This window comes from Triturus cristatus, chromosome 12 (assembly GCF_964204655.1).
Source record: "Triturus cristatus chromosome 12, aTriCri1.1, whole genome shotgun sequence".
Lineage (NCBI taxonomy): Eukaryota > Metazoa > Chordata > Amphibia > Caudata > Salamandridae > Triturus > Triturus cristatus.
Window position 1 is genome coordinate 578,805,095 of NC_140595.1, and position 576,716 is coordinate 579,381,810.

Below are 576,716 nucleotides of genomic sequence, written 5' to 3' on the forward strand. Positions count from 1 at the left end.
CCAGAGTATTATATTGTAATTTGTAAACCTCATTATTTTACACTCAGGCAAACACTTGGACTAATCAGAATGCAGTGCATTAGGGTGGAAACCAGAAAATGATGCACAAAAGGTACACAGTCGCAGAAATTACCTTTCAATGATACATTTTTAGACAGAAATTGAAATTTGCTCAGACTTCTCCCTAGTCAGAGATGTACTTATTTAAGTCATGGTGTTGATGCAGGGCTTCTCTTTACAATTACATTTGGCAAGGTAAGATTCCAGGGATATCCAACAGTGCTTCCAGCTGAATTGATTAATCTGTGAAACCACCCTCAGGCTTGAGTCCCTGGGGGTGAGGAAGGGGTCCTACCTGCACTGCCCTCTGGGGAAAGCAAATGTGAGCAATGAGGGTGCACGATGAATGAGCAGACATTCAATTACTTGGCTATCCAGTTCTCGCTTTCTCCACCAAACACAGGAAAGGGAATGGGACTATTATTGAATGCTACAATCACCCTCTGAACATCTAACTGAAGACATGGAATTAAAGATGTGCAAACAATCTCTGTGAACAGTAGTAAAAGGTGTGTGCTGCCAAGTTGCAAAGCAATAGATTTTACTGGAAAGAGAAGCAAGCATTGCCCTGAAAGGACCAAAGGCCTTCAGAGACTGTGTTCTACCAGTGGGCACCAGGAACCAAATCAATTCTCCAAAGGGAAGGAAAAGAAAGAGACATACAAAACATGAGTAACAACTGCAACCTGTCAAATTTAAGACTCAGCCTAATCATTTTTTCAAAATTATATTTTATTGAACACAATTTGAGACTCATAAAATTCGAATAATTGGCTGCACCTCCCTAGGCAAAAGTAAAATAACTTGGTCTTATCCGGTTACATCCAGGTATCGGAGTTACGTCCAACATTCAAGAACATTTAGAAAATTTGAAAAATGATGTTTGGAGATTAAAAAGTCGCATCTCGACCTTATTGTGAAATACTTGTGAATCCTTATTAAAGAGCCGGTTTTGAGGAAACAACACGTTGACTTCAATTTGCAAGTATATTTTGTAACAATGTTTGTCAGAATTCAGTTCACACGGATAACCCAGTCCTTTACAAGCCCTCAAAATGCTACATCATAGCCTTTCCAGTATTGCACGATGATTTTAATACTTTGTTCTGATGAAATACGATATACCTATTTTTATTTAGTGCCGTCCTGCACTCTTCAGCACTCCTTGGCATATCACCTCCCTCCAACTCACACCACTCTCATATTATATGTAAAGATTCTTTATATACAACTATATTTACCGATTACACTGAGATAATGAAAGTTCTGCTCCTGCAACCCAAAACTTCATTTAAATGGATATTTTTTTGCAACTTTGGGAGGAAATGGAGCACCAACCCCACTGGCCTCACCGGGTTCTCACCCATTTACTATTCTTTTAATCATCCAGCAGGGGAGGGCAGGCCCACAGGCGAGTGCAGCTTTAAACAAAAAACACAAAAAGATCTTACTGCTGTAGCCAGTCACAGGCTACTTCATGCTCTCACAGTGCACTTCCTCATATGGGCATAATAGGCAGACTAAACATGAAAGGGAGAAGTGCATGCAGCTACTTTGGCCATATAACACTTCCGATGATCATTTCGATGAAACATGTAATCAGATAGCCGAGTGCATGCAGACGCCAGTTTCCAGAGACGATCACCCACTATGCCTTGGAATCTTCTTAAAGACCCATGTGCAGTTGGTCCTTCCTGTTCATGTTCCTGCTCTTCCTATTATAATTGTGTGGTTAATGTAACAATTAATGTTGGATTTCACCTAGTTCAATCATTCCTCTGTATTCATGTCTTAAGAGTTACACCACTGGACATCATTACTGTACAAATCCAACTTGTATTTTAAGAAAAGCTTTAAAAAGTATCTGGTAGCATTAAATGATTTAGGTACATCGAAAATGGCCACACACCTTATCTCACAGGAGCAGCTCAGCTCTTAAATTGTTCTCAAATGCTTTGGTTTACTTCGCTGGCTGCCATGAGTTGATGCAAAATGTATTATTTCGTTCAATCCAAAGTAAGTTGAGGAAGTTATCTTGAGGTGAGCTGTAATGACCCGCAAAGTCTTTCATGACGACCCTCTGTGAACTGATATTTCAGTATGCAGTTGTTAGTTTTCCTTCCCTCCTTTGTAGAAGAGAAGGCGTTTGAGAAGTATCTTGCCTAGGTTTACAACTCATCACAGTACAAAATCTAAAGCTTTCACAGTAAATAAATACAACGTTTAACACCTGTAAGGAACATTTTATTTCACTTTTCTTTCCTTGATCGATGACCAACTAAATTGGTATTGTCTTCTTGGCAACACTACCTCATAGGATAAGTCCTTTTGCTCTATCTCAGAATCCACCAAGTGATAGCCAAGCATGGTCATGGCACCCTTGCAAACCTCTTGGATTTTTTGTATTTTCTCGAATGGGACAGCATTTCTCCATGCCTGGGAAACATTCACTGCATCTCTTGAGGTGGTCTTGAAGGCTTCTCTCTTGTTCCCCGGACCTCGCCCATGGGTGATGTTGAAAAGCCAGCTCTCCAGTTTCTTGGTTGGCTTGAGTTGGGCGAACTCATACATGGCAGAGATTTCAATCGTTGGATCACGGACTAGATCTTCAAATCTTACCATCATGTAACGGCCCTTCAGAAAATCAGGAGTTTTTTGAGTAGCGGTTTCATAAATCTGGACGTGGCTTCTGCAGATCTGCTGCATAACTTCAAATTTGTTGTCATCCACTTTTGTGCCATTGGTATTGAGAACAATCCCATTGTCACGCCTCAAGGCTTTTACAGTCTGTTCCCGTGATTTGACTACAGCCCTTGGATCCCGAATTAAGTGGATGATTTTGAGGTTGAGGGACGGATCTCTAAGAAGGGGGTAGAGCACTTTGAGGTCAAAGAAACGGACTTCTTTCAGAACAACATGACTGTACGTCTTACACGCTTGTTCGACTCGTTCAAACGGGTATTTTCCACAAAGCGTTTTACAGGTCATTTCACTGGTTATTTCTGTACGCTGAAAAGCATCACAGGCAGGGACTGAACAGAGAGCTCTGCTGACAGCCCACTGAAAAAGATCAGACACGTTTCGCTTTAAATGCATGTAAGCATCAAAGACTGACATGTCGCACAAGAACACGGACCGGATCAAATCTCTCACTGCCATGTGGAGGACATTGGCATTGTTCTGGTACATGGCCACCCACACATGCCATGCTGGCTCCATCAGGTAGAAGACATCCGGATGCTGGCCGAAAAGTTGTCCAACAAAGGAGGAGCCAGACCTCCAGGAAGAAAGTATTAGTATGTGAACTTTGTCTGGTTTTGTGTTGTCTGGTCTTTCATCTATCTGAGGTGAAGTGCCATTCCTTGAATACATTACAATTACAAATGCTGCTTGGATCATGAGAATCACCGCAACAAACATGCTGATGCCCCGAAGTCTTGCCATGGCTCTTGAAGTAAAGTGTCTTCACTTGCACTAAGAGAGACAGGGAGATAGAGAGAACAAACAAAAGATTTAATGTTTCCAGCTAGTGGGATCTTGAATATAATTAACTCACATCAAAGAACACAGGGTAGGGTTATAAAAGAACACCGAGTTAAGATTATAGTTGTAAAAGTTACTTTAGTCTAACTGCAGCTAACACTACTAAAAAAGACAAATATTCGCAGACATTGCAAGAGGATTTTTCAGGTTAAATGCTATGTGGCATGATAGGTATAGCCAGATTGTCATTGCAGACAATTTGGTTGGTCACCAGAGGGCTTTGGTGGTCAATATTTAGGTCTTTATAAGTCCCAGTTGGAGTTTTACCCACTATGTGCTCTGTGATCATACAGACAATTTTAGCTGTGTTGCCAGGCACTGTGTAAAGACGTTTGCAAGCAGGGCTGAGCATGAAGACAAAGTAGGTGCTTAGTTGTTAGGGCAAGTGCTCTGACTTCCTGTTGCTTGAGATGTATTGGTTGCAATTGCCTGTGTGTGTGTGTGTGTGTGTGTGTGTGTGTTTATTTTGGTAGTTGCCTCTTAAATCTGAATTCACAGGAGCTCCAAGATCACCTTAAACCTGAAAGCAGAAGCCAATGATTTGCCATGTTTATTTTAATTTACTCCACAGGTCGCTTTCCTAGAATAGATGGGAAAGAGACACAAGGCACCTCTTCGATAGGCACTCAGAAGGTGCGTTCTTTATGAAACTAAAAACGATCAGATGCACATCCAATGCCAAAAGGGATTCAGGTAAACTCCAGGGGACTTGCAAAAGACTGTTATGCCTACTAGAGGTAGGACTGTGAAGAATGTCAGCAAGAGAGAGGGGATTAACTGGTGGAAGGGCTAGTGCCAAGAAAATGAAGGTCCATGCCACATGTGGCCACTAATATTCAATGTTGTCAAGCCATAGCTGCAATTGCTGGAGATTATTTTTGCAACTAATAATGACTGTACTCAATAATGACTGCAGTCAGGAGCAAGAACAAGGAGCGTACACTCCTTGGCCTTACAGAGAAGCCAGAAAGGATTGGGAATTTCTTATAAAAAACCCTGCCTTTACCAAGAGTGGTGTGGTGTGGTGTGGGACGGGCTATTGAGTTAAGGCTGATTGAAGAACGTTTGGTGGGAGCTTAAGGATGATAACTCTAACCCTGCCATTACTTGTGGAAGGTGGAAATGAGATGTAATTAAGAGCATGAAAACATATATACATGAGAGTCTTTGGTTTGGAGATGTACTGTGTGATGCCTAAACATAACTTGTTCATTTCGTATCTTTTAGGTCTAGGACGTTCGCCACCATTACACTGCCAGCAACAATGATTCCCCTTTTTCTTCAGCAGTTAGGTCTTTCAGATAATATTATGCTAAAGTGGGACCATCAGAGGAGCCTGGGGTTATGGGTCAATTGAGTGTAACCAAAGGTAGGAATCTACATATACCTTTTACAGTTACCTTTTAGGAATCCCACTTGCAATTGTCCCTAAATTGAAGACCATGAATCTGAGGGCAGTCCAAAGAGGTCCGCTGCAATGTTATGACCTAAAATTGTTATAAATGGTTGATTTTCATTAGACATTCTAGCTAAGTGCATGTTCCAATTGGGTATTAGGAAATTTCTAATTGAGTGCCTATTGGTCTCATCTCCCTTGGTAGGAGGTGATTGACTTGAAAGTGATAGCAACACCTGAGGGGGGTCTCACTGTAGTATTGGTTCTATCATTGCTGATGAGTAAGCAGTCTTGCTTTAGAGCGCATCAATGTATCCAACTTTGTAGCAAAAATGTGGGCATCATATGTTTGCTATCAAGAGCACAATGTAACAATGCTTGCACATTTTGGCTATTAGTGCTCTAGGTTATAAAAGATCCGATGCCCACATTTAATTCATTTATCACAATAAAATCATGGTGTATTCATTTCTTGCAACTGCCAGACCTGGTTCGGGGGCAACAAAGCATGCAGGGGCTACAGGGCCCAGCGTGGGGTCCTTCGCCTCGGATATCCTAGGATCCATTCTACTAGGACTCTGCAAACATGGGCCAAATTCAATCCATTCCACACTTGACACTCAGTGATAGCGATGGTGAGAACTTACATGCTTCTTAAGGATGTGCTCAAGCTCAGAACTCAACAATCACCCAGCATAGCAATAACGGATTGTACAAGCACACAGAAAAGTCCATACTCTACAGAATAGGCACAGGTCAAATACTTCACTGTTATGGCAACTGCACCTGGACTTCCATGCACCCCTCGCTCTTCTCGGGTGTCACTCCTACGTAGGCTATGTAGGTTCTCCTTTTTCTGGATTGGAGTTCAATTTGGGTAGGTATCAAAGCAGTGGTGGCTCCTCTGCTAAGGTGGAGGAGCGTTGCCCCACTGCTGGTTGAGCAGTGTTAATTAAAAATAAAAATGATCATAACAAGAAGTTATCATTTTATTTCTTTTTGCGGGACTCCAGCCAGGTCTGGTGGGCGGGGCTGAGCCGAGCCATCAGAGGGAGCAGGAGTAGTTTGTACTCCCTCCCTAAGTGCGCAGGACAGCTTGGTCAGCCCGCTGAGGCCGGCCAAACAGTCATGCGCACTTGGCATGTTCTCTACCGGGCTAGAACGTGCCCAGCCTCCCAGGTACTGCCTGAGCGGCCAAACAGATCACTCAGACCAATCACGACGCTGCTCCTGCAGAGTGGTGATTGGCTGGGAGAGTCCTGGAGCATGGGTGTTTCCGGTGCTGGCAAGGATGGAGAAGAGACATGTGACGACGGCGAAGAAGAAACGTACGTTTATTTTTTCATCCCTAACCCCGTTCCAAGGCAGCCGCTACTGTATCAAACCACAGGTGCAGATTATCTCTTTTACTAGTTTGTCTGCTCAGTTTACTCAGCAGTCCTTAAGTGTTATTTCTCACTACAAGAGCCGCTTAGCACTTTTTTCTGTGTTTGACTCACTCTCTGGGGAGAAGACAACCTGACCTAACGAAGTGTTGAACTGCTTAGTAGTGAGTAACACTTCTCTGGAGCGGAAGAACAGAGTTAAATAGTTAGTAAGGATTAGGTTATTTACCCTGTAAGCATCTGTTCATGGCATGGAGAGCTGTAGATTCACATGCTTTGCATACTCCTGCCATCTAGTGTTGGGTCCGGATGTTTGCAAGTGTTTTTTCTTTGAAGAAGTCTTTCCCAGTCACAAGGTAAGGTGACTCCTGCTTTCGGTGATAGTGTGCATGGGCATCAACTCCATTGTTAGATTGTTTTCCCGCAAGAGGGTGAGAATGGAGTAAGCGTAGTGCAGTGCAGAGAAGTCCATGTGAATATAATGTAAATAAGAAGAACTGCAACAACCATAGCTGTCTGGGGAAGGAGGGTGAATGTGAATCTAGAGTTCTACATGCCAAGAACAGATGCTTACAGGGTAAGTATTATAATCTGTTTGAGGCAGGTTTGCTGTAGATACACATGCTTTGCATAGATTGTATAGCAGTATTCTCCCAAAGCGGTGGCTAACCAGTGGGAGTTGTAGTGTTGTAGTTGATTGAAAAGGTGTTTTTAGCACTGCTTGTCCTACATAAGCTTGTTGACGTGCTAAAATATCCACATAATAATGTTTAGTAAATGTGTGTGGTGGAGACCATGTAGCTGCCTTACATATGTAAACTATGGAAACGTTACCTAAAAAGGCCATAGATGCTCCTATCTATTCTGCGAGTCGAGTGTGCTCCAGGAGGTATAGTTAAAGTTTGTTTAGCTTTAAATGTAAATGTAAATGTTGTATACTTGTAAAGCGCACAGCTGCCCCAGCAACGGGGCGTCCCGGCGCTGTATACCACTGGGGAACCCATCCTGGCTTTCCCTGTGAGATGGTCCCTACTGGGCATCTCCAAGGTGAAGACAAGCATCCCCGGCGCTGATGGGGCCGTAAGTGGAGATTAAGCAAGCTGTTGCCCAGAGTTGCTGAGTGGGATCCATGGTTAGAGTAGGCACCGAGGCGAGAATTATCGAGTCCGCTGACCTTGGCCCAAGACCCTGCCGCGTCGGGAATCGAACCCTGGTCCCAGGCCGACCTCTGCTTCCGGGTCTGCCGCCTCTAACCAGTGAGCCACACCACTCCACTAGCATAACATAACATATCATGTTTCAATACATTTGACAATCAACCTAGAAATACCAGATTTAGAAATAGGATTTCCTTTATCTAGGGCGAGCAAATGCAAAAAAAAAAAAGTTGTTTTGTTGTGCGAAAATGTTTTGTCCTATCAATATAGTATAATAATGCTCTTTTTAAATCCAGTGCGTGTAGAGCACTTTCTGCTACTGAATCAGGTTGAGGGAAGAATACAGATAACTCAACTGATTGGTTAATATGAAAAGCAGAAACTACTTTTGGAAGGAACTTAGGGTTTGTATGAAGAACCTCTCTATCTTCATGAAGTTGAAAGAAGGGTTCTTCTAAGGTTAATGCCTGTAACTCACCAACACATCTCAGTGAAGTGATAGCAATTAAAAATGCAACCCTACATGAGAGAAATTGTAATGGACAATTGTGTAATGGTTCAAAAGGTTAACCCATAAGCCTTGTGAGAACAATGTTAAGGTTCCAGATAGGTGCAGGTGGTAACCTGGGTGGTGCTATTCTTTTAAGGCCTTCCATAAATGATTTAATTACCAGAACTTTGAATAGGAACAAATGTTGTCTGTTTTGCATATATGCAGGTAATGCTGTAAGATGTAATCGAATAGACGTGTAAGCTAAACCAACTTGCTGTAGATGCAAAAGATATCAAATAATATTTTGTATAGATGCACCTAACGGATCAACTGTTATTATGACGATATATCACAAACATTTTCAACTTAGTTGCATAACATGCTCTAATGGTGGGTTTTCTTGCTTCTTTCAGGATTGTCATAGGATCTAGTGGAAGTTTTAAATATCCAAACTCTATGACTTAAGGAGCCATTTCGCTAGGTGGAGCTTCTTGGGGTTTGGATGCCCGATTTCTCCACAGCTCTGTGTGAGAAGGTTGGAAGAGAGGTGCAGTTTTTGGTGTGGCCCTACAGACAGTTCTAGTAGTGTGGTGAACCATGGTTGACGAGCCCATGTGGGAGCCACTAGAATCATTGTGAGTGATGTTTGTCCGAGTTTCCGAACCAGCAATGGAATTAGAGGGAAAGGCAGAAATGCGTTGGCAAATATCCCTGACCAGTTCATCCATAGGGCATTGCCTTTGGATAGATGTAGTGAGAATTTGGAGGCAAAGTTTGGGCATTTTGAGTTCTCTGCTGAGGCAAAGAGGTCTATGTGTGAAAATTCTCATTTTTGGAAGTACAGAAGGAAAATCTGTGATGAAGTTCCCATTTGTGTACTTGTTGCCGCATCCTGCTGAAGAGGTCGGCAAACTGGTTGTGTGTTCCTTAATGTTGTTCTGCTTGAATATGAATTTTGTGATGTATCGCCCAACGCAAAATGGTCTGAGAGAGGCGTGACAACTGCAAGGAGTGTGTCCCCACCTGCTTTGGTACATAGTACATTGTTGTCATATTGTCCATCCAGACCAGGACAACTTTCCCAACTAGGTGAAGCTGAAAAGCCTTTAGTGCTAGTTGAACTGCTTTAAGCTCCAAGTAGTTAATGTGGAGACTTCTGTGTTTGATATCCCATAAACCTTGAATTGTTAGATGCATGAGATGGGCGCCCCAACCTGTGAGAGATGCATCTGCAGTTAGTACGTCTTGTGGAATGGGGTTGGTAAAAGACCACCCTTTTGATAAGTTTTGTGTGTTACACCACTGCAGAGAGCGAGGAGTGTAGCAGTCTACCAAAACTAGATCTGTTACTTGACCCAGTGATGAATTCCACTGACGTGCTAAACATTCCTGTAGAGAATGCATGTGTAATATTGTATGAGGCGCTATTGTGATTCATGATGCCATCATTCCCAACAGCTGCACGAAGGTTTTCACTGTTTGGTACTGGTTGGTTTAAAATTGTAGTAATAAAGATTGAAAGTTTTGAATCCTGGCTATATTAGGAGAGGCTAGAGCTGTGCGAGTGTTTAGCGTTGCTCCCAGATATGTTTGCAGTTGTGAGGTTGAAGATGGGACTTTTGTGCATGGACTGTAAATCCCAATTGATGGAGAAGGCTTATAGTAGCTTGAGTGTGATGTAAATACTTTCTCTGATTGTTGGCTTTGATGAGCCAATCATCCAGATATGAGAAGACATGAATTTGTGGTCTTCTTAGATGAGCTGCTACTACTGCTAGACATTTGGTGAATACTCTGGGTGCAGTAGTCACTCCGAATGGAAGTACTTTGAATTGATAGTGGTTTCCTGCTGTCACAAATCTGAGATATTTGCGATGTGCTGGGTGGATAGGAATATGAAAGTATGCGTCCTTTAAGTCCAGTGTCGACATAAATTTGCCTTGTAGAAGTGGAAGCACTTGTTGAAGGGTAACCATATGAAAGTGTTTTGACAGTATGAATAGCTTTAAGGGCTTGAGATCCAAGATTGGTCGTAGAGACCCATCCTTTTTGGGGAGTAGGAAGTAAAGCGAGTAAACTCCTAATCCTTGGTGTTGTAATTGAACTCGTTCTATAGCTACTATTATTAGAAAAGCTTATACTTCTTGTTTGAGGAGCTGTTGGTGTGGTGATGAACGCTTGTGATTGCGAGGTGGAATATTGGGAGGATTGCTGGTGGGTTCTAGGCAATAGCCATGTTGGATAATGTCTAGTACCCATTTGTCTGATGTTATTGTTTGCCAAAAGGGAAGAAAGTGCTGTAGTCTTCCCCTGACAGGTGTAAGGTGGTTGGGGAATTATAGGCAAGTCACTGTGTATTAGGAGATGGAGAGGTACGTGTTGGTGTGACATTTCCTCTGCCTTTGAAATTGTTCCCTCTATAACCGTCCTTATAGAAACCCCTAGATGAAGATGTTTGTGTGTTTGATTTGCAGGAGGATACATTTGAATCTGAGGGATTACTTTTGGATCCTCCTCTATAGAATGAGCTGTGAAAATAACCTCTATTGGATGGTGACTGAAGTGCTCCCATTGATTTTGCCACCTCTATCTTTTTTCATTTACTAAAGTGACACATCGACTTGAGGCCCAAAAGGTGTCCTTTGTCAAATGGAACATTTAAAATAGGCTGTTGAACCTCTGGTTTAAACCCAAAGATTCTGAGCCATGCATGTCTTCTACGAAGAATGCTAGTGTTAATTCCCCTTGCTGCAGTGTCCGCAGCATCTGGTGCACATCTAATTAGATGTCAATTTTCCCTGTTGCACTAGTTCCGGTCCTCTTTTTTATACTTCTCTGGGAGGTGTTGGAGTAGTTTCTCCATTTCATCCCAAAGAGCACTATCATATCTCACAAATAGTCCTTGTGTGTTGGCAATGCGCCAATGGTTGTGACATACGTGTTTTCATAGAAAAGTGGCATAAAGCTATATATACACACACACTCCTCCACTTATGTTATGTAAATAAGATATATTTATTAAGTACTAAGATATACATATATATGTAATGCAAAATACATAGATGTATTGTTATACATCAAATGTTTCCCCCTTTTATTAAAATCACTAAAAATAAAATACTTATGTACCTGTATATAGACACACCAACACATCGAGATCTAGCTATGTGTATAGAATTATATACAACATACACACACATACAAGCATTATACTCCATATTGATGTAGATGGAATAAATCTGTATATATCTGCATCCAATCCATATGTACATGCTTGTAATAATAGTTATAAGTTCAGACATACCCATGTATGTTGGGCATATACATAGACTGTGCAGATTGTATTTTTTTATTATGATTTTTTAAATTAATTTTTGTATATTAAAATATATTCTTGCACACTTCTATTATAGTTACTTTGACCTCTAATCATATTTACTGATTCTACTCTGACATATATACAGTTGTTTATTTTACTGGCAACAACATTATTGGGGCAATACAGCTGTGTCTTGTTATATATGGAGTAGCTCAGATTTTAAAAAAAAATTAGAAATATATGTAGACATAGAAAAAGATACATACTATATATATATATTCACTGAAAAACCATAGTTTTCAGGCACGTTATAGTTAGAAATTAGCATTTAAAAAAACCATAGAAATTCACTGAAAAAACCATAGGTTTCAGGAATGTTATAGTTAGTTGGGCATTTCACTCGTACAAAACCATAGAAATTCTGGCGTTATAGTTAGTTCAGCTAACTATAACTCGTGCCCCCACAATGCACTGCTGATGACGTCACATATTACATCATTCATGACATGGTCACAGCTGTATTGCCCTAATAATGTTGCCAGTAAAATAAAAAACTGGATACTAACTATATCCGTGAGCGCGTCTGGAATCCTTCCCGTTGTGGGAAAATCGTTGAATTGCAAATGGCTTGGCTCTGCCGTATCCAAAATCGCACCGCCAGGGAGCGCCAGACTTTCCAGTAAATCAAGCCAATTCGAGGTGGAATATATATATATATATATATATATATATATATATATATATATAATACACACACACACACACACACACACACACACACACGTGTTCACATATACATACTGATAGGCGTGTTATCCCTGTAAGAAGTAAAGACTAATAGAGCTTCATACATGTATATATGTACGTACCCATAATGTTGTCTCTATCGATAAAATATCTATATGTGCATGCATGCAAGGGTGTAAACATGTATGCATATTACACACACATATATATATATATATATATATATATATTTCAAACCAAAGTGCCCTAAAGCATTTTCAGAGGGCACTCGACAGCGTTTAGCCATCAGGCATTGAAATGCAGTTCGTCTCCCAGCTCCAACTGTAATTGATCTTGCCAACGCGTTTCAAGGCTGCAAGGCCTCTTCTTCATGGGCTGCTGGAACATTCATTAACGGCTCACACCAACTCATTTCCGGCATTATTTATTTCTTTAATGACCCTCAGTGGGCGTCTGCTTAGTGCAATCATTGTACTGCATGATGGGACATAGAGTCCGTGGTGTGGGCTAAAAGTTTCACTTTGGTAAGTTCAATGTTCGTTCCTTATTTAAAAAGCAATTGTTTTTACCTTAGTAGGCATCGGAGCAAGAAGACTCACTTAATTTGCATGTTAAACGCTGTGCTGCAATGGTGTCGAACAGTACAACACCTCAGCCTCTGCCACTGGCGATGGTGCTCCTCTGCACGACCGGGCCGCCGTGTGTAAGTATTTCAAACCAAAGTGCCCTAAAGCATTTTCAGAGGGCACTCGACAGCGTTTAGCCATCAGGCATTGAAATGCAGTTCGTCTACCAGCTCCAACGATTTTTAAACTGCAAACACGACAATGTACTTACTACAAGAATGAATGACCATGCATCTTATAGACTTTAACATCCACAATGCACTAACCATGATGCACGAAGCAAAAGCCAACCAGGGCGAATTCTGAATAAAAGTGCACCAGAAATGAGATGACTTTCATTGCGTGATTCTGCCCATGAAGAAGAGGCGTTGCCTCGAAACGCGTCGGCCATGAGAACAATGCATGGGATCTCAAGACAGGCAGCAGTGAGGCGTCAATTACCATATGGTGGGGGCACGGTCGAGTGACCTTTCAATGCTCAGGGCACTTTTGGAAAACAATATATATATATATATATATATATATATATATATATATATATATATATATACACACATACACAGACACACAAATACATACAGCAGTACAGCAGAGCTTTTAATATCTTGTATATACTGTTGTGGTACACTGTTGTGTTGCGAGTGCAGTGGGAAGGTTGCGAAGAGCCAGCTCTTGACTAACCATCTGAAGCTGAGATGGTTGTCAGTGTATCTAATGTTTGTGTGTAACAAATTCCATAGTTTGGCTGCTTGAACAGAGTAATAGTTTTCGCTCTTATTTTATGCAGGAATTTTGAGACTGGGTGCCATCCTAAAGCATAGGTTTCTTTTTTGTATGTATTTGATGATTTTCCTCATGATGAAAAGTGGTCCTTTCCCATGTATTGCTTTGTGGGCAGCCCAAAGCAGCTTGAATGTGAATCTTCTGGCAACTGGTAATCAATGTAGGGCACTCAAGGCAGGAAATATATGTGTTTGTGCCTTTACATGTAGGAGTAGCCTAACAGCAGAGATTTGAATTCTCGGTGATCATAGTTGATAAAGGTGAGCTGTGATATAGACCAATATTATAATCCAGTTTTGATAGAAGATAAATTGTCGCTTTGACCTTGTGGGAGAATCCTTAGTGCGGAAAGATGTGTTGCAGTGTTTTCATTGTAAGAATGCTTGATTTCGCTACCTTATCTCCTTGGGAATTCATTGACAGATTGGCGTCCATGGCAATTCGGTGGCTTCGTACCACCGTAGGTATTTGTGGTGGTGGTCCTATATCCTCAGGCCAGGAGCTGAGAGGGTCATTCTTTTTCCAGTTGCCACAGATGAGTATTTCGGTTTTGGATGCATTCAATTTGAGGTGGCTCCATGTCATCCATTGATCAAAAGCCCAGAGGTAACTGAAAATTCTGGATGTTTCAAGGTCCTTGGGACTTTCCAATTTCAGAGGTATCTGTGCGTCGTCTGCGTAGATTAAGCAGGTGAAGTCAGAACCCTTGAACAGATCAGGTAATGATTTCATGTAGATGTTGAAAACATGGGTGAGATGATTTGAGTCTTGCGGGACTCCTACTTTAATGCTGTATGGTTTTGAAGAGAATGGAAGAGCATGGATGATATTTGTTCCATTATGTAGGTAGGATTTCATCTAAGCAAGAGCGGTGCTCTCGATTCCGGGGTCCATGAGTCTTTGAATTAATGTGTCATGATCCACTGTGTCACAGTCCGCTGAAAGGTCTAAGAGAAGAAGGGCAGCAACTCCGTTCTAGTCTACTGTGTTTTTAAGGTTATCCCAGATTGAGATTAGGGCAGATTCAGTGCCTCTACCTGGACGGATTCCAATTTGGAAGTAAGAAAGTAGGGAATTATCTTCAATGAATTGTGACATCTGGGTGGAGGCTGCTATTTCTATATGTTTGTCCTGGATTCGTCAGTTTGATATAGGTATGTAGTTGTCAAGGTCTTGATAGTAGAGGTTAGAATTTTTTTAATAAATGGGAGTATGCATGCTTTTTTTTAAGTCTTCTGGGAAAACATCTGCCATTTGTTGTTGAGTGCTCTGACTGGGATGGCCACTGAAGTTGTAAGAATAATGTTTTTGAAGATTTGATGTGGACAAGGGTCAAAGGGGCAGTCAGCTGCCTTGCTTGCTTTCTAAGATCCAGAAATTCAGTTGGTGAAAGTACTGTGAGGGAGTGTAGAGGCCATGCTTGCCATACCCTGGAGGGTTTTGTTGCAAATGGGTTGGGGCTGTTTATTTTTTTTTGTTAGTTAAGTAAGAATCCAACAGGTTTGTTTTAGTTGTGTAATGATTTTCCAGTTTGTCACAAAAATCTTGAGAAATGGGATTGGTAGCTTCTGTGCATTTTGGCATTCTCGGAGTATTTTTTATAAAGTTCTTTTTTGGTACACTTTGTATTGTGGATTTGACTGAAATAATATAGTTATTTTGGCTTTTATTATCTTTGACTTGTATAATCTTTTATGTCTGTGTAGACGTATCTTGTCTGGATTATTTGTTTTGAGCCAGTTGTGTTGAAGTTTAGCAATCTGTTTTTTGATCTTTTTTAATTCTGCATTTATCCAAGGTGTGTGTTTTCTTTTGTTATGTGTAGATGTTTTCAGTGGAATTGAGAGATCAAAAGCTTCATGGAGCTATCCATAGGGTGTGTGTATAGAACTTACTGCGTTTAGATCTGTGTTGGAGGTAAGCAGATTTTCTAGTTCCTTTAAATTCAGTTTGTTCCAAGGTCGATATGTAGTTGTGCGTATGATGAGTTTAGCAAGAGTGAGTTATGGTTTCTTGTGTTGGAAGGCAAAAAGGTAGTGGTCTGGTCATGTGAATGGTGTAATAATTTAGAACATGACTAGGTATGGGTTGGCGAAAATTACATCTAAGGTGTACTGTACAACGTGTGCAGTATTGGAAATGAGCGGTTGTAGGCTGTCTGTGTCTAGGTCAGTGAAGATGGCTCTGGTGTGTGGCATATTAGTTTTATCAAACCATATGTTGAGGTCGCCAAGGATGCATAGGTATGAATATATTCTAAGAAGGTTAGAGATTGTGTCTAGAAATGTCTGGGAATGTTCAGTTGCTAGGTAGTGGTCTGTAAAGAAAAAGAAAGCTATAGGAAAACATTGGGGTAGGGTTGCATCTGATAAGGATGGCCTCATAACCTTATAGAGAAACATCCTCAGCTTTGGTGAGATTTGTTGTTTTCTTATTAACGATGGGTAAACTGCCACCTTCTCTTTTGCCTACACAATGTTGTGTCACAGTTGATAGATTATTAGAATTGCTTCATACAATACTGACATTATATCTTCCCCCAGCCATGATTCAGTTATGAAAAGTATGCCAGGTTCTGTGTCCGTCAATAGGTCGAATATGTGGTACTTGGCCAATATCAGCAGGCAGTCTAAAGAGTGTTTTTAGAGGTGGTGTGGGTTTGTGCTGCTGGAGAGTGAGTATTGTACTTTGAAGTTGTAAGTGTTGTGCTATAGGGGGGTTGACTATTACAGGACAGAGAGTGGTTTTTTTATTGTCGTTATCGTCTTCCAAAAGGCTTAGAAGATTTTGTTTTTCCCATCTACGAATGTGAGTCGTGGTGAGAGTAGTTCATTAATAAGGGTGTACTGGTTCATAAATGAGAGAATGTCCCTTGTAAACATAGTTAGCATTTGATATGCATTTGAATCAGGAAAAATGAGGAGCCAACAAATGTTTAGCTCATACAAGCAATTCTGCTCATTGGCGCCTTCTAATGGCTGTATATTACACCAGGGAAAGGCGTTTAACAAAAATAAAAGAGAAAGCTCAAGATTAGTTTGCAGCAGTATGATAAATTAGCATGTCACAGAAACAGACTGCTAGCTCACTCATAAGTCCAGCCGGAGTATACAGTGTGCTGGTATTAACCACATAAAATATTTAAACCGAACATTTTTATCAGTGTTAATTATTCTGTTTTTTCCCATCCCAGAAAGGGGAAATACATTTGATGGTGTGCTTATTGTCCTGCTCTATATTGCAACATAAACTATGCTTTGTAATAATTAAAATTTATCTAGGGAGGCCACCCCATGTCATTACTGTGTCACTTGTTAATTCACTTTCTGAATGTAATCCTACTCTGCACTTGCAGAATCATTTTACCTCCCTCTAAAACAATCGTGTGGGTTTACTTATTAGGATATTTATGCATGACGAAACCTCCGAAAAATCTTTTTGGTAATAATTTTAGAGCCCGTTTAAATGTTTGTTGACAATAGGGGAGTTCAGTGAATGGATGCATATCTCCCGTTTCTAAAGATTATTTCAAGAAGGGGGTCATTTTGAGGTTCATGTTTCTTATAATAAGGGATCTTGACAAAAGAAATATATTGAAATGAACATGATCAAAGGAACCTAGAATCTTGATTTAGCACCATCAATTGCAAGGACATTTTGTCATAAATCTTCCTACAATGTAATTTGAAATATTAAAATCTGTATTATTAAATACATTAAAAATCAAGAAAAACAATAAAACTCTAAGCTGCACTATATAATGCACCAAGTTGATGACTGTTGGTTACAACCCTCACTTTTTGACAATTTTGCTTAGGAGAGGAAGCAGGATGTGAAACGCCAGCGCTTAGGGGGAGCACAAATCTTTATTCAATTAGGAGTCAGAGGAAAGTTTGGGGTTATGATTAGGACTCTTGGTTCACGGTATCAGTTTTTAAAATTTCCATCTGCATTTAATTATATTTGGGGGGTTTTCACATCTGATTGGTATTTATATTTCATTTTTGGTGTTAAAAAAGTAGTTACATCTTGTATATTTGTTTAACTGATAAACGTACACTCATACTTCGATGTTTGTATTATTTTAGTGCACACAGCAGCTGTATAAAATGGAACAATCACAAGAAGTGTTTTTGACCCCAGAATCATGACAGACAGTATGGAGACACACTTAAGTGGAGAGCTAATTTCTGCATTTTCCCATTTTTAAGAATAAATGCACATGTGGAAGCAGTTTTCTGTCCATATTTATATGCACTAATAAGTAAATAATGCAAATGTAGAGTCTTGTTTTGATGCACACAGACATCTTATAAAGAGGGTCATCCCTCTTATTAAAAGGTGTTCTCCTTTTATTGCCCCAGCAGTTTGTGGTATTTATAGTCTGCCAAGCTATCAGCGTTTCTGTATGGATTGTGATTAAAACGGATATAAACGTGTTACCTGTTAGCTTATCTCCTGCATCCCAGGTTACTTCTTGTACCGTTATGTGGCCCCTGACAGGGTCTGGTCCGAAATGTTTGAAGCTGAAATATAAATAACAAAAAGGTTTTAAAAACACCGTACAGCAAGCAAGGAGGAGTAAAGACAAACAGGAAGTAGCATGGTTTAGAGCAGAAAATTAATTCAGCAACTGGCTTTAACAGCTACAGGAGAAATTTTAGACCAGCAAAAAGACAGAATGAGATAACAAGAACCAGAAATACATGATGTTTGGTGGAAATTGCTAACATATTCATAAAATTACGTTTCATTTTATAGCACTTTTATCCAAAATGATTTCATGTGCAACTGGAACAAAATAGAGTGAATATATCTTTGATTTAAAACTCAATATGGGCTATTGCTATAACTGGATTTTCCTGGTAATGACGCACAAAAAGTATGGGGCTTTTAAAATTCCAATACTGTTTGCAGATGTCCCGCTTCTAATTTCCAAAACTCCCGCTGGTGAACAAGCTTTGGTGGATCGTTTTTTATAGTTCTGCACCGAGAGGGGGCTGGAATTGAATATTAAGAAGAGCACATTTATGGCTTTTATTGCTTATAGATCTGTGAAAAGCTGCATCAGGGCAAATAACCAAGTGCTTGAGCAAGTCCAAGATTTTTTTTTTTAGATGTTAGATCATGGTCCTTGCAGATGAGCAAGAGTGCATTAAAGCCCCAACAGGCATCCAGGGCCATTCTGAAACTGGTAAAGTCGAGGTCTCTTGCCCCTGCAGTGGAAATGTATAATGTCTAAACTAAAGGGTCTGCTCGCTACGGTTCAGAGCTTTGGACCTACACAGAGGACAGGGACTTGTAGTGGCAGAAAAAACAAGCATTGGCATAGCCAATAGGTCTCGCCTTTGGGACCTTATAAGTGTTTAGCCATGCAACAGTTGCATAACTAAATACTTATAAGGTCCCAAAAGCGAGACCTATTGGCTATGCCAAGCGGCCGTGCGGCTGCGAAAGTGAAAGTGATCGCGATCAAACATCAAAGCGAAAGTAATCGCGGTCAAGTGCGGCGCGTGTGCCCGCGCACATGCACTGTAGCTCTAGGCCTGGCCTGGTAGCACTTTTTGGAGCCCTCTCAATAAGTCTTGCCAGACCAGCGCATGCGCTGGGTCAGGCAAGACCTATAAAATAAATAAATAAATAAATAAATTGGTTCCCAACTAAATCTCCCCCAGGGTGCCCCTCGCTTACCCAAACTACTTGACGCAGGTGTGTACCCAATTTCCTCAGTGTATAAACTCAGACCATTACTGTATTGGCACGGATTGTGGTCTAGTGAGGAATTAGTCTCTTATAGGTTCTCCCTCACAGAAATTATGCACTCCTATTCCTCCTAGAAAATGTCCTGGTTAGTGTATGTCAAATGGTTATTTAGGTTGGACCTTGCAGCTCCAAGGGAATCTCCTACTGATGCATGCTACTTTTGTGACTAGGTACAGTGATCAAAGAGAGCTAAACTACCTTATGGTAAGAGGAATTACGCAATCAAAGCTGGACAGGTTGACGACTAGCTTTTTATTTTGATCATAAAACAAAATGATTGTTGTTCCATGATGTTTTCGAAGGGACAGAGACTTCACTGTCTCACCCCCTTTACACGTGATATTACAATTGGCATTTATAATGTTTTATTGCTCTTATTGGCGGTTCTGCTGATGTGCATCTCTGCGGTTTACTGCCGTATTTATGATACACAAAGCGGTTTTTACTGATAGGAATGTGTCGCTGGATTGTGTAGTTTTTCTTAGCACGGTGTTAATTGCATCGATTTGTAACTATGTAAGTATAAACTGATTATTATATCTCTCAATATTTTCAAGCTGCAAAACAGCCAAATAGGTGGTAACAAATATGATGGAGACATGGAGCTTTTTAGATGCAGACAGAAATTAGAATGGGACATCTCTAGAGGAAGGCGTAAAGGGCCAGTCAGTTATAAGAGCAGAATGGAGAAGCGGGGCCAGGGTAAATGCAGTATGAGCGGAAAAGAATTAAGGGAGTGAGAAGGAGTAGTCATTGGATATGAAAAGATAGGAAGGTGCGAGAGAGTGTATAGATTTATGGCAATGTAGATAAACTTAAGTAGAACTGTAGAGGTAAGCAAGCCAGTGGTGGTGAAAAAGAACTATACAATAGTAAGTAAAATAAGGGAAATTATAAACTAAATCGACAGCAAGGTTTTGGAGAATTTGGAGAGAAAAGATTGAGCAGTCAGACTAAGGAGATGGGATGAAATCACAGTAGCCTACTCTAGGAGAGTAAGAGTAGCTTTATGGAATCGACTAACTGCAACACCAGAATAGAGAAAAAGAAAGAACTTTTTTGTTGGTTAATGCAAGTAAGAAAACGAAATATGGGATGAAAGAGAATGAGTGATTTAGCAGAATGTTCAGGTTAACAGGGGGAAATAGAAGTTCATCCTTGACAAAAGAATCGTTATACAAGAAGTGATGAGAGAGCAGTATATTAAACAGAGTTGCTGGCACATATGAGGTTTAGGAATCCTGGGGAGAAAACAAGATTGCTCACCTAGGAGCATTAGACGAAAAAGGGTAATGGTCCAAGAACTAACCTGGACAGAGCATCACCAGGGAGGTGTTCGAAGGAGAAGACGAGTGAAAGGAGATGCTTTGAGATCCCAAGGGAAGATGTAGAAGTTTTATGAAGGGTAGAGTACGCATACCGCCTCTGTGTCTGAAGCAGAAACAGGTGGAGAGGAATAGAAGTGTGTTTAATATGAATATTTTGGACGTAAACACAGCATCCTCAACTGAGGTTGCAACAGGAAATATTGCATTATAAGTTGGAAAGTCGGATTTTGTCAGTATTCACTCCCACCGATTTCATTTTTAGATCTGTTTTTCCCATTTAAACATTTTTAACTTATTTGCGTACTTCGATTGTTGTGAAAGGGGACAATGTGGGAACGTATGAAGGTTTAATATTTACTAATTTGAGGAATTCTGCAGATTTCCAGGTAAAATACATTAGAAAATATGTATTGTTAGGCAAGACCATTACGAAATGTAAGTAGGAGAAAAGCATGTAGAGGGTGGATCCTGCATTAGGAAGAGGCGTGGGGCACGGGATCATCAGAAGGGTGTAATCAGGGTAGAGCAGGCACACACAGTGTCGTGTAGAGAGCCGAATATGGAATAATATAATAAATAATGTTACTGTAGGTTAGGAGTGAATACAGACAGATTCTGGAGGAGGTCACATTGGACAGCTGCGCCAATAACACCTGCATAATCATGGAAAAAGATAGAAATTCACACCTGAGTCAAGACGCGCATAGCATCTCTGTGGGAATTAAAGATCAGAGAGGGATTGAAATGAAACTACAGAAGAAATTCGCTCAGCACTAGGACATCACAAGGACAAAGAGATGGTAGCTGGAAATGAGGGGATGCATACCCGAAGCAGCGATTTTTGGCAGCGGGTAAATGTAGAACTACTCAGGTAGTAGTAGCATGTCTCTCTCCATGCAACCACCATCTGATACAGACCCTCCTCTGTTCAATTAATATGTGTTGTTGGCATAACATTACCTCATTGCATCTGGTCACATTTGCTCAGCTTTCAGAGGCAGAGGTCAAGTGTCAGTTTGTCTTCCTACTCACCAGAAAGGGCGAGTAGGACCTAAAAATAGCTCGTCCTTATTGAATCGGACTCACAAATGAGAGCGGGCAAGTGGATTTTTCGAGCCCTCATGAAATTTTGATCAAACCTTTGAGCCAAAGACACACAAGATACATCTATTCTTAGCTCTCGCCGGTACCTTGATATGCAGACTATGTGCTGCATCTTTTCTGCTGGCTGACATCTCGCCACCTGCACTACAGCACCTAATTAAATATCGTTGCAGCTGGAGGAGGCAAAATGGCCGTGGAGAGGAGAACGATGGAATGGTGCGGTGATGGGGGGCAAACTATGTAAAAAAAAAAAAATTAGAGTAAGCAATCATTGCGGGGCAAACATTGACATCCAAAGTGTGTCAGTTTTTGCTCTGCTGTGAAATGTCTGCCAATCCTATGCCTTGACCTGAATGAATCATGACATGGGTATTGCATTCTACTGTTACAATCATGAGGAACGTAGAGACTGACAAGGGTATAAAGCTCCCTAAGCATTTCTAATTTACCTTTTTTTAGAAGGACGAAGAGGACGATACACAAAATCACTCCTCACACCACCACCCAAGACGCCTTTATTCTAAGGACTCTGTCTTTGAGAAGGAGTCAAATGGCCTGTTAGAGAGCCCTTAGAATTGTATTCTTTATAGACACTGGTTTTAAAAACTAGCGCAAAATCAAGTTTTATTTTTTTACTGATGTAAAAAGGAAGGGTGGCAACAATTGGAAAATGAATAAGAAAAGTGGCTCAACTTCTAGACCAATGAGGTATTCTGATCATCTGTGTGGCTTCTTGTTACTTAGGGCATCCTTCCTGGCTTTATATGTTAGCTGTGCCTTGTAGGTGTACTGAGAAAAAAGAACGCTAAATATAGTGGGATAAAAGGCCAGGCTAGGCGAAGAAGCTAGAGGCAGTATGGGGCACTTGCCAGCACTAGATGTCCTAAGAATCAAGTGGATGGATATTGAATTATTTATTTTGGGAAACTTTTCATAAGTACCAACAGGGCCCAGGTGGCCTCAGAGGGCCTCACATTAGTACAGTTTCTAATTCAGTATATCCATGAGATACATAAAGAAACAGTTCCCCATATTGTTACAGAAGTATCAGAAGGACACAGCATACTACAGGACGCTGCATAACAAATTCCAAAACACCTGATTAAGAATAACAAAAGGTCAGAGATACAGACAACGAGTTTGCATCCTTTCCAAAAGCAGTGCCTTTTTTTAGCAGTACATTCTTGGAAAGGGTCACTTTAGAAACACTGAATTAATCAAAATTGAGAAGGAATGACAAGGGTCGATAGCTCAATCGATGGAGAGAAATAAAGAACATAGCAACGAGTGAAGATTTTTGCACAGAGGCCCAGATTCACAAAAGGCTCTGTACTCATGGCGGAGGCCTCGCAATCGCGGCAGGGGGCCCCACTCTCATAGTGGGACATCCGCAATGAGAAACTGCAATGTGGAGGTCCCGCCACGAGTATAGGCCCCCGGTTCGACTGCGTTCCTTTGTGAATTGGCCCTTTGTCTGAAGAAAGGCTTCTTTTCGGAATTCTAAATTCTGCCTTGTTTTTCAAAATCAATATCCTTCTACAAATCCATGTCTCCTACTGTTTCCAAATAAAATGTATACTTATACACAATCTGCTGCAAAATTTGAAACGGACAACCGGTCAATAAATTTCCAGCGAATTGTGTTTTTTTTTGTAACTTCACCCGTCTTTGAAACCTCAGAATATATGGATTTCAGAAATGTAGGCCATTGTTGGTTGGGCTATAACAAGAAAAAGTACATGTTTACAATATGTACACAGTGCCCTGCAATGGCCACAAGATTTAGTAATAAAACTCGAACGGTTTATAAAAAATAAAAAATAAACAGTTTAGAAAGAAAGGGGGGGGGGCGGGGTCAATAGATAATCACAAGACATGGGTGTCAGTACAGAAACTATTTTCTTGCTAACAATGGCAGCAAATTGTGGGTGTGTACCTTCGGTAAAACATGTAATGAGGTTTGAATTGAAATTGCAAAAACATCTAAAACAAGCATTAGCACAGCAAATAGGTATCCTAGGAAACCTATATGCTTTGTTAATGCTTTTTATTTGTTACATAGTCACAGTGAATGCGCATACACCTGCAGTTGCCATCTTTAAATTGAGATGTTTAAAAATAAAAAATGCATTCAAAGAGGACTGACACGCGTGCACATGCCCATGACAGCAATCTTTAAATGCGCTGTGGGTGTGTATACTTCCAACGAAGTCTTTAAATGCATTTGTAATTTTTGAACAACCCCTTTCACAGAGGATAGGTGAATGCGTGCATTCACAACGTGGATGTCTTTGAATGTATTTCTAATATTTGAACAAATCCATTCGAAGATGGTGGCAGTGGATGCACCCATGGCGGCCATGTTTGAATTGGCAATACAAACTTATTTCTTGGTATCCACCACACATGCGTGCAGATGCATTCTCGCGGATGACGTCTAGAAAAATGCAGATGTGCAGACTTTGGCGCATCTGGTAATTACCGCGAGCAGTGAACTCTGCACCATACTTCGACCTCTGAGTAAAGAAGACTTTAGGCAGCAGTCTGCACTATGTAGCCCCATGGAATCAGGGATTTGCTGCTTTGCAGTGATAAATGAGGCATAAAGCGCGGCAATGCGCCACTGAACCTTGTTAGAAGTTGAATTAACAGCAGTCTTTTACACTTAAATATGACAAGTTTTCCGTCAGGGGATCGGGTTCTAACAGGTCACTGATTTTTTTTTAAAAACCTTATCATACAAGCAGTTTGAGTATTAAATGCTAAATCCACTGTGGCAGAAAAATATAAGTTTTCACACAGTTGCCCCTTAGCACCACATAATACTTCGAAAAGTTCGTAATCTCCAAACAAATAATGCAAAAAAGGAAAACTTCATTTGTTTCCTTCCTTTCACTTTTAGAAGACAAAGTTACAGACTTACAGTTTCTTTCACAAATGTTATATCCATGCCTACCATGCAAAGGGGAGAGAGAAAGGGGAGATGATGTGGCGTAACGGCCAGAGCCGCTGACTTTGGAACTGGGGAACCAGGTTGGCGTCAACATCCTGTGATTCTGGCAAAATTACTTCATCTCCCCTTGTCTACTAAAAACAAATGTATCCTTGTGTAATGTAACTGGTGCTCATGTAAAGCGCTCCAATACCTTCGGGTCAAGTTTGCGCAATGTAAACCTTAAACAAGCATTGGCATAGCCAATAGGTCTCGCCTTTGGGACATTATAAGTGTTTAGCCATGCAACAGTTGATGTTGCAACAGTTGATGTTGCACCAAGGATATTGTGCTGCATAATTAAATACTTATAAAGTCCCAAAGGCGAGACCTATTGGCTATGCCAATGCTTTTCTTACTTTAAGGCTGGCTGTGTTGGGAGAGCCTTGGTCCATCCAGCCGCAAAACCAGTAGCAGGAAAACAACATTTTCTTCAGGTTTATCCCTGGTTTACTGCTTCAGAGAAACAATGCTCCTGGTTTCTTGGACAGACTGGATGCAGTAGAATATGGCATGAGTTTTCCTCCAGCAGTGTTTGTGGAATCTTTCACTTTTAGCCCAAAATACTTAGAAACGCGATTTATCAAATTAATAGTGTAGATTATTTTAATTAATTTCCCAAAAAATACACAACCTTGGGTGGAAAAGTCCTCTGAGGGAAAGTCCTCTGACTTGCTTATTTGCTGCATTACTCGGCTGGTTTGTGTACATTATCCATGGGGACAGGTTTACCCCACTCCAGTTCTAGAACTATGCATTGGTTCTTATGCGTGACCCTACTACATGGGGGCTCAGACCTCTACCACCATGACCCTTCTCTCTAGCTGGTTTCCTTTCTGTTCCCCATCACCCCTAGGATGAACGGACCTCTGACTATCCCCCTGCTGTGTCTGGCGAGGAAGGTGTCTGACTCTCAGAGCCAATTACAGCCCACACGGGACTGTTCAGACTCACCCCAAACACAGGCTCAGTTTCCATCCTTCCAAAGTCGATAAACTGAGTGCTTCCAGATCTGGGTAATACCAGTGTCTACAAATTACAGTGCTTTGAAATGGAAGAAGTGCTCTACGTATGAAACAGCTCGCTATTACTGTGTTTTACCTGTAATAGAGATTCAGTGTCTTTCACTCCAGATGCTACTAAAGTCTCAGAGAAGGACCAGTAAAACAATTACGTACCTAGAGGAAATAACAATGCATTTTGTATAGCACCAAATGCTACTATTCTGCTGTTTCTAAACACTGTAAAACATGGACTTACCCCTCTCGGAGGAATGAAAGACTGGGTCTGCCTTATTCGGATTCGAACTCATGACTTTTTCCAATAACTGAAGATAGGAGAAGAAGATGTGGCATAACGGCAAGAGCTAGCGACTTTGGAGTTGGTGAACTAGGTTCGAATTTCCCGTGGGCTCGACATCCTGTGATTCTGGGCAAATCACCTGTGTCCGTCAGGAGCGCCCCAACCAAACCTGCCACAATTTAGGAACGAGTTGAAGACAGCTCTTTAAGAAGCGCTGCGTCATGACCAGTGACACTAGAATTATGTGATTTTGCCGCCACCTTTTCCGCATAAATGATGGATACTGAAACTTTAAGTTTCTTTTGGGGCAGAGTCAGGCTGTGGGCACTTGGAGACAAGGCGGTGTTTAATGGCATGCAGGGGGTGGGGTGAGCCCCACCTTCACCCTGTACAAAAGCCCGGTGCGGGTTCAGACCTGCCCCTTGTGGAAGTGTGCCCGGCGCTGCCCTCCTTGCCAGCTCCGCGGAGAGTGGCGTTGCCGCCCGTGAGACCTGCAGGATGGGGTAAAGGAAGGTACGGTGCAAACGATGTGGGCAGGGCCGCTTTCATCCCTCGCTGCCACCCTGCCCTCCCCCGCTCATAGCTGCAGCGGTCCTATGCACTGCGATTCATCTATGAGACGCATGCGCTCTCTGACCAAGTACTCCATCTGTGGTGCACTCGAGTACCCCCCTCCACCACTGTTTGAGACGACCCCCACCCAGACCATTTTCTTCATTTCAGTCCCGTTTCCCCACCTTTCGAGTCATGCCATGCCGCCTCTTCTCTATGAAGTGCCTTCTTGTCCGTAGGCAACTTCCAAGCGCTGTGTGCCAACAGAAAAAGCGAGCGTGGCATGAAAGCTAAACAGAGTAGAAGGGTCCGGTGGAGAGGGGAAGAAAGAAACCTGATGTGCGTTGTTTTAATGCACTTTACACAGTTCCACACATTGACAAAGCTGCCTCGAAGCGCTACTCAGGTATTCTGAATAATTGTCATCGATTTATGTTCCGTTCGCTGCATTCTCTCTATATGCCGCTTTTCTTTCGCTCTCACTAGTGCGCCAGACGTTCCGGATTTCCACGGACCAGCATGGCTTTAGAAGACTGCCCCAGCCCCTTCTAAGCACTCACTAAGTAGCGCACGCCTGTTGACGCTTTCACCGCGCAGCCGTCCCATCACATCATGGATAACATAACAGTTCCCTTCTTTAAATAGTCGCCTGCTGGGAGCCTCGGGTCCTTCATGCAGCTGTGAGCAGGAGTACGTTTGACGAAAGGCAGCAGGGGGAGGGGAGAGAGGAAGGGGCCTGCGCGATTCCCTTGCGAGAGTGAGCGGCAAGGCGCGATAATTGATACCATATGGCGCTGCCGCTCGCTCCCACAAGGAAATCGCCACACGTGCACGCGTTGCCATTGAAGGCAATGGAACGCGTGCAGTTTTTGGCCGAAAAAGGGAACCAATGGCTAAAGGTCTCCTCCTATGCAGCGCATGCACGCTGCGTAGGCGAGACTTAAAAAGGGAGGGGTGGGGGGGGGGGGGGGAGACTCGGGGAACGATGTATACTATCCAATAGACAGAAAAAGAGGGGCTGCGTCCGTAAATGATACAGGTTCGGCATCAGGCGATTGGACCAATTAATGGAGCTATGGTTTTAGTTGCCGCTAAGCATATAATTATCTGATCTTAATGTAGATACAGGAAATAAACGTCCACATGTGGAATAAATCTTGGAAAACCAAATAGATTTGGTGTTTGAGTAGCACATGCACACAAAGACACATTGACAGCGGCTCACAGAAGCAAGTATGCAAAGACAGCTTTAATGCACACACAGTCCGACATACTCTAAGCATGTACGAGCACAGTAACACACATATAAGCATCTATGTGCACACGCCTAAGATACAGTCACCCATGCACACTGGAACACACTCAATAAAAAAAAGTGTTATTTAAACTGCGTGAATCTTATAGACACCAGAAGAGCAGTATGAAGCACTATCATAAAAACACGCAAATACACTAACACCTATGTACATAGATAAGGCACTTGGAGACCCTTGTGCACACACGAAAACTCACAAGGGAATACGTACAGCACACACAATCAAAGACCAAGTGACCCCACAACACTTGCGAGGCATGCAGCCTGTCCTGGGCTTGAGCCACATTCATCTGCATGTTGGCATTGCTAAGAAGACCATACCTGTAATGACAGCAATGACAAACAAATGTGCACGTGAATGGATAGATGAAAATATGCACCTATAGGGGGAGTGGCTTGGATGCCACCAAAGGTGGCCAACTGCTTGGGAAGCTCCTCCACACGCCGGAGACTTCAACATGGGTTCTGATTCCCTAGGCTTCTGCTCATCAGGAGAACAGTCCTAGCTCTCCAACTCATCAGGGGAAGCCTTCCTTACCCAATTCTTTGCCGGTATTACCACCTTCATATCGCAGCCGCAATCTCGTGCAAGCACCACTTTTCACCAGCACATCCGCTATGTGCTTCTGCTTTTGAGTGTTTGCCGCTTGGCTTAAATCTCCGCCTTTTTTAATGCAAAACCACCAGTGCTTTTTTTCAAAGATTGTTGCAGTTTGAGCGCTTTTCTACACCACAATCCATATTTGAAGAATTCGCACCACAACACTTTGTCTTCCAGTGGAAAACTTGCTCAAGTGGAATCCTTTGTTTTATTAGTGCAACTTGACGTTTTTTCACCTCCACCATGTAAATCTGGTGCTCTTTGTGGCCACAATTTTTCTTCCCATTATGTCTGCAAGCTTAACGCTCCCTCCTTATGCTGTGAATTGGCACTCTTACTAAATCTGAGTGGCAAATTTGTCTTTCTTTCAAATAATACTGTAGAGTTGACGGTTTCAGCCCTAAGATAATTGACCTAATCTCACTACTATATCACTCCCCGCAAGCATCAGTCCTTGTCAACGGTGTAGTTTCTCAATATTTTCCTGTCCAACGTGGTGTTTGTCAGGGTTATACTCTTTCCCCGTTATTTATTCTTGCTTTCAAATCTTTGCTTTCTCATATTCGTCCATATCTGGTTTTCAATATGGGGATAGTCATCTAAAAATAGCAGCTTATGCCAATGATGTGGTTCCCTTCCGTTCGTGCCCAGAGACATCCTTACCAGCATTACTTAGTAAATAGCCTTCTTCTCTGAGGTTTTGGATTATAAAATAAACCAGGAAAAAACGGAAATTCTTCCTTTAAATAAAAATACCAATAAACAATCCTGTGTAGAAACTGAATTTCAGTGGGCATACTCTTCTCTGATCAAATACCTAGGTATTTGGTTTTCAATTCAGTGCAAGATTCTGTTACTATTAACTTTAAGAAACTATTTACTGAAATGGAAAGTTTACTCACTTCTTGGAGTCTTTATTTTTGTCTCCTCTTTTGCCTTATACCATTTGTATGCTGCTGGTAAACATCTCCAGAGCTATGTGGAAATATGGATTTTTCTGGTCAGTTATGTCCCCTATCTTGGACCCCAACGATTCTATGTGCATGTTACAAGTACATGTATGTTCCCTCCAGTTCTAGTTATGAAGACGCAAATACATGTGCGTCCATCGTTAACATGTCCTCTTTCAGATCCGCCATGAATGGGCCGGATATTCCATTCCTAAGTACAAAAGGCCACCGCCTTTATATGGTTCATTTATGCTATTTTACAGTCCAGGCAAGTAGGCCCCGATTCTGTCATCAAGCTTTTCTTGCTTTCTGTCTCTGAAGCTCCAGTCCGAGCCTGCATCTGTGACCATGAACTTTGTCTCATTCCCTGCGCGGCTCACAGTGCCTGACATCAGCTTGCTGCCTGCCAAGAACTGTATTTCACCTTCGAAAATTATCTGCTCCGTTCCCTGCCCAATGCATTCCTGTCTAGTAGTTTAAGTAAACATTCTGCCAACTACCGAGCAGAGGCCCGGCTTCTCTGTCTTCATTCAAGTAATTCATAGCCCTGTTACCATGGAAGATTCCTGCCCTCGCATCTAGTGTAGACACTTAGACGCTTGTACACGCACTAACAGTCAGTATAGTCAGTATAGAATAAGATTCTACTCCAAGAAGGCCTCTCTTTTGGATAACATAGTTCTTTAAACATAGGATGTTAGATATGATTTGGGATTAGGTTGACTTGACCCTCCAGACATCTGTCGCCACATGTAGAGCTAAATGTCAAGTCCCCTTCACCCCCTAGCTGCACGTCAATCACACGTCATGCTGCTGCGCGCGCATTTCTGCCAAGTATTTCTGCTGACATTGCGAAATTATTTCATAGATCCACCCATTATGACATCATGCCTGATGACGTTCCTTTGTTACGCCCAATTACGCCCATTTTTGATTACGCATGAATAATGTTATCTTCCTTATCAATTGTTACGCCTCTCGCATTTGCTCCACTGTAATGCCTATTGTATAAAAGTGAATAATTATCAATAATGTATGTACTTCACTTCCTGAACCTCCGTGGTGATGGAACTTGGAGGCCACGATTTCGAAATCGTCCATTAGAATAAAGCCCATTCTGAACCTCTAATACCACGGATTCTGCCTCTTATTTACTGAGCTATTTTTATTATGTTCTGTATCAAATTAAGTCCCGGTAATTAAATTATTTACCACAGCTACCTTTAAGAAAATAGACTCTATACTTTCTAAATGTATATTGAAAAATAAAAAAAACTTGGGTTTATTTATCTCGCCAGAAAAAAATCAAAACTTGAAGGCGGTGTAAATTTTCGAGATTTTAGTTGCTATCATTGAGCGTTTGGTTTACATCAAGCTTCTTTTTGGATTCTGGTTTGGCTTGAGCTTTCTCTCCTTTATGGCTTGATGTTCAGACAGCTCTCCTTCAAACATTTTCCTCAAAATAGGTTATCTCTTGCTCTTCTAAATCTTCTATTATTGCCTCACCCTTTTTAAACACACTTATTCCTTGATACAATCAACTTACATCCCTACTGCATTATCGCGTTATATTTTTCTTAACATGTTTTCTTGGTATAATACATTTGCTAAAACAACCCAATTTTCTGTCGCTCTTGGAGGACTAAAGGTATTATGGGGATATCTCAGTTATTGGAAAACGATGCCCCTAATGCCTTTCCTCGATTTCAACATTCCTTTTATTGTCCTCAATTTTTCACACGTTTTTCATTACTTATAAATTCTGTCTTAGATATTATTTTCTCTTTACAAGATACTCCTCTCTTTAACATACTTCTGACTTCACTAATCTTCACACTTCTTACCCTAAGGCATCCATTATTTATAAATGTAAATCCTCCTCCTTTCCTATTTGTACCAAGTCCAAATCCGAACTCCTTTGGTAACAGGACTATTGTGTGAAATGGCATATTGCTTTTTGAGATAAGATATGGTCACGTATTTACAAAATCTCTAGAACAGCTAGTACTACTCAAAGCCTATATTTTAATTTACCACAGACTTTATTGTAATCCCATAAAATGTTCAAAATTTTAACTGTATATCGCCTCCAAATGCTGGCCGTGTGATTTTTTATGCACATGTTATTTGGTGTCTAAATACACTTTCCTTTTGGCACAAAGTCTGATCACAAATTATACAAATATTTAAAATACAACACTCTTTGAACAATCTCGATCTCTAACTTAGGGGTTTTCCCCTTCCTTCCCTAACTGTAAATTGCTAGATATTTTCTTAGCCGCTGCCTTACAACAAATTGCTTTTAATTTACAACGTTCATATAAATTATCATACAAGGTGTTGTGAAAATGCGTTTGTTCCCATCATAAACTAAATGTTACTTTTATGTCTCAAAGCTCTACTTCTCCTAAAGTTAATTTGTTATGGTTACCTTTGACTTATTTTCTTAACACTGAAAATTGTATGTCATCTACGGTTTGTACATTGTTGGGAAATTTCCAACCAACATGAATATTTATCTCCGTTGTTCCTTATTTTTACAGGTTGCTATTGTATATTATTATCGATTCAATTTTGCATGATATCTCTAGGTTATTTGTATTGATTTACAATTTATGAGGATAGTTTATGCATCTTTAGGCAAGTACTGTTTTTCTTATATATTCTCTTTCCTCCTCCCCCTCCCTTCTTCCCCCTTAAATTTACAAATTACTTTAGTTAATTGCTTTTCTCTTTTCCATTGTAATAGATTTATGCTTCTCACTTGTGCACACTTATTTTTATATTCCTATTTAAAGAAAGTATTTTTTAACAAAATAAGCCCATGTGGTCTTTGAAGGTAAAATGTTATCCTTGTCAATGTTTTCTCTGTGCTGACTTTTCAAAACCTTTGTTTATGTATACTTCACAGCAGACAATGGTAGGATAAAGCTTTGTAAATTAACTTTAGGGTTTGGACACTAAAAATGCTAACCAAAGGCTTTTTATGCAAAGAAGGCTTTTGCACCCCCAATGAAAAAATCTGAGCCCAGGAATTACATAAATCACATCAAGTAATTATTTGATTTGCGAACACTATGTAAAAAAGAGAGTAAAAATAGTTACATTTGTGGTGATCTAAGCCAGTGTTAACCCTCAAACTGCTGTGGAGCCCCACTTAATCATTATTGGAACCCAGGGACCCCACTGAATCAATTTTGGAATCTGGGGACTCCCACAGAGTCATTATAGGAAGGCGGGGACCCCAGCAAAGCATTTTGATTATATGAACTACAAAACAATACACAAAAAATACAGTAGCAAACATTCAAGAAACAAATACACAAATGATGAAACATTGTATTTACTTCACAAACACTTTAATGGGAAGGTTGGTGCTAAATTCAATTGAGGCCACTCATAGTCAATACTATATTCTGTTTGATGCATTTGCACTGCTCCCCCAAATCAATCTGAGGCTACGAACTTAATTTTTAGCCTCCAATTTCAAAATTCCTTTATATATATATATAAAACATTTTAAAATGTTCAGTTTTACATTTTGCTCCTTTGTTTATTTACACTTTATTAATCTGTTAATAATATTTATTTTTTTAAGCAGTCACAGACCCGTGAGAAGGCGGACCCCCATTGGTCCCTAGACCACACATTAAGATCCACTGATCTAATCCATTCTTCACTATCAATTTTAAACCTTCAAGAACTAACATTTTTAGATTGCTAAATCTATATGCCAAGTCAAATGTATATCAGACATCTGTACACTAGTGAAATGCTGCATTTCGATTGACATATAGCTAGCCAATATCTACCCATGAGAATTATAGCCACAAGCGAAGGCAAGTCTCACTACAGTCACAAATCACATATCACTGTCCAGTATTCACTGTGAAGATCACATAGTTCTAATAAAGTACTGAGGCTCCATCACAAAACATTTTGACTGGCTCTACTTCAAGTCCTTGGAGGTAAATTTCGTGCAAACAGTTTACCTCCGTATCAGGAAAATAAATTTCTGGAGGTGGTAATGTGCAACAAGAATGTTTGTGCATACCTGTTATGTGGCATTTTGTTATGATAGTGATGTGTTCTATTGTTTTTGTGCTGCATTACTGCATTAAGTTCCGCTGTTGTGACACATCAACCTATTCTGAACATAAGGAGCTAAGAAGAGAAGGATAACCCTATTGCTATTGAAAAATTTTACATAGTGGATGAATGCCAAAGGCGTCTTACCGCGGAGTCTCCTATACAAGAAAGTGAGTGGGCAGAACTAAACAGTGCTCACCAGGAAGGGTGTATGCCTGATCACACCGAATAGGAGAATAGCCAGGTTTCTAGAAGTTTCCTCAAACTGGAATGGTTAGACTGGGCTCTAAGCTGATAGGGTAGGTTATTCTACAATTGAGATGTAAGGTGGATGAAGCTGCTACCTCCCCAGCTCTTTCTTCTGAATTTGAAGACATTAATTGTCCTAGAATTCGCTGACCTTAAGGTTTTTCTGCAGTGGCGGCTGGCATGGATCGGGGGTAGCAGGGCGGGGTTGCGGGTAAAGAAAATGAAAATTACACCTACCTCCTCACCAAGTCTTTCCTCGTCGTCCCTCCGCTCCGGCTGGAAAGGGAAGCACCCAAGCTCCCCTAAATCACAATGCTGCAATGCAGACTGGGTGGAGAACATGCAAAGTGTGGATGACCGTTTGGCTAGCCCAAGACAGCTGGCTAAACATTCATGCGCACATACAGAGTGCCCACAACTCCGCCCCCTGCTCCTCTGTCTGCAGAGCAGACTCGCCCACAAAGCTGCTGCAGCAGGAAAAAATAAAATGATAATAGAATTGGGTTATCATCATTTTATTTTTCCTTTATTTACACTGCTGAAAAGCAGTAGGTCAACGCTCCTCTGCCTTAGCAGAGGAGCCGCCATTGTTCTTCTATGTGTATACCAAGAGAGGTTTCTTTCCAGGTAAACAGGACCTTCACCATACAAAGTGTTATGTGCCAAATTTAAGGCCTTGAACATCACTCTGTCCCTCGCAGGCAGCCAGTGGAGCTCAAGTAAGGCTTCGGAGACTGGCTTAAACTTGGGGGTTTTCTTCAACAAACATGCTAACGCATTTTGTAGGCTTTGAAGTTTAAGAGAGCGTTAATGAATGCCATAAATATAAGGTATTACAATAATCCAGCATAGACAGGACTAAAGCAGTGACTACTGATTTCTGCAGTTCATATGGAAAGGCTCCTATAAAAAGGTCAGAGTTGAATTAAATATGGAGGGGAGTTCCCTAAAGAAGTTAATTCCTCCTGAAGGATCTATTGCATACAATGTGTATTTCTAGAGAAACTATCACTAGGGTAACAGTGGGTGCCATTATCTATTTCAGTGGACTCATCCTCACCTCAAAGATGTGTTCAAAGGATTATATATATGTGTAAAGAAACCGATTCTTCTCAGAGGTTCTTAATTAGTCCATCGTACAGATAACGTGGTGCAGTTGGCAATAGGTGCCCATGGATTTTTGTCCATTAAACTTTTTGAGATGAAATTCCCCTCAATTTTGTAAAACTGCACAGCTCTCTTACAACTCTCAGGTTACCTAGCACCAGGGAGCAATGGAGGTTGGGTACACTGAAAGATGGGTGGAGGGCAGGCCAGGCCCTGCAGGCAATTCTCCCAGCACTAGGCCTTTGGCAAAGCACAGTGACATTTGGGTGCATCTGAGGTTTAATGTATTGCCAGGCCAAAGGCCATACCCTGTTGCTAACCCTAGCTGCATAATGCTTTTGGATTCTGAAGTGGTGGATGGACCAATGGATATTACTGCAAGGTCTAGCCACAGGCCAGGTACTGCAGCCACCTACTGCTGCCCAAGGGCAAAGGACAGTCACAGCTGGGGTTGAATGCATGCTAGGTGAGGCACAGGTCAGAACCTCCAACCAGTCGCAACTGCACAGAAGTCATGTTAAAATACAAGTTACTTACCTGTAGACTGTGGTTCTCCGGTATTGATATCTTTCATTGATTCACACGCTTGAATCTTCCCAAACATTATGGTAGTCCCACGGAAATAAAAACATTGCAAATACATAGGCATTAGAAATCACATTGAGAAAAATAGACATTGTAAGCCAATTTAAATTTTTTGTGAATCCAAAATTCAATCAATCAGATTGGAGACCCTGAAACACTCATCCCCTACAGAGCCTAGAGCCTGCAGCAGCTAGATTGCTTCTAAGGATACCAAAACATCAGTTGGTCTCCCAATCCCTCCCCTTACTTCACTGGCTCCCGGTAAGAAAGCGGGTAATGTTCAAGTATCTGTGCGCAGCTTTTAAGGCCCTTCATCTTGATGGCCCAGAATCCATCCGACAGCTCTTTCAATGGTACGCCCCTCCCAGGACTTTAAGATCTTCCTCCCAGGCCAATTTGGTTGTACCTAAAATCAAGAGAGCCACTTGGGGAGGCAAGAGATTTGCAGTGGCTACAACCAAACTTTGGGACTCTATGCCTCTTAATCTAAAAACTACAAAACGACTGGCTACCTTTCGTAAGGCTCCTAAAACATGGCTGTTTAATAATTAGTTCAGCACCTATATTTTCTTCCTTTGGTCTACACGTGACGTCTGGTTCTATTTATAACCTTTTCTTACCTGCTGGGAGTCAGCGCCTAAACACCTACAGGTAGTAGTGCGCTTAATAAATCTTAATTTCAAAGCCACCATACCTCAGATTTCGAGCACAAGTGTAAAATAAAGACCACAGAGGCATAGAAAATGGTGAGCCTTAATGGGAAGGTGGAAGAGTCGCATGTGAATCTATGAACAATATCAACACTGGAGAAGCACAGTGTACTTGTATACAATTTATTATTCCAGTATTGTATATTTCGTAGATTGATATGCTTGAATCAGACTAGCAAATAGTACCAAAGTAAAAAAAAAGCGGTGAGTAAGGAAAATCATCCCACCATGAAAGGAGAAATTGGAAATCAATCTTACTAGTGTGAATATATCCCACAGATGTGAAAAGCCTTGAATAAAATATCCAAGACATACCTATGCAAAAACCACTATAAACATACAGTAGAAGAAGATAATCAAACAGTTGTGTACCATAATGGAACAGGTGACATGACACCTGCCACACAGCCACATCCGCCATTTCCAAGATACACCCACAAACAGGGCTGAAGCCAATGGTCTTCCCGCTTTCTTGTGACAAAAGATGATGGCTGCAGAAACCCACCGAGCACTACTTGCCAGCAATAAAGGCTGCCCCTTTCTCAGTGGGGTAAGTGAAATTAGGAGTTGAGTAGATTTCCGGAAAGTCTTGGTTCTTTCGAGATAGAACCTGAGACAGAGTTTGATATCGAGAGAGGACAGCACTATCGTTGATGCGGATGATTGTTTACTGAAGAATGTTAGCAAGATTACAGTCTCATTCATGTGAAATTATGTTGGAACCTTCGGAATGAACTTCGGGTTAGCTCGCAATATGACTTTGTCATCCACGAAACGAAGTATGGTTCATCATCTCGAAACTAAGTATGGTTCATGAATCGCCACGGTATGAATCTCACTGATCCTCCTGGCAGACGTAAGAGCCAAGAGAAAGGTCACTTTCTATGAGACTTATTTCATGTCCGCTTTATGAATTGATTCAAAAGGACTTTTCATGAGCCGAGATAAGATTGTGTTGATCTGCCAAACCACAGGAGGAGACCTCATCGGAGGGTAGACTCTAAACAGTCTTTTCACAAATTCTTTGATGAAATTGGTTGGACCATTACAATAGTTCTGCTATTCATCATCAAAAACAGGAAGCAGCAGCCAAATAAACCTATATGGAGGAATGTGCAAGACCAGATTCCGCTAGGTCTAACAGATAAGGGAGTATCTGCTCTCGAGTAACGGAAAGCGGATGTAGTGAATGAGAGCTACACCAAGATCAAAATATTTTTGATTTTACAGCATGATTCTTGATGTAGTAGTGCACTGTAATTTACAGACAGAGCATTTTCCGTTGAAATGGCAACAAACTTTCCCACTCACATGCAATTGTACTGCTAAAACTATATAGCTTTCAAACAATGTGTGGAATTCAGGTTTCAGCAAATATTAAGCATTTGCAAATCACCAAGTAAAGTGTTCCGATTTGTTTTGATCCTTCAAAATCTTTGTTTTCATCACACTTCAGAATATTAAAAAATGTGCTTAACTAACTGCTGGTATATTTTGAAATAGTTGTACAGTTCATATACAAGCTAGGTACATGTTTTGTGTTTGAGAAAACGGACATCCTACAGCCTTAAATTTACGCTGTGTACCTCAGCATAAATTTCAGACAGTTCAATTTACAAAATCCTAACATTGCGGTCAAAGACAGAAAAGCAAACACCATTCTCCAGAATAAAATAAGTAAGAAATAATAAACTGACATTTGACCTCTGCCTTCCAATACACAGCAAATGTAACAAGACAAAAACAATATTTAAAAGGTATCTTTATAGTTCATTCACTTTTTGAAAGAACAAAACAAATGTTATTTGCTTGCTCTAGCTATCTTGTCAAAAAAAGCCCAGTAGGCCCTAGCTCACCCTGATAAAATCTGACTGGCCATAGCAAGTGGGCGAGTTGATTTTTTGAGGCCTGGTTTCTAAATCTTACTGAGTACAGCAGTGAATTCCAGAGTTTGGGGGTGCGGAAGGAAAAACTACTTCCTCCCACTCTGAATTTCCTTTTTATGGAAATTTTCAACAGACATTTTACTGACGATTGGGAGATATCGCTCAAACCTTGTAACAAGGAATTTAGAGGCCCTCTTGTGGACAGCTTTGAAAGTGAGACGGGGTGTCTTAAATTATATTTGCTCAGTTATAGGCAACTAGTGCAACTGAGTCAGCAGAGGGCATGTAGAATAGAACCTAGTCGCAGCTAGAATAGGTCTAGCTGTAGCATTTTGAAATATTTGTAGCTAACTAATCGAATAATGTGGCAAGTTAAGGTATAACCCATTAAATGGTCGAATCTGGACATAACTGTGGCTGCCGCTGCTAACGTGTGTGTTAAGGGAAGATGTTTCCACAAAATGTGAAGGTTGTAGATGCAGGAAGACACAACCGCAGAAATATGATTTTATTTATGTGTAAACGATCCATCAAACTTAATACCTATGATCTTCACAACCGGAGATGGTTAAGAACATGAACATAAATGGGATGGCCAATGTATTGAATGCCTAATGGAGATTAAGAATGCAGAAAGTAGGTGCAGGGAAGTCCAGGCTCTGCGGACAACCAGGCCATTGCTGCACATTGTTGAATGCTGCCCGCCGTAGGATTTTGGTGGAGGGGCTGTGGCGTGTGGCCTATGACAAGTACATAGGTGCGTGGTGATGAAGGTTGTGCATGTTTGAATGCCTTCTGCTACAGGGATACAAACAACGCATTTATTTTAGGATATGTTGGAATCAGGAAAAATTCATTCGATTTATTTTTAAAACAAAAATGAGGATTTATGGACCCGCCGAAGGCTGTGTGCAGTGAGGGTTGGGTGCAGGATCTGTACCAAACCCCGGAGTACTTTATGCTGTGGCTTCAGGCACATTATAGGGACTGGTAGACAGAGGAGTTTGGCAAATGGCTGAAAGCCTGGTACCGTGGCCAACATCCCCTGAAGGCTTGGCACAGTGGTGGAATCGCACATCCAGGCCCTGACTCAAGTACAGGAGTCGCGCAGCTGAAGAGAGTAAACTGCATTCTGAAAGACCATGTAGGTGGGTGTCTGTATCAGTTATAGAAATTGGGCAAAAAAGTATGTATGTAATATACTTAAAGACAAATCAAGAAATGCCTTTTTTATGGAAAGTCCTTCTAAACCTGGACTACACAGTGGAGCCTGCCACGGAGTAATATATAAATATATAATTCATCAAACACAATACCCGAGCCGCAAATTTTGTTTAAACACAACAATTATTTTTCTGTACATCTCTCTTCTTAGTTCTAACCTAGCTACAAACACCAAAGAACCCATGATTTATGAAAGCTGGCCTTCTAAGGGAACCTTGTGTAATAAGTGAATTACATGAATGCTAGGCGTATAACAAAGCCATGATGGCTTTGTTCAGTGGGTTTCAGCTAGTCCCTGCAGCCAACCCCTTCTGCACATATTTATGCACAGTGGCCAGGGTTTACACAAGGGCTTGTTTCAGGCCTTGGTCGAAGTCCAGGTGGTGCCGTCAACCCCTTCAGTGACCTGGTTTTATTCTCATGCACACTGGACGGCTTGTAACATCTGGTGGATACTTATGTTTCATAGATGAATTCCATCGCCAAATCAGGATCTGGGAACTAGACATATAAAACCTGTTACTAAGGGTACTTATTTAGTCTGTATATTTTCCTTTCCTGGTTATTTTATATGGTAATAGAAATTGGTGACCATTGTTATATGGAAAATGGGTTTGATTGGCCCAAACAATTGGTGAGATATTTACCTTAGCGTGTCATTCGGGGTGGGGTGAGAAAATAAGATGTAATGCTTAGGATTTAAAAGAGAAAAACATCAAGACAATGACATAAGCAGAAAATATGTAGGGTTATGCGAATTCCATGTTTCTACTGGAAGTAGATCCTGACAATTTAAGGAACCTTTCAGAGAACCACCATTCTGCATCTAGTTTTGCCAAACACTTGGAAACATCATTTGTCTTTTTAAAACCCCATATTAAGCTAGCTCTGAATACATTTCATTATAGTTAGATCTTAAGGTGGGATTGTCCAAGGGCACAGCACAAGAGGTTGTGAATTTGTACTAAGCATTCGAAATACAGTGGAAACAAGAAAGCCACTATGCTTCAAACCATTTGTGGTCCACATTCTCCTGTAGCAACTGTCTGAAATATGAATGTGCACTGGTATTTGCCTGTAGCAATATGAGATCCCAGGAACACCACAAACTATATTCAACATTTGGAGTTTAGGTTATCAGTAAGTACAGTACTTAAAGCAATACTACAGACCTTCAACTCCTGTACAATTCGCTTTCTAAGCCAAGTTAGAAAGGGCTGCCGACAAAGACAAAGAAAACGTAATAATTTGACCCAAAATTGTAGTATCATATGTGTATCGTAAAAATTTTGTTTTGTGCTTTTATGGATGGTTTTTGAAATCCGAATAAAGTCTATTTGAATTGAATTGTAATAATTTGAGGGTCCTTTGTTCTCTCTTTTGCATAATTGCAGATGGGACCGTCAAGAAGTAGAGCAATAAACTTGCAATTTGAAGGTATTTGTCCCATCATTTTTGGGCATGCCCACCTTACTTCTGTAACATGAAGTAGGAGTTACATGGGCCCCTGATAAAGCAATCTTTCTTTAATGACAAGTTAGAGATTAAGTCAGGACCCAGAAGCTTAAACAAGATATCTAATGTAGGTCCAGTATGACAGGAACCCTGCCTGATTTTCAGGATGTTCACATGAGATCAGTTTCCAACGATTGCATATGGAACTAATCGGAATGACCAGTGATTAGCCCGAAAACACTTATGGAGCTAGCAAAGTTTTAGATAATTTACTAACCACCGCTCTAGTAGAGGATCGGAAGGGGAAATTACTGCTTACTCACGCTTAACATGGTTAGAGAATGCACTGAATCAGAACTATGCAAAGACGTATAGCTAACCAAAACCAACCTTCCGCATGAAGGTTTTTAACAAAATAGTTATGTTCCTTATCACCCACTTAAACAGGATTGCTTATTTTTTATTGCCGCTCCTATATTTAAAATTTCTGTTTCTCTTTAGAAATTAACCTAGCTTTCGAAGGATCAGTCAAAGCAAATACGATATTATTATTATTATTATTATTAATAATAATATCCTCCGTTGCTGGACTTCTTTATTCAGAACAGAATATTGAACACAAATCGACCCTACTCTCATTCACAACGGGGTGTTTAGGTACCCCTCAGATTAAATATCCCACAATTTCCTTATGGATTTCTAGTGTACTGGAGCTGTCAGTAATGTAAACAAAATCATCCCTACGTGCAGACGCATACATTCACGTTCCACAATATTCTGATATCATCTCAGAGCGCCATTGCTAAGGAGTATCTGGATTGGATAGCTGCAGCCACACAAGCAGCATCATGCCCCTCTGGGCTCTGTTCAATCCTCATGTTCAAGAAACGAAATCTTGGAGAGATGATCGCTCTCCGTAAGTGAACATATAGAGCAAGTATCAATAAACATGAGCCTCTTGCCTAAATAGGTGCATGGGCAATGCCTGAGGAGATAGACTATGACCATCTAGTTCATGCATCTGGTAAATCAGAAAAAAGCGCTGGTGCAACTTTTCAAAATGACTCCAAATGTTATATCCTTATGTATTGTACCTGACGTGATACCTGGAAAAACAGGTGGTGAATAAGACCTGCACCATGGGTTGCTGGAGGAAAGAAGATTCATAGGAGAGGGAGACATCCGAAAGAAGCAGATGCAGAGGTTAAAACGAGGCATGCACAGAACTGGAAGTGTGAAATTGTTACATACCACCAGGAGGGAGATGTGACAATGGCATGTAGTGGCAGGATTGCAATCAGAGAAGGGGAAACATGTAGCACGAGGCTACTGTGAAAGGTCACAGGAAAAGGAGATGGAGAAGGTAGGAGAGAAAAGAGACATAAAGAGAAAGAAAACTATTCAATGTCAGCTGTAGGCAGAGGGAATAACGTGCTACTAGGGGAAAACCCCAGCCTCCTAGCATCCTCCACTTCCAGGTGTGAAATACTAAGGAAGGGGAGTAGATGCGCCTCCTCGCCTTTGAGCTCTGTGGTGGGAGAGCTTCATAGAGGCCCGGCCCCAAAGTAAGCCACGCTCCTCCATGGTGGATAAAGCCTGTATTTCACTCACACAAAACTGCCAGTTCACAAAAATCAACAAGCATTGGTAATAGGTCTGGCTTTAAAGGAATGTTGTATGGTAATGTGAAGCATTTGAAGTAAACAGCATGGGAATAGATATGTATTTCAGTGGAAGCAAAGAACTGTAAAATAATAATAATGTGAGTTAAAAGAGCAGTGACAGTTGCACTGTAAAGTCTGACCTAAACATCCATGTGGGTTAACGATTGCCTTCCTCCCATCTGTGCTGCTGCTAGAGAACAACACATCAATGAACTAGGTATCCAAGCACTTTATTAGAATTATAATGTCATGGGTGTGCCCCTGAAAATTCAAGTTCCTATAGCTGCGTAAATAAACAAAATAATCACAGCTGTGTGGAGGGCAAGTGCTTTTTATTCCGAGCCTGGGCAGCGCATGTGCTGCTCTACGAGGCATGCTTTATTAGAGTATGGAGTTGAAGCTCCGTCCACTCTCCGCCCATATTTTTCATTGTTTTGTGCCATTTTCCTTTGTTAATGCTGGCTTCTGATTCGTTAATAGGCTTGTTAGTCCCTCCTTAGTACCACCTTGTCTTCATTTGTAACCTTCCATGAGGACTGGCCCTTTTACTTCTGTTACACGGTATGTCTTATTTAGTCTGTAAGCACTTTTTTCTTTTATGAGTTTCTCCTACGCAGGCACAGCATGCTTTTCTGCAACATTCAGCGCGCCATGTGCGCTGTCACTTTCCAAGCAGCCTGGGACAATGGCGGCCACTTCTTTGAAGTGAAATAGGTCTTGCATTTACAAGAGTTTCAGGTAATGGCATTGTAAATGACAATGCCTTTTATTTATGGGTTAATTATCATAACAGATAAATATAAGGCATTGTCACTTACAATGCCAGTAGCTTAAACTCTCGCAAATGCGAGACCTATTGCATTTCAAATGCTTGTTTGAGGAAGCACACAACATCCGCCCAATCAGAACATGTACCCCCGACTCCCAACATGTGGATGTAACCAAAGCCCCTCTCTAGTCATACTCACATAATTGTCTGGGGACAGCTATGCTGTCAAGCCAGACCATAAAACAGTCAATGACAATGTGTTTTGGACCTCGGAACAGGAGTGGATAGGGAGGCAAAGCAAGGGGTCGCTGGCAAGGAGGCCCTACACCTTCTTGCATCCTATCTGTCATCTACGAATACTCTGCTGCAGAGCTCACTCTTGGCTATGCCCACAAATGAATCTCTGAAGTGTCAGCCATTCACAAGGAAGCAACATCAGTCTGCATACAAGATCAGTCTGCCCAGCTTACAGCACTGCCCACAGCAATGGATGCCCTCCTTGTAAGTAGTAAACACATGTGAAGCTTTAAGTAACAAATAGGCCCCACTCTTCTGAAGCGAATATAAGAAAGATATCCAGAAGTCTAGTTGTACAGTGCACTTACAGTCTACATTATCTTACAGGAAGTTAATGTTTAAAGGCAAATAACCTTATAACTAGTCAACAACCATCAATTGCAACACCAGCTTATCACGAAGAACACCGAGGCTCAAGATTAGGAATTGGTCAATGAATAACACCCCAGTCCTAAATGTCATCGTTTGCTTTAAATCCGCCGTACATAATTCACTTAAAATCCTTTTAATCTAGAATTCAGCTCTTTATTAAGGAATTAAAGCACATTTTTACAGACAAAGGGTGTCAGAAAGGAAGGGGATTGATTTACAGCAGCTGTGTGATCAAGTATCCCATGACTGTGTTTTTGAAAAGGTCAGCCTTTGCTCCACAACCTTACAGTCTTAAAAAGAGCATTACTGAATGTCTTCAAGAATGTGCTTGCCTGCCCTTTCCCAGATCTTAATCTGTCAATGAAATCGCCCTTATTTTTACTCTCAAAATACCCCCTGGAAAGTTCTCTATCAATGTAGAACAAAATCGGAGCAATCATTGTAGACAAAACTACATATCTATATTTTAATGTAGTTTAAGTTTGGCATAAGTGTATAAACCTACTGGCAATCTCCTATCGTGTATAGCGATTTTCGCCAAAATGGACAAATACTGGATAAACACAAGCTTCATTTGGAAGAAAGCTTACCCTCGAATCTGCAGTGATTGGAACCTCACGTAGTTGAATCCACACAGGCAGACTTAGATGATTGATTCCAACATGATTTGTAGGGGTGTGCAAACTAATTGTTTCTCATGCAAATTCGCAAAAAAAACTATTTTAAAGTAAAATGTGGTTTGCCAGAATCTTGCATCTTTTTATGTACCCGAGTCACACCTCAAAACTCACATTGTGTGAACCAGTCTCCGGCTGGTATCTCACGATTCTTCTCTATGCAAGGCACATGCCCAGGCTTTGAGACTGAAATATCCCCTGCATGATAAACAGCCATGTGCCCCTGCCCGGAAGGACCAGACTGCATGTGAAACTTGTATCCTGACTTTTTTGTTGGCCCAGCTGATGCCAATCTAGCTTGTGTGCTACAGTTTAGAGCAGTCCATGGCATTTCCAAAGTCCAGAAACTGTTCTGTGGTCAGGAGCGCACCAAAGATGCCCTCTATATGGTCATGGGTCTACTGTCCTTGTCCTGGGTTGTTGATAGAGCGGAGGTGGCAGAATACCAGTTTTTGTGAATTAATATTACTGACCAGACCTTTTTACTGGTTCAAGAGGATGGTGGTGCCTATTGACACTTTGCATCAGCCAATATGCTAAGTGCTTTTACACAAATGTAATGTTACTCCATATTTGACTTTAGATAAGGCACATCCTGGGATTCATTAGGTCTATCAGCTGCAGTTTAATATATACCCATCTATGATGCACATGCCACTTTAGTCCCCAGGAGTCTTTTTGGCATGATTATTACATGTCACTTTGCATGTAGGAGTATTGTAATTATTTTTTCTGGTCATTTTATTTTAAGTTGTCAGTAACTAGAATATATGGTTTGCACAAAAGGCTGTTCGTCCGACAATCATTAATGTAAAATAATTTTCAACTTTTACTATTTTAAATTTTAAAGTTTTGAGTTTCTGATACAACAAGAAAAATTTGAAATTAGATACATTGTACTCAAATATTTTGACTAAATCCTCTATTTTAGTATTATGGGTGAGCATCTAATAATGCGGGAAAACATTACCTGGATTCCAAGAAACAAAGGAATTGTTACTATGCACACCTAAAACAGAAAGTAGACCGAGAAAATAAAAGAAAAACCGTGTTTATCTACATAGAGAGAGACCGATTTCCCAAAAAGCTGGAGATAGCAAAATTGACATTGTGAATCCTTGGATCCCCTCTGACATTGAAGTGCTGACCTTTCTTCCCACATGTGTTCCCTTGATAGGGTGGAGGAAGGGAAAGGAGTGGAAACTAGCTCAGATTAAAGACGACACTTGGAGCCCTGATAACTTTCTTTACCTGCTGCTGTCAAAGCGCCAGGACACTTTCCGAATTGCAGAGCGCTATACAAAAGATATTCATTCATTCATAATCACAGACAACACCAGATCAGAGCAGTGCAAGGGCATGCCAGGAGTAGCAGCTACTTAGCCTGTATAATACTTATTATGAGCTCTGGGTCTGTGTAGCAGAACCCCGTTTATGGAACATGCTCACATCTGAAAGAGATATTGTGCTTAACTTGTGCAATTCTGAGGCATGTTTTAAAAAGACTGGCAAATCAAATAGATCTGGCTTTTTGTTAGGCAAAGTGTTTGGTAATAAAGGACTTAACATGTTTCCCTTCCACAACTGTGGTAGACAGAAAATAACCACAATGAAGCAACGTCTTGTGTTACAGTGATATGGAAGCTGGGATTAGACCCCTCTCTGCAGAACAGACTGCAATAGTAGAGTGAAGAAGTACCCTCAAAGAATAACTTTATGAAAATGAGTCAGAAGATGAAATTTGTATTGTAAGTGGTAAACATAAAAGGCAACACATTCATAAGAAATACCTTTGACAAACTACATCTTTCAAAAGGCCTATGTGCATACATGTTTACATTGTGAACAAAACTGTAAATCCAAGTACATGTTATCATTACATGTGAACCTAACGTGCAAGTGTAGTTAGTGACTAACAGTGCCTTTATGGCAGGAAAAGGCATCCTAATAGCACACTTCATAAACAAAGAAGCCACAGATTAGTCATTAAGATGTAGTCATGTCAGCAAATGCAACAAAACCACACACACACACACACAATGACTTTAAAGTCACATCTGCTATCTAACAAAAGGACTACTTGAAGCCTTGTCACCAAAACCTCATTGGTAAACAAATGGAACAGTGGAACGATCCTCAAAGCACCGCGAGTTTAATGAACAATTAATCCAGTCAATCGCTAAGCATGAAAAACACACAGTAGTAAATGGCTGAAGGGGGCAGACCCAAACCCCACTCTCTCTGTACTTTTAATTATTGCACTTAAAAAAAATAGTTGATAACATGAGATCTTCCAAGCATCTAAAGTGTTTATTATCAAACCAAAAAACTGACTATTCTACTGAAATGTTGCAGCCGGATGTAGTTAGTGGAAGCCGATATGTCAAATTGGGAAGAGGATAAAAACTGAAGTTGTGTAGGTGACAAAAGATACAAGATGTCTACTAGTTGACACCCCGCACCTTGAGAAGGAGGAAAGAGAGATAGGTAGAACTTGGAGAAACTTTCCTATCTACTCCAAATTACTAAAAAATGAATGTAAAAGGTGGAGATATGCATGCTGGAATTACTACATTTGTAAGATAGGGAAATAGTTCCTCAAACTTGGGCTTCGTAACCAATTCACAATATGGCCAGTAAGTAAGAGGTGATTCCCTGACAACCCAGCGGAGGCTGGACTTCTCCAGAGCATCCACAGAATGGCCATTCAGTTCATGGACGATTTTAGTAGCACCAGGAAGTCCCAATAGGATTGTCTGGTGGCAGGAGGTGCCCTTTGATTAAAATGTACAGAACTCACTGCCAGGCAAGTAATTGATTAATATGATGTGTAAACATTGACTGTGTCCCTAGTAGAAACAATAGACAATTATCCATTGTATGTTTGGGGACACCGAATAACCAGGGATCGGTCTGCTGCAGAAACAGGTGAACACTCGAGGCCAGGGAGGTCAATGAGGAAAGAGCCAGGGAAAGAGCCAATAATGAGAGGTCAGTGTCAAGGGCAGGTCGGAAGGGAGCTTAAAGAGGTACTGCAGCCCAAAAATAATCCTAAAAAACTAAACAGCTGGGCTCCTGGTTCTTTTAAGCCCCAGAGACTCCTGAAAAAGGAGGTGAGAATAGCAAACATGTTTACAACAGAAACGTCCTCCTGGATATAGAGTGTGTGCATGCAAGTGGTTTTTATTTAATAAAGGCTGGAGTACTCCTGCTCAGCCCCAGGTTCCATGCAATCCACCTCCATCACATTAACAGCCCTGGTTAAATGTACCATTTTTAGGTCGAGCCTAGCAGCAGCGGGCATCCATTGCTTGCGCTGCGAGGCATGCTGTAGTAGAGTATGCTTTGGAAGCCCCGCTCACACTCCGCCCCATATATTTAATTGGCTTGCGTTATTGTCCTTCGTAAACGCTGGCTTCCCATTCATTATTAGGCTCGTTAATCCCTCCTTGGTACCGCCTTGTCTGCATATGTTACCTCCCATAATAACTGGACCTTTTACTTGGCTCATTACACAGTCTGCTTTATATAGTGGGTGTTGGACAGGCCACACAGAGGGCTTGCTTCCCCCCCCGCACGACAGGGCCCGAGCTCCGGCCCACCAGGCATACCCCCGTGACAAGCCCCTGTACTCCGTCTCCCGACGGACCCTCTGCCCTCGGACCCCTACTCATCACGGGGTCCAGCCCCACCGGCTTCCCCGGCCGGGTCAAGCCGCCATCTTGGGCCCTGCACCACGCGGCCGCGTGGCCTCACCTCGACCCTAACCCCGGGCCTGGCCGGCCCCGACATCCCGGCACCACCATCCACCCAGGAGGTGAGCGGACCACTTGGCAGGTCAATGGGAGAACGAAGCGTCAAGAGCTCTTCCCCCGCCAGGTGCCGATCGCCTCCAGCAGCCCCCAGGCGCTGGCTCCACCCCCTGCTGGGTGTCTGGACACCTTCACCCCGGACCCTCCGACCTCCAAGTGCGAGGGTCCGGACATCAAAGGGCACCAGCCCTATAACTAAGACAGCTCCGGAGCAGGAAGGCAGTTGTATCCTGGAGTCGAGAGACACCGAGTGAACTCAACCTTGACGGTCTACTGGCGCTGCCATAGCCCGCTCTTGTGAACCATCGTCCTGCCTGCTGGCGCTGCCGCGGCCTTCTGCAACATTCATCTTCCTGGGACCTGCTGGCGCTGCCGCGGCCTTCTGCAACATTCATCTTCCTGGGACCTGCAGGCGCTGCCGCGGCCCGTTGTAACGACCATCCTCACCGGGACCTGCTGGCGCTGCCGCGGACCGTATATCTTCCGGGGACCTGCTGGCGCTGCCGCGGCCCGTTGTATCGACCATCCACACCGGGACCTGCTGGCGCTGCCGCGGCCCGTACCACCAAGCTCGAGGATTGTGAGCTCATCATCATCTCATCCGAACTACCTGATTGGTAAATAGACTGTCCCGCTACCCCCTTCCCTACCTTGCGAGACTATAATCGAGGGGACCCCTGAGTCCAGACCTCCTTGTACCATTCCACCGTACCTTAAATAAGTGCTTATAAAGAACCCTGAACCTTATCCTTGTGTGGCATCTGTCTGTGGGGGGGGAAGTTACTTACCTGTACGATCGCTGGAGACGGCTCTCCCCGGAGACCTCTCCTCCTGACCCCGGCCGACCCTCCCGGTCCGTCTACCTTTTCTAACAGTGGGTGAGCACTATTTTGTTTATTGACACTTATGGGACAATGGGCGCTGCTTTTTAGGTCTCGCCTGACCCAGCGCATGCGCTGGTCTGGCGAGACTTTTTGTGAGGGCTCAAAAAATGCTACCATGGCCAGTCTAGAGCTACAGTGCATGTGCGCAGGCGCACGCTTGGGAGCAGAGGCGGGCAAACCTGGTCATGCTCATTAAGCACCCACGATCACTTTCGCGGGCGCCCCTTTGATGTTCTCGTTCAAAGAGTATGTTGTGTTAATGCTTTGCTGCGCCCGTTTGACTTACAATGTGCTTTCTCTTTCCACAAACTCGATGTTTGTGTTCCTTTATTTAGAGATGCTTTTAGTATTACTGCCACACACACAACCACACACAACCCCACACCCACCCACCCACAAACCACACCCACAACCACCTACACCCTCAACCACACACACCCACACACACACACCCACAACCAACCACACACACACACCCAACCAACCACACACACACCCAACCAACCACACACACACCCAACCACAACCACACAACCACACACACACACACACACCACAGCCACACACACACACACACACCACAGCCACACACACACACCACACCCCCACACACAACCACACAAACCCACACAACCACAAACACCCACACACACCCACACACATCCACACACACACCAACAACCAACCACAACCAACCACACACCCACAACCAACCACACACCCAAAACCAACCACACACACCCACAACCACACACCCACCACAACCACACACCACAGAGACACACACACCACACCCCCACACACACACCACACCCCCACACACAACCACACAAACCCACACAACCACGAAAACCCACACACACACACACACACACCCACACACACACCCACACCCAGCCACACACACACCACAGCCACACCCATACACACCCACAACCAACCACACCCAAACACAACCACACACACAAACCACACACGCCACACCCACACACACACCACAGCCACACACCCACACAGCCACAACCACCCACACCCAACCACAACCACACAACCACACACACACACACACACCACAGCCACACACACACACACACACCACAGCCACACACACACACCACACCCCCACACACAACCACACAAACCCACACAACCACAAACACCCACACACACCCACACACATCCACACACACACCAACAACCAACCACAACCAACCACACACCCACAACCAACCACACACCCAAAACCAACCACACACACCCACAACCACACACCCACCACAACCACACACCACAGAGACACACACACCACACCCCCACACACACACCACACCCCCACACACAACCACACAAACCCACACAACCACGAAAACCCACACACACACACACACACACCCACACACACACCCACACCCAGCCACACACACACCACAGCCACACCCATACACACCCACAACCAACCACACCCAAACACAACCACACACACAAACCACACACGCCACACCCACACACACACCACAGCCACACACCCACACAGCCACAACCACCCACACACACCCAACCACACACACCCAACCAACCACACACACACACCCAACCAACCACACACACACACCCAACCAACCACACACACACACCCAACCAACCACACACACACACCCAACCAACCACACACACACACCCAACCAACCACACACACACACACCCAACCAACCACACACACACACCCCACCCACACCACCACACACACACCCACCACCCACCCACCCACCCACCCACCACCCACACACACACAGCCACACAGCCACACACACACACAGCCACACACACACACACAGCCACAACCACACACACACAGCCACAACCACACACACACAGCCACAACCACACACACACAGCCACAACCACACACACACAGCCACAACCACACACACACAGCCACAACCACACACACACAGCCACACACACACACAGCCACAACCACACACACACCCCCACACCCACAACCAACCACACACAACCACCACAGCCACACACACACCACAGCCACACCCATACACACCCACAACCAACCACACCCAAACACAACCACACACACAAACCACACACGCCACACCCACACACACACACACCACAGCCACACACCCACACAGCCACAACCACCCACACCCAACCACACACACACCCACACCCAACCACACACCCAACCACACACAGCCACACACACACACAGCCACAACCACACACAACCACACACCCAACCACCCACACACACCCAACCAACCACACACACACACCCCACCCACACCCACCCACCACCCACACAGCCACACCCACGCACAGCCCCACACGCACAGCCCCACATGCACAGCCCCACATGCACAGCCCCACACGCACAGCCACACACACCACAGCCACACACACCCACAACCACCCACACCCACCACCCACACACCCACCCACCACCCACACACACAGCCACACCCACGCACAGCCCCACACACACAGCCACACCCACGCACAGCCCCACACGCACAGCCACACCCACGCACAGCCCCACACGCACAGCCCCACATGCACAGCCCCACACACCACAGCCACACACACCCACAACCACCCACACACACCCACACACACACACACCCACACACAGCCACACACACACAGCCACACACACACACACACAGCCACAACCACACACACAGCCACAACCACACACACACACAACCACCCAACCACACACACCCAACCACACACACCCAACCACACACACCCAACCACACACACCCAACCACACACACCCAACCACAGCCCCACACGCACAGCCCCACACGCACAGCCCCACACGCACAGCCCCACACGCACAGCCCCACACGCACAGCCCCACACGCACAGCCCCACACGCACAGCCCCACACGCACAGCCCCACACGCACAGCCCCACACGCACAGCCCCACACGCACAGCCCCACACGCACAGCCCCACACGCACAGCCACAACCACCCACACCCAACCACACACAACCACAACCACACACACCCACACCCAACCACACACACCCACACCCAACCACACACACCCAACCACACACACCCACACAGCCACAACCACACAACCACACACACCCAACCACACACACCCAACCACACCCCCACACACCACCCACACCCCCCCACACACCCCCCCACCACCCCCCCCCACACACCCACCACCCACCCACCCCCCACACACACCCACCACCCACACCCCCCCACACACACAGCCACACCCACACACACAGCCACACCCACACACACAGCCACACACACACCCAACCACACACACCCACACCCAACCACACACACCCACACCCAACCACACACACCCACACCCAACCACACACACCCACACACACCCACACCCAACCACACACACACACACACACACACAGCCACAACCACACACACACAGCCACAACCACACACAGCCCCAACCACACACACACACAACCACCCAACCACACACACACACACAACCACACCCCCACACACCACCCACACCCCCCCACACACCCCCCCACCCCCCACAGCCACACCCAGCCACACCCACGCACAGCCACACACGCACAGCCACACACGCACAGCCACAACCACCCACACACACACACAGCCACACACACACACAGCCACAACCACCCACACAGCCACAACCACCCACACAGCCACACCCAACCACACACACCCACACCCAAACACACACACCCACACCCAACCACACACCCACACCCAACCACACACACACACACACACACAGCCACACACACACACAGCCACACACACACACAGCCACACACACACACACAGCCACACACACACAGCCACACACACACAGCCACACACACACAGCCACACACACACAGCCACACACACACAGCCACACACACACAGCCACACACAGCCACACACACACACAGCCACACACAGCCACAGCCACAGCCACACCAAGCATTGGCATAGCCAATAGGTCTCGCCTTTGAGACCAAGTGTTTAGCCACGCAACAGTTGATGTGGTTGCACCAAGGATATTGTGCTGCATAACTAAATACTTAGAAGGTCCCAAAAGCGAGACCTATTGGCTATGCAAATGCCTGTTTGTATTTGCAGGGTTGCTGAGCGTGGTACCCGCTATAGGGACACCGCGCTCAGTTTCAAATTGCATTTTTTATTAAATTTTCATGTTGATTGCGACGTCCGCTTCAGGTACACGGGGCTCTGATTCATCTTTTTCTTTTTTTTTACTTTAGCACTCAGCGTGGTGCCAGCTTCAGGGACACCGTGCTCCGTTTTTTTTTTTTGTGGTTTCTTTTTTTTTTTTTTTTAAATGTTAGCTCCGAGTGCGGCGCCCGCTCAATGGACAAAACGCTGTGCAATAGGTATCGCTTTTGCAAAAGTTTAAACTATTCGTATTGTAAATGACAATGCCTTTTAATATTATAAAAAGGCATGGTCATTTACAATGCCAATAGCTTAAAATCAAGCAATAGTGAGACCTATTCATTGTAAATGCTTGTTTGTTCTCTTATTACCCCAGAAACACAGTCTCGTTCCCTTGTTCAACTTCCGCAAAAGGGCCAGACTGATATCCCTGCCCTTCCTGCACATCTCTGCTGCACTGACACCCACTGTGCAGTAAGCATTCCTCAGATGTCTCCTCATTCTCTGAAGAAGCACAGAGTCCAGTGGAACCCCAAAGGTCGGCAGAGGTAAAAGTAGATAGCACCTTACTCTCTATTTGTGGCAGTGTGGGCGAGCAGTAAGGCTTTATCAGAGGATAGTGTTAAGCATTTGTTGTGCACACTCAATCAGCAAATGATGTCACACACTCAAAGACTGAACTCAGACCAATTTGTTTTGTATACAAATATTAGTTATTTTATTTCTAGAACCAAGCCAAGCCTGGCACAGGTAAGTGAAATAAATACCGTGCAAAAACGTGCATTGCAGTGTAGTGATTTGCAATTGAATGCAGGTTCAAATGCAGTTGATTGAAATACAGGTAAGTCAAAATGTCGAAATTACTTTAGTTACTTTACAGATTACTTTGTACGTTACTTTCAGATTACTTTTTACGTTACTTTTTCTACTCAGTGTGATATGCCTTGAGATCACACTGGGACAGTTCCTAGAGAAAAGGTAAGTAAATCAGACTTTGGACAGTTGCAGTTTTTCAGGCTTTCATACAAATCAACTCTACACTTACAACAAATTTCAAGGAAAAACAGTCAATGTTTTCCTATGGAGAGAAATGAAGTTATCGGTTAACAGGTAAGTACTTTGTTGTGAGAATTGGTATTCTAGGGTTAGAATCAGGGTTCCCCCAGGGTCAAGGATGCACTCTTGAAACACCCTCAGCGGCACTAGGGCAGCCGGATGCAGAGTGCTGAGGCCCAATGTTATCCAATGGGGGAATAGGGGGCCTCCGGTTGGTGGCTGCTCACGAGCAGGCCACTAGGTTGTGGGAGCAAAGCTCCTGGTGTTAGGCGCAGGGCAAAGGGGGATCCGAGTTAGCACCCAAAGTACACCTGCAGCGGCGGCTGGCTGCAGGGTGCTGTTTTAACGTTGGATGCCCTGTTTTCAATGGGGATTCTCCAGTTGCAACAAAGACTACAGACTCGGGGACAAAGATCTTCTGGAGGTGACCACTGGGTGGAGAGGCAATTTGGGATGCCTGGGGATGCTGGGACACCGTTGGGTGGGCCACCCAAGGCCGTGGGACGTCGAGTGCAGGTGTGTCTTTAGGTGTCGGGTTTTCTTACCAGCTCCAGTCGCGGTCGGGGAGGATCCTCCAGAAAGAGGCTGCAGGCTTCCCTTGGAGATTCGAGGCAGGGCAGAGATAACCAGATCTCAGGTCAGGATTGCTGGGGAGACCTCCTTGTGGTGTTGGGCTACTCAAACTCGGGTCGTGGGTGTGGGGTGCAGGGTGGTGCAGACTCGTGGATTTGATCGGAGCCAGAGTCTGTAGGTGAGCAAATCCGGTGCTCACGGGAGACAAAGTCTTTCTTGTGGAAGGCAGGGAAGGTCCTTCGAGTTCTTGAGGCTGCTAGCTGCAGGACACACCGGGATTTCGTTGGAGCAGGTTCGAGGTGGGGACAGGCCGGTAGGGCTGGGGTCAAGTCAGTGGCGTCCTCCTCTTGTTAGCTTCGGCACGGCTGTTCGGTCCTTCTTCTTGGTCGGTTCTGGTCTGAGGAGGCAAGGTTGAGGGGTGACCCTAAATACTAGATTTAGGGGCGTTACGGTAAGTAAAAGGTTGGGACCAATGGGTTCCTTCCTTGGGGTGGGTACACCCCCCATTATTCCACCCTTCAGTGGGAGGGGGGCATATGCCTCACTCTGGTTGGCTGGGTCACCCTATCTGCAAGACGGCGGGGGACTGAAAGTTGTGCTTCACCTTGCATCCCCCACCTGAGGGGTGGGGTTGGCTAAAGTGGGCACACCTCCCTTCCTCACGTGTGTTTCCCAACGATTCTTCTACCTAAAGTGGGGGTCAGAAACGGTGGGGGCCAGTTGCTGGAAACAGCAAAGGCCTGGGGAAGCTCACAAAGGCAGCAAGCAGCAAGCCTTTGAAGCTTCCCCTGGGGGAGGAGGCTCGGCACCTCATCCCAGGATGTGCATGGTCTCAGATCCCCGAGAGCCACAGCCACAGGCTGTCGACCCAAGGGTACAGAAACATGTCTGGTGGTGGCAGCTGGTGAGCAGCCACTCAGCCTGGACACTAATGTGAGGTCGTTTTTCAGGGGCCATCTCTACGGTGCCCTCTGTGCGCATTGTTCATTAAATCCCACACTGGCAGTGTGATTTTAATGTGCTGAGATGTTTGATATCAAACTTCCCAGTTTACAGTAATGCCAATATGGTACTGAGGAGTTTGTAATGACAAACTCCCAGCACCATATGCTCTTAATGGCATTACTACGCTTATAATGTCTAAGAATTGGCTTAGACGCTGCAGGGGTACAGGGCTCATGCACCTGTACCCTCACCACTGATAGAGTTCACCCAGCTTGAGGGGTGGCTGGCAATGGGTTGTAGGCATGGCACACATGGATGCCATGTCGACTCTTCACTTTGCTCTGCACCAAAACACGCAGCCTGCAAAGGCACTGTGTCTGTAAAGGTACAGGGCATCTAAGGGTGGCACAATAAGTGCTGTAGCCCATAGAGGCCTTCCCTGTCCACAGTGTCCTTGGTACCTGTGGTACTATTTACAATGGACTGACCTGTGGCCAAAGAGTGCCAATTGGGATTTGTCCAAATGCAGTTTTAGGGAAAGAACATAGGCCCTGGGAACCTGTTTGGCAGGAACCCAGGGCACACTCAGTCAAAGTACATCAGCAGTTTAGCAAAAAGTGGGGGCAACCATGCAAAAAGAGGGCACTTTCTTACAGCAGGTCCATCCATCATGCTTTCACTGCCAACGGTAACCACTAATCACCTTAATTTTTGATCTATGTGTTCTTGAAGTGTGCCACATAAGTTAAATTGAAAACCCAACTCAACATAGATATTGAAGCTACTGGTCAAATAGCTATCTCTTGAAACTTTTTCTATGCAGCATCTTAGCAGATGGTGCATGTTCCAAAACTCAGCAGGCAAAAGTTAGAAGCACATGCCACCCATAAGCATTTTTACGGAACGGTCAGACATTGGGGAGTTTCTGTGATGTGGAGACTAATTTCAGGTATTTTCAGTTGGTGTAATGGGACCCCGTGGATAAAGCAGTAAACTTCAGACTTGCTATGTTTAGACACGCAAAGGCAATGCAGAGCCAGTAGAGTTACCAGGATGTGCTTTCACTAGCCAACCCCCATTATGCAGTAGTTCGTGATAAGGACTTATTGGATGCAGGCTATGGAAGATCTGGGCAAAACCAAATAAAATATATTCATATAGCAAAATCCCTATGACAGAGCCCCTATCACCATAAACAACTGATGGGGCAAGAATTGTAAAAAATAAAAAACAAATAAAACCACCACACATAAAAAAAACACACCCAGACAGTCTTCATATGAAAAAGGCAATATCTGCAGCAACCGGTGGGCCAACAATAGGATGCCGACAACCCAGAACCCTTAACCAAGCACCTAAAGCACATGCCTTCACAGGAGCAAAAGGTCAGGCAACCACTGATGATCTGTGGCCATAGTTTGAGCCATTGAGGTTAAGGTTTGCTTGATGATCCCAATGTGGAACCAGAGCTCGCTCCATAAAAGTTCCAGAATTATTTTGACATCCTGAGTGCCTTGTGATGAAACTGTTTCCTCAGGGATCTACTGCCTTTCAGCATGTTACAGATCCCTGCATTGTGCATATTGATCTACTCCATCAAACTTACCTAGACGTATTGTGGAAACCCATGCAAAGCTACAGCTTACAGACGGATGGCAAGATCAACCAGAAGCCAACAACGTATCTTTCCTCCAACTCAGTTTAGAAGCTAAAAAAAAAACTTTCTTAGAGGGCGCCGGATGTTTTAGAGCAAAGTGATGAACATCCTTCCACTGCTCCCACAGGTCATGGTCAGAGATTTGCCTCTGCCAAAAACTGGGGTAAGGTCCTGTTCAGTTTTGGATGAGAGAGAGCACACCCCATAATTAGTGGAGGAAGGGGCTTCTCCAAAGGGAAAAATATTTTCCCGGTGGCAAAATGGTCTCATAGTGAAAACCCACTGGGGTGGCACAGTTATGCATGCATAAGTGACTATGCATGGATTAAAGTAACATGGAATTCACAAAGAATTCCAGAATCCCTCTTAAGAAATTGAGACTGTTCCAGATTCCTGGAAGGAGTCTTCAAATCCTTTGTAAATTCAATGGAATGACCACATCATCAATCATTCTAGTTGCTCTCTAACGGTTGCCATTTACAACCTGCAAACTCTTCAAAACCTTTTGCATCGTCTTCAAGGTCCTCGCTATCAAATCAAGAAAGTACATTGCTAGAAATCGCATGTAAGGGCACATTGCACTGAAAGCTAATCCACAGTGAGGCTTGAAACTTATTTTGGTGGGAAGGACGACCACCAAAACAGCCTTCAACTACATGTCCTGCCCATAGACCTTCTGCCCTCTTTACATCAGGTTCACCCCCATTCACTAGCAAATTTAATAAACCAGGTTATAAATCTTCAGGCAATATCTCCTGGACCTGTGGCCATACAAGTGGTAACGCCCCTCCAAAGAACACCAAGTACACCAAAGCATGTTCAGCAAAAATATGGACAAGGTACTCATATCCATCTAGGAACATCAAGATATGTCAGAGCACAATTAGCAGGGCCAAAATGTGCTTTTCACATCCCTAGACAAACAAACATGTTTCAGAAAAACTGAAGACACTGGGATAGCATGCACCATGAAAAAGCCACCCAAAATTCATAAGTCTTCTCTAAACAATAATTAAATAGTCCTCTGGGCGATCCCCAGCGACCTGAATCTATTTATTTATGTTTTTGCTTTTATGAGTTTTGACCTCGACAGCCCATTGCTACATGCTGGATTATTCTGCTTTAAGGCTGGATCTGAGATTTCCAAATAAAATGTATTCAGTCAGACACTGTGGAAATCCATACGGTAGGTTAAGCGGTTCATTCATGATCTTGGGGTACAGCAGGGGTTGGGGGTGCTGAAGGGTATTGGAGTCAAGAATGAGGACTTCCACTTAACCGTGCTTAGATTGCCGCCAAAAGGCAGTCATCCAGTCTGTGATGCCAGAAGGTTTTAAATTGACTGACAGTCTGTATTTGAACTTCCATCTATATATCATCAGTGGATGATACTATATAAAGCTTGAACACCCAAAAAGTCCCTCATGGGGTAACCAATTGACATTAACAGGTAGGTGAGGAAGAGGACAGGGAGAAGAAAGGAGGGTGCTGTGGAACATCACCAGCGAGAGCTCCAGGAAACTCTACTTACTGAATTGAACGTGATAGAAACAATTTTCTAAAAAGAAGTCAAGCCTGAAAGTGCTACAGAAGATACTCTAGCCGTGGTGCATAGGGTTTGAAGTAGCAATACTTGGTTAATGTTTTTGGGACACGTGGAGTGGTCCAGCCTGCACGCAAAAGAGAAAGATATGGAGGAAGGCAATATTATGTCTCACAAAGAAGGAGGTACTATTTGCCCTTGGAAGCAGCAGACCTGGTCATGTGGCCATGTCATGTTGGGCAGCCAACATCCTTGCACAGGCCTGTACTTATTTTGTTCTAATTTTAAAATTGGCATTCATTTTTGTGGAACAATCAAACAAGGTTAGGCACTAAAGAGGGAACTGATTTTTACTAGTACTTCGGACCCACACAGCTTCGAGAGACTACTTGTATGTCTTCTTCTACTGGTATTATATCCAGAAAGTTGTGGTCCTACTACCCTCAAATGTCAAAACAACAGCACCCTCCGTTAACCGACACCTTCACAAAGATAAGTCACAAGTACTTACAGAGGAGTGAAAGTGAAAAGTGAGAAGTAAGTGGGCCCCTCACGTACGCACCACCAGGGAGGCTGCCAGCCGGTTCTCGCTAGTATGCCCACGTTTTCTCATCATCGGATGCCCACTCACGAGAAACAAGAGTTAAAGACCACTGAGGAGACAGAGGGAACAGATCCCAAAAGGCTACTGTTTTACTGTTCCCATCAAAGGAAAAAGAAGAAAGCAAAAAAGAAGAAAGAAACCCGTGTATTGCAAGGAACAGATGTTCGAAGCAATATTTAAAATTGAGTTAAAGACTCCCGTTATAGTCACCCTCTTTATTCAAACCGGTGAGCCTACTCAAATTAAAAACACTTAATGTTGTAAACCTTTGTAAAGGAGGCCAACATGTTTCATTGCCACTTAACTTTGTTCTGGCAAATTCGTCAGGGCAAGGGTTTCGATCACCTCACTGGATGTGTGTTTGTATGTTGCGGGAGGGCTGTTGAGAAATAAAAACCAGAAACAGAATCAAAAGGGCCCGTTTCATTATCAATTGGCACACATCAACCAACTATGATTGTAATCACAGATTAATACACAGCGATTACTATTGCTTTCAAAACGATGGAGTGTTTACCAAGAGGAGGCGGAGGGCATTCGTACCTGCCTCCACTATGCCACTCGGGGTTCAATTGAATACTTTACCCCCGGTTTTTAAGACAGCAATCTTGTCAGCTCGTTAAACACCTGTGGAAAAAGAGACGTACATCAGGATGCGCATCACCCACTGATACACTATATATATATATAGTGTATCTGCGCCACACTCCGTTCACTACAGGGTCCTTGCTCTCAAAAACAGAGCATTCCACACTCATTTGTAAGGACTCATTCCTAAAAAACGTATCGCACTGCCCCATAGCAGTCTATCGTATTCAGTCAAGGCGACCGTGTCTCTGCACAATCGCACTGCGTTGCTTTAAAGACCAAGGTGTTCCGCATTTAAAGTGGAACCCCCGGTAAACTGTGCCTGCCAGCAAACCGCCCTGTTCAAACCTAGCCACCCTGTTTGTGCAAGGAGAGTATAGGCACATAGTGTTGGTATAAGCTTAAGCCCCCTCGCACACTTCTCACCGCAAACGCCTACTGGAAGAGCCGTGTCTCGTCCCTGCTTCGCTCTTCTCGTGTACAGCGGCAACTAATATTGACCAAACTGTGACACGCCCCTTTGCCGGCCCACGCCTACACGCTGTAATACTACACTGGCGGCCATATTGGAATGTATGCAGGGGTATTGGAATAACTCAAAAGCGGCATAAACAATGGAAAAAAAGAGTGCCACGGGAGCTCAAAAATTAAAAATTAACCAGCAGGTGCAAGCTGACAGCATTCTGGCAGAAACATTTTAAAGGCGTTCCGGTCTGCGGGGCGCCTTTAGTACACCGCAAGGCAGACAATTACATCTGGTAACCATAGTAACTCCGGTTCACCGGAATCGTGTGCGGGAAAAACCCCAAGGGCTCCCTCAATAAAGTTACCTCAATGAGGTCACAGCCAAAAGGTGCCCCAACAACCCAACCCTCTAAAAGTATGTACCTACACACTAGAGGACACCGAATGTGTGTGTGCACCATGGAGTTCCTGTACTACAGCCCATATCGCTAAGCATTTTAGAGGCAGTCTGATCTGCAGGGAGCCTTTAGTACACCACAAGGCAGATCTTTGCATCTAAAAACCCTAATAACTCCGGTTCACCGGAGTCGTGTGCGGACATTCCACACATGCGATAAGTACCCTAGGCTACCTCAAAAAAGTTACCTCAATGAGGTCACAGCCCAAAGGTGACCCACCAACCCAGCCATCTTAAAGTATGTACCTAAACTGTAGAGGACAAAGAATGTATAGGTGCACCCTGGAGTTCCTGTACTGCAGCTCACATCGCTATTCGCAAGTATTTGAAAGCTTCTTTTACCTGCTGATCTTGTTCCATTCTATACGATCATTAAGCCCCATTTGGTCAACTTTCTCTGAAAAAATCCAGCGTGCTTCTTTAATTGCTAGGACTTGTTCAATGCAATCATTACTGGCCACTACCTTTTCCAGGACTACCCATTTTAAGGCTTGTATATCGTGTTTAGTGTCACAAAAATGTTGTACCAGGCGGGTAGTAAGTTTCCCAGCTTTAATCGTACTTGGATGCTCCTGCACCCGAATTTTGATTTTCCTTGTCGTAAGGCCCACATACTGTAGCCCACATTGACACGGGAGTCTGTAAATGACGTTGGTGGTGTTACAGTTTGTAAATTTATTCAAGTACCAAATTTTTCCACTGTTGAGTGTTACAGATTTAGTTCTCTCCGTCAGACTACAGACCGAACAACTACCACACGGATAGTGTCCGGCCGGAATCGAGGAGCTCCCTTGTGTCACTTGTAAACGTGAATGTACCAACTTATCTTTTAAGTTGGTGGCACGTTTAAATGCAAATCTGGGTTGGGGCATTTTGAAATCAGCGGTGGAAAGCAATGGCCAGTGTCTCCTGATCAGTTGTCGTATTTTAGTGGCCAAGGGATCATACGTCATAACCACTGTCAGACAATCATCGGACTCCTTTTGACTCCTTTCTAAAAGAGCCTCCCATGGTGTATTCAAGGCTCTTTTACGTGCCCTACTGATGATCTTCTTAGGATAGGCTCTCTGGATTAACGTGCCCGTGAGCTCCTCTGCTTGATTGGAGAAACTCTACAGTAGAGCAGTTACGGCGATACCGGAAAAATTGGCCCACCGGAAGGTTATCCCGTAAAGCTCTGGGATGATATGAATGGTAATGAAGCAGAGAGTTCATATCAGACCCTTTTTGGTGGACCCTCGTGGACAGCTTATTTCCCTGTACCTTAATGTCAAGGTCTAAATACACTGCATGCTCATTACTCACTGTCCAGGTGAATTTAAGCCCCTTTCCCAGTTTGCAGACTTCTTTTTACGTGAGTCAGTTCTCAAACAGCAATCGTATGTGCAGGACACTACAGATATATTGAATATTCTGAGTAGTCTTGAGTTTGATGCCACGCAGCAATTTTTACTTACCATCGACATTGAATCCCTGTACACCAACATTCCCCAGGAAGCCATGCTGGTGGCAGCAGCGAGGGCCCTGGGGAAACACGATTGGTTCTATGATACGCCCCAAACGTTTGTGCTACAATGCATTGAACTTGCACTCACCCGCAATTACTTCTGCTACAAGGATGAGTTATTTCTTCAGGTGTCCGGTACATCTATGGGCACTACCTTTGCGCCGAGCCTGGCCTGCATTTATGTGGGCCAGTTCGAGGAGCTTTTTCTGTACCAGGCGTCTAATCCTTTCCATAGACATACATGTCTCTGGAAGAGATATATTGACGATGTTATTTGCATCTGGGAGGGCACTGAAGAGGCCCTCCTACAATTTTTGCATTGGCTTAACAATCTTGACCCCTGTCTTAAATTCACCTGGACAGTGAGTAATGAGCATGCAGTGTATTTAGACCTTGACATTAAGGTACAGGGAAATAAGCTGTCCACGAGGGTCCACCAAAAAGGGTCTGATAGGAACTCTCTGCTTCATTACCATTCATATCATCCCAGAGCTTTACGGGATAACCTTCCGGTGGGCCAATTTTTCCGGTATCGCCGTAACTGCTCTACTGTAGAGAGTTTCTCCAATCAAGCAGAGGAGCTCACGGGCAGGTTAATCCAGAGAGCCTATCCTAAGAAGATCATCAGTAGGGCACGTAAAAGAGCCTTGAATACACCACCGGAGGCTCTTTTAGAAAGGAGTCAAAAGGAGTCAGATGATTGTCCGACAATGGTTATGACGTATGATCCCTTGGCCACTAAAATACGACAACTGATCAGGAGACACTGGCCATTGCTTTCCACCGCTGATTTCAAAATGCCCCAACCCAGATTTGCATTTAAACGTGCCACCAACTTGAAAGATAAGTTGGTACATTCACGTTTACAAGTGACACAAGGGAGCTCCTCGATTCCGGCCGGACACTATCCATGTGGTAGTTGTTCAGGCTGTAGTCTGACGGAGAGAACTAAATCTGTAACACTCAACAGTGGAAAAATGTGGTACTTGAATAAATTTTCGAACTGTAACACCACCAACGTCATTTACAGACTCACGTGTCAATGTGGGCTACAGTATGTGGGCCTTACGACAAGGAAAATCAAAATTTGGGTGCAGGAGCATCCAAGTACGATTAAAGCTGGGAAACTTACTACCCGCCTGGTACAACATTTTTGTGACACTAAACACGATATACAAGCCTTAAAATGGGTAGTCCTGGAAAAGGTAGTGGCCAGTAATGATTGCATTGAACAAGTCCTAGCAATTAAAGAAGCAGGCTGGATTTTTTCAGAGAAAGTTGACCAAATGGGGCTTAATGATCGTATAGAATGGAACAAGATCAGCAGGTAAAAGAAGCTTTCAAATATTTGCGAATAGCGATGTGGGCTGCAGTACAGGAACTCCAGGGTGCACCTATACATTCTTTGTCCTCTACAGTTTAGGTACATACTTTAAGATGGCTGGGTTGGTGGGTCACCTTTGGGCTGTGACCTCATTGAGGTAACTTTTTTGAGGTAGCCTAGGGGACTTATCGCATGTGTGGAATGTCCGCACACGACTCCGGTAAACCGGAGTTATTAGGGTTTTTAGATGCAAAGATCTGCCTTGTGGTGTACTAAAGGCTCCCTGCAGATCAGACTGCCTCTAAAATGCTTAGCGATATGGGCTGTAGTACAGGAACTCCATGGTGCACACACACATTCGGTGTCCTCTAGTGTGTAGGTACATACTTTTAGAGGGTTGGGTTGTTGGGGCACCTTTTGGCTGTGACCTCATTGAGGTAACTTTATTGAGGGAGCCCTTGGGGTTTTTCCCCGCACACGATTCCGGTGAACTGGAGTTACTATGGTTACCAGATGTAATTGTCTGCCTTGCGGTGTACTAAAGGCGCCCCGCAGACCGGAACGCCTTTAAAATGTTTCTGCCAGAATGCTGTCAGCTTGCACCTGCTGGTTAATTTTTAATTTTTGAGCTCCCGTGGCACTCTTTTTTCCATTGTTTATGCCGCTTTTGAGTTATTCCAATACCCCTGCATACATTCCAATATGGCCGCCAGTGTAGTATTACAGCGTGTAGGCGTAGGCCGGCAAAGGGGCGTGTCACAGTTTGGTCAATATTAGTTGCCGCTGTACACGAGAAGAGCGAAGCAGGGACGAGACACGGCTCTTCCAGTAGGCGTTTGCGGTGAGAAGTGTGCGAGGGGGCTTAAGCTTATATCAACACTATGTGCCTATACTCTCCTTGCACAAACAGGGTGGCTAGGTTTGAACAGGGCGGTTTGCTGGCAGGCACAGTTTCCCGGGGGTTCCACTTTAAATGCGGAACACCTTGGTCTTTAAAGCAACGCAGTGCGATTGTGCAGAGACACGGTCGCCTTGACTGAATACGATAGACTGCTATGGGGCAGTGCGATGCGTTTTTTAGGAAGGAGTCCTTACAAATGAGTATGGAATGCTCTGTTTTTGAGAGCAAGGACCCTGTAGTGAACGGAGTGTGGCGCAGATACACTATGTATAGTGTATCAGTGGGTGATGCGCATCCTGATATACGTCTCTTTTTCCACAGGTGTTTAACAAGCAGACAAGATTGCTGTCTTAAAAACCGGGGGTAAAGTATTCAATTGAACCCCGAGTGGCATAGTGGAGGCAGGTACGAATGCCCTCCGCCTCCTCATGGTAAACACTCCATCGTTTTGAAAGCAATAGTAATCGCTGTGTATTAATCTGTGATTACAATCATAGTTGGTTGATGTGTGCCAATTGATAATGAAACGGGCCCTTTTGATTCTGTTTCTGGTTTTTATTTCTCAACAGCCCTCCCGCAACATACAAACACACATCCAGTGAGGTGATCGAAACCCTTGCCCTGACGAATTTGCCAGAACAAAGTTAAGTGGCAATGAAACATGTTGGCCTCCTTTACAAAGGTTTACAACATTAAGTGTTTTTAATTTGAGTAGGCTCACCGGTTTGAATAAAGAGGGTGACTATAACGGGAGTCTTTAACTCAATTTTAAATATTGCTTCGAACATCTGTTCCTTGCAATACACGGGTTTCTTTCTTCTTTTTTGCTTTCTTCTTTTTCCTTTGATGGGAACAGTAAAACAGTAACTTTTGGGATCTGTTCCCTCTCTCTCCTCAGTGGTCTTTAACTCTTGTTTCTCGTGAGTGGGCATCCGATGATGAGAAAACGTGGTCATACTAGCGAGAACCGGCTGGCAGCCTCCCTGGTGGTGCGTACGTGAGGGGCCCACTTACTTCTCACTTTTCACTTTCACTCCTCTGTAAGTACTTGTGACTTATCTTTGTGAAGGTGTCGGTTAACGGAGGGTGCTGTTGTTTTGACATTTGAGGGTAGTAGGACCACAACTTTCTGGATATAATACCAGTAGAAGAAGACATACAAGTAGTCTCTCGAAGCTGTGTGGGTCCGAAGTACTAGTAAAAATCAGTTCCCTCTTTAGTGCCTAACCTGGTTTGATTGTTTGACTATTGAGTGGAGGGCGGTTTGGCACATACCCTCTTGAGCTCCTGATTGTATCGATTCATTTTTGTGGAGCAGGGCTGATTTCTCATCATCAGACTTTGATCCAGAGCAAGACAGAGCAATGCAGAAATTGGAGAAAGGATGTGATAGAGTAAGACAGAACACAGTGAAGAGGAGGCAACAGAGATAGAAAAGACCCTGCAAGAGTGAGAGAAAGAGACAGGACACGTAGGGTTGTTGAAAAAAGATTCATGAGGCGCAACCACAAATAGGTAGCCTTGACATGTGGCAACCATGAGATTAGCCAGCACTGGCGGGAGGTTACTTAGAAAAACAGTAGGCGTCTGCACCTCTTTTTTTTTTTTACTTATAAATTAAGCAATGCAACCATCCCTTGAGCAAAAAGATCCAGACAGCTAAGACAGCCAGTCCTCAATCTGCGGGTTTGAGAATGGCATCCCATGGATGAATAGCAGAACTTCTGCTCCTTGAGTCCAACAATAGCAAGCCCAAAGGGGCAAAAATCAGATGGTTATAGTCATGGCAACAATACATGCCTCTGCTGAAGAATTCAAGCTGTGTTCGGTCTTTTAGATTTCCGCATGAACTGGGCAGGTTTGATACATTTCCACATGGCCACCCTCTCCTGCCTCCCCAAAGCAGGAATGGATGCAACAGTATTCTTAAGTGTCATAGTCGGCTGGTGACCCATGCCAAACTCCAATGACGGCACCTGGACAGTCACAGAAAGTATCCTGGACTACTTGCGCTCATAGACTTGATCTCTTCTAATAATGGTATAGTAACTAAGCTCAAATCAACCATGTGACAGCTACTGACCAAGGAGCGATCTCTGATCATGAAACAGATTGTATCTTTGGCAGAGAATCCATAGGGACCTCCAAAAGCACTCAAACGCTGCTAAATATTTACAGCAATTCACTGGATGGATCAGATATACTAATGATAATAGATAATAAAATTATGGACTATGCAGATATTTATGAACCGCCTACTTTCCTTGTTTTAGCTGCAATGGGCGCTATCAGTAACACCTTGACAAAAATGTTGTACTCCCTGATAAATCAAACTGCTATACTCAACGAACAGCCAATCAAAAACATGGCAATCAGTGTTAAACCGTTAACTGAAATAGACAGGATTCAAACCCTTCTGGGGTATTCACAAAAGGTATTAGAATTCCTACTGAGGAATTTAAAATCCTTATTGAGAATAAGGACTTTATTGACTTAATGCAATTGCTCCAAACCAAGATAGGAGCTCAACTAACTCTATTTTCTCAGTTACCAGTTTCCGGAGGAGCAGCGTCAGTAAACCTACTTCAGATCAAGAGAACTATCAGTGGAAACGAAGCTAGTGAAATTACAGAATATAAAGAAATGAACTCATCTCGCACTGCAATGGGAAAGGATGATCTTCCAACGCAAACCCTTTTAGCGTCAACTTGGGGAAGACTCTTAACACATCAAAGTTCAGAAGCGTCCCCCCTAGAAATAAGTAGGATGAACACAGCAGTCTTATCAATGTCTCTTATTCACAAAGATGTTACAAACAACTCAGGTTTGAAATTTTGAGAGGATAGACAGGATTACGAGGGGTTTGAAATATTTATAAGTAAGCAAAGGCTCAAGAAGCAGAGAAAAAAAAGCAAACTCTAAAAACAATCTTGTAACAAATAACAGCTCTAAGAAATTCTTCCCTATCTTCTAAGTGAATGCCAAGCAAAGGTATCTCAAAACGCAGTTGAAGTCACCAGTCACGAGGTTGATTCATCCCCTAAATCCGGAATAAACGAGTTTCCAACCATCAGAGAAAATGAACCAACTTCATCGACTTCAAGAATTGCCCAGGAGAGGAGGAGCCTAGCGCGCAACCAAGATGGCCGCGTAGGTGCGAGGCTCCCGAGGACCTCCGCGACCTCCTGAATTAATCCTGGAGATATCCTGTCCTTGTTGAGGGGACTGTGTCGGTGAACCCGAGCTGAGGCGCCACCCGTTTTTTGGGCTCGAATCGGACCCCGAACACCGGTAGGAGCATCGATTGAAGGTTGCGGCCTTCTCCTCGCCGGCCCCCCGGATTGGAGTAGTGGGGCGATCCGGGGACGAAGTGAATAACAGCGGCGAGCGGGGCTGGGCGACTCGCGTACCCCGCACTTTCACTTTCGCTTTTGCACCCTCCTTGCCTCAGGCGGGGTCGGGCTGCGGAGCGGGGTGCGGTGGTGTTGCCTTGTCCAGGTGCCCGGCTGACCCGCCGGCGGTGGGTTGACCCGCGGCCCGGTGGCCGCCCCCGCCCCCCCCCCCTGACACCCGTGATTTGGTGTGGCGGCCCGTTTGGAGATCTTGGCACGACGGTGGAAGGGCCAGCATGTCCACCAAACAAGATGGCGACCGGACGAAGATGAAGACAACCCGCCGTGGCACGGCGCACCAGGCCAATAGTATGGATCGCTATACGCTCCAGAAGGGTTCTCCGGAGACATCGCGGTTATCCCTGGTGGGCCCGACGGAGGCGCCTGCCCAACCGGTGGACCTGACCCTCCGGGACGTCATGGGCGCCATCGCAGAGATGAAGGCCTCAGTGGACCAGCGTTTCGATACCCTGGCGCAAAAAATTGACTCGGTCCTGGTGGATGTGGGCCTTGTGAGGGCAGACTTGTCAAAAACGAACGACCGAGTTGACTCCCTGGCCCACACCACAACGAGCCTCACGACGGACGTGGTGGCCCTCCAGAAGGAGGTGCGCCGGCTTGGCCAGGCGAGCGCCCTGATGGACCGGCGACTGGAGGATTCCGAGGGTCGGGCCCGGAGGAACAATGTTCGCATTATTGGTGTGCCGGAGGGCCGAGAGGCGGAGGCGGTAGATCTCTTCGTGGAAGAATTGATCCTGACCCATCTCCAGCCCCGGGGGCTGAGTAAGCTTTTTGCGGTGGAGCGTGCCCACCGGGTCCCTGGGGGCCGCCCTAAGACCGGTGCCCCGCCGCGGCCTATTATTGCCCGGATTTTTAATTTCCGGGACAGAGACGCCATCCTCCAGACCTCCAGGCAACAGGGACCGGTCAGGCTGGACAACATGGATGTACACTTCTACCCAGACTTTACTCCGGCGGTCCAGAAGCAGCGACAGAACTTTCTTGGTATTAAACGTCGCCTAAGGGACCTAAACCTCAAGTACTCAATGCTCTTTCCGGCTAAGCTGAGGGTGGAGGTGGATGGCCGTACGCACTTCTTCGACCGGCCCGAGGCGGCTGGGGACTGGTTAGATACTTTGCCTGGAGATCGGGGTGGGGGGGGCGCGGCTGGCGGGGAGGGCCCGCCGGATCAGAATTGAGGGGTGACTGTATAGGCCTTGCTCTGGATATTGTTCCTTTACCATATATTGCTTTCGTATGTTCCCCTCCCATGGAGGTCGGGTGGGGTCTGCTGGGGGCTTCCCTCCTCCTCTGGGGGACTAGTTAGTACTTAGCTATGGGGCGACAGGCACACTGCACTTTGGGGGGGCTGTCTGGGCTCATGCAGGGGTGCAGGGAGGGGGGAGTTCTGTTGGGACCGGGGGGTGGGGGGGGTGTGTTGTTTGTTAACACCGCAAGGCAAACCCGCAACTGTTTTGTTGTTTTTAAGATGCTCGGTGGGGGGCGACCGATTGTTTTGACGTATGGTGGGGGGTAGGGATTTGATTGTGTTGTCATGGAATGTTAACGGCCTGGGGGATAGGATTAAGCGTGGTGTGGTCCTGCAATATTTAAAACGTATTTCACCAGATGTTGTCTTCCTGCAGGAGACACACCTTATAGGTAACACCTTTCATGCAATGAATCGGCGGGGATATCGTTTGGCGGCCCACTCCGGCTTCACTTCGGGCTCGCGGGGGGTGGGTATTATGGTCAAGAACTCGCTCCCGTTGGAGATTGACGAGGTGCGCCATGATGAGAGGGGACGTTACACTGTTCTTGTGGGACGAATGGAGGGTAGAGTGTTTATCTTTATATCAGTGTACGTCCCGCCTGGGTTACAAGCCACTACATTTGCGGACCTGGGGCGCCTCCTTCTGGACCTTCCGGGTGGCCTGTTGGTGGTTGGAGGGGACTTTAACGCGGTTGCCTCTGGGTCTATGGATCGCCATCCCCCTAGGGACCTCCCCCGGGCACAGGCGTGGCTGCCCGGCCTTTTAGACACGCTGGGCCTGGTGGATTGCTGGCGCTTAAAGCATCCCGTATTGCAACAGTACACCTTCCACTCGGGGGCCCATGGTAGCCTCTCGCGGCTTGATTACATCCTTGTCCCGGCGGCCCATGCGGGGAGGGTGGGGGAGGTGCGCCATTTGGCACGGGGTATCTCAGACCACTCCCCATTGTTGTTGCATTTCGATGTCTTCCCGAGGGGGGATGGCAGGGTGGCCCCGATCAATGCATGGTATTTGCGCGACCCCACCATTCGTGCCGACTTGATCAAATCCTTACAGCGCTATTTCGATGAGAATGTGGGGTCGGTCCCGTCTGCCATCTCCCTGTGGGAGGCTTTCAAGGTGGTTCTTAGAGGGGAGGCCCTCTCCTTTATTTCCAATGCCCGGCGGCGCGAGCGGGAGGAGGTGACCCGGGTTGAGGCCGAGATTGCAGAACTGGAGGGTGACCTGGGGAGCGGGGTAACAGACGCTAAGTTGCATGTTTTGCACTTAAAGCAGGCGGCCTATCGGGCCCTCGTCACGGAGGCGGCCAGGGGCCTCAGTAGAGAGCAGCAGGGGCGATTGTATGATGTGGGTGACAAGGCTGGCAAATTGATTGCGTGGTTGGACAAGAGGGAAAGAGCGAGCCGCGTGGTGCCTTTGATTGAGAGCGTGGATGGTGTGTGCGTCACTGAGCCGGAAGCCATTGTCTCCTGCTTCGCGGATTATTTCCGCGAAGTCTACTCCCCGGTTTCTCCCTGCTCGGAGGAAGATTCCCATGCCTTGCTTCGGGACATCGCACTGCCCTCCCTTACGGTGGAGGACAGGGATTCGCTGGATGCCCCGCCCACCTCGGACGAAATTGCCTCGGCTATTCGCTCGGTTGCATCCGGCAAGGCCATGGGCCCCAATGGTATTCCCATTGAGCTATACAAGCTACGCCCGGATGTGTTGGCGCCCCACCTGCGCGCGATGTTCCTTGCGGCCCACTCGCAGGGCTCCCTCCCGCCGGACCAGCGTCTGGCTACAATTGTGGTGATCCATAAGGAGGGGAAGCCCCGTGAGCGGGTCACATCCTATAGGCCGATTTCGCTTCTGAACGCGGAGCCCAAAATCCTCGCCAAGGTGTTGGCCAACCGGTTGGTTGGCGTGGTGGGCGATTTGGTCCACCAAGACCAATCGGGCTTTATACCACATCGCAACACGGCGCTTAATCTGCGGCGCTTACACGGGGTGCTCGCACGTGTCCCGTTTGTGCGGGAGCCGGCCATCTTGGCGTCCTTGGACGCCACCATGGCGTTTGATACGCTCGAATGGCCATATATTTGGGCGATGCTGGCGAAGTTTGGGTTCGGCCCGGGTTTCGTCAGCTGGGTCAAATTGCTATATTCGGGCCCGTTGGCGCAGGTGGTGGTGAATGGGCGAGTATCTGCCCCATTTGCGCTGGGGCGGGGCACGCGACAGGGTTGTCCCCTGTCGCCTCTCCTGTTCGCCCTGGCCATGGAGCCCCTGGCGGAGTGGCTGCGGTGGCACCCTTCTATCCGTGGTCTCCGCTGGACCCCCGAGCATGAGGACCGCGTGTCCCTCTATGCTGACGATATCCTTTTGTATCTCGCCTCCCCGCGCAAGTCACTGATCGTCCTGGTTGATGTTTTGCGCTCCTTCGGTCGCAACTCAGGCCTGGTCATCAACTGGGCGAAATCCTGTGTCTATGTGCTCTCCGGGGAGGCCCCGGTCCTGCCACGGGACTGTCCGATCCAGATTGCCTCCCAGGGTTTCCGGTACCTGGGTATATATATCACTCTTGACCCGGAGGCCCGCTATGAGCGGAACTTGTTGCCCCCCCTCCAGCGTCTGAGGGAGGACGTGGTGCGCTGGCGGCGTCTGCCGCTCTCGCCGCTTGGCCGAGCGGCCTTATTTAAAATGATGTCCCTGCCGCGCTTCCTCTACGCCCTCCAGAATACCATGGACTTGGCCCCGGCACGCTACTTTCGCGAGGTGGAGGGCCTCCAGCGGCGCCTGTTCTGGGACGGGAGGCCGCGTATTGCACTGGCTAAATTGACGCTCCCGTGGTACGATGGAGGGGTCGCCCTCCCGGACATCAAACGGTATTACTGGGCCTCCCAACTAGCTGCAATTAACCATGGCCTTTACGGGCCCGCCTTGAACCCGGCATTTGAGATGGACAGGACGCTTCTGCCCGGTGGCGATTATAATCGAGCGCTCTACTCTGGCGCGCCCGACTCCCGTTTGACGGGACCGACGCGTGTCATGGTGCGTGTCTGGCACGCGGCTAATGCAGCTATGGGGTGGAAGGACCGTTTGACCCGAGCGTCTCCGCTGTATGCATCTGAGAGGTTGGGCTCCCTGTGGACGTCGAAGGGCTTCGAGAAGTGGGACACGATCGGAATCAGCACGGTGGGAGATCTCTGGACGAGGGGGGGATTCAAAACTTTTGAGACGCTGCAGGCGGAGTTTCAGCTGCAGGGCAGTGAGTACTTTCGGTACCTACAGGTCCGCCATGCGCTGGGCTCCGTCTTCCCGGATGTTGCATCCATTCCGGAGTCTTCCCCCCTGGAGGACAGAGTGCTAGATGGCCATGTCCCGGACAGCACGATCTCCCTCATATACAAAAAATTGATTAACGATAGATCGTGTCTGCTGACTAGTCTCCGCGAGGCTTGGGTTGCCGACGGGCTGGAGCTGGACGACGAGGATTGGATTTCCGCGGTGGCCTCTCCGAAAGAGGTGGCCATCCCGGCTCGCCTTCGTTTCGTCCAGCTCAAGATCCTTCACCGGGTCTATGTGACGGGGCCAAGGCTTTTACGTATGGGTTTTGCCGGTGATGGAATGTGTAAGCGTGGCTGTGGTGCGTTGGCGACTTTCATGCATATACTGTGGGAGTGCCCGAAGGTGGAGCGATTCTGGCGTGGTGTGCGTGAGGTTCTATGAATGGTTACGCGTGTCGCGCTGCTGCCTGAAGCGAGGAGATGCTTGCTGAATGTCTGGGAACCAAATGACTACTCGGTCCCGCAGGCGCGGTGGGTGACTCTGGGATACATGATAGCCAAGCGTGATATTGCCCAATTGTGGGGATCCCAGAGGCCCCCTGCGGTGTCGGCCTGGAAAGAGCATATGGATTGGTGTATGTTTCGTGAAAAGGTGGTGTATGTGGCGAGGGGTAAGCCTGGGGCGTGGATGAAACTCTGGGGCCCCTGGAACGCCTACCGCGGGGGTATTTGTGAGCCGCCGCTGCTACCAACGGCCTCGCCGGCTCCGTCTCCCTAGATGGCGCCCCTCCCTTGGCCGCGGGCGCGCGGTCCCCCAGTCCCTGATCTACTCCCGTCCCCCTCTTCAGAATTTTGCTGCTGGTTTGGATCCCCCACTTATGGAGCACGTGTTGTCACTTTGGATCGAGGGTTGCCTTGCGGTTGTGGTTTGTTTATGTTGTTTTGCATTAAGAAAATGGAACCGTACTGTGGGCATGGAGCTGTGAGGCCTGCACCATTGATCACTCCTGTCTTCCTACTGTGCACCGCTGAGAAAATTTTTTGCTGTATGTATGTAATATGCTTTTGATGCTCTAGCGGCCGGCCGTGTGGTTGTAGGCCCATACCTGTAACTTCTATAAACTGCAATAAACGGTTTCAAAAAAAAAAAAAAAAAGAATTGCCCAGGAAATAACCACTGATAAAGACCCAGTTCTGCCAGGTGGTTTAGAGAGAAAACCTCCAGTTGAAGTGCAGGACCAAGCTGGCAATGTGATCCTTATGGAGATAGATAAGGGAGTTAAGGAGTTAGTTAACACCCTAAAAATGTCCCTAATAATCTAAATGGAGACATGATCGAAGACACAAGAGTAATAATTCCACTACTGACCTGGTTTACAAATCACTCACAATGATGTCTTTGAAGGTGCCACAGTTAAATTTACTACATCTTGAAGCTACCTCAGACCTTGTGTGGTAATAGTGCTCATAATCCTTAGAATTTAAATTGCGGGTTCTCAAAAATAACAAACGTGTTGCAATCCAGCTTCCAACATTAGCAGCCAAATTGACTTTTCCCCACAATGACACTCTGAAGGCAAACAGGACTTATTGAAAATATATTGAAATTGATGTCAGTCTTTGATGATCTCAAAGCAGTCACCTCTGGGGATATACCGAGTATAGAATTTAAGAGAAATCTATGTTTTTCTTTTGATATTACACACAGTGGTGGCTACTTTTTGAAAAGTAGTGATAGGGCAGGGGGAGGGGAGGGCTAAATTAAAAAATAAATAAAACTTCACATACCTAAAGGGCTTTTGCCTCTCCTATGTCCGATGCAGGAAACAGGAAGCACACAGGCTCCCAGACTACCCTAAGCCCATCACGATGCTGTTGTCATCTGCATGATAGCAGCGTCATGTTGGTTTGAATGCCATGATTTGGTGCTCAGACAGGGAGCCTTTGCATGTTCTTCACCCGACTGTGCAATACAACCGTGAGGAGAACATGCTAAACCGTCATGCGCACGTAAACACATATTATACTACTCCTCCTCCCTCTCCCTGTGACAGACCTGGCTTGGGCTCTATAGAGAAAAATAAAGGATAATAACGTAGCGTTATTAAGGTTGCGTTCTTATTTTATTTTTCCTTTTACACTCAGTGGGGCAATGCTCCTCCACCTTAGCAGAGGCGCTTCCGCTGATTACACGTACAGCATGGAGGATTGAAGAGATTGCAAAATCGATCTGGTCAAAGGGAAATTATCTTGCCGATTGGGGAATTATACTCAAAACTGTCAAACTTGAGAAATGTCCCTCAATCTTGAGAAACTCATATTTGGTTTGTAATGTACCCGCCTCAACAGTAACCCCCCTCAGGGAAATTTTGGCCAAAGATTCAGACAAAGTCAGGAATGCATAAAATGTACTGGATAATTTAAAAATAGCTAAGGGAAGTTCATTGGCAAGAGAAGTTAGCCGGGGGTTCGTCGCAGCCGCTGCCGACACGGGCTCTGAAGAAACGCATCCCAAATTGGAGGAAAGGCTGATGCTGCAGGGGAGCGGCTGCACAGAGAAGGCCTGAGGGATGCGGAAGCGGGCTCAAGAATGGACTATTCCCTGACCCATCCTCTTGGATGGCGATGAAGAGGCCTTGCTTATAATAGTGTCACATGGTGAGAAACATGTGGCTGCTGTGTCGGTGGGAAGTGAAAAGTCCGCTTCCAGTCCCCTGCCCCGGATGAACATGTGGCTGCTGTACAGTGGGGGAGGCTCACCCCCCTGGAAACCCCATTGAGAGGCCTTGGTGCCCCCCCTTGGGGAGGGAAGACATGACAAGACCGGGCCCACACCCAGGAGGAAGCTGTCCCTGAGAGAGAGCCTTATGCAGGTGTGGATACCCCACAGGGGTAGAGAGACCACCATGGGAACCTGGCCCGAAGACGTACAGGGTGGAACAAGCCAGGCCGCCACAGCAACCACCACCACCTCTGCTGCTTGGGACACATGCCTTAGGGAGTACGGGCAGGGGCCTTTGGGATAGAGCCTAAAGCTAATCGACTAACACGTCACCAAGTACAAAGAGTCACCAAAACAGGGGAAAGTGGATAAATATGACAAGCTCCTGTAGTAGCCACCAGAGTGGGGGTGGGTCAGCCATCTGGCCTAAACCGTCATGTACAGATAGACTGGTGGGGAATCCCACACAGGCACGGATGCCATTCTAAATGCAGTTGAATCCTCTTGTCAGACCCTGGAGAACAAAATCGGAGAGATAGGTGCAGATGTAGCATTACCTCAACAAGACCTGAGAAAAACTGTGGGCCGAGTACCTGAGGCTGAATCCTGAATGGAGGTCCTGGAAGGCACCATGAAAGAAATAAACCAGACAGTCCAGAAACTAAGAAACCTGTCTGGAGAGCTGGCAGACCGCATCGAGGATGCCATGTGGCACTTCAGGCGTAACAACCTATGGTTTCTGGCGTTCCCAGAAGAGTGGAGGGTCCACCAAGAGCTGTCTCTCAATACATGGCTGCGCACCTTTCTGCCCTTGGACCACCTTTCACCATACCCTATAAAAGAATGTGCACACCGGGTGCAGGTGAAAAACTGCACCACCCCCCCGCCTTCATGGGCGACCCGGAGACCGATGACAACACTACCAGTGCCCTGGGCTGAAGAGGGATGCTTACCTTGGCCACACCATAATGGAAGGGGACATTGGTGGTGATAGGCAAGTTCACTGGCTATTACCGCTCGGACCAGATAGGGATCGAAGCACTAGGGGATGTGCTGGATAAAGGAGTGTTTAGGGAATTTGAGCAAGAATATGCTTCAGCTACTACCCAAAAGATCACATATCTGCAACTGACAAATGCCCTGAAGAAAAAAACAGGGTCTTGGAGATGGATTTCCCAGAGAATAGCTGATGGGGAGCTGGGTCCTGAGGAGTGCTAACACCCACAATGTGTTTTCCAAGCTCTATCGCACCATCCTTAATAACACACCCGGAAACCTGGGGACAACTGGGAAGCCTATGTGGGGACCCTAGAAGATATCCAGTGGGAGGAAGCCCTGATGCACACCATGGAAGTTTCTATCAAAGCCAGACTGAAACTATTCCAACTTAACATACTTCACAGGTCATTCTACAACAGGTCCAGAGACTCCCTCTTGCCTTAAGGGTGGTACGGAGGAGGGCACATTCTTACACACTCTCTGGAGCTGCCCAGGGGTGGGAGAGCACTGGGATGAAAATCACCATTGAACAAGAAGCCGTGATAGTGGTAGCTATCCATAAGACAACCCAATTGATAATATTGGACATACAGAATGATGTAGACATTCTTAGGAAACAACTACTGTTCTGCCAGCTGGGCTCTGTAGTGAGAAAAGGGAAAGAGCTAGAATGTGGGGGTGGGACACACTCCCACCAGAGATATGTGGCAGTATGGAATGAACAGATGTATGGGGGTCCAGAGAGAGGTGGTACATGAGAGCCATGGCTGCCCCAAGAAAGTTAATAAAATACAGGGAAAATGAAGAGCCTATCAGAGACTAATGGACTATTTAAGCAACCATCAGGCATGGATATCCAGAAGGGGACAGCATGGCAGACAGGGCAAATAGCACCACCTAAGGAGTTTACCTGATGTGAATCAGACACAAAGGCTGGTGAGAGCCATGGTGGTATCACCAGTATTCATTCATACATACATAGTTGCTGCATGTGCATTACTCGGTACATATTAATATATTAGATTAAAGCAAGAGTATAAAAGAGTATTTATCAAATAAGACTGAAACACCTGGTAGACAGTTGGCAAGCCTACAATCTGCAATTAAAATTGGGAACAATAAAACATTGGTCAATAATAGCATCACTTTATGGTAGTAGCCCAGCTTTGATGACTTCGCTTAGAGATAAGGATTTTGAGGCTTTCGCCTAAAGTTGTACAATGATTAATAAGGTACAGTCAAGAATATCGGGCTCTCCGTCCTAGCGGCATACCAATAACGGTTATTAAATCAGACCCCAAAAATTGGACTAATGTCTTGCTGGTACTTTTTAATTGACCAATTCTACACAGTCAAGTTTTACCAACTTAGAAAGGCTCCTATATCCAACAGATATATAAAAAAAAGGCCAAAATCAGAACCTAGTAGTTATCAGCTTATTGCCCGGTTACATGCCGATGGCCAGATATTTGTCAAATATCTTCACTCATTCTTTTAAGCCCGGGTAGAGGAAGGTGAACATCTCCTACTTAATTAAACTGGCTTTAGACCCAACTGCTCCATTATGGATAATATGATTATCCATCGTACACTAAAATTAAAATAATTTATTTTCTATTTTGTGGATTTTTCTACCAGTTTTGACAAGGTTTTTAAGACAAAAGTTCTCTCAATGGGAAATTGATCACACACTCCTACGTTTAATAATTGAACTCCACATGGATACCTGGATTCAAGTGACATTAACTAGGGTCTAATATCTAACTCCAAAAATGTAAATCTATAACTGTCTACAAGGCTGCATTTTGGCTTCTCTACTATTTGCACTTTGCATTGCTGACTTAACCCCAATACTCAAATCAGGATGGTGGTGATCCTCTAACATTTGGAATGTAAGAAAGTTTCACATTTAATACATGCCGCAATCTTGTTTTAATCTGGATAACTCAGATTGGCCTCCAAAAACAGTTACATTGTCTGGGTGAATATACCTCGGAGAATAGTCTACTTTTAAACCCTACTAAAATAATGTAACACAGACTAGATTTTTCTGGCAAATGGAGAAAGGAATAGAACATGTTATGGAGTGTACGTATTTAGGAGTCACCTATGTACTAAAACTAAATAGTTGTCACATTTGCGACGCATCAGGAATAGACTGATATTCACAGCAAGAGCCATTGCATGCTTTTCACACCTGCATGGGGGAGCAGCTATAGGTCCTATTTTAATGGTATTAACAATGAAAATGTACCCCATTTCTTTTATATGGGGCAATTGATTTTATTAAACAAATGATGGAGGCCTTAAATGTTATTCTAGTTAAAATAATATGACAAACTTTTAACCTAAGACCCTTGACCCCACATGCATGATTAGATTAGAATTTGGTCTTACTCAGCTCACTTTCTTAAATTATATAAATGTAGTTAACAATGTATGTGATTGTCAGAATGCACTATTGTACATCTTACAGGGACTAAAAAGAGAAGATCTGGAAATACACCCAGGAAATCGATTGTGGCAATGGACATTGGGTTAAAGCTTTTACCAGGAAACTTTCAACTTCCAACAAAAATGTTCGCTTACAGGTCGTCTTGGGAATAGCCGCTGTTATTTAAAAAGAAGACGAAACTGGTGTCATATGATAGTGGTTTAGTTGCTGTAACCAAGAAGAAGTATTCTCACTATACATATGTAACCATCACAAACAAGCAACCTTATTTAGACTCCAACTTAAATACTTCGTTAAAAAAAGCCTTTCTATGTTTTCGGCTTTTACATACCCCCTACTGCAGTTTGAGGGCCTTGGAATAAGACTGGGGACAACAAGAGGAAATATTGCTTGTGTAATTTATTTCCTGAAGCTATAGAACACATCCTTTGTCTATGTCCTTCTGTACAGGATTTGAGAAACAAGTACCTGAAATCACTCTTACGGCAAGCAGTTACAATGACACTTGAAGAAACTATGCAGTAATATTTTTCTGGAAGCTCAAACAAGTACATTGGGTGCTTAACCAAATTTCTTTCATTTGTGGACGTGCGTTTAAAGGCTTGGTTGAAAATAATTTATACAGGGTGTTTTAATCTTTATGTTATCAATCAAAGAAAGAGGGCCCCTGAACAACAACAGGAGGTAAACAATACAGCTCACCAAAAAGTAACCACCTATCTCAAAGTGTAAATTATGCTCATAAATCTCACATATTAAATACAAAGCTAATTCGTCTCAACATCATTTAATGCAGAGCATAATGACTAAAAAAAGATATATATTTATTGGTTCATTTGATTTTTTGCTTTACTGTTGCATTTATTTTTACTTCACCTAAATTCACATCTGTACATAGATATCAAAATACAAAAAGATTGCCCTTGAACCCCTTCTAGTCACCATAAATCACCCACTTAAAACAACAAACTCTCTCTCACTCATACTTCATTCATATCCTAAACATTCACATAAAAAACGATATCACAATATCACAATTCACTAGCAGATCAAAAACTTATCACATTCGCCTTATTGTTTACAATTTTGTTTGCAATCTTCATTTGGAAAATATTTTGTATATTTTGTAACATAGTAGTGCATGCATATTGAATAAATCCTTTAAGTTAATTCCTTTCATTGGCATCTACGCAGCTTCTTACTCAGTGTATCTGCTCAATCTCCTCTACTATGTCACTCCCGACACGCGTGTCAGTGTGAGATGGTAAACCCGCCATACACCTTCTTCAGGGCCCCACACAAACGTTCACCATATAAGAGATATACAGGGGAATTAGGATAAGTCAGGGGGATCTCCTTGGTCTATCAGATAGGCACAGCTTTAACTATCTCAAAAGTGCAAAATATCCTGTTTGGCAAAAAACTGTAGTCTTCACATATAAACCAGCTTGCTCCGGAGTCCGATATTCTATAGGTATGTCTCACTTATAACTTAATACTGCCCCACACAAATCAAGGTCAGTACATGCCTCTCATGCAAGTTCTACCATAATAGAAATCTACTCTTGTGGATATTAACACATTCTTCCCTCTGGTATGCGTTCAAATACGGAGTCAGCTAATCTTCAAGTTATGCATATGAATTTTTATTGGTGGTTGATGATCAATACTATTTTTTAAGTATTATTAGGATTAATCAGGTTGTTTTTATCATCTATGGTATTGTATTGATTTTTAATATAAATTATGCAATGAACTATTACCTACCTACCTACTTGCGCTGGACCTAAGTGGCACAAGCACTCCAGCTCACACAGAGGATCAACAAGCCCTGCTTCATGCGGCCAATGAGAATGGAGAGCATACAACACGATTATGAGCTTTATAAAGAACATGATCCAAAAGCTATTGATGCAGACTGCACACTCGACATTGGATATAGGATTTATCTGAACTTGAACCATTATATGCGTAAATGCCCTTAATTGCTTTTCAAATCAGGTCAAGTGGAAATTCAAGGAAATGGTTTCGAAAAACGCCTGCATAGTTTGGAAAACTATCTGTTCACCATTTACCTTGATCTTTGCTATTCTTTCCCCAGGTTTGTGGCTTTTTATTTTAATGGATTGAATTTTACTCTATCAAAATGATGAAAAAATTCCATTCTCCATTGTATGTTGGTAGAAGATTAACGTAGGTCTCGGACTTCGGTTCTCCAATGTATGCAAGTACGTAAGCCGATCCTACACATTTAGTCAGCCTTTGTAATCAAGCCCTGTGGTGATGCTGAATGTTAGGAGTTAGGGCTGTGCTCAGGAGAGGGGGGTGAATTGCACAATGCATTAGTTGTCGATCTGGGTCTCAACTTCATGTTCCAGGGGAAATTTGATTTTGTGGAATCAATCTGCAGCAGTAGAATGGAAAATATGAATAGTTACTTTGTTTTCTGGAGGGCACCGATAAACAAACATATTTTGCACATATCTATTTATTAAAAGCGGATTCAAAAATATATTTAGGAAGTTAAAGAAGTAAAGATTAAGATGTTTAAGGGCTGGAACACAGGATTGTAGACTTTTGGATGCACTCAAGCTAATCCTGAGGCAGAGCCAAAGCCCATGGGTTTTAGGAACCGCCTAAATACTGGACGGTCCGGACTAACCATTAACTAAACTTTAAAGACTCGGTTACGCTGTGAAGAACATCGAGCTGGGCCCACCCAGTGTCATCGCAAGGGTCTTTGGGCCCTTGGCAATACATATTTGAGACTCCCCTGTTTGAAACAACTTTGAAGTTTATTACCCATTTTTCTTGATACTTCAAGCCTGCAAGATGCCAAACAACATTCACTTATAGGTCAAATTTTCTGAAACGGTTTCAAACAAGAACAGTTCAAACATTTTGGATGGGGTACCAAAATCCTTTAGATAACGCTCTATAGATAGAGACTGAGGAAGAGGTTGATATAGAAAAAAAGCTAACATATTACTTTCTCAACGGGTCCCTTGGAAGATGGGGCCCTTTCAATTGTCCACTATGACCATGCCTTAAAATGGCTCCACCATCACCGATTGGACTGGAGCCTACCCAAGTCTTACTCCGAAGCACTGACTAAGTGTTACTCCTACTACATACTGAAATAAATAAAAAGGTGATGTGCAGTATCCTAAATAATAATGACTATATGAACACAACTTTTTGATCCCTGAAAGAAACAATTCCAAACTTTTTCTGTGGAGCTACACTTTGTTTGCTTGAAAAACAAGTCAGCCGACACGTGTTTCACTACATGAGCTCTTTCAAGGCTGCAATCAATATACAGATGAGCATTTTTGCTATAATTCCCATTTTAATTTACAGACTGGAAGTAAAAATTAACAGGACTACTAAATACCCTTACACCCCTGTCCATGGGCCCACATAATATGCGTGATGTACCCCGGATGCACGTAGGATTCGCACAAGGGGTTGTAGGTACTTAGTATCAGAATGTCCGGTGATGTTATGTGGGGTAATGCGGCACTGCCTCTGGTTTAGAAAAGTCCCTGCACATGACTCCTTACTAAACAATACCAAACAATACCCACAGACAGAATCACAAAAACCATGGGACAATACAGATGCTTAAAACATAACATGTATAGATGCTCTTCTCAGCCTTATGACGAATGTCTCAACATAACTATGGAATAAGCCCCTTAATTGCAGCCTTGTCGCCCCTATGTGACCAATAGCTAAAAGCTGTATCTCTCCTATTACACAGTGCCACAACTTTTCTGCAGTCCTTAATGGCAAAATGTCTAAACAGGGAAACAAAATCTTTCGAAGATGGACGGAAGAGAGAAAACGGGTGAAAACACTCACAAAGCCCATTAGAACCCAGTTGAAGGTCCCCTTATACAGTGTAGGTGCGGACTAGGACTATGCCAAGTCTAGCTTTGACATACCACGAGCACCTCAACTCCAGCGTACCTTCGTTCAAATGTTATTCAAAACCGATTTTTAACATTCTAGGTGTGTAGCCCATGATCAAAGAACCCCCTCTTGTACTTTTTACTACCAGCTCTAGCCTGCTATGCCAAAAGCCGCCCAAAATCGTCTTTGCTGACTTCATGTTTACGAGAGCTGGATTTTCCCTTAAGGTCCCACACCCAGTCCCTTGCAAGGTTTCCTGGGCATGGGCCCACCATTCACACCTCCGTACTTCCCATGCTGGGAATAGCTTGGAGAGCTCTTCTATACGCTTAGAGAACGGTCTTTGCTCTGTAACCATGGAGTATTTTGAGCTTGTAGTATCACTTCCAGTTTATTTGCACCTTTAAACAGCACCAGCACTCTGGCTTAGAGTGAAGGATAAGCCTTGATCTAACCTGCTAGCCAAGTAGCCAAAACAGCTTACCATCTCCATCAAAATTCCGGTTATGGAAAAGGAGCGAGCCAATGGTTGTTTTGCATTCATACCCCTGTCCTTGGTTTTAGCCTCTTAATTACCAGGTCCTTTATTATAAGCGAATGTTCAAAACAACAGATGATACATTGATATTTATGCTAGGGATGGTAGTACAGAGCGAACTGCGCACAAAAGGATAGCTATTCCATGTCCAACGTGGGCGTGTTGAGGTTTGGATTGTCCAGGCACCGAGAGCCACTTGAGGGATTGTAGTACTAAGGAGAACCAATTAGGTTTGGGTGGATTAGTAAAGTAGACAAAGAGGATCTTTTTGACTGTATGGATGCAAAGTCTGAGGGAATCTTGAAGGCAAAACTAGTGAATATTTCCAGAGTGAGATTCAAAGAAAGTTCCTGCTAAGGTGGCAGACATGCAGAGAGGAAAGCCCAGTATGGCAAGAATGCAACTTATGGGATGTGGGCAGAAGCACGAGTAAACAACAGAGGAGATTTGCTGTGTAGACAAGTCAATTAGTAACTACAATTTTTAACTGGGTCAGATAAACATGGGTAAAGTGTAGCAGATTACCACAGTCTAGGTTAGGTTCAACTCACCCCTCTCCCCCACGTTCAGATACATCCTGCACAGGTTGAATGAGGTGAAACAGAAATTACCCTTCTCTCTCTCTCTCTGGTGAGACTTAGCTGGATGAGAGCATGGGAAGAAATGCCAAACAGGAAGCCCTGTAGAAACACTGGGTTTAATTAAGATGGTACCCCTAGGCTTTATACATGGGAAACCACTAGTAGTCATGTAAATAGCAGAATGGTGGCAGTATAAAGCCAAGGGAATTCCTAATACAGTAAGTATATAAATAATTAACAAATCCGTGACTAGACCTTCCTATATGTCATTCATGCATAAACGTGTCCAACTACCACTCGTAAATAAATCTACCTACAAACAATGCAGGAGCAATGTTGGGATGCCTCTCTATGTCCTAATCACCTTAATCAAGCCAAATCCTGACATTTTATGGTCGCTTGTGCTGGGTATCTCTGTGTACTTTTGATAGTCGTCGAGTCAGGTCCTATATGTTGAAGGTGATAACTATCTGAAGAGAGTGGACGGTTAGGAGGATCCCGGGCCAAGATAATAGTAGTTAAATAACAGGCGGTATGGTCTTTCAAATCAATAGTATCCCTTTTATCAACCTTCAGCTGGGTAAAGGGTGAGTTACCTGGCCGGATCCATATGGACCTACACGGCAGGTGCTGTGGTCCGGAGTGAAAAGAACACAGGAAATCTCATTCAGTGGTGACTACACAGCCAGTCAGATACCTACATTTTGGGTTTTTGTGGTTGGTGTATTCATATTTTGATCCTTTCATCGCTTTATTTTGTAAATGGCCCAAGCTAATGAAGTACAGGGAGCCTCCTTCCCATACCCCTTTTCTTTGTGTTGTTATTCTTTACCATTGCAGCTCTTGGTTTAGCTAGTTATGCGGTCTGCCATGTATACAGAAGCGAGTCACTACTGGTGTGTCGTTTCTGGTGGTGGTTCACATCCTTGGTCCATCTTCCCTACATCCCAATCCAACGGTAAAATATTTTTTGGGTATTTCCCGACAAACATGTTATGTGTATTCCCAAAGTACTAAAAACATAACCTCCAACCCCTTTTTTAAAAGCTGGACACTGCTTAACAAAAATTCATTGATCTTTAGAAATCTATGGTTTTATAAATGTTTTTGCTAAGAAATGATCTGCTGTCCTTGTCAATACGTAATACTAGATGCATTAAACAATGCAATATATAAAAATCCTAAACACTTTTACATTTGGAACTATTGCACAGTTACAAATAGTCCTAAATTAGTTCATAGGCATATGGCATTTTTTTTAATGTCTTTATTAATATTTTAAACCAATTTACATCTGGTCTCTGCTCTTATTTTTAGGTCTAGAGTTTGCAAAGATCTTAGGATTTTAATAAAATCATATACAAATACTTACCTTTCAGACAACCCTATCCATTCATTGGACCACCCTGTTGATCCACTGGTCTGTTACTGTGTCATTCACATTTCAATTCTGCCCACTACAGCATACAACATGGGGGCAAGACAGCACACACCAGCCATTGGCTAGTCTCATGGTAATAGCATTCTGCCTTTTCACTAGAGGAACTTCCACACACAAAGCAGTTCTCTTTAATGCCAGGAACTACTGTGTAATTGAGTGTTTTCTGCGACCAAAAATATGGTTGCTTTTGCCAATTAATTTTTTTATTAATGAAGGTCCAGCTGCTTTTCCACAAATTAAGTTTTGCAAAAACTATGAAAAAACAGAACTGAGAAAGGCGAGAGTCTGGTACTAGCATCACATCTATTGGCTTTGCGACCCATTTCAATTGTTGTTCAGTCCCAGAAATATCAAAAATATACATTTCCGACATAAAAAAAGAGAGCTATCTCGGAAGACATTTCAGACTAAGTGACACATAACGTCTCATTTCCTTATAAATACAATCTAAGCCACTCCATAAGGCCCTTTTCTATGTCAAGCCCACACTGCTGAGTTCAAGGTGGCTGCTGGCCCCTCGGGAACTGTAGCAGAAGTGCACCCCATGCCGGAGCCACACTTGTGTTCCCAGACATTCAACACACGAATTGAACCACACAAATTTTAGCCTCAACCTATTGTATTGTTTCCACTATCCAGATATCCACTTTGACCTAAAATGTGACGCTCGGCTAGCTGCAGTGCTAGTTTTATGAATTTGCATAATATTGTAGAATTTGCGTATCTTTAAATGTTTCTGAATATCTATTTAGCAAGGTGACATAATTCGGGTCTCCACATCACTTCAACCATTGTTGTGTTAAAAGTCACACAACCACACAATGTGGTAAAAATGTGCTCAGCTTCCCCACATACATCTGGGGTAGTGATAGGGGAGCTCAGCCTTAATTTCATGCAATTGCAAGGCAGTTAAATACGTTTGGGGTGATAGCTAAGTTGAATGTAGTTGAACCTGGCTTTCCAGGACATTCATCAGGAAATGTTTTAAACTGTTCTATTCCAGGTCTGTGAAAGGTTCACCCAAAGTGTTCTCCCATTTAGGCCTGGACAGCCCATTATCGGTAATCGCCTTCAGTCCAAACCACCCGTACAGGTAGGTCACTGCCTTGCATTAAGATTCCATGTGAGCGACAGTTGAAGCACATTATCTGCTGGGATTTCCTCATTTCCATTCCCCATATCAGACATATTGTGTAGACAATTCCATTGTATGTGATAAATTGACTAATTGACAAGTCATATTCCCCCACCAGTTCCTCAAATGTCCTTAGCACTCTGGAGCTTTCGATACGGTATCGCACAGTATGCTCATCTAGAGCATGATGGATGGTGGCATCACTGGAAACGCCATCAAGTGGCTGGTAGCCTGCCAGGCGAACAGAGGTTTTCAAGTACGTGAAGGTCCTTTTTTTTTTATCTATCCCACCCGTTGCAGCGTGGAGTTCCACAGGGCTCCTCACTGAGCCCCACACTTTTTAACTTGTATGTACTCCTCCTTGCTGAAGGTGTATGGTCTCATGGTCTCGCTTTAGTGTCATATGCAGATGATACTCAAATCGTCATGGCCCTCACACCCAATATCAGCCGAACTTCAACCCAACTTGACTCATGTCTTAGGGAGGTCACAGACTGGATGTCTGCAAGCAGTATGAAACTGAACGGCAACAAGACAGCGGGACTGCCGGTAGGTAACAAAGTCAAAGCAGTAAAATGTTTAGGCATCTGGATAGACAAGCTCACGATGGGGACTCAGACCATAAAACTGTCTGGCTCCTTTTTTTTGGCATCCTGTGATCTCTCAGTAAAGTCTTACAGATGTTACCAGTTTCCACAAGGAGGATAGTGGTACAGAGCCTTATGAATTCATGTCTAGACTATGGTAGCTCCCTCCATTTAGGGAGTCCTAAATATGTGATAAATTGCTTCAAGTAGTGCAGAACGCCGCTGCTAAAATCCTGTTCAAAATACCCGAGCACCATTCTGCAAGACCTACCCTCTCTGCCCTTCACTGACTGCCAGTCCAAAGGAGAATTCACTTTAAGGCTCTGTGCATGATCCATTGGGCCATCCATGGAAAAGGTCCACTCATCATCTGAAACATACTCACCCCTTCGATCTAGTATCAGGGACTTCTTTTGGTACTCAAGATCAAAAGAATGAGAAGCGGTGGCTGCTCCTTTGTGTACCTTGCATCCAAGCTGTGGAACATCTCCCAGCCTCCCTTTCAAGCCAGCAGTCAGAAATATGCTTCAGAAAATCTTTAGAAACACTTCTTTTCTGAAGACTGGATGCTAGTCAATTGGTTATTCATAATAGCTCGTTGATGTTGGTGCAACAGCGCTGTGAGGTCTGGTCGGGTAGCCCTGCGCTATGTAAAAGCTAATGAGTTGAATGCAAACATACATCTACGACTCATTCATGCTGTGCCCCATACATGTTTGACCACTTTCCATGAACTTCCCAACCACCACAGTTTTCAGGCCTATAGTACACAACCCAACATTTATTTTTGTGACAGAAGTCAGTTTGGGATCATCCTCTTCCTGTTGGAGGCCCCAGAGAGCCATCACTTGTGAATTAGGTGCAAACAGCGTCTTAGTTGAAGAGGCTTCCAGTGTCTAAGGCTCTCCCATCCAGCGAGATGTCTATTGGAACCGTGCTGCTAGATAATATAATTCCAGATCTGGGACTATGAAGCCACTCTCCTCCATAGGAAGCTGTAGCTGGTTTCAGGCAACTATATTGCTAATGGTACCCCATACGATCTCTAGCATCAATTCTTTAAAGAGGACTCAAGCGAGGACTATGTAGATATTGATAAAGTAATATAGGTGTCTAGGAAGCACCACCATTTTTTTTCAGGGCTACCCTACTCTTCACTGATATCAGTAGGCGATGCTAAAACACGTTGTGCTTTTCAACATATAGCCTCATTCCTTCACACATTTCTTCCCTTCTAATCTTCCATGCTAAGTATACAAAAGATATGATGGATGGAATGCTTGATTCGTGAAAATATGTTAGAGTAAAAGCGCTTTCATCATTGCAGAGTGGGCAAGTAACAAATGGTAATTGCAAGGCTCTCCAGAAGATAAAAAAATAAAATCATTTGAAAAAAGTTTGTCACAATGGAGGAGCAAGTGGGGGCAAGCAGCACTGAGTAACGAGGAGGGGGAAACAAGGCAGAGAGGGAAAGCAACATGGAGGGAAAAAAAAAAATCAGCACCCGATGGAGAGAACATGGAGAGCGAGGGAGGAGCACAAAAGGGAGAGAGCAACAAGCGGCTGGCAACAGGTATTTGGTTGGAGAAGAGGCAGACAAGGGAGAAGTGGAAAACATGCGTGGACTGCTCAACCGAAAAGAAAAAAGTTGTCAAGTTGGATGGCATTGCGTGGAGTGGAATTACGTGGGGTGGAATGGCAGTGTGTGGAATGGAGTGGCACTGTGTGGACTAGAGTGGAATTGTGTTGCATTGAGAGGTGTCCACAAATATCTCTGTCGCTCTCTCTCTCTCTCTCATCTAAATTATACTTCTGCAGTCACATTTCACCCGAGCGGCTCTGAAATTTGTATTAAGCTAGTTGCAATGCTCCAGGCAGGTAGAGCTATTTAATTTTTTTTCCAATGCATTTTTTTTATTTTTTACTTTATGATAAGATATGCGGTTCTGATGAAAAAAGGTTACAAATATGCTTGTACCATTGGAAATCAAAAAGCAAGGAACTTGTGTGTTTTACAGATGTTAACCAGCGCAAGTCATCCAAGGTCTAGGATGTTAGCACACAAAATGAATTATATGTAAAGTGCCGGACGTATGAGTTGCACACTGCAAATGTTAAGGAAACAGCAGTGTGTTGATTAATGACTAGCCATACCAGTTTCAGGTTAAGGTAGAGAATGAGCATACAGTGGCGGCTCCTCCACAATGGCGAGGAGCGTTGCCTCACTACCTGGCTCGGAGCCAGTAAATGAAAAATAAAATGAGGTCATCATTTTATTTTTCCTTTTGAGCCTCTGAGCCAGCTTGCGATGGGAGGGGCATTGGGAGGAGGAGGGTGACGTGCACCCCAGCACCTAAGTGCGCATATGTGTTTTGACCGGCCATCTCAGGCTGACCAAAACACACATGCACACTTAGGTATTCTCCATCCCATCTGCATTGAGCAGCCGGGCTGGAGAAACCCCACAGACTCCCTGGTATGAGCAGGGCGTCTTTCCTGCCTGCTCAGACCATTGCAGGGTGTCTGATGTGGCCCCAGTGCTTGCTGGGACCAGGAAGGAGGAGACAGAGCACGACGCAGGAGGCAGCTCCAGGTAAGTTTTTACTTTAAATTATTTTTTTATTATACCCCCCCAAACCCCCACTCACTCCCCTTCCCGCGCTCCCTCCACCCGCCCCACCACCTCTTTATTGTGGCGGCTGAGACTATGAGCATAGCAGCAGTAAGTGAATAGACAAGACAGGCGAGTTTACAAGGGCAGTATAAGAATGATAGCTGAGAGTTTTGTAAACCGAATAAGAAAAACAAGGAGAAGGGGTGGGTGGGAGTTGGGGAGAAAAACTGAAAATGGGTGGGAATTTGGACAAAACACAGAGACAGGGTGGGTAGAAGTGGGGAAACAACACGGAGACGGGTTTGGAGTGGGGAGAAAAAACAGAGAAGGCATGGGTGGGAGTGGGAAGAAAACACACACAAGGAGTGGGTGGGGAGAAAACATGGAGAAGGGGTGGGTGGGATGGGGGGGGAGAAAACATGGAGAAGGGGTGGGTGGGATAGGGGGGGTGAAAACACAGAGAAGGGGTGGGTGGGAGTGGGAAGAAGACCCACGGACAATGGGGGGGGTGGGAGAGGGAAGAAGAAACACTACCTCAATCCTGGTTCAAGCAGTGGACAGTCACTAATCTAGATAAATCAATCTGTGCTTGGCCGACATTCAACAGTAGAAACGGGAAGTTCCACCTGGCACACACTGGCCAATTAGGAGGCAGCAAAGAGTGATAATGAAGTCAACCAATGATAGGCAAGGGCAGGATTTAAGCCCTTTATTGTCTACAATATGCCTCCCAGTGGACAGTGCATGTGCTGTTGGCAGGTGAGACCTAAAAAGGAAGCAAAAAATGTGGTGTAGAGCAAGAGAAACAGAGGAGCAAGAGTCTGGAAGAGAGAGAGGGAGAAAGAGAAAAAGAGAAAGCAAGTGTCAAAGGAGAATGAGATGGAGCTAGTATGAGAGAAACAGAAGAGAAAGAGAGAAATAGGTAGAGTGGGAGGAGAGTGGCATGGAAGATATAAAGAAAGAAAAAGAGGAAGAATTAAAGTGGAAGGAGGGCGAGCGATAATGAAGAACTGAAAGAATAAAAGTGTGACAAAGTAGGAGAGAAGATCTAGGGAAAACAACAGAGAAAGGGGAAGAGAGGAACAGTGGGAGAAATAGAGGGAGAAAGTGGAATGAAAGAGTAACCTAGGGATTGGACTTTGCCATCTCAAGTGTTATGGGTCAAGTTTATGATTGGATTAAATTATGGTTCCTTCTGTTTTTTACAAACTGTTTGTAATGTGTACGCTTGCACTTTTTTTTTTTAACAAATCTAGTTTAAAAAAGTGATATTATTTCTGGAAGAGTGGGTTTGAAAGCGATACGATTGTTGTGATAATATTAACACGTGTGTAAAATCAATATTGCACCAATAATGTACACATATATCCTACTTTACCAAACTACAATGTTTTATACCTCGCCAAGTATCGCATGCCATATTTTGTTTCACAGCCAACAGGTTTTGGGTGCAGATTCCTTTTTCTACAAATAGTTCTTTCAGAAGAATTTTACAGCAAATTATCGGTAAAGAAAAAAGGCGCAAAGAGTAGCGATAAAGAAAGGGTTGAAAGAGGTGAGGCATAAGATTTGGGGGATAGCTGCAGATGAGCACGTTTGCGCCATACATCGTTAACGTTTTCAGAAGAGTATTATGTATGGCTGTTTGCATTACTCAAATCCTACAGACATCAACGGGTGAGTGTACGTTTACCGATTGAATAAACGTGAAAATATCTGAATGCATGTAGAGAGTTTGTTCTTTGCAGGATAATGAACTCGATTCTATGCCTGTATCTTGTAATAGGTTATATTACCTTTCATGTGTGTAGCACTCAAACTGGTATGAGCGATTACACATGGACATGCATGTTCTGTTGCAGAACTGTGTGCTTGTAGTGTGAGCTGTGTGGGGAGGGTCGATGGGCTGCTGAGGTCTTCACATGTGGTCTGGTTGTGACACTGCTGGTGTCCGTGCTCACGTTTCTATAGCACATGAGACATGCTAACTGGCTTGCCATGCTGCTGTGCTCAAACATACAAGAGTGTAGTGTTTTGCCAAGTGGACCCGGCCACTGTCACGGGGGTCCCTGGCAATAGCGAAAGGAGTTTCCCCCTGTGTGCGTGCACTCCGTGGACGTGCCTGACGTCCACACCGGAGGCACGTGATAAAGTGAATAAAGGGCCCGGAGTGCTGGGCGTGGCAAGCATTGTACTGGCCACTACAAGAGTACACGTGTGGCGTCCCCTGTCATTCCTAGGCCTTAGGCCACGATACTACACTGGCGACGAGGTGGTCTAGCCACCCCATCGCGTGCACTGCCGCCTCACGCTCTTGCCCAAGGAGCGGATCGATTCCCCTCCTCCCGAGGCCGTGCACCGCCCCTGTGTGGCCCCCAGCCGTCTCCAGGCTGCCTGCCTCTTGCCCAGCCGTGCTGCCGACATCCCCCGCTTGGCCAGGCCCACTGCAGCCCCCCCGGCCCCCAGCGACTGCCTCCGTCCTGCCCGGGAAGCTTCTGTGCCTGCGGAGCCTGCACTCGCGGAACAACGCGACCCGCCTGCCATCTCTCATGCATCTCGCGTGCAACGCGATGTCCGGACCTGCCGTTTCTCACGCATCTCGCGTGAGATCCGAATTCGAACTTTGAGGCCCCAGGTCGCCCCTCCAACTTCCCTGGACGCCCCTGGACACCGAGGCGACCCTAGAGACCAGCGCTCGACGCCGGGAGGACTAGTGCACTGCCCCCGGAAGGGTTAAGGTGAGCCCACCCCCTGCTGCTGCGCCCATTCCCAACAGCCATGGCCAAAGTACCCCCTTTGGAGCCGTTTGCGGTCACCGGCACCCCCCCCCGTCGCAAGCTGCACGGTGGAAGAAGTGGGTGGAACGGCTCGAGAACTATTTTGTGGCGGCTGAAGTCGCGGCCGAGCGGCGGCGTTCCATGCTTCTACACTTGGGAGGAGAAGCCATCCACGACATATCGAAGGACGTAACCGAGGCTGGCCCGCCCAGGACGTATGACACATTGCGCGACGCCATCACAGCGTACTTTGAACCTTTTGCTAGCGCCGACTATGAGAGATTCCTACTCCGCCAAGCCCGCCAACTCCCGGAGGAGTCAGTAGATGTCTTTTACGCAAGGCTAAAGAAGCTAGCCAGCACGTGCACCCTCCCCGACGTGGACGACGAAATCCGCGCCCAATTCATCCAGGGCTGTGCGTCTTCGAAGTTGCGAGAGAGAGTGTTGGGAGCGGACAACATGCCCATGCGCGACATCCTTGTACTGGGGCGGTCAAAAGAGTTGTCTAAAGCCAGAGCCGCGCACATGGAGCCAAAGCCGGTGGTCGCAATCAAGACAGAGCCAGTGTGCGCCCTCAAGACCGATGCCGCCGAGAACCTCACGAAGCAACCCAGGCGGAGAAACCCGAGACTGCCGCAAGCCCCCCCCCCCCCAGCCGCACCTGCGCGTGGTGTGGAGGCGCGACACCCTACAGAGGAGCGTGCCCGGCACAAGGCAAAATATGCAGCGCGTGTGGAAAAGCAAACCACTTCACAAGGGTATGTCTGTCGGCACCCAGGAAGAAACAGAGTGGCCTACCCAGGAGGGTAAGACAGGTAGAGCCGCTACCCAGTACAGCCACCAGCAGCGACATGGATGATGATGAAGCGGACGTGGCCTCCGTCCATGTCGTGAGAGTGCTTCACACCCTGGCAGCTACGCCATCCGCAGAACCAATGTGCACGATCAACGTGCGAGACCAAGCAGTGGCGGCCTTGATCGACACAGGCGCGTCAATCAACCTGATGGCCGCCAGCATGTACCGGACGCTAGAAAATGCCCCGGCATTCCATCCCACGAGGTTACAAGTATACGCCTACGGCACCAGCCGCCCACTCTGCCTGTGCGGGATGATCCGGACGAATCTGTCCCACGACACCACTCGCCTGCAAACCAAGGTCTATGTGTCGCAAGAGGGATCGGGATTCCTGCTTGGTTGCCGAACAGCCCAAGACCTCGGGCTGATCCATTTCGCGCTCACAGTCCAAGCCCGCAGCCTCGACCATCTGGTTCTAAAACACACATCTCTGTTCGAAGGGATCGGCTGCTTGAAGGGACCCGCCATCCACCTCCACATAGACAAGTCGGTCGCCCCGGTAGCCCTCCGTCACCGACGCATTGCGTTCCACCTACGACCCAAAGTTGAAGCAGAGCTGAGGGTACTCGAGCAAGCTGGAATCATCGAGAGAGTAAGCGGGCCCACCCCATGGGTGTCACCCATCGTGGGGGCCAAGAAGCCGAAGAAGCTGAAACAGCCGGATGCCGTGTGAATCTGTGTGGACATGCGCATCCCCAACCTCGCTATCAAGCGCGAGCGCCACCTGACACCAACCATAGATGAAATTGTCGGAGAGCTGTCTGGCTCAAAGTGGTTCTCAAAGATGGACCTGAGGTCTGGGTACCACCAGATTCCCCTACACCCTGATTTGCGCCCGATTACCACTTTTTCCACGCATGCGGGCCACTGGCGTTACACCCGGCTCAATTTCGGAATATCGAGTGCGGCGGAGGTGTTTCAAAATATCATCCAGAACGAGTTTCCCCCTGTGTGCCTGCACTCCGTGGACGTGCCTGACGTCCACACCGGAGGCACGTGATAAAGTGAATAAAGGGCCCGGAGTGCCGGGCGTGGCAAGCATTGTACTGGCCACTACAAGAGTACACGTGTGGCGTCCCCTGTCATTCCTAGGCCTTAGGCCACGATACTACAAAGAGCTGGGGAGCCCTCGCCTTGTGGATGTGCGATCCTGTCCTTTGCATCAGGGTTCAGGAATTCAGTGGTTGGTACTCGGTGTCTTTTGGTTTTTATTGAGGATCAATAAAGAGTTCTTTTTTACAACCTTCAGTAAAGCAAGGTGGTTTTTGTGGTTTTATCGCCTGGAATGGGAAGACCTTCCAAAGTTCGCTGATTTGTTTTATTGTAGTGCAGCAATCCGAGTTGTAGGAGTGTGTTGGGTCAAAGGCTTCGTCTAGGGCAGTGTGATTGAATTTTGGGGAGGGATTTGGAGGAAGGCTTCTTCCATTCCATGAGGCATTTGGTGTGTTGTGCACAGTGCCTTGGAAGCGATCATCCGGCCAGGCCCTGGAAGCCAGTATAATACGTCTAAAAACTGTATTTAAATTCCAATGGAGGTTGCCAACAACAAACTGCACAATTATCAAATATATTTTTGCCCTGGATCACATCACCAGTGCCCTGGTTTGCACCAGTCTAGAAAGAGCGAGATAGAATTGTGTCTGGTTTGAAATATTGGAGTCTGTATCGGCTTCGGAGCTCCTGCACAACTGAGCGAAAAGGAGCTGCAGTTTCTTTTTCCATCAAGGCCATGGGAAGCCTTCCAAAACGGCTTCAGTTATCCTCCCGAGCCAGTGTCCTTTGTACTCTGATGTCCCTTCTGTCATACTTGCATGATGATGCTCCGACTTTGCCTGCGTAGTGCCCAACATTTCCAGCTATTTGACTGTTACAAACATGTTTTACATATCTTTACTTCTGCTTAGCTGTTTGTTTGCTGTAAAGCACTGGGTTCAATTTCAGCTGATTGAAATGCAGTAAACTTATCTACCTTGCGAGGATATAACACCGAATTGGCTATGGGGGATTCTGAACTCATGACCTGCAGATCAAGAGGGTGCACTAAACTGCTGAGCCATCTTATCAAGCATGTTTTCTTCTAGGCATACCATGCAGGCTATATAGCCAAGGACCCCAGTCAGCCAAGGCACGCCAGCCGGTCCCACCGCTCATCCACTGCCTACCGCCAGGCGTCAATAACAGAGGAGTGGGCCTCAGAAGGTGGGAAAAGGTGTCTTTTACTGTGTGTGAGCAGCCTTTATCCGGATCTTCTGCACTTAAGGCCTTTCCGATGGACTCACCGGAGTAATATTAATGACAAACTGCACCTATCAGTAAATTGTTGCAAGCCCTTGAATGTTAGACAATATTTTACAGCTTAAAGGCACTCAAGATAAGGAAATAAGTCAACTCTTCCAAGATTCAAGATTCAAGCTTGTGACTGGTACAGTATTGGGTGGCCAAGCTCTCACCTGTCTGGGCCTTCTTCTTATCGCATATTCTGCAGCATGGCCCTCTGTGCACGTGAGGGGGCAGGGGTGGGGATGAAAGCACGAAAGAGAAACACAAGCGTTTCCTTCGCTATCTGAAGCAGTACAAACTCCTTCAAAAGCTGTTATTTAAAAAATAAAGACCTTTATTTGGACAGTCAAGTAAGGTATTATTGGATTTGGGGAGAAGAGAGATGCATTTGGTACTGACGTCACCCTACAGGCTCCACCTAGTTTACTTTTGGTTTTGCTTTCGTACAATGTCCCTCGTTAGTCCCAAATACATTGGTCATACTTAGAAAGATCTAAGGCAACAGTACCTAAGAGGATAACGATGAGTCCAGTATGAGCAACTGTACCAGGGCTTAATTTGTAAACAATAAGTGCCAGGGCTCTGGTCAGGAGATCACTGAAGCTTGCACCAAACATTTACCCTGGCAGTGCTGCCAATGACCGTACAACACAACTACTAACCATCACACTCCTGCTAGTGTGACAATTCGGACTATTTCGGGCCCCTAAAGCTACAAGACTGGCTAGGGCGGCAGATGATAGTCATCTTTAATGCATATTGAATTAATAGCTGTTGTTGTGGTCATCTCTAAATTAGCCAGACACCGCCACAAGCAGACTGTCACAAGCGCCGGGGCTGACAATTATGTGCCACCTGCTCAAATTAAGTAAGCACTGCAAACGAGATAGACGAGATTCTTACTAAATGAATTTCGTGAGCTGTAGGAGTTCTGACATGCAAGAAAGAGCGCCAGAATTAAAAATATCAGCACCAGGGTCATCGCCCATAGTACCGGTGAAAAGATTGATGACTATCTTCAAGTGCAGCTGGTCATCGATGCCAGGCACTGGGAGACAATCTGATAAGTTAACCCTATTCAGCTGTTTTTAAGAAAGGTGGGCTTCCTAATGCTTAAGAAAAATATTGTTATGAAATATGACTAAAACATTTTGTAATGGACAAACAAAAATAAATATAGAAAAGGGCAACTGACCATGGACCTGGAGGAGACCTAATCCATTCCTGCTGCTGCCGCCGCCTAGGGACTAAGAGTCCCAGTAGACTTGCCTGCTTGCTGGAGGAGGGGCCACATCATCTACGCACTATTTAGCGCTTGACTGTCTCCCGCTGCACGTGACGTGCCCGGGCGCATGACTGGGCCCAAGAGTGGGCCCGTCTACGCCCGGAAGAGGCTGGGACACCCCCCTTTTGTGTTTGTCATTTTAGTGGCTTATTCCCTCTGCTAATATGAGACAGAGAAAAACTGAGTAGTTTGCTCCTGTAACTACTATTGCAACTATCGATTCTTTCCTGGAGCGTGCAGTGGGGGTGATCACAAAAGAGATTGCTTGGACTGAAAGCAGGCTATCAATAGAGGGGACCAGTTTGTCTGCTTGTGTCCAACAAAATCAAACGGCTGGGATCCATGCATCCACGGACATTGGTAACATTTGCTCACCTGGAGAACCCATGCAGTAGTTGAACAGAGTGCAATTATACTCCTTCATCCAATGAACCCTGTTAAAAAGAAAACAAGCATTGGCATAGCCAATAGGTCTCGCCTTTGGGACCTTATAAGTGCATAACTAAATACTTATAAGGTACCAAAAGCAAGACCTATTGGCTATGCCAAGCGGCCGCGAAAGTGATTGCGATTACGCTCAAACATCAAAGCGGCTAAAGTGAAAGTAATCGTGGTAAAGCGCGGTGTGCGCGCCCGCGCACATGCACTGTAGCTCTAGGCTGGCCTGGTAGCACTTTTTGGAGCCCTCTCAATAAGTCTCGCCAGACCAGCGCATGCGCTGGGTCAGGCGAGACCTAAAAAGGAGGTGTTGTGTACAGGGCCGAACTGGGATTGCACACCAGCCCTGGCAAGTACGTCCAACCGGCCCCAAGGTGCTGGTGGCAAACACTGCTGCTGTGGTTTTGTTACAAAGGGCCGATTTTGCAGCACTGCTGCAAAATCGGCCCCAGTACCCAAAACGTCCCCCACCGGTCCAAAACCGGCTCCCACCCTTCCGGCCCACCGGGGAAACGCCTGGTGCCCTCTATGGCCAGTCCGGCCCTGAAGAGGAGTGTGATAGGGAGCTAAAGGTCTGCTAGTTCCAAGCGTGACACTGCGGACTGGGTGAGCGACTTAAACTACTTCGATGAACTGTTTACTACATTTGAATTAATTTTGAAACCACATAGTAAGCCCCTTTCAGATTGGTTAGACACAAATGAGTCTAAGCTGACCAAGATCATGTAGTATAAAACTACAAATAGCTCACAAGCCGAACTTACAGGTGCTCCCAGGGCCGGCTTTAGGGCAGTGTGACTGGTGCGACCGCACTGGGTGCTGACCTGTGGAGGGGGCGCTGACATGGGGGAAGTGGGGCGCTGTATTTAGCAATAACCTTTTATTAGAGAGATGAGAAGCACTTTTGCCCGGTGGTGTGAGAAAATCCGAGGGGGTGGTCATGGAGTGTGGAGGCACCAAAATGATTGTCGCACAGGGCGCCACCAGCGCTAAAGCCGGCCCTGGGTGCTCCTCCTGTAGCTAGGGAGAGCGTGTCTGGTGTGTATTCAGAATTTCATTAGGAGGATGTTGGTAATCTCATTTCTACAGATTCATCTTCCCAGTTGCTTTAATTAAGTTAAAAATGCACATGTCTGGCTAGCCGTCGCAAGAGTGCCGCCCAAAGGGACTTGCGCACTGTAAACATAAGTGCAGAGCTTCCTGCTGCCACTCAGCAGCAATTGCCCCACCCCATCTAGACATTCGGTTCGGAACGGGTTGCTGAAAAATAAAACGGTAACAAATGAACTTTATTACTATTTTATTTTTCAGCTGCTCTGGGCCATTTTTTTTAGCGGGGAGACGTATTCTGCTCTCATGGAGGAGCCGTTACTGGCTCTTAGCCAGCTGTATTTGCAGGAAAAACAGCATTTACAGGAGCAGGTTACATTGAATTGGACTCCTTCTGCTTGCCCTTATGTTTTAATCCTGGCTAATGTCCCCAAACTCAAACTGATCCAGGAAGAGATAACTGATCAATTGATGGTCATGTACTCATGGCTGGAAGAATTTATTGGGTTGAATCCTCCCCTATTGTCCAGAAATTGTATTGTAGTGAATTTTTAAGATTCAAAAACAGTATGTAGTCTCTTAGAATATGTGACGTTACAACACGGTAAGTTACATCACAGTTATTACAACGCAAGTCATTACAAAGACTTGTGCTGGAGGGCGCTGGACTTAGGAATTGTATGATTTACTATTCCAACTCCAGCCTACGTAACAGTAGGGAAGGTGTTGAAATAGTAAATCATACTATTCCTTAGTGTATAGCGCCATCCAGCGCAAGTCGTTGTAAAGACTTGCGTTGTAATGACCCGGATTAAAATGTACTGTGGTGTAACGAGCGCGTTGTAAAGGTCGTTCACCAGTCTCTTAGCCCTGCCCTACCCAATTTTTCCTTATCTGGACACCCTCAAAAAATACTCCCACCAAGATATTTTCATAACCCCCCCCCCCCCCCCTCTTACTGTAGCCTCCTCTCTTTATGACCCGGTACTTGTCCTCACCTCCAGGTCGTATTCAGACCATCCTGTGGCCAATTATGTAGGGCCGACTCGCACTAATAGATTTGCTTCTATGGAAGATATGCCTGGGTGTGACCGACTCTTCGATAGATCTGGGGCTAAGGCTACATATACCTAGGGTGCCAGTCCAGGGGAGGTGGTATTACGGGTACTATATGCTCTAGTATTAATCCTGCAGATACAGATATTGGATTTGAGGGTACATTTCCATTTAAAGAAATTGGGCAGGATGTGGGAGCACAGAGGTATAGTACAATTACCAAACCCAAAAATAACTTTTCTGATTACAGTTTTGGAATGTTGCTTGCATTCATAATAAATTGGCCCAGAAAGACTGGGTGTCTCCGATTTACCAGTTTGACTTCGTTCTTCTGCAAGAAACCTAGGATATTACCCTGCTTGTATGTAAAGGTTACTCCTCACACTCCATCCAGGCACCTCTTTCTACTTCTGGGCAAACAAAAGGCTACCTGTCCATCTGGGCTAAGCTTGGGGTGAGAGCAAAGATAGTTCCTCTGGATTTTAACTGTTCCGAGATTCAAGTAATTTAGGTGGTTGGTTCTCACAGTGTTAGTTTGTTCATTAACTTTTATAACAATGACTTTTCCTGTTTCACCAACATAAATCTCTTATCTTTATTTATGAGATTTGATAAACTTATGACCAGACAAAATTCTTCATTCTCAGAAGGGAACACTAGGCTTTGTGGGGATTTTAATGCCAAACTTAATCTTCCATCTAATGATGTTGACACCTTTTTCTTTTTATTACGATAAATGTTTGAAGTATGGTCTCTCCAATTGTAGAGGTGCTGAATTAGGCCAATATATCCTCAAACGAGATCTCATAAATATCCATGAGTTCGATCATAACATAGAGTCTAGGATTACGACGTTCTACGGAAGAGGGTGTGAATCTAGAATTGATTATAGGTTTGTTTTCCATGGGCTCTTACAGTAGCTGATAAAGTGTGACACATTGGACATACGTTTTAGTGGACAAAATCCCCTGATAGCTACATTTACTTTACCTATGGGATTCCATGAAAAGCCCGGCACAAACAGATGTGCAACCATTGACCCAATATAATGGGCTTAGGTTAGTTTGCCACTTGCCTGAACCCACCAAGTTTTTGAACTGCCAAACCAAATTAAATCTAGGTATTTGTATGGCATGTTTATCTGAAAACCCTCCTGGGAGGAGCTTATGTGGTCAGTATATGGTTTTATGCAATCTAATACACAATGTATTACTTAAGCCCAACCGCAGCCCCAGTTATTCGCTGGCAACAACCACAAAAGTAGTCCTTCCAGAAAAGTAGTCCAGTTCGAGTCCTTTACGTAGCACAGCAGCTCCTCTGGCAGAGCTTAGTTATGAGTTCAGTACTATATGATTTCAAGAGGTCAGAGACCCAGTACTAGTAACCAAAAGTGCCTTTGATGTAGTGGGTTACTTCAAAACAGCTCTCTGAAGTGCACAAGGATCCCTTTCAAACCAGTCCGGCCTGCCAGGCTATCTGTGAGGGATAAATCAGTGCTTTGTGTGTGGACAGGACACTACCTATGGAAGTGCCAGCCCCTCTGATTCATCCCTGACCTGGAAGACCCATCTAAATGTAGAGGAGTGCTCAGAATGCAGATTAGCCTCACCTTCCTGTGTTTGTGGCTGTCTAGAGTCAATGCACAAAGTGTAGCTGTCTCCCACCCCAGACACGTATTAGTGATAAGCTGTAAAGCACACAGTTATAAGCACAGAGAAATGTCCACTTTCTAAAAGTGGCATTTCTAAAACAATGTTAAATCCAACTTCACCAGTAAGGAGAATTTGTCATTACTATTCCAAACATATGAAACATAAAATAGCTACTCTTCTCTGATCAGGGATTACAGCTTAAAAGTTTATTAAGAAATTCCCTATGAAAGGAGTAGGCCTCATAAGAGTGAAAAATAAAATAGGCTCTTTGTCACTACCAGGTATGCTAAACATACCAGTACATGTCCTACCTTTATTTACACAGCACCCTGCCCTTAGGAATACCTAGGGCCTACCTTAGGGGTGACTTAGTGGTTATAAAAAGGGGAGTTTCAAGCTTGGCGAGTAGTTTCAAATGGCATGGCGAATTGGCAGTAATCTGCACACCCAGGCCCTGCAGTAGCATGCACGAGACCGGTTTCAGAGGCTACTTCTGTGGGTCGCACAATCAGTGATGCAGGCCCACTAGTAGCATTTAATTTACAGGCCCTGTGTATATGGTATACCACTTTACAAGGGACTTATAAGCAAATTAAATATGCCAAACAGGTGTGATCCAATCATACCATGTTTGGAGGAGAGAGCACATGCACTTTAGCACTGGGCAACAGTGGTAAAGTGCCCAGAGTCCTAAAGCTAACTAAAAAGAGGTCCGAAAAATAGGAGGAGGAAGACAAAACGTTCGGAGCAACTCTTCAGAGATGGCCATTTTCCAACAGCAATAATGTATTATCTCCTGGTCAGTACGGGTTCAGAGAAAGGCTAGGTGCAATGGAACAGTGCCTAAATCATCATTTGCTAGTAGGCAAATACACTATAGCTAGAAGGAGTCCATTATATCTGGCTTTCATGGATCGGTCATCTGCTTTCGATAAGACCAATGGTGCCAAGCTATAAGCTATTTTGCTGGAGTTGGGGATTGATTCTACAATTGTTCCTTTTTTGGTGCATCTGCATCAGAACTGGACTGCTAGGATCAGATTTGAATCCAATGGTGAACTTTCTGTGAGGAGTGAAGCAAGGATGTATGCTAGCTCTGTTATTATTTATAATATTAATAAACTTCATATTTTTCTGAGCACTATTACTCAAGATGTCCCTTACACCAATTCTATTTCTATATCGGTACTTTTAATTGCGGATGACGTTGTGCTTCTTGCACGAACGCCTTACGCAGTTTGGTATGCACTTCTTCTGAATTTATGTTGGATTTAGACCCGTCAACTAATTTTACGACCAGACTCACAAACGCTGGTTAAGCTAAATTGAGTGACTCAAAAATGTTTGCTGCGAATAACTACTCAGTAGTCATAGGGTGAACCACCTGGCCATGCTACAGCAGTATAAACACATGGATTTAGTTTCTGAAACTCTTGCTTCCCCAGACAAAGAATATCTCTGGTCAAATTTGCTTGTTCACATCAAAACGAATACCTAAGATTTAAACTGTTCTATATTCCCATTTATGAATTTGAGTGGAAATGGAATCAAGCTCTTGAAGACTTTGTGGACATACAACTGAAACTCTTCTGCACATGTTATGTATTTGCCCTAAACTTTTGTATTTAAGAAAATGTTACTTGTGACGGATTTTTAACAAGTCAAAAATAAGATCCACCTTAGAGGCTGCTAGATATTGCTTTAGAATTGAAGGTAATTGTGATATTACAAGACTAACACACTTTTTACACAATGCTTACGAAGTGTTCGCCTCCTGTAATTAGTCATATTAAATTACACCGTTTTCTTTTTAACATACTCATGCCCAGCACTTTTTAATCACTACTTTCTATTTAGATTTGTGGTGATTATGACACTGTATTGTTACATGTGGATTAATATAATAAACTTCTATATTATTATTAAACTAATTTTACTAAATCTTACACCATGGCATGCGGTCCTAAGCATTATACATACCCTCTGTGTCAACGAAAATAGTCTGGAGAGTGTGCCAAGATTTCCTTATTTGGGTCTTGTGTTTCGTTCAAATGGATCTTGGGCAGAAAATGTAAAATGTAGGAACACTAAGCTCAAGCAAGCGGTATGTTCAGTTTTCAATGTTTGCAAGAAATATATACCAAACAATGTGTACTTCTGGTTAGCTATGCTAGTGGGGTATGGGGTTTTACTGACTATCGGGCATTGCAAGCAGAGGGAAATCGCTTTTGCAGGCACTTTTCACTTCCTCAATCAACACCCCTATTACTTTTGCCCAGAGGAATTGGCTTTGTCTTAGCTTGAGGATTTTATTATGATAGGGCCTCTACTGGTATGGCTTTCAGTGTGGAACTACCTTTAGACCTCTTTTAGTCAAAACATAATCAGTGATTTGGTGAAAACAGGGCTGGACCCCTGGCTTGAACATGTTAAGCAAAAGTTTGATCTTCTGGTAAAGTGTTATTTATTTGATAACCCTAAGTCGATACGTAAAAACAATAAAAAGTCTCTGAAATGTCTATTTATGGGTAGACGCCGTGTAATAAGACAAAGTCTGGAATTGAGAAAACCTTTAGTTAAAAACTATATTGCTCTGAAAATTAACCTCGGCCCAGACCGTATTTGTTTCAAGTATGTAATAATTGGGAGAGATCCCCGTTGCGGAGATTCCGGTACTTTCTAGGTTATGCTTTCCATGTCGTTATTTTAGAAATCTAGTAGGGAAGAAAAGTACTTGTGACTATACGTCTTCCCATTCTTTACTGCGCTTCATATTTTTCAAACCTTTTAGGATACAATATTTATTACCTCTATTTAGGATGGATAATATTAGGCAATGCAGAGTTGCCTTTTGTTTCTTACAATTGTAACCCAGCGTTGATGTGTGTTTTAGACTGGGTAGCTTTCTTAAATCAGCTGTGTCTTATCGTAAAAGCCTGGATTTTTAGGTTGGGAGGATATTTTTAAAAATTGCATGTTATTTTAAATGTGTGTATATTGTGGATGTTATCTTTTATGATGGTCTTTATCATTCGAGTAAAGTAACTGAATTAAACAAACCAAAGCACATCACAGTTTCAAGGATATTTGAACAGGCAAAAAGTACACTCCACTGCAAGTCATTGCCAAAGAGAAATCGGCAACAGCGAAGCTATTCAGTATAGGTTATGAAAAAGCAAAGTGAAACAAGCCAGCTTCTGATTCGGAACCAAAGATAGAGTGCCAGCAGCTGAATGGCCTGATAGGGGACACATTTTGTGCTCCACTATTGCCTGAACTAAAATATGTTTGAAAAAAACTGATTGAGCTTTCTGCCAAAAGTGACTGTTGCTGGATAAATCTCCTCCATTCAACAAGAAAATGTAGTAACCGTGTACCTGCAGATGAAGCTAGCGGATGAGGAGTCCCCTGTAAACATTTTGTTGTCCTCAATGAAGGGAAATGAGATGCCTGCTGAAGGATTAAGTAAACTGTTTATGGTCTGTACTCAAACAAGGCCCATGACCAAAGGCGAGGACTTTCTCACCAATAACTTTCAGTTGTGTCTGATACTGTATCAGAGAAGTTGGCCCCAAAAATTGTGACCTGCCACTATTCAACACATCAATCATGATAACATGAAAAAAAATCGTTACCACAAATCATTTCAAACACTTTCTTGATAAGTGGGTTCTGTTTTTAAGCACAGCTATAAAGAATGTTTGCAGAACCTCTTGAAACTTCATCCTGATAAAACAGGGCCAGTGCAAGGTGGTGAGGAGCAGATAGCTGGTTGCTGCATGAAGCGCCAATCCCGCCCTTCAAGCACAACCAGGGCTGCTGAGGTTGATTCACATTCATGAAGGTGAATATAGGTCTAAGTCAATTGCCATCTGTGCATTTTGTTAATTTAGGAATCATGTATGATGCGCTCCAGGATTTATCAGTGCTATTTCTTGACTAACAAAAACCTTCATTGATGTTCATGGAGCTGTCTATCGACAAATATCAGTGTTTGGGGCAATGGTAGAAATGCAAGGGAACCATTCTTCACCTGTGAGGAGGTCAAAGAAGAAAGCACGTACCAAGATAGGTCACTGTCGACGAGTTTAAACACAGAGAACTTGAACAGGTACAGTTTTTTAGAGTCTTGCAGAAAAACTGTTTCATCTTCAAACATTAATGTTCCAACCAAGGAACATTAGGGAGAGGAGTTGGCCTAACGGCTATGGCGGTCGACCTCGAATCTGGGGAACCGGGTGCGAGTCTCGGCAATGACGCTGAACATCCTGTGATTCTGGGCAAATCACTTAATCTCCATGTGCCTAACAAAATGAATGTGTCCTCATGTAACGCAACACGTGCTATGTAAAGCGCTCTGATATCGGATACGTTCGGGTCAAGTTCGCGCTATATAAAACTCTGTTAAAAAAACATGAAAGGACAATACAAGAAACTAATAAGTGAAGTGAAACTTTTGTGCAAGTAGCACTGATCTGATTTACCCAGGGCTGAATATCTATAGGAAATATTTTACATTGGTAATCATGAAAAACATTGAGGCTTAATAAAGAGAGTGGATATTGAATCTGCTGGGAAATTGATGAATTAAAAGGGTCATCACACAGCTTATAACAGTGCGACCACCATTGCTATCACTTCACGAGGCGTTTCTCAGATGAATCTCTCCTGCATGCCAACAAGAATATGGCTGCACACTGACACCAAGATGTCTTTGTTGTCATCCAACCATGCACGACCACCACTGTAGACATTGAACATCCCCCCCCGCCCCCAATGTTCAGTCACTGCTTCCCCCAAAAAACTGCTAAGAACACTACAAGTAAGAAATTCAAGAGCACATCCTATTTAGGTTATCTTGGGAGTTTTATGGACAAATAGAGGACAATCCACCTGGTAGTGCACTCTCTACTGCGGTGTGACATTAAAAGGCTGAAAACATGTGTGGATTCTTGTATTAGTATGTATGGTCGATTGGTCTATTTTTATGAATAGCTCATTTTAACATTCTGTATTTATTGTGTCATTATTTACGCATGTCTTTGTTTATTTTTGATTTAATTTAATTTAATTTACGGGTTTGGGAATCACTCAGTTGTCGCCTCATTTTTGGACCACATGGCTCATACTTCATTTTGGAAACGTGACATCATTCTGTCAATAACAGCCACAATCTTCACACTAGTTCTGTTGATTTTGCCTACCAGTATCTGTTCTTTTATCTCATGAGGAGGATACCCGGTTTGCTTACAGTACACGACAATTTTGCTTTAGATATTAGTGAAATAATACCTTGCTTAAAGCATCGATCCTACATTTTAAAGTAAAATTATTTTGAGAACGTCGTTGTTTTAATCTCGGTGCCTTGCAGTTGTATCGTTTGGCTCTACGTTCACCTCATTCCTGAATGTCTATTTTAATAAATGTGCATTTGTATCCGTGAGGGTGAACAAAAAGGCCCAAGAAGGCTAACAACCTACTCCTGTTGTGTAGTATGTACTGCGCTTCCGCACGCAGGCATGGCTGGGGGAAGCGGGCTTTGCCAGCAGGGACCCACAGACTGGACTCGGACACAGATGGTTATCCAAACATCGAACTTAAGAAGTGAAAAGTGAGATGGGTGCTGACAAGATCCAGAGAAAAATATAAGTGGAAAGACAGAAAGCGAGAGAAAGACGGAGTGAGAGTACACATACATATGTAATCATACACACTTAGGAATATTTGTGTGGTGTGTGTGCATAATCATACAAACTTGATTATTGGAGATAGAAAGGGTGTATGTGTTTTTCCGCTTGCCTGTGAGATTACTAGAAAAAAGATACAGTTGAGATGTAACTGTGTCGAGATATATATCTTTTTAGTGTGTGTCTCTACATCACTGGTGAATTATTTGTATTCTTACAAATGCTATGGAAATAAGTAGGCAGATTGTGTGTGTATGCATCTGAAAGTTACACGCTTTGGGGATCCTGCAAACTCTATACAAAGATGGGATGAATTTGAATAGAGTTACCATCCTACAACCTAGACAACAAGATCGGTGGTGTCTGGCTGTATGCAAACAGTGAGTGATCACTATGTCCATCTACATATGCTCTGTACTTATCTATCCCACAATGTACATACCCACAGTAGATGTGCCCATGACACGTGTGTGTGTGTGTTTTTTCTAGCAGTATATAAACACTGTAGAAAGAACTGGATGGAGTATTAAAAGTGGTATGGCAAGAAAAGATTCCACGGCCACTCAAAGAACTCTCATCATGGAGGATGATGCGCATCTGTCCTTAGGGCACCAACAATCTCTGTCCCTTCCCTAGTTCTTAACCTTTTGAACTTCTGTGGACCCCCACTTCATCATTACTGGAACCAGGGAACCCGCCCACTGAATCATTATTACAATCCGGGGACCCCCCCTCCACTGAGCCATTAATGGAAGCCGAGGACCCAGACCTAAGCATTTGACGATTTGAACTGTAAAAATAATAACAAACAAATACAAGCCTTTATCAAAGTACACAAATTAGGAAACTTTATTTTATTCACCAACAAATATAAAAAAAAAAAGAAGAAAAAATTGTAAATTGAATAGGAAAGTTTGAGCTAAATTCAATTGAGTCCACTCATCCTCTATAATATATTTTGTTTGATGCACTGGCACAGCTCCCACAAATCAATCTGAAGATACTAACTTATTTTTAGCTTCCAGAAACTTCTTCAAATGTACAGAATGTTTTAAAATTGTCCATTATACATTTTGCTTCCTTATTTATATACACTTTATTATTCTGTTAATATTACTTCGTTTTCCAAGCAGCCGCGGACTTCCCGAGTGGGCTTCACAGACACCTAGGGCTCTACAGACCACAGGCTAAGAACCACTGCCCAGACAGACTCAGACAAACGTGCTCTACTGTCCATACGTATACTGTGATTTATTTTCTCTCAGCCCTCGTCACATTTGAAAGGCACCTGTATATAGATTTTTGCTTATAGCCACCTGTACCCAGATGTTGGCCTCTACACAGCGTGACGACCTACTTCATTCTTTAGACCAGTCCATGACTGTAATTAGTGTACACGTCAGCTGTGTCATAGGAAGAAAAACAAAGTTTTTCCTGGCAGAATTGCATGTTATTGTTAGTGGAACATTGGCAAAAAGTGCAGTCACTTAGTGAAGTCATAGTTTACACAGGCGTAACATTGAGTAACACCATGTACACATCTGTGGTCAGGACGGACCAGACGGGCACAGCTATGTTGACATTTAACAACACGGTGGATAGTAAGGCCAGAAGGTAACACCAAACGCTTCAACTTCCAAGGCAAGAAAAGTTTGCTCAGCATCACTACTTTGCAAGGCTTAATTATGCCTCTAGAAACTGAAAAGTGGAAAACATGTTCCTTACATAACATGGAGCGTTCATCCCCAGGTGAAAAGCGAGGATGCAAAGGCGGCTGTGGCTCATGGAAAATGTAACTACATGGCAGGGTAAGTGAATAACACTGACCCTTTATATAGCTCACTCTACGTCGAGTCATCTACTGGCACTTAGATCATAGGTGTTAGTATTTTCCCAATGAATATTGTCTGGATTCTGTGCAGACACCAAGTCACAGCCAATATGGACAAAATACAAGACACCACCAGACAATGTGTAAATAACCAAGTACCAACCCTATAGATTTAAGGATCCCAGTTGCCATGTGAATCAACTGTAGGTAAGTGGATGGGCTCCATGAGAGAAGAAACTTTAGACAACTTGCTTCCTACTTATCCCAGCACCTTGATCAAACTGCACCCAGTTTTACATACCCACAGTACATGCCACAGGCATTTATCCGGACAAAGGTGGTGAAGACTGGTCGGTATTACAAAGGGGTTCTTAAACAAGTGTTTTTAAAAGTGTAGGGTGGGTGTTGCTTTAGGAGGGCAGATACGAACTCTCCTAAGTTCTGCTACCTCTCCTGGCCTAAAGGCAGAAAAAGCCTTGTTCCACCTTGCCTGAGTGAATAAAAAAAAAACAAAAAAAAAACAAGAGTATATATATATATATATATATAAATAAAAAATTAAGAAGGCAGGCGTCCCAGTGCCCCTTTCTCCTTCACGCTCAGAAGAGTAAATGTGAAGTGAAGGATACTCAGAGAGCGGTTTACAAACATGAAAAGGGCGAAGGGGCAGCAATCTCAGGCCTTCTTCACCCTCAACAAAACGAGGGAAAAGACCTGGCACTGCTGAAAACTATCCAGATAGCTCCTTCACAATGTGGACAGGGAACATGAGCAGCTTTCTGCTGCTTTCAGAACAAGGTTTTTTTTTTTACGGCACAGATCTGCCTACCCTTGTGCAACCCATGTAAGGAAAAACCCTCCCAGGCTCTGGCCAAAGCAAGGATGCACTATTCGCCTTGGTACTAATAGTGCTGCGGCCAGAGGCTCATCACTGCTCAGCCATGTTCTTTAGTTTATACCTCCATTAATGTTCGCTACCCCCCGCCCAGGATGTCTAGGGAGGCCGAAGTTTAATACTGAGAGTTATTAATACATGGGAATATTCAGGCCTATTCGTGTCAGAGGAGATTGCTCCTCTCCAAGGCTTGGGTCTTTTGAGGTTACCTTTACTTTTTTACTAAAAAACAATGAAACTCCCTGGGAAAGACTTCCGGTAAAGGTTAGTTATGACTTACCGGAGGTGAATAGTGCCTACAATTCACAACCTCAAAAGACGGGATATGCAGCACTTAAGGTGGTGTGGGAACCTCTGCCATGCCGGTTTCATAACCTCACACATTATTTGAAATATAACACACCACATCATGAATAATATCTGTGAAAATATTAAGCTTAAGCTTTACAAATTGGTAGAATAACCCTTAGAAATTGATGAAATGTGAAAATGCTGCATACAGTACTCAAACTACAACCATATAGTGTTATATAATGAGTAACACATGGTGCCTCAACATATGGAGAAACCCATACAGTTCTAAAATGCAATGCCACTTTTGCCCCAGATTGAACAGATCTGCTCAGCCCTACCAGTAGGGTCTTGTTTGCCCCCGCCTTCCCAGTGGTAGTAGGCGTTCTTTATTCCTCTCCTGTTTTGTGTTAGAGCCGGAGGGCACTTTAGTTCCGCCATGAAACCATGGTCAAGTAAGTGGAGTATTTTGTGCCCCTCACACCCCACAAACACCACTACCACTATGCCCAAGGGAAGGAGTGTTTGTTAGACCAGTCCCTAACTTGCCCACGACCGTGGGGGAGGGGGGGGGGATTTCGGATTTTTAAATAAAATAAATATCTAAACGTACGCAAAGCAATTCATAGTACCCCAGGGTAGTCTTAATAATTGGAAGATGGCACCAGGCAGCGCTCCATAACATTTACTACTGCTTATTTTTCGGAATTCATTGTGGTATTACAATTGTTTACACCTGCCATCCATTTGTGAATTCGAGGCAGATGTAAGTGGAGGTATTTTCCTCCCAAAGCTTTCATGAGAGTGAAAACGTATAATTGGCTCACACAACAAGTCATAACAGATGTGAAGTCCTAGAAGTTCTGAAATACATCATTTAATATACTTTTTAAAAAGAAAAATCACACTATAGCTCCAAATACCTGAACTGTTTTTGAAGGTGAACCACAGGGAAATCAGCAAGTACAGTTATGTAGTGAAAAGTACAAAATGATCTCGTCCAGATATTTATTCTGGTTACAATCATCTAGAAATGCACATTGAATATGCAAAGTGTTTTTTCATTAACGAGTGTAGCTATTTTCATAGTCTGACCACCATGTATAGTTTCTTGTACAGGTTTATGTACACTCCGGAATCATTGGCCCACATCTACTCTCCTTAGAACAAACAACCTCATTTCAACGAATGAGCAGAGGTGCATTTGTTTTGACTGAGTTCCACGGTTCCAGATGGTTAATGAAGTGTGTGCTTCTAACCGGACCTTATACTCACGGTGTAGATCACGCTGACCAGATGATGTCAGCTTGGTATCCACACAGATTCAGAGAGGCGTTGTGAGTACTACACACATTAATTTCTCCATATACTCACTGGTTATGATTTTGTGCATTCTGTGTATGCTCTGGTAATAAATAAATCCAGACCTCCATTAACATGCAATCACAAGAGAGTCGACGATGTACTCCGAGGAGCTCATGGGGACACCTGGAGTAAATTTCCAACAATCTTGGAAATCATAAGAATTCGAGGACGTTTCCTATTAGTCTGTGGCTGCCAGTTTCCCAGGAGTACTGAACTGTTAATGTATTTGTAAATGTAGTAAACATACATTTACACAGGACTATGTGTGCTGGACAATGTGCATTCCCACCATTTAGAGACTTAAACTGCCATTCTCATTAGCATTTTTTAACTATATTCAGGATAGTAAGTCCCAGGCAAATGTAAATGTTTGGGTAGAACCACAAACTCACCTTTGTGGGCGTGTAACTACGTTGACAGGCATTTGTGCTCTAAAATTAAAGCTACTTATTCTATGAGCAGATTTCTTCATACGCAAAATGACACCACACTGGTGCAAATTTGCAAGTGGGTAGACAACTAAATTCACGTCTTCTGCATGGCACATATAGGTTTAGGCTTGTAAATGAAGTTCATCTTGGTTGTGCACTTCCATTTGTGAATTGGGCCCTTAAACTATTGCCTAAAAAACTGATGGCTCATTTATCACCATTTCTGACGTGCACTTGTTGTCCAACGACATGTATAGGTCAAAGTTTGTGTTCTTTGATGCTGGTTGAGCTATTTCACTTTTTATGTGTGGAGCATGTTATCCAACATTCACATAGCAGGACTTTAAAAAATGCATTTTAAATATGAAATCCTTGACCAGTGTTTACTAAATTTCACATGCGGTTCCCAAGAGGAGGATATTTTTGTGTTTAAGCATTTTTGAAAAAGAGCATTCTTTTTTACCCTGAATCATATAAAGTCTCCAAGTGGGTTCTATAGAGTTCTATAAAGAGAAAAACATATGTTCCTCAAATACCCGGTTTTTTGTGTAAGTTCATGCATTTGAGGTCAAAGACGCAGTGTATTTTTTTTGTGTGGAGTTTTATATAGTGCGAACTAGACCCGAAGGTATCAGAGCGCTTTATATGGGCACCAGTTACGTTACAGAGGGACACATTCATTTTTTCGGCACGGGGAGATTAAGTGATTTGTCCAGAATCACAGAATGTTGAGCGTCCCTGCCGAGATTCGAACCAGGTTCCCCAGCTCCGAGGTCGACCACCCTAGCCGTTTGGCCACATTCGCTCCCCAAGTAATACCTTGAGTCAACCCTTGAGTAATACTCTGCATGCTCCATGAACGGTCACAACTGGTTCTTGTCAGCTGGCTGAGGAGCATCCCCACTCGCCTTTACCAAATGCACTTCTGCCTTTATTCCATTCTTTTAACAAGCATTTGCAATGCAATAGGTCTTGGATTTACGAGAGTTTAAGCTATTGGCATTGTAAATAACAATGCGTTTTATTTATGTGTTGTTTTTAAAACTAATAAATAAAAGGCATTGTCATTTACAATGCCAATAGCTTAAACTCTCGCAAATGCGAAACCTATGCAAATGTGCTTGTCGTCCGTGCTATGAACATTTTTAAAAAGCGTTAGGAGAGAGTGTGTCCTGCCTGCAACAGCAGGCACAACAAAACTATTTGAGAAAATTGTGCTCAGAGGCTGCAATTAAAGCCTGGCGAGTAACAACACGTAATAGGGGATGTCGTCATGGGAGGTTACAAAATGAGACAAGGTTTTAATAAGGAGGGTCTACAAAGCCTATTGACCAATGATCAGCCACAGTTTACAGTGGACAATCATACAAGCTAATGAAAAATATGGGTGGAGAGTGGACAGAGCTTCAAGTCCCTACCTGAATACATTATGCCTCGCAGAGCATGCGCTGCCCAGGCTCAACCTAAAAAGGAGTGTACCAAATAAGTCATAGCCTCACCTGCCATTTTTCCTTCCTCTCAGTGGACCTTTCGAACTCCAGCTTGATCGAAATACCGCTTACTGTCATGTCCCCCAGTGCCTCGCCTTAACTCTAAAATAATGTTTTGCAACAAAAGAACATTATCTATATCCTTAAAAATACTCTTCATATGATGGAACACCAAAGTTACTAAGCCAAACTGCATCCTACGAGACCTAAATGCATCAAAGGGAATTCATTGAGGTCAAATGTGTAGATCTTAAATAAAGATTTATTTGGGGTGTGTGGTGTGGTGGAGAAAATGGTTGCACTGAAAACACGAGCTTCCCCCAAAGGGAACAGTTTTTCTATAATCGTTAGAGTGCCCCAATTCAACAAGATATTCTTGTTCATTCCTCTCAGGTCCAAGCACACCCTTAATACTGCCTTGCTTTACAGACCAGAATCCTTGGAACTTAACACTCCGAAATCATGTATTGGTCCTGACTTAGCAATTCCTGGTTGAGTTTGCAGAGATTCTTTGGGATCGAGGCTATCAGCAGGTGACGCAAAGAGCTGGATGGATCCTCACCACAGACTGTATGTATTTGCATCTCTTCGATCAGGTGGGTCTTTGTTTCTTGACCCCGAGGCAAGAGGTGACCTTTCTTGGGCCTGTGTGTTTTCAAGTGAAATGCATTTTGTGTACCGTAGACATTAGTGCCTCCCCGCTCCGAGCAAGGCGTTTCAAATTAGATCATATATTGGATGGCCACTTGGCTAGTCCTCCTTGTGGTTAACGGTAATGTGTTGGGGCTAAGGCTGTGTAAAGGTTTCTGGGTGATGCATGTTCCTGGTGAGTTGCCGCCCTGGGTCCTCAGGTCTCATTCCTCGGATCAGCCATTGTTTTGTAGGGTTATTCGATACTGGAGCAGGCCTGGCATTAGAGGGGACGCTTTCAGGGGCCAGTTTGTTTTCTTATGGGCAGATGTACTTACTGTACCGACTTTTACTCATGGCACAGTATTTTACATTTACATCATATATTTGGTGGCTACTACCTGACAAACAATATCCTGAACTAGACAACCCTCAACGGGCTAGGGGGCATGCGTGAGACCACGTTATTTACAGCAGACACACTAAGAGACACAACACCACAACGTGTATTATAGGTTGTTATACGTTGATGGAATGGTGATAAATGATAGTATGTTTTTGACTATGAGAGGAAGCAACTTCCTTAAGCACACACATGACATGCAAGAGTGAAAAGTATATTGCTGACCACTAATAAGAACGTGCATCAAGTACGTTCCTTGACTAATTATATTGAATTCAGATTTGGACGGGTTAGCAAGCTTAGCAAAACTATATGACCGTCTGTACTTGTAAAGTGTGTGTATATATATATATATATATATATATATATACACACATATATATACATACACACATACATACACACACACACACACATACATACATACACACACACACTGTTTCAAAATGCCAATAAAAATAGGTTTAAAATATATATATTTGGCGGCTACTCAGCTAGTCCTTTTTTGTGCTTATAGGAATTGTTTGGGGGCTCGGGAATCCCTCCAGGTGATGGGATGTGTTGGGCTGGTCCTCCCGTTGGACAGTCTGACCTCCGCTGCAGTTCTATTGGAGCACGTGCTTCAACAGACTTCTTGAACCCTCATCCCTGGGTGCCCAACTCCGCTATCCAGCTGAAGGGGGAAAGGTTGAGTATGGATTCCTGTGGTACCTTCTCGGTTTTAATCTGGAATTGTGCCCTGTTCTCCCCATTTCTGTCCTTTTCAATAAACCTTTCTACAACTAATCACACCCTTGCCATAGTATCACTCACTGACACTAACTTGGGTTCCCAGTAACACCAATACCAATTCCTCCAGGCAACGTCAATGCCTTTTCTGGGTGGACGGCCAGACCCGAATACTCTTCACTTTTAATACACCTTGTCCATTTAATGGTTATTCCAGGGCTTGGGCTCTGTTCTCTAATGATATACATCTGTGCTGCTTAACAGGGCATCCAGGAGTTGCTTCCATCTGGGCTACATATCTTTTTATTGTACTCTTCTATACTCTTTTGGGAAATCAGCCGCCTTTCACAGGTTGAGCCTCCCAGATGGTAGATTCTATAGTAATTCACTGGTTGCTTAACAACGGATGCAGGGATTGGAGCACTTTCCCTTCTGGGTAACTTCAGATTCTGCACTCACAGGTTGCTTAACAGCATTTCAGGAGCTGGGCCTCTTTCACTCTTGAATTGACCTCATGTACTGTTTCACTGGTGACCTCAGGGATGCACACCCAGGGTTGTTTCCACTTTATGATATAGGCCAATCTTTAGGATAATGAGTATCCGCATATGCGTGTGCCAATTGCAATCTCTGTGCAAAGCCTTCTGCTTTTGCACAACAGCGTTGCTGTACTATGTCCGCAAAATATTACAAACGGTTCTGTCGGGTAAACAGTATTGCTTCAAGAAAAATCATCATTTTTATGCATATACGAACACACATGGAGACCATAAATAATTTTTCAAAAAGGCTTTATGAATTGCATCATTCATAAATAACTAATGGCAATGGCTGTCAAATGTAAAACATAGTTGTGACAAAGTGGCATGAAGTGACATAAAGTGCTCAGTGCTCTGGTGAATAGTGCGTAATATATACAGTGTGATTTTTGCAGGATACGAATAATTTGCAAAGGTCAGTCTGAGCGAATAATCAAAACAAACTGCAAGTCGATTGAATCAGTCTTTTATGCAGAGTATTTCAACTGATCCTTCAATAAGTGTCGACGTTTCAACCCAAGATAGCGTGATTCGCTAGTCAAAGCGGGTCTTCATCAGGACAGGGATAGACAGCCAAATTAAGCAAACCAAATGTTGCTTGAGGGGCGATGTGAAATGGAGAGGAAAAAGCAGTAGTATCCTGTTCTCCTTTGAAAATGCGTGAGTTCCGTTCAAATTTGGAACGAATCCGCGTAGGGGAATGATCGTCCTTTGCGGGAGCATAAACGAGATTCTGGTATTCAGACGGACGATTTACATCTAGTTTCTGCAATTAATGTGTGATCAGAAGCGCGCAGGCAAGCGTCCTGTCATTCGCGATGTCCGCAGGCATCAAGCTCATCACTCTATATTTTCCATATAGGCCTGTCTACATCCATCACCACGCACTCCAAAGGGACGATGAGGAATCTTACTCAAATAGAAGGGCTTTGTGACCTCACTATCTGTATGAAGCATCATATAAATAATACAATAGTATATAGGTACCACCCCCACACCCTCACCATAATCCTATACTCAGCATACTTAGGAATCCTCAACCAATCTCTGCCACCTTCTCTAAACACCTTCGGACACTTTTCTGCAATGTCTATTATTTAATCTAAAGAACAGGTGACCAGCATAACTGGTTTTTAGCTTTGGAGTAAAATAATATTCTTTCCTTTTGGTGCCTTCACCCCAAAACGTGATCACTCCTCCAGATAGACTCTGCCTACAGGACACTGATCTTAACCTCATTCACACCATCCATTCCAGATTTATTTTTACATTTACCATAGCCCCAGGAGTGACATCTGGCCACTTCCGCTGTCTTCCTGACAACACCAACCAAAGTGAACAGTGAACCAATTTTTTTTTTTTCTATGAAATATCTTTCCATGTAAATTACTTGTCACTTGAACATATTTTTATGTGCCAAACTTTTGTCAAGGTACCCCTTTAGGCCACAAATTATCTACAATATGCCAGGGTCAGAATGTGGTCATAAGTGCAGTCCATATATCATGGGAGGCCCTCATTTAAAAAAATCATCTCTAGTGTTTCAGGGTCAGCATGTTGTCATGGTTGACCCTCCCCCACAGGTCATAGTTGTTGTCCTTTAAGTCAAAACTTACCTCCAATGTGGAAGTACCAGCATTTGTCACAGATGCCACCATGCCAAGGATCTTCTCCAGTATGCCAGCACAAGCATTATACCACAGGTTTCCCTATGTCAAGAATTACATCTAGTAGGCCAGTGCTGCCATTTTGCCGATGGGTGTCCCGTACGCCAAAAACTAAGTCTACCATGCCTGTGTCAGTATTTCACAGATGTCTGTTGTGCTAAGAATTGCCTTCAGTGTTCCTGCACCAGCACCTTCCCCATGGGCGCATTTATAAACCAAAAATTGCCTTCAGTGTGCCAGGGTCAGTGGTAGACTCGTACCACACTCCGAGTCATACTCACTTACTCACACTCACTTATTCAATCTCACTTGCTCTTTTATACTCACTCTCACTCATTCTCACATTTGCACCACTCACTCAGACTGATTCATACTTTCTTACTCACTCACACTCACTTGCACTCCCTCACCCTCACGTTCTCTCATTTGTATCCACTACTCTTACTCACTCATACTTTCTCAGTCACACTCACTTGCATTCACTATTATTCTTACTCATTTTCACTTATTTTCACTCACACTCATTAATTCCCACTCATTCTTATTCATTCCCACTCACTCACACTTTCACTCATTCTCCCACTGACTCTCTAACTACTGGTCACTCACATTCATTTTTACTTGCACATACACATTTTCACACAGAGAAATGGACACATTCACACACTCTCTCACACAAACACTCTCACCGCACAAAGCACTTAATTTTACTTACTTCAGCTGCAAGCAAAGGTCTGGTTCTAACCCCTGGTTCTCCATTACACTAACAGTGAATAACAGACTATTAAAGGCTGTGCGTATACTTAAAAAATGGCAGAAAATGAGGATGGAGCCCTGGCGCCCATAAGAACGAGTTGCCCATGTATTCTTGGTACTGACTTGCCACCTCTGAGGCCAGGGGTCGCAATGGTGGAATCAGGGGTCACAAGGTACAAGCCAGGGATCGCAGCTGCAATCCCTGGCCACCCTTACAAGACACTAATGCTATTCTACATAAGCACTTTTGGGCTCCTCAACAGAAGGAGATGCAGATAGACCCCTGCGCAGTGTTACTGCATGGTATCTACCTGTTGCCAGTTTTAGAATGAGACGGCGGAGGTTGTGGATTTTTATTAAGCAAAAGTGCAGCACCACCAGGAACGGAGCAATTCATCATCAGCCAACACCTAGAACCAAGGGCCTCTTAGGGGACACGTTCGAAATGACAAAGTTACATGGCCAAGAGAGGCAGGTCTAGGAGCAATCACCAAATACAGATCCCAACAGAGACTTGGTCTTGGCCAGATCGCCTCACCACAAGCTGGTCTCCAAGTATGGTTTGAAGCAGCAACCCATTCTGCTTGGCTTCACCATTGTTAATTATTTAACCACCATCCTGTTCATGCAAGTTATAGTAAGCCTGAACATTATAACTGAAATAAGGGTCCATTGCTAGATGAACCTAGCAGATAGCTTCAAAAACCTCTCTATTAAATGGGTATTATGCTCCCTAACACAGAGAAACATATTTTCTCTAAAACTCCAACTTCAGAACAACTTAATGTAGTGCTGGAGGCACTCTTATGGTTTGACACCCAGTGATGACCTTTGACTACCATTATTTTAACTGACTTTAGTGGGTTTTTTTTATCCTAGCCTGGATGTACGACGGTCCTGCATATGCTTGCTTCTCTTACAAGTTTCTTTCTTGTAATCTTGCTGTCTTTCAGTGGGAGCTGTCACGGAGTAGGACAGCCTTGCCAAGAACGGAACGTGTGGGATGTGCATTTGAAAGCATGGAAGGGAGAGAGAGTTGTGGAATGTACTCTTTGGTTTCGGAGTGCAGTGTTGTGGGCAGTGATGCATACATGTGCTCGGTGTTGTACATTGAGAGATGAAGTGTGTGAATCTATAAGCAGCTGTGCACAATTGTGCAGTGTGTTGTACATTGATGAGAATTATGAAGTTCGTACTATTGGCTTTGACATGGCCTCATGTCATCTTGTTTTCTGACTTTGTCTTGCTTCAGGTTTTCTGCGTGCACATCAGCGCTTGTAAGTTGCTTGGGTTATTCACGTTCAAGGTCTTTTTGTGAGGGATTGTTTATGTACCCGGAAGGCTTTGTGAGCTTCGTCAAGATAAAGGCTGGAACATGCGAGATTTGGAGAAGGGGACGTGAGAACTTCTTCCTGCCATGGGAATGCTTGCTTGGAACCTGGCCAATTCTGGTAAGATTCCTCTGGCCCAGGGGCAGGTCTTTCCCAAACCTTCTAGTGTGTTTAAAGCCGAGGGTTGCAGGAGATTGGAATCTGAGTGGGGGCGGACGAATGTACGACGTTACAACGCATACATTTACAAAGCATGCCTTTACAACACAGTTTTTACATCGCAACATCCTTTAAAACACATTATTTTACATCGCATGCCATTACATTGCATTTTCAGAAACTACCTTTACATCGCATTCCATTACATCGCATTATACCTTTACAACGCATACCATTACAATGCATACCATTACATCGCATTTAAGGTAAGTGTTGGATAGTATAGGGGTGAAAATTACTATTCTAACTCCAGTGAGTGCAACAGTAGGGTAAGTGTTGAATAGTGTAATGGTATGCGTTGTAATGACATGCGTTGTAATGACATGCGTTGTAAAGGATGTTGCGATGTAATGACTGGTATGTAAAGGTAGTGCGATTTAATGGCTGCATTGTAAAGGCTGTTTCCCGGGGCGGACAAGTCTACCTCAGAGAGTGGAACTCTGGTTGCTGAGGCTCTCAAACCCCGGCTGTTTTAACTTCCCCAGTCAGGAGTGGGTGAGATGCGGTGTTTGCACCAGGTGAAGTATTGAGTTTTGGTTATTGCCATTGTGATGTTTGGCCATTGGCTTTGATCATTTGAGGCGTTTCCTTTGTGATGTGGGAGTGAGTTGAGGTGTACATCCAATTTAATCATCTGAGATATATATATTTCTGATCTCATGCAGGACGTCCAGTATATTTGCTTGAGTCTTATTCCATATTATTTGCTGCTTTATTCATCGGTATTATTCATGCATTGTATTTACCAAGTGAGTTATTATTGCTTGCAAATAAACATATATCTTTGTGTATTTGAATCTTGTGCATTTGGCATCTGGGAAAGCCTTTCTGTTAGAGAGCATTGTGTAAAATAAAACCCCAAGCCTTATTCTAAAAGATAGAGAGTCCTTGCATTTTGTAAAATAAAACCCTTTTCTAAAGGTGCGGTGTTAAAATCTTTGCTTCGCCGGATTTTGAGCCATTGTGTGGGAGCTGTATTTTCTGATAGACGAAGCAAGATACTTAATTAAATATCTCTCTTCCTTTTACTAGACAACACAAAGAGTATGATCCAGTATTTCATGGACTGTCTTTTAAATAACCATATTCCGGTTTGAAATCAAAAATAGCTTGTTAATGCTAAGTGCACAAACGTATATATGTCATATAAACCCTACATAACAAGTAAAGCGGGGCTGCTAAATTTGCACGCCTCTTCGACTTCGGCCTCATGGTTTAATAGGTCAACAATCTCTCCCAAACATTATTTTAATGTAATACATAACAGCCCATTATATATCCCCTATAAATTACAGTTGGAAATAGAGGATCAGTAGTAAAGTTTACGTGGATTACTCACTATGTGTTTTTTGCTCTATTACTTTGGCCTTCTTTAAGGAATGTACACACCTTTTTAAAAGAAAGTGCTGGTTGTGTGTGTGTGTTACACAACTCATACGTTTGCCATCCTCTGCTTGTGACCTCACACATATCACTGATGACATTTCAGACATCATTGATGACATCAATAACATTGATGCCATCACAGTATAAACATATGAATTTGTGACGTAAAGTGTGTGCAGGCAAGCAAACAAAAAACAAAAATAAGAATTAAGGTCACTGTGTGCATTTACGTGAAGAATTATAACCTCCTTACAATTACTACTGGGGAGAAGGATTCATATTTTGGACTTTTCTTGAAGAATTTAGTGCTTGTGTAATATGTCCTAAGCAGACACAGAGATTGGCCACAAGGCATGGCTTTTGGCCAGACTCTGTGCTGAATCTCCAATGTGCAAATCAAGGCTATACGTGGCGTTTGATCAAGTGCAGTAGGGAGTGGCCACCATATCTGCCCCAACCTTGTATGTGGCCAACCCCGCGGCTCTCAGCTGTGAGAATGTGCAGAGAGGGTTGGCTGTTGGTACTGCCTTTCAGCCAAGTCCTCTGTCCAACGCATGGTTCAGCCAGTCTCTATGGTACATCGCTCTTGGTCCTAATCAGCTGGAGTTAGCCCATGGTCTGCTCCAACCTTCAATGAGGTCAATCCCCATTGTGCATGATCTGGCTTGCAGCCAGTCCCTGTGGCTAACATCAGTTGCTATCAGTACAGCATATGGATAAAACCAATGGACTCGGAACCTGGCCTCAGACACAGCTCAGTATCAGTTCCTATACCAGCCAGCCCTTATGCCATCGATTCAGCTACAAATGTCTTTGGTTGTGAACAGTGGGATCTGCAGGCCCTGCACCAGCCCAATGTACCATACATAGGAAGAGTGGTGCATTGCCTGTGGTCAAACTCAGTAGGCCCAGGGTTCAGCTGCGAAGCAGATTCTCTGCCACGGATTTGGCTGTGCATGGCTTTTGGCCGTGTGCAGTAGGCTTTTGTCAGAGGACTCCATTCCACTGAATTAGCTATACACACCAGGCACTATGCAGAGGGCCTGGCATGTGGCAAGCCCTGCCCTGCCCCACCCTCTGGTCCATAGTACACATGTGCACAGTCTTGGACCATGCTCTGTTCCACTGTGCATTTCCTTTTTTAATTGTGGATCCAACCACAGATTTGTGGGTATGTGGACCTAATTCCAAGATTGCAAATCCCACAATAAAATCTGCCCTCCGAGACCCTACAATCCTCCAAAGGGTAATTGGATGCGCCCCCTGCCCTCTCCCACATATGCATCCAGTGCCCTTGACCCTTGTTCGCATTTATCAAAGTGATCATGCCTTGTGGTTATCCCCAGTGGTTACTAATAACAGGGCATAACCTTAAGGCCACGCTGTGGACAGCATACCCCTGCTTCGATGGCCATCACCCCACCCCCCAAATGAGCACATGCTGCGGTCTGGACTCTTATCACTTGTACTTTAAGAAATAACTGCTGCATGTCTCTCAAAATGCCTTATTTTCTCTCAGAGTCTGCATGCCAAAGAATGATTAGCTCACACCACATGCAAAGGAATGACCCTTCAGAGAAACAGAAAACGGGAAAAAGCAGTCGGTTTACCCAACAAAAGGTGTTAGAATATGATAAACGATCTTCTCGGCCAGACATAAAAGACGTCAGTCAGAAAGATGCACATCTTGGCCTGCAGCCCCAGAATCAGTGCCACATCTCGCCTAGGAGTGCGAGATTCTCACTGCAGTGGCACTTTAGCATCACCTGGCCATTATTTACACGGACCGTTTAAGATTCTGGGGCAAATGTCCCTTATCGATCCTCTACCGACGGCTTTTATCTGTAATTTCAAATGTGCCTAAGAATGTATCGTATGTCTTCCCTTGATTATTAACAGAGACTCAATTCAGTTATTTTTTCACTTTCTCCAACTCGTTCTCTTTACTTCTTTTTTTTACTTTCTTTTTTTTTGCCTCTCTTTTTTTCTGTCGGTATTTCTCTTTTCTTCCTTCTCTCTTTCATACACTTTCTCTTTCTCTCCTTTTCTTGCCTGAGATGTTGAACCGCAAAAGAACACAGAGGGTGCAGTTGTTATGCTAACATGCATCAGACCTCTAAAATAGGGAGGATTGGAGGGTGAAATGTTTGTCCTGGTTACAGCCCCATCTCGCTGCTTCTGTTCCCCACCAAAGTCCTCTGGAAGGCCATCACCGCCAGCTCACCGAACACCTAGAAAAAAACACGACCTGCTTGATGCCTCCCAAACTGGCTTCCACACCAACCACAGCATCAAGCCCTGAGAGACACCATCAGATTCTTACTCGACAGGGGTAAAACAGCAGCCCTGAGCCTCCTCGACCTCTCAGCGGCATTCAACACCGTATCCCACCACACTCTCAACCACATCGGCGTCCAGGGGGATGCCCTAAAATGGATCGCATAATTCCTCACAGGACAAACTCAGAGAACCTGCTTACCACCCTTCACCGCAGAGCCCAAGAGCATCATCTGCAGCGTACCCGTAGGATTGTCCCTCAGCCCCACCCTGTTCAACACCTACATGACACCCCTCGCAGACATCGTCAGTACCCTTGGACTCAACATCATATCCTATGCTAACACCACCAAACTCACCCTCTCGCTCACCGAAGACCCCACCACCATCAGAACAGACTTCTGCAACGCTGTGACCAGTGTCGCTGACTGGATGGGGACCAACTGCCTGAAGCTCAACCAGTGGCAGGGCAGGGCGGTGGGGCACTAAGACGAAAAAAATACAAACTTACCTCCAGCTGCATCATGCTCTTCTGCTCCTTTGCAAACACGCTCCTAGAATCCCCTGCAGCCAATCCTGATGCTGCTCTCACAGCATGAGAGCAGTGTCGGGATTGGCCTGAGCGCCCTCGATTTGCGCTCCCAGGGAGACTGGGAGCCTGCGCCTTCTCTCTCCCACACAGCTCAGGTTGGAGACAGCTTCAGTGCACATGTGGGTTTGACAATCCTGAGATGGCCGGCCAAACTCATGCGTCCTGAAGGCATGGAAATGCGCTCTACACAGGATCACCATCCAACTCCTCAAGAAACTCCAGACTATTCAGAACGCACCAGCCCGGCTCATCCTCAACCTCCCCAAACAGACCCGCATCACCCTCCACCTCAGGAAACTCCATTGGTTCCTTGTCCAGAAGAGATGCCAGTTCAAGATCCTGACACTCCTACAAGGCCCTAAACGACCAGAGACCAGCACACATCAGCCACCGCATAAACTTCCACCAACCCGCCACACACCTGCGCTCTGCCTCCCTGGCCCTTACACACAAGCCCTGCATTTGCCGATGCCACAACGAAGGCGAGTCCTTCTCTTACCTCGCCACTAAGGCCTGGAACAACCTACCCCTTCACCTACAAACATCACCCTCCCTGGTGGAATACAGAGCGGAACTCAAGACTCAGCTTTTCCACTGAGACCAGTAAAACCTCAGCGCCCAGATATCCTCAGGGGTGAAGAGCAGTGCTTTATAAATGTTTGACTAGTGTTTTACAGCAACTGCCCAGAATTTAACTCTGTGCCAAGTGGTCACCCTATGCTTCACCCAGCAAGACACAACAAAACTTGGCATGTGCAACTATTTCAAAGTAGGAGCAAAATACTGGTGCTGCATGCCTGAGCACTCACTGTGGTAACGCTCGCTGCTGATATCTACAGTGAACGGTCTGCAGGCCACAAGTTCGAATTTCAGCAAGGCCAACTTGGTTTCCCATTGTTATGACATTAAATTGAATAAGTCTAAGTTAGGTTATAGTCATTTACAGCGCTCACAATCGAATGAGGAGCAATATGAAGCAAAACTTAAGAAAACAAAAGATAGCTATAAAAATGAGAACATTGCTATCGTGTGTGATACTACAAGTGCTGGATAATAACTGAAAAGCGTTGCCCAGCATTCTTGAGGCAATTCACATCATAAATAGATGCGCTTACTCACTCACAAAACAGTTAAAAACACAAATAAATGGCCTTGCACAGGGAAAGTAAAATCATGCAAGACCAGGGAACGACGACAAAACAGCGTGATGCCGAGTAAACAAAAAACGGGATTTTGAAAATGAAAGACACTTTCAAACAAAAGTTTTCATCCAGTCACATTTAGGTGTACTGTCGTTGATGGCGAAAATTGCATTGGGTGCGCAATCGAAATGCGTCAACAGTTACGGAGATGGCCAAAGCAGCTAACCTGCTTGAGTAGGAGCGGAGAATATTAGCAAAAATACACGCAGGCCCAAGGCAAGGGTACTAGTACCCACCCACCAGGTATGCAGTGCCTGGGTGCAGCCGACAGAGCTTCAAACGATCTATGAGCTATGCTTCACAGAGTAATTTCCTCTGATCTGCCTTCGTGGTGCGTATTGTTACATCTCTTTTTATTACTTTTCTGTTATAAAAACGGCGCAGTGTCAAAACAGGATAATGCAATAAAAAGTTATCAGCAGGAGCAGTATCAAAACAAGAATAAGATTGTCAAATAAATAGGGTATTAAACAAGGACATAAAAGAAACAGAGGCACTGGCAGAGATGGGGGCTTGTGAGGCGCCGAAACCCTCGAGGGCACTGCGAGGTCGCAGGGAAATGAACCGCATTTATTGCTGCGTTATCTGCAGGTGGGTTAACTCGTGAACTCATCGGTGCAATGACTGCTGTGAAAGCGGTGCGCACACCTCAAAGAACATAGCACAGATAACGAGCGCCAGCTGGCGAGCGCCGTGACGACATTCCGCCAGATACTCCACAAGGCCGTTAGAGGGGCGATTAACGGCCACAGATACCAGCGAGGGCGCATGCGCGCCTCCCTGCACTGCGCGTGGCGCTGCCGAGTTCAGTGTCAGTGGCACGAGGGCGTGCTCAGACCCCTCTGCACCACTTGGGTATATTTATTTTGAGAGGGAGAGTACAGGCACTTCTCAAGAGATCTAATACTTTGCACTGGAGAGTACCGGTCCGGCACTTCTATTTTTCCATTTCAAGCACTGGGTTAGAGACATCCTACCCCCCCCCCCATATATTTTGCCTTAAGCTCAAGTAGAGTACACATATCGAAGAACCGAGCTAAACTAAAGAGGCACACCATACCAAAACACTCGCTGTCACTCACCACCCTAAAGATCCATCCACAAGATAAATGCCAGTCCACCACTCCAACTATCAGACACGCATCACAGCAGCATTCACCCAACCAAGCACACACACCAACGATACACTGATTTTCTTCAGGCACACGCCACTTACTACCACACGACAGCAAACACTCACAACCTACCAAATACACACGACTCCAATACTCGTACTACGATAAAAGATACAAAACAGCAACACCCACACCGCCTTGAAGAGGCACCCAATCCTACAACTTTGACATCCACTATCCTATCACTCACCCTACAAAATGCATACCAGTCCAGGCGCGCAACACCCATTGGGCTCACCGGGCTCCAGCCCCCCGCCCCCTCGTGTGTGTCAGCCGGGCTGAGACTGCCTCGCGGGCTGGCATCCATCTAATTGCAGCCGCACCCGAGTACGTCACAGATCTTTAAAAGACCATTTATTCGTTAATGAGGCTTTTGTTGTGGTTTCACCCCTTCTTACAGCCACTCTGCCTATGGCTCGAAGACTTAGCCCCCCCCCCGAAATTTGGCTCTAGTTGCCCGCCTGCATACCACATATAGTCGCCCTATACCAGACACATCATGCTAGCAAGTGAAACGAGCTCCCTTTTAAGTATAAGTAGGTTCAGCTGTAGGCGAGCAAGCACGTGAGCGAGCCTAGATGAATATCCACATTGTTCAGAGCAGCCAAAAAACACATACACCATCTTCCAGAAACACAAAAAGCACATCACCCTTACATCAACCCAACGACACCAAAAATCTCGTCAGAAGGCTAGTGCTCAAACCCACATGGACCAGGTGTCAACACACCACATACTAGTCACATGTACACGGATTACTCCATTCCAAAACACAACTAAAAGACTGCTACAATCAAATCACAAGTGCACACTACGTATGTCACACTTCCACGAAACGAAGCCCTGCGACCGAACTATTCTGACAACTGGTACAAGACATTAACACATCTATTATGATAAACATTAGATTACTTTAGACAACCGTCCACAACCCACTTTACAAAGCCAACATAAGAACAGTCCCACACACGAGCAACGATCTGAAAGTTTTGCACTTCGCGAGCGAGTTCTTATGCTATGTTATGTTACTATTCACTAGATATAGGGCACGGTCACCATAGGTTATATGGAGTTATTACTGCAAGAGGCAGGCAGCACGACCACTGGGAGCGGATATGAACTCTAGTCACTGAAAGCCAGCTTAAAAACCGGTTTTCAGGTGTTTTCTGATTGTAAGGATGTGAGCCTGCAAGTGCAGATGCTGAAAGAGGGAGTTCCACTGATATAGGATTTTTCTCTGTAATCTGGTGCCCCAGTTAGTGCTTTTCCATTCCTAGATGCATTCCTCGGAACTGAGCCCGATTTGGTGGGTTTCACCCTACTTTGTCTGGTCTTCACCTTACAGACCAGCACAATGCCTCTTGCAGAGGTTAACGAATCACCCACCCTGAAAATCAACTCAATCTCACCTTCTTTGGAGCCTTCAAGGTTTGAAATGTATGTAAGTGCAGCACTACAAGTAGCAGAATGCAAAAAAAAACCACAAGAACAGACGAGCTCCTACTCCTCAAATGGACATTTAAAGAACCCCCTGTGCTCCAAAACCAGCCCAGACTGTTAGCAAACCACTTTTCATAAACATCTCAAAAGAAGCTCCGTGTACCCAGATAATCAAAAGGGCACACACCCGTGAATGTGTGGTTACATGCAGTAACACATATATTAAACACTCAAGCCAAGGAGTGCAGCAGACCTGTCGCAAACCCATCCCTAAAACAGATCACAAACTGCACCCCCCACAGCAGCACACCACTCCCAGCTGCCACCACCTCACCCCTGCAGACAGGCATTCTGCCCCCTCTTCTCACCACCACCCAGGAAAGCAAAGTTTGAAGAGTAAACAGGGGGCGCACCAGTTGCCCACCCCTCTTGTCCATCACCGGACTGGAAAGGGAGCGAATGCTACAAAAAAAGTAAGGGGTGAGTTTGAATGAGACACTCACCGCTCCCCAAATGTTCAATGAAGTGAATTTTGTTCAGTCTTTCCGACGGGTCCTATGACTTCTTTCCAAGCCCCAGGACTGGCCGGAAGGTTGCTGTGCCGCGTGGGGTGCGCCTCCCTCGGGGCTCCTGGAGGTCTGCCGCTGTGCTACCCGGATCCTCGGCGCTCTCCCGGACTTGGGGTGAGGCTGCAGCCCTGCCCTCGCTCGTGGGCTGGGGGAGAAGAGGCTGCTGCCCTGGACTCTCTCCCCGGTGAGGAAGGACAATGAACCCCTTTCAGACGTGGCCCGGGGACAAGGCGCTGCGGGAGGAGGTGGCGGCGGAGGGTGGGGGAGAAGGGGAGGGCAGAGGATGCTTCAGGAGGAGGGAGGGAGGGCAGCGCGAGGTGAGGCGCAACTCCGCTCAGTAGACGTGCGGCAGCCCGCCTCGCTCTGAGGCGGGGGCAGCACTGTGCAACCAGGCGTTTACACAAACCAGGATGCCCTGTGAGGTGTAGAGCGAGAGATGATGATTACTGACCGCTGAGGAGAGGGATGGGAGGCGGAAGTGGGCTAATTCGCCCCCTACAGCTTTTAAACAGTTGGCTAATCCAGCTGTAATAGTTTGACACTTTAAACGCGCGCGCCGATCGTAGGGCCTGGGAAAGGCCCAAGCAAATAGTCATAGAGTGAGTGAGAGTAAAGGCAGAGCTAGAAGCAAATAGCGACAAACAACTCCTGCACAGCACAGGCGGCCTTCAGACCCTGCAGTAACTGCGACACAAACTGCACGCAGAGCCAGCACGGATTCCGCAATAGTTGGTCTGTAGCCCATGCCACGAGGGGGACTTCAAAAGGACATAGATAACAGACTCGAGGCTCACGACTTCATAAGGGCCCAATGAGCATGCTTTTTTCCCAGTTCTTATCAGTGTTAGAACTGGGGTTTCTGGTTGGCAGAGGTACGCACCCTGTCCAAGCAGGAACCACCACTCTAGTCACAGTAGGTTAGATACACACTAAAAGATAACCAGTGCTCACCCTCTGGTAGCTTGGCACAGTGCAGTCAGACTTATCTAAAGAGGCAGTGTGTAAAGTATTTGTGCAACACACACATATAGTACAAGCATTGGCATAGCCAATAGGTCTCGCCTTTGGGACCTTAGAAGTGTTTAGCCATGCAACAGTTGCATAACTAAATACTTATACGGTCCCAAAAGCGAGACCTATTGGCTATGCCATGCGGCCCTACGGCCGCGAAAGTGAAAGTTATCGCGATCACGAAAGTGAAGGTAATCGCGGTAAAGCGCGGCGCGCGCGCCCGCGCACATGTACTGTAGCTCTAGGCTGGCCTGGTAGCACTTTTTGGAGCCCTCTCAATAAGTTTCGCCAGACCAGCGCATGCGCTGGGTCAGGCGAGACCTAAAAACAATGAAACCACCACAAAAATACTCCACACAGGTTTAGAATAATAGAATATACGTTTATGAGAAAAACAAGACCAAAACGACAAAAATCCAATCAATAGAACCAGAGTTATGAATGTTTAAAGAATACATCAAAAAGTAGCGCTTAGAAGCAAATAGCACTTAGGGGTTACTTGAAGTCTTGCTGGACTGGGGTAAATCTGAAGTTCAGGCTGATCCCGATGGAGGGCAGGCCGGCTACAGGACTCATGCAGGTCCCGCTGAAAAAGTACCTCGGATGGAGCAAGCGGCGACGTTGAAAACTTGATGCGTCGGTTCCAATCCGCGCATGTGAGGAAAGCTACGTCGACGAGCCACTTTAAGATGAAGGCACTGCGTCCTCATCGAACCACGCTGTCCATTGTCATTGAGCAGCACAGTCTGTCAAAGTGAGGTAATCTATCAGTTCCTGCGTTGAAGGGCAATGTGTCAGGTCCAATCGTCGCAAAGTCGTCACTGTGTCGATTTTGATGGTTCTGTACATCAGAACTCACCTCTCACGGGCCCAGGACTGGATTGGCACTACTTGGCAGGGCACAACGCACAGATGCCACAGTCAAAGTACTGTTGCAGTGTTGAAGGAAGTCTTTGATGGCCCCGAGACTTCAGAACAGTGGGCAAGCCAGCAAGTCCTTGGAATCACTCTGGGTTCAAATGAGATGGGATCAGTCCTAGTCCTCAGCAGGGCAGCACAGCAAAGCACAAAAGCAGTTCTTCTAGAGCAGCAGTCAAGCAGAGTGGCAATCCTTGTAGCAATAAGTCCCTACTACTGTCAGAGTTCTCCACAGGTCCAGCAGTGTACTGTCCTGGTAGGGTCAGAGGCCCAGTACTTATATCCAGTTGTGCCTTTGAAGTGGGCATGATTTCAAAGCAGGCCCTTGAAGTGCACCGGACCCCCTTTTTTTCCCAGCCCTGCCTACAGATGATCAGTTGGGGGTGTATTAAGGAATTCCCAATGCTAGATTATGAGAGGAGTGGGCCTCACCATAGTTAAAAGTACATTTAGCTGTAGGTCACTACCAGGACATGTATAACTTAAAAAGTACATGTCCTGCATTTAATTTACACAGCACCCTGCCCTAAGGCTACGTAACTGCTGCAGATCAGAGCTTATAAATTCTCCCTACTTCCACGGACAGAGTAATTTCACAGTCATGCGCACATACACTCATCATACGCTGGTGGGGCCCATTACACCAACATTCATTCTATTACTCTATCCACACAGAATATAAGAGAGAATTCCCAAATCAATCTGCACCTAATTGGAGGTCAATGCAATCAAATTGAATTGTCTTGAGTCATGATTTAAACAGTTTAAACTCATTTGAGATCTCAATAATATGACAAAGAAATAACCACCCGACTCTGGAATTCAAACAGAAATTATTTATTTAAATTAGTTCATATGAAAGCCATTCAATTGCAAAATCATTATTCTCATATTTACCTATTCTAGCTAAATGTCGTATTCTAGGTCAGGACAGATCTCTCAGTAAAGAATCAAAGTCTCTCGAGTCGCCGTCCTCTCAGTCAGCATCGATCCTCTTGAGCATAAGTTCAGGAAGAAGTGGCCTTAGACCCTCTCTAGTCTAGAAATATTTATACTAAAATTTACATACTAAAAGTTACAAACAAACTCTAAAACGTCCGTTGAGCAGAGCGAGCAGGAAAGGATGTTAGCTTGCAACATTTAGAAAAATCTCCGCTCTCGGATATCTCAAAAATAAAAACACGGAAATAGGAAATCCAAATCCAGTTTGCAACATCTATGGATGCTCTTCTCCGGAATTGTTTCACTCGCAGTGAAGCCACCGTAAGTTTATCAAAAATGTTCATTTGTGACAAATGTTCTCCTCCAAGGATATTTGGCGAACATCCCAGAGTTGTCGTCTTTTCATAACTTTTAGCTCAGACAGAGGCCGCGGTCATATTTAACCATATTCAGCGAGGCCTCTCTTCATATTTCATCTACTCAAATGCAGGCTGTAGATGTCGGCCATTTTCTCAACAGGCCAAAATGGACAACTTAATTAAAAAGAAACACAAAACAACGTTACTACATCGTATTGATTATACAGTGTTAATTCCCACTAATACCCTTATGTGTATGTATTTATCTAGCCATTTGCGACATAAAGAAGCATTAAAGCATATTATTTTAAAGCACAATCACATAACAAATATCACATAAGCAACACTTATTTAATTAATTTGCTCACCAACTTAGTTCACTTATTAATTAAGCCATGCAATTGCATTCCCACGTGTAATTCTTTCATTAGTAAAGTTGATTAATAAAAAAACTCGACAAAACTTAATACTTAGTAATTAATCATTAGTAATTTTAATTATGACATATAAAAAATATAAGCTGATGTTTGGGTTTAAATAGAAAACCCTGCTCCAGCAATCCCCCGTTTGGTGATATATCATCACCACAAAAATCCAACCCAAAAAATTTAGACCCCTTTTCTTAGGAGAAATTCAAATGTCTTTTTGCTTTTTCATTAAACTCCAGTTTCTCTTTCGTCATCTCTTTTTGTTTCTAAATACATGCTCTCCCTAAATTCTTCTAATTCTCTTTTTGACCTCTTTTGCCTCTTTTCAATATTTTCTTTTAATAATTTCTTTTTACTCCTCCTATATCTACAACATAAACACCCTAATCTAAGAATCAATAAAGCAACAATCACACATGTCAATGGAAATAATATCTTACCAAAAATGGTACTACCTATCTTAGCAATAAAATTCTTAACAGCAATCATCTTATTAGCCATTTTAGTCCAGATACTTTCAGCTTCCAGTGGTACTAATTCTTCATGCAAATCAGTAATATTTTTGATATAGACCTTCAGATCTTTGCTTTCATCAGGAATGTAAGTGCAACAATGTTGAACTTTCAGCATTCCACAGACTCCACCCTCCTTTGCCAATAGAATATCAAGGGCAAGTCGATTTTGCATGGACATGGCGCGTAAGGCAACCATCTCTGTATTTACCAATAGAAACCCTCCAGTGGTGCTTGTCGATAAGCGATCCACCACTGCTGACAGCTTCCGAATTCCATATGCATTTAGTGAAATTCCCACTGCTGGTATCAAAGCTCCAAAAATATCTCCTACAATTTCTGTCCAAGTTTCTCTTTTAAAGCGTGTTAGTAAATTAATTTGTTCTGCATCTTCTATTCTATCCATATGAAAAATCTTTGGAAAGACCAGGCCAACATAACATGTGCCATACCAATGGTCAGGCAACTTGTAATAAGCCTTATTCCTACAAATATAATACACTCCCGGGAAAACTGGATCTTCTCCTCCTTTAAATCCCCGTCCCGTTGCAATTAAAGTATGTATCATGGCACTCACTAGTCCCAACAAAATAATTATCATATTGGGATCTCCTTCTGGTAATGCATAGCTTACCCTTCTGTGGTGCATCTAAAGCCAAAGTTGGACTGGCCCCATTCTTCAACTCCTTTCCCATCTCAATGTCCCACACTGTCTCACTCATCTTATATCCTCCTGCCTTTTCATGCATGCTCATTCTCCTTTTCTCTATCATGTCTAGGAAAGCTTTTTCTTCTTCCTTCAAACTACAAGTTAAATTGTTTCTAAAAATGTAATCTAATGTTAATTCTTCTGTTTCAATAAAAATCTCACCAAAAATGTTAGCTTCTTTAGCAGGATTCAGTTTTTTATTCATAGGCAATTGCCCAAAAATGTTATCCTTATTAGACATCTCATAATCTATTTTCCCTAACAAATAAAAAATACTACTCAACACACTACATGAAATCCCATACGTAGCTGGGAGATGATGATAAGCAACTCCCTCTGAAACGGATGCAGGCAATTGCATACAGACGTAGCAATCCCTTAATTCCATTGTCTTTACATATTCGTACAACAATTTTGAAAAAACATTGCTAGAAAAATCATTAATCGACCTATCCTTATGTATGTATATATTACTAATTCTAGTTGGTACTGCTTTCTGTGAACTCTTCCCTATGTTAGTCATATTCTCAGTATGTATTCCAAAAGTGTCTACTGTAATTCTAAAAGTAACTAATAAAGCAAGCACACTCCATAGTAGCATTAATAGTCCTGTACAGCAGCAGCACATTCTACACCATCTTTTCAGAAAGGTACATCTACTTTGATTATTTTCTGTGTTAGTCATCTTATTACTTTGACTGTGTCTTTTGACTTAGCCTCTACTACTCCACTAGTGAATCTTTAGGACACTAGATTATTACAATCTGTTAATTCTAGTTTCTTCTTCTTCACTCTTTCCCACGTGACTTCTTTAGTTTACTCAATTTGGATTTTCATCACTTTTCACTTCTTCTTCAGCAACATCAAACTGTATCAAATCCTGAACATCTGTCTCTTCTCCAATGTCAGACAAGATAACTTTCAGGATTCCGACAGTTTTCTCCTCCTCAACCACTTTCTGTAAGGTCCCCTCCGGATTTCCTTGACTCTCTGCCTCTTCTTCTTCAGACAGTGCCACATACGTCCATTCTGGTGACCTATACTTCTGGTTGGGTTTTCTGATTCTCTTGATCTCCTCCGGTTCTTTTGGTTCTTTTTGTTCTTCTTCTTTCGCTTGATTTTGACTTGACACCTCGTTCACCTGTTCAGCTTTCGATGAATTCACTCGTGGCAGTCGATATCTCAGCCTCTTTATCTTGTTAGGCCAAAGATCTCCTTTTACACTTCTTTTCTGTTTCACCTCTCTATTGTTTCTTTCTCCAATCCAAGTTCTCTTTCTCAGAACCCGACCCTCTGGTATCTCATTCTCACTCTCATCCGATTCTGTTTCATTTGCCTCTTGTTCATCAACGATTCTCTCTTTTCCCACAGTCTTCTTCTCCACCGATTGAGATTTCCCTACTACTGTCCCTCCTCGGGTCTCCGACACGCAATCTTCTTGCTGTCTACTTGTCCCTTCACCTAGCTTATCATGGATGTTCCCTACACCTCCTCGGGGGTCTTCCGCAATCTGTCCCTCTCTATCTTCTTCTGACCCTACTTCTTCAGAAGTTATCTCAGATGGATTCCTCTCAATCTCGTCATTTGATTCAGGTATAGTCTCTGTGGAATCACCCTTTTCTTTTCTTTCCTTCTCTTTATCTTTTTCACTGCTCGTTAGAACTTCAGGCACTTTTCCAGAATCTGAACTCTCTTCTGAGGTCCGCAATGTTCCTTTTGAAACTCTTGAAACTTCTTCTGGTAAGAAAAAAGAATCACCTGACTCTCTTTCTGACTCTTTTTCCCCCCTTTCAGGATTCTTTTTTCTTCTCACTGTTTCAGTGTCTGCATCATCACTGGAATCTGACTCTTCAAAGTACTCTTTCCCAGTTCCATCCTTTGGATTTGGAACTCTCAGAGTATGACTTGCATGAATCCAGTTCTTCACTCCAGCACACTTCACAGCAGTCGTCGTAGTCAGAATGACTTGTCTTGGCCTTCCCCACCTTGGAACCAAGCAATTTCTTCTTCTGTGCACTTTTATTCTCACCCAATCCCCTGGGCTCAGATCATGGGCTTGCTTCTTCTCAAGTGTAGTGGCGTCTTCTCCAACCTGGTGAAACACAGAATGAACTGCGTCAGCCAGGCCTTTACAGTAATCCAAAATCATGTCATCAGTTATAGTCATCAGCTTGTTGACAGGCACGAATGCATGTCTCATTGCACGTCCCATTAATATTTCATGTGGACTCAACCCCGTAGTTCTGTCTGGAGTAGATCTAATAGTCATTAGTACTAGAGGCAAGACATCAGGCCATTTCATTCCAGTGGCTAAACACATCTTGCCAATTCTGTTTTTTATTGTGCCGTTCATCTGCTCAACAACGCCAGAAGCCTCTGGCCTGTATGCACAATGTAGCTTCTGCTGTATACTCAATGCTTCACAAATTAAACTCATGAGCTCATTGTAGAAGTGTCCTCCTCTATCTGACTCAATTGTCACTGGGAACCCGTACCTAGGAATCAACTCTCTCAACAGCAACTTGGCCACTGTTATTCCATCATTTCTCCTAGTTGGATATGCTTCCACCCACCTTGAGAACAAACAGACTACCACTAGAACATACCTCAATCTATTCACTTGGGGCATTTCAATGAAATCTATTTGCATTCTGGTAAAAGGACCTCCTTCTCTGCCTATTGTTCCTAGGCTCACCACTGTTTTCTTTCCAGTATTGAATTGCTGACAAATCAAACATCTTTGACAGATGCTCTCTGCAATCAGCCTGAACTTTGCATTGTACCAGGTCTGCTTGAAGGACCTAATCATAGCATCCCTCCCCAGGTGTCCCTGGCCATGATACATTCTTGCCATTGTTGACAACATAGCATTTGGCATGACTGGTCTTCCATCCCTATAGATCCGAACATGATCTTTTTCTCTTGGTGCACAACCTGCTTTGATCCAATCTCTCATTTCCTCATCTCCTGCTTCATCCTGCAACTGCCTCACCTCATCCCATGTTTCCAGTACATTAGTAAACATCACAGAACAAAAAGACATTTCCTTCTCTTTTCCCCTGTTAATGGAATGATTGTTCTTTGCACAATACTGTGCTATATAATTTGCAAACCGGTTACCAAGAGTAACAAAATCATTTCCCTGTCCATGAGCAGCACATTTTACAACTGCTAGTTCTTTAGGCAGCTGTATCGCCTCAAGCAATTTCCCAATCACTTCAGCATTCTTTATAGGAGTTCCACTCGAGGTCAGGAAACCTCTCTGTAGCCAAAGCTGGCCGAAATCATGAACAACCCCAAATCCGTACTGACTATCAGTCATTACAGTCACTCTCACATTTCTCCCAATCTTGCAAGCTTTTGTCAGTGCCACCAATTCCGCTACTTGAGCAGATTTAACTCCTTTCAAAGGTGAAGCTTCCATAACTTCTGAAACTTTACACACCGCATATGCTGCACTCAGCACACCTTCTTCTGTTCTCAGACACGATCCATCCACAAACAGCACATGATCACTCTCAGGTAGTAGCAGATCTCTTATGTCTGGTCTCGGTTTTGTACAGTAATCAAGCACATTCAAACAATCATGATCAACATCATCTCTCACACTCACATTTTCAGCATCTGGCAACAGTGTCGCTGGATTCACATTTGTATATTTTGAGAGGGTAGCTGTTCCTAAAAAATGTGTGTGCTCTCAAGATGTGGTTGGTAGGTATGATGGAGTGTGGGGAATTTCTCCTTTTGTATATAGTGCCCTCACACACCCTTTCGAGTGTCCTGCTTCATCATGGGGCGTTGCTCCTCGTGGGGGTGGCGCTGCAGTCCCCCACGGGCCCCGCAAGAGGGCTCTTTGTCGGAGATCTTTTGGTTGGAGACGCCGCAGTAGTGCATGGGGGTGTGTGGGCCTATCTGAAGGGAGGTGGGTGGTGCGTTAAAAATTACTGGATAGAGTCCAAGACCTTTATTCACGGCTCCACCTAGCAAAGGTTAAAATTAATAATCCTGGAGCTCCTCTTTGAGAAAAGAATAGAGAGGGCAGATGTGAAGAATAACTGCTGCTCTCAGGATAGTGAGTGGAAGTCCTACTGATGGGGGGTCAACATGTTTCGCGCTTAAGGGTGGGTCCTTAAGGGATCCCAATGCGCTTCGTCAGGACCAAGAATAAAAAGTGAGTGGAAAAAATTGTGAATAATCAAAAACAGGTTTCTATAAAGTGCTGTGCTGTAAACCTGTGGTACCTTAATAGTAAGGTGATACAGCGTCCTCGCGCTGATAGGTTTTCCTTCTTATTTGGAAACCTTTACCCAACCTGGTAAGGTAGAGGAAAAAAAGAGAGACACACACATGGACAGAGGAGAGGGAAAACAATAAATACACAATGAGACATAGCATCAGGTAATCATTATGCATTGTAGGTTGTGATTACAATGTAAACCAGCACAAGGTAGTATATATTCAAACCATGCTTCTAATGATGACATGCAAGTACAATGAACTAGTGTTAGAAAATTCTACAACATCGTGCAGAAAACCGCTATAGTAGAGTGAGAGTTTTGCTGTACTCAAGTGCCATATTTCAATTGTCCAGCAGTTTGTGTAAGATGAAAAACGCCGGTGGCACCGTGAGGACTACTACTGTTATTATCGCGGTTTTAAGAGAAGCGAGCAGTACACCTCTATAGTGGAACACTCGTAATGGTGAAGAGAAAACAAAAAAACTGAACAAAAAGATCAAGCCTACCCTTAAAGTGTAGGGATTTGGGCTCCATCAGCAACGCGGAGTTGGCAGAAAGAGAGACTGATAAAAGGGAAAAGAACGGTGTATCATGGACGTTGGTATCTGTCAGGATGTCACAAGAAAACCGAGCGTATAAGCTCACCTCTTCGGTATGAGTGAATACTCGCAAGTGCTCCTACCCCTCCTCCGTATACCGCTGGAATGGATGAGGGACAATGTAAGGACGTGCTGCTTAAGTATAATCTCCAAAAGTGCAGAGTTCCGTGTTGGGGCGGTCCCTGGGCGCTAGAAAGTGATGTCATGACGTTGCGTGATTGGTTGTCATGGTAACTCTGGGGATACTACGACGCTACTCGATAACATGGTGGCGTTATGTGAGTAATTGTCAAGGTAGTCGTAGGAGGAGTTAATTCGTGCCGGGAGATGTCGTAGTGGCGATGCACCCTCCGTTGTAATGGTAATCGGGAATGTCTATGACGCGAGAGAGAATATGTAGACGCGTTCATAGAGATTCGATTTTGTGTTTCCCAAAAGACATCAATAAAGTTTTGAAGTAATGAAAAAAGGTTTTTTAGGAAATAAAAAGGGGATATGAGGAGAGCTTGTATGAGAATATATCTAAGGTGTACGTCCTCAAAGGCAATGAAGCCGTGGTGGCAATCCGGTATTGAAGAATGGCGCTAGACCAATACGTGTTTTCAATTACTTAGGACAGTTGCGTAAGTGTTGCAGTGCGTATAATATCCTCTCTCTGGTTAATTGCATGAGAGTGTATATCATGTATATGCCAAGGATGGAATTGGAGGGGAAGTCCCTGATAGGGGTATGGTGTAACATTAGTCAAGCTACCATATGATCATTGTCTGTGTGGATAAATTCCACATTGATGTCACGTTAACTCAACCCATGGAATTTCATCATTCAGACCCCTGGTGTCGCATCAAAATCTGTGGACCCATCGTTGTTCCTGTCTAAATAGAGTGTGTTTTGTCCATTGGGGATTGGAGACAATGATGGTCCATCTTAAACTATTCGCTGTGTGTCCTTGTTCTGCAAAGTGTGTCAACAGTTTAGTGTTAGTTTTGCCTCGTCTTATGGTACTTTTGTGCTCCCCCATGCGGATTTTAACTGCTCTTGTGGTCATCCCCACGTACCTCTTGTTACATGGGCAGACTATAGTATAAACGCAGTTAGTCGTGTTACAATTCGTGTGTCTGGTTTGGCGCCAAGGTGTGCTTAGGCCCAAATCGATTTCTTTTGAAACCGTAGTTTCAGCACATGTTGAACAGGAGCCGCATGGGTAATGGCCTACTACTGGTGGTAAAGACCAGAGTGTGGATTGGTGTGTGGATTGTAGTTTCGGCCTTGTATGTACCAGATGGTCTCTCAAATTCTGCGTGCGTTTAAATGCAAAGAGGGGTGACGGGCCTGGTTCAAATGAACCTGAATTTAATATTGGCCAATGTTTTTTGATCACTCTCTGTACACTATTGGAGCTGGGAGTGAATGTGGTGACACATGTCATGGTGTCTAATTCAGATTTCTCTTTTATATCGAGGAGCTGGATTCACATTCACACATCTCTCAAGAGTCACATTTGATGCTCCCAGAATGATTTTCTCATATTAAGTCACTATACTATGTGACATATATTGAGTTCTGCTTCTTGTCAAAAGAATTGCCACATCATGAGGTACGAACACCCGTACAGGATATCCCATTATTATACCCTCACTCTGTTCCAAGCTTCTGCATGTAGCAGCTACTGCTTTCAGGCAACCTGGTAAACCCACAGCTACTGGGTCAAGTGTTGATGAGAAGTACGCAATTGGCCTCCTCAGACGTCCATGTTTCTGGATTAACACTGAAAGTGCACATCCATTCCTCTCACTACAGTACAGCTCAAACTCCTTCTCATAGTCTGGCATTCCTAGAGCAGGAGCTTCTCATAATCTGCTCTTTAATTCTTCAAATGCTGCCATTTGTTCTGCATTCAATTCCAATGGGTCTTTTACTTCACTTTTGGTCAATTTAATCAATGCTTTGCTATCAGGGAAACGTTACTTATCCACTGACGACAATAACCAACCATTCCCAGAAACATTCTCACTTCTCTCTGGGTCATTGGGGCTCTCATTCCTCTGATAATTTTGATCCTGTCAATGGTCACCTTTCTTAGACCTTTCTCAATATTGTGACCAAGATAATGCACTTCTTTCTTGCAAAATTGCAATTTGGCTGGAGATACCTTTAATCCTACATCAGCCAGATGATTCAGTAAAGCTATGGTATCTACTTCACATGCTTCACGTGTCTTCGATGCCACAAGTAGGTCATCGATATATTGTACTAGTACTGAGCTTTCAGGCATAGTCAGACTCTCCAAAGACTTCTTCAGCAACTGATTGAATATTGAAGGACTCTCTGTATACCCCTGTGGGATTCGGCACCATGCCAAAATACGCTGTCCAAACCGAAATGCAAAAATCGGCTGGCTGTCATGATGCAATGGAATTGAAAAGAAACCATGGCACAAATCAATTACTGTGTACCATTCAGCATCATGAGGAATCTGATACAAAATCACTGATGGATTTGGCACAATGGGACAGCATGATACCACAATCTTGTTAACTTTTCTCAAATCTTTCACTATTCTGAACTTCCCATTAGGTTTCTTCAGTCCCATTATAGGCGAATTACATGGGCTACTCAGTAACTCTCTCAAAACACCTTGCTGAATCATTTTGTCAATTATAGGTGTTATTCCTTCAATTATCTCTGGTGTCAATCTGTATTGTGGAATATTAGGATAAGAGATTCCCTCCTTCACTGTAATCTTTACTGGATCTACATTATTCATCAATCCCACATCTTCCCCAGTAAAATCCCAAACTGCTGTTTTTACTGTGTTTCTCAATTCTTGAGGCAAGTCATCTGGATTAAATTCAGCATATGTTCCAACAATCTCATTTTCTCTATTATCTAGAGTCACCCTGTATAAGACATCCTCATCCGGTGTCTCAAAGGCTATTCCATCCGGAGTACAAAAAATTGTGCAATTCATTTTACACAAGTCCCTACCTAACAAGTTCACTGGACTAGTGTCACACACTACAAACCTGTGCATATCTGAAAATTTCCCTATCCTTACCCTTAATGGTTCGGTAAAACGAGTCTTAATCTGTGTATTAGATACACCAACCACTTGGATTGCTTCGTCCGAGAGAGGAAGATTTCTTATATCTGCTGACCTGACAGTTGATCTCGTCGCTCCTGTGTCTACTAAAAAAGTAACACTTTCCCCATTTATTTTCCCATCTACAAATGGTCCTGCCTGGTCTATTTCTAGAGTTGCTCCAAGTATGCACTCTTCCTCCTCTCTTCGGCACCGTCAATAGTCCCCTTCAGACTCACTCCCCTCATTCTTTAACCAGTATTGTTGTACTGGATTAGTACGTCTCGGTTTGTTTACCTGTTCATCATTGTAGAATCCCGAGTCTTGATTGTATTTCTGGGATCCTCTGTTCTGTGGCAAGGGCGGTTTTGGCTCTTGATTCTGCTGCTTGACAACCTTCTGCTGTTGCTGCTGATGATTACACCCCTCGTTCTGCACCTGTTGATTCAAGGATTGATTTTCATTACTCACTAATGGTGGATTTGTACACTCGGATCTCCAGTGCCCTAATTTTCCGCAGTTGTGGCACGGAAATGTTTTCTTCGCCTCTTCTATGTTCCCCTTTCCTTTTCCTGTACCATATCTGGGCCTATTTCCTGGATTATTTGTTTGTTCAACCAGCTGTGCTTCTTGTCTTTCTGCAACCTTCACCTGTGCCCACATTGCTTTTTCCTTCAGCTTTCTTTGTTTCGCCTCAATTTCATCACTGAAGTACTTCGCATGTCTCAAGATCTCATCAATCTTCTTACTCTGCCAATCAACTGTGTGCTCACGTATCATTTCACTGATTTCAGGTCTCAAACCATATACAAATCTGTATACAAAATGACTCAAATCCTTATCACCCAGATGTTCATCTCCACTAAACTGTTTAAAAGCCAGTATTAACCTTTCATAAAAGGCATGAACTGATTCTTTTGCTTCCTGATGTGTTCGATCTATCTTAACCCAATCTGTCTCTTTAGGGGGTACCTTATTCTTCAGGAACACAATAACCTGCTCATATTTTTTCATTACCTCCGGGTCTGGAGCTCCTGTTCTTTGATCTCTCGGGTATTCCTTAGCAGGCCAATCTACCACTATTTTACACTCTACCCACAAGTCTGCTGGAACAATTATATCAAACAGACTATTCAGGTCGATCCACAGCACTTTTGACAATTTCACAAACCTGTCTACCTGTCTATACCACTCGGCGGGCTTTTCTTTCAGTCGAGGGAAATCATTCGTGAATGACAAAATATCCTGCCTAGTCCATGGGACATGTACATATCCTCCTCCAGGAATCTCTCTCATAGGATAGGCATCCACTGTTTTTTCCTTTTCTCTCATGGGAAATGCTGAGTAAGTCCTATCCACCGTGTCTTCTCTTTTCTTATACCACCTATCCTTCCACTTTTCCACATCACCCCATTTTCGGAATAAGGGAATCATTTCCTTAATCTGCCCTGTTCTGCCAACATCATTTAGATTCTCGATGTCCTTATCAGAAAAATCCACTCTGTAAGGCTTCTGCAAAGCTTTCACCTTGTCCATGTCAATTCCCATTTCACACGCTATTCCTTTTAACCTGTCATGTGTATTCTTAGCCCTCCAGGTGATACTCTTGCACATGAATAACAACTCTCCATCATGATGATTTTTTAACATTTCTGTAGGAATTGTCCCCGCTATAAGCTCCTCCAGTTCTATACGCAACCTAGCTACATCAATTGCCTGAGAATCTTTGTCCTTCTTTTGGAGAACTTTCAACCAATCATTCAAATCCTCAGCCGTTATTTCTGTAGACTTTTTCCCTGTATTCACTTGTTCTGCCATCCTGTGTGGTTCCAAAATTGATCCTCCCATCATAACATTTCTTTCTACATAACCAGTATTCAATCCTGAATTAGGCTGTACATCTGACTCTCCATCACATATGGTATGTCTCAACTGATTCTCTCCCGTCCTCATTCCTGACTCTCCCGAAGAACCAACTTGTCCATTTCCTACATATGGAAATGTTAAACCACTCTCACCCCTTCTTTGCTTATCAAAAATAGGCATAACTGAACCTATGGTTACAGGCACTGTAACAGCTTCTAGATTCTTTGTTAATTCCCTGATTTTCTCTGTCAACTCAGATGTGGTTCTTGCTAATTCTCTTGTTTTTTCATCCCCGATTGCACTCTCTCTCTCTCTCGCTCTCTCTCTTTTTCCCTTTCCGTGAAAGAGCTACCACTTTTCAGATCAGGTGTCACAACTTCTGTTTTAATGATTTGCAAAGTATCTCTCATTGGTGTAGCAACTGGTGTTCTCACTTCTGGTTCTGGTCTATATGGAGGTGGTCTCTTGTAAATCATGTCATCCAAGACTTCGTCCTCATATTCATTAGCCCCATACCTTCTCAATTCTGCATCATGTACTTTTTCTGTACCTTGCCTTCCTTCCACTTCCTCAACAGTTCTCACAGGATATAGTCCCTCTGACATACTAGCATCTCGCCATCTCCTCATTCGATCATGATGAGTTTCACGATCATATTTTCTTCCAAAAATGTACCTATAATTACCTCCACTCCTCTGCTTTTCTCGCTCATGCACCTCATCTTCCCATTCTACCAATGCCTCGAACTGTGTCGGCCTTGGTCTGGGCTCTAGACACATCGTTCTTTCCCGTAAATTTCTCAACACGGCCAGATTAAATGAACCATGTTCCGGGAATGCTAAAACACCATCTTCTCTAGTGTACTTAGCCCAATTGTCTAATCAAATACAGGTATGATATCCATATTTTGCAACCATGAAGGATGCAGGGGTTCTTGTCGGAGGTAGTAATTCACCCTCTCTAGTTATTATGTCCTTATCCTTGTCAAACCATTTTCTAATTTTACTGAACAAGGATTTATTTTTCTTTTCTTCTGTTTGGTAATACATTTTTGCGTTTACCACAACCCTCTAGTCCTCTCTACAACTGTACGATCTTTTGTCCAATAACAGCGCGACTCACACTAACGCACCAATCCTGGAGCGTCTACGTCACCCTGTACTTCTTCCAATCCTTGCGCGGCTCACACCAACGCACCAATCACAGCGCTTTCGCTGTTCTAACCCACTGTCCAATCACAGCGCGGTCTTTTCTGACATCAGCAGTCGCTGCAGTCGCTTCTACTCCTGTCTCCTGTCACTCGTCTACCCCTCCTTTACAAAACCTTCTCAGTAGACTTTGTTTCAGATTCTACAAATCTATTAGTTACAACATATAAACATCTCCATTGTCTGCTTCGCTAACCACAGAATAGTAAAGACCTTTCCCACGAAAATCCCGCTTCTCTCTAGAACAGCGCTTACCTCTGCTCTACTACGGAATTATTACTTTCGTTGACACAGTAGCACATCCCTCTACTCTGCCCTTCTAACATGCATCCATTAACTGTTTCCTCCCAGAATGTTCCTAAGAGTTTCACAATCAACTAAATGCCCATACATTCACGCACTTTCATACCAGAAAATGTAGTACATTTACACAGAATCCTGCCTTTCCCGAGAACAGCGAACAATCTGTTCTGCTACAGAATTATAACATATGTTAACCAAGCAGCGCTTACCTCTGCTCAGTCCTTCAAACAAGCTCAGAGAATACCTATTACTTCTCCAGCGGTAAGCTTTAACGGCGAACCTTACGGATCCCTGGGACTTAAGACCAGAGTTTCACAGATAACCTTTGCTACCATACACACTTCTCTTATACAGAAAATATATATCTAATAGTAACACACGGCGATGTCACTGAATCCGAACCCAGACAATGCGACGCGCAACTTCAATTGTCACACGCTTTTCCCTGCATTCGTACAGGGCCAACAATCCCGTCTTTCCCGAGAGCAGCACTCACTTTCCTCTGCCCTACTACGGAACCGTCACCGACTCCCTACGTCCCAGAAGCCGTACACACTACATATAACTCAATACGACGACTTCAACATTTAGTGTTAGTACATGTATCAACATCAATCAATAAATCCAAAAGCCTATGTACAAGCAATTTATCAGATCAGGACAATAATCAAAACCATCATACTGCTACCAGGAAACTGCTGCAGATCAGAGCTTATAAATTCTCCCTACTTCCACGGACAGAGTAATTTCACAGTCATGCGCACATACACTCACCATACGCTGGTGGGGCCCATTACACCAACATTCATTCTATTACTCTATCCACACTGAATATAAGAGAGAATTCCCAAATCAATCTGCACCTAATTGGAGGTCAATGCAATCAAATTGAATTGTCTTGAGTCATGATTTAAACAGTTTAAACTCATTTGAGATCTCAATAATATGACAAAGAAATAACCACCCGACACTGGAATTCAAACAGAAATTATTTATCTAAATTAGTTCATATGAAAGCCATTCAATTGCAAAATCATTATTATCATATTTACCTATTCTAGCTAAATGTCGTATTCTAGGTCAGGACAGGTCTCTCAGTAAAGAATCAAAGTCTCTCGAGTCGCCGTCCTCTCAGTCAGCATCGTTCCTCTTGAGCATAAGTTCAGGAAGAAGTGGCCTTAGACCAGGGGTCTTCAAAGTGTGGGGCGCGACCCCCAGGGGGGCCGTGAAGTGATAGAAAGGGGGTCGCGCATTCCCGGTCACACTTCTGCTCAGGCTCATCGGACAACAAGGGATTCAGCCCCCCTCCTCCCCCGTAGTGTGTCTCAGGTCGAGCTGCTGTGGGCTCCGCTGAGCTGTGTCTGTAGTCTTATCTCCAGCAAAGCCCGGCACGCCTGAGTTTTTCACAGGTCATTAAAGACCATTTGCATGTTTACATACCTTTAGTAAACTGGTTACTGAGGCTTAGTTTTTTTTTTCTAGTTCCAGTACGCCCTGGGTCCCAACTCTGCCTTTTCCTTACATTTGTATTTTATAATTTACTGCAGTATTGTGTTAGAATGCATTTCATGAAAGGAAATATAAACAGTGGTGCCTGGTGACATTTAAAAGTGGTAAGGCGTCAAATTTACAAAACATACTAAGTTAACAACATGATGCCATGGTCCAAGACAGCAGCAGACACCAGAGTTCTCGCCCACATGGTGTTTGTCCCACACTGAAAAACAGGATTCCTCTTTTGTTACTCCAAGAGTCCATAGATTTTGAGATTTCACCAGCTTGAAATGCATCTCTCTGCTTCCACTGTCATTTATTTTGTGAAACCTTCAAATATCCCACCTCATAGGACTCATTGATAACATTGGCTCGTGCACTTCTGTTTCTATTTCGGTTTTTGTTGGGGTGGACTATTTTCTGCAGGTTAGCTCTATGACGAGCCTCTCCAAAATGGAACTGCACGGTTATGCGCCTATAACATATTTAGCTTGTAAAATTTTAATGTGCACGGCGTGCTGTTTGATTTGCCAGATATATGAATACCTAAATAAAGAGAATGTTTTGTGAAATGTGGACTTAAATATCCACGTTTGGGATCACAGCAATGATGCGCCGGCACACATCACCTGCCGTTTCTACAGTGAGGGAACTTTTACAAGTCGGCATAATTGTTGTCATTTATCATCCCGCAAATGTAACACACACCTTCAGCGATGTGACATTTTACAGACAACAAGTAACCACACCACAGCCTTCTCCTCTGAAACACAGCGAGGAGCAGGAGCTGTGATCGATTCTGTTTGTGCCATGGGTTGAATGTGTGCGTGTTAGTATTCTCTTGCGCTCCTGTTGACATATTTCCACTTGCAGGACGGACAAAGGGTCGGAGATAGACAGCGGGTGATTGACGGTTTTCACTATTGCTGCACTTGCAAAGGCTGCCGCAGTTAGCATTTGTGCCTTGTAAATGAGATGCGGGCAGCCTCTGAGGCTTGTTTCTAGCACATGCACGAGCAGGCACCCACACTTTCACGCAATTGGGTGGCGTGGCAGGCATTCCATAAGCGAGGCCCAGGACAGTGAAAAAACACTAAGAATATAAGGCGCACTTCTATCAGTCGCGGGCCGCGTCCATCATGACGGGCGGGTGGGGGACGGGGGTGGAAATAGGGTCGTCGAGGGGGGGAGGCGGGAGAGGTTAAATGAGGTCCATGTTACAGGTCCCCCCAGCTGGCGTATTTAGAAGTTCTGGAAAGAAGTGGCTTAACTGCAAACCTGTGTACACCAGGAACAGTTACCACATGCAGCAAGCCTTCTTACATAATATGCAAACCATGAAGTCAGCTGTTGTAGAGGACTGGCCATTGCATCAGATGTCATTGAATTGAGGGTTAAATGAAAAAAATATATAAAATAAAACTTACCTTCAGCCACCTCAGGTTCTGTCCCGACTCCTGCAGCCCTCGTCATCGACATCAAGGAAAGGCAACCTCCCTCCCTCACCTCCGCCAATCACAACGCTGCAATGGCAGCGTTATTATTGGTGAGGCGCAGCAGAGCGCACCCCACACAGGTCATTTTCTCTATGTATGCTGCTGCATGCAGCAGCATACATAGAGAAAAAGAGAGAGTGGGCAGTCCTGCTCGAAGCAGGCAGGCAGTGCCTTGCCCACTGTTGTGCATACTGACTGGTTGGTCGGCCCCAGGGCCGACCAAACAGTAAATACGCACAACAGTGGGCAAGCCACTCCCCCCCCCCCTGCCCTCGAGCAGGACCGCCCACCCCCAAACAGGCACTTCTGCTTTCTCGCAGTGCGAGAAGCAGAAACATAAATGGTGGTAGTTATTACCATTTATGTTTCTGCCTTCTCGCACTGCGAGAAAGCAGTGAGGTGACGCCCCCACGCCCCAATGGGGGAGCCGCCACTGAATAAAAAATAGGGTTGCAAGAAGGAAAATACCAGCCATTTGATGTTTAAAGAGCCTGCAAAGGCCTCCTCTTGACACTAAATGGGATTGTAAATAAACTCATATGCATTCATTCGTAATGTGACTTTTCTGTCTTTGTTCCCTTTAATTATCAGTCATGGATCATTGAGGCAGCCCTAGAACACAATTAAAAGTGCTTTCTATTTATATTTGCTGTTCGAAGTATGCACAGATAAGTGCTGAAATATACAGCTTTAGGTGACTGCTTATTTTTGTACCATCTGGGACATCAAAATAACGAGCAGGCAACCCTAACCATAGGACTGGAAGTGTGTTGCAGGATCAGTATATTTTTTATTTCCTCCACCCTCGATCCCTGATTAATGTCATAATAGCAATAGTTTAACTTATATCTTTAAACCCTACGCTGCCGTCAATAATATGCTGAGTTACTTCAAGTGTCTGGGAATGCACCCTGCATTCAGAGAACTCACTTCTCATTCTCGCACTTCACTTTTACGCTCACCCTGCACTTGGAGCGGTCACAATGCACTCACACTGATCACCATGCACTCCCACCATTCACCCTCTCACCCTGCACTCACAGTGATCACTCTGCAATCACAACGCACTTGCGTTGTTCACCCTGTACCTCAGCCTGCAGTCACACTACTCATCTGCACTCATGTGACACCTCATTCACCTGCCCCCTCACTGCTCAATTTGCAACTCGCTCAAACAAGCCCATCATTAACCATGCATTAATTCGTCCCACTCCGCACTTACATCCGCACCCAAATTCATATGGTCACCTCACTCACCCTGCAGTCACTCCTCTTTCCCTACTCTCACACTGTTGCATTGCTCACCGTGCACTCACATGGGCACTCTTCTCATCCACACAGTGCAGTGGGTTAATGTGCCTGCTACAAAGAACATGTACTATACAGATCACAGAACTGAGTGTGAGTAAACAATGAGTAGCACTATAAAAAACAACTGTTTGTCAGAAAGGTGCTACAGAGAGATGAGGTGCTTTGCTGGTGAGTGGTAGTGAGGGAATTTATGGAGAAGGAGGAAACGGGGGTTGGGGCACCAAAAAAGACTGTTGCGCCGTGTGTGACCAGTGCTATGGCCAGCCCTGCCTGGGAGTGTAGGCCCCCGCGAAGGTTGGGTCTAGTGGCTCCCATGCTTCTGCCTATTACTATTATTATTTACATTTGTAGTGCGCTACTGTTACCAAAAGTTGTGCTGGGGCTAATAGCCATCTGCTGCCTGAAGGCAAATGAGAAACATACAGAAGGGGAAGGAGAACCAGCCAAATGGGGTGACCTACAGAGCAGAGAGCCAGGTTTTTATATCTTCCTAAAGGATAATAGATTCTTGGTGGATCGAAGCAAAGGAGGGTGCACTTTCCATAACTGTGTGGCCTGCACCAAAACAGCAAGACAGACAATTCATACCTTCCTGAATTAGGGAACAATAAGCAGAGTGGCACAGGCCAAGAGGAGCATACGGGTCCAACCCGTGTGCTCGGTGAGGAGAGATGAGAGGATGACAAAGTACAGCAAGGGAGTGAGAGAATTTGATTGAAGAGGTCAGGAGTGAGGAGAAATGTGAAGTGCTGAAGGGAAGTGCGGACACGCAAGAAGTGAGTGTGAGGGAAAGTTGAGGGCACAGAGGAGGGCTACTGTCAAACTGTGAGAGAAGATAGCTGAGAGATGATCTGTGACCTTAAAAGTAATTTGATGCTACAGGGGTGAGGGACAGCAGTGATAGGGGAAGAGAGGGAGTACTGGGGTGGGTGCTGAGCAGTGATTAATTTGTAATAAAACATGTGTCAGGGACCTCACCAGTAGGCCACTACAACTTTAACCACCCACCCATTGCCTTGCCTGTGCGGCCAATGACAATACCTATGCAACTACCAACCATAACACTGTACAACTGTGACTATTTCAAGCCCCCAAAGCTATAAGAATGGCATGGATGTCAGGAGTTTATCGTTTTTAATGTATATTGAATTAATAAACAGCTGTTCTGCTCATCTCTAAATTACACTGACAGAGCCACCATGTGGCAGACGGTCATAGTGCCAGTGTGCACAATTAGGTGCCAGTGCGGAGCACCGGAAACCACCTGCTCAAATTAAGAACTGGTGCTGAGGTAGCAGGGGAGAGGGACATTGGTTCAAGAAAAAACAAAGGAGAGATGTGAAAGATGAATGGGGGGACTGGAGAGGTGTAAGAGACAAATAGACAACAATTTGAATGGAGAGACTTGAGGTGAATGAGAAGTGCAGATGGGCACGGGAGGTGACGGGCCAGAGAGGCCATGAGATAAATGCAAGAAACTGTTAGAGATGAGGGCAGTGAAAAGACAGAATGGCAAGAGGTGATTAAGGGTGAAGTGAGAAGTTGAATGGGGAGAGTTCAGAAGTTGTAAAAAGGGGTGAAAGAAAATGGCCTGCAAAGTGAGAGAGGGATCTGGGATTGGGAGAGGAGAGAGGGATGGAAGGGAGGGGTGAGAGGAAAGCGGCATGGGTAAATTGCTTAACTCTGCACAAGACCGCCAGGGTTTTAAGGGACCCCTGCTGCTTCCGGCCAGGGCCAGGTGAGCTTCTAATGTGGCAGCACGTATTCCTGTGGAGTGGAAGGCCCATTACAAAACTCGACATCTTTCTGATGTTAATTGCTGTATTTTGGTTTTAAACTGGTACTGATGGGGTGAAATCTTTCCTCAGTGTTACTGTGTGCAAAAAATGTCAAAATAAAGAAGCAATTCTATCCCAATATAACGCGGCATCACATAACATTATTTAAATTTTCTTCCCACACAATTTAGTCAAGCCTGTCACGTAATTTGGTCCTCATCTGCCTCGTAATTCCAGAAGCCCCGCCTACAGGTTTAGACATTTTTGTCAGGAGGGGGTCCTTACGACTGAAAATGTTGACAGGGGGGTCTCGGCACCCAAAAGTTTGAAGACCTCTGCCTTAGACCCTCTCTAGTCTAGAAATATTTATACTAAAATTTACATACTAAAAGTTACAAACAAACTCTAAAACGTCCGTTGAGCAGCGCGAGCAGGAAAGGATGTTAGCTTGCAACATTTAGAAAAATCTCCGCTCTCGGATATCTCAAAAATAAAAACACGGTAATAGGAAATCCAAATCCAGTTTGCAACATCTATGGATGCTCTTCTCCGGAATTGTTTCACTCGCAGTGAAGCCACCGTAAGTTTATCAAAAATGTTCATTTGTGACAAATGTTCTCCTCCAAGGATATTTGGCGAACATCCCAGAGTTGTCGTCTTTTCATAACTTTTAGCTCAGACAGAGGCCGAGGTCATATTTAACCATATTCAGCGAGGCCTCTCTTCATATTTCATCTACTCAAATGCAGGCTGTAGATGTCGGCCATTTTCTCAACAGGCCAAAATGGACAACTTAATTAAAAAGAAACACAAAACAACGTTACTACATCGTATTGATTATACAGTGTTAATTCCCACTAATACCCTTATGTGTATGTATTTATCTAGCCATTTGCGACATAAAGAAGCATTAAAGCATATTATTTTAAAGCGCAATCACATAACAAATATCACATAAGCAACACGTATTTAATTAATTTGCTCACCAACTTAGTTCATTTATTAATTAAGCCATGCAATTGCATTCCCACGTGTAATTCTTTCATTAGTAAAGTTGATTAATAAAAAAACTCGACAAAACGTAATACTTAGTAATTAATCATTAGTAATTTTAATTATGACATATAAAAAATATAAGCTGATGTTTGGGTTTAAATAGAAAACCCTGCTCCAGCACTACGTAGGGCCTACATTAGGGGCGACTTATGTGTAATAAAAGAGGCGTTTAAGGCTTGGCAAGTGGTTTTAAATGCCAAGTTGAAGTGGCAGTAAATTGCACACATTAGGCTTGCAATGGCAGGCTTGCGACAAGTTTGAAAGGCTGCTTGTGTGGGTGGAACAATAAGGGCTGCTGGCACACTAGAAACATTTAGGTTACAGACCCTGGGTATATGGTATACCACTTTACAAGGGACTTACAAGTAAACTAAATATGTCAGTTCGGTATACACCAATGTCACCATGTTTAGGGGAGAAGCATGTTAGCACTGGTCAGCAGTGGTAAAGGGCTCAGAGTCTTAAGGCTAACAAAAAGATACAGCAAAAAGAGGCGGTAAGCAGGCAAAATGTTTGGGAGAAGACAACCCTAAGGATGATAGGTATAACACCTGTCCCGACCCCCCCCCCCCAACTTAAAGTAGGGAGATCTACCCAACCTCTAGGGAGTTCTCATCACTAAGGCGGAAGAACCTGGATAGACCATCAGCATTGAAGTGGTCTACCCCTGGCCTGTGTTCCACCCTGAAGTCTATACCCTGTAGGGAAATAGACCACCTCAACAGTTTTGGATTCTCACTCCTCGTTTGCATAAGCCACCTGATGGGCCTGTGGTTAGTCTGAATCACAAAGAGAGTGCCAATCAGGTATGGCCTAAACTTCTTCAGTGCCCAGACCACAGAAACAGCTTCTCTTTCCATAGCACTCCATCTTTGATCCCTGGGGAGTAACCTCCTGGAGAAGAAGGTTCCAGGTTGGTCTAGACCCTCTTCCTTTAGCTGCGAGACAACTGCCCCTATGCCAAGTTATGGGGCATCTGTTTGAATAATAAACTCCTGGGAGAAATTAGGGGCCTTGAGCCCTGGAGTTGTGCTCTTGGCCTGCTTCAGGGAGTGAAATGCTTTTTGATATGCCTCTGTCCAAATCACATTTCTGGGCTGCTTCTCAGAAGTCAGCTCTGTCAAGGGGGCAACAATGGTGCCATATCCATCGACAAACCTCCTGTAGCAGCCAGTGATGCCCAAGAATGCTCTGACCTCAGCCTGGGTTTTGGCAGGATCCGAGGCCATGATAGTCTCTATCTTGGCATGGAGGGGTTGCACCTTACCCCTGCCCGCCAGGTGACTCAAGTACAAGACAGACCCCAGGCCCTATCTGGCATGTACGGGCCTTGATAGTCAGGCCTGCCTGTTGCAGAGCCTGAAGCACTTCCTGGAGGTGAAAGAGATGGTCCTTCCAGCTACTACTGTAGCTACTATGTCATCCAGGTAGGTAGCTGACAAGGCCTTCATACCAGCAAGGACCTGGTTCACCAACATATGGAACGTGGCAGGGGCATTTGTGAGTCCAAAGGGCACCACACAAAATTGGTAGTGGCTTTCTGGAATGGAGCAGGCTAACCGCTCCTTGGCACCTTCTGTTAGGGATATTTGCGAGTACCCTGATGCAAGATCAAAGGTACTTAAGTACTGGGCAGCCTCTAACCAATCAATCAGCTCATCAGCCCGGGGAATGGGATGAGCATCTGATTGAGTTTAGCTCTCAATAATCCACACAGAACCTCAGTTCAGGTGTGGTGAGCGGTGGGCAGCTTTTGGTACCAGAACCAGACACCTGGACCAGGGAATACTGGAGGGTTCTATCACCCACAATTGCAGCATTTTAGAGATTTCAATCTTAATGCATGCCCTCACCTTATGCGACATCCTGTAAGATTTATTCTTAAGGCGGATGTTGTCCCCTGTGTTCACATCATGGGTACACAGGTGTGTAGTCCCAGGAATAAGGGAGAACAGAGGGCAGTACTGTCCCAACACTTGGTGGCAGTCTAGACTGTGGGAAAGGATTACTCCCTCCACAGACCCATCTTTCTACTTAAAGTCTAAGAGGTCAGGAAGAGGTTCACTCTCCTCCTTTTCTCCATCAGTCACCAACAGCATGGTGTTCTCAGACCTCTAAAAGTGGGGTATGAGGCAATTGTTATGGAGCACCCTGTGGAGTTGCTTGGGGGTCTTGAAATTTACAAGGTAGGTGACCTCACCCTTCCTCTCAATCACCTCATAGGGCCGAGTCCAGCGGTCCTGGAGGGCCCTGGCTTCCACCGATTCCATCATCCACATTTCTTATCCAGGAGTCAATTCCACAGTGACAGAAGTTTGGTTATACCACTGCTTCATGACCTCCTGGCTGGCTTCCAAGTTGTTAGAAACTTGCTTCTACAACGTAGCACATTGGCTTCTGAAGGCCCGCATGTAGCTCATTACATCCTAGGGAATCTTCCTGGGAGCTTACTCCCACCCCTCCTTCCCCAAACACAGAGGTCCTCTAACAGGGTGCACGTACAGAAGCTCAAAGGGGCTGAAGCCCACTTCCTTCTGTGGTACCTGCCTGTAGGCAAATAACAGGCATGCCAAGAGGATGTCCCACTTATAGGCCTCTAACAATGCCCTTTAGGATCACGTTGAATCTCTCTAAAAGCCTATTTGTTTGTGGATGGCATGGGTGGAGAACTTATAGGGTACCCCATACTCCTTTCAACATTAACTGCATGTATGCAGACTTGAAGTTTGTGCCCCTGTCAGACACAACTTCCTTGGGGAAGCCCACTAGAGCAGAAATTCCCATCAGGGCCTTTGCCACAGCAGGTGTAGTCATGGCCCTCAGAGGGATTGCCTCTGGGTACCTAGTAGCTTCATCCACCAGACCAGGATAAACCTGATCCCGGATGCTGTCTGGGGACCCATAGCCCCAACAATGTCAATGCCGACCCGCTCAAAGGGGTGCGCCAACGACAGGCAAGGGATTAAGGGGGGGGGCCTTTAAGCCTCTGCCCCGTCTTCCCACTGGCCTGGCAGGTTACACAAGTCCTACAGAATGCATCTGAGGAATTCTTGATCCTAGGCCAGAAAAAGTGGGAGAGAAGCCTTGCAGAGGTCTGGTCTTGGCCCAGGTGTCCTGCCAGGGGAAGTTCGTGAGCCAGCTCCAGCAGGAAGGTCCTGTAGCATTGGGGGACCACCAGGGTCCTAGTTGTCCCAGGCACAGGAGCCCTAGGCTTACTGTAAAGGAGGTTGTCCTTCCAGTAAATGTGAGGACTCCCAGAGACATAACCTGCTGCCTGGGCTTCAGCCTGTTGCCTTAGTTCCACATGGGCTGGACACTCGCTTTGTGCCATACAGAACTCCTCCTTGGTAGGTCCTCCTTTTACACGCTATCCAGCAAGTGTAGGCAGGTCCCCAAGGTAAGCAGTGCCCTCCCCAGTGGGCTCAAGAACTGCCACCGCAGGTGCCCCATCCACCTCACTGGGAAGAAACACTCAGGCTGGTTACCCATGCCCCCTGTCTTTCCCCTTCTTAACAGCTGGCTGAGCCATTATTTGAGGCTCCATTACTTTTTGACTCCCATCTGGGGAAGCCATGAACCGTGTGGTAGCACAGTTCCACTCAGGTTACCCAACATCTCCACGAGCCTTGAGCTCCACTTCATTCCAGGTAGTGTGCTCAAGGTCATTAACAAGCAAACAGTCCACTTGCATGGCAGGGCTCACAGCAACCTTCAGAAGACCTGAAACCCTCCCCCCTCAAACTAAAATAAAACAAGGGCCATGGATAGTGACCCTCTCTGTTGTCAGCCACCAAAATCTGGTGGAATGCATTGGGAATCACCTGTTATGGGGCCACCATCTGACTCCTTACCATAGTCATGCTGGCACCTGTATCCCAGAGAGCCTCAACATCATGCCCATTGATGGTGACCCATTGCCTATACTTTGTAGTATTTGAGGGTATATGGATCTTGGGAACCATCTTACTGTCACCCAGGGACAGCAGGGTAATCCCACTAAACTCCCCCTATTAACTGGGACAAACTCCTCTCCCAGCCCTACACTAGCCACCCCAGAAATATTTCCTCAAGTGGAAGGTGGTGCTCTTTTTGGACACCTGGGATCCCCTTGGAAGAGTCCATACCCAAAGCACTCATAGCACTGGGAAGTCTTCTGTCAGGGTAGTTTTTATTCTTGTGGCCAGATTGGGCATGAGATGCTTTCCCCTCTGGTTTGTTTTGAGGGACTTTAGAGAACTCTTTCTTTTTATCTCTCCCTCCTACCTTTGGTGGGAACCCTGACCACCCTTTTGGGAGTTCACCCCATGCCTTCTTGGACACTCTTATGCTGACCCAGATGTCTGCCTCCTCAGCAAGCTTCCTGGGGTCAGTAAGCTTGCTATCAACTAGGTGTTGGCGCAGCTCTGGAAAACAAATATCAAGCATGTGCTCCTGTAAAATGAAGTTCTACAGCCCTGAATAATCATCAACCTTGCCACCCCTCACCCAGCCCCTTCAGTGCCTTTCTAGCATAATCCAGGAAATCCACCCATGTTTGTGATGAGATCTCGCAGCTGCTCCTAAATCTGAGCCTATACCTCTCAGGGGCCAGACCAAACTTACTGACTAGAATGGCCATCATACCAGTGTAGCATGCATGATCCTCTACCTGGAGTGTGTCCCTTCCCATTGTGGGTATCTGCCTCCATAAAGTACCACCCCAGAACTCCTTTGGGACCTTGTACACACTTCGAGCCACTTCACTTCATGGGCTGCAAACCATTTGCCTAAGTCACCCCCCACCACATAACTGGGAACCAAATCCTTGGGAATCAGGACTCTGGACTCACCAGTGGACACTGTAGGTATGCTGCCACCATTGCTGTTGCTGGATCCCACTTGTAGGGCTCTGATGTCCAGCTCTTTGATGTTGAGCTCTTGGGTTAGTTTCCTCTCCTGCATGACCAGCCTCCTTTCCTCTTGTGCCTGCTTCAATTTAGCAAGCTCCAGCTTGAGTTTCCTTTCCTCCGTCCTGTCTGCCAGCTCCTTTTGGGACAGGTTCTTGGAAGAGACACTACTCCCTGCTCTTTGAATCACCAGGGGTTCCAGCACATTGTTGCCCCCCTCTACAGTTAGTTCGAGAGTCATATCAGACTCCAGAATCAGGTCATCCTCCTCCTCAGGAATTACCTGCTCCTCCTCTGGGAAGTCATCTCCTGTAACCTGGGTCTCTGCTCAGGCTCTCAAGGCTTTCTGCAGCTCCACCTTCCTGGTGAAGCCTCTTGTAGAAACTTAAAAATCCTTACAGAATTTCTCATCTGAGGCAAGGCGTAGACCTCCAACCTGGCCTGCTCAAAATCAATTCCTGCAGGTTCAGGTGCTGCTTCTCCAGAGTGAAGCATAATTTAGCAGACAAAAATCACAAGGCCAATCAGGGAGAACTGAAAAAAATCAAAATGATCTTAGTATAGAGTTGTCGTGACCAATGAGTTACTACATGGCATTGCACAAACACAAGTCCTGTCCTCAATGTTGATCATCAATGTTAGAACTGGGGTTTCTGGTTGGCAGAGGTATGCATCCTGTCCAAGCAGGAACACCAACTCTAGTCAGGGTAAGCTAGATACACGCAAAAAGATAACCTCTGCTCACCCTCTGGTAGCTTAGCACAGAGCAGTCAGGCTTATCTAAAGGGGCAATGTGTAAAGTATTTGTGCAACACACAGCAACAGCAACACAATGAAAATACTCCACACAATTTTAGAAAAATATATTATATTATTCTGAGAAAGCAAGACCAAAGTGACAAAAATCAAATTAGTAGAACCGGAAGTATGAACTTTTAAAGAATACATCAGAAAGTAGTGCTTAGAAGCAAATAGCGCTTAGAGGTTACTTGAGGTCATGCTGAACCAGACTGAATCCAAAGTTCAGGCCAGCCACAAGGGAGGGCAGGCTGGCTACAGGACTCACGCAGGTCTAGTTGAAAAAGTACCTTGTTGCATCGGTTTCGATCCGTGCAGGCGATGTAGGCTTCATTGACAAACCCCTTGACAATGCAGACACTGCGTCGTCATCGAGCCATGCAATCCGTTGAAACAATGTTGTTGATTAGTTCCTGCATCAGCATTGAAGGGCAATGCGTCAGTTCCCATCGTAGAAAAGCCGTCACTGCTTAGATATTGATAGTTCTGTAAAGCAGAAGTCATCTTCAAGGGCCCAGGACTTGATGGGCACCATTTGGCAGGGCAGGACTCACAGATGAGTCCAGTTGCTGTTGCATGGTTGAAGGAAGTGCTTGATGACCCTGAGACTTCAGATCAAAAATTAATAAACTTATTTAAACAAAAGACACTCCTTTGAGTGAAGTCCTACTTCCCTGCCAAGTGTGGTGTTATTCCTTTCAGTAGTTTTTGCTTTAGCAGAGAGCAAAAACTCTTATTATTGAAGTTAAAGTGTAAAATGCAAGGTTTTTTTAACCCCCCCCCCCCCCACTAATTTTCCCCCGGATAGATCTGCATGAAACTGGACATGCTGAAACCTAGCAAACACAAGGAGATGATGGATGGAGCGCTGAAGCTTTTCAGACACTCACCCCCAGTCACAGATCTGGGTTGAATCCATCATCATTCTTTAGCTCACTTCGCGACCTCAGTTCAGACCCAGGTATATGCAAATCAGTCTTGACCCTGTACCTCATGAGAACAGTCCAATCCAAACTGCCAAGCCAGGTCTTCCCTGAACCGGAAACAAGCATCCTGGGACCGGTTTCTGGGTAACATCCTTCATCAGCCAGGCTAGCTTGAATCCAGTGGCAAAGTGAGCAAGGGACCCATGTCTGGGCATACCCTGCCAACTTAGGGCGAACAAAGCAAACACAAGGACACTCACCCCCATGCTGAAACCTAGCCACTAACATAACCTTTTTTGAAAGTTTCATGGAGATTTGTCAAAAAGCACCAAAGTTGTAAGCAAAGGAAATCCCGCCTTTTCAATGTAAAGTTAAACTTAACCATAACTATATAATGGATAGATAGCATACATGCCAACATTTTAGACCAGGAAAGTGGAAACGCTAGGTAAAAAAAAACGGTAGAATGCATTTTCCCCATTGACTTCTATTGAAGCAGAGGCAATTTCAGGCGGTAGACAGACAAAATGAAGCTGTTTCTGGCTTAAAAAATTGGGAGTCTCCCACCTGAGTCGGGTCAGTTGACATGTCTGAGATGGATGGATGGATAGAGTGGGGGTACATAACAGGTAACTGTCGGAACCCCTTTCAAAGGGCCACGGGACAAGCAGGAGTTACTGGGCCCAACCGTGGCGGTTGAGTCCTTTTATTCCTAATGTCCCAGGGCCCGGTCTACTACGGGCTCTGAGCAACTGGGCTCTCAATCTAAACGGTGATGTCTTCTCGGCTGCAACTGGATTCAGGGCATTCGCCCAATCCTTCTGACACACACGCAGGTAGGGTTGCAGCAGCACATTCAGGGCAAAGGCCCTCTCTCTGTATTGCCATCCCTACTAGGCATACAGGAGCAGCTGGCAGCATGAGTACAGTGACGGCCCTGTACAGGCCACAGTGCTGTATCGGGAAACAGCCCTATCCTTTCATAGCGCAGCACCAAGGAAGATAACCCAATGCATTCATAGCGCCCCCAACTGGGTGGGGGGGTCTTTGACATTAGCACAATGGGTTAGAAGCCTGATCAGTGTGGTGATTCCGACGGACCAAAATCTCACTCTGTTCTCGAGGTCCATGTAATGGGATCCCCAATGGTCCTCGCTCCCTCCAAGAGCCCTCTTTTACCTCACAGGACACACTGGCCTTGGGTCAGGCAGAAGCTGGAGGTACAGGCTCCAGGGGAGTGTTCTTGATCCTCCTGGGTGATGTCCCCTCATCCAGCAAGGGAGACTGGCAGACCCTTAATCCCCAGTCCTGGGCACAACAGGCCGAACTCGTGCTGAGCTTTGCCACGCTGATGTACAGTTTCAGTTTGACAATTTGGTAGTCTCAAGTACCCCCCTTTTATAATCTATTTCCAGACACATGTGTGATTTAGTGTCTCTGTCTTTGGAGTTCGCGTTCTGGGGGTTGTGCACTTTGGAGTGCTCACTGCTTTATTGTGCTGTTCCTCCAGAGAGCAGTGTATCACAGCAGGATAATCTCCAATCTTATTTGTCTCAAACAGAGGCCAAGGGAGCGACAAGAGGTTCACATCTGAATGTCAGCCTCAGTGATCTGTGCAACGAAAGGTTACCAAAGGGCCACAGCCCTCCTCTTTATGATTTGCTTATTGGCCGCAAATCCTTCCTCAGATGTGCCCAGCCCCTTTTGACCAGTGATATCGCGGATCTGAGGCAAAATTTTAATAATATGGTTCAACCTTTTTCCTCACCACCCCACAGGGTCAAGACCCGTTCTGCGCTGGCTTTTTTGGATGAATCACCTCAGGTGACAGATCTTTGCTGCCATATTTTGAGGCGGGTGCTATTTCATCATAACAATTCAAATCGCATTAGCAGTTTTAAGTTCAGTCAATGGTGAGAGTTTGGAAATTTAAAAGTTTTATTTCTCGTAAAGAGATTAGTAAGTATCTTTTATTCAAATTAGTCCATAAAATAGAGTATGTTTACAGAAAGCTCATCAAAAAGAATGGTTAGAACAAATAAATAATGCATTAAGCGCGTTCCATAATTGACTGAAATCCCTATTCTAAAGAATATCAGAATTTAAATTTAGTAGAGTTTGAGTTCAAAGGAAAAGAGTGATATATGGGAGAGCATAAAGCTCAAATTCAAATTAAAGCAGCAGAACTTCCTATGAAGAGCCGTTCATGAAACTCATCCAAGTTTCAGAAATACAAACAAACAATTGCAGCAGTAACCTGAAACAAGCATTTACAATGCAATGGTCTCGGCATTGGTAAAGTTAGAGCTATTGGCATTGCTCATGACATTATTTTTGTTTATGTTTTTTGTTTTTAAAACATTTAAAGAAACGGCATTGTCATGAGCAATGCCAATAGCTCTAACTTTAACAATGCCGAGACCATTGCATTGTAAATGCTTGTTTTTAGACTGTACACAAACTCCCTGAAGGGGTCTAACACACTGAGCTATCCTACACGTAGTGCAATGTGTAATATGCGAGCGTCTCATGGATTTCCGCAGCAGGCACACGACCCACTGATCTGCCTTACTGAGTAGCCTATGGCGTTCAGCAGCATAGAAGACGGAGATCTGTACAGTAGGCACCTACAACACCCTGCTGGAAGTACTGAAACACGTGGTGTGCATGTGATAGGCTGATCTCATCGGCAGGCTCAGTCCGAGTTTGGAGCGCAAGAGTTACAGCAGATTAGACACAGAAAACGGAAGCAGGCGCCTAACCCGCGGAACTATAGCACCAGCTGATCGTGAACTCGGGTTGCAGTTTGAATAGTTATTTCCTCCTCTCTTTCAAGGGATTACATCGGTGATCCAGTCTGATGGGTCGGACAGCTCTAGTATTAGAAGCCAGAATTGTAAGAGTTCTGAAATGGATATGGAGCTAAATCCCACAACAATGTCAGGGAGTCTCTGACAGGGAGTTAGCCTACATTATTAAAAGCGCCCATTGAGACCACATATGACCCGTGTCACGGCCGTTAAAAGAACATAGGGTTGGTTACAGACAGAGATAAACCTCCTAGAAATGGAGGCTAGAAAATAAAGAGTCCGTCCTTTCGCGCCTACAGTTCTACAGGCTATCTTTGAACCGGTGCGGGGTGGCAGATCTGAGGCTTAACTCACCCGCAGCCAGGAAACATGGTATATCCCGCTGATCTATCCACATCCAGAAATAGTGCTAGTTCTCACTGCACATACCTCCCTGTCCCCTCTATCCCGCCTGGAGAGGTGTGAGGATAAACAAACATCACAGGGGAGAGGCCCGCTGCTCCGGCTCCCGGGCCGGGGCCCCCCGCAGCGCTTCTCCTCGCCTCCCATGGCTTTCCCCTACTCATCTTGACTTTATCTCCTGTCGACTGCGGGAGGGGGTGTGGTGGTGGAAGTGGGAGGCCATGAGGCAGCAAGGGGCGTGGCGCATCTGCGTGTGACACAATGACGGGGCACTGGAGCAGGAACCATTTTCGAGGGGGAGGTGTGAGGGGAAGGGCAAGGAAGGGGTGAAGGTACCCGCTCCTGGGGGAACATGGGTACAGACAGTAGCTTGGGCAAACCCCGGTACATCCTCGAATTCTATACTTTCTAATGACTATCAGTTTGGTGCGAATACACCCTTAATTTGCACTATATTTACAACCTGAATACTAAGAAATAAAGCAAAATTGGTCAAAACCCTGGAAATTATTGCATCCAATTTTATACCAGCGCAAAACATGGAGATAACTGGTATTTCCTTCTGGTTTTACAGGGAGCAAAGCAAACTCATTTTGCTCCACTTTTCAAATGCGTTGAACAAGTCTACATAGGTGCCACATTCAGCTTGCTTTGTGAGCACTCGATAATCACACAGCAGAAAATACAGCACAAACTGTATTTTCTCTCTCTTTCAAAGTCACAACAAACCACTGTTTAACCCTGCTAACCATGCGCAAAAACTGATATTGTACGAAACTCGTCCGATGGTTTGTAAAAGGATGTCAAAAAACAGAAAGGAACCCCACTGAATGCCTTAGAAAGCTTCAGCCTGAGACTGCATTTCATTAGTCCTGGCTGGAAGCAGGGGGCGTTCTCCAGCAGTCAATACTAAATTGGGTTCATCCACTTAATGTGTAACTAATCCGGTCTGCAGACACATGGGGTTTCCAAATCTGTCTTGTTTATGCACCACGGGAGAGAGCTTCACCTTACCGCAGGAAGCTGGAAAAGATGCGCTTCCTTTTCGTTTCACATTCCCCAGAATGTCCAAAGATTGACGGCCCATCCGGGACACTTTCATCGCACCAGAAGCAGACCGGGGCCTCCGCGTGGGTCACCCGGGAGGCACCGAGATAAACCCCCCTCCTGCTCTTTTCAGAAACCTAAGTCCATGAAATACCTCGGAATGAGAGATGCGCCGGAGGTATGTCGGAATGCTTTTCTGCGAATGTCTTTGTGCTGCGGGTATATCGGGAACGGAGCGCACCTGCTTTAATTCCCTGTTAACGCCCTGCTGTTTTAGAGCGGAGCGGAGACTCCGGGTTACGGAATGAGCACGGACGCTGCCCATGACGCGGGTCCGTCACCTCAGCGGCCAAGCACAGAGCTCCTGCCGTACAGTAGGAGATCAGGTGAGGGAGCAACGCCGGGACACCACCGCCTTTCTCCGAGGCACAGCAGAAAATGCCTCGGAGAAAGGGAGTGTCCTTTTCGGATTGGGGGGCGTGTTTTGCTGTTGTCTCCTCCCTGAGACTTCTCGCAAAAAACACGCCCCCCGATCCGAAAAGGACGGGGCAGGATTAGAGTGACGGGACCTCTTCTCCAATGGCTGGCCAGCATTTACTAGGCCAGCCAATGGAGAACAGGGAAGAAGAGGGGCGGGTTCAAGCCCCTCTTCTCCCAAGTCATTATGTCTCGCGAGCGAGACTGCGCAAGCGCAGCCATCGCTAGCCGAGACCTAAAAATCAAGTATCAAAAGTAAAGGGATAAACAGAAGCATTAGTAACCACAGCTGTCAGCACGGGAAAAAGGGTCTGGGTCTCACCTTCTAAAGTGTTAAAGTGTTATTTGACTAGGAACACGCACTGGTATAAAAAGGCAAAATATGTTATAGACATTGTATCACCTTTCTGTTCTCTGTATCCAATCCAGTAACAGCACTCGTTTGACAGCAAGTTCACTCTTCGTTTCCCTCAAAATAACATGCAGCTTGCAAAGTTTTATCACAAAGTTTGTTGCAGACATCTCACATGTGTAGCTTCTTGATTCATAAGCCCCCGTTCCCATAGGCATTGGACACAGTTTAACCTTCTAATGTTAAATGTTTCATTGCATAAACAATGAACTATGCCAAAGAAGAGAAACATCAACTTGCAAAATCACTGTTTAGTAATGTATTTTGTCAAAATGAACAAGTATTACTGTTTTAAAATGTACAACTATTCTATTCAGCATTATGTGTATACATTTTAAACTGGAACATTCTGCAGTTATGATGAACTTTTCTAAGCATGTCACATTAAGAACAAGTTTCTAAATTGTAATGTGCATATTTCAGCAATATCAATTTAATTTCTAGTTAAAAGAAAAGCATTTCTCTGGCCTAAATATAATAACCATGGCTGCCTAGTGCAGGTTGCACCTTTTTAATGTGTGTCATTTATCTCATTTCTAAGTTTTACGTTAATCTTTGCACAAATAGCTGTTATTTTAAATAATTGTCATCTTAATTAAATTATCTTTTTCACCAGTGACCTCCTTTCAGAATCAAAGAGCCCATATTGATGTGCACTTCCTTTCTCCAGTGTGTGTCCCAAATAGCTCTCAGGAGTGCAGCAATCCATAAATCTGTTTGGCGGAAGGCTCTACTTCTCCCAGCTTCTGCAGCAAGCACTGGGTCTCCCAAAATGGAAACGAGCATCTTCCATGTGTTGTGTCCATTGCAAGCGCACACACACAAACAACTGTGCGTGCACACATACAGACGTGCGCAGCCTCCAATGTACTGTACTCTTGCATGGGAATCCATATATCCTACCACACTCCCACAACACTTCCTGCATTCTCCTATATGAAGAACAAGCTAAAAGGCCCATATATATCCCTGCGTGTAAACACAAACACATGCTCTGTTTCCTGATGCACTTTACCTTCCAGCAGGCAAACCTATATCCCATCGCTGCACACAAGCCAATGCAGGCCAAGGGTGAGTTGAGCACACAGCAGCTGAATTTTGCCAGAGTGGGCCAGGAGGTGTCACTTTCATGACACAGGTAAAAAGGCCTGCTCATTCTCCTGATCGCTAAAAACAAGAAAACATGGTATATGGTACCACCAGCATGCTTTGAGCTACTCAGCTCCTAGTGAAGGCACAGCATTGCGGATACATCATGATTATGCCAATGCATTTATAGATAATGGGTAATAGGCTGGGTCTTGAGGCGTTATTCAGGTACCACTCACGGAAGTTAAGGGTCATTATAATGCTGCGTTGGATCATCTCCAGTACCCTCACTTACGAGATTAGCTTGCTAGAGTCTATGAAGAGGGTGGCCGATCAGGCAGGCTTTTGGCATGGTTGGTGTACCCGGAGTCCAGAGGAGCGCCCAGAGCCCAGATTTTATCTGATGAAGGGCTATTGCTGTACTCGCCCACAGCTATTAATGCAGCCTTTTGCGAATACTATGAAACCCTCTACCGCAACCCTGAAGCAATTTTACCAGATAGGTTAGTGGAGTTCCTGGCATCACTGCCATTGCATATCCTCGATCCGCCTCTGCGGGAGGACCTGGGGGGACCGGTGATGGTACAGGAGATCCACTTGGCCATCAAAGAGATGGCCGCTGGGAGAACCCCTGGCGTGGATGGAGTGCCAGCAGAGCTTTACTCTACATTTGCTCCCACCCCGGCCCCTAGATTAGAGGCATTATATGCTGAATTGCTGCACTTGGGCTCAATGCCAGATTCAACTAAAGAAGCGTTAGTGGCCCCCCTACCCAAGACAAAGATGTCAGCCACGTGTCCCTCTGAATTTCGCCCTCTCTCCATGATAAATGCCGACTTTAAGATTCTTAGTAAAATACTAGCGATGTGGACGATTCCCCATATGCCCGGTCTCATTCATGATGACCAGAATGGATTTATTCTGCACAGGTCCACCTCTGGGAACTTCCGCTGGTTATACCATATCCTATATCACCAGGATATTGGCCTCTACCCAGATGCCCTGACTATGTTGGTCGATCTGGAGAAGGTCTTTGATTCAATGTAATGGGATTTCCTTCATGCAGTTATGAGTCGGATGGGGCTGGGTGATGGCGGGAGGAGATGGGTGCGCCTATTATACACCAATCCTGCAGCGAGGGTCAGGACAGGTAGTGTCAGCTCAGCTTCATATGGAGCACACTGGGGCACCAGACAAGGGTGCCCACTGTCTCCCCTTTTGTTTGCTCTGGCCATTGAGCCTTTGGTGGAGCTCTTTTGACAAAGGGGTGCAGGTCATCGGTGGTTCTAGAGGGCAAAAAGCATATTACACCTATATATGCTGATGACTTATTGCTCTACTTAGCAGATACGCGACAAGTTTTCAATACTTGCAGACCTCCGGATTAACAAGACCAAATCTCACATCTTCCCCATGTCAGAGGGGGGTGACAGCCTCTGGATATGCCATTGAGGCTCACCTGGTGACCCCGGTAATTTCGATATTTGGGAATCCAGGTATTTTATGCTTTAGATGATCTTAAAGATACAACTTGCGACCAGTGGTACAATCTCTTAAGACCTGTGTACAAGTTTGCTGATGCTTAAAATTGCCAGTGATGGCTCAAATCTCCTTGTCCGAGATGATTATGCTCCCCAGACGCCTAATCGTTTTTGTAAATCTCCGTCATGATACCGCCCTCTTGGTTTAACTTCCTGGATTCCCTACTCTGAGAACTGATACAGGATGGGGGCAAAACAGAGTCTCCCTGGCAATACTCCAGAGAACCCCGGGGGACGGTGGCTTGGGTGCCCCCAATTTTGAATTATATTATTTGGCCGCCCAACTTGAGTGGTTGTCCCAGTGGTTAGATGGTAAGGGCCTCGACATGCTGGGCTTCATTGGGCTGGTGGATATTCAGAAGCTTCTGTTGGCGAAACTCCTCGACCCAAAAGTGGTCATTCCCACAACAGGGGTATTATTGAGAGTGACACTACAATGCGGGAGGAGATGACTGTGGTAAACATCTGGGACTCCTCTCTATGCTCCAGATCTACTGTTGATAGGTTAACCACATGGGGATCCTCCTTCCCCATTCACGAGCGAACAGCTATCAGATTGGACAGCAGCAGGCCGCATCCCGGTGAGTGACTGCTTCCAACTGGGAGAGCTTATCCCACTTGATGATTTGTTGACCCAATACGAATTGCCCTCTGGCCAGTTTTTGAATTATTATGCTCTGGTGAGGACGTTTGGGGATTTGTGGTTCGAGAACAGACGAGAGCCGGTAGCCCATATCGTCCTTTAGACGTTGGTGACTTTGAGCTCTGAACGTCACCTCGTGAAGTGGTTTTATAAAGCGTAACTCGAGATGATCACAAAACTATTGGTAAGGATTCGGGAGAGGTGGGAAACATTATTGGGCAGAAATCTGTCAGACACGGAGGGAGGTAAGATTGTGGGAAGCCCTTATCTGCGTTTCTAGGAATACTAAATTTAAATTAGTCCAATCTAATTATCATGACTTATTTGACCCGCCGATGACTGCAGGTCATGTATGGAGGAGACCTGCGGACTTGTCCTAGATGCATCGAGCCGGTGGCTGGGTTTGAACACATGACGTGGTGTTGTCCGAGGTTGCACACATTCTAAAATACAGTAGTAACCACACTTAATGAGGTGCTAGATCGCTCGCTTCCTTGTACAGCAGAGGTTTGCCTCTTAAGATTGTTCCCTAGACCCAAGGAGCGCAAGGTTGGCACTAGATTTGTGGTCCTGGCTTTGGTCTTGGCAAGAAGATGCATAGCAATGCGATGGAAGGCTGGGGCAAGCCCAGCAGTGGTGACATGGGAAAGGGATGTTAACATATTGGCCAGAGCAGAAAAGAGCACTGGTTAGAGAGGATGCACAGAGGATAAGGTGTCGCCCACTGGCGGGCCTCAGGGTGGTAGTGCTTAGAGCTTGGTAAAACAGGAATGATGGTAATGCGAGAGAAATTGTGGGTGACACTCTGCAAAGTGAGGTTATAAGATTCACTGAAAAATATGGTTGGAGAGTAGGCAGAGCTTCAAGTCCAAACTGGAATACAGCATGCCTCATAGAGCAGCACATACGCTACTCATGTTTGACCTAAAAAGCAAGAGAGGGCAACAGAGACAGGAAGTTGAAGATAGCCAGACGTAGTGGGAAACAAAAGGGGGAGTGGGGTAAAGGATGAAAGAGGCAGTGGTGACAGAGATTAAGAGATGGGGAGAGAAAAGAGAAAGCAAGAGAACAGCTTAAAGAAGCAAAATGAACGCTAGGCAGATGTGGAGAAAAGGTGATTGGAAAATTTTAAGTGGAATTTATTTCTTATCATGTTTAGGTCACTACACCCAGCCAGATGTGATTTCAATGCAGAATTTTGCACTTATTTTCAAAAGAGGATCTTGGTGTAAGATCCAAAAATGTCCTTAGATAGTGGTATTTTAATGCCTATTAAGGTCTAACCATTGTTACTTTATCTACATTGCTTTTAGCAAATTGCCTAACAATGGCACCCCCTTGGCATTCGTTACTATATGCTCTTGGTGAAAAGTGCTGACGCCTACTTCTTTAATGCAATTCAGCCATATCTACATTTGCTGGTATAGCAGCTGGAAAGTTCAACATACATGCTGAGAAGTCAAAGTTCGATTAGGCAGGTGAATTGGCTTCTTAGTGTCCATTTAAATATGGCAGTCTCTTAACTGTTTCGTAACATGACGCTTGACTTTAATCTGCACCTTTTAGTAATGCTAAACAATCCCTCTGCAAATAAATACTATTCATTTCATTTCTAGTACAAATGGCATGCTCCCATGCTTTCTACATTCACCACTCAGAAAAGTGCATGCTCATCTAAGTACTGTTGGGCACTCAGAGGGTGCCACCTTGAGAATTCTATGCACGGAGTCTACTGCAGGTGAAAGCGAGGAGAATGTGTATAATTCTGGAATCCCACGGTGGACTCTGTAGCATCCAAAAGGGAAATACCATGTAAGCAGCATCAAAGAGAGAGTTTATCGAAGAGCAGGATCCTAGATGAAAACTACGACTCAGAGCCTTAGAGGCAGGGCTGCTACTTGTCCATCTACGGCTCCTCTAACTGGACCAATCCCAGGCTCATACAATCACCTATCCTCTACTTTGCCTACTAGTCTGGCTGGTCGATGTTTGAGGAAGGTTTCCTTCTGTACAGCTCCTTTTGCATAACCGGTCTCTAACTAGCAGGAGGGTATGCTGTTGTTGGAACCTGCCTCAAGTCCATGCAGTTTTGACTGGTACCTTTTACCAAATTGAAATGAACTTTCCATCTTTTGTCACAACCTTCTAGTGAAATTATGTTTAAATTCTATTTAGTTTTGACCATTGTAGCAGCCCTAAAATGTTTAAGACACGTAGTCACTAATTTTCCAAAATGTCCTTGATGGATATGCGCCAAATTCTCTGTAAAGATATTTTAAATTAGTGCTAAGTTAAATTAAAACCTCACCAAGTAGAGTGGATTTAGGGAACTCCACACTTTACGAAGCAGACAAAGTTTCCTAATTTCCTTTACATAAGTAAAGGTTTATCCCTTGGGGCCCTCCTGGTGCGCGATTTCCTGATGCAGAATATCCCAAGTAAGAAATTCTCCAGCAAAAAAATGTTGAGTGTGGAGAATGGACATCCACCATCTCAGGTAAAAGGTGTGGGAGGTACAGCTCTGAGCTGAGGTCACGTTATTTGGTTTTTTTTAAAAAGGGCTTCACAAGCTTTACAACTTACAAAGCTTGAACAGTTTAGAAGAAACAGAAAATTGCAAGTCAGCTGACTTTACAACTTTACACCCCTTCTATTGTAAATTACATTTAATTGTTAGGATTTAAAGTTGAATTGTGGAAAGTTATTCAAGTGTGCTTTAATATTTACCTTACAAAATCTGAATATTCCTAATAGAATCACATAAATAAAGAAAAAGCACCAAGAACCGCTGTGTGCTTTAATACCTTGCATCTTGTACCTTTTTCCCTACAAATAGTTGGGAAAGAGTGCACCTATGGTGCAGAGCTTTAATGCTTGGTTATAGTTGAGGGCCATGCCCACCTGTGAGAAGTTGGCCTGGCATATGCTGGTCACTAGTTCTAGTGGCCACCTTGCACCAGTCCAACTCGACTCTTATGGTAGATAGGTTTGAGACAACCTTTTAAAGAAAGCTATCCTAGTGGTAGCTGTGGAGAGCAGCCTTCAGGCTAAGTCTCAGAGGAATGTAAAGCAGCTTGTTTTACCTTATAATCTCTTGAATTACCAAATGAAAGGACACCACACAGGTATATATGTCAAATATATATGTATTTATTACTAGACACACTCTACTAATCTCTTTATGAGATTAGAAACCAGGTACACATTCAAATGTCAACGTTTCACAATAAATTAAGCACAACTATGGCTGGAGCCATAGGGGCGTACCAGACCATATACTAAGAAAGTGGTATAAGGATGTCGACTTGCAAAATAACAAGGCCTGGGGAATCGCTGGGGCTTCACTACTGCAGTGTTAACAGGTAAGTAACAGGCCCACGGGAGACGCGTGCAGTGTGTGAACACAGCCGTGGGTTCCCTATTGGTTATAATGGTGCAAGTCGCGGTTAGATTTTTAAAGTTCTAGGGTACTTTGAGGAAGACTACAAACAAGCCACTTACAAGGTAAGTACTTCGAGGGCCAACACACACTAAGGCACCGGAGTGCACGAGTTACCTCACCCAGGGAAGTCGGGTGCATAGGTGTCTTTTGGTGTCGGGTCGCGTCGCTGTTTTCTATGGAGACCAAAGAAGACTTGCTGCTTGCGTCGTCTGAAGAAGTGTCCGGTGGAATCCAAGCCTGGATTCAAGATGGAGAAGACCTGAAAATTGAAGGGACAGTGTTCAAAGTCACTTGCCAGTGACCGGTGTCCAGGAAGATGGATGACCACGGATGTCGGGTGATTTCAGGTCATCGATGGTGTTTTGACTCTTCGCTCACGAGGTCCAGAAGAGATCGATGATGACCAGCGGCTGGATTTGTAGCGTCCCATGACGTCTGCAGCTGATGGCGGTGTCGGCAACCGGATTGGAGCAAACAAGCCTTGGCAACTGCAAGTCTCGTGTCGACTGTAGAAAGTCGATGGTGTAGACCAGCAAGGTCTGAGGGACTCACCCAGCAAGGGTAAGTGAGGGCAGGCTTGGAGCAACCAGGGGAGCCCTTTGAGTTGATAGAAAAGTCTTCGGGGGACCCACTAGCCAACGGGCAAGTGATTGCAAAGACGCCTCTTCAGGAAATGCTTCGCAGGAGCCCACGGTCACTCGGGATGGGGTAGGCCGCTGATTTTTGGTGCAAGACCTGCTGGAGGCTTGGGCCACAAATGGTCCAATGCACAAGTTCGTAGAACGTTGTTTAGGGTTTGCACTCGACAATAGTGCATGATCCCCGGGTATTGCTGTTTCTCGTCACTCGTGGGGTCCACTCGCCACAGCTTCGCTGGGGACTCACAATGGCCGTCAAGAAGTCAGGAAATCCACTTCCGGGGCAGCAGGGACTTCGAACTCCGGCGGGAGCGGGAAAGTTTGCAACCGTTGATTAAGGTTTTTGGTGCCTGCCAAGCAGGGGAGTCACTCCTTGACTCCAAGGGAGATTCTTCGGTCTTCCAAAGGTAGTGGAACGTCGAAGGGCCAGGATTCTTCTTTGTAGAGCGTCGTCCAGGGTTATCTGATTTGTAAAGGCAATGCTTGCTATCTTATAGTGAAGATAGGGGAGGGACTAGCTCTATGACCACTCCTCTAGGAGGGTCAGGGGAGGGGGTGGTTACACCCACTTCCCTTTGTCCAGTTTTGTGCCAGAGCAGGGACAGGTAGCCCCTGAACCGGTTTTAGCTGGCATATGCACAGAGGAGCCTACTGCTCCCCCAGTGCAGGACTTCAAAGCACTCTAGGAGTGCACCCACCCAGCTCCAATACACTAAATCCTGTCTGGAAGGTGGTGACACCTCCCTGTGACAGGATGTCTTTTGTTGGGCTTCCTCCACTGCGAGTTTCAGTCAGCAGCAGGAGGGCAGCCCAGTGTCTGTGCTGGTGGCATCCATTTTGTGATGTCAGGGCTCTATAGGATTTCTATCGTTTTACATGTCGTCCCCTCTAGAAGGGTGGGTTCATGCTCCCACATCATGGACTGATGTGGGGGTATGATTCCAAGTTGTTTGACACCTAACACGAAATGTTTTGATGCAGTCATTCCAAAGTTAGCATTTTAATGCACTTAAGAGTATATGGTTTAACCGCATCCACAAACAGCCATAGAGAATAGACTCTGGTAGCTGCAGAGGGGTCCTGCTCAGGCAGAGGCACCCCCTCACATTGTAAACCAAGCACCCTGCCCTCAGGATTGATAGGGCCTGCCATAGGGGTGGCTGATAGGTTTATATGTGTGTGTATGGTGAGATATAGAAACCTATATCTCAGTGAGGAGTGCTAACACTACCTCACACAGGCTGCAGTAGCTGGCCTGTGGTGTCAGATTGAGAATGCTTCAGCCCCTGGTAGGCCTGTGAAGTACCTATGCCCTAGGTACCTAAGGTACCATATACGAGGGGCTCATAAGGTACCACAGTATCCAATCACTAGTGCATCTAATATGCACACCAAGTCGTTTAGAGAGAACAGAGAGACTGGGGCCCTGATTAGCAGGGACCCAGCCTGACTATAGCCAGAAACCAGTGTATACATCAGAAAAAAGTGGGACCCTGAAAAGGAAACAACCAGCACTTTTGGAAGAATACAACCATATACAAACGGAAATGATGCCGGATTATTTAAGACCAACTTTTATTAGTTTTTTGAGAATAATACATTTGAACAGGTTTTAACTAGTTAACCCGTACATGACACTTAACTCATTACCATGTATGTCAGGACCTTTTTATGTCTGATATAGTGCACGTGAGCATTGACAATGAACAACATGATCACAAGATCTTTAAGATTAGCATGGGAAATCCTGTCCACCAAACCTCTAGCTAAAAGAGGAGAGCTCAATGTGGAATTTGTGGTTGTGCAAGAAGGTGAGGTCTATATTATATACTAAAAGAACAGAGCCCAACGGAGGACTTTCCAATCTGCACCTCACGCTAGTTTCGTTTTTTGTAGGCTGTCCTGCGCACACTCCGGCACCTGCCGTTGTACAATGCCCCTGTTCTCCAGATCCTTAATCCATAAAGCACTACGAGGTGCGTCAGGTAATGAAGGTAGACATAGTAATTTAAAAAAAACCTTTATTCATGTTCTTTATTTTCATATGTAATTCCTTATTACAACAAAACAGCTCAGCCAATGTGTTTCGTTCCCAAGCGTGAGAACTTCATCAGGGCTGAAAACCAATTAACATAAAAGCCGAATCAAAAAACATGTACATAAAACAAGCCACATATATAAACACAGAAAACGTTATAACCCACACAGAACAAACACAAACACCAACATAGACATGACTATTTCCTTAAACCTTACCGGTCAAGAGACGAACAGCATCCCCACCTTGTGCCAATCTGATCCCAGATTAGTAATAGTTAATTGTTTTTTTGTTGTGTTTTTTTTTTTTTTTAGAGTTCAATACAAAATACAGTACAGTACTACAGGGTAGAGTGCACAGTGCAAAGCATTTAGAGTATAGGTACTCAAAATATCTTACAATTAACAACATTACAATAAACAAACTTTAAAGAAGCATTCAATTGCTGTGATTCTTAGCAGAAAAAATCCATAGAGTGAAAAGCTGCCTAAATGCAAGAGGCACACAAAATACGAATAATAAAGTGCATAAGTGCTTAATACCGAATAGCATTGGTCACATAGTTTAACCTGAGAATACATAAATCTTTACAGGTTCAGCTATTCTGCTTAAAATCCCAAACCCCCTCCCCAATTTTATACCGTGTACTAACAGCCTTTCTCCCTAGAACCCGGACTAATTACCTATGGAGCTCCAACGTTTCTCGAAGTTCCTGGATGTCCCTGATCTTAATGCGTATCTTCTCTCGAATTATTTGACTTTACAAAGTTTCGCTCTCCATGCTTGAAAGGAAGGTATCTTTTTGCTGCGCCAGTTTTGGAGGATTAAGGATCTTGTTACTAATGCCGATATGTATAAGCATTCTTCTTGTGTATTGCTTAACGTCATATTAGGCGAGCAACTCAATACTGCAATATATTTATCAATGGAAATAGAGAAATCTATGGTGGCTCTAAGATAATTTTCAATTTCTTCCCAGAGATTGCCAATTTTGGGACAATCCCAAACAATATGTGACCAGGTGGCACCTCCCTCTTTAGCGCAGCGAAAATACCTATCTTCAATTTGTGGATAAATATTATGCAAAAAGAGTGGTGTCCTATAAATTAACCATTTTGTATAGAATTGCATACGTTTAAAATTAGCGCCTCTTATTACTGTAGCATTTAGTTTGTTGATTCTGTTCCAAGTTATTTTTGGAAGCTGTAGCTCTTCTTTTTTCCACCATCTGTCTTGAATTTTTTCATATATGGGGAGAGATTTATTATCGTCAAAGTCACCCATGCGCTAACTGACTATTGTATCGCGGTTTCAAAAGCTTCACTTATGCCTATACTTGATGTTATACTCCTGGCATCAACATTTTCCAAAAAGTGCCTTACAGTAATAAATGACCATTTAAGCATGTTTTTAGAGTGTAGAAGCCCAATTTCTATATCTGGCCATGTCTTCCAGGAGTTGCAATTGGCAAGATCCCTAACTTGCGTATACCCGTTCTCTTCCCATTTTCTTAAAACACCAGTTTCTAATAAACTCTTCTCCCCGTGTAAAGATGAGACAGCCTCGTAAAACCATTTATTCTAGGGATGTTATAAAAATGCTAACAGTTGAGTTTTTTGTTTAAAAATCCATTGGAGAGTCTTTTATCATACTTACTTAGGGTCCATAACTATTCTTGTTAGATCTACAATTTTATACTCCATTAAAATCTTGTTGATGAAAAAATTATTTATCTCCGGGGGGTCTGACTGAAAGGAAAATTTATAGCTGTTCTGTGCAAAACTTGCTTGGTAGTTAGTAGTTCCTTATGTTTGGAAGGGACAACCCTCCCTCTGCAATAGAGTAATTTAAAGTGCTAAGTGCCAGCCTAGGTGTTTTATTAGCCCATAAAAAGGATGAGAGCATACTGTCTATCTCTTTAAAAAAGCCGTTTGTAATGCACACGGAGCAGCTGAAAATAAAAATTTGAATAGAGGCAGGATAGACATACGTATGAGTGCCACACGGCCTAGTATTAATAGTGGAAGTTGGTTCCATCATGTTAAAAGGCGTTTAACTTTTTGTATCAGCAGGATGTAGTTCAGTTGAAATAGATCCTCTACTTTCTCTGTCACATAAATCCCTAGATATCTGTAAGGATCTTACCGGGAAACAATTCTGCAGGAGCGTCACGGAGTTCCAGGAAGTCGTTGCAAGGTCCCAACCTTCCACCACCACCTAGTGCCTCTATCGAACCCTAGAGTACACCGGTAATAGGGGAAAGAAGGGGAACAAAACAAGGAAAGAGGGGTAACAATGCCTGGAGCTGCTGTCTTCACCTCTTCTGTATGTCTGGGAAACTGTGAATCTGCAAAAGTACAAAGACAGAGTAAGGACAAAAAGGCAATGTGAAAATAAGTCCCTATCCCCACTAAATGGAATGTCCTCTATAGTGTATACCTATATCCCGAATAGCGAAGACTACTGAAGGACTTCCTGAAGAAGTAGACAGGATATGCATAGAGTTTAGCAGAGATGAGGAAAGCACAGAAGTCTGAAAGAGGTTCCTTTCTTCTACTATGAGTATTGTACCTAAAACATAGGAGCAGAAATTAGATAGATATCACTATATACCCTCAATACCCAATGCCCCGTTACCGACTTTTCATACAGGAAGAGTCCCTCGAAGAATCAGGATCCCAGCAGGTCCTTAGGGGAAGATCTTCATGTAGCCCCTACTATGCCATGAGTAGAGATGACGCGTTCTCCAGGGGTGGCAACACAGGAGGAGGTAACGGGAAGCAACTGAGTAGCAAAAATGGAGAAGCCCGGCGGGCCCACGGGATTAAATCTGGCAAGGTGGGCGGAGCACTCCAAAACCCGCATAAGCCAGAATCAGAAGGGAGACCAAGGAAATTCAAATACTACGCGTGTAAACTCTTACACGACAACAGTTGTTCCCGAAAAACACAGAGCTCTGAATAAATACCCGTAAGGGTGGTAACCGGCTAAGTACACAAAAAACAAAGGTGAATCGGAGGTCAGAGATAATGAACGCCGACAGGCGTTGGAGGTTCGAAATCCGAGGTCAGAGATAACGAACGCCGAAAGGCGTTGGAGGTTCGTAATCCGAGGTCAGAGATAACGAACGCCGAAAGGCGTTGGAGGTTCGAAATCCAAAGCAGGAAACAGGAAGTTGGATGCACAACCTGCGGGGCAACACTAGAACGCGAAGCCCCGAGCCTACAGGACGTCAGGCTTTTCTACTAGCCTGACGCTGTCGCGCATGCGCGATAGCGAGCCGCCATGATGGATACAATCCCGGCGTCTTGTCTTCGGCAGTCATGACAATATCTCTTTGGACGAGAATTATACACTGATCTCAAATTTGGCAGTAGCGAATCGGTGGAGCAATTGCACAGTGAAATTTCAGTCTTGGCCTTATTTATTTTATAGCCTCCTATTGCCTGAAATTCCGAGAAAATCCCCAGGATTTCCTCCTGGGTGCCTTCTTTAGGATTGAGAAAAAGGACAATATCACTGGCATATAGTTTTATATTAGTCATCCCTTGGAGGGGAGCAGTATGAGCCACTTTCTGTCTGATCGCTATTGCCAGGGCCTCTATGAAGAAGGCAAATAAAATTGGGAATAGAGGGCAGCCTTGTCTAGTACCCCTATTTATTTGAGAGGTGCCCACATTTATGGAGTTAATTAGAATTTGCGCCTGTGAATCCTTGTATAAGCGTCTTATTAGTTGTGTGAACCCATCTGGGAAACCAAACTTTTCCAGAATTAAAAATAAACAATTCCATGATACCAAGTCGAACGCTTTTTTAGCATCTAAAAACCATACCTGAGCCTCTGTCCTGTTTTTATTAAAATAATCTAATGCTTCTATTAAAAATGTTGTGTTGGTAGAGAGCTGTCTCCCGGCTACAAATCCACACTGATCTGCATGTATAAGTGAGCCCACCATTCTATTAAGTCTGTTTGTAAGTAGCTTTGTGAAGATTTTATAATCAACATTGAGGAGGTTTATGGGTCTGTAAGAGTTGACATTCTCCCTGTTTTTGTCCTTCTTCAGGACGCTAACCACTACTGCTGTATGGAAAGATGTCGGAGGTTCACCACCCTTGAGTAGATGATTAGCGAGTTTTAAAATTTGTGCGTTGCGAGTTGAGGCGAATCTTTTGTAAAATTCAACTGGCAGACCATCTTCTCCAGTTGCTTTAAAGTTTGCCATAGAGCTATTCACTAATTCGAGCTCTTCATTTGTGAATTCTTCTAATAGTTCTTCTCTAAATTGCCTAGTTAGGTGGGGAACTGGCAGATTATGAAGAAAACCCGTAATATAATCAGAGGACGTATTATGATCTAGTTGGCAGATTCCCTTGTAGTGCTTAAGAAAGGTGTCACCGATATCCTCGGTTCTAGTTAGTCGTGATTTAGCTAGCTCGTCCCAGATACTTTCAATTCTATTTCGAACCGGTTTCTCTTTTGCCTGCCATGCTAAGAGCTTCCCTGTATATTCACTCTCTTCGTACACTGTCTAAAGACAAGTCCTACTTGCTACGTCCCCTAGTTGATAATAATACTCTCTCATTTGTATTTTTGCCTGTAGTAGCTCTTGTTTAGTATTCAGATTACTATACTTAATGTACTCCCTGTTTGCTTGGGCGAGTCTTATCTCGATCTTTAGTCTTTCCTCTTTTTTTGCCCTTTGTTGCGGGATTTCTTTCTAGGTAATTATACCTCTTAGCGTAGCCTTAAATGCGTCCCAAACTACATTAGTTGGAGCGGAGTCTTTATTTATGGGAAAAAAGATGCTAATCTCGTTGGCTATTTCTGTACACCAGGACTCATTTTCTAGATTAAATTTATTAAAATACCACCATCTAGGCGCTTTTCCCTCCCAGCTTCCAACAACAATTTCTATTTTAATTAGGGCATGGTCAGAAAAGGCATTTAAAATATGATCATACTTATTGACAGTAAGGTCGTGTGAAGTCAGGAAGAAATCTATTCTAGAAGCGGAATCATATTTTGCCGAAAAACATGAATAATCACGCTTTCCTGGATTTTGAAGGCGCCATCTATCTACAATGTCTAGATCATTTTTACAACTAGACAGAGCAATGGAAACCTGAGGTTTATTTTGGTTTCGATCTTTCTTTGAGGAATCAACTGAGGGATCCTGAAGGAAGTAAAAATCACCCCCCCCCCCAACCCCCCCATATAATGAGTCCGGGAATACAGGATAGGGCCTGTTTAAACTGTAAGAGTAGGAGCGGGTTATCGAAAACAGGTGCATAGATTGTGACCAGGGTGAGATTTAACTGATTTAGTTTTCCATGGACGTATGTCCATCTACCCCCGGATCTGACTGCTTAGTTTTTACTTGAAATTGCATGTGTCTACCTACATAAATGCCCACACCTCTCTGTGCACTCCCTGCATTAGCTGAACAATGAAAGCCTGCCCAACTCTCAATTTTCTTGCGTCTGTCATACTCCGAAAATGCGTCTCTTGTAAAAAGATAGCATAAGGATTATGTCCTCTGAGCCAGCTTTCAATTGCATGGGTCTTACGTTTGTTATTAAGACCATTAGCATTAAAAGAAAGTTTTGTTAGGTTTTTCCTACTCATAGTTATGCTATCTTACCAGCTACTGCAAAAGAAACATATACAAATAATCTAAAATATATATCTTGATGCACAGCGCAAGCATCTGGATTATGAAATAGCCACAGAAACATATCAGTACCTGGGATATTTAAAGTGACTTGTGCTAACATAAAACAAAGCCTTAAGCGTAGAGATAAATTATTCAATTGAATATGTAGCAGCTAGAGATCAGATAATGCCTACACGAGAAAATATAGTACTTATGATAATAAAGGTGCCACGTGCAAGCATACATTCGAACGACTTCAAATCTGCAAAAAGTGCCTCGTGCTTGATCATATACAATCATTGAGAACCTCCAGGAATACACCCTAGAAGATAGCTGTCTATTGTGCAAATTTAGCATTGAGCAGTTTAGATTTCATAACAGCTAAAATACAAAGTGCAAGAGTGCATAGATACCTAAAGTGCATGAATGAATGATGTACATAAAGTGCTTAAGAAATATATCCAGTACATTATAATAACAAACAACAATCCTTGCAATAGAATTTTGCCCCATCCGAAAGGCACTATTCAAGAAAAACCAAATAGGGAAAGGGTTATATTTGACATTACGCCGCAGTACCTATACATGCCCTGAAAAAGTAAATCTCCAAAAAATTAACTCTTTTTTCTGAATGCTTCACCCCCTCCACCTCCCCCCCAACCACCCACCCTTTGAGGACGGAATTACCCACTATTCCCTCCTTCCACCCCTCTTTACTGGATGCCATCTTGCTGCATCCCATTGTGCCTTCAGGTTCACCCCATGCCAACCCTTAATCTAACAGCTTATACATTGATTCGACTTTTTATCTATTGCCACCTCAGCCTACTATACATCTCAAATATGACTTCTTCTCAGGTAACACACAGTTCTTCCATAAGATATTGAGCTTCGTGAATGTCCGTGAAAATAAAAAAATTATAAGTAATAGCTAATTGGTGGGGATAGTTCAAGGGAATCCTCTTCTCTACTGGCGCCAACAGACTTAAGAGTACGTGCAGAGTGTGACATAATTGATGGGAGAGAGACACACGTGTACAGCAAGCAATATTGACATCAAGCATATAAAAAGACCATAGAACACACATAATTAAATGCAAAACAGACAAGAACAAATTACGTTTTATATTAGGACAGATACAAAGGAAAGAAGTTTTACCAAGGGAACACACACTAGATGACACATAGTGGTTACCTTACAAGTATTCAGCGCTGATTTGTGTGTTACACATAAACCATATAAAAATAGTCCCCATGTCGAACACATTTTAAACTGGTAAATATATACAGTGACGTATTCCATTCAGTATTGCAATTAAAATGCTTTTTTTTTTTTTAAGGAAAACATGTATCCATTGGTTAGTGCTCCTCAGGAGTGTAGTTTTCATTTCCTATTGATTTCACAGAGTGAGCACAATATGAATTACAGACCAGAAAAAGTTTTTTAGTGTGGGAAGAAAGAAGAGAAGAGGTGTTATTGTGTGTTCTTGGATCGTGTCGTCATTCTCACATTCCCTCCAGACTCATTTCCTGTTCTGCTCTTTGTGTCTCCTGCCCCCTCTCCTGTTTTTTTTGGATCTTTTTTCCTCTGTTTGGCACTTCTTCTTAATTTTGCCAGTTCTCACTGGAACAACGACGTTCCTTACCCTAAAGGGTTTTCTGTGGCAAGGGTGCTTGAGGCTGCACTGCTCTGTGAGGCATAGCACTCGTTACAACTCGTACCAATACAACGCGTACCATAACCTTTACCCCGACTATGCCTTTACGACGCATGCCATTACAATGCAAAAACATGCGTGGTGAAGGTATAGTCATGGTAAAAGTTTCTAAGGTAAGTGACAGTCCTCTCACTACATTTGCACTACCTAGCACGACCCCCTACACTACCCTAAACCCTAAACCACTACCCTACACCACTACACTACCCTAAAACACTACCCCCAGCATGACCCCCTACACTACACAATCACCACAACACTACCCTAAACCACTACCCCCAGCACGACCCCTACACAACACAAACACCACTACACTACCCTAAACCCTAAACCACTACCCCCAGCACAACCCCCAGTCCTGTTCCTACACTCAAACACTACCCAGCATGACCCCCCTACACTACCCTAAACCCTAAAACACTACCCTACACAACACAAACACCACTACACTACCCTAAACCCTAAAACACTACCCCCAGCACGACCCCCCGACCCCCAGTCCTGTCCCAACACAAACACTACACAGCACAACCCCCCTACACTACACTTAACCCTAAAACACTACCTACACTACACAAACACCACTACACTACCCTAAACCCTAAAACACTACCCCAGCACGACCCCCTACACTACACAAACAGCACTACACTACCCTAAAACACTACCCTCAGCACGACCCCCTACACTACACAAACACCACTACACTACCCTTAACCCTAAAACACTACCCCCAGCACAACCCCCTAAACCCTAAAAAAATAATCCCCACCCCATGCCCAATCCCCCTTACCTCTCTCTCCTCCTGGTTCCCTCTCCTCCTGGTTCCTGCTTCACGTCGTCTCAGAGGGGCGGTGCACGTCATTATGAGGAAAACAGCCTGTTTCCTTACAACAACGTGGATCGTCTACATTTTTTTTTAGAACGCATGGTCATTTACTATGCATACCTTTACAACGAAATTAATTGTAAAGGCATGTGTGGTAAATGACTATGCGTAGTAATTACTTATGATGTACAACGCATGCGTGGTAATGCATGCGTTGTAATGGTATCACAATGTAAGAAACTCGTAGAAATGGCTGTTTACCCTGTGTGAGGAATATTCCTTGCTGTACACGTGTGTCTCTCTCCCATCAATTACGTCAAACTGTGCACGTACTCTAAAAGTCTGTTGGCGCCAGTAGAGAAGGGGATTCCCTTGCACTATCCCCACCAATTAGCTATTACTAATCTGGGATCAGATTGGCACAAGGTAGGGACGCTGTTCACCTCTTGGTTTGTCATGGGCGGATTATAATGTTTTTTGTGTTTATATATGTGGCTTGGTTTATGTACATGTTTTTTGATTGGGCTTTATGTTAATTGATTTTCAGCCCTGATGAAGTTCCCACGCTTGGGAACGAAATGCATTAGCTGAGCTGTTTTGTTGTAATAAGGATTTACATATGAAAATAAAGAACATGAATAAAGGTTTTTGAAAAATTACTACGTCTACCTTGACTTCATCACCTGACGCACCTCCTATTGCTATATTATGTACTAGATCAGAGGGGGAGGAGCTTCAGGTGGAGCACGATTGTTGGAAGTTATGCAAACATAAGAGCAAGGGCCTCTGGTATGAAAGAAAAGTATTGGGCTTGCATGGAGGAGCGAGGGCAGAAGAGCAGCATGTCGCTAGCCAATTCACTCTTGCGTTGTTAGAGCTACAAACTGGCAAGTGCTTTGTCTCAAACCCTTGCATGTGCCCATCTGGATAGCATCTGATCAAAGACCTAACTAAGTCTTGCCACTGGTGGTCCTCTGCCTTTGGGAGTTTGCTTGCGTCGACCCTACTAGGTTCCCTTAAAGCCCTTTTCCACGCATATATAAGAAGGCTATGATAGTCTTTTCAGGGGATTTTTATTGGTGTTTGAATGCAAATACGGTGGATGTTTGTTACACCACGGGTGTTTGGTTGTCTCCTCTAAGTCTTCCTACGCGTTGTCCCCCCCCCTCCTCTGTTACACCGGTACAGAACTCCAGTGGAGTGACGGGGTGCCAAGGGAAGAAAAGAAAAGACAAGCATTTGCAATGCAATAGGTCTCGCATTTGCTAGAGTTTAGGCTATTGGCATTCTAAATGACAATGCCTGTTATTTTTTTGTTTTGAAAACCAACACATAAACAAAAGGCATTGTCATTTACAATGCCAATAGCTCAAAGTCTTGCAAATGCTTGTTATTGTAGTCAAGCAGGCCCACGGGCTTGCCCCAGTTTAAGGGGCTGGGACAGCATGACGGCCATTCTGAATCACTTTGAGGAGTAACTGCCAAGCCACAGTCTTTGCAAGGACCTCACGTCAGGACACGCAAAGCTCCAAAAAATACAATCCTGACAGCTCTGAAATGGAAACCGTTGCCTTTGGCTTCATGTTTCCCGAATTCCGCCACAATCCTGCGCTGTTCTCCTTCTCGTTCGGGTGAACATGAAGTGAGTGATGGCCCATTACCGCCACGATCCAGACGTAGCTGTAGGTAATTCTCGCAGCCAGGCCTCGCCCTGATGTAAGAGGCATTTTGGCGTCTGCTGTTCCAGGTTCTGCTAAAACCTGCTCTAACACACGATTTGCATGTCTGGTTTACGATAATCAATCACCAAAGACTGTTGCTCACGCAGGTTAGGTCTATAGACTGCACACACCAGCTGATGGAGAGAACATTTTCGCAATCTCTGGTTACTAATGTGCTGTTAGTAGGTTGTCTTCATAGTCTGTGAATGCAGGTGTTCCCGCGTCAACTTGTGCATTTTTACTCCGACTCTCGGCAAGCAAGGGCATTATTTAGATCTGATGGTGAGATATGGAGATTGACAAAATCTGCCATTTAAGTGAAGTTGTTCAGTTGTTTCAAACAGCCTAGTGAAGGATAAAGTGGTAATTGCAAGAGACATACAAACCACTAGAAAGCAATCCCAACAAAAACTAAACATCCTAATGGTGAAGGAAACAGCACTTTGAGCTCCAGCTAGTGGAACAAGCGGACGCGAAAGTGAAAGTGATCGCAATCACGATCAAACTTCAAAGCGGCCGCGAAAGTGAAAGAAAACGAATGCTTTCAGGCTGCCAAATGGTGCGCGCGCCCGGAGCACATGCACTGTAGTTGGCGGCCTGAAATGCACTCGTTTCCACTTCCAAAAGCGCTTACTATAAGTCTCGCCAGAGCAGCGCTAAAGCGCTGTCTCAGGCGAGACCTAAAAAACAATCCTCAGACTTGCGCTCTCTTAGAGTTTATAAGGGGTTGGGATTGTGCACACGTCCACCAATACCTTTACTAGTGTAGTGCTTAAGTGAGGGGTTGAGAGGTTTACTTAGGTGCACCCCACAGTCCTGTCCACCAACCCTTCAGTGTGAATGACTGTGTAATAGGCACTTGCCTGAATCCACGACCCTCCTGGGCCATGGTGTGGGGAGAACTAGCCTCCTTCCTTCCCTTGGGAGTACCGGTCTCGGGCGCAGTGCTGGGCAAGCGTCGGTCGTCATCTCGGTTGTCCTTTGGCTCCTCAGTGACTTCTTCAGCCGCCTGTAGGCTCCGTTTTCTCTCCTCCTCTGTGTCTCCAGTCTCCTCGCTCTTCCTGCTTCCTTCGCGTCGTAGTTCCTCCTCTTCCTCGAGCTCCAAATGCCGAATGCCTGTGCCTTCCTCTGTTGTGGTTTTTCTATCCTCCTTCCTCCCGACGTTCTTTCCGCAGCGCGACCCCAGCACTCACTTCCGGTTTGGCATGCCGCCGTGGCCGTGTTGGAAGTCCCGCATTCGGGTCGGGAGTCATCACAGGGAGCTTGGAAGGGGCTTGGAACATGATCCCCTTCTCAGAATCTAGGCTTCCTTCAGCATTGCAGAAATAGGTGGAAACTGGGCATTTTTTAAAGATAGTGAACCTGCATACATCATCTCACTCCCCTATGGCTAGGCTAGTGCTCTGTAGATTCTTGTACATTAACATGATAACCACACCTCAGTGGTCATCAAATACAACATGAACACACTTCCCACATGGGTTCAAAACAGTAACAAAACACCATTTTACACACCTTACATGTTCTATCTTGTTATACATGCATCTAAATAATGTAACACCCTACATTGGGGTAGTAAGCACTATACAAATCATATACAATATATATATATATACATGTATATTACACAGTGGATATTACAGAGTGGCAGTCTGTGTAGCTATAGATAAGAACTAGCTACCATACGAAGAGAATTTTTTAGTTTGCTAATTACTTTGGCACCGTTTGATGAATTTTCATGAAACTTTAAAGAAAAGAAAAAAGGTTGTCCCCTCAACTCCTTTCTTGTGGAATGTTGTCCAGTAGAGTGTCGCAGAGTGTTGTAGAATGGAGTAGTGTTGCAGAGTGGTGTGGCATAGTGTGGAGTACAGTGGGGTACATGTCGTGGAGTGTTGTGCAGTAGTGCGGCAGACAGTCTTGTACAGTGTAGTGTTGTAGAGTGGTGTATCATACAGTGGAGTGTGGCAGAGTGGTGTACAGTGGTGTAGAGTGGAGGGGTATACAGTGGAATAGAGTCTTCTAGAGTGGAGTGCTGTAATAAATGGGAATATGAATGCTATGATTTTACATAGTACAAGTGATGTGATATGAAAGGGTATATGCACTGCATCATAAAGGCGCGCAAGCATAAAGGTAATGTAGTGTAGCTTGCGAGTTAACAACACTGTGTATGGAGGTGCACAAGTTATAGTGATTTAAAGGTGGTGCGTAAATTATAAATTTAAAATATAACTATACCTTGAGAATTTCTCATTATGTCCTTTAAGTTTGGTTTGAATTGAAAGAATAAAGTTATAGTAATTTGAAGGTGGTGCATAATTATACATTTTAAGTTATAATTATAACTTTGTAATTTCGAATCTTTGTGTAGCTTAATGTGTATTTTTATAGAAATAATAACGTTTTCTTAACTATACCCTATCCTTTGTTTTTTTCATTGAATTTCAATGGTTTTATTTTTTAATAAAAATGCGTTTCAAATCGTAAAGTCAAGTCACATTGAGTGGAGTGTCGTTAAATGGGGTGTCGTACAGTCCAGTGGATGAGAGTGTCGTAGAGTGTAATGTCAGAGTGGAGTCGCATAGAGTGAACTAAAGTGTTATACAGTGGTGTGGTGAATTGTAAAGTGGAGTAGCTTGACATACAGTAGAGGAGAGTGTCATACAGTGCAGTGCCATCAACTGGGGTGTCGTGGAGTAGAGTGTGAGAGTGGAGTACAGGGGCATAGAGTGGAGTGTTGTACAGTAGCGTGGCATACAGTCTCGTCCATTGTAGTGTCGTAGAGTAGCATGTTGTACAATGGAATAATAAAGGAGAAATGTACAGTAGAGCAGAGTGGTGTAGAGTGGAGGGGTATACAGTGGAATAGAGTCTTCTAGAGTAGATTGGCATAAAGTGAAGTGGTGTGTCGCAGAGTACATTAGAGTGTGACAGACTGGAGGGAGTGGATGGATATAGAGTGTCGCCGAGTGTTGTAGAGTGGAGTTACATACAGTGGAGTGGCATGGAGTGGAGTACCGTAAAGTGGCTTAGAGTTAGGTAAAGTGGAGTGGAGTAAAGTATTAGAGCGGAGGAGCGTGTTATACATTAGAGTGGTGCAGAGTACAGTAGAGTAGAGTTGAGTAAAGTGTCATAAATTGGACTGGTGTGCTGTACAGTATATTGGAGTCTGTTGTAGAGTGTGCCGCCCGTAATGCACGAGAGGCCATGGTCTCGCACAAATACAGGCCTTGCAGCATTACCTCTGGGGCTTGTGGCGACTGCCCTCCACCGTCTCACTGGAAGCGGTGAGCCGCCACTAGCGTCACCCGGCTCCCTTCAATTCCACAGGCACTAGGCGGCTTCTCAGGCTGGCAGCATCTTCCTCCTGTGTCCGGCAACCATCGTTTCCTCTCCCGCGATCCGCAAGACCCCCATGGCAGTCCACAGGTCACCCTCAGTCCCAGGACAGCAGGATCTGGAAGAGGGCCATTGGGACAGCACAGCAGGACCCCTCAAAGTTGCTGATGCCGTCGCTGGGGTCTGATAAGTGTTGGCTAAAGGGGACAGGTGGCGGCGCAACGTTAAGGTGCGTCTTCCATCTTGGCCCTGCAAGCCATGCCCCCACAGACCTACGGACATGTTACAGGGCAACAGAGTTACAGGTTATCAATTAGTGGGGGGGGGTTACATCTCACACCGTGCCGGTGACACGAATTGAGAGGTCACAAATGGCACCATCTACCTATGTTTATTACCTGTATGGGGGAAAAAGGAGAGGAAGCACTTACCCACTCCAACTAAAGCAACCATTGGTTGGAAGCGAAAGTTCACACTGGACACACCTTTGTGGAAGACCCTTACAGAGGTCCATAAGCTAACGGGGGAAACCCGTTGAAAAGCCTGCAACATGAATATCAGGTGGCCCCCAGCCAACAATACAAATATTGGCATCTAACACATGCACTCCGAAGAGAGCAGGTGCTGAGGGCAGACATTCCGGAATAGTCACCCTTGGAAAACTGGGTCCTGCAGGGTGAAATATATCCCAGAAAGTAGTATTGCAGCTTTATCGTATGCGGATAAATCATGCTACATACTGTAGGAAAACAAGTTACTTACCTGTAACTTTAGTTCTCCAGTATTGGAAACTTTCATAGATTCACATGCTTGAATCATTCTCGTTGTCCTGATGGGAGTCCCCGGTATATAAAAATAGTAATGCAAAGCTATTACAAACTAGAAACCAGGCCTAGGCCCTTTCCAGTTTTGTAACATATCCACCTCTTTTTGTAAAAGAGACCAAATAAAATCAACAAGCAATGAGATCAGCCTCACCCTCTCGAACCCTCCTGAGAGAACCTCAGACCTTCAGATTTTCATAGCCGTAGTGCCATAGGATAACCATAAAGATGCAGAAGGTCGAGCTTTCCCAGGGGAGGAGGGTGGGTCACTTGTGAATCTATGAAAGTTTCCAATACTGGAGAACTAAAGTTACAGGTAAGTAACTTGTTTTCTTACTCCAGTATTGGAACTTTCATAGATTCACATGCGTGAATCAGAGTAGCTAGCAGTCATTATCACATTTTTTGTTCTTATCGTCTTGAACAGCCGCAAATAATGCACAGAAAAAGATTTGAGAAAGGAAAACATTACCTCAATTTAGACTTCTTTGAATTTTCCGTAGGATTAGGCTTAATATAGTCTTGATATTTTAAGAAGTAGTAAGAAAAACAAAAGGCATCATCAAAGGTAATATGCAGACAAAATACAGCCAGAAACAATACATTTATCAAAGAGTGAGCAAGGCTCTTAGGAGAGAAAAAGGAAGGAGGGATGAGAGGGAAAGCTCACCGCTACTGAAACAGGTTCCTCAGGATTGCTTGGCCCACTGCAGTATCACTGCGCGTCGAAGAATCAAAGCAGTAATGTTTGGTACAAGTATGGATGCTCTTCCAGGTAGCCGCTCTGCAGATATCATGGATAGGTAACACCGCAAAGAGGGCCGTAGATGAAGAGACTGACCTCGTAGAGTGAGCATGCACCTTTCCTCGGAGGGGTTTCCCAGCCAATTGAGGACAGTACTGGATAGAACTGGAAATTCAATGTCCAATGCCTTGCTTAGATAGGGAAAAACCCGTACGAGGAGCACTAAAAACCACAAAGAACTGAGGTGACTTTCTAAAGTGTTTAGTTCTTTGGAGGTAGAATTTTAAACAACGTTGAATGTCCAAATAATGAAGTGATTTCTCAGCCGGTGTGGTAGATTGAGGGAAAAAAAGTCTTAAGAACCAGAGGTTCATTCAGATGAAAGTCTGAAGGCACCATAGGGATGAATTTGGGGTTAGTACGAAGAACCACTGTATCATTTTTGAACTGAAGAAAAGGTTTCTGAATAGTGAGCGCCTGCAATTCGCTAACCCTTCTTGCAGATGTTAGCGCCAAAAGAAGAGCCACCTTCCATGAAAGGAATTTTAACTCCGCTTTATGGATAGGTTCGAAAGGATGTTTCATGAGCTGAGCCAAAACCACATTAAGGTGCCAGAGTGGAGGAGGAGGTTTGATCGGAAGAAAAACCCAAAAGGGACCCTTCATGAATTGTTTTATTATCCTTGCCTATTCTTCTGAAACGAGAGATGGCTGCAAGGTGAACTTTGATGGATGCGTGAGCTAAACCAGCCTTGGCCAAGGAAAGGATGTAAGGAAGAATCTCCTGAGCCGAGAAAGAGAAAGGGTGAACTCCTGACTTTTGGCACCAGAGACAGAACCTTTTCCACTTCATTCGGTATGCCTTGTTCGTACTCTGAGCACGAGCCTGGGAAAGGATGTCTCTACATTCCGTGGACAGATTTAGGTCGAGAAACTCTCTGTGCTCAGGAGCCATGCTGATAATTGAAGGGATATGGGATCCGGATGCAGAACTTGGCCCTGGAACATCATCAGCAATGATGGGATAGGATCCAAGGGAATCTGTTATTCCACCGACAGAAGAAGAAGCTACGTGTACCAGTAATGGTGAGGCCAGGATTGTGCTATGACGATCATTTTGCAGGGTTCCGTTTTTATCTTCCTGAGAAGTCTCGGGAGAAGAGGGATGGGGGGAAAAGCGTAGAAAAAGGCGCCTGACCATGCCATTGAAAACGCATTCTCCCAGGATCCCGGATGGTGATGCCAGCTTGCACAGTACCAAGGAATTGAAGATTCTAGACAAATGTCTCGAAATACCGGGTGCACTACGTAATGCCCCAAAAGGCGTACTCACGTATTCAGAATTACAAACAGAAAGTTTTCATTTGGTTATGGGTACTTTTTACTTATGGAGTGTGTTAGGATTGCAGACACATACAGTAGAGGACAGTCCGGGCACAATCCTATAAACCGTGTACAGATTGACTTAACGCATTGACATTTGAGTTTACGAACTTCAGTAATCTAAGGTACGCTTTTGAGTCATGTGAGACGCGTAATATAACCGGATTTGCTAAGCGCACATTGGTGTTGGTATTTATGAATCCTTTTCTTTTTCAGTCTTTTCTTGGCTTAGGACTTAACTCATAGTTTTTCACGGCATATAATTCATCTTCGTTAATTCTTCTTTTTTCTGTTGATTAAACATCACAACGTATAACCCCTGACCTCTTTCGAGTCCACAACTACAACTTGAAAAGTTTTTCAGCATTTCATTGATGTTATAAACTATACATGTTCATGTTTATACTTGTAGATTCCCCTGACGAAGGGCTCAATCTATAGCCCGAAATGCATTGGGATTTTCTGTTAATTTATGAAGTTTAAAAAATTTAATACTGCTGACTGCAAGCAACGTTCTGTTGATTCTAAATAAGAAGCTATCTGCGTTTGTCAAGAATAAAGGCAGAAGACTTCATCTGTTTTCCTGAAGTTTATTTTGTGGAACTTTTTCTTAATTGTGTTTCATCCATTAATGATGCATTGTACAAAGGACTGAGCATGAACTTAATAATTCATTGTGGATAAATGGTATGAAAACTTTCCGTTTCTAATTCTGAATACGTGAGTACGCCCCTTTGGGGCATTACGTAGTGCACCCGGTATTTCGAGACATTTGTCTAGAATCTTCAATTCTTCAGTTCAAGTTAGGTGGCTGGCAGTGCCACTTACCTGGTGCACACATTATTGACCATCGTTTGTTTAACGTTTTGAGAAAAATTGAGAAATTGATCAAATTGTATAATTGAGTGCATACCCAGCTGCTATATTTCTACAGCTTGCAAAGTACCGGCATTTCTTGTTCTCCGGTGTCGCAAACAGATCTATGGACGGTCTGCCCCTTAGCTAAGAGATGTTGTCCAGTGTCCTCTGATCCATCTCCCACTTGTGGCAAACTGACTTTAGTCTGCTTAGTGTATCTGCTGTCTCGTTGAGATTCCCTGGAAGATGCTCGGCTTTCTGCGAAACGCCATGTGGGATCGCCCATTCCCAGATACTTTGAGCTTCCACAGACAACAGACGGGATCTCGTGCCGCCCTGTTTGTTGACGTAATGCATGGCCACGGTATTGTCAGTTCTGATCAGAACCGGTGAATTTCTGATTCTCGGGAGAAAACCCTGTAGGGCTTGGCGAATTGCTCTTATCTCCAGCAGATTGATGTGTAGAAGACGATGACTCTGTTGCCATCGACCACTGATTTGGAGGTCCTGCAAGACCGCTCCCCAACCCTCTAGAGATGCATCTGTTGTAATTATCTAAGGAGCTGGGGTGACCAGAAAAGAGAGACCCTGTGAAATGTTCGCCTTGTAAATCTCACCATGAAGCAGCTTGTCTCATTGGCGAAGTTACCGTGATCATGGATTTGAAAGATCCTTTCACCTGACGCCACTGTAAGTCCAGTAGCTGCTGAAGAGGACGCATTCATAGCCTGCAGTGGGGTATCAGAGGAATGCAGGACGAAATGGATCCCAGGAGGGACTTGTAGAGGCGTACTGAAAGTGATCTTCTTTTTAGAAGCAGACGAGCCATTGACATCAGCTTGGATCGTCTTTCTAGTGATGGAAATGCTCTGTTTAGGGACGTGTCCAGTATGGCTCCCAGAAACATGGCGTTCTTGGCAGGACGCAAGTTTGACTTTTCCCTGTTGAGAGTAAGACCTAGACCTTTGAACAGCATTGTACAGGCCGTCACCGGATTCCTGGTTGTTGCTTTGGAAGGAGCTTTTATCAACCAGTCATCTAGGTAGGGAAACACCTGGTGCTGTTGTCTTCTTAGGAAAGCCGCTACCGTAGCCAGAATTTTCGTAAATATTCTTGCTGCCGATCTGAGGCCAAAAGGGAGGACTTTGAATTGAAAGTGGCTCTTGGCTACTGTAAAGCAAAGGAACTTCCTGTGCGATGGATGAATGAGGACATGAAAATAAGCGCCCTCTAGGCCTAAAGTGGCCATGAAATCTCCCGAATTTAGGAGTCGAAGTATGTCCTGTAAAGGAGACCATTCGAAACGACTGCTTGATGAGATAGGTATTGAGCTCCTTCAGATCTAGGATGGGGCGCCACTTTTCGACAGTCTTTCGAACCAGAAAGAACCAGGAGTAGAATCCCCTTCCTCTTTGAGTAAAAGGGACCAGTTCTATTTCCCCCTTCTGGTAAATTTTTTGGACTTCTAGGCGCAGGAGACGTAGATGTTTTGTCATGTGACTGCGAGGAGGGGTATTTGGAGGAGGATGAACAAAATCCAACGTATAACCAAATTGAACTATGTTGAGCACCCATCGATCTGTTGTTATTAGTTGCCAATTTTGGAAGCACAAAGAAATCCTTCCCCCTACAGGTGTATGGTTTTGGAAAGGAACAATAATCAGAGCCTGCAAGCTGCTATTTATGCCTTGAAGAATTCTTCCCCTGACGTCCTACTCTGCCTCTGGGGGCCAATTTAGAATAGGCTGCAGATTGACCTTTTCGCTGATTGTACTGCAGACGATAAGACTGCACAGCAGGTGTATCAGAGTTGTATCTATATTGTTGGTATCCTCCTCTGTACGAAGGAAGCCCTCTACCCCTTGCGTCTCGAAAAGGAACTTTGTAGTATTGAAGTGTCCCCAACGACTTTGCCGTGTGTGTGTCCTTTTTTAGGTCTCGCTTGAGACAGCGCATGCTGTCTCTTCGAGACATTTTGTAAGTGGCTTTTAAAAGTGCCACCAGAGGATTTTGCTGGCCTAAAGCTTGCGTTCACGAGCTTGTGCACAGCTGCTATCTGTGGTTATCTGTGGTTTTTATTGCTGTAATCAATCAGGCTCCTTGCTCGCACTCCCCCTCCCTTCTCCCCCTCCCTCTTCGGCAGTTTCATTTGAGTTTTCTATCTCTGTGAATGCTCCTTTGCTCGCACTCCCTCCTAGTCTTAGCATTTACATCTGTGTCCCGCTGGTGCGCAGTTGGTATAACAAATGATAAGGCCTTGGGATGGCTTCAGGGCGCTCCCTGCTTGAGCGCTGAAGTTACTGACTCTGCCCTCAGCCCTACCATCTACTGGCTTCTCTCACACACTGTGCTGTCACAGTTGTGCCGTTTAAAAATACAGGCACAATCGCTAAAATAAAACACGTGTGTTTTTCTCAATAACCTGTTCTCGCTCTATTTCTTTGTATCCCTGTCTATGCTTCCGTATCTATCTACTTCTCCCTCTTTTTTCTGCATAACCTCCCTTCTTTCTTTTCTTTCTGTACCTCCCTACCTCACCCATTTCTATCTCAGCCACCCTTCTACCTCAAATGACCTCTTTTCCTCTCGGTCCTTCTGCTGCCTCCCTCTATCTCTCATTTTTCTTACTCAGCATTTGGAGAAGTGTACACAAAGAAAGGGGGAACAAGGCGGAGAAAAAGATTAAAACTATCAGATTTCACCAATTGAATTGTGAAAACCCTCGAACACTGCTTTGATCTTCAGTGCTGAATGGTGAGAATCCTGCAGTAGTGCTTTGATTTTCAGTGCTGCAGCGAGAATGCTTGCCATTAACCAATGATTTATATTTGATTATCAATTTCCAGACATGGACGCTGCAATTTGAATGAATGGAATGAATGGAAAATGTATTTAGCGCATAGTTACCCTCGGGCATCCCAAGCACTCTGTTAGTTTGTCTTACTTTAATGTAATGCACCAGTCTCTAAACATCCACCAAGTCACCTTACAATGCCTTCCTGCACCGGAAAGAACCGGCTGATTAGACACTGAATTCCACCTAAAACGTTGGTGCAATGCATACAAAAAATCTGAACAAAGCCCAAAAAGCAATGTCTTTACAAATGTTTTGCACACCTGTTTTGTTCCGGTCTAGCAGGTGGCCTGGACAGCTGCACTTTCAGCTATTTTTTCATCTATCCTTCTGAAAGATTTACATCTAAACAAAGGCGGCTGGCAGAAGTAGGTGCTGTGGGGCGGGGCAGTGCGAGGCAGGGGGGGGGAAGTCGACAGATGACAGGATGGGTATTATTTATTTATTTGATTATACCTATTCTGTCGTCTGTCGACTTCGCCACCTCTCACGCCGCCTCACCACGTTTACTTATGCCAGCCGCCTCCGCATCTAACTGTAGAATTCACTACTGGTTGGCATCATGAGGGCTTGATTTAGCTGAAAGCGAGGTATTCCGAACAGGAGGCCACAAGATACATCTTATTCAGGCCCAAAATGGCCCTTCCATGGCTCTGGCCCAAGTGAGTGCCACCCAATGTTTCTTACATGCAGTATCTCTCTCAACCTTTCAAGTCAGTCTCTCCATGGAGGGTGAAGTCACCGGATCAAATTAAGCACTGAGGATTTGGCTTGTGGGATGGGTGACATCCTCCATTGGATGATGTGTGGAATAGTATGGTGGAGATGTCCTTACCAAGGAACCAGCACTGCTGATTTCCAAACAGTGCAAACACCACTCTATACTGGGGTTATCTTTACAGCCTATTTGATACAATGTGCTATATAATAGTGAAAAGCGGGTGCTGAAGAGGAAAGAAATTAGTTATAAAATAGGCAGATGAGCGAGATGTTAGGGGAGAAAGGGCATACATGTCTTCGAGTGATCATAACAGGAGTGATGGAGATATTCTAAAGACCACCACCCCTTACACAGGCCCCAGTAATGTCTAATTCCCAGTCTCACAAATTCCTAAGCGGAACATTTTCAATGGTAATTATTTACAACAAAATCATTGTTGTTAGTCATTTATCTTAAACACCTAACAACAATTGATAAAGCCAATTGTCCGAGCGGGGTTTAGGTGTATGCCTGTTGTTGTATCTGGATGCAAAAACAAAGCTCAAAAAGGAGCTAAATATTGGTCAGGTGGCACACTATGGGAATCACAGAAATATAGTTCACATGTTTAGGTCACACGCTTATTTACATGGGCCACGCCCCTTTTAAAGACCCCTGCCTTTTTATTCCCACTCAAAGCCCTGGTGGTACCCCCTTTTACCTCATTCCAGCTGTCAACTTGTACCTCGTGGAGCGCTAACTAATGGGAACCAGAGACAGATTGTGGGATGACTCACTGCATCAAATGTGATGAGCAGGGCAGCAGAATCAAAATGGCTGCACGTCCGTCATCAACGGTCCACAATAGGCCATACCATCTCTAAAAGGGCTGAACCCGTTCACTTTCTGTGCATAAAACCAAACTGGCTTGGATCTGGGTACGCACGGGTGTCGTGGGGGTGCACATGTACATTATAAAAGTATATCTTTAACTCACACAGGTGATATCTTAAGGCAGGTGCGCCTTCTTCACAAATGTTACATGCACCTGTACTTTTATTAGTCCCACAAACTTCCAGCTATGGATGCTCCTATTTTTATGACTACTCCGGGTCCCACTGTGGTGTCCAGCATCTCAGGACCGAATCACCGGCTTTGGCGCTGTTATAGTCACCTCACCTGATTCGTAAGTTCTGAGGCTTACAGCACTCGAGGTCATCAAAGGAATACTTGCAGGTGCGGTGTCATGAACACGTGTGCTCACGCAGAGCCCTGCTGCGTACCTCTTATTATGCAATTTAATTGTGTAAAGTGGATATATTTAAATTGGAATTTCTCTGTGTTAGTGCATGAGCTGTAGACAACACCTCTCGGAAACAGTGTGTATCGGATCTCTGATATGGCCCCACGAGTGCTGTGTCTTAGGGTAGAAAGGTGGGGCCTAAATTGGCTAGGCTGCTGAGTTCCAGCTTTATTTTATTCACCTAGGGGTGCAGGCCTCTAAAAGTCTTTTACATTGGTGATGCCCTGTCACTATTTTTCGTTTTGCTTACCACATGTACTTATGCACATTATATATATATACATATATTCCAAGTGTGCTTTTCGCATTGTAGTTAACCATAGTTAAAGTGTGTTCATGTTAAGTTAGCCACAGTTCATGTAGGCCTTCAAATGTCCATTCATGCTTACATTGAAAATGTGTATTTTTCCTTTATGATTCTCTCACTAGTTATCTCGTTCCAGGAGTCGAGCTCCAGTAGGTTCAATTTAATAAATTGTTACAATTGTTTTAGTTTTTGTGACAATTGTTCCCCCTTGTAAGTTTCACTGAAAGCTGAATCAGATTTCTACACCTGCGCACCTGTGCTGGGGAACGGGCTGGCAACCATATATCATCCTTTGCAGTATATCTCCTAAATGCAGTGCAGCTATAAGCTTCCATTGTGGGATGTCTAGGAAGAAGGACACACCCACGTTATTGGTAAATGCTGCATTCTGATTCGTCCCCACTTCTTGGGAACTGTAGGGAATGTTCCATATTGTTGAAAATGGTATGATTTAATTGTGCCTTGCTTAGCTAGTTAGAGTCATATATGGTTTCCCACTTGCTTGAAAGCAGACGCCTCTTTTCCATGCTCTTGAGACTGATTGCTTGCCTTTATATTTGCTATTTTGAATCTCTTTGGATTATACCGAACAATGCTTTTATAAGGTGGTTACTGATTAAAGACTGATTTGAACAATTTGAGTTTGTAACTCTGCTGATCTGCTAATAAACCCTCATCGGTTGTAAAGAACAAGTTACTTAACTTTGGTAACGATGTATCTGTAAGAAACATTAGTTAGTTAGATTCCTCACCTTAGAATATCCCCAGGTGTCAGGCTGGATCCGGAAAGATTTTTCGTCAGCAATACTCCTTGCGCGTCGCTAGACGTCGTCTGTGGCTCCGCATCCGTCGTCGGCGTCGTGCGCCGGAATGACGTCGTCGGAGTACTTGGACGCCGCCCTCGCGCGCTGTCATCAGTTCTTGTACATAGCTTTCCGCACCAGGAACACAGAGCCATGCAAGAGACCGACACTGGTGCCAAAAAATCTAGGGCCCTGGAAAGGATAACCTTAACCCTAGATGTCAGTTCGCAGAACGGGGAGGATGGGTGGGTCGGTGAGGAATCTAACTAACTAATGTTTCTTACAGATACATCGTTACCGAAGGTAAGTAACTTGTTCATCTGAAAGAAACACGTTAGTTAGATTCCTCACCTTAGAATAGATACCCCAGCAATACCAACCCCGGTGGTGGGTCTGCGAACCAAGATCACACCAGAAAGTCCTGGAGAACAGAACGGCCAAAGAAACCGTCTCTCCGGACTTGGCTGTCCAGGCAATAGTGCTTGGCAAACGTGTGCAGTGAAGCCCATGTCGCCGCCTGACAGATGTCCCGCAAGGGAACTCCCCGGCCCAGGGCAGTAGTAGCCGCTGTGGCCCGGGTGGAATGGGCCCTCAACCCAACAGGAGGGTCCTTTTTTGCCAAGGAGTAACAAAGTTTAATACACAACACGACCCACCGTGAGATGGTCCGTTTGTGTACCGCTTTCCCCTTCTTAGCTCCTACGTATCCAACAAAAAGTTGGTTGTCCACCCGGAACTGTTTGGTGCGGTCCAAATAAAAGGACAGCGTCCGTTTTGGGTCCAGACGGTGGAGCCTCTCTTCCTCTTTTGAAGGATGCAGAGGCGGAAAGAAGGTGGGCAACGCGACAGATTGCCCGAGGTGAAAGGAGGTCACCACTTTCGGTAGAAAAGAAGGACGAGGCCGGAGGACAACCTTGCCTGGATGAACAGAAAGAAAGGGAGGCTTAGAGGACAGAGCCTGGAGCTCACTCACCCGTCTAGCCGAGGTGATAGCTACCAGGAAAGCAGTTTTCAGGGTCAGAAGACGAATGGGACAATTGTGAAGAGGCTCAAAAGGAGCGCACATCAGAAAAGTCAGAACAAGATTTAAGTCCCACTGAGGCATTACGAAGGGGACAGGAGGGAACATGTGAGTAATGCCTTTGAGAAAACGGGAAACACCAGGGGACTTAAAAACAGAAGGCTGATCAGGAAGCCGTAAGAAGGCAGAGATTGCAGCAAGATAACCTTTCAAGGTGCCCAAAGCAGAGCCCTGCTAGGCCAAAGAAAGAAGAAAGAGTAGAACCTCAGAAAGAGGGGCGGAAAGGGGATCCACAGCCTTTGCTGTGCACCATGCCACAAATTTGTTCCATCGGCAGGCGTATACCGTCTTTGTGGAGGGACGCCTGGCTGCCAGAATGACATCACAGACTTCAGGAGGCAAGTCAAATGGCATCAACTGCCGCCGCTCAATCTCCACGCATGGAGGTGGAGGCTGGACAGGTTCGGGTGGAGGACCGTCCCCTGCTGCTGCGACAGAAGGTCCTCCTGAAGAGGCAGTCGTATCGGGGGATCGATTGACATACTGAGTAGCTCGGGATACCAGAACCTTCGTGCCCAATCCGGAGCCACTAAGATAACTTGGGCCCGGTCGTGCCTGATCTTCTTCAGCACTCTGGGCAGAAGTGGTATAGGCGGAAAGGCGTACAACAGACCGCAACTCCACTCGCGACGAAAAGCGTCTCCGAGCGAGTGCTACCTTGGAAATTCCAACGCGCAGAACTGCTGACATTGCGCGTTCTCTTCGGTGGCAAATAGATCTAACCAAGGCTCTCCCCACTGCAGAAAGAGACCTTGCGCCACGTCCGAGTTCAGACGCCATTCGTGATCCATCATGCACCGGCGGCTGAGTTCGTCTGCTCTGGCGTTCAGAGAGCCTGCCAGATGTTGAACCACCAGGGTGATGCCCTGGTGTTCCAGCCATGTCCAGAGGTGCAGAGCCTCCTGACAAAGGGTCCACGACCCCACCCCGCCCTGTTTGTTGCAATACCACATGGCGGTGGTGTTGTCCGTGAACACCTGCACGACACTTCCCCGGACAGAGGGAAGGAAGGCTTTCAGTGCAAGCCGGATCGCTCTCAGCTCCAAAAGGTTGATGTGGAGTTGAGTCTCTGCCGGAGACCAGAGTCCTCTGATCTCCGCCTCTCCCATGTGGCCCCCATCCCAGGAGGGACGCGTCCATCACTACTACGTGCTCCGGTTGGGGTAGGGAGAGGCATCTGCCGCTGACCCAATCGCGGTCCGTGAGCCACCACTGCAACTGTTTCGCAGTGCCCTCCGAGATCAAGACATGGTCGGACAGGTTGCCTCGATGCTGGGCCCACTGAAACTTCAGGTCCCACTGCAGAGCCCGCATTCGCCACCTGGCGTAATGCACCAACAGGATGCAGGAGGCCATCAGCCCCAGAAGCCGCAGCACCAACCTGACCGAAACCCAGGATAGAGGCCGAAAGATGGGAATCAGAGCCTGAATATCCCGGACCCGCTGTTCCGGAGGATAAGTCCGGAACTGCGCCGAATCGAGAACCGCTCTGATGAAGAGGAGGTTCTGGGAGGGGCTCAGGTGTGACTTCGGCACGTTGATGGAGAACCCCAGCAAATGCAGGAGGTCGGCCGTAGTCTGGAGGTGGGAGACGACTTACTGGGGCGAGCCCACCTTCAACAGCCAGTCGTCGAGATAGGGGAAGACTGGAACCCCCGATCTGTGCAGATGAGCTGCGACCACCGCCATCATGTTCGTGAACACCCGAGGGGCACTGGTGAGGCCGAAGGGGAGCATGGTGAACTGAAAGTGCTCCTGACCCACCGTGAACCGCAGGTAACGCCGGTGGGCTGGCAGGACGGGGATGTGAAAATAGGCGTCCTGCAAGTCCAACGCTACCATCCAGTCTCCAGGGTCGAGGGCAGCCAGAACCTGAGCTAAAGTTAGCATCTTGAACCGTTCCTTCCGGAGGAAGGTGTTGACGCTCCTGAGGTCCAATATAGGGCGTAGGCCCCCTTTGCCCTTCTTGGGAACCAGAAAGTAGTGGGAATAGCAACCACGGCCTACTTCTGGACCAGGAACGTGCTCGACGGTCTCTTTGGCCAAGAGGGCCGTAACTTTCTCCCGCATTAGATTCAAGTGATCCTCCGATATACGGTGGCACTGCGGTGGCATGGCTGGAGGGGTCGTCTCGAAGGGGAGGGAGTAGCCCCTTCGGACGACTCGCAGCACCCACCTGTCCGAAGTGATGGAGCGCCAGTGGAGCAGGTGATGGCAAACTCTGCCGCCACTGGCGTGGAATGGGCCTGAAAGCTCGGACTAGGAGGGCTTTAAGGCGGATGCTGCCGGGGTGGATGTGGACTGACCGCGTTGTCCTCTAGAACCGCCAAGGCGGAACCCACGTCCGCGACCGCGTGCAGGTTGGTTCTGCGGCCGGTGGCTAGGCGGACGTGAGGAGGCGCCCCTTACTTGGCCGCGAAAGGCGGAAGTGTGCGGCCGTGGGGCCGAGAGACCCAAGGACGTGGCCGTAGCCCGAGAGTCCTTAAAATGAGCCAGCGCACTATCTGCCTTCTCACCAAAAAGGCGAGTGCCATCAAAGGGCATGTCCATGAGGGTACTCTGGACATCCCCCGAAAAAGACGTGGACCTCAGCCAGGCGTGGCGACGGAGCGCCACCGTGGTGGAAATCGCCTTACCCAGCGAGTCCGTGGTGTCAAGTCCACACCGTATGGCATGTCGCGCTGCATCTCGCCCGTCAGCATGTGCCTGGGAGAGACGTGTCCGGGCCTCCTCTGGACACAGTGGCAGCACGTCCTCCACGGCATCCCACAGAGAGTGGGAGAAACGGTCCAAGAGGCAAGCGGTGTTCATAGACTGCAGGCCCAAACTCAGGGAAGAGAACAGTTTCTTTTTGAACTGTTCCAGCCTCTTGGATTCCCGATCCGGAGGAGCGGACGGGAAGGAGGATTGGGAAGTGGAGGCCTGGATAACCAGGCTCTCGGGGGTGGGGTGTTGGGACAGGAAACAGGGGTCGCCCGGAGCAGGGCGGTGGCGCCGGGCCACGTTCCGATCCACAGGAGGAACTGTGGAGGGCTTGGACCAAGTGCCCTGCAGAACGTCGACGAGGGCCTCATTGAACTGCAGCAGAGGCTCTGTGGAGCTTGCTGACGGTTGAAGCACGTCTGTGAGGATATTAGTCCTCACGGCCACAGCAGGCAATTCGAGCCCCAGGGCTTCGGCCGCCTTGCGCAGCACCACTGAAAAAGCTGCACCTTCCTCCGAAGCCACAGTCGGAGGAGAGATGAAGCCAGCGTCCGGCGAAGTGTCCAGACCACTGGCATCCCCCAGTTCGTCTGCCCAGTCCTGTGAAAGTTGACCCTGGAGGGCCATAGGGTCCTCAGACCCCTCCCAGTCGCCCCCGTCATCCGATTCCTGATAAACAGGAGGAACGATCGGAGCCGGACGGTAGATGAAACGGTCATCCATCGGCGTCGGGTGCGGTGCCGGGCGGCGCCATGCCGGCGTCGGGTCCGGACAGGGGCTAAACCGGGGAACGGTGTCGTCCGAAGACGGCGCCGGAGGTGGTACCGGTGTCGGTGCCGGCAGAGGAGGCGTCGTGAGGTCGACCGGCGCCGACAGAGATCCAGGCCTGGATCCCTCGGGGACCTGCGGTGTCGGGACCCAAGTCGTTGACAGCGCCGGGGCCGGAGCCGCCGGCACGCGAGGTCGTCCAGTCGAGCCCACGGGGCCTGAAGGCACGCCCGCAGGCGTCGACGGCGGAGCCAGGCCCCTCATGGCCGAGAGGAAGGCACTGACCTCCTCCGGAGTTGCGTCAGTCCCAGGGACCGGCGGGTATGGAGACGGACGCGGCTCCTGCGGCTCCGGCGGAGCCGCGGGGGTGGGACCACCCCGACCCTAGGCCGAGTCGCGCGACCGGCGAGGGGAGTCCAAAGAGCGGTGTCGCCTCTTGGACTTCTTTGATCGCTTCGACTTACCCGAAGACTTCGAGCCCGACGAGCGATGATGGTGACTGCGGCTCCGCGACCGGTCCTTGGACCTCCTCCTGGACCGTGAGCGGCGCGGAGCCGAGTGCCAAAGCTCGAGAAGCTTACGGGACCGCTCCCGTCTAGTCTTTGAGGTCAAGGCCTGACAATCGGGGCACGACTCCGCGTCGTGGTTGGCCCCCAGGCAGTAAAGGCACTGGCGATGGTGATCCGTCACCGACATCAGGCGATGACAGGCGTCACAGGCCTTAAATCCAGGCATCCTACTGGCACCAGAGTCGAGTCGACAAAAGACCAAAAAGAGTCAAAAAGTTTAGTCAAAAATTGACAAAGGGGGGGGGAGGAGCCTAGCGCGCAACCAAGATGGCCGCGTAGGTGCGAGGCTCCCGAGGACCTCCGCAACCTCCTACGACTATCCTGAATTTATCCTGTCTCGGATGAGGGGAATGTGTTGGTGAGCCTGAGCTGAGGTGGCACCCGTTTCTCGTTGTCAAATCGGACCTCGGACACCGGAGTGAGCACCGATTGAAGTCTGCGGCCTTCTCCTCGCCAGACCCCGGATTTGCGCTGAGGGGTGACCCAGTGACAAAGTGAACAACAGCGGCGGGCCGGGCCTGGCGAGTCGCGTACCCCGCACTTTCGCTTTCGCTTTCGCACCCCCTTGCCGTCTCTGCAGGGTTGGGTCGCGGGGCTCTTTGTGTTGGTGTGGTCTCGCTGGGAGACTCGGCCTGCCCGCCGGCTGTGACCCACCCCGCCGATCTGGGGTGGCCCCCCCCGGAGCTTGTGGCCCTGATTGCCTGCCCTTCACGACGTGGCTGGTGCGACCGGGGGACTGATGACCATGGCCACGAAACAAGATGGAGACCGGGCAAAGACCAAGTCGACCCGGCGTGGCACCACCCATCAGGCCAACAGTATGGACCGCTATACCCTCCAGAAGGGATCTCCCGGCGGACCGCACAAATCCCCTGAGGGCCCTCCTGATGCCCAGGACCTGCCCACGGATCTGACTCTGCGGGATGTCATGGGCGCCATTGCCGAGATGAAGGCCTCGGTGGGCCAGCGGTTCGACACACTGGCACAGAAGATCGACTCGGTCCTCGTGGATGTTGGCCTGGTGAGGGCCGATCTTTCCAAGACCAACGACCGAGTTGATTCTTTGGCCCACACCGCATTGGGCCTTACTACTGAGGTGGCGGCACTACAAACAGAGGTGCGCCGGCTTAGTCAGGCGAGCGCGCTTATGGATCGGCGCCTGGAGGACTCCGAGAGTCGGACCCGGAGGAACAACATCCGCATCATCGGGGTGCCCGAGGGACGGGAGGAAGCGGCGGCGGACCTATTTGTGGAGGACCTGATCGCTACCCATCTCCAGCCACGGGGGCTGAGTAAATTCTTCGCGGTGGAGCGGGCCCACAGGGTTCCCGGGGGAAGGCCGAAGGTCGGAGCCCCTCCGCGACCTCTCATTGCCCGGATTTTCAACTTTCGGGACAGAGACGCTATCCTGCAAGCCTCCAGACTGCATGGGCCGGTCAAGCTTGACAATATGGAGGTGAACTTTTACCCTGATTTCACCCCAGCGGTCCAGAAGCAGAGACTGAGCTTCCTAGGCGTCAAGCGCCGTCTTCGGGACCTGACCCTTAAATACGCTATGCTCTTCCCAGCCAAGCTGCGAGTGGAGGTAGAGGGTCGCACGCACTTTTTTGATCATCCCGAAGCGGCCGGAGACTGGCTGGACACTCTGTCTGGGGATCGTGATCGAGGGGGCGGGGGGGGGCGGCGGGGGGAGACGGCACACTGGATCAGGACTGAGGGGGTAATATTGGGCTTCACTCTGGACAAAAATGATGCCACTCTCGATTAAGCGTCTGTCTGTATAATTTCCCCTCCTATGGAGGTTGTGTGGGGTCTACTGGGGGTTCTCCTTCCTCCTCTAGGGGGTTTAGCTAGTTTTTACTATATATATGGGGCGACAGGCACACTGCACGTTGGGGGGGCCGTTCGGGCTCATGCAGGGGTGCAGGGAGGGGGGGGAGTTTTGTTGGGGCGGGTGGGCAGGGATGGGGGGGTGTTGTTCGTTTTTACCACAAGGCAAAAGTATCATTGTGTTAGCTCTATAGTGCTCTCGGGGGGACAAATGGTGGCTTCTGTCTATGATGGGGGGTAGGGAACTAACTCTGTTGTCCTGGAACGTGAATGGACTGGGGGACAGGATTAAACGTGGTGTGGTCCTGCAGTTCTTGAAGCGCATTTCGCCCGATGTAGTTTTTCTGCAGGAGATACACCTCATTGGCAACTCCTTCTGCGCCATGAATCGCCGTGGCTATCGCTTAGTGGCCCATTCGGGCTTCACGTCTGGCTCAAGGGGTGTGGGCATCATGGTTAAGAACTCGCTCCCGTTGGAGATTGATGAGGTGCTCCATGACGACAGGGGACGTTACACGGTCTTGGTGGGAAGGATGGAGGGCAAAGTGGTCGTTTTTGTGTCAGTATACGTCCCGCCGGGGCTGCAGTCGACTACCTTTGCGGACCTGGGGCGTCTCCTCCTTGGCCTTCCGGGGGGGATTCTGGTGGTGGGGGGGGATTTCAATGCGGTGGTTTCCGGGACTGTGGATCGCCACCCCCCTAGGGACCTCCCCCGGGCCCAAGCGTGGCTATCTGGCCTATTGGACACTTTGGGATTGGTGGATTGCTGGCGTTTAAAACATCCCACGCAGCTACAGTATACCTTCCATTCGGGGGCCCATGGTAGTCTCTCACGACTAGATTATGTCCTGGTCCCGGCGGCCTATGTTGGGAGGGTGGGAGAGGTGCGCCATTTGGCACGGGGTATCTCGGACCATTCCCCGCTCCTGTTACACCTGGATCTTTTTCCGAGGGGTGAGGGTAGGGTGGTCCCGATCAATCCCTGGTACCTGCGCGACCCCACCATTCGCGCTGAATTGATTAAATCCCTCCAGCGCTATTTTGACGAGAATGTGGGGTCCGTGCCTTCGGCTGTCTCACTGTGGGAGGCATTCAAGACAGTACTACGAGGAGAGGCCCTGTCCCTTATTTCCCACACCCGGAGGCGCGAGCGGGAGGAGGTGACCTGGGTGGAAGCTGAGATAGCCGAGTTGGAGGGTAATCTAGAATGTGGGGTGACGGATGCCGTATTACATGTTCTCCAACTCAAGCAAGCGGCCTATAGGGCCCTCGTCACGGAGGAGGCCAGGGGCCTCAGTAGAGAGCAACAGGGGAGACTGTATGATGTGGGTGATAAGGCTGGTAAATTGATTGCGTGGCTGGACAAAAAGGAGAGAGCGAGTCGTGTAGTCCCGCTGATTGAGAAAACGGACGGTGTGTGTGTTACTGAGCCGGAAGAAATTGTCTCCTGCTTCGCGGATTATTTCCGTGGGGTGTATTCCCCGGTGTCTTCCCGCTCTGAAGAGGATTCCCGTGCCCTGCTCAGGGATATCGCGCTGCCTTCCCTTTCGGAGGAGGACAGAGTGTCGTTGGACGCCGATCCAACCTCCGACGAAATCGCCCTCGCCATACGTTCGGTCGCTTCCGGCAAGGCCATGGGTCCTAATGGTCTCCCCATCGAGTTGTACAAGTTGTGACCGGATACGCTGGCACCACATCTCCGATCGATGTTCCTGGAGGCTCGCTCGGTGGGCTCCCTCCCGCTGGACCAGCGTCTGGCTACAATCGTGGTTATCCACAAGGAGGGGAGACCTCGGGACCGGGTTACATCCTATCGGCCCATTTCGCTACTGAACGCGGAGCCCAAAATTCTCGCCAAGGTCCTGGCCAATCGGCTGGTCGGCGTGGTGGGCGACCTGGTTCACCAGGATCAGTCCGGCTTTATTCCCCATCGTAACACGGCCCTTAACTTGCGGCGTTTGCATGGGGTGCTCGCACGTGTTCAGTACATACGGGAGCCGGCCATTTTGGAGTCCTTGGACGCCACCATGGCGTTTGACACGCTTGAATGGCCATACATCTGGGCGATGCTTGCGAAGTTTGGCTTTGGCGCAGGGTTCATCAGTTGGGTCAAATTGCTGTATTCGGGCCCATTGGCGCAGGTGGTGGTGAACGGTAGAGTATCGGCTCCGTTCGAGCTGGGCCGGGGCACGCGGCAGGACTGCCCCTTATCGCCGCTCCTTTTTGCGCTTGCCTTGGAGCCCCTGGCGGAGTGGCTGCGGTGGGAGCCTTCCATCCGTGGTCTCCGTTGGACCCCCGAGTATGAGGACCGCGTATCCCTATACGCTGATGACATCCTCTTGTACCTAGCTTCCCCACGTAAATCACTGATAGTACTGGTTGATGTTTTGCATTCATTTGGTCGTAACTCCGGCCTTGTCATCAACTGGGCTAAATCGTGCGTGTATGTTCTCTCTGGGGAGGCTCCTATTCTCCCTGCGGGGCTGTCCGATCCAGATCGCCCCGCAGGGATTTCGGTACCTGGGTGTCTTCATTACTCTGGACCCGGAGGCCCGGTATGATCGGAACTTGCTTCCCCCCCTCCAGCGCCTGAAGGAAGATGTCACGCGCTGGCGGCGCTTGCCGCTTTCGCCGCTCGGCCGGGCGGCATTGTTTAAGATGATGTCTCTGCCGCGTTTCCTGTACGCTTTGCAGAATACTATGGACCTCGTCCCAGCGCGCTACTTCCGTGAGGTGGAGAGTTTGCAGCGCCGCCTGTTCTGGGACGGGAGGCCGCGTATCGCCCTGGCGAAGCTGACGCTCCCGTGGTACGACGGAGGGATCGCCCTCCCGGATATCAAACGGTACTATTGGGCCTCCCAGCTGGCTGCGATTAATCACGGCCTGTACGGGCCCGCCTTAAACCCGGCATTCGAAATGGATAAGATGCTACTCCCGGGTGGGGACTATAATCGAGCGCTCTACTCCAGCGCGCCCGACGCTCGGCTGACCGGCCCCACGCGTGTCATGGTGCGAGTGTGGCACGCGGCTAATGTGGCGATGGGGTGGAAGGATCGTCTGACCCGGGCATCACCACTATACGCGTCCGAGCAGTTGGGCTCCCTGTGGACCTCGAAGGGCTTCGAGAAGTGGGACATGATAGGCATCAGCAAAGTGGGGGATCTCTGGACGAGGGGAGGATTTAAAACGTTCGAGATGCTGCAGACGGAATTCCAGTTGCATGACAGGGAGTATTTTCGGTATTTGCAGATCCGTCATGCACTGGGCTCCGTCTTCCCGGACGTTGCATCCATCCCAGAGTATTCCCCCTGGAGGATAGAGTGCTGGATGGACACGTTCCGGACAGCACGATCTCACTGATCTACAAAAAACTGATCAATGACCGCTCTGGATTGCTGACTGCCCTTCGTGAGGCTTGGGTTGCCGATGGACTGGAGCTGGACGACGAGGACTGGACCTCTGCGGTGGCCTCCCCGAAAGAGGTGGCCATACAGGCCCGCCTTCGCTTCGTCCAGCTCAAGATACTCCACAGAGTCTACATGACGGGGCCAAGGCTCCTGCGTATGGGCTATGCTGTGGACGGGTTGTGTAAGCGTGGGTGTGGCGCTTTGGGGACCTTCCTGCATATATTGTGGGAATGCCCGGAGGTGGAGCGATTCTGGCGTGGTGTGCATGAGGTCCTGCGTGTGGTTACGCATGTGGTGCTGCTCCCCGAAGCGAGGAGATGCCTGTTGAAAGTGTGGGAACCTACCGACTACTCGGCGCCACAGACGTGGTGGGTGACTCTGGGATATATGGTGGCCAAGCGTGATATTGCTCAACTGTGGGGATCCCAGAGGTCCCCGACTGTCTCGGCCTGGAAGGAACATATGGATTGGTGCATGTTTCGGGAAAAGGTGGTGTATGTGGCGAGAGGTAAGCCTGGGACATGGGTGAAAGTATGGGGCCCCTGGAACGCCTACCGCGGGGGAATCTGTGCTCCGCCGTTATTGCCCGATCCGTCGCCTGCCCCATCCCCTTAGCCGACCCATCTTCCTTGTTCCGGGCATTGAGTTTACCCAGCCCTAGTCCTGATCTCTTCCCCTTCTTGATACTCCTATGGACTGGTAGGGTCCCCCTCTCAGGGGAGCACATGCTGCTATTTCTGATTGTGGATTGCCTTGTGGGTTTGTTTTTCTGGTTGTTCTTTCAGTTTAAAATGAAACCGTACAGTGGGGTCCGGATGGTGTGGCTATCAACGCTGCTAACTCCTGTGCATCTTCCTCAGCCGCAACACACGCTCTACAATGTGTATCATATGCTCCTTTTGTCTGCTAGCGGCCGGAAGGTTGTAGGCCCATCTTTGTATATTTTTTGAGTTTTGTAATAAACGGTTTCAAAAAAAAAAAAAAAAAAAAAAAAAAATGACAAAGGGGTAAGCTCTTCCCGGATCGGCGCGGTTTGGCGCGGAAAAAAGAAGAACTGACGTCAGCGCGCGAGGGCGGAGCCAGGCCCCTCATGGCCGACAGGAAGGCACTCCGTACACTAAGGCACTAAGTACTCCGACGACGTCATTCCGGCACACGACGCCGACGACTGACGCGGAGCCGCAGACGACGCCTTGCGACGCGCAAGGGGTATTGCTGACGAAAAATCTTTCCGGATCCAGCCTGACGCCTGGGGATATTCTAAGGTGAGAAATCTAACTAACGTGTTTATTTCAGATTCTACTTATCTCTGTCATTATAGGGGCCTAATGTGCTTCCCTGTCATTGATGTACTGTTGAGGAGTTGAGGTCAAGCCTCTATTCGAGCAAAGGTCTAACCATTCAAGAGCAGCTTACACTTGAATTTGCACCAACGATATGGAGTAAAATCAAAGATCCTAGGAATCCAGCCGGTTTCACTTTTGCGCTCGCGCACAGAACTTCCGCTTCTCCCCCTCCCCCACCACATATCGCGTCTCGCGGCCAATGCTTGTTGTCTTTTTTTAGGGTTCTTGAAGCGTAGTCAATGTGAGAGGGCACATAATCCATTTAGAGTGTAAATGCCCTTTTCTCAGTGAGAACGAGGTCTCCTGACTGGTTTTAAACAGGGAATGCAGAAGCTCTCGTTACCCAGCGCCTCGAAGGCCAGCGCTGCATGTTTGAAGCTCCGCCATGGGAGGAGCCTCGTTGATGCAAGGACCAGCAGCGTCCACAGTTATAGGCACCCTCGAAGCAGCAGCCTAAGGGGCACCTGTTAATTATATATCATCTAAAAAAAACTTCAGCTAGAGCAACGGTCATGAAGCATGGGGCCCGTCAAGGATGATGTATATACTGAGCTCCGTCAGATCTGCATAAAACAAAATCGATGTTGCTCCCTCCACAGTTTTTTATAACCCATCAGTCGCAAACTCCGCACACCTGAAAGCGTCTCTCTCCCGGGCTGTGCCCATCCCATGGCCGGGCCATGTTGTAGCATTGCCTGCACGTGTGTATAGTCATTCCGCGAAACCGTCCCCGGATAGGGGACACACACAAGTGTTTTACGCACAACAACACAAGGTAGTAAAGCGGGGAAGCTCGAATCGGAAGGGTTCTCAAATGCCATTTCAGGCTTTGTTCTTTGCATTCTGGGACATGTAGTTATGATTTCGCGCTCAACACTGCTTAGTCATAAATGAAAATATATCAGCAGGACTGGAAAAGATACTGAAAGCCTAACACCACGCATCTTGAAATCTTGGACGTAAACACATTCCAGCTTTTTTACTTAAATGTGCTCTTCAAACGCTTCTATATTGCTCTTATGTTTGAATCGTTTTATATTGTCATGATTTTAGGGCGCCCCCTGCTGGCAATGCTCTGCATTTTGAAAGTTCTTTGATTTTGTGATGTTCAGTGGCGAACGTGCTGGGCCACAATAAGACTGCATCAGACACTGTCCAGGGAGACGCCCGTCTGCCGGGGCTTACACCCAACCAATGCCCATAATCGGGCCTTATACAATAGTGCTGAATTTGGATCACGCACAGGCCAGTGACTTCGTTTCCCGGCATGCATAGCACGATGCCATGCCAACCTCACACACATCAACTGCTTACTCATAAAACACAGGCAGGCACTGGGGCACTCCTGCACTGCCAGCGCCTGACAGGGCCTCTTTTTCATTGCAGGCATAGAGGCATGCCTACTGTGAAACTCTAGAGCTCTACTGTGCAGCATGGGCTGGGGTATGTTGGGGGCGCGCCACGTGCGTGGGGACTAGCGCTAGCAGCGCGCAATAAATACACGGACCCAGATTGATAGTCGGGCGCGAACTGCCTCCTGTTTGCCCGCCCCTTTATTTTATATCCACGCGCTCACGTCCGCCGACGTGAGCGCAAACTACGCTTTTCACATTGCGCTCTAACTGTAACATCCCTCTCCAAGTTAGTCCTTGACAACAGTTCAAACTTTAATTCGCGGCGCCACTTACTTGACATGCAAAGTCTCGCAATCGGCTGCTGGGCCTGGGGTTTTCTCTTAGCCCATACCTCGCGGTTCCCCGAGGAGTCGGGGCTTGGGTCGTTGGTGCGGCTTCCTGCTCTGGGCCGCTGTCTGGGCGTTCGGCATCGCCTGGACCAGCCCCTGGGTTGCCCTGCGAGATGGGGCTCGGCACACCCGCTGGGAGGACCCCTGGATCAGGCTCTGCACCAACAACTGTCGCTTCATGGTCGACCGCGGGCCTCTTCACCACTTTGAACCATGATATATTTCGGGTGACCAGCTCGCCTCCCCGGCGTGCTGTCACCATGGTCCCTTGCCGGTTGACTACTCTCCAGTAGCCCTGTTCATACCGAGTCTTGAACTTTCCTCCGGGTTGCCGCTCTCGTAGAACCACCACATCCCCGGCGTGAATCTCCCTGGGCACCGCCCTCCGCGCTTTGCTGACTTTGTCGTTGCGCTCCTGGCGCCTCCAGAACGCACTCTCCGCGTCGAACGGCGGGGCTGTCCAGCCTGGGGCGACTGGTAGCCCGTCTCGGCGAGCTCCTTTGAACATCAGGGCCCAAGGTGCTTGACGAGTGGAGCAGTGGGGGGTGCTGCGGTATTCCCCCAGAAACCGCTGCAGTTCTTGTTATGGGTCTGACTGTTCAGATACGGCGATGCGCAGTATTTTGTTGATGGTGCGCATAAGCCTCTCTACCTCCCCATTGGCCTGTGGCCACTGCGGGGTGATGCGCCGATGGCGGATGCCATGTGACTTCAGGAGCTCTCCGAACTCGTGCCCTTGGAATGGGGGCCCGTTGTCGCTCCGTAGCTCCTTGGGGCACCCAAACATCCCGAATACTTTCTCCAGGGCGGGGCCACGTGCACGAAGGCTGTGGACGGCAACGCCTCGGCTAGTGGGTACTTCGAGTAACTGTCAATGATCACTAGCGTGACTCGTCCGTCAGGTAAGCTCCCGAAGTCCACACTGATTTTCTCCCACGGGCCTCTCCCATGCTCCTCGGTGATGATGGGAGCTGGCGGTTGAGCTCCGCTGGTCAACTGGCATCTGCGAACCGTGTCGTCTACGTAGGTGTCCATGCTCGAGAACCATACTTTCTCCCTCATCCGAGCCTTCATTCTCTCGGTTCCCTGGTGTCCTTTGTGCGCCAGTTGCGTGGCTCTGGTCCTGAGGGCAGCCGGGATGACGATTCTGGATCCTCGGATGACAAGCCCCCCTCTAGTCACGCTTAGCTCGTGGCGTACTCTCCACATGTGTTGGAGGTCGTCTCTCCCTTCATGAGACCATGAGTTCGCTGCCTGGAGAAAATGCTGCCAGGTTCCCGCGAGTATGGTGTCCTTGACCTTGATTAACACCGAGTCTTTTTCGGCCGCCTCCACGATTTCTTCTAGCGTTAAGACCCGGGGGCACGCCAGGGCAGCTACCATGTCTAGATGACCTTCAGCCTCCTCTTCCCCATCCATCGGTATCGGGTTGCTATGGGTCTCGGGGTGTCGGGATAGAAAGTCTGCTGGCTTGTATACCACAGTGAGGTGGTACTGTTGAAGGCTGATGGCCCATCGTTCTATTCGTGGGGGTGGATGTGGCGCCGTTCCTCGGAATAGTGGCACTAGCGGCTGGTGGTCTGTCACCACCGTGAATGGGTGTCCGCACACGTACAGATGAAAGCTCCAACAAATCGCTAGGGCCTCGCGCTAGATTTGGGAATAGCGCTTCTCCGTGTCCGTGAGGGCCTTGCTGGCGTAGGCCAGGGCTGCCCACTGCCCCGGTTCCTGCTCTTGCTTTAGGACCGCCCCTAGTCCTACCGGACTGGCGTCTACTAGGACTTCAGTCTTCTTGCTCGGGTCAAAGTAGACCAGTGTGGTCTGATCCAAGAGGGCTTTCTTGATTGCCTCAAACGCTTCCTCTTCTGCATCTGTCCATCGCCACATTACATCGGTTTTGGTGAGGTGTCTGAGAGGTTCGGCTAGAGTGGCCAAATTCGGGATGAACCGCCCACAGTAAGTGGCCATCCCCAGGAAGCTGCGGATCTCCGCCACTGACGCCGGAGCTGCGGCCGCTTTGATGGCATGGGACTTCCAGGGATCCACTTGGATGCCTTCTTTGGTGAAGACGTAGCCGAAAAATTCGATGGTTTGTCGAAATAGTTGGCACTTCTCTCGGTGCAGGGTGACACCATGTTCTTGTAGCCGTGACAGTGTGGCTCGGACGTGCCGGTAGTGTTCTTCCACCGTCTTGGAGTAGATGAGGATGTCGTCACTCACGTTTAAAACACCAGGGAGCCCGAGCAGGATATCCTTTATGGTATTTTGGAAGATCTCTGCTGCCGAGGAGATCCCGAAATTCAGGCGTTTGTACCGCCTTAGCCCTAGGTGCGTGCTGAATGTAGTAATGTATCGGCTTTCCTTTGCCAAAGTGAGCTGGTGGTATCCCGCGTTCAAGTCTAGTTTGGAGAACCACCGAGCTCCGTTTATATCAGACACAATGTCATCCATAGTTGGTGTGATGTGTCTCTCGTGCTTGATAGCTTTGTACGGAAGCCGCATGTCTATGCACAAACGGATTTTCCCGGCTGACGCGGTTTCTCCGCGATCACCATGGGTGATACCCACGGTGTGGGTCCGGTCACCTTCTCGATCACTCCTTGCTCTTCCAACCTTTGGAGTTCTTCCTCCACCAGCGGGCGTAGGTGGAACGGTATCCGCCTGTGCCGGAGTGCTGTCGGTGCCACCGCGGGGTCGATGTGAAGGTGTATCAGTGGCCTCTTAATCTTCCCTAGCCCAGAGAAGAGGCCTTTAAATGTATCCAGCAGGTCTTCGGCTTGTTTGTCCTGGATCTTCCTGAGGAATGCGATCAGTCCGAGGTCTGCGGCTGCGTGTCCGCTGAGTAAGGTGTCCACCTCCTGGTCAATGACGTGAATGTCAATGACTATTTCTGAGTTTTCTGCACTCACCGCTACCGTCATCTTCCCGTTCAGCGGTAATGGCGTGTTGCTCCCATAGGCGTAGATCTTGGCCTTGGACTGTCGGAGCTCCGGTCTCGACCTGAGACGGTTGTACTGCTGTACGCCCATTACTGTCACGGACGCAACCGTGTCTATCACAGCGTTGACTTCTGTTCCTGCTATTAGTAGGTCGCATCGCGGCTGCGGTCGCCTGGTACTTTTCAGGGCTTTTGTGAATGATATGAAATACGTTTCGTCTCCATCCTCCGACTCAGTGCTCGCGTCCTTGTGGCCTCTGGCTTTCTCGTAGCTGGGCGGCGGTTGGGATGACAGCGACGTGTGCGAGAGCTGTCTTACTAGCTTCCTCTGCGGCTTGTCCCACTTGTTCCTGCCTTTTTGTGTCTTCCTCCGGCAGACCGACGCAAAATGGTTTTCGATTCCACAGTTTGTGCACACTTTCCCACTGGCTGGGCAGGTCTTGAGCGGGTGGTCTTCGTACCCGCAGTATCCACACAGGATGGGCTGGGGGTCGCCGGTCTCGGGGCCTCTGTGGTCTTTCCCGCGCTCGCACCGCATCCGCCTTTTCTGTTTTCACTTCCACCTGTTTGTCTATCCCTTTCACTAGGGCCTAGTCCATTTCCTCTGCTTGCGCCGCTGACAGATCATGCGTCCTGGCCAGGACTAGGATGTCGTTCATCGGGATGTTGGGTCTGCGAAGTATCAGTCCCCGAAGCGTCTTGCTCCGGATCCCTAGTATCAATTGCGCCCTAATTTCCTCTTTGGCCCTGTCACCTACGAGGTGCGTGTCCGCGAGGGCTCTTAACCGTGCATGGAAGGCATCCACTAATTCCCCTTCGCGCTGCCTCGCTTGGCGGAGTTTAAAATGTTCATAGTCCGGATTGACCTGCGGGTCGAAGTGCGCATTTAGAGCTGCCACCGCCGCCGCGTAGTCATCCTGGTTCCCCGTGTTAGGCAGGTGTTTGAAAAGGAGGTATACTTTTTCCCCTGCGTAGTGGAGTAGGAGGGACCTCTTCACCGCCCCGTCCGTCTCCCTCGAACCAATGAAATAGTTCTCCAGTCTGCCCAGCCAGGTCTGCCATCGCGGGGCAGCCGTTGTGGGGTCAGCGGCTTCGCTGAATGGGGGCAGGACCCCTGTCGGGTGGTGATGGGGCAGCGCTCTGGCTTGGTCCTGTTGTTCCGCGTCACTCATCGCGGCGCAGGAACCACGTGTTCGGTGTACCAGGACAATGGCCACTGACCTCCTCGACAAACTTGTCCACTTTTATGCTGGCGCGCGCCGCCTTGCTGGGCGATGCACCTCTCAGGCCTGCAGGCCTTCTGCTGCTCCGTCGGCTGGTGGTATGGCCTGGCGACCTCCAGGCAGGTCATGTGAGCGTCTCCGGTGACAGCAGCTGGTCTTTTGAGGAGCTGCTGGGCTGCCTGTAGCCTCGGAGATAAGTGCAGGAAGGGTGTGGGGTGGGATCCCACCCTCGTCGCCAGTGTGATACTCTAGAGCTCTGCTGTGCAGCATGGGCTGGGGCATGTTGGGGGCGTGCCACGTGCGTGGGGCCTAGCGCTAGCAGCACGCAATAAATTCACGGACCCAGATTGATAGTCGGGCGCGAACTGCCTCTTGTTCGCCCGCCCCTTTATTTTATACCCACGCGCTCACGTCCGCCGACGTGAGCGCAAACTACGCTTTTCACATTGCGCTCTGGCCAAAGGCTAGAGCGCCAACTGTAACACCTACAACTGCAAACCGTAGGCACACCTGAGGCTTCATAGAGAAGGGCACTCTGGACTACCGACAACACCCAGAGAGTGCGCATATGCAGGTAGGTGTTACTAACATGGCCCAACAACAGACAAACGCCGGCCTTCTATGAACCCAGCAGATGAGATTGTGTCTGTTCCTAAAACAAAGCCGTTTAAAATTCCGGAGTCTCCCACCTGAATCGGGTCTATTCTCTATTGACATGTATGAGTTAGCCGTGAGTCCCAAGATTCGCCCCAAAGCTTTCAAATGTCACTGCATAAACTTCCCTTCATACAGAACAAATACAAAGCTGTCGGCTGCAGTACAGTGGAGAAGGCCTGAGCACCGGAAGTACACGTTTCACTTTCACTCATACACACAGAAGGTTCATGCGACCGGCAGCAAGGCAGGACAGACACACACATGCACGCACACACATCCAGCTTCCTTCATGCTAATACACAGCAAGTACAACATGGGGAAACACAGTTCAAGCTCCCACACACACACTAGGTACAGCACAGGCAGCAACAGTACAAGCATCCTCCATGCATAAGCTTCTCTCGCACACAGCTGGTACATGAGGAGACTCGGTGCAAGCTTCGATTACACACAATCACACACATACACACACACCCCAGATACAGCACAGGCACCAACAGTGCAAGCATCCTTCAAGCACAAGATTCCCTCGTACACACCAGGAACAACATGAGGAGACGCAGTGCAAGCTTCCATCACACACACACACACCAAGTACAGCACATATAGCAAACGTTCAAGCGTCTTTAATGCACAAGCTTCCCTCACAAACAGCAAGTACAGCATGAGGTGATGCAGTGCAAGCTTCACTCAGATACATGGTGGTTCAAAGTTCTATCACACACAATCACACACGCACGCCAGGTGCAGCCAAGGCAGCAACAGTGCAAGCATCCTTCATGGACAAGCTTCCTTAATACACAGTAAGTACAACATGGGGAGACACAGTTCAAGCTTCTCCTACACACACCACGTACAGCAGTGTAGGAAAGTGGGGTATTATGCAGTGAAACTGGGTAGGCTTCACTATGCAATACCTTCACGCCACCTCAAATAGGTCCTTTGGATTCACACTAAAAAATCTATAGATCAGTCCGGTTAGTGTGACACAGAGCAGTCAAGCTTTACTAGAAGAGCAGGTGTTAAAAATTTCAGAGTACCAACATAGACAATAAGTAGTTGACACAATTCAAAAGAAATTCAACACCAATTCAGACAAGCATTGGCATAGCCAATAGGTCTCGCCTTTGGGACCTTATAAGTGTTTAGCCATGCAACAGTTGATGTTGTTGAACCAACGATATTGTGCTGGATAACCAAACACTTATAAGGTCACAAAGGCGTGACCTATTGGCTATGCCAATGCTTGTTATGTCTTGGAAAGCGTCATCCACATGCTTTCCGAAGAGAGCTTCTCCATCGAATGGAAGATCCTGTATTTTGTTTTGGACCTCCGGTCTGATCGAGGTTGCTTGAAGCCAACCCTGGCGACGTAGGACCGCTGCTCCAGCCAGGGATCAAAAAGCTGTTGTAGCAATGTCCATTACACAATCAATGACCTCCGAAGAGGCCCTCTCCCCTTCTTGGAGGATCTTTTTGGCTTCGGTTTTACTGTCCTCAGGGGGTTGGTCGAGGTAAGGAGATAAATCACCCTACATCTGCCGGTTGTAGTATCCCAGAATAGCTAAAGTGTTAGCCGCTTTGACAAGTAAATCTGACATAGAAAAAACATCTCTGGCCTGCATTGTCCAGACGTCTGCCTTCTTTGTCCGGAGGCGTAGCGAGAGGAGCTGCCGGATTCTTTGACTTCTGTTGCACTGCCTGCGATATAACTGAGTCCGGTTTCGGATGACACACCAGGCAAGCCGGGCTATCCTCTGGGGCTTTATATTTTTTCTCTAGTCGTGGAAGTACCGAGACCACCGTGGCCGGGGTCTTCATGACTTTAAGACCCTCCTCCCATACATGATTGACAATGGAAATGGTCCGCACCGTCTTCTTAAAGGGCTCCTTAAAGTCATATAATAAACATTCTGACGAACGCATAGGCAGATCAAACCTCTTGGCTGCCCTTTCCAGCAGATTGTGGAAGCCACCTATGTCCCCCCCCGGCGGAGAATCCACAGGAACTGGTGAAGGGGAAGAAGGGGTGGGGATAATATAATCGTCCCACTCCCTATGCAGGTCTGGAAGATCTGTTTCCCCCTAATCATCATCAGAGGTATCTTGGTGTTGGATAACAGGTGGAGTTGGTGGTGGATCTTCTACTATTTGCAGCGGTGGTGGTGGCACCCGAGGGGTGGACGGCACTGAGGGTGGCCTTGTAGGAACTGACCCCTGTTCCGGAATCGAAGCTGGAGTTGGAAACCTTCTCTTGTAGTCCAACAGCATATACCGCAAGTCCTAAATCAAAGAGGACAGCATACAGACTACCTCCTCTTGATATTCCCTAAGGTAGTCCTTGAGAGTATCATAGTCCTGCTCCCATTCATATCCTTCTTCCGAATCGTCCTCCTGGCACTTAACGTGCAGCTCTGAAGGGCTATGGGCATAACCGAAAGGTCCTTCGTCATCTGAATCTTCTTCTTCTAGAAGGTGAGAAGGTAGTAGGGGGGTCACCTTGCTAGGAGACGTGAGCTCAGGAGTTACCCGATGCTTCCTGACTTTTGGTCCGGAAATTGTCACTCCAGTCTACGTTGTTGATATTGCCATTGACGGTGCCTTCGTCCATACCATTGACGCCATAGCTGTCGTAGTTCCTGTCGTCGCCGCCGTCATATTCGTCAATACCGATAGCTTCGTCGTCACTGCTGTCATAGCCTCCGTCGTCGATGGAGGTGGAACCGTGGTTGTCGATCCCAGAGACGCTCTTGGCGACGATCTTGTCATCGGAACTGTTGTAAGCTGAGGGGACTGGCCCTTGTCACTCCACATCGACGATGTCGATGACAGTTTCATCGTAGACTGTGTCGTCGACTGCTTCGTTGACGGTGGTAATTTCTTTGCCCGTTTTTCCTCAAGAGGAACAGAGAAGGGTTTCTTGAACATTTTTCTTCCTTCAGGAGGGGAAGGAGGAGGAACAGAGCTAGACTTCCTCACTCCACTTTCTCCTGTTTTAAGTCCTTTCCTCTCCTTTTCACCTTGGTGAGGACATTTAGTTGGGCTGAGCCTGTCAGACCCATAGGAGGTCTTTTTAGAGGCTTTTTGAGGGCGCTCCTCTGAAGAAGTGTGGTCAGATCTTCCCCTTTTTACAGATCTTCTAGAAGACAAACCAGATGAGGCCTCATCACTGTTGTCACCAGAGACCGGTTTTCTCCTGGATTTTAACTTCTGGAGCCAGGTAAGGAGACGTCCCTCATGATCCCTCAAGGTTTTAGTTGAAAAGGTACGACATAACTTGCAATCCTTGGCTTTGTGGTCAGGATACAAGCAGTATATACAATCCTTATGAGGGCCATCCACATAACGCCTCTTTTTAGAGCAGGTGGCACAAGCTCTAAAAAGGCACTTTTCCTCCTTGTCTGCCATGATGAATTGAGAACAGACCAAGTTTGTAGAGTAGTCTAGGAAAATATAAAGTTGAAAAATTCTCACAAAAGTAGTAGAATAAAGAATAAATGAGCAGAGCTCAGTGGAGACTCCCTAGCACAATGTGCGGTAGAAAATCTGAAGGTCTGAGGTTCTCTCAGGAGGGTTCTGGAGGGTGAGGCTGATCTGATTGGTTGTTGATTTTATTTGGTCTCTTTTACAAAAAGAGGTGGATATGTTACAAAACTGGTATAGGCCGAGGCCTGGTTTCTAGTTTGTAATAGCTTTGCATTGCTATTTTTATATACCAAGGACTCCCATCTCGATGACGGGGAATGATTCAAGCATGTGAATCTATGAAAGTTTCAATACTGGAGTAAGGGGATGCTCCAATATTTATTGGTTCTGGAAGGATGTCAAACAGGAGCTGGATAAAGCCAGGAGTCTGAAGATACCAGGAGCGCTCCAATTACCACTCTTGGGAATCCCAAATGAAGTTGATATTCTGTGCCGCCCACTGTGATTCTGCATGTTGGGGTTCATAGTGATCAAACGGGAACTGGCTAAGCTGGCGGGGGGGAAGCACCGACCGTAGTACAATGGAGGGAGAGTAGGAATATGTATATGGAAGCAGAAAGGGTAGTTTTCGAAAGAAGGGGGTGCCCCAGGAAATTTTAAAAGGTCTGGGGGAAGTGGAGGGCCTACCATGGACTAGAAGTGCTGAGAGGGAATGCAAGAAACTGAGATTGCACTTGGACTACGGGGGGAGGGAAGTAGGGAGGAACGCTCGATCTCCATGGGGCTGGTGTGACAAGGATAGCGCCCATGAACAATCGGAGGGAGTAACTCTCTTGTGCAGTCACATTTGTTTGACACGTGTCTGTACTCTATGCTTGAGATTTGTGCCTTAAGATCAATAAACAAATTATAAAAATAAAAAAGGTAATATTAGGGCTTGTTCCAATGATCACATTCACTGTGCTGTTTGTAATCCAATGTTAATAAAATATAAGGGTCGTAATACTCTATCATAGGAAACAATGAAATAAAAGTCTATCAGATGGGATCTCACAATAGATTTTATGATGTTTAATGTTCTGTTCAGGAATACTAAGCTGATCATAAACAATGGCTTATAATGCAAGGACAGTGTTGCTCTGTCAGAGAAAACATTGGCGTAATTTATCTTTTAGAGTAGACTATAAATACTGAAATACCTGTCAAACCTTAAAGCTCTTACTGGGCTTGTAAAAACAATACAAGGCAATTAATACAAGGGAAAATCTTGACAAAGACTTAAGACCGTTACATCTCTTTTTCTAACGTACGCATTTCAGTTTTAACATTTCTTCTGCCCTGGAAGCTTTGAACTAATGATCACTTTAGAATTAGGGTTTCCTGGACGTTAGAAAGGAGATATCGTGTGACCCCAAAATGCAAGAGACACCAGGTCAACAGCTAAAGTCAAGAATGTACAGGTCTTGTGAACGAAGTCAGTCAGGCTGGGCTCTGACCTACGGATTAAAATGAATCCGCAAGGACAAAGGAGTACACAAAAGACATCACAGAAACTTCTTCGACATCCATGCTCATACAGCAAGAAAGAAAGGTAATTCTGGGCCTTGGCACAGCCAGGTCAGGGCAGATAGTGCGCACCAAGTAAAATGAGAGATGACGACAAAGGTTAAACAATGAATTTTATGGTGCAGAGATCGTTTGCTAGACAGTATCATTCCACCAGAAAGTTCATCAGCATTTCAAGGTGCTTGGCCGAACGTTATGTGCCATCTGGTAAGGGGTAGAAAGAGCTTCTGGGTGTTCATAGGAGGTTTCTTTTTCCAGGGTGTGCCTTCCGTGCAGGAATAACTGCACCAACACCAAGGCAGGTAAGCAGAAGTCAAGGCTCTTGGGTGCCTAGTCCTAGCAGCAAAAAGAAAGACAACTCTTTGCTCCAAATGTCGAAGAAGCACCTCGGCAAGGTCTATGCTGGTCTGTGATCATGTAGCTCTCCAACATGCTGGCAACTGTCTCAGGGAAGCATCCATCCTACAAGTTTTTATGGAAAAATATATATATAATCATCTGAGGATAAGCATAACGGGACTACTTGAGACAATAGGAGTGACTTTTTCCATCCACGTCTTCATTATTTTGTTTGCAACCGTAATAATAACAGAGTCTGCATTGCATTTAAAAGGAGTGCTTGTTAACAAAGGTCAATGGACTTCATTTATACAGAGATCTCTCGATATCTCACCTGGATGCAGCAACAGAATCCCAAACTACAAAAACAGGATGCAGTCAGCCGTAGTCTGTAATTTCCAATGGAGGCTACCCCATTTAGACTTTTAAAATGGTAGATTGTTTCATGTTCCATGCTTTACTAAGGGTGCCCTTGGGTAAGCGATAGGTGTGTAGTTTCGGCATCCCTTACATTAAGGGTCCCTCAAACAGAGACACAAAGGATGGGTACAGTAGGACAAAGGGAAAACATACGTGATAGCAAAGATAGTACCTTACAGGTGTTGGCTTTTGTGATTACAGTCCAGATCAATTAACACAACATGATGTCTGAGAATACAAATGTCATTTGGAGAGCACAGTGTGTACAATAATTATTTAGTTTAGTTGTACCACGATACTGCGAAAATGGAAGCAATTCTTTATGATGTGAGAATCACTCAATGATAAGGTAACTTCCTATATTCAAAAGTTGAATTAAGCCTTTAATGGTGTTTATAGATACCTTGTTTACCAATCTAAATTGGGACAATCAGTTTGAAAATTCTAAGTACAAGAGACTATAAAAAACTTGCTGATGAGACCAAAAGGGTCATATTGATAATAAATGTGTTAAATTACTGTCTGCAGATGACCATTTCGGACTGAAATGATCCCGGATATACAATTAGTATACCATCACATAGAGAATTGTCTGATTTCTTTAATTCTCGGACTTCTTTAATGACTGGAATAGGGGAACTGGAAAAAACAAAACTGACACGTAAAGTAGATTCTCTCAGTAACTGTTCTGTTTGGGGATGCATTGGTATGCCTTCAAAATTTAGCATAACCTTGGCAGCCAGCAAATTGTTGGTCAGAAGGTAGTCTTTTATGGTTAGCATGGTATGGGGGTAGGAATGGGAATAAAAATTAAACTCGCTGCCAGTTTGATTATGAAAGTGCCATTGGGTTTGTGCGTCTTCAGCAGTTTCATCATCTGTTTACGGGCTCTGTAACCACAAGACAAAATTCTATCCAGGTCAACGTCTAGTGGGAGATTAATGTCACCACCCAACAGAATGCCTTTTTTGGGTGGGTAGGTCTGGAAGTGTCTTGTTTAGCTCTAACTAAAACTGAGGATCATCCCCTGTCACTGCATAGTGTTAACTAGGTCGAAAATGAGACAGTTTTCTTTACATTTTGAGATAAGCCATCTACCATCTTCACCATCAGTGATGTTTGTGATTGTAATGTTGGCATTTTTGGAGCTTAGCGCTAGTTCTCCATTTTTAGGTCTCGCCTGACCCAGCGCATGCGCTGGTCTGGCGAGACTTTTTGAAAGGGCTCCAAAAAGTGCTACCAGGCCAGCCTAGAGCTACAGTGCATGTGCGCGGGAGCGCGCGCCGCGCTTGACCGCGATTACTTTCACGTTCGCGGCCGCATGGCATAGCCAATAGGTCTCGCTTTTGGGACCTTATAAGTATTTAGTTATGCAACTGTTGCATGGCTAAACACTTATAAGGTCCCAAGGGCGAGACCTATTGGCTATGCCAATGCTTGTTGTTCTTCTTAGCAGGGGAGTATGCACAGTCATACACCCAGGATTTCTGTGTGTGTATTGTGCCTCTTTCATATAAATTTTAGTTTCTTGCAAGAAGATGATGTTCCCTTTAAGTTTGTAGCAATAATCTAAAATATGTATTCTTTTGATTGGGTGCTCGAGGCCTTTAGTATTGTGATAAGACATATGGTGCTGAAGCAAAATATTGTTCAGGAGTAGTGGCGTGGGTTAGCATACTAATGGACAGTAACGGTACAATACAGATTTTCTGTGTTCGTCTGAATATACTGTTTGAGAACAGGTGCCACTCTTTGTCTGTACTAACTATATGCTAGAGTGATAGAGCTAAAAGGTACTCATGCTGTATCTCCAACCTATTAGCATAAATTTGCTCTACCCTCATGTAGAACAGTGTGAACTACTTTGTACATATTGAAGAGTGTATATACCCTCTGAAAGGTTAACAATGAGCTATGAGTAGGTCTGAGTCAAAGGTAGGCAAGTCATTAGTACTCCACTGCATTAATGATAGGAATTAGCTGAGTACAAGGCACAATCGTTGGTTCCTTCCAGCCTGTTTCATAGGGTAGTCTTGACAGATATCTGATATTGAGTGTTCTGAGCCTGTGTGGGAATCTGAGGTGGAATTGAGTCCTAGGGATAATGCAGTTCTGCATGTGGGCAGAGGTATGAGATCTTATGCATACCTATGCAGTGCACTTGATATTTAGATATTAGAACTATAAACATAAGAGGGTAACTGAAGCTAGTATGATTACTCTATGTGGTGTGTGGGGGCATGATTCTAGGAAGAGATTGTAGAAATCACATTGAACAGCAGTGCTGAAAAGAGTAAACAAAGGGTTACCGGCATTCACTGAATGGGTATGAGACTTGGTGAGCCTCATATAAGTTCTAGATGTTGCAGAGTCAAAATACACGGAGGTGAACAATACAAACTGGAGAGCTAGTGGTCCATCCGAGATTGTTGCAGGTTCTTAATAAAACTGTCCAAGTCCGCTGGTTGCTGAAAGATCATACGTTTTCCTTCGGGAGTTATTCTCAATTATTTCGACAGCCCTGCAAAGTTAGAAGCGATGTTCAGCGATTTAAGGTTGGCCTTAAGGCTACGAATTCCTTCCAGCGGTTGATGGCAGCTTTAGCATAGTCTTGGGATATACCAATTTCCATGCCATTTCATTTAATGGTTTTATCTTTTTTCATTTGGTTCAAAATAGCTTTAGAATGCATTTACCGGAGAGGTCTGAAGGTCATTGGTCTGGGAGATCTGGTTAGGGCCAAAATTTGGGATGGGATTCTATGGGCTTTTTTGATTTCAAAAACTTTGCCCAAGATGATGTCTAGGATGCATGGGATCCATGACTCTAGGAAGGTCACACATGATTGAGAATTTTTTCTGTGATCTTTGGCAGGTCGAAGATCCTGAGATTCCCCCTTCGGTTTCTGTCCTCCAATTTACTGATCTCTCTTACCAGGGCTTCAATTCAGCCTTCTTGGAAGTCACAACCGATTTGTTCAGTAGTAAATGCAAAATCCTCTGCTGTCCTTATAACTGATTTGGTTGCTTTTACTCTGAATTCAGGCATTGTAGAACTAACTCCATGTTAGCTGGAAAATCCGACTTCCTTTTTATATGGGAGTCTCGTATTAGTGATTCCTGTTTTGATCTTTTTTTTACTGACCTTTTGCTCTTTAACTTCTTTAGTGTCTTTGTTCTTTAAGTCCACCATTATTCCTGAGAGAAGTAGATTATGTTGGTATGATGGTATGCAGAAGTATTGACTGTAACTAGAAGGAGGAATGTCGCATCCAAGTGATGTTACCTGAGTCGACCCCCTGAGTATCAAGATCTGGTTATTACAATAACTAAATGTTTATTGCAAGATTGCATGTGCACAGTGATTTGTGCAAGATTAACTATAGATCAGGTGGTTGGTGCCCTTCAGGGGATCTTTGTTGGATCTGTTCTCCCTTGTTACACCATTCCCTATGAGTAATTCTAGTAGTGAATTGTTGACAGAGTGGTAAGGCAGTAAAACAGTGAATTGGGCAAGCAATGATATGAGGTGTAAGGTTCAAGCAACAAAATCCCAAATGTTGTGAGGGAAGACCCTGGTCAGCTTTGCAGTGATATGTATCTTGGGAGGATTAAGCAAATCTTCAGTATGCAGAGGGTGCCATGCAGCATATTATTATGGCTCGCTTGGTTATATTGACAGTAACTTGATTGAGTCAGATTCTGTACATGGTCTGTAATTTGAGTAACCAGAGGCACAGTACCCTCAACATGCTTACTGCAATTGCACCGTATAGTTCTGATTTGTGTACTTAGTTGCTTTGTTTGTTAAGTGCTAATATTCGCTCCGTTACCCTTTAGGAGCCTTCAAAGTGCATACAAAATTGGAGTGTGTTGGCGCCACTTCTAGAGTGGAAAGAAGAAAAGCCTGGTGGTCAGTGCCACTCACCTTTTCAGACCTGGCACTTTGCAATCTATTCTCTCAGAGTTAGCTCTCAGCGCGGGGACACACCGGTGGTGTAACCATGCACTCTATAAATGAATTAAATAAATAAATAAATAAATAAATAAATTAGGAGCACACAAACCACACGGTGTTTTCAACGCCAGAGATAGTAGCATGGTCAAAGACTGGAGTTGGCTGTCGCTCCGGTCATCCTCTTCCAAGTTTTTATGGGTTCCACTCCATTCCCAATCAAGTGCAGGCAACTAAAGAGAGATTTGTAGATGGCGGTTGATGAGAAGCCAGAGCGCAGTGGCGTTAGGCTGGGGCCAAAAAACATGGGTGGGGCCAAGTAGGCGCATAGCATTCCGGTCCCCAATGGGTGCCGCAGCCTTAGGATCACAAGTAGGTTGTTGAATAGTAAGGCACACTCCGGATAGCATTGAATGGCGCATAGAGCAAATACAAACTCCCTTACTGCATCTCGGCGGCGGAGTGTGTGCAGGCCACCATCATGAGATTGAAGCAGGCTTGAGCATGGCAGCAAGGTTGTTCGTACGAGCTCACCTGCTCGGTACTGTGCAGTGAGAATAAAATCAACAGGTTGAGGAACTGTTCTGCTATTCCACTAGTTGTTTTTTGCCACAATCACATTATTTCAATGTGTTTGTGGAATGATCGGAGTTCTTGCCTGACAGAGCTCCAGGATCGAGGGCCATCTTCTTGGCCCTAGGCACGCCCCTCAGGAAAAAGGATTAAAAAAAACATTAGAGGCAATCATTTATCTAGAATGCTATGAATAATATGTGTGTATGGAGTGGTAGAAAGTCACAGGATTGTTATTCTCCAAACAGTTTTTGGAGAAGTTTCTAGTTTTGCTTGTACTGCTGTTTAATAACTTAGCTGTGTTCATTTCACATGAATTTTCAATCTGTAGTCTGTACATGATCGAAACAGACACCTACTTTACGGCCTGATTGACAAAGACATTTTGCAATCGCAAATCCAGTGATTCACAAAATCACAGTTTGCAACTGCAAAAGGGATTTTCTTAATGTACAACAGCTCCTTTACTAGTCAAAGTTTTTTTCTAACTCATAAAAGGGCTTTTACAATCTTTTCCAAATTGCAAATAGAGGGTGGGAAAGGGGCATCCCCAAACTATTTCTAATTTGGAGAGGATGGTATCAATGTTTTAAGGCCATGATTGTTGTCGCACACCATACAGGTGTTAATGACCACCAAGTTAGCGTGGTAACTTCTTTGCAAAGTGGAAGTTGCCCCCTCGGGCCAACTTTCCATTTGTGAATCATGTTGGTAGCCTCAGAAGTGGGGTGGGGGAGCAGGCACTAGTCCAGGGTACCACTATCTGTGACCTACTAGTACATATGTTGCATCACAAAAAACATTTCCTTTTGCAAACCAGTCAGTGTGCAAATTGCACATCCTTGGTTGTGAATGGGAAAAGTACATCAAGCCATTAACTCTCGTTTTCGTGGTCACTCCTTAAACCATCAATTATTAAACAATTTTTTTTTGCAAAACATAGAAAAAGCAACAACTTCCAACCAGCAAACAGTTGTATGGTTATATGAATGAATTTTAGAGGGAGTGGGCAGGTATTCTTGATTAGTTTTCTTAAAATATTGTAGCAGGAAGATTGCACGAGTAATAAAAATTAAGAAGCAACAAAACTGGAAACATTCTATTTTAACTCGCACTCCAGGACAAACTGCCTTTCTCTTAAAGTAATTGCAGCGGTTAGCACTAAATTTTAAGGCTTCGAGCCACTGTGCAAAATCTAACTCCTCTAGTATGCGTAGAGTAGGAGCCGGCAAGGGCTTGGATTTTTCCAGGCAGGTTCAAACTAAATGAAATGGAAAATTTTAGTGTGAAAATAATCTGGGATCCCACACGAGTGAATTTGTAATTATGGTCACAGTGAGCTTTTTTCATCTGGTGGAGTTTGAGATACATAAGGGTCAAAGGTAAAGTTACATATTTTGTCAGAATTCTGGTCTTTAAGGCACACAAGTGCTACCTACTGATGGGTGGAAAATCCGAACACTGAAACGAGATAACTTTGCAGGCTCAAGGTTTAGGAGGAGCTGGAAACTATGAAGTGACATCCCTAAGTGACGGAAGGAAAAAGGAGGTACAGGGAAGAAATTGTAATTTCAACATTTTATAGTAAGCACTATCAGTTACAAAAGAAACATCTCGAATGGGCTTTACATTTTTTTATTTAAAAAATATACAAAAAATATGAAAAGGGCTCATTACAAAATAATTCATAAAAATCAGCATCAAAATCGAAATGTTACATTTCATCTATAACATCGAAATCCTTTTTGTGTGTAAAAATCGTGACAATAGGAATAAATAGTGATTTTACAACTTAGAAATCAGCGGCTTTTTGCAAACAAATACAAGTACATCTAGAGCAAATTTAGAAACTCTTTACATACTGTCTAATGTATGTTTCTGTTTTACTTGCAGCATCATCCGAGATATATGAAGATTCATTAACATGCGAGTGAAACCACTAATGATGTTGTCAATCGCCAATAAAGAACTCCTCAGTATTTTCTGATGAGGTAGAACGTTCCCGCAACCAGGCCTTAGGAAGCCCACTACAAAACAAATGTGCCCTCCATATGAGCAGGCTTCCCACAATATTATGCATTAAAGATTCTTGCTGTGTGGCAGCTTTACATTAACAGAGACCAGTCCCCACACTAGATATTGCTAAAAGAAATTAGAAGGCCTTAGAGCAGGGAGTCATTAATACCTGATGGACTAGGAAAGACAGATAGTGCATATGGTGCCTGATGTACAAAGCCATGTTGCAACTGGAAAGCTTGCGATTCGCAAAACCACCGGGTTCGCAGTTTACTTTTTTCCTTAGTGCTCAACCCATTCTGCGAGTCAGAAAATCTTTTCTGACTCGCAAACGTCTGAATCGAAAGTAGGAGGGCGCATGAAGGGAATGTCCCTTCAAAATTGAGAGCTGCAATGGTATTTATCAATGATTTACGACAGCCATTGATTAGACTGGAAGGAGTCCTGCTGGGCAACCTTGGAGCGAGGAGGCAGTATCTAGAGGACCACTGCCTACTCCTCCAGAAGTATTCTCAAACAGGAAGCATGTTCTTTAACTGCAGCACTGGTTGCTTTGAGAAACACAGACTGTTTTAAAGAAAAAAGTTTCCCCTTTGGGAATGCAAAGACTTGGATGATGGCTCTGCTACTTACAAGCCACATTCCTTGTGATTGTCCCCTCTTGCAGTAAGTTGCTAGCAAAACCTGTCTAATTAATATTCATTTGGCAGGTCATTCTGTGATCTCCTGCAACAGCAGATTTTGCAAAAAGGCAGTGCACAATCCGCAACCACTTCTTGTGACCTCTCTCAGTACATCAGGACCCTAAGACTTGCGTCTTTGCCCGTATCAAGTAAACAAATATAATATCAGACAGCTAACGACGAAAACGTCCTCCAAGAACTGGGGGTGAAGCTAAATTAATCTAGTTCACACACTGGATTAAATGGAGAAGGCTTTCATTGAAAATAAGCGATGCTATCTTGTTTTCAACAGTAGTTCAAACAGATGTTTTCTATTAAACATCTTGATTCAAGCAACTGGGCCATGCACTCTTCTACGGACAGGTAATAGTAAACAGATGTAATGGTAAAGATAAGAGGGAACACACTCCAACACATCTTTTCCATCCAAACTGTTCCATCGAGAGCTCTGACTTTACAGATGGGGCTCTCTGGGCTGGAATACAAAAAGCAAAGATGGAAGCCACATTTTATGACAATGCAATGACTTGTACGAGTGGACACATACACTGGTATCAAGTGGACATGATTAGGTTGCGTCCCGTCCGTTAATGTCTCACCGTTAATGTCTCTGCAGAATGACTACAGCAGAGGAGACATAGGTGCTCTATGCACATTATTAAGTAAAGAAATCTACTTTCTGAAACCTCGAGGTGTTATTACTGTGAATTTTTTTTAAATTTATTTTCCCCTTAACACAATAAAATTGACTTCCTTAAACATTTTTTAACATTTTTTTGTTTTAATTTTTTTTCATCTCACTATCTTATTAAAAAGGAGGTGGTCCAAGGCCTCCACTGCCTTTTTTCGGAGCATTGTGACGCTATAGGAAAACCCCACTGTGTGGATTTTTGTTTGTGGAAATCAACTTCCTCGTACATTGGCCCCTCTTTTTTTGGACGCAGTTATGACATTTTAAGTTTTCCTGCTGATTTTGCATTATTTACCAGCACAATTATAAAAACATGGTTTAATAATACTGGATCACCGTTTTATTATTTGTTATTTTTATTTTTGCCCATTCAATACACAGCAGTGAAATGGGGGTACAATGCTCTTAATGTTAAATATAATTGCTTAATTGATCACGCACTCTTGAAGATGCCTGCAAGTAAATTAATAATTTGAGTGATCTGTGTCCCGGTACCATTATAAAACAAAAACAATTTTCCATAGCTGTCGAATGGCCTACGTCATAACGGTGATCTTATGCTTGCGCTGGTTTTACAGCGGACAACACTAAGCGCTATGGGATTTGTAGGCCCACACATTCAATAGGAAAAGAGAAACTAAAAGTCCCAGCTTGCTTAGGGCTGTTGGCTGAAAGTCCAGGACTGGCTTCTAGTCACCCTCACGGCTTGGGCCAACTGACAGCTATAGCCTCGTCTGAAATGGTCCTGATCATAACATACTTTTCCTGGTTTGTGCATATACGATGCATTGCGAGGGTACATCATAACTGTACTTTCATGAGGAAAATGTACAATCTGCAAAAGTAACCACTTTTGGTACATTTTCTGTTAAAAAAAATGCTCATTAAGTATGCTGCCCTCGTGCACGATTTTCCTGCCTGTTGGAGGGTAGTCGATGCTTGCAACGAAGTGTCTTCCATTCAGCCGGCCATTTGCTGGGCGCCACTTGCAATTTCTGATTAAAGAATAAAGTCAACCCCACAATGGAAGCGCTTACAGGATGTCGAGGAAGTGAAAATGGCCCATGCAAATGCCAGGGGCAAGGCCGCCTTCCAGGGAACGAATCTGCCTCGGTAACTCGGCCTCTCAGCTCTGGTGCAGTTTATACGAAGATGCAGGCGGGCCTGGCGGGACTGGCACGGTTCGCAGCACCTGGTTTTGGAAAACAAAGATTTTGACTCGTTCGAAAACCCAGAGGAAGATCAGAAGGACGCTGACGTACTGGATCCAGGCAAACTTGATCATCTCCCAGAATCCGGGCTGGTACGTGGGCTGTGCTAAGGAACTTTGAACTTAGAGTATTGCATGAAACGAAAGAGTTTGTTACAGACAGGAAATATCAACAGGCTTAGCTTCTGTGGCAAGCAATGCACCAGGGTGCCCCTCAAGCAAGTACAGTTGATGCAGACAGGCTCTTAACGCACAGAAAAAGGACGTCAGAAACAGAAAACATCCGCGCAGGGAAATGAGAGATTTATTTCTGAGCAACATGCGAGGACGGAATAACTCTCGGGCAGGAAACGTCTCTTACCATCTGCATCTGAGCAGCACCAGCAGACGAGTCACGCCTCGTGGATGAGGTCCATTCACCACGTGACTTGCCATGTGGCGCCAGAGTCAGGCCACGTGACTTGCCACGTGGCAGCAGCGCCAGGCCAGTGCTCGTGTCACTTCCTCCTGACATACTACACACGTCCTGGTGATTGAGGTGCAGGAATTTACAAACTTTGTATGGTTGGTGCTATATTGGTACAGTGTATACAATGGGGGGTTGGGGGGGTCGTCCTTGGCAAACCAGGTATGGACGAGTATTCTATGTACAACAAGCATTTACAATGCAACGGTCTTGGCATTGTTAAAGTTAGAGCTATTGGGATTGCTCATGACATTTTTGTTTACGTTTTTGTTTTTAAAACATTTAACCCCTTCAGTGCCCATGACGAGATAGTCTCGTCATGGAGCGCGGTTGCGCTGTGCCCATGACGAGACTATCTCGTCATGAACCCCGCCCGCTAATGAAACGCCCGGCACAGGGCGTGGAAAGGGCGGGGCACTCAAGAGGTTAAAGAAACGGCATTGTTATTTACAATGTCAATAGCTTAATCACTCTCAAATGCGAGACCTATTGCATTTGCATCCACACACAGAGCCACCCACACACACACAGAGCCACCCACAGAGAGCAACCCACACACAAATAGAGCCACCTACACACACACACACACACACGCAGTAGCCCACTGACCTATTTACATTATGTGCACTTTGTGATCTGCATGGTACATGTTCTTTGCTGCAGGCACATTAACCCTATGTGCTACCTTTCCAGGAGTCAAAACTTCCACTAGACAAAACTCCGATCTCTCTCTAGGAAGAACATTAAACATCAATCATAAGTATACAGTTTTAGAAAAATACACTTAGTGATCCTCCTAGGTAATAAAGGCCACGCGAAAACAACTGAAACATTGTGCACAATTCTGTTGTGAGAGACACTGACAGTTCTGACCTTGTTCAGCTAGTTCAAAGACACTTCATCTGGCCCAGGCCTGTCCACTTGGTGAGAGGGAGGGATGCAATCTATCCTGTTGATTTCAGAGGAGTGGCATCCTTACAATTCAAAAGAGTGTCTTTCAATGTCTCTGAGACATACATCTGTGCAAGCAGAACCTGGGGTTGGATATATTGTAATGTTAACCACACATAGGTCTGTTAGCTGCTGTCATCAGATATGTACTTAGTAGTAAGAAAATGTCAAGGACATTCTCCATAAAACGAGAGTAGTGCAAGAGGTGAGTAAATAGCTTCTACAATCAGAGCTGAGTTAGGTCTATGTGCACAAACTGCTTCTGTATACATATGTGTGTGTGTGTAAGACAACTGCAAGTGGGTAGGGTTTCTGTGTGTCCATTTGTGCATGTTTGACTGTGCGTGCATGTATTTCTGTATGCCTAGTTTGTTTATTTATGCGTGTTCGGATAAGGATGTGTCTATGCTCCCACCATTTTATAAAGCTACCATTCCAAGCTTCCCCATGAGTAGAGAAACCACATGGCCTGGCACCACGGCCGGACAGACCATTATGCCACTCTGTCATTTTCCTCGTGGGCTGCAGGCTAGGGGGCTGCCTTACAGGAGGTTGAGGGCAGTTTCAAGCCACTGCACTCAGTGTGGCCTTTGTTCTAGAACTATTGGTTACGTCTTCCCATCATTCCCTCAGCTGTGAAAGGTCCCAAATTCGCACTAATCAAAAGTAGTCAAAAGTAGTTTATTTTTGTTTTATTCCATTGTAAACCCTCCACCCCTCCCCTCAAGGCGCTTTTGGAAAGCATTGGACTTGCTGACAACACAAGCTCGCTTGATGCATTGTGGGGCAGGCATGAAATAAATGCACATTAAAGTCCAGCACTGGAAGTGTGGTCTACTGATGACATGCAGCCGGCTGATCACCCAAAGCATGTGCTTCCGGTTTTTATCCAGCATCACCTTGCATGCTCAGACCTGCGGGCCACACTTCAAACTGGAAATCGCAGAACTACTGGCACTGCAAATGCTGTTGGCACAACGATCTGGCCGAGCCACTTCACAGCACCTGGCTTGCGTGCCTGTGTAAATATGTTAGTGAATGTGTTTGTATGTACCCACGGGCCGCGTGCACGCATGTTCACGCATGGCTTTGGAGACTTGCCTGTGTGTGAAAGTTTGTTTTGCGAGCAGTAGTCGCTGTTGAGACGGGTGAAAGTGTCTCACGTCCCAGCGCCTTACCTGGCGAGAGCCATGAACACCGCCGCCTTTCTCCGAGGTCCAGCAGAAATGCCTCGGAGAAACACAGCGGCATTTTCTGATTCGGGGGCGTGTTTTTCTTTCTCTCCTCTTGCCATTGGCTGGAATGTTTACATTCCAGAGGAAAGAAAGTAAGTAAAAAACACGCCCCCGAATCCGAAAAAGACGGGTTTGTTTGGAGAGACAAAGCTCTTCTCCAAAGGCTGACCAGCATTTAAGAGGCCAGCCAATGGAGAAGAGGGGAGAAGAGGGGCGGGTTCAAGCCCCTCTTCTGAAAAACATTAAATCTCGGAGCTAGACTGCGCAAGCGCAGCCTTCACAGCTGAGACCTAAAAAGCAATTGTTGAGACGAGTCCCTATCGGGCTCTGCATTTTTGCCCTCACACTCAGGGTGGAAAAAAAAATCTTATTTCTGCAGCAGTACCCCCCCTTCACTGCCTTTAATGCAACTTCAACGAGACTCGCTATATTTCTGCCCTGGCAGAGATGACAATTGGCTGACAGATCGCACTATACGTCGAAGTGTTGTGTTGTTTATGTATTCTGTGCGTTTACTTTACAGTATATTAGTGTAGTTAAGTCTAGGGTTTCATGAAAATTGGGGCAAAAATTGCTCAAAGGTTCGTCTAGCTGAGTCCTATGGGGCGTAACGACATGGACGCCACATGTCCGTTTAAAAGACGGCATACTGAACATTTTATTCCAGAAGGCTGGGGTACTAACAAGGAAACGGAGGGTCCCTGACGCGGTATCTTAATTTCTAAAAAAAGAGACCCACACAGGTGCCCCAACGTCTCTACGGCGGCTGGAAAACACTCGCTACTATTGGCTGATGGCCACGCTCGACTTTAGAAGCGTGGCCGTACCACTTCTAGGTCGCCTCGCGCCGGCTAACCCTGGCAGAGGAAGTTCGCACTTTCGTTACAGGCTCCGCTCCCTGTCAAGTTCAACTCAGTGACTCTCGCGCGCGTTCCCTCATTCGCACACTTAGGCAGCGGGCTGTACGGACTCCGTGATGGCGGTGGTATTGACGTTTAAGGGTGCTGAGGACGAAAGAGACCGCACACGAGGATTCCGGGGCTGATATTCAGGGGCGGGGCTTCCGGGTCACGCCTACCCAAGCATGCGCTGTGAATAACACATAGGCCGTCGCCACTTTAACTATGGGTACTGAGCACGCGCAGTGTGCATAGTTGAAGTCTGCAGGATTCCCAAAACACGAGGCGCGCGCGTACAGCCACCCAGGACCAGAAAAGGAAACTCTTTTGCGAGTTCTGAGACACAGAATGACTCCTGCGCGGACGCCCAGCCTCTGACGCCATCATTACTGTGGGTAAACGCAACGATGACTTTATCTTACTTATCTAATCCCGTGTAGTTCATGTGGAGTTTGAAGACATTCTTCCAGGGCCGAAATAGTCACTTTCACCTCTCTCTTTAATACTCCTTGAAATGTCTGCCGCATGCCCAGTGTAAACAAGCCGAGGGCATCGGAAGATACCACCGCCTTTCTCCGAGGCAGAGCAGAAATGCCTCGGAGAAAGGCAGCGGCATTTTTGGATTCGGGGGCGTGTTTGTCTTTTCTCTCCTCCAGCCATTGGCTGGAGGAGAGAATGAGACTTCTTGCAAAAAACACGCCCCCCGATCCGAAAAGGACGGGGCCTAATCGGAATGACTGACCTCTTCTCCAATGACTGGCCAGCATTCAAGAGGCCAGCCAATGGAGAACAGGGGAGAAGAGGGGCGGGTTCAAGCCCCTCTTCTCCAAGTCATTAAATCTCGGAGCTAGACTGCGCAAGCGCAGCCTTCGCAGCCGAGACCTAAAAAAGGGGAGGTACCTGGTTGTCTGTTTTACCACTATTTATTTTTGGCGGAAAAAAAACAATGACCGATAGTTCTTCTGCTTTTGCATATTTGTTATAGACATTCACTTCACGCCTGAGATGCGATACATATGACATACAAAATGTGTAGTTTAAATACATAAACAATGTGAATATACAACAAAAACAGTGCAATAATATTTATAAAAGCAATATTGAATATACAAAGTGCGTGAAATTACACCAGCATAACACAATTGTTAGAAGTTCCCCATCTTACCACTCATTAGGCATTTTGTGTGAGGGAACTTTGGGCCACATGGGAAAAATTTCTCTACTCCGAGGGGTGTATTGTGAATTTTCCACCCTTACTTCGGAGAATGGGAACTGACAGTTGCCCTATGTGGTGGACAAATGGAAATGGCCGACGCGTTTCTAATCCTGCGGTGATTCACGGGATTGTCATCAGGGCGTTGGGGCACAGTGTAACCTGAAGTTCGAGATGTCGCTTCAATGAAGGTGGAATAGCTTTGAACTCGCTTCACAGGACATGTGAGGTCAGCGGAGAACACAGTAAATATTTGGTTTTGCGAATCTTCAACCGGCCAATGGCCGTCAATAATTAATGTTGTGCCACTAGTCATGAATTCCGTTACACTGTCAAGCGCATCTTGTGGCACCCGTGTGTGTTGAATAATGGACCTTCAAGTTTATGATTTAAAAACACGGCGTCCACAACCCATTTCAGAAGTCGTTATTCAACACAGGAATCCGGTTGGGGTTGTTACAGCTGCATACCGCAGTGCAAGTGGTGCAGTGCTCGGCACCTTGGCCCGAAGAGCACAACCAATGTTAGGCCTGGGACCGGCAGCAGAAGGGACATGATGCTGGTTTGTGGTCAACGTGCAAGAGGTACTTTATTTTAAATATATATATCTATGTGAAACATGCTTTTATTGTTGAAATAGGTGATAAATGAAAAATTAAGAGGTACGTTATTTATTTAAAAGAAAAAAAGTGAAACATGTTATTAAATGAAAGCAGCATTATACAGGGATTTTTTTAAAAAAAATAAAATACCTCTTGCAACTTCACTTTACATTTCTTTTCAGCCCCAAAACAAGTAAAATGAAGTTCCTGGATCCGGTTTTTTAACACATTATTTTTAGCACTACAATAAAGATGGGAAATGCAACGCAAGTGCTCAGGGCGAATTTTGTATATAAGGGACTTTGCTGGTAATCAAAGTATATGTCAATCCTTCCTGAGATCACGAAGTGCTGGATATCTCTTGGAAGCCAGATGGTTGATATTGATATATTTTGTGTGTTATTTAATTTAGGTGTTTGTCTCTTTAATGACCCCCAGACGTTTCTTAAAAGCAAACCAGGCACACTAGCGGTTTGTCACTAAAAACTCGGACAAGGATCTTTTTAGGGGGCTGGAGCAATAGACTACAGTACGATGTGGGCTAAAGTCCAGTTGGCGAAGTAGCCACTCTGTGTTACAATCTGCACTGGTGCAGGCGACGGACGGCTGACTAAAGAGCTCTGCAATTCAGATATCGCAGTTACAACACTGTGGCATAAAGCGCACACAATCTGGCACTGTGCTATAATGTGCACTACTGGAGTAGCAGAGTTTCAACACTATGGTATCGAGTCCATTGCTCAGGTGGTGGCGTTTACAACATGCACCTGTCTGCTGTTTGCCTGAGCTAATTCAAGGCAGGGCTGCGACAAGCTTCCACTCTGGCCTTCCGAGGGATCTGCTGCTGACCTCTGACTGCCAAGCTTCTCCTAGTGAGAGCCGCCTTAAACACCTCAGTCTCACCCAGATCACTTCACAAGTTTTTCAAAACCAGAGCACCAGGAGCTTTTGATGGTTTTAATTCACTGTGACAAAATGTTGGTGTGACCCCTCCTTTTTATATGGCCTGTAGCCTGTTCTGACATTAACAGTAGCAACATCATTTGGTCAACTAAACAAACAGACTGCATCAGGTGCTTGAATGACAGGTGTATTGGTTACAGGACAGAAAACACATTATGGGCCTTGTAAGGATGACAGGCAAAGTAGGCCCTGTTGGGATTCAAGCCTGTTCCTGTAGCTCTCTGGGCAGGACCTTAAGCAATTGAGACATCCTTCCAGCCGAGGGCACTCCACATTACATAGAGTTGTTTGCAACAGAAACATATGAATCCTGGGTTGGGTGTTGTACACTTAACAGTGCGTGTGCACTATACAAGTCAATGAAGCTGGGCGTTGGGGGGGGGGGGTTCTCTGGGAACAATGCTTGGCCTTCGGAAGCTCATCAGGATTTTCACTAATCAGAGGTAGCTCTCACTACAGAAAAGGTTGGAGACCTATTTTGCTTTGCTTAGGAGTCAGAGTCAGAAAAAAAGGAAAGGTTTCTTGTGAATATTCGGGGATTTTTCATTTAATTAATCTCTGGACACAGAGAGCCAGAGCTCCACTCTCTGCAGCATATGAAAGGTCAGAGTAGGTCAACTGTTTATCTTAAGCAAAAATTGTCCAGTTAAAAATAATATAACTGATAATGTGCAACTTTCGTTTTAAAAAATGTGTTCAGACCTTGCCTGTTAATTTCTTTCTTCTTCTGTGTCCTGTACATGCTGTGTTCTATCATGTGTTCTATCATGTATGTGGAACTTCAATGTGCGTTTTATTAACACTGAGTAAAAAAAAAAAAATATATATATATATATATATATATATATATATATATGTTTGCCATGTTGTGTCCAAAAACGAAAGAGCACTCCACTGCAGGCCACTTGTTACAAAGCTTTATTCGTTAGCAGGAGCAAAGCCGCTTGAAGTTGTCAGACATACAGTGCCTAACGCGTTTCGAGTCTCCTGACTCTTGATCACAGGCTTAAGGCGGCATCACGGAACAAGAAGCAGTTCACGGAAGTTATATCCCACAGATGGGACCACACAGGTGAGTTCAATTGCACGCCGTGCACTCTGGGATCTGTAGTGCTGCTTTATTAATTAATACCCTCCAGTGGGTTTGTTCCGCTTTGCCTCTTTTCAAAATTCAACACAACCCTCCAGTGGGCTACTGACAACACCAAGCAGTTCAATTCTTGGTCCGCTGTGACCGGATTGAGGCGGTGAAAAGTTCTGTGCCCCAGCGGCTCCGTTCCACATTTTAACGGCGGTGCTTCTTTCACGGCGGGACAGCCGTAAATATGTTTGCCATGTTGTGTCCAAAAACGAAAGAGCACTCCACTGCAGGCCACTTGTTACAAAGCTTTATTCGTTTGCAGGAGCAAAGCCGCTTGAAGTTGTCAGACATACAGTGCCTAACGCGTTTCGAGTCTCCTGACTCTTGATCACAGGCTTAAGGCGGCATCACGGAACAAGAAGCAAGTGGCCTGCAGTGGAGTGCTCTTTCGTTTTTGGACACAACATGGCAAACATATATATATATATATATATATATATATATATATATATATATATATATAGATATATATATATATATTATCTACAGGCGGTCGCCAGTAGATAGTTATAGTTAGGACCGAGTTCCCATAGGAAATCTGAAAATTCTATTTTGAATACCTTTGGCGCCGGTTGGCGAATCCTCGCGAAATTTTCAAAACTAATGGGGCGCTCCGCTCAGCTTCTACCCTGAAAGTCTCGGGGTGATTGGTTAAGCGGGGGCCGAGAAAAAAGGGGGGTCCCAAAACACGTTTTCCCCATGCATTTTCCCATAGGACCTTTAGTCGAAGGTACAGCCCGAACGGCTGAACAGAATTACTTGAAATTTGGCAAAGAGGTAGTCCTCAGGTCAGGGATGTGCCTTTTGCAGGTCTGGTGTCAATCTGTTCAGTAGTTCCTGAGAAAATTGCAGTTAAAAGTACATAAATATCTATAAGCGCGCACCGTGCGCGCACGGTGACGTGCGCGAGTGTAATTCTGATTGGTGGTTAGATGTCAGTCAACATTCGAATCGGTCGAAATCTGGAAGTGTCGGACGCCATTTTCTGTGTCGCAGTGAAAAAGAAAGTTGGAGAACGTGAAAAGGGGGCAGGGTAGAGAGTTCCTGACCCCCTAGCCTTTGTCAGGGGGTCCCTGAAGGACCCCGAAGGGTGAAAAAAACATTTTATTTTTTTTCAAAAAATCCCGGGAAAATACTAACAATTTTAATTAACAATTAAAAAATTCATTTAAAAAATTACAACACAGTATGTTAGGAATATAGCTCTTCTTGGAGAAGTGAAGTGAGTTCTGAAAAGAACTGTTGTTTTTTGTCGAACAGCAAAAAAAAAAAATGCACCAAAAAAAAAAATGAAAAACTGTTCACCAGGAACAAAAAAAAAAGGAAAAAAATTAGACGGTGGAGCATGTGTGCTGCTGTATCTTGTTCTCTATTAGGTTAATGCTGCTCTCACCATAACAGAGAACAGCATTGTACACATTGCACCGTATATGCACCTTCTTGAACAGAGGGTGCATATCCAGAGGGATGGAACCAGGTGAAGCTGCGGCTGCAGATGATGTACTCGGCTGAGCTGCGGCTGCAGATGAAGTGCTCGGCTGAGCTGCTCGAGGGTTGGCTCTTGCAGCTCGAGTAGATTCCCGAGCATAAGCCACAGGATGCATTGCTTTAAAGTGCCTTATCATGGAGTAAATACTAAAGGAGTATTTTTTTTTAGAGTCTCCTCTAGATAAGACCACTCCACAAACATTGCAGGTGACTTTAGGAGCATTCACCTTTTTCTGGCCCTCTGGAAAAGAAAAAAATTGCCAAATAAATGAGTCCTTTTGTTTTCTCTGCCTTCCTGGCACAAAGGTCTCCTCCTCACTGCCTGAAGAAGTCTCCTGTTCTGCCATTTTCAGGTGCAGGAAAACAGCTCCTTCTCCCAGGAAATAAGAAGTAGTAATGAGGGGAGTGGGTGTGGTGTTGGAAGATTCTGGAACTGAAACTACTATGAACCAATGAAAAGTGTTGTTTCGTAATCACATAGCACGCGCGCATGCGCGTACGGAGCACGCACGCACGGAGCACGCAAGACGCACGCATGCGCGCACGGAGCCCACACGGTGCCGCACGCATGCGCACACGGTGCGCGCACCGTGAAAAACTTAAAAAAAAAAATGTTTATACGTTTATGGAAGATATAGGTTTCACACTTAGGAATTAGCATTTTAAAAACTTTGCAAATTCACTGTAAAAACCATAGGTTTCACACACGTTATAGTTAGGAATTAGCATTTAAAAAACCTTGCAAATGCACTGAAAAAACCATAGGTTTCACACATGTTATAGTTAGCTGGACATTTCACTCATAAAAAAACATTGAAATTCCCCCGTTATAGTTAGTTCATCTAACTATAACTCGGGCGACCGCAATCCACTGCTGATGACGTCAGATAGTTAGAAATTAGCATTTAAAAAACCTTAGAAATTCACTGAAAAAACCATAGGTTTCAGGGGCGTTCTAGTTAGCTGGACTTTTCACTCGTACAAAACCATTGAAATTCCCCCGTTATAGTTATAGTCATTGGAGATGTCATGAGTGATGTCACTGACCATGTCATGAGTGATGTAATATGTGACGTCATCAGCAGTGTATTGCGGTCGCACGAGTTATAGTTAGCTGAACTAACTATAACGGGGGAATTTCAATGGTTTTTTACGAGTGAAATGTCCAGCTAACTATAACATGTGTGAAACCTATGGTTTTTTCAGTGAATATATATATATCCAAATGTTAATCCAAAGGAAAGGAAGGATCCACACGAGCCCGCTCGATCAGTGTAGCAGTTTATTTCAGCCAGGCAGAAAAGGACTGTGTGTATATATGAGAGTATGTATATATATATATATATATATATATATATATTTTCACTGAAAAAACCATAGGTTTCAGGGGCGTTCTAGTTAGCTGGACATTTCCCTCGTACAAAACCCTAGAAATTCCTCTGTTATAGTTAGTTCAGCTAACTATAACTCGCGCCCCCGCAATGCACTGCTGATGACGTCACATATTACATCACTCATGACATGGTCAGTGACATCACTGATGACATCACTGATGACATCACTGATGACATCACTGATGACGTCATCCATTGAGTATGTGTTTCTGAACAGTTTTATTATGTTTAATATATATAGGGAAAGGCCTGTTGAAAAATAAGTGGGTGTACAAGTGTGTGAATGGATGAATTTCTAGGTGCGTAACTGAGTCTATAAGTGAGTCATTAAATGTATCTTACTGCAGACTAGTGACTAAACTGTGTGAATGTCTGTATGTGGCTGCATGGTTTTGTGAATAGCTATATGAGTGTCTATATGGGTTATTGATTGGTTGTCTGAGTATCTGTATGGGTGCCTGAGTTTGTGTGGGTAGGGTGTGTGTGACTCTGTGACTAGATGTGTGAGTGGGTGATTCAGTGGGTGCATGTTTTTAAGAGTGCATCTGTGATGGACTGTATGGTTGGGGGAGTGTATGTATGGGTGTGTTAGTGATTGAATGTATATCTCAGTTGTACATGTGTCAGTAACTACATATGTGTAACGCAGTGTATATGTGTGTAAGAGTATATAACTATCTATATGTGAGAGTGTGTGATTTTGGGAGTGGCTGTATGCGCCATAGTGCAAGGATATCTGTGTCATGTGCTGTTTGTTTTGCTGCAGGAAGACACAGAATTTGTTAGTATTTTTATGAGTAAGTGAACTTGAGTGTTTTTAACTGTATAGGTGAGTAGATTTTACTGTGATTAATTATTTGCATGACTGACTAGATGTATCAGTACCTCAATGGATGATTGGCGGTGTGTGAGTGTCTATATAGGTGTATAAATGCACAGAGGGACTGTAAGTATGAGTGACTGTACAGGTGAGTTAGTGGAGATGTATGTAGACCTAAAGGTCAATGAGTGGGTGAGTAGTTATTGGTATTGGAGTATCTATGGTTGTCAAAATGGCAGTCTGAAATTTTGAGTCGGTGTATCAAAGGTTATAATAGGGTGTGAGAAGATGCACTAATTTATCACATGGATGACGTCATCAGTGATGTCATTGGGGATGTCATCAGTGATGTCACTGACCATGTCATGAGTGATGTAATATGTGACGTCATCAGCAGTGCATTGCGGGGGCGCGAGTTATAGTTAGCTGAACTAACTATAACAGGGGAATTTCCAGGGTTTTGTACGAGGGAAATGTCCAGCTAACTATAACGCCCCTGAAACCTATGGTTTTTTCAGTGAATATATATATATATATATATATCCAGCTCCAAGGTTGCACTGAAGACCAAGGCACTCAGAGGCAGGTGCTCGTCGTGGCAGTGCTCCACGTAGAAATCAATGCTCCAAGACTCACGCAACTTGCAGTAAAAGTTCAGCACTCGGAGGGTCGCTTCACAGATATTCCTCGTCAGACGAAGGAATTTCCGAAACGCGTCTATTTTCTTGTGTGGCTCAATAAATATCTGTGAAGCGACCTTCCGAGTGCTGGACTTTTACTGCAAGTTGCGTGAGTCTTGGAGCATTGATATACACACACACACACACACACACACACACACGCATTGACAAACCATCAGGATTTGTTTTTTAATTGCATGCACAAAGAGGCACAAATTGGTGCCACATGGTATGGTACACGGATCCAGGAAAACACACCCACAAAGACCATTTTCTCCCAAGTCCAACAGATGACCATGCACACAAATCACCAAACATAGTTATTAAAAAGTGAAAATAGGCCAACATTTATACACAAACCTGTGTAACAGGTTGCATAGGAGAGTGTGCATCAGTGGCACAAAGTAAGCTGCACAACAGAAAGCACAGTCTGATGTGCATTAGCGAGGACAGGGTGAAGCGCAGCAGTAGAATACACAGATTTGCATCATAGTGATGTACCTGTGGGGAGGAGCAATGTGTAATAGGCATAAAAGTAGCACTAGTGACACAACTTAGAAGAGGACAAGGTGCTCAGCCTCACCGGAAGACTCGTTGATGTGCCTTATGAAAGCACTGAGTGCTGCAAATCAAAGGAGCACCTAGTGCTGTGTCGTAACATCTGTTCCTCATCTAATCCTTATTTAATTTACATGACAATTGGCCATACATTGTATATACTCTAAAATGTATCCTGTATATGTTTAATATACGGTTGTGAAACCATACAACTCAACACAAAAAATAATGTTTGTTTGGAAGGGGGGCGCCAACAAAGATTGTCGCACAGTGCACCACAACCTCTAAAGCCGGCCCTGGTAGCACCCTTCTACCATGGATGCCTAAAACACATTGGTGCACAAGTACCTCTGTGTGGACATAAGAAACTGCAGTACCAAAGCACTCAAAAAGTAGTCTGGAAGAACAATTTAAACCTTCACAAAAATTGATTATTTAGTTACTGTTGAATCTAATTAAAGACAAAAGTCAGATGGTTGTAGACAGTAAACGTGTATAGATTATGTGTGGCTCATTAGGTTATTTCTTCTAATTTTTACTTTCAACTCTACGGGTCATTTTTCACATCAACTGTGCAACCTCTACAAACTGTGATTTTAGGTCAGTAAAATATGACTTCTGTAATCTGTTTCTCTTTCTCTTCTCACATGCAAGTGGTCAATATTTCTGATTTCTTTCTTTATTTCTTCATAATGGCCTCGGTGATATTTCGTGTCGAATAATCTTTTCACCAATTCTCACTTCTTGGGGGCACGTACTATTTGAGGCTCCAAACACACTGTGGAAGGCTTGATCTATTTCTTCAGTGTTTACCACATCTTTTTCATTTGTGCTTGGATCCCTTTGATTCAAGCCAATACATGAACCCAGCTATTTTTTATCACTGTGCAAATGACAATGGATGTATCTCTTCCTTCCTAGTTTTTTGTGAGCAAATCATGCCACTTTTTTGTTGAAATGAAGCGTACGTCTTCAGGATGAATGTAAATGACTATTTCTGTACACATGTTCACATCCTTGAAAAAGTCACCTCGTAACAAAACACGTATCAGCTGTTTTTTCCTGGTTTCAATACACGTTTACGGTCTACAACCATCTGGCTTCTGTCTTCAATTTGAATCAACAGTAACTAAATGATCAATTTTTGTGAAGGTTTAAATTGTTTTACCGGACTTTTAGAAATACGGTACTGTGTATACGTAGCATGTTTAATGCAAGTAAAGATTTTGAATTTGTTAACATTTAAACTTGTTGTTATAGTGCAAATTTGCATTGTAATTTTGTTCACTAAGTATTGGCAAAGCCAAGAGATGTTGGCTCTTAAACGCTGAACTATTGTGTTTTCCAAAGCTTGAATGGCACTAGTGAGATAAGTCGCATTTAGGTGTCGGGTGAGCTGTGGTTGTGGGGGAGTGTTCATAATGGGGCATGATTGAGAGCTCTGGGGCAGAGGCTTAAGGCAGTGTCAGTCAGTGGGCCATAGCAGTATTCAGACTGTATGCTCATCCAATCCCTGGCCTCTCTGTAGTGTGCACACTGATGGACAGACATGTACCATACATAATGACCAATTCTAATTATTTACACCAAAATCATTGTGGTTACTGATTTATATCAAGCTATTAACAAGAACCCACAACGTTTGTTGTGTGTCTGGATGTAAAACAAAAACTGTGTAAAGCATTGGATTGTAGTTCACATATTTTAAGCCACACCCATAGGTCACAACCCACAGAGATATCCCTCCCCACCTTTTTTAATTCCACTTAAAGTGCTGTGGTCCCCAACAGGCTTTTGCTCACAGACAGCTAAAAGCGGTCTCGAAGAAGAAACCTTAAAATTGTGATGATGTAAAGCTGTGGAGTCCTTGGAGTCGAATCTAAAACGTGTAGCAGAAAGGAAGGAGCACCCACTTTGCTACTCTTCGGCACTGATCTGCAGCATCTCTGGGAAGGCAGGAGCATAGCTGGTGGTGTGTATCAAAGGGGGAGCCTGCACTTCAGTGAAATAAGGGAGAGGGGCCTGACCTCCTCCACTGGGACACCTAGGCCACGACTGTAGAACCTGGGGATCTTGGTCACACCACGCGTCTTTAAGAGTGAGCTGCAGTATTTGTTCCCCATCAAAGTTATGCAGGTCATTTGCTCTATGGGGAGGCATATACAAATATCCTCCACTTCTCTAAGAGTCAAGCGCAAAGGGAGAAACACAGGCGATAGACAGCAATGTGGGATGAGGGGCGGAATCACAGAGGATGGGGTGCAAGGGAACGACAGGAGGGCAGGAACAGCAACACAGAGGGCAGGGCTAAAGCAACATGAGGGGCATGGATGGGGGTAGCAACGTTAAGAATAATGGGAGGAAAGAAAGCAACGTAAAGCATTAGGGAGGGAGGAAAAGTAACCAGGCGGGAGAGCAACAGGAACGGGCAAGGGAGAAGCACATGGGCAGGAGAAAGCACAGCACGGAGAGCAGAGGGTGGAAGAGAAGCACACTAGGGAGACAGCTAGAAAATACATGCACTCTGGTAAAGTGCTTAAACAAAAAGTAGCGCCTGAAAAATGAGCTCAGGAAGGACACAAATAATGCACCCAAGCTCCAGGGGAGGGATAAACAAAAGGAGTGCAAGGAATGCCCACATAAGCAAACAAATAAGAACAAGCAAATGAGAGCGGCAATGAAGCCAACCCAGAGGCGTTTTAAAGCATGGGTAAAGTGCACAATTGCCCAAGGACCCCCTTTTCAAGGGACGCCTGGGAAAGTGTTCCTGTGGCTCATCTCACCGAAGTCAATTACTCTAGCTTCACCCCACTCTCTCTCTACCTCCAATTCGTTCACTCTCTCTATCCACTATCATTTTATATATGTTTAGTGGAGCCCTGGGCAAGACATATTACATAGGTTTTGTTAGGACTCTCGTTTATGACATTTTCATGTATAATGTAATATTATTTGGAACTACGCATGCTTGAATTATCAGAAAATGCATACAAAGGGATCCTTAGGTATGTCTTGCCCCGGGCTTTAAAAACCAATAAGAGGACACTGACCCAACCAATGTTAAGTAATGGGTGGACTCAGCCCACATCAAGCTAATAAATACGTCTCGCAACAGACCACACATGCGCTGTCTAGTAGACAAGGCCTAACAAGGGAGTGGAAGAGCTACTAATACGAGACGAGATGGAATGAATAGGAGTGGAACCTCTTGATGGGTGTGCCAGCATCTAGGCGTCTAAGTAAGGATGTATGGTTCATAAAGATATGCTCTGCAAAACCAACTCTCCAGGAAAAATATATTGATTCCTCAATAAGCAAAAAGGGCAATTATATGAAGAAGAGATAACATAAGTCCTTACCGATTTCTAACCGGCCCGTCTAGGCCACAGTTTAAAATGTGCTTTGATTTTCCCACTCATACATCAGAGAACCAAGAGCAAAATACCACTTGTCACAAGAATAATCTCTGCCAGGAAAGCATGAAAGAACACATTGAAAGTGGTTTAGGAGTCCCTCTTTCAGAAGTCAGGGATGCCATATTTGGCCATTAACGGAAGGTCTATGTTGTGAACATTAACATGAGAGAAAACTCCAATCTAAAGCAGCAGCAAACTCTCCCATATTGAGCTCCTTGGACAGAAAGCATAAGGCACGAGACCAAGGTCCCTATATGTTTTGCAGGCCGCAATCTAGAGCAAACGCCACTAAACAACGCCCCTGGAGAAAATGACCCAAGTGGTTTTCGCTCAGAAGCGCTCATAAAGAGGAGAATAGCCTGGATGGTATTCTACTAATTCTAAATCTGTAAAGATTTACTTGGATTAATGAATGTTTACTTCAAATTCTGGATTTACATGTGCGCCAAGTTGTAGGAGCCCAGCATCTCATTAAAAGCCGTACATCCAGTAAATATTGTACTGAATACTGATGGTATGAGCAGTGGTTCTGTGTGGTCATTCACGATTTTCAAGGCGGGTTCCATGCAATGTTCATGCAGCCGACGTGTTTCGCTCAGACTTCTTAGCAAGGAGCTTTCTTCTGGCATATAAAGTTTCTTGGAAGGTCACAGGCAGTGGTGTTCTAATATTGTTGTATCAGCCATATTTGGTTATCTGTTCAATCAGGTTATAACTCATGCAATGAGCGTATCATGTGTCGGAAAGTACAAACATAACATCGAATTATCCTTGAAAAGTCTGAATGACAATGAAGAATCCCTTCTCACACCAATATGGCGTACAAAGTTTATAGGACATACCGCTTGTAATGGTGTGGAGGACTCATATAACTTATTACAATTTTCAATATGTGTAGTAGGTCGTAGACGGTTGAATCCTTTCACCACATCTTCCGATCTATTCAACTTATGCCAGCTTCGAAGCTCAGCTTTTGACCCTTTCATCACATGCCAATACTGTACGAATCCACATCCTTAAAGACTTTGACAAAAAGTTGTTTTAGGAGATAAAATGGAGCATCCATGGTGGACTGAGGTGTTTTAGTTGGAAAGCTCTGTACGAGAACTGGAGTATCGGAGTTGTTTTTCCTGTCAGGTATTCTGCATGCAGCGAGACGCGTCAATATCCACCAAGCTTTATACAACCACCCCTACATAGTAATAAGATTACTTAGTGAAGTCATTACATCACCAAGCCTTTACACAGCCCTGCTGTTACAGTCATACCAGTACATCAGCAGTGTTCTGGGACCAGGCGTTACGGGTTTGGACAGTTTTCCTGGCCTCGTGACCCATATTTTTAAATGAAATACATGTCCCAGTTTTCACAGAAGGCAGGAAAAGCACCTGCAGCAGAGATAAAAATAAAAGGTTGGCTTCCCATCGGCCTCTCTCTCTCTCATAACCTACACAGACGAGAAGGCAGCCTTCTCTTGTACATATCACTTTTCGGATGCCTCAGCTTCTCCCCAATGGCCCTCATTGCTACACGCAGCAGGTGAGATTGGGGTCTGCATTAGAGTTAGACAAGGGGGCGAGTCTCCGCCACACCTGTGAAGAAGTGCTTAACAACGCTCACTAGTAAGCCATTTAAGCCTCTAGGTCAAATGTACATTCAATTATCCCACTCGCAAACGTTCTTGGAGCCATAGTCTCATTGCAGTCCCTTTCTTGTGCTTCTGAGTGCTGTTATTAAGTCTTCTGTGTCCCAAGGCCGCATTGAAACTGTATGCCTCCATCTTTGAGAATGCCATGTTCCATTTTCAGGTTCTGAAGCTGTAGTCAAGGTCTTTCTGTTGTCCAAAGATCTACATCTTAACGCGGACTGTCCCTCAGGCCTCATCCTATACCTACATCTCTATGCTTCATCAGAGGAAGCACATTTACAGCTCAGCTTTCATCACCTGTGTCAGGTGGAGGAGGTAAATACCAGAACCCAGGGCATGAGAATGAAACCGAAGAAGGATCAAAATGTAGGAAAGGTTCAGATGGTGTAACCTGGCTCATATCAGCTATGTCAGTCTCCTGTAAGTACTCTGCAGACCTCTTCCTGACATTATCGTACCCTGGACTGATGCTGGGCTCAGCAGCAGGTGTTGGCATTAGTCTTATAAGAGTAGGTAGCACCTCTGCAGCCGTTCTAGGGAGCACATAACATACTTCTGCAGTTAGCTTCAATATTAAAACTTTTAGCGATGGTGAGGAGAACTGCGGCCCCCATGAGGCGGACGAGTGCAGATGCCATAGCCGTTACCAAAGCAAATCTTTTGGCAGTCTGATTAGCCTTGTGACAGCCGGCCTTCTGGACCGGAGATGGCCCAGCCTTTGAACAACTTATATTTGCAAAAGCCCCAAGGACTGGCATAAGTTCTGAAGAGTCGGCCAACAGATTCCCGGAACCGCTGTTTCTCATTTTCTTCTTTAAAAGGAGGGTAAAGATATCTTGTGCTTGTGGTGTTTTTAACACATCTGACTCCCCAAAGGAAAAAAAGACAAAAACGTTTTAAAATGAAAATCTAAAAAAATAGTTTAGGAACCATTGTTCAAAAAAACTAGAATACACAGTGGTTCTGGATCACACCTTCAAAGAGCTGTGAAAAAAATGAACCAACGTCACTGGCACCCTTGGCACTTTATGCGGACCCCATTATGTCACATCTGGAGAGGCTTTGTGGATCCAAGACCAAAATCGCAGGAGGCACCGTAGGCCTGTGTCTTTCTAGTTTTATATAATGGTCATACAGGTTTCTCGTGGATGACCAGACTTCGAAAACCAGCATAAACCCTGAATTATAGCTTTGTGGGGTGCGGATCGAATACTCTCTCCCCAGCACAGACTAAAGGGATCCGAGAACTGACCCTTTTCATTGGGATTCTGCCAGTGACCAGGTTCAAGGCTGGAGACGTCCAGGATAAACAGCGATTCACACATTGCGGTTCAATAACGGGCCACCACACAACACAAGGAAAGGCTGACATCAGATGGCATCCTAATCATGCCGAATGCTAACACATCAAAGGGTGCAAGAGGGCTCATTATCTAGACGAGCATACACACCTTCAATCTCATTACCAGGTGATTGCCCTGCTTGACGTACACAGCGACGCCATATCCTGCATCCGGTTTTGTGTTACGTAGGGGTCAGAGCCTCGATTACCACGCGTCTGGTGTTTGCACAACGCATCTGGTACTCGAGGAAGAGCTTCAAGGGCGTGCACGACACTTCCTGCCCGGCTTGCAGAGAGGTCACATTCTCACCTGGGCTGTCGCAAGAGTAGCTGAGTAGGCGTTGCTCCCTTCTGAGACAATGCGATAAGGCTTAATATAACCGGTCTGTGGGTGTTCATAGTAGAAACCAAGAGAGCTGTAGGATCAGATTCAGGATTTAATGGGAAGCAAAGGGTGAACGTGCAGAGAGCGCCACGAGTCCCTGCTAGCCTTGGCATTTGATACTGTCGGCTTGTGTGGCACTATGGAGGCGCCATGATCTACAGCTTTACAGGTGTATTACTTTTAGGCCCGGCCTACGGACAGCTTTAGCATTACTGCTAGATTCATGTAATCTAACAAAAACATAGGTAACGTGAATAGGCCTGTCCTAGCAGCAGTTTCACCTGTCTTGTTAGGCAAATGTTTCATAAAAAAGATCTAATCATATCAAGAGTACTATTACACACGGCAAGGGGCTCTAGGTTGGCCATCCTTCGTTCTTGCTCTGGTGAAAGGGCCAGCCTACAGGCAAGCATACAGACAGCGTGGGCCTGGGGCAGCTCTCCTTAGCTACTGACTAGGTTGGGAGTGTCAGCCTTATCATGCATCAGCACACAACATGCCAGTTACAGTGTCATTTAATTTAAGTGACGGTATTTTGCCTGTTTTTTAATTCATACAGTGCTGTGGCGAAGGTGGAAATGGTTATTATGCGCGTTTTTGCTTCTAGAAAATAGTCTCGTGTAATTGTGTGAAGCTTCTTCGCAAAACGAGTTATGAGTGTGGAAATGCTGGATTGCCAAGCAGTTTAATATTCTGCTTTTGGTTATCAGCAAGCTTTAATGATTGCTTAAAAAAAATGCTTTTATTATGGACTTAACTCTTGACTGGCAAATTTTATAAGCAGCATGATAGCATGTATCCTGTTCATAATTAATAAAGTCTGTGTGCTTTCCTAATAAGAATTAGGTGAATTAGGCTAATTGTTACCATCGCATATGCTGTACTATACACTTAATCAGCATGTAGCAGAATAATAATACAAAGTATTGTTAATATAGCACTCTACATACTGTACTGTTGCAGCTTCTAAGCACTCTAATTGTTTTGTATGCAGCATCATGGCCATAGCCTCACTAGTATCTCACTGGGCAGATTTTCTTTTGGAAGGCCGACCACAAGCACACTGACGGATGGAGTGGTACTTTGGACAGGGAGGCAGGGAACAGAGCTTTCGGGACAAGGCAGAGAGGGTTCCTTAGTTCCAGATGAAAATGCCCCACATCTGTTGGCAGGAAGCTACATCCAGCTGTGGTCTAGGCTGGAATGCTCTACGTATTAATCTTTGCCATATCACTACTTTCCATGGCACCTAACAGAAGCTGAAAGCAAATCTACTGCACTCAGCTGTTTAATCCGTTATATGTGTTTAAACGCTCTAACTGTACCGCAATCTGGTGTTACGTATGCATGGACGTATGACATATTCCGTTTTCTGTTGCATGTGCACCTTCAAGCTAGACATGCCTTGGCACTGCTGTACTGTATTGTACTGCAACATTCATACTGTGCTTACTACCCCTATGTGGTGCGCTGAAGCACTTGCCTACATGGGTAACATGCTACACCATGTAAGGTAAGTGTGTTGTCTTTGTTTTGATCCGGTGTGGGAAGTGTTTCCTTGTCATACATGATCACCAAGGTGAGGTTATCGGGCTAAAGAAAGCAGTGCTTAGCAGTGCGATGGATGAAGAAGTGAGAGGGAGGCTGAATGGTGTAAGAACAAAGTATGTTCCAAAAAATAAAATCAAGACCCTGTGACACCACTAAAAGGATTTTGAACGCAAATGCCCCTTGTAATTGTTTTTCTAACATTTTTTATCAGACCCGAACACCAGAATATGGAAGTATGCAACGGTCTGCATACAACTAAAGCAATAGGGGTACTTTCCTCAATGGCGGTTCCAAACAGAGTCCAATACCGTTTCTGGTGAGGTGTTAAGTCCACTTGCACTTTGGAGGTCTGTCTTAGTCCTTCATCTATATAGTGAGGGAGCAGCAAACCTTTAGCCGCCTCACCATCCCCGTCATGTGAAGCACCCTGAAATTGCTGTATATGGGAGTAAGAGCGCAACGATATTGGCACCAATACGAAGGCAATCCCAGTGAGTCCTCCATTGCCACTGGCTCTGCCTTAGTATTTTAACAGTGATACATTGGTAGAAATCTAGCTGAACTCAGATCCAAGTACGAAACTGGTGTTAGGTTGGATCCAGGACCAGTGTCTTTGGAGCCTGCGATGATGCCGGCCCAATCGGAACCAAACAGTTTTTTGGCAAAAATGTGGACTGGTGCTGGCAGAGAGCCAGGTGGTGGCCTAAAAGGGTCACTCAGAGCCAGGGAATTCCCTGCAGGTGATGTCTGACTGGGGGCCCAAACAGATTCATGGAGCCCAAAGGCTCTCCAAGGTGACCCAGAGTTGTCCAGAAGAGTTGCAACATTGCCTCCTTATAGCGAACTATCTTCATTGGAGTCGCAGATGGAATGGCTGGCACATAGTGTTTGAGTGCAAAGTGGGAACTGACTTCACCTGGACTTCTTGAGTTTGCACTAAGACTTTTCCTTCGATTTAACACTCACCTAAGGATGGGCCAGTGATTTGGAACACTACTAGTCCTGCTTATACTTGGCAGAGTAAAGCTTTGCCTCCTGATACCTCATGGCCTTTGGATAAATCAGGGAGCATCTGTCACATGAATTTGAATCATGCTGAGATCCAACACACCAAAAACAAGATGTCATGCGGGTCCTTGTCAGACACCTGCGTTATGGCTTCTAAGTCTGTAGTCTTCTGGGGTGAGAACCAAAGCCCACTGTCACAAAACTGACTTTAGGAGGTCAAGAAAACACCAACAAAGTTTGTTTCTGCAAAGGCATAGAATAAAAAGAATTCATGACAGTGTGCAGGAGTGGCACTTATATAAGGCTCCATTTCTCCACTTCCGGAGGAGTGATGAGGACTCTGTGGAGTCAGACACCACCTATTGGCACAGAAGAACAACTGCTGGAAAGTTTGCAGGTACATTCTGGTGCATGGAGGAATTCAAAGGTGAGGAATCTGCAGTTAGAAGTATCATTCAGAACAGAGACTGTTTGAGGATGTCCATCGTAGATTGGAAGGGGAGATTCTCGTTTGAGGTTGCCTGGGAACCTACACTATGGCAGAGCTTGCCAGAAGAAGCACTATACTTTCACCATGTTTCTCAAAAATTCTGTTGACTCCTGTCACTGGAGGTCCAGTTTCGCTTTGAAATCAGTCTCACCCATAGTTGGCAGAAAGTAGTTAACTCCATGTCGAATGGCATACGGCACAACAGCGATTTGTAAAACCTGACTAGAATCGTATGTCGCAGACAGATGTTTGCAACAGATGTCTGAAATGTTACCTCTTACTCTATTGAGGGAAACAGAGCTGTTTCTAGAGGGACTGCTGTGAACCAGTAGTGCTGGCCTGACACAGAGAATCCTAAACTGCCTGTGGTTTGAGAGTATGGGGATGTTGAAGTACGCTTCCTATAGATCCAGGGAAGTGAGAAATTCTTTCTGTAGTAACCGAAGGACCTCGTGCCGGGTGACCTTCTGAAAGAACGGTTTCTTATTGCATTCTCAAAGGTCCAGGATCGACCATCTTTCGTCTGTTCTCTTCTTCACTGGCATATTCCTGGGTAGAAGTCAAGGTTTTGTTGAACCTCAGGCACTCTTTTCAATCGCTGCCTCGCGAAGAAGAATTTCCTGCTACAGCTCTCACAGATGCAATTCCTTCCCAAGTGGGTGAAGGGGCAGTTTCTGTAGGAATTTTAGGGTGTGATTGTACTGCAGAATCTAGAGTACAGCTGGTTTGGGCCATTTGGGTTCCAAACAAGAGATTTCCACCCCTGGCCCCACTCCCATCGGGCTTTACAGGGGATAGCGAGGAGGCCAACATCAGGAATTGGGAGCCGACTGAGTTACGCCCTTCCTGTCTGTTGCTTTCCAAAGGGTTTGGCAGCTTTGATCCCATTGGAGGAATAACCTTGGTCATATTGTTTGTATGCATAGCACTGATGGCCTTGTCCTCCATTTCATATGTAGGTGGTTTTGTATGCCTGTGATCATCTTGACCCATAAAAGGATGTTGAAGGGGCTCACCTGTACACAAGAGTGCTTCGGAAGAACACAGTATCCATGCCTATTTTGGAGCAACATTGACATCCTTTCCTAATACAGGTTGCCATCAAAGACCAAATACAGTACCTTGGCTTGTACCTCCAATCGAAAAGAGTTGGATTTCAGTCAGCCTCGCCTCCTGACTATGCCAGTTGGTGAAAGCTTGCATTCTATATGACCATGGCAGCATCAGTGATGGCTGAAGAGGGCTCGGCTCCTTCCTAAGTCATGGCTTAAAACTTCTCTTGCCCATCTTCCAAGAGGCTACATCTGCAGACATCTGAGGACAGCCAGAGCATTTGCTGTTTTTACTGCAAGTGCTGCCACAGAGTTGATCCTATGTTCCAGGTGGTTGATGAATCTACCGTCCCTATCAGGGCGCGCAGAACTAGGTGTAATGGGGTTCTCTGGTTCACTGCTTCTATGATGGACTCCAGCTTGAGAAGGCCAATGAAATACGCTGGTGAGGGGTCAGGTGCTCGGTACTTTCCAGAAAGTGGCATGCCAAAGGCAAGCCCATCCGTGCACAGTGCCAGGGACCCTGGTCCGATCGCCCCCCCCCCCCCCCCCCAGCGATACCCTGCAGCACTCCTTTGATCCTTTGACCTGGGACAAATCTCCTTTAGCTGCTGTCACGCCACAAACCACTGTACGACCCTTCACCTGCACTCACTGCCAGTTCACCTGCAGCAGCCTGCCCAAACACCCCAAGCAGTAAAAATATCCCAGCCAAACACCACCCACTACTGCAAACCCGCAACACAACACTAACTTGCATGCATGCTTCTCAACACACGATGTATAAGCAAACGTGCAACCAAAATCGGGGATCTGCTGAGCAGCGACGCACTGGACCTCCTCTTCCTGGCGGAAACGTGGCTCAATTCCACATTGGCACCCAATATTGCCACGGCAATCCCATCAGGCTGAAAGACGGCATGACAGGACCACCTTCACATGCCAGGAGGACTCTTAGTCCTCTACAAAGACTCCGTAAAGTGTTCAACGACCAGAGAGAGTGCAACCTCATTCATGGAACATTTGCACTTGAAGCTGAAAATTTCAGAAAACTTCACCTTAAACGGAACCCTCACTTACCAACCATCCGGACCGCAAGCTACCTTCACCAGCTCATCATGGACTTCATCGGCCTGCTCACCATCGACTCCAAAGGCTTGATACTCCTCGGCAACCTCAACTTCCACTCAGAGGACAGAACAGGCCCCTGCACCACAGCACTCCTCAAAATCTGAACAATATTGGACAAACCCAGCTCATCACAGAACCAACGCACATTGCAGGACACACACTGGACCCCATCTTCACCACCAGCGACGGCATCGGGTACAACTCCATCTCATTGCTCACATGGACCGACCACTCCATTATCCTCTTCCAAATCAACACACTACAAGTCAACGAATCAGCTGTGTTAGCCTACTCAGCCACAGCCCAACTCAGCCACAGCCCAGCATGGATAAACCTAACTCACAACCCACCTAGAACACCACCACCTATGGAACAAAACTCAATAAGGATTCAGACAAAAACCGCAGCACCATAAAAGTCACCAACAACATCCGCAACATCCTGGACCGAGGAGAAAGAGCGGCCCTCCTCCTGCTCAACCCCTTGGTGGCATTCAAAAGAGATACATGCGAAGGGTTTCAGGTATACGGTAGGTGGTGGCGCCCACCGGTGTGTACGTAATTAGTCTACGATGAAATTTACAACGGTGCAAAAGGGCGAGGGGAAACAATCCTAAACTCCCCAAGTAGACCAAGGTCACAATTAGTAGAACACAGGATACCCATGCACACGTCAATGATTCAGTTCTGTAAGTACAGAATGTAATGGAGAGAACACAAGTTCAAGAAACACTTAGTAAGTCCAATGAAGTGAATATTTCTTGATTTAATAAAGTTCCGTTGCCCAGCCAACACGTGTTTCGTCTGGGTGTGAACCCACGACTTCTTCAGGGCTAAGAGGCGAAACAGGAAAGAGTACAAAGTCTCTCCGCCGGTTATACTTCCGTCCCGGCTGCGCGGGAAAACAAGCGAGTGATGAACACTCAGAACGTGTAACACGGGTAAGTACCCCTTCTGATACAGGACCTGGAAGAAGAGTACGCCACCAGTTCAATGGGATTCCGATTGTAACAACCCTTGGTGGCATTCAACACAGTCTTCCACAACACACTCATCAGAAGACTCCACAAGCTCGGCACCCAAGGACAAACACTCAACTCTATCTGCTCCTTCACAGGAAGAACTCAAAACAATCAGACTGTCACCCTTCACATCGGAGACCAAGAATCTTATCTGCGGAGTCCCCTAGGGGACGTCTCTCAGCCCTACCCTGTTCACTGTCTACATTATGTTGCTTGCCAACATCATACAATCCCAAGGCTTCACCCTCATCTCCTATGCTGACGACACCTAACTCATCCTCTCCTGGAAGAACAAGACAACCACCACCAGAGCCAACTTCACCAATTGCATGACCAGTGGCGGCCGGTAAGTTTTAAAGGGAGGGGGGCAGACGAGACACTCTCACGCACACATACACAACACTTAAAGCAATCTATTCACGAACGCATACAAACACATTCATTCACAACACTCTTCATCAAACATTCATACATACACGCACACAAACACTTCCATTCACAACATTCTTCACCAAACGTTCATACATGCACGCACACAAACATCCATTCACAGCACTCTTCACCAAACATTCATACATAGACGCACGCAAGCACCAAACAGTTTTAAACTAAATAAAACACTTACCTGCAGCCAGCTCTGCCTCAGAGGTTCCAGAAGGCTTGGGACTGCTGCCTTCCCTCATTGGCTAACCTAAGGTCAGCCAATGAGGGAAGGCAGCAGTCCTAACGTAATCACAGAGTGGGATGGGGTCAGTGAGACTGCTGACCCCATCCCACTCTGTGATGAAGTGTCACTGATTGACACTCGACCCTGGGCGCTTCAGGGCTTAAAACTGAAGCGCCCAGGTGCGAGGCAATCAGTGACGCCACACCTTGTCACTGAGGGGAGGGCCTCAGGGATCTTTGCTAAGCTGAGGACGTCATGCCCACAGGAGCTGTGACTTCCTCAGCCAAACAAAGTTCAGCTCAGGCAGCCAGGAGCCTGCGCAAAATGCCCATGTCTGGCTGCTTGAACTGAAAGTGAACAGTGACTGTCAGGCTGACCTTTGTGCAGCCTGACAGACACTGTTTATGAGGGGCGAAGGTGGAGGGGCATGGCCCCTCAGCCACAATTGACCGGCCGCTCCTGTGCATGACCATGGTATCAGAATGGATGAGAACCACTGTTTGAAGCTGAACTCCAACAAGACAGAAGTACAGGTCTTAAGAAACAGGACCTTCTTGTGGGACGCCACAGGGTGGCCAACAGAGCTAGGACCAACACCAATGACAGAAATCTAGGGATCATCTGACTACAAGCTCAACATGACGGCACAAGTCAACGAAGTGAGCGCTACCTGCTTCCACATTCTACATATGCTACGAACAAACTTCAAGTTGCTACAACAGAACACCGAACGCACTGTCATGTAAGCACTCATCACAAGCAGACTCAACTATGGCAATGCACTCTATACCAGAATTTCCAAGAAGCTCCTGCACAGTCTTCATAGCATCCAGAACACCACCCCAATGCTCAAACTCAACCTTCCATGCCACACCCCACCTAAGAGAGCTCCCCTGGCTCTCACAAATGCAGCTAATTCAAACTCATCACGCACATACTTGCCACAGCTATACACATGGGCCCGCCGACCAGCCCAGCCCCAAACACACTAGACACCACCTGAACAAAAACAACAACTCGCATATGCCCTTCTCAACACACGCTCACTATGCAAGCATTCCACCAAATTATGGGACCTCATCGCCACCCTCGCACCGACATTGTCTTCCTCACCGAGACGTGGCTTAACCCCACATCTGCCCCAAACATTGCCACTGCGATCCTTTACGGATGTATATTCACTCACCAGGACCGTACCAACAAGCCAGGATGAGGAACAGCCATCATCCACAAAGAGACCATACAGTGCACCACCATCACCGACAACACCACCACCCTCATGGAACATCTCAACTTCAAGCTCCAAAAAGGACGACAAGACAACCATCAGAGGCACCGTTGAATACTGATCCCCAGGCCCACGCTCCAGCTTCTGCAACACCATTGTAGACTTCATTGCTCCCCTAGCCTTACACTCCCAACTAGATCTTCCTCTCCGACCTAACTTTCCATATCGACGACCCCAGCGACACCACCACCACACACCTCCTCGACAGTATGAGCAGCCTCAGATAGAGCTAGATCGTCCTCCACCCTACACACAATGCAGGACACACGTTGGACCCCATTTTCGCCTCCAGCAACTGTATCAAATACAACCACGTCACAGAACTCACATGGACCGATCACTCCATCGTCTACTTTAGCAATCTAGCCCCCACACCAACCTCAGAAACCAAAGGATCGGCCATAAACTCACCACCCTCCTCACACCTCTATCACCACTGCAACATTTTCCAACGCCTGGAAATACACCGAAGTCAAAACACTACTCAAAAAACCCTCTGCCGACCCCAGCAAACTTAAAAACTACTGGCAATCTCCCTGTTCTTATGGTCAGTAAAGGTACTGGAAAAGATAATCAGCAAGCAACTCATAACACACCTGGAGCAAAACCAGCTCCTCAACGTCAACCAATCCGGCTCCCACAGCAATCAACACCGAAACCACCCTGATCGCAGCCACCAACGACATCCAAACCCTCCCTGACCAAGGAGAAACAGCAGCTCTGATCCTCCTCAACCTGCCTTCGACATTGTATCCCACCACACACTGATCAAAATACTCCACCACATCGGCATCCAAGGGGACGCGCTCAGATGGGTCACCTCCTTCCTAACCAGAAAAACCCAGAGGATCTACCTCCCACCTTTCACCTCTTGAACCCAAAGAAATCACCTGCAGTGTCCCTCATCCCTCAGCCCCATGCTCTTCAAAGTATATATGACCCTGCTGGCAAACACTGAGATCCAACGGTCTCAACTTAATTTCCTATGCAGACGACACCAAACTCATTCTCTCACTCAATACCGACCCCACCACCACTAGAACCAACTTTCACAAGCGTTGCAGACTGTATGAAAAACAACTGCCTGCAGCTGAACACAGACAAGACGGAAGTACTGCTCTTCGGCAACAGCAGCAACACATGGAATGACTCCTGGAGGCCATCAAACCTAGGACCCGCACCCATCCCCTCCGACCACGCCAGAAACCTCGTAAGAAGATTCTTTCCACGTGTCTTCCACCAGCCCATGCTCCCAACGTCTGCAGACCAAGAAGCTTATGGAGTGTTTCTTTCCTCTATCTCTTTGCCACCCCCACCAACCCTGGTTAGTCACTTCAGGTTTTGGAGTTCATTACCAATCTTATTTGACTGAAAGTGGAAGGAGTGGGGTTATGAGTCCCTGGCCTGAATTCCAGTGCAATCCTGACACTCACATATTCATGCAGTAGTGAAAAGTCAACAAATTTGTCATGGTGATACTCAACATTGATAACATTTAGAATAATTCTTGGTAGTCCAGCAGAAAACTAAAACACGTTTTAAACATTTTAAAAACATACCAACCTGTTTTTAACAATGATAGTAAAAAAAAAATCAAAGGTCTTTATCTTTATTTAATAAAATATTGAAAGCATAGAACACATGTGCTGTTCTTTACAAGGCCAACATCTCTAAAGCAACCAACCATACCTGTACAAAAGAAAATAAATACAAGCCGCCTAATTGCTGTGCAAATTAATTTATTCACTTACTCAGACAGTTCTGAAAACTGTCATGTTGAAATTGTAACCTGCCCTGAGCCAAATATATGAAGAGAGATGATGAAGAATGACAGACTGCAGACACCAGAACAAGGAATACACTATTTAACAATTACCCTACTTGGAAGACCAGTCTACACTGGTCTGGCTACCCTCAAGCTGTGTATTGACAATGTTCACAGAAAAATGAGACGCGAGTCATTACTACAGGCGACTGACTCAAAAAGAGTCCAGCAACACCACACCTTTAACAGCCGTAGTTGAGGCAGCCTGCTGAATCTGGGACTGACACCAGTTTTAAGCATTCTACAAGCAGCCCCACTGGCCTGCTATTCATGATAAACTATTTGTTGGACTTGGCCCTTTTTGCAGGGTCATCCCTGAACTTTTTGCCTTCCTCCTATATTTTGTCTGACCTGTTGTTGGCTGCTTTATGACTCTGGGCACTTTCACTGCTGATCAGTGCTAAAGTGCATATGCTCTCCCTATTGTAAATTGATGTATGGATTAGTGATTCCATGATTGGTTGGTTTGGTTTACCTGTCAAACCCTAGTACAGTGCACCAGGAGTGCCCAGGGCTGGTAATCCAAATACTGTTGGTGGGCTTGCAGCACTGGTTGTGCCACCCACAGAAGCAGCCTGTAAAAGTGTGTCTAAGGCCTGCCATTGCAGAGCCTGTGTGCAGTCTGGTACTGTCATACTGACTGGGCAAGTGCACCCACTTGCCAGTCCCTAAACCTTCCCTTTTCTTCATATCAGACACCCCTATGGTAGGCCCAAGGGCAGGGTGCATTGTAAGTATAAGGTAGGACATGACCTGGTGTGTGTGGCATGTTCAAATAGTGAATTACAGCCATTTTCGTTTTTCACTACTGCAAGGCTACCTGTTCTCCATAGGCCAGAATGGGCAGTTTGATTATTACATCTTATAATCCTAACTGACTCAGGGAACATGGTGGAAATTCGAATTTATTATGCCTGAACTCAGAATGAAAAAATACATCTTTTAGTGGAGTTGGTTTTAACATTCTGTGTTTGAAAATACCACTTTCAGAAAGTAGGTATTTTCTTGTCTAACCATCCAAACCTGCCTCAGCTAGGCTGTGTATTCCTTGTCTGGAGTCTGAGTGACAGGGCTGGGGAATTCCAAGAGACAGGGTGAGTCAGCACAGGGCTGAATAGAAAGATCTCCATGTAGATGGGTGGGAGGAGTTGCACCTGGGACCTGAATAGGGCTGTGCTTTCCCTCCACAATGCCGGCTCCACCTCCTGTGGTGCGTCTGATTTCTCTGCCCTACACTGTGAAAGGAAAGAAGGAGTCATGTCAACAAAGTGCTCCAGGACTGACCAGAACTGGTTTGGACTAGGCAAAGGCCTCTGCCTTCAGCGAAGAAAGAGCAACTGGGTATAAATATTGGGACCCAAACCCAAGAACTTTAGATCACTTTGGGAAACAAGAAGAAACCTTTGCGGAGGAGTGGAACCAGAAGAAACGGAGGAGAGACTATCCCCAAGCTGAAGGGCTGCTTGGGGGATTAGCCTGCAGTGGTTGCCTGACTGCGAAAGAAAGGAGAAAAGACTTTGTGTGCATTTTCATTCAACTTGTGTAAGGATCTCCAAGGGCTTGGAAAAGAGCTTGCCTCCTGCTGAAGTCTCAGGGACAACCGACTTCAACCACCAACTCCCCAGAGTTCTTTTGAAGTGCCTGCTGCTGTTTTGGACCTTCTGAGGGACTGCGTGTCGCAAGGAGCTGGAAGCACGACTCACGGAGAAGCGTGTTGCCGCCGCAGCCGCTGCATCACTGAACAAGGGTGTTGCCGCTGTAGCTGTCGCATTGCACCGCACCACGAGAAGCGTCCCGCAACACCGAAGAAGCGCGTCGCCGCCGCAGCATTTCTGAACAAGGGTGTCACCGCTGGAGCTGTCGCATTGCACCGCATCACGAGAAGAGTCTCGCAACGAAGAAGCGTGTCACTGTCGCAGCCTCTCTGAACAAGGATGTCGCCGCTGTAGCTGTCGCATTGCACCTCATTAAGAAAAGCGCCTTGCATCCACGGAGAAGCGTACCGCCGTCGGAGCTGCTGCCGTCGCATCACTGAACAAAGGTGTCGCCGCTGCTGCTGTCGCATCGAGCGGAAGCGTCTCGCATCGTCGGAGAAGAGTGTCGCCGCCAAAGCCGCTGTCGTCGCATCACTGGACAAGGGTGCCACCGCTGCAGCTGACACATCGAGGCGAGTCTTCTTGCAACATCGGAGAAGCGTGCCACATCGGGAAGATCTTCACGTCTTTATTTCTTTGCACCAAACTTTCATCGCATCACCATCGTTGCAACACTTTCGTTGCCCTGCGTGTCGCATCTAAAGGTACATTGAACTAAATGTGTCGCATTTTAGAACCAAAGACAACTAAGCTAAATTCTACCATTTTTAAAGTAACAGTATTGTGGATTTTTGTCGTTTATGGTCTTGTGTTAAATCTATATAAAGAATACTTATTTTTGATATCAAACTTGTATGGTGTCCATCTGTAGTGTTGTCACTTGATTACTGTATGTGTTCACAAATGCTTTACACACTGCCTCTGGGATAAGCCTGTCTGCTCGTGCCAAGGTACCAAGGCGGTGAGCAGGGGTTATTTTAGGAGTGTACTCCCTTACCCTGACTAGAGGTAAGGGTCCCTATTTGTCACAAGTACCTACCTGTGCCAACTAGAGACCCCCAAATCTAACACTATTGTTGCTCATAGCCAGTGTATTTTTGGTTTGAGATGAAAATGGCTTCTCTGGAAAGAGTTTCAATAGCTAGTGAGCATAAAATTAAGACTGACCAAATTTAAAGGCAAAAACAATATGAACCAGAGGTGTCCCTAATGCTACAGCCCTAGACAGCTCCAAGATAATTTTTGTTGTCTCGATTTAGAACCCTTTATTCCATACAGAAAAGGACAGTCGACTTCTCTTTAAGGGTTTTCACAGAGGGAACCACAGTAGAGGACCAAAAGAGTTCTCTTCCTTGAGCCATTACACAATTATGGACCCACCTGGACTTCTCAGAACAGTTTCAACTGCAGGGAAATAGCAAGGCGCCTTGACTAATCTAGTTATAAAGGAGCGCTTGAAACCTAACTGAATGGTCTGAGCTACCCTTTAACTGGGTGTACATTTCCAAAAGCAAAGTATAACAGAAAAGAACCCTGCTGATGAATCAATCAGTACCCCTAACAACTCACAATGCATGACAGAAACAGCAGTAGGGTGAAGATGGACAGCGAACTTCCTCCCCTGAAGATACAAGAGTGACAGAAGGCTGCTGGGTCCCTAATGCGAGATAAGGCAGCAGGTCCAGCACTCAGCCTCGCGGGATTGCCAAATTACTGAAAATGGCAACACAACGGCCTTTTCCAAAGTGTCGGGAGCGCTCCAAAAGGCAAAATTGCATTTTGCATGGTGCTCCGAAAATGCGTGCAGCATTCCTGTTGGGCGGGCTGTTTTATCCCGGGTTACTTTTCAGCATCTGTCGCAGTGATTTAAAACCATGTATTGCGGCCGGTTCAATGTAATCCACTCGCGCCAATGACGGGGAGATATCTATGACGAGGACAATTTACTCACTACAATACGTTTACTAAAAACAGGCGAGATCCAGGTCGAGTTACGCATCTCGGAATAAGCTGGTCATTAATTATGAGGAAAACCGACTCCAGTCGTGGCTAGCGAAACCTGCAGCGGCCTCCCCTGGCTTCTCGGCAGATTAATGGGCCCTGTGCAATTAAAGGTATCTGTGTCACGGAAACCTAGCCAGAAAGCAGTGAACCGCTCCCTGTTCTGGGACATAGAAAACTAACAAGGATGTCATGTCCCACAACATCCTTTCCCGTGATTTATTCATTTGCTTTCTTGTACCAGAGATATACAGAGCAGCGAAGCAGCGGGTGATTTACTGCAGGCGAAGCCACAGAAAACACACAATGAGTTACAGCAATTAGAAACGTTTACGGAGATTGAGAACTGCATTCTGTCTTGTGGGGTTCTCTCAAGATCGCCTTTCTAATATGTGCTCGATGTACTCGTCGTGTTCGCCTGCTTCAAACTCAAGTCACAGTTCTTCAACGCAGCTCTTAACACCACGGCCTCCACATTAAACTACCCTTTCAAACTGCATTTTGGCTCACACGAAGGAAGGGAAGGAAGGCAAACAAAGATGGTAATTGAAAAGAAGTTACATCGTAAGGAAATTCGATTTACAGGGCACAAGGTAGGTGAATCTGTGGGCACTCGGGAATATTAAAGCGAGCAAAAGCCGATAAATGAAAGACAAAAACGGTATGAAATGGTATCGTACATACGGCCGTTTTGAAAGGAGAAGGAGCGGCGATGTTTAATGATGCATGCTATTTGAAAATGCATTTTGGTTCATTTGCCAATGTCTAAGGGGGACCAGGAGTCCCCGATTTACCAGTTGTCCTGGCGGCAAATTTTGCTCATATCCCAGTTTTTTGTTTTTTTGTTTTTTGAGTGTTGACTGACAACAGTGGGAGGTGCGTTTTTATGTTTTAGGTGGGCTTCTTTGTAGCTTTTACAAGAATTCAATTTAATTAACAGATATAATACGGAGTAAAAAAAAATAATGTTTATTTTATATATGCCTTTTCTGTGTTTCTGTGTAGCTGAAGGCTGCCATTATGATAAAATAGTAATCCTTCTATTATTGTGATATGTCCCGGTTTTTGGATTTCAAAATTCGGTCACCTTACAATGTCTGCATCCGTGAAAGTCATTCTAAAATAAATGCATATGTTTCGTTGAGGTCTGGGATCCATACTAACATACAAAAGCCGACTGCAAAGGAGGTCGAGCGTCAAGCCCCTTTAAATATCCCAGGCTCTCATCCCTGCAGTGGTGACATCAGTGAAGGGCAAACCCTACTGGGTGTCTACCTCGGCACTAGTGAAGAGGCACACTTCCCCGAGGGGCAGGGGGACAACGGCAAATTGCTGTCGGCTTGTCGCCCTGTGTGTAATGTGGACGGCCGCAAACCATCCGTTCTTAGAAACACTTTCAGGTAATCCTATTTTTCCAGCCCACAGCAGTAGACAAGACAAGATAGGCCCTCCCTGGAAGCTGGAAGCTGGGGTACTCCCGACTCTATCGAACTAGAATGGGCGGCTTCTCTTCCAATACTTGTTTCACAACTCTCCGGAAGAATTTCCATCAGTCCCTGGGACCAGGGATCGAATCTAGTGCTGGGCTTGGTTTACCCTACCAGGCTTGTTGGTTCAGGAAAGATCAAGTGTTTCCCTGTGTCAGGCTCTATCCTACCATGAAAACCAATCTCTCTGTTGTCAGTGTTCCATCCATGGGGTCCTGGGAGTGCACTGCCGTCTTTTCCTGGGGTCCCTCTAGAAGAGAGGAGCGATTAGTGCCCTTATGTAGTGAACTTCTACAACTCAAACTACTGTAAAGGACTAATGCTTGGAGATCTGACGCAGCGTCTCCTAGCGCACTTGTCGCCCGCAGAGGTACCTGCGGACTGCACCAGGTAGGATCGTTTCTCCTTTCTCTTTTTAATCTTGTATCTCTGGCAGCCAACACTTTGTTGCACACAACCGGTCAAGGATCCGGGAATCCTAAGGATGTAGCAACACAGGCCCAGCGTGTTTAATTGTACAGGGAAGCCGGAAAGGAGGAGGAGAGCACAGTCAAGCCAGGATTCGAGACAGCAGTCAAGAAGAATGGGTGTCACCTGAGAGGATTCAGCGGGAAGCACCTGGTGAAGGTGTGGCCTCTTTCAGGAGCCAGCAGCACCTGTGAGGCACTAGCAGGACAGGGATAAGAGGGAGCAAAACAGAGCGGGGGAGGGGGGGGGGATAAAGCTGGTGAAGTTAGGCATCAGTACAACAGTCTCTCATTCACATTCTCCCTCTCCATACCAACCTTCACACGGCACACCCCCTCACCTCACCCCCTAGCTTGTTACAGGAGACCCCATGGAACAAGGTGACCATCAAGGAGTCTCTCAGTGATCCAATTCATTCGAAACCAGACAATGTTTATTTCAAACAAGCAAGGTCAAAAGGGAGCTCTTAATGGAATTATCAGGACACACCCAGTGATGTGGCAATAGCCCCTCCACTGAAGCTCAAGTTGAAGCTCAGAAAAAGCCGAAAGGATGATTTAAAAGGTACAACCCAAAGAAAGGCTGGTAATGAGACCACCTTGAGGGACACTTCCCTCCAGCTCTGGCGCCAGGTAGAAAGCTTGCATTGCAGGGACCTGTTCTTTAAAAACACAAGCCCCCGTAGAACTTCAAACAATGCTGGAATATTTATAACAAAGAAACAGTATCCTTCACCATAGCAGAGAGAAGACAATGGCAAGAGGCATGGCTTCAAAAGGACTAAGAGACCTGGAAGTGTGTGGGAGGATGCAAGAGAGGGTGGCAATTTAGCAGAGGGGACAGGAGGATGGAAGCACACATCACAGCAGGAGTAATAGAAGAGAAAATGGGGTAGACTTTGCCTATCAGCACCAATGAAATTTGAGGAGGAAGACTGGGCTGTGGCTGAACTAAATTCTAAGTGCTCTGAATAAAAAAAAAATGTTCAGAATAATCCTGGCTTACATCAAGATGTTTAAACCAAAACATCAGCCTTAATAGAGCTTCTAGATTAAACACCAGACACCTATGATCCGCCTCCCTCTTCCTCGCACACACCAGCCGGATCCGCCGAAACAACAATGGAGGACGCTCCTTCTCACACCTGCCGGCCACACAGGGCCGGACTGGCTGTAGTGGGCACTGGGCGTTTCCCTGGTGGGCTGCCAGGGTGGGGGCCGGTTTTGGGCCCCTGGGGGCCGCTTTCGTTACCGAGAGCAGGCAACATTGGCCCCCTGTAACAAAATTGGCGGAAACCGGCCCTAGCAAAAAGCTCAGCCTCACCACCCCTCCCCACCAGGAGGGCCGGCCGAGCAGTTTGCCAGAGCCAGTTTCGGTTCCCAGTCCGGCCCTGCGGCCAAAGCTTGGAACAGCCTTCCCCTGCACCTCATGACCACCTCATTGTGCCGGAAATTCACGGAAGGATTTAAGACCTGGCTGTTCGACTGACCAGAACACCAAAAAGCAGCTAGCAACTCCAGCGCCTTAAGACCCTCATGGGTGATTTGCAGCGCTTTATAAATCTTTGATTGATTGAACAGTGAATTCATAAGATGAAGGATTTGGTGATCCGAACACAGAGACCAGGAAGTTGAAGAACAGATTGATTCCCTGGAACCAAATTTGGCTAAACATGGTAACAAAACTAACAAGGCTATTTTGAGCAAGTTGAGTAAACTCTGAAGATTTGGAGAATTGATCTAAGAAATCTAATTTAGGATTTGTTAATATCTCTGAGGGGTCTGAAGGAAACGTTCCCTGGATGAAGTTGTCAACAAGCTGTTCTATTCTACTTTACCACCAACGTTGTAACAGGTTCAAACATAACTTATGACCATAAAGTACTGTTCAAAAAACTTAAAGAGGGATTGAAACCATGAACAATCATGTTTTGTTCAGTACTTTAAAGGAGTCAGCGCTAAAGAAAACAGAGGTGCCCTGGTAGTGAGCTCAGCCAAGCACTACAGCTATAGAATATTCTTTGACCATTGCTATAATACAATTGTAATGTCACAAGTGATAAGGAAAATCATCCTGGAACCAGAAGCTAACGCACACGTGAAAACTGTGCAGCCCTTGAAGATCCATCTTTTATGGAAAGACAATTATCAAGGAGGTTTCAGAGGCAGAAAAAAAAATCTGGGAAAAAACTCCATAGTTCCCTAACAAACGGATGGCCTGCAGCTAAAAAAGCCTAGAAACAATAGCGTTAGCCAAGCTGTGCACTTTTTGAAATTGACTACATCTGGCTTCCAAAGTATTTTTTCATCTTTCTCCATAGTTCTTTCGTAACAAAATCTTTATTATCCTGAAACCCCAGCTTATAACTTGTGGGGTCTTTTATGAATGCACAGGTATACATTCCTTGGGAAGAAAAGGAACTGGAGAGTCTCTTGTTGTTTAGCAGTGAAGACTCTCCTCTGGGTAGGGATGGGAGCTGGGAATAAAGAGCAAGGTGGCCTGCTGAAGCAAAGTGTGTAAAATATGGGAGGATGGCTGTAAAGATAGTGGAAAGGAAGGCTAGACAAAAAGGTAAAAAAGGTCACAAAGGCTAGTGAAAATTGAAGCAAGTATTTACAGCTGGAGAAGCAAGACATAATGGCTAAGTTTAAAATTATGCCTCTGAATATCAATAGACTGAACAACAGGTGTGATCTGGTACAGTCATTGGGATGGAGAAACAGATAGAGTGAGCATTTGTACGCTGTAAGAAACCAAACTAGTGAATCATATTACGAGTACCTTTGAAAACCACTATTGGGTGCAGCTGCCAGTACAATCTCAGGCATCGACTGGGAGCCATGTTGTTATTTGGTGATGGCTACCTAGGAAATCACTATTAAAAGATGGGTGTTCGGCAAACTGGGTATTTGAAGCTGCAAGGGTTTGGCTCAAGCCTTATTGTAGACAATGCCAACCCCTTACTAATATGATTTTAGTACATCGCATATAGCTGGTTTATTTTTGAACACTTTATTAAGTGCAAGGGCACACTAAAATTGCAGAATATTCAAAATGGTAACATGGAGTAATTAATTGGTAGCAATAGAACAGCTGATTACTACCTATGCATTGTGAAGTTCGAGCTTTACCTTACTTAACTAGATCATACTTTCTACTGCAGACAACTGCAGAGCTAAGTGAAGATCAACTTACTGTTTGTATCTGAGGAAATATACAGTTTAATTACTCCAAGAGTGCTCTTGGATAACACGCCCATTACCATGCCATTCCATCATTGAAGAGCCTTTAATGTAGCAATGATATTTGGGTGGAAGTGTGATAATTCTATGCTGTCTGCCAATGGGTTTAGTGAAATAATTAGTACCTTGGAGGCTGAATATTTTATCATAAGGAGTGCAGCAAAAAGATTGTATGGAACGATTTCAAAGCCTCGTTTCTGTATCAAACAATTGCATGAAATGTTCAAAGGAAATTAAACGGAGCACAAAAGACAGAAAAGCTACACCGCTGATTGATTTAAAGGGTTATGAAGCACATGAACAATATTTGAACAGCATACGCATTAAAATGGATAAAGTATGCTCTGAGAACTAACTTCAAAATGTATAGGAAAAAATGCATGAACTTCTTGCCTGGCAATGACAACAAGCATTTGCAATGCAATAGGTCTCGCATTTACAAGAGTTTGAGCTATTGGCATTGTAAATGACAATGCCTTTTATTTATGTGTTGATTTTAAAACAGGTAAATAAAAGGCATTGTCATTTACAATGCCAATAGTTTAAACTCTCGCAAATGCGAGACCTATTGCATTGCACTATAATTTGTTTTTTAAAGCGTTAGGAGAGAGCGTGTCCAAAGCGATTTGAGAAAATTGTGCTCGGAGGCTGTAATTAAAGCCCTAAGTAAAAACACATATGGCAGGGGGTGTCGCCATGGGTTGTTACAAAAAGAGACAAGGCGGTACTAAGGAGGGACTACTAAGCCTATTGACCAATGAACAGCCACAGTTTACTGTGGACAATGACACAAGTCAATGAAAAATATGGGCTGAGAATGGGTGGAGCTTCAAGTCCCTACCTGAATACAGAATGCCTTGCAGAGCAGCGCATGTGCTGCACAGGCTCGACCTAAGAACCAGCAGAATCATAAGAAACAGGGGTGACCACTCAATAAAAATACATTTTCGTATAGGTGGCCTCTGCAGTGCATCAGCATTTCCCACTGTTTAATTAGAAACCTGTTCATAAATTGTAAAACAAAACCTAAACATTCAAACTGCACATAGGGCCCATTGTTAGCAGACTATAACAGGAGAAGCTTGAAACATCGCTGAGCTTAGCCAATGCTCCCTGTGTAGTAGTCTATGTGTGAAAGGAAACCCTAAACATTCTAAATAGAATCAGGGCAAAGTGTTCACTCAACATTGCAGAAGTAGTTTAAAAAATGTCTGAGCATAACCACTTTGTGTTGTGCGCACTGCTATATTCACAAAAGCTTCACTTTCTAACTGCGATCAGGGCCCACTGTTAGCTCTGCCTTGCTAGCAGCTTCAACAATCTCTGATTTCTATAGCCAGAATGTGCTTTTTAAGAAAAACATGTTTTATGAGGAGCTCTGTTTTGTAACTACATAATTAAAAACTTTTCTCTTATTAGTAGCACAACTAAAGAATTTAAGCCTGTATTTTATTTACTGCTTGAAATAAACATTTACATGTTTGAAAATTATGCAATGTTGTCATGCACTTTGCACCAAAGTAAGTATGCAATACAAAACATACATGATGAGTAACTTGTGCAATATGTTCCTATACTGCCATTTGGAGGAGGGGTGTCTGGTGACATTCACGATGCCACTGCAAATGATTGATGGTGATACACAGGACCAAGCACATTGATGCCTGTTTTGTGTTATAGATAGATAGATAGATAGATAAGATAGATAGATAGATAGTTCACAAGGAATGAGACAGAGGAGAGAAAAACACAGATACAGATAGAAATACAGCAAGAGAGGCTCACAGAGAGTCTTAAACAAGCATCCTAGGACCGGTTTCGGAGTTTCACCCCTCTTCAGCCAGGATAGCTTGATTCCAGTGGCATGGAGAGCAAGGGACCCACGTCTGGACATACTTTTTTTCTTTTTGCGTCTTTTATAAAGCGCGAACTCGACCCAAAGGTATTGGAGCGCTGTACATGAGCACCATATTTACATTACATATTCAGGCACGGGGAGATTAAGTGACTTGCCCAGAATCACAGGATGTGGACACAACAGGACGCGACCTCGAGGCTCGAACCCTGGTTTCCTGCACCAAAGTCGGCAGCGCAGTCGACGGACCACATCCCCTCTTTTACTTTGTTAAATTGCTACAGATATGCGTTTGCTTTGCCATCAATATTTAGATTTTTTTTATTTCACTTTTCTTAAACAATACAAACATTCGCAAAGGCAGCAGCAGGTAGGTCTGTTATTAATAATGCAAGACCTATTGGCTTTGCCAATGCTGATTGCCTCTGAAAAATCTGGTCACCGTATCTCTGCCATCTTCGCTTTTGCCTTTCAACATCTTCCCTCCCCAGCTCCCGCCGCTCGATGCTTTCAGACAGGCATCTACTTCTGTCTGTGGATGAACTTCTGTGGGAAGTGACGTCGAAGCGCGTGTGGCGTGTCCTCTTTCTCAGCGGCAGCGAGCTGCACACCGGCGGGTTCTCTCTGTCATTCTTCACCCCGGCCCTCACTCACCATGGCCCTGCACGTGCCCAAAGCTCCGGGCTTCGCCCAGATGCTCAAGGACGGAGCCAAAGTAAGTGCGCAGGGGGAGGACTTTGCATCTTGGTCACCCCTTTCTAGATGTTTCTTGGGCTGCCCCGGTGTCGGGAAACGTTCAGCTGGTACCAGGGAAGGGAGGCTGCCCGTGGGCTTATTCAGGAGAAGTCCGTATAGCCCGAGCTGAGACCGCTGCTTACCCACGCGGGCCACTGCGGGGAATACACATGGTCTCGCAGCGTACTGCTGTGGGCCACGCTGGCGCTTTGTCATTCTCCATCATCCGGTGCTCTGTTGTGAAGGCCCTATATGGAGCGAGAGCACTCTCCTGTCTCCATCGCCCTTCTTCTGCGTGTGTTCCTCTCAACGCTTCAGTCGTAAATTGTTGTGGTGGTTGCCATGAAACACTGACTGGAGGCTTGATCAAAGGGGGCGTCCTCTGTCGACACATTAGTGCTTCAAATCGCCCGACCCCCATTTTTGCAAAAAATATTAAACTGAATCGTACAGCGAGGCGTTTTTTACTTTAAGAATTTCCGTATTTTAAACAGCCCTAACACCACACGTTAATTCTCCCTAGGATTCTTAATGTCTGCTGTCAGATTTAAGCTCTATAGGACTTGGGCGTGGTCTTTAAAACGGTATCCCTTTACGTTAGGTGCTGTTTTAAGGTGGTAGTACGTACGTTACTTTGATAACTAAAGTTGCCACTGATTATCTTCAATTAGTGATTGTCTATTTATTTATGCAATTTTATATAGCTCGGACTTTATCCAAAGGTGTCGGAACGCTTTACAATAGAACCAAGTACGTTACATGACGAGATTTACAAATTTACACGTTACAGATACAAACGGTATAGTTGAAAAAATAAAATAAGAGGTGGCAATCACAGCAACAAAAAAAAGGCAATGGATGAGCCAATAGTCTCAAAGGCGAGACCTATTGGCTTTGCCAATGCTTGTACGGGGGGGCGGCGGCGGTGGCGAGGTGTGTGCGCGCGCGTTAGGCAGCTGCGGTGAGGGGGGTCGGCAGCAGCGGGGTGTGTGCGCGCACGTGTGTCTGTTTGTGCGTCTGTGCAAGCACGTCTCAGAAGCGTGTCCACAGACCCCAATCGCTATCGCTGCGCGTGCCCCGGTCTGTCTCCCTTGAGAGGCATCTCGGCGACAATAGGTCTCGAGAGCGAGACCTAAAAAGGAATATCAGATTAACATAGTTACACTTGAAGACCCAGAAAGCTGGTTCAAGAAGGAGTAGTTTCTTACCTGTAACTCCAGTTCTGTAGTAGGGGTATCTCTGTTATAGTCATAATCTATGAATAGTCCCGCCCATGTGCGGGGACCCCGGAGCAATCAAAATATCTCTTAAGCTGTCCTGCATTTGCAAACCTGCAAAGACACTTAAGAGACAGACAAAATAATACAGCCTAATAACAATATGGCTGCACTGGCCAGCACTTCATCTGAAGTGAACACAAAAGCCAAAATAAAGTTTAAATGTCATTTTTATTCACATCTGACATGTTCCTTTATTGTATCACACTCCCTTCACCAAAATCCCTTTAAACAATAGAGAGGAAGGGGTGGACAGACAAGCCCTATAGGCTGTCATTATGTGTCTGCTAAAAGGATACCGTGCCTTTAAGGAACTCTCCAGAGACCCCCGGTATCCCAGGATGCACAGCCAAAGCAAGTTACTTTCAGTTCTTTTTGAAGGTGTATAACAACAGGCCTGATACTGTCAGTTTACTCCACCGGGGAGGAGGGAGGGTCGCTTATGACTATAACAGAGATACCCCTACTACAGAACTGGAGTTACAGGTAAGAAACTACTCCTTCTGTAGTAGGGGATCTCTGTGTATAGTCATAATCTATGAATAGAATGGCAAGCCCATCCCAACCAATAAACAGCGGTGGAGTAAAAACCGAACACCAACAAATTACTGTGCAAACAAATTCCTCAGCGAAGCCTGTCCAACCTGCGCATCTGCCCTAGCATCAGAGTCCAGGCAGTAATGCTTTGTAAACGTATGGACCGACTTCCAGGTGGCAGCCTTACAAATGTCAGCGATTGGAACATTCCTAATCAAAGCTGTAGTCGCTGCTTTGCCCCTAGTCGAATGCGCTGTAGGCTTACCCCCTAACGTCTTATTAGCTTTCTGATAACAGAGCTGAATACAGGACACAATCCATCTGGAGATGGACTGTTTCGAGGTAGCTAGACCAGTTCTTACCGAACCATAATTTACAAACAGTTGATCCGACCTGCGGATGTCTTTTGTCTTATCTAGATAGAATTTCAACACTCTACGCACATCTAGTGAATGCAGAGACCTCTCCGCCGGAGAGGAGGGATGCTGAAAAAATGTAGGCAAAGTTATCATTTGATTTACATGGAAATCAGATATCACTTTAGGTAAAAACTTAGGATGAGTACGCATTACCACTTTAGAAGCATGGAATACAGTATACGGCTCTTGACAACACAGAGCCTGAATCTCACTTACTCTCCTGGCCGATGTAATGGCCACAAGGAAGGCAGCCTTCCAGGACAAATGCTGCAAAGAAGACTTATGAATAGGCTCAAAAGGCTCCCTCATTAATCTGGACAACACCACGTTCAATTCCCATGGTGGAGAAGGTCGTCTAACAGGGGGAAACACCTTACGCAAACCCTCCAAAAAATCTTTAATCACAGGTATTTGAAAAAATGAGGTTTGGGAAGGGCCCTTTCTATACGCAGTCAAAGCTGCGAGATGGACTTTAATAGACTGAAAGTTAAGCCCAGATTGAGCTAACTGCAGCAGATAAGGCAGAATAACATCTTCTTTACAGGATGTAGGGTCAATGTCCTTTGCCGTGCACCATAAGCAGAATCTTCCACTTATAGGCGTAAGAAGTCCTCGTAGACGGTCTCTTCGCCTCTTTCAAGATCTCCATACAGTCCTGAGGTAGGTTCAAGTGTCCATACTGTACTAGCTAAGGAGCCATGCTGCCAAACTCAAGGACGAGAGATTGGGGTGAACCATCTGTCCTCCGAATTTCGTGAGAAGGTCCGGCCGACACGGCAGGCGCCGGTGTGGTAGAACAGACCGGTGAAGAAGGTCGGTAAACCACCATTGCCTCGGCCACTCCGGAGCAATCAGGATCATCCTGGCTCTGGATTGCGACAGCTTGATCAGCACCGCCGGAATCAGGGGAATGGGTGGAAAGGCGTAGAGAAAGCTGTTCGACCAGCTGATCCATAGTGCATTCCCCAGCGTCCCTGGTTGGTAGTACCTGGACGCGAAGTCGCGGCATTTGCTGTTTTCTGCCGTAGCGAACAGATCAATATCCGGAGTGCCCCACTCTGCGAAGACGTCTCTTAGCACGTCGTCGTTTAGCACCCACTCGTGATTTTCTTGAACGAGCCTGCTGAGCGCATCGCTAAAATGCTGTCACTGGGGTTTTGGGTTTAGGTAAAGGCGCCACAGGGAAACTTCACATACGTTATCCGTTTTTCTTGCTAAGTAGTTTGACGGTGCTATAAGGTGGGAAGTACCGCCTGACTTCCCAGAATTAAGAGCCTTTGCTCTAAACAGTTGTGCAAACAATCCTTAGCACACGCCCTCGTGTCAAAAGTAAGAATTATTTTGTGTTTTCACATTTACAGTTCAAATCAGTTAGCAGAAGAAATAAGTTAGTCTTCTCTTATAGGTGGTTCTTTATTCATTAGGTGTCTTCAGTATGGTACACAACAGCCAGCCAACACGTGTATCGTCGCAACAAGGGAATGTAGTCCCGCGACTTTTTCAAGGCTGTATTACAAAAGAAATTGAAAACCTATATAGTACATAACTTGAAAACATGTACTCAATGATAATGTCATAGCAACATGGTGGTGAAACTCAAGAACCGACTTAAAGCGGGTGAGCGCATCGGCTTGGGAATTCTACACTCCCGGCAGATGGGTTGCCGTGATCGTTAGGTTCCTGGCCACCAGCCAATTCCAGATCGTCTGTGCCTCCCGAGACAGCGTGCGTGAACGGGAGCCCCCCTGCTTGTTGAGGTAATACATGGTAGTAGTATTGTCCGTCTGAACTAGCAGGGAGTTCGTCTTGAAGGAGGGATGGAACGCCTTCAGGGCCAAGTGTACTGCTCTGAGTTCCAAAAAGTTGATGTGGTAAGTCATCTCCATCTTTGACCATAACCCCTGAATCTGAAGAGGGCCCGAATGCGCTCCCCAGCCCTGGAGAGACGCATCGGTCACTATGGTCTGGACCGGAATATCCTTGTGAAAGGGAGTCCCCTTGCAGACATTCTCTGAGGAGCACCACCATTTCAGAGACTGTAGAGCGTGTTGGGACAGATGAATCTTGTCCTCCCAACGCCCCCGCCTCTGGTCCCATTGATCCTCCAGACATTCCTGCAGAGGCCTCATATGCAGACGTGCATTGGGGGTGAGAAAGATGCATGAAGCCATCGACCCCAGTAAAGAGGACACCGTCCTCACTGCAGGAGAGTGGGCTGAGAGGAGGTGCAGGGCCTTCCAACGGATAGATAAGCGTCTCTCCTCCGAAGGACACACGCTTGCGTTCAAAGTATTGACTGAGGCCCCCAAGTACTGGAGACACTGCACAGGGATCGGCACTGACTTCGTCATGTTGATGTGCAGTCCCAGGCGATGAAGCAAGGCAGCTGTCCTGTTGAAATGACACTGGGCTTCCTGGTACGTGGAAGCTTTGATCAGCCAATCGTCCAGGTATGGATACACAAACACTTTGTTCTTCCGCAAGTGTGCTGCCACCACTGCCATGCACTTGGAGAACGTCCTTGGTGCAGACTTCAGACCAAACGGGAGTACTGTATACTGGTAATGGTTGTTGCCTACCAGAAACCTCAGGAACTTGCGATGCTTTTGTGCGATCGGCACATGAAAGTAAGCGTCCTGCAGATCTATGGCGCACAGCCAGTCATCTCGATGCAACTGAGGGTAAATCTGATGCAGGGACAACATACAGAACTTTTCTCTGCGGATCCACTTGTTTGCTTGACGCAGATCAAGAATAGGCCTGAACTCGTTCTTGTCCTTTTTTCTTATGAGAAAGAACCTCGAGTAAAGACCTTTTCCTTTTTGCCTCAAAGGAACAGTCTCTATCGCCTTCTTCTTTAACAGAATGTCCGCCTCCCACTGGAGCTCTCGCACCATGTAGGGAGAGCGCACTGGTGGGATCTGTGGAGGCGGGCTGGTGAAACGAAGACTGTACCCATTGCAAACAATATTCAGCACCCACTTGTCCTGAGTTATTGTTCTCCACTCTGCCAGGTAGTATTTAATACTTCCCCCCACCGGAGCGGGTAACGGATGAGGGGGAAGTGACCTTTCAGGGCTTCGACCCGGCCGGGCCTTTGTTCCCCGACGAGGATTGATGCTGTCCTCTGCCCCTCTGGCGCTTTTGAAAGGACTGCCTCGGGAACTGTTGTTGTTGCTGGTGTTGTTATTGACCAGACTGACGCCCTTGGCCGCGTTGTTTAGAATAACGCCTGCCATAGGAACGGAATGATCTCTTCAGTTCCTTAGGTTTTTCCAACCCTACGGCCTTCAGGGTTTCTGCTTCAGCCTTCATGCGGGCCATTTCGTCATCCGCATGAGACCCGAACAACGTCGTGCCAGAGAAAGGTAAGTTAGCAATCTTTTGCTGCGCTTCAGGCTTTAGAAAAGTAAGTCTCAGCCAGGAATGTCTCCTCATGTGTACTCCATGACAGTACCCATGGGCCACCAGCAATGACACATCCCCCGCTGCACTGATGATCTGGTTGGAGACCATCATGCCCTCATTCAACACCTCCTGGAAGTCTTCCCGTTTATCCCTAGGCAGGGAGTCAGCAAACTGTTGCAGGGAGTCCCATAATGAACGGTCATAGCGACCCAGCAGAGCGGAGGCGCTAGCAGCCTTCATAGTCGTGGCCGATGTAGAGCACATCCTCCTCCCCAAGGAGTCCATCTTGCGACTCTCCTTATCCGGAGGAGCTGTTGAAGAGGGCGTCGTGGAATGTTGTTTCCTAGCCGCAACCACAATGACAGAGTCCGGGGTAGGGTCCACCCTGAGGAACGCCGGGTCCGAATCAGGGGCCCTGTACTTCTTCTGCAACCTTGAGGGAGCAGACTTCACCACGGCTGGTGTCAAGAAGACCTCCATGGCTGGTTCCTCCAGACCTGGAACTAAATGGAGGAGGGGGCGTGATAGATGCGCCTTGTGTAATGTCTAGAATATCACAGAAGTAGGGGGAACTGGTACTGTCACTGAGATTCCCAATTTTGCCGCCCCTCTCATCAGTACATCTTGGAAAGTGGCAATATCATCCACTGGCGAGATTCTAGTAGGCGGTGTTTCCGATAACATGGGGGAAAGCCGTCCAGTGCCAGAAGAGTCCGTATACCTCGTGCCTCTGGATCGAGATCTATACTTCCGTCGTCCATGCCTTGTGTGAGTGGACGATCTGTGTCTGCTCCGTGACCTCCGGCGAGATCTAGAGCGTGATCTCAGTCTGCGTGGGGTCTTAGGAGCCACTGGTAGCCGAGGAGAAGACGGGAGCTGTGGCACCGGAGGCGGTGGTAGCGGAGGTGGCGTAGGTTGCTTAGGAGGCGCCACTGGGGGCCGGGGTCAGGTGGAGGAGGAGGAGGCGTAGGAGGCTTCTGAGGCCGCGGCTGAGGGAGAGGCTGCGGTTCAGGCTGAGGTTGCGGCCGTGGTAGAGGCAGTGGCAGGGGGTCCATTGGAGACTCTCTCCGTCCATCACACCTTGCAGGAGAACCCGGACTAGCTCTGTCCGGACTTCCGTCCACCTTTCTCTTCTTTGCGGGTCTACCCCGTGAAGAGGCTGAAGTGAACGAGGGAGAGCGTCCTCCTCTCCTAGATCCACGACTGGATATCGTAATCACTGAAGAAGTGTTACCAGGTGATCTCGCCCTCGATGTCGAACTGTGCGTCGACCTCGTACGGCTTCTCCTCGCCGTTGAACGCAAACGGCGTCCCCTCGACGTCGAACGGCGTCCCCTGTCTTTCCTCGACGTCGAGCGCGTTCGTCTCGACGGCGAGCCTCTCGACGTCGACGGTAAGCGATGTCGCCTCGACGGCGATCTCCTTCGCCTCGACGGCGATCTCCTTCGTCTCGACGGCCTTCGCCGGTGTCTCGGCGTCGATGTCGATCTATGAGTCGACGGCGAAGGAGACGAGCGGGTTAGCCTCGACGGCGAGCGGCGCTGTCTGCGGGGTGCAGTACGACGTCGATGGTGTGTCGACGTCGACTGTGAAGTCTTCGACGGCGACCTAGTCCTAGGTCTCGCCGGCCCCTCTCTCGACATCGAACGTCGAGGACGCCGAGATCCAGAGCCCTGGATCGACGGCGAACACACCGGTGCTGTACCTCTCGCCGTCGACGTCGTCGTCCTAGACATCGAACGGGATCTTCCAGCCGGTAGGCGTCGTTTCTGCTCCTTTTTCTGCCCGGAGGTCCCTCCAGTGGCTGAAGCATGGGCAGAGGATGGGGAAGGAGATCCTCCATGCCCAGAAGTCCCACCTGTTCTCTGCTTCTCCTGTCCCTGAAGGCGAATCTTCTCTCTGTCCCTCAGGGTCTTCTTGGAGAAGGCCTTGCAGATGTCACATGTAGCAGGGACATGTGAAGCCGATAAGCAGAGAATACAGACATGTGGGTCCGTCTTGGCCATTTTCCTCCCACACTCAGGGCATTTATCAAATAAAGCCATGTTAATTAAAATAGAGTGGGTCAAACTGCACCAAACTACAGGATGCAGCAGAGAAAGGCTCTAGACGTCGAATGAACAAACTTTTATCTTCAAAAAACCAATTTTAGTCCAAAAAATCCACCCAAAAGGGTAGAGCTCAATGCTCCTGGGTCCTGCTAGCAGGAGCCGGAAAAAAGAACTGAAAGTAACTTGCTTTGGCTGTGCATCCTGGGATACCGGGGGTCTCTGGAGAGTTCCTTAAAGGCACGATATCCTTTTAGCAGACACATAATGACAGCCTAGGGCTTGTCTGTCCACCCCTTCCTCTCTATTGTTTAAAGGGATTTTGGTGAAGGGAGTGTGATACAATAAAGGAACATGTCAGATGTGAATAAAAATGACATTTAAACTTTATTTTGGCTTTTGTGTTCTCTTCAGATGAAGTGCTGGCCAGTGCAGCCATATTGTTATTAGGCTGTATTATTTTGTCTGTCTCTTAAGTGTCTTTGCAGGTTTGCAAATGCAGGACCGCTTAAGAGATATTTTGATTGCTCCGGGGTCCCCGCACATGGGCGGGACTATTCATAGATTATGACTATACACAGAGATCCCCTACTACAGAACAACAAGTACTAGCAAAGCCAATAGGTTGTGCCCGTGTGAGAGCTACTAACTTTGGCAATGTGTTTCAGCGATGTTGTACACCAGTGTGGCTGCTGTTTTCAGCATGTCTAAAAGTTAGTGGTGTGGAGTGTCTTCGAGTGGAGTAGCGTAGAGAGGAGTGCATTAGAGTGGAGTGGACTGGTGTAAATTAGAGTGGATTGGATTAGAGTGGAATGGAGTAAATTAGAATGGAGTGGATTAGATTAGGTTGGAGTGAGGGGTTTGGAGAGGATTAGAGTGGAGTGGATTAAAGTGGGTTAGAGTGAATTTGATTGGATTGGATTGGAGTGGATGAGAGTTGAGTGGGAGAGTGGAGTGGATGAGAGTTGAGTGGGAGAGAGTGGAGTGGAGTACATTAGAGTGGATTAAAGTGGATTGGAGTAGAGTGGACTGGAGTTGACTGGAATTGAGTAGAATTAATTGAGTGGAGTAGATTAGCGTGGAGTGGATTACAGTGGAATGGAGTGGATTACAGTGGAATTACAGTGGGGTGGATGTGACTGGAGTAGAGTGGACTGGATTAAAGAGAATTGACATGGGTTAGAGTAGACTGGAGAACAGTGGCATTGAGTGGATTGGATTTGAGTGGAGTGGATTAGTGAATAGGATTGGAGTGGAGCGGGGGTGGATCAGAGTGGACTGGGGTGGAGTGGATCAGACTGGAGTGGATTAGAGTGGAGTGCAGGGCCGGACTGGGAACCAAAACCAGCCCTGGCAAAGTGCTCGCCTGGCCCCCCCCCCCCCCCCGGGCTTGGGGGTGCCGCCGAGCTCGTTGCCAGGGCCGGTTTTCGGCCGATTTTGTTACAGGGTCGGCCCTGTAACAAAAACGGCCCCCAGGGGCCCAAAACCGTCCCTCACCTGTGCGGCACACCGGGGGATTGCCCGGTGCCCGCTACGGCCAGTCCGGCCCTGTTGGAGTGGATCAGACTGAAGTTGATTAGAGTAGACTGGAGTGAGTTAGAGTGGAATGGAGTCGAGTGGATTAGAGTGGAGTGGATCGGAGTAGAGTGGCCTGGAGAGAAGGACAAAACAAATACACACACAAGGAGTCTTCCTTGCACAATTGCTGTAAAGTACAAAGCTCCCAAAACTCTAACCGCATAAGCACATAGTAAAAAAAAACGTATGTGTCCTTGTGCGATGTAACTTGTGCTCATGTAAAGAGCTCAAATACCTTTGGGTTGGGTCGAGTGAAGTTCATGCTATAAATTTTTTTTTTTTTTTAAAAAGCAATAGTTCCTCAATCACAGCACCAGCAGGGAACAGATACTAATTAAGAGAAATCAATTTGTACTTCATCCACACGCCTCATAAAGAACAGACGTAACGCAGAAACTGACACCTGGGTCACACAGCCGAAGAAGAAGGCAGTTACGAAGAGTACATATGGATACCGCTACTAGCACCTTACACTGCAAATCCATTCCTCCCATCCGGGTCACACCTTCCAAACTGACTTGTTGTCTTGTACTATGTCATGTCTGAGGAGGAATACGCGGCAATGATACTACCCACCCAGTTCCGATTGAGTTTCATGGATTCAGAAGGTGAAAGATGGATCTTCTGAACCAGGGTCATGATAGGTGATTTAGAGGCTAAGTAGGTCAGGACCATGCTACACGTAATGTACTATGTGAGCCAGCTTACATTGGGAAGTCAGATGTGGGGCTGGGGGCATGGCTGAACCAATGAGGAATCTCACAACACAACATTTCAATTGCACCAGGGGCTCAAAGTCCACAGATTGGTCACACAGGAGCCACATACCCAGCACTAGGTCGGCAGGCCCCACAGCACAGTAAGATGCGCATATTACGCTCCACAATGGGGAAATATCCAGGACAAGATAGGTATAAAAGGGGAGGGTGTAGATTTGATCCTTAAGAGAAGAATATTGTTACAGAAACACCTCAAGCACCAGGCAGAGCCGTCGTTGGCAAACCGGATAGTAGACTAGGGATCCCACAACTCTGGATTACAAGTCAAACAACTTTAAAACAGGCCAGATAAGCACTTCAGTCTCATCATCCTGCTCATCCAAATTATGATTTTGAATGAACTGCCTACTGTGGGGAATGACGCATGGCACAGAATCTCCCTGCGATAACCTAATTTCCCTTCCCCCAAGAAGGCCATATCAATATAAATCAATTGAGAGGAGAAATTACTGCTCAATCCACACTAGTGCACCTCCCGACGGATGACCCCAAGTGGCAACAGAAAACAAGTGATCACAACATACACAGAGTTGTCAACATACAGCTGTCAAGGGAGACCCTGTGAAGCTTGTATCAACACTAAAGAGAGGAGTTGGCCTAATGGCTAGGGCGGTCGACCTGGAATCTGGTGAACCAGGTTTGAGTCTGAGCAATGATGCTAGACATCCTTATGATTCTGGGCAAATCACTTAATCTCCCCGTGCCTAACAAAAATGAATGTGTCCTCATGTAACGCAACTGGCACTATGTAAAGCGCTCTGATACCCAATACCTTAGGGTTAAGTTTGCACTATATAAAACTCTGTAAAAAAAAAAATTAATAAAAATAAAGAGGGGAGGGGATCTCAATTTATCCCTGTGTCTGTTCACAGTTCCAGTGTTGCCTGGTCCCAGCTAACTGGTTCGGGACAGAGTCCAACATTACTGCTCTCGCAATGAGTCGTCCTCTTTGTCAACCAATTCCTGGGCACCTACTGGTGACAAGGGAAAGCCTCAATCTGGGCATTTCGCTAGCTGAGAAATGTCCTGCACAGCAGTGCCTAATGGTTTCAGGAATAACCAACTCTAGCTCTTCCGGGTGAAAAAATTCTGTATTTTTATGTACGCTGTAATCAGCATTGTGGCAAGGCCATAATGAATGTTCTGCTTTACTGGGCAAGGGATGAAGTGCAAGAAATTTCTTTCTAAGAAATGTAGTTTCTTGAGAGAGAGATTAGTAGAGATGAACACCTTGCTCTCCTTGTAGCAGAACGGACCAATATTCTTTTTGACCATTACCGTGTTTGACCTAGCAGGCAGGTGCCACAACAAGCAAGCAATAATAGGCCTCAGAAAGTAACGCCTCGTGCTCCGCTTGTGGTGAGCACGGTGAGCCCTTTGGAACTCAAGTGGTGGTGAGAAGGCCTGGTACAACAAACTCTAGGTAGTGCCCTATTTCAGATATTCCCCCTTCTGTTCCTGTTCTCCAAATCCACCTCCTTTCAGGGCAAACTCCAGATCTCTTGTCCCATGTCAGGGGTCTAAGGCACGTGATCCCATTATGCCTCCAGAGAAAGGATGTGCCTTTCTGAAGAGTCTGACCAGAACTGAAAAGCAGCCGTATTCATGGGGAATGACCAGATTTCTGTGTATGGGTCGCCCGTACGTATTTCGAGTTCTCAGCTATGCGGTTTCCATCTTGCTGGGAGCAGTCTCTTTACAGCTTGCCACTAAGGGTGTCCGTGAAGAGCATTTGTCTCGAAACGTTCTGATGAGGCAGCTGCACATATACCCATGCTGATGAGGGCAGAGAGACGTTACTCCACAGAAAGCAGGGAACCTGCATTACTATGCATATGCAAGGGTATGACAGACACACAGGCTGCCACATTTGTGTGATCTCGTAGAATCCAGATCTATTTGTAGGCTTCAGCGAGCCAGGTAGGGTCCCCACTCAGCCAATCACCTTCAGAGAAGACAAATAAAAGTCACTAACTGGCTCTACCCAGCGCACTTGAGCAATAACTCATTGCATATCAGTATGCCCCCAAAGGGGTAGGGTGCTTTAAGTTACTGTGTCTTCCCAAACAGCGAGTGTTACCAATCCAGTGCTGTAGCCATCTCGCCTGGGACGCTCGCATCCAGATGTGCCTCTCAGGTAATCTGGTGAATTACCAGCAGTAGACCTGCCTTCAGGTGTCAGAACTTCAATCCACTGTCTCTCAACTCCCACTACAGCTAAGCAGGTCTGGGTTTAATCCATTGTTATTTTGTTTGCGACTTCACCCCAGTTTGGACCCAGCCAGTTGCAAATCAGTCTTGACCCTGCACCCACTGGGACTATTCCAACCCGAACTTCCAAGCCACGTCCTCCCTGGACCAAAAACAAGCATCATGGGACCGGTTTCGGAGTATCACCTGAGGAAATATGAATTTTTATGAACAATTGTGTCCCCTATCTTAGACCCCAACGGCTCCATGTACATGCTACAAGTACATGTATGTTCCCTCCACTTCCAGCTATGAAGACGCAAATACATATGCGTCCAACGTTAACATGTCCTCTTTCAGATCCACCATGAATGGGTCGAATATCCCGTTCCTAAGTATGCCTTGCCACCGTCTTTATATAGAGTACCTTTCACGTTTTTCAGCTCTGGCAAGTTAGGCCCTGAATTCTGCCATCGAGCCTTTTCCTGCTTTCTGCCTCTGAATGCTCCAGCCTGGACCTGCATCTGTATCCATGACCTTTGTCTTACTTCCTGCGCGGCTAACGGTGCCTGGCCCGGCCTGTTGCCTGCCAAGACTGTATTCAGCCTTCAAGTTATCTGCTCCGCTCCTCGAGAAATGCATTCCTGTCTAGTAGTTTAGGTAAACATCCTTCCAGCTACAGAGCAAAGGGCCCGGCCTTACTGTCTCCGTGCAAGTAACTCATAGCTCCTGTTACCATGGTAGGCCCATGCCCCCTCGCATCTCATGTAGACACATAGACGCTTATACACGCACTAGAAGTCAGTATAGGATAGCCTCTGCCTGAGAGACCTTTCCTTCCAGATAATACAGTTCCTTAAACACAAGATATTAGATACGATTTGGGATTAGGTTGTTCTGACATCCCAGACTTCTGTCTCCTCATGTAGGGCTAAATGTCAAGTCCCCTTCACCCTCCAGTTACACGTCAATCACACGTCATGCTGCCGTGCGCGCACCTCTGCCATGTATTTCTGCTGACTTTGCAGGATTCTCTTATGGATCCACCCACCAGTGACATCCTCAGAATGACGTTTCTAGTACACGCCCTTATGCACGCCTATTGTAACGCCTTTTTCATTACGTATGTGTATTCTTATCTCTCTTCTCAACTGTTACGTCTTCTGCATATGTCTTTACTGTAATGCATTGACTATATATATGACAACCTGTCAATAAAGTATTGCTCTATCCCTTCCCGAACCTTCGTGGTGACGGAATCCGATTGCCTGGTTCGAACCAATTCCTTTGTAAGGAATAAATCCCCTTTTAAAACCTCAAATACCACGGATTCTGCCTCTTATTTTTACGGAGTTATTCTTATTGAATTTTACCGCATAAATTAAGTCTAGGTAATTAAAATTTACCACATAATTGGCGCCCGAACAGGGACACCTCCCCCACCCCACGCGCCGGAGGTGCATTGCAGACCCGGTCTCCTGCCACAGCCGGACGGACAACTACGCGTACCTGCAGGATTTCCTGTACCTCCCTCAGGCCAACGGAGGTGACTGAGGCTGCGATCAACACCCAGACGAGGCGGTGAGGAGTGCGGAGGATCCCGACCAGAGCCTAGCTGAGAGAGCAAGATCCGAGGTATACAGAGGCCCACCAGATTCCGAAGTTCCGAAGTAACTAAGTCACGAGTCGAGTCCAGTCCAGTTTGGTCTAGTCCAGTCCAGACTTTCCGAGGCCTTCTGTTCCGTTCCGTGCTTCCCGGTGAGTACCGTTGCTGGGGACGCATCTAGACGTGCGCATTGGTTTGTGCCGGTCAAGACGGGTTTGGGTACACAGATCCGGTCTGCACTGTTTTAGCAGTGTATCTGTACTGTTTAGCAGTACATCTAGTATTATGCAGTTAGCTAGTTTTATTCTAATTATCATTGTTCGTTTTAAAATGTTTTAATGTGTTTTAAATGTCGTGGTATGAGTGATTGTTCGATCTTCATTACTGTGTTTAATTGTGTTCAAGTCCGAGAAAGAATCAAGTAGCAAGGTTTAAGATGCCGTTATTCTCAAAATTAAGACAGATTAGAACTAGAAAAGGGATACTCGAGGAAGCCGTTCCCATTCCACCTAGGGACACTCCAGGGTACTTTATGTACCATAAACATGGCCTAGATGCCGTATTATATCTCGATTTGTGGGTAGACTACACCAAGGATTTAGCAGAGAATCAGAGATGGCCCGCCGCTGGGACATGGGATGCAGATTGCATCATGAGAGTAGAAGAAGCATTATGGAAAAAGAAAGCCAGACAGTCACAGAAAGATGCCATTGAATTATGGCGTAAAGAATCGCATAGACGCACAGAGAAAGCGCTCAGAAAAGAAGAAAAAAGTAGGGAGGATTCAGACAAAGCCCGAGAAAACGTATTAATTGAGGAAGGTATCCGAGTAAAAGCAGAACAAGTAGACAGGCAACGAAACAATCTTATGAATGGTATGTATCCTCTTCTGGCCGAGGGTTTACCTAAGGCCACCCTGGAAGTACCAAAAGATCTGCCACCTCCATTGCTTCCGACTACATTGCACCCCAAGACCGCAAAGGACATTTTCCTTTCTTCCTATTTAGACGATGTAGCCCCCGAATATGTTAATGCCCCGCCGCCACGCACACCACCTGCTAACGGCGCTCGACCCCGAGATAATCTGCCCCCACTTCCGCAGCAACATACTCCTCCTTCCGTTCCAAACCTTCCGCCCGTTCCTTCACTCCTTCCTGCATCTATTCTTCCTACCTTACACCCAATGAATCCTTTTGGACCTAGCACCTCAGGGGGTGCGACAGGAAGTTTTCATACGCCGCCATCAGCGCGTCGATTGACTTATAGGGATTTAGCACACCAACGTACACCTCAAACAGCGAATTATGACATATATAAAGAGCCTCTTACAGACTGTAGATATGATCCAGTGGACACGCAAAAACTGTTGTTACGCTTCTTCATAAACTGCCTGATAAGACACAGAGATAGGCCAGGTGTAGACGCGGAAGAAATGAAAGCACTTAACAAATGGGGTCAGAATATAGCGGACGGAAAACATGATAAACAGAATAGTATAGAAAGTATGTACCGAAGGATCCGAAAAACAGTAGAACAAATATGTGAAAGAGAACAACCTGAAAAAGAAACAGATGCAGATAAGACGGAGTCCTCGGGGGAGGAGGAACAACTAGAAATGACAACAGGACAATTACAATTACCAGCTAGAGAAATGATAGCTTATGTAGGTAAGGGAAGATCCTTTAATAATTCAATACGTCCGATACGTCCAGAAAGTAAGAGAATTTTTCAAGCAGCCATGTCAAATCCAAAGACCCCTGAGCACTTATTTCAGGCTACTGATAAAATACTTCAAGAACGAATGGGGTACCATGTACTCGATTCTATGGATGAACAAGAATTAGCCAGGTCAGCAGTACAATGGGCTGACAGTTCTGATAAATATAGTGATGACGCGCTAGTACACACGTTTTTGAATCTTTCACCAGACGAACAGCGTTTAGCTGGTATGTACATGATACAACACCTCCTTATATTATATAAAGGCCAACACTCCGATCCTGGTCCCCTACCTGATATACTGATAGAACTACTCATGAATAAATGGAGAGGTCTAGGTACCGATCTAATTAAAGTACTTCTAGAATATCGGCACAGATATAGTGCCTTTTTGTGTGCAGAGCTTGATCCAGCTCCCTCCATGGAAAGAAAAATGTATTACATAGACAGACAGAATCCCTTACGCGAAGTGCACCCAGTTAGAAATGATGATAATACTTTTAGACGCGTGTTTGTGTACACGCCTATAACTAAAATAGAACTATTGGAAATGAAAAAATTAGCGCCCAGCCATGACAGGGATCCAGCAGGTTTTCACCGTGAAATAAAAGACATGTTACTCATGGGTGATTATACCTATCCTGACATTATGAAAATATTAAAAGTATTATTGCCTGCCGGTATTTACGAGAAACTAAAAGAAAAAGAATAGGAGGTGGGAGAACAAAAGATTGATTGGGCAGCATTAGAAAACGAAGAAAATGCCCGAACTGCAGGCCTAGGGCTTGGGGACAAAACTAAAGCATTACCAGGATTATTAGTACAAGTATTGCCACGTTTATTAACTACGAAAAAGGAAGACTGGGGAGCAATCTCAGCTTGCAAACAGAAACCCGATGAAGACACTAGTGATTTTTATTCCCGATTTGAAAAATGTTTTGGTATTAATAGCGGCCTGAAAGCAAGTAGCGATTCATATCCACATCTTTTTGTAACAAAATTAGTCGAGAATTCCTTGCCACAGGTTAAGAACAGAGTATTGAAAGTAGAGAGCTCTTGGCAAGCTAACACCCCGTCACAAATGTTACAAATGTTACAGTACCACCAGAATAGAATTAGAGAAGAACATGAACACGAACAAAGACGTATGAAAGACACGAAAATGAAAATGCTCGTCGCCCAGTCAGTTCCAGCTGACAGTCATAAAAAGGGTGCGACACAGTCCAGTAATTCAGCGGTTCCTGTTAAAGGGACATGTAACTATTGTAAACAGCCAGGTCATTATATAAACGATTGTGCAGTTCTGAAACATAATATCTCTACGGGTAAAACCAAGGAGAGACCACGTCCACCTAGACAGGATCAGATCCAACCACAAGTACCTCAGAATGTACAGCCTATGCCAGCTTCACAACAGACCGTAGCGGTACCACAACCACAGCCTAGTGTCGCAACACAAAACACGACAACAGATGTACCAGTATGCACAAAATGACTATCCCGATTACCAGTGATACACATGAAACAGCCTAGAGAGGGAGGTTGGCTTACCCCTTACTGAGGTTCCTGTAGATCAAGAGGGTCCTTATGTACATAGTCAAGTATTGGGGAAGGACAGAAAGTTTTTAATTGATACAGGGGCAAGCAGAACAACTATAAGTCACGACGAGGTTCCAGGGGCACCCCTCTCAGGCTCACAGAATGTTTCCCTTGGATTTTCAGGAAAACCTATTGTTAATGAAGTATCGCAACCTCTTCCTCTTGCAGTTGGTCCATTGACACGGACTACAGATTTATTGCTAACAAAATCGTGCCCAGAAAACTTGTTAGGTATAAAGACATTGAAAGCTCTAGGAGCTGTAATATGTTGTTCCCCGGAAGGGGTACGACTATTTTTGCGTGACTTTAAAGGTCACTACGTATTTAGAGACATGGATCACCGGTTACAGAATGTCCCTGCACATTTATGGGCACAAGGCCCCACAGATGTAGGTTGTATGCATATTACACCATATCGAGTCACACTCAAAGCAGGAGTGGTATTACCACGAATTCGACAATACAAGTTACCTCCAGATGCTGTAGTGGCTTTGCTGCAAATCATTGACGAGCTCATTGCACAAGGAGTGGTTGTGGAAACCGACTCCAATGTATGTAATTCTCCTATTATTCCAATTCTTAAACGAACTGATCCAAATGCACCGTCCGTTTATCGATTAATTATTGATCTGCGCGAATTGAATAAATGCATTGTACCACAATATCCCGTGGTTCCAGATATCTCCTCATTATTGACAGCTATTGATTCAGAAGCAACGTTCTTTACTGTAATTGACCTCAAGAACGCCTTCTTTAGCGTCCCAATCGATCCGGAAAGCCAATATTTGTTCGGATTCTGTTTAAATGGACGAAGCTTCAAATTTGCACGCGCACCTCAAGGATTCACAGAAAGCCCCAGCATCTATAGCCAAGCACTGAAAAGACAACTTGACAGTATCCACATGCCTGTTAACACTACCCTGCTTCAATATGTCGATGATCTGCTGATCACCGCCCGAAGCGAACCCGAATGTGAAAAAGCATCACTGCCGGTTTTACATTTTCTGGCCGACAAAGGGCACAAGGTGTCCCCTTCGAAGCTGCAATTCTGTGTTCAGCAAGTTGTGTACCTTGGGCACTTGCTGTCCAAGGGGGGGAGACAGCTCACACCTGACCGCATCCAGTTAATTGTAAACATGCCACCACCCAAGACACAAAAGGAGGTGCGGGCCTTCATAGGTCTCACTTCGTACTGTAGACAATGGATTCCCCAATATGCATTTCTAGTAAAGCCACTCATTCAGTTGACAACCCAGGAGGCAGCGACTTCGACTGTCCTCCCTTGGACTCAGGAACATGCACAAGCTTTTGAAGACTTAAAGAAAGCCTTATGTCAAGCACCTGTTTTATCGACACCATGTTACAGTAAGCCTTTTACACTTTTCGTTACAGAACGCGAAGGTACTGCCTTGTCAGTACTCACTCAGGAACAAGCAGGTTCACACAAGCTGTGTGCTTACTTTTCTAGCACATTAGATCCAGTAGCCCAGGCTCTGCCTACGTGCCTGAAATCAGTCGCAGCGACAGCTTTAGCGATCAGACAAAGCGATTCCATAGTATTAGGACATCAATTGATAGTGCAAGTTCCACACTCCGTGGAAGTTCTTTTAAACCGAACTCAGACTCAGCACTTGACTATAGCACGACTGACAGGTTATGAATTAACATTGTTTCAGCCACACATAGAAATCAGATGCTGTAGTACATTAAACCCTGCCACACTTTTGCCATTAAGTGGAACAGACCCATTGGCACATGATTGTATTGAAGTCATTACTATTACGACGAAACCCAGACAAGACTTGACAGACATTCCATTACCAGATCCAGACCTGACACTTTATGTGGATGGTTCATGCATGAGAACAAGTACAGGAGAGTTAGTGGCCGCTTACGCAGTCACGACAGACACCGAAATTATTGAAACGAATTGTATTGACACATTGTCAGCTCAAGCAGCAGAGCTCATCGCTCTGACACAAGCCTGTATTCAAGCCAAAAATAAAAGAGTTAACATATACACAGATTCACGTTATGCATTCGGAGTTGTACACGACTTCGGAGTCCTTTGGCGAGAGAGAGGTTATTTAACTTCTCACGGTGCCAACATTCAACACGGTCCCCTCATTCAAGCTCTGTTAGATGCAATACATCTGCCTACTTCAATATCTATCATGAAGTGCAAGGCCCATACAAAAATTACCGATATCATTTCCCAGGGTAACGACCTAGCAGACCGAACAGCTAAGCAAACAGCACAGAATCGGACTCATGCAACTGACTTGACAAAGACAATAGTTCCGACATCGACACACTGCATGACAGTTAGGGATCCCGCCCTTGATGTAATCGACATACAGACACATGCTACACCAGAGGAAATCAAGAAATGGACTGAACTAGGAGGGATCCAAACAGATCAGGGATGGATGGCGAAGGGAAAATCTACATGGTTTCTTCCCGACTCCATGGTTCAAGTTATCATTAACACAATACATAGTCCAGCGCATCTAGGAGAGAAAGCTATGTTATACAGTATTCAAAACATTTGGTTTAATAAACACTTACGAGCTGCAGCCAAACAGAAAGTGCGTACTTGCATGATTTGTTGTCAGTTCAACCCAGGTAAAGGCGTTCCTGTAGAACAAGGTGGATTTCAACCTCCCGATCACCCTTTTGAAGTCCTCCAGATGGATTATATCCAGATGGAACGTTGTCGAGGATTCAAATATGTCCTCGTAGTTGTATGCGCACTTTCCCGTTGGACAGAAGCATATCCAGTCTCAGATTACACTGCCCCGACCACTGCCAAGCAGCTGGTTCGTGAATTCTTCCCACGGTATGGTTTGCCCCGTATCGTGTACTCAGATAATGGTCAACCATTCTCATCCGAGCTAATGAAACACATTTCACTCCTGTTAGGCTATCAATGGAAATTCCACTGTGTCCGGCATCCCGAGGCAGCAGGTCTCGTGGAGCGTCATAATCAGACTCCGAAAATACGACTTTCTAAAATCTGCAGAGAGAAAGGCGTCGACTGGATAGTAGCTTTACCAGTTGCGCTCTTTTTCATGAGAATGATAGCACATTCTCGAACAGGGCTATCCCCGTACGAGGTGGTCTTCGGTAGGCCACCAAATATGTGGGGGACGCCTATACCTCGTAAAATCACTGATGTTGATTGTAATATGCTGACAGATTACCTTGCTTCCTTGATGTCTGCACTACAATCTTGCCGTTCACAGGTAGCTGCAGCCTTTCCCGACAACACCGAGGTGAAGCCCCATGAAGTGGTTCCCGGAGACTACGTATTTATAAGAAATTTCGACAGGAGGAGCCCGCTGGAGCCTCGCTGGCAAACGCCGAAATTAGTACTCCTGACCACGAGGACAGCAGTGAAGATTGAGGGTCGCAAGGGTTGGCTACATTCGAGCCATATCAAGAAATTTCATGGACTGCCTTCTGATTTGAACTCTCAGCCCTACCCTCCTCCACAGACTGACTCAAAACTCCCCCTGGTCGAGAAAACTGCTTCCCAGGAATATAAACTGAAACTAAGGTCTAGCAAGTCAGACAATTTGATTGTTTAAGTCCTCTCCTAGGTGAATCGGTTAAATTAGTCTCTGACATGTATCCTCTAGACCGAAACAGAGAGAAAGATAGACAGAAACAGCTCAAGAAACGTGCATATTGTAAATTACTTCGTAGTCACTGTATAGTGACATTATTGATTATGTTTTTTCTAAATCTTCTGATTATTGCTGCAAGTATACTGTTGCACATATACTACCCTATTTTCAAGCGTGCACATTCTGCTTCCGATGTTACTGCCGAACACTCTTTTAGCGAATTACCTCCACATGAGTTGCCCTTCAGACTTGCGCTGCGCAATAACACATTCATTAGTATGTTACATCACTCCCATCAGGCCAACAACGCTACAAATTGTTGGATATGTGGCCGACTCCCTCCCTACCAGAAATACAAGGGAGTTCTGCCTCTCTTTCCGTATCCATTCACACACAATGGTTCCTGTGGTGCATGGTTTAGTTTGATTAATTCCTTAGATTCAAATACCGTAGTTTACCAGAGCAACTGGGTATGGGGAAACCTGAACTTAGTATTGCTTAAAGCCTGCTACCCTAACAAGGAGGGACTTCCCAAAAGGACAGGAACTGATCTAGAAAATGAAGTATATGGATTAGGTAATTTTACACTTAACCTCATGATTCTGAATGTTGAATCCGAAGCCGCACCAATCTTGCCTGCTATGTCAGTATTACCAGTCAAAGGTGAATTATGTGTAAGAAAGAATGGTTCAGTACACTTGGGTCATAGTAAATGTACTACTGTGATCGAATTCGGTGATCAAGGCAAGTCTACATGTAGAGCTTCCCGTCATTCCTACTTCATTTGTGGTCATACCGCATATATACGTTTACCGCTAGATTGGGATGGTACCTGTTACATTGCATTCCTTCTGCCACCTGTTTTCCTAGCCCCTCCTGATTATCATAGAAACACCCATCTAGTACACAATAGACCCCAGAGAGATCTTCCGATTGTCGACTACACTGAAACAGCATGGGAACAATATACAGACTTCAATAAAGGTCTCTTTCCCTACATAGGTGTTGTCTCTAATAGTAAACTGATACGCAGATTAACCAGAACCCTTGAAGCAGTAGTGAATGAAACTACCTCTGCCCTAGGCAACTTAACAGAGGAGCAGTCTGCGATGCGGATTGTTGTTCTCCAAAATCGTCTTGTCCTTGACGTCATCCTGGCCGATAGGGGCGGAGCCTGTAGAGTCATCGGATCAAGTTGCTGTGTTTTCATTCCAGAAAACGCGCCATCAGTATATAAAGCCATAACACGTCTTCATAAGATTGCAAGCCAGATACACCAGAATCCAGGCACCTGGACGTGGTCCGGTTGGTTCTGGAGCGTGTTGTCAGCCTGGGGATGGAAAGTTCTATCCTTCCTAGGTATTGCCCTTCTCATAGTATTCAGTTGCTGCCTGTGTCTACAATGTGGACCAGCGATTTGCGGCCTGTGTGCCACATCATGTATTCCACACTCAAGTTCTCATTCAAAATCCCGGAAGAAGAAAGAAGAACAAATGATGTTACATGAACAGATTGATGGATTCCTGAGGATCGATATCTCATGAAGGGTCCGTAGGGGACAAGGAGGGAATGAGGAAATATGAATTTTTATGATCAATTGTGTCCCCTATCTTAGACCCCAACGGCTCCATGTACATGCTACAAGTACATGTATGTTCCCTCCACTTCCAGCTATGAAGACGCAAATACATATGCGTCCAACGTTAACATGTCCTCTTTCAGATCCACCATGAATGGGTCGAATATCCCGTTCCTAAGTATGCCTTGCCACCGTCTTTATATAGAGTACCTTTCACGTTTTTCAGCTCTGGCAAGTTAGGCCCTGAATTCTGCCATCGAGCCTTTTCCTGCTTTCTGCCTCTGAATGCTCCAGCCTGGACCTGCATCTGTATCCATGACCTTTGTCTTACTTCCTGCGCGGCTAACGGTGCCTGGCCCGGCCTGTTGCCTGCCAAGACTGTATTCAGCCTTCAAGTTATCTGCTCCGCTCCTCGAGAAATGCATTCCTGTCTAGTAGTTTAGGTAAACATCCTTCCAGCTACAGAGCAAAGGGCCCGGCCTTACTGTCTCCGTGCAAGTAACTCATAGCTCCTGTTACCATGGTAGGCCCATGCCCCCTCGCATCTCATGTAGACACATAGACGCTTATACACGCACTAGAAGTCAGTATAGGATAGCCTCTGCCTGAGAGACCTTTCCTTCCAGATAATACAGTTCCTTAAACACAAGATATTAGATACGATTTGGGATTAGGTTGTTCTGACATCCCAGACTTCTGTCTCCTCATGTAGGGCTAAATGTCAAGTCCCCTTCACCCTCCAGTTACACGTCAATCACACGTCATGCTGCCGTGCGCGCACCTCTGCCATGTATTTCTGCTGACTTTGCAGGATTCTCTTATGGATCCACCCACCAGTGACATCCTCAGAATGACGTTTCTAGTACACGCCCTTATGCACGCCTATTGTAACGCCTTTTTCATTACGTATGTGTATTCTTATCTCTCTTCTCAACTGTTACGCCTTCTGCATATGTCTTTACTGTAATGCATTGACTATATATATGACAACCTGTCAATAAAGTATTGCTCTATCCCTTCCCGAACCTTCGTGGTGACGGAATCCGATTGCCTGGTTCGAACCAATTCCTTTGTAAGGAATAAATCCCCTTTTAAAACCTCAAATACCACGGATTCTGCCTCTTATTTTTACTGAGTTATTCTTATTGAATTTTACCGCATAAATTAAGTCTAGGTAATTAAAATTTACCACACACCCCTCATCAGCCAGGTTAGCTTGAATACAGTTCATGGATAAGGAAAGTGCACTCGGAGAGAAGTCAATTAAAAGAGACGGGTATAATTCATCAATCTTCTTATATTAAAGTTGTCATCTAAAAAATGGCACACAGCCAACGCGTTTCGTTCCCTGATGCCAAAGGAACTTCATCAGGGCTTGAAAATAGAATGAGGATTCAATATTTTGACGACCGATATAAGGTAACTGTATTGTCCTGAGATTAAAGTCTCATCGGAGTAAAAAGCACACGCCTAAGTATATCCAAAGGTATCAATTCCAATTTATATTCTTGAATATATGTCAAATGTACATATGTCATCCATTGATAAATAATTCAACGGAAACCGCAAGAATCCCACAGTTGGCTCACATTCAGAGTAAAGAAGGTATATATGGTTCCTGCTATGAATTCTTCACAGTGCAAAAGATGCAAACGACAGAATGGTAACCGACATGAAGTACAAGCGCTCAGCAACCAAAACACTGCCATCAAAATTGCAAACCTCCTAAATGTACCGGAAGTGAAACTGGATGCATCTGCAAGAGCTGGTCCATGAAAGGAACAACTCTGATTGGGCAATAAAACATATGTGGAGGATATGATAGATGTTACAAAAATATCACCCAAGTTAAATTCCCCCTCCTCGCCCACATGGAATTAATGCAAACACTCCCTGTAGGTATAGATGAGTTTCTAGACATACCGAGGACTAACATCTGAATTTAAACAACAAGATCCACAAGCCTAGAAAGAATGAGAACTGACTGCTGCCCCTTAGTGGAAGAAAGGAACACCCACACGTTCCAGGATCAGCTTCATATTGTTGGAACCACACCTAATCCACAAAGGTTATCACAGAGGGAATATTCTGTACATTTAGGGCACCCTGCTGAAAGGCTGACTAGTAAGTTCAGGGTCTCCCTTGAGAAGAGATCTGGTTTGGAGTGGCAGAATACTTTGTCCCAAAATGAAATGTCTGCAGCAGTACACAGCCCTGCCAAGTACCACGCATCAGGGGTTAAACTAACGCATTTTAGTGCTGATGTTCGCATCACCGCATTAAAGAACAAGTTATTTGCCTTCGGTAACGATTTCTGCAGAACACTGCAGATTTCTTACCATGTGAATACCTCCAGGCACCATACTGGATCTGGAGATTTTTTCTCAGTGGGTCGTGTCATGAGGATCAGCATCAACCCTGCCCAGCCCTTGAAGCAACGCTGGAGACACATAAGTGCCAAACCTCCGAGCTGACATCAGATTTTTATTTGACTACCTCAGTGCCGTTGGTTATGGAGCTTAATAAATGATCAGATGCGATAGTGAGCAGGAGTCCATTCCACAGATCAAGGATGTGAGTAACCTGAAGTTAGATAGGAATATCCAACAGAAAGAGCTTTACTGAAGGTAAGTATTCTTATTCTTCTGATGGATACTTCTAACCGCAGATTCCTCACCTTGTGAATGAATACCAAAGTAGAACCTTATGTGTTAGTGGGTCTGCAGAATGGCTCAAACGTAAAAGTCATGCTAGACCGGATGGGACAAGTACAGTTCCCACCGGACCTAGCTATAAAGGAAGTAGTGCTTCATGAACATGTGGACCGACGTACAGTTTGCGGCTTAACTGATGTCCAGAACAGGCACTCCACACACCAACACAGTGGTGGCTGCCTTGGCTCTCGTTGAAGGAGCCCTCAGGATTTTCAGGGGCCTGCTTCTTTGCCAATGTACAGTAGATCTTAATTTAGAGAGGTATCTGCCTTGATATGGTACTTTTCTGCACTGCTTTACCTGTTTTTGCCCCAGCGAACCCTGCAAAAAACTGATAGTACACTCAATGGTCCTTGGTATGATCAATGTAAAAGCTCAAAAACCTTTGGAAGTCCAAGCAATGAAGCCTATCCTCCTCTTTCGAAGAGTGAGGTGGAGCAAAAATATACCAGAAGGATGATGGATTGCCCGACATGAAAAGGCGTCAAAATATTCAGCAGAAATGTAATTCTAGTCCACAACACCAGTGAGTCTGTGAAAAAGGTGGTGTACAGTGGACGAACGTACACTGCTTGTAGGTCGCTCATGAAACGAGCTGAAGTTATCACTATGAGAAAAACTATTTTGAGAGTCAGTAGGCACAAAGGACAGCTGTGCATTGGTTCAAATGGAGTGGACATAAGGAAAGTGAGAACCAAATTAAGGTTCCACTGTGCATCACAAAAGACTTGGGTAGAAACATGTGAACCAAACCTTTAAGGAAATGCATCACAATAGGTGATTTAAATAAGGAAAATTGGCCAGGTAAACTCAGAAAAGCTGATAAATAACCTTCAACAGTGCCCAAGGAAAGCCCTTGCGGTGCTAAAGACAGCACAAAAAGCAAAGCATCCAATAACGTTGCTTGCAATGGATATGTATGGTGGGATATACACCAGGGCACAAACCTATTCCAGCATCCAGTATAAACAGTTTTTGTAGATGGACGTCTGGATTCTACAAAGACATCCATTACTTCGGGAGCAAGATCAAATGCAGTCAACTGTGGCTGCTCAGTGTCCATGCATGGCAGTGTAGACTTCGCAGGCCCAGGTGCAGGACCCTGCCCTGCTGCAGCAAAGGGAGATCTTTCCGAAGCGGCAGCCTAATCAGAGGACAGATGTTCATGGCCAGAAGTTCCAGGAATCACACTCTCCTGGTCCAATTCAGAGCCACTAAGATGACTTGGACCTGGTCGTTCCTGATATTCTTCAGAACCTTAGCCAGGCGCTGTAAAGGCGGGAATTCATACAGGAGTCCTGAACTTCATTCTAAGCAGATTGTGCCTCCGAGAGAGAGGCTTTTTGGGAAGTCCAGGATGCAAGTGTTGACACTGCACATTTTCAACAGTGACAAATAGATCAAGCTGCGGTTCTCCACATTGCTGGAAGATACTCTGGCCACCTCTGGGTGCAGCTGCCATTCAAGTGTGTCCACCCTGGCATTAAAAGGTCCTGCCAGTTAATTCACCACCAGGGAGATGCCTTGCCAAATTAGCCAATCCCAGAGGCAACAGGCCCTCCTGGTATGGAACCCATGACCCAGGTACGCACTGCTTTTTAAAGTACCAAGTGGTGGAGAAGTTATCTGTTAGAACCTGGATTAGTCCTTCTTTGATGGACGGTACAGGAGCCTTCAATGCCACACAAATGGCCCGCAGCTCCAATAGGTTGATGTGGAGACAGATCTCCTCTGGAGACCAGAGTCCTCTGAGCTCCACCTCTCCCAGATGGCCTCACCAACTGAACGACGATCCAACTGTCACCACCAACAGCTTGGAGTGAGGTAAGGAGAGGGGTCTGCCGCTGGTCCAATTGCAGTTGAGCAGCCACAACTGCAGGTCTTTTGCAGCCTCCTCCGAAACTTGGATGGATTCAAACAGGTTCCCTAGGAGTTGAGCATACTGAGACTTAAGATCCCACTGCAAAGCCTGATGTGCCATCAGGTGTAGTCCACCAGCCGGAAATTTCAAAGCCACTGTCATGGAGACCAAGGACCAAATCTGAAACATTGGAACTATAGCTCGAATGTTCTGGGATCGAACTGAAGGGAAAATTCGAAATTTCCCATGTATCCAGAACAGCTCTGATGAATGGAAGCCTCTACAAAGGAGTCAGGTGTGACTTAGCATGTTGACAGAGAACCTCAAAGATGTTAACTGAAAATTCTGCTGGCCCACCGGAGAACTGAAAATGCCCCCGACCCACCTTGAACTGTAGGCAACTTATGTGGGACTACAGGATGGGAATAAGTGTCCTGCAGGTCTAGCACTACCACCTTCTGGATACAGGGCAGATCGAATTTGGGCCAATGGGAGCATCTTGAACTTGACTTTTCTCAGGAAGAAATTGAGATGACAAAGATCTAAAATAGAACAAGGGCCTGAAAATATTAGGAGTAATATTTAGCCCCTATTTCTGATGCCTGCACCCTCTCTAAGGGTCCTTTGTCCAAAAGTGCCTGGACCTCCTGCAGCAAAAATGACAAATGCCCCTCCAACAGCTGATCTGCTGCAGGTGGAATATGCATCAGGAATGGTAGGACATATCCTTGTTGTACATAATGAGGCACCCATTTCATGAAGTTAATGCTCTGCCACCCTTGAAAGTACGACGTTATAATGCCTCCAATGGGATGAGCATCTGCTGCTAAGGGTGAGTTACAGTGGTTTAAAGGTGGTAGCTTAGAGGGAGGCTGCACTGAGGGCCTGGACTTTGTCAGCTGGATACCCAACCCCCAAAGGACCGGGGGGAGGGTGGTGGGAGCAGGTCAGTTGCTACAGAGGTGGACTTTGGTGCTGAGGGAGAGAGCTCTGGACGTGTTATTTTATTATCTTTTTAAAGTGCATCAGGGCCAAGTCTGGCTCGTGTCCAAAGACGCGGGTGTCTTCAAATGGCATGTTCATTAGCAATGCCGGATTGTCACCCAAGAAGCCCGTGGATCTCAAAGTCGTTGTATGACATTACCACGCAAGCGTTTATAATGCATGCCTTTATCACGCATCCATTACAACACAATGTCTTTACCATACAAACCTTTACCCCGGAAGCGTTTACAATGCAAGGTAAGCATATGTAAGGTAAGAGAAACCAAACCCTAAAAGCATCCTTACCACCCTATACCCTTAGAAACACTATAGTTAGATGAATACATCAGTGAAAACATTAACATTTTTAACAAAAAAGGAAATTCCTCAGTTATAGTTACCAGAGCTAACTATAACTTGCACCCCCGCCATGCACTGCTTATGAGTTCATATTACATCACTCATGACATGTTCTGTGACATTTATGACATCACTCATGACATCGCAATGACATCACTGACGACATAATTGATGACAATATCCACGCTTCGTTTGCACACATTGCTATAAACAGGTATCGCATTAGAGCTATGAAAGTAAGTGCAAAATACCTCAGAATAATATGAAGAGTGTGGTAAAGGCATCTCCATGGAAAAAAACATGCATGGTAAAGGCAATGAGTGGTAAAGGCACTGTGTGGTACTGGATACGTGGTAAAAGCATTAGGTGGTAAGGCCTGAATTGTAAAACTGTTTCCTTCAAGTTCAAAATTCTTTTGTTTGGCAAAAGCGATAAAAGAATAAACATACATCAACAGCGACGCCAAAGCCTATGGTAAACCAACACAGTGATCTAAAAATAAAATGGTAAGATATAAACAATAGCATCATAAGATATATCAGCCAATAAATATTAATTAATAGCAATGGTAAATAAATAGAAATCAGTGCAAATTAAGTTTACACGTCTACAGAAGTACCATACCGTTTCCTAATACACACAAGGCTTATCTGAGATAGTTTAAAACAGCATAACTGATCTCTGGGGACCCTGGAAGCAGACAGGTCGTTTTTGAAAATAACCCTTTCTAGCAACCTTGGTATAATGAAAGTCTGAGGAAAAAAATTGTGACATTCTACACTTAGGTTTTGCCGTTTCCATGCAGCTCCTCTGCTCCAGTTCATAACTTAGTTCATTATATTAGAATGCTTATAACCTGTGAGGTGCAGATAACAATCTCTGTAGCAAAAGCAGTAACCCACTGAGCTGTTTACATAAAATACAAATCGGTGACCTGCACATTAAAGGTTGGACTTTTGCTACTTTATGAGCAGGGCCACTGGAAATATGCGGCAGGAGAGGGCCAAATTAAGCAGCAACGTTGAGTACATTATGTAGCAACAAAAACGGCAAATGAGGAGGCGTAATGGAGCACATTTTGTAATAGTATTACTTGGTTATTTTGACATGTTTACACTTGCTAACACTGCCTGGGCATTGGTTGCACCTCATTTTAACACCCGCATGCAGCAATAAGCAAACAGTGAACATTTTCAAACCGCCTTCCACTCGGGGCAACACGAGCCCCTTGCTTTTTAGGTCGAGGACCGCCGGTCTGCCGAAGGCAGAACCGGAAGTCGGAGATTCAATGACTTGGAGAAGAGGGGCTTGAACCCGCCCCTCTTCTCCCCTGTTCTCCATTGGCTGGCCTCTTGAATGCTGGCCAGCCATTGGAGAAGAGGTCCGTCATTCCGATCAGGCCCCGTCCTTTTCGGATCGGGGGGCGTGTTTTTTGCAGAAAGTCTAATTATCTCCTCCAGCCAATGGCAAGAGGAGATAAAAGCAAAACACGCCCCCGAATCCGAAAACGACACTGCGTTTCTCCGAGGCATTTCTGCTCCGCCTCGGAGAAAGGCGGTGGTGTGCTTGTCTTTATAGTAAATGAACTCGAGGGCACACATTCCCCTGAAGAGCCAAAAGGTGGACTGCCGTAAATTCGAATAACAAAAGAAGGGTTGGCCAGGTCATTTGGGTGGAGATCTATCTAATCACGAAAACTGTTTTTATTATTTTTAGCCGTTAGAGTTAATCGAATCAACGCATGATAGGCAACGGTTTCGTAACAAAAGTCTCAAATTACAGTTTCACTGTTAGAGTGCCACCAAACAAAATACAGAGTAACAGAACTTTTTATCCAATACTATACAGGTTTCTGTGTACTTGTCAACAGAGAGCTCAATTAGTGTTTTACTTAAAAAATGAAAAAGGTTGGAATACATTAACATTTCGCAAAATCGACGATATATTTTCCTTTGAGTTGTAATTGTAAGATGGCTGCTTGGCTAGCGACGGGGCGCAGCCGCAGACTGACTCGACAACGAACGAACACGTTCCCTCTTTTATGTTGTCGGCGCCCGTGACAGGACCGGCTGTCGCTCGCTTTTGGACCGCTGCTCGTTTACGGACCGTTGCATTGTGGGATGGATCTGCTGCAGCCGCTGAGTAGATCGCGGCCGAGTTATGGCGGCCAACTTCGAAGAGATCTTCAGATCCTTCGTTGTCAGTAAATTCAAGGAGATACAGGAGGAGACAATGAGCAGGTATCCCGAGAGAGAGGGTGTTGTAGAGCAGCTTTAGGTTGTTATTGAGGTGGTAGTCAGTTGCGGTACTCAAATGTTGTTCGTAGCTGTGGGAGGAAGATGGAGCTCGGCGGGGAGCTAAGGTCCAGAGGAGAGCGGTGTGAGGGAGCTTCGGGGGGAGGGATCTGGGTTGAGCAGATTACCAGTTTAAGTTATGTTGGACGGAGAGGCTCAGGGAACGGCGACCGTTCGTGTGTGTTCTTATCTCCAGGAAATGCTGTATTTTAACTTTGGGCCCACTTAACGTATGAGGCTGAGCGTGCCCGGCCCTCTTTATTTTGATAGGACGAGTCCCCGAGGAGTGGTTCCCCTTTGGGTCGTTAAAAAACACAAAACAACAGGGAGTGCATTTCCATGAAAACCAACCAAGCGGAAATACAAACAAAACATAGTGCACATGTGCGTTGACCGTAATACCAGAACCATTCCTCCCATCGAGGGCGACGGCGCACGTCTAGCGTTGTATTACAGTCTGCCACAATTAGTCATGTGTCCTCAAAGGAGAGTTAATACACATTTTCAGCATTTTATTGTAATTTTACTAACGCCCGTGGTTCATATGTACCGACAAAGTTTAAGACAATGCGAGTCGTTATTCAAAACAGATCCTTTTCTGCTGCACGCAACATCAGTCTTACCTGATAATCAATATCGATATTGCTTATCAACAACAGAAATGTCAGTGTACTATGTCTTCTGGGTAAATAAATTACATCGTCTATGGCTGGGAAGAAATACGAAACTAGTGTGGAATAACGTGCCTTATGTATATTTTGAACAATAATGTAGGTTAAAGGTAATACCATAAGAATAACCCCGTTGTCTCTTGGCAGATTACATTTGTAAACATGCGCGTGCACGGTTTCTGCTGACCGGAAGTTGGTAGCGGCGCGCGGCATCCTCTTCCTGGACGGCTTGAGTAGGGAGAAAATGGCGGCCCCGCCGAGCGCCTCCATGTCCGCGGCGCTGCGGAGTGAAGGAGCCGCAGCCGGGCCCAGAGGAGCCGCTCATGCAGCGCCGCCGCTCGGCGCCTTACATTAATGAGGTGAGGGAGGGTGCACAGGCGGTGGATTTGCAGAGAGGGGATGCACAGCCTAGACCCCAAGACTGGGCGGTTGGAGGGCAGGTAGGCTGCACGGCCGGGGCACGATTTACGTTGTAGAGAGGGCTGAGAGCAAGGACAGGGATACCATGTCGGGCTCAATGTTGCAGGACGAGGTTCGGGTGTGCAACAGGCTGCCCAGTTCAGTGTTTGCGCCGCGGAGGCGCAGGTCTCTGCGTTATGCTACTTCTATTTGGCATGTCGTTTTCAGTATGGATTCCCCATTGCCTCAAATATTTATCACCCCCGTTACAGCAATCCACTTCGCCCCCTTCACATGTACAGCCCCATTAATATGCACCGTCCCTTCTCACAAATCTGCAGTATTGCCTCACCCATACAGTAGTGCGTGCACTGAACCCCAAACATGGTTGCAGTACTTCTTGAATGTACAGGGACCTCATCCGCGGCGTCCCTTTTCCCCCTTAATAACAAATCCCTCGAAGACGTGCATGATCCCTTTAAGACGTGCACAACCTTGCACTGTGCTTGACATTGCCCTTCCCTCCTGTGTATTTTGCCTGTCAAGTAGGCATGATTCCAGTTTTGGTTGCACTACCTCACTCTCTAGCTCACAACCTCACAACTTCACTCTCTCTCACTCACTACCTCAATCACTCTCTATCTCACTACCTCACTCTTTCTATCTCACTAACTCACTTTCACTCTTTCACTACCTCTCTATCTCACTACATCACAACAACATCACTCTATGCTTATATATCACTACCTCACAACATCCCTCTCCCTCACTACCTCACTCTCTCTATCTCACTACCTCACTCTCTATCACTACCTCACTCTCTATTTCAATACCTCACTCTCTCTATCTCACTACCTCACTCTCTCTCTGCTAATGCAATAGGTATCACATATGCAAAAAAAAAGCTAATGCCAATAGAAATGACAATGCCATTTATTTAGGGATCCAAAAATGATTAAAAAAAATAATGAGCAATACCAATAGCTCTACCTATAATATTGCCGAGACCATTGCATTGTAAATGCTTGTTTAGTAACTTTTGAACAGTTTTAGCGAGAACATTTTTTTGGGTTAAAATTTGCAGATTATGCAGCAGATGATGGTTTATGTGGCAAATGCGTCTAACCTATAATTATGCAAAAAGCGCTGCGGGCGCACAATCCCATAATTCCAGTGGCACTGTTCTGTGCCTACTCCAGCAAGTGAATCAACCATCAAGTACGTTATTTTCATTTCAGGGATTCTGAAACAGTTCCACTGCCCTTTTAGAGTTTCCACAGCGCAAAAGAGTCAATTTATCATATTTCTCTCTTTCCATCAGTTTCATTGCAAAGTGTTCATCGAAGCGTACACATCTGGCAGTTGAATGCCACTCATAAATACACCGAACGCGTTAAAATGTCACCCGTAAGCCACCTGAGAAGTTGTCAATTATAGAGGCGCGCGCGCACACGCAGTAAACAGGGACCACGGGGATCCGCACCAGTGAGGGAGTCTAAAGCAGCTGCTGCCCGGATAACCACCCACTTCAAATAATAACTCACCAGGGCCAAAGACGTCGAAATACGCGGCTGCAGCTTGAAAGGGCGCTCACTAAACACAGACCCGGCCCTACGCTTATCTGCACCTATACACAGGGGGCCGCCTACCTTGTTTTACTCCCGAGTCAGCTTTACTTTAATAATAAGCCAAAGACTATCACGCTTTCTGCCATTGCAGAGTATTTTGTATTGTAGTTTATGAAAGTGTTTCAGCGCCGGGACCCTGTTCAGCGCACAGACGGGGCTCGCACCCCATGCTCTGAACCAGGGCAGGGCTGAGTGGGAGCAGAACCTTCCAAAGATGTCTGGGATCTCCCACATGGGGTCGGCTCGGGGTTGTCTCTTCGTGGCTCCCCTCCCTCCATTCTTTACAACCGCAGCCCCGTGAGGCGCTTTCTGTTCAATGCGAGTCTAGAGACACGTTTCAGTTAAAGCGCCGAGTCTTAACACGGAGCGGTGACACTAGGGGTGAAGCCGGGCTTTAAGTGAGCGGGGTCGTGCAGTTCTTAAAAGCAGGTGCCGAAACGGGCCCCTATCGGGCTGCCCATTTTTACCGTCAAGGTGGAAGAAAAACAAGCATTGGCATAGCCAATAGGTCTCGCATTTGGGACCTTATAAGTGTTTAGCCATGCAACAGTTGCATAACTAAATACTTATAAGGTCCCAAAAGCGAGACCTATTGGCTATGCCAAGCGGCCCTGTGGCCGCGAAAGTGATCACGATCAAACATCAAAGCAGCGGTGCGGCCGCGAAAGTGATTGCGGTAAAGCGCAGCGCGCCCGCCCGCGCACATGCACTGTAGCTCTAGGCTGGCCTGGTAGCACTTTTTGGAGCCCTCTCAATAAGTCTCGCCAGACCAGCGCATGCGCTGAGTCAGGCGAGACCTAAACACGGAACTCTGCGATAGTACCATCGTACCTGCTTTTGTTGTAGCTTCACATAGATTCCCTTTTCAGTATTATATAGCGCTATGAGCACCAGTCACATCACTCAAGCACATATTCAGGTTTTGAATCACAGGAGGTGGAGCCCACGTGAGGCTCCAACCTGCTATCTCCGCTCGAAAGTCGGCAGCTCTAGTCGTAGGCCAGAACCTCACTACATGAACGAAAGCATTTTCAATATTCTATACAACGAAGTAATAATTGTTGCTTATTTAGCTTATGCACCCAACAACCAAACACAAAGTCAACAGTCCTGGCTAATAAGTGTAATGTTACTTGTTGTGTTAAATAGCTGACTAAATGGACAGAAACAGCAAAATAACAGTGCCACAGCACGCTATGCCAAGTACAGATTTGTAGTTTAAGTGGTTTAGGCCACGCCCTTAATTACATCGGCCACGCCCCTATGAGAGACTCCCCAGTTTTTCATCCCACTTAAAGCCCTGGGTTCAAGCAAGAGAGTCTGCACTGCTACTACCGGGCTGGCAGAGGGACAGAACAACATAAGTGAATTAAACGAGGCGCCCACAGAAGGAAAAGCTGAGGACTAAAGGGGGCGGATGAGAGAGTTAACAGGAAGCGTGGGCCGTTCTAAGAAATAGCCACATCGATGAGGAGACACACAACAAACAACACAAAACGTAACGGCAGGCTATCCACGGCATAAACGCTTGGGGGGGGGGTGGGGGGGGGAGGAGACTGCGCTTTCACGCGGTTGTGTACTGTGCGCTGGTAAAGGCAGAAGAATCACAACAAAGGCCTCTTCACTGCAGGTGAACACTGCCACCTACTAGCATCACTAAAGGGAGGAACGAGTTTCCAATGCTGGGTTTAAGGAAGGTCGAGGGGAAGGGGCTTAAACAAAAGCAATAACACCCAGCCTTTGCTGTGTGCCAGTTGTGTGCTGGCAGCTGGGGTTGATAAATGCCTGCAGAGAAGACTGTAACAAATCACACCACCTGGGCAATGGGGCAACTTTCCATTCTGCAATATTTTTGGGCAAACTTCTCTGTACATTCTGTGATCATTAAAACAGGACGTCCCTCATTTTTCGAAGTACTGTTGAAGTACTTGTGGGTGTAAAACACATGATGGTGAGAGGTTTACATTGAATAGGTCTTTACTATGTGAATGTGACTATCGATGGAATAAAAAAAAGGAGGGCAGCATGACTGATGAGAAAACACATAATTAACGATGGGATATATTTTATCTTTGTAAGTATGCTTCCAGAGTGTGTCTACCACAGGCAAGTATTGCCATATATCTATCCCTACCATTCAGTTTAGTAAAATAGGAGGGATCAGGACTTCACTAAGGGATCTGTATCCCGAAGAAGACCGGTGACCCATCAGGGCGGTAGGAATAGGCTGAAACATGCTGATAGTAGTGGACAGGGCAATGGAGATATAGTTTTACAATATACCCGCTTAATACATTTTTAATCCTGTCAAGGGGGGCCCAGTATAAATAAGGATAGGGGTACCCACTTAGACCGCTTTAACACTTTTTAGGTCTTGCCTGGCGTTAGCAGCGCACATGCGCTGCTCTCGCCATGGCGAGGGCCTTTTGGAATCAATAAGATTCCAATGTGCATGCTGAAGGACAGAAGGGACAGAAGATGTGCATGCACAGACTAGAGGCTTCACTGGCGGTGTGACACTAGGCACTTTTTTTGGGGGGGGAGAAAGCACGGCGTTTCTTGGGGATTACATGTGATATCAGCGCCTAACACAGCAGTGGTAAAACAAGAGAAATACTGCGACTAAAACCTGGCGGGATGACTTGTCTAAATGACGTGAATTGCAGTCTGTCTGAGTGTGAAAAAGGAATAGCGTCTGCAACAAAACATCAAATAAAGCAGATGCAACGTAAATGAAGCCACAGTGGCTAACACTAAAACAACAATAATGCATCGGAATATCTCCCAGCGCCTGAAAGAGAGCTTTAAAGATCGTGCCTCAAAGAGGGCTGCTCCAAGATCTGTTAGAAGCTATTAGGATATGAGCTGGTGGAGAGCAGAAACTTCTGCCTTCAGAACCAGCTGAAAGACACCCTTAAAGCACGCAAGGCAGTTGGAAAGGCTATGCGGGTGCCGAGGAATGCACCAGTTCTTCCTCAGGATCTTGTTAAAGCGCTCATCTTTGGAAGAAGTATATAAGCGAAAGGTGCCTCGAAGTCAGAGGTCCCTAGAGTTTGCAACTCACCTTTTGTCTGTGATCACACGTACAAGCGTGCCAGACTATGCACGCCCCATGCAAGAAATGCCACCTAAGAACAGACGCAGCCTTGGCATAGAGCAGGCTGCGATGTATGCGAAGCGCCCTCTTCCCCTCCGCCCACCCCTTCTGCTCATGCAGGCGAAGTGGCCAGCACCCCAGGACGACAGCAGTCAGAAGTGCTGCTAACATGTTGCGCTAATCTTAATGGTTCATCGGAGGCGGCATACAAATCTATTTAGGAGCGCCGAGTGGCACCGCAGTTCTATTCTCCAGAGATGTATCGTGAGCTGGGCACACGAGGGGGCAGCAGAGGGGGGAGCCCGTATACCGGGCACACGGCAGAAAGGCTGCCAGCCACCTGCGTGGGATCAACAGTGTGTACAAACACGCTGCACACAGCTGTGTGACTGGCTGTGGGGGATCTGCGGCTCTGCACTGACACTACTCTGCATATGACCTGCGTTTGCGGACACATCCGTACACGTCTGTGTCTCGTTGTTTACACGGTGTTCAGTCTTCCGCGGCGGATAAAGGAACAGAAGCGTGGTGAGATACAAGAATAAGCCCTGGATCCCACAAAGTGGTGTCCCAGGGGAGCTGGGATTAGAACCCCAGCCTTTGATTCACATTCCTGGATGCAAACCACCTTAGCTCCCTCGTCTGTGTAGCGGCCCTCTGTTTCTGTGTGTGCTGAGGTACACTGACAGCATGCCGTTTCATTCACGGTACAGTGTGTCTGTTAATGGTGTAAGAAGCACAAACATTTTCCGAATATTTACATTACAATTCTGCTACTTGAGTTATTATTTAAAATACTATTTTGGTTCCGACGGTGACGCCATTAACAAAACCCTTTGCCTTTCCCATGACTCGAGTTTTCATTTCTTTTATTGATCCGACTCGTTGGCTTCTTCTGAAGCCGGTTTGGAAGGCTAGTCATTAACTTGAAAGGGGATCTGCAAACCCGTCTCTGCCTCCTGCCTTACACTGAAGGTGAGCACAGAGCAGGGCAAATGCTGATGCAGCGACCTACCACGGCTTAGAAGAAAGATGTGTGTCAATGAAGTGTGGGCAAACCCAGGAAAGAGGCCAAAATATTTCACACCACGCAGCCAACTCTTGTTGAATCCGATCCCCTCAAATCCGATGTATTTATTTCAGTGTTTTATACTGTCATCTTCTGTTTACTTCAACTGGTTGAAATACATAGTCTGCCATGCGGTACATAATACAGGAACCAGTAACTTGTATTACTTATACGCCCTGAAGCCGGTTACACATATTGTAGGAAACCTATTGATCATGTGTTTGGACTTGAGTCTCTCTAATTTTTGGGTTTGACAGAATATCGTGGCTCCAGATGCCCTCAAGTGCCCTAAAGCACAGCTGCTGGTTGCGAGTTTTTGTGTGTGTAGTACTTTCACAAGTAGGGCTATTGTGCGCATCGGGCCGCGCAGCACTGCACGCACAGACGAAGCGCTGGCTGAAGGAAAGAGGTGCACATTTCAGATGAAAGCCCCGGGCCCGAGTAGAAATGGGCCACGTTGCAGTGCAGGTTACCATTAAAAAGAGCTAGTATTAAAACGAATGCTGCAACTGACGGGGTTAGTGAGCCATTACTAGCAGGTGTGAGCACCTAGGATGAGGAACACGAGATACTATGATGCTATCAGCCTGCCTGCAGCTGAAGCCGCAGGCTCAAAGCTCTCGCCAGCAGGACAAAGAGGCCCCCGGCAGCTGCAGCCTCTTTCGATTGAAAGGATGAAATGCTGCGACGCAGTCACTGTGCACATAGGGAATATATGTCGTTACTACGCATTCCGTTGCAACGCATGCCTTTACCACGCATGCGTTACAACGAAATGTTTTTTCTTCGCATTGCCCTTACCTTGATCTTGCCTTTACCCCGCTTTTTCGTTTTTGGGGGGGGGGGGGGGGGGGGGGGGGGGGGGGGGGGGGGGGGGTCCCCCCTCCCCCCCAAGCCCCCTTTCTTCTTTTTTTTCCCTTTTTCTTAGGTCTTCGCCGACACTAACGAAGGACTGACGCTTTTTTTTCCGACCAGGAAGACGTTTTTCCGTGATGACGTTGCTTGCGTGCTAAAGACGTCGTTGAAGCAATACACGTTGTGAAGACGTTTACGAGGTAAGTGTACCGTTGTAAACGTAACGCGTAGAAAATGCTTCGTGGTAAAGGCTGTTTCCCGCACATAGGTATTTACAGATCGTGCCGATGTTATCCCTTCCGGGTTAATCTATGTGCATCAAAAAAATCTTTGCTCTGGAGTTGACTCGCGCCTGAGTTCTTGACACAAAGTACGCCCACCTGTAATAAAATAGTTTAGTGTTACTTTCCGGGTGACCACATATATCTGTGGTCATAGATGTATTTACTTCATACCTACTGGGGCTTGTTGCTCTTTTATCAGACTGATCCGAACTACTCCGCAGAGATTTCGCTACACTATCATAAATGTTTATGACCATTCGAGCCTCGCATTGTGTGCAACAACTGCGCGTCGCTCCAGAATCGTAGTTTATTTAGGTGTTTTGAAAAGTGCTGTGTGTCATCTAAACACGGAATGCTGAAATATGCAGGAAGAGAAAAAAGCATAAACGCTAAGCAAGTTCAACCATAGCCAACATTTTTCATCACGAACCCTCGGACTTCGGTCAAACGGCCTCCTGAGCAGAGCAATTTGAAGGGCTTCGGGACTCCGAGGTACCCGGCCCAGGTCACCCCTGTAGTGGGGATCTGTGAGGTTCCACAGGTTTGGCATGAGCACCCCAAAGGGCGTCTGTACTCCTGCTGATGAAACGAGTGGCATTGAGGGGTCAGACGAGAGTATGGGGATGCGTCCTTGCGTACAGCTCTTACTGCTTGTGGTCTAGTTTGGCACTACATCAATACCACGTGTATATATTTATGCCAGCAGTGAAAACAAAAGCTGCCCAATAACAGCTTATCTAGGGCAACGCTACTAATAAACACATTTATTACTAAAGTGTGAAGCGCAACTTCAAAGTATAGCAACATTGACATGAGAAACAAGCATTGAAAATGCAATAGGTCTCGCCTTTGATTAAGTTACAGCCATTTGCTTTGCTAATAGTATTGTATAGCTAGGCTGTCCGGTTTTAGGTTTAAACCTATAATAACTGATAAAACCCCACAGGAAGGGAAATAGCCACCACCAGTGTAAACATATAAACACTGAAAAAACCCTGCACAACCAAAAACGATATGCCATTCAAAGAAAGGAAAAGGAGAGTGAACAAGTCATTTTTATTTCTTCCTGAAGGGGCCAATAAAATGTAACTTTGTTATATAAGGTAGCAGTAAGAAAGACTGGGCTAACATTATTCTGCTTGAGTTTTGTTGTTTAGGGATGTCACTAAAATATTGTTTCTCCTTTTTTCAGTTTTGTGATCTTTGGTCTAAAGAAACAGGGGTTAGAAGCATGTTTTAGGTTTTGTTTAGTTATTTTATAAACTGCAGAGAATCAGGAAATATCAAAATCATATTTGATTTTCTGGCTATGTTTGAGTCTTTCACTGATAGGAAAAACATAGGTTTCATAAGAATCTTTCCCAATATGTACCATCACATTTACCCACAGAGAATGGGTAAAAACCCTTGATACATTAGCCCCCTTTTCTAGTGAGTCAGTATTGATAGAAGGTGAATTGCCAAATACCCCAGGCTTTAAACATTCAATGCAAGGTATAGTGACAAGTATATGTGAAAAGAGTGCTATCACAAAGCATCTGGGATACTGGTGAAAACATGACACCAGAAAATCATGGAATGCAGTGTTACTTGGAATGCTGCTGCAAAAAGCTCCTACCAAGTTCAACAAAGATTGGAGTGATTTTGTTTGTATTTGCAGTGATTCAGCTACGTATATGAAAAAGTTGTGTAATGACCTCTCAAAATCAATAAATGAGCTGTAGTGCTTCCCTGTAAGAGATCCTTGCTAGATGGAATGCTGAAAGCATCTTTACAATCTTCAGATTTAATGAAGAATGCTACTGACATTTTAGTCCATTTTGGTGCACTGTTTTGTTATACACAGAAACTAAAATGCAAATATTTCTCATTTTGTGCTTTGTGTGGCATCAACGAGAATCATTCCAACTGTGTCACTTAGCTGGTGGTTCTCAGTCCTAGAGGCCATGAATGCTATATTATCCACATGGCAACCGTTTACAGAACTTTTGCTGTGTGATGATGCCAAAGGCAAGAAATGTGAGGATCTTTGGTCACATATTGTTAGTGATTTGAAAAAAAGTGCACTCTACTGTAATCTTAGATTTTTTGCAGAAAAGCATGACTGCTGTAGTGGACATAATAAAAAAACAAGAGTTTAAAACACCCTTGACTACCAAGTGTTTGGCATAATTGGTGTAGATGTGAAACATCTCCTTGAGAGTAGGCTGGGTGACACCTTTAGTGACTTTGGCAATGCAACATAGTCCATGTTAGAGTGCGTCCACTTGGTAAAAAAAGAAATGTTGAGGAGCAATTCAGGAACTTTTATTCTACAATGTATGAGAAATGGCCCTTCACTAACCATGGTATTTGAAGTCAATGAAGCCTCACTGAGGTACCCTGCACAAGTTATAGATCCCTTCCGTAAAGGGAAATTTTCTCCGGAGTTTCAAAAGTTCTGCCTCATTTTTGACCACTTCAGTAACTCGGAGGGCATATGCGCCCAGTTTAACGCATATGTTGCAGAACCTGTCACAGAGAATCACAATCTTCAGGTGCACCAGAATTGACATGGAAAGCTATGTCAGTGGCCAGAGTTTGCAAATTGTATACAGGCTATTTTGACGTTGCTCATCTTAAGTGCCAATGTTTAGAGGGGCTTTTCACAGATAAAAGTTTACATAGGAAGGAAAGAGCGAGCGTGCATGACCTAAGTCTCACTGAAGAAGTATTGTATGGTGTACTACGATAAGTTTGATTTGTAAAAATGTATTTGGACCTCATTTACACTGTACGTACACTGTCTATATACCATGCACTATCAGTGCAGAAAGCAAACAATAATAAAAGCAAAAAGTTCCGTAAACACCTGAAAAACACTGTTTCTGTTGTTTTTAATGCCTCAAAAATGTGTAACCACTGATGACCACTGTTTTTCTAAGGTATTGAAATCACTGGAAACCACTGAAAAAACCCCACCAGAATTTATCAAAAATAGAAACTGAAAACAGGAAAGCCTATGTATAGCAAAGCAAATGGCTTTAACTTAATAAAAGGCGAGACCTATTGCATTTTAATGCTTGTTTCTTTCTGCAATTGGGATTCCTACCATGACAAAAATTACTTCTAATAAAAATATATGTGCTTAACCCTGAGCACTGGTGTGCGTCAGGATGTCGCAGTGGCCCTATGATGAAGCATGCCACTATTTAGTGGGTGAGGGCAATTTTAACAACTCTATGGGGTTTCCTCCTGTACTGTCTTTATGTCACATATTCCCAGATCCTGACTAGGGTATCTGGAAATCTAACCTTTTTTTGTCCTTCCCGTTTGGTGGGTTCATGAAAGTACTTGAGGATTAATCTCACCACATGTGTTCTTGTTGATGAGTCAGGCTTCGCAGGTCCACAACGTCGTTGTCCACGCCTGGCAGATGCTAAGTTAAGATCTAAATCTAGTGTCAGTGGCAAATCGAATGTGCGAACACGGACAGCTGGCACAAGTGGGTACACCCTTGTATTTGGATGCAATACATTCTGGTCATGTTGTAAGTCCAGGCTAGGCACTCTTGGTTCGAATGATAATATAAAAAAACTCAGTGCAAAATGGACAACTGCCAGCTCTAGAAAGTTGATGGGACACTTTTATTTTTCCTGCTTCCAGGTACTCTGAACAGACATGTCATGCAGATGTTTCCCCCCACCCTGTAAGTGGGACATCTGGAGTAGTGGTCACCAGAGGCCGAAGGTCCAGAAATGAGCTGTTGGTTCTTTGTCAACCATTTCAAATTCTGCTGATCTCTGGGTACTACCAACAGTAGATCTTCCCAATAACCAATCACTTGGGACCACTGCCGACACGGATTCTCCTGTAGTGAAAGCATGTGCTGCTGAGCATGTGACATTATGGTGATCCAGGAGGCAATCATCCCCAACAGTTTCATGCTAATTTTCATCGTTTGACGACGTGATGTCTGATAGACAGGAAGCAGCCTCCTCTCTAGGTTAGAACAGGGTTTGCCAGCCTCAGAGATTAAACTGCCCCTAAAAAGGTATGAATTTGATGAGGTTAGAGATGGGATTTTTAGGCATTGATTTTTAATCCTAGTCTGTACAGAAGCGACAAAGCTGCCCGACTGTTTGCCAAGCATTTCTGATAGCTGCTGCTCTTCAAATGCCGAACATTAAGATACTGAAATACATGAACGGTGCTGCAGCACAGATGTGCTGCAACTACTGCTAGACACTTGGTAAAGACTCTTGGGCCTGATGTGACCTTAAAGGTGGAACTTTGAACTGGTATTGTCCACTAACCAAAAACTTGAAGGAGCAATGGTGTGCCAAATGAATTGGGGTGTGAAAGTAGGACTTCTTAAGACCAAGGGCTGCCATGTGATCGGTGTAGAGTAGTGGAATAATATTCTGCAGGGTTCTCTTGAAATGCTCAGACAGGATGTATTGATTTAGCGGCCTGAGATAGAAGATAGAATGCACTGTGCCATCCATCTTGTGAATGAGGAGAAACAGGGGGTATACCCCTTTATTCCACTGTTGAAGGGACACCGTTTGATGCTACATTTGTTGAAAGGTGCTTGTATATCCTCTTGCAGCAGTCAATGATAGTCCGGATTGATTACATGACGGTAAAGTGGTGATTGGTGGTGTGAAACTCCAAGCAGTATTCTTGAAGTATTACAGACAGGCAATGTTCCCTCTAATTTTTTTCCTCTGAGTGCGGCAGTGGAGGGTCTCTGTGCACTGCAACCATGGCTACGTGCGCCAGGAACTAGACCGCGCGTGTGTGCAGCGCCAAATATCACTAAACAATTACTTAAAAAAGTGAAAAGATGGTGCATTTCCACACGTACAGCGCCACATTAAGGGTCTTAAAGGAGGTTTGCAAATTGGATAAACACGCCATGACATGAATTGGTTACACATACATGTACACTTCAGGTTTAGAAAAGCACAAGATGCCCTACGATGGTAGCATCATAAGATTTTCCTAAGTCAGAAACGCCACCTTTCTCTGCTCCTTTCTGCCATAACCCTGATTGTTCACTGCTGTATTCATGTTAATCACAGCCCCTTCATGAGCTGTGATTAACATGAATACTTAGACAAAAGCACACAATGTGCCCCGCACTGCGCTTTACTAACAAAACAAACGAGTACAGCAAGTTTAAAAGCACAGCGTGTACTTTCAGAATAAATTGAAAGTACACGCTGTGTTTTTAAACTTGCTGTACTCTGTTGAGTAAAGCGCAGTGCGGGGCAGATTGTGTGCTTTTATATAAGTATATATTAAACAAAAAGAGGGGGGGACCTAGGAGCTATTAAAGGTCCAGTGTCCATGCTCCTGATACATATATTTTTAACCCAACGAAGGACACTGTTCCTACAGTAGGATGCAATAAGTCACCCATACTGAAGGGTGCAAAAAGTCACCCATGCATTTTACAAGAAAAATGTGAGCAAGAAAACAAAAACAAAACAAAAGAACCTTAGGTGTGAAGGGCCCACAAGTGAGGGGAAAAAAACTTTTTGTCCTCTGATGCCCTCACACACCCCAAGGGGTGTCATGCTTCATCATCGGGCAGTTGCTCCTCGTAGGGCCGGCGCTGCAATTCCCTACGGGTCCCCCGAAGGGTCGCTTTGTCGGAGATCTTTTAGGACTGCCGGATGGTGCATGAGGGTGTGTGGGGAGTGGGTTCAAAAGAGGGTAAATCAAAGGAGAATTGTGCGTGCAAAATAATCAATGAATTAAAAAGGGTCAACATGCAGCGACAGTGTAACTGTTGTACCCTTTGCAGTCCGAAAACCGCTCAATAAAAAACATTGCCCCAAAGGCTCACTATGCCTGGGTGTCATAGGTCATAGGTCGACATGTTTCGCGTTACTCTTGCCCAACCAGGGTCATTTGCGCTTCTTCAGGACCATAAAACAATTCAGTGAAGTGCACGTGAACAGTGTCAATAAGATAAAAATACCCTCTATCTCAATCAGGGCGGAACAGCAACTTGTATACCCTCAGTATGGCAACAGCTGTTTGATGGATGCCGCTCATGATGAATGCCTTTACCTTACTTTTTCCAGGGTGCCTCTCTTGAGTTGTGGGTGCAGCTTAGCCAGGTGTTGCCGGAAGGGGGCATGTTGGAACTCTTGAGCAACAGAATTGGGAAGGGGTATTATTTGTCCGCCTCAGGCAGTTTCCATAGTGGGGTTGTTGCAGTGAATGGAATCGGAGGTGTTTAAAACGACTCTAACCATGCAAAAAGCAGAGAATATGATGGACGGACAATCTCCATGACTGTCCTGGTGACCATCACCGCCATCCCCAAAATATTGGAAGCGTGGATCCCTAACATCTTGTGGGGAAGATAGAGAAGCAGGCTAAAACCTTCTGTTAACGAGGAATCCCCAGGAGCCCACTGGGCAGTGCAGGATTCGTAATCTAGTTTAAGCCACTCACTCATCAAATGAGGACATTTCTACCAATCAAATATAGTTGGAAGACCGGACAAATAATACCCCTTCCCAATTCTGTTGCTCAAGAGTTCCAACATGCCCCCTTCCGGCAACACCTGGCTAAGCTGCACCCACCACTCAAGAGAGGCACCCTGGAAAAAGTAAGGTAAAGGCATTAATCATGAGCGGCATCCATCAAACAGCTGTTGCCATACTGAGGGTATACAAGTTGCTGTTCCGCCCTGATTGAGATAGAGGGTATTTTTATCTTATTGACACTGTTGTGCAAGCTGGGGCTATACTCAGATGTTGGTAGAGGTGTGCGTGTGTTTGATGTAGCCTTTGTCTTGGGAGCAGGTTTCCCTGAAGCTTGTCTTTGCTCAATGTTGGAGCACTCTGAGGAAAGGGTTTCAGGATTGTGTTCTGCTTGACCCACCAGACATCTGAATTGGCCTTCGTTCCATCGAGGTTTTCAAATCTGTACACTGGTGTTGGCTCTGGGTGGTTGCGAAATGGCATTTTATAATAAATATATAAACTGTGAAGTTTTCTTCTACAGCGGATTGTCTTCCTATTTTTAAAAGCCTGACAGGACAAACAGGTTGATTCCTCCTGGTCCAAAGGTAAGCAGACATTGCAAACTATGAGATGGTCCAACAAAGGGAACTTAGAATTGCACTTTTTTGGCAAAATAGGACTGTGTGTTTTCCTTACAGAGTGATTCTCATCCAACCTGATGGCTAGTTAAATCATCCTATTTGGTCCCGGTTGAATATAAGGCATGGTTGTTGAAAGTGGGTCTCTCAATGCTGTAGCTGTCGATTCCAGTCACTAGAGCAGAATGGATGTTGATTATAGCTTGATGGTCCTTGAGCTTGAGAAATACATCTGAGCCCAATGATGGACTAAAAACAACCTGAGGTGGAGTCTTTGTCTCGGTGTACTGTATGTTTTGGGGCAGGATCATGAGTTATCTAGACACCTAAACTTATACTTTGAAGAAAAACAACTTGCATATGTCCAGACCCAACACTAGATGGCAGGAGTTTGCAGCGCATGTGATCTACATGAGCACATACTACAAACAAAAATTCACACATGTATAAGGTAATCAAGAACTAGAGAGTTCCAGGAACGTAAGTATTCAACTTTCAAGTTCTCTGCACACACCTGTCAATGTTCTCAGTCTTAATATCCAGTAATCAAAAAGGACATGACTGATGCACAAGTTCCTCAACTGAGAACACCCCAGTGCTGCGAATCAGTGCATGACAACCAGAGAGTGCATTTTGTCTGTTCACACTATGATTGCACAGGCATACCTGGAACCACGATGTACTGGAAGGATAAATTACTTACCTGTAATCCTAGTTCTCTTCCAGGGGTATACTCCTCAAAGTCATAAGCACTAAATAATCCACGCCCACGTGCGGGACCCCGGTTCATATACAAAAATACATATATATGTGTATGTTTAGAACCACAAGTAGATAGTTCTTCCAAACAATACATATATATATACATGTATATACACATAAATATGCAGCCTATTATAGATCCAATAGACTAAAATGCCAACATTACATGAAATATCACATGTAAATATTGTAACATAGAACATATACTGCAGTAGTGTTCAACAACAACCCTTTATTTTCATAAAAGAAAAACAGGTACTAGCAGGCAATTTGTTCTTAGGCTGCATAGATGAATAATCATCACAGTATAATAAAAAACTGGCACCTTGCCTTTAAGCTTCAAAGAACCTGGACACTGTGCCTTTAAGACCTCCAGGAGCCCCTTGCTCCAATCATGCACCACAGGTGACAGTTGGGTCAGTTATTTTTGTACGCGTACTAACATGTAGTAACCAGGATATCAGATGCAAACAACACACTATCCTACTGTTAATGCTCATCCGGGGAGGCGGGAGGATTGCTTATGACTTTGATGAGTATACCCCTGGAAGAGAATTAGGATTACAGGTAAGTATCTTATCCTTCTCTTCCAGGGGATACTCATCATTAGTCATAAGCACTGAATAGAGTAGCAAGCCCATACCCACTTCCTCGCGGACGAGCAAACAGCAACAAGAACATTTAACATAGCATCTAATATGTAATCATTCAAACAGATTTCTGAGTTAGGCTTGCCCGAATTGGGCTTCCGCCTGTGTATCAGAGTCCAAACAGTAATGGAGCGTGAAAGTATGTACTGAGCGCCATGTGGCTGCTTTACAAATTTCTGCCATAGGTATGTTTCTAAGGAGAGCTATGGTAGAAGCCTTTCCCCTGGTGGACTGGGCCTTAGGCTTGCCAGGGAGGACTCTATTGGCCAATTGATAGGGCAAGGATATACAAGACACTATCCATCTAGAGATAAACCTTTTAGAAGCTGCAGAACCAGTATTTATGGACTTGTAGTTTAAAAAGTCAGTCCGTTTTCCTCAAGCTCTTTGTCTTATCCAAGTTAAACTTCAAAACCCTCTTGAGGTCCAAAGAGTGGAGGGACCTTTCCGGAGAATTTGAAGGATTCGAAAAGAACGTGGGGAGAGTGATTGTCTGATTAATGTGGAAATCCGAGACTACTTTGGGTAAAAAACTCGGATGTGTTCTTAAAACCACTCTGTTTGCATGTAAAACAGTATAGGGCTCTTTACAGCATAGCGCCTGGATCTCGCTCAATCTGCTAGCAGAGGTGATAGCCACTAGAAAAGCAGCTTTCTGTGTCAAATATTGTAAAGAAGCTCGGCCAATAGACTCAAATGGAGCACCCATCAATTTCGCTACAACAATGTTGAGCTCTGCGAGAGGTAAGCCTGGGACATGGGTGAACGTATGGGGCCCCTGGAACGCCTATCGCGGGGGAATCTGTACCCCGCCGTTATTGCCCGATCCGTCACCGGCCCCGTCCCCTTAGCCAGTTTATCTCCCCGGTTCCGGGCACTGAGTCCACCTAATCCCAGTCTTGAACTTTTTCCCCCCCTTGATACTCCTATGGATTGGTAGGGTCCCCCCGCTAGGGGAGCACATGCTGCTGTTTCCGATTGTGGGTTGCTTTGTGGATTTTTTTTTTTTGTTGTTGTTATTTATATTAAAATGAAACCGTTATGTGGGCCCGGATGGTGTGGCTACCACCGCTTCTAACTTCTGTGCATTTCCCTTTGCCGCGGCATGCGCGCTATTGTTTGTATCACATGCTCCTCTTGCTTGCTAGCGGCCGGCCTGAAGGTTGTAGGCCCATCTTTGTATATTTTTTTAATTTTGTAATAAACGGTTTCAAAAAAAAAAAAAAAAAAAAAAAAAAAAAAAAAACAATGTTGAGCTCCCAGGGTGGAGAAGGAGCCCTAACTCGAGCATAAACCTTTCTTAATTCCTCGAGAATATCTTTGACCACAGGGATTTTGAAAAGGAGATCTGATTTGGGGATTTTCTATACGCTGTTATAGCTGCAAGATCAACCTTAATAGAGGAAAATTAAGGACAGATTTGGCCAAATGCACCAAATATGGTAAAAGCACCTGTTCCTGACACTGGACGGGATCATGTCCATTGTTCGCGCACAAGAAGTAAAAACACTTCCACTTAAAAGCATAGGACTGTCTAGTGGAAGGTATCTTGGCCTCTTTAAGAATGTTCATACATTCCGGAGTCAAACCTAGATGTCCGTATTGAAGGACTTCAGGAGCCATGCCGTCAATCGTAGGGCTGGGAGATTGAGGTGAAACACCTTTCCTTTGTTCTTGGATAATAGATCTGGACAGCATGGTAACCTCCTGTGCGGGACTTCCGATAGCTGAAGGAGATCCGGATACCACCACTGACGAGGCCATTCCGGGGCTATCAGAATCATTCTGGAATTGGTCCTGTAAAACTTGTTGATCACTGTGAGAATCAACGGAATTGGTGGAAAGGCGTACAGTAATGTCTGAGACCATTTTATCAAAAGGGCATTGCCCCGAGATCCTGGTTGGGGAAACCTGGATGCGAAGACGGGGCATTTTGGATTTACCGCGTCTGCAAACAGGTCGATGTCTGGTGTTCCCCAGTTTCGGAAGCTGCTTTGAGTGACTTCGTCGTTTAGAACCCAGTCGTGAGCTTCGACGTATTCTCTGCTTAAGGCGTCCGCCTGAACATTGAGAGTTCCCGGGAGATGCATTGTCCGAATGTTCAAGTCTCTTGCAAGAAGCCACTTCCAGATGCTCTGAGACTCTAGAGAAAGAGGCCTCGATCGAGTACCCCCCTGTTTGTTTAAGTAATGCATGGTGGTGGTGTTGTCCGCTTGGATCAGAAGGTACTGAGACTGGAGTGAAGGGTACAATGATTTGAGAGCCAAGTGTACTGCTCTCAACTCTAAGAGATTGATATGGTAACTTTGTTCTATCTTCGACCACAGGCCCTGCACTTGCAACGCACCCATGTGAGCACCCCATCCCTGGAGTGAAGCATCCGTGACTATCATCTGGGTAGGAGGGTCCAGGTGAAAGGGAACTCCCTTCATCAGATTGGATCTATTCATCCACCATTTGATGGATTCCTTGGCCGATTGGGAGAGAAGCACCTGATCCTCCCAGCATCCCGATATCTGCATCCATTGGTCCCCCAGAGGTTGCTGCAAAGGACGCATGTTTGATCGGACGTTTGGTACGGTGAAGATGCATGATGCCATTGATCCCAGCAGTGATGACACCTGCCTGACTGTGGGATACTGTGTGAGAAGAAGCTTGCGACATTTCTCGTGAATTGAGGATAACCTCTCCTCCAAAGGACACACGCTTGCTTTTGCGGTATCCAGTGAGGCACCCAGGTGGTGGATCTTTTGAGATAGGTTGAAGATTGATTTCTTGTAGTTTACATGGAGACCCCACCTGTTTAGTAGTTGCACACAGTACGAGAGATGAGTCTGAAGCAGAGCGGGTGACGAGCTCTTCAGGAGCAAGTCGTCCAGTTAAGGATATATGAATATCCTTTGCTTGCGAAGAAAAGCTGCCACCACTGCCATGCACTTCGAAAACGTTCGGGGGCTGATTTGAGCCCGAAAGGAAGAACCTTGAACTGAAAGTGTTGGCATGACACTTGGAGCCGTTGAAATTTGCAATGTTTTATGGACACTGGAACATGAAAGTATGCGTCTTGTAGGTTTATAGCACACATCCAGTCTCCCCGATGGAGCTGAGGGAATATTTGATGTAAGCCAACATTCAAAACTTCTCTTTGCAAATGTATTTGTTCAGCAGCCTCAAGTCGAGTATTGGTCTGTATTCTCTGGTAGGACCTCTTTTCTGCACCAGAAAATAGCAAGAATAAATCTCCTGCTTTCTTTGTGGAATAGAGACCTTTTCTATGGCATATTTTTGTAGGAGAACGTTTACTTCTGGTGGTGGGGATTTGAACCTGAGCAGATAGCCATTCTGCACAATATTCAGAAACCACTTGTCCTTTGTTAGTTTCTCCCACTCCTCCAGGTGTAACATAACACTTCCTCCCACCGGAGTGGTCAACGGGCATGGAGATAGCCATCCCTCATTGTTTCGCTGGTTGCTTACGAGCATTAGACTGCTGTTTTGTAGATCCTCTGCCTCGTCCAGGTCTTCTTTGCTGGTAATGGGACCTGGATTGACTGTGACCTTGATTTTGCATGTTCCAATGAGGGGTTTGAACCCTCTGTTGAAAGGAACGTCGATCATAGGGACGGAATCTAAGCCTAAACTCTTTCCGCTTCTCTACGCCAACAGCTTTCAGAGTGTTCAAGTCATTCTTCATTTTGGACATTTTGTCGTCCGCATGGGAACCGAACAGAGAGGATCCATTGAATGGAAGGTTTGTGATCTTTCTTTGTGCATCTGGCTTTATTCCCGTGAGACGAAGCCATGCTGATCGCCTTGAGCAAATACCATGCGAGTATCCGTGGGCCTCCAAGTCAGATGTATCTGCTGCTGCACTGATGATCCGATTAGCTACCAGTCCGACTTCTTGCAGGATCTCCTGGAAGTCCTGTTGATCCTCCTTCGGTAGCTTCTCTGTAAATCTTGCCAAAGAGTCCCAGAGAGACCTATCGTAATGACCCAGCAGGGCAGAAGCACTAACCACCTTCATTACCGAAGCAGATGTATTGTACATTTGTTTACCTAGAGAATCCATATTTTTGCTGGCCTTCTCTGGTGGGGCAGTAGAGGAAGATGTAGCCGAATTTGCCTTTCTGGCTACAGCCACTATGACTGAGTCAGGAAGTGGGTCAGCACGAAGAAAAAGCGGGTCCTGTTCTGGAGCCTTATATTTTTTGGAAATCCATGTGGGAGCTGAACCCACTGTGGCCGGAAGAAGGAATGTCTGCATTGCTGGCTCTAGCAGACCTGGAGCTAAGAGAAGCAGAGGCCTTGCTGAAGACCTATGATGAAAGGTTTCAAAGATGACTGACGTTGAAACTGGAGGTGTAAACATAGCGAGGTTTAGTTTGTTGGCACCCCTGCAGAGAACTTCATTGAAAGTTCTGATATCGTCAATCAGAGACACCCTGGACCGGGGTGTCGTGGATAAAGTAGGCGAGTAATCTCTAATGGAAGACCTTGTAAACGTGGTTGATGATGGAGATCTACGTCTTCTTTTAGGAGTAGGAGAACGGCGAGATCGTGAGCGCCCTCTTGATCTTGAACGCCGTTTCACTGGAGACCTAGACCTTCCTGGGGACCTGCCTGGTGGTTGTGCCCCAGAGACTCTGGATGGCGAAAGAGACTTGAAGAACTCCGAGCCCGGAACTCTACGTGGCACTTTCCAGTGTAGTATACCTTCTAGCCATCGTGGAGATATGTTGGTAGGAGGAGACTTCTCTCTAGGAGCCGGAGATCCCTCCGGTGTGATCTGTATAATGTTGATCCCAGGAGAAGATGACACTTCTCTCGACGTCGACCGCTGTATTCTCGACGTCTATCTTGGTTTCTCTGGTGCGTCTCCTGAAGCAACGATAATACTCTCCCTCGACGTCGAGCGATGCCTTGACGACGACCATGCACAATGCCACCACCAACGTCGATCTCTTCAACGGCGACCGTTTTCTCGACGTCGAACGCCGGGAAGTGTGTGGTACCTTCGACACCGACTTCCTCGCCGGTGATCGTGCCCTCGACGTTGACCACCTGTTGGTCTGAGAGGGTGTCCTAGTCGCCGATCCTCTCGACGCCAACCTTCGTGAAGGAGGCGGAGATCCGGACACCGACCAGTGTCTCATCGTCAATGGGTGCTTCAACGTCAACTTTGGTCTGTCGTCACCCATATGCTTAGAGCCCGAAGTATGCCTCGACGTCGACTTACTTTTTGTCGGAGGTTCTTGTCGTTTCGATGGCGATCTCTCCCTCGACGTCGTAGAGTGACTTACTCGTTTTCCTGACGCCAATTACGACGGCGATCACTCTGGAATCTGCTTTCTTCTGGAAGCTGGAGAAGCAGAACAACAACTCTTCTGTTGTCTATGAGAGGAGGGCTTCTTCAGATTACTCTCAAGGCCATTTTTGGTTTTTCCTCTCTCCATTGACGCATGGAGTCTGATCTTTTCTCTGTCACGCAGAGTTCTCTTCGAAAATTGTTGGCAGTATTAACACTTCTGTGGATTGTGTGAAGATGTCAGACACACTGAGTGAGGGTCAGATTTAGCCATTTTCTTCCCACAGGAAGGACATTTGGTAAATAAAGCTTGCATTTCTGACATGAAAAGATTGTAAAATTGTCAGAAAAGAGTTAGAAAATAATACCATCAAAGGCAAATGTTGAATAAAGTTGTAGAAAAACATTTTCTGACTAGAAAAAGCCACAAAAGACCGAGCTCAAGCTCCAGGATCATCATAGAAGGAGCCGGAAAAAATAACTGACCTAACTGTCACCTGTGGTGCATGATGGGAGCAAGGGGCTCCTGGAGGTCTTAAAGGCACGGTGTCCAGGTTCTCTGAAGCCTTAAAGGCAAGGTGCCAGTTTTTTGTTATACTGTGATGATTATTCATCTATGCAGCATAAGAACAAATTGCCCGAGATTACCTGCTTTTCTTTTATGAAAATAAAGGGTTGTTGTTGAACACTACTGCAGTATATGTTCTATGTTACAATATTTACATGTGATATTATTTTCTTGCAATAGAAATCCATGTAATTTGGGCATTTTAGTCTATTGGATCTATAATAGGCTGCATATTTATGTGTATATACATGTATGTTTTGGAAGTACTATGTACTTGTGGTTCTAAACATACACATATATATGTATTTTTGTATATGCTCCGGGGTCTGGCACGTGGGCGGGGATTATTCATTGCTTAGGACTATTGATGAGTATCCCCTGGAAGAGAATTAGGATATATCTGAACAATGAGTACAGTATATGAAAAGTTCTGAAATCCTGAGTACAGTATATGAAAAGTTCTGAAATCCACACATCAAACTTAGCCACTAAGGGTCAAAATCTAGCAATAGAGTGGAAAGAAGCTTCACTCAGTTAATGTCAATAACATTGCAAAAGGATATGAAATTGTTTCCACTGGATATCGAATAATCACATTTATCACAAATGGGGCATTTGAGGCTCTTCCTCCAAGCCATATCAGAGTCGAGTCAGACAGCACAGTTGTCACTATAAAAAAAAAGAAAAACATATTTTTACTTGCTTTCCCAATTCAAATAATCAAATATTAAGCAGAAACTGAAAATGCACATTTTTCAAAAAGAGTGATCTGGATCTGCCCTTCCTCTATCAAATTCACAACTCTGCACCTAATAAGTCCTCTTTGTCCCAACCATGGGTTGAAATGAATTTAGATTCAGCAATAGTTGATTGTAACATGTAGGAAAGGTGCCAATCTGAGGCTCTGCCTTTTTCTACAGAAAGTGTAATATATTTTGCAAGTAAAATCAGATTACCTGAATCCTTAAAATGCACAAAACAGCCAGAGTGGTAATATTACTCCATGTACGTGAGACACTACATTATACAACTGACGTGCCACCATGATAGATGTCAATAGTAAATTGTAACAATTCTGTGATATACCATAACACTATCACTCTGAATTGAGATAATTTGTGCTACAATAGATGTGAGAAACAGTGGAGACCACACAAGAAAAATATTGTTGTTTTATTAACATTACAATGTAAAAAATAATTGATAAACATGTTGTGAAGGATATTCACTCACATGCAAAAGAAACACAGATGCATTTATCTTTGGTGCTCCCTCTCCCGCCCCCACTTATGGTGCCTCATATCTCTTGCTCGACCAGTCAATCGTTTGCACACCCTGTTTCACAAAGCATCACAAATCCTCCAGTTTCAACATGCTAATATGTTAAATTCAATACTTTCTCTACTATCCATCGACAGGCTTTGCTAAAAGCCTTTTTGTTTGCATGCATTTATCTTATATTTTTCTTCATTCACATATTTTTCTATGCATATATCTTATCTATATTTTTGTTGTATTCCTGGTACATTAGTTTAGACTAGAGGATTATCTAACCTGCACAGTAGAGCAACAGTATGTTCCATTGCCTTGTGTAAGCAGGTACCAGAGATCCTGTGAGTTACCACAGTAAGGAAAATGTTAAAATTAGGATGGACATAACTAGTGCTTGGGGTGCAGCTCCAAACTCCAGAGGGAAGGCAGAGGTTTTTTTGGTACGAACATTCTTTTTTGTAATGCATTATTGAAAGGTGTGGAATAAAAAGGTAACACCTAGTGACCTTATCATGTTTGAGAAACAGGAGTACAGAAAAACTACAAACTATGGTTTCAGCACTTCAACAATGTTCGCGCCTGGCTTCTAAAGAATACTCAGATTTCCAAAACCTATATCAGAGAAAAACTACTGTTAAGATAATTCTGAAAAACTGGTTCTGCTTAACATGTTTTTCGACCAAGCTCTGCTATATTCTTGTCAGTCTTTCAGATTGAACTAACAGCTTCAATGTAATGCATTTTATTTTATTTGGGGCATTTTTATAAGGGCGATATGACCTGAGAGTGCAAAGAAACACTTTACACAACAGCCAGGTGATATGGCTTGAATGCAAGATTCTAGGGTGCAAGAGGAAACAATTACATACCATAGAGGAATATCTCTGAGAGTTGTCAAGTACCGAGATCTCACCTTGGGGAGGCAGGAAACACTGAAAAGATGAACTTTTAGATCTTTCCCGAAGAGTACTGGGGGACATGGAGTGAATATAGAGGGTACGGGTGACTAGATGCTGAGGGAGGAACCCCGGGTGGGTGGGGCTGTGAGGTTGGCATGTGTATGCTGTAATTTGTTGGGCCGTAAAAGCGCCACACTTCTAAGATTGGGAAATACAGACCAGACCTAAGTTATACCAATGTTAACTGTGTATGTAACGACTGTCAACCCTCTCTTCATCATATGATGTACAAAGCCTATGTTTTTCAATGAGAGATTTATATTAAAAAAAAAAGAGCATAAAAGTAAGTTTTTTTTTATACATTAATCTAGCCTTTAAGGTAGAGGCTGGTGTGTTTGAAAAAATAAGGGAATTGGCACGTCAATACAGAGAGGGAGAGAAGCCATAAAGGTTCATGTTGTCAAGCCAGGCTTGAAATCTGTTAGGAGAGTGCACTAAGAATTAATATCAATTCTCTCTGTATGTTTGCAAACAGAACCGTGGCTGGGATAAGCCATCTACGCTCTGGCAACATGGAAAAACTGGTGCAGGATGTATGCTAAATTCAAGCAATATATAGTAAAACTACCAATGAAGGCCTTACTAGAACAAATGGCATTAATTTGATTACCGTAGCAACAGGTTAAGCTGAGGCTAGAAGCCACATAGGCCTTAATTAGGATGTCAGTCGTTAAGCCTTCGACAGCTATTCATGGGCTTACCAACTGACATCCTTGGTTTAAATTCCGACCACCGTATTACAATTACGGCGGTTGGAATTCAAACCAGCCGGTCAATCTGGCTGGCTGGCAGTCAGAAACCAAACATAATCCTTTACGGACGGCGTTCCCGCCGTCAGGATGATGATGTTGGTTTCCGACAGGCTTTCTATGTCGGGCTTTCCGACATGGAACACCTGTTTGAAAGTGATGTTGGGGATCCCTAGAAGGGCCCCCCTTCTTCCACAACCTCCGGTTGGGGGCAGAGGGGGAACCTATGGTGTCCCGGCTGTTAATCCCTCCAACTTGTGGCAGGCACCATGAGGTGCCTGCCACAAGGTGCAGGGATTTGCAGTGACTCCCATTTCTCTATGGAAGCTTGTGCTACGGTCAGTTTCCGACCACCGCACAAGCACCCATAGGTAAATGGGAGTCTGTGACCGCACCATGTGCGGTTGCATCGTAATTGGCCCGATAATCATAATTGCAGTTTCGGACCGCCGAATTATGACGGCGATCACTCTGGAATCTGCTGGTCGGTTCCGAAACCGTAGGGATGTCGGTCAGAGGCAACTCCGACCGACATCCTGATTAGGGCCATAGAGTCACTGGTGCAAGTCCATGCATTTCTGCTTTGGCTACATTTCCTCACACTCTTTGCAGCAGTCTACTTGAGACAAGGTTTCTTGGTGAGAAGCCTTGGTGTGGAAATGAGCACCATGTTGGAAGTGGAACAGCCATAGGGATGGGAAGTGGAGGAGCTAAAGGGAGGGAAGAGGGACTGCAGAGTTGTGGGAATCTAACTGAGCAAGGGAAGAAGGTAGATTGGAAAACAGAGTCACACTATTGTGTTTATTTATTTAATATGATGTCAGCTGTGATATGTTTTAAGGAGAAGTACTTTGCTTATTGGGATCGGAGGATTCTATTGCCATTTGGAACATGGGGTTTCTGGTTTATATTAAAAACACACAATGATTCACAGTTCTAATTTGTAATCCATATGTCCCCATTTTGAGGTCAGGTTACAATCATGGGTGTAACAATTTAGATCGCAATGATGCCTCAAGGAAAAAAGAAGTTGTTCCTTTTAAGACCCAAATGTTTACACGCATTTCGGGTGACTTATCAGCAGAGTACTTGCCCTTTCAAGGTCTGGTTATCTTGGAAAGAGTCGAAAAAATGTTGAACCTTAAAGTCGATAAGTTGATTACTTTGCTCGTTATCAATACTTTAGACAGCCACAAGTAACTGGGGGGCAATATTTACTACTGACTTTTTGGTCATTTTGCATTTACTACTATCAGTGTGCCAGTCAACAAAATACTCAATTATGGTTTGTGCCCATGCCATCTGTGCACGGAGTTTAAGCCAGTCTAGATTAAAAAAAATAAAATAAAGAACCGCGCTGGGTGTCCAAGAATCTTCGATCTCCAGGGAATATGATATTACATCTGATATTCCCAGAAGTCCTTGAGGACCCCCTGGTGCTATGTAAAGGACTCCTTTTAGGAGACAGAGGGCTTAGCTCAAGTTACTGTCTCTAACAAAAAACAAACAAGCAGTGTAAGAAAGACATATGATCTGACCGAAGCCCAGACAACTGCAACACCCATCAATCAAATAATCATTTCCTGCTTGAAATGCACCTCACACAACTACAGACTAGCAGCTAACCACAGATCCAGATGCAGACTTAATACTAACTGTAAACCTGGATCCACTGTAACATAAACATGGCTGGATGAATCATCTTAATGTGACTTAGCTCTCCTCATTCTACTACATTACCCAATCATACAAATTGAATAGGAAGAGAAAATGGGAGGACGAGGGGCTATCTATACTATAACTCCATTCAAGTTTGAGAACTGAAAAACAATCTTGTGCACACTAGTAAGTTTGCTGATCAAACTCAAAAACGATTGACCCAAACCTCTCAAATATTCACATTATTTACCCACCTCCAGGACATATTTTGACTTTCCTAGAAGAGTTGGTGGGACGAACAATAATACAGTCACTTTAACCCTCCAACAATATCTTCTTTGAAGACTACAACCAACATTGGTCAGAGTCTCATTTGTCTCTACTCCTTGCCGATAATGACCTCCAAAAATTATGCAAAACTCCCATATGCAATAAAGGCACAATTCTTCCATTAGCCTTAGAGGTCCTTGTAGAGAAAAAAAAACCTACAAATATCTTTCTCCCTTCCACTTTTGAAAACTGTAATTAACTGTAAATCCAAAAGACCCAAAATCTGGTACAGAGAAACAAAAAATATTAATATGACCATGTTAGCAGCAAAAGTCTCATCTAACTTAACTACTCTTCCAGAACACAAAATAAGTCACCTCTCTTATGATACACAGCCAAAAAACCATGTCACAAGTACTAAATGACCTAGACCCGCAAATTCTAGAGGCAAAATGGCCTCCGTTTGGAGGTTCAGGGGGAGGCGAGAGAGATTAGGGGGCAAGCATGAATGGCTTTGCTGGCCCAGAAAGAGAGGCAAGCAAAGCAATTTTAGTGGCTAAGTGGGAGGAAGGCAAGCAGGACAGATTCCTTTTGCCAGGTGGAGATGAGGAGAAGAGGCTTTATCATGCAGGGGAGAGAGGAGGTTGGCACCCATGGATGCCTTGCGGGGTAAATGGGAGGGGGATCTTGGTAGGCCCATTCCCGAGACGACGTGGGCGCAGCTTTTGCGGCGGGCCTGGAAGGGCACGCGCAATGCTAGATTTCAATTGATCCAATTTTACACTCCCCATAGGGCTTACTTAACCCCGGTCAAAATCCTGCGGTACTTCGGAGGCTCCCAATCGCCGTGCCCACGGTGCAGGGTGGAGGGGGCTGATTTTGGTCATATGTTTTGGTCCTGCCGGGGACTGGGCTCGTATTGGGCGGACGTGGTGGCGTGCCTGAATCAGGTGACTGAGCGCGAGTTGGAAGCGGAGATGGGGACTTGCCTTTTGTTGTGGTTTCCGCACACCCCCAGTACCAAAATTACGAGCAAGTTTTGCGATTTGGGTCTGATAATGGCGAAGAGGGAGCTCACTCTGCATTGGAAGACCAGGCCCGGTTCGAGCTTTCGGAGATGGAGGGCGAGTTTCTTGTCCTGGGCGGGCAGCGAAGGGACGCTTCAGCTTCAGATGGCCAGACGAGCAGCTAATGATAAGGCGCTGGAAGCGGCGAGGACGTGGGGGGTGTTGGTAGAAGAGCTGCGATCTTGGGAGACGTTGAATGAGGGGGATAGGGATTCTGTAGACATGGACCGGAGGGTGGAACCTGGGACAGGGCCGACTGGGGCTACTGGGGAGTCCATGCAGGACGGGGCCACTTAGGTACACTCATGGAGGATTCAGCGTCTGCACTCTACATTGACAGCTGTTGAGTAGCCAGGGTGGGAGCAGGGGGCGCAGAGGGAGGTCAATGCGGGGCCCCTTCTCTCATGAGAACAATGACAGGGTTTTCTTGCCTGTCTGGAGTTGGGATATCTCGGACCACGGGGCCCGACAGGCAGAGGTTGATGAGGGGTTGCCGTGGGCACACTGACAGGGGGGGGGGGGGGTGGGGGTAGAGAGGGTGGTGGGTGGGGGAACTAAGGCGGGAACATAGCAGAGTCGATCTCTCCTGACGTGTACCTCGATGGTTGGATTCTTATATGATGCTTTTGTGTGTAGTATTAGTCTTTGGGAATATTGTTTTGAAAATGTAATAAAAAATTTTCACCAAAAAAAAAAAATCCAGGGGAGAGGTTGGGGAGGCGTTGCGGAATTCCATGTAGGACAGATCTGAGGTGAGAGGGGGGGCTGCAAAATGTCTTCCTTCTGTCTTGCGTCTCTTTTCATGGTTGCTGCGCCATCCATGGCCTTATTTTCTTGGTGAGTGGGACGAGCCCTCTCACGAGCGCACTGTGAGGGTAACAGAGGGACACTCTAATTGCCAGCACAGGGAACCACTTTGTGTTCCTTGAAAATATGCCAAGGCCATCTTTCCCTCCAAATAACATTTTGCTTCAGCACATCGCTTCAGATGCTATTGCAGCAAACCCAAAAAGTATACTAGGTGTCTCTGTGTGGTAATAACATCAGGGCGTTCCCTAACAAGAGCTAGGGAAATCTGAATTAGCATCCCATTGACAGGTAAAAGTGACATTTAGCACTCAAGCCCAATAAGACAAACAGACTTAAAAAAATAAAGGACATCTCAAATGTTGCGAAAGAATCGAACAGGAGAGGAATGGAAGAAGGAGTACATGGCTAAGAGAAAGTGAGGGGGATGGATAGAGAAGGGGTCTGAAAAGGGACAGGAGAAAAGAGCTACAGAGGGAGAAAGAGATGTGGCCAGACACCAATAGGCAAGTGCTACAAATACTTCACAGTGAGGAAAGACTAAAAGACAGCAAATTACAGCTCCAGGATATAAGGACCAAGCAACTTGCCAAAGCAAACAAATGATACCATGTAGTCAGGATATTTTCACATCTGCTTTTGGCATTCTACAGGCAGCTTTCTACTTGGAAACAGTCACTTTATTATTCAATTAACTGCCAAACATCTGTATTTATACACACTGGTAAATACCACATGACTTACACTATATTAAAAAAACACAATGAAACTCATGAAATGAGCTAAGCTAATGAGTAAGCTGTCCAGTGCCACAGGCTGGCTGACGTACAGGAAATTGGGAGATTGCCAGAAAGAACAGCTCCTCAGAAGGGATGTCAGAATTAGTTATGATCCACCATGTCATCATATTAACTATCTTGGCTATGTCCTTGTATGCAATCATAGGGGCGATGTTCTGATACACTTGAAATGAAAACTATACGAGTACCACCTGAAGTTTGAGACATTGTTTTAAATTGTGGGGATTCAAATCAGAATACACAGAGAACTGTGTGTGAAGACTGCACTCTCATGTCTGGTGGAGTGAACGAGAGCCACACCATCCAGGCTTTTGTAGATTATAATAGAAACTCTATATTGGCAATCTATGGCTGGACTAGTAACAAGTGTTGACAGCTGTGATGCAAGAAGGAGCATCAAGAAGTTGGAAGAGACATGCCTCAAGATTGAGTGAGCAAACACAAATGTATGCATTACAAGAAAGGAAACACTCAGTTTGGTCAACCCACCAAACCGATGGTTGGAGTTATGGATCAAACGTGACTGGTCTGATCTTCAAATGGTAAATAAATTAAGATGTGGGATTTTGCACTTCACAAGTGGAAGGACAATGAAGAAGCTGGGGGGTGTCTGACTTTGTGAGCGGCCTCAAACAACTCACAAAAGTTTGAGCAACTGTGTAAACCTATAGGCATGCACGCGTCTGGGGATAGGGTTCAACTGGAGGCGCCGCTCAACTTCACAATAAAAACTGTTACAAGAAAAAAAGGATATGGACTGTTCCAATCCCTTAGTGGTAAATAACTCAACAGACAGGCTATTCCACTTCACAAGTGGGGAAAAAACTCAACACAGTGAAATATTCCAACATCTCACAAATTAAGGAGAGAGTGCAACTGGACAAACTGTCTTAGCGCACAAAGGGGATTTGCCAGACAAACATCTTTAAAGCTGAATGATTTCAAACCAAAAGGATAAAGGATAAAGGAACACACTTGTTCCATTTCACAAACAAGGAAAGGGAAGTAAACCAGTCAGATTATTCTACTCAGCAACCTGGGGGTAAGGAAATATTCTGTAGCTTTCAAATGTACAGATGTAAAACTGTAAAATCACTAGCAGGTGTGAAAAGCCAAACTGTCCTACTCATATAACAGGGAAATTAGTGTGAGACTGATTTATAAGTGAGACAATTCTGCTCTACAAATGTGTCACATGATGTATGGTAAATTACTTACATACATATGTTTAACCCTATTTACTTGCTATTCACTTGCTTCAATTTACTGATTTACTGTACCGAGTGTACAACTACTATTCCTGGAACAGGAAAGGTATCCACTGTGGTGTCTACACCCACTTGTCGGGTATAGGCCTCAACTCGACCCAAAGAGCCAAACATGAAATGTTGAAGGGAATCTAAACAACCAATTCTTTCCAAGAGAATAAAACCATTAAATATATTGTTTGGCAATGTAATGTTAACCACCGGAAAGGGCTCAGAGAGATGTGATAATGGCACATTGGGAGAGCATGTCATGAGTAGAATGTGCTACCCTTAAACATTCTGGGGCAGTTTCTACTCAGATGGGGTGGTTAGTTTAGATATTTGTGTTGGTTCCTCCTCCTTCCAAACACAGGGAAGGAATATTTTGAAAGGGTTGACATATGCTTTCTGGTTAAGAAATATGGAATGGGAAAGGGAATGTCCGTGTTGCTGGTACATTGTTTTGCAAATATGGTATTGAGGTTTCATACTAGCATGTGCAGAAGTCATCATGTCACATGGTTTTGAAAAGATGTTGACCAAAGGACTGGATAGTGACTTGTTCATGGTTAGGACAATGAACAGTTCCCTGAACAACAAGATAAAGTGAGGACTGGTTTTGAAGACGATTAAACGTCTTAAATCAGCAAACCCAAATGCTGCAAGAAATGCTTTTGCTGGGTCCAATCTACTCTTTCTTAGGTAGCATGATTACAAAAATGTACTGTATGGAGGATTCACCAGAGACACTAGAAGAGTTGTAATTCTTTTTCAGGGGTTTGGGAGCTGCAGACCACTCAATAAGATAGGGGTGGACTATGTGTCGTGTTTGTGGGATACTTCACACTCTGGTCTAGATGCTACTGAACGAGCATGTGCCTTCAACTCTGTCAGTTAAGTTTCATGTTGTTTTGAAAGCACTACTGGATTAGAGCTCCACGAGACAGACATTGATAGTGGAATACACAGAAACAAAAAGTGGTCTCTGAGAACACAAAAGAACAGTATTACAACAAAATTCAAAAAGCAAGAGTAATTCGGTTTAGAACAAGTCTATATTTGGTGCAAAGAAACAGACAAAAAAAATTCTATCGTCCATAAAGCCAACAAGTGTTTCGTCTTACTGGACGTTCTCAAGGCCTTTGTAAAAGAGGTCATAAGTAAATAGCAAGTGTTGTGAGATAAAGTATATTCCAATATAATTGGGAACAGGTAAGTCATCATTGGAGGAAGTAGTAGTAGTGGATATGATAGCCCATATTAATAAAGTATATCTTTAAGCATATGATCCCAAGTTAGGGATATGTCCCATAAATGGTATTGTAGTAGCAGCACCATGCATTCATTATATACAGGCACAATCATTACATATCCATACTTAAATTATCGGATATGCAGCAGTCCTTTCCACAGCTACCTTTAGCAAAAACCAGGGGATAAGCAATAAACAAGCATTGCAGGCGGATTTTATCACTTCAAAGGCTTTTAGCGATGTATGGAGATGAACGCCAGCTGTAAATCAACACACTTTCAATTCACATGCCCACAAGTCATTTTCATGCAGCAACTACTTGCTGATGCCTACCTCAGACCTACACCTGACATCAAATGCTTGAATCTTGGAAAGAGGCCTATCTGCTCACTTCCCAGTTAAAATGCCCATAGGACAGAGGCCTCAAGGGCTGAGGCCTATGATGTATAAATGCTTGATTGAAGAAAGCCCATTTGATGAATATGCTATGTAAAGAAAGGGACTTAGAAAACTTAAAGTCCCTTTGAAAATATGTGGATCAAATGCTATCATCTAGCCACGTACCCTAGTTATAAATAATATACTTTTAACAAGATCCTAAAGTCACATTCAATAAATCCTAGTTGTCAAAGTAACACTTTAAAACATACACAACAGTAATACTACTACAGTATTAAATTTACGAAATCAATTTTTATTCAGTTACTTTTCCTAAATACAGTGTTCTACATACATTTAAAAAGTTGTTTTTCACATAAAAATATTCGGTCCAAGTTTTAAACCGTACATTAACAAACTCATACAATACATTTTACAAATAAAAGGTTAAAACGAGAAAACTATATGAAAGTCGACGCAGCGTTTCAGTGAATTTCTGATTGGTCACCTTCTTCAGGACTTAGTTTTCTACAAATTTAATACACAAAAATACAACAAATTAAATTACAATTCATGGGAACACCAGTACATTTTACGCTATCTTGCAGCACTCGAATCATCAAGAAAGAATTTGACCTGATTCTACATTGCGTGTGTGTACATTAATGTTGATACATTATTCACATAACTATGACAACATCGAGAACTACCATAACGTCCTCAATCATACTCGAACAACAGAACATTTTTGAGACATTTACAGGAAATTGTGTGTAGCATTATGGCATAATTAAAAACATTATAGCTAAGTAATAAAGAGTTATGAAAAAAACATCTAAAAAAAAAAAGAAAGTGCAATTAATAACTTACATCACACTGTTTTTACTTTCCAGAACAACTAGCGCGCAAGACAAAAAGGGCGTTGACACCGTAGGGGAGTCCAATCACGGCTCACTAGATTTGATGATGAAATATTGAAGAAAAATTGATGCATTTCTTTTTAATGGTAATGTTTCATGATTATATTCTAAATACACTACAAAACTCGGTGGGGATAAGTCCTGTCGGTTTCTCATATTCTCTATTATATCTCTCTTTAAGGTTCCTACATACTAGCGATATATTCCATATCGGTGGCTCCTACGCACGCCGATAAGATAAATTAAAGAACTGTACCACATAAAAAGGTACGCTGTAAATGAACGGAGATAACAGTATAATAGAAAATACTCGCTGACTTATCTGTTATTTTTCTAATGCAATCTGTCTTATTACAGGACATTCTCTGCTTTTTAGTGGAAAAGGTGGTTCCCATATAGAATCAAACAGGGGATCCACTTTTTAGAAATTTTCCCGATAGATAGGTTATATAACAAGGATGTGGGATCATTTGTTGTTTCTAGCATAGGAGCAGTATTCCGTTATAGATGTTTTTTTCATCACTCTTTATTACCTAGTTATAATGTTTTTGATTATGCCATAATGCTATACACAATTTCCTGTACATGTCAAAAAAAATTCTATTGTTCAAATATGATTGAGGACGTTATGGTAATTCTCGATGTTGTCATAGTTATGTGAATAATGTATCAATAGTAATGTACATACACGCAATGTAGAATCCGGTCAAATTCTTTCTTGATGATTCGAGTGCTGCAAGTTAGCGTAAAATTTACTGGTGTTCCCATGAATTGTAATTTAATTTGTTGTATGTTTGTATATTAAATTTGTAGAAAACTATGTCCTGAAGAAGGTGACCAATCAGAAATTCACCGAAATGCTGCGTCGACTTTCATATAGTTTTCTCGTTTTAACCTTTTATTTGTAAAATTTATTGTATGAGTTTGTTAATGTACGGTTTAAAACTTGGACCGAATATTTTTTTAAGTGAAAAACAACTTTAATATATGTAGAACACTGCATTTAAGAAAAGTAACTATGAATAAAAACTGATTTTGTACATTTAATACTGTAGTAGTATTACTGTTGTGTATGTTTTAAAGTGTTACTTTGACAACTAGGATTTATTGAATGTGACTTTAGTATCTTGTTAAAAGTATATTATTTATTACTAGGGTACGCGGCTAGATGATCGCATTTGATCCACATATTTTCAAAGGGACTTTAAGTTTTCTTGGCTTAATTTACCCTGTCCCTATGTACAGTAATAGGGTGACTCTTTTTTGATCTTGAATTTTGCAAAGCTTGTTAGCTGGGAGTTGTTACACTCATTGATTATCATATCGAGAAATCTGACTCCTAATTACAAATGGCTAGCCTTAAGACATATGGGTTTATGGAGGACCAATTTAATAAAATTATCAATGGCACCTCCGAAGAGATCGCTTCGATCACAATCACTAATAATGATGAAGCACAATGGAAAATCCTCTGGAACCTTAAGAAAAGGCAATAAGAACTGAACTCCATGCCGATTTTTTAATTGAGTACTGTAAGAAAGGCATAATACCCAGGGGACCCCAAGTGAGTAATGAACCTGGTGTTTTCATTAAAAATAAGATTCTTAGAAAATTGGACGTTCATTGCGAATAGGTGCAGCCGTGATTGGATGCTTTTAATAATAGAAACAGCACATGAGGTTTTGATAATCGAGAAAAAAGAATTTAAAGAAATGGAGCTCAAACTTAGAGAGAACACCGCCATTGAGGATGTGAAAAAGAAATTGGAAGAGATCCAACAAGATATCTCAGGCTATAAAGACTACCTGTTGAACAAAAAAGCAAACAAACTAAGGAATGATATCTCTAAATATAATATGGAATAGGTTTACCCATACCTGCAAAAAGATTTTTGACAGACCTATGGAGGAACCGTATAATAACAAAAGAAATTGGTTCCAACAGAACAGAACTTTCCCCCGTAAAACATTAATGTTTTTTTACACTTCTTACACTAGTTCGGAGTCTGAAAACGAGCCATCTAAAGATGACTACAATACCAACAACAGAGGAACCACTCCAAGTACCAGTAGAGAGACCTTTTCTTTTTTAGAAAAGCGTCCAACCAATCGCGGTCAGAACAGGGGCAGAACCAGAGGAAGGTTTTTTTTCACCCCGAATCCATTACAGAACCGCACAAACACAAGGAGCCAGAAACATTGGGACTGAGGGACAAGGCACCCATTATCAATCTCTCTGAAAGAGAACTAACTGAGGAGGAGGTGAGTGTTTTGGAAAAGGGGTTGGGATACGCGCTCACCTCCCCCCAGAACTTTTTTAGAAAGGTAAGTTTGAATTGTTTCTTTGAGGGAAAAGAAAAAAATCCCACTGTCAATAAATCTGGACTCAAGCCAAAATCTACGTGGACACCAGCATTACAGCTAGTCCACAAAGACATTGAAGTCTTTGAAAGAGCTGTGGAAAAAAACATAGAAGATCTCTTAGGTAAAAAAATCCGGATAGATAAAAATCTAACAGTACAACAACGTACAGCACTATCTTCTCTTGAACACTGCCAAAATATAAGCATAAAACCCGCTGATAAAGGCGGAGGGATTGTGATTTTTGATACTACAGATTATGATGAGAGAATGATGTCCCTTCTTAATGATACATTACACTACCAGAAATCTAACAGAAATGAGTGGAATGCCTTAATGCATAAAGTAAACAATCTCTTACAGTTAGCAAAAGAGGATGACATTATCTGTGAGGATGAATTTAATTTCCTGAATAACTTGCATCCAGTGATACCCGCCCTATGTGGGCTACCCAAAATACATAAAAACATAAATAATCCTCCAATGAGACCCATAGTGTCAAGCATTAACTTCCTCACCAAGCCACTTAGTAAATATGTGGACATCTTTTTACAACCTTTAGTGGTTCAACAACAAGCATATATCAAAGATACTACTGCGATGATAAGTAAAATTGAACACCTCCCTTTTAACATCGCAACGCAATGGCTGGTCACCCTAGATGTAGAAGCCTTTTACTCAAATATCCCTCAGGACAACACAATTCGAATACTAAAAGATCTGTTGCAGGATAGAGAGGGAGATTTAACAGCACATGCAACTTTCATCATAGACTTCGTCGAAATTATTTTGAAAAATAATATCTTTTTATTTAAAACAGACTTCTTCAAACAAATGAAGGGTACCAGTATGGGAGCAACATGTGCACAGCATCTGGCCTGTTTGTACATCAGTAGATTTGAAGATAAAGACATCTTTAACCCAGCGGCCCCATTTTTTGAAAGTATATCTGCCTGGTCCCGCTATATCGATAATTTTTTTTTCATCTGGACAGGAACCAAAGAAACACTTATGGAATTCATTGACTGGCTTAATTTGGGAGATGAAAATCACCGTTTTACATCCTCGATAAAAAACAGAGTTGCGATTTCTCAGGTATTAAAATCAAAACAACAATGGAACCATTACAAGTGGAATTGTATACCAAATCCACAGACAGGAACACTATTTTACACTATAAAAGTAATCACCCTGCATGTCAAAAAAACAACATACCCTTCCGCAGTTCTTAAGAATTAGACGTAATTGTAGCAACATCAATGACTACAACACACACATGCTGACAGACTATCCATAAGACTGGTAGAAAGAGGATATCCTAGAAGGATCATCAAACAGACATATAAACGCGCCAAATATTACAATAGAGACTCCTTCTTTGAGAAGAAAGAGGAGAACCAAACAACACAACAATTGCCTATGATCTTCGTTACAAGTGACAGAAATATCAGCAACAAGGTAAAAAATATTATCAATAGAAATTGCCATCTATTAAACAGACCGGGCAAAACAACACTAGAAAGACCTATGTTTTGTTTCGCAGAAACAGAACAATCAGGAATTGTCTTGTACATACGTACAAGAATGACATCAAAAAGAAACAACTGAGCATAACTAATGCCCCCCTGCCCACAGGTACTTTTCCTTGCAGCGCATGCAATAATTGCAATAATATAATGAAGGGTACAAGGGTGGAACATAATAATGCAACTCATAAGTTTACAACAATGGCAAACTGTCGGTCCAAAAATCTGATCTACCTAATCGTCTGCCCATGAAACCTGGGCTATGTAGGCGAAACATCTAGAGAAATCCGAACACTTATCAATGAACATAAATCGGCTATCAGAACTAGCAAGAGAAATGCAACTTTGGTAGAACATTGGCTAGAAAAGGGTCATACAATCGATCATTTGAAGTGGTGCGTGTTGGAAATTGTCCAAGTGAACGCACAAGGTGGAGACATTAAAATTAAACGTAAGAAACGTGAACAATTCTGTATGTCTAAATTCCAGACATTTAGATGAGGTCTAAATAGCAAAGAAGACTGGGAGAAAATCATTCAATAGGCCTAAAAATCCAGGGAACTTTCTAAAGATATCTCTAGTTCCTTTGCGAAACTACACACGGGCTTGACAAATCCACTCGCCCGATCGCATTTGCGAGGGAGACTTGATGAGGACGAGCTATTTTTAGGTCCTACTCGCCCTTTCTGGCGAGTAGGAAGACAAACCAACTTTTGTCCTCTGTCTTTTAAAACGGAGCAAAAGTGACAAGATAACAAGATTTAAAGGCATTTTTATTGCTCACAAAGGGAATAAGCAATAAAGATGCCTTTAAATCTTGTTATCTTGTCACTTTTGCTACGTTTTCGGAGACAGAGGTCAAGTAGGTTGCAGTGAGGTCGAGGGGATTTTCCAAGGGACTAGACCTGCAGGACTAGTACAATTTTTCGGATTTATCGAGCCCTGTACACTTACCTCAATGTTTAGACTCAATAACAAGTAATCTCATTTAAAAAATAGCCCTAAACTGAAAGCACATCTAGACATCACATAATATTGTGTGTTATAAATTATACATTGCAAAATGGTCATCATCTGAAAAGCCTTAAATGTAATTCGATTTGGGGCCTCTTTTTATTACAAATTTTTTTTTTTAGTACTAAATAGGTTTGTGAATGGGTTACTACCAAAACTTTCTTTCTCTTGTCCTAATATAATCTCTATTTAATTTAATTACAAAAGGGACAAGGGAGGTCTATCCTCGGTAGGGTACAAAGGTCTGAAAAAATACACATTACAATATGGCCGCCATCAGAAAAGCCTTGAACGTAATTTTTTTGGTAGGGTTCAAAGGTCTGAAAAAAACACACATTAAAGAAGGGGCGCCATCAGAAAGGCCTCGAACTTAATTTCGATTAGGGACTCTTTATATAATCACTAAACAGTTCTATGAGAGGGTTACTGCCAAAACGTTTTTTTCTAATCTTCTGTTCAGCACTCTCGTCCTGCAGCTTTTCTTTTAAATTCTATCACAAAAGGGACAAGGTTGTTCTATCCTCGATAGGATACAACAGCCTGTAAAATCATACAAAAATATAGTAAGTCTCATATTCATATGATTAAAAAGGGAAACGATCATGTTGATTTCGATTGAGGCTTAGAATCAAAAAAAAAATTCTTCAACATGAGTTCGAAACAAGGCAGCCGTAAACATTAAAAGATGGCCGTCACGTTTGCGAGTAACCATCACAGAGTTTAAACAAAAATAATTGAACCACAGGACCACTGAGACGGTATTTAAACCACACCACAAAAAGAGGGGGTCACGTATCCTGACCCGGAAGGCGTTGACGTAGGAGCAGTGAGGCGGTATCTCTTTTACCAAGTAAGTTTGTAGCCCGCGAATACATGAGCCGGGAGACGTAAATGAGAACGAGTTAATACTAAATTCTAATAGTTATGGGGAGATGGGTGATTTAGATTACACTCAATTCATGACTTCTGTGTAGCGTTTCAAGCTGCAAGTATGTTTGTCGACCACTAGCAAAACCAAGAATACGTTTTGTCTATGCAATACATTTATACCAGAGCACATCTCAAAACTGTATACACAGCAAAGTCAACGCAATCGTAGTTTTAAACTATGGGCAGAAAGCATACCGATAAAACGCCATCAATCAAGATTAAGAATCGTGCATGAGAATAACTTTAGAACACTAATAAACTTGTGCTCACAACATATTTGAATTAGAGTGCATTTTTAAACTCAAGATACAACAAAGTGAGCGCGGTCATATTTCCAGACCAGGAGCAGATAACACACTTACAGCATGCGATTAGACCATGAGAGAGCACAAAACGAGAAAATAACTTCTAGTATGATAGGAAGAGTAGCCTTTTCAAATGCGATCAATATTTACGGGACATTTTCTATAGTAGTGCAAGTATCAATTGGAAAATAGTACTTACAGGCCCAGCATATTAAATTTAAAGTTGATAATAAGACTAAATACTTCTGTGTACAAATCTCAGAATGTACAGATACCTGTCAAAAACACAGGATAACGTCTTAATTTTTGCTTCTTAAATCATGACCCACCAGAAACCGTTACTCATCAAAATCAAATGATCAAGAACTGCAACATATTCAGGTAATTGACATTAATTAGTAAGAAATCGGTGAATTCCAATACAATACAAATCGGTGGCTCCTACATACGCAGATAAGATAAATTAAAGAACTGTACCACATAAAAAGGTACGCTTTAAATGAACTGAGATAACAATATAATAGAAAATACTTGCTGACTTATCTGTTATTTTTCTAATGCAATCTGTCTTATTACAGGACATTCTCTGCTTTTTAGTGGAAAAGGTGGTTCCCATCTAGGATCAAACAGGGGATCCAATTTTTAGAAATGTTCCCGATAGGTAGGTTATATAACAAATATGTGGGATCATTTGTTGTTTATAGCATAGGAGCAGTATTCCGTTATAGATGTTTTTTTCATAAATCTTTATAACTTAGTTATAATGTTTTTGATTATGCCATAATGCTACACACAATTTCCTGTAAATGTCACAAAACTGTTCTATTATTCGAGTATGATTGAGGACGTTATGGTAGTTCTCAATGTTGTCATAGTTATGTAGAATCAGGTCAAATTCTTTCTTGATGATTTGAGTGCTGCAAGTTAGCGTAAAATTTACTGGTGTTCCCATGAATTTTAATTTATTTTGTTGTATTCTTGTATATTAAATTTGTAGAAAACTATGTCCTGAAGAAGGTGACCAATCAGAAATTCACCGAAACGCTGCGTCGACTTTCATATAGTTTTCTGGTTTTAACCTTTTAGGAATGAATCATTTTTATTATTGCGTGGTAACAAAAAGGCAAATACACAGCTTTACTGCCTACATCAGAGCGCTGGCAGAGCGAAAACTGTAGAGAAAGACACAGCGTATAGGTCTACATCCCTGAGGGCGACCTCGCAATGAAGGTGAGCCATAGTGAGCCAGTTAGGCGCAAAGTGAAAGTGCCACTGTTACATTAAAAAAACGGAACAAAGAAACAAGCCCCCCACCCGCAACCTCCCCCCACCCATCCTCAGCATCAGTTCAGATCTGGCAAAGCTGTCGTTCATGTCTCCATACATGGGTCACATAACTAGTTAGTCACTTCATAGATGCGCCCGGTGGTTCTAGAGGTATGAGGCGCAAAATTTGCAAATATTTCGAGCACGTGACTTCTCTCATATCTTTGGTGGGGATCTGCAAAAAGCGCAACTGAGGAAAGGGAATCACACCGCTGTTATCAAACAGGGCACCTACCCGCTTGCAACCATCCTCCCACCATCGTTGGAAGATCTGGGATGCACAACCTGGCGGAAAGTCGGGGTTATCGACTATGGGGGACAAAGGAGAAGGAAACGTCGTCCCCCTTTTCGGACCCGCAAATCGATCCCAGACTTTAAGAGTCAGGGAAGTATTCGGAGAAGAGTATAGCCCCCATGCTCTGTGCCGACGCGGTAGCCAGAACTCCCGCCATATGTTCCTGCCGGCCACCGTCTGATCCATAAAATTCCAGTGCTTACTGGAAAGAGGCCTGTTCCACTCCGTGATGAAGTGAAGACATGTTGCCTGATAATAAGCGCGCACGATCGGGAAGCCGAGCCCTCCCTACGCCTTCAATTACATGCGCAAGCGCAAGGCGTGGTTTCTTATTGTCCCACAGGAACCTATTAAGCAGTCCCTGGAGTTTGCGGAGGGCGCCTGGCGGCAGGCTCAAAGAGAGCATTTGGAAGATATAGAGGATGCGCGGTAAAACCGTCATCTTCACTGCCGTCAGCCTGCCATACCATGCCAGCTTGAGACGAGACCAGGCAACCAGAGCCTTGGCCGTCTGTTCCAGCAACAGGGAATAGTTAAGAGCGGACGTTTTAGCAATGGAAGGGGTCAGACGAATGCCGAGGTAGGTAATATCCGTGGACACCCACTGGAAGTAAAAATCTTGTTGGAGATCCCGAATCTCAGTCTCCGGAATTAAAAATATTAAGAATTGCGACTTTGAAAAGTTGACCTTAAACCCCACCAGCTCTCCAAAGGTAGAGAGCTCCGTAGTCAAGTACCGCAGAGTCGTCCGGGGTTGCGTAAGGGAGAGGATGACGTCATTAGCATACATACTAATTTTATGAATATCCGCTCCAAACTTCAGACCCACAACGTCAGGGTTGGAACGGATGTGCTGAGCAAAAGGCTCCACGTAGAGCGCAAATAAGAGGGGGGATAAGGGGCAGCCCTGCCGCGTGCCCCGGGCAATCGGGAACAGGGCTTATTTGCAGCCATTAACCCGCACCGCCGCCCTGGGGGAGGCGTATAGACAACGCACGCAACGGATGAAATTATACCCAAACCCAAATGTACGGAGCACCGCAAATAAGTATTCCCAGTCCACCCGATCAAAGGCCTTCTCCGTGTCTATTGACAGCAGAAAGGCCGGGGTATGTGATCGATGAATAAAATCAATGAGGTGCAACAATCTCTTGGTGTTATCCCCTCCTTGTCTTGAAGGTACAAAGCCTGCTTGGTCCGGGTCTATGATGGCATCCATGAGGGGGTTAAGGCGGGAAGCTAACACACCCGCGAACAACTTTGCATCAATATTAAGGAGCGAAATCGGCCTGTACGATCCACACCTTTGGATCCTTCCCAGGTTTGAGAATCACAGAGATGGCCACCTCAGACATGGAAGGCGTCACCTCCCCAGTGTCTAGGAAGGAGTTAAAAAGCTTCGTTAAAAGGGGAGCCAGTTCCACACAAAACTGTTTATACAACAGGGCTGAAAAGCCATTCGGGCACGGCGACTTAGCCACTTTGAGCCGCGCAATTGCTGATATCACCTCCTGGAGACGAATAGGGGAGTCCAGATCCTCAGCCGACGATTTGAGTAAGGGGTGATATTACTGGAGGACAAATAGTCCCCTGGGTCAGGCAAAGGGGCATCTCCCGTCGAATAAAGGTGCTGCTAAAACTGACGGAAGGTATCAGCAATCAGTGCATCCGTGGTATGTTCCACTGCATTTGGACCCCGTATGACAGGGATTGCAGACATCTGTGCCTGCGCCCGTAATCTATGCGCCAGCATCCTCCCACACTTATCTCCACTGAGGTAGATTTATGCCACAGCCGCAGGAGCACATGCTCAGCCCTATCCAGATGCTTCAGCATACGGCTGCGTTTCCAACTCCCTCCACACCCTTGGCGCCCCGGTGCGCTTGTGAACCGCTTCCAGTTCCTCAACCGCCGTCTCCAGCTCCGCGCGTTTGTTTGCGGAGTCGCGTGAAAGAAGCAGCAGCCGCAATAAATTCCCCCGAACTACGAGTCTCAAGGCTTCCCAAACCGATGTAAGGGGCGTATCGTCCTGAGCATTTTCAGAGATATAGTGCTTAATAACGGTTCGAATCCTCTGAGTGACGTCATCGGAATGAAGAAGGGAATCACGAAGGCGCCAGCCCAGGGGAGTAGAACGCGTACAGCGCGCCGGTAGCTGGACTGAGAGGAGGGCATGATCGGAGAGGGATCGAGGAGTAATAGCCGCAGCGCGCAAGTGAGGGAGAAGAGATGTAGAGGCCAGAGAGTGTTAAAGACGCGCATATGTTTTGTGTGCTGCTGAAAAATAGGTATAGTCGCGTTCTTTCGGGTGCCACACATCACCCAAACCGCAGTCAGAGAGCCACTGTTTCCCAGCACTTGACAATGCGCCCGCCTGATTAGACCGTAGCCCCGACCTATCAACCTCCGGATCCATTACTAGATTTAAGTCTCCCAATCAGAAGTGCTGAATCCGGGGAAGCAAGAGCCTCAGATAGGGCCGAGCGCAAGAAGGGTTCCGCCGCTCATTCGGGGCATATAAGGACCCGACCGTAAAATGCATGTCCCCCCATTGCACCCTGACTGCCAGGAACCGCCCTTTCATCTCCGCTATCGTAGAGACCAGCTTGCACTGCGACCGCACGCTAAAGAGGATCGCCACCCCATTGTGTTTGGACGGGCCCGAGGACCAAAACTGCTGTGGGAAGCGCCTATCCCGCATGCGCTTGGTATCTTTAGGCAAAAGGTGGGTTTCTTGCAGTAAACAGATATCCCCCCCCAGCATTCCCTAAAAGGGACAGTATGGCTAACCGCTTGACCGGGTTATTCAGCCCCGTACATTCAGGCTAACAATGTTCAGGTCCCTACTCATCGAAACAGTAAAGAAGGGAGCATCTATGCATCGACCTCAACCCCCCAGGATCAACTCTAATGGGAGTCAGCCTCACCATTTGGGATACTAGCCTATCGCGGCCATGAACCGATGCGGAGCCCCAAAAAAACACCCTACAATATCCCCTGTCAACGACATAAAAAATCCCTGAGCAATATATAACAGAAACAAGGCAAGAAAAACACAAAACAGTGAGCACACAAGGAAACAGGACGAAAGGTCGTCTCCCCCCCAAAAACCCCAGCCCACCAATAAGAAAAAACCCCTACGCAAAAGGGTAAAGACTGGAAGTCAAAGGAAATGACAACAGTTCGTCCCACAGGGCAAATGTTCAAGGGGGCGGGGCTCACCCCTAATCCGCACCATGTTGCATCTAGCAAGTCCCCGGCACGTCAGGGAGCAGAGGTAGTGCGTGGCGTTGGGCTACTCCCCCCCCCCCCCCTCCAGCGCCAGCAACTGAGCCCAAAAGGATGCCACGGTCATGTGAATCAAGGGACGTCAGTGTTGTCGGTCACCTGTGACACCGATGAGGGTTGCCTCTCTCTCCATCCGTCTGGCAGATGCATCCGGTTTAGAGCTAGACGATGGGCCACCAACCCGCTGCCATTCCGAGGAGCGACCGCATCGTCGAGGGCGAGCATGAGCAGGCTCAGGAGGAGTAGAAGGTCGGTCCAGGCCCAGAGTGGAGCAGGCGTCCTCAAGGGATCGGAGCTGCAGGAGCTTGCCGTTGAGCTTGAAGATGAGACGGAATGGATGACCCCAAGAATAAGGTTTGCCCTGCTCTCTGAGATGATTGGTGACAGGCTTAAAATCTCTGCGTTTAGCCAGCGTGGAGGCCGGCAAGTCCTGGAAGAGAGCAGGCTGATGACCTCGGAACTGCACCGGGTGAAGGTCTCTGGCTTTGCGGAGGATTTGTTCCTTAAGTTGGAAATCATCCACACAGACAAGTATATCCGGAGGGGGAGCTTTAGCACTGCGCGGGAGAGCGACCCAGTGGACCCGGTCCAGCTGGACCTCTCGACCCCCCTCATCTCCCAGGATCTGCTGAAACAGGGCGCTGCTGTAAGCACGGAGGTCGTCTCCCTCTTCCTTCCACGGAACCGCCCGAATGCGGATGTTATTACGTCTGGAGCGGTTCTCCAAATCCTCCGCGTGCGCCTGTAGATCCAGATTCTGTTCTTTGAGTCGAATCATCTCCTGCTGAAGTTGGTCGAAGTCGTCTTCCCTACCCAGGTCATGTTCCTCCAAAGTCGCGACCCGCTCTCCTATGGCGTCGACATCCTGCCTAACATCCCTGAGATCCAAGGAGAGTTGGGAGCGCAGCTCTTGAATGTCTTCTTTCATGGAGGAGAACAACTCAACCATAAAAGCTTTGGTCGCTGGCGCATCCTCATCATCCACTGGAGGTGACCTGGCGTCAGGTTGAGAGGTGGGCTGAACAGAGGCGCCTGCAAGGGGCCCTTCAGAACCTTGTCCCTTTTACCTTTATTGGACGACATGGTGTAGTAAAGGGGCGGCGAACTGCTGCAAGGTATCCCAGACTAAAGCAAGGGGAGGTAGCAGCTCCAGCCCCAGACATGACCCGCCCCCCCACCAGGCGAGCCGCTTCAGAAGCAAGTGAGGAGGAAGAGGAAGAAGGAAGTCAGCGCTGCATCGCTGCATATAGTCCACGATGAGGAATTAGACTAGTGCAGATGTGCCCCCACTAAGACTCCTCTTACGGGAATTGAGCTACGGAAGGATGGGGCAGCCCGCAGCCGAGAGGTCCTAGCCGGCAAAGGGGGGCAAGCAAGAGTAGCCCAAGGAGGAGGCGCCCCTGAAAAAAGCACTATGTTGTGGCAACAGCCAGACCAGGCCCCCAAAGTCTTACCAGGGGAGCCCCAGCCACCAGTAAGCAAAAGGCAGCCCACGGCCCGCCGAACCACCTCTGCCCACCGAATCACGGGCCGACTACAGGCCTCACTAGAGTGCGGCAGGCCAGGAGCCCCAGGTCGTAGAAGAAATTTCTGGCAGGCCTCGCTAGCGAATCCACATGCCCATCAGCACCGAGTCAGAATCAATATGGCCCTGCGGAAACCAGGGCTAGAGGCAGAGTGCCTCACTCCAGGTGCTGTCCCCGGCACGTGGCCCCAGACTCAGCCAGCACCAGCATCCTAGGCAAGCAGGGAGAAGGGGGGGCCCCCAGGAGCACACAGCCCCCACCTCACCCCACAATCAACGCCAACGCCGTCCGCCGATACACGGACCGAGCTCCACCACAGGCGGCAACTCCCCGCTACGCTCCGCAACTCCCGCTCTCCTCACCTCCACTTGCAGCGCGGCACAAAGATAAAGACAAAAGCCCTCGCTGCAGTCAGGGCCGCAGGCCGAGTGCCGCACTCCGCACTCGGCCCCAGATGCAGCAGGAACCAACACACGGGGAGGGGAGGACCCGCAGAAGCCGACAATCCCCGCCTCGCACCCGCTACCAGCACAAACACCGACCGCCGGTCTGCGGACCGAGCACAGCCACGGGCCACTAGCTCAACGCCCCAGCGCGGGTGCCACAGGTCTCCGCCAGCGGCATCAGTAGGCCCCCGCCTCACCCGGAGAGCTTCTCGGCCCGAGGGCCTGCCGCCATCACGGAGCAGCCGCGCCACAGGGTAAACAGAAAATGGCGGGCACCTCCGTCACTGCACCACCGGGTCGCGCCAGGATCCGGCACCGGCCGGTGTCCCAACAGCAGGGCAGCACCGGGAGGACCCGACAGTCCGATGTACCCTCAGAGGCTCCCAAGCGAAGCGGCATCCAGCCTCACCGCTGCCAGGTCCACACAGGGTCCGCCGGGCTGCAGCAAGGCCGGGGCCGGGCAGACCGGTTCACGAGGACAGCCACCGGGAGAGCAAGAAAGGAGCCCACCGCTCACTCCAGGATGACAGCAGGCAACAATCCAACAACCGGTAAGCGCGGATGGGCACGATTACGGGCGATAAACCAGGATAATGTCGGACGGCGTTGGAGGGATAGGAAAACACGTCCTATCTCTCCGCCATCTTGACCACCCCCCCCTGGTTTTAACCTTTTAATTTTAAAATTTATTGTATGAGTTTGTTAATGTACGGTTTAAAACTTGGACCAAATATTTTTTATGTGAAAAACAACTTTTTAAATATATGTAGAACACTGTATTTAAGAAAAGTAACTATGAATAAAAACTGATTTTGTACATTTAATACTGTAGTAGTATTACTGTTGTGTATGTTTTAAAGTGTTACTTTGACAACTAGGATTTATTAAATGTGACTTTAGGCTCTTGTTAAAAGTATATTATTTATTACTAGGGTACGCGGCTAGATGATAGCATTTGATCCACATATTTTCAAAGGGACTTTAAGTTTTCTTGGCTTAATTTACCCTGTCCTTATGTACAGTAATAGGGTGACTCCTTTTTGATCTTGAAGAAAGGGACTTACACATTAAAGTAAATGTGGGCTCAGAATCCTCGCAACAGATCAGATGACCAGCGTTATGTGGAGAAGTGTGGCTCACTGGTTAGAGCAGGCAGACCCTGAAGCAGAGGTCAGACCCGGGACCAGGGTTCAATTCCCGACGCGGCAGGGTCTTGAGCTCAAATGTCCATGGACTCGATAATTCTCGCTTCGGTGCCTGACCTAATCATGGGTTCACACTCTGCAACTCTGGGCATTAAGCTTGCTTAATCTCCACAACGGCCCCCCGCGGCGGGATGCCTGGCTTTCACCTTGGGGATGCCCTGTAGGGGCTATCTCACAGGGAAAAGCCAGGACGGGTTACCAAGGCAAGCGCGGAGATACCCCTTCGGGGGTCGATTCAGGCGCTATATAAGAAACATAATAATAATAAAGCTACATCTGTTTAAGAAGGCTGGAGAGGGACAAGGAGAGTGTGGTGGTAAATTAGAGGCTTTGCTACTTGACAAAAAAAAGCGAGTGTACAGTTAAGCAGGGAATGAGGATGACTTGAGGGCTTTATTGAAACTTAAGTCTTGCCTAAAACAGATGGACTTAGACGCAGGTAAGGTGTGCTAGATGGCATCCAGGGAAGTGTATACGAGTCTTGTGACAAAGAGGGAAAACAACTCTAATGGCCAAGTCAAAGAAAAGGTGTGGTCAGACATATCTTGCGAGAGAGGAATCAATCTGCGGGTCTTGTCATCAAAGATGAAACCACTGGTCAGAGCATTACTACTTATTTTATTAGACATTGTACTTGTAAAGGTGCAACACCAACGCCCAGGCCTGGCTGCATTCTTGAAAGATTTCCCACTCAAAAAACTCACTTAGTAGGTGCATACTAGAGGTAGCACTCACACTTTTAGGAACTATCAGTTGCAGCTGTACTTTTCTATCTAGAAAAAAGTCTGGGGTCAAATGGACTTCTTTTCAAGAAGCACCTGAAGCCATATCTTCCCACTTGTTCTATCTCTAGAGCTTATTTAAACATTGATATAGGTGAGAACAAAGGCTGGTAGACCAGATGAACAACGTACGCCTTAGAGACTTTTTTCTTTGATGAATTCTGAAGCTTAGATTCGGTTGAAAACCTTGGTGAAGCACCTGGTCCAAGGGATCCCATGTTTAGTGCACACAAACAAAAGTGTCTTTCTGCCCCAGCGTACTACCAGTCATGATATCAGACAACTTCATAACGCCTTGGCTCATCGACTGATAGACCTACTTGTAGTCATATTAATTGACCTCAAAAAGGCATTTGACATGAAAGAGTGGACCTATCCGTTTGTAGTTTTTGGAGGCTAAATCTGGCCCTCAGGTCTTGAGATATGTTTAACTGTTATACATGCAACTAATGACAAAAGTCTGTGTAAATCTAATGTTATCAGAACAGTTTCCCATCAATAGAGGTACCAGGTAGGAATTTTGTTCCCACTCATTCCCACAGGTTACAGAGCTCCTTGTAGATTCATACTGACTATTTTTCAGAGTTTTCAGTGGACCATGGCTTTTGAGAATCACGATGGGCAATACAGAACAATCGGGCACGTGAGCTATACAGATTTTAGATCGATCTGTGAATTACTCGGATCTTAGTATTGATTTGGATCAGTCCAGGGTAATAAAACAATTTAGGATGACAAATAGGGATGCTAACTGCGATGGTCAGCTTTAGGTACTTTGGCATCAGTATCAATCAGGTGTTTGTTAAGCACAACCACTCACCCGTAAGGGTCTCAAGGTGCTGGGGGGGGTTTCCAGTCCGGAGATGATTCGATATGCTGATCATGTTATACGATTCCCTTGCGAAACTCCCTTAAATGAGACTCAGAGAGTTGGCAGACACTTCCTGTCTCTTTCATGATCACAGTGACGTTGTTTAAGATTGTGTTTCTCCCAAAGCAGCTTCACCAACACCAAGAATTATGAAAGAAAATTCAGAAATCCCAGATAGCACTGGTTACTGCAACAAATTAAATCATTCTTTTAGACTAATGGTGAGCCAATGTTTGTCACTGACAAATGATGTAACTCTGTTTAGGATGAGAGTCAAGGTATGGCAGATATGACAGTTGGTTACTGGGCCTTGCACTTAATTGCAATAGATCATTGGCAACAATGACATCTGGCAATTCAGACGAAATGCTGAGCTCTGGGAGACATTAGTCAGCTGGACTTTGTGCATGGGGTTAAGTCCATCTGCACCTTCCCCCACTGCCCTGACGATTTTTAAATTCTGAAGAACTGCCTTGAGGGCGATGGGTTGATCTGAACCAACTGTCTGGTGAGACGCTGTTAAGAGTCTGCATGTGCCTTGAACACGTGGCAAAGCTTGAAGAATTCCCAGGCAATGATAGAGTTGTGATATCAAATTTGAAGATGTGATGTCTCAGTATGATGATCACATACACAGAGAGGGAGTACTTTATGCACAAGAGAGAATTTTACAACATTTTCATAATATTGCCCTGTTTACACAACTAAGTCGACCGGGAGCAAAATCCATCATGGAAGAACTAATGTCCAAAAAATCTAAATCAGTCATGTCAGTTGCACAGTTGTAATAAGTACAGCCAATGATTCTTTTGGGAAGCTGAAGGGAATGTGGGAAGCTAACCTACAGTATCTTGAAGACGAAGAGTAGAGGAAATACAGATGCCTCTACAAGTAGCAATCTCAGTAAGTTTTAGGTTTGAGTTTAAGGTTGATACATTTTAAATATTTGCATAGGGTATCTTATAACATGGAGAAGCTTTGGCATACGGGACACCACATTCACAAGCATGTGATGCCTATTGTAGAAAGGTTCTTTATTCCATATAATTTGGGAAGGGTTCTTTATCCAACAGAATTATTTGTAAATCTCTGAAAACCTGCCCAGGGTGCCAGGTTGGCAAATTGATCTAATACCTGAAGCAGAGTTCCTTGGTGTGTGCATGGATATGGACAGCTACCAATATTTTAAGGTGTTCCTAAACCTGCGTTTCCGCATGGCTAAAAGAGATATTGCATAATGCTGTGAAGCAGAGAAAGCACAGAGATTGATAAATTGATGCAAAGAATTGATAGGTGTATGGTTCACGAAGCGACAATATTTAAAGCTTGGGCATATCTAAGCACAATAAAATAGGTGACCAATGGAAATCATTTTACAACATGGTCTTAGTGAGTGCTCAGAACATTGCACCTACGAGTTGTGTAATATAAGGTGGGAAATGATGAATGTCGTTCTGCAAGAGCTTGTTCTCATCAAGCGACTGAACATATATTTTCGACAGCCTAAATGGGCTAGCTACTTTTTCTTGTGTTATTCCAATACTTGAAAAATGACAATAAAGTTTTTTAATTTAAAGTAATTATCAAGGAGGGGCGTAAAGGAACTGGATTTAGCTAAGCAGAGCATGGTGCAGCAGAACATGGTGCAGCAAGTCATGGGCAGTTGTGTGTTTAAGCCTTCAGTGTCAGCAGGGCAGCAGTAATGTGATTGCGTGGAAATGATGAACAAGGACCAGACTGTAGCAGTTTGTGGGGGGTACCCCCTCTGTTTTTGTTTTGAGTGAGTGACATATCGGATTTAAACATGGTTTGGCCCAAAGGTGTACATTGCTATTAAACGGCATATCACCAATTTTGTGACCTTAAACGCGAATCCATCTCTCACTCTAAAAACCGATACCGGACACTCTGTAGATTCTAGAAAAAGGAGGTAGAGCATTAGAAGGAGCAAAATGGGTGTTGCTTTTATTTTTTGCTTTAAAAACCTTTTACATAGCTCTTCCCCCAAAAATCTGAACAGAGCTATAGTCACCTACAGATTCCTTCTCGCTAATGGAAGTACAACAGATACATTTGCATACCCCAAGGGATAGGACAAAGGGAACGATGAGGAATGGTTGACCAAAATGTACATTTTTGAAAGCCACTTTTAAAGAGTAGATGTCATACAATAAATGAAGGAAGAGTGGGAACCAAAAAGTATTCGGGTCAAAAAAATATTTGTAGAGCAATCTGCACAAAGAAATGATAAGTATTACCATCATCATCATAAAACCTTATTTCGGTCTCAAGATCATAAAAGTACAAATACGATACAATACATAGAAACACTAAAAGGGCTGTCTGAATACAATAATAGCCAGGTCTAAAAAAAAAAATCAATTTAATACATAATCTAAAGTTCATGTCTTCATGCACATATAGTCTAGAGTAACAAAGGCCTATGCCTGCCCCAAAAGGGCGTCATGGTCCGCCATGTTAACTCAGGACATACACTGCACTACCCTCATGGTCATTTGATGTTAGCATGAAATTAAAAACAGGGTTCCAATTAAAAACCAGTTCAGGAACCTAAAGAATTAAAATCTGCTTCAGTCTTACGCTTGCAACACTTTCTTTCTGATTGCCCACATGAAGTATGAATACAGGAATCAGAGCAGGTAGAAGTTCAGGTTTATTGACCATCCACTCTCCACAACTACAGAGATATCCACATTCCATTGTAAACTCCAGGGGGGAAGAAACCAAGGAGATGGGAGGGGGAGACGGAGCAAACCATTATAAGGAAGGGAAGATTATAACACACCTCCCTCCCTATACATATCAGCGTAACACAGAATTACCAACATTACGAGTTCATTTGTGAATTGACAATTTTGTCGTAACTCGACCATTGTCCGTTCTCTAGGAGAACAACATTGTTGAAAGCTTTCATAATGTGGCTTGGAGGGTAGAACTTACTCTGGCTGTGAGGTTCTTTCACGCTTCTCTTGACCTGCACCACATCCCCTTCTGGTCTTTGACCCCATTCCTCCGGTCATACCATTCTTTGTATTTAGCTTGGTGCAGGTCAACCTTCCTACCCACCTCCTCAGGCCTGGGATGTAAAGCCCTACCAACTTGGATTGAGTTTGGTGCAGGGTTCTCTCCCCCTGAGGGACACAAACGGAGAAACTCCTGTCACCAGGTTAGGCGTGGTGTTATATGCCCACAAACAGCCTCATAAGGATGATTCAAGGTCATGACCGTTAGTAGTGGCTAATTGTAAGTGGTCCTTTATCCATCTGTTGGTCCTCTCAACCAGGCTGTTGGCTTTGGGACAATACAATGCCGTCAATTCGCGTTTTATGTTCAAGTTGTTCAAGAATTCCTTCATTAGTTGAGACGTAAACTGTACACCGTTGTCGGTAACTACGATGGACGGTATGCCCTCTTTGGAGAATACATTTTTTAAGAAATCCAGGACTGTACTGGTGGTTACGCGATGAACACATTTCTGAGTAACCCAATGTGAGGTATAGTCAACAAGGACTAACATGAACCTCTTTTGTACGCTTAGGTTGTCCATGGGACCCATAATGTCCATGGCTAGTTTATCCCATGGTTTTTGGGCACCATGACTGGAGACAGAGTGGCCTTATGCACGACTTTAGAATTGTCACTTCTGGCACAGCTGACAGTCCTTCACCAGCTGTTCTGTAATGGCATCCATCCAGGGGAACCAGAAGTTGGCCCGAACTCTACTCTTGGTGACGCTGCGTCCCAGATGGCCTTCGTGCGCCAGATCCAATATTCTTCTTCTGAGATGAATAGGTGGAACCACTTTATTTTGGCAGTAGATTCTGTCACGTATGATGCTCAACTCGTTCCTGACTTCCCAGAAGTCCCTGAGTCCCTCTTCCAGATCACAGTATCTGTTTGGCCATCCTCCTCTCAATACACTTTTAAGCCTTCCCAAAACCTCGTCCTCTTCCATGCTTTTCATCCACTCCTGTTCTGTAATGGCAGGGCTTTCTATAACCAAAATAGGACTACTGTCCAGCATTTCTTCGGGTTGTTCCATTTCCAAAGGTGTCCTTGACAAGAAATCGGCAATCCTATTGTCTTCACCAGGGACATACTCGACTTTGTAGTTGAAATTCTCTAATCGCAGGATCCATTTCCCAATGCGAGGGGTACAATTTTCCATGCCTTTCCCAGCGAACATGGAGGTAAGAGGCTTATGGTCTGTACGAATGGTGAAATTAAGCCCCCACAGGAAGAATTCAAATGCTTCACTGCCCAGAAACAGGCCAGGGCCTCCTTTTCAACTACAGAGTAATTATTTTCAGCTCTTGGCAGGCAACGTGATGCAAAGGCAATAATCTTTTCCTCTTTTCCCTTCCTTTGGGATAAGGTGGCCCCCAGTCCTTTGTTGGATGCATCGGTCGTGAGGATGGTTTTGTTTTGTGGGTCGAATACCCCTAACGCTGGCGAGGTTAATATCTCTTGTTTGAGTATATCCACCACTGATTTATGATGTTTGTTCCATTCAAACTCCTTGTTTTGTTTAAGTAGTTCTCTCACCGGTTCACATTTGGATGCAAAGTTTTTTATGTACTTAGCCATGTATTCCATTAATCTTAAAAATGACTTGAGCTCCTCCTTGTTTATCGGATATGGGGCATCTCTCACCGCGCTGAGCAGGTTGCTTTTAGGTCTAAGGCCTTCTTCTGAAATGGAATGCCTAGATAGTCAACCAACGTAGTCCTTATTTTGCATTTGGATTTTTGCACTGTTAACCCTGCATCCATGAGCCTCTTTAACTCTAGTCTGAGGGTATTATCATGATCTTCCAGGTCGCGTCCGTAAACCAAGGTATCATCTTGGAAGCACATGGAGTGCTCCACCCCCTTCAGGATCTGTTGCATAGCTTTCTGGAAGACTGCCGCCGCTGACGCTAATCCAAAGGGCATCCTCCTGAACATGTACGCACCTTGGGGTGTTATGAATGCGGTGAGGGGTCTAGACTCTGGGTGTAGGTCAACCTGGTGATACACCATGGATAGATCGATGACACCGAAATACTTTTCCTGGGACATGGTGCTGAGCATCTCATTTATGTTCGGCAGTGGGTGTCTTTCTATCCATATGCTCTCATTGAGGCTCCTCAGGCCTACACTTAGGCGAATCTCCTCACCACTTGCCTTGGCTGCGATGACGACTGGCACCAACAACTCTGAACATTCTACGGGTTGTATGATTCACATGCCACAAAGTTTCTTTAGTTCTCTCTCTAGTGGCTCCTTCATTTGTTGGGGTACAGGACACAGTTTGTGTACAATAGGTTTGGCGTTGGCGTTTGTGCTGGAAGTCGTGTAAAAGGCCCAGCTCTTCTCGAAACAACCTAGGAAATTCATTGCAAATTGCGCCCCCATCCAGGTTATCCGTAGTCAGTAGAACCTGTTCTTCCTTGTTAGGGTCCAGGATGATTCCTAGTTCCTTCTGGTGTTGCCATCCTAACAGGTTGGATCCTGACTTTACAATGTACACTTTACCATACATATCCCTGCCCTTGAACCCAATGCGCATCTCCTTCATGCCAAGGAGCAGTATAGGTTCTTTGTTATAACCAGTGGGTGTAACATCTGCCTTCTGTAAGGTGTTTATCCCATGGCCCTCAAAACACTCATAATCATTCATGTTTAGCAATGTAAATGGGGAACACGAGTCGGCAAACATGGTGACAGGGATGTTATCCAAAGATACATCACACTTAGGGTAAACCATATTTACACTTCCTGAGCCTTCTTTAACTTGTAATATATACTTATTTCCAACAGGCATTACACATTTAACCTCTTTACCCCAATACCCTTCCTGTGCCCCACCCTCCTTGACGGGTGGATCAACATCCCTACACGCCCTTGCAAAGTGTCCCCTTCTGTTACATTTCTTGCAGGTTACACTCCTTGCGGAACAATGGATACTATTGGCAAGGTGATTGCTACTCCCACACCTGAAACTTCTGAGGCTCCTCTCACTACTAGGGGCCCTGTTGTAACTTTTTTCCTTGTTTTTTATTTTTAACACTTCGTGGATCACCTCATCCTCTTGAATAGTAGCTACTACCTCAGGTGTCCCCTTCATTTCCTTAATGCACTTAGCCGTGTGTTCCACAGATTTCGCAATTTCAACAGCCTCTCTTAAGTTGGGATTTCTAGCTAGCAGTTTCTCCTGAATACGTACATTGTTTGTGCACCACACTAACTGGTCTCTTATCAATGAATCAGTTAAGTTCTCAAATTCACATAATTGCGTGAGGCCTCTCAACACTGCAATATAATTAGTTACAGATTCATGTTTACCTTGTGCTCTATTGAAAAACGTGTGTCTTTCCAACACTACATTTACTCGGTCCCCAAAGTGTGTCTCTAGTTTGGCCATGGTGCTTTCAAAAATATCCATACCCTCAATATCTTGACCTCCCTCATTGTGTGTGTGTGTGTGTGTGTGTGTGTGTGTGTGGTTGTGTGTGGTTGTGTGTATGGTTGAGGTTGTGGGTGTGTGTGTGGTTGTGGTTGTGGGTGTGGGTGTGGTTGTGGGTGTGGGTGGTTCTGGGTCTGTGTGGTTCTGGGTCTGTGTGGTTCTGGGTCTGTGTGGTTCTGGGTCTGTGTGGTTCTGGGTCTGTGTGGTTCTGGGTCTGTGTGGTTCTGGGTCTGTGTGGTTCTGGGTCTGTGTAGTTGTGGTTGTGTGTGTGGTTGTGTGTGTGTGTGTGGTTGTGTGTGCTTGTGGTTGTGTGTGGCTGTGGTTGTAGTTGTGTGTGTAGTTGTGTGTGTAGTTGTGTGTCTGTGTTATTGTGTGGGGTTGTGTGTGTGTTATTGTGTGTGGTTATGTGTGTGGTTGTGCTTGTGTGTGTGTGGTTAAAGTTTTAGTCACTACTCGAAATGAAATCCATTTTATCAGCGATGCCAGTGCTCCTTTATGTTTAATGCCCTAAATGAAGCACAATGTTATAAGCATCTAAGGGCTGGCCAAGAAGGGAGGGGGGGAATACAAGGAGGGGGGGGGGGGGGGAAATGCGAGGAGTAGAGGAGCAAGAATGAAACTAACGAAAAAGGGAGGAGGGAGATGCGAGCAGAGCATCAAAGGGCTGGGCGAGAAGGGAGGGGGGAATGCGGGGAGCAGCTGTGCACGTGTGAAAGTGACGAAAAGGGAGGAGGGAGAAGCGAGCAAAGCATCAAAGGGCTGGAGCGGCTTTCCGCAGTGGGGAGACGTGTGCTAAGGGACTTGGAGCAGGCCCGTACTGCACTGGTATCTGCTCCACAAACTGAACCCTGGAGTCTGGCCACGGACAAGGAGTCGCTGTGACGCAGAAGAGGTAAGGGGGCCAGGGTGAGCCGTGCTGAAGCACAAGACACCCACTGCACATACAGAGCTGCGGTAGGAGGTGGCTCGCTTTCCGGTTAGTCGGAACCCTGAAGCGGGTGGTGACCCCCTCCCCCCGCAACCCTCCCCAAGCGGACTGGCATACCCGGTCAATAGAGACTCAATGTTGGGGCCACGATGACTGCTTGAGCTATGACCCTGTGCGCTATATTGGGTATTGGTCTGGGGCCCTGGGCGGTACCAAAGCGCACTACAAAGCCGCAACTGGGAACTGAGCGAAGTGCGGCTGTCTTGGCTCAGCAATAAATCAGGGGGAGGCATTGTGGACAGAGTGACTGGGACACAGAGTAATATCTTTGAGAGCAGAAGATGAAAAAGAGGCGCTCACGTCCCATCCCCTCCCCCCTCAGTATCCTAGGGGCCAGAGGGGCCCATCTGCACAATATAATCGCCCCCATGCCGATGAGAACCTGGCCCAAGACGAAACACAAGATTTGACATTACGCAGCTGGACACTCCACATCTGACGGAGCGAGTTGGTCATGTAACTGGAGGCCCTGAGGAGTGGCTGCAAGTCATCCCCCCCCTCTTCCCACACATGAAGTCATACCCTGCCTGACTTGACTTTCGGGCCATACCCTGCCTGACTTTCGGGCCATATCCATGGCCCTCGGTAGAGGGTGAGACCGAACACTGCTGGTTGGGGATGCGGGCCCTGTGATGTTGGTTTGGGCCTCCCCCTCCAGCATGCAGAATAACATCCTGCTTATATTGCAAACCTGAAACGGGCAGTGCTGGGGCGCTTGCTGGGGGAGAAGTCAATAACAGAGGTGCTGACAGCAACACATCAGCAGAGGCGCTGGGGGCCTGGCGGGCGAGTGTGTGCAGACTGGTGATCCAACAAGTTTCACGATAAACAGTGCGCCGCTGCGTACATTCACTGCCAACTCCAATATACTTGAGGGAAATGGAAGGACATTGGGCAAAGCAGACTGGAAACAGCTAAAGCTGCCCTTCGAACCAAGAAATTGGTCAGGGGACATAGCCATGATTGTAAGATGGAGGAGGCTGAATGATCTAATCCTGGACAGCAGGTAGGGGAGGAAGATATAAAGACGTTGCTATTAACAATGAAGCGCAGCCTCACCTCGATCGAATCCAAAATGGATACTATGTGCACCCGCTTGGATTTCATCACTCAAAAATTGGAAAAGCAAGATAGTAGGATAAGCGAGGCGGAGCTTAGAATATCAGATCTGGAATACAGCACTACTCACGAAGCAGAGCAAGTAAAATAAATGGATCACCTTTTAAAGCTCATAGCAGCAAAAAATGAAGACCTAGAAGCCAGATCCAGAAGAAATAACGTTCAGATTGTGGGAATCTACCAGCATTGGGAGGATAGAGGACTATATGGAGCGTTTGCTGGCAACTTGCTTCGGGAAGGAAACTTTCTCCTCGCTGCTGGTGGTTGAGAGGGCGCACCGGTCGCTGGCGGCAAGGCCCCCCCACTCCCCGGGAACGCCTCCCACTTTAAGACTGGCAAGAGAAAAGCAGCCACTGGTGTTTTAGGGCCACAACATTGCCCTATATCTGGATTTCACAATGGCGGTCCAGGAGACGAGAAAGAAGTTCATGCCTGTCAAGAAGAAATTGGAACAAGCCAACATTACTTATGTTCCATCAAAATTACGAATCACTCACCAGGGCAAACTGCACTTTTGTGTGTCCCCACAACAAGCAAAGGATTTCTTTAAAAAATTACCCAAAGGCCTTCGGCGGGTGGCAGGCTCGGCACCTAGAAGCGAAGCTACATTGTCAACATCTGATGTGGAAAAAGCACAAAGACTGATGCCACGCACGAACTGGGGCGAAATTCAACTGTGATGTGGCTCGACTGCGCCCATGCACAACACGTAAAGTACCACAAATGTCTGAATTCTCGCACTGAACTTCTACATGCTGATGCACTCCTGCACAGACGCCCTAGCTGGACAACATTATCCCCATTGTTATCAATTCAAGTGCAGCGTAACTGTTAAGGGAGAATGGATGCTGCGGACGCATTACACTGCAGCCTCGGACACACCCCCTCCCATCGAAGCACTATGCGAGGGGAGGTGTTGTATCGCCCTCTGAGCGAGATATCCCGGCGGGAGTACCCTCCAAGGCGATATGAGACTATCTTTCCCATTGTTTATACTCACTCTACTCTTTTTTTCTCATTTACTCTCTATATCAGTCACTTAGGTTGGAATGTTCTATACTTAGTCTTTACTGATTACTGTTTTAAGAATGCAACCCACAGCACCTGTGAAGATTTCATATCCAGTCTCGCAATACTGGAATATTCCACCACTGGGATGCACTACTGGGTTGAGGGCAGGTTGGCACGACAGGGGAAATGAGACGGGGTAGGTCACTTCACGGCAAGTTGGGGTAGCCAATGTGGGCGGGGGTTGGGAGGGCAAATAGACGACACAGCATACACACAGTACAATTGAGCAGAAAGGCAGATTTACACAACTAGATATTAATAAGGCGAGACCCAATGAAGGCAGTACCGTCAACACCTTCAGAAAAGCAAGATCTTATGGCAGGTAGCAACAAGCAAGCAGGCCTGAATCTCCGAATATGGAACATTCGGGGGCTGGGGAATCCACAAAAACAGAGACATCTCCTACGCTATCTTGATAGGCACAATATCCACAGCGAACTGTTACGGGAAACCCACACGGCCCAGGAGGCTGCTCCCACATTTGCTTCACGATGGGCAGGGCATAGATACTGCTCTTTCTACTCCTCGTACTCGAGAGGAACAGCCATCATTGTGTGGAGGCAGACACCATATGCGGCGGAAGGAGCCATAAACGACTAGCAAGGGAGATATATTATTATTTGGGGAATATTGTTCTCGCGTTCAATTACAATGGTCAACTGCTATGGACCCAACATTGATGATGAGATGTTTTACACTAATCTGTGGGGACAGGTCGTGGGCATCTGATCCTCCATCATTTGGGGCGGGGATTTCAACCTCAGTCTACAACCAAATCTAGATCGCTCTCGCCCTCGGCCACACCACTACACAAAGGCTCAGCGCCAATTACTGTCCATAGTGGACAAGCACTGCCAGATTGATTTCTGGCACATCGCTCACCGGGCGCATATGGAGGGAACATGCTATTCCACAGCCCAATCCAGCTGTTCTAGACTGGACTTATGGCTAGTGTCCAGAGGAATTGGGCCCTGGATCACTCATATTCCAACACCTGGCTAGAACATATTCAGACCACTTTCCAGGTCTGCCTGGAGATGTGGCCATCGGGGAACCCCGCCACCCACATGTCCTGGAGGCTCCCCACACAATTGCTACTAGACACCCCCTTTGGATTAGAACTGGGGAATGAGCTGGAAGAATGCCTCGAGTGTAATATAGACTCGGTTCCCGCCTTGGCGACGGTCTGGGAGGCCCTGAAGGTGACGATACGAGGAATGTGATCGCTAAATCGGAGGGAATAATAAAATACATTATTAACACCTTAAAGGGCCTGGAAAGGAAGCTGGGGTCTAGAAACTGAACGCTACAGGGGCAGAGAGGGTACGAGCTGGTTTAAGGAAAGCCCTCACAAAATATGAAATTGCAGCTGAACGCGAGGGATTGTTCAGTGGTAAATACCATAGAGCCAGGCAATATGGAGAAGGGGCGAGGCCGTGGAAAGCACAAGCGAAGATGATGCGCAAACCCCGTTTCTCTTATGTAGTCATGGAAATCCGGGGCGCAGACAGGACCTTCTACAAAAACACTGAAGAGATTCTCCAGGCGTTTTTGACGCACTACTCTACGCTTTATGCAATGCGAAGAGCAGATCCCTTAGACATGAACCCTTATTCGGAAAAGGTAGAGCTGGGATGGCTAAGCGACAACCAACGCAGACTTTGAAGAGAATAAAATAGGAGTGGCTATTATGCAACTGGGGTCGAGCTAGGCTTCTGGGCCAGACGGATTGCCGGCTGAATTTTATAAAAACGTACATAGTCACGCTGGTTCCCTTCCTTAAAAAGCTCTATGAGGAGGCTCTACAGTGTAGAATACCCCCGCCTACCATGAGAGAGGCCCTTATTGTGTCCCTCCCAAAGCCAGGTAAGCCTGTTGACAGCGTGGACTCCTACAGACCTCTGTCCTTAATAAATTGTGATGTAAAAATATTGGCTAAACTATTGGCAAATCGCTTAATCCTGCTAATGGATAGGATTGTGCGACCGGACCAGGCGCGTTACATCCAACGGAGGGCCACTTCATATAACTTGCTCATCCTATTTTCAATTATTCAAGACATAGATCCAGAGCTCAGCGCAATGGTGGTCTTTCTTGATGCCACCAAGGCTTTTGACTCCCTTGAGTTAGACTACTGTCTGTCCTGCATAGTATGGGCTTTCCCTCAAGATCCTGCGCATGGGTACGGCTATTAAATCACAAACCCATGGCAAAATTACTTGTTGATGGTGCGCTCTCCTCCCTATTTGATATAACTCTGGGCATGAGGCAGGGATGCCCATTGTCCCTGCTCCTATTTGCCCTTGTGGTAGAGCCATTAGAGGCCACTCTCCGGCAACACCACAGGGAGTGTGGACTGAGATATCCCACCAGGTACGTGTTGGTGTCACTCTACGCAGATGACATTTGGTCTACATCCGGGACCCCCAAGAAAGTCTTTAAGGGGGGGGCTGCAGGAGTTTCTCAGATTTAGAGGGTACTCTGGTGTCACTAACAACTGGGAGAAATCCCAGATTTTTCCTCATCCCCCTAATATCTTGCCTTGTCAATCAGATTATCCACTCAGTTGGAATGCATCGGAATTGAAATATTTGGGCATAGTGATCAGTCGCAACAGGGAGGAACTCATCAGAGCAAATTATGGTAAGGTGCTGGACGGCATAACTGACTCCATAACTAGATGGATAGCTATGCCCCTCTCCATGGCAGGGCGTATAGCGTTCATGAAAATGATAGTTCTACCAGGACTGCTATATTCATTTATAAACATACCTTACGCCCCTGGGAATCAATTTTTTAGGTCCCTAAAGACCCAATAGAATTGCCTTGCCTGGGGGGGGGAAAGCAGTCCAGAATCAAGTGGTCCACTCTTACCTTACCTTTATCATGGGCAGTTTTGAGGCGCCGGATCCAGAGCTTTACTACTTGTGTGTACATGCGCACTATGAGATGTACTGGTTTCATCCTCTGACATTTATGCCACATCCAGCGGTGGAACAGAGCTACATGGCTCCCACATCACTGTCTGGTTTCCTTGGGGTGGAATGGGAAAAGACGGGGGATAGGCACTCCACGGAGGCTTGCACAAATACAGCGTGGAAGTGCATTACAAAGAAGATGGGAGCCCCTGGGGTGTACTCCCCCACGTTACCATTAGAAAATCATAGCAACATTCCTGTGACCCATGAGTAATCTGCTGCTGCATGCTGCGCCGCTGTGCTATTCACACGTGTGGGGGGGGGGGGGGATCTGTATCACAATGGGAAATTCTGCAACAAAGGAGAGTTCTTTGGGGGACATCACCCCTCTCTGATGGAGCCGTTTCTTTACATTAGACTGAGACAAGATGTAGCGACATTCCCCCCTGCTTTTCCAGAGGAGCCACCAACCTTAGCACCCTTGCATATTAGGCTCTAGGCCACTAGCTCTTCACATACAGTAGCATGGCTATACCAAAGTGCGCTCACAGCAAGGGAACAACCCCAATACAAGTCACAAGAGAACTGTGAGGGAGAACTGGGCTTCCGCTTGAAGATACACAGTGGGAATACTGCTGCCAGCAGACTGGAAAGATAACGGCTAGCAGCAGGTTACGGATCATTCATTATAAATATCTTCATAGGATGTATTACACCCCGGTGCGAATGCATAGGTGCGGTCTGAGATCCACAGATTGCTGCGAGAGATGTGGCGCGGAGGGAGCGGACTTCCTCCATTTGGCCTGGTCCTGTAGACTTGTTTTCAACTACTGGGAGGAGGTCGGAAATGCTATATCCCAAATGGTGGGAGCGAATGTAAGCCTTAACCCACTCAACACGCTGCCCGGCCACACAGAGAACATAGAGGCATCTGTTTAGACGATTTGTGTCCCTGGGTTTGCTGCTCGGCAAGCGAAGGGTTGTGTGCCAATGGGGCCGGGGGAGGGCGCCTAAAATCAAGGAATTGATGCAAGATTTGGTTCATTGCCAGGAGAAATTAACCATATATTCAGAGTTATTGTCATCTAGCTCAAGACCTAGAGATATATGGGAGCCACTAAAGATTTATTTAATGAGCAACCCACAGGCAGCAGATATTCCAGGAACCTCACATGCACTATAAGGAGTCAACGCTACCTAATTACCACTCCATGTGGCACCACTGATGAGAAGGTCAAATCACTAAAGTTAGATGTCATGCTAACCAGATGTACAAGTGCAACCTTAAAGTGCTTCAATCATGCGTGGATAAACGAAAGTTTGGATTGTTCTTGTTTAATGATATCCATACGCAATGACAAAGCACCTGCCTGTAACATTGAAATGACTACTTTGTGCACTGCTGTGTGTATGTTAACTGAAAACTCAATAAAAAGACTCCGACACAGCAAAATGCCCTGATTCGCTTATATAAGCAATGATGCCTCTGCTTAGACACATACAACTGTCTCAAATCACTTGCACGAGCATGTGCACCCGGTAATAGGAAACACAGTTGGAAACTTAGTAAACACACACGAGAAAAACACTAGTGAAGGATAGCTAAGAATTACTGAAAGAAACTAATGGAAAAGCACACTCAAGGAGAAAGGGTGAGAAAAAGGACAAACAAAAAAAGAAGTACACAATAAGCATCGATAATAATCGGTTTCGCCTATGTAATGAATAAAGATCTGTTTTCATCAATCGTCGTCGGGGATAAGGAAAGAACTCCTTGACAGATAACACAGGAGTGGAGAGGATGTGGCGCAGGGGCCAGAGCTTCTAACTCGAGAGCTGGGGATCCAGCGCAACATCCTGTGATTTAATGCAAATTACTTCATATTTCAGAGTGATAAATTGTAATAGAAATATGCTGCAAGAGTAAAAGGGAAAACTTTATGAAAATATAGTTCCACCATAGCAGATTTTAACAGTATTTCGGCAGCGGGAAACTGATAAGAGAAGCAGATGGGAAACAAGCATTGGTAAATGCAGGCAAATTAACTTCAGCCAATAGAAATGGAGGAAAGGTAAGTGGCACGTACAGGAGCCAATGAGAATCCAGGAAAGAGAGGAGGCTTGTAAGTCCCTTTAAAGTTCATATTTAAAAAAATAGATTTCTGAATCACAGCGTAAGCACTGTGCAGGCAAAACCTAAAAATCTGTTATCCGCATGTTACATGATGTGCTATTTAAGGGTTATGGTACAGTCTCGTAAATGGAGCATAGGAGAGGCACCAGTGGACTCAATGCTGAGACAAATCTGCATTCCTCTTTCCTATAAATGCTCTCACTTTCAAGTCAGCCATAAGGCAATTAAACACCAAACTCTCTGGAAGACGCAGCTTGACATTTGACCCCTGTCTTTTGTGGTAAATATTTAAATTACCTGTACTATTTTTTATGCGGTAAAGTCTAGTAAGAATAACTCAGTCAAATAAGAGGCAGAATCCGTGGTATTAGAGGTTCTAAAAAGGACTTTATTCCTTACAAAGGAATTATAGTTCGAACCAGGCAATCTTATTCCATCACCACGAAGGTTCAGGAAGGGATAGGCAATACATTATTGGCAAGTAACAATATATATATAAAAAGCATTGCATTAAGACAGATGCAGGAGGCGTAACAGCTGATAATACAGATAAGAATACACATACGTAATGAAAATAGGCGTAAATACAGGCGTATACTAGAGACGTCATTTAAAATGATGTCACAAGTGGGTGGATCCATAAGAGAATCCTGCAGTGTCAGCAGAAATATTTGGCAGAGATGCGCGCGCAGCCGCATGACGTGTGATTGACGTACAACTAGAGGGTGAAGGGAACTTGACATTTGGCCCTACATGTGGAGACAGAAGTCTGGGGTGTCAGGACAACCTAGTCCTAAATCATATCTGATATCTTGTGTTTAAGGAACTATATTATCTGGAAGGAAAGGTCTTCTCGGACAGATCCTATTCTATACTGACTGTTAGTGCGTGTACAAGCGTCTATGTGTCTACATGCGATGCGAGGGGGCAGGCATCTTCCATAGTAACAGGGGCTATGAATTACTTGCAAAAAGACAGCGAGGCCGGGCCGTTTGCTCGGTAGCTGGAAGGATATTTACCTAAACTACTAGACAGGAATGCATTGGATGAGGAGCGGAGCAGATAACTTGAAGGCTGAATACAGTTTTTGGCAGGCAACAGGCCGCGTCAGGCACCGTTAGCCGCGCAGGGAGTAAGACAAAGTTCATGGACACGGATGCAGGTCCAAGCTGGAGCATTTCAGAGGCAGAAGCAGAAAAAGGCTTGATGGCAGAATTCAGGGCCTACTCGCCTGAACTACAAAACTAGAAAAGTGAACCACATAAAGTCGGTGGCCTTTCATACTTAGGAATGGAATATTCGACCCATTCATGGCGGATCTGAAAGAGGGCATGTTGACGTTGGACGCACATGTATTTGCGTCTTTATAGCTGGAACTGGAGGGAACATACATGTACTTATAGCATGTACATGGAGCCGTTGGGGTCTAAGATAGGGGACATAATTGACCATAAAAATTCATATTTCCACATTCCCTCCTTGTCCCCTACGGACCCTTATGAAATATCCATCTTCATCAATCCATCAATCTGTTCATATAGCATCATTTGTTCTTCTTTCTTCTTCCGGGATCTCGAATGAAAATTTGAAGGTGGGATACACGATGTGGCACATAGACCACAAATCGCTGGCCCACATTGTAGACACAAGCAGCAACTGAATAGTATGAGAAAGCCAATACCTAGGAAGGATAGGATCCTCCATCCCCAGGCTGACAACACGCTCCAGAACCAACCGGACCAAGTCCAGGTGCCTGGATTCTGGTGTATCTGGCTTACGATCTTATGAAGTCGAGTTATGGCTTTATATACTGACGGCGCGTTTTCTGGTATGAAAACACAGCAACTTGATCCGATGACCCTACAAGCTCCGCCCCTATCGGCCAGAATGACGTCAAGGACAAGACGATTTTGGAGAACAACAATCCGCATCGCAGACTGCTCCTCTGTTAAGTTGCCCAAGGCGGAAGTAGTTTCATTCACTACTGCTTCAAGGGTTCTAGTTAATCTACGTATCAGCTTACTATTAGTGACTGTACCTATGTAGGGAAAGAAACCTTTATTGAAATCTGTGTATTTCTCCCATGCTGTTTCAGTGTAGTCGACAATCGGGAGATCTCTCTGCTGTCTATTGTGTACTAAATGGGTGTTCCTATGATAATCAGGCGGGGCTAGGAAAACAGGTGGCAAAAGGAATGCAATGTAACAGGTACCATCCCAATCTAGGGGTAGGCGTATGTATGCGGTGTGACCACAGATGAAGTAGGAGTGACGAGAAGCTCTAAATGTAGACTCGCCTTTATCACTGAATTCTATTACAGTGGTACATTTACTATGGCCCATGTGTATTGAACCATTCTTTCTTACACATAATTCGCCTCTAACTGGAAATACTGACATAGTGGGCAAGACTGAGGTGGCTTCGGATTCAACATTCAGGATCATGAGATTAAGTGTAAAGTTACCTAATCCATATACTTCATTTTCTAGATCAGTTCCTGTTCTTTTGGGAAGTCCCTCCTTGTTAGGGTAGCAGACTTTAAGTAAAACTAGGTTCAGGTTTCCCCATACCCAATTGTCTTGATAAACTACTGTATTTGAATCTAGGGAATTAATCAAACTAAACCATGCTCCACAGGAGCCATTGTGTGTGAATGGATACGGAAAGAGGGGCAGAACTCCCTTGTATTTCTGATAGGGAGGAAGTCGGCCACATATCCAACAATTTGTAGCATTGCTGATCTGATGAGAATGATGTAACATACTAATGAAGGTGTTGTTGCGCAGCGCAAATCTATAGGACAACTCATGCGGGGGTAATTCGCTAAAAGAATGTTCGGCAGTAGCATTGAAAGCACGCTTGGAAATAGGGTAATACATGTGTAATAATATACTGGAAATAATAATCAGAAGACTTAGAAAAAACATAATTAACAATGTCACTATGCAGTGACTACGAAGTGATTTACAGTACGCATGTTTCTGTCTATTTCTCTCTCTATTTCGGTCTAGAGGATACATGTCAGAGACAAATTCAACCGATTCACCTTGGAGAGGACTTAAACAATCAAATTGTCTGACTTGATAGACCTTAGTTTCAGTTTATAGTTTTCACTCTTGGTTTTTTCAACCAGGGGTAGTTTTGAATCAGTCTGTGAGGGAATGCAGGGCTGAGGGTTCACGTCGGACGGTAGTCCATAAAATTTTTTGATGTGGCTCGAGTGCAACCACCCTTTACGTCCCTCAATCTTCACGGCTGTCCTTGTGGTCAATAAGACGAGCTTCGGCGACTGCCACCGAGGCTCCAGCTGGCTCCTCCTGTCAAAATTCCTCACAAACACGAGGTCCCCCGGAACCACGTCGTGGGGCTTCACCTCAGTGTTGTCGGGAAAAGCTGCAGCTACCTGTGAACGACAAGATTGTAGTGCAGACATCAAGGAAGCCAGGTAATCTGTCAGCATATTACAGTCGACATCAGTGATTTTACGAGGTATAGGCGTCCCCCACATATTTGGTGGTCTGCCGAAGATCACCTCATACGGGGATAGCCCTGTTCGAGAATGTGCTACCATTCTCATGTAAAAGAGCGCAACTGGTAAGGCTACTATCCAGTCGACACCTTTTTCTCTACATACTTTGGACAGTCTAATTTTCAGAGTTTGATTATGTCGTTCCACTAGACCTGCTGCCTCGGGATGTCGGACACAGTGGAATTTCCATTGGTAGCCTAACAGAAGTGAAACATGTTTCATTAGCTCGGATGAGAACGGCTGGCCATTATCTGAGTACACGATACGGGGCAAACCATACCGTGGGAAGAATTCTCGAACTAACTGTTTGGCAGTAGTCGGGGCAGTGTAATCTGAGACGGGATACGCCTCTGTCCACCGGGAAAGAGCGCATACAACTACGAGGACATATTTGAATCCTCGACAACGTTCCATCTGGATATAATCCATCTGGAGGACTTCAAAAGGGTGATCGGGGGGTTGAAATCCACCCTGGTCTACAGGTACGCCTTTTCCTGGATTGAACTGACAACAAATCATACAGGTACGTACTTTCTGTTTAGCTGCTGCTCGCAAGTGTTTATTGAACCAAATGTGTTGAATACTGTCTAGCATAGCTTTCTCTCCTAGGTGCGCTGGACTATGTATTGTGTTAATGATGACCTGAACCATTGAGTCGGGGAGAAACCATATAGATTTTCCCTTCGTCATCCATCCTTGATCCGTTTGGATCCCTCCTAATTCAGTCCATCTCTTTATTTCTTCTGGTGTAGCATGTGTCTGTATGTCAATTACATCAAGGGTGGGATCCTTAACTGTCATGCAGTGTGTTGGTGTCGGAACTATTGTCTTTGTCGTGTCAGTTGGATGAGTCTGATTCTGAGCAGTCTGTTTAGCTGTTCTGTCAGCTAGGTCGTTACCCTGAGAAATAATGTCCGTCACTTTCGTATGGGCTTTGCACTTCATGATAGATATTGAAGTAGGCAGATGTATTGCATCTAACAGAGCTTGAATAAGGGGACCGTGCTGGATGTGGGCACCGTGAGAAGTTAAATAACCTCTCTCTCGCCAAAGTACGCCGAAGTCATGGACGACTCCGAATGCATAACGTGAATCTGTGTATATGTTGACTTTCTTATTTTTGGCTTGAATACAGGCTTGTGTCAGAGCGATGAGCTCTGCTGCTTGAGCTGACAAGGTATCGATACAATTTGTTTCAATAATTTCAGTATCTGTTGTGACTGCATAAGCGGCCACTAACTCTCCTGTATTTGTTCTCATGCATGAACCATCTACATATAATGTCAGGTCTGGATCTGATAATGGAATATCTGTCAAGTCTTGTCTGGGTTTCGTCGTAATAGTAATAACTTCAATGCAATCATGTGCCAATGGGTCTGTTCCATTTAATGGCAAAAGTGTGGCAGGATTTAATGTACTACAACGTCTGATTTCTATGTGTGGCTGGAATAATGTTAATTCATAACCCGTCAGTCTTGCTATAGTCAAGTGTTGTGTTTGGGTCCGGTTCAGGAGAACTTCTACTGCGTGTGGTACTTGTACTGTCAATTGATGTCCTAACACTATGGCGTCGCTTTGTCTGATTGCTAAAGCTGTTGCTGCGACTGATTTCAGGCACGCAGGAAGAGCCTGAGCTACGGGATCTAATGTACTAGAAAAATAAGCACATGGCTTGTGTGATCCTGCTTGTTCCTGCGTGAGTACTGACAAAGCAGTACCTTCACGTTCTGTAACAAAAAGTGTAAAACGTTTGCTGTAACATGGCGTTGCTAAAACAGGTGCTTGGCATAAAGCTTTCTTTAAGTTTTCAAAAGCTTGTGTATGTTCCTGAGTCCAAGGGAGGACAGTCGGTGTCGCTGCCTCCTGTGTTGTCAACTGAATGAGTGGTTTAGCTAAAAATGCATATTGGGGGATCCACTGCCTACAGTACGAAGTGAGGCCTATGAAGGCCCGTACCTCCTTTTGTGTCTTGGGTGGTGGCATGTTTACAATTAACTGGATGCGATCAGGTGTGAGCTGTCTCCCCCATTTGGACAGCAAGTGCCCTAGGTACACAACTTGCTGGACACAGAATTGTAGTTTCGAAGGGGACACTTTGTGCCCCTTGTCGGCTAAGAAATGTAAAACCGTCAGTGATGCTTTTTCACATTCAGGTTCGCTTCGTGCGGTGATCAGCAGATCATCGACGTATTGAAGCAGGGCAGTGTTAGCTGGCATGTGAATACTGTCAAGTTCTCTTTTCAGTGCTTGGCTATAGATGCTGGGGCTTTCTGTGAATCCTTGAGGTGCGCGTGTGAATTTAAAACTTCGTCCATTTAAACTGAATCCGAACAAATATTGGCTTTCCGGATCGATTGGGACGCTAAAGAAAGCGTTCTTGAGATCAATTACAGTAAAGAACGTTGCTTCTGAATCTATGGCCGTTAATAATGAAGAGATATCTGGGACCACGGGGTATTGTGGTACAATGCATTTATTTAATTCTCGCAGATCAATAACTAATCGATATACTGGTGGTGCCTTTGGATCAGTTCGTTTAAGAATCTGAATTATCGGGGAATTACATACATTGGAGTCGGTTTCTACAACCACTCCTTGTGCGATGAGCTCGTCAATGATTTGCAGTAAAGCCACAACAGCATCTGGCGGTAATTTGTATTGTCGCATTCGTGGTAGTACCACTCCTGTTTTGAGTGTGACTCGATATGGGGTAATGTGCATACAACCTACATCAGTGGGGCCTTGTGCCCATAAATGTGCAGGTAGATTCTGTAACCGGTGATCCATGTCTCTAGACACGTAGTGACCCTTAAAGTCACGCAAAAAGAGTCGCACTCCTTCCGGAGAACAACATATTACAGCTCCTAGAGCCTTCAATGTTTTTATACCTAACAAGTTTTCTGGACATGATTTCGTAAGCAATAGATCTGTAGTCCGTGTTAATGGACCGACTGTAGATGCAAGTGGTTGCGATACTTCGTTAATAGTAGGCTTTCCTGAAAAACCAAGGGAAATATTTTGTGAGCCTGAGAGGGGTGCCCCTGGGACTTCGCTGTGACTGATAGTGGTTCTGCTTGCCCCTGTATCGAGTAGAAACTTTCTGTCTTTCCCTAATACTTGACTCTGTACGTAAGGACCCTCTTGATCTATGGGAACCTCGATAAGGGGTAGGCCAACTTCCCTCTCTAGGCTATTTCATGTGTAGCGTTGATACTCTGGATAGTCATTTTGTGCATACTGGTACATTTGTTGTGTCGTGTTTTGTATTGCAGCAATAGGCTGTGGCTGTTGTTGTGGTTCGGTCTGTTGTGCAGCTGGCAAAGGCTGTATATTCTGAGGTACTTGTCGTTGGATCTGATCCTGTCTAGGCGGACGTGGTCTCTCTTTTGTTATACCCGTAGAGATATTATGTTTCAAAACTGCGCAATCGTGTATATAATGACCTGGCTGTTTACAATAGTTGCATGTCCCTCTAACAGGACCTACTGAATCATTGGACTGTGTCATACCCTTTTTATGACCGTCAGCTGGAACTGACTGAGCAACAAGCATTTTCATTTTCGTGTCTTTCATACGTTTTTGTTCATGTTCTTGTTCTTCTCTAATTCTATTGTGATGATATTGTAACATTTGTAACATCTGTGACGGTGTGTTACCTTGCCAAGTACTCTCGAATTTTAATACTCTACTCTTAACTTGGGGCAGGGAATTTTCAACTAATTTTGTCACAAACAGATGTGGATACGACTCACTACTTGCTTTTATGCCACTATTAATACCAAAACATTTTTCAAATCGGGAATAGAAATCACTAGTGTCTTCATCTTGTTTTTGTTTACAGGCTGAGATTGCACCCCAATCTTCCTTTTTCGTAGTTAATAAACGTGGTAGTACCTGCACTAATAATCCTGGTAATGCTGTAGTCCTTTCCCCAAGCCCTGAACCTGCAGCTCGGGCCTTTTCTTCGTTTTCTAATGCTGTCCAATCTATCTTTTGGTCTCCCACCTCCCATTCCTTTTCTTTGAGTTTCTCGTAAATACCGGCGGGTAATAGGACTTTTAATATTTTCATAATGTCAGGGTAAGTATACTCTCCCATGAGTAACATGTCTTTTATCTCACGGTGGAAACCTGCTGGGTCTTTGTCATGGCTAGGTACTACTTTCTTCATGTCTAATAATTCAATTTTAGTTATGGGCGCATACACAAACACGCGTTTAAAATTATTGTCCTCACCTCTTATTGGGTGCACTTCGCGTAAGGGATTCTGTCTGTCTATGTGATATGTTTTTCTTTCCTTGGGGGGAACTGAAACATGTTCTGGGCATACGAAGACAATGTACTGATGTCGATATTCTAGAATTTCTTTAATTAAATCAGTACCTGAACCTCTCCATTGATTCGTGAGTAATTCTATCAGTATATCAGGTAGGGGACCAGGATCGGAGTGTTGGCTTCTATATAATATAAGGAGGTGTTGTATCATGTATATGCCAGCTAAACGCTGTTCGTCTGGGGTAAGATTCAAAAACGTGTGTGCCAACGCATCATCACTGTATTTTTCAGAACTGTCAGCCCATTGTACCGCTGACCTGGCTAATTCTTGTTCATCCATAGAATCGAGCATATGATACCCCCTTCGATCTCGGAGTAATTTATCAGCAGCCTGGAATAAGTGTTCAGGGGACTTAGTATTTAACATAGGGGCTTGAAAATGTCTGTTATATTCTGGACGTATCGGACGTGTCGGGTCATTAAAGTATCTGGTATTGTTATAAGGTCTTCCCCTACCTACATAGGCTATCGTTTCTAATTGTCCTGTGGGCATTTCTGATTCTTCCTCCTCCTCTCCCTCTGATTCAGTTTTGTCTGCCTCCATTCTGGCTTTATGTGTTCGTTCCACTTCTTTGCGGATCTTTCGGCACATAGCTGCTATACATGTCTGTTTATCATGTTTTCCCTCGGATATATTCTGACCCCATCGGGTAAGTACTTGCATTTCATCCTGGTCTACCTCGGACCTATCTCTGTCTCTGATCAAGCAGTTTATGAAGAAACGTAACAGTTGTCTCTGTATATCCGCTTTCTGGTATTCCATGGCTTCGTCAATACTTTCAGGGCCTTGCCCTGTTTGGACAAAGCGATATATATTGTCTAAATGTTTAATCATTCCTGGTAGCGTCGTTAAATATAGTGAAGCCCGTCGTATACGTAGTGATGATAGCAGCATTCTATCATTTTTACCGGGCACTGGATCATATCTACAATCTGCAAGATGTTCCTTAAACATGTCGGACGTTGCTATTTGGGGGGTACGTTGGTTTGCTAAATCTCTAAGAGACGATTTACTTCGTGATGGTGGCGTGGCAAAAATCGCTGTCGCACCTTCTGAGGTGCTAGGCACAAAAGGATTTGTGGGGTGTAAGGTAGAGACTGTGGATGCAGGAAAAGCGGTGGAAACAGATGGACCTGTGGGATTGTGCGGAGGAGTTTGTTGTTGCGGATGTGGGGGCGGATGATCTCGGCGTTGAGCACCATCGACAGGTGGCGTGTGTGGTGGACCATTAACATATTCTGGAGCTACATCGTCTAAATAGGAGGAAAGGAAAGGAATATGCTACTTACCAGTATGCATCTGTTCTTGGCATGTAGAGCTGCAGAGTTGTACACTTAGCATAGGTCGCCATCTGGTGTTGGGCCCGGATGTTTGCAGTTTGTTTTTCTTCTTGGACAGTCTTTGGAAGTCACGAGTTTGGTGACTCCTCCTTCGGTCCGTACTGCGCATGGGCTTCGGCTCCATCCTCAGATTGTTTTTCGCCAACAGGGAAATGATGGAGCGTAGTAATAACAGTGAGAAACCCATGTGTTGTATCTAAATAAGATGTACTGGAACGGATACAGGTAGCCGGGGAGGCGGGTGGGCGTGTACAACTCTGCAGCTCTACATGCCAAGAACAGATGCATACTGGTAAGTAGCATATTCCGTTCGAGGCATATGAGCTGCAGATTGTACACTTAGCATAGATTATATAGCAGTACCCAACCTTAGCGGCGACCACCGGTATCCGTTGCAGCTGTTTGAAAAAGTGTCTTTAGTACAGCCTGGCCCACCCTAGCTTGCTGCTTGGAATGCACATCTACACAGTAGTGTTTTGTGAAGGTGTGCGGTGTAGACCATGTGGCTGCCTTGCAGATGTCATCTAAGGGTAGGTTCCCTAGAAAAGCCATAGAAGCCCCTAACTTTCTTGTAGAGTGGGCTTTAGGGGGAACAGATAATGTTCTCTTTGCCTTTTGATAGCAAATTTGTATGCATTTTACAATCCACCTAGCTATCCCTGATTTTGAAATGGGGTTGCCTTTATGTGGTGGAGAGAAGGAAACGAACAATTGTTTAGTCTTCCTGAAGGGTTGCGTTCTTTGTATGTAGTATAGTAACGCCCTTTTTACATCAAGTGTGTGTAAGGCTCTTTCTGCAACAGATTGGGGTTGCGAGAAGAAGACAGGTAATTCCACTGATTGATTGAGGTGGAAGGGGGAAATGACTTTGGGCAGAAACTTCGGATTTGTGCGAAGTATGACCTTGCTGTGATGCATTTGTATGTAGGGTTCCTGTATGGTGAACGCTTGTATTTCACCAACCCTTCTAAGGGAAGTGATAGCTACAAGGAAAGCTGTTTTCCAGGTGAGAAACTGTAGCTCACATTTGTGCATTGGTTCGAAGGGCGGACCCATTAGTCGTGTAAGAACTAAATTTAGATTCCATACAGGGGAAGGTGGTGCCCTGGGAGGAATTACTCGTTTAAGGCCTTCCATGAAGGCTTTAATAGCGGGCACTCTGAAGAGTGATAAATGCTGCCTGTTTTGTAGATAAGCAGCGATCGCTGCTAGGTGTAGGCGTATGGATGAATATGCCAGGTTACACCTGTGAAGATGGAGCAGATAGCATATGATGTGCTGTATGGATGCATCTAGAGGGTTGATTGTATTGTTGCGGCAGTAAATTACAAATCTTTTCCACTTTGCGGCATAGCATGCTCTAGTGGTAGGACGTCTGGCTTCCATGATGATGTTCATACAATCAGGGGGAAGGTTAAGGTATCCGAATTCTAGGATTTCAGGAGCCAGATCGCCAGGTTGAGCTGAGCTGGGTCCGGGTGCCTGATTTCTCCATGGTTCTGGGTTAGGAGGCATGGGGATAGATGCAGTTTTTGATGTGGTACCACTGACAGTTGTAGTAGCGTGGTGTACCACGGCTGCCTGGCCCACGTCGGAGCTACCAGAATGAGTGTGAGGGAGTGCTGTTGTAGTTTCCTGACCACTAATGGAATTAGTGGGAGAGGTGGAAAGGCGTATGCAAATCTGCCTGACCAGTTCATCCATATCGCATTGCCCTTGGACAATGGGTGTGGGTATCTGGCGGCGAAGCTTGGGCATTTTTTGTTTTCGTGGGTGGCGAAGAGGTCTATCTGAGGATGCCCCCACTGTTGGACGAATGGGTGAAGAACTTGTGGATGCAGTTCCCATTCGTGTATTTGTTGCGTTTGTCTGCTGAGCAGATCTGCCATGGTGTTTTGTACGCCTGGAACGTGTTGTGCCAGGAGAAAGATGTTTTGAGGAATTGCCCATCTCCATATGCTCTGGGCTAAGCGAGAGAGCTGGGGAGAGTGTGTCCCCCCCTGTTTTTGGATATAATACATTGCAGTCATATTGTCTGTGCGAATGAGGACTGCTTTGCCCGAAATCTGTTTTTGGAAAGATTTTAGGGCTAGAAAGATCGCCAAGAGCTCCAGATGGTTGATGTGGAGCGATTTTTGCTGTGGCGTCCATAGACCTTGCATGGTGAGGTGTAGAAGGTGCGCTCCCCAGCCGGAGAGCGATGCGTCCGCTGTTAGAGTCACTTGAGGAACCGGGTCCAGGAACGGCCGCCCTTTGGAAAGGTTTGTGGTGTTCCACCACTGCAGAGAGTGATGTGTGCGGCCGTCCACCAACACCAGATCCGTCAGCTGACCCTGGGCTTGGTTCCACTGTTGTGCTAGGCACTCTTGAAGTGGACGCATGTGGAGTCTTGCATGGGGCACTATGAAAATGCAAGACGCCATCATTCCTATGAGCTTCATAAACACTCTTGCTGGAAGAGAGTGCTGAGGAAGGAATGTTTTGCGTAAGGCTTGAATGCTTGTGATTCTGGCTGAGTTTGGATAGGCAATACCCTTGGAGGTGTCTATAGTGGCCCCGAGGTATTGCTTTGTGTGAGATGGTATGAGGTGGGACTTTTGGTAGTTCACCGTGAAGCCTAGCTGATGGAGCAGTTGGATGGTGCTGTTTGTATGCTGCACACATTGGTCGTAGGACGCGGCTTTTATCAGCCAGTCGTCTAGGTAAGGGAAGACGTGAATATGTTGACGTCTGAGGTGTGCTGCTACTACTGCTAGGCATTTGGTAAACACCCGTGGTGCGGTGGTGACCCCGAAGGGGAGAACCGTGAATTGGTAATGTTGCCCGTCCACCACGAACCTGAGGTATTTCCTGTGAGAGGGGTGTATTGGAATGTGAAAGTATGCGTCTTTCAGATCCAAGGTTGTGAGAAAGTCTCCCTGGCAGAGGAGTGGGAGGACTTGTTGTAGAGTGACCATATGAAAATGGTCTGAGTGTATGTAGGCATTTAGAGGCCGGAGGTCCAGAATGGGTCTGAGGGTCTCGTCTCTCTTTGGTATTAAGAAATATAGAGAGTAGACCCCTAGATTTCGTTGGTTGACGGGGACCTGCTCTATAGCATGTTTTTGCAGGAGTGAAAGTACCTCTTGTTTGAGCAGTGTGGAATGTTCTTGAGACATTGGACGGTGCCTTGGTGGGATATTGGGTGGGGTAGATGTTAGCTCTAGACAGTACCCTGACCGAATGATTTGGGTCACCCATTTGTCCGATGTTATGGACTCCCATACGTGGATAAAGTTTTGTAGTCTGCCCCCGACCGGAGTGGAATGGTCTGGGGGGAGCGGAGGGGAGTCATTGTGCGGGGGGGGTGGCAGAACGGGTGTTGTTGGTTTTGCCCCTGCCCTTATTGTTGTTACCCCTGTAACCACCTCTCTGATTGCCCTTTGAAAAGGTATTTTGAGGAGGGGACTTGTAGGAGGTAGAGGCGTTATCGGTGGAGGAGCCTCTACCTGTGCCACGAAAGGACGAGCGTCGAAAGGAACGTTTGGAGGCTTGTGTTTGGAGTGCCCCCATAGACTTTGCTGTGTCTGTGTCTTTCTTCATCTTTTCGAGCGCTTCGTCTACCTTTGGCCCAAAGAGTGTTTCCTGGTCAAAGGGGTGATTGAGTATGGATGCCTGGACTTCAGGTTTGAACCCTGAGATCCTGAGCCAGGCGTGGCGGCGAAGCAGGACACTGGTATTTATGGCCCTAGAAGCAGTGTCGGCTGCATCGAGGGCACACTTAATGGAGGTGTTTGTGATTAGTTTACCCTCCTGTATAAGGTCATGAGCCTTGTGCTTGTATTTTTCTGGAAGGTGCTGCATAGGAGCCTCTAGTTCGTCATAGTGTGCTCTATCATATCGCGCAAGCAGTGCTTGTGTGTTTGCAATGCGCCACATGTTTGCAGCTTGGGAGGCGGTGCGTTTACCAGACGCGTCCAGAAGTTTAGATTCTTTGTCTGGCGGTGGGGCATCTCCTGAGGATTGGGAGTTAGCCCGCTTTCTAGCTGTGGAGACAACTAGGGAATCTAGGGGAGCAGGGCCCTTGATGTAAGCAGGGTCTGTGGGTGCCGCCTTGTACTTTTTCTCTATTCTAGGGTTCAGTACTCTGGCTCTGACAGGGTCTTTGAACACCTCTGTAGCGTGCTTGGTGACACCCTTAAGCATGGGTAAAATGGAAGTAGATTTGTCTTGTATATCAAATGTATCCAGTAGGAAGTCTTCTTCTACTGGTTCACTGTGCATGTCCACCCCATGGTAGTGTGCTGCTCTCTGCACTAAATGATGAAACCCTAAGGAGTCCTCTGGAGGAGACGGCCTTGATGGGTATAGGTCGTCCTGAGGTACATTGGGTATATCAGGGTTATTGTAATCCTCCCATGGATCTGGGGTCCCTGGTGGAGTGGGATCCACTGGGGCGTCCGCCGGGTAATTGTCCGGATCCCCATCATCCGGATCTGGGGATGGGGCCGGATCGTAGTGAGGTAAAGGTGGCGGAGACCTGTGAGGTGGAGGCGGTGGAGGAGGTGGAGTGGGTAGGGGAGGCGGTGGTGGGGAGGGCACTCTGAGGGGAGAAGTAGCAGAGTCCTTCCTTTTGGGTGGAGGAGGAGGAGCCGGAGCATCAAGGCGTCTTTTCTTGGTAGTTAAAGTCAAAAGCCCAGTCTTTGGATCTTTGGACAAAGTCTTTTGTAAAGGGTCTGGTGTAAACAGAGCCAACGGTGTCGAGTCGTCTGTCGGCACCGGTGATTTCGGAACCGGGGGTTTCGATGGTCTGTGTGCGCCATGCTTTTTTGAGGTCTCCGGGTGTTTCGGCGTCGAATGATGTTTCGGCGCCGGAGCGTCGGTGCCGACAGATTTGTGTTTGGTCGGCACCGAGTGTCCAGGCTTCGGCACCGGTGGTTTCGGAGTCGAGCTGGATTTTGCAGTCTTCGGTGCCGGATGCTGTTTTTCGGCACCGGGTGTCGGCTGGCTCGATCCCGAGCTGCCATGAGACTTTGGGTGCTTCGACACCGGGCCCGAAGGTGGGGTGATCGAAGTTTTGGTTTTGGTTTTGCCCAGGCCGGCAGGCGAGGGAGTAACCTGAGTCTCTTTGGTTTTCGGCGCGGGGGTGGGAGGGGGCATAGTACTCACGGCCCGCTGCGCTGGTGTAACGTCCTCCACGTCGGAGTCGTCGGCCTCGGAAGCGCTGACGACGTCTTCCTCCTGCTCGGTGTGTGTTTGCCCCGAAGCTTCGGCGTCGTCTCCGAAGATGTCCGGTGGAGCTGCCGAGGATGAGTGCGCCATGGTGCGTCGAGCTCTTCGATCCCGGATGGTCTTCTTCGATCGAAAAGACTTGCAGGCGGGGCAGTCTCTAGCCTCGTGTTCCGGAGAGAGGCAAAGGTTACACACCTGATGGAGGTCGGTGTGGGGAAATTTAGACCCACATTTTGGGCACTTTTTGAACGGAGTCCTTTCCATCGGCCGGGACCGGAGTCGCGGAGGGCCCGAAGGCCGGTGTCGATGTACGGGATGGAGAAAAGTGCCGCTTCGAGAGATGAAGATGATGAAGGAACTCGAAGAATCGAGGATTTTCCGTCGAGGCTGGAACCGTAGAAGTTCGAAGCCGGAGCACGAAGTATCACATCCGAGCCCGATGGCGGAAAAAAACAATCTGAGGATGGAGCCGAAGCCCATGCGCAGTACGGACCGAAGGAGGAGTCACCAAACTCGTGACTTCCAAAGACTGTCCAAGAAGAAAAACAAACTGCAAACATCCGGGCCCAACACCAGATGGCGACCTATGCTAAGTGTACAATCTGCAGCTCATATGCCTCGAACATATCTTTTGCGGTCTTGGGATGTGCTTTAATCGGGAGTAATGGGGTTGGCAAATCTGTCGGTACTTCCGGGGTGGCCTTAGGTAAACCTTCGGCCAAAAGAGGATACATACCATTCATAAGAGTGTTTCGTTGTCTGTCTACTTGTTCTGTTTTTACTCGGATACCTTCCTCAACTAATACGTTTTCTCGGGCTCTATTTGAGTTCTCCCTACTTTTCTCTTCCAGTCTGAGCGCTTTCTCTGTACGCCTATGCGATTCTTTACGCCATAACTCAACAGCATCTTTCTGTGACTGTCTGGCTTTCTTTTTCCATAATTCTTCTTCTACTCTCATGATGCAATCTGCATCCCATGTCCCAGCTGCGGGCCACCTCTGACTTTCTGCTAGATCCTTGGTGTAGTCCACCCATAAGTCAAGATATAATACGGCATCTAGGCCATGTTTATGATACATAAAATACCCTGGAGTGTCCCTAGGTGGAATGGGAACAGCTTCTTCGAGTACTCCTTTTCTAGTTTTGATCTGTCTTAATTTTGAAAAGAACGGCATCTTTAAACCTTGTTACTTGATTCTTACTTGAACCGGACTTGAACACAATGAATACAATAAACACAATAATAAACACTCATTCATACCACAATTTTTGAACACCGTAAAACATTTAACATTTAACTTTTAACGAAACAATGATAATTAGAAGAAAACTAGTTACTGACATAATACTAATACTAGATGATATTGAATTATATACATGAACATACTGGATATACTGCTAAACAGTACAGATACACTGCTAAAACAGTGCAGACCGGATCTGTGTACCCAAACCCGTCAGGACCGGCACGAATTAATGTGCACGTCTAACTGCCTCCCCAGCAACGGTACTCACCGGGTAGCACGGAACGGAAGGCCTCGGAACTGAACTGAACTGGACCGGACTGGACTCGACTGGACTCGACTCGACTCGGAACTTCGGAACCTGGTGGGCCTCTGTATACCTCGGATCTTGCTCTCTCAGCTAGGCTCTGGTCGGGATACTTCGCACCTCTCACCGCCTCATCTGGGTGTTGATCGCAGCCTCAGTCACCCCCGCTTGGCCGGAGGGAGATACAGGAAATCCTGCGGGTACGCGTTTTTGTCCGTCCAGCTGTGGCAGGAGACCGGGCCTGCAACGCACCTCCGGCGCGTGAGATGAGAAAGTGTCCCTGTTCGGGCGCCAATTTATGTGGTAAATATTTAAATTACCTGTACTATTTTTTATGCGGTAAAGTCTAGTAAGAATAACTCAGTCAAATAAGAGGCAGAATCCGTGGTATTAGAGGTTCTAAAAAGGACTTTATTCCTTACAAAGGAATTATAGTTCGAACCAGGCAATCTTATTCCATCACCACGAAGGTTCAGGAAGGGATAGGCAATACATTATTGGCAAGTAACAATATATATATAAAAAGCATTGCATTAAGACAGATGCAGGAGGCGTAACAGCTGATAATACAGATAAGAATACACATACGTAATGAAAATAGGCGTAAATACAGGCGTATACTAGAGACGTCATTTAAAATGATGTCACAAGTGGGTGGATCCATAAGAGAATCCTGCAGTGTCAGCAGAAATATTTGGCAGAGATGCGCGCGCAGCCGCATGACGTGTGATTGACGTACAACTAGAGGGTGAAGGGAACTTGACATTTGGCCCTACATGTGGAGACAGAAGTCTGGGGTGTCAGGACAACCTAGTCCTAAATCATATCTGATATCTTGTGTTTAAGGAACTATATTATCTGGAAGGAAAGGTCTTCTCGGACAGATCCTATTCTATACTGACTGTTAGTGCGTGTACAAGCGTCTATGTGTCTACATGCGATGCGAGGGGGCAGGCATCTTCCATAGTAACAGGGGCTATGAATTACTTGCAAAAAGACAGCGAGGCCGGGCCGTTTGCTCGGTAGCTGGAAGGATATTTACCTAAACTACTAGACAGGAATGCATTGGATGAGGAGCGGAGCAGATAACTTGAAGGCTGAATACAGTTTTTGGCAGGCAACAGGCCGCGTCAGGCACCGTTAGCCGCGCAGGGAGTAAGACAAAGTTCATGGACACGGATGCAGGTCCAAGCTGGAGCATTTCAGAGGCAGAAGCAGAAAAAGGCTTGATGGCAGAATTCAGGGCCTACTCGCCTGAACTACAAAACTAGAAAAGTGAACCACATAAAGTCGGTGGCCTTTCATACTTAGGAATGGAATATTCGACCCATTCATGGCGGATCTGAAAGAGGGCATGTGGACGTTGGACGCACATGTATTTGCGTCTTTATAGCTGGAACTGGAGGGAACATACATGTACTTATAGCATGTACATGGAGCCGTTGGGGTCTAAGATAGGGGACATAATTGACCATAAAAATTCATATTTCCACACTTTGAATGCACAACAAATTGCATGAGTCATGAACAAGATTTACAAGCCTGTTCACAGAAAATGAGCTCTCAGAAGGATACTGGTAAATAAGGTTTTAGCGTGGGATGGACCAAGTGAATATGGAAGAGCCTACGCCAGCAAATGGAAAGCAAAAAAATGTGTTTTACAAATCACAAAGCCAATGAATGGCAAGCAACGGTCGGAAAGCATTCCCAGGTCAACTTTCTGAAACTCCCCTATCTACAATTTCCTGCGGAACCGCCGACGCTTGATGCACTGCAACTTTTATATACAGCCACTTTGCAGGCGAAGTTAATCACTAGATTATATCAGGTATCACAGAGGGAGGTGGTTGCGTTCGGTATATCGGCTTTCAATAAATGGAATTCATGCATACCGAATCCCATATCTGAGGATGATTGGTCAGCGAACGGTAACGTGAGGTTGGTCCACTTTAAGTATCTACGCCAACTATACTATACACCTGCACAGCTGTGTGCTTACGGTTTGCGGGAATTGGATGGCTGTAGGCGGTGTGGAGCGCCTAAGGCAGATTTTTATCACTTAGCCTGGGAATGCCCAAGGGTGTATTCATATTAGAGGTCTATCGTACGGATTATACACTTGATGATTGGTCTGCCTTTAACCTGCAACCCCCAACTATGTCTTTTGGGCCTGGTTACCAGCATTAAGGCCTCACATAGGAGGTTTGTGTCTATAGCATTACTAGTGGCCAAGCGTAGAGTCTCTATGTGCTGGGGGGGGGGGGTAGACCCGCACCTACCATAAAACTATGGTTGCAGGACCTGAGACTGTCATGATCAGTTCACATGCTATGCAGAGGAACTGCCTATGTCGTCAAGACCACGGGACATCTGGGCTCCCCTCACAACTTATTTGCTGTCCGCAGACACTATTTGATGTACTGTATTTACGAGAGAGTGCAACCCACACAGGGGAGGAAAAATATAAGTTGGCTCTAACGCCACTGTCATGTAATGTATCCCTGATGTTCTTCTCTTTTGAGTATAATGTCATGTGATGCCTTTTCCTTTTAGATACAATATCCTTATTGTGCTTTTAGGTGACGCCTTGCCGGGTATTATCCCGACCTGTTAGCTTATTTGTATTTTGTCAGTGCCAAATAGCTGCCATGTACTGTATGCATTTATGCTGTGTTTCGTTACTTTTTGAAAATGAATAAATAAAATAAAAAAAACTTTCTGAAACTCCCCAAGATGTCTTCCACATATCAAAAATTGCATAGCATTCAAAACGCCTCTGCCAGACTTTTCCTGGACATTACCCGCCGCAGCCACATCTCCGGTCACGTGAGAGACCATCATAGGCTCCTGATCAACAAAAGAATCACCTTCAAGCTCCTCAGAGACGCCTACAAAGCCCTCCACAACACCTGACCTGCATACCTCAACCACCAATTGTCCTTCTACACATCCATCAGACATCTCTGCTGCACCCAACTGGCCCTGGCCACCATCCCAAGGATCTGCAAGACTTCGCCTGGAGGAAGATCCCTCTCCTACCTTGGTGCGAAGACCTGGAACATCTCAGGCAATCACCGTCGCTGCCTAAATTCAGGACCTCAAGACCTGGCACTTCAACTGAAGCTGCAGACATCCCCCCCCCATGCGACTTGAGATACTAACTGGTGATTAGTTGTGTTTTGTAAGAAACTTGATTGATTGACATAGCTGCACTGTTTGGTAGGCTGCAATCAAAAAATGAACTTTTCCTGGATTATCTCCTTTTGTAATTTCATGCCCAAAGTATCTAACCAAAAGTGCCATGTCCCCATGTATCTGGACATCCCATATCCCTTTTCAGTGCTTTATGGGAATTCCTGCTTGGCGAGACAGGACATTGCATAGCACGAATAGGTATGGAAGGGCAATTAAAGTTGTAGTTGTGCATTTTCACTCAGTACTTGACAACCCCCCAAAAAGGCTTCCAAGAGAACATTCAAGTTGGCTCCAATGCTTAGGTTTCTACAGCTGCATTTTCTTTGGGTTGCAAGGGAGCTACTGATCTGCAACAAGGATTTCTGCAAGAAAGTAAATCAGCCTCAAATATCCGAAGTTTAAACTCATGGTCAGCCTTATTGTTGATAAATTCAAGAGAAAATTATAACTCACAAATCTCAGACAGATGGTCTGGGATTTAAACTTTCAAACACAACTAGCTCTCTACCAAAAGCCACTGTTCAGTAATTTACCAGGTACAATATCTGCAGAGCATTTACCTTCTAATTACTTGGTGACCATTGAACACTATTTAAAAATCATCAGATTATCAGCGTTTAAGGCAGCACAGAGAGTTGAGTGCTCACTCCTGACATCTGCTTTAACCTGCAGGTCACACGTTTGAATCCTGGCAGAGCTACTTAGTTCTTCATTATTCACACGCCTCTTAGCGGAGTACAATGAAATCTGAAAATATTAACATCTAGTGATAAGAATTGTCAAAGGAGTGGTTAAGAGTACTATATAAAAATGTAAGTTATTATGAGCGTTTGAGTCAACTTAGTCCCAGGGAGGGCTGATAGTTGTCAAACGTTCCATATAAGAGAATCCCTGTCCACGCAGCTGCAGTTTTCCCCTCATAGTCTTATTGACTGGTTGAGGAAAAATCCTTGAAGTGGGAGCCAGTGGTTACATATTAACCAGTAAGCAAACAATTTCCCATTGAATTAACAATAAAACAGTGTAAATTTAGTAGTTTTAGCAGCCCTTTCATCTCATTTGAAAAGTCAAATGTCCTGCTGATGAGGTGGTAGGACTCTGAACTTTATTCCCCTAGACGCCTCCATACCTCAAAGTTACAAGCACAACTGATGCACAGTACAAGTGGTGAGCCTGAAAGTAGGAAAGAGAGAGGGCAGAATGTGAATCTGTGAACGACAGCATCAATGAAGATCAGGTAAATAGCCAATTTCTTCTCCGGCATTGTATCTTTCATAGAGTCTGTTTGAATTAGAACAGTAAGTAATACAAGGAACATGCCACTGCATGAAGGTAAGAAACTGGTTCTACCTTAACAAAAGTGGTTGCAAATAACTCTATGTACAACTGTGGAATTCCTTGTTGGTTTGATGTTTAGGTAGTAATAAGTGAATATGTGGTGATTCTTCCACTAGGACGAGTGGCATCAGCGCACTCGTGCTACCCTGAGGGCAGCGCATTCAGGAGAAAAATGGAGCGGCTGCTTTGAAGCCTCCCTGTGTGTTCACCGTGCAGGCAGCAACCCACCTGCACTTTTAAGTGACTGCACCCGCCTGCAATGGGATGTCAGGGGGTCCATGGGGCCTACTATTCCCCCTCCAGAGCGCTGCAATCAGGGGGTGCATGACAGTATGCACCTTATAGACGGCGCACTGTCAGTGCGCCTCCTGAGAGCTTCTTTGCCTCTGCGCCTGCTTCTGTAATACGGCACGGGCACAGAGGCAAAGGGTGTCCCTCATTTGCATTGGTCCACGCCCCCATGGAAATGAAGGAAAGCCCTCAGGAGGAAGCGCTGGCGCTGTATGTGCGGCAGTCCTTTTAGTATTACAGAAGGGTACGCACAAGCGCTTGCGGCCCCTTCTGTAATACCAAAGTGCAACGGGGCGCACAAAGTGGGCACAAAAAACCCGTTGCGCCCCCGGGACGCTTCTATAACACGGCCCCTGATGTAACGTTAAAGGTCTAAAAACCCACGCTAACCGAAGAAAAGTACAAGCTTACTTGGAAAGACATGGCATTAATACTACAGTGCCTCAGGATAGTCCTCTATCATAAAACCACATAATCTTTGCTGAGAAAAGGTGCCGTTTGAACTCACCTTCCTTCAATACATACTCATGAAGGGGCTATTACTTTGATGCTAATTTTATTGGCTTCAGAGTCCTCAAAACTATCACTTATAAGGGGAGTTATGTGACAGGTCAGTAAAGCAGATAGATTACTGACGTTAGTGAATTTTAATGTCCTTAGAGGGGAGGCTCGTAAATATTTTGAAGAACTTTTGGATAAATGTTTTACATTTTGTGGGTTCTAATTTCGTGTGCTACTGCTTCTAACACAATGAAAGTCTTAGAAAAGTTAAGATGTTTAGCGCAATATGCCAAGATATTGATTCATTACCAAAAGTTACTGGGGCAGAAATTGCAATTACTGCATAGGAAAACACATTTAATTCAAAAGTACAGGATTCCTACCAACCTGATATGACTTGGTCATCCACAGACCTATTGCCTACTGCCAGGGCACTGAAATATTGCCTACATAGCTATTTGACACAGAAGTCAGGACTACAGTTCCCACAATTCACTAAGCTACCTGAATTTGGACGGTCCCTCAGAGGGCCAGATGGTCAGCGATTCTTCAGATCCAAAGCAATGTTTTATCTGCAGCCTGCAGGGGACTAGTGCCACTAGTCCAGGAGAGCCTGAGGGTGCTTCCGGCTTCCACAAGAGTCCCTCTGTCTCGGGGAAAAGGTAGTTAGCCTAGGACGAGTCTCGATCAGGCAGTTCCAGAAGCGTTGCCACAGGTGCAGAGTATCTCCCTCTTTTGCTTTGCGCAAGTCCTGTTGTCACAGACATGGGTCTCTTCTTTTGTCTTCTTCGATGAAGGTTGTTCAGAACTGAGGTTCTAGTGCCAGGAGTAGCTCTTAAATCCTCGATTTAGGGGCATGAGTGCAAGTGGCCAATGGGCTACGAACCCCAGTGACTAATCTGCCCCAGAAAGGAACACATCTGGGGGTGTAGGTCACTTTTTCTAAACAGAACCCACTACCTTTACCACTTTTAAAAATGGGAGAAGGCTTTCTCAGCTGTACAGACCTCGTAGCTCACCCTAGATGTGTGGCTAGCCTTCTAGGGAAGTACGCATCCTGACTATCTAATTCTCCCGCCTGCCCAGGTGCATATGTGCCTGGGGCAGGGGAATGGCTGTTACTTCTGTGTGAGGCAGCCTGGATGCATATCAGAGGTAGTGTGGCCTTTGAAGCTCACAGTCTTGATGTGCTACTTCACTAGCCAGCCTGGGAGGGAGGAGGTGTGACCTCCTTCCCCTCCTGCCCAAGCCTTTGTTCCTGACTGCTGGGCGTTTTCGCACTGTCTGGCAAGAGGTCAGAATCCTGTGTTGGCAGCAGCAAGCACGTGCTGTCAGCCAGGGCACAGGACAGCTGGGACAACTAGGTGGGCAACCTCTAAGGTAGACACCTCAGTGCATGCCACATCACTCATGCCGCTAGATTCATGTCAGGGGTGCGAAGGCACATTGTTTGATGCCAAACAAGACATATTTAGGTGGTCCCATAATGAAGCTGCCAACCTCGGGTTTGCTCGGGTACCAGTCCATGTTATCCTATGGACTGTATCATTTATTGTGTCTTTTAATGGTAAAGGTCACTATAGTGTCATAAGCTTGCACTTACATGTCCACAACTTTAGTATAATACTCCCTGGCTCCTGGGCTTTGGAAGTCCTTCCTTAGGGGTGACTGGTATATATTAGAGATGCATTGACTTTGCCACACATGGAAAGAGCAAAGTCGAGTTTGAACAGTTTCCACTGGTACCGTATACTAGGGACTTATAAGGGGGGATGGGGGGGAAGAGTCCTTGTCAATTGGGATTGCCAATTTACATAGAATAGGTTTAGGCAGAAAGCATCAGCACTGTGGCCTGGACAGCAGGCTCCAGTGCACTATCAGAGTGGGGGGGTGAACATCCAAAAAGGGCACTTTTCTACACTTTGCAAGAGAGCCCTTGGTGTCCAGGGCACGGGCACAGGGGATGGAATAGGGAACTCCCTTATCGAACAGCTACCATTCAATCTCCCCATACACAGATGTCCTGCTCTATCTACGGGACACGTCTACAAATCACACCGTGGTAGCTTTGCTATGAACGCTAATTAGCCGGGTCTCGGGACTGAAAGTCAGCTGGGACAAATCTTGCCTGTTCCCCCAGGTGCCTATGATTGCACCGAGGACAGTGAACATGGTGGGGACCAATCAGATGGGAGCCCACCTCGATCTCATATTTGGAGAATCAAGTCTATCACGCGATCCCAGACCTACTCATCGGTAACAAAACAGCAGTGGTCGCCACCGTAAAATCACAGATCTTTTTTTAGACCTCCCTTCCGCACTCAGTGGCGATTTATAAGATGATAATTCTTCCCCACCTTTTACATTACTTTACAAAAATGTCACTCTCACTTCCTCGTTCACACTTTCTGGACATCCATGTCCTCTTGTGGGACATATGCTGGCATAAATTGCACAGAAGGGTGGTCTTGGAGAAACCTTCAGCTCCCCTCGGAGCAGGGGGGCTTAGGGCCAAACTTCGAACACTTTTACCTGGTGGCCCAACTGCAGTGGCTCTCCTACTGGTGGGCAGGCACGTTTCTGGAGGACACAAGGATGGTTTATCACCCTCTCTTGAATCTTGAACTGAGGCCTTCTTCATCTCCTACACACAGGTGTTGCCTCCCTCCCAACGGTGGTGGCTCTGTCGGGTTTGTCACGGGCGCTTCGTCTCACTAGACATAGTCCTTCTGCTCTAGCGATTCCGTTACCCATATCCCCTACCCGGAGGGGCCACCTCATCAAACGTATGCACAAACCGATACGCACACTTCTGTTGAATGTCTGTTAAAAATCTCATTAAATAAAAGTGGCTAGGAAGCACAGTGAAGGTGAAAGTCACAGACGTACAATTTACTTATTGTTAAAGAATACATGTAAGATGTCACATATTTCTAATATGAACTACATGAATGGCCACTGATGGAGCACACTCAAATTCATGAGAAGTCTGCATACTGGGCATGTTCGCAAGAGACAAGAAACACAGATCCACTACTAGATTCCTGGACTTTGGCTTAGTGGTAGTCAAACGCCTCATCACAAGATGCTGGAAATCTGGCTATACCCCCTCCTTAGAGGCCTGGTCCCATTCAATGCTCAACTGGGCTACAGCATAAGGAATATCCCTCCATAGGGAGGATACTTTGGGCCTGCGTAAAATCCCAATTTCATCCAACTGGGATTCAATATTGGTGGCCCTCCAATCAGCATTAAGCCCTGAACGGAACACTGATGACATTGGCGAAATGTAATTTGCAAATGATCTAGCACGCATCTACAGGCTATGGCCCCCATAGTCATGTTGATCCGGAGGGCACACACTGTGATACATGAGGAGAGGCAAATCAAAAATCCAAGGCAATGGTAGTACTTAATATATAGCAACTGGACACTGTATTGAGCGATAGCGAACCTTTTGTGTTGGTTACTCCTTTGTTATTATCTCAGAGTTCACTTGTTTGATTCATGTCTGCATGATACATATCCATTTTCTACTGCTTAACATGGACGCTCGTGGCCACACAGTTCACATGCGGGCTGGAGGGGAGACATCCTTTACATCACGTGGGATACATCACATGCTATTACAATGCGGTTGTTACAACGACAGCGTTGTTACATCACAAACCATTACAAACCAAGTTGTTACGATGACTTGCTGTAGGGGGCACAAGGTGTTGGATTTCAAATCCAACACCTTCTCTACTGTTGCACAGACTGGAGTTGTAATAGTAAATTATACTATTCCAACATCCAGCGCCCCCTACAGCAAGTCAATGTAACGACCTGCGTTGTAATTGTATGCGGTGTAAAAACGCTGTCGTTCTAACAACCGCTTTGTAATGGCATGCAATGTATCGCATGTGATGTAACATGGCATATTTGGGCTGGAGGCTGTCAACGTGATACACAGTAATTTTACGGCGATTGCTACTGCTCACTTTATATGCTGGGCAACGTAGGTAGAATGGTTATAGCCACTATGCATTGTATACACTAATCAGAAAATGTATCAAGGGGAAGTATAACTAGTCAGAAATGCTAGCATTAACGGATGCTCAAGCGGTACAATACTTATCAATGTTGACTTATTGGATTTTTTTTATTTTTATGAAAAACAATTAATAAACAGAACAAAAAACAAAAGAAATGAAATACATGAATGTCATTATAAATGTTAGAGACATGGGTATTAAAGTCTCACAGAATATTATCTGAAGCTGTACCTCAATCAGACGTGTTCCTTCACAGGACAAGCTGTGAATTGAGGGGGAGTTAAGGCAGAAATTAAAAGTCCCCCTGATCAGTGGGATAGATAAGGAAAGTCGTATCTAAATCCACTGGATGCAAACCTCTCAGACCAATGGCTTGATGTGCTAGCTATATGAAAGCTATAAAACTGTATCTGGCCTGAGCGTACCTAAAAGGTATCAAGAGACAGTAGATCATGAGATAATGGCAGGACTCCGCCATCTACAGAGTAAAGATTATTTTATTACTTAAACCTGGAAAACCAGCGTGCCATACAAGCGAATATCAATTGATAAAGGTCAACAGTAAGAGTCTTGCTAGAACCCCAGCCAACAGAATGCTTCAACTCCTTCCATTGATTATTTTACCTGACCAATCAGGTTTTACTCGGAGAGATTCCATGACTAATCATCATAATCTTTATTTCGCAATTTTTCCAGTGCATATAAAGTACATAAATAAAAGAGAACATCTGTGATACAGATATATGTACTTAACGTAAAAATGCCACACAAGGCAACATTAAAATTCATCAATAAAATCCGAAGGTTAAAAAGCAATCACCACATGAATATAAATTGCATTGTGCCCTGAATCTTGATCACCACACCAATACAAAATGCATTGTGCCCTCGATCTTGATCACCACAACAATATAAAATTAATTATGCACTCAATTTTGGTCACCACATTAATATGAAGTACATCGTGCCCTCGGTCTTGGTCTCGATCATTTCCATTTTGCTTTGCTGACCCAATCGTCAGGCCTATCGATTAATCGGATGTTATGTCTAAATATATGTACAGATCATATAACAAGCCTCATAAAATAAGATTGCAATTTATATATAAAAAATGATGCTTAAAAATGCGATCCCCACAGAGATATACAATATATTGATGACCTAGGTCTTAAACTCAGTCATCTCCCTTTTGTCCTTCCCTATCCCATTCTGTCAAGTCTCTTCTATTAATCCAGGAGGTCCATTAAAACGATGCCGTACTAGAACAGATAAAAGGAGTAGATAACTGTTTTATAAAGTAAAGCGCAAGGCGGCATTGTTTAAAATGCAATTTTCGCAGAAGGGGAAGAATATACCTTTTCCTAAGTGAGTTGTAAAAACCACAAAAGAATAATATATGCAGATTACACTAGACAGACCTTTAATCACAGGGACATACTGGAAGATCATTTAGCGGGAAAGTATTCTTGGGAAAGACCATCGTTAACGGTATATAAATTCATGCTAAATCTAACTAGGATAAAACGGTGTTGGGGGTTTGACACACATATAAAATAGGACTTGTCTGCTTGATTGAGGAGGGGGCATGTAAGGTATAACTTTACTGAGTTTTTAGTGCAACATGCTTCTACTCAGTCACTTACCGACTTCTCCAGGAATATTTGTTTAATTCTTCCTTTGGACAACGGGTCGTTAACCGGAAGGATTTGCGAATAGACACCCCCCCACCCAACCCTAGACTCCCCAGAGCGGTTTACAAATAGGAGTTCTTATGTACATTGTCTAGGGCCAGGCAGTCCTTTTGATATTTTGGGTCACACTGAAGTGTCTATCTTCCAAATCGAGTGCCATAACATAATCGGAGCAAGTCTCACTACGTCTGGAATGTACGGGGCTTCTAGCTCAGCGTGGCAGATAAAATTCACACAATTACTTGGGAGTGCTAGTAGTCTTTTGTAAAAACCATCCTCTATTCTTTGAAGTTGCTCAGTTGCCACCATCCCCCAGACCCCTGCTCTGTAAGATGCTACAGTGACAGGTTTTGCAGTGTACACCTTTTTTATTACATCAATCCTCTTGGAACCTAGCTTCTTGATGAAGCTGAAGATGGCCTTAACACATTTCTCCATGGCTAGGGCCCTATTGTTTACCATATGACACAACCCATGAGGTAGGTAAAGGGGTCAACAACTGTCGGTCTGCACTACTCTATGTGAAATAGTGGGAGTGTTTTTAGGCAGAGTGCCTGCTACAAGCACAAATGATTTGGCTTCATTCACACAGAGATCCAGGGCAGTCATGAATTACACGTAAGCTTCTATTAGCATCTGTAACCCTACCCCAGTTCTTGCAATTAACACAGCATCATTTGCATAAAGCAGTATTGGCAGGGGAGCTTTGTTAAAGGTGAGTAGATCTTTTGTGGCTCCCATCACGGCTCCCTGCACCCCGTTGGTATATAATGAAAATAAGAAGTAGGGCGAGGACACAACCCTGTCTTACCCTCTGTTTTATCTTGAAAGGCCTTGTGCACTTCACATCCTTACCATAGCGAACGCATGCGGTAGCTTGGGCATACATTTGACGGATAAAGACAATAACCGGGCATCAATGTCCATTTCTTCCATAATGGCCCATAGTTTGGGGTTGGAAATGCAATCAAAGATGGCCGACAAGTCCATAAAGGCCATTTAGATTTTACAGCTGTGTATTGTGCTATGGTTAAGCTTAAATTGAGACATTGGTCTATTGTCCCCTGGCCTTTTTGGAAACCATATTGCAATGGTATTAAAGTATTCTTCTCTGTGGCTCAATCCTCCAATGTGTTCAATCCCATCAGTTTTGCTGTACTATCTAAGAGGGAGATGGGTCTATAATTTTGCAGGTTGGACCTATCCCCCTTTTTGAACATGGGGATTATTATCGTTGTATTCCATGAGGCTGGTGGACCCACTTTGATTATAGTGTTAAAAATATTTGTTAAACATGGGATCCAAATCTCTTGATAAGTTAGAAAGAAATCTTTCCCCCATCCGGGCCTGGGGCCATTAAGGGGGTGCATTGAGCCAAGCCCCGTCTCATCTCTACAATATCAAACACCGGGGTCTCCTTAAGAGGTCCCTGCGAAGAGTTATAAAGTGGTTCAGAAGACACATCAAATTCTCCAAAAATGTTCTCAAAGTGACCCACCCATCCATCGTCCCCCACATGAGTATCTAGAGTATGATCAGACTCCTCTGATGGTGTATTTATCACTCTCCAAAAATCCCTACGGTTCTTTGTGTCTGCTGCACTTTACAAGTTCCCCCATGCTTCCTCCCGCAGGCCCCTGATCCTTGCTATCCGAGCCTAACTATATTCCTTATAAAGGACATTTACCAGTGTTTGGTCTCTTAGGCTGGTTCTAAGGGATTCATGCACATTTTTCAGGGTCTTAAAACAAGTAATGTCGAACCATCCTGCTGGCGTCATATTGTGGCGGGATTTCTTCTGGAGGAGGTTATTTTTAACCTCCCCCAATATAGCTGTAAAAGCTGCCAAACAGCACAGAGTAGTTGCTCCAGCGTGGCGGTCCTTCTGATGAAGTAAGGAGTAGGGGGTGTGGTCGGAGACTCGGATTTCGGAGCATATATAAAAGCACAATTGGCTGAGTGCAGTGGATACTTATGGGGTGGTCTGGTATTTTTCCGCGTAGATATTAGCGTTGTCTACGGAAGAAAAATTGACTAACAATGTTTGATCTGTGAACATCTTGAATCTCTATTTTTTGCAAAATGTAACGTGTGAACTGTGCAGAGGAATACTGTTATCTGTCAAGGAGCTAACGTGTGTCAACGCGAATCAAGTAGAGGGGATTGGGTATTTGGAGGTTTGCAGTAAATAGCAGGAGAATATCTGAAGTGAGAATATGTAATTTGCCGCTTATACACTAACGGTAATAACATTGGGCCACGAACACTGTATATGCCCTGGGGTTAATTTGATTTTTCTCTTTGGCAAGTACCCTACTGTAACGGCCCTCTTTGGCCTTTGTTTAGATACCTAGAAAGATACAGCCAGGAGTTGCACAAGGCGCTAGTCTACAGGCACTACTTTGGAAAAAACCTTTGCGGATTTAAGACCTTTCTGATGTTGGGATGCTTAAGGTGCCCAGTTCCTAGGTAAAAAAAACCCTGAGGGTTTAACGGCATTTGCAACGCGGACATAGACAGAAAGGAAACATCAAACAACCTTATCCTGTATTTATAAGCACTGTTGAGCCTATACCCTCACTCAACAGTCTTAAGTGAACTTGACTACTAAAAACGATTATATACAAGTCTATGGTATCCCCTAAAATCTAGGTACACAAGTAGGTGCTTTAACTTCGATCACTATTAACCTTAGAGGACAGTTTACTATGCCGGATATAGAATCCCTAGAATCGTTGTAAGATGAGTCCATTGCAAGTAGTCATTGGATGTATAGGTAATATAGTTTTCACCATAGCTAACATTAATTAAGATTACCCAGTCATGATCATAAAAGGTTTTCTTGTTCCATTACCCACTCACTCTCACAAAATGGGTTGTATCTTTTGCACGTGTTGGGTGATTATGATAAGCATGTAGGAGACTTGTGATTACAGTCATGTGATTCACCAAGGTGTGTGCTGGGATAATAATAATCGTGACTGGCACATCTTTACAAGGTACTTTTCCTGTGACTTGCCTCTTTGTATTATCTTTTTCCCTTGCAGGTACATGATGAATTACACATGAGAGTATCCCAGGTACTATTCACTTGGGTACACTTTAGGTGTACTCCCTCTTTAGTTGGTAGGGATATAGGGGACATCTTATTCTGTTCTCGTAGGGATCCGACATCCCTGATGAATGCCCTAGACCTCTTTGGCTCTTTGTGTGAGCAGAAACATGTTGGCCTACTGTGAGATGGATTAGAGACATTACTCTCTTTACGGTCCATCAATGTATTTGATTTTAACATACTTCAGGTCCTCACTAATAAAGGTGAAAACCGAGGCACCTGAAGGTATTTTTAATTGAACTGGATCCTGCTTTTGTCCTTACGCTTTATGTAAGAACTCCCTCCTTTTGCCAAAAGTCTTCGCGGACGCAGAGTCCGCCCTGGTAGTACCCTCTTACCAGGGTGGGAAGAGGATGCCTATGATGAAGCATGACACATTATTGTGTGTGAGGCATCCTCTTCCACTAAGTATGACCTTCTTAGATCTCACATGACTTCCAACAATTAGATCTCCACGATCATCCACGCTTTCATTGCTTATTGCACTAATATTGGCAACCTACTTCTTTTGTGGTTATTGTAAAGCGGTCACCAAGCCTACCATTTCGTGGGTTGGACCTAAGCACATCCGCACCTTGCTCAGTTTTTTTATATTATTAGTGAAATTACTTGCTCTTGGTCTATCTTGTTCCATTTGAGAGAGTACCCTTTTTCCTAGCTAAAATTGGTTTGGAAGTCTTATTTGCTGCTAGAATATTACACATTAGCCATACCATGCTAAAGGATAAAGGTGCATGGTCACTAAATAGGGATACCGATGCCCCGCTTGCGTTTTTCTTCCAGCAAGGGGTTCAGAGACTAGAATATAATCTATGGTGGATCCAGATTCTGCACTCCCAAATGTCTTTTGGAATAGTCCTGGGTCAGGGTCTACCTTATTTATTATCTCGAGATTAAAATGTTTAGAAATCCATTAAGCAAATTACCATATTCACTATGAGTAAAGTGTAAGAGGCCCTCACCCTCTATGTCAACTATTCCACACACAGATGCAGTCTTAATGTCCGAACACTCCACAGTGAAATTGGCCATCATTAAAATATAAATACATTTCTGATGCTCTTCATTGATCATATTTATTTCCCTTATCAAATGATTTACGACCGCAGCCATGCTTCCTATGAAATTATTATAATAATAATTGATTCACAACCAATCCCAATCAGCTAGACCCTCACATAATAAAATATGAAAACGGGGAAAGGAATGAAAAAACTTCATCACATTTAGCCCAAGTGTATTTGCAACAGTGTCACAATTTCACCCTTCGCTCTACCCCTCATACATGGAGTGGCTGTCGTTTGGAATGATCTAAAACTTTCTATGAATATTTGCCCAGTTTCCCATGATTCTTGAATGTACAAGATGTCAGATTTTATTACATGGCTTTTCCAGTCTAAGTTGCCCATCTTTTGTTTTATACCGGCTATGTTGCATGTAGATATTTTTTGCATACTATTGGTTAGCTCTTTCCTCTCCACCCGTATCTTACCCATTTTAGTCAGGGATGTATTTATGTTCAGAGCTATGGGGACAATCGCAAGATTCCAGATTTTGCAGAGGAGTAAAATGATTATCGATCTGTGGAAATCTGAAATAATTTCCGTTAGCATAAGCTGAAGCCATCTTGGTTGCGGCATCCATTTTGTTAGCAAGAAATTCTTCCGTCTTCACTATTGCTTGCTCTTCTATTCTGCTTGTGTCATCAGCTTTAGTTAACTCCTTCTGTACTGAGCCAAAGCAATGTAGCTGCTAAAATGCACCTGGTTAAAGATGTAACTGTCAATCATTTGTGCTGTTGTAAACAGTTCTGTTCTCCCCCCCACTTTGCTGACTAAGTGATTACCCATCTGCCCATGTCTGGCTGTAACTATTCCTGTGTAGGCTTGTACTTTCTATTTGTAACTACATGCTTACTCTGCAAAAAACTCTGTATATAAGCACCATGGTCTGTGTATTCAAGGTACTACCTCAGGCAGCACTTCAGAGTGCTGTGTGGACGTAGTCCCACTCATGAGTGATTAATAAACTTGTTATTTGAATTCCAGCTTCAGTGCTAATCTCTATTTTGTTGGTCCACGGACCCATGGACAGAGAAGGGTGATCCCTACACCGGTGTGCTCATTAAAAGGCACATTTCCACAGATCATTACTTTGAAACTTCCCAAATCTGAAAAAAGGGGCAGAGTTAGAGGGTAAGTTACATTTCTATCCCTCACGATCTTAGATGGAAACTGCCTGGAGGATCTATAGAAGTAGCCCAAAGGGAGGGCATGGACCATTAACCCATGGGCAGGGGGGTATATTTGGTGGGGCATTGAGTAAATCCCCTACCACTCCTTTGTCGTTAAAGTTAAGGACTATGCAATCGCCCTCTAGGGCTTTCGGGGAACGAACCAGCCAGTTCACTCTCCTTGCCATAATCTGATGCCTGGAGTAGTCAACAGCTCCTTCATATTCTCGACAGCCTGTCCTGGGCTTTGGTCATGAGTTGTATGGTGGACTCCTGCTGGCCCTCCCTCAGTGCTGGAGTGTCTGCCAGTATTATGACAAAGGGGCAAACGGCCAGCGGAAGATCTAGAGTGCATAGTCTCCTTTCTGCCCTTGAGGGTTCTCCTATCTTCCTGTCTCGCGGAGGGGGCAGGGGTGGAGTATTGGGTCTTATAGTCTGCATTGGCCGCTGTTGTATAGCAGCCAGTGGTAAAGGGTGTGATGTACAAGAGGGCCTTGAGTGATACAAATAACTTTTATAGTCTGCCGTATAAATCATCATTGCTCTTAGAAGGTGGCTCTTTTCTCAGAACGCCTGAGTCCACTGTAGGGGTAACTTCGGGTCCTTACTAGGTTTGGCTATTGGTCCACCCCTTTTCCTCTTGATTGGAGATCCACTCAAGGGTTTGTTGCCCAGATCACCTTGGATAGGGGAGGCATTAGTTGAACTTGCGGAGGCATCCTCTCGGATCATTATAGGTGTTTGTGCTGCTGTAGTCGGGGAGGCTTCTACTGAGACCATTTCTCCTCCCTTCACCTCGGGAGACGCAGCCTTCTGTCCATCTCCTTAGAGAGGGCGTTTGCCCCCCCCCCCCAGTGAAAAAAGAGTCCAAGGTATTGGAACTCCCCCCCCCCCCCTGCCCCCTTTTCCAGAGGGTCAGCCGAAACAGGTCTTCCACCACAGCTTGGAGGAGTGGCCCAGCCTGGCCTCTTCTGGCTGCAGATGGGAGAACTCTTGGCCCGGGCTTTGCCCGGGCACGCCCCGCGGTACAGAGACGTGCCTTTAATGCTGGGGGACTGAGTCTCACCCCAGCCAGCCACCACAGAGAGCCGGTAGGATTGTTGTTTGGGCCTCGAAAAGCTTTGTTTGTGCAACACACACGGGGGGCAGGAGAGGTACCTTTACAGCAACAGGAGGGCTGTCCCCGCCTCCCACGTCGTGTTGAATGCTGGAGGACCGAGTCGCACCCCAGCCAGCCACCACAGAGAGCTGGTATGATTGTTGTTTGGGTCTCGGGCGGCCCGGTTTGTGCAACGTGTCACACAGTGACACAGTCCTTGCTACACTGGATGCCCAAAAACATATTGTTTCTGTGGAATGCCATTCCTCACTAAAGTTTTGAGGCAGGTGGAGGTGGGCCAACACTTCCTTTCACTGGTCAGACTGTTGTGCTCCGAATCCATTGTAAGAGTGAAGTACAATATTGTAACATTAGAAGGTTTTGTGCTGACCCACGGGACCAGACAAGGGTGTTCCCCTATCACTACTACTATTTCGAGTGCAGCAGAACCCCTGGCACACCTGATAACAAACACATCCTTAGAGAGAGTAAGCGTTGTGGGCACACTGCTAAGCCGAGTATGTATAGGGATGGCATACTACTTGTAAGTTTAAACCAGGTGGCAATAGAGGATTACCTAAGGCAGTTAAGGTTGTGTTCAAAATAGAGCAGGTCTGAGCTCCTAACCCTGATGCGTTATTCAGCAACAATAGGTCAAGCTCTGGAAATTCATCGGCATACAGACATCATAAGATATCGGAGGTACCAACCAGTACGGATATGAAAAGACCTGCTTTGAGTAACCCTGAGCCATCTGTTGGAAGGTGGTGCAGGATTCAGCTAGCCATGAAAAGTCCCATTTTGCTACTTAAGATGATGGTGCTATCCAGGTACTCAGGTGTATGGAATTTAATAAAATATCTACTTGTCCATGGGGCAGGTTGCTTCATAAATCTACTTATACTGTACCAAAATCAACTTGTCCCTTTTGTGCCATGTAACGCGGCGACAAATTACGGCAGCAATCTCATATAAGAGTTCTGATATAGCCTCTCTAATTATGCCAGGGCTTGTACCATAGTAGTGTTTCAATACTTGCAATTCCCTTATGTTGCTACGTTTCTGCAGGTCTACATACTGGGGCTGAAGGTGGTGGTAAACAATAGTTCAAGAGTTGGAATGCCCTTTTGAGTCTGTGCAAACCTACTAACTTGCATGTTTTAAGGGTTTTCACCTACTGTTTTCTAATCTTTTCCCATACTGAAAAAGGTTGGAAATGTACTCCTGACAGTGGCAGACTTAAAACTTTTACCAGGGTTGGGAAAAAAGTGTTTGAAGGAAAAGTGAACTTGAAACATTCAGAGTTTCATAGGAGCAAATCTACACATGCACATTTGCTCATGCTAAAATGCAGCTCACAAATATTTTCTAAGAGTACCATTTCTTGGCCTACTTCTGTAAATCTGTGACAATGTGTGCTTTTTGAGACCAAAAACAATTTTTGCATTTTCTAATGCTTGTTAGAATGGTGAAAGCCCAACAGCTCCCGCAACGATAAGTTTTACAAAACCATGCCTAAACAAGTCATGCATTGACAAGACCAAAAGGCTGACCACCAATTTCAGACCCAATGGCTTTGCCAATGCTTATTTATTTTTGTTTCCCATAATCGTATTTAAACGGGTTACACTGATTTTTCCATTATGAATATTTTTGGGAAATACAAGCATACATCAACATGTTACTAAATAATGCTGCAAAGATATGGTACCTAAAATCTTACAGTAGTTTAGCTTAATGTTTTTTTTCCTACTTGCATTTTTTTGTGAAAATTTTATTTTGAAAGCAAAAAATCATCACTCTTGCTTATAAGCTTCTGCAAATATTTGCATATAATCAGAAAGCATACTGGGAGCATTACACATAGCCTCATATTAATAAGCTTTGTAAACGTGTGTACACATTGATACTGGAACCACCGTCAGTAGTGCAGGCCAAGCATACAACATTTACTTTTAATGCTCACCCTAATGAAAAAGTTACTTACCTTCGATAACGCTTTTTCTGGTGGATACAGTATCTGCCTGTGGATTCCTCAACTTGGGAATATCCCCTGCGCCAGCATTCCACTGAACTTTTTTCCCCAGCTCTCTACGCCGACGTGGACGTCATAATACCTCGGCTCCGCTCGCGACTTCGTATGACGTCACCGGAGCCATAAGAGAGCCACGTCGGCGTGAGGACGTCAGTTCCACCCATTTTGTCCGTGCCTCCGAGGCGAACAGGTGGACCAACGACAGATTCAAAGCATACACAGTATACAACATTCGATCAAATATACATAGTACATATACAAAAGGAAAGCTAAAGAACATAAGCATTTCCTACCAATGTACCAGATAGAAAGAATCTACAAAGTATAACAACTTCTCAAGCAAGACATCCTTTAAGGTATACAAAGGTGAACAACGGAGAGGCGGGTGGGCCAGTGAGGAATCCACAGGCAGATACTGTATCCACCAGAACAGCGTTACCGAAGGTAAGTAACTTGTTCTTCTGATGGATACATCTGCCAGTGGATTCCTCACCTTGTGAATAGATTGCCACAGCAGTCCCACTCCCGGAGGAGGGTGTCCACCTTCTTATACCAAAAAGTCTTGCAAGACAGAGCGCGCAAAGTGGCCCTCCCTCCTCATCTCAGAGTCTAAGCAATAATGCTTTGCGCAAGTATGGAGGGAGGCCCAAATCGCGGCCTTACAAATGTCTGCAACAGGAACACCCCTGGCCAAAGCCGAGGTAGAAGACTTAGCTCTAGTAGAATTAGCTCTAATCCCCTCAGGATGAACATTACCAGCAAGGGAATAGCAGATCTTGATGGCTAGGATGATCCATCTGGACAGAGTGCGCTTGTGCACAGCTTTTCCTTTAGAATGTCCAACATAGCCCACGAAGAGCTGATCGTCCAAACGAAAGTCTTTCGTTCTGTCCAAGTAAAAGCTCACAGCTCTTTTTGGGTCCAGTCGATTAAGTCTTTCCTCCTCCTTGGCGGATAAAACACAGGGAGAGTAACAGACTGCCCCAGATGAAAGGGAGTAACTACCTTAGGAAGGAAAGCAGCCCTGGTCCTAAGAACCATCGTTTCAGCACGTAAGGTTAAAAACAGGGGTTTAGAACTAAGAGCTTGAAGCTCACTCACCGTCCTTGCCAAGGTTATGGCTACAAGAAAGACAGTCTTAAAAGACAATAGCCTTAAAAGACAACTATGAAGGGGCTCGAAAGGAGACCCCATCAAGAAAGTTAAGACAAGATTAAGGTCCCACTGTGGCATTACAAAAGGAGTATGTGGAAACCTATTAGTAAGACCTTTGATAAATCTTAATACAATAGGAGATTTAAATAATGACGGCTGATCTGGAATACACAGAAAAGCCGATAAGGCCGATAGATAGCCCTTGACCGTGGCCACAGCACAGCCCTGCTGAGCCAAGGAAAGAGCAAACTGAAGCACATTAGAAAGATGGGCTTTTAAAGGATCAACGGATCTCTCTCCACACCATTTAACAAACTTAGACCACCGATATGAGTAAATGGACTTGGTGGAGTGTCGCCTGGCCGATAAAATAACATCCACCACATCAGGCGGTGAGAGAGAAGGAACTCAGGTTGCTCCGTTCAATCTCCAAGCATGACTTTTTTGGCTGTCTGATCAGTCTTTTTAGACTCCCTATCCGCAGGTGTTTGAGGGAAGGCGCCTGAAGAATGCTTCGAGCATGAAGCTTGCACCACAAGGCTTTCTGGAGAAGGGTGGGAAGAAAGAAAGCTTGGATCCCCCGGAGCCACCCTATACCTCCTTGCCACTTGCCTGGAGACTGCAGGCGAAGAAAGTGGCTTGCGCCAAACGTCCATCACAGGCTTTAAAATAGCCTCATTAAAGGGCAACAAGGGCTCAACAATCGAAGATGGTGAATTTAGGACTTCAGTTAGGAGGTTCGGCTATACTCTGCAGTTGGCAACTGTAAGTCCAGCAACTCTGCAGCCTTCTTGATGACTAAATGATAAGGGGCCACTTCTTGTGGTGGTGAAGACCTAGTAGAAGAATGCTCCCACTCCGGAGTAGTATCAAGACCACTAGCATCCTGAATGCCTTCAAAGTCATCAGAGGATCCATCAACCTCACCTTCTTCCACTTCCTCCCTATAACGCTCCTCCTCTTCCAAAACCCTCTGGGCCTCTCTGGGATCAGAGGAACCGGCGTCGGCGGAGGAACCGAACGTGGAGTTGGCGGCGCCGGAGTCGTTGGCGCCGGGCGTGGAGCCGAAGGAGTCGGCAACGGCGTCGAGGAAGGCTGCGAAGAAGGCCGATCCAGACGAAGCCGGAATGGATCACCAGACGGTGCCGGAAACTGCCACGAAGGAGCCATCGGCAAAAAGGCCATAAAGGGAGCCTGAGCATAATGCTGCGGCACTCCCAAAGTGTATGCCATAGGACCCACGGGACCAGATGGTGCGCCGGATGGGAAGGCAGCCCTTTGAAAAATCCCACATAGCATTGAGGAAATGCGTTGAATCTGCACCCGGAGTCGGGAACTGCGGATATGGGATTGGCCCTGGATCCGGTCGAGGAGTACCAGGAACCGGAGCCGAAGTGTCCTCGACTGGCGCCGCAGGCTCAGCTGGTCCTGGAGAAGGCTCTTCCTCCTGATCCGGTTCGGCATCGGAAGCTGGAGACTCCGCTGGCGCCGGTGACTGCACCGGGGACCGCGCCGGAGTCCGCTTCGGTGAAGGTACCTCTCTGGAGACATTCGAGAAGGAGATATAACATCCTTGCTTCGACGCCGAGGCAACGGCGACCTCGAAGCCTTACTCCTCGAAGACCGGCGCTGAGCGCTATGTTTCCTCTTCTTATGATGTTTCTTCGACTTCAAAGAGTGCGAAGTCGACGACTCCGGCCTCGATTTCGCCTTCTTCCTACCTCTTCTTTCCTTCTTCGCCTTGGCCATGAAGAGTTTCGCCTCCCTCTCCTTCAGGGCCTTGGGGTTCATTTTTCTGCAGCTGGAGCAGTCATCCACATTATGGTCCGATGAAAGGCACCATAAACAATCCTCATGGGGGTCAGTCATGGACATGTGGCACCCACATTCCCTACATGGTTTAAAACCCGACTTCCTTGTCGAAGACATCACTTCTCCAAAAACAGAAACCACTACAAGACTACAAAGTAGCAGGAGAGTGCTGGAAAACCGTTACGCGTCGACGGCGTGGAAAAAAGGGAACTGACGTCATCACGCCGGCATGGCTCTCTTATGGCTCCGGTGACGTCATACGAAGTCGCGAGCGGAGCTGAGGTATTATGACGTCCACGTCGGCGTAGAGAGCTGGGGAAAAAAGTTCCGTGGAATGCTGGCGCAGGGGATATTCACAAGGTTAGGAATCCACTGGCAGATGTATCCATCAGAAAATAAAGGCTTTGCATTAATGAACCATTAATACAAGTTTGAACAGCATAAACACATGGACACACATTACCTTAACTGTAGACAATCCTGATTCATAATGTGGTACTGTAAACTGGCAGCCAAAGGGTTTGTGCTGTAGGGGGTTAGGCCTACTTGTTCCAAGGATTAAATGCACATGATAACTTGCTGCCCTTGACCCCAAACAATATGTCCCGGGCGTCAGGCTATAGGAATTCCACATCCCTGGGTACTTCTATATAAATAAATCCATGAGATTAATGGCATATCTCTTTACCAACATCCGGTCAGCTTCTATAAAACTGGAATGGACTCCACAAAAATGGGTCAAGATTTGGGGACACTGGAATGCTTACAAAGGCAATATTTGCACTGCCCCAGAAACTATTATTGATTGTGAACAGAGGGCCAGGGCAGAGCCATCTAATAATGTTGCAACTCGCACAGCAGTGTCCTGGTGTGTGATACCTTGTTTTTTAACTGTGCTCGCTTGCGTATTGTCCTCTTTATTTAAAATGTCATAAAAGGATTGGGAAAAAAAACTGGTATGGACCCATGGCATCCTTAAAAGAAGTGAGGCCTTCAGACATAGCGAAAGGATAAAGGTGTGTTTTTAACCTCTCTGGAACCTGGTGGTTCATTCAAATTATGCCCCCATTTGATTCACTGAGGTCTATAAACTATGAACCACGGCTTACCCTGTGTTTTTGGGGGGAGTGATTGGGTATTGCGGGGAAGCTAAAAGATTAACATACGGGGTAGGTTAGATGTGCGTGGACATGAATGGGTATTGTTCAAAAGGGTGGTTTACTTCCCTTTCCTCCATAGCAAATACATTCAGGGAGTCTCAAACACAGCAGAAAAATACTTATTAGGTTCTATTCAACAAGTTAGAAACTTTATTCATAACGGGAGATTGTCCCAAGACCAGTTCAAGAAAGAACTGGCATGATTCGGATGGATTAGGAATTGACACTTAATAACAGAATAAGACATGCCACGTAAGACGCAGCTATACGTATGCAAGAAATAGACAGATTGACTCGCTATAGGATTGTCTTTATGACCAGTTCAGGTGAGAATGCTAAAAAGAGGGCCAGATAGTAACCTAAAATAATTTGTTGGATCAAGACTGGCATAACACTTGTGGTCAAAAGGGACAAATCTCCCAAAAGAATGGACATTAATTAATACAATTTAAATTTTTATATGGAGGTGTATCATGCCCTGAAGAAGCTGAAACAGATGTACCCAGACATCTTGGGGAAGGGCTGCACATGTGGATGGGTAAAAGAAGATATTCTTCATCTCACCTAGGACTGTCCTCAAATTTATAAATATTGAAACAAGGTGGTAGGTATAAATGGAAAAATTATGGACTTAAGCTTATCTATAGTTCCTCCAGGTTTACTGGCACGCGTGACCTTAAACTTTGCTAAAATACATAGGTCAATAGTTGGAATAGCTCCTTGGTTGCCAGGCGCATGATTGTCCTAAACTAGTTCAAAGTCACGGCAACTTCATAAAAACTGACTCTTAGCTAGTTAAAGGAAACCTACCATCAACCTGCACCTCAGTCACAAAACATATGAGGGCCTATTTGGATAGTTCTATTGGCTCAAATAATTTGTCATGAATATCATGATGTCAGCAGTTAACTAACTACTGTTTTACTTCTAGTTTGGTATGTGAACTGGAGGGAAATAGTTGGGTATTATCAACCAGTTATGGTTACGTATTGTTGGTGGCTAAGTAAACTTAAAAAAATGTGTGCAGTGTGTAAATTGTTGATGTCCAGACTTTTGATATTAAATGCATGTTCAATATATATTTTCTTTTTTAAAGGAAAAATGGTGCAAAAAGACCATGGGACCCTGTTCTACCCATGGGAAGGACCCTACGTGTAGCAACGAGGCTCTTCACAACTCTAAGAAGGCGGACACCTCATTTTCTGGTAAAGCCGAGGCACTAAAAGGCCCGCCATTACACTAAAATGTCCATGTAGATGACTAAAATACACTTCCCTCAGCTTCCCTCCATCTTCTGCACCATTTGAAAGTAGCATTCTACTGCACTGCACATCTGATCAAAGGTGCTAGTCAGTTGGACCACATATATTCTTGATCTGCCAGGAATAACACTGCAAGCCTGAGTTTTATAGGGGTTGCCTGTTTGCAATCTATTTAACTCAGAGCTTAACTTGGAAAAGAATAATTGCTGGTGCCCAAAGTTCCATTTTAAAGCCTGTGACTGGCACTATTAAATATTGGTGCACCAAATACCATGGCTCAGGAGTCTTGAATCCACCTCATGTCTCTTTAATCCACTATGAGACAATTCATACGCCTTTATATCACTCTTCCAGGTTTCTGATTTTTCCCTTTGTGAAGCTTTTTCAGTCTTTCTCTTCCTCATTTACCCTTTGTGTGTTTTCTTTCTCTTGCTCTCAGTAGATAGGTCTTATGAGGAAATATGAGTGCCGATGGCCTCACTGGCAACCAGTGGCTCAAATTAAGCTAGGATTTTGCCTTAATCCTTCAACTGTTTCTCTTGCAGATTTCAGGAGCTATAATTAGGAACTTACTTCTTTTAAACCCCATCTACGGGATGATCTACAATGTAAACCAACATTGTTTCTTCTTTACTTCCCTTTCAAAAGCAATTGAAAACCCCTCTCTTTACTATGTATCTGGCACTTTAATGTTTAGCTACTGTTTATTAGGCTTTGTTTGGCAGGGCAGTGGTGAGGCAGGAGTAAAGAATGCTGCCTTCTTGCTCTAGCTAATGCCTGCTTCTCAAATAAAGCTTATTGTATTTAAGTGGTTGCTATTTGTAAGACTACATGCTCCTCATAACAATTTGGTCCGCCATTCAGTAAGCAAGTTTTAAAATAAATGAGTTAATGTAAAATCCATATTTCCTCTACTGCTCAAATACCAGTTCAAAATTAGTTTACACTGACTTACCATTCCTTTCTTGGTAGACTGCAATGATGTTAGTGAGGTCGTATGCACTTGCAAAGGGACTTGTCCCGTTAATCACAGACACCTAGAGAACAATAGCAATGAACACCACAGTGAAGTAACACATTTCATGTTAATAAAAGTTCGGACTTTATTGCTATTGAAGACTCCCTCATTTCAAAGTTAATATGGGGTCCTCAAGCAGGTACCTTAAAATAAATCTCAAACACCTCCACTCATTTCTTTAACAATATATGCTTGATAGAGAACTCTTCAGTTGATTGTTCATACAAACAAGACATAACAAAACACGCCACATTACTCACCTCAGTTGGAGCACCCCTTTACAAATAAAAAAACATTGGTTGGGGCTGTAGCTGCAGACTAATGCCGGATTAGGACATCCAGGATGGGTTATCTCTAATACTGGGCATAATACCTTACTGTGAAGCAGGAAGGTTGGATACAGGGATCAACACAATTGCTATACTATAAGAAACCCTATTAAATCAATGACTAGAAACAGAAAAAGGCTGACAGACTAGTAAATAGCATTTTACGCACCTTCTGATTTCTCTTCATTATGGATCAATTCTGTTTATTATACTGGCAAGAGCAAAACAGAGTACACAGCTGTCCACCTACAACCCTTGGGTTGGCAGCGTTATTAAGGCACAGTCAGAATCAGAACAACCCCCCTCAACTCCTTCGGAAGAGGTAGCTTCAGTGTCCTACAACTTTTGTATGATGGCTCATGTTTTGGGCCTGAACCAATGCATGTTGGTGCTTAGGGCTGGGCTGGGCCTTCAGGCATCTGTCGAGGGGAGCAAGCACAACAGTTTAATATAATTCGGACAAGTCAGTTAATTGGATACGGTGGACAGGATTGTGATGAACGGCACCCACAATTCAGGATAAGAGTCACTTATCGGGTGCACAGTTAAGGAGAGGTTTCCCATCCCTAAAATGAACTATAGTTTATGGAGCCATGTTGTGTAGTCAGGATGCTATTTGAACCCCATGCAGAGAGAATAACCTGATGGGCTGCCTCCAGGACCAGGGCCATCTGTCTCCCCCTCAATGAGTGCAAGGGGTAGGTTAGAGGGTTGGGAAGCCCCAGTATAGTGTAGGCTGGGCACCTTGGGATCGCTGTATTGAAGGCCCTGTCTATATCATCGAAGATGCACTCCCAATAGTGGTTCAGCTTCAAACAGTGCCAAAGAAGGTGGACCAAGGTGTCTGTCCACCACAGTCCCTCCATGACTCATTTGTGCGCTCTGGGCACCACACTTGGAGCCGCACAGGGTGAAGTACCAGTATGAAACACTTTTATATGCAGTCTCCGTATTAGCCATGGTATGAGCAGTGTGGCGGGACCAGTAGCAGATGTCCTCCCAATCTTTGATGGAAAGGAACCTTCCAATGTCTGCCTCCAACCTTTTCAGTCCTGCTATCTTGGCCGGAGTTGTCACCCCCCACCCCCAACCAATATTGCATAGATCTCTGTGATAAGATGTCTTTCGCCCTTCTTAAGGAAAACCGATTTCTCAAAAGGTGTGAGGGGGCGCTCTGCATAGGGTCCGACAGTTGGCTGAAGTACCCAGTGTCATATTTGTAAGAATAGCTTATGGTCTGCCTCCTCCAGGTCATAATCTGCCTTCAGTCGGTCAAATGGGATTATCCCTTGTGTCAGCCTGTGCTCTTGCAGCCCCCCTCCCGCCATCGTCGAAACCCCTTACGATGCATCCATGCTGAAAAGTTGAGGTTAGCTAGGATTGGCGTCATGGGGAAAGGAAAAGAGGTGAGCCCGGCCCGGATTGCCACGGTTTCCTAAACCCTGAATGCAGAGCCAGGGAATGAATAGAGGCCCAACGATTGATGTCTACGGGGCAACCATGGCTCTTTCCATGTGTGGGAGCCCGCCACGGCCTGGTGCCTAAAACACCAATGTTTTGTGGAGGCTATTTGACTCCACTCCACCAGGAAGTGAAGTTGAGAGGCTTACTAGTATTGTGCAATCATGGGTACGGCGAGTCCTCCCCCTCGTGAGGTGCGATAGAGCAAATGCCTGTGGAGTCGTGGCTTTTACCCCTCCCCAGATAAACTTGTTGATCCTTAACTGCAGAGACCAAAGCATGCGTTTTGGTGGTGTCAGCGAAAGGGCCTGAAAAATGTGGAGGACACAGGGAAGGACTGTCATTTGGACAGCGGCTATCCTTCCCAGCCAGGACAATTGCAGTCAGTGTCAGTTAGCCTCATCCAACAGGACCTGGGAGGCAGTGGCAGCATAATTGAGTGCTACAGACTTAGTCACCAATTGGGCCGGCTTAATGCAGAGGTAAGGTATATACTCTCCTGCCTTTTTCGACAGTGAACATTGAGCGAAGGTGGGCCTAGTGGCGTGGCAAGTGAAAGCTTCAGGAATTGGGATTTCTGCACATTAACCTTGAACCCAGACACCTCCCCAAAGGAATGAAGCCCAGATATCAGGGTGGGTAGGGACGACATTGTATCGGTGAGGGCGAGAATCATATCATCGCTTATAGGCTGATGGTCTCCTCCAAAAGGGATTCCCGGGATGGATGGATTGGCCTTCATTCTTCTCACAAGTGGCTCCATGCATAGGGGAATCAGCAGAGGGGAGCGTGGACACTCCTGCCACGTGCCTCTCTGGATTGGAAAAGGTTTGGACAGCAACCCATTAAGTCTCACTGATGCCAGAGGGTCGGTGTATAAACTTCAGACCCAGCTTTGAAATCTATCTCCGAGGCCGAATTGTATCAAAGTCTCAAAGAGATAGGGCCAGTGCACCACTTAGTCAAATGCCTTTTCAGCATCGATTGAAAGGAGGAGAGCCTCTCTCTGAAAAAGGTGCATCTTGTTCATAAGATGGAGGATGTGTTTGGTATTGTCCTCACACTGGTGGTTACAGATGAAACGAGCCTGATCGGGGTGGATCAGGCCTGGCATGAGGGTAATAAGGCGATGGGCAAGAACGCGGTTGAATAATTTGCCATCAATATTCAAGAGCGATAGAAGTCTGTGAGACCCGCATAGAGTAAAATCTTAATGGGCTCCGGGATAACTGAAATAGAGGCCTCAAGCATGGTGTCTGTGATGGTACTGGTGTCGGTGAAGGAGTTTAAAAGGCGGGTAAGCAACAGCCATATACTGACAGAAGGCTTTATGGAACTGCGGATGGGGGACTTAAATCGGCTTCAGGCGTGCAATTGCTGAGGTTACCTCATCGATCCAGATGGGCCTCTCCAAGCTCTCAGACTCGTGTGATGAAAGAGGAATCACCGGAGTGGCCTCCAGGTACACAGAAATACCATCAACATGGCCACCTGGAGCTTTGTATAGTGTGCTATAGAAGTCTTGAAAGACTACTACGATTTGAGTATCTCCACAGACCTCAGTGCCAAGGATGTTACGAATCATTTTGATAGTATCCTTAAAGGTGTTATCCCGAAGTCAGTGGGCTAGGATATGGCCACAGCGAATGCACCCTAAATAAAATGTATGTTTTAGTTGTGCCATCACGTATTCCGTCCTATCAAGCTCCAGGCGCTTGAGGTGCAGGCGTGCCTTTTCCAATTCCCTCCACACCCTCAAGCCTCTGAACATTTATGTATGGCTTCCCCAGGTAGCCCCAAACCTTAACTCCTATTGCTTTCTCCTGCTTCCCCAACTTTACACAAGTAGATTGTCCACTGTAGTAGTGGATTTCCCACAATAACTCTCCACTGTCCTAAAAGCCATAATAAATGTGTTGCAACTATTTCCATTATGCAATGACCTCCTTTTTCATAGACAAGTTCTTCATCTTGTATTTTCCAAATTTAAGTCAACACGTGGCTGCAAAAGTCCAAACACAAATGAACACCTCACAGAAGAGCAAGTCACAATGGCAACATAAAGAAAGGTATACTTGCATTGTATCTTGTATCCAGTCCTCTGTGGTTCAGTGACTGGCGCTGCTGCAATCTCAGATTTCCATTCACATACAACTGGGACCCTGAGATTGGAGAGGAGTACTGGATGAAGGCCATACTTTGCATCACAAATGTGGACATCCGCTGAAAGAGGCATTATACTTCATGTTACACTCTTAAGGTACAAGTGAAGAGTAGGGATTCTGCACATCGTATTTTAAGATTTCCGTTGACAAATGTGTGAAGAACACTCTTTAAAAACCAATTATTTGTTTCGACAACTAGAAAAGCTGGCAAGAGATATTGTGGAACATTTGTTTTAATATATATTAAAATATGTATTAAATATGCTAGAATAAGTATGCAGCTTAGTTATTAAACATGTAAAATATCTCAAGTGTGTGCTCACTAGCACGAGTTATTTATCAACAAAGTGATGCTATGTAACAAATTTATATATAGATACATGATATATATATATAGATATATATATATATATATATATATATATATATATATATATACACATTTTTCCAAGCGTTCTGCATGAACAAAGTGTGGCAAACATTCTTTTGAAGCTAGCCCCTGGGCAGAGATATTGTTAAAACTGCTCTTCGTATCCGTTAAAAAGTTTTAAACAACCTAGTGTTCATGAATTATCAGGTTTTGTGTATTTGTAAAACATTTTGTTTCCACCAAAACCTTTTTGATGGCCCGGTGGGACTTGAACTTAGTGCTGACTTTCTTGATATGCCCCCCTTTTGAACTGTTCTCCTTCTAAGACTTCTGACCCTGAAGATAGTCTTTCTCATAGCCATAACATTGGCTAGACATGTGAATAAGCTTAAAGCTCTTTCTGTGAATCAAACGTATACCACCTTCTTCCCAGAGAAGTTGCTTATGCAAATTTGCATTTTCTGTAAACATTAGTTAGCCTTTTTAATGTGGGGAAGGCTATCACCCTTCCAGCATTCTTTGATCCACCTCATCCTTCAAAGGAGGAAGAGACGCTTCTTCATTTTGACCCTAAAAGAGCAATAAGCTTCTGTATCAATCATACCAGGGAACATCCATTGGACAATCAGCTCTATGTGGGGGTTTCTGTAGCAAAAGAAGACAGCAGTGCAAAAATGGACCATCTATTGCTGGATTCTTCTCTGCATAAAGATCTGCTAAGCACTAGCAAAGACACAGTGCCCCCCAGGAGACCTGCAGGCCCATTCCACCAGGGTCAAACCTCCTACCACAGCATTAGCATCTTCTGGACCTCTGTCAAGTGGCTACGTGGGTCTTGGTACACATGTTCACAAATCACTACTGCCTCAACAGAGGGTCCTATGAGAGGAGCATTTTGCCTGCTCAGTTCTGCAGGACTTATTGGTCTGTGCCAGTCCATAGACCCATCACCTTGGGAGGTACGTACTGCTATGGTTATGGTATATACTCACAAGGCAAGGATACTGCAGCTATAAGTATCCATCAAAAGAACAAGATACTTACGTCTGGTAGCGATCTTTCTGCTCGATACTCTAACTGCAGATTCCCACCAGTTCTCACATCTCCCTGTTCTGTGAACTGGATATTTTTTCATCTAAAAAGGTTCTAACTCTAGAGATGTGCCCTCTGGCCACACCAATCCAGATGGGCTTTGCGTTTGAGGGTGCAGACAGCCTAAAAAGTAACTAGATCATGTGCATAGGTGTCTCATGTATGCGGCTATGCTAGTCATTTCTGGAGCAGAACGATGTAGACATGGCGCCACACAACGCCACCTACTGGCACAAAGGAGAGATGCTCTAAAACTTTCTGAATCCGGTCTGATGCCACAAGGTGAGGAATTGGTCGTCAGAAAGAGAATCCACCAGAAAGATCATTGCTAACGGTAAGTAACTTGTTCATTAGTACAAATAAAGCGTGTTATTTGGTCATGTTTATTTACACTGGCCGGGCACAAATTGGTTTATGCCAGACCAGTGAAAATAAATGTAGCCCAATAACATGTTATTTGGTGCATCTGTACTAATAAACACACATTCAAACATGTATTACTACAGTGCAAAGGTGAAATTTGCCTTTCATTAGCATAATACACCAAAACGGACATAACAAGAACACTTTTCATTGTGTCACATATTGTACTAAAAAATTACTTTGCAAAGGCAAACAACTCTCCTAATAGTCAAGAGGTCTCTAATTACACTATACATTACAAAGGACAGTTGCCTCACTCTTATGGAATGCCATTTCAGGCACTTGTTGCCAAATCTGTGTCAAACTTGAAGAAGGAAATGTATAAACGGATAGCTAATATATTGCCACATTTGAGGCAAAACGAACAAACGCTTCAAAAGTTATAGGGGGTTCTAAAATCGTTTGGCCTTCATCAATATAATGGGATTTCCCAAAGAAGGTATTTTTCTACGCATACCTTCAAAACTACTAAATATATGTTCACCCAATTTTTATGACAAAGCCTTTTCTTAGTTTTGTGAAAATCCTTTCAGCAGTTTTGGAGCTCAAAGGCAAAATGTGAGGTTCTATTGTACATGTCAAAGTATGTATATTTTTCAAAATGTTTGAGGACAAGTCATTCAAGTCCAGAGCATTTTGTATGCAATGTGGAAAACAAAACGCCTTACGATGGCAAACTACATTTAAAACAGAATGGTGAAAACACTTCTAAAAGGGGTTTGTCTGCACCAGGTCGGCATGGGGAAGCAAACACCTTTCCAAAATAGAATAATACATTAAATAAGAAACATAACTGATGCAAGGGATATATGTAGATTTATCTTACAACACAGTAAGTAATAGTAATTTGCACTATTTTTATTGTTCGTGAAAATAGCAAAATACACACTAGGGACAAGCAACACATAATTAAGTCGGCATGGTTGAAGGTGGAATTGGAATACATACCACAGCACAGTGGGACAAGCAGTATTTAAATGTTTGTTGTTTTCAAACAATTGATCAGAGAAACGCAAACTACAAATAACACACCATCAATACAAACCAAAAGACACAAAAACACAACACCACAGTGTTGGAAAACCACTTCCACACTAGAAGGGGTGGTGGTGGTCTTCCGGACACACTGTGGTAGCTTGGCTCGAGTGGTCAGGAATCAGGTTCCGTGCTAAGCATACAACATACCCAAACAATAACCATGCGTGCATCCGTTCCAAAAACGACTCTACACCGTAAAAATTATGAAAATAACTTTCTTTATCTGCTTTTTCTCTTAGTTGCTGATTGGAGAAAATAAATAACAATCACAATATACAAACTTTTTAGAAAGTGCAGGACAAATAAATACTGGCTTAATGATTCAATAAATAGGGGTGATCATAAATACTGAAGGCATAAATAAAAGTGCAATACAGACAGGCAATTAAATATTCTGAGGCAATAAATACTGTAACCAATAAATATTGTGCATCAATAAATACTGTGGACCAATAAATACAGTGGAACAATAAATAGGTTAAATACAATAAATACAGTGCCCCTAATAAATACTTAAAAGCTGACAGTGACACTCATGGATTCCGATCACTTTTGAATTCCTAAGGGCTGATTTGGCCCAGGCACAGCTTGTGGGGATGTGGAAGGCTTGGGGGTGTCTACTCCCTGGCTTGGTCAAGGCTGAGGCCTAAACTGAGGTAGATAAAGGGGGAAAATACCAGAGACCTGGCTCTCTCTCTCCACACAACTTCTCTAGATTAGTCCCAGTTCACCCCTGGCACAGTCAGGTTGGTTCCAGCACCTCCCTAGCCCCTTAGAGCAGTCTCTCAGGTCTCCACAGGGCCTTAGGCGCCCTCTACTCCACTTACTGCCCTTTTTCTGATGCTCCGACGCCGCTGGAGTCGTATCGATGCCGTGAGGCGGTTCCGGTTCGATGTCGGCGGCCTCGGCACAATGTCAGTTCTTTGACGATGCCGGCAGGCGGATCCGGTCTCGATGTCAGCGGCCTCGGTTCGATCTCGACCTCCGATTCGATGGCGTCGGGCAGTCTTACTCGATGTCGACTTCGGGCGGCTCCGGTCCGATGGCGACCTCGGCTTCGATGACGTCGGCCGGCCTTGCCTCGATGTCGACTTCCGGCGGCTCCGGAGTGCGATCCTCACTCCCGACCTCCGGTGCTCCTCACAGGTTTCCGGCGACTCCGGAGTGCGACCTCCACTCCCGACCTCCGGCACGATTCTCACAGGTTCCGGCGACTCCGGAGTGCGATCCTCACTCCCGACCTCCGTTACCCTTCACCTCGGTCTCCGACGACTCCGGAGGGCGGACTTCACTCCTCCGATGACGCCGCTCACTCGACCTCGGGTGACTTCCTCCTCGACCTCTGGTATTCCTCACGACCTCTGACGGCGCCCTCTCTCGACCTCTGGCGGCTCCGGGTACGACGTCTGCTTTTCCAGTCAGCGCCGCTTCTCCACCTCGGGCTCCAGGTCTTAGGCTACTCGACGTCGGACTTCAGGGAACCCAGCTTCCAGGTCAGGATCTTGCTGTTCTCTTGTTTCTAAGGCCTGTTCCTGCTGTCCAGGTCCTCAGGGTGGTTTTTCTGACTTCTTCCCACACAGGGCTCTAGGCTGGGCTCCGTCAGTAGGGACTAGTATCAAGGGTGGGTTTATGGACCCCACTCCAGGCACAAGTTTCCACCCCTGCTGCTTCACTCCTTCCTCCTTCAAGTTTGTGCTGCTCACTCTTCACCAGTCAGGTGCCAACTGCCAACTCCAACTGCCAACTCTCTCTCTTAGCTTCCCAACATTCTAAACCGCCTCCAACTGTCACAGGGTTCTGGAATGTTCTGGAAGGTGCTAGCAGGTTCCAGTGGATGCTGGGGATGTCACAGGTGGCCACTATTTTGTGCTTCAGGCCCTCAGACAGAAGTTTCAGGGGTAGGTAAAATGGCTCCCTGAATCTGCAGCAACACGAAAAAGTCTGGTGGTTCCCAAAAAGGAAAAATTCAAACAGGGTTGGAGGCAAAAGTGGGACAAAATAAATAATGATGAGGAGGGACCACCCAAAGGGCTGACAGGTCTAACACGCGTCCCCCCCAGCTGAAAGTGGGGAGAGCTACCCAACCCCTTGGGAGTTCTCATCACTAAGGCGGAAATACCTTGAGAGACCGTCTGCATTGGCGTGGTCCACTCCAGGCCGATGTTCCACCTGAAAGTCCATCCCCTGTAGGGAAATAGACCACCTCAACAACTTGGGATTCTCCCCCTTCATTTGCATCAGCCAACGAAGGGGTCTGTGGTCGGTCTGAACTAGGAAGTGCGAGCCAAACAGGTATGGCCGCAACTTCTTCAGAGCCCATACCACTGCAAAGGCTTCACGCTCTATTGCACTCCACTTCTGTTCCCTGGGAAGTAGTCTCCGGGATAGGAAGACCACGGGTTGATCCAGACCCTCTTCGTTGAGTTGCGATAACACTGCCCCAATGCCATGTTCTGATGCATCTGTCTGGACAATGAACTCCTTGGAAAAGTCTGGGGCCCTTAAGACCGGGGCCTCGCACATGGCTTTCTTCAATCTCTCAAAGGCTTGCTGACAAGCCTCCGTCCAGACTACCCGTCGAGGTTGTTTCTTGGACGTGAGCTCCGTGAGGGGGGCTACGATGGTACCGTACCCCTTCACGAAGCGGCGGTAGTATCCCGTGAGGCCCAAAAATGCTCGGACCTCAGTCTGTGTCTTGGGGGGTTCCCAGGCCATGATGGCCTCGATCTTCGCCTGGAGGGGTTGCACCGCTCCCCTACCCACCAAGTGTCCAAGGTACACTACCGACCCCTGCCCGATCTGGCACTTGCTGGCCTTGATCGTCAATCCAGCTTGTCTCAGGGCCTGGAGAACAGCTTGCAGGTGACGCAAGTGATCCTCCCAGCTGTTACTGAAGACGGCTATGTCATCCAGATAAGCAGCAGAGAAACTCTCCATTCCGGTGAGGATCTGGTTTACCAGGCGCTGAAACGTGGCAGGTGCGTTCTTGAGCCCAAAGGGCATCACACAGAACTGGTAGTGGCCATTGGGCGTGGAGAAGGCTGACCTTTCCCTTGCTCCATCAGTCAAAGAGATCTGCCAGTACCCTGAAGTAAGGTCAAAGGTACTTAGATATTGGGCAGCTCCCAGCCGGTCAATCAATTCATCCGCCCTAGGGATCGGATGAGCATCAGTTTTGGTCACTGAATTCAGTCCCCGATAGTCCACACAGAACCTCAGTTCCGGTTGGGCACCCGGTGGTGCAGCTTTTGGTACTAACACCACCGGACTGGACCAGGGGCTGCTAGAAGGTTCGATTACTCCTAGCCCCAGCATCTTAGTGACTTCACTATGAATGCTGGCCTTCACCTTGTCTGACATCCGGTAGATCTTGGACTTCACAGGTGGGCTGTCTCCTGTGTCCACGTCATGGACGCACAGGTGAGTCCTACCCGGGACAAGGGAGAACAACGAGGAGTACTGCCCCAGGACCTGGCGACAGTCCTCCTGCTGTTCAGGAGTTAGAGATGGGGAGAGAATCACTCCCTCCACCGACCCATCCTTCTCTTGAGACGCAAACAGATCAGGGAGAGGCTCGCTTTCCACGTCCTCTCCTCCGTCAGTCACCATCATCAAGATGACTTCGGGCCTCTCGTGGTGGGGTTTGAGGCGGTTGGCATGCAGCACCCGCAGGGGCTGACGAGGGGTCTTCAGGTCCACCAAGTAGGTAGCCTTACCCTTCTTCTCCAACACCTCAAAGGGTCCTGACCAGCGATCCTGGAGGGCACTAAGCTCTCCCGGTTCGATCACCCACACTTTCTGGCCAGGCTCCAACTCCACCGGGTGAGCATTGTGGTCATACCACGCCTTCATTACTGCTTGGCTGGCTTCCAAGTTGTCAGAAGCTTGCTTCCACAACTTAGCCATTTGGCTCCGGAAGGCCAGCATGTAGCTCACCACATCCTGGGGAAGCTTTCTGGGAGTTCTTTCCCATCCGTCTCTCACCAGGTTGAGAGGTCCACGTACAGGGTGCCCTTACAGAAGCTCGAAGGGGCTGAAGCCCACTCCCTTCTGTGGCACTTCCCTGTAGGAAAAAAGTAAACAGGGTAGGAGGACGTCCCATTTCCTCCGCAGGCTTTCAGGCAGACTTCTGATCATGCCCTTCAAGGTTTTGTTAAACCTCTCCACCAGACCATTTGTCTGGGGGTGGTAAGGAGTGGTGAACCGGTATGTCACTCCACACTCCTTCCACATGGCCCGCATGTACGCTGACATGAAGTTGGTCCCCCTGTCGGACACAACTTCCTTGGGAAAACCCACTCGGGTAAAGATTCCCATCAGGGCCCTTGCCACAACAGGTGCTGTTATGGTCCTCAGAGGTATTGCCTCTGGGTACCGTGTGGCATGATCCACCAGAACCAGGATAAACCTGTGACCAGCTGTAGTCGGCGGATCTAATGGACCCACAATGTCGATGCCCACCCTTTCAAAGGGGGTGCTAACGACAGGAAGTGGTTCCAGGGGAGCTTTCAGCTTCACCCCTGTTTTCCCACTGGCTTGGCAAGACACACATGTCCGGCAGTAGGTATCGGACGACACTTTCATCTGAGGCCAATAAAAGTGTGGGACAAGACGGGCGAAGGTCTTGTCTTGCCCCAAGTGTCCTGCCAATGGTATCTCGTGAGCCAACTCCAGAAGGAAGGCTCGATAACGTTGAGGAACTACCAAGGCTCGTGACGATCCGTGTAGGGGTGCCTTGGGTTCACTGTAGAGGAGGCCATCCTCCCAGTAAACACTGTAGTTCCCTTCAACGTTCCCTGCTGCCTGGGCTTCGGCCTGTCGCCTCAGCCCCTCAAGGGTAGGGCACTCCCTCTGGCCCTGGCAGAATTCCTCCCTGGACGGGCCTCCCTCCACGTGCCACTCGGCCGGGATGGGTAGGTCCTCCAGGTTGGTAACGTCCCCCACCGCAGACTCCTGGTCCACCACCTCCGGTGGCCTATCCGTCCTACGGGGTGGGGACGCCGAGGCAGGCTCCTCCTGTCCTCGGTTCTTCCCTTGACTGGCAGCTGGCTGGGCCTTTGTTCCAGGCTCCAGCCGAAATGAACTCCCTCTTCGGGTAGTCGCGGACCTTGTGCTAACACAGGCCCAGTCAGGTGTACCCAGCATCTCAGTGTGAGTCCGGTATTCCACCTCCTTCCAAGCGTTGTGCTCCATGTCATTCCCCAGCAGACAATCGACTGGCACGGCAGGGCTTACGGCAACTCGAAGTGAACCTGCAACCCCCCCCCATTCAAAGGGAACCTCGGCCACTGGATAGTGGCCTGTTCTGCCGTCAGCCATCGCGGCTGGGTGGAGTACATTGGGAATTACCTGCTCTGGAGACACCAGTTGGCTACGCACCATAGTCATACTGGCTCCTGTGTCTCTCAGAGCCTCCCCTCTTTGGCCGTTGATGGTGACCCATTGCCCATACTTTGCGGTATTTGCGGGCACCTGGATCTTAGGAACCATCTCCCGTTCTCCCAGGGACACTAAAGTGACACCCGCCCACTCCCTTCCCTTAGTTAAGGGCATCTCCTCCCCGAGCACTACACTAGCTACTCCGGGGGTCTTTCCTCCAGTGGGAGGGGGTGGTCGTTTCAAGCACTTCGGATCTCCTTTATAGTGTCCAACGCCACCGCACTCATAGCAATGGACAACCCTTGGCTGCTGACTCTGGCCAGGATTAGGGTTTCTGGGCGGGTTAGCCTTAGGGGTGAATCCTGTTCCCTTCCCTTGGAAGTTATTTTGGGGGCCTTTGGAGAACTCCTTTTTCTTTTCCCCTCCCTCTTTCTTCTGGGGGGCGCCCTGTCCGGCCTTTTGAGTATCCCCTCCAGTCCCCCTTGTGGACACCCGGGTACTAGCCCAAATGTCCGCCTCCTCAGCAAGCTTCCGGGGACTGGTCAGCTTGCTATCCACCAGGTGTTGCCGCAGTTCAGGGAAACATTTCTCGAGCAGGTGTTCCTTCAGTACTAGGTCAAACAACCCCTCGTAGTTCCTCACTTCACTGCCCTGAATCCAACCTTCCAGTGCCTTCTTTGCATAGTCCAGGAAGTCCACCCAATTCTGCGTGCCCAGTTTGTGACTACCCCTGAACTTCTGTCTGTACTTTTCAGGTGTTAGTCCAAACTTTCTGATGAGCGCCAGTTTCATGGTGGGGTAGTGGGTCTGCTCATCCTCTTCGAGGGCCAATAAAGCATCCCTACCAGCTGGAGGCATGTACTTGTACAATCCCCCTCCCCAGTACTTCTCTGGAACCCCATGGGCCCTCAACGAGACCTCATAGGCCGCTAGCCACTTGGCGATGTCGTCGCCCACTCCATAGCTAGCTACTATGTCCTTTGGCAGGTATGGTTTAGGTTCCCTGGTGATCTCTTGGGTTTGGCTGCCACCATTAGGAACAGGTTGTGCCCCGATTCTCAAGATCTGAAGATCTATTTCTTTCAGTCGCAATTCATGGGCCATCCTCTGCTCCTCCTTCTCCTTCTCCAGCCTTGCTAAGTCCCATGTGAGCTGTCTTTTCTCCCTCCGGTCTGTTAACTCCACTTCAGACAAGCCACCGCTAGAGGCACTGCTGCCCTTCCTAGAAATGGTTCTGGGCCCTGCTGACAGGTTCCCCACCTCAGGTTGGTACATCTCAGCCCCCTCGGGGTCAGGCTCTCTATCCCTGTCCTCCTCCTCAGCCTTGCTTTCTCGGCGTGCCTCCCCCCAAGCCCTTAAGCTGGTTTGGAGTGCACCCTTCTTTGCTCCAGGGGGACAGTACACCCCCTCCCGCTGGCAAAACTCCCTGAGTTGGGCCACAGTGTACGTTTCTAGATTTTCTAGTACAAATTCCATCTCGCCCACTCAGGTTAGAGGACAGGTTTTTGTGCAGTAACAATGCAGGGGGGTACCTTTAATAATACCTCCTCCCACCACCAGAGTAAATTTGGAAAAAACAAAAACCCACAATTAGGAAGGCCGCTCTTGAGAAAACTCCCGGTGTAGGCCTATGGACTACCCACAATTATTGTTGAGTATGCGTAGGCACAGCTCTATCCCACCGCTGAACACCAATTTATGTTGGAAAACCACTTCCACACTAGAAGGGGTGGTGGTGGTCTTCCGGACACACTGTGGTAGCTTGGCTCGAGTGGTCAGGAATCAGGCTCCGTGCTAAGCATACAACATACCCAAACAATAACCATGCGTGCATCCGTTCCAAAAACGACTCTACACCGTAAAAATTATGAAAATAACTTTCTTTATCTGCTTTTTCTCTTAGTTGCTGATTGGAGAAAATAAATAACAATCACAATATACAAACTTTTTAGAAAGTGCAGGACAAATAAATACTGGCTTAATGATTCAATAAATAGGGGTGATCATAAATACTGAAGGCATAAATAAAAGTGCAATACAGACAGGCAATTAAATATTCTGAGGCAATAAATACTGTAACCAATAAATATTGTGCATCAATAAATACTGTGGACCAATAAATACAGTGGAACAATAAATAGGTTAAATACAATAAATACAGTGCCCCTAATAAATACTTAAAAGCTGACAGTGACACTCATGGATTCCGATCACTTTTGAATTCCTAAGGGCTGATTTGGCCCAGGCACAGCTTGTGGGGATGTGGAAGGCTTGGGGGTGTCTACTCCCTGGCTTGGTCAAGGCTGAGGCCTAAACTGAGGTAGATAAAGGGGGAAAATACCAGAGACCTGGCTCTCTCTCTCCACACAACTTCTCTAGATTAGTCCCAGTTCACCCCTGGCACAGTCAGGTTGGTTCCAGCACCTCCCTAGCCCCTTAGAGCAGTCTCTCAGGTCTCCACAGGGCCTTAGGCGCCCTCTACTCCACTTACTGCCCTTTTTCTGATGCTCCGACGCCGCTGGAGTCGTATCGATGCCGTGAGGCGGTTCCGGTTCGATGTCGGCGGCCTCGGCACAATGTCAGTTCTTTGACGACGCCGGCAGGCGGATCCGGTCTCGATGTCAGCGGCCTCGGTTCGATCTCGACCTCCGATTCGATGGCGTCGGGCAGTCTTACTCGATGTCGACTTCGGGCGGCTCCGGTCCGATGGCGACCTCGGCTTCGATGACGTCGGCCGGCCTTGCCTCGATGTCGACTTCCGGCGGCTCCGGAGTGCGATCCTCACTCCCGACCTCCGGTGCTCCTCACAGGTTTCCGGCGACTCCGGAGTGCGACCTCCACTCCCGACCTCCGGCACGATTCTCACAGGTTCCGGCGACTCCGGAGTGCGATCCTCACTCCCGACCTCCGTTACCCTTCACCTCGGTCTCCGACGACTCCGGAGGGCGGACTTCACTCCTCCGATGACGCCGCTCACTCGACCTCGGGTGACTTCCTCCTCGACCTCTGGTATTCCTCACGACCTCTGACGGCGCCCTCTCTCGACCTCTGGCGGCTCCGGGTACGACGTCTGCTTTTCCAGTCAGCGCCGCTTCTCCACCTCGGGCTCCAGGTCTTAGGCTACTCGACGTCGGACTTCAGGGAACCCAGCTTCCAGGTCAGGATCTTGCTGTTCTCTTGTTTCTAAGGCCTGTTCCTGCTGTCCAGGTCCTCAGGGTGGTTTTTCTGACTTCTTCCCACACAGGGCTCTAGGCTGGGCTCCGTCAGTAGGGACTAGTATCAAGGGTGGGTTTATGGACCCCACTCCAGGCACAAGTTTCCACCCCTGCTGCTTCACTCCTTCCTCCTTCAAGTTTGTGCTGCTCACTCTTCACCAGTCAGGTGCCAACTGCCAACTCCAACTGCCAACTCTCTCTCTTAGCTTCCCAACATTCTAAACCGCCTCCAACTGTCACAGGGTTCTGGAATGTTCTGGAAGGTGCTAGCAGGTTCCAGTGGATGCTGGTGATGTCACAGGTGGCCACCATTTTGTGCTTCAGGCCCTCAGACAGAAGTTTCAGGGGTAGGTAAAATGGCTCCCTGAATCTGCAGCAACACGAAAAAGTCTGGTGGTTCCCAAAAAGGAAAAATTCAAACAGGGTTGGAGGCAAAAGTGGGACAAAATAAATAATGATGAGGAGGGACCACCCAAAGGGCTGACAGGTCTAACACACAGTCAACCATATAAAATTTAAAAAGCACATAAGAACTTGAACAATTGTTTCTGTCCTTGAATTAAAAGACACCCACACAAACTAAGTACTACACACACCCCAAGTTGGCAAGACTGAATTAAATAAAATGTCCTTCTACGCAAAACTGCACAGAGGAACAAATAGAGTTTACATTTTCACCTATTAACTTTGCAATTTCTTGGATATTTGCCAAAAATTAAAACGGACAAACACAAATACAGGCCACAACAACCAACAAAGTGCTTTGTATGAATTTTGAACAATGTGTATTGGCGAAAAACAAGGAGGTAGGTGGTGGGAACATAATTGGCTTCAAACAGAAAACCAGTGGTTGGTGTGGGCCAAGCGTACTCCTTGGCCGAGTATTATAACCCATCTCTTGAGATACAACACATCAATGTAACAGTTTTATATTGCACCAACTGTGCCCCTCCCTCACGGTTTGTAAACGATGGATAATCAACACACACCTTAACGTTCATTAACACAAATGACAAGGGGTTGCTTATGAATATTAAATGGCATAAAAAACATCAAACTGAATATTTAAAAACAAATAACCTATATCTAAACTAACTTCTTGGACCACAAAATACTTAGGGTGCTACAGGTTCAGGTAGAAGTTGTACTGCATAGAGAGGTTTGGAAAACAACTCCTTCACTTACAGTCACTACTCACAGGACATATAAGAGACAATGGTTGAAAATATTTTCCTACTCACAACCATCTTTAGTCCCTGAGCAGAGCATAGTTCGGCAGATACTGCAGACAATAGAAACAGATTCAAGTCATCTGACAGTTGTGGAGCGCAGAAGCCTCATCAACCAGGTCCATCATCGCTGCAGTTGCTTCCGCAGGGGACTGCAGGAGAAGTTAGAGGTGTAGCACCAACTTTGTCTTCCACAATATGGTACGGCTTATCGAATCCAACCTGAACACTTCTACAGGTATGTTCATTTCTGACACCATGCGCAAATGTGGATGCACACTGCACAGAATACACTAAATTATGGGACTACATGTGCTGCAACATAGTTGGCATCTTTAAATGGCATTTAGACATGTTACTGCACTTTAAGACCTCCACTTACTGCACAAGAAACATACTCCACCAGTTGGGGTTAAACATTTGGAGAGACACAGGTTCCTAGTTTTGGGACACCACAAATAGCTAATGCAAGTCTAGCATCTCTGCCGACAACCACGAGTGTTGGTCCTATCTTTGCTGCCACTCCTGTGGGCTCTGTCATAGTGAAAGGCACATCAAATCAATACAAAACCTCTGTAAAATGCTCAGACCTGTTCAGTGCTATGACAAGCCCGCAAAAATTTCTACAACAATGTAATAAAATGTAATTACACTAGATAACATGGTTTTAAAGTGACAACACCCTACATTCTATCCATGTGCAAAAACACATTCTGAATTACCATCCATATTACAAATATAAAAGATTCAACAACGAAAAGGTTAAAAAGCTTTCTAATACTTGACTAGAGACAACAAAAACAAAGCAGGTGTTTAAAAAAAATCATTTATTGTAACAGTGAAAACATAAACCTGTGAATGACAGTCTTTTGCAGTTAAATGTCCGGGCTTCTCCACAACCTGACAATATATCTCCTGACCACCATGAGAGCAACACTGCATAGTAGTAGTAAAGACTTCGGTTTAGTGTGTTCTCCCAAGATGCCCAATGTGGCCAGCAGCAGGCAGAGCGTCAGGCTGTCTCCTGCAACCTCTGAGATCTGGAGGCCCACTCCTGACCAGAAGGGCTGAATATGTGGGTAGCCCCACAAGGTGTGTGTTAGAGAACTACTAGGTCTGGCTGCAGCCTCTCAAGACCAGGCTATCCTTCCAAATGCCTGGTCCTTGTGAAATATGCACTCTGTAATATTTGTAGCTACACCAGATGGAACCCTGCTCTATTGGCAACCGCCCTTGTGTGTCTGCACGCCACCCCCAGTCTTCACCCTCCAGGAATCCCAGGTCCTGTTTCCTCAATTATTTCAATGCGGTTGGGGAAGGTTGACTATCACTTGCAAGTGTTCTATAAATCTGCAAGATTGCGTGCTGGTGTTTGGGGCCGCAAAATATTACTACTCCAACACTGGCTGGCTGTTGCCAAGTCATATTGACGCTGAGGCTCATCAACTAGGAGGATCATCCAGGAGTCCCATATGTCATCAAGTTTGAATATTCCCGAATTGCTGGTTCCAACTTGTGAGCGACCACCCTTTACATGGCGCCTACAGCCCTCTTTACTAACAGACCCTATGTTTAAACAAACTATTGGGGAGGCGATCCGGACCTTTTTTTAGTGAAAATAGTGGCTCAGTGGACAGCGCGGAAGTCCTCTGGGAAGCTTTTAAAGTAACAATTAGGGGCACATGTATAGGAGCGCAGGCTGGAGTGTTGCGGGATATTGGGCGTAGAATCAGTAGGCTTGCTGCAGAAATTTCTAAATTGGAGTGTGAGTATGATCAGTCCCCCTCCTCCAGTACGCTAGCAGCGATACGGGATCTTGTTACGGAGCACAATTGCACCGTGGATCAAGAATTGTTGCACAGGGAATACATCACACAGCCGTTTGACATGGAGGACGTTGAATTAACTATAATGTCTCTTCCCACGTGCAAGGCTGCTGGACTAGACGGACTCCCGAGTGAGTTCTACAAGGCTTACGCAGATGAGTTGGCCCCTTGGCTGCTGGAGATGTACGCAGAGGCCTACGATAATGGACAACTCCCGCCCACTCTAAAAGAGGCATTGCTGGTGACACTCTTGAAGACAGATAAATCTGCTAAGCGCTGCGCATCATACAGACCTCTTTCTAGAATTAATATAGACGCTAAGATACTGGCAAAAATGATAGCTACTAGGCTTGCAGCCGCTTGTTCCCCTCCTGGTACTGCCGGATCAGTTGGGTTTTGTGACAGCCAGGTCCACCACGCACAATTTGCGAACAATTTTTTCCACACTGCATTACTTTGATCCCGGCTTTCAGGCAGTTGCTGTGTTGTTGGACGCAGCAAAAAACCCCATCCTAACTTTCGCATAGCCCTCTTCCATATTTAGACCATTGATTCTGTCGAGATCAACAGTCGGCAAAACAAGTATTACCACCATATAGTCTCGTGGGTAACTTCCCAGGCCCATAGTTTGTGTGCCCGACAGCAGTACAGGTTTCTGCTGGGAGGCAAATGCCAATTTGTTCACCACCGGCAATTGAGCTGTAGGTGTGCAAGAGCTATATACGCCCATCATAGGAATTCCTAGTCGGAGTCAAAAAAATGCTATTCTTGGGGTGCCCCTTTTCCAGAGCAGTATGCTCGCCTGCTGCTTGGGAGAACTGGTCAGAAACCTGATAAAGCAGATATGAAAATGTTGACAGTGCGATCATTTTGTTAAGGGCAGCTTTGCTGATTAACATCATTGGGAGTTTTGCCAATGGCCCACACATTTTATGCATTCTTCCAGAATCCTCACCAGACTGAGCCTCTGAAACACAGTTGGGTCAAGTGTCACATACACTCCCAAATGGGTGAAGCCCTCCTGTGCCCAGTGATACTGGGTATAATCCAGGCGCCCCGAGGCCAGGTCCAGGTGATATGTAACGCCACTGGCTTTTACAGGCTGATGCACCCCCCCCACGTGCCTATCAAATATGTGCAGTATTTCCAAGACTCTTGGAATTTATCGTTTTGGATCTGCCAAATATAGAAGTAGATAGCCAGCACAAAGGGAAATTACATGTTCCCAATACGGAGCCCACATCAACCCAAGGATCTGGCCGTCTATCCTCACGCAACTGGCCAGGGGTGCCTGGTCAAAAACTAGGGGGGGGAAAGAGCAGGTATCCCTGCCCTTCGGCCCCTGCCACAACCAGAATTCCTTCAACTCTATCCCATTGACTCTAATCTTTGCCACAGGTTTGGCATATAGTAACTTTATCCATGACAGAAACTTTGGCCCAGACACAATTTTCTGCAGGATTGCCAGCAGATAAAGCCACTCTACCGAGTCAAACACATTTTTGGCATCCAAGGCTAGCATAATTGATGGCTCCCGGAAACTGTCATTCCTCTCAGGCATCCAAATAATCTCCTCAGATTATGTTGCATGGACCTCCGGCGCATGAAGCCCAACTGGTATAGAGCATTTAATATGTCGGAAACTTGGGTGAGGCGGCTTGCCAGAACTTTTTCTAAAATGCTTACCTTTATGTTGAGTAAAGTGATCTGTAATAGGCGAATTGCTGTGCCATGTACTACGGAGGAGTACAATGATTTCCGGTCTCAGGGCAGACTCCCTACTCACTTTGCTTGATATAACAGATCTTTAAGCAGCTCCTCCATCTCCCCCCCCCCTCCCCCCAAGAACTGTAGAGAACGCTAGTGGAAACCCATTAAGTCTAGGGGACTTAGCTTTTTTAAGCTGTTGCATTGCATCCTAAATCTCTTCCACCCTAATGATCTTATCCAGCATCTTCCTATCATACCTATTGAGAACAGGGGTTGGAATATCTTTGACTAATCAAACGTTCCTCTGTCTACTCCTCAGTTTTGGAGTGGTATAAGTCAGGCAGGTTAGCGGGAAACCCCCCAAGCCATCACCATGCACACCTCGTTTTTTACTCCGTGTATCCAATGCTGATCTTTCTAAATACCGGGCAGTCGGGCCAAGTTTCCAGCTTTATTCCCGACTTCATACAGTTCATATTGTTTAGCTCTGTATTGTACCCTTGCCTCTCCTAACACTCGGCTCCTATATTCATCTCTTGCAAGGGTGATTTCATGTGTTAAATCATAGCTTGGTTGCAGTATATTCTCTGCCTCCCAACAGCACAGTCTGTCCTCCAACTCTACCACCTTTTTGAGATTCTCCCTCTTACACCCGGCGGTGAGGGAGTCCCCTGACCATAGTCTTATGAGAAAATCAGACATTGACCCTGGACTTAACAAGTCTAGTATTTTCCTTGAAGTACTGCTTAGTAGCTGTGATTAGAAATCTTCTCATATGCCAATCAGTTAACTTCCAGGGGTCTAAGCTCCATTCGGTTCACAGCTAGGTGGCCTGTAATGTAAGGCACATACTTAGTGGGGAGTGAATAGAAATGCCTGGTGCCAGGCATTGCTTAATTTGTAGATGAATTAGTGCGAATGCCCAAAGCGGTGCTCAGAAGTCCCGGCCGGTGCAATTAAATGTTGATGTGAAGGTCCTCAAAGCTCTTGTGCGGCTCATGCAAGGTTCTGCCCTCACGTGGTCTGCGCAGCTCTTCTTTTCCGTTGTGGTAAATCTTCTCTTTGTTTTTCTGATATGCCTGGAAAAGGTTCAGCAGTGGTGACATCTGTCTGGGATGTGACTGCCAAGAAGGCAAACTATACATAGATCATGGGGATCTGATTTTGGACACTTAGCAAATGAGGTATATTGGAAATTTTAACATGTCGCGGACCAGGCTTCAAAGAGTTAACAATTTTGTACTCTGCCACTTTAACTCGTGAGTCCAGACTCACAAATCATGTTAATTATATTCTGAATGTTTAATAAAAATGTGATTGACTTGATTAGGGCTGAAATGTTTTTCCGGTTATCTTAAAACTAATGAGTCGACACAGACTCACAGGTGTCATGCTGTGATAAAAATGTTTTTGTAACTCTGGGAAGCCACGGGAATTTGGTCAGGGGTCCCCAGACACCCAAGGGCAAAAAGGCACTCTTGCGAAACTAGCACCTACTGCAATGTGCGACTCAAAGCTGACTTGTGAGTGGCCATTTTAGGTACTGGATTCAACAGCCGTTTTGTATCCGACACGCAAGCTGCTTCTGATTCGCAAATTTCAGGAAATATAAAAATAAAAAGCGAAGCCAGACACTGAAGTGAGTGTCTGGCTTTGCATGGATTATTTTTTTTAAAGATCTTTTTATTGGCATTTATAAACATTACATACAGAGGCACGTTTGGTAATGCAGTTGGTATATAGGTGTACAAAGCAGGAACGCCCATTCGTGCCCCATGTGGATTCCTGGTCTCGTGGGCCCGTGGGATGTGCGTCTCTACTCTGTTTTAAGCTGCAGACAGGTGTCCGGGGCCTGCGTCTGGGTATGCCCTGCTAGTGCGCATGGTGGTCACCGCGCCGTATGGGGGCCGTGCAGTGTGTCTAATCCCCGGTGAGGTGTATCATAGAGGCTATGGGGTTGCAGCCATGAACTAACCATCAACGAACTGGGGATAGATAAACTGGGGGAGGGTTGGCTTTGCGTGGATGACAGGAGGTAAGCCACAGGGCCTAGTGCCCAACTCTGCAGGTGTGGTGTATGGCCTGATCGTAGGCTATACACTGTGCACAATCCCCTCCACGCACAGCTGAAGGTTATGCATAGTAAGGGTTGAAAATTAAGTAAATCATTAAACACAATGCAATTCATGAAAAACGCAGTTAAAAACAAAGTTAAGTTTCTGGCTCAAATGTGTCAAACCACTGAAATTCGCCAGTTTGTTTATGAATACACACAATACAGGACAACTTGCAGTCGACTGCCAAGCACTGAAAACCGATTTGTCAATGGCACAGATACACAGAAACAGTTAACTGGAGAACAACATGGCGGACAACTGTGTGCTATGTAGTTTTTTGTGTGTCTTTATAAAGCTGGAGAATTTTACTGGTCTTCTGCATTTGTGCCAGAAACATAACTCAATTAACTGTGACCTTTTTGGAGAATATATATTCTCTTTGAAATTACCGCAGTTATTTTCTCTCTCTGAAATTACCACTGTTTCTTTCTTTCTCTCTCTCTGAATTTAGCACAGGTAAGCTGAGTAATGGTACTGGCGCAAACCACCGAAATTCATCAGCTATAGCACACAACAAAACACATACCATGTTTTGCTCTTGGCAGGAATTTCTTCTTTTCTGCATGGTCGCCCAAGATTTTTTGCCTTTTGCTGGACCCTATATGTTTTTTATGCCTATAGAACTCTGCACATTTTACACCTGCTAACCAGTGATAAAGTGTTTGTGCTCCTCATTTCAACATGGTAAAATTGGGATACTCTTAATTGGCATATTTAACTTACCTATAAGTCCCTAGTATATTGTACAAAGTGTACTCAGGGCCTGTCATTTAAATGTCACTAATAGAACTGCAGTACCAATTGCAAAATCCACTACAGTGACTGTGCAACCAGGACTGCAGGTCTACCATTTGTAGCCTGGCTGTTGCAGTTTTAAACTGCAAATCAGACCTGTCAATATAATCCCTTTATACAACAGGTCTAAGCCTTCTTTTTAAATAGTAATACACCACGCCTAAGTAGGACTTGCTGTCCATGAGGCAGGGTGCATGGTATTTAAAAGTAGGACATGTAAACATTAAACGCTAAACATGTCCTTACACTGAACAGGCCCCAAAATCTATTTTCATTATAGCAGGGTTAGTTGTTCCATAGGAAAACAATGAGATGCAATATTAAATATTAATACTATATCTCAGAAATGTGATTAGTTTGAAAAATAATTAAACACAATTAATAGCTAATAAAATCCATTTCAATAGTGAAGTCGGATGTTTTCTAAATAATGAGGAAAAGTAACTTTTAGAATGTAACATGTTTTCCTGCCTAAACCCTCTGGAAGCAAATGCATTTGTTCTCCTACTTCGGGCACCAGTAATTAGCATTCAAATAGGTATGAATGGGTGTGAAAGGCCTCCTCAGAGCAAACGATAGGCTGATGTGAATGGGCAGGGATGACCATCTGAACCTAACAGAATATGCAGAGTGGGGGCAACAAGCATCTATTTTGACATTAAAGTGTCAAGTTTTGCTTGAACGTCAAGTCCTGTTTGACTGGTCTGTTGAGTTTTTTCATATTACAAGAGGCCTTCCCTGTCACAGGTAAACATTAGAAGACACCTGGGCAGAGTCTTTCTTTAGCCCTCCCACCACCACCCTCCCAGCCATGCAGGCTCCAATCACCATGGGCATCTTTTTGGCATTACAGTGTAAAAGCATGTTTAACAGGGCTGCTGGATTTACATAGAACACTTGTGGTGCACTTCAAAGAAGGGAAATAGGATGCCAAAACTATTTCTTCCTCTGGGAGGCAACCTGGTTGCATATCACAGGCAGTGCAGCCTTTGAAGCTCACCTTGATGTGCTACTTCACTAGCCATCTTGTCAGGGAGGGAGATGTGACCTCCTTCCCATCCAGGCCACTGTCAATGTTAGGTCCTTCAAATATTATCTAACAAAGCCTCTAGGGGAGTTGGCTCAAACAAAATGGGTTAGATCTGTTTCCATGATTTCCTTGAAAGTCACAGTTGTCATGTTCTAAGGTTGCACATACCATCTGTTGCCTTATGAGGGTAGGGGTACAGGCGTTTGCAGCTACGGTGGGTCCTGCCATATGTGAGGGGGTCTAGAAAGGGTTGCACTGGAAAAGGAACAATAGCCTTTTTCCAGCCCGTTTTTAAGCGACTCGCTGCAGCCACAGTGAATACCTAGGCTACGAGGTGACAAATGGGGTGGCCGCTAGGTTGAGGAGTGATAGACATCATGTAGCACAGGGATTTCCACACTACGAGTGCTAGCTATATCAAGAAGGCACAGTGAATACCTAAGCCACGAGGTGACAAATGGGGTAGCCGCGAGGTTGAGGAGTGATGGACATCATGTAGTACAGGGATTTCCACACTATGAGTGCGAGTTACATCAAGAAGGCACACAATAGAAAGGTAGACATACATCAAAATTGTTATAAGGTATAGATAACAGTATCTACCCAGCAGTTTCATGATTCTTGGTTATGTATTACAGACTCACAGTAGGAGTTGACTGGAAGAGCCTTGAAGGAGTGATTGCAGTTACACACTCAAGAGCTCGAAGGTAAAGGTATGCCCACGTTGGGCATTATCCCGGTAAATGGTGTGGCGGATATGCAGTAAAAGACACAGTACTCATTGGATTATGTTCCTTTTTTATCAGTTGCCAATTCATTTTGCTATGTGCTGTTTGTCTATCTCTTGTCTCCCTGTGTCTCTCACAGAATCGTTTTTAAAAAAAAGACAAGCGGTGGTGCAGGGTGAAGTGACATTACTCCACGCCCTGAAGAAATTGCCGTGAGTTTACCCTAAGGCAATGAAAATGTCGGCATTTTAATATGAGCAGACACACAGCACAGAATAAATATCGCAAGCCAGTGTGATCTAGCTCATATTTATTTATATATAATTGTGGGGTTGAATCTGGTGCACGTTTAATTGCACAAGTTTTGTTCCCATTACACACCCTAGCACTCTGTCGTTTGGGTTGCTACCCATTCTTTTTTCTTTTGCACAATTTCTTTTTCGGAGTGAGGGTAGCTGATGATGAGACCTTGAGGTAGCAGGCGAGTACCTTCCTGCTTTAACCTCCCTGGTGTTGCTACCGTGAGGCACCCTCATCTCCCTTTCACATTTTTTTCTCACCATATCTGGGTGTTAGAGACACAAACCTTAGGGTAACAGAGATAGCCTCCCTGTCCCATCTCGTATGAAAAAAAATGTTTCTTTTTTTTTCCAAATGTTTTTTTTTTTTTCCCTTCCTTTTTTTTTTTTTTCTTCCTTTTTGAATTGGTGAGTCATACTCGTAGTAGCATAGATGGTGTCACCACTTGCTCCATAGATTGTCTAAAATATATGACAACTGGTACAGATGTATGAACTGTGTATTCACCGTGTGAACAGGTCATTTGTTGTATAGAGACTTGTGAGTGGGGGACGACCTGTTCTCTGCCCCTAGAGCTCCTTATTGTGTTTTGGCACTGTGAACTAGCCAGGACCAAGGCCAACATTTCCTGATGGTGGGAACAGACTCAGTCTTACACAGTTGTAACGTTTATATGGTCTAAAACGCAGTCTTACTGAGAAACTATGAGTCATACAACACCTCTCAATCTCAAAAGATGATGTGTAGCTCCTACAACAGGGTGAACAGGTATTACATAGTAAGATTTTAAATGAATACATTTCTCTTACTGCAGATTAAAATGTTCTGCCAAAATGTCCCTATCCGATGATGGAGTATGCTATGAAAGGCACCAATGCTGAATGGGTATACTAATTGAAGCAGGATGGTAAAAAATGTCTTCATTGTTGAAGTGGCTCTATAGCTAATCTGCATTATGAGTTTGTCAGTGTGGGTTTGGCCAACACCCAAGCATGGAGGACGAGTAGCTGGAGAGCTCCTGTCCCGGGCCCCGTAATATGTCCCTATTCTCACCCTGCCCGGTACCATCAGCAGCCTGCTTTGTAGCAGCGACACAAGGGGATTTGGCACTATGCAGTGACGCCCCCGTGTTGGGACGAGGGGTGTAGCTTCGGCTCCTGCGACGAGCTGGTCGGCGGTCCCACCATGCTGACAAAATTGCAGGTGGTGACCGACCTCGCAAGACAGTGACTGCCCGCAACCCTGGAAGAGTGTTGAAGCCACTGGAGCATCGGCTGCTGGCAGCGGCCAGCTGTGACGGTGAGGAGGACTAGGCGGACCAGGACCAGGCGGCCAGTGGCCTGGGCGTTGAGGAGGCTGGTTGTCCCTGCTCCGGCTGATATCCAGGGAAAACTAGATGGCAGGCAGAGTTCACGGACGGGTGGTCGGCCACAGGGAGATAGACCTGCAGAGAGCTCCTGACCCCCTGGATGGCTAAGCCCGACTGGCGGCGTGGCGGATGAGGTGGTTCCCCGCAATTTGCACCAACGGAGTGGAGGTGAGAAGTGGCCATCTCGCTCCACTTCCCTTGTAACACAGAGACATGGTGCCTGGTCCCTGCGGTGGACTGAGAGTTGAGGGGTGAGTCCCTGAGGCTGAACTACAAGTGGAGGCAGCGGCCCCTCCTGTGCTTAGGCGGTCCGCCACTGCTTATCGTCTCCTCCCACTCCCCAGCTTATCCTCGTCAGGTACAGTGACTGTGGTCCAGGGAGGAAGAGGCTTGAGAAGGATGTGGGGCACAGCAACCGGAGGCTCAAGAAGAGGGAACCAACTAAGTGATTGGCAGAGCAATAGTAATTGAGAGGCCATGGCCGGAGTGAGATGTGCCTGGTGGCACTGCCTGAGGGCAATTGAATGGCGTGGGGGCCATGTTGGCCCTAGAGTAGTGGCCTGAACAGCCCTGGCCCGCAGCCCTATAACCGAGACCTCGCTGGGGGCACAAAGACTGGAGATGGTCCCTGATAGAGTCCTCTGGCTACAACACTATCACAACTGGATGGTTGCCCGACTGGGAGGCCCCAGGCGCTACTGTGAGATCACTGGCCTTGGTGAACGTGACCACTTGCTGGGCATTGGGGCAGGGCCCGGTCAGCGGTGGTCTGGTAACTAACAGTGGAGGAAGGCCCCCCCCCCCCTACTTTGCAGCCTGGTGGGCTAGTCAGCTTGGAGTGGAACCCACCAATCTCATCTGGGGTGGTGTCGGAACACTCTTGGCACCCTGACAATATATTTACTTCCTGCTGCTGTGAATTGGGCTTGGGGGCACCCTCAGAAATGCTCATGTTGAGGGGGGATTAACTCAGTGATTGCATGAGTTTCCAGAGGCTTAACACTACTACCGCCTGGGGAACTCTCTTGGTCATAATCTAGAGTGCTGTGGCTGGTCGACAATCATAGGGCACACTAAGACCAAAACAGATAAGCTGATACTACCAGCTCGCTCCTGGCCACCTCCATTGAATAGCCCTCCAGCCAAGACTTTGGACACTGGCGTGGCCTTTTCTGGGGCAACACCTCCTATGGACTAACTGGAACTAATCCTGCAGGAAATAAGGAAATCACACCAGGTGATGGAGCAATGACGGGGGCCATCACCATGGGCTCAAGCCTGTTTCGAAGATTACAACCTAAATTATCCGATAGGGTTAAAGCAAATGAACTGAGACTCTCAACGTTGCCTCCAGGTCATGAACAACTTACTACACAAGAGGCCCAACTGCAGCGTTGAGTAGCTCTTCTACAGGACTGGGCGGAGGACATGGAGGGAGAGCTGGCTGCAATAATACTTGCATCATCAGATTCCCAGAGGGGGCGGAGGGAGCACACGCCACCCAGTTCCTAGCGGAATGGCTCTGGACTGCTGTGGCTCCTACGAGGCTCTTGGTCACGTTTGTGGTTAAAGGTTAGAATATTAGCCCAGCTACAACAGCGCAAGACCCATATTACCTTTATCCCAAAAACTTGGTTGCGGTAGAGGCCTCCAAATAACACAAGCGTTGGCGAGGCCCCCTATTCCACACTTCCTACTCTGCCTACTCACATGGGGCTCCATAACTCGAGGGTGGCCACACAGGGTCATTATGTGTTTTGACGAGAGGCTCCCTAGATGGGACATGATAGTATTAGGACATATATATGCGCAGAATACAGAGGAGGACACCTTTTATACAAACCAGTCAGCTGTACTAGCTGACTGAGCTCTTTACCCCAGGGTGCTAGGGGGAAGACTTTAATGCGGTACTGGATGTTGCACTTGATAGATCAAACCCCATCCCTCCCTCTGCTGCCCGAGACCATTCCAGCCCGCCAAGCCTGAATGTTGCAGCAGTGGGTGGATGGCTGGGAATTGTTTGATGTGTGGTATAGTCGGAATCAAGGTATGAGAGATTATTTTTTTTTCTCACATCCACATGCCCTTCACACATGGTTGGATCGCTTCCTATGGCCAGCGCACCTCCAACTCAACATCATCCATGCCAGTTAAGCAAGACCACATCAGATCATAATCCTCTGTAGATTTCACTAGCATAGGGCCGGGTACCAGCTTCTATCCCCACATGGCAGCTTGACCTATTGGAAGACACTGTCTTTCGCAACACCCTAGCACCTGCCATTAATGCAAATTTTACGACCAGCACTGGCACTACTTCCTCATTCATCATAAGAATGGGAAGCATTTAAGGTAGTGATTCGCGGCACTGCTATTAATTCGGTGGTAGGAACTATGAGGGTGATTCTTCGTTATCTCAAAAAAGTAGAGGACTCACTGCGGCCCCTTGAGAAGGCAGCGTTGAACAAGACAGACGCAGCACCTCGATTACAGGAGGCTATGGTGCAGTACGCGGAGCTGCTAGAATGCCTCCAGGTGGCAGTCTTTCACCAGTATACACAGAGGGTACACGCAGAGGTGGACCGATCACGCACGATCTTGGCGAGTATAATACGTCTAGACGTCTCCCCACACCGACCCTTGCGGTGGATACCCAGGCCCGGGGAACGATGGTCACACAGCTTGAGATTAATACAGCATTTTAGGATTACTACACAGAAGTATGCTCTGCAGACCCCACTCTTACCCTACAGAGCTGCTTGAGTGCCTTTGCGGGGTGTGCCTTCCCAGGGTGCAAGCAGCAGATAGGGAAGACCTTTCTACTCCTATTACGGCGAATTAAATTAGAGGGGCCCCGAAGGAACAGGCACACAATAAAACGCTGGGATCCAATGGACTTCCGGTGGAATTCTACTCTACTTACTCTGCTCAGCTGACCCCACTGTTAAAAGAATTGTACAATACATCCCTAGACACAGGCCTCCTTCCTTCCTCCACCAGAGAAGCCCTGGTCACATCCTTAGTGAAACATGGGAAGCCCCCACTAGAGTAAATCTCACACCACCCGCTATCGATATTAAACAACAAGTATAATATACTTGGTAAGGCTCTCGCCTGTAGACTGCTTTCGATCCTCCCTCGATTGATACACACTTATCAGTGTGTGTTTGTACCTTACTGAAATACCATGTTAAATATCCAGCGGTTGTTCCAGATCAAGGATGCCATTTAATCACATGTCTGTTGTCTCTCGCTGGACATCCACCAGGCGTTTGATTCCTCAGATTAGGGCTTCATGCGCGCCACCTTGACTCGATTCAGGATGCCCCAGGCAAACATCTGATGGGTCAAGTTACTCTATACTGCTCCCACAGCTCATGCTAGAACAGGTATCCCATATATCCCAACCCTTTACGGTATGGTGAGGCACCAAGATGGGTTGCCCAGTTTCCCCACAACTCTTTATCCTCGCGATTAAACCCATAACACAAAGAACTAGACAGGAAGTGGGACATGTAGGGATTCCAGTGGGCAACACAGTCCATACAATTTCACTATATGCAGACAACATCATCTTGTATTTCAAAAATATTCGAGAAGCCCAGATAGAAATGGCCCAATTGTTATCTACCTCTGGGACCCCTTTCTGGCCTCCGCATCTATGCGGACAAATTTTGTGCATACTCTTTCGCTGGCACGTATGCAGAGCCCACCCTGAACTTTGGGGAATAAAGGATCCCAGTAGCCCCTTGCACCTTCCTATACCTCTGGATTCAGATATAAAGAGTTGGCTTGACGGGTTAGAAGGCAACCTTTCACACACAATTGCAGTGATCAAATCACAGGCGGCCTGTTGGACTACACTACCCCTGTCCATGGCTGCGCCTGACCAAAATGGTGATGTTGCCGCGCCTTCAATACCATTTTGTGAATTTACCAATTGTAATTCCAGCAGGGTTCTTCCGACAACTCAACACTCTGACTGATCTAATATGGTGGCAGTGACGTCGTAGAGTCAGCTTAGCAAAGCTCCAACTTCCAACGGATAAAGGACGACTAAGGGTTCCCGATTTTAAGAGTTACTGTATAACCGGGCAACTGTTGTGGTGGTCATACTGGCTCAGAGGCCATAATCGGCTATAAATAGATTTTACCAAAGCCCAATTACAGCGTAGCCAACTGCACCGCCTGCTGTGTCCTGGTGTTCCCACACTGCCTACACTTACGTTACTGTTACGTATTACGATGACGTACTGGAAAATAGCAATGAGGTATTTCTCAGTTCAGGTGCCGTATGCATCCACATATCCCTGCAAGGCATCCCTACCGGAACAAGCACCTTAACTTCATGCACACAACCTCCTGGACACCCTCTTCCTAACTCATGCCAGTTTTCTGCGATACATACGTAAACACTGGGCAGCTGATGATCCTCAGCCACTGACTCATGAGCTACTGTGGCGTTGCACACAATGGGGCATGGTCGATACTTAGAGTGATGGCTATATAAAGGCCTCCAAGACCATCGAATGACACCACTTACAACACTAAGTTAGAGGTGGAAGACGGAATTAGGCAGGGCACTCCCCAATAAGTAATGTGCGAGTCTGCTGGAATACCCTAAAAAAAAAAAAAGTGTTTCGCAATTCAAGATTTAAATTTAATTTGCCATTCTACACCGGGCATACTTAACGCCTCATAAAATCAACCTGATATACCCCAATGGTCTAGCTCCAAATGCTACAGGCCTGCACACAACTATCAAAATACTGGGCAGGAGCAACCAGAGCGCTGTTTGAGGTCACGGGCCAAGCCCAATGGCATACCATGGAACGCTGCATACTAGGGTTGCCCAGGAGTCCAAGGGGTTCCGAAATAGAGGTGCAATTCACAAACCTGGCACTATTGCTGGCGAAGTGCCTTCTCACCAGATGCTGGAAGTCCCATTTGGCCCCAAGGTTAACAGACTGGTGGGAAAAACTTCATCGATGGGACCTTGCAGAAAGCTTAGTCCTCAGGCAGGAGGAATATAGGGGACTCCGTAAATCATACCCTTCTATGGAATTGGATATGCTATTGGAGGGATTTATAAGGCAAAAGATCTGGATCCCGGAGGAAATGCAGGTTTCCAAAGAGAATGTATCTATTGGTCCAGATGAGATTATACCCCAGGGGATTACGTGTTTAAAAGGTTCATCATCATCGATGTTCGCTAGGTCCATTAATATATAGCCCTACACACACACATTGTCACCCCTTCCTTTTCGTAGTGATGGCTCTCAGGTGACACATAGGGGTTCTAGTTTGGTTTGGGGTCCGGGCACGTTGTATTTTCATTACTTTTTTGTCCTGGTTTTTTTTTACTGTATATGCTCTGACACTAATCAAACTAGAGGTCAACGTCTACAATACATTAATGTGTTATAGATTGCATTATACTGTATATGTGATGGACATGATTCTATGGCAGGACTCGGAGGCAAGGATTAGGCTGTTCTCTCTTTGCTTTATTTTCTTCAGCAGCCTTTTCAAGAAACTATTTTCAACAACATAACTACATTTCTCATGAGCCACTGGGGAATAGAAACAGAAATAGTCCATCCAATCACAGTGCTACCTTCTGTATAACAGTCCCTGTAGCCCTTCCATCTCCCTCTTTCTTCGCTGCTCCAGCAGCATTTAGACAAGCGTTTCCCCTCACCCTGGTGTACTTTATACCTCACAGCATTGCATTGCTTTGCTAACGTCATTGTTTCTCTAACCGTGTTACTGATTGGGGAATTTTGTAGTTAACATAAATATTTCCCTTGTTTAGGACGACCGTGGGAACGTTCTCATTCCTACGCGGTCACAACTCGACTGCCGGCTCACATGTGGTGTAGTTCCTATAGTACCCTCATGCAGGACCTGCGCTTTTGGACAACATACACTGTGGGTCAGGTGGTAGACTGACTCTGTGCACCCCCACTGCGTATGTTAGCCGTGTTGTGCATTAACTAGCTCACAGTGCCACTAGAATCTCCTTTTATCAGAGAGATCAGTTTTTGGCAACCTCAAAACACAACAAACCCGGATTCCTCCGACTCGTGGAAACAATATACTACTTTTCACCCCGTCACTCGTGTTTGTTCATTTTCTCTCAGAGAGATACACAGAAGAAACAGTCGGGACTGTTTATAAGAAGAATTGTTCTCGTGTAAAATATATGCGCTGCTACAACTGTTACACAGTAACAGAGATATAGGATCAGCAGTACAGTAAATAAAAAAAAAATAGTACAGTTCTACCATTTTGCAATAGTCATGAACATATACATGAATATAAAATGCATTTATAAAATAAAGCGCGTTCTCCTATGATGCCTGTCTAGATCTACCTAAGTGTACCTAGCATGTGAGCAGGTGTGAAAGAGCCTAAGAGCCAAGAATCCCGCTAGAATTTAGTCGAACCCCATTACCTGAATAGTGAGAGTGTGGGACTTCGTCCTGGACTCGAGTTGGACACCCCGTGAGGGAAGGTTAGACCACTGTCAGCTGGAGCGACAGCATATCGGAGCTTCAGCGTCTCTGGTCAGTGTGTCGGCCTTGAAGTCTCAGTTCCCTCCTGCCTACTGATAGCAAGAGGTGCTGTATTTATACAGTCCTTGTGCGTGTGTTAGCAATTGTTCAATATGAGGATGACGTTGGGGATTAAACCTTGTGCGTGGAGAGGAAGTATACCCCCTGGGTAGCGTTCTCATAAATTATTCATATGTGCCAAGGATGACGTCTTAGCAATATCAATTGGGAAAACCCTCCCTCTGTTTGGAACTAGGTGAAAGGTTTAGTCCAAAAAAGGTGTCAGTCCCTATAAGGCGTTCTGTCCCTATAAGGAATTCTGTCCCTATAAGGAATTCTGTCCCCATTAGGAGTTATGTCCTTATTAGGAGTTATGTCCTTATTAGGAGTTATGTCCTTATAAGGCGCGTTCATATGAAATGAAGGGGAGATGATGTTGGGAAAGCGTACAATGTTCTCTGGACCTATATTAGGGTACCGATATGAAATATAACACCCACTCCTCCTAATACTCAACAATAAAAATACACAATTGAGATACACATCTTTAACGGTGTCAGTGAATAAGATTATCAAGGAGTCATTTAAAATGTTTCTAAAAACGTTGAAAAATCATTTAAAAACAGTTTAAAAAACAAGGAGATAAAAACGTTCTCTTGAAATATGAATTTTAGTTGTAAAGTTCCGCAAATCAAAGTTCTACAGGAGTTCGATCACACAAGTTGAACTACTGCAAGCGTACTTAGAAGGCCAAGCTTTCGCATTGAAAGTGTCAATTTGAAAGGTTATTTGAAGAAAAGGGAAAGAAAAAAATCTGAATTCGTTCCCAGCACACGATGAGCCAGATTAGATTATATTAAATGTCCTAACTGGGAGACACAACATTATCGCTGCCTGCTGCTACAGGGGACAAACATTGTAATACCTTGCATAGCACCTCAAGGGTGCATAGATGAAATTCAGCGCTGCCAACAGTTGTTGTTGAGGCAGCCGGTGCTGTAGTCAATACCTCGGTGCCAATAGTGGAGCTGAAATTCAACTCAGTTGAAAAGGGCACGTGCAGATCCTCGAGGAATGCATTTGTCAAGATGGGAATACGCTGACGACAGAGTCGAGCATGGGACCGCAGTGATTCCGGCCTGGAGTCTAAGTATGCCGGCGTCTCCATTAGAGGTGTCAGACATATGTTCAACTTGCACTCTCCTCCGCAAAACAGGCATCGGAAAACAGGTACGATGCAGTCTTCAAAGACTGATCTGAACGATAAGAACCAAGAAGCACTTAGTTCTCGAAGGCGAGGTGCACCCAGATGTTGTACCATGCGCTCACGGTAATATCTCTCCAGGAGAGCTTTTGCAATCTTGCTGGTGGTTGGTCCGTCCATTGCGTAGCAGGTAAACGGCAATCAGGATTCCAGCTATTGCGAGCACGATCAGAGGTAGACCCCCGAAAATGCTTCCAAATACAGAGTGTATAAAGTTTGGAATAACTCCGAGGATTGTCTGGAAGGTGCTAAGGAATCCTGACCCTATGGTCTTAAATAGGTGTACAATACCACTCATATCTGACATATTAAAGATACGACCCACCATTTCTACTAAATGTAGGGGGCAGTTTGTACGTATAAGCGCCTGTATCTCGGTCGAGGTCTTTGCGATTTGAAGTTCAAAGGTTTCTCGAGCAGTGGTTAAGGGTACGGTCTGCTGTAAAAGCATGGCTTTCATTCTGCTCAAAGCATCAAACTGTATAAACGAAACATTCAGTGACTAATATGATACACATGGGGCGCATCTGGACCCTCTAGCCGGCACAAGTCCGTTTCACTGTCAGGGTGCAGGGGAGCGCATACGGCTGCAGTGATTTACATGGGGGAAGCCTAATTGTTTTGTTTCGGTCACTAGGTTACATGCGGTGAGAGTTATTTAGCGAGCCACCGCCTGGAGAGAAAAACACCCATAAGGCAATTGGTGACGACACCCAGGTGGTGTTTTTCCCCATTAAAGTAAGGGGTGTTTGTCCCAAAGGGTTCCTAAGCCCTATATTACCAGAAGCTGCTGGTTATTACTCAGGGTTTGAAGCCCTTCATAATGTCCCTTTCTCAGGGTTGGCCTACCATGGAAGGCTTTGAGGGTTCTGAGGACTAATGGGAAGCGGAAGATATTACATACCGCCCAACTGACAATCATTTTTGCCAAGTGATGGACACTTCCATCTACAAGGCTGTCTCACAAGTGGCAGCCCCCCTGGAGAAGAAAATCTTAGCTCTTGTTATGTTATAGGGGTATTTGTTAAGCGCGCGGCTACTCCATGGAGTGTCCCGGCGCTATCCTGACCCCAGGACAGAAAAGATGAAGAGCAGCCGCTAACAGCCAACAAGACTGCACTATTGTTGGAAAAGCCAGGTCTTTAAGCTTCGCCTAAAGCTGAGGAGATCACATTCTTGTCTGAGGGAAAAAGGGAGACTATTCCATAACTTTGCTGCTACTACTTGAAAGGAGCGGCCTCCTATGTAAGAGCGGCAAAATTTAGGCACAATTGTCAGCTGCTGAGATGATGATCGCAGTGTTCTGAGTGGTTTGTATTTTATTCCTAATATACGGGGCTCCAATATTGTTGAGGGCCTAAAAAGTTAGGACCAAAGATTTAAAACGGATCCTTTGTCTCACTGGTAACCAGTGCAAGGTACTGAGATGAGGAGACATGTGGGTCCAACCAAAAGCACGGACCTTGCTGACGCATTTTGTACTACCTGCAAGCGGTTCAGTAGGTAGTTCGGAAGACCCAGGTACAACACATTTACGTAGTCCAACCTTGATATAATCAAGGTCTGGACCACGGTTTTCCTATGCGGAATAGGGAGCAGAGGGAGGAAATTCCTCATCATTTTTAAAAGCCCAGAAACCCCTCTCTCAGAGGGAAGACTCTTCCAGGCCTTTGTCCCCCCCACCCCCCCTCAGGGCAGCCAGCTACCCCTATTACTACCTCAGACAATCTTGCGGATGATCCGGGGGTCGACAGACGCTTGCTCACACCTAAAGAAGGCATTTATAGAACCCTAACCTGGGCAAGACCCTCAGGTTCTGGGCGCTTCAGGCGACACCCCTACCCCACTCCAACTGACCCTGGGGATGGGGACCATTCCAGGTCTTGGTGCCCTACCAGTAATTCACCGACTACCTCAGGTGTATTACAGCCCCAGGAGGTGGACTTGCTGGACCCAGATTACCTTTTCCACCCACGCCCAGCGGAGTGGTTCCCAGCTCCCAAGGTGGCCACCTACATGGCAAGCAGGCTGTGTGGACCCCTTGATAAGGAGGTGAGGGGATGCCTCAAGGCAAAGTACCCTAGTCCATCTTTAGAGGGGAAAGTGGCCCCCACACCAGAACCTGATGCGAAGATGATCACTTTCCTAGCTGAATTTATCTGTGATCACAAGAAGGGCATTGTTAGATCGTGGAGCTCATGCAAAGATAAAACTTCTTAATGTAGCATGGCCCCTAGCAAAGATCATGGACAAGTCGGGGGATGCGAATTTCTCCAAACGCCTTGTCTGGATGGGTTCAAGGAGCGATTATTCTTCTTGGAGACGCGAACTGTGCGATCTCCACAGAGTGGCGCAAAACGCTCCTGATCAACGTCGATCCCAAGTTGGGGAAACTCTCCACCTGCTCTACATAAAACCCAGACCTCTATTAGGATAATTTTCAGCCCCTGTGTTTTTGCCACAGCCGGTCGAGGTAGGGAGCGCTCAACCAGCAGTTCCTTCTATCAAGCCTCCACAGGTGGTGACTCAAGTCGAGGTCAATGGCAGGACTTCAGTAAATTCAGAAGCTTCGATCCCACCAAACCCTAATCCCGGCGTCGGGTGGCAGAGGCAGCTCCAGGGGAAACGGTAGCTTCAGCAATACAGAAGTTGAGAGTACAGGACTCGGTGGGGCTCCTAGTTGGGGGTCGTCTGGCCTCTTTTGTACTGAACTGCAAAATCTCTCCTTGGATGTGCGGGTTCTTCAAACAGTAAGAGGTTTTCGGATAGAGTTTTACGGGTCTCAGATGCAAGTCCACAGTCCCAGACCTTTAACTTTGAGGGAGCAAAGAACCCTGGTGGACCAAGAAGTAACCAGTCTCTTAGAGAAAGGTGTGATAGTCCGCACAACGGCCTATCCAAATGGGTTCCTCAGCAACATTTTCCTGGTGGAAAAAAAGGATGGCGATCAACGCCCGGTTATCAACTTGAAGGAGTTCAACAAATGGCTCCTATACCGGCACTTCAAGATGGAAGGGATCCATCTTCTGAGATCTAAAAAAGCGTACTTAACAGTCCCTAGCATTCCGCCTCACAGGCACTTCCTGCAATTCCGCTGGGGCTCTCAGGTGTTCGAATTTGCATCCCTGCCTTTCGGTCTCTCATCGGCCCCTTAGTACTTCACCAAGATGATGAGGCCAGTGGTTAAACATTTGCAGGTGCAAGGGGTGCGTCTGATCATCTATCTCGACAACATTCTGATCCTGAATCAATTCCCCGAGCGTCTCTGCTTATACTTACAGGTGGCTGTCGAACTCTGGAATCTTCTGGCTTTGTGATCAACAAGGAGAAATCTGCTCTTCTCCCAGCCCAGACCTTGCAATTTCTGGGATTTTTGATAGATTTTAATGTCTAAGATTAACTATCTACTACATACAAATAATCTTGTGATACTGGAAAGAACCAGAGTAGACCTTGAATGCCAGTTTCATCATCGCACTTAAAAGCAAAAAAATTACAGCAAATTCCCAGAAGATACAAGTCAATACATTTGCATAATATTTAGCCTGAGTCGGTCTTGCGTCTCCACAGAGAGCTGGTGACAAGCATTGTATTGGCAATTATGAAGGGCCTTGTCAGGTTCAATGCAGGATATGGTGGTTAAAATTAACGGTTTTAAAAGCAAGACTACCCACCACCGCCTCCTTAAATAGCCACTTATGGTTATCTTGCAATCATGTTTGAATATCAATTTGTCTTATATTGGTAGTAGAGCAAATGTTGAGAAGAGGTTCTGTCCCTGCCCAAATGTACTGTGAGTCAGACCCTCTGACTTGAGCTAGGTCTTCAATCAAATAAAGTTCTCTGGATGGCTATGTCTGAATGATGTTCTTTCTGTGGAAGAAGCAATGTTTCTGTGAACTCTGGAATAATACCCCTTTTTGAGGTCAGATAAATTGTACGTTTTTGCATGCTTTGTCAGTAAAGAAATGGAAATAGCATCACCTGATGCCGTTTATCACATAATGTTGTTGAGACAAAAACAAAGTGATGGTAAAGGCCCTTTCTATGTCGTGGACTGATAATCAGCATTAGGTTATGGTGTCATTTCTCACTTAATCATCCCTGACACTTTGCATAGGTGTCTCTTGTTACACGTGTAACTGGGATTCTACAAAGCTAACAAACCAAATAGGGGGGAGTCGACGGAAATAAAGGCAGGTCTGATTATGAAAGACTAGTTGCACCGAGTTTTTTTAGCTAACAGAGTTTAACAAATTGCTGCTCTTGAACTTGTGTTTCTTTAAATTCGAGTGTGAATGCTTAACCAATCAATTAGTTCTTACAAGAACAAAAGTACAATGACAGTTAGATCTGTGTTGCTGATGTTAGTGTTCGTTTAATGTAAATACTTGTGATGTGAACTTAATTATTTGCATTATCAAGTCAAATAGAAAAGCGAGGGGTCGGGGGGAAGGCGGGGGGACAGTTGGGGAGGAAATGTTAGATCATCATACTGAATGAATGTACCTTGCAACTGATACTGCGTAGTAAGGTGGAACTTATCACGAGATAAGGGGTATAAACAGAATGCCAGCTACTCAACTAGGAATAGCACCTTGAACTGTTAACCGGAAACATTTATGAACAGGATAAGAAATGAGTGTGTATTGCTGATACTTAAATGCAAATAAAATATGTTTAAAAAAAAAACCAAGTCAAATAGAAAATAAAGTTACGTTTTGGAATATCTTGATATGCAGATGCATGTCATTTAGTATACAGGTCTGTTTGCATGCCTATGTGTTTAATGAGGAGGCAAACAGAAAGGTTAAGGAGGGAGGGGTATCTTTTCCAAATGCTGTGGGGCTTACATCTTGGGTAGCAGCAGAATACAGGAGAAAACAACCAACCTTGCAAGAGTACATACATTAGGTTTCTGAATGCCTAAGGGATACGGCTGGAGGATTTTGGAAAGGAACATGGAGCATTGGATTTGGGATAGAAGTGAAATGTGCCCTCTTGGAGGGCCATTTCTTCCATTTGATGGGGCTCTGCTGCATTTGCTTTATCTGGCAGTTGATTAACAAAGGTGTCTTTAAGAGAGCCTTACGCTCTTTTAATGCTCTGTTTTATGGGTATGGAGTCTTAGTTTTTCAAACTGTTGACACTTGGAAGCCAAAACCTACAATCAGTAAAGTAGGAAAACAATATATTTTGAAGAAGCCAAGAATTATGTATGTAGAAATTTAAATGTGGGAAAGTATTAGAATAAATACAGTGCAGTGGAGAACCCGAGAGTGGGTGGGTCCACTGCACTCATGCTTCACGGACATAGCAGAATATTCCCTTAAACAATTCAAGATAGTGGCACTGTTCTTAGGGGGATCCACACAGGTAAAAAAATCAATAGGCCTATCCAGAATCGATGATAAGCATCCCATAACATCACAGGTGGTTAATAAACCTTAGGGTTTACGTAGATGGCAAGCTGACCGTGTCAAATTACATTTCCTTGGTAATTAATGGTCACATCTTCTTGGAGTCCCAAGAACAGCCTCTTCTGCTCACCTGCTGCTGTATCTAAAGGGCTAGGAAAGCCACTGAGAATGGATCTGAACAGAAGAGAAAGAGCTCCTCCTGCTGCACGCAACTTGGTTTGAGTGGCAAGAGCATCGTAGATCAGTGTTCCAATGCATATCTCCATGTCATCTGGAGTGGAGCACAAGAAAACAGTAGTCGATGGAGGTTGGAGGGAGAGGGTGGAAGTGGAGCCAACGGCGTCAGGACACCTGTGCTGGGTGGGGCATCTCCCTCTGAAATTGTCACTGCATCCAAACTGGTTAACTGAGTAGGAGTCTGCCCAAAACGTGGTGCAAGAAGCTTGCTGTACACAGAGCAGGGGAATGAGAGTTCTTCCTCCTGTCCCTCTGGGAAGAATAAGGAGACATATCTCAAAAACCCAGGCATGGGTGCATGCCTGCTCCATTTGCTAGATTCTGGGGCACCCTTGGGCCCCATTTCACCCATGTGGCAGCCATCTTAAATAGAGTATAATCACTGATATATTGGCAGAGTAGCTAAAAAAAGGTAAGGAAGGAGTTCTAGAAGCCGCAAGATAACTGAGATCACAAGGGGCTAAAAAAAGCCATCTTGCTGATAGTTATGTTATGACGAATTCACAGCAGGAGCGCCTCCGAGCTTGCTTACTGTGATGCATGCGCATCTTAATTCTGAGAGCAGTTCAAAGGTGATCAAGGCCACTCACGCCAAAATACAAGAGCTATCTAATAGAATGGTGTAGTTTAAAGGATTCCTGGTGAAGGCGAAAGCGGGCTCTCTTTAGAATAGTGTGGCTGACATAACAACTCTTCATGTGATGCAGAGCATGTTAAAGTCTGTCCGGAAACGAGTGAGAGTACGGAGACCAAGACAGAAAAGATGGACAAACTGTGAACATGGGATGTGACAAACTTTTTCTGATCAAAGATAGATTTGCTTCCCAGCGGTTGTGGGGGAAGCCAAATGAAATGTGCCCATTGTAGGTCAAGGAAAGCCAAACATGTCAGACTTTCTGGGGGCCACTTGTGTACATGTTCCCATATGTATGCAAATGTAGCTTAAGTGGATGTCCTGCACATTTGAGAGGGATCTGGTTGCCCAGGACCTATGCTGCACAACTTCGCTCTAACAACATTAAATCCGATAATGGCTGGGAGATGAGAAAACTGCAATGAATGCAGTCAGAGGTGAGGCTAACAACACTTGTAATTATTAAAAGAAGCACTTCAGGTACTCACATACAGTTGATACGAGAAAGTCAAAATAAGCTGCACACTCTGAATTGCTTCTGTAGATTGCACAGGTAGCTCCAGTTTCAGGTTTAACTGGTCCTTCTTACCATCCTGATTATTGTCATCTTCCCTAGCCTAAGAGGAGAAACAGGACTTTTTAGATTTGCTACTTTGGGCTCGTACCAACAGATGACAACTGTAACTTATACAATCTTATGGCTGTGTTCATAGAAAACCCCTATGTACATCTGCAAATAAGGCAACACAGTGTTATACAAATATTTCAGTGTGTTTTGAGGCAATCAAAAAAAGAACAGGAAAGACATGCATACATAATTCAGATTAGATGATCTTGACTCAACAAGAACAAAATGTAATTATTCAAAATGAGAGAGAAATACTATAAATCAACAACAAAAAAGAAGATCATCCCACATTCTTCTATTGTCAAGTTTAGTGCCAGGATTTAACACAAATAAGTCTTTAGGTAGATAGTGTGCCAAAAATAAAAGCAACTGTTTGCCTTCAATTCCAGATCCTGATAAACAGAATAAGAATTTGCAGAACGGTATGGGAGTAAATGCGCTTATGACAGTTAAAAAGCCACGACTTTGGTTTTTTTTCCACCTTTGTAACAATAGAATTAGGGGCAGAGCAGAGGGCATTTCAGGGAGAGTAACCCTGCAGAAGTAGGCAAACAATCAAACTAATATTTTGTACTTATTCATAATTCCAGCTCATAGTTTCCCACCCGTGAAAGGTATATATTTTGCTCCTGTAAAAGGCAGGAGTGTATTTCCTGATGGAAAATCAGACATCAAACCCCATATTTAACAGTGGGCTGGGGGAGGGGGCTTATTCACAAACTAGGGGCTGATCTCATTTTACCATAGTAGAGTCCACCGATGATGTGGGAAAATCAGTATAACTGAATTTCCACCACTGAAATATTTAGGTTTGGGGCAGGACAGGAAGCATTTCACACTGGATGGCGATGCAGATGTATGTACGCACTCACAAACTCATGTGTTTGTGGTTATTCACATCCCTTTAGCAGAGTCCCACTCTCAAAAAGTGTACACTTTTACTAAAAGCAGGAATAAATACATTTCTATGGAGGAATGAAAAGGTCACACCCAAATATTTATTGGGTGTCTAAGGGAAGTCTTTTCTCCATAATTAAAATCTTTCCTCTTATGGAATAGGGTTTATTGTGCAAATGCAGAATTGCCCCGCAAGGAGAGGAAAGATGCACAAGTACATTTTGCAACTGGTGGTAAATCCTTGAAAGCTATACCTGCTTATGGTATCCAAGACTACTCTTGGGATTCTCTGTGAATCCCACTTAAGTATGAGCTAAATAAAATTTTAAAAATGGGAGAACATCTAATGGCATTCATTTTTTACATCTAAAACCCTGTCTATTCCAACTAGACCAAGTTTATAAAGCCTGCACTGCACATTAGTCACCCCCTCCATCCAACTTCTGTAAGCGTTCAATCCAGTCACCTGCAGGATCCTGAAAAATCAAGATTAACAATTTAAAACATGCATGACGGCGGCCCATGGCTTGGCACACATTTATCTCGCTATACTATTCCTCTTGTCATTTGTCCAACAACTAAAAGGCTTGCGTAGATGTGGTTGGCCTCAGGAAGCTGATAGCACAGTACAAGTTAGGCAAAGCAAACCCTTCAGCCAGGCCAAGGGCTCATGAAGGAATGGTATAACCAGAAAGTGATGCTAAATAGTTAGCAGGAAGGTAAAGCGGTATTGGTGCTAAACTTCATTTGTCCAGGTGCTTTGGAATATAGGTGGGACGGGTCATAGAAGGTAGTGAACAAATTGCGTGATTTGAACTACTAGGTGGACAAAGGTCCAACATGGAAATTCCAGAGGGCATACCATATGAACCGGTACAAGCGGTACCTCCGGAGAGATTACAGTGTGAACACTATGACTATTGCAGAGAAATTTGAGAAGGATGGGGGGTTTCTTCCTGACTTACTACTTAGTGACACAAGGGATGGATCTGTGGAAACAGAACAGCATGCACCCCAAGTTAATGACTGGAAAAAATGTAGATAGGTTTTGATTCAATTCTCCCAGCTGTTCTCACTGACTCCAAGTTTGACATCTGTCCGTGTTCCTGAGATTGACAAAGAAGATTGTCTTTCTGTGAAAACCAAGACTTATAGCATATCGGACCGGATCCAGACATGTAGCAAGGAAGAGGTGGCCAAGATGTTGGAATTGTGATTTCTCATAACCCTCAGGACTGTCCAGTAGTGCTGGTGCCCAGGCAAAGTTCTACAAATTTGTACATTTATGTGGACTATAGAGGTCTAAACAAAGTAACCAGGAGCGATGCACATCCAATGCCCAGAGCTTGTGGCTAGGTGCTGCAAAATATTTGAGCACCATTGATCTGACAAGGGAATACTGGCAGAAAGCTTTATCCCCTAGTGCCAAGGATAAGACCGCAGGCCTGATGTATCAAAGGGTTTACCCATTCTGTGTCTATGGGAAAATGTGTTTGTACATATGGCCCTGCGTTGTCTATGCAAAATGGGTTTTCTATATCAAAGTAATGCCTGTTAGGTTGACAAATGCACATGCCACTTTCCAGCGCCCGATGAGCCATGGTCTATCAGGCCTAGAAGAGTTTAGAATGACCAACCTGAAAGGCACTGATGTATTAAGCAATTAATGAAAGTAATATTTGAAACATTTAGAACAGGTGTTGGTCAGATTTCAGGAGTAGAAACTGACCATCAGGGCAGACAAGTGTCAGGTGGGACAGTCCACTGAGTCTACCTTGGGAATCTGGTGAGAAATGGGGGTAATCACCCCTCAGCCTGTCCTAGAGTGGAAGGTGCCCACAACACAGACTGAAGGGGCAGCCTACTTAGAACGTATGGGTTACTATAGATACTTTACAGCTAACAACGAGAGCAAGATGGCTATAGCATCCAAGAAACCACCCAGGAAGGTCAATGAACTAATAATTGCCTGAAGGTTTTTGTGGAACTTAAGAAGGCCCTAAGCAGTGCACCTATACTGAGGACCCCTGACTAGTCAACCCTTCACTGTACAAACTGACGTCTCAAGACTTAACTTGATGACAAGTGCAGGGAGCATTCTGTGATCTTTATTAGTCATAGGTTACTACCCAGAGACAGACCTAGAGAAGGAGTGCTTTGCTATAAATGTTGGTTTTGAGAAGGTTCCAGCCTTTATCTATTTGGTACTACATTTGTGGTTCAAACAGCTCACAGCCACTCAAGTGGCTTAAGGATATCAAGTACACCACAGTGATACAACTAAATATCCTAGAAATTGCGTTATGCATATACAGCCATGCCGAGTGCTACGTATCTCGTGATAGAATAACGCAATATAGGTTATGTCACTGCATCCCCACCAGACTTGCATTCTGTCACACAAACGGGTGGCACTTGGCAGGGCTGCAATCACCTGAGCAGAAAAATTGCCCAAAGGACATAGGTGCTGAGTGAGGGTAATGGCATGATTACATTAAGACTTGTTCTGCTAGCACTATTGACATAGTGATTTGGCTAACGACCCTGCTCTTCCTTGCAGGGTAATAATAGCAGTACTTTCTACGACCTATGTCCCGGACGCTTCAATCTATTTTTCCAATATAAATTAACTTCTAACTTCTTTGCTTACTGTATCGGTTTGAGTTGACGAGAATCATGGATATTTGTTATGAATAACCTTACAATTTCACTGTAAAATGCCTGGCCTGGTGCAGCCATTTAACAACATTACGCATTCTGTGAATTGTAGTTTTGTTTCACTTCATTTGTGCTATTAACGTAGCAGATTACAATTATTTGGCAGATAATAAATGTATAGCTTTACATTTTGCAATAACAAAACTAAACAGAAGAGTTTACACTAACTGAAATTCTATGTGTCTTGTGCTTGTCCCACTGTGAGCGCCCATGAGCAGAGCATGCTGGGAGAAAGGCAAGCCCAAGCTGGCCAACACAATCACAATCTGCGTGACTGACACCTACCTTTATTCTGTCCTGGCTCTATAGCCGAGATCACTTTGCACTCAAGGATGATTTATGACCATTTCTAAGGCATTACACGGTGCTGATTTGTTAATTTGTGATACTTATTTTATTTCTTGGGCATAACTACTTTGTTCCATTTGCGATAGTGTGTCACTCAAACAGCATCAAATGTCACACATAAGCACACCGAAAACATGGAAATATAACATAGGCATATTGAAAACTTGGTAGCTGAAAACTTACAGAAACTAGCGGAAATCTCAGGTTGTCTCCCAGTAAATTGTTGAACGCTGAAAAAGTGCTCCAACCAACATAACTTCCAGTGGTGCTCGTCAATGCCATCAACAAAATGTCGTAGTTGAAGTTGACATTAGGTTGTTCCTCGTAGGTGCTCTGTTTCAGCCAAAAACCTAAAATGGATCAACATTTATCAACACCTGAAGAGTGGCCGGGGCAAAGAGAAAATTTAACAAGTAGATACTCACCTTGGCTTCTGTAAGCCACTAACAAGGGGGGTATGTATGTCAGAGCGAGGACCACCAGCAGGAAAACAGTGGCTTTGGAGCATACACTGCTTCTGTATTTCACGAGCAGTGGGTGGGAGTAAACCTCATATAAGGCCATTGCCCGGTCTTTACGTTTGTAGTTAAACGGACAACTTGCAGAGCTGAAAAGAGTTCACTCCAGGGCACCAGAAACATGCGTATCGTCAAGTTGTCGCCGTGGCTCGCTCCTGGGTTATGTATCGTTCCTGCTAAAAAGCATGTACATACACCCTTTGACTGTTAGCCAGTCAGACAGCTTTAGCGCTCATTTAACAGACGATACTGGCCAGTTCCCATAGAGAAGCAATCCATAGCAACGGAGTTTACATCACGTGACGAGCACGTCAAGTGACGCTCTTAAAATGTACGTTCAGCGCAGTGCAGCGGGAAAGTACGAACATAACTAGTTCTCATTCGAGGCATAAACCTTAGTAGCGACGAAGTATCACGTGACAAGCACGCCAAGTGACGTTTCACATCTGTGCGTCAGGAGGGAGTCAGGCAGGCAGAGCGGGTAGTGTTGCTCGAGGCGGAGCTGTTTGCATCAGCTCTTTGTTTACACACAGGTAAGATGAGGTGCCGCTGTTTAGTTAAACCCCTTCGGTGCCGTCGCTGTTGTGCCGAGGAAGTAACCGTTAGGTCCTGGCAACTTGGGGGCTATTTTTGTCTGTCCACCCCCTAGAGCGCCGGGGGGGAGGTCTAAACCACCAGGGATAGTTTTATTTTAAAAGTTTTATATAGCGCTAGCTTGACCCGTAGGTATTAGAGCGCTTTACATACATACTGTAAAGAAAAACAGACGGAAATTGCATTACATAGTAGGCAGACAGTAAGGAAGCAAAACCAGGGATAAAAAAAAATACAGCATGGAAGATAAGGTGGTTAACCCAGTCCGGTCACCAACTATCCTTGAATGTCAAGAGAGAGGAGTAAACTCGGATATTGAAGTCTAGGTTAGTTGACGTTGGTCAGGAAAGCATTTGTTAAGGAGATGGATTTTCAGGTCCCTTTTGAAACAGGAGAAGGAGGGGTTGCATCTGAGGACTCTAGGAAGAGCGTTCCACATCCTGGGAGCGTTGCCAGAGAACGATCGGTATTGTGTGGTTTTCTTTTTCAGTTTCGGAGTAATAAGAAGTAGTGAGTTGGAGCTTCTCAGCGTTCTGGATTGACCTGCTTTTACCAGTTTGTTGTTTGGGTAGTTAGGGGCCGGAGAGTGAAGGGTTTTGTGTCCCTTTGGGGAGCGACCCCTTGGGCAAGGGATCATTTTGAGTCATTCTACTCCCCCCCCCCCCTCCCCCAGCAGGAAGATTGGCCATTTTTTGGATGACCTGCCTTCTTGGGGTGGGCGGGGGGCGTTGGTTTATGGAAGGCCACTAAACCAAAAGGGATTGTTTTTTTTGTTTGGGGAGTGACCCTTGTGCTGAGGGAGAATATTTTTTAGGTAACCGCCATGCACCCAAGAGGGTCGATAAGCTGTTTTTAGGCAGATCTGCCCTTTTTAAAGTTTTGAATGGGAGCGACCCCTTGGAGGTTCATATTTATTTTCATGCCGGCCTCCTCTTGAGGGCAGATTGGGCGTTGTTGGTCCGATTTGCCCCCTGTTATTTTTTTTTTGCCCCTTGAGAGATTTTTGAGTGCATTGAGCCTCAGGGTGGGTGGTAACACTTGAGTCACCTGGGAATTAGGTTATGTATGTGGTAGGAGATCTGCTTCTGGGGAAAGGTTTACTTCCATCTGGTGGTGCCACACCTCCTTTTGGGGGGATATCTGTGTATTTTGATATTTTGTTATCATGTTTATTTGTGTTACACATTTTTTTTATTTTATTTTTATTGTAGAGCTAATCATTTCGTTTGCCTTGCTGGGGAATCCTGTTTGTTGGTGCAGCTTTGGTAGATCTGCAGTTTGTGGAATTGTGGTTGGTAAGCTACTCTTTTCGTAAGCTTTGCCTGTTTGTATAATTTGCTTTGTTAGCTTTTTGTGATTGTTTTTCCAAATTACATATTGAGTTGTGCATGTTGTTTATTACCTTGTGTGTAATGATGTTTTTTTTCCCCTTTCTTTGCAGTGGGACTTCTTTAATGCTTGCTGAGTAAGTGCAGTTGATCCTCAGTTGTGCTGTCTCTGGGAAGTGTGGGGTATTGTTTTAGAGTAGATAGGTCTTTGTGTGCTTTGTATTGCATGACCTATCCTTCTTGATTTTACTATATCCCAGTAGTTTTACTTCCCGTTTGATAAAGCCACACTTTGTTTATTACTTATTTTATGCAGTGTGGGTATCTGACTTTTTTTGTCAATTTATTTTTCTTAGTAAGGATTATGGCTAGCCACAGGATGATCGCTCAGCAGGTTGTCGGTATGCTTTTCAAGTCTTCTTCTGACCTTGATTATGAGACTGACTCTGCATCTGAGGCAGAGGAGGAAGGCCAGGATTCTGGCAGTGAATTTTCTGTCCGAGAAGAATCATCCGATGATGAAGCCACTCTCGGGGTAGATGAAGTGCCTCTTTTAGAGGAGGACACTGGTGTGCCAATTGTGCAGCAAGAAGCATCTGGATTGCAGCCTGGGGCTGCAAGGCTTCCCACTGCAAGTGCTAGACTCTGGGTTGACCCAAACATGGTGCAGCCGGTGTTGCCTGCCTTTAGTGGCGTTGCCGGGTGTAGAGTGAATTGTGAACATTTTTTGCCTATACATTTTTTTCAGTTGTTTATGGATGATGCCTTTTTGGATGATATTGTTGAACAGACTAATTTGTTTGCTGAACAGTATTTGAGGGACAACTGTGCCAGACTTAAGCCCCACTCTAGAGCTACCCAGTGGACTCCCACAAATCTGGATGAGTTGAAGAAGTTCTTGGGTTTAACTTTTTTGATGGGCCTGATAAGGAAGCCGTCGCGGTCTTCATATTGGTCTACTGATCCCTTGATTGCAACGGCTATATTTCCTGCAACCATGAGTCGTAATCGGTATTTGCTTCTTCTTCGGATGTTATATTTTGTTGATAATGATTTAGCATTGCCACAAGATCACCCTGATTGTGACCGTCTTTTTAAGGTTCGGCCTGTCCTTGATCACTTGGTAGATCGATTTTCAGAGATCTATGTGCCAGGGAAAGAAATAGCTGTGATTGAGTCTTTGGTCCTGTTCAAGGGCCGATTGGTTTTTAGGCAATATGTTCCTAGCAAGAGGGCATGTTATGGAATTAAGATGTATATGCTATCTGAGAGTAGTACTGGATATGTCTATAATTTCAGGGTCTACACTGGTAGGGATTCCAGTATTGACCCCCCCTGATTGTCCGTCCACTTTTGGAGTTAAAGAGAAAATTGTGTGGGAACTTGGTAGAGGGCTTTTTAACAAAGGTTACTATTTATACATAGATAACTTTTACACTGGTGTGCCATTGTTCAGGGAATTGTTCAAAGTGGACACTGTTGCTTGTGGCACAATCCGCTCTTAGATTACCCAAAAGAGCTTGTTTGTAAAAAAACATTTGAAGGGACAGTGCAGTGCCTTGCGTAGCGACGAACTTCTAGCTCTAAAATATTCTGATAGGAGAGAAGTATATATGCTGACTACCATCCATGATGAAAGTATTTCACCTGTGACTGTTTGGGGTCAGGTTGATGAAGTGTGCAAACCTGTGTGCATTTTAGACTACAATAAGCACATGGGTGGTGTAGATCAGAGGTTGGAACCTTGCACTGCTGTTCGTAAGGCGTACGTTTGGTACAAAAAGTTAGCTCTCCATTTATTCCATTTAGCAACCTTCAATGCTTTTATTGCATTTAAGGATTGTTCTCCAGAGTCAAAGATGACATTTGTTCAGTTCCAGCAGTCTCTTATAGGCAGCCTTGTTGTAGTGGAACAGGCAAGAGTTCCAAGAGAAGCAGTAGTGGAGGATGTGGCTGGATTGAAAGATCGCCACTTTACTGATCACATTCCTCCTACTGTCAAAAAAAACCTTTCCCGCTAAGAAATGTATGTGCCCGAAGAGGTATCCAGAAGGAGAGTCGTATGTACTGCCCTGATTGTCCTTCTAATCCTGGGCTGTGTGCGCCTGCATGTTTTAAATTGTACCACACGGAACAGAGTTTTTGGTTGCAACCATGAGCGTAAAAGTAAACTGACTGGTATGTATTGTTTTATATTTTTTGTTCAGATTTCATGGTTGGCATTAGTGTGATGTATTTAGTTAGAGCTGTTTGTAGTTACATTTTTGTATCTATTGACAATTGTATGTTTTTTGTATTTTTTATTTGTATAAAAACGTGATGGCGGTGTGTGTTGGCTGGTGCTTGGCTGGCGGTATGTGAGTAGTGACTTGCTGCTGGTCACTACACACCCTGCTAGCCAAATGCCAGTGCACACATTCCATCAACCGGTGTGATTGCTGTGTCAGTAATGTGGACGTATGAAAGTGATGGGCCCTTGAATGGCGATGTCTGTTGCTGTGAGTGTTATAATGTGCTGGGCCTGCTGCTGGCAGTGTGAATGATCTTGTATGCGTCACGTATGAAAGGTGTATGAATAGCCTGTAAAGAGGTTGGTGCCTTGTTGCGACTTTACAGCGCACGAGCTGTGAGTCATTGGTTCTGGTTTTTGACCTTTTAGTTATTAACAGTGCATTTAATTTTTGTGAAACCTCTTGTTAATCAAATTTTACCCTTTGAACCTTCACTCGCCCTCATGCCAAATCCAACTAGTATATGTGTGTACTTGAGGAATAGAGGAGAGTGAACTAATATTGGTCTTTTCTGTCTATCTCTGCCAGGGTGTACATTGTCTGTGGCTCAGAGTTGTGATGTGCTGGGCCCACTGCTGGCGGTGTGAATGGTCTTGTTTGTGTCGCGTATTAAAGGTGTGGTGTGAATGGTCTGTGGTGCCTTGTCGCTGCTTTACAGCTCACGAGCTGTGAGTCATTGATTCAGTTTTTGGAACTTTCAGTTATTACCAGTGTATTTCACTTTTTTTCTGAGTTTTATATAGCTCAAACTTGACCCAAAGGTATCAGAGCACTTTACATGAGCACCAGTTACGTTACACAAGGACACTTTCTTTTTTTCGTTAGGCACTGGGAGATTACGTTATTTGCCCATAATCGCAGGATGTTAAGCGTCATTGCCGAGACTCGCACCCGGTACCTCAGATTTGAGATCAATCGCCCTAGCCCTTTAGGCCACATCCTCTCTACTTTTGTGAAATCTCTTCTTAAAAAAAAAAATATATACCTTTGAACCTTCCTCGTGCCAAATCCAACCAGTATGTGTGTGTACTTGAGGAATAGATGGATGGGAAGTAGTATTTGTCTATTTTGTCTTTCTCTGCCAAGGTGTACTTGGTCTCTGAGGAAAATCTATCAATTCTATTTGTTTTCATAAATTAAAAACCAAGGGGAGTAGAGGGTGGTGTGCCTCTCATGGATCCCAACAAGTTTTCTTACCCACAATACCCTGCAAACCTCAAAATGTAAATAAAGTTAAATATTTTCCTTGCGTTACTCTGCCACATTCTTCCAGAACCTGAAAGAAAACGTACATTTCCTACCATCCAGTGTCCCCCCCTAGGTCTCCCAATAAAAATGCTACATCCCTTGTGTGGGTTGGCCAAGGGCCCGAAACGTATTGTGGAAGCATAAAAATCTATTGGTCACAAAACGTCCTGGTTTTGCTGGGCGGGTGGGGGGTGTCACCTGCGTTTTTTGATCCCGGCCTCGGCGGCCATGTAAGGAAACCTACCAAACCCTGACATTTCTGAAAACTAGATATCCGGAGGGGTCCAGGGAGGTGTGACTTGCGTGGGTCCACCAACATTTTTTTTACCCAGAATCCTGTGCAAACCCTACATTTTTCTCACATTTCATTTTGGCATCACGCCCCGGCACGCATTTCCTACCGCCCAGCATTCCCATCGGTCTCCTGATTAAAATTATACCTCACTTGTGTGAGTGGGCCATGGACCATTGACAAGCAAAAAACGTTGAGCTGGAGGGGACCAAACAGCGAGCTCTAAGCACTATATGTTTTTAAATATATGTTTTCAGGCTGACTTTGCATTGGACACCCACAAAAGTGTGGTATCATTTTTATAGGAAGACCAAGGGGAACACTGGGTGGTAGGAAATTTGTGCAGACGCTGTTCCAAGCATTTAGAATCAGGCAGACTTTTGTCAGAAAATCAAAATATTTACATAGTTTTTGGTATTTTCCTGGGACTTAGCCTATTTTTGCTATTTGTTTGTGCTTTCAACCTCCTTCCAGTTAGTGGTAGAAATGAGTGTGAAACCAATAATGAATCCTGCAAAGCTATAAATGTTTGAAAAGTAGACACAATTCCGATTTTAGCAAGGGCTCATTTGTGTAGATCCTTTAAGGTTTTCCTACAGAAAGTAACTGTTGAAATGATCAAATATTGAAATTGAGTTGAGAAAAACAGCCATTTTGTGCCTACATTTTCACCAGTGACTTATTGTAACTATGGCAGATTTTTTTAAAGCAATATACCGCTACGTCCACTGGACCAATATGGTTGCGGGGATATATAAGGCTTCTAGGTTCACCGAGAACCCGAGGTACCCAGAACCAATAACTGAGCTGCACTGTGCAATAGTTTTTCAATGTGTACCGAGTATACAGCAATTCATTTGGTAAAATATAAATGAGTGAAAAATGGGTATCAAGGAAATCTATGTATTTCCAAAATAGTAACAAGATATGGAGTTTACAAGCAGTCATTATTTGCACATGTTAGAATTTGTGGGTACCTATAATAGCATGTGAATTAGAGGGTATTTTAAAATGACTTCTTTTTTACACAGTCTTACAGTTGGAAGGCAGAAATCCATAAAAGGACAACCGTTAATAACACTTGTTCTACTATTATGTGTTTCCCCTAGTCTCCCGATAAAAACGGTACTTCACTTGTGTGGGTAGGCCTAGTGCCCGCAACAGGAAACGGGGCAACATATTGCATTTTTTCACTGAAAACTGACCCTTTTTTTTTTTTTTTTTTTGCAATATGCCTATCTGTGGTTTTTGATGCCTAGCTCAGCTGGCACCTAGAGAAACCTGTACATTTTAAAAATCTAAACACCCAGGGAAATCTAGGATGGAGTGTGGCTCTTACCAGGTTATGTTACCCAGAATCCCTTTCAAACCTCATTTTGTAAAACCAAAAACTCCCACATTTTCCTCACATTTTTGTGATGGAAAATTCTGGAATCTGCAAGGAGCCACAGACTTCCACCCACTCAGCATTCACCCAAGTCTCCCTATAAAAATGGTACCTCACGTTTGTGGGTAGGCCTAGTGCCCACAATAGGAAATGGCCAGAAATGCAACTTGGACTAATGACCTTTTTCCACAGAAAACTGATTTGATCTTCTTTTTTTTTTTTCTTTTTTTGTATTTTTTTTTTTTTGCTGTGTGCTTAAATGTGGATTTTGCCAGCATCTAGGGAACCCTAGCAAATCTGTACATAGACACCCAGGGGAATCGGGGATATGTGTGGCGCTCACCGGCTTCTGTTACCCAGAATCTCTTGCAAACCTCAAACTAATAAACATTTTCATCACATTTCTGTAAAGGAAAGTTCTGGAATCTGCAGGTAGCCACAAACTTCCATCCACCCAGCATTCCCCCAAGTGTCCTGATAAAAATGGTACAGCAGGCTGGACTATGGCAACCCTCTTTATGCCGGGACCTCCAAACAACTCCTACACAGACTCCAGACCATCGAGAACGTAGCCGCAAGACTCATACTTGACCTTTCATGCTGCACCCACATCAAACTGCACCTCAGGAAGCTTCACTGGCTCCCAATTCACAAGCGCAGTCAATTCAAACTTCTCACTCACTCATACAAAGCCCTACACAACACAGGAACAGAATACCTGAACAGCAGCAAACACTTTAACCAACAAACCAGACACCTATGCTCTGCCTCACTCTCACGCATGCACACTCCCTGCATCCGCAGAGGCAAAACTGGAGATCGCTCATTCTCACATCGCAAGATATGGAACAACATCCTTCAACACAGCAGAACCTACTCCTCACTTCTTGAGTTCTACAAGAAGGTGACAACGTGGCTCTTCATATAAAGGTACTTATCAAGCATGTGTATTTTATGGCACTGAGCTTCAGGGACTTTCCAGTATTGGAAAAAATCCCTAAGTGGCTGAGCAACAAATTAAGAAAACATCTGCATACTTGTGAGTGTAAAAGCGAATCAGTAATCCAGTGTCAGGATTCGCCGTGCCCTTCTGTAGGAAAGAAAGGTCCTCCTCCGTTGCCAATTTAACAACCTAGGAATCTGTTCTGACCTTTGGTACCTGGCCCCCTATTTCCTCTGTGCCACAAAAAAGACCATAGGCGATCAATATGTGGAGTTCTGGCTATTTGACAGTAAAAGGATATTTGTACTGAAATTACATATTCCTTTTATGGTTTTCTCTGTAATGTATGTAGTGGTGTATGAAGCCTAGGAATCGGTTAGGTCAGTCCCCATGGCAACAACTTATCCAGCCAACTTGTTTTGAGATCTCGACAAGATGTTTGTTTCTTTTTGCAGTTTTGTTACAAAACCTCCTGGACTCAGTCCTGCTAACCTATTGTGTGTCAAATTTTGCTAATGATTCCCATTATATGTGTCTACCATGGTTGCAATGCTGTTCCAGATTTTTACAGTACACCTTATTAGTAATAGAGAAGAGGTGCAGGGCAGCAAAGTGATATTTTTTAGGTCTCGCTAGCGTAGGCTGCGCACATGCGCAGTCTCGCTGGCGAGATTTAATGTTTTTAAGTCTTTTCGGTAAAGGGCTTTAAGCCCCGCCCCTCTTTTCTATTGGCTGGTGTCACCGTTTATGGTAAACAGTGGCCAGCCATTGGAACAGAGCTGTTCATGACGTATTTGCTCGGCTTTTTCAGCCGTCCCATTTGGACGGGCTCGTCTACCTTCCTTGCGTCGCAAAAGTTTTCTTATCTTTATGGGGCCAAACACATGGCCCCATAAAGACAAGAAACCTTTTAGCAGGCGAGGCCGTCCAAGTGGGACGGCAGAAAAAGCCGAGCAAATACGTCATGGCGAGCGCTTGTTGTAACTGAGTTTACATAATTGGATTGTTCAGACTGATGCTCCCCGACATTAACGATGCAAATAAAAGTTTAATGTATGACCTATTAGTCTATTTAAACTATTTAGTCTAAGTCTCTGTTTTTCCGGATGAACAAAACTAATTGATGTTTATGCTCATGGCTCAGACGGTGTCACTTCAAATCACCAAAAATAAACACACTTCCGTTGGTTTGCTTGCTTTCCTCTCCCTGCACAAACTGCATCCTACTACGGTTCAGTTGATCCGAGTTCCTGCTGCTCGCTTCTCTGCATCGAAGCCCAGTTTCCTCATTTCCCGTGCAACCGAACAAAACATGTTCAAAACTCCAGAAAATCACGGTGCGGAATATTCTCTCGGACTGTAATGTAGAACCGGCGAGGTGGGTCTGGGTGCAGAAGGGACATACTTGGGTGTCACACACATCAGTTACTCGACAGCTCACTCAAATATGGCGTACAGCCGTCAGTAAAACGAACTGCGCAGAATGAGGATAGTAAATTCCAATATTGAAAATATTGATGCGGTAACTGTTCTAACGGGCCGATCTGTTGATATTTGAAAGCTATAAGTTCTTATTAGGGTGTTTTAGTGTACTATAAAGCATCATGGGAATTACTTCTCTTGACGTATAGGATACCATACGCTCCATTCCCCCCATTCCAACATGGCTACTCAGTTCGTCTTTTGAAGTTGCTTTCTTTTTCGAGAAATGCAAACCTACCACACTATGACAAAGAAACGGTCTGCTTCCGGTGGTAAATAAAGTGCACCTATTAGTAAAGTCTAACTTATTTTCCGTGATCTACACCTGGGAGAACCAATCCTTAGCGACCTTGAGCTTCCGTTTCACAGTCGGTCTGTGTTAGAAAAACACTCCCACACTGGAAGGGTGGTGGTGTTCTCCCAGACATACACTGTGGTAGCTTGGCTCGAGCGGTCGGGGGTCAGGCACCGTGCTAAGCATACGTCATACCCACACAATAACCATGCGTGCATCCGTTCCAAAAACGACACTACACCTTAAAAAATTATACTGAAAATATATCTCTATCTTCTTTTCTCTTAGTTGCTGATTAAATAAATAATAATACAATCACAGTACACAAGGCTTTTCCTGTGGAAGGGTAAGTCAAATAAATAATACTTCAACGATTCAATAAATAAGGTAGATCATAAATAATCAAGGCATAAATATAAGTGCATTACATATAGGGCAATTAAATATTATGAGGCAATAAATACTGTGCGACAATAAATACTGTGCGACAATAAATACTGTGCGACAATAAATACTGTGAGGCAATAAATACTGTGAGGCCATAAATAGAATGAATACAATAAATACAGTGCTCTCAATAAATAATAAAAGCCAACAGTGACACTTGAAAATCAGTTCACATTCCTGAGGTACTATGGGATGATTTGGCCCAATCCCAGCTTGTAGAGTTTTGGATGACCTGAGGGGGGTACTACCTGGCTTGGACAAGGCTGAGGCCTAAACTGAGGTAGATCAAGGGGGAATCTAGAGATCTGGCTCTCCCACACTACACAACCCCTCTGTATTAGTCTCAGCTCACCCCTGGCACTATCAAGCTGGTTCTAGCACCTCTCTAGCCCCTAGGATGGTCTCTTAGGGCTCCACAGGGCCTTAGGCGCCCTCTATTCCACTTACTGCCCTTTTTATGAAGTTCCGGCGCCGCTGGAGTCGTGTCGACGCCGTGAGGCGGTTCCGGTTCGATGTCGGCGGCCTCGGCTCAATGACAGTTCTGGTCGACGCCGGGGGGCGGTTCCGGTTCGATGTCGGCGGCCTCGGTTCGATGTCGGCTCCGGTTCGATGACGTCGGGCGGTCTTGGCTCGATGTCGACTTCCGGCGGCTCCGGAGTGCGATCTCCACTCCCGACCTCCGGCACGATTCTCTTCAGGTTCCGGCGACTCCGGAGTGCGATCTCCACTCCCGACCTCCGGTACGCTTCTCTTCAGGTTCCGGCGACTCCGGAGTGCGATCTCCACTCCCGACCTCCGGCACGCTTCACCTCGGTCTCCGGCGACTCCGGAGGGCGGACTTCACTCCCCCATCGACGCCGCACACTCGACCTCAGGTGACTTCCTCCTCGACCTCTGGTGTCTCCACGACCTCCGTCGGCGCCCTCTCTCGACCTCTGGCGGCTCCGGGTACGACGTCTGCTTTCCAGTCAGCGCCGCTTCTCCACCTCGGGCTCCAGGTCTCCAGGCTTCTCGACGTCGGACTTCAGGAAGTTACCAGTAACCAGGTCAGGAACTTGCTGTTCTTTACTTTTAAGGCCTGTTCCGGCTGTCCAGGTCCTTAAGATGGTTTTTCTGGCTTTCTCCCACACAGGACTCCAGGCTGGGCTCAGTCAGCAGGGACTAGTATCAAGGGTGGGTTTCTGGGAACAAACCAGCCATTTACCTGCTTCAGAATCGCCACCGGGACCACGCTGACGCCGCCAAGAGCCCAGGGAGCGCGAAAACACCAGCGCTAGTGCCAGGAAGCCTTGCACCTCGCGTCGCCGCCCCGGGGACTACAACTCCCGGCAGACCAAGCGGCGGCGCAGCGACCTGACGCCGCGACTGCGCCAGGAGGCGCTTACAAATTGGAAAGGAGGTCGGCGGAGCAGGGGGGAACAAACCAGCCATTTACCTGCTTCAGAATCGCCACCGGGACCACGCTGACGCCGCCAAGAGCCCAGGGAGCGCGAAAACACCAGCGCTAGTGCCAGGAAGCCTTGCACCTCGCGTCGCCGCCCCGGGGACTACAACTCCCGGCAGACCAAGCGGCGGCGCAGCGACCTGACGCCGCGACTGCGCCAGGAGGCGCTTACAAATTGGAAAGGAGGTCCGCCTCGCGGGACGCGGGCGGGACGCGCCGGGCTAAGCCCGGGCAAAGGGCGGGCCGTCTGTGGCCGTCCGGGGCAGGAGGAGGCAGGGCGGGGCCATCCCCCTGACACCGGACATCAGAGCTCCTGCCGCTTTACAGGTACTGCTGTTGTACGATATATTTTTTGCCTGCGCCCCTTGTCCACTGTTGTGGTGTTGTGCAGTAGAGACGGACTTGTGGCTATTGTCCGGACCCTGTAGCGGGGACTGCCAATTCCATGATGTCAGGTCCCAAGAAAAATAAGGTAGTCTCGGGGGCGGGCTCAATGAACAATTTTCTAGTGAAGAGGGTATCCAAGATTAACGAGGATAGAAGAGCCTCTTTGGGTAAAATAGTCGATACGGAACATGCCCCCTCTCCAGCAATAACCGCTACATTGGAGGACTTCTCAGATGGCGATAGAATCACAAACTGTTTTCCACAAGATCATAACGTTATTGAACTTGTAACACAGTAGCGTCTATTGCCCAGTTGCAGGATAACGATGCAATGGTCTCTATACTTAATGACACGTTACGCCCTGACTCCGAGGAAGACTCAGAAACAGTGGAAGAAACTAGGGGCAAGAGACCAGTTAGATCATGCAGAAGGCTTCAAAGTAAGAGGGGGGGTAAGACCACCCAGAGGAGAAGGGTGGAAACTCATCGGCCAGATAGACATAGTTCTCCCAAAACCAACTTAAATGTAGAGCCTATGAAGGATCCCAAGATTGCTTTGAGCCAAGATCAGTTTGATCTGTTAATCGAGCGTATTGAGGCTGCGGTAGATCTAAAAGTGAAAGCTCGTATCGACTGTCTTACAGCCAAACTGGACACCGCTAATGCGGAAATTAAAAGACTTGGAGATTTACTGGATAGACAACTGGTTAAATCTTCTCAGGCGAATCCCTTACCCTCCCATAACAGTTTAGCTAACCTCGAGGTGAGGGGATGTAGTGTCACAAAAACTCCCAACTCTTCATCTATGACTCGTCCTGTTGTTACTTCAGGCCATAATCTTACTGTCCCCGTAGTATTTCATCCCCCATCAACAGTTGTGGATCCCGATCAGGCGAGGGGTTTGCAGAGACCTGGCAATAACTTTAATGCTGTACAAAGTAGACGCGCCAATACTATTAATTTGCCCCCGGAATGCGCTCCATACGTCATCGTACTTGCAGACGTCCCACTACTCGTCCCAGGCAACTTAGAACCGCAAGTGGAAGCGCATGAATCCCTTAAAAACAAAGTGGTGGCCTGGTTAGGCGCTAAATGCGATTTTCCGCCCAAATTTGCTGGAGATATAATCACGACAAGGAGAGTGAACTGGATTGGCCCATCAAGGAAATCTTGTAGAGGGGACTGCGTGGTTGTAAATTTCAAGTACCCACAACACGTGGCCACTGTCCTCCTGCGGGCAGCATCTTTGCTGGAGGAGAGCAACAGCATCCGTGTGCGCCCATTGGGGTATTTTTACAATAAGGCCAATTTTCCCTCCGCGTCGAGACCAAGACTTTATCCATTTACCCCGGTGGGGTCAAATCGGGCGCAGCAACCTTCTTTACAGTGCCGTGAAATTGCCAGCTCATGGGGTCCCCCCATCTCAACACATAACAGGTTTGATGTGCTCTCAGGTCTCGACCTCTGTGATTGACGGGAAGAGGGAGAGGGTACAGAGGTCGCTGCGGTTGCGGCCCGTACATCTACGGTCCACGTACCCTCTTCTGTGGTGGTCGAGAACAATTTACCTGAGATTGATGCTAGTGACTTTGGGGGATCAGTTAGGCTGTTATCATGGAACATTGCTGGTTTGCGGGCTAAGAAGGGAGACCCCAGCTGGGTAAGCTTTGTTAAGAGTTATGATGTCATTGCCTTGCAAGAGACTTGGGATTTGGAATGTGACTACTGGATAGATGGCTTTACATCTTTTTTTGTCCCTGCCTTGCCTTCCCCAGCTGGTCGGAACAAAGGCGGCCTTATGATGATGGTCTCAGTGAACATAAGAGGCAAACTGATTATGTTAGATTGTGCCTCCAAAAATTTTATTTTTCTGGAGTTAACCGTTGAGGATGGTGGTAAATTGTTGTTGGTTAACTGTTACAATGCTCCCAATAGTAATCCAGAATCCTCGCATTTTAACTGGTTATTAGATTTTTTAACCCTCTATGGAGACAAGCAATCCACTTTGTTTCGGATCATTTTAATGGGTGATTTTAATGTTCATTTGTGTTCAAAATGTGTTATGGTTGATATGGAGGGCCCAGGCAGTGTGTCACCTCCCCATTTAGAACACACACTGAATGGTCGAGCACTTGAAAATGTATTGCTGCTGAACGAGTTATTTGAATCTGAATTTTCGGATACTACCACACGGGTTGCCACTTATACGGGCAGGGCTAGCGACTCGATTATTGATTTTATTTTTATTTCGAGATTTTTTCTTAATTATGTGATTACTTATAATGCTATTGATATGCCCATGAGTGATCACAACCCTGTCGGACTGGTGCTAACAAACAGTGCCTTACTGTCAAAATTGGATGTCCTCCAGCAGACTATTTTGCCTTTTAAAGTAAAGGATCAGGGGAGAAGACTCAAATGGGAGGCGGTTGTACCAGAAAATTTTTTTGTGACTCTATCTAATTCGGTTGCAGATGAGTTACGGGTGTGTGCTACTCCTCTAGCCGGGCACAATGATGTTATATCTTCATTTGAAGGTATTTGCAGGTTTGTGTCTAGCAGTCTTCTAGCCAAAGGGCAGGGGGACAAACCATATCAGGCAAAAGGCTGGTTTGATAAAAACTGTAGTAAAGCCCATAACCGCCTCAAAAAAGCCCTTAGTGCGCGCCCAAGGAATAAGGAGCTTGTGGCACGACTGAGGAAGGATTACAATACGGTCATTTCTCTACGTAAAAAAGAATTAAAAAGTAAAGCTTGGGAGGACCTAAGGGATAAAGCTACCCTAAAAAATAGTGCTGAATTCTGGACAATAATAAATTCTCCATTTCTCACAGGCGCCCAAAACTCAGTACAGGAATTAAACATCTCAGAAGTTGAGTGGCTGTCTCACTTTGAAAAAATATATGACAGCCACAGAGAGTTGGACCCTTTTATAATCCCCGTAACTGATAGTCCAATGGAACCTGTGAGTTTTGAAACTTGTGAGGTACTTAGAGCCATAGAGGAAACAGCTGGGCGTAAGGCACCTGGTCCAGATGGAGTACCTGCAGATATGTACAGGGCAAATCCACTGTTTTGGGCTAATATCTTAACTAGAGTTTTTAACGCTGCCGCAATAGTGGGTTTCCCTGAGTCCTGGTCCCTCGCAACAATCATCCCTATTTTTAAAAAAGGGCAGAGAGGAGATCCAAAATGTTATCGACCCATATCGCTTCTGGACTCCTCGGTCAAAATTTTAGGCAAGGTTGTCCTGGCGAGGATCTCCGCGTGGGCCAGGGGAAATAACATCTTATCTGAGGCTCAATTTGGCTTTAGGTCAGGGAGGAGTACTGAGGACCAATGCCTCAACCTCCACCTTATATTGTCCAAATATACTAAAGCAAAGGGGGGCAGCTTATTTATGGGTTTTATGGATCTGTCCACAGCTTTTGATCTTGTTAATAGATCAAAACTGTGGGCAATGTTGCTGGAGATGGGCCTAGATAGCTCCCTGGTGCACTTTCTAGCGGAGCTTCACAAAGATCTGAGGGCCCGCATAAGAATGACCACCGATGGAAAGTGCACCGAGTGCTTTAGATCCACCAGAGGGGTCCGCCAGGGGTGTATCCTGGCTCCAATGTTGTTTACGCTTTATGTAAACTCTTTGGAGGGTTACCTAACGTCTGCCACAAAAGATTTCCCGTGCATGGGGGGTGCACCAATCCCGGTGCTCCTCTACGCCGATGACGCGGTACTCATAGCTAGGACCCCAGTTGCTCTACAAAAGTTATTAGATGCCTTTTGTAATTTTATGAGTAGTCTCGATCTGGTGATTAATAAAAGTAAATCGCATACCATGTCTGTCGGTCGTGGCATGCGTAAAGACAAATCTTTTTTCTGTGACGGAGAGGTGATCACTAGTGTTAAGGTCTTCACCTATCTGGGTGTGATCTTTGATCAGAGGGGATCTTGGACACCGCAGGTAACATCCAAAATTAATGCGGTAAGAAGTTCGTACGGTGCCATTTTGGGTTTTGCGAAAAGATTGGGGGGGAAACCTATGGAGGCCATTATGGCCATCTATAAAGCCAAGACAATTGCTATTGCTAGATATGGTGCAGCGATCTGGGGTTACGTTAACGTCATTGATATCCAGACAGAGGAAAATAAATTTTTTCGCACATTGCTGGGGTTACCCCAGTCTACTGCTACCTTCTCAGTACATTTAGAGCTGGGAATGGGTTACATCTTAGACATTTTAAATCTAGCTCCACTTTTGATGTGGATAAAGCTTTGGCTAAACCCAAACCTTAGCCTAAATCACCGGATCATCAAAGATTGCCTCCAACTTGACCACAGTAGGGATATTCAGTGGCTGTCATATATCGAAACTATGACAGCTCTTTTGGGTCGCCCTGAAATTTTTAGTTGCCCTGAAGCCCTGTGTAGAGCTGACTTAGAGTGGGTGAAAATTAATTTTCTGAGAATTCGCACGGCTGAGCGTGAAGCAAGCGATTTATGCAAAACCTCTGTGAGGGCTCACGTTCTGATATCCCCGTCTTGTGAGCTGGCCCCCTATTTAACCATGGTAACTAATCCATTCCATAGATGGCTTCTGTCGAAATTTCGGTTCAACCAAATTTATACAGTGCTGTGGGATGTGAAAAACTGGTGCAAGCTGGAGGAATCGGCCCCATGCAAATGTGATGGTTTCTCCATTCAGGATAATGCCCACTTTTTGTTTTTTTGTTCCTTCTATCATGAACCGCGTTCAAAATACCTAAAATCTATTCTGAAGGACTTGGGTTTTATCCAGTACAAGCCTGCACTGCTTTTTTTACAAATGTTGCTCTCTCCTCTTATTATGTATTGCACTGCTAGTTTTTTAGCCGCATCTGTGCGATGCAAGAGAACAAGGCTTAGTTTGGAAGAACAATAGGAATTTGGACTTAGCAATATCGCCCAGTCAAGTGCTTTTTAATCTATTTTATGTACTAATCGCCCTTTTAATCTGCTTTTTAACCTATAACTGTTTAATATTGTATTAATTCTATCAATTGTTTTATAGATGAACTTTTGATATTTGCTGTAGTATGCTTTTATGATTTTAATTAATCGAATAAAGTGGAATTTGACTTGACTTGACTACTTTTAAGGCCTGTTCCGGCTGTCCAGGTCCTTAAGATGGTTTTTCTGGCTTTCTCCCACACAGGGCTCCAGGCTGGGCTCAGTCAGCAGGGACTAGTATCAAGGGTGGGTTTCTGGACCCCACTCCAGGCACAAGTTTCCACCCCTGTTGCCTCACTCCTTCCTCCTTCAGTTCTGTGCTCCTCTCTCTTCACCAGTCAGGTGCCAACTGCCAACTCCAACTGCCAGCCTGGAGATGCCTTCCCAACATTCTAAACCTGCCTCACACTGTCACAGGGTTCTGGAATGTTCTGGAAGGTGCTGGTAGGTTCCAGTGATGTCACAGGTGACAATGGGTGGCCACCAGTTTGTGTTTCAGGCCCTCAGACAGAAGTTCCAGGGGTAGATACAATGGCTCCCTGAATCTGCATCAATACTAAAAAGTCTGGTGGTTCCCAAAAAGGAAAAAATACTAACGGGGTTTGAGGCAAAAGTGGGACAAAATAAATAATGATGAGGAGGGACCACCCAAAGGGCTGACAGGTCTAACAGTCTGTATTAGACCTCTCAGCCCTTTGGGTGGTCCCTCCTCATCATTATTTATTTTGTCCCACTTCTGCCTCAAACCCTGTTATAATTTTTCCTTTTTGGGAACCACCAGACTTTTTAGTGTTGATGCAGGGTCAGGGAGCCATTTTCCCTACCCCTGGAACTTCTGTCTGAGGGCCTGAGACACAAAATGGTGGCCATCCATTGTCACCTGAGACATAACCAGAACTCACTGGAGGTTTCTAGAACCTCCTGGAACATTCTAGAATCCTGTGAGAGTGGGAGGCAGTTTAGAATGTTGGGAGGCCATCTCAGAGTGGCAGTTGGCATCTGACTGGAGAGGAGAGAGGACAGAGATAGAAGGAGGTCGGAGTAAGGCAGCAGAGGTGGAAACCAGTGCTTGTAGTGGGGTCCAGAAACCCACCCTTGATGCTAGTCCCTACTGACCAAGCCCAGCCTAAAGCCCTGTGTGGGACCAAGACCAGAAGAACCATCTTAAGGATCTGAACATTTGGAACAGGCCGTAAAGAGGAAGAACAGCAAGTTCCTGACCTGTTCAGCAGTGTCCTCCTGGAGTCCTGACGTCGAGAAGCCTGGAGACCTGGGGCCTGAGGTAGAGAAGGGGCGCTGACAGAAAGCAGACGTCGTACCCGGAGCCGTCAGAGGTCGAGGGAGGGTGCCGACGGAGGTCGTGGAGAGGCACCGGAGGTCGAGTGAGGGCGCCGACGGAGGTCGTGGAGAGGCGCCAGAGGTCGAGTAAGGAGTCACCCGAGGTCGAGGTGAGGCGTCGACGGGGGAGAGAAGTCCGCCCACCGGAGTCGCCGGAAACTGAGGTGAAGCGTGCCGGAGGTCGGGAGTGGAGATCGCACTCCGGAGACACCCGGAAGCAGGGAGACCGTGTCCCTGCGACGCCGGAAAGCGACATCGAGTCGAGACCGCCCAGCGACATCGAGTCGAGACCGCCCAGCGACATCGATCCGGATCCGCCTCACGGCGTCGACACGGCGCCGAGCGGAGCCGATCGTCGTGGAAGGAACAGTAAGTGGTAGAGGGGGCGTCTAAGGCCCCGTGGAGCCCTAAAGACCATTCTAGGGGTTAGAGGGGTGTTAGGACCAGCCTGGGAGTGCCAGGGGTGAACTGAGACTGGTACAGTGACCTCCGGAAAGGGCTGTGTAGTTTGGAGGACCAGATCTTTAGATTACCCTTGTTCTGCCTCAGCTTAGGCCCAAGCCTTGACCAACCTAGGTGGGACACCCCCAGGCCATCTAAATGTCCATAAGCTGTGTTTGGGCGAAGTAAGACCAAGTGACCTCATGAATGTGATCTGATCTGTAATCGTCAGTGATTGTTTTACCTTATTTATTGAAGGTGCTTAATTTATTGTCTTCCACTAATTTATTCTTGCACTGTATTTATTGTCTGACTGTATTTATTTGCCGTCTATATTTATTGCACCTCTATTTATTCTTTGCTTAATGATGACCTGAACCTATTTATTGAAATTCCGAAGTAGCATTGTTTATTTGACCTGCTCTTTTGAAGGAAAATCCTATTGTATTGTATTCATGATATGTAGCCTGCAACTAAGCGAAAATAAGATAAAGACATAAATATTTTCATCTTGTCTTCCATGATTTTTACGGTGTAGTGTCGTTTTTGGAACGGATGAACGCATGGTTATTGTGAGGGTGTGACGTACGCTTAACACGGTGCCTGACCCCCAACCGCTCGAGCCAAGCTACCACTGTGCTGGGAACCTGGTGACTGCTAACCCGGTTGCCAACATAAAATTGGTGTTCAGTGGTGGGATAGAGCTGTGCTTGCGTCTACTCGACAATAACTTTGGGTAGTCCATAGGCCTACACCGGGAGTTTTCTCCAAGCGGACTTCCTAATTTTGAGTTTTGTTTTTCCAAATTTACTTCTGGTGGTGGGAGGAGGTATTACAAAAAAGTACCCCCCTGCATAGCTTCTGTAAGCAACTGTCTTCTATCCTGAGTGGGCAAAATGGAGTTTGTGTTGGAGGATGTGGAAACCTACACTGTGGCCCAACTCAGAGAGTTTTGTCAGCGAGAGGGGGTGTATTGTCCCCAAGGTGCAAAGAAGGGTGAGCTCCAGACCAGCTTGAGGGCTTGGGGGGAGGCACGACGAGAAAGTAAGGTTGAGAAGGAGGACAGGGATGGAGAGACCGACAGCGAGGGGGCTGGTTTGTACCAACCTGAGGTGGGGAACCTATTAGCGGGGCCCAGAACATTTTCAAGGAAGGGCAGCAGTGTCTCTAGCAACGGCTTATTAGAAGCAGAATTAACTGACCGGAGGGGGAAAAGACAGCTCACATGGGAGTTGGCGAAGCTGGAGAAAGTAAAGGAGGAACAGAGGATGGCTCACGAGTTGAGGCTCAGGGAGATAGATCCGCAGATCCTACGGGTTGGGGCACACACTGTTCCTAATGGTGGCAGCGAAGGCAGAGAAATCACTAGGGAACCCAAACCCTATCTGCCAAAAGACATAGTAGCTAGCTATAGTGCGGGAGATGATATCGCCAAGTGGCTAGCGGCCTATGAGGTCTCTTTAAGAGCCCATGGGGTTCCAGAGAAATATTGGGGAGGGGGGATTGTATAAATACATGCCTCCAGCTGGTAGGGATACAGTATTGGCCCTGGAGCAGGATGAGCAGACCCACTACCCCACCATGAAAGTGGCGCTCGTGAGGAAGTTTGGACTAACACCCGAGAAGTACAGACAGAAGTTCCGGGGTAGCCACAAACTGGGCACACAGAATTGGGTGGATTTCCTGGACTATGCAAAGAAGGCATTAGAGGGTTGGATACAGGGCAGCGAGGTGAGGGACTACGAGGGGTTGTTTGATTTCATGTTGAAGGAACACCTGCTCGAAAAATGTTTCCCCGAACTGCGTCAACACCTGGTGGATAGCAAGCTGACCAATCCCCGGAAGCTTGCTGAGGAGGCGGACATTTGGGCTAGTACCCGGGTGTCCACAAGGGGGACTGGAGGGGACTCTCAAAAGACCGGACAGGGCGCCCCCGAGAAGAAAGAGGGAGGGGAAAAGAAAACGGAGTTCTCTAAAGGCCCCCAAAATAGTTTCCAAGGGAAGGGAACGGGATTCACCCCTAGGGCTAACCCACCCAGAAACCCTAATCCTGGCCAGAGTCAGCAGCCAAGGGTTGTCCATTGCTTCGAGTGCGGTGGTGTCGGACACTATAAGGGAGATGTGAAGTGCCCGAAAAGACCACCCCCTGCCCCCGGAGTAGCTAGTGTAGTGCTCGGGGAGGAGATGCCTTTAGATAAGGGAAGGGAGTGGGCGGGTGTCACTTAAGTGTCCCTGGGAGAACGGGAGATGGTTCCTAAGATCCAGGTGCCCGCAAATACCACAAAGTATGGGCAGTGGGTCACCATCAACGGCCAAAGAGGGGAGGCTCTGAGAGACACAGGAGCCAGTATGACTATGGTATGTAGCCAACTGGTGTCTCCAGAGCAGGTGATTCCCAGTGTACTCCACCCTGCCGCGATGGCTGACGGCAGAATGGGCCACTATCCGGTGGCCGAGGTTCCATTTGAATGGGAAGGGGTTGCAGGGTTGCTTCGAGTTGCCGTAAGCCCTGCCGTGCCAGTCGATTGTCTGCTGGGGAATGACATGGAGCATAATGCTTGGAAGGAGGTGGAATACCGGACTCATGCTGAGATGCTGGGTACACCTGACTGGGCCTGTGTCAGCACAGGGTCTGCGACTACCCGGAGGGGGAGTTCGTTTAGGCGGGAGCCTGGAACAAAGGCACCGCCAGCTGCCGATCAAGGGAAGAACCGAGGGCAGGAGGAGCCTGCCTCGGCATCCGCGCCCCGTGTGACGGATAGGCCACCGGAGGTGGTGGACCAGGAGTCCGCGGAGGGGGATGATACCGAACTGGAGAACCTACCCATCCCGGCCGAGTGGCACGTGGAGGGAGGGCCGACCAGGGAGGAATTCTGCAAGGGCCAGAGGGAGTGTCCTACCCTTGAGGGACTGGGGCGACAGGCCGAAGCCCAGGCAGCAGGGAACGTTGAGGGGAACTACAACATCTACTGGGAGGATGGCCTCCTCTACAGTGAACCCAAGGCACCCATGCACGGTTCGTCACGGGCCTTGGTTGTCCCTCAACGTTATCAAGCCTTTCTCCTGGAATTGGCTCATGAGATCCCCCTTGGCAGGACACCTGGGGCAAGACAAGACCTTTGCCCGGCTTGTCCCACACTTTTATTGGCCTCAAATGAAAGTGTCGTCCGACACCTACTGCCGGACGTGTGTGTCTTGTCAAGCCAGTGGGAAAACAGGGGTGAAGCTGAAAGCTCCCCTGGAACCACTTCCTGTCGTTAGCACCCCCTTTGAAAGGGTGGGCATCGACATTGTGGGTCCGTTAGATCCGCCTACTACAGCTGGTCACAGGTTTATCCTGGTTCTGGTGGATCATGCCACACGGTACCCAGAGGCTATACCTCTGAGGACCATTACTGAACCTGTTGTGGCTAGGGCCCTGATGGGAATCTTTACCCGAGTGGGTTTTCCCAAGGAAGTTGTGTCCGACAGGGGGACCAACTTCATGTCAGCATACATGCGGGCCATGTGGAAGGAGTGTGGAGTGACCTATCGGTTCACCACCCCTTACCATCCCCAGACCAATGGTCTGGTGGAGAGGTTCAATAAAACCTTGAAAGGCATGATTAGAAGTCTGCCTGAAAGCCTGTGGAGGAAATGGGACGTCCTCCTACCCTGTCTATTGTTTTCTTACAGGGAAGTGCCACAGAAGGGAGTGGGCTTCAGCCCCTTCGAGCTTTTGTATGGGCACCCTGTACGTGGACCTCTCAGCCTGGTGAGAGACGGATGGGAAAGAACTCCCAGAAAGCTTCCCCAGGACGTGGTGAGCTACATGCTGGCCTTCCGGAGCCAAATGGCTAAGTTGTGGAAGCAAGCTTCTGACAACTTGGAAGCCAGCCAAGCAGTGATGAAGGCGTGGTATGACCACAATGCTCATCCGGTGGAATTGGAGCCTGGCCAGAAGGTGTGGGTGATCGAACCAGGAGAGCTTAGCGCCCTCCAGGAGAGCTTAGCGCCCTCCAGGATCGCTGGTCAGGACCCTTTGAGGTGTTGGAGAAGAAGGGTAAGGCTACCTACTTGGTGGATCTGAAGACCCCTTACCAGCCCCTACGGGTGCTGCCTGCCAACCGCCTCAAACCCCACCATGAGAGGCCCGAAGTCATCTTGCTGATGGTGACTGACGGAGCAGAGGACGTGGAAAGCGAGCCTCTCCCCGACTTATTTGCGTCTCAAGAGAAGGATGGGTTGGTGGAGGGAGTGATAATCTCCCCGTCCCTAACTCCTGAACAGCAGGAGGACTGCCGCCAGGTCCTGGGGCAGTACTCTTCGTTGTTCTCCCTTGTTCCGGGTAGGACTCACCTGTGCGTCCATGATGTGGACACAGGAGACAGCCCACCTGTGAAGTCAAAGATCTACCGGATGACAGACAAGGTGAAGGCCAGCATTCACAGTGAAGTCACTAAGATGCTGGAGCTAGGAGTGATTGAACCTTCCAGCAGCCCCTGGTCCAGTCCGGTGGTATTCGTACCAAAAGCTATACCACCGGGTGCCCAACCGGAACTGAGGTTCTGTGTGGACTACCGGGGACTGAACTCAGTAACCAAGACTGATGCTCATCCGATTCCGAGGGCGGATGAACTGATTGACCGGCTGGGAGCTGCCCAATATCTGAGTACCTTTGACCTTACTTCCGGGTACTGGCAGATCTCTCTGACTGATGGAGCTAAGGAAAGGTCAGCCTTCTCCACGCCCAAGGGCCACTACCAGTTCTGCGTGATGCCCTTTGGGCGCAAGAACGCACCTGCCACGTTTCAGCGTCTGGTGAACCAGATCCTCGCTGGAATGGAGAGTTTCTCTGCTGCTTATCTGGACGACATTGCTGTCTTCAGTAACAGCTGGGAGGATCATTTGCGTCACCTGCAAGCTGTTCTCCAGGCCCTGAAGCAAGCTGGTTTAACGATCAAGGCCAGTAAATGCCAGATCGGGCAGGGGTCGGTAGTGTACCTTGGACACTTGGTGGGTAGGGGAGCGGTGCAACCCCTCCAGGCGAAAATCGAGGCCATCATGGCCTGGGAACCCCCCAAGACTCAGACTGAGGTCCGAGCTTTTCTGGGCCTCACCGGATATTACCGCCGCTTCGTGAAGGGGTATGGTACCATTGTGGCCCCCCTCACGGAGCTTACGTCCAAGAAGCAACCTCGACGGGTAGTCTGGACGGAGGCTTGTCAGCAGGCCTTTGTGAAACTGAAGCAAGCCATGTGCGAGGCCCCGGTCTTAAGGGCCCCAGACTTTTCCAAGGAGTTCATTGTCCAGACGGATGCATCGGAACATGGCATTGGGGCAGTGTTATCGCAACTCAATGAAGAGGGTCTGGATCAACCCGTGGTCTTCCTATCCCGGAGACTACTTCCCAGGGCACAGAAGTGGAGTGCAATAGAGCGTGAAGCCTTTGCAGTGGTATGGGCTCTGAAGAAGTTGCGGCCATACCTGTTTGGCTCGCACTTCCTAGTTCAGACCGACCACAGACCCCTTCGGTGGCTGATGCAGATGAAGGGGGAGAATCCCAAGTTCCTAAGGTGGTCTATCTCCCTACAGGGAATGGACTTTCAGGTGGAACATCGGCCTGGAGTGGACCACGCCAATGCAGACGGTCTCTCAAGGTATTTCCGCCTTAGTGATGAGAACTCCCAAGGGGTTGGGTAGCTCTCCCCACTTTCAGCTGGGGGGGACGCGTGTTAGACCTGTCAGCCCTTTGGGTGGTCCCTCCTCATCATTATTTATTTTGTCCCACTTCTGCCTCAAACCCTGTTATAATTTTTCCTTTTTGGGAACCACCAGACTTTTTAGTGTTGATGCAGGGTCAGGGAGCCATTTTCCCTACCCCTGGAACTTCTGTCTGAGGGCCTGAGACACAAAATGGTGGCCATCCATTGTCACCTGAGACATAACCAGAACTCACTGGAGGTTTCTAGAACCTCCTGGAACATTCTAGAATCCTGTGAGAGTGGGAGGCAGTTTAGAATGTTGGGAGGCCATCTCAGAGTGGCAGTTGGCATCTGACTGGAGAGGAGAGAGGAGAGAGGACAGAGATAGAAGGAGGTCGGAGTAAGGCAGCAGAGGTGGAAACCAGTGCTTGTAGTGGGGTCCAGAAACCCACCCTTGATGCTAGTCCCTACTGACCAAGCCCAGCCTAAAGCCCTGTGTGGGACCAAGACCAGAAGAACCATCTTAAGGATCTGAACATTTGGAACAGGCCGTAAAGAGGAAGAACAGCAAGTTCCTGACCTGTTCAGCAGTGTCCTCCTGGAGTCCTGACGTCGAGAAGCCTGGAGACCTGGGGCCTGAGGTAGAGAAGGGGCGCTGACAGAAAGCAGACGTCGTACCCGGAGCCGTCAGAGGTCGAGGGAGGGTGCCGACGGAGGTCGTGGAGAGGCACCGGAGGTCGAGTGAGGGCGCCGACGGAGGTCGTGGAGAGGCGCCAGAGGTCGAGTAAGGAGTCACCCGAGGTCGAGGTGAGGCGTCGACGGGGGAGAGAAGTCCGCCCACCGGAGTCGCCGGAAACTGAGGTGAAGCGTGCCGGAGGTCGGGAGTGGAGATCGCACTCCGGAGACACCCGGAAGCAGGGAGACCGTGTCCCTGCGACGCCGGAAAGCGACATCGAGTCGAGACCGCCCAGCGACATCGAGTCGAGACCGCCCAGCGACATCGATCCGGATCCGCCTCACGGCGTCGACACGGCGCCGAGCGGAGCCGATCGTCGTGGAAGGAACAGTAAGTGGTAGAGGGGGCGTCTAAGGCCCCGTGGAGCCCTAAAGACCATTCTAGGGGTTAGAGGGGTGTTAGGACCAGCCTGGGAGTGCCAGGGGTGAACTGAGACTGGTACAGTGACCTCCGGAAAGGGCTGTGTAGTTTGGAGGACCAGATCTTTAGATTACCCTTGTTCTGCCTCAGCTTAGGCCCAAGCCTTGACCAACCTAGGTGGGACACCCCCAGGCCATCTAAATGTCCATAAGCTGTGTTTGGGCGAAGTAAGACCAAGTGACCTCATGAATGTGATCTGATCTGTAATCGTCAGTGATTGTTTTACCTTATTTATTGAAGGTGCTTAATTTATTGTCTTCCACTAATTTATTCTTGCACTGTATTTATTGTCTGACTGTATTTATTTGCCGTCTATATTTATTGCACCTCTATTTATTCTTTGCTTAATGATGACCTGAACCTATTTATTGAAATTCCGAAGTAGCATTGTTTATTTGACCTGCTCTTTTGAAGGAAAATCCTATTGTATTGTATTCATGATATGTAGCCTGCAACTAAGCGAAAATAAGATAAAGACATAAATATTTTCATCTTGTCTTCCATGATTTTTACGGTGTAGTGTCGTTTTTGGAACGGATGAACGCATGGTTATTGTGAGGGTGTGACGTACGCTTAACACGGTGCCTGACCCCCAACCGCTCGAGCCAAGCTACCACTGTGCTGGGAACCTGGTGACTGCTAACCCGGTTGCCAACAGTCTGTTTAGGCGGGTGCACTGTCCTTAATGACCTTACAATGGCTGCTCCCACCAACAGCATGTTCTTCGACCCATAGGTGCGGGTACTCTGGTTTGCCATCTCTTCGGCTACAGATCCGGATGGAAAGTTCTTCTGCGTCCTATCCTAGCAAAAGCCATAAATCAGGTTATTTAATGAAAGGTACAGCAGGACATTTCAAAGCCTAGCCTCGGACTTAACCTAGTGTTTTCTGATTGTGTGTCCGTGCCCATTTCAAATTAGCGATGGCTCGGAAGAAGCGCTTGCCGGTTGATTCCCGAGATAACTCGAGAGATTCGTGAGTATCAGGCTCTTAATCGCCTGCGTGAGTCGCAGCGCTATGCCTTGCATTACCAAACCATGGCATCGGGAGGATAGTGACCCGCAAGTCGTGGCTGCAGAGCAGCGAAGACCCTTGCTCCTGGACCATTACGAAAGTGAAGGTGGACTACACTGCAGAGGTGGGTAGTTCAAATGCACACACTGCATTTGCGGGGTGATCTGCCTTAAGCGTACACCTTTGTTAATTTATTACAGGCGTACACCTTTGTTTGTTAATTACAGCACAACTTTCTCTTTGGCAGCTTCCCAAGGTCTGAAAATCTGTAGGAGTGAGAGCTAAGTCGTATATTTGATGACAGTCCAAAAAGTGATGTCGCAAAATTTAACATCAATGATAACACGAGAAGTGATGTTGGTAAAATAACATACACAAAAACAAGCATTGAAAATTCAATAGGTCTCGCCTTTGATTAAGTTAAAGCCATTTGCTTTGCTAATGGTATTGTATAGCAAAGCACATGGTTTTAACTTAATAAAAGGCGAGACCTATTGCATTTTTAATGCTTGTTTTCTCACCTGGCCAACCAGGAGGGGAACAACATATCTGATCGCCACAATCTCCTCCTGGAACATAGCTGGTTTACAATCCAGATTGGTTGTTCCTGATTGGGTGGCCTTCGCTGACCAGGCGGCTATATGGTGTTTCCAGGAGACATGGGCGGTAGAACCCATATTTCGAGTAGGGTATGTGAATTTGTTTAAACCAGAAATTAAGGGCCCTAGAGGCAGACCGGTGGGGGGCCTGTCCACTTGGGTACGCCAATGTGAGGGCATCACAGTCGTGGAAGTCCCGACTGTTAACCCTGACATTTTGGCCATCAGGGTCACCTCTACAAGGGGCCTTAACATCCTCATTATTAATATCTATGTGAGGGGCCTTCCAGGAGGCAAATGCTCCCCGACAGTTTATCTCCTGGAAGAATTATTTAGTATTGCACCCAGAGATGGTCATAGGGTGGTGGCAGGTGATTTTAACCCCTTCAGCGCGGCTCGGATTTCCGCGCCACGCTGAAGGTGCGCGGGCGGGGCCATGACGGAACGGTTCCGTCATGCGCACAGCGCAACCGACGTGCATGACGGAACCGTTCCGTCATGCTCGTCGAAGGGGTTAATACTTGTTTCGAACCCCTGGGGGATGATGATGGTAAACTGACTGAGGCTGAGGATTCCGTGTGGGGAATTCCTCAACTGGAATTAAATCCCATTAGGAAATGGACCCAAGCAGCCCTACATGTGAAGGGCATGTGCCTTGAAAATGGTTTGAGGGCTGTTAATGGCAGAATGACTTCGGACAGGTCTGGGAAGCTGACTTTTAACAACGGTAGAAGCGGGAGTAGAATAGATTATATTCTGGTTAATTGTGATTTGTGGCCGGCCGTGATAGATATGGTGGTGTCAGATAGATTAGAAAGTGACCATAACCCTCTGACGCTGTCTTTATCTGATAGTAGTTTTACTGGCCCCCGCTCCGACGATGGTAGCTCCGCGTACGCGCAAGCTATCCTTACTAATGACCTGAGAAGGGTCCGTTGGCCAAAGATTGTCTCCAATGCACCTGTTCGGGCTGCTATTAGGAATATGGTCAGCTCAGCGATGTGCCAACTGTCCAGATGTGAGTCTGAGGAAGGGATTAAGCGCAGTATTCCGGGTATTCATAGAGAACTATTTGAGGGGCTTAAAACCTTTTTTATTAAAAGCATTCCCGCTAATGGCAAGTTCAAATGCTTGAGGGAAAACTCTTGGTTTGATGCAGGCTGTAGAGAGTCTCGCAATGCTTTAATAATAGCTATCAAATCTAGGCTACCGGAAACCATTAGGAGCTGTAGAGCTGCGTATAAAACTTCCCAAAGAAAAGCAAAGAAAAATTGGGATGAAACATGTTGGAGCGAGCTATATGAGGCGTGTGAGGGTAGAAATGTGTCAATTTTGGCACCTCCTCAAATGGGGTAGGAATCTGCAGGATATGACCCCGGTTACTTATGTCGAACCTGAACAGTGGGTTAGCTTTTTTGAAAATCAGTTTAAGTCCAGGGATGGTCCAGAAGTTGATTCACGGTCATATAGCGGTGTTGAAGTTCTACAGTTTGTCCCCAGTCAAGTAGCTATAATCTTGAAATCTCTCCCGAGTGGCAAAGCCCCGGGACCTGACTGTATTCCTGCAGATCTATTTAAGCAGGAGCAGGACCTATGGGTCCCTTACCTGACTGCTCTGGCTAGGGGAGCTTCGGTTCCGGATTCTTGGTTCGGGGCGGAGATATTGCCGATCTATAAGAAAGGTGATCGCTCCGCCCCGGCCAATTATCGGCCGATTAGCCTCATAGACGCTGTTCAAAAAATCACAGCTCGCTTGCTATTGGGTCGGATAACGAGTTGGATTTCCGAAACTGACATATTAACGCCCCTCCAGGCGGGTTTTCGGACGCATGTCGGTACCATTGATCAAGCCTTCAGGTTTATGCTTTTATACTGGAAGGAAGTATATCTTGGGGGTGGCATGCTTTTTGCAGCCTTTGTGGACTTAAGGTCTGCATTTGACTCTGTGCCAAGGACCAAACTGTGGGAAGTCCTTTGGGAGATGGCCATGCCGCTAGAATTACTGCGGTTGTTGATCAATCTGCACGCACGCACACACATATGCCCAGGTTCGCTGGGGACAACCAGAGGAGGTGACAGCAAGATTTGAGGTGTCCAAAGGAGTTAGACAAGGTTGTGTACTGGCCCCCACCTTGTTCTCCCTGTTTATTAATGGAGTAATTAAATACTTTTTAAATTTCCCGACAGACGCACCCTCCATAGCTGGCATGAAAGTCCCCCTGCTCATGTTCGCGGATGACACTCTTATAATATCGAAGACACGACAGGGGCTACAGGTAGCACTGTCCCGGTTCGAGTTGTTCTGCCGCGATCATGAGCTGGAGGTAAATGTGGGGAAGACCAAGTTTATGGTCCTTCGTGGTGCCCGCCCAGTAAAAGCCAGGGTTGAAATGGGTGGTGCTACTTTAGAACAGACTTCCAGCTGTACCTACTTGGGGGTTACTTTCAGTGATAATCTAAGATGGAAGCCCCAGATCAATCAATCAGTGACACTTATAAAGCGCGCTACATACCCGTAGGGTCTCAAGGCGCTTGGGGGGGGGGGGGGTGCAGCTACTGCTCGAACAGCCAGGTCTTCAGCTTCTTCCTGAAGGAGAGGTGGTCTTGGGTCAGGCGCAGGTCGGTCGGGAGGGAGTTCCAGGTCTTGGCGGCCAGGTAGGAGAAGGACCTTCCTCCTGTAGTCGCTCTTCGGATGCGGGGGACGGCGGCGAGGGCGTGGTTGGCTGATCGGAGGTGGCGTTTGGGAGCGTAGAAGTTGACTCGGCTGTTGAGGTAGCTCGGGCCTTGGTCGTGTAGGGCTTTGTGTGCGTGGGTGAGGAGGCGGAAGGTGATTCTTTTGTTGACGGGGAGCCAGTGAAGGTCTCTCAGATGTCCGGAGATGTGGCTGGTTCGTGGGATGTCGAGGATGAGTCTGGCTGAGGCGTTCTGGATCCGCTGGAGTCTCTTCTGGAGCTTGGCGGTGGTACCGGCGTAGAGGGCGTTGCCGTAGTCCAGTCGGCTGGTGACGAGGGCCTGGGTGACGGTCTTCCTGGTCTCGGTGGGGATCCACCAGAAGATCTTCCGTAGCATGCGTAGGATGTTGAAGCACGCCGAGGAGACGTTGTTGACTTGCCTGGTCATGGAGAGGGAGGGGTCCAGGATGAAGCCCAGGTTGCGTGCATGGTCTGTCGGTTTGGGTGCGGTGCCCAGGGCGGGAGGCCACCAGGAGTCGTCCCAGGCGGAGGGTGAGGAGCCCAGGATGAGGACCTCCGTCTTGTCCGAGTTCAGTTTCAGGCGGCTGGTCGTCATCCACTCGGCTACCTCTTTCATCCCTTCGTGCAGGTTGGCTCTGGCGGCGGCGGGGTCGTTGGTCAGGGAGAGGATCAGCTGGGTGTCGTCGGCGTAGGAGATTATGCTGAGGTTGTGTTTGCGTACGATGGCCGCGAGGGGGCTCATGTAGACGTTGAAGAGGGTGGGGCTCAGAGATGATCCTTTGGGGACGCCGCAGATGACTTCGGAGGCCTCTGACTTGTACGGTGGTAGGCGGACTCTCTGTGTTCTTCCGTCGAGGAAGGAGACGATCCATTCCAGCGCCTTGTCCTGGATTCCGATGTTGCTGAGGCGCCGTACTAGGGTGCGGTGGCAGACCGTGTCGAATGCCGCGGAGAGGTCTAGGAGGATGAGGGCCGCTGTTTCTCCATTGTCCATCAGGGCTCGGATGTCATCGGTGGCGGCGATGAGGGCGGTCTCGGTGCTGTGGTTGGCTCGGAAGCCGGACTGTGAGGGGTCGAGGGAACCGTTCGTCTCGAGGAAGGCGGCCATCTGCTTGTTGACGGTCTTCTCGATGACTTTGGCTGGAAACGGGAGGAGCGAGATGGGGCGGTAATTCTTGAGGTCGGTGGGGTCCGCTGTTGGTTTCTTGAGTAGAGCGCTGAGTTCGGCGTGTTTCCAGCTCTCAGGGAAGATGGTGGTGTCGAAGGATGTGTTGATGATGTCTCGCAGGTGGGGTGCGATGACAGCGTCGGCCTTGTTGAAGACGTGGTGAGGGCAGGGGTCGGTCGGTGATCCGGAGTGGATGGAGTTCATCGTGCGGATGGTGTCTTCGGTGCTGATCGGGGTCCAGGCGTGGAGGGTGGTGGTGGGGGGTGGTTGCTCGGTCATGGTGTGCGTTGGTTGGTTGTTGAAGCTGTTGTGTATGTCCGCGATCTTGTTGTGGAAGTATGAAGCGAGGGAGTTTCAGAGGTCTTGCGATGGGGTGATGTCGTTGTTTCCTGCGCTGGGGTTGGAAAGCTCTTTCACGATGTTGAAGAGTTCCTTGCAGTTGTGTGCGTTGTTGTCCAACCGGTCCTTGAATGCTGTTTTCTTGGCGGCGCGGATCAGCTGGTGGTGTTTCCGGGTGGCAAGTTTGAAGGAGGTCCTGTTGTCCGGTGTCGGTTCCCTTCTCCAGACTTTCTCGAGGGCTCGGCAGTTCTTCTTGGAGCTCTTGAGTTCGTCGGTGAACCATGGGGCCTTCTTGCTGCCGGGTCTGCTAGGCGGGGTCCTCAGTGGGGCGAGTTCGTCCGCGCAGTTGCTGATCCACTTCGTGAGGTTGTCGGCGGCCTGGCTGGGGTTCGCTGAGCTGGCAGGTGGGTGCTGGCTCAGGGAGGTGGTGAGCTGGTCTGCTGTGATCTTGTTCCAGCTTCTGCGGGCGGCCTGTTGCTGGTGTTGGTGGGTCGTCGTTCTCTTGAAGGTGAAGTGGACGCAGCTGTGGTCCGTCCATTGAAGCTCTGTGGCGTGGCTGAAGTCGATGTCTGTGCTGGAAGAGAAGACTGCGTCGAGTGTGTGTCCGGCGAGGTGTGTGGGGGTGGACACCAGTTGCTTGAGTCCCAGATTGGCGAGGTTGTCGAGCAGGGTGCTGGTGTTGCGGTCGTTGTTGTTCTCCAGATGGAAGTTGAGGTCTCCCAGGAGGATGTAGTCAGCGGAGGGGAGGGCATGCGGGCTGACTAAGTCGGCGATGTCCTCGCTGAATTGCGTGCGTGGTCCAGGGGGTCGGTAGATCAGGGTGCCTCTGAGGGTGGTGTTCGGGTTGGTGTGGATCTGGAAATGCAGGTGTTCGGCGCTGGTCAGGGTGTTGTCGGTGCTGGTCGTGAGACGGATGGTGCTCCTGTGGATGATGGCGATGCCTCCTCCCATCTGGTTGGCGTTTCGGTCCCTCCGGACGATCTTGTAGCCCTCTGGGATGGCGATGTCGGGAGCTGAAGAGGCGTTCATCCAGGTCTCCGTGAGGAAGGCAACGTCAGGGGCTGTGGCGTCTAGGAGGTTCCAGAGTTCGATGGCGTGTCTGTGGACGGAGCGGGTGTTGAGCAGGATGCACTTGAGGTGGGTGCTGCTGGTGTTCGACTTGGCGGGTGCTGGTGCGAGGCTGGTCCGGATGCAGGTGAACTTGCAGGCGTGGCAGCTGAAAGGTCCGTGGGTACGTCGTGGAGTGGCTTGATGGCATTCTGGGAGTCGGCCGGTGTTGAGAGCGGTGAGGGTGGCGGCGGAGTACGTCAGGCGGGTCGGTCGGGGTCCTCGTGGGCCAGGGGTCCTGGCACTGGGCGCGGTCCAGGCGCGGACGGGCGCAGACGGGCTTGCCTTTGGCGCGCCTTCGGCGCACAATCGGCGCGCCCGCTGCGTGTTCGCACGGTCGCCATTTAAGGCGAAGTGCGCGGGTGGGCGGAGCAGCTGGGAGGCGGGAGCGGGGAGGGTACAGAATCGAAAAAGGGGCGGGGAAAAGCGGCGGTGGCGGGAAGGGAGGGCGGAGGGCGGCGAGGTAGGCGGACAACAAGGAAGGAAAACCAAAACACGGGGAAAATGAAATAAAACAAAACAGGCACAAATTATCGACAAAACAAGGGCAAAATGAAATTAAAACAAAACAGGCACAAATTATCGACAAAACAAGAGCAAAAACAACCGCAGCGGAGGCAGCCGGCACCCGGCAAACGAGGCAGCAGCGAGGCAGAGGGCAGGCAAGGGGCACACGCAGCAGCTGGTGGCCGTGTGGCGCGGGGGTGTCCCACAAGTGGGTCACACTCACCTGCGTCGCACGGTCGCCATTTAAGGCCAAGTGCGCGGGTGGGCGGAGCAGCTGGGAGGCGGGAGCGGGGAGGGTACAGAATCGAAAAAGGGGCGGGGAAAAGCGGCGGTGGCGGGAAGGGAGGGCGGAGGGCGGCGAGGTAGGCGGACAACAAGGAAGGAAAACCAAAACACGGGGAAAATGAAATAAAACAAAACAGGCACAAATTATCGACGAAACAAGGGCAAAATGAAATTAAAACAAAACAGGCACAAATTATCGACAAAACAAGAGCAAAAACAACCGCAGCGGAGGCAGCCGGCACCCGGCAAACGAGGCAGCAGCGAGGCAGAGGGCAGGCAAGGGGCACACGCAGCAGCTGGTGGCCGTGTGGCGCGGGGGTGTCCCACAGCCTTAAGCATTCACAACTTGGTGGAGCCCTACTCAAAGAACATAGGCAATCCATAACTAAGCCTATGGCCCCCCTGATCAAAATTTACGGGTCCAAAATACTCCCCGCTGTAATGTATGTTGCTGAATTATGGGGGTTTAGTAATCTGGACTCCCTGAGGGTGGCACAAAATACATTTCTAAGGTCTGCAGTAGGGCTACCTCAATCATCCCCACGTATTCCCCTCCTATATGACTTAGGTTGTCAGCCTGTTGAGGACATGGTGCGGTATAGGCCATTGGCATTTTGGCGACGCCTATGGACCACCCCAGAACTGTCCTTATATGCTAAGGCACTGCTAGAAGTTAAAGCCCTTGGGGGCTCCCATAGAATTAGTTGGCTGTCCGAAATCAAAACTATCTTGACTGACATGGGCATGGGTGAATTATGGACTAATCCTGAGACTGCTGTCTTCCCCCCCGAAAAAGATCTTTAGGGACACCTACTGGCAATGGATCAAAGGTAAGCGCCATGCTTCCTTGATTGGCAGCTCTTTGACTATAACATACTTGGCTGTCAAGGACGAATCCTCCTTTGAGGTGTATTGGGATGTAATAACAAAGCAGCAGGATCAGAAATTATTCCATCAATTCAGATTAGGTACCCTCCCGTTACGCTGTTTTACTAAAAGTTGGAACACAACTTGTAATAACATATGTCCCATATGTGAGGATGAGATTGAAACAGTCAACCATTTTTTATTTGTTTGTCCTGAGTACCTCCAACCGAGACGGTTGTGGTTGCGCCTTGTATGCCGCGAACTGGGTGTTGGATCAGCACAGGCGGCCAGTAGAATACTAAAGTCTGACACATCAACACTTGTGGTCATTGGTGTGGCTAAATTTATTAGCTGGGCATGGCTTCTACGGAACCGGCGTATTAGTTACAAACTTCCTGGCCCTATATAATGCAGAGGCTATTGTGGTGTAGGTCTTAATCAGATTCAAGTCGTTGTTAAATTGTAATTTAATATCTTTTTATTACTGTTTTTATTGTGTTATTTATTAACTGGTCCATTTTGTTTATTGTGCTAATCTTATTCCTTTTTTAATTAACTGTATCGATGAAATGTTACTATGTCTTTTATGATGGAATATTCGAAATAAAGACTTTTTGACTTGACTTGCTTGTTTGTATACTATGTTAAGAGGCCATTTTTTTCATTCTTTGTGTGTTTTCTAGATTCACAGTATTTATATACTTTCTTTCAGAACCCTAGTAATGGCTTTAAATAAATGAGTTAATATTAATCGTAAATGTTTTTTAATTTAATTCACAACTGTCCGAATTGTTATTACATGTAATGAATTTAATCAATCACGCTTGAGAAAAAAAGTATTATGATTGCCCAAAATCCCCAAAACTTTACCTAATGTCTGCAGATGACAATGAACTTTATTTTATATGTAGCGTAAACTCGGCCTGAGCACTTTACATGACCACCAGATTACATTATACAAGGCCAGTATATCTTTGGGGTTACAGGGAAATTGTGATTTGCCCAGAATTCCAAAATGTTGAGCAAGCGCCAGCACTGGAGCCTGCTTCCCCAGTGCCAAGGCTAGTAGTTCTGGCCACCACGCCACATATCCCCCTTCTAAATGTTTATTTAAAAACATTTTTTTTTAACTCTGCCCCAAGGACAAATGTGACTGTAAATCTGTTTTGGGTTACTTGTCCCAAACAAGTTTCATTTTAAAATATCATACAGGTTGAAGGCACCTGTAGAAGAGCCCTTTGTGGACTCTGGTATTTTCAGGGTCAAATAGCGGTAAGTGCACTCTAGTGCTTAATTTATTTGGAGAGTTGGGTGGGCATCCTAGTCCCAGGTTTGATTTCTAATAAAATAGCATGGAAGGTATGGTCAGCTGCAAAGTATAATGTAACATGCCTAGCTCAGTGGGTTAATGCTTTTGTCGCAGAGACCCTTGTTACCTGCAGGTCATAAGCTACAATCCTTCTACAGTAGTACAGTGATTTATGAACGAGCATCAAGGAGGTGCATGCAGACTGGTAAACATGTTGAATGATATATGAATCCCAAACCTTGTAAACCCCCCCCCCCCCCTCCATTGTAATATAAAAGTTCTTGCATACTGACTTACATACTTTTATGATTGATTTTTGTGATATGATACCTGCATGATGTAAAACACTCTGACACCTACACTGGGAATAGAAGCACTGCAAAATAAATAAATAAAGAAAAAAAAATAGTAAGTGAAATTATAAATGGTTATTAGTGGGATTAGTCATATAGACACATCAAACATCCATACAGTCTATCTTTGTCTGTAGTATACAGGGATTTCAAAAGTACAAAATCTGCCCCCAAATCATAGCTTGTCTCAAGCACTTGAAAAGTGACAATGAGGGGGGCGTGGCCAAGCTGCGGTAGAAGATGGCCGAGTAGATCTTCGGCTCAGCCGTTTCCCCTTTCCCCGGCATAGATCCGATCAAGTATCCTGAAATCTGATGTGAGATCCCGTGTTCGGAGGGAGAGCGGAGATCGTCTGTGCTTTTCCTGGCTTCAGCGCTGCCGGTGGGTCCGAGATCTAGGTCCCAATCGGTAGGGCCTGCACATATCCTGTCAGCCGGGAGCTGGAGTGAACAGCCGCGCCGGGGCTGAGTACCTGTGAGGCGGCCGCCGCGGACCGGAATTCGTCGGTTGGTGGTCTGCCTGAGCGGGAGAGAGCGTCGCTATGCGGACCCGCGGCGGCAATGGGCGGTGAGTGACGACTGGAGTGCGGATTGAGGCGGCTTTCCCGGGGGCAGCTGAAGCCGGCAGTGGAACGCGGACCCCTCGAGGGCGCGACGAAACAGTGTAGACGTCTTTGGACTCCCTGCAGGTGCGAGTGGCGGTCGGCCCGCACAGTATGCACAAAGACTTCGGCACTGAACTGGCAAGACTGGGTCCAAACACACGCAGCACACAGCTGCATGCAATAGTCACGGTGAGAGGCGGAGATGGCCTTTGGGGGCCAGGCAGGCGCATATAGACGATAGAGGCGCGGTGCTGAGAAGGGGCAGTGCCCGGTGCGGCAATAGAGGCAGTTCTGGCGCCCAGACCTCGAAGTGCAAATACTGCTGCCCCGCTGGTGATTGATCGATAGCCCTACTCGTGTGTCGAGTTGGCCGGGAAATACAGGGGGCTGCCTGCGGATGGTGGATGGGGGCCCCCGGCAAGGTATAGGCCTCCTGCCCAACAATCGTGTGTCCCTCGGGCTGTGGCTTGAACCCCCTGGCGGTGCCCAGATTGCTTCTCAGCGGGTAGAGACTCCCGGGGCTGAAAACACCTACTGCCAATTACAAAGAAACCCGACAATCCTGCAGAAAGAGTGTATACAGCTGAAACAGTGCCTGTACTGCCCTGTCGTATACACAGGCGGCGACAAGCGTGCCGGCTGCGGTTTGTGGGCTGAGTGAGATGGCGGGGAGGAATGAGGCAGACAGTGCCTCGGCCAGGGGTCCCAAATTATCTAAACTGACCCAGTCCAACAAGCTGGACAGGTACACACTACCTAGGGGCTCTAACTTGGACAATAGCAGCGCACCTAAGCCCGTGGAAGACCTCGAGGGTGCACCCCCGGAACTGACTCTGCAAGATGTTATGGCCGCCATTACTGGAGTCAAAGAGTCCTTGGAGCGCAAAATGGGTCAACATCTCAATAGACGTTAACCTAATCCGGGCTGACCTCATGAAAATGAGCGAAAAAGTCAAGAGTCTTGACGTTAAGATCGCCAGCTTAACAGATGATGTTTCCCAACTTCAGAACGACATGCAAGAGCTCAAATCTTTCCGGGAAATGGCCAAGCGTAAGCTGGATGATTATGAAGGCCGCGCAAGACGGAACAACATTTGCATTCTGGGGGTACCCGAAAAATCGGAGAGGCCGGCCCCCGACCTCTTTGTGGAAGAGCTCATACTTAATCACCTCCGTCCCAAGGGCCTTGGAAAGTTTTTCACTATCGAAAGGGCCCACAGGGTCCCAGGGGGGCGGCCCGCGCCCCCGGATTGCGTGCGTCCTTAATTTCCGAGACAGAGCTGCGATCCTCCAGCACGCTCACACTGTGACCCCCCCCTCTGGTATGAAAACGCTGACCTCACATTCTTTCTTTACTTCACTCAGTTGGTTCAGTAACAACGTCGAACTTTCTTTAATGTTAAAAAGAAACTTAGGGAGAGAGGGTTCAGGTATGCAATGTTGTGCCCGGCCCGGCTCAGAGTTGAAGCAGAGGGTCGCGCCTGGTTCTTCGACAACCCTGAGATGGCCTCCGACTGGCTCGATAGCCGAGTTGATAATAGCACCAGAGACAGACAAGGAGAAGGAGGTTCGGGCATGCAGGACCAGGGATGATGTAGGGAGGAATCGTCCGACCCTAATAGCAGATCACCGGCGTTGTGAGGGGGGGGGCAATTTCGACTTAATGCTTGGGATGATAACATGTCAGAGTTTCACGATCTGCAAGATGGACCGGGGTTGGGGGGGATGGAGAGTTGAATTTTTGTTCCCCCCTCCTTTTTCTACATTTAGTTAACTCTTTTGGGCGACAGGCACTCTGCATGTTCAGACTGGGCAGTTTTAAGCCTGGGGGCAGGGTAGCAGGGTGGGGGGAGTTGGGAGTGGGGGGAGGGGGGAGAAGAGGGGCGAGAGATGTTGGTTTAATATATTGTTAGTGGACTTGAATGTTTCAGCACCATCTGAGGAACAGGTGAAGCCCAAGCGACCACACGAGGGAAGCGGTGATGAGCTCTAGGCAGGAGATGGGGGTCCGAGTTCTAAGTTGGAATGTGAACGGCTTGGGAGATAAGATTAAGCGGGGCATGGTCAGTCAGTTTATCAGGAGACAAACCCCAGACGTCATTCTTCTACAGTAGACACACCTGGTCGGTAATAATTGTATGGCCCTACATAGGGGAGGCTACAAACTAGTCGCACATGCGGGATTCACCTCTGGGTCAAGAGGAGTGGGCATACTATTTAGGAATTCCTTCCCCTTCGTAATACAGTCCACTTGGGCAGATACACGAGGCAGATACATCGGGGTCTCGGGTCAGTGGGAAGGCAGGACAGCCACGTTTGTATCTATTTATGTCCCGCCAGGCTTGCAGACAGACACTTTCAAAGATGTTAGCTCAACCTTCCTTTCGTTCCCGATACTAGGCGGGGACTTTAAATCGGTAATGTCAGGGGATTTAGACAGAAATCCGCCACGAGACATCAGACCAGCGCAGAGATGACTGTAAAACTTCACAGAATCATTGGGATTAGTGGATGGGTGGCGGGCGCTTAACCCGGCAAAGACACAGCACACCCACGTTTCTAGCTCCCACGGTAGTCTTTCCCGCATTGATTATGTCCTCGTCCCAGTAGTGCAGGCACTCACTCTCAGAGGTACGCCACCTTGGACGAGGTATATCGGATCACTCCCCAGTATGGCTTAGAGTAGTGCTTGATAGTGCATGTGTGGGACGAGTGGCCCCGATTAACTCATGGTACCTGAGAGACCCCACCATCAAGAAGAGCATCATGCAAGCCACTGATAATTATTTTTCAGACAATGAGGACTCGGTCGACTCCACCCAGTCTCTGTGGGAGGCCTACAAAACAGTCATCCGCGTCGAAGCGCTATCGCTAATAGCAGGGAAAAAGAAGGAAAGGCAGGCGGAGTTAATAAAGGCGGAAGAGGAGGTAACAAAGGCTGAAGGAGAGCTGGCGCTAGCAATAATCCCGGATAAACTGCACCTCCTAAAACTGAGGCAAGACAAGTTCAATTGCGTTGCGGGTTACTGCGCCAGGGTGCAGAGTAGAATGACCCAGAGCAAGGTATACGAACATGGTGACAAGGCTGGGAAGCTCATAGCTTGGCTAGACCGGAGGGACTGGGCATCAAGATTAGTGCCGGAATTGCAGGGAGGGGACTCCAGTCTGATAACCGACCCACAGGGAGTTTGCAGATCATTACAATGTGGTATACAGTGGAACTGGTAGCTTCTCCGAAGAAGAGAACAGCGAGCTGCTTAGTGATATTGTGCTACCTGTACTCTCAGATGATAACAGGAAGTTCTTGGAGTCCCCAGTAACGGACAAGGAGGTGGCACAGGCTTTCCGGGGGGTCCGCTCGGGGAAGGCAACCGGACCTAACTGCATCCCCATAGAGTTGTATAAGCTGAGGTCAAACAAACTCGCGCCGTATTTCCGCGCTATGTTGCTGGAAAGTAGAAGCAAGGGTCTGCTCTCTTATGATCAACGAGTTGCCAATATAGTGGTTATATATAAGGACAGCAAGCCCAGAACCAGCTGTACCTCTTATAGGCCAATATCGCTGCTTAATGTGGAACCGAAGGTCCTGGCGAAACTGTTGGCGACGCGTTTGATCAAGGTAATCAACACCTTGGTTCACCCTGACCAATCAGGCTTTATGCCTCTGCGCAATACCGCTCTTAAGCTGCGCCGTCTGCATGGGGTGCTCAGCAGAGCCCATACTATACTGGAGCCGGCAGTGGTGGTATTACGGGACGCGACTATGGCGTTTGACATGGTCGACTGGCCCTATTTATTCGCGGTCCTCAACAAGCTGGGGTTTGGCCCAGAGTTCGTGGGCTGAATCCGCCTCCTCTACTTCGTCCTGGTAACCCGTGTAGTGGGCAACAACCGCAAATCCTCGGAATTCCAACTGAGCAGGGGCACACGTCAGGGATACCCTCTGTCGCCGCTCCTCTTTGCTTTAGCAGTGGAACCGCTAGCGGCCTGGATTAGGCAGGACCGAGTCATCCGGGGATTGAGGTGGTCCCTCGAGTGGGAGGATAAGATATCCATATACGGTGATGATATCCTTCTCTATATGACCTCCCCAAGGGAATCATTGATTGGCTTCCTTGATATACTAGCGATATTTGGGAGATACTCCGGATTCTCTGTGAATTGGTCCAAATTAGTATTGTATGTTCTCCAAGGCGATCCACCTAGGATTCCCCCGACTTGCCCGATCCAGATAGCACCAGAGGGCTTCCGATACCTCGGTATCTGAGACGCTAGATCCCAAGTTGCAGTTCGCACACAATTTAGATCCTCTTCAGAGGCTTAAGAGAGATGTTGCGCATTGGAGGTCTCTTCCCCTGTTCATGCTGGGGAGAGCAATACTTTTTTAAATGATGGCCCTCCCTCGTTTTCTGTATGCACTTCAAAACACACTTGACCCGGTTCCGGCATCCTATTTCAGGGAGGTGGAGGGTCTCCAAAGGGAACTTCTCTGGGACGGCAGACCCCGTATTGCATTCTCTAAACTAACTCTCAACTGGTATGACGGGGGGGGGGGCGGGGCTCAGCCTTCCCGATCTCAGGAAATATTACTGGGCTGCCCAGCTAGCGGCCATTAACCATGGAATCTATAGCCGCCCGGATGACCCCGGATATGCTATGGATTGGTGGTTACTCCCGGGTGGAGACTATAACAGAGCCTTGTATGCTAAGCCCCGCAGACTCCCGCTGACCGGACCCATAGCACATGCCGTCCATACTTGGCACGTAGTTAAATACCTACAATGGGACTACAAGCTTACTTTGGCCACTCCTTTGTGGAGCTCCAAGAGACTAGGGAATCTCTGGGAATGTAAGGGGTTTGACAAATAGGACCTTATCGGTATTTCGCGTATTAGAGACATCTGGGGAGAGGGGACAATTCTTCCATTCACTTCCCTTCAACCTCAATACAGCTTGGCAGACTGGGCACTATCGATACCACCAAATCCGACATTCTCTACGTACTCAGATCACCCTCCCCCCCCCCCCCACCCCCCCCCCCCCCGAGGCCTCCTCAGAGTATTGGACGGTCATCTGCCGGTAAAAACCATCTCTTATAAACTTATCAACCACATGGCGGATCCATTGCAAACCCTTAAGGGGAAATGGTGCAGCGACGGGCTGGAACTAGATGAAGAGGACTGGCAAGCGGCGGTTTCATCCCCGCGAGAGGTCGCAATTCAGGCGAGGCTGTGTTTAGTGCAACTTAAAATACTTCACAGGATATATATAACGGGGCTCTGCCTGGTCCGGATGGAAAAGGCGGAGAGCGACTTGTGTAGACGAGGGTGCGGGGAGGTAGAAACATTTTTCCATATCCTGTGGGAATGTCCCCATATGCAATCGTACTGGAGAGACATACATCTGACGCTGCGGGAGGTATTAGGGGTAAGCTTACAGCTGGAGGCCCGTCGATGTCTCTTGAATGTCTGGGAGCCCACAGACCTTAACTCCTATACAACACAGTGGGCAACCCTGGCTTATATGATTGCTAAGCGGAACATAGTGCAGCTGTGGGGTGCAGTCCAACCGCCCCGGCTAAGGGGATGGGAAGAGGACCTGGACAGGTGCATGGTCAGGGAAAAATCAGTTTATGTGGCCAGAGGGTGTCCTGGGAAATGGGGGAGGATATGAGGAGCTTGGAATCATTATAGAGGAGACATCTGTACCCCGCCGGGTAAGCCCGAGCGAAACTGGAACTTTTGACACCCCTTAACCTAGTCTGTTTAATAATCATGTGGTCTTTTGATAGTCACTGTTTTTAATGTGTAAAGATACGGTCACTCACCTGTATTGGATGGATGTGTTGTCATTGAAATGTTTAATAAAAAAAAAAAAAAAGTGACAAGATGAGTGTCTGTTTTCCACCATGGCACTGACATCAAGGTGTTAGGCTCCAGTGAGCTCTCAGTGATGATGACCAAAATGAGTGCTGATGGCCCTTTAAGTGAGACGTTTGTGTTGAGCACAGCTGGAGCTAAAACAGGCCTCCCTTTCCTCCTGCAGGTTGCTGCTGTAAATGCAAAGACCAAATGCAAGCACCCCTGAATGTGTCCCAATATCCGTAAATTACACTGGGACAAATGCAGCATATTTTAGTGGGGCTGGTCTGGATCTCAATATTGGTTTAATAGCTGCTGTGTCCCCCCCATTTCCAACACTGTATCGCCTGGGTATGATATTTACCTGTCCCAAGTGGGACAGTTTGAGTGGCTATTTATCCCAAGCAGGTAAACAAGAAAAACAGTACAATCAATGCTGGAAATGGCCTATATGTACTCTGGGAGCCGACCAATTGTGTGGTGGTGGAAACCAAGGGGGTAGATTAATTTGATGCAGGACCAGTGACACCTCTGAACATCAGTGGGCTTTAACCTAAATAGTGTTAACAAAATCCCCAAGAAAGCAAAATATGTAGCACAATTTTTGGAGCTACAGAGGGGGTGGGGGGAGACTCAGAGCTCCAAGGTAATTCTTTGAGTAAAACAACAAATAAGATGGCTTTGTAAGAAAGTCCATGCTGTAGAAGTGCACAATTTGAAAGTGGTTCAGCATGTTCACTTTTAAATGTAATAGTTTTAACATGATAGATTTAAGGTAGTTTATCTATTGCAACGTGTGTGTGTGAAAAGTGTACATGTAAACTGCAATAATACCTAAACGGAAAGACAAGTGCCCCATTTTCCATAAATCGGGATGCCCTTTCCGTCATGAGTAGAGCACTTCCCATTGTTCTTATCCGCTTATATGACAAAAATATTAAACTCGCATTCCCAATCAATTCAGTGTGTTGGGTGGATGGGTTTGCACGAATGCTTCATGGTTTTTCATGTTTAGGTCTCGCCTAGGCAGCTCATGCGCTGTCCTTTTTGAGACATGCTGTATCTACTGTATGGGCTTTCGGCACACCCCTCACTTTTCATTTGTGCCTTTGTGTGTCGTTTAAAAGCCGGTTCTTTTGGTCTCGTTTGTCCGGCCTTTTGTGTTCCCACCCATGGCGACTGGCCCTTTCACGTGTCTTCTTTCTCCTGTGCATATATGTTGTATTCGATTGACTATTTTTTTTTTTTTGTCTTGCCTCAGTATGATGGATTGTTGGGATTTAGGGGTGGTGAAACAACTGTACCTAAGCAGACGCAAATCCGCACTTAGCTGACATCATTTTCATTTGTAAATCACCTCGCAATGCGTCCACACGATGGGAGATGCTGTGCCCCGTTATCCATGTTAGCATATTTGCAACGTGTGTGTTTTTTTTTTTTTTTTTTTTTTTTTTTTTTTTTTTTACAATATTGCAAACTCTACCTCAAGTATCAGAGCTCTTTATTCAGAGCGTTCTACCGATACACTACCTGCTCTAGCCCTAGAGGCAAGGTCGGCCATTCGAGCTCTAATACCACATCTTCTCCCCTCTGGATCAGCATTTAAGATGGCTGGCACTCCTTTGGAACGCACAATTATGTGTTCCAAAGCATTGCTGGCCATCTTGTGTTTTTTGGGCTGCACTCCTTTGGAACGCACAATTATGTGTTCCAAAGCAGTGCTGGCCATCTTGTGTTTCTTTTTGGGCTGCACATGGCTGAGACAGATGCAGCTGCATCACAAGGCTGTTTTTTGCCTGTCAAAAAGACAGACAATTAGCATGTAGTGATATGCTGTTGCCCTGGCAGCAGATAACCCGCCATAGTTACTACAGTTGGGTTGAAGCCCTTTTTAAAAAAGATGTTATACCTGCTTTTGTCTCTTCATGAAAATCAGAAGGTGAATGCTTTATCGGAGATGACAACTTGAGGTCAGATGGCTTTGGGAAATGTAATCAAAATGGGAGCCAGGCAAACAGTAGGGTCGAATTGTTTCAAAAAGTGCACCAAGACATGGCATCGAGCGCACATGGCGAATGCTCGTGATCCAGCGCAAGACTGGGAAAATGGGGAACAACATATACCGATATCCTCCCTGCGTCGCAGACCCGTTGTCGCGCACACTCATTCATACACGCATTCATTGGTGGGGCTCTTAACACCAACTCCCACACGTCACCATTCACGAGTCTACACACACAGGAGAGATGAGTAATTCAAGCGCTGGACATGTGGGGGGAACACCTTATAACCTATGGGGAGAGAAAAGTTATTTTACAAAATATACATTAACATCCGTCGCCTATAGATCCCTAATCCTAAAAATCGAGGCACTCCACCCACTTGGTCGACGGACCAATTAGTTGGATTGGTTGATGGTGATTTAGAACCAGCTAAAACACATTTAAGACTCAGAATCCTCATATTTCTTATTAATCAATATTTGTTTATCTAAATTTTCATCATGAGTTATATTTGCATTTGTCTCGTTAAAGTTTTGAATATCTAGATCAATTCAAGTAAATCGCAGAACATCATATTTACCTAATCTGGCTATTTGGGATCCTCTAATTCATTGGCTCTGCATAACCGAGTCTGTCGCAAATTGTCTGAATAAAGCAGGCCAAAGCTCAAAGTCCTCTGCTCAGCACGGTACAGTCCCCAATTTTATCAAAGGACCAGAAATCGTGCAAGCATCTATCATACCCCGTGGATTTGGAAAAAGTTTGCAGTCATCAAGCGGTCGGGCAGCATCTGGACCATCAGGAAAAGCGTCACAAACTAACTTACTCTCTATTCTACCACCCTTTTTTATAATGATTTCATGTTAAAGAAGATACATTTTTAGGCCACGAACAGTTGTGATTGGCTGGTTGGGATCGTCCGATTCTTATTCTCAGTACAGTTCGAGGGGTGAGGTCACTTGTCAGCCAAAGTGTCGGCTTGTTCCGGTTTACTGCAAGGTTGATTGTTCCCCTATCTTGGTGAACCACCAAATTCATAACCTTGACCAGGAACATGATGAGCAAAGGTCGCTAAGAGGTTCACGATACTGTTCACACATGCGCAGTTCACTCTGCGCCTAACGAGACAGTGGCCACTTCTGCGTGCGATGTCAGCGGCCATATTAGATTAGGCCCAGATGTTAACTTAAGCGAAACAAACACAAAAGAATAATTAATACATAGAAATGGTGACTCTAATGTTAACCCCTTACTAATCCCTCTATGTGCTTGTATTTATCTAGCATATAGCGACATTCAAAGCCATTATATTCACCTTTTTTCAGTCCTCCTTGAAGATGCAACGTCACAAAGCAACATATATCATGCAATATTCTATTACCACATATACTACTCATTAATATGCATACAGATTTTAGTTATAAGAGTTATTTAGCCATGCAAATAGCAAATCCCATGTGTAGTTTAAGTTTTAATAATGTTAATTAGTATACATGCAACACTCGTTTAATATTATAGTTAATAGATTATATAATTAGTATTTTCATGCAAGAATAGAGGAGGTATACAACATTTTACACTACCTGCTCCATCAATCCCCCCTTTGATGATTATATCACCACAATACCTAAAAGTTAGTAAATTTATTATAAAAACAAGTGAATTCACATATTAGTTCACATTTCTGTTTCACCAATTTCTTCTCCTCTTGCTTTTCTATACATACTATCTTTCATTTCTTCTAATTCTACTTCTTCAAATTCTCTTTCTCGTCTTTATTTTTTCTCCTTTTTAAATTTTTCAGTATTTTCTTTCTTTTACAACATAAACATCCTAGTCTTAAAATTAATACTAAAAAAATCACACAGGTTAATGGAAATAGGATCTTACCTATAAATGTACTACCTCATTTTAATAGGAAATCTTTAATAGAGGATAATTTCTTTCCAATCTTTTCTCAAACACCTTCAACCTCCATTGGTGCAATTTCCTCATGCAAATCAGTTATATTTTTAATGTATGTCTTTAGATCTTGACTTTCGTCAGGAATATAAGTACAACGATGTTGAACTTTCAGCATTCCACAGACTCCACCCTCTTTTGCCAAAATTATATCAAGGGCAAGTCGATTTTGCATTACCATGGCAACCATCTCTGTATTTACCAATAAAAATCCTCCAGCGGTGCTTGTTGACAAGCGATCCACTACTGTTGATAATTTTCTAATTTTGTGTGCATTCAGAGATATTCCCACTGCTGGTATCAATGCTCCAAAAATGTCTCCCACAATTTCTGACCAAGATTCTCTTTTCTACGTGTTAGTTGACTACCTAACTCATGTACACCATCTCTTCCTCTTCCCACATGGAATATCTTTGGGAAAACCAGGCCTACATAACATGTGCCAAACCAATGGTCTGGTAACCGATAATATGCTTGTTCCCGCAGATAAAATATAATCCAGGAAAAACTGGATCATTTCCTCCTTTAAATCCCCATCCACCCATGATTCGATATGTATCATGGCAATTACTTGTGCCTACAAAATAATTATCATACCCAGTTTGAGTCCTTCTAATGCACAACTTTCCTTTCTGGGGCCAATCTAAAGCCATTGTTGGACTAGCTTCTCATTTCAAATGTTTTTCTCTTTCAACATCCCAAACTGTCTTTTCTTCTTTTCCTTCAGGTATTTTCCTTTGCATCTTTAATATCCTTTCTTCAACCATATCTAAGAAAATCCTTTCCTCCTTCTTTAAGCTACAAGTAGATTATTTCTAAATATGGACTCTAATGTTAGGTGAATTTTTCTTAGAAACCAAATAACTAACACCTTTGCAGGCTTCACTTTATTCAACTTATTAACTACAGGTACTTGTGAAAATATGGTATCTACATCTGAAAAATAATATTCTAATTTCCCTATTTTGTAAAACAAACTTTTTATTACACAGATGCAGGTAACTGCATGCAGACGTAGCAGTCCCTCACGTCCATCGTTTTTACATATTCATACAGTAATTTTTAAAATACATTGTTAGAGAAATCATTTATAGACCTGTCTTTATGTAAATAATTTCTATCTATATTAGTCAGAGATACTTTCTGAAGCTTCTCTACATTAGTTTTATTTTCACTATGTCCTTCTATTGTTTCTAGTGTAACTTTAAATGAAATCATTAAAGCCAATTCACTCCATAGAAGCATTAGTAATCCTGTACAACAACAACACATTTTAAACCATCTTCTAAGAAATGCACATTTAGTTTTTGTACTTTCTGTGTTTGCCATTTCGAAAAATGATCAGTGTCTTTTGACTTAGCCTCTTTTACTTCACAACTAATATTGTCTAGCCCAAGGCTCTAAGCAACCTACTTGGTTCTATCAGTTATGTCTTTTCCAGTAATTTATTGTCTTTCCATTGGAATCACTTTTGGTCTTTTCAGTTTGGCATTTGATCGTCTTTCACTTTTCTTTCATAATCTTGATACAGAACTTCCTGAACATCCGTTTCTTCTCCAATGTCGGACAAGATAACTCTCAGGATTTCCGATTCTTCGTCTTCCTCAACCACTTCTGGTACAGTCACCTCTGGATTTTCTTGGCTATCCGCCTCTTCTTTTATTTCAGGCAGCGCCACATATGACCATTCCGGCGACTTATACTTCTGGTTAGGTTTTCTCGTTCTCTTATTTTCCTCTGCTGTCGTTTTTCCCTCGTCTTTCAATTTTTCTTGACAAGATACTTCATTCACTTGTTCAGCTCTAGATGAACTCACTTGTGTCAATCTATATCTCAATCTCTTTATTTTGTTTGGCCAATTTCATCTCTTGCTGATCTTTTCAATTTATTTCCTTTATCATTTTTCTCAGCTCTCCATGCTCTTTCTCAGGACTCGACCTTCTGGTACTTCTTCATCACTGCTCTCTGATTTCATGACCGGACCGGAGGCTAGCATTATGCATTACTTTTTATTGCCCAGCTCCTTGCAGCACTTCAAAGTAATACATCACAAAAGTTCCAGAACATAGAATGTTCATAACACATATAAACCCTAACACAGCTGCCATCGTCCTCTTTTTATTGCTGCTCCTTGAAAGATAAGTACATACTTCGTTATTTGTATATTTAAAGTATTGTATAAATATGAGTTATTTTAAGGTTAATGTATGTCTTTATCGTTTTAAAAGTGAGTGGGTTTTAATGAGATGATTGTTTTAATAGGAAAAGTATTTTTTTACTAAGAGATCCAATTTATGGGTCAAGAACTAGAAAGGGAAATTTAAGATTTGGCAGTGTTGGGTAAATAGGTAGCGTTTAAAATGGTAGCGGATTAAAAGAAAATAAATGTAATGATTTTACCGATTTTTGTTGTGCTTCTGTTGCGCCGCGAGCGATTTGAATCTGGAGCTCGCGGCGTAGGTAGAAGGAATTAGACGCGCGTGTGAGCGTGAGGTTGATTTGGAAAAGCGAAGCGGAAAAGTTTGAGTGCTGAATGATTCCTTCTTGCATCATCGCGTACTATGCGCGAGGACGCAAGGAGGCTATTTTAGGATCGGTGGTGCATTGTTTAGTTAACGATAGCGCGCTGTGAGGAAATCAGCTGTTTGGTTGACAATTTGAAAGCGGCGGTGTGGTGAAAAGCGGTACTACACGATTAGTTAAAAGGCATAGAATAAAAGGAAAGTTTTAAAGAATAGAGTATATAAGGAAAATAAGGTTAAGGTTTGAATAAGTTTGAGATTAAAATTTAAATAAAAAAAAATAAAAAAAAATGGAGAATGAGTGCACAGACCTCAAATGAGGTTGAATTAAGGAAGATTGTGCAAGAGGAAAGGAGGACATCTATGAAAGAGGTTTTAGAGAGTGTACTTAAATAGAAGAAAAGAGGAGCCGAGTGCTCGGAGGATGAATATTGGTCTACAGAGGAAGGAGGGGGAGGTGAAATGAGGAATTATGGAAAAAGGGCGAGAAAAGAAAAAAATATAGAAATTGGAGTGAGGTTTTTGAGGAAAGGACAAGGTGAGCCAAGCGCCACGAATGTGGAAGGTGTCCGTCGCGGCACAAATGAGGGTGTCCTATGCGGCACAAAAGCAGGGGAAAAAGATGATGTAGAGAACCTAAATCGGGAGTTAAATGTTGAAGAGGATGAGTTTGTTTTAAGGACCCGCAAGGTGAGGAGATGTTTAACCCGGGTAGGATTCGTCATCCTGGGAGCAGTGAATGGTGGCCATTACCTCACGTGGCGAGTTTCATTAAGCATTGGATAAAAAGGCCTCTTGAGAGGGAAGAAAGAGCAGTAATGAAGGCTGAATGTTCACGTCCGGCGGTGGATGGTAAGGCATGCTTGACTCCGGATCTCGACCCGGATTTGATTAGTTATCTGTTTAAGATTGGTAGAGACCCATGGAAGGGGTTAGAAAGGGCACTTAAGCAGTGCCAAGACTGTTTGTTAGATGTTCTGGGTCCTTTGGCACGCATATTAGATATGGCAGAGGAGGCAAAGATGAAGTCTGTCCCTATTGACAATGAGCTTTTAAGAGGATGGTCTCAAAGAGCGCTATGTTTTTTAGGCAATGTGTGTTCAGCGTTGTCAGCAGAAAGAAGGAAAGCTATTCTAATGCGGATAAGTCCGAAGCTGGGAGATTTTGCAAGAAAAGAACCGACAGAAGATACAAAAGGTGATCTGTTTGGTGAGGGACTAGTGAAAGGGTAGGAAAATACATAAATACCTTCACTAGTTTGAACAGGGCACAAAACTCTCTGATAAGAGTTTTCGGAAGAGGAGTTTTTGAGAGGGCCGGGGCAAGAGCCCGTTTCCCTGGCCGATCATTGAGCAGGGCGCAGTATCCGTCTCGAGGAAGGGCTGCTTTTAGAGGATTTAAAGCAGCAACCGGATTTTATCCACCAAGAGGAAGAAGTGGAAGAGCGCGAGGAAGAGGGCGTGCTCAGTCATTTCAAGGGTCCCAAGGTAGGTACGAAGATCAATATTGGTTCTTTCCCAACGAGGTAGGGGGAAGGTTAAAATGGTTTGTGAGGAATTGGGAGTTTATGACTTCAGACAGATGGATTATTCAGACAGTAAAAGGTTTTGAAATAGAATTAGTCTGAACTTTTCAAAAGAAGGAACCGAGGGAGTTAATTTTTCAAAAAGATTTGAGACATTGTTGCAGAAGAGATACGAGAGATGTTGTGAAAGGGTGCGATAAAAAAGATTGCAGAAGAGGATTGCGGATTTGTGAGTACAGTTTTTTTGGTAAGAAAGAAGGAAAAAGGTTGAAGACCAGTGATAAATTTAAGGAATTTGAATCAATATGTTGTGTACAGGCATTTCAAGATGGAGGGGATCCATCTGTTAAGGGACATTCTTCAGGAGAACGACTGGTTAGTGAAGCTGAATCTGAAGGATGCGTATTTCACTATTCCAGTTGCATAGGAGAGTCAAAGGTATTTACAATTCAGATGGTTGGGGGAGCTTTATCAATTTTGTGCGCTCCCATTTGGTCTAGCATCAGCTCCATGGTGCTTTACAAAAGTCTTGAGGCCTGTTGCAAAGTATTTGAGAGAGAGAGATGTGCGTATGGTGATGTATTTAGACGACGTTTTGATTATGTCTCAAAGTCAGGAGGATTTGAGGAAACAGTTGTTGTTTACAATGAATCTTTTGGAGAATCTGGGATTTATTGTGAACAAGGAGAAGTCTGTTTTGGAACCAAGTCAATGTTTGGAGTTATTGGGTTTTATGGTAGATACAGTAAAAAAGATTTTGAGTCTACCAGAGAAGAAAGTTATGAAGATATAATCAGAAGTGAAGGGTATGTTAAGGAAAGAGAGAGTGTCTCTAAGGTTTTTAGCAAGAGTGATTGGTCTTTTTTCTTCGTCGATTCAGGCTGTGTTCCCAGGTCCTCTTCATTACAGAGCATTGCAGAGATTGAAGGCTTTCCATTTAAGGAATGGTTTGTGGTATGGAGATCTGGTAATTTTGTCTTCAGAAGCTCGAGAAGAGTTGATGTGGTGGTTAGAGAATTTGGAAGCATGGAATGGAAGGGCGATATTTGGAATATGTGCAGATTTTGTGTTGGAGACAGACGCAAGTCTGTTTGGAAGGGGTGCATGCTTAGTGGGTCAGGAGACCGGAGGAAAGTGGTGTACAGAGGAAAGGAAGGATCATATAAATGGGTTAGCGATGAGAGCAGGTCTGTATGCTTTGAGGAGTTTCGGAAAGAAATTGAGGAACTTCAATGTGTTGTTAAAGATTGACAATGTTTCTGCTGTCCGATATTTAAACAAGTTGGGAGGAAGCAGGTCGAGGGATCTAACGCAGCTGGCGGAAAGGATTTGGAGTTATTGTTTGGAACAGAAAATAGGTTTGAAGGCGGAGTATTTTCCAGGTTTGGAGAATGTTGTAGCGGACTGGAACTCAAGGTATTTAAGAGACTTCAGCAATTGGAAACTGAAGGTGGAATATTTCCAGAGAATTTATCAGATATGGGGCCCATTAGAGGTGGATTTGTTCGCGTCGAGGCTGACGTTTCAGTTGGAGACGTTTTACAGCTGGAGACCGGATCCTTTGGTAGAGGAAGTGGATGCGTTTCAACAGGATTAGAGCAAGGTGAAAGGTTATGCTTTTCCACCATTTGCTATGATACAGAGAGTTTTGTTGATGGTGAGGAGACAGAAGTGTCAATTGGTAATTGTGACACCATTTTGGGCAGGTCAAGCTTGGATGCCAGGGATGTTAGAAGTGGCTGTAGAAGAGCCTTTTTTGATTCCGGAAACGGAGGATGTTCTTTCAGGAGAAGGAGAGGTGTTTCATCCCCTGGTTTTGCAAGGAGCATTGAGCCTTCTTGTTTGGAAGATTTCAGGGGTGGAGACAAGTTTAGAGGCCTTTCGGAGCAGGCTAAGGAGTTGCTCAGTGAGTCATGGGCTCCAGGGACAAAGAAGAGGTATGTTGGAGCTTGGAAAAAGTGGGTTTGTTGGTGCATGGAACGGGGTTTGGATCCCGTGGAGGCATCTGCCATAGAACTGTCAAATTATTTGTCGGATTTATTTGATAAGGGTTTAAGTTACAGGACAATAAATTGCTGTAGGTCAGCGGTTGCTGCAGGTCATAATTTGGTGAACAATTGTTCAATCGGAAGAGACCATTTAGTTTGTAGGGTCATGAAAGGTATTCAATTGAGAAGACCTCCGAAACCTAGATATAACTGTTTATGGGATGTGAATAAATTGCTTAGTTTGTTTGAAAGTTGGCCTATGAATAGATATGAGTTTAAAACAATTGTCAGGTAAGTTGGCGACTTTGTTGTGCCTCATTTCATTTAGGAGGGTTTCAGATGTACAAGCTTTGGATGTTAACAAGATGTTACAATCCAGATGGAGTTTTGTTTAGAATTACAAGAAGAACAAAGTGTATGACTTCTTCAATTTTCTATCCTAGGCTTGAAGATCATCCTAAATTGTGTGTTGTTAGATGTTTGAAGGAATATGAGAACAGAATGAGTGAGTTCAGGAGGCATGGTGATGATCAACTTTTGATTTCATATATGAGACCTTTTAAGCCTGTTACTTCAGCGACTATTGCAAGATGGGTGAGAGGTTGTATGATTGAGGCTGGTGTGAATGACTGAATTTGGGGCGCATTCGGTAAGGGGTGCAATGGCAAGTAAAGTTTTCATGTTTGGTGGTCGTTTGGAGGACATTCTGCAGGCAGCAGATTGGTCTAATGCGGATGTTTTTGCAAAATTTTATTTGAAACCTTTAGATCATGTTTCGTCTGTGGTTCTTACACAGCTTTGAACATGCATAATGCTAGCCTCCGGTCATGTCATGAAATGTAGATTCTCCAAGTTAGGTGAAGAGAGAATCTGGATTTCATTAAGGACACGGAGGCTAGCATTATCCCTCCCTCCGTCCCAGGTAAGTTTATGGAGGGGAGGGGGGAGGGGAATAATAGTAAAAAAAAAAAAAAAAGGGTTTAAATTTAATTGTGTTAAACGGTATCTTTTCAGTTTGGGAATCTGAAAACATGATTGTTTTGGTTTCTTTGTTATTTCAGATAACCAGTAGAAGTTGGGTATGGAGTTGTTTTGTTCGGTCTGAGAAGAGAAGAAGTTAACGAGTTTGGAGTCAAGTGCAGCATAAAAGAGGAAGATGGCTGCTGTGTTAGGGTTTATATGTGTTATGAACATTCTGTGTTCTGGAACTTTTGTAAGTTTTGTGATGTATTACTTTGAAGTGCTGCAAGGAGCTGGGCAATAAAAAGTAATGCATAATGCTAGCCTCCGTGTCCTTAATGAAATCCAGATTCTCTCTTCACCTAACTTGGAGAATCTACATTCTTTTGCAACTTGTCTTTTACTTTCGACTGTTTTTCTTTCCACCACTTTTTATTTTCCCTACTTCTGTCCGTCCTCGTGTTTCTTCCACACAATCTTCCTGCTGACTAACCGTCCCTTCCTCTAACTGGATGTTTGAATTCCCTACAACTCCTCGGGGGTCTTCCGGAAAAATCTTTCCCTCGCTTTCTGTATCTGTCACCTGACCATCTGCTTTTGTTACTTCAGGTGGAATTTCTCTCAACTTTTCATCAGGAACTTCCTTATCGAAAATTTCTCTAATGGTGTCTTCACTGCTTCTCTCTTTTCCAGTATGCACCTGTGTTTGTTCAGTCTCTGAGTCTGAGCTGGTGTCAGAAATCTGCAACTTCCTATTCAAAGGAATGTTCTCTGGAGCAAAGATCAAATTTGGTTCTGACTCTTTCCCCCCCCCCCCTTCCAGGATTTTGTCCTGATCTGTTGTCCTCAGTATCAGATTCAGAACTTGTTTCTGATTCTTCAAAGTACTCTCCTTCCTTGTTATCCACTGGGTTTGGAATTTGCAAAGTATGACTAGAATGAATCCAGTTCGTTAATCCTGCACACTTCACAGCTGTTTTCGTAGTTAAAATTACTTGTCGTGGTTTTCCCCAACGTGGGACCAAACAGTTCCTTCTTCTGTGCACTTTAATTCTCACCCAGTCACCTGGGCTTAGATCATGAGCTGGCTTCTTTTCACGGGTGGTGGCATCCGATCCAACCTGATGAAACACAGAATGAACGGAGTCAGCCAACCCCTTACAGTAATCCAACACCAAGTCATCAGAGATAGGCAATAACTTGTTGACTGGTATGAATACATGCCTCATTGCTCACCCCATCACAAACTCGTGTGGACTCAAACCTGTGTTCCTATCTGGAATTGATCTAATAGTCATGAGTACCAGAGGCAAGACATCGGGCCATTTCAATCCTGTGGCAAACACATCTTTTCTAATCTGTTTTTAATAGTGCCTTTTCCTTGTTCCACCACACCAGAAGCCTCTGGGCGATAGGCACAATGCAGTTTTTGTTGTACATTCAATGCCTCACAAATTAGCTTCATGATTTCATTATGGAAATGTTTTCCTTTATCTGACTCAATTGTGACTGGAAACCCAAATCTAGTGAAGAACTCCCTCAAAAGCAGTTTTGCTACTGTAATTCCATCACTTCTTCTTGTGGGATATGCTTCTACCCATCTAGAAAACAGGCAGACCATCACTAAAACATACCTTAACCTGTTACAGGGGGGCATCTCAATGAAGTCGATTTGCATTCTGGTGAAAGGCCCTCCTTCTCGACCTATCGTTCCTAGACTTACCACTGTTTTTCTTCCAGGATTGAACTGTTGACATATAAGACATCTTTGACAAAGGCTCTCAGCTACAAGTCTGAATTTTGCATTGTACCATGTCTGCTTAAACAATCTAAGCATTGCATCTCTCCCTATGTGTGCTTGTCCATGATACATCCGTGCCATGGCGGACACCATGTTATCAGGCATAACTGGTCTTCCATCCCGATAAACCCACACATGATCTGTTTCCCTTGGTGCACATCCTGCTTTTACCCACTGTCTCATTTCCTCATCTCCTGCTTCTTCCTGTAACTGCCTCACTTCTTCCCATGTATTCACAATGTTAGTAAACAACAAGGGACATGAATTAATTTCCTTTTCCTTTGCCCGATTAACAGAATTCTGATTTTGTGCACAATATTGAGCCATATCGTTTCCAGCTGATATATAATCTCCATTCTTTGTATGTGCAGCACACTTCACAACAGCCATTTGCTTAGGCAGATGTATCGCCTCAAGCAATTTGCCAACCACTTCAGAATTCCTTATAGGGGTTCCACTTGAAGTCAAAAACCCTCTTTGTGACCAGATTTGGCCAAAATCATGCACTACACCGAAGCCATATTGACTATCGGTTATCACAGTCCCTCTTACATTCTTTCCCAACTTGCATGCTCTGGTTAACGCAAAAAGTTCAGCAACCAATCGTCGGGCACAGAGCTAGGTAACGTTGGGGATAATGACGGCCAAAAGGAACATAGCCCAAAAATGGGGAGCGATGGGGGTGCCGTTGCTGTCCGTATGGAGGAGAGATATGGATGTAGCCATGTTCGCTGAGCGATCAGTATTTATCAGGCAGGGATGTTCTCGCAAGTGGGACAAGGTCTGGGGGGCATGGAACAAGTATAGGGGAGGAATATGTAACCCGCCATCGCTTTCAGATGAGGACTCCTCTGATTCGGACTGTTGAGATGGCCTACGGGGCGGTGGAGAGGTGGGGAGCCGCAGTCTGTATCAGTACAATAGAACTGGGGTTGGTTGTGGGATTGTGCATTTGGGTGATAATTGGTCAAAGGATCTGTGCGCAAGGTCTGTTTCAGTGTCTTTTTGTTTTAACTGTTCTGAAAACAAAATAAAAATTTTTTTTAAAAAAAGTTCAGCAACCTGGGCTGATTTTACTCCCTTTAGGTAAGACGCTTCCATTACCGCTGCTACTGTGCATACTGCATATGCTGCACTCAGAATTCCTTTGTCTGTTCTCAAGCATGACCCGTCCACAAACATCACATAGTCACTTTCTGTCAAAGGTACATCTTTTATATCGGGTCGTGGTTTGGTACAGAAATCAAGCACATCCAAGCAGTCATGATCCACATCATCTCTGACTTCCACATTCTCAGCATCTGACAATAACGTTGAAGGATTGACATTCAGACCTCTTACAAGGCTCACATTTGTTGCACCTAATATGACTTTCTCATATTTAGTCAGCTGACTATGCATCATGAATTGAGTGCGGCTCCTTGTTAAAAGGATTGCCACATCATGAGGTACAAACACTCGCACAGGATATCCCATCACAATTCCTTCGCTCTGTTCTAGGCTCTTACAGGTGGCGGCTACAGCTTTCAAACAGCCTGGCAATGCTACATCTACAGGGTTGAGTATAGCTTAATATATGCAATTGGTCTTCTCAGTTTTCCATGTTTCTGTATTAATACAGAAAGTGCACATCCATTCCTTTCGCTGCAGTATAGTTCAAACTCCTTCTTATAGTCAGGCATGCCAAGTGCTGGTGCCTCACACAAACTGTCTCTCAATTGTTTAAAGGCTGTTAATTCTTCCCTATTTAATTCAATGGGGTCTTTTACATCACTTCTTGTCAGGCGTACCAAAGGTTTTGCAATCGGGGAAAAGTTACTTATCCACTGACGACAATATCCAACCATTCCAAGAAACATTCTCACTTCTCTTTGCGTCATTGGGGCTCTGATTCCTTTTAATATTTTGATTCTCTCTGCAGTTACTTTTCTCAGTCCTTTTTCAATTTTGTGTCCTAAATATTGTACTTCTTTCTGACAGAATTGTAATTTCGATGGGGATACATTAAGTCCTCCATCTGCCAGATGATTTAGCAATGCTATGGTATCCACTACACAAGCTTCTCGAGTTTTTAACGCCACAAGTAGGTCGGCAATGTATTGTACCAGTACTGAGCTCTCGGACATCTCTAGATCTTCTAAGGACTTTTTCAATATCTGGTTAAATATTGAGGGGCTCTTTGTATACCCCTGTGGGATTCGGCACCATGCCAAAATACGTTCGCCAAACCGGAACGCAAAAATCCGCTGACTGTCATGATGCAATGGAATGGAAAAGAAAGCAGGACGCAGGTCACTTACTGTGTACCATTCTGCATCATGTGGAATCTGATAAAAAATCACAGATGGATTTGGTACAATAGGACAACTTGACACAACGATTTTGTTTATTTTTCTCAAGTCTTGTACTATTCTAAACGTTCCATTAGGCTTTTTCAGGCCCATAATTGGTGAATTACATGGACTACTCATTATTTCTCTCAAAATACCTTGTTTAATCATTTTCTCTATTATAGGAGTAACTCCTTCAATTATTTCGGGTGTCAATTTATACTGAGGAATATTTGGGTAACTTATTCCTTCCTTTACAGTCACTTTTACAGGATCTACATTTTCCATTAATCCCACATCTTCTCCTGTGAAATCCCAGACTTCTGCTTTTACTGTCTTTTTCAGTTCTTTTGGTAGTAATTCAGGGTTAAATACAGCAAATGCCTTCGTAATCTCAGGTTCGGTTCCATATTAGCCATAGTCATTTTATACAGTACATCTTCATCAGGGGTCTCAAATGCTATACCTTCGGGAGTGCAAAATATGGTGCAATTCATTTTGCACAGTAAATCTCTTCCTAGGAGAGCGCTAGTTGGCGCTAACCAAGATGGCCGCACTGATGTGAGGCTCCTGGACCCCTCGCATCCGCCCTGAATCCGCTACGATTGTCCTAGGTGTGCACCGGCGGTCCCCCATGTAGCGGAGCTGCTGCCCCACCCTCGGTGAAGTTTCTGGCCGCTTCGGAGCCTCCGGAGCCGAGTTGAGAGACCCGTGGGTCGCACCGGGGAGACAGGGCGCACCCGGCACGGAGGGCTGCGAGAGTCCGCGGCGCACCATGAGGAGAGAAGGCCGCGCGACTGGTGGCGGCCGGTCGTCGGAGTCGTCGGAGTGGCGCACGCGCCCCCACCGGACCTCCAGTGCCCTGAGGGAGGCGACGGCAGGTGAGCGCCCCCAGAGCTGCCGGGGGTGGTGGCCCGCGATCGGGGGGGGGGGGCCCTGTTCGGCGGGCGGATCGGCCCGAGCTGTGTGGGCCTGCCCGGGAGATCGGTCCTGGCGCTGCGATTGTCGACACCCACCCTCTACCTCCGCTGCAGGACACGGCTCGGAGCCGACCCCGAGCCCTACGCCGGCGCACACGGGGGGAACCCTTGTCTCGTCCGCCCGGCGCGGCCCCCACCCGTGCCTGCTTGTTGTAACGGCGCACCATCTGGGACTCCTGCTGTTTCTCCCCCTCCGTCCTGACATACGGCTGAGCAGACCTACGCAGTACTCCTCAAGAGGGACCAGCGAAACGCTCCCGAGTGAGCATTCCGGCGCCGCGGCCAGCGCAGTGCGGCCGCACCTGGTGGCACCCACACACAGTGCCCCGTAGCGTGCTTCCCGGGGTGACTGAAGGCCTGGTTTCCTCTCAGGACAGTAGCAAGAGCCTGCCGGTCCCCGGGGCGGCGACGTCCCCGCCGGCCTCCAGGGGCGGCTGCCGGACGCGGGGCTGAGACGGTTCATCGGCGGTGGAGGGCGCTGAGACGGGCCTGGTGGCTGCTGAAGACTACATTCGCCCTGCACCATTTACCGGGAGGCACTACCGGTAGGAGCCCTCCCCTTGACCATCTTGACCGGGCGGAGTGGCCCACCTGACGCTGGACTTGGCCCGGGATCGAGGGTGGATGCAGAGTCGCCCCGCTGACCGGGACGGCCCCGTGGACTGGGGTGGGCGGCGGTGATTCGACGGCCCGTGCGCTGTCCCTCGACTGGTGACCACCGCGGGTGCGGCCCGCAGCAAGGTGGGTGAGGCCTGGTCCGGATCCCCCTGGGGAAGTGGCGTGCTCGTTGGATTCTGAGCCCTACCCTGCCCCTCCCCCGCTTTCTCCGTCCCCGGCCTGGTGCGGGGGGCCGCTTTGTCGGACGAGTGAAGGCAATCTGACGGTCCGCCCAGCCTGGCCTCGGCCTCTGCCCCGGCGCCTGTTCCCGGGGGGCTGCCATGGGCAAGGAAAAGGGTCCCAGGCCGCCGCCGGCGTCCCACCAGACGAGGATTGACCAGTTTCCGAGTGCGGACCCGCCGGGTGCGAGTGGGGGGGCGGCCCCGAATAAAGACTTGGCTGCCATCCTCCAAGCCATTGATGCCTCCCGCACCTCCTTTGAGGGGCTGGTCGGGGAAGTGAAGGTGGATGTTACACTCCTGCGGCAGGTCCTCCGCAACGCCACGGCCCGCATTACGGAAACGGAGTCCCGGATCTCTACGGCGGAAGACGACATTCGCCAGCTCCAAGACCAGGTCCGGGAGCTCACGACCCACTCCAAGGAACTGCATAGACGGGCGGAGGATGCCTAAAACCGCGCCCGCCACAATAACCTTCGCCTGGTGGGCTTTCCGGAGGGGGTCGAGTCTGGCCGAGCTGGCGACTTCCTGGATGCTTGGTTCAAGTCCTGGATGCCGGCGACAAGCCTGTCCACCTGGTTCGTCGTGGAGAGGGCGCACCGGTCGCTGGCGGCCAAGCCTCCAGTGGGGGCCCCCCCGCGCCCCTTTATTCTTCGGATCCTCCACTTCAGGGACAGAGACGCTATCCTCCGAGAGGCACGGGCGAGCGGCCCCTTGACTTTTAATAACCACACCATTATGATTTTCCCGGACTACACCCGAGAGGTCCAAGAACAACGCCGCTCCTACACGGAAGTGAAGCAAAAGCTGCGCTCCCTGGGCCTCCAATACCAGCTCCAATTCCCGGCTCGCCTGCGCATCATTTTCCAGGGCAAGACACTGTTCTTTGACACTCCCAGGGCTGCGTGGGTCTGGCTCACCGAGGAGAAACCAGTGTGCCGGTCCGGAGGGGTGTCGCCCAGTAGTGTGCCCGGGGCCCGGTTGCGGTTGGGTCCCAACGCTCACGGCGCAAGAAGCGCACGCACTCCCGACGACGTTGTGGTGTGCCAGGGGCCAGGACCAGGTCCGCGAGCCTATTTGACAGCAAAAAGAGAGACTCCTCTGCCTCGTCTGGGACATCATCTCTGGTGGTCGGGGGGTCTCGGCGCCATCTGTCGCCCCAGCCGGATGGGTCTCGGACCCCCCTCCAAGCACCCATTGACCTGTCAGACCTTTCCCGCAGCCCTGCTATGTGACTTCTGCTTTGTTTTCTCTATTTACAGGGGGGGGGGGGGGGCGGTGACCCTGCCCGGTGATGGGGCGAGGGGCTCCGCAACCTTAAGTTTCCTATAGCAACTTAGGACAAGACACTGTAATCCGTAATTCTGGAGGGGTCCACTACGCTCTTTGTACCCGAGCACCCACGCTTGGGGTCTTGTACATGTTGGTTCAGTTAGGGCGACAGATGCTTCCGTTCCTGAAGTGTAGGGTGTGGGGGTTGGGGTTGGGTATTCTTTGCTTGTTCCTCCTTGGGAGGGTGTTTTGTTTGATTTGGGTTTGTTTTCCAATGAGCCGTTCATGCAGCACTACACCACATGTGTTCTCGCACTACTCCATGCAGACACTGCCACGCACTCCGCCGTCGTCCGTTTGCCCCCGCCGTCCGCTGGCTCTCCCCAGCGTGAGACCCGTTCCAGGGTGCCTCCCTGGCGTCCCTGGGCCGCGTCGCTCCCGGCGCGTTTCGCTCCCGCTGCTGTCATGGAGGACCTAATCCCTAAGGCCCAGATGCGCATCCTATCCTGGAATGTGAACGGCCTGTTGGATAAGCTCAAGCGTGCCACCGTCCTCAAATATGCCCAGCGCGCAGAGGTAGACGTGCTCCTGCTTCAGGAAACCCACCTGCTTGGCGAGAAATGCCCCTTTCTGGCGCGCTATGGGTACGACCGGGTGTGGCACTCCGGGTTCTCGCGCGGCTCACGGGGGGTTGCTATCTTACTGCGCCGCTCTCTCCCTTTTGTCCTATCCCGAGTGCTCCAGGACCCCCAAGGCATGGCGATTGTCGTCAGCGGCACGCTTGAGGGTCGGCCGCTCAGCTTCCTGTTGCTTTACGCGCCGCCCTCCGGCCTGTCCCAGGCTTTAGCTCAGGTTGCCTCTTGGCTGGTGACTCTCCCTCCGGGCACTCTGTTTCTGGGGGGGGACTTCAATGCTGTCTCGGCCCCACAGCTAGTCTCCTCGGGTCCGGTTTCTGACTCCTGCGCTGCACGGGCGAGGCAGTTGGTGGGCTGGATGGAGGCTCAGGGCCTATCTGACGCGTGGCGGACCTGGCACCCGCGCACTCGGCAATATACTCACACTTCGGCCGCCCACCACACCCATGCCCGCATTGACACGATTTTTGTCCGTCCCCCCGCCGACTGTGTAGGCGTCCAGGACACCCGCATCCTCTCCAGGGGGTTATCCGACCACTCTCCAGTCCTCCTTTGCCTGGGCCCCCCACCCTGTGGGGCCCTCCAGATGTGGCCTTTTAACGCATGGTTCCTCCAGGATAAGACACTCCGTAAGGAGGTGGGGTCTGCCTTGGCGCATTACTATGGCGATAATGACGGGTCGGTCTTCTCGGCAGGCACCCTCTGGGAGGCCTGTAAGGCCACCGTTAGGGGGGCCGCCAAGGCACATGTGGTACGGCACCGCCGGAAGCACTTGCAGCAGCTCACTGCCTGTGAGGCCCGGGCGCTGCGCTTGGAACAGTCTCTCGCTGAAACTGACGATCCTGCCAGGTCTCGGCAGCTGCGGCTTTTGCGTGAGGAGATTCGTCAACGGTCGCTTGATGCGGCCAAGCTCCTCTGGCAGTCCTCGCTGGCGAGGGTGTACGGGTGGGGCGATAAGAACGGTGCGCTGCTGCACCGGTTGGCCACTTACCCCAGGGCCGCACGTATCATTCTGGCGGTGACCGGCACCGATGGCGTGCTCCACTCTTCCTCCGTGGCGATCGCGGAAGCCTTCGCTCAGTACTATACGCAACTATATCGGGCCCGGGCGCCGGACCTTTCCCTGGCCTCTCTGCTCGCCTCGAGCAACCTACGCCTTCCCCAACTTCGATCGGTGGACTGGGAGAGTCTGGAGGCGCCCATTTCTCTTGAGGAGATTGGAGATGCGATAGGGCGCACGTCCTCGGGGAAGACCCCGGGACCGGATGGCTTCCCCCAAGAGTTTTATGCCACCTACAAGGAGCACCTGGTCCCGCGGCTGAGGGATCTCTTTGCCGAAGCGGTCAAAAAAGGCTCCTTCCCTCCAGAGGCTAATATTGCCACCGTTGTGGTTCTGCCCAAGTCTGCGCCGCCGTCTCGTGACAGGTCGGCTTATCAGCCAATCTCCCTCATTAACACGGACATTAAGCTTTATGCAGCAGTCCTGGCCCAGCGGCTCCGACCCTTTTTGTCATGTTTGGTACACCCGGACCAATGCGGCTTTATGCCGGACCGAGGCACCCTCCACTGCCTCCGACGCCTTCATGTGGCCTTGGCTCACCGCCATCGCTTACCTCCTTATCTCACCCTCCTGCTCGCTGATTTTGAGAAAGCTTTCGACTCGGTTGGGTGGGCCTACTTGTTTGATGTCCTGACCCACATGGGTTTCGGCCCCAAGTTTGTAGCAATGGTGCGGGTCCTCTACGCGCGCCCCCGTGCCAGAGTGTTGGTTAACGGGGCGCTGTCGCAGCCGTTTCGGATCGGCCGGGGGATGCGGCAGGGGTGCCCGCTATCGCCCCTTCTCTTCGCACTTGCGATGGAGCCCTTGGCCGCCCTGATCAGAGCAGACCCTCTCCTTCAGGGCTGGGAGTGGCCGGGCCTGGAGGCGGACAAAATCGCCCTTTATGCAGACGATGTCCTGCTGTACCTCGGGGATCTGGCGCGCTCGGGCCCACGCGCACTCCACATCCTTGGCTGCTTTGGTCGCGCATCTGGCCTCCACCTCAACCCACGGAAGTCGGTCCTTGTGCCTCTCCACCCCTCCCGGGAATGCTTTGACTGGCAAAACACTATTCCCCCTCCACCGGTTGTCCTTCAAATACCTGGGCATCTGGGTCTCCCTTCTCCCAGAATTGAGCTGGGCACTTAACGTGACCCCCCTGGTCAAGAAAGCCAAGGTGGACCTGGCAAGATGGCACTCACTCCCGCTCAATCTGCTGGGGAGGGTGGCCCTATACAAAATGATGATTCTCCCCCGGTTCCTTTACGAGTTGCAGAACACTCCCGTGTCTTTCCCGAGGCTGTGGTTCCGCGAGCTGGACGGGATGGCGACCAGATTTCTCTGGGGTGGTGGGAGACCGCGGTTGGCCCTCTCGACATGTCGCCTGCCCACCTTTGATGGGGTCTCGGCATGACTGATCTCTACCTCTATTATCTCGCTACCTGCCTTCTGGTCGTTCATGATTGGTTTGGGGGGGGGATGGTCCGACCCGGCTTACAGAGTGGAATTAGAGGACCTGGGGTTCTCCTGCATCCAGGACCGTCTGTACGGTGCCCCCGTCCCTGCCCCCTGCCCAGATGTCACCAAAGCGATCTTCATGGCCTGGCGGGTGGCGCTTCGCCACACCCGGTGGACCGGGAAACTGACTCGTGCCACCCCCCTTTGGCACGGCACTTGGTTGAGGGAGGTTGCGGAACTGGAGGGTTTTCGTTCGTGCAACCTACTTGGTATCTCCCAGCTGGGAGATGTCTGGCGGGGGGACGCATGTGTTCGTACTCGGAGCTGCAGGCGCGCTTCTCCCTCCACTCATCCCAATTCTATAGATACCTCCAACTGCGCCATGCCATACGCACATACACCCCACTGGACATTAGGCTGCCGGATCACAGCCCCCCGGAGGCTCAGGTTATGTTGGGCAACCTAGGGAGGGGGGGTATTTCCAGGATATACCGCTCCCTTGTTAACAATACCCCCGTATCCCGAGAAGGTTTGAAGGAGAGATGGGAGGTGTGGGTGGGTCCCCTGGACGATGCCGACTGGCGGGACGCCCTTATGGCCCCCAGGCTGGTGACAGCCTCCGCTAGACTGCGGCTTATTCAAATTTATTACCGCCTCACTGCCTACCTCACACCGGCACGCTTGCGCCGCGCGGGCCTCTCCGCTGATGCAGCTTGCCCCCGATGTGGCTTTGAGCCGGCTGACTTTATACATATGGTGTGGTCTTGTCCCGATCTGGGGGGGTACTGGAGGGGCATAGAAGCGGAGCTTACAGAGGTCTTTGGGTGGGAGGTGCCACACGACCCTCGGCATACCCTACTGGGCATTACTGACGGCCTTGATGGCACACGCGCAGAGAAGTTATTTCTCACAACAGCGTTCATGGTAGCGAAGCGAGACATTGCAGCGGCCTGGACAACCGCAGCCGCCTAGCGTGGCCAAATGGAGCACCGGCGTGGACTGGTGCGCGGCCCAAGAACGGACTCTCTATCAGGCACGAGGTTGCCATAAGAAATGCCGCAAGGTCTGGGGGAAATGGCTGGGAAATGTATTATGAGCAGGCGGTTCGGGGGGGAGGGGGTGGGGGGGGTTTCGCGGGGGGGCGGAGATGTGGCAGATTCTTATGTTGTGTCAATGTCAGCTGCTGGATCGACAGGGTCAATGTTTTTATATTGTACCATTTAAAACAATAAAAATCTCTTCCTAACAAATTTACAGGGCTTGAATCGCACACAACAAAACGGTGCATTTCAGAAAATTTCCCTATGTTAACTTTTACTGGTTCAGTGAGAGACGTTTTAATTTGTCTGTTGGATACTCCAACTACTTGGATTGTTTCGTCCGAGAGAGGAAGGTTTTTAACATCAGCTGACCTGACAGTTGAACGAGTAGCACCAGTATCTACTAGGAAAGTAATATTTTCATCATTTACCTTTCCATCCACAAAAGGACCTGTCTGGTCTACTTCTAGAGTTGCGCCAAGTACGCACTCTTCTTCCTCCCCTCGGCACCGTCAATAGCTTTCTTCTGACTCACTCTCATCGCGTTGTAGCCAATACTGCGAAACAGCACTAGCGCGCGGCAGCTTAGTTACCTGTTCTTCGTTGTAGAATCCTGTCTCATTACTGTATTTCTGAGGATTTACGCACTATGGAAAAGGCTGTTTTGGCGCCTGATTCTGTTGGGCAACAACCTGTTGCTATCGCTGTGGTTGACAACTCACCTCTTTCTGCACCTGCGAATTCAATGATGCATTATCACCATTAGTACTCTGGGGAAATTTACACTCTGATTTCCAGTGCCCTATTCTTCCGCAATTATGACATGGCCACTTCTTTTTGGCTTCTTCTATATTAAATTGTCCCTTTCCTTTTCCAACATTACATTTTGGTTTCATACCTGCACCATTTGCCTGTTCAATCAATTGAGCTTCCTGTCTTTCTGCCACTTTTACCTGTGCCCACATAGCCTTTTCTTTTAACTTGCGCTGTTTGGCTTCAATTTCATCACTAAAATATTTTGCATGTCTCAGTACCTCATTTATTTTCTTATTTTGCCAGTCCACTGTATGCTGTTTAATCATTTCACTTATTTCTGGACGCAGCCCATATACAAAGTGAATTAAATCTTTTTCACTCAAATTTTCATCACCACTAAATTGCTTAAAGGCGAGAATTAACCTCTCATAATAAGCATGTACTAATTCCTTAGCTTCCTGATGAGTTCGGTCAAATTTTACCCAATCAGTCTCCTTGGGAGGTACTTTGTTTTTCAGAAAGGCAATCATCTGTTCATATTTTTTCATCACTTCAGGATCAGGGGCACCCGTTTTTGGGTCTCTAGGGTACTCTTGTGTAGGCCAGCTAATCATAAGTTTGCATTCTGTCCATAAATCTGCTGGTACTATTATGTCAAAAAGACTATTTAAATCAATCCATAAAACTTTTGATAACTTTACGAACCTATCTACCTGCCTATACCACTCGACTGGCTTTTCGCGTAGTCGAGGAAAATCATTGGTAAATGACAAAATATCTTGTCTAGTCCAAGGGACATGTACAAATCCTCCTCCTGGAATTTCTCTCATGGGACATTCTATTACTACCTTTTCCTTTTCTCTTACGGGGAAGACTGCAAATGTTTTGAGACATCATCTCGTTTTCAAAACCACCTACTCTTCCATTTATCTACATCTCCCCATTTTCTTTTTTTTTGTAAATTCTTTTTATTAAACCAATTCGACTGAAATACATCAATTACATCTTAGCAGGCGACTTCATTTTCTATCCGCAAATCTCCCCATTTTCTTAACAAAATGATTGTCTTTAATCTGTGTTGTTCTTCCTGCGGTGTTCAGATTTTCAATAACCTTTTTAGAAAAATCTACTCGGTATGGTTTTTGTAAAGCCTTTACTCTTTCAAAGTCTATACCCATTTCAGTTGCCACTTCTTCTAGTCTTTCGTGTAGATTCCTCGCTCCCCAGGTTATACTTTTACATAAAAATAATCTTTCATCCTGATAGGCTTTTAACTTCTCCGTGGGGATAGTCCCTACTATTAATTCTTCCAAAACAATCTTCAGCTTGGTCACATCTTTAGATTGGGATTCCGTATTTTTCTGCTGTAAACTCCTCAGCCATTCACTTAATTCTTCTGAAGTAGGCCCTACTCTATTTTTCTCATTATTCTGTTGTACTAAACTCTCCGGTGATCCTGGGACTGATTTTGTCGTCATTATTATTCTATCCACTAAACTTTGATTTACTGTCAAATTTGTAGGCGTATTTTGTTCTGCAATACCTGCTTTTTGTCTCGATGGGTTCTCATCTGCAATTTTTTTCTGGCCTCTTGGTCTGTTTATTTCTGTTATAAGGAATCATCAGACAATGCTCACTATCCTTCTGTTTATCAAAAATAGGCATTACAGGTCCTATAGTTACAGGAACGGTTACAGCTTCCACATTTTTGGTTAATTCCCTAAACCTTTCAGTTAACTCTAAAGTGGCTTTCGCTAGTTCAGCTGAATTTTCATTACCCGTTTTACAATGTTGTGTTTTCTCTTTTTCTCTAAAAGGATTGTTTCTTCCTACTTCTTGTGGTACTGATTCAAATTGTATATTTCGTGGAATCTCTCTTATTGGGGCACTTGGTGTCAATAATGTGGAATCTGATTGATATGGGGGTGGATTTTTATAAAACATGTCAAGAACATCATCCTCCGATTCATGCACACCATACCATCCTGACTCGATATTCTTTCTCTTTTCCATACATTTTCTATTGCTAATCTCTTCAGCACTTCTCACAGGAAACAACCCATCAGTCATATTTGCGCTTTGCCATCTCCTCATTCTATCGTCATGATTCTCCTGTCCATACCATCTACCAAACATATTTGTACCTTCCACCACTTCTCTGTCATGCATCTCATCTTCCCATTCTGTCAATGCTTCAAAATGTGTTGGTCTAGGTCTCGGTTCTAGATTCATCATTCTCACTCTCTCAAATTTCTCAAAACCGCTAAATTGAACGAACCGTTTTCTGGAAAAGCTAGAACTCCATCATCTTTTGTATACTTTGCCCAATTGTCCAACCGAATACAAGTATGATATCTGTATTTCGCAACCATATAGGATGCGGGCGATTTTGGTGGGGGAAGCAACTGTCCCTCTCTAGACACAATCAGTTTGTCCTTTTTAAATAAGCTCTTAATTTTTCCGAACCAGGACTTTTTCTGGTGGATTGTAATACATCATTTTGTCTTCCGTGTATCGCTAGATTTTTCCCTACGACTATTCTGTTTTAACCAATCGTAGCACGACTCACACTAACGCACCAATCAGGAGCGTCTACGTCTCTTACTGACTGTCCAATCCCAGCGCGGTCTTTCTGACGTCAGCTTTTCTCGCTACTCCTGCTTCTGCTGACCCCCCCTTTACAAAATTTATCGGCAAACTTTCTTTCGTTCTTTCTGACTTGCAAATCTGTTAGTAACGACATAAAAACGCCACCATTATCTGTTTCGCTAACAAAAGAATACTTAATGACCTTTCTTACAAGAATTCCGTCTTTCCCGAGAGCAGCGCTTACCTCTGCCCTACTACAGGATCGTTACTTCCGTTGATAAAGTAGCACGTCCCTCTACCTTACCCTTCTAACAAGCATTAGCTAACTGTTTCTCTAGAATTAAGACACCTGTTGGAGACCCACTGCTCCTGAGAAATAAAACCAGAGTTTCACAATTAACCTGAATGCTATATCATTGGCACGGAAAATGTAGTTCATTCACACAGAATTCTGTCTTTCCCGGGAGCAGCGCTTACCTCTGCCCTACTACAGAATTATTTCATTTGTTAATAAAGTAGCACATCCCTCTACTTTATCCTTCTAACAAGCTTAGGGAACACCTATTACCTTTCCAGTGATAAGCGTAATCAGAGTGCCTTTTGGACTCCTGGGTACCTAAGACCAAAATTTCACAGATGACCTTCGCTACCATACATTTCTCTCATACAGAAATGTCCCTAGCGGCAACACACGACAATGTTACCAAATCAAACCCAGGCAATGCGTCGTGCAACTTCAATCGTTACACGTTTTCCCTGTGTACCTACAGGGCAACAATAATTCCGTCTTTCCCGAGAGCAGCGCTTACCTCTGCCCTACTACGGAATCATTACAGAACATCCAGCTTCCTACATCCCAGAAGCCTTCAAAAACAACATAGAACTCAACACGACTCAACATATAGTGTTAATACATAAACCAATATTCATCCAAACATCCGCAACCCATAACCAATAAGCAAAATGCAAAGATCAATAAGCAATAATCAAATCAATAAGCAATAATCACCAATACAATAAAACCATAACTCTGCTACCAGAAAAACTGATCCAGCGCAAGACTGGGAAAATGGTGAACAACATATACCGATATCCTCCCTGCGTCGCAGACCCGTTGTCACGCACACTCATTCATACACTCATTCATTGGTGGGGCCCATAACACCAACACACACACGTCACCATTCACGAGTCTACACACACAGGAGAGATGAGTAATTCAAGCGCTGGACATGTAGGGGGGGAACACCTTATAACCTATGGGCAGAGAAAAGTTATTTTACAAAATATACATTAACATCCGTCGCCTATAGATCTCTAATCCTAAACATCAAGGCACTCCACCCACATGGTCGACGGACCAATTAGTTGGATTGGTTGATGGTGATTTAGAACCAGCTAAAACACATTTAAGACTCAGAATCCTTATTTCCCTTAATGAAAAACCACAAACTCATATTTCTTATTAACCAATATATGTTTATCTAAATTTTCATGATGATTTATATTTGCATTTGTCTCGTCAAAGTTTAGAATTTCTAGATCAATTCAAGTAAATCGCAGAACATCATATTTACCTAATCTGGCTATTTGGGATCCTCTAATTCATTGGCTCTGCATAACAGAGTCTGTTGCAAATTGTCCGAATAAAGCTGGCCAAAGCTCAAAGTCCTCTGCTCAGCACGTTACAGTCCCCAATTTTATCAAAGGACCAGAAATCGTGCAAGCATCTATCATAGCCAGTGGATTTGGAAAAAGTTTGCAGTAATCAAGCGGTCGGGCAGCATCTGGACCATCAGGAAAAGCATCACAAACTAACTTACTCTCTATTCTACCACCCTTTTTAGGTCTCGGCTGCGCTTGCGCAGTCTAGCTCCGAGATTTAATGACTTGGAGAAGAGGGGCTTGAACCCGCCCCTCTTCTCCCCTGTTCTCCATTGGCTGGCCTCTTGAATGCTGGCCAGCCATTGGAGAAGAGGTCAGTCATTCCGATTAGGCCCCGTCCTTTTCGGATCGGGGGGCGTGTTTTTTGCAAGAAGTCTCATTCTCTCCTCCAGCCAATCGCTGGAGGAGAGAAAAGACCAACACGCCCCCGAATCCGAAAATGCCGCTGCCTTTCTCCGAGGCATTTCTGCTCTGCCTCGGAGAAAGGCGGTGGTGTGCTTGCCTTTTGCTCTGCCTTGTTTCTTTTGAGAATCTGGTCACTCTATTCTAATGAAACAGAATATCAATAATTTATTTAGCCTGTCAATGCGGTATTCAGATATCCATTTCCTAATTCAACGTGCCTGCATCGCTGAACGCCAAGGATTCGAGCAGCTGGCAGTTTGCACCAGAACAGGACGAGTGATAGGACTTGGCAGTCTCTCGATGCCCGGCGCTCGCGCTGAAGGAGTAATCAGAGCAAATGCCAACATTTATTAATGCTGCACACGTTACAGCCTGTTAGAGAGGAGCGCTGCGCGAGGACCTTCAGCATAAAACAGCAATATTGATTGAAATAAACTGCAGTGTGAGTTTTTAAGCATCCTCGCTCAATACATGTTATATAGCTTCATATTCCATCACAAAGCCTCCCAGGCCCTGGAAACTCGGCAGAGCGCTTTCAGAAATGTCACGTCGTGATCTTGGCTTGATGAACACTTGTCTGTCTGAAGCCTCCCATTTAGCGGTCGATTTAAGGGAATAATAGCCGCAAATGGAAGCATTTGAATTCTGCCGACTATGTGTATCGCTGCGTCAGTAATTATAGCACACCGAGGAACAAAGAGCTGAGAGTGGCGCTTGTTGTGGGCGTGGGACCGTCCTGTTTGTGGCTCATGTGAGGCTGGGTAACCTCATCCGGAGGCGGAGCAGTTTTGTTTCTTCCGGTGCAGCAGAAGAGACAAACACTTAACTACCTGTCCTTGCTATAGTGTCCGCGCAAAAGAAAACTGAATAAAAATAAACGTGTGCACAAGTAGAAGTGGTAAAGCCCGAGAAGTGTGAAGGCCACCGCTGATGTCATCATACCATGCAATGACGGCGTGATGTGTTTTACCTACATCCTCCCACCTCCACACCACAAGTGTGTTTAAAAGTACTATTACCACAGCACTTACACCCTGTGTGTGCCCCAGAAGCACCGGTGAGGCGGGTGGGCACTAGCAGAGGGAGGTGTCAGTGTTTTTAGACTGACTGTGGTACGCTAGATAAACACGCCCTCCGAGGTTGATAAAGGTCACAGTATGCAATAATTAGTTTATGTAGCTTCTTAATATCACATTTACCCATTTGAAAGTGCTGTGCGCTGGCCAATATACTATTATCCGATTTAAAGCTATTCAGTTTGCCGACCTCTGAAGCATAAGCGCATAAATTGGCCCTGTAAAAGATTCGACCTCGTGAGCTAGAGGTCACCGTTGATGTCATCCTCATAGGAACCAGGTGCAAGCGAAGGAGTACTGTGATTTCCTAAGTCCTCCCACGTCACCACCACAAGCGTGGTTAAAAGTAATACCACCACAGCACTTACACCCACAACTTTCTCTGTCCAAGAAGCACAGGTGGAGCGGGTGGGCACTAGCAGAGGGTGATGTCAGTGTTCTTAGACTGACTGTACCGATGTGCGGCCGGAGATGAACGAGCCTGCAGTCACTTCACCTGCATGCAAATGTAAGTGACACGGAGCAAGCTTCGCAAGGACATTAAACAAGCATTTACAATGCAACGGTCTCGGCATTGTTAAAGTTAGAGCTATTGGCATTGATCATGACAATGCCGTTTCTTTAAATGTTTTAAAAACAAAAACCTAAACAAAAATAATGTCATGAGCAATGCCAATAGCTCGAACTTTACCAATGCCGAGACCATTGCATTGTAAATGCTTGTTTATAATGATTTCATGTTAAAGAAGATACATTTTTAGGCCAAGAACAGTGGTGATTGGCTGGTTGGGATCATCCGATTCTTATTCCCTTATTCTCAGTACAGTTCGAGGGGTGAGGTCACTTGTCAGCCAAAGTGTCGGCTTGTTCTGGTTTACTGTAAGGTTGATTGTTCCCCTATCTTGGCGAACCACCAAATTCATATCCTTGACCAGGAACATGATGAGCAAAGGTTGCTAAGAGGTTCACAATACTGTTCGCACATGCGCAGTTCACTCCGCACCTCGTGAGACAGTGGCCACTTCTGCGTGCGATGTCAGCGGCCATATTAGATTAGGCTCAGATGTCAACTTAAGCGAAACAAACACAAAAGAATAATTAATACATAGAAATGGTGACTATAATGTTAACCCCTTACTAATCCCTCTATGTGCTTGTATTTATCTAGCACATAGCAACATTCAAAGCCATTATATTCACCTTTTTCTGTCCTCCTCGATGATGCAACGTCGCAAAGCAACATATATCATGTAATATTCTATTACCACATATACTACTCATTAATATGCATACAGATTTTAGTTATAAGTTATATAGCCATGCAAATAGCAAATCCCATGTGTAGTTTAAGTTTTAATAATGTTAATTAGTATACATGCAACACTCGTTTAATAATATAGTTAATAGATTATATAATTAGTATTTTCATGCAAGAATAGAGGAGATATACAAAATTTTGCACTTCCTGCTCCATCACTCACTCGCATCCTTAATAGCATGTGAAATGTTTTAAGTGTCGCCGCTTCCTCCTCACCAGGCACGCGTATGCTGCTGTCGGACGGCATTTGCCATAACTACGCTTCTTTGGAAAATTGTATAATTATTTGGGTGCTGCAATTATGCAAAAAAGATTGCGGTTAGTTACTTCAAACAAATAGAGGCAAGTAAAACTTGTTCTACTTGCTATTGTGTTGTGCTTGCTAGCTTTAATTTCTCCGCCTCTCTTTGGTTTTACTGCGTGAAGTGCCCCGAAGTAACCGGCAGCCATTGCAATGCAAGCAGCCAAGAGAGCGACTGAGTGCCTGTTGTCTCTAGAGCAGCAGATGTAGATAGCGAGCTAGAGTGAATGCCCCCTTGCCCAGCCCAGGCAGTCTCTGTTGTTTTGTTCTGTGCTTTTCCTCACCCTCAGATGTCCCCTGCAGTGTATGATCCCTAATCCCTACATAGTTAGTTGTCTCCTGCCCTAAATTTCATGGAAGTCCCTATTTAACATTTCAACCCCCCACGCACCCCTCCCCCCCCCCCCCCACACAGCATTAACTTAGTTCCCGTTACTTTTTAGATTGTATTTTAAACGTATTACTTTTCTTGCTTGGGTCACATGGTTGTGGGATGAAAGAAACGGGGGGGGGGGGGGCTCTCTCAAAGGGGCGTAGCACTTAAGCTGAAAATGTATGTTTAGCTTAGTGTGCCGCCCGACTGGTATTTTGCTATTTTTTCCATTACATCCAGATAGATACTGCAGCAAGTAACATTACACGTCAGTACTATTGGCTTTGTCAATGGTTGTGAGTTGCATAACATAAATAACGATGACTTCATAGTATAGCATATTGAAAACGCTTCATGATTGGGACGAAAGAACTATTGCCAGTCTCTTTGAAGTGACACCAAAGGCAGTGAAGGGTGGCACTGCTGCAGAGTTAAGAGGTATTTTTACATCCCGAGTGTGATGGCAAAAATAGAGACCCCGGTAGGGACCCGTCTCAGCAACTGCTTTTTAGAACTGCCGGTGCAGAACCACCGGCAAGACCTGCCCAGCTTACAGCCTTGGCTTAATGTCTTTTTTATTATTATTATCATCAATGGCACAGCTTATTGTGCCTCTTGTGAAAAAAAAACATAAATACATCACTGTGTGTGGTCGCTCGAACTTCTAAAGAGGTCGCTTTAGTTCATCAAAGTGCTCTAAAAACTGTGCCCAGGGGCCTTTAGAGGGAAAGCGGTGAGACATCTTCTGCAGCCCTGTCTTTTGCAATGAACTCTACGGAGCTCGAGCATGCGCTCATTAAAACTCCATTTATTCCTTGCACCACCAGTTCAGGACACTCTGCTCGTGTCAGCTTCGGCTGATCACATTAGTGCTAACTTTTTCTTTGTGGAGACATTTTCTGTCCTCGTCTTGTACAGATCAAAGGAATACAATTGCACAGCCAGTACAGATCAAAGGAATACAATTGCACAGCCCACAAAATGTATGCACGTTTTTTCCCGTGTACAAACCTAGAAAAAGATAAAGCCCCAATTGTGCTGTCTTTTCTTTAAACATGGCTGTAGTTCGTGTTTGACAATTCTCTGTTTAGTTTTCAGTCACCATTTTCTGACTTGGTGTTTTATTTTTGTTTGTTTTTTGTAAATGAGGCCCTGGATGATGCAAAGTGCTGCTGGACTGTTTACTTCATTTATCTACATGTGTGCAAATGTTTTTACTTTTCTTATCACTTGATTAAACATAACTGCCCGCCATGTTAGATTGGTCAATAAAAAATGTTTGATGTGTCAGTACACATGTATGTACACGGGTTGGCTATCCCCGTTAGCCACCCCCACCTGATTTACAAAGACAATAGGTCTCCCCTCGGTGAGACCTATTGGCATTGCCAATGCTTGTTTATCATTGTTTTTAGATTTGTATTCATGGTGTCAGGAGTGCTCCTAGGAGCCTCGGATGTACTGCACATGTGATGGGACACAAATAGCAAGAGTCCTGTTGCCATTTCATGCACAGTGAATAGAGAGAATTCCAAAACCGCGCACCATTTAGGAGACGGGGTGTTTTTTTTTTTTTTTTTAATTGCCACAGACTATTGGAAATGCTGATGGTGCAAAATAACACACAAGCAAACACCCTGTAGATAAAAAGTGCTGATAGGACAGTCAATAGAAGACAAATATGATAAACAAAGAACTTACCGCCAGCAAAACATTTTAGCGGAGTGGAAAACAATTATTGTCTGAATGCAAAGGTCCCATGAAAACTTTCTGTGAAACTATTACAGGGCTTGTCACCAATGTCTAGTAGCGGGTAGGAAGCACTGAATTAATTATATATATTTTACTGACATCTGCTTATATCCTTGTTCTCTTGCAGCCTCTCTGTACTGCCACCGCACAAGTCCTTATTAAGAAGGTAAAGAAAACTTCCACAAATGAGAAGAACACTCTGCCTTGAAAGGAAACCATTAACCAGGAGAAGAAGGCCTGCAAGAAATCTTAGAACTAACATGAAGAACACACTCTGCTTTCTTTTGCTGTAAATAAATTATGATCTTTAGTTTGAAATCGTGTATATAAAGGCAGCACAAAGCAATCCCTGCCTGTTTTTATTTCAACACATATGCTGCTTTGAAAAATGAACTCTTTACCCTGTTGATTATAAACCCACCCACAGCTGTCTGCTACTCTTGTATGTATTATGCCTCTATGGGGGGATGAGACTTTAGACAAAGGATGTCAAGCTTTAACATGAGGGGCCTTTGAGAAAGTGATCTGCTTATGTTGTGTGCTCATGGAGTTTTTGTCTTTGGTCAGAAATGTATTATAAGAAATATACTTATTAGAAAAAAATAAAATGTTAATCTCCTAGATGTCCTAGATGTGTTAAATGTCGTTAATTCTGATTTGGTAGCCAAAGACTATCTTTCCAAGGCCAATACACTTTTTTGCCCAACTTAGCACCTGAATCACCATCAGTGTGTGCAACTTGGCCTTTGCTGGTGCAAAACGCCCTGATTTCACACACTATCTACATCAGATTTGACAGTTTGGCATAATATGGTGCAGAATGGTAACGAGATGTTGGCTTATCCATCTCAACAGTAGGAGAATAAGTAGCTTGGGGCTATCAGGGATTATGTCAACAAGATAAAAGTACACATATTACCAGCTCCCCTGCTATTATAAATATATTTTTTATATTGGGATAGGAAAGTCCAGAGGCACGAACATTTTTGCCAGTCCTAAAACGACAGACTTTTGACAAAGGTAAAACCAAAATCCATTAACTGAAAGTGCTGAGTGACTGAATACTGCAGTCAAAGTGGGGGGGGGGGGGGGGGGGGTGAGATGAAGCAGAATGGGAGCGGATGATCAGATGGTAAATAGCAGATAAGTTCAGACAGAATTCTGGGAGCAAGAGACACTGAACAAGAAATAAACAGGCATTTGAGGTAGAGAACGGTGTGCTACTGTAAGTTACCCTGAAAGTGACAGAGGCAGAGTAACCTAGCCCTTCGGTACTTCCCTTGTCTTTGTGCCCTTCACCGGTGCACACAACCACAGATGGTCGGGGGGGGGGGGGGCAAGAGCAACAGCATTAGGCAGCTGGATTGACTGTGAAAGATGCAGATATTTGTGGGAGCATCCAGCAAGGGGAATTTCCTGGGCTGGAGCGAGCTGCCTTTGGGTTGTCTCAGAGCTGAATATCTCTGCTCTTGCTTTTTTTTGTGTACCTTTGGCCAACGTCTCTTCAGCAATGTCCCATACTGATTGCAATCAAAGCAAGGCAAATTGCCTGGCTTTTGGGAAAGCCATCCTTGACTGTGCGCAGTTAAATTTCATCGGTAAAAGTTTGGGAAACCACAGAAGCACTTCATCTTTCACAGCCTCTTTCAGTGAACAACTGATTCAAGTTGGGATTACAACGATTGTGGTGCAGTGAGCAAGCCATCCTTAGTCCACTTGATGTGTCCTCGTCATACTTAATTGTGGATGAGCTTCAGACCTATTGTCATATTAAATCGATCAAGATGGTTGGTATTGTTAACCATAGGACATTTCCTTCCATGCTGTCCCGGCACATTGGACAGGGTGGTAATATTTTAGAATGATACAAAGACAAAAAAAAAGTGTTTTATGGTCATATGATCCATAAACATTTAATGTGTCACAGAGACAATTTCCATTTTTCCAAACATAATTAAATCCAATTAATCAGATTTGTTCTGTGAAGTTCTCAGCACTTTATTTGAGGTGAAGCCAATATTGTATTTCTTCCACTACGTTGAGAAACTCTAACTTTGCCAACACATGTTTTCGGAACTTGTTTTATTTTTCATATCACTTTTTAGGGTCTTTCCTGGTTTAACCCAGCAGTGTTGATATATACCAAATATTTCTTTATAGACATCACATGTTCCAGAAGATCAGATATATTGGATTGACATGGAAGTATCCTTTCATTATAGTTTTGGTCAGAGCAATTTTAACTGTATAGCGTGTCTGTGAGCTGCTTTAGAGTTAATCTTCAGTCCACATATTGAGGCGGTTCAACTGCAACACACGAGGAGTGCTGAAAAAGAAGTTGGAGGTTATCATGCCTGAAAATACAGTCTCAACGTTAACCTTTTCACAGTTTCCTTCAACAAAATGTATTTTCCGATACAGTCCTTGTTAATGAGACACTTGAGGGCCATCACCTGGGTAAGGCAAATGCTGTCCTGACAATGAGCTGCCTCGAAGAATACTGTAACATAACTAAACATACTATTAACTGATCTGGAGAACGAAATGTCGAATGGTTCGTGTTTTTTAACAAAAAGCGGTCCACTCACACATTTGAAAAATGTGAGCATTGGATATGGTAGACCGGTGCAAGCATGTAAAGTTAGCTATAGTCAGTAGAAGAATTTTGAAGCAAGGGTTTTATGAGGCATAAGCTGGAATACTGGAGCAGCCTGTTTAAGAAAACCAACATGACATGCTTTTCTAGCATAAAGAAACAGTGGGGAAAGAAACTTTTTGTAACCAACCAGAGTCCCCGGTTCTAGAAAGTGAATCACACGACTAAGACTGAGGCCTTTATTTAGATTTGGGTGGTAATAAAAAATCCCCACATTTGTCGAGGAAAAAGTGCTATAATCTGTTACATCCATCATACTGTCACTGTTGCAAAATGAATTCTGCTGGTGGAATATCTATAAATTAGAGAGTTTCTCCATTACTTCCCAATTCGAAACCAGGCCACAGGTTTCACACCTGTCTGGCTTTGTGTTACAATATACCTTAAGTACATAGCTGTACCTAACCACAAAAAACTGACCTAAAGTAGTCTGAGTGCATGTCAAATGTACTCTTGGGAGAACTGTAGCTGGCCCCCCCTTCTGGATGTCTGATTTGTCTGAAGCTCAAACCCCAACCATCTGTTTTTTACACTCTTTGTGTTCTGCCAGACTGTCTAGAAAGTACACAGCTTGAGCTCAGGAGTCTACACTGTCTCCCTGGGAACCCACAATTTCTCCTCAGTCTGGTGCCTGCCCTCCATTCTTTCTGAAAGGCTAGCAACCAGGTCAGAGAACATGGCTTCCTCTTCAGCTGAGTGGCATTGTGATTTTTGATTCTTGAACCATGGCTTAATTGCTTCAGCTTTCCACATGCGCTCCCAGTTTATGATTAGTAGATTGAGCCAGTAGGTTGTATTCATCCGCCCTTCTGGAGAAGCTGTTCCTTAGCGGCACAGGGCGACATCTGATCAGGAACAAGGGCTCTTGATGTTTCTGTTTTACCAAGGCTGTGAGCTTGTATATGAGACTTCAGTAAGTCTTGCTGCTTTTGGATGCCCTGGAAAAAGTGTTTTTTCCTCCCTAGTGAGGTGAGAAGCTGACATTTGACCAGAAGGCCAAGAAGCAAGCCTAATAAATGTAAGCCTGTGTTGATGTCCTCTTGAGAATATGAACTCCCAAGGGGCCATAAAGATCAGCTGGCCAGAACCATACTGAAGACATTTGCTGTAGTGTGGTAAATAAAATTCTTTACCGGGACTTAATTTGATACGGAAACATAATAAATATAGCTCAGTAAAATGAGAGGCAGAATCCGTGGTATCAGAGGTTCGGAATGGGCTTTATTCCAATGAACGATTATAATCGGTTGCTCCAAGTTCCATCACCACGGAGGTTCAGGAAGTGAAGTACATACTTTATTGACAAGAAATGACTTTTATAGTACATACATTACAATGAAGCGAATACAGTAGGCGTAACAATTGATAAGGAAAATGACGATTCATATGCGTAACCGAAAATGGGTGTAATAAGGAGTAAAAAGGAACATAATTGGTTATGATGTCATATATAGGTGGATCTATAAGATAATACTTGGCATAGATGCGCGCGCAGCAGCATGACGTGTGATTGACGTGCAACTAGGGGGTGAAGGGGACTTGACATTTAGCTCTACATGTGGAGACGAAAAGTCTGGGGGGTCAAGTCAACCTAATCCCAAATCATATCTAACATCCTATGTTTAAAGAACTGTGTTATCCACAAAAGAAGGACTCTCGGACAGAATCTATTCTATACTGACTGTGCGTGCGTGTACAAGCGTCTAAGTGTCTACACTAAATGCGAGGGGGTAAGAATATTCCATGGTAACAGGACTATGAATTACTTGCATAAGACAGAGAAGCCGAGCCATTGCTCGGTAGCTGGAAGAATGTTTATTTAAACTACTAGACAGGAATGCATCGGCTGAGGGGTGAAGCAGATAACTCGAAGGTGAAATACAGTTCTTGGCAGAGAATAGGCTGATGTCAGGCTTCGTGAGCCGCGCAGAGAATGAGACAAAGTTCATGGTCACAGATGCAGGCTCAGACTGGAGCTTTCAGAGGCAGAAGGCAAGAAGAGTTCGATGACAGAATCAGGGCCTACTTGCCTGGACTGTAAAATGGCATAGGTGAACCATATAAAGCCGGTGGCTTTTCATACTTAGGAATGGAATATCCGGCCTATTCATGGCGGATCTGACAGAGGACATGTTGACGGTGGACGCACATGTGTTTGCGTCTTCATAACTGGAACTGGAGGGAACATACATGTACTTGTAACATGCACATAGAACCGTTGGGGTCCAAGATAGGGGACATAACTGACCAGAAAAATCCATATTTCCACATTCCCTCCTTGTCCCCTACTTGCCCGTCAAGAGATATCAATCTTCATCAATCCATTGATCTGTTCATATAACATCATTTGTTCTTCTTTCTTCTTCCGTGACGAATGAGATCTTGGTGGTGGAATACACGATGTGGCACACAGACCACAGATCGCTGGTCCACATTGTAGACATAGACAGCAACTGAATAGTATGAGAAGGCCAATACCTAGGAATGATAGAACTCTCCATCCCCAGGCTGATATCACACTCCAAAACCAACCGGACCAAGTCCAAGTGCCTGGGTTCTGGTGTATCTGGCTTACAATCTCATGAAGGCGAGTTATAGCTTTATATACAGATGGCGAATTTTCTGGTATGAATACGCAGCAGCTTGATCCGATGACCCTACAAGCTCCGCCCCTATCAGCCAGGATGACGTCAAGGACAAGACGATTTTGAAGCACAACAATCCGCATAGCAGACTGCTCTTCTGTTAAATTGCCTAAAGCGGAAATAGTTTCATTCACTACTGCTTCAAGGGTTCTAGTTAATCTACGTATCAGCTTACTATTAGTAACAGTACCTATATAGGGAAAGATGCCTTTATTGAAATCTGTGTATTTTTCCCATGCTGTTTCAGTGTAATCGACAATTGGGAGATCTCTCCGCTCTCTGTTGTGTACTAAATGAATATTTCTATAATAATCAGGAGGAGCTAGGAAAACAGGTGGCAAAAGGAATGCAATGTAGCAGGTACCATCCCAATCTAGGGGTAGACGCATATATGTGGTCTTACCACATATAAAGTAGGAATGGCGATAAGCTCTAAATGAAGATTTGCCTTGATCACTGAATTCTACTGTAGTAGTGCATTTACTATGGCCCATATGTATGGAACCAACTTTTCTTACACACAATTCACCTTTCGCTGGGAATACTGACATGGTTGGTAAAACTAGTTCAACTTCGGATTCGACATTTAGAACCATGAGATTAGGAGTAAAGTTACCTAATCCATATACTTCATTTTCTAGATCAGTTCCTGTTCCTTTGGGGCGACCCTCCTTGTCAGGGTAACAGATTTTGAATAAAACTAGGTTCAGATTTCCCCATACCCACTGGTCTTGGTAAACGGCTGTATCTGAGTCTATGGAATTAATTAAACTAAACCATGCTCCACAGGAGCCATTATGTGTAAACGGATGTGGAAAGAAAGGCAGGACTCCTTCATAATTCTGATAGGGAGGGAGCCGGCCACACACCCAACAATTAGTTGCATTACTAGTCTGATGGGAATGATGTAACATACTAATGAAAGTGTTATTGCGCAGCGCAAGTCTATAAGACAATTCATGTGGCGGTAGGTCACTAAAAGAATGTTCAGCAGTAACATTGTAAACATGTCTAGAAATAGGATAATATATGTGCAACAATATACTTGCAGTAATTATTAAAAGACTTGAGAAAAACAAAATTAATAATGTCACTATGCAGTGACTACGCAGTGATTTACAGTACGCCTGTCGTTTCAACATTTTCCGGGTGCTTTCTCTATTCAGGTCCAAGGGATACATGTCAGAGACAATTCAACCGCTTCACCTTGGAGAGGACTTAAACAATCAAATTGCTCGACTGATTGGGCCTAAGCTTTAGTTTATAGTGTTCAGAGTCACTTTTTTCCACAAAAGGAAGTTTTGAGTCAATGGGTGAAGACACACAAGGTGAGGTATTCACATCTGATTTTAGTCCATGAAATTTCTTGATATGACTTGAATGAATCCATCCCTTTCTGCCTTCGATCTTCACGGCTGTCCTTGTGGTCAGCAGGACCAACTTGGGTGTCTTCCACCTGGGCTCCAGCTGAGTCTTTCGGTCGAAATTCCTCACAAGGACGAGGTCCCCCGGAATTACGTCATGGGGTTTCACCTCAGTGTTGTCGGGAAAGGCTGCAGCTACCTGTGAACGACAAGATTGTAGTGCAGACATCAAGGAAGCCAAGTAATCTGTCAGCATATTACAGTCAATATCAGTTATTTTGCGTGGTATAGGCGTCCCCCACATATTTGGTGGTCTGCCGAAGATCACCTCATACGGGGATAGCCCTGTTCGAGAGTGTGCTACCATTCTTGTGAAAAAGAGTGCAACTGGTAGTGCTACTACCCAGTCGACACCTTTCTCCCTGCATATTTTGGACAATCTAATTTTCAGGGTCTGATTATGTCTTTCTACGAGACCTGCGGCTTCGGGGTGTCGGACACAGTGGAATTTCCACTGATAACCTAACAAAAGTGAAACATGTTTCATTAATTCGGATGAGAACGGCTGGCCGTTATCTGAGTGAACAACACGTGGTAAACCGTAGCGTGGGAAGAATTCTCGAACTAACTGTTTGGCAGTAGTCGGGGCAGTGTAATCTGAAACCGGGTATGCCTCCGTCCAACGGGAAAGAGCACAGACAACTACGAGAACATATTTGAATCCTCGACATCGTTCCATCTGGATATAATCCATCTGGAGGACTTCAAAAGGGTGATTAGGAGGATGAAATCCACCTTGTTCTACGGGAACGCTTTTTCCTGGGTTGAACTGGCAACAGATCATACAGGTACGGACCTTTTGTTTGGCTGCTGCTCGTAAATGTTTATTGAACCAAATGTGTTGAATGCTGTCTAGCATAGCTTTTTCTCCTAGATGTGCTGGACTATGTATAGTGTTAACTATAACTTGGACCATTGAATCAGGAAGGAACCACACAGACTTTTCCTTCATCATCCATCCTTGGTCCGTTTGGATCCCTCCTAATTCAGTCCATTTCTTTATTTCGTCTGGCGTAGCATGTGTCTGTATGTCAATTACGTCAAAAGTAGGATCTTTAACTGTCATACAATGTGTCGGCATCGGGACTATTGTCTTTGTCATGTCGGATGTTTGGGTTTGAGCAGTCTGTTTAGCTGTTCTGTCGGCTAGATCATTGCCTTGAGAAATGATATCAGTAACCTTCGTATGAGCCTTACATTTCATAATTGATATTGCAGTAGGTAGATGTATTGCATCTAATAAGGCATGAATGAGGGGTCCGTGCTGAATGTGGGCACCGTGGGAAGTTAAATAACCTCTCTCTCGCCACAGCACGCCGAAGTCATGTACAACTCCGAATGCATAACGTGAATCAGTGTATATGTTGACTTTTTTACTTGTGGCTTGAATACAGGCTTGTGTCAAAGCAATAAGCTCTGCGGCTTGAGCTGACAAAGTATTTATACGATTAGTTTCAATGACTTCAGTATCTGTTGTGACTGCGTAAGCAGCCACCAACTCTCCTGTATTTGTTCTCATACATGAACCATCTACATATAATGTCAGGTCCGGATCTGACAATGGGACATCGGTTAAGTCTTGTCTAGGTTTCGTCGTGATTGTAATAACATCAATACAGTCATGGGCTAGTGGGTCTGTTCCGGTTACTGGCAAAAGTGTGGCAGGATTCAATGTGTTACAGCGTCTGATTTCTATGTGTGGTTGAAACAATGTAAGTTCGTACCCTGTAAGTCGCGCTATAGTCAAGTGTTGTGTTTGCGTTCTATTTACAAGAACCTCTACTGCATGTGGTACTTGAACTGTCAATGGATGTCCTAACACTATGGCATCGCTTTGTCTGATTGCTAAAGCTGTCGCTGCTACTGATTTTAGGCATGCAGGCAAAGCCTGAGCTACGGGATCTAATGTACTAGAAAAATAAGCACATGGTTTGTGTGCTCCTGCTTGTTCCTGTGTGAGTACTGACAAGGCAGTACCTTCGCGTTCTGTAACAAAGAGTGTAAAATGCTTTCTGTAACATGGCGTTGCTAAAACAGGTGCTTGACATAAAGCTTTCTTTAGGCTTTCAAAAGCTTGTGTATGTTCCTGAGTCCAAGGGAGAACAGTCGATGTGGCTGCCTCCTGTGTTGTCAACTGAATGAGTGGTTTTGCTAGAAATGCATATTGAGGGATCCACTGTCTACAGTATGAAGTGAGGCCTATGAAAGCCCGTACTTCCTTTTGTGTCTTAGGTATTGGCATGTTAGCTATTAACTGAATGCGGTCGGGTGTAAGCTGCCTTCCCTCCTTGGACAGCGAGTGTCCAAGATAAATAACTCGCTGGACACAGAATTGCAGCTTAGAAGGGGACACCTTGTGCCCCTTTTCGGCTAGAAATTGTAAAACTGTCAGTGATGCTTTTTCACATTCCGGTTCACTTCTCGCGGTGATCAACAGATCATCGACGTATTGAAGTAAGGCAGTGTTAACCGGCATGTGGATACTGTCAAGTTCTCGTTTCAGTGCTTGGCTATAGATGCTGGGGCTTTCTGTAAATCCTTGAGGTGCGCGTGAGAATTTAAAGCTACGTCCATTTAAACTAAATCCGAACAAATATTGGCTTTCCGGATCTATTGGGACGCTGAAAAAGGCATTCTTGAGATCGATTACAGTAAAGAATGTCGCTTCGGAATCAATAGCTGTCAGTAATGACGAGATATCTGGGACCACAGGAAATTGTGGCACAATGCATTTGTTTAATTCGCGCAGATCAATAACCAATCGATATACTGGCGGGGCCTTTGGATCTGTTCGTTTAAGAATCGGAATTATTGGTGAATTACATATGTTGGAGTCGGTTTCTACAACTACTCCTTGGGCAATGAGCTCGTCAATGATTTGTAGTAAAGCCACTACAGCATCTGGTGGTAACTTGTATTGTCGCATTCGTGGTAGCACCACTCCTGCCTTTAATGTGACTCGATATGGTGTAATATTCATGCATCCAACATCAGTAGGGCCTTGTGCCCATAGATGTGTAGGTAAAGTCTGCAGTCGGGGATCCATGTCTCTAGACACATAATGACCTTTAAAATCACGTAAAAACAATCTTACTCCTTCCGGAGAACAACATATTATAGCTCCTAGAGCTTTCAGTGTTTTTATTCCTAACAGATTTTCTGGACATGATTTAGTAAGCAATAAATCGGTAGTTCGGGTCAAAGGTCCTATCGTAAGTGGAAGAGGTTGTGACACTTCATTAACAATAGGTTTTCCTGAAAAACCAAGGGAAATATTCTGTGAGCCTGAGAGGGGTGCCCCTGGAACTTCACTACGTTTTATGGTCGTTCGACTTGCCCCTGTATCGAGTAAAAATTTTCTGTCTTGGCCTAACAATTCACTATGTACATAAGGTCCTTCTTGATCTACAGGGATCTCGATAAGGGGTAAGTCAACTTCCCTCTCTAGGCTGGTTCATGAGTATCGTTGATAATCAGGATAGTCATACTGTGCGGTCTGGTACAGTTGTCGTGTCGTGGTTTGTGTGGCAGCAACGGGCAGCGCTGGTGCAGCTGGCACAAACTGTATAGACTGTTGTGAAGCTGGCATGGACTGTGCATGCTGCGGAGCTCCTTGTTCATTCTGGTCCTGTCTAGGTGGCCGTGGTCTTTCTTGTGTCTTACCTATGGTGATATTATGTTTCAAAACTGGACAATTGTGTACGTAATGACCTGGCTTTTTACAATAATTGCATGTCCCTTTTACAGGTCCTGCTGAATCACCGGAATGTGTCATACCCTTTTTATGTCCTTCAGCTGGAACTGTCTGAGAAACTAGCATTTTCATTTTCGTGTCTTTCATGCGTCTGTGTTCATGTTCTTGTTCCTCTCTAATTCTATTGTGATGGTACTGTAACATTTGTAACATTTGTGATGGAGTGTTACCTTGCCAGGTACTCTCGAATTTTAATACTCTATTCTTTACTTGGGGCAGGGCATTTTCTACTAATTTTGTTACAAACAGATGTGGGTATGATTCGCTACTTGCTTTTATGCCACTATTTATACCAAAACATTTTTCAAATCGGGCATAGTAATCACTAGTGTCTTCATCTTGCTTCTGTTTACAGGCTGAAATTGTACCCCAATCTTCCTTTTTCGTAGTTAATAAACGTGGCAGTACCTGTACTAATAAACCTGGTAGTGCTTTAGTTTTATCCCCGAGTCCTGCTCCTGCAGTTCGGGCCTTTTCTTCTGCTTCTAATACTGACCATTCTATCTTTTGGTCTCCTACCTCCCACTCTTTTTCCCTGAGTTTCTCATAAATGCCAGCAGGCATTAATACCTTTAATATTGTCATAATGTCGGGATAGGTATACTCTCCCATGAGTAACATGTCTTTAATTTCTCGGTGAAAACCCGCTGGGTCTTTGTCATGACTGGGTACCACTTTCTTCATTTCTAACAATTCTATTTTTGATATGGGCGTATATACAAATACGCGCTTAAACTCGTTGTCCTCGCCCTTTATTGGGTGCACTTCTCGTAAGGGATTCTGTCTATCCATGTAATACGTGGTTCTTTCCTTGATGGGCAGTGAGACATGTTCTGGGCATATAAAAAGAATGTACTGCTTTCTTGATTCTAGTATTTCTTTAATTAGCTTAGTACCTGAACCTCTCCATCTATTCGTGAGTAATTCGGTCAATATATCAGATAAGGGACCAGGATCTGAATGTTGGCTTTTATATAGTATAAGAAGTTGTTGAATCATATAAATCCCAGCTAAACGCTGTTCATCTGGGGTGAGATTCAAAAATGCGCGTGCTACTGTATCATCACTATATTTTCCGGGACTGTCCACCCAATGGACAGCTGCCCTAGCTAAATCTTGTTCATCCATAGAATCGAGGAAATGATAACCCCTTCGTTCTCGGAGTAGTTTGTCGGCGGCTTGGAACGAATGCTCGTTAGACCTGATGTTAATTATAGGTATTTGGAAATTCCTGTTATTATCTGGACATATCGGACGTATCGGGTCAATAGGACGTCTAGTACTATTACAAGATCTTCTTCTACCTACATAGGCTATAGTTTCTGACTGTCCTGTGGGCAGTCCTGATGCTTCTTCCTCGCTTTGTTCGAACTGATCTACCGCTAATCTTTCTTCGTGTAGGCGTTCTATTTCTTTACGGATCTTTCGGCACATGGCTATTATACAATTTTGTTTATCATGTCTACCTTCTGATATATTCTGGCTCCATCGGGTAAGAATTTGCATTGCTTCCGGGTCTACCCCCGGTCGGTCTTCATTTCTGATCACACAATTTATGAGGAAACGTAACAGTTCCCCCTGTATCTCCACTTTCTGGTATTCCATAGCTCTGTTAATACATTCTGGATCTCGCCCTGTTTGGACAAAATGATATATTTTATCTAGATGCGCAGTCATTCCTGGTAATTTCCCTAAATACACTGCGGCTCGTCTGATACGCAATGATGCTAGGGTCATTTCGTCCTCTTTTCCGGGCACAGGGTCATATCTGCAATCTATAAGAAGTTCCTTAAGCGTACGGGCATTAATGAGTTTGGGTGTACGTGAATGTCCTGACTCTTGAAAAGTAAGTTTATTTATTCTGGGTGGCGTAGAAAAAATGTTACTAGCACCTCCCGTAGCCCCATCTGGGGTGTCGGGTGTGAAAGGATTCGTTGAACGTGACACAGTAACTATAGGTGTGGACACAGCTATAGAAGCAGCTGTAGGAACAGATGTAGAAACAGATGTGCTTGTCGGAACTCGTTGCTGTAGAGATACGGGTACCGGATCTTGGCGTTGAACCTCCCTGACAGGCGGTCTATGTGGGGCGGAATTAGCATACTCGGGAGCTGCGTCATCTAAATATGAGGAAAGAAAAACATCTTCTGCGGTTCTAGGATGCCCCTTAGGATGTACCTTTATCGGGAACAATGGGGTTGGCAAGTCTTTCGGTATTTCTGGAGTAGCCTTAGGTAATCCTTCGGCCAGAAGGGGATACATACCATTCATAAGGGCATTTCTTTGTCTGTCTACTTGTTCTGATTTCACTCGGATACCTTCCTCAATTAATAGATTTTCTCGGACTTCATTAGAATTCTCTTTACTCTTCTCTTCCTGTCTACGTGCTTTTTCTGTTCGTCTATGTGATTCTTTACGCCATAATTCAATGGCGTCTTTCTGTGATTGTCTAGCTTTCTTTTTCCATAACTCTTCCTCGACTTTCATGATGCACTCTGCATCCCAGGTTCCCGCTGTGGGCCACCTCTGACTTTCTGGTAATTCCTTGGTGTAGTCTACCCATAAATCAAGAAATAATATAGCGTCTAAGCCATGTTTATGATACATGAAGTACCCTGGAGTGTCCCTAGGAGGAATAGGAACGGCTTCTTCGAGTACCCCTTTTCTTGTAGTGATCTGTCTTAGTTTCGAAAAGAGCGGCATATTGAGAACTGATCTGATACTTGATTTTGAACACACTTAGTACAAAAGCACAATAATGAACAACCATTCATACCACAATATGCAGGACGTTTAACACATTAAACATTAAACATTAAACATTTTTTTTTTTTTAACCTTTAAAATAACCGACAATGATGATCGTCTGCATAACTAATCACCAAGCATAATTCTTTGACAATAACTAGATACTTCGGAATACTTGATATACTGCTAAACAGTACATATACACTGCTAAAACAGTGCAGACCGGATTTGTGTACCCAAACCCGTCTTGACCGGCACAACCTATGTGCACGTCAGAAATGCCTCCCCAGTAATGGTACTCACCGGGTAGCTTCGGAAACGGAAGGCCTCGGAAACTGGACTTGGACCGGACTCGACTCGACTCGACTCGTCGGAAACTGGACTCGACTTGGGACTTCGGAAACTGTTGGGCCTCTGTATACCTCGGATCTTGCTCTCTCAGCTAGGCTCTGGTCGGGATACTTCGCACTTCTCACCGCCTCGTCTGGGTGTTGATCGCAGCCTCAGTCGCCCCCGCTTGACCGGAGGGAGATACAGGAAATCCTGCTGGTACGCGTTATTGTCCGTCCAGCTGTGGCAGGAGACCGGGCCTGCAACTCACCGCCGGCGCGTGAGATGAGAAAGTGTCCCTATTCGGGCGCCATTCATGTGGTAAATAAAATTCTTTACCGGGACTTAATTTGATACGGAAACATAATAAATATAGCTCAGTAAAATGAGAGGCAGAATCCGTGGTATCAGAGGTTCGGAATGGGCTTTATTCCAATGAACGATTATAATCGGTTGCTCCAAGTTCCATCACCACGGAGGTTCAGGAAGTGAAGTACATACTTTATTGACAAGAAATGACTTTTATAGTACATACATTACAATGAAGCGAATACAGTAGGCGTAACAATTGATAAGGAAAATGACGATTCATATGCGTAACCGAAAATGGGTGTAATAAGGAGTAAAAAGGAACATAATTGGTTATGATGTCATATATAGGTGGATCTATAAGATAATACTTGGCATAGATGCGCGCGCAGCAGCATGACGTGTGATTGACGTGCAACTAGGGGGTGAAGGGGACTTGACATTTAGCTCTACATGTGGAGACGAAAAGTCTGGGGGGACAAGTCAACCTAATCCCAAATCATATCTAACATCCTATGTTTAAAGAACTGTGTTATCCACAAAAGAAGGACTCTCGGACAGAATCTATTCTATACTGACTGTGCGTGCGTGTACAAGCGTCTAAGTGTCTACACTAAATGCGAGGGGGTAAGAATATTCCATGGTAACAGGACTATGAATTACTTGCATAAGACAGAGAAGCCGAGCCATTGCTCGGTAGCTGGAAGAATGTTTATTTAAACTACTAGACAGGAATGCATCGGCTGAGGGGTGAAGCAGATAACTCGAAGGTGAAATACAGTTCTTGGCAGAGAATAGGCTGATGTCAGGCTTCGTGAGCCGCGCAGAGAATGAGACAAAGTTCATGGTCACAGATGCAGGCTCAGACTGGAGCTTTCAGAGGCAGAAGGCAAGAAGAGTTCGATGACAGAATCAGGGCCTACTTGCCTGGACTGTAAAATGGCATAGGTGAACCATATAAAGCCGGTGGCTTTTCATACTTAGGAATGGAATATCCGGCCTATTCATGGCGGATCTGACAGAGGACATGTTGACGGTGGACGCACATGTGTTTGCGTCTTCATAACTGGAACTGGAGGGAACATACATGTACTTGTAACATGCACATAGAACCGTTGGGGTCCAAGATAGAGGACATAACTGACCAGAAAAATCCATATTTCCACAGTAGGAGCAGGGCAAAGACATTCCATCCCTTGGAGAATGATGAAGCTACAATACCTTTGCCCGCTCTGTCCAGTACCCGACTTTGTGGAAGCCTCTGCCACCTATACAGTTTGCCGGAGCTCAGAGAACTATGGTTATGGTGCATTAGATGGGAGTGGCTGCCTTTATTACAAAACCACTAGAATACCTAGGACAATTTGAAGGGAAAATGATTGGAAGTGTTGTTGTCATTATCTATAAAATGTGAGTGGGGAAACGAATTGTCGTCCTCACACTATTAGAAATGAAGTTTAGCTCTAATGTAGCTGCTTTGTTGCCTTATGCTAGTCCTCTCTTCAGTGCACTGATGTCATACTTCACGTAGCAGTGATGTCTTTCCACAGCATATGTAAGTGATATCCTTCAACATGTACCAGTGATGTCTTACCTTGAACTTCAGAAATGCATTGTCATGTCCTTCAATATGGTTCATGTTCTATCATTATAGGTGCCATCTGTGGTGAGCTTGCTTCTTTAGGGAAAATGGCCTGTATATGTAAGTTTAGTAATTGCCTTCCTGCTAGGATGTCATTAAATGTTTCAGGGTGCTATGTATGAAGTTAAGAAGGTGTTTGTAGAGCTGAATCAATTATTAGTGGAATTAATTTGGGAGGGGGGAAACTAGAGTAAAGATCACAGCACTGAAGTGGAGCAGAGGTACATTGGCGATTGCTAATAGTAAACTTTATCACAGGGCGGCACACCAGCAGCATTCAGTACACCAACTAGACAAGGGGAAAAAGTGGGAAAAGAGAGAGCTGGACAGACCACATGAGGACGCCCCATTTGAGCTCCTGTTAATTCAGCAAGGCGAGTTCCCACTCACATGATGTTTGTTATAAAGCAGTGTATGGAGGGTGGGATAAGGCACGCATGAAGATTTTGAAGCGTTCTCCTTTTGCTCCTGATATGCATTTCTGGAGCATACATTCTTTTGCACAAATTGCCCAAAGCATGGCAGTGGACAGGCAAAAGCGGGGAGGGTGCCTCAAGTTATTATATTTTTATCTGGACAATAGGTTTTTGATCTTTTTGGGAGCACAGGAAACATGGGATTTGACCAGGCCACTTCTTACAATATGCTAAAATAGCATGCATACCTAGAAAAATATGGCCTGTTTCCCAGAAGCACTTGAATCTACCAAAACTATGGTGATTGTCAAACTACCATATATAGCACAGACATACCCCTACCCTAGCAAGATTAAAGGTACAGGATAAATGGCAGGAAATTACTAAATTACTGACAAACCTATTACTGATGCGGAATTCGCCAAACTTTTCATGGGAGTAAAAACCGTGTTGAGTAATGTGCATTGTAAGCTCATCCAGTAAAATTATGTCCATGTGACTTTACACCAACTGAGTTGAATAAAATTAATACCAAACGCTCCTCCTGCTGCCCTCGATGCCAAAAGCAAGAAGCAGATTTTATCAATATTATATGGAGAAGAATTGACCAAGCTCTGACATTGTACGGGTAGAATTGTACATCCTGTGGTTAAGCAATGTATGCTTGGAGACCTACCCAAAAAGAAAAAAGGGAGGATGGGTAGGAAATTCATAATTTTCAGTTCGTTGCCTGCTAAAAGGCAAATAATCATACACTGGTTGAGTGTGAAACCACAGATTGGTGGTTGTTGGGTTAAAGATATGATTGAAAGGGTTACTGCGGAAGAAACTCAAATGAAGCAAGTTCAACAAGATGAAAAAGTCCTGAGGGAGAGGTCATTATTGCTTTAGTTATAGGGTATCTGAGGTGGAAGGGGAGTATTGGATGGGGAAGTAAGAAGATGGTAAAGAAGTGTTTGCCGTGTGAATTCATTTTAGTTGATTGTTCAATGGAAAGTTGTTATTACAGTACGATGAAATAACTGGCGGTGTATTGATTGTATTATGTTTTGCTATCATAATATAACAATAAAAACGCAATTTAAAAAAACTTTTAGTAAATGCCCTTCATGTTGCTTTGCATGTTATTGTGGGTTTTCTTCTTTAAACTACCAGACTTGTTGGTGGGCATGTCTTAGCAAGCTTCTTCCTACTTGCAGGGCTTCCTCCCATTGCAGGTGTTGGCAGAAGTGCACTATATAAAAACATAAGATAACTGATTACAGCGGGTTAGAAAAGAGCAATCCCAGCACACCATTACTTTTAAGCCAGCCTTTGAGCTTAAGAAATATTAGTAGGAAGAGAAATTGATGTCCCCGAGTTGGTGGAAGGGTTGAAAGAGCAACAAAATACTGGGCACTGTGATGTATTTAGGGGATGGATGCAAAAAATATCTGGAAAGAGAGCAGCACTGTGTGTCGGTAAATAAGCCATACACCGGCAAAAACACATAAGCCCTGGAAAGGCCCAAGGTTTGGATGAAGAGTGAGAACTAAATATGTTGTTCACTTTATATGAAAAAAGCAGAATCCGTTGTGAGTATGACAAATTTTGAATAGCTAAAGAAAAAAAGAAACATTAAAAGCATGTGACAATGTATTCCATTTTGTACAGAAGCATCCCAAAGACTGGGTTGTCCTCAGATTCAGTTGTCAGATCCAGGACTCACCTGAAACAAGTTGAAAATGGCCCACTCCAGACCATGGGGTTGCAGGTGAGCAAGAGAATCAGAGGTACATTGTGGGATGGTAACATGACACCCATGTCTACTTAGGAGATGGCTGTTGGGAAACCGTGCATTTAAGTATTTTAACCACAAAAATGGTAGTGGTTCACAGTATAGGGAATAGTGCGTGCTACCTATCCAAGATGGTGAAAGGTTCCATGTCTGGGTCACAGTAGACAGGACAGTTTAAGAGGATACGTTTCCTGACAAAATTTGGCAACTATGTGTGTGGGTGGGCTTCCCTCATGTTTGTTATAGTTTGCACTGGCTTCCCTTCTGTTTCAACTTTGTTGTGTTTATGAGTTCCAGTGGGGGGGTTCCCTTAGGCGGGAATTGCTATATTCTTTTGCTCCTAACAGTTTGTTTTCCCTCACTCAGCTCCAATCATTCTTCAGTCCTCTAGATCCACCCTGTTGGGGAAGTTGAACAATAACCTCCAAGTGGTGAGTTACAATAATAATGATGAATGTCTAACATTGCAAAAACATCTGGTTGCTATATCTGTAGCACCTGTTAAAGTATGATTGCGTAATAGCTATAATCTATATTCCCTTCGCCCCTGATTCTGTCATGTAGTATCCACTTTCCAGTAGGAACTGTGCATTTGTTGGGCAACATAAACGTTGGGATGGTGCCTGACTGATTCCGAGCACCCCCTCAGAATATGTTGTACTATAGACCAGCTAGCTCACAATCCCACCGTAAGTACCCCTGAATCTAGTCAGGTAGCAAATGGCTTTGGCAACCACAGAACATGACAACCCTGATCCCCCCAGGAATCATGGTAACAGATCTAGATCCCTTTTGCTCAGTCACTCGTGCTCTCTCAGAGAGATCTACAGGAAAGGGGGCGTTTTCAATATTTATCGAACCATTGTGATTCTTATATAAAATACATGTGCTGCAATGATCAATAGAAGCAGATAAAAGTGATTGGCAGTATAAGGACAGTGAACAGAATAAATAATTCCACCATCTTGCTAAAACAATATATATATGAGTATATATAAGAACTGGGTATAGCATACTCCTACTATGCGTTCCCTAATCTTGTTGTGTAGGGTGTGTGTGTTTGATCTGCCAAGAATCCCCATTTGGATGATCCACCCCCATTACCTAAAGGGAAAGTATGTAGGCCTCCGTCTTGGTCACAGGTTGGCCATTCCTCCTCGCAGAGGCAACACCAATTAGTTGGGCTGAGATTTCAGCATACAGCAACCTCGCAATGTCAGCAAGTGCTCCTCTGCCCAAACCTGGAAATGCTTGTTTATTCCTGACCAAAACCACCCTTGCTACCGAGTCAAGACCTCAGCCAGGCAGACATTGTTTATGATATATTGATAGCTGCGTCACTTCATGGACGAATAACAAACACCCACGTTTGCACAATGTATGTTCAGGCCTTGTACAAAGTGTTCAAGGTGTTGTGATAGTGTTCTTACAAAGTGGAATTTTTAAGCAATGTAGTTTCAGAGAAACTAATCCTGCACTGTCACACACGCAAATGTGTCAAAAGTTATTGTGTGGAAGAGAAGGAAACTTAAGACACATGTAAATATTAAAATGGCAGGGTTTCTACCCGGGCCTAACTGAGTAACAAGACCGTTCCCCAGTGCCTGACTCCATGTCCTTATGTGGACAATTTAAACACCAAGAATCTTAAGCTTCAGGAAGGTTTGGACCTATTTACTCACATTCATATCTTACCTCAGGCTGTGACAGTTTGCCTGCCTGAATGATGCATCCTACAGATAGTTCGGAGGCTACCTAGTTGCATGCCACAGAATATATACAAAGAGAACTCAGAAAAGCTAAGGCTGAAAGGGTCATACTATTGTGCCTGTTAAATTAATGTACAACCGCTCCAGTTCCTCCAGCAACAGTTGATAATTCCTTAGGCACAGTTGCTCGCCATAGCCATACCAATAACGATAGAGCATCTTCTAGTGTCCCCCTTGTAGTGCCAAACACCACAGAGAAGCATATGGTACCTCCTGAAAAATATGGGGGTAATCCTAAACAATTTGTTTCCCTTCTTGCACAATGCCAATTACATTTTATGCAAAAACCTTTGTAGTTTTCTACAGGTGTAGCTATGGGTTCAATTATGCTATCTTATTTGTCTAAAAATGCCTTGTGCTGGGATACACCATTGATCTTAAAGAATGATCCTTGGGGGGGCATGGCTTGGGGAGGAGTCAAGATGGCAGTGGCACACTGAGTGCTCCTGGCCCCTCCATCATCCACCACCATCAGCCACTTCACATCAAAGTTTCCCTCGCTCCAATGTGCTCCTGAGAGGCATCATACCCTCCTGGAGCTGTACCTGTCCCTGCTAACGCCGACCAAGGGTCTCTGATCAAGAGCGAAGCAGAGAGAGTCCCAATCACCTCAAAATGGCAGCTCCTGCCTGGTACTGATATCCCATCCGGAGCCGACCTGCTGACTAGAGTGGACGTCACGTATGACCCAGAGCTGAGAGTACGGCCGGTGGTCCCGCTGGGTGCTGGGATCCAGGGCCGTAGCCACGGGGTGGGCCTAGCGGGGCCAGGCCAGCCTTTTGTTTTCTGCTTGCCCCCCTAAAATTCAAGATTCTAGGACAATTATTTATAGATGCAGACTAACGCTACAATGCATGGCCTCACTACCTGCACAGGAATTAAACATCATGTTATAGCCCTCTCTCTGACCTGGTACTAAAAAGCAGAGGTCTGCCTTTTCCTCGTGTGTGTTCCCTGCGTGCAGTGGCAGACAGTAGCTGCACAGCTCATGCTTGCTGATTGTTGAGCCTGAGCCCTGTCCCCACGCACTGTGAGGTGGGTTGCTTGCACTCTCACCATGGTCACACCTTCAGAGCTCCTGCCCGACTGTCAAGGATTATGTTAATAGTTGGGAAGTGTAGATGGCTGTGGGCCTTTTCTCCCAGTCTAAGGAGACTCCCTACCTCCAACACTGATTACTCCTGCTTATTTGTGTACCTGTCAAAGTCTGGCTTAAGCGCCCAGCAAGCTTTAGTAGTGATGTGATGACTATATGGGTTAGAAAGAAGTAGAGAGAGAGAAAAAAAGGAAGAACGAGGAATTATGGGCTGAGAATAAAAATGAGTGAAAGGGGAAAGAACTATGAGCAGAGTGAACAAAGAAAAGGAGAGACAAACTGAGCAGAGATGGTGGCCAGGCTGTGGAGGGGGGGGGGGGGCAGTAACTCAGACAAGGAGGTACCTCCTTGATTCTCAACAAGGGAAGTCGGGAGCAGGCAGTTTGAAAGAAACTGCCTAGTTTGGATGCGGTGAGGTAGACGTACGACATGCTTTTACTGTAATGCGCTTTACACACAGCCGTCAAGGTTGGAAGAGGAGTGAAAGTAAAGCGTGCTCCTGCCTAGGCACACTTTCGACCAAGATGTGAAAATACCTCTGGTGGGCATGTGACAGAGGCTGACGCAAAACTGTTTGTCCCTGCAGTGTGCTGGTGCAGGTGACTGCAGCACACAGCAGCTAGAGGTCATGACCTGGCATGCACTTGCAGTGCACTTTACTTCCGCTGGAGGCAGCAATTACTTGATATGCAGGAGCGAAGGCGTGGCATGTTCTGACCGTGTTAAACACTTTGATTCACTTCATAGCTCTGCAGTACACAGGTGACAAAGCAGGCGTTGATAACACACAGGTCCCATTGCCTAGTCAGTTTCATCAGCAGCACAAGTACCCTAGCACCAAGGCAAATCTTTTATGTTCCGATTACCCACACACCAATGTTCGCTTACACACACAACACAGCTTCTACATGTCTGTAGATATAAAAAAAAAGGTGCAGTTGCAGCCGACATGGCTCGCGGGTGGGCGGGGGGGTCACAAAAGGGGGGGATGGGGGTTAATTTAATAATAATAAAAAATAAAAAAAATAAAAGTACCTCTCCACCAGCCGGGTCCTGCATCTTCTCTGTGCCCCTCTCCTGCCTCCCGGCAGGAACAGGAACTTGGCAGCCAGGCTTCCTCCCCTAAGCCAATCACAACGCTGCCCAGCCAGGGCCTTATGGGTAGGCCATGTTCTCCATGCAGGCTGCATTGCAGCCTGCTTGGAGAAGAGCAGAGTGCGCAAGACTGGTTTGGGTGGCCCCAGAGGGCTGACCAAACAGTCTTTGCGCACTCAAGAGTGGGCACACCACTCCTCCCCTCCCTAGTTGCAGAGCAGCGCCGCCCACCCTCCCACCCACAACCAAATATAAAATGGTAATAACTTTCAGTTATTACCATTTTATGTTTCTGCCATCTCACTGCGAGAAAGCAGTAGGGCAACGCTCCTCCGCCCTAGTGGAGGAGCCACCCCTCGGCAGCTGATGCAGTGGCGCTGGGGCCAGAGCTGTGAGCGGTCATCTGGACCCCAGATATCAATTTTTTCGATCCCAAAATGAGTAAGGAGGTGCTGGTTCCATGCTTGCATTAGTTCCCATGTTACACTTGCTGTACTGCTGAGCTACTTCACATAGGCTGATGCCAGAAAACAGTGCACAGGCACCTGAACATCATTCAGTGATGAACCTTTCAATAGACTACAACCGTCTGTACATCTATTAGGCTAACAGCTCTCACTCCTGTCACATTAACACCAGAAGTCCAGATCCATTTTAAGTAATGGACAAACTTCCAAGGCATCTCTTGCAAAGTGAAAACGTCCTCATTGGTCAGACGTCCTGCAGGTCTACATAGAAAAAGATTAATATTTTTGCAAAGTTTACTTCAGGGCATGAGCTTTCTTAATCTATGCCATGATGTCTCTCTTCTTATGTCACCAAACCTCTTCTATCTCTCCCCTTTTTCTTTATCTCCTTCTCTACCTAATTGGACATCTTCCTTTTGCTGTCACTACCACACTTTTGTACTTCGCTTCTATCAATTTGCCCCTTTCTACCCTACTTCTCTACACCTATTTCACAAATTCACCTCTCTACTACACTTGGTGCCTATCTCTAAATCTCTAACTCTCTACCTCATCACAGCTTCAGCTCTCACCCTGAACCTCACAATTTTGTTTCCATCTCATCTCCCTTTAGCTCTACTCTGTCTATACTGCCTCTCTCAAGCTGATATCTCTCTTCACTCACCTTTCTGACTCTTTCTCTCTCCATCTCTCTATATTCCTCACCTATCTCAATCTACCAGCCTTCTCTCTCTACCTCGTCACACTCTACCTCACCTCTACCTCATTTCTCTCTCTATCTCACTTTTTTATGTTGTCAGACCTTATGTGATCAAAAACAAAAAGAGCTTTCAGATGTAAAACTGAGAGAGGAGCTTAGACTCCACCCACAAGTTGTTTGCCTTCAATCCTGCATTTGTTTGTGCATATGTTGTGTGTTCCCACTGAAAAGTGTGTCTGTATTGTAGGATTGAATTGGTTGTGAAGGCAAACTAACAGTCAAGACCCTAGACCTGATCTGTTTATTATGAAACATTTTTTTATTAACCCCTTCAGTGCCACGCCCTTTCCCCCTCCTGTGCCGGGCGTTGCACTAGTGGGCGGGGTTCATGACGAGATAGTCTCGTCATGGGCACAGCGCAACCGTGCTCCATGACGAGACTATCTCGTCATGGGCACTGAAGAGGTTAAGACAGTCGGCCTGGCATATTTTTTGTGGAAAGCATAAGTTCAAGCCAATATACATGTACGGGTGGGTTGTTATTACTCTGTATTATAGCCTGAAGAGGGGTATTTTGTTTTATGGAATCTTACTGATTACCATAGTATCTAAAGGGTTTTGGTAACCTCTCTGAAAAAAACATGGAGATAAAAGATTTGCACTGTGATAGTCCTTTTTAGGCCTTCTCAGGAGAGATAGTAATTTTCTTTCCCAATTGTAATTTTGTATTGATTTGTAATTTTATAACTGTATGTCCGATGATTACCATGTAGGAAAGCTTATTCTCAAAAAAGTAGGCCTGAGTTGTGTATGCTGAAGGCCTGAGTGGTTCATTTGTGAAAGTTGTGTCCAATGCCATAGATCTGATCTGTTTATTATGAAAAATTATTACAAAGGCTGTAGGCTTGGCTTATTTATTTTAAAAAACATATATTAAAGGTAGTAAGTTTTTAACAGTGGATTGTTATCGCACTGTGATATAGGCTGTAAACAGGTATTTTGTTACAAGAAATCACACAGATTACTGTAGGAATCTTTTTAGGCGCTTTAAAAAGAGGGTGTATATTGTTTTGCATACTGTATGCATGATGGTTGCCAGCTTACGCGCCCTTCCATATATCTGTGTTTCTTATGGTGTCAAGACAATGGCAAAGAATATAGGCCATATTGTTTAATTGGGAAACGTTATATCACGTTCCTTTGTTTTGATCTATTTATTATGAAATTTTCTGATTAAAAACTAGTAGGCCGGATGTTTTGTGAAAAGCATGTGATAAGGCAATAGATTTTTAAGCATGGATTGGTATTGCACTATTTTAAAGCCAGAAATCTGGTTAAATGGAATCAGACAGATAACCTTAGTAGGCAAAGGTTTTTTGTGTTGTGACCAACTTGAAAAAAAATATGCAGATGGAAGATTGTTGTATGATATTCCATGTTAGGACCTCTTAGAGGGAATTTTATAATAGTTGGACTACTACAATACTTGTTATTTTGTTATGGTATGCCTAATGTTTGCCTTGTGGGAAAGCTTATGCTCAATACAATAGGTCTGAGTTGGTTATGGTGACAACCCAGAGATAAAAGCTATTGACCTGATTGTTTCATTGGTAAAGGTACTTAAGATGCCATCTGATTTTTCTGGTATGTTTATTATGAAATGTTTGGGTCGAAGCAGAGGGCCTGATTCATTTCTTATATAACACATATTAAAGCCAATAGACTTTTAAGGGTAGATTGTTATTGCATGGATTTAAAACCTATTTTATTACATGAAATCTCACCAATTGCAATTGCAGGGAAGGGCCACTGTGGGTAATTAGTTATGCCATTTGGCTTTGTAGCACCCCTCCTGCCTTCCAACACTATTGGTGTCATCCTTGAGGACATATTGAATAATTTTCAGTTGTGTACCTGGATGATATTCTAATCTTTTCCTGATCCTTTCTAGAACACAGAAGACATGTAAAAGATGCCGTTCAACTCAGACATTATATGCTAATTTATCAAAATGTGTCTTGGAAGCCCCCTTAGAAAAAGTTTTTGGGCAATGCCATTTCAGCCAATGGCAGAGGCAGGGATGATGAGAAGAGGAAGGTAGTTATGCAATGGCATATGACCCAGATTCTTAAAGATGTGCAGCGTCTTGTTGGATTTGCGAACTTTTGCAGACAATTTATTCAATCCATTTCCACCATTATTGGTATAAGTTTAACTAAAATGTGTTTCCTTTTGTTTACGGTGTGAAACAGGAGGAAGCATTCTTAACTCTTAAAAATACATTTAGTTTAAGTTAGCTGCCATCCTACGTCATTCTGATATATCTCTGCTTTTTAAAAAAAAAATTAAATCAAAATTCTTTTTATTGAGGTTTGTACAACTTTTATCCCCACAATGCGTGTTACAGAAACCAGCAATATGACATTGTATGCTAATTACTGAAGCAGTTTCTTACTTAGAGGCGCCGGTTTGTGTCTACTTGAATATCTCTGCTTTTTATTGTGGAAACTGATGCCTCTAACACTGCCATCAGAGCTCTTCTATCTGAAATAGAACTAAAGTCAGAGGCCTTGCATCCAATAGGTTTTTATTCTTGAACCTTATCGGAAATGGAACATTATTCTATATGCAAGAGAGAATTATTATGCACTAAAGATGCTTCTTGCGATTGGAGGCACTACTTAGAAGTATTATGTGCCCGAGTTAGGCCCATGTAGCAATGCTGTACATTTTCTTACATTGTCCTCTTTTCTACACAATAACATTATTGCTGTGACCTTTTGCACGTAATTGCGTGCGTGACAATGTTGGATTAGTTTCTCTGAAATTGCTTTGCTTACACAGCTAGCTTCGCACATTATCATGATCCCTCGAACACTGAGTACAAGGCCTTTAACACATGTTGTTCTATCTGCATCCATGGGGCAGCAGGGCTATCTCCATATCAATAACAATGCTAATCTGCGTATGCATCACAAGGATGCTTTTTATTATTAATAAAGAAGCATTTCTGGTGTTAGCAGAGGAGACACTTCAGCTGACATCGAAAGGTCCTGCATGCTGAGAGCAGCTGTCTAACATCTCCATGAGGCGTTCCAGTTTGTGACCAAGACGAGGTCCTACATTCTTTCCCGCTGGGTAATGGGGTTGGATCATCCTGTAGGGGAATTCTTGGCTCTACACCTACATACACTCTAGACATATGCAGAGTAGGAATTGCAAAATAGGAGTATGCCTGATTACTACCTTATATTATATGCCTGCATATATACACTGCCTTAGCACCTTGGTGGAACTGTATCTGCTATTTACTCTTTTGGTGCTTTTAATCACCTTCATCTGCTTCTGTCTACTTATTATCGCAGCACATGTATTCTATACAAGAATAACATTGGTTCAATATATACATTAAAAACATCTCATTGTGTATTCTCTGTATATTTGTCTGAGAGCAAGAGTGCATGAGTGGCTGAGCAAAAAGGTTGTAGTTTGGTTACCACGATCCCTGAGGGGTCAGGGTTGTCATGTTCAGTGGTTGCCAGGAACCATTTGCTCCCTGTTTGGGTTAGGGGGCCTATGGTGGCACTGAGAGCTAGCTGGTCTTTAGGCCAACATATACTATGGGGTGCATGGAATCAGTCTAGGCACTTCACCCAAAGTGTATGTTGTCCACAAACGCGCAGATCCAACGGATTAATAGGAACTACACAACATGACGCCATCAACGTTGGTTGGGTTCTTATTTTAAGGATTGCCTGAGTAGTTCAATCGTGCTGTCTCAGAGACCCCCTACTCACCTCCAAACTAGAGACGTCTGCGGTGGTAGGGAAATCGCCTCAGCTGAGTAGGTATACCCTATGTATTGGCTGCAGGTTATTCCAGCTTGTAGGATATATTTCCCAGAAATGCTGTTCCCCTATTGCCATAATTCATCCACTAATTTCCCTTTTCTTCAATACATTTTTAAACACTGTCTGAGAATGGAGAAAAAGGAGAATTAAACATAGCAGAAAACTGAAGACATGCAGTTAGTTTTTCTCAAATTCTTAAACTTTCGTCTTCCGGCTAACGGTAAGACGTTTCCTTCGTGGCTGAGGCACAAGAAGCATTCAAAGGAGAGGTATCCTATTCATAGTTTAAATTCCCTGAAATGCTCATACACCGTTATTTCATAATTACATTGAAGATGAAACACCAGACGAATACAAACCATATGAAGACAATTCCTCTCTCTTTCCAAGATAATATTAATGAAAACTACAGAAAACGTGAGACTCGGTCCGCTTAGCAAAGAAGGAGTGAAATGGCCAGTCTTAGCTGCATACACACCGAATCCAGACACTGCTAATCTAACTGCAGCAGAAATGCGTACACTATACGGAGATTAAGAGAAAAAAAAACAGAAATCTCACACAGTTCCTAATGTGAACACTCACAGTTAAACCTGCGTGGACTGCTCAAGTTGCACAACCACAATTGGCTACCACGAGTATCGGCCCACAAACACTGAACGCCGTTGTGGATTCGCACCAGTTGAGAGCAAATTCAATTCTGGATAGCTAAAACAAAAAAGCCAGCTTGAGGCAGTTTTTCCCCATACTGGCCTGCAGGAAATACACAGAATATTATTTGCTTACCATTGGGGATGGTTCCTCCAGTGGAAGACTGCGCCGCTTGGAGTACAGTCTTCACTGCTGTGTATACCAGGACACATAGTGGGGTACATGCATCAATGTAAGGAATTGCGATTCTTTAATAGCGATTTTTAAGGAATAGCTATTAAGGACTCGCAATTCCTTATGCATATAGAAATCGCTTAAAAAAATTGCGATTCCTACACATCACCTAATAGCGAATCACAAATTGCGATTTGCTATTAGGGAATGCTTTCCCATTCATTCCTATGGGCCTAGAAGCCCATAGGAATGAATGGGAAACAATTTGCGATTACCAAGTAGGTAATCGCTAATTGCAAATGCAATTTCGATGGTGGTAGGGGGCCAAAAGGCCACCCTGATTCACCCCCAAAACTGGCATGTGTGCACATGTGTGTGCACCACATGGCACTTAACACCAACTTGAAGTTGGTGCTAATTTGCTATTCCTTAATGCTAAGTCTCAATCTCAGATTGCTTCTTGCTTTGCATTTAAGGAATCGCAAATTGTGATTCCCTAAATGCATTCGCAAAATAGGTAATCACAAATTTTGCGATTACCTATTTTGCGATTGGGTCTGGACTTGATGAATCCCAAATGGCTAAATACCAGTCGCAAAGGGGCCGATTCTGCGAATCGGCCTGTTTGCGACCGGTATTTTGCTTGATGCATGTGCCCCAGTACCCCTTCTCTGGCTGTTTTTCTAGATTTGCTGAAGTAGCCACGGAATGAGTACGGGGCAGCACCTGGCCTGGACTTAGGGATGAAACCGATGGACAATTTTGCTGCAGTATCCACCATTATGTTAAGTAACATAAAAGGGGAGGTAGCTGCATTGGCCATATCCCAACACCTGAGGGATCTCACTCCTGCATAGCAGGAGCGGGAATTACCTAAGATTATCAAAAGAAACCTATGCTACCTAAGGTAGAGAGAATTTAGGAGCCAGACCTGGAAAACCACAACTTAAGAGTAATTCTGAAAAGGAAAACTCTAAGCAAGCACCCGATTCTTCGCCAAAGAAGAAGTGGGATAATAAACACAAAAATAAAGACAAGGTAAGATCACGGGTGGGTCCCTCCAGCAGGAAGCCACTGAAAAAAGATACACTCTTAGAAACCGTGAAAACATTAGGAAGCCCGACAGGTATCAGGATGCTGATATACATTCCTCTCGTTCCTTTCAGTAGTCGTCTGATATACATTTGGAAAAAGTGGACCGTCAGAGCACAGATCGAAGACCACGTGAAGCCGAAGATGGAATCACAATGCTTATCTGACTACATCATTAATAAAGAAGAAAAACCCAAGAATAATAAACCTCAATTCAAAAAGAAAAAAGTAGCCAGGCTTAAAATCGAACATTACCAGACTACGGAGGACTCTGCTTCTGAACGAACGGGGAATGGGCAGTGACAATGCTGGACAGCGCGGCAGAAGTCACAGTAGCTTGTCGAAGCCTGATGGATTATCTGACGGCAGTATTGCTAAGTGAGCATATCACTGGTAAAACACCTGATACTAGGGTAAGTGTTCCCCATCGTTTATACAAAATTACACTCCAATTGGATGCATACATATCTAGAAACATCAAGGCTCTCTTTTGGGAGAACTTGACATATGGTTACGACATTCTTTTGGCTGAAAAAGACTGGCCATCTCAGTTCGTAATGGAATGCCCAACCTCGTCCTAGAATATGTTAAACATTCTTACGTCAAGGAGTGGGTATTAGCCTAGCTCCTGCATTATACCAAAATTATGTTGGTTGGAATGATGAGTCACCTCATCACGAGATCCCATTGAAATCAACTCTTCAGCTCAAGAGACAATACCAAATAAAACATGAAGCTAAAAAACAAGTTTGAAAAATCCTAGAACAACTTGAACTCCAAGGTGTAATAGTAAATTGCACCTCAACAATTAATATTCCCTTGTTTCCCTTAAAGAAACCAGATAATTCATACTGTCCAATATTAGATTACAGGCATTTAAACACCTCCACTCGCACATTCACAGTACAAAATGCACATAGTGCTGCACTAATGAACAACATTGTGCGAAAAAAATACAAAACACTAGATATCTCAAAGGATTTTTCTGCCTAAATATAGCACCTGGAAACAGATATTTTACAACATTCTCAAGACTAGGTTCACAGCAACAATTTTGTAATTTGCCCCAGGGGTATAAGAATAGCAAGAGTAACAGAGTTTTAATGAGGAGGCATTATCCTACATTGATGATATATACCTGACGGATGATGAATTAATGGAACACTTGGACAGAGTAGATCGCATAATTGTAGGATTTGCTTACATGAGCTTCAAGTGTAACTTCAAAAATAAAAAATTGCCCATCTCAAAATCCTATTTTTAGGATATGAGCTGTCAAGTAAAGGCAAACGCCTGGCGACCCATTTTTTTGGGGGGGAAAACTTTGCATTTCTCCAACCTCCAACGACTCTGAGAAGATTACAATCCATTTTAGGATTTTTAAATTTTGGCAGAACATACATTTTGGATTATGCAGAACGATTAAAACCATTCTATTGTTTGATTAAAGCTGACTTTTCAATAACACTTTGGACACAGGAACAAACAAATATTTTACGTTCCGTACAAGCTGACATGATAGCTTCCAAACATTCACACACATGTGTAAACCTCACCAACCTAGTGATCTACGTAGTTGCTTGACCAACCAGGTACACATAAATCACATTCAACAACTGGTGATACATTGCCTACAGCGTACAAATCGCACTTGTACATAAACGTTTTGCACCAACTGAGAAGATTCTCCCAGCTGTACAGACTGCTGTAGTGAGAGAGAGAGAGCACTAGCCCAGGATAAAAGCATAATTGTCGTAACCTCGTACCGACCTTAGAGGCCGTTACCAAAGCAATCGTTCCCAATGCCTCGGCTTTACATCCACGATGGATACAATGGGTTAACTCTCTCACTGCAACAGACATAGATTACAGATTTGATTCTACACTACAAACACAAGTATTTTTGCAGTATGAACAGGAATATCCTCTGCCAAATAAAATAATGCCTCTAGATTGATGTGATTACATCATCTACACTGATGGGTCTGCCCAGCCTGCCATTGGGACTATGCATCAATATTCCACAGCGTACACAATCATAAAGGGGAGCATGCATTAGGGCAAGTTCCATCCTGAAAAAACACACACAGTCCCTAGGGGACTGTACAGAGAAGCTGGCAGAACATAAAGCCCTGATACTGGCACTACAGAATACGGATCGTGGATTTCCCACACTTGCAGTGTGTGATTCTTATTATTGTGTATAGTGTTATATAATGAATACCTTCACTACTGGGGCTAGAATAAATTTCAAGATTCCAAGTGTTGCCCAATAAATCACAAGATGCTTTGGGAACAGGTGGCAAAGCTGAAAGATTGCTTGCCACGGGTTCATGTAATACACACATTGAGTCATCAACATGTTGGCGTTCACGTTGCAGGGAATTCCATGGCTGATGAACCTACTAAACCAACAGTTCATACTGCTGCCGTTGGTGCAATCACTTGTGCTAGCACAAGAATAGACAGAGACATCATGGTGGCTGTCAGTGTTGCGCGCAATGACCCCCCCCCCCCCCCCCCGCCCCGCTGAAAGGCTTTCCACTCAAGTACTCCTACAAATCAGATGCACAAAATATGCTGTATGCTCACATTCCAGGATTGGGGGATAGAGTTATACTAAACATCAATCGCAGATTGGAATTAATACTAGCTGCACACAAAGGTCTTGGTTCTGCACATGCAGGGATTACTGTTACAGTTTCATTACTGCAGGTGCGCTATTGGTGGTCTGGTCTTACTAAACAGGCCAAGGACTTCGTCCTCAAATGTGGCATCTGCCAGCAGATGAAGGGTTCCACCTCAGCACGTCCACCACAGACACCTCTATTGAATTCAAACACGCCTCTGGCTTGTGTCTATTTGGATCACTATGACCACCTACAATCTGATGGGGCTTACAAGTACACCTTGGTGGCAGTATATTCATGCTTCATATTCCTGTGGGTTGGCCACAGTGGTCAGGTGATGCCCGAACTGTTATCAAAGATTTGCGAGTCTTTATCAGGGCATACGCAATTGGCACACTGCTTTCCGACCAGGGTCCGGCATTTAGCGGTTGGGCTTACTAAGAAGCCATGGGAAGTTTGGGTGTGACCTTGCAGTACGCCTCTCCCTATCATCTTGAGGGAAATTTGGTAGTCAAGAGGAAAAACCATGACTTTTAAAGCTGTCTTTAACAGCAAGGGTACTAGGCTCAGGTTGCAGGTGGGTCTGTCACCTATGTGGGGTCCAAAGGGCACTTAGTAACATGCCAAGAACATCCCTGGGTGGTTGTACTCCATATGAAGTCCTGTTTGGGGTGAGAATGTCAGTCCCAGACCTCGACAATGTTGGTGCAGTGGTGACAGACACACCGTTTGACATCAATTAACGTTTGGTTGTTTTACAGGAACAAAATGAATCACGGAACAGAAAATGCCCAGTCCAAATACAACGCACTGCCACTGGTGAAGTGAATGTTGTTCCGGCAAGACCCGGCTGGGTCCTGAATGAAGATTGGGGATCTGTTCCGGGAAAAAATTGTGGACAAGAAAGAATTTGGGGCATCTTACAGAGCGCCTGTACCTGTCCTGGCTGTCGAAGGTACCAGAACTGTACGTCTTCCGTCCCTTGCTGGTCATAGAGCAAAAGGTTTGTCTCCTTTCATATGATGAAACCACATTATGTGGCCGATTCTCAACAATTGGCCAAGCAGTGTCCTGGGAAGCTAACGCTCTCCTCTCGCTACTGTACAGGAGATTCAGATGGAAGCTTTAATAACGAAAGAAGATTCTCCTCTCCAGCAATAAACAGTAAACAACAATGAAGTATTTCTTCTCCCTGTTGAAACAACAGCAACTGTACAATCGAGTAGTACAGAGACACAAATTTCAATTCAACAACTGGAAGAAAACAAGATCTATGTAAATTGACCAAAGGTTGAGTCATCTGTTGGTTCTACAAAACCTGCACAGCTACCAAAAATGAACCGGGCGGCGTCTGGCTACTTGTGGACTATGACGATTTCTCATCACATTTAAATGAACCTGAGCCACCATTGCAGCTGCCTCTCCTTTTTAAGCTTAAAGTATGTGCGGATGGTCAGATAAGGAGGCCGAGTGTTGGCTTGTCATGCGTCACGGGATGCAGGGCATAAATAACCGATCAATGTCGGGCGCGTGGGGTGTAGTGCTGGCAGGAGGGATTGAGCGAAGTGGTGGGGGCATAGAAAGGTGGTACCGGAGACACGTGAAGTGAGAGCATGCGTCTCAAGTGGCCCCGGGTACAATGATTGCTGGAAACGGATTCCGTAAGGGTGGAGGGGTGGAAAGTAATAAACGGCCGAAGGTGGCGATGCTGCGTAGTAACTAGGTGAAATGGTTACTACGCAGCATCGCCACCGACATTGATCGGTTATTTATGCCCTGCATCCCGTGACGCATGACAAGCCAACACTCGGCCTCCTTATCTGACCATCCGTTCACTTACTTCCCATATGCGAATTTCTCCACGCATGTCATCTTGTGCAACCTTTCTTCGTACTGCATGATTCGAGCGGTTCTACTATAATTCTGGTCTCTCAATTTTTATTCTTCTTTCTTCTTTTCTTCTCCTCTCATTCCTCCTTCTCCACATCTATCTTGTTTTTCCACAGGCAATTTCGTTTACAATCAGGCATGTACACATCTAAGGCCTGATGATGATCCTGACACCCTACATAAAGGATCGAAACGCCGTCGACCCTCTCTAAAAATAGCATGCACGTTACTCCAATGTGTTAAAAAGTGCAACAGCTATTTTGAAAAAGCTTATAACATTGCATCTTTGAATAAGCTCAACTCTCTGTCTTGCCTGAAATGCCTTGTTTGTTTTGTTAATGTTTTTGTTCTACTTTGGGCACAGGACTGTGTCCCACGTACATTTGTCCCTATATGTATGCATCCTTCATTGTGTATAATTAAATCGGTTGTCCGGCTGGACTCCCGGAATATAGCATCGATTCGGAACTATATTTATTTTTGCATTACCTATTTTTTGAGGATCATTGTTGTCTGTACTAAACGATTACCCAAGGTCCTCATTTACCTTTTTGGGTCCCCTTGTTCTAATGAATATCCTCAGGAACTGCAGCACGTGTGCTACCCTGAGCGGGAATAGGTAAACATGACTTTCAGACTGCCAGGGCAATTTAAAACTGCTAACTCGACATTGCTATTTTAATCAGTGACAAAGCCCAAACTCCTTTTTTAATAAATAGCAGTCACCCCTACAGTAAGTCCTCCAAGTCCTAAGGCATGGTGCAGCATATTAAAGAGTGGAACATGTGTTTAACATGTTCTAGCAGTAAAAACCTGCAACTGTCCTTTTTACTGGGAGAGAGACCGGTATCCCCATTGGCAAGTACAGAGTTACACGCTGACCCCTCAGCTGTGCTAACTTTTGAATTAGACTACCACAGTAAGTGCTTCAAGGTATCAAACAACTCATTACATTAAGCCAGAGTTGGTGCCCTAGTAGAAATGAATGTACTATTCTGTTGCCCAACTTTCCAGTGCCATTTGCGGAGACTGGCCATGAGACAGTCTTCTGCCTGCCTAGGGAGATGTGTCAATAGCTACCAGGACAGGTAACAATAGAGGCTTGGCGCTGGAGGAGGTGTTACCGCCTCCTGGCAGGATACCACATCTGTTGTTTGTCCAAAAGATGAGCTGCAAAAGAGAAGTCATCTTTGAAGGGCAAATGGTGAACACACTAGAGATGGACTGCTCTTTTGTTCGGGTAGACAGGTTGGCGTCGGGACAGACTGACTAAACTGGTTTTCTATGGGTATGTAGCCCAGAGGTAGCCACACCCCAAGGATGGGCTTCCAAGCTCCACACTGCGAAAGGGGTTCTGCCATCTTGGGAGTGGCAGTGTAGAGCACTCTGGGATAGCCAGATACCAAATTTCACAGAACATTGTCATTAGACGTGAGGAATCCAAGTAGCCCATTGGCTAATGACCATGACCTCCCCTAAGGGCACTTACTGAGCATAAATTAGGCCCCTTTGCCCCCTGGAACTCAGATCTTGCTTGGCTGGAGAAGAGGACCGAAGAAAGACTGCCCTGCTGACCCTGTAACCGGCAGAGAAGAGGCTCCACTGAATTTAGACTGCACCTTCTGGTTAATTGACTGACTTCCTGTTAGCAGCACTAGTTCAAAAAAGCTGAGAAAACCTGCTGGGGCGAGTTGGTAGTCCAGATCACCGGATTGCCGCTCCTTGCCACCGTGCAGCCCAGGAGACCGAGACCTGATGCCCAAAAGTTGCATCTGAGTCTGCTGGACCAAGTAGAGTTGTTGAAGTGCAGCTAGGTCACCCAGAAGGAGAATTATAGTCAGAAGAAGGAAACAGTGAGTTTGTTATGCCTGGTGACCAGTAGTACAGAGACAACATTTTCCTTGTAAAATCAATATCTCTGGAAACCTCTGGTGATATTTTTAATTTTGGTGTGCATAACGTCATGAAAATGTAGTCTATTTTTATAAATTGGTGTCCGGTTTCTTGAGTGGCAAGTTTCTTTCTTCTTCAATTGTTTTGGTGCTGTTTAAATGCTTTACACTTGTTCCTTTGTTGAAGCCTGACTGCCCAAAGCCACAGCTGTCCAAGGTTGAGCTAAGGTTTGACAAATGATACTTAATTGGTCCTTAAGGGGTTGGTAGTGTATTGCATGATGAGGTCTCACAACCACACCATATGATACACCCCATTTCTGTGCATTAACTATATGAACAATCACATGTTTCGTGGACCTATAACAAAGTTATACAGGAAGACATTAGTGACAAAACTCCAGTTCCAGCAAAGCCGTACCCTACAAAAAAGAGGGCTTAGACAGATCCATTTACATAACAGGTTTTCTTCTAGGGATTTGCATTTTATTGTGACAGAACATGTGGGTGGAGGATCCCCCAACCCGGTGCTCCCTCATGACTCCTTTCATGGGAATACTGCTCCTGTCAATGATAAGAGATGTTTGCAGGAGTGTTGCTTTGCATGTCAACTCACTCAGGATGATTCGACCTGCCAATGGTGTCAAAAGTGCTTATCCCCTTTCTTGTCATGGTGTACTAGTACACTAGCAAATCAACATCAGGGGTTCATTTGAGGTGTTATCTTCTAAGTCCTCATGCAATAGAGAGAAATACTAAGGCACATCTGATCTATTCCTGTCAATGGATCTGTCACAGAGTTGTAGCTTTTTTCCTGACTGCAGATGACACAGTGGATCTGCCTAAATCCAGAAGAATTTGCATTGGGCACTCCAGCATATTAAGTGCACCATCACAAGAAGTGTCCCACTATCCAGAGATAGGGATGCACAGTCTGCTAGGATGGTAACCGCTAATTACTTCACATCACCCCTGCAAAGAGGTATTAGGTGTATTGCCATTGAGATATACCTGGTATAGAGTTGCCTTTTGAACTATCTTTTTACATGAAGTTCCTACTATGTGCACCTTCCTGTCTATACCCATTGGGATAACTTTCGAGTTGATTATCTCATCCAGGTCGAAACTCAGAAGACTTGAACCTAAGTTAGCATATTCAGGACATGGTTTATGTTCCCAAGGCCTGGGTCACTTCTGGGATTCCAGAAGATGTGTTTCAGGTTTATAAGATTGATCTGAAATATCAGCATCTGTATCAAGTGTGAGAACTAAGTTTGTCTTTTTGGTATTTAGCTTCATTGCGCCATATCTGTGATCATCTAGATAATTCTCGGACAGTTTCACAAGGGCCTCTGCATGCTGCTATTATGATTTACTCTTAGCCATACGTCCTTCTGTCCCTGTTTACCAATTTTCTAAATTCTTGATGGTGTGACACTACCACACAAATAAATATGAAGCATGCATGCTAATAAAGACCATCGTGGACTTTTATTTACTCTGTATTACACTTAGCGTAGATTATGTTTAGCTCCATAAGACACCGGGGGAGGGTGATCCCTGTAGTGACGCATTTGTCAAGGGAAATCATCCTGACACTCACCATCTTGGTTCCCCTGAGCCTTGCATGCAAGCAAAGTTGAGGAAAAAGTCCACAATCATCTGTATTAGCATGCATGCTTCATATTTGTATGTTAGATAGTGTCCCACCACCAAGAATTTAGAAAATTGGTTAGAAAAGTGCTCCGCTAACAAATTGCATCAAGCCCACCCACTCAGACTAGGTGTAGTAGGTGAGGATCCGATGATGAAGCATGCCACAGGTGGTACCTGTGGGTGAGGAGCCAACAAAAATATTTAAGATATGTCAGGATCTTACCAACGATCTCCTGTAGCAGAGGGATCATAGAAGATAAGGTTAACCTTCCATGATTCTTAAGATTGGACTTTCCTGCCACACCAGGAGGTAAAACTTCAAAAGAATTTGACAAAACGTCGAAAAATTCTTAGTTAGAAAGTGACTAAGGGGTAGCTCTTCCGGGATCTGCACTGACTGGTACAGAACTAAAAGAACTGACATCAGTGCGCCTGGGTGGCACCTATATTGGCACCGCGAACGTCACTTCCGGCGCGGATGACACCAACAATTTCACGCAGAGGCGAATGACGCCACCTACCCGCATGCAGGGGTACTGCTCACCCAAAAAAATTCAGATCCAGTCTGACGCCTGGGGGTAATTCAAATGTATGGAATCTGAGGCTAGAAGTCTCTATCAGATATGTCCAATACCTTATCTTGGTGGTTACGCCAAGCTCTGGCTAAGCCCTTCTTAGCATGTTTTGAGTACTTCTTCATCAAGCTGGCCGTCGTGGGGGCTACTTCTGGAGTATCCGTGACCTTGCCCAGATGATTTGATCTAGGGCATTCTGCTCTTAGCCAAATCCTAATGTACTTCTCAAAACTGCATCTAAGGTGTGACTGCACAGTCTGCTACTTCCGGTGGGGGGAAACCCAATTGGATGACTTCAGTATAGAATGTAATTAGGTTCAAAATCCAGCAGGTGAATCAAATGTAGAAGATATTGACCGCCCCCCTGTCAAGTCAGAGCATATCCTTTAGCTCGTCCCCAGTGCTTCATCCTGAACATTGGAATACAAATGGGAAAAAGATGAGGCAGAGTCATCCAGGATTTTTCTGAGGACACAGCTCAACAGGTCCAGGGGCCTCAAACAGAGGAGGTATATAATGTACCCTTTATTGCTTGCAAAACTACCAGACAACTTTTCAAAGGCCTCAGAGTGAGGCCAAGAGGCGCTCTTGGACTTGGCTTTGTACTTTATGGATTCAGTGACGTTTTTGTCACCCGCCTTCGACCTGTGGACCCCAATCTTGTTGCACGGCATAGTCATGTAACTGTCTAATAAATGGACCCAGTGCTAGGGCCAAGACCTTGTTTTTAAAGAACTGGACACTGTTAGCTAATGCATCCACAATATGAGGTTGCAGACTAAAAGCAGGTTCCTCCTGGTAGCTAACATAATCACCCTCATAGGGGTCGTAATGAGCCTTGATGTTGTTGACACACAGGAGAATGTCCAAACACTTGATGAGAGGGACGGGGCACAGGCCCCTTGAGCGACCCCTCCCGCCTGCAGGAGTACAGAGCACGATGAGACCAATGAGAACATGATAGGAACGTTTCCCCTGTGTCCCTGATCCGCTAAGGACTGCGCCCTGCGAGATAGGGATCCTGTTAGGTAGTGCGGGAGTTTTGTTTGCCTTCCTGAATATTTTAGCAACCAGCGGCATGCTTGGGTGGGTGGTTGGGGTGGGGGGTCCTTGTTGGGGGTGTTTCGGAAGTGGGAGGGGAAGGGGGTTTGGGGTTCTTTATGTTGCTTCACACCATCGGACTGGAGCACGCATGCAGACGAACTGAGTTGTGTCGCGGGTTCCTGGTAGGGAGATGGCTGAGACTTAGTAATGCGCTCCTGAGATCCCGGGTGGAGCTCTCTTGCTTGCAGTCACCCTTGGGAGGTGTTCAGTTTGTCATTGTATCCATTATACTGCATTCTGCTTGCCTACCTTGACCATTGCGATGCCCACAGGATTGAATGTATGTGTTCTGAAAATCAATAAAAGTGTGTTTAAAAAAGAAAAAAAAAACACAGGAGAATGTCCAAGCACCAGTTGAGTGAGACTCAGTCAGGCTAATATATAATAATAGTATTAACGTGAGGCGGGAGCTGCCGAACAACAGCACTCTGGGCACCAAACCATATAGTAGGAAGTTGGCTTTCTATGTGGTAATGGCACACCATACAAAAAAAGACAGATGACCCTTATTGGTTTAGAGGGCTTAAAAAAATAATCCCAAGTGTTCCATTTGTGGTAGTGTGGTCGAGAAGATTAGGCTTATCAGAGGGTAATGTTAAGCATCTGTTGCACACAGAGAGTCATTAAATGAGACACACTCAAGAAGAAATTTTCTAGACCAATTAAAAAACAAAATCACAGGTTTTTATATAATTTTAGACACCAAGATCATCGGAATCAGGTAAGTACTTTAGGAGATAGGATTTTTTATTAAAAAGCAAAAATATGGCAAAATAACGTTTTTTCGAGACATGAGCCTCGAACACGGTAATGCTATCCTATGAAAGAAACATACACTGCATACATATACTTGTGCGCATTTCTGGAGGCTGCCTTTGAGAACTTAGGGGCCAAGGTCCAAGAAACCACCAGCAGTTTGGTTTTACCTGCCCTGGTTAGTCTGGGTGCAGAGGTACTGGTCGCGTTGGTAGCCTTGAGTGCTAAGTGGTGTAGTCAATGGCAAAGTACCTGTGGAAGAAAGGCTGCAAGGGAGGGACTTCGGGACAAGTCCGGCAGAACCCAAAGGGAGGCTTGACTCTAGAGGGTCTCTGGGGCAAGGGGACACAATTGGTTTACTTGAACTTAGGCTGTGGGGCTCAGGTGCAGAGGTATTTTGTCCAGAGGGTCGCTTGCGTCAAAGGCTTTCACTTTGCTTGGTATACCAAGAGAGGAGAAGAAAACATAACAACTCTCGGTGTAGGCCTCATTGATCCTGTAGACCCTCGTTGGCTGCCTTAGATGGACACTCAACAATCCTTGGTTGCTGTAAATGCTCCTGCATGCAGGGTATGGTGCTGTGAGGCTTCAGGAGGGTCTAGCGTCTCGAAACTTGCTGAAGAGATGAGGCTTACCTCCTAGAACCACGGTGACCTCCTCCTGGTCAGATGCTCCCTCCGTGGACCTGGTGCTCAACAAGATGGAGTATGAGACAAGTGTGGCCAGAGTCTGCAGCTGCAGGAGAGTGGCTCCTCCTCCCTCCAAGGCAGATGCTGCTTGGTTGTTAAAGGGCTGGGCACTGACTTCGGGAGGATACACAGCTTTTGGACAAGGTGGGTCTTTGCAATTGTCAGGACACAGGCAGCCAGGCAGGTTTCGGTGCCAGTTTCTGAGCTGATCCACAGTTCTTGCGCTGTCAACTCCTCTTAGTCCTTCTTCAGTTCCCAGTAGACTAATGTAATTTCCTGGTGTCAGGAGGACCCCTAAATACTGAATTTAGGGGCATTTATGGAAGTGTGGGGAAGTAGCCAATGGGCTACTTACCCCTGGGGTGACTACACCCCATATATAACCAATTCCTGGGGAGAGTGGGCATAATCCTGACCTAGAGTTCCTACTTTCGCCAAATTCAAAATGGTGAAACCTTTTCTTGGCTGTCCACTTCAGGTGGCCCACCTAAGGTGTGTACCTAGTCTGAAAGTTTGACACACTTTCTGAATAACTTATTTCCAGCCTGCTCTGGTGCCAAATGGGTCCCAGGGCAGAGGGTGGTGTTCTTCAGGTTTGGGTGGAAGCCATGTTCACATATCAAAGGCGGCAGAGGCTTTGAAGCCTCTAGTCTTGACATACTAATTCATTAGCTATCATGCTGGAGGAAGTGTGATCTCCTTCTACTGGAGCAGGCATTATTTCTAACCTCTGAGAGCGCGGGCTCTCACCTACAGGGGTTCCGAAACTCGTCTGTGGTGGCAGGCTGGGCGATATCAGTCAGACAGCACACTAAAGAACTAGTAGGTCATCATGTAGCTAGGTAACTCATAATGACCTGTGCCTGGTACATGTCCTTAAGATGGCTGCCTGATCACTTGCAATATCTAGTAATGGAACTAGACATCACTGGGGCCTATCTGCCCATGCAGATGTGCCCTCACATATAATATAATGCACCATGGCTTAGGACTATTAGGCCTGCTGTAGGGATGACTTACACATGTCTTCAAAATGGTTTGCACCATTTCATGCATCCTACAATGGCGGTCTGCATGCAGTTTTTCTGTGGGTCGCTTTGGGTGGCACAATACATCCTGCAGCCCATAGGAACCCTCTTTAGTACCCATGCCCTAGGTGCCAGGGGTACCATTTACTAGGGATTTACAGGGGTGCTAAAGACCTTTCCAATTGGCTTATAAGGAGACGTTTACCTTGTTTTCAGGGAAAGAGCACTGAGGGCTTGGTTAGTAGTGACCCAGTGCACTTTCAGTCAAAAATCATCAGTATTAGGGCAAAAAGTGGAGGTGACCATATCAACAAGCATTTGCAATGCAATAGGTCTCGCATTTACACTGGTTTAAGCTATTGCCATTGGAAATGACAATCCCTTTTATTTACGTTTTAAAAACCAAAACATAAAATAAAAGGCATTGTCATTTACAATGCCAATAGATCGAACTCGTGTAAATGCGAGACCTATTGCATTGCAAATGCTTGTTTATTATTGAGACCCAAATTAATAAATCCACTCCACTGTGCTTGCACCTCCTTCAACTACTGGAAAAAAAACTGTCCTAATTTTACCAAAGCACCGTAGAAAGGCGATTTAGCAAACCCTCACTCATAGTCTGGTGGTTGAATTATTGTAATGCGGGGTACCAACCTCTCTCGAGAAGGGGCATCCACAGACTACACACACAGGCTACTGCAAAACCTGTAGCTCGGTAGCGACATTCCTCCAGTTTTAGGTGACCTTCGTTGGTTCCAGTCAGCAAAGGGATCATTGTTAAGAGTCTGTATCCATTCTACATGGTACTCTACCAGTAGGAGCCCACATATATTCAAGAAAAAAGTACTCTCTATCTTACTGCGCATTCCCTTCACTCTGGAACAGCTGCATTGTCTTTAATTCCACGTTTTAAAAGATCTAGGGCAGGTGGCCGATTGGTGTTAGCTGTCACAGCCAAACAATTGAACCGGCTGCTGTCTCTGTGCACGGCTCTTCACAATCATTTAATTTTTATCAGAATATTCAAAAACTTTTCTTTTGAACCTATAACTGAGTATATCTATTTGTATTGTTTGCATTCATCATACCTAGCACCGGGACACCCTTGGGTTATTGTTGTGCTCATAAAATTAACATAATTTAACCCCGTATTTGATCTGATCTGATCTGTTGCTGAGAGTCAGCATATGATTGCAGTGATAGACAGGCTCAGAACACTTCTTTAGTTAAATCACTGAAGAGACTGACACACAAATACGGGGCTGGCAATCTCACAGCAGGTTATGAAAATAAAATAAAGGGAACCGAAGAGCTGTTCAAAGCTACCAACATACTGAAAATCATAAATCTGTGCATCTGTCTCTCACACTTCATCATTTATCGCGCTGTATCCCATAACACGATAACGGCATCTTGGTTGTCCTCACGCACAACCTGGAAACACTTCCCATATGGGATCAAACCAAAGACAACATCCTTCCAACCATCCATCCTACAATGTGTAGTGTGCTACCCGGGAAACATCCTTTAAAACGAAGCCGGAATCACTGTGTGCCTTTACAGTGCTGGCAATCGACCAAACGTGTCATTTCCATGCATTCTTTTAGCACGTAAGTTGTTACAACGACTTGCTTTAGGGCCGTGTATTTGTGGAGTGGTGTTGGCTTTTAAGTCCAACACCTTACCTATATTGCACAGACAGGAATTGGAATAGTAAACGATACTATTTCAAAGTCCAGTGCCTCCCTAAGGCAAGTTGTTGTAACGACATGGGTGCTAAACGCACGTGGGATTCCGCCACACAACGTGCTACCCATGTAGGAAAGCTTCAAGCACTCCTCATTAGGGTAGCAGGCACTATGTAAATGCTGCAATACAACACAATACAACAGCCTGTGGGTGACGGGCCAAATCTGGCGCAGCCTGGGGGGATGTGATGCTAAGTCTGGAACAGCCTGGATTGGGTACAAGCATGGAGCAACTACGAATGAGGGGGTTGGAGATGCCAAATCGAAGTAGCCTGGTGGGGGTGCCTAATCTGGAATAGCCCGGAAGGAAGGAGGCCAAGTCTGTAGCAGTCTGAAGGGAGTGGTATGGGTTACGAAGTCATCTGGTGAAGTTTGGAGACTTTGTGGAGGTGCCACATTTGAAGCAGCATTAGGGGTACCAGGTCTGGTGTAGCCTGGGTGGGAGGGATACAGTCTGGGCAGCTTCTGGGGTGAAAGTCTGGAGAAACTTTGTGGGGTGTCAGGTACGGAGCAGCCTGCGTAGTGTGTGGTATGGAACAGCATGGGAGGTGTCCGGTATATCGCAATCTGGGAATTGTCACAAAAAACAGCCCGAATGGTGATAAGACAAAAGCAGCCTAGGGGTTCGAGTTATATGTAGCAGTTGGGAAGGTTCAAGTCTTAAGTATTCTGGAAGAATAAATCCGTCTGGAAGAGCCAAAGCATGAAGAAGCATCTGACGTTCATATCTGAAGTATGGGGTGTCCGATATGTACAGTCTGAGGCTGTGACTTAACAAGCTACACAAGGGTGTCAGACGTGAATGGATCTGGGGCTGTCATGTGACTTTGGGAGTAAAATAGGAAGCAAGAGTAGTCGTTGGGGAGCTGTCCTGGAGAGGGAATTGGGCAGAACAGGTTGGGATCAGATAAGACGTAGGGAGGTGTTTTATAGGTAGGATCCTCAGGGTGATAAATTAAATGCTCAAGAGTTCTTCCCAGTGTTGTACAGCCCAGGCAACTAGAGCCCCATTTCTTCTTGCCACCATTCTCCCACCTTCCTGCTTTTCCCTACCTGCAGCCGCCTCGGGCCTCTCCCAGGCTCCAGGCTCCGGGCTACACACTCTGGCTCCACTGCTTCCTGCGGACGCGCACCGGCATAGTACCGTGACGTGTTTCCGCCTCCCTCACCTTGCCGGCGTCGGGGGCACGCGGAGCCGAGGCCTGTTGGAAAAAGCACAGCGGGCATAAGAAACAGACCCTGTACAAGCCACGCCCACTAAAGAATATAAAAGGGTGGAAGCACGGGCAGGAAGAAACATTGGTAGGGGGACTGGAAGTATAAAACAAGGAAGAGGAGAAGATGAAGGCATTCGCGAGGATGCGACAGAGGGGTTAGATGGAAAATGAGAGTGTGGGGTTGTAACTTAAAAAGGGAATAAGGTCGCTAGGGAATAATGGAGAACGTAATAGTGGCGGGGCTAATGTCAAACATTGGAGGCGGGGCTAAAACTTCAATGGGCGGAGCTATAGGTAGCATCAACACAATACACTGTAGTGTGAAATTGTGCATTTCATAGTGGTCAAACCGATACACTTACAGCAAACGTTTTAATACATTTTACAGTACTCTTTAAAACAAGCACGCGAGTGGTGCGCGCGCCACACCGCTGCCATGTGGTTTCAATTATCGCGCCCGTGTCTGGGCACGATAATTGAAACCACATTGCAGCGGTGCGCGTAACAGACACCAATAGGCCATGGGTGGAGCAATGCACCCGCCTTTGGCCAACTGCGTGCTGTCTTGGAAAAAAAGACGACCGCAAAGGCCAATAGCGTGGCCCAAAAGGAAAAGCACACGCACGAGCGTGTGCGATTCCTAGGGCCGTTTTCAAACCCCCTACAATAGGTCTCTCGCTGCGCGAGCAGTGTTTCGCACTGCAACGCTAGGCACGAGACCTAAAAAGGACACTTTCCTATACAATCTCCCTCCCCACCCCCAAATGAAAGGGAATGAAACTAACTTTTCCCAATAGAGTCTTCATTGTCTACGTGGAAGAACCTGGAAAGGTCATTTGCATTGGCATTGTCAGTTCCGAGTCTGTGTTCCACTGTAAAGTCCATTCCCTGTAAGGAGATGGACCACCTCAACAGTGTAGAATTTTCCCCTTTCCATTGCATCAGCCATCCGAGACGCCTGTGGTCAGTTTGTACAAGTAAATGAGTACCAAACAGGTATGGTCTCAGCTTCTTTAGGGACCAAACCACAGCAAAGGCTTCCCTCTCAATGGCACTCCAATGCTGCTCTATAGGGAGTAAACTCTTGCTAATAAAAGCAACAGGTTGGTCTTAGCCATCACCGTTGGTCTGTGATAGGACTGCTCCTATCCCATGCTCAGAGGCATCTGTCTGCACAATGAACTGCTTTGTATAATCTGGAGCTTTTCCAATGGGTGCTGAGTAAATTGCTTTCTTCAGAGTGTCAAAAGCTTTTTGACAGCTCACTGCCCAGTTCACTTTTTTGGGTTGTTTCTTGGAGGTCAGTTCTGTGAAGGGTGCTACAACAGTACCATACCCCTTCACAAACCTCTTGTTGTACCTAGTCAAGCCACTGAATGCCCTTACTTGAGTCTGTGTTGTTAGAGCCTCCCGCTCCAGAATAGTATGGATATTGGACTGAAAGGGCTGAACTTGGCCTCCATCTACAAGGTGGCACAAGTATACAACCAAGCCTTGCCCTATCTGGCACTTGCTTGCTTTCATAGTGAGGCCTGCTCTCTGCAGGGCCTAAAAGACCGTTCCAAGGTGGATCAGGTGATCCTGCCAAGTGGAGGTATAGTCAGCAATATCATCAAGAAATGTTGCACTAAAAGACTTAAGATCAACCAAAACATTGATCAACAGCCTTTGGCAGGTGGCATGAGCATTCTTTAAACCAAAGGGCATTAAAGTAAACTGGTAATGTCCATCTATAATGCCGATTTTTCTTTGGCTCATGGGGTGAGACCAATTTGCCAGTACCATGATGTCAAATCAAAAGTACCGAGAAACCTGGCAACACCCAACATGTCGGTCAGTTCATCAGCTCTTGGAATAAGGTGTGCATCTGTCTTAGTGACTGCATTGATACTCCTGTAGTCCACACAAAACCTCAGCTCTGGTTTACCTCCCTTGGAGTGAGGGTTGGGGACTAAGACCAATGTGCTGGTCCAGGGCCTGACCAAGGGTAAGTCACCCCAAACTCCAGCATCTTGCTGACTTCAGCTCTAATGCCTTCCTTGATTGATCAGACTGCCTGTAAATGTTGTTTTTAACAGGTAGACTGTCCCCAGTGTCCCACGCCAGACCCATCTTTAGGGTTGTTAGAGAGGACATCAGGGAGAGGTTCACTCTCTTCTTTCTAATGCTCATCAGTGACCATCAACATGGTCACATCAGGCCTGTCATGAAAAGGTTTTAGGCGGTTTACATGGATGACCCTGTAGGGGCTCCTGCAAGTGCCTAGGTCTACCAGATAAGTGACCTCCCCTTTTCTTTCTAGGATAGGGTAGAGACCACTCCATTTGTCCTGGAGGGCTCTAGGTGCCACAGTCTCCAAAACCCATAGCTTCTGCTCTGGCTGAAACTCAACCAGTGCAGCCTTTTGGTCAAACTATTGCTTCTGGAACTCTTGGCTGGCCTCAAGGTTTTTACTTGCTTTTTCCGTGTTCTCAGCCATCCTGGAACGAAGGCCAAGCACATAATCCGCAATGTCAAGTTTGGGCTGTTTTAGAGGCTTCTTCCAGTGTTTTCTCACTAGACTCAGTGGTCCCTTAACAGGATGGCAAAACAGACGCTCAAAGGGACTAAAGCCTACTCCTTTCTGTGGCACCTCTCTAGAGGCAAAAAGAAGGCATGGTAAAAGGACATACCATCTCCTCCTGAGTTTGTCAGGGAGTTCCATGATCTTACATTTCATGGTCTTGTTGAATCTCTCAACCAGGCTATTGGATTGTAAGTGACACCACATTCATTCCATATTGCTTTTAGGTAAGCAGACATTAAGCTAGTACCTCTGTCTGAACCCACCTGTTTAGGGAAACCCACTTTAGTACAAATACCAAAGAGGGCTCTGGCAACTGCAGGGGCAGTGACAGTACTAAAGGGGAATTGCTTTAGGATACCTGGTGCCATGATCCACTACCACCAGTATAAATCTGTTTCCTGATGCTGTTTGAGGGTCAAGGAGACTAGCAATGTCAATACTCTTTCAAAGGGAACCCAAACCACTGGTGGTGAGATTAAGGGGCCTTTGGTTTGCCACCTGTCTTGCCACTGGCCTGACAGGTAACACAGTAGTTGCAAACCTTCTTCACTTTCTGGGACATGCCTGACTAGTAGAAATGAGTGACTAAACTGCTCCAGGTTTTAGTCTGGCCAAGATGCCCAGCATGGGGGATGTCATGTGCTAAGGAGAGTAAGAAATCTCTGTACTGCTGAGGCACTACCATTACCCTAGTTGCACCAGGTTTGGGGTTACTGGCCTCAGTATACAGGAGTCCCTCTTACCAGTAGGTCCTGTGGGAGCCACTGACATCTCCCTTTTCCTGGACAGTAGCTTGCTGTCTCAGGCTCTCAAGAGTGGGACAGGTCCTCTGTCCCTGGCAAGGATGTTCGCTAGAGGGTCCTCTGTTCCTAGGAGCTCTGCTGTCTAAGGCCCAAGCTCCTTGAGGCTCAATTCCCTCAAGCGCTCCCTGAGGAGATGGGACCTGAGCTTGTGTCTCATCAGAAGTTGGTTTTCCGGCCTTCTTGTTTTTTCTCTTAGACGATTTAGCCATTATTCCAGACTCCAATACCTTTTTGTCACCCTGGGCTTTGCTTAGTGCTCTTATTTTAACATACACCCATTCAGGTATTCCCTGCATGGGTTCTCATCTCTACCTCAGCCCATGCTGAGGTCTCCAGATCATTAATTAACAGACTATTCTACTAGAATTGCAGAGGACACAACCACTTTCTTTTGGCCAGTAACCCCTCCCCATTCCAAGGTCACCATAGCCATGGGATGAACCTTGATAATGTTATTAGCATTGATAACTGGATATGTCTATCCAGTTAATACTGTTCTCGGGGTATCAGTTTTAAAGTCACCATGATGATACTTGCACCTGTATCCCTCAGTGCTTCTACTTCAACCCCATTTATATGTGACTTTTGTTTAAGTCCTCTAGGTTACTGGGCCAGACAGTCAGGGTAGCTATAGCCACCCCACCCTCTGAGATTAAAGTAGCTTCAGTGTGCTCTCTGGCCTGGTCAGGGCACACCAAGGATCCCATCTGGAGACTAACAACCTCTGAAGGAGTTTGACTAGTGGAAACCTTTTTGGAGCAGGAAGAGTCCCCGGTTCTGTCACGATTATGATCGCAGAGATGGTACCAAGCCTGCTTGGGATCCCACTTTTTACCCTGGTACCCACCCTTTGATTGGCAAGTATCTCTGGGCCCACCCTCCTGAAAAGGTTTTTGGGGGCCTTTAAAAGAGTCTTTGAGTGTTTCCTCTTTGTGTCCCACATCTTTCCTTTGGCGAGAAGCAGTAACCCCTTTTGGTCACCCCACCATGGGTCTTTCTGGAAATCCTTGCTTTGACGCAATGGTCAGCCTTCTTCCCCAGCTCTTGGGGCGAGACTAACCCTAAGTACACTAAGTACTGATGCAGTTATTCCGAAGTACAGTTACTCAACAGATGCTCCTTCGTTATCAAATGATGGAGCCCTTCATAATCTTGCACCTTGCTGCCTTTCGACCAGCTACCTAGTGTTTTGACTGAGAAGTAAACAAAATCTACCTAGGACTAACTTGACGTTTAATGAATTTCCCCGAACTTAATCCTGTACTCCTCAGTGGTGAGTCCAAAGCCCTCAATCAGGGTATCCTTCATGGGATCACAGAACTCAGCATCTTTCTCGTCCAGTGTTAGGAGTCTATCCCTGCATTTTCCTCGGAATAACGCTCACCGTGGAGAGCCCCTGTGTCTCTGGTTTAACTTTCTCACTTTAGAAGCCTTCTCAAAGGCTGTAAACCACTTTGTGATATCATCACCCTCAACATATTTGGGGATAATCCCTTTCGGGGTTTTGGGGTCAAACGTTTTCTGTCTTTCCCTATTAAGTTTGCTGCTGTCACCACTCATGGGTTCTAGACCAATCTCAGCCCTTTCATTTTCTATTGCTAGGATTTTGGCTTCAATGGCTGCTCTTCTGGCTAGTCGCTCAAGAATTGCTTCTTCATCATCTAATTCTTCTCTGAGTCTTGATTTGCCTGACCTACCCCTTGGAGTGGGGCACGGCATCCGAGGAACAGTTTTAGGGTAGATGTGAGGAGGTACCGCATCACCTTTTCTACTGAGTTTAGGGGGACAGTCTCCTGGAGTACTGCCCCCACTGTCATGGTTACTGTCCACCTCCTCTTCTAGAGGGGTGTCAGGATCTTCTGGTAAATGGGTTGCATCAAACTCTGCAAGGAGCCCCTGGAGCTTTGTTTTTGTAGGGTTTTAAGCTAGTTTTGATTTTGCTGGCTGTACAGAGTTTCCTTAACTGCTTCATACTAAGATGCATATAATGTGAGGGTTCGTGATCCTAGGCGCCTACCGAGCGTCTCCGGACTACGTGTCCCAGCAAACCCAGACACCGGAAGTAGGGCGGCTACTTAAGTCCGTCACGCACGTCTCCCGACGTGCGTTATTTTGAATCCAAGGAGAACGCCCTGTTCGCCGCTCGGAGCTTGGCGTCCCGGCGAAGCAGGATAGAAAAGGCGCATCGAAGAAGACTTACTCTTCCCCGTCCCTCGGAGCTAGGCGACCAGGCGGGGAGAGGCATTGCAGGCTTCGGAAGTTTTCCCACAGAAGGAAGCAGGTGAGAGTATCATAGCTCGGCGGAGCTACCAGGGGAAGTTTCGGCCCTGGCGAACCTCAAGACCCTCCTTCCCTGATTCCGAAAAGTTCCGGAGGGAGCTTTGACCTCCCGCTCATTTTGGAGCGGTAATCG

At 45.6% G+C, this 576,716-nt stretch overlaps 2 protein-coding genes across 2 annotated transcripts; both read right to left on the reverse strand.

The window, feature by feature from the left end:
* Nucleotides 1–891: 891 nt before the first annotated feature.
* On the reverse strand, nucleotides 892–128,638 carry LOC146776293 (carbohydrate sulfotransferase 6-like). The gene is made up of 3 exons (XM_085637559.1): nucleotides 128,159–128,638; nucleotides 17,953–18,035; nucleotides 892–3,534 (listed from the first exon to the last, which is right to left on the reverse strand). The coding sequence occupies exon 3, from the start codon at nucleotides 3,502–3,504 to the stop codon at nucleotides 2,305–2,307; it is 1,200 nt and encodes a 399-aa protein (XP_085493685.1). The 5' UTR covers nucleotides 3,505–3,534; nucleotides 17,953–18,035; nucleotides 128,159–128,638; the 3' UTR covers nucleotides 892–2,304.
* A 97,246-nt stretch (nucleotides 128,639–225,884) lies between these two features.
* On the reverse strand, nucleotides 225,885–452,430 carry TMEM231 (transmembrane protein 231). Its single transcript, XM_085637883.1, has 7 exons — nucleotides 452,024–452,430; nucleotides 451,782–451,948; nucleotides 447,496–447,624; nucleotides 410,189–410,332; nucleotides 406,257–406,338; nucleotides 323,023–323,128; nucleotides 225,885–228,962 (listed from the first exon to the last, which is right to left on the reverse strand). Exons 1-7 carry the CDS (start codon nucleotides 452,160–452,162, stop codon nucleotides 228,782–228,784), a joined length of 948 nt encoding a protein of 315 aa, XP_085494009.1. The 5' UTR covers nucleotides 452,163–452,430; the 3' UTR covers nucleotides 225,885–228,781.
* Nucleotides 452,431–576,716: the final 124,286 nt, after the last annotated feature.

Excerpts from the sequence above, each read along its gene's own strand:
- LOC146776293 (XM_085637559.1), bottom strand. The coding sequence starts at position 3,504 with ATGGCAAGACTTCGGGGCATCAGCATGTTTGTTGCGGTGATTCTCATG.
- TMEM231 (XM_085637883.1), bottom strand. The coding sequence starts at position 452,162 with ATGGCCTTATATGAGGTTTACTCCCACCCACTGCTCGTGAAATACAGA. Across the intron at positions 447,625-451,781 it reads TGAGATTTCCGCTAGTTTCT|GCTAGGGAAGATGACAATAA; the intron begins GTAAGTTTTCAG and ends TTCTCCTCTTAG. Across the intron at positions 323,129-406,256 it reads AGTCTACCAAGAAAGGAATG|TGACAACTGTGCTGTCTGAC; the intron begins GTAAGTCAGTGT and ends TTTTTTTTATAG.